General features: G+C 42.4%; 7 protein-coding genes across 8 annotated transcripts; 3 read left to right on the top strand and 4 right to left on the bottom strand.

Moving 5' to 3' along the window:
* Positions 1–37806: 37806 nt before the first annotated feature.
* KL (klotho) lies at positions 37807–64171 on the bottom strand. Its single transcript, XM_056858562.1, has 5 exons — positions 63419–64171; positions 50545–51055; positions 45417–45682; positions 41236–42352; positions 37807–38144 (listed from the first exon to the last, which is right to left on the bottom strand). Exons 1-5 carry the CDS (start codon positions 64169–64171, stop codon positions 37807–37809), a joined length of 2985 nt encoding a protein of 994 aa, XP_056714540.1.
* A 53064-nt stretch (positions 64172–117235) lies between these two features.
* On the bottom strand, positions 117236–172947 carry PDS5B (PDS5 cohesin associated factor B). Its single transcript, XM_056858088.1, has 34 exons — positions 172822–172947; positions 170093–170296; positions 165029–165115; positions 164668–164765; positions 163920–164046; positions 159406–159486; positions 157780–157920; positions 157060–157175; positions 155208–155302; positions 154356–154501; positions 152398–152549; positions 151907–152020; positions 150449–150530; positions 145791–145839; positions 144195–144334; positions 143995–144110; positions 143213–143318; positions 141441–141601; positions 139613–139736; positions 139216–139374; positions 138072–138140; positions 136820–136956; positions 136066–136189; positions 135672–135876; positions 130347–130461; positions 129963–130095; positions 129100–129219; positions 128004–128066; positions 124598–124743; positions 122584–122683; positions 121098–121546; positions 120903–121004; positions 120257–120392; positions 117236–118122 (listed from the first exon to the last, which is right to left on the bottom strand). The coding sequence occupies exons 1-34, from the start codon at positions 172927–172929 to the stop codon at positions 118087–118089; spliced, it is 4341 nt and encodes a 1446-aa protein (XP_056714066.1). The 5' UTR covers positions 172930–172947; the 3' UTR covers positions 117236–118086.
* Positions 172948–215615: 42668 nt separating this feature from the next.
* On the top strand, positions 215616–218935 carry LOC130485340 (NEDD4-binding protein 2-like 2). The gene is made up of 4 exons (XM_056858512.1): positions 215616–215682; positions 216843–216931; positions 217450–217526; positions 218700–218935. Exons 1-4 carry the CDS (start codon positions 215628–215630, stop codon positions 218896–218898), a joined length of 420 nt encoding a protein of 139 aa, XP_056714490.1. The 5' UTR covers positions 215616–215627; the 3' UTR covers positions 218899–218935.
* A 24272-nt stretch (positions 218936–243207) lies between these two features.
* On the top strand, positions 243208–262835 carry N4BP2L1 (NEDD4 binding protein 2 like 1). Its single transcript, XM_056858509.1, has 5 exons — positions 243208–243353; positions 252432–252559; positions 259843–259931; positions 262080–262156; positions 262589–262835. Exons 1-5 carry the CDS (start codon positions 243208–243210, stop codon positions 262833–262835), a joined length of 687 nt encoding a protein of 228 aa, XP_056714487.1.
* Positions 262836–265482: 2647 nt separating this feature from the next.
* BRCA2 (BRCA2 DNA repair associated) lies at positions 265483–300072 on the bottom strand. The gene is made up of 26 exons (XM_056858506.1): positions 299973–300072; positions 297939–298190; positions 295550–295643; positions 295221–295270; positions 295084–295124; positions 294883–294994; positions 294696–294751; positions 292261–292375; positions 290193–291299; positions 284739–288734; positions 283589–283684; positions 283053–283122; positions 281294–281724; positions 280637–280830; positions 279943–280130; positions 278333–278503; positions 272780–273134; positions 271137–271292; positions 270888–271032; positions 270171–270289; positions 269106–269307; positions 268779–268945; positions 268546–268684; positions 267620–267873; positions 266267–266407; positions 265483–266103 (listed from the first exon to the last, which is right to left on the bottom strand). The coding sequence occupies exons 1-26, from the start codon at positions 300049–300051 to the stop codon at positions 265483–265485; spliced, it is 9351 nt and encodes a 3116-aa protein (XP_056714484.1). The 5' UTR covers positions 300052–300072.
* Positions 300073–306198: 6126 nt separating this feature from the next.
* On the top strand, positions 306199–311665 carry ZAR1L (zygote arrest 1 like). The gene is made up of 4 exons (XM_056858508.1): positions 306199–306930; positions 309133–309225; positions 309982–310056; positions 311400–311665. Exons 1-4 carry the CDS (start codon positions 306199–306201, stop codon positions 311541–311543), a joined length of 1044 nt encoding a protein of 347 aa, XP_056714486.1. The 3' UTR covers positions 311544–311665.
* Positions 311666–313737: 2072 nt separating this feature from the next.
* FRY (FRY microtubule binding protein) lies at positions 313738–519156 on the bottom strand. Of its 2 annotated transcripts, XM_056858510.1 has the most exons (62): positions 518952–519156; positions 463183–463382; positions 444465–444518; positions 435591–435730; positions 434811–434901; positions 432941–433020; positions 431907–431987; positions 429163–429331; positions 425506–425598; positions 425316–425414; positions 422602–422703; positions 419315–419418; positions 417334–417442; positions 416495–416581; positions 415226–415397; positions 414761–414893; positions 414386–414493; positions 408004–408259; positions 406306–406488; positions 404302–404388; positions 402081–402340; positions 400976–401165; positions 399942–400066; positions 398724–398781; positions 396919–397010; positions 396216–396388; positions 393648–393808; positions 392264–392374; positions 391397–391551; positions 388522–388621; positions 387435–387606; positions 385931–386187; positions 385187–385333; positions 384380–384548; positions 383392–383482; positions 382655–382737; positions 382072–382222; positions 380442–380545; positions 377533–377718; positions 373921–374119; positions 370463–370584; positions 367949–368136; positions 365441–365535; positions 363107–363708; positions 361157–361254; positions 360895–361065; positions 357665–357805; positions 356036–356215; positions 351958–352119; positions 351792–351866; positions 347809–347979; positions 340165–340365; positions 339305–339466; positions 337564–337730; positions 337162–337351; positions 335838–335987; positions 334354–334452; positions 333656–333739; positions 320743–320760; positions 319343–319453; positions 316559–316761; positions 313738–314686 (listed from the first exon to the last, which is right to left on the bottom strand). In XM_056858510.1, the coding sequence occupies exons 1-62, from the start codon at positions 519154–519156 to the stop codon at positions 314428–314430; spliced, it is 9186 nt and encodes a 3061-aa protein (XP_056714488.1). In that variant the 3' UTR covers positions 313738–314427. The 2 variants fall into 2 exon arrangements, with proteins under 2 accessions (XP_056714488.1, XP_056714489.1); XM_056858511.1 differs by lacking the exons at positions 320743–320760; positions 518952–519156 and adding an exon at positions 500689–500828.
* Positions 519157–554054: the final 34898 nt, after the last annotated feature.

The following is a 554054-nucleotide window of genomic DNA, read 5'->3' as shown; positions in this document are numbered from 1 at the left end:
TTCCAGCCTCTGCTTGAAACCCATTTTCACCTTGTTAGGCTCAGAATCTCCCAGCTGTTGTAAAATAGCCTCTTCTATTCTAAAAACAATAGCTTGAACACTAACCCTTCCTTCTGTGTCTGCTGCTTCTGCACTGTCCTGGTGCAGAGATGCTGCTCCATTGCAGAGTGTATTTCAGAAGTTTATGTAAGACTAGTTTCTTGCCAGTGACTCTACCCCTGCAAGAACATGCTCCGCACCAGAGCACTGCAACGGAGGATAGCACAGTGGAAACGGAAGAATATGACGAGGAAAAACTAGACCATTTGAGCTGTCCCCATGTTCAGACAGATGACAAGAAAGAGGCCTAGAGGCAGGCATACAGATTTGAGAAGGGGCTGTAAAGAAGAAGGAGAACCACATCATCAAAAGCAACGAGAAACAGAATACAGATCTAGCCAGACGTTATTAAATGTTAGTATTTGGCTAGCTGGCATTGTTCAGCAGAAAGGTGGCAGCTACAGCCCAGAAATCAATCCTGTTGCTTTGAATAACGGAATCGGCAGGTCAAGGGGATCAACTGAAAGCTTGCTCTTTGCAATATTCAGAATATTTCCTAAACTAGTGGGCTAATCTTTAGGCTTGCTGTGTGCGCGTTTTTTTAAAGGTGCTTTGAATGGGGTAAGTCAACAGTTGAGTCTGTGTGTCATCACAGATGTTACCAAACTGTGGCTCAGAACTGGAAGGTAAAGATGGCTCTTTGATCCAATAACTCCCCAAACAGTCCCCTAGACATCCAAAGGACTGATTTAGAGCAAATAATAAATAGTTTATGGTCTATGGCTGAAATCATATGACTTGCAGTACCAGCACATAACATTCTAGGTACCGACCCAAAGAAGCTTAAATCTCAGTGAAATTAATGGGTCTTCAGTTAGACTCACAACTGATTTTTCTCAGTGATTTTAATGGAACTTAGTGTAATTTGTTTTCTTTGGGATGAGACCTTAGTATGGAGCTTACCAACATCTATCCAGTGCTACTAAACATGATGCTATATTAGCGTTAAAGTATTACACATAACAAGCCATAGTAAATATGATACAGCAGTTATAAAAGAAACAATATCAAGCACCTTAGAATAATAGTAAGCCTATAGTCTTTTGTTGTCAAATATTGACCAACAAAATCCCTAAGTATTTGCTTGAGAATTGTGCCGACATAAACCAAGCTAATAGCCCTGTTAGAAATCATGGTGAGCCATGTTTTTGCACACAGAATACCCTCAATAGTGATTGAACGTCTTCATAAGCTTTTTATGCTAAACTTTTGAAAATAAGCTTTTTTTTAATGAAGTTCATAAATGGAAGAGATCTCATGAAAGGTAAATCACTGGGAAGCAAGTGTATTCTTAGGAGTTTTCATATTCTGATCTATGTTGGCCTTTGATCTTGACTTGACTTGGGAATCCCTCCTTTTCAGTGGGACTGAGGGTCAAACAATACATTATGTGGGAGATCTGGAACACTTATAAAAAGAAGCTGTGGTAAAAAACCCAGAATGGGGCACGCACTAACACACACACACGCACCATTTTCACCCCATCCCCAGATGCCATTCTCCACAGTCAGGAGGTTTAAAAGTACACTATCTGCCCCCTACTGGGCTAATAGTGGCTTGATAAGTGGGTGATGCCTACCAGGTCATTTATGCATGGGTACTTGGACTCACGTTTGTGCCCTGTCTGACTTCATTATTCCTTGGAGTTCTGCATGAGTTTTCCGTCCATTAGAAATTACCTCACTGCCAGCCCTCACAATGTCCGGGTCTTCCCATTCCTCTGTTAACCCAACTCTTCCCTGTTAAAACCGAGGGTTCGGTTTCTCCCCCCTCCTTTCCTTTCAAATTGCTCCCTTTTTTTTTTTTTGTTGTTCTTAAAATGCTTTTTATATGTCGCAATTGGGTTTTTTTTGAGAGGGGGAATCTCTCACAGTAAGCACTACAAGTAAGACAATTACAAAGCAGCATTTAAAGGGGCGGGCCTTGATTTGAGCTTGGAGGCTGCTGGTGCAGGGATTCCCAGCTGGAAAGTGTGGGTCCAGCCAACAAAGACCCTCAGGTAAAACTCCCATGCATAAATGACCCCAGAGGAAACAGCGTGGGGTCGAGTATGAATGCCCTACCACTTCAACCCTGAAGTAAATTGTATGCACTTTCCCAGCTGCTTTTAATATTAAACCAAACAGCAGGATCATGAATCTCCTGTGTAATATATGTCATCTGTTCCTGGGCTTCCAAGTTAAGTGTGTTGGATAGCATCCTTCTTCAGGATGACACTTTGTTTCTCATTAATGAGATCAGGATCAGTTGCTGGTGCTGAACAGCAATACCATCTGGGTCCAATGGACGTATTCAGGGACAACTTATCTTCCTAAAGGGAAGAATGCTTTAAAGCAAAATGATTTTTTAAGTAATTTATGGAGATAGGTTTATAAAACAGCATGCAACAGAAAAAAATACAATTTCTGTTCTAAATATTCTTTAAAATGTACATTTGTTTTCATACCAATAAGATTAAAGATTCATATTGGCTTTGTGAATTTGAATAAACCAGTTTGTTTATTCGGTGTCTAGTTCATTCCTTTAACTCAACTAGCTTGTTCTCTGTTGCTTCAGAGACTAGGACACGGAGTAATGGATTTAAACTAAGGCTGTTACCGCACTAGGTATTCCCAGCGATGTATTAAGAGATTGAAAATGTTATAAAAAACATTGCTTTAAAAGGGTTTTTGGATGCCACGGCTAAAAAATGGTTGGAAGACGTCTTCACAGCTAAAGGGGCCAAACAAAGTGCGAACAGTATTTTTTATAACAGTTTCAAACTTAATACATCAGTGGGAATACATAGAAAGTGCGGACAGTATTTTTTATAACATTTTCAAACTCTTGATACATCGCTGGGAATCCCTAGTGCAGTAACAGCCTAAGAGAAAAGCGATTCCACCTAAACATTAGGAAGAACTTCCTGACGGTGAGGGCTGTTCGATGGTGGAATGCACTGCCTCGGATGGTGGTGGAGTCCCCGTCTTTGGAGGTCTTTAAGCAGAGGCTGGATGGCCATCTGTCAGGAGTGCTTTGATTGTGGGATCCTGCATAGTGGGGGGAGGGTTGGGGTCACTGGGGATTTGAGGTGGGGAGGTAGTTGTTAGTCTCCTGCACTGGGCAGGGGGTTGGACTAGATGACCCTGGTGGTCTCTTCCAACTCTATGATTCTATGATTCAACCAAGATGTACCAGTGATTTTGATTCTGTAGTCTGCCATCTGCTACAACAGGACAGTTCAAGGTTTTTTCCAGCGTGCTTTTTGTGATTTGCTTTTAACAGCTGCGGGACAAACAGAAAGTCAGCAGATTACGCTTCTACTAGGAAAAGACTCACCTACTGAATTACTGCTTGTCACACAGGTGTAGTAGTCCCACCAATAAAATATTAACAATACTATCCAAGAAACTACAGAGTTTTACTGTACTCACAGTGTGGAAATCGCTAAGCACAAGAAGCTACCAGTTTCTAGAGTCTGCAGGGCTTTGCTTTTGCTCTTACAGCTCTTCAGTGGTACCATATGAGATCATGCCATAAGCAGGACTTTCTGGGAAGCTCCAGAAGTGGTGTGGTACCCAGGTCATATCCCTTAGAGGCCACAGCACTTTGGTGACTTTCAATTTATGTTAAAAAGAGAAGCTGGAAATCAATTATAGTAATTTTAATATCACCACCTGATCCTGTAGCCCTTTTCTCTAAACCTCAAGATTCAGAGATTCTCTGTAATTATAAAGTTGGGAAGGAAATTAACTTTGACCAGGATTCCTTTAATCTCTTACTTCATGTGTTCAATGGTTGACTCCTGGCATTGATAAAACCAAGCCTCAGTGAGTGCTGGCACAAATTAAGCCTTCCCTTTCCATGCGCTTGATCTTGCATGATGCTTTCTATCTGTCTATGATTAATGAATACAACAAGCATGAACTGGTCATTTAATTGGCTCACCATAATCCCATACCATTTCTAATCATGGGAACAACCGATGGTAAACCATACTTACACTCAGCCCAGGCTGAGAAGAGATCCAGGTTTTGGGGTGAAGCGTCCTTGATCTGCATTTAACAACTACAAGAAGTTTGGATGCTAGAAAGAGCAGACATAAATGTATCATAGAATCATAGAGTTGGAAGGTACCACCAGGGTCATCTAGTCCAACCCCCTGCACAATGCAGGAAATTCACAACTACCTCCCCCCCCACACCCCCAGTGATCCCTACTTCATGCCCAGAAGATGGCCAAGATGCCCTCCCTCTCATCATCTGCTTAAGGTCACAGAATCAGCATTGCTGACAGATGGCCATCTAACCTCTTCTTAAAAACCTCCAGGGAAGGAGCGCTCACCACCTCCCGAGGAAGCCTGTTCCACTGAGGAACTGCTCTGTTAGAAAATTCTTCCTAATGTCTAGACGGATGTATGTGGTATAGATTTTTTTTCCCCTCTGTTCTTTACCCAACAGCCGCTTCAATGGCGTGTTTACACCAATTCTGGAGCAAAATGGGACAGGTCAAATCTGAAAGGCTGGCCCTGAATGGCTGGGACCATGTGAGGTAGCATACAGAAAATGTTCCCTCACTTTGATACCCACGCATCATGGTTCAAATGAATAGTCACCAAGTAATTCTGAAAAACCATGGCTCAATTTATGTCTCGTCAACTCATCATTCAAGACCAAAGGGTACTGAAATTCCACTATGAATGCTTCCACTGTGCTTCTCTCTCAGCAATATTCTATCCAGGATCAGAGGAGCATGCCCAATATATTAGGTGCTGTGGAACACAGGCAGGATGCTGCTGCAGTCATCTTGTTTGTGGGCTTCCTAGAGGCACCTGGTTGGTCACTGTGAACAGACTGCTGGACTTGATGGGCCTTGGTCTGATCCAGCATGGCTTTTCTTATGTTCTTATAATACATATCAACCTCTTGTGATGACTATAGTATCAGTGATTAAATATATCTGTATTACAACCAAGTGTTTCTTTTTGGTTGTGATAGAGAACTGCACTGCAACTGCCAGTCTGACGACACTATAAAGGAAATAACTTATGTTTGAACTGATGTAAGCTCTACCAAGTTTATTATAATAAAAATATATATGACTTAGGCATACTTTGTAACCCAGAAACATGGTTTTATGGACTGCTACCAACTTTAAACCCTTTGACAATAAGTCATGGCTATCTTGTTACAGAACAACTATACACCACGGTCACAAAAAAGCCATCAGATGTGCCATAGATACAATACCAAACTTCTCACAGCTATCCTTCTTTATCTATAAAATAACTTTCTATTTAATGAACAATGACACAGGAATTCAAATTCAATAAGCCTTCTGAATCACACAGGCATCATTATTTTCATCTAGGTATTATATATAAAATGCTTATTTTAAGCTATAAAAGAACATTTATGGCAGATTGCTTTTCTATATAGAATTGGCTGGATCCAGATAAAAATCGGAGAGAACAGTAATAACTCAACCTATGCCATCTACAGCACTGGAGGCCTTTCCCCATATATGTATGCTGTTTTTCCCACTACAATTATTAGGCAAAACATATTTCTATAATAAACTATTTAAAAGAAAATGTTAATGCCTAGATTCTGAACTTGAGAACATCCTAGCTGAAAGGAAATTGCCACAGACGGGAATGAGTGGGATCCTGACCTCTGTGGATACAGAATATTCTGTCACCATTTTTGAGCTGCAGGGGAAACATGATGGACTAGGGCCTCTGATTGCTTTTCTGTTTTGGTGTTCAGCAGATAAATGTTTGGCCAGGGTTTGCCTCAGATTGTCACTACAGTTCCATTGGGCTCCCTACATTTAGCAATAACAGAAATTTTATAACCGTGTCTTCTGGTACCCATGTATTAGTAAAATATGATTTTGTTTAAAATATGTATCAAACACATCTACCAGAACACTACCATATTTGACACTGGAAAGTCAATATGGTCACTGCGTTTTTAATGTTTTATTCATATTAATACCTCATTTTTTTACCTCATGTCTTGCTATCTGTCAAAAAAACCCTGTAAAATGTGTAACTAACTGGGAGCTAAATAAAGTTGCATATGCTGAAAAGTTTGGTTTACTTGCAGCAATAAATTTTTTGAGTCTACTAATTCCTTTCTGGTTCCTTGTCCTATAATTCACGGCATCTCTACATTATATCTAATTCTGAGCTAGGCAATAGAGTGGATCAAAAAATTCACACAGTGGAGCCAGGGACGGACCGGACATTTTTTCTACAACTATGCGGGAAGCCTTGCAGAAAATATGATATGTTTAAAAAATACATTGGGAGTTAGAAAACCCTCCCCCCCCACACACACACAAAATTATAAGTAATGTTTGCTTCTTTAAGAAAAGTGAGATCTTGCCACACTACATTGTGAGATCTCAATGGCCATTTGCGTGGTTGCTAGGTAACCTGCAACCAACATTGCCGAGGATTCCAAGCCTCATTTAGTGTCAGATGGGTAGAGGTGGGGAGAGATATAAAAAGGCAGAAGACAAGACAAAGGGAAAGATAAGAGAGAATAAATCTGGAATGGGGAGGAAAAAAGAAGGGTCAACTGGAATGGGGAAAGGGAAGAGAAAAAAGTTGGGGAGAAACAGAAGTAGGTAGGTATGTGGGAGAGAAGGGAAGAGAAGAGGCTGCAGTTTCTGCCTGGAAGATACAAAGCAAAGGGGTGATATGGGGCAGGTTCCCCACTTGTTATTTTTTTTTTAATTAAAGGTACATCTTATCTGCTTATCAAATGCTCCAGGTCTTTTTTTCCCTTCAAGCCACAGCTGACTTACGGTGACCCCATGGGGTTTTCAAGTCAAGAGATGTTCGGAGGTCGTTTGCCATTGCCTGCCTCCATGTCATGACCCTGGTATTCCTTGGTGGTCTCCCAAATACTGAACAGGGCTGACCCTGCTTAGCTTCCATGATCTGACAAGACTGGGCTAGCCTGGCCTATCCAAGTCAGGGTGCTCCAGGCCTACAGCTTCACAATATAAAATATGCAAATCCATTCAATTTCTCAACAGAAATCTCTACGTCAGACCCTTAATTAACCATATACTTATACACTCCAAATATTCTTATTTAACAGGGACAGTTCAGATTTTGTGTGTGGGGGGGGTATCTGTCCCAGTAGGGAAGGAAGGTGGCATGGTATAGTCCAATCTCATCAGATCTTGGAAGCTAATCAGGGTCGGTACTTGGAAGGGAGACCACCAAGGAAGACTCTGCAGTGGAAGCCAATGGCAAACCACTTCTCACTTGCTTCTAAAACCCCTTCCTGGGGTTGCCATAAGTCGGCTGTGACTTGATGGCACTTTACACACACACACCTGTCCCGGTAAATAATTGAGTTTGATCCTACCCGTGTATATTCTTTGGGGGAATGGCACATTATTTTGGCACAAAGAGACTTCCACCAATGTAAAAAGCCCTTCCAGCTGGTGGAGTTTATTGTACTGGTGAAATGCTTTCTGCTGGGAAAGTGTGCTGGTGTATCAGTAGAATGGTCCTTATTTTATTCCTCTTTTCCCTTTTGATGATACCTTACAAAACATCTGTTAGCGTGATTTGCTGGAATTGTCATTCCTCAAGGATTCCTTCCTCATGTCTCCAGAAGTTACATTTCTAAGCAATGTTGCATCTTCTCTCTAGGCATGCTTATTCACATACTGTATATGTAGCTCATGAACACTTATGTATCACAGCCTGCCACTGCACACACACTGGTGTATTCTTAGCAGTTGATAGATATTGCAGGTCAATTGTATTTTTCTAATGTATCTTTAAGTAAAAGGAAAATACCCTTATTGCTTTTAAATTAATGTAGGCATGCTTTGACAGAGTAAATAAAAACAGAAAGAAAAATATATTCTTCAGCAAAGAAAAATATATTCTTCAGAGAGCCATCGTGGTGTAGTGGTTAAGAACGGTGGACTCTAATCTGGAGAACCGGGTTTGATTCCCCACTCCTCCACATGAGCGACGGAGGCTAATGTGGTGAACTGGATTTGTTTCCCCACTCCTACACACGAAGCCAGCTGGGTGACCTTGGGCTAGTCACATTCTCTCAGCCTCACCTACCTCACAGGGTGTCTGTTGTGGGGAGGGGAAGGTGATTGTAAGCCAGTTTGATTCTCCCTTAAGTGGCAGAGAAAGTCGGCATATAAAAACCAACTCTTCTTCTTCAAAGTATAACGCATATGGATACAAATATTATACAAGTGTCTCTATTTTTATCTGTAAAACATTGGGAGGCTGAATACCCATTTCTATGACTACACGTTTAAATCACTGCAACTCCACAAATAGGATAGGAACAACTGCTTCAAAAATAAGGTCTACAAATTTAACAGTGCTACTAAAGCTCTTGGGAATGAAGAAGAAGAGTTGGTTTTTATATGCCGACTTTCTCTGCCACTTAAGGGAGACTCAAACCGGCTTACAATCACCTTCCCCTCCCCACAACAGACACCCTGTGAGGTAGGTGAGGCTGAGAGAGAATGACTTGCCCAAGGTCACCCAGTTGGCTTCGTGTATAGGAGTGGGGAAACCAATCCAGTCCACCACTAGCTTCCACCGCTCATGTGGAGGAGTGGGGAATCAAACCCGGTTCTCCATGAGATATAATAACCATTTTATTTTAAAATTGAGAATGTGCAAACCCCAGGGGCCCATTCATTAGCACCTTAACACTCACATCCACCCTAATAATTCCTGACCAGTTTCACACTCTCATTGGCTAAAATGTCTTGTCTAGAAGTGTCTGCTGCTAACTGTTATGGTTACTCATGTTCTTGATCCACTGAGTATGTGAAGATTTATGTAGGCAGTCCAGACACTCTTGGACCCCAAAGATATTCTTAACTAGATTTGGCCACCACCTAGGTATTTTAAGTATGCTAATCTGCTGCTCCAGAGCAACCAAGCATTCCTCTCTGGAACGTAGTTTGCATACACATGCATGATAGACAAAAGTAATCCCACCTATTTTCATCCTTAATACAGAATGCTTCATCAACAGGCTCGTGAGAGAAAATAATCCAGAGAGTCTCTCAGAACAAAGAACAATTTGGAAAGAATGGTTTTATACTATGCATACATAAAGAAGCAAATGAAGGTAAAACAACAAAATATGAAACATAAAACTAAAACACAGTGATAGCATACGGGCCTGCCTAAATCTCCAGGACTGGACCTGGCAACCCGGTATGCAAGCGCACAGACTGCTTTCTAGCCGCACGCCTACCTCAAACGCTACTGGGCAGGCGCGGCGCGACTCATTTGAAACTGACACAGCTGCTCTTGCCAGCCCGGGCAACCAGCTACTAGGAACCAGATGCAAAGGGCTGTCTCTTGTGAACCTGAGAGGAGCCATGTTCCTGTACATCTCTGTTTTAGAAGCAGCCATTTCGCAAAGAGCTGACAGCCACGTACCCAATGCGAGCTGCTCCCCCTCCCAACTTCCTCCGTTGCTCAATGAGTCGTTAGCAGTAATCCTGATATCCAGATGAGTCATCCCTCCTGTCCAGCTGCAGAGACCCCAGGACATTTGCACAGATCGCACCTATTGTTCCGGAATGTAAATCCCATCAGCAGAAAGATTCTTGACCATCTCGGGTTGCGAAAGCCATTGGAATTATAATAGATTTCCAAATTCTCACTACCCTGCCCCGGTAGACACAGCTTAATCCTTTTGTCCACCTTTTTGCCACCTGGGAACCTGGGAGGGGTCAAACCCCCTCTTCCCGCCCCCAGAAAACAGTATAAGTAGGATACCCCTGGCCCATTCAGGTCACCCTTAGGTCTTTCCTGGCACCTTTGCCGTTACTCTGTTGGTTTGGTTTCGCGAGCCTTACCACGCTCCCTCCCGCCTTGCTGGTCAAGTCCACGGGAACCCCTACCCCCATCTCGGTCTTCCTTTTCAATCTGTTCATAGTCTGCGTGAGTTGGACAACACCTCATCTAGATAAGGTAAATATATTGAATCTACGATATCCTGCCAAATTGGCAAACTTCTCTGTACTACTGCCTTTATTTACTAGCTTCTTGTATGCTTGTAATGCACCATTTGAATGCCTGAATACATAAACACTGTTTAATTTGGAACTCCTAGTCTCTGTCTTTATTCAAACGTCTCATTAAACGGATTCTGGTATAGTTGAGTGCGAGATCGCTATAAAAATACATAGTTACCGATTGCTCAGCTAATTTCCCCATATAAAGGAGCAATTCGGCTAACAGATTACTGGTGGAGGAATGCGGGCACTCCTGCACGTCTGAATACATGCGAGTCGGCACGTGTGTATTTAGCGTGTTGACGTAGGAAAAAGTTTTTGAGACGCTTTGAATTTTGACCAGTTTTTCACAAAAAATCAATTGTCACGTGAAACGACAGTGTGTGTGTGCCTGAGTGTGTGGCTCTAGTGAGCGCTATCTTGTGGGTTGGCTTCTCCCCCCTTCATTCTTTCAGCCCTAAGTCTAGCCGCCAGCTGAGCTATCTTCTCAGCAAAGCAAGGAGACTGAACGGCTTTGCCCTGGGAACCACCTCTCTTCGGAGACTCCCCATTTGAACGGCTGTCTGGGTTGGGTGTTGCAGAGTAGGGTTGCACGTAGACATCTGCACCTACACGTAGGCCAATATAATATTCCCCCCCCTCCTTGAGAAATCCCCCGAGAGGAAACGATCTCTCCTCTCCTCTCCCACATCACCATTACCAGGCTTTGCCTGCTGAATATTATTTCACTCACCCCGGACGCGGAGTGAGGTTATTGGGCGAGTAGAAGCGCCCCAGCACAGGGTTGAAATCACCCAGAAAGACCTAGGACGGAGGAGTGGCCACTCCCGCTAGGCTGGGATACGCAGTTTTCTCTTAGGAGTTCTGCCAGGAGTATCCCCAAGTGGAACGCGCACCAGTCCCTTAGGAGCGTGCCAGGAGCGTTGCCACTAATACAGGGTCCCCAAGTGGAACGTACATCCGTCCCTTAGGAGTTTGCCAAGAGCGTTCCCACGACAGAAGGGTTCCCGAGTGGAGCGTGCACCCGTCCCTTAGGAGAGTGCCAGGAGCGCTACCGCGACTGAAGGACATTCCTCTGATAAAGGTTGTCCCCATGTGCTGAGACGAGCCCGTCTCCCTTAGGAGCGAGCCTGAACCGTCTCCCGCAAGCACCAATCAAATGTGCTGAGAGGAGCCCGTTTCCCTTGGGAAGCGAGCCGGAACCTTCTCCCGTAAGCACAGAAACGCGCTCTCCTTCCTTAGAGGGACAGCCAGGAGCGTTTCCCAGTTTTGAAACCAGCAGTTTCCCTTAGGATATCTGCCAGAAAGTTAGTGCAAGGTCTACCATGACCACATTGAAAAAAAGAAAAAAAAGCCGGTTCTCCTTAGAGGATCTGCAAGGTAACATCTCCCCTATTAAGGCAGGCTCACCCTCCTTAAAAGGGAATATTAGAGCCAAGTCCCAGCAACGCCTGCTCTCTCTCTAAGTTAAAGTGTAGCTCAGTTTGAATCCTTGAACCCTCCTTCCGTGCTGAGCTGCTAACCCACAGCCAGCGATTTAGAAAATCCAAGGAGCCCTGATTGACTCAAACCCACTTCCTTTGCGGTGAAAATAAAAAGGGCAACTTGTTGCCAAATCCCCCGCCATCCTGCAAAACCCACAGGGGGCATTTTAATCCAAAGAGATCAATTCAGGCTCAAACCCCCCCCTCCTTTTCTCCACTGAGAAGCATTGTTTTTTGCCTTACACGGATCAGCCAGAGTGATCCTGCCCTTCCCTGAGCTATAGTTTACCATGGCAGAGAAATTGAACAGTGACCCCAGCCACAACAAATTAAAGAAATGGCTGCCAAAATTGGGTGGGTCCCGTGGTGGTCTTTCGGGGTGCAGTATCGGCAACAGCAACCCAGTTAGATCCCGGGCAACTGGTGCTTTTAGTAAGCACTGTGAAACCTCTCAACCTAAGTACCAGGAAATGTGTGAGAGATCCCCCTCTCTGAGTTTGCTTCTCCAAATCAGTTGCTCAGACGTTGATACAGAAACAATAGATTTATTGAAGCCTTCAGGAGATGAGACAGGCACAGGTAGAAAGTTGCAAGTGAGGGGCTATACGGGTTTACAGAATATATTGACTCCAGGGCACTGGGGCACTGGGGTTCACACTTATTGTTATGGGAAGTTACAAGCTTGGCATAATACAAAACATCAGACGGATCCCAGGAAGTCTGGTGCGGCTATCACACTTCCAAGGCCGCACCGGCCCGAGGGAGTACTGGCAGGAAGAACAGCGGGGGGGAAGATACATGGGCCATCAGGCCTGGCGCCTGAGACCAGAAGGTGTGAACTGCTTTTACGAGTTCACTGATAACACCGCAGGTGATGGAAAGCAGAGACACAAAGACAGAGACCCTCACATTCTGCCCCCCTTAAGGCCCCCCTCCGAGAGGACGAGGCTTATCGGGATAAGCGAGGTGGAATTCTCGGACCAAGCGAGGAGCTGCCATGTGGGGTGCGGCCACCCATTCGTCATGAGCGGAGCCAAGGTTTTTCCAGCGAACAAAGTAAAACAGTTTCCCTTTCTTCCATTTGGAATCTAAAACCTTGGATATTTCCAAATGGGTATCCCCTCCTACTACGGTAGGAATCTCATGAGCGGGAGGGGGGTGGAACTGGGGAGCTGCTACATAAGGTTTGAGGAGGCTTATATGGAAGACTGGATGAACTCCCTTGAGAGTCTTAGGGAGACTCAGTTCCACGGTAACCTCGTTGATTACTCTGGTAATGGGGAAAGGTCCTACATAACGGTCGCTCAGTTTTTTGCAGGGGCGAAGAGAGCGGAGGTTTTTGGTGGACAGATAGACTTGCTCCCCCACCTTGAGTTCCCATCCCGGAGACCGGTGTTTGTCTGCTTGTTCCTTGTACTTGCTTTTTGCCCTTTCCAGATTTTTGAGCAACCATGGCCAGGTGGATTTAACCACCTGAATCCACTCCTGAAGATCAGGGGTAGACTGGAGCTCTGGCGAGACGGGGGCAGAACCGAAAGGGCCAAAATCCGTCCCGTATATAACTTGGAAGGGACTAAAGCCGGTAGAGGAATGAGGCGCATTGTTGTACGCATATTCGGCAAATGGCAGCAGGTCGACCCAGTCGTCCTGGTGGAAATTTACATAGCAACGCAAATAACATTCTACTACCGCATTTACTCGTTCCGTTTGACCATCCATTTGGGGGTGATAGGCGGAAGAAAGGCCCTGTTCCTCCACTCCCATTAACTTTAGGAAAGCCCGCCAGAATTTGGCAACAAACTGGACCCCCCGGTCGGAGAGGACCTTCCTCGGGATCGAGTGTAGCCTGAGGACGTGCGTGATGAACAGTTTAGCTAAGCCCTGGGCTGAAGGAAGACCTGCACATGGAACGAAATGAACCTGTTTGGAAAAGAGGTCTGTGATAACCCAGAGAACCGTTTTCCCCCGACTTGGAGGTAGGTCGGTGATAAAATCCATGGCGATGACTTCCCAGGGACGGGAGGGGTTCTCAAGCGGTTTGAGAAGCCCCGGGGGTTTTCCCATCCGTTTCTTGGCTGTGGCGCAGGTGGGGCAGCTGCGCACATACAACTCTACATCAGATCTCATACCGGGCCACCAGAATTGCCTTCGAACCAGGTGAAGCGTTTTTATGAAACCAAAATGACCCGCTAGCCTGGCCCCATGTACAAGTCCCAATACTTCTTTGCGAAGGGAAGATGGGACATATAGTTTCCCCCCTTGCACCCACCAAGTGTTGGTTCGTTCCAAGCCAGTGGGGAGGAGATGGTGCTCCTCCTCCTGTAAGGAGGCGTCCCGGAGTCGCTGTTGGAATGCTTCCGGGATACCTTTGAGCGTAGGGGGGGTCTCCGGTTGGCGGGCTTGGGATCGGGTGGTGACGGCCAAGCCAGGGACTTCCCCTCGCTGTTCGGGAGTGAACAGGGAGTCGACGGGGCGATCGAAATCGTTGCGATACTGGGGAAGTCGTGACAAAGCATCAGCTAGGGCATTTTCTTTGCCAGGGACATGTTTGAGGGTGAACCGGAATTTTGCAAAAAATTGGGCCCACCGAATTTGTTTGGCATTGAGTTTTCTAGCTCCCTTGAGAGCCTCAAGATTCTTGTGATCTGTGCACACTTCGAACGGCAGCTCGGCCCCCTCCAAGAAGTGTCTCCATATGGTAAGGGCATGTTTGACCGCTGCTGCCTCCTTCTCCCAAATGGCCCAGTTGATTTCGGACTGGGAAAACTTCTTGGAGAAGTAGGCGCATGGCCTCAGCCGTCCCCCCTCATCCCTCTGCAATAGGGCCCCGCCCATGGCTACATCCGAGGCATCCACCTGCACCACGAAGGGCTTGGTGCAATCCGGGTGAGCCAAAACGGGTTCGGATGAAAAAAGTAGCTTTAAACGTTCAAAAGCTTGCTGGCACTGGGGAGACCATTGCAGACGGGCTGAGGGGAGTGCGGCGCTAGCCCCCCTGTCCTTGGTACGCAACAGGGCAGTGAGGGGAAGCGCAACTTGGGCAAAGTTGGGAATGAAATTCCGGTAAAAATTGGCAAACCCCAAAAACTGTTGAAGTTGGCGGCGGGTAGTGGGGGTTTCCCAGTCCCGCACCGCCTGGACCTTGGCGGGGTCCATTTCCAACCCTTGGTGGGAAATCACATACCCCAGAAATGTAATAGAAGGTTGGTGGAATTCACACTTGGAAACCTTAGCATACAGTTTGTGCTCCCGCAGCCGCTGGAGCACTTCTCGCACTAGGCGCACATGTTCTTCCATGGTCTCAGAGTAAATAAGAATGTCATCGAGAAATACCACCACCCCCCGAAACAGTAAATCATGCAAAACTTCATTAATTAATTGCATAAAGACACTCGGAGCCCCCGAAAGTCCGAACGGCATGACCAGGTACTCAAACATCCCAAAACAACTGGAAAAGGCCGTTTTGGGTTCGTCTCCTTCTTTGATGCGAATGCGGTGGTAGGCTTCTACCAAGTCCAGTTTGGTGAAGATTCGGCCCTCCTTTAATTGTGCTAGAAGGTCAGGAATAAGAGGGAGGGGGTAAGCATTAGACTGGGTGACTGCGTTCAGTCTGCGAAAGTCAATACACAGTCTTAAATCTCCCGTCTTTTTCTTTACAAAGAAAGCTGGGGCTGAGTAAGGAGCCTTGGAGGGGCGTATGAAACCCCTCGCCAGATTGACATCCAGATAGTCTCGCAATACAGTCTTTTCACTAGGGCTCATGGGGTAAACCTTTCCCTTAGACAGTTTGCCTTCCCCTACAATCTCGATGGCACAGTCCGTTTCTCTGTGGGGAGGCAGTTCGTCGCACTCTCTAACATCGAAAACATCAGTAAACTGCGAGTACTCAGAGGGTAATTGAGGAGAGACTGGGGCGGGGGACCCTACCAGTGCGGCGGCTGGAGTTCTGAGTACCCGTTCCTTGTCATGCAACCCACAGGGGTTTTCGGGGAAGGAAAGCACCCGTTTAACCCAATCAATGGAGGGATTGTGTCCCCTTAACCAGTTCATCCCTAACACCACAGGGGTTACAATAGGGGCGATGGTGAAATACAACCGTTCCCAATGTTCCCCCACGGACATAATCACGGCTGCAGTTCTGTGGGTCACCGGGCCCCGTTTAAAGTCACTCCCGTCCATTTGGGAAAAACGGAGGGGTCCCGGAAGCCGCTTGCGCCGGACACCCAACTTCTTGGCAGTTTCCTCATTTATCATGGTGCGGGCACACCCCGAGTCGACCAACGCGGGGACCTCTAACGGGGGACCCCCTTTGGGTAGGGACAGATGAACACGTACAAATACATTGTCCTCTTGGGCGCTTACCATCGGTGGAGCTCCTTGCACAACGATAGGGACGGTCTGCTGCGGAGCCCCCTCTACAGCAGACCGACGGCGTTTTTTGCCGGCTGTTCCCACTCTTCCTCCTCGCTGGAAGAGGGGGACGGGGTGGTGGCTTCCGGGGAGCCGTCCGAATCAAAGACGGTATTTGTAATCCGGGACCCCGATGGGACCGTAGAGTCGGATGCCCCATCCTGGGGGCGCGCGTGGAGAGCGGAGGGTGCGCCGGAGCGCCGGCTCAGTGGTCCACTTCTGCGGCGAGGCTGGCTGTCGGCGGCCGGTTTCGTCGGCTCGGCCTGGGTTTGGCGGGGGGGGGTCGGACGGCCTGAGCGAGAGGGGCATTGCGATGCAAAGTGACCCTTTCCCCCGCAGATCAGGCAGACGCCGGCCTCGAACCGCTTGCGGCGTTCCGCGGCCGAGAGACCCCCGCCACCCCCTTGCCGGAGTTCCCGGCCACGGTCACCTCGGGGCCTGGGGTCTCGCCCAAGCCGTTGCTTGGACAAGTTCAGGAGTTGTTTGCGATTCTCGATGTCAGCAGCATGACGAACCCAACCTTCCACATCCGGGGGGTTCCCTTGCATGAAGGCCCAATGTTGGAGGTCTGGGTTGAGACCCTCCCTGAAACATTGTACCAAGGTAGCTTCACTCCAGTCCAGAATTCGGCTAGCCAGTGACTGGAACTCACTTGCATACTGCGCCACCGACTTAGTCCCTTGGCGCAGTTGCATCAGGGAGGCTTTAGCCCGCTCACCCAGAGTCGGGTCCTCAAAACGGTTTCGGAGTGCTACCATGAACTCGTCCAGGGTTCGCAGCACCGGCGAGCGGAGTTCATACTGCAACACCATCCAGGCAGCCGCCTCCCCTTGCAGTAAGGAAGCCACGTACTGCACCCGGGACTCCTCAGAAACGAAGGTTCGGCCTTGTTCCCGCATAAAAATGTCTACTTGGACCATAAAAAAGGTCAACTGGTCTCCCGACCCGTCATACGTGATTTTCAGGTCCCGACGGGCCGGGGGGGCAGGGGTTGCGGGCGGAACTACCGGCGCCCCGTCTGGGGGAGCACCGGCTGGAGGTTGCAACTTCAGCGCATCTAGGGTCGTGGCCATCTCACCCATTACGCGTTGCATGGTCTCCATCTGCTCCTGCATAGCCCGGCGGTCTTCCTGCCACTGCTTTCGTTCTTCCTCCATGAGGGCCTCTTTGCGGGCCGGGTCCCCTTCGAGTCCCGTGCTGGGGAAGGCCAACCGGCGATCCTTCGCCGCAGTCCGCGAGAGCGACCAGCCCTTGGGAGAGTCCAGCCAATAAGTAAGCCCCCGGGGACGTTCGTCCCGATCTTGGTCGGGGGCGCGACCCTTCGGTTTCTTTGGCTTGGCTCCCTCCTCCTTCGGGTCCGGCTTCTCCGGCTCGTCCGGTTCCTTGGGGGCATCGGGGTTAGGGGTGGTGTCCTCGTCGGCTGACATTCTGTCCAAAGCGGTACAGCTGCAGTCCGAGAGGCAAGGACTTGCAACTTAATGTGAGAGATCCCCCTCTCTGAGTTTGCTTCTCCAAATCAGTTGCTCAGACGTTGATACAGAAACAATAGATTTATTGAAGCCTTCAGGAGATGAGACAGGCACAGGTAGAAAGTTGCAAGTGAGGGGCTATACGGGTTTACAGAATATATTGACTCCAGGGCACTGGGGCACTGGGGTTCACACTTATTGTTATGGGAAGTTACAAGCTTGGCATAATACAAAACATCAGACGGATCCCAGGAAGTCTGGTGCGGCTATCACACTTCCAAGGCCGCACCGGCCCGAGGGAGTACTGGCAGGAAGAACAGCGGGGGGGAAGATACATGGGCCATCAGGCCTGGCGCCTGAGACCAGAAGGTGTGAACTGCTTTTACGAGTTCACTGATAACACCGCAGGTGATGGAAAGCAGAGACACAAAGACAGAGACCCTCACAAAATGTGTGAAAAATCAGGAACCAGCACACAAGAAAATGAAAAACTAAAATCAGTAGAAAATGAACTAGAAAAAGAGAGGAATGAGTTATCTCATGCTCTCCTCGAAACACAAAAATAATTAAATCAGGTAAAAGGAGTGCTGATTGCTGCTCTAAGCAGGATCACCTCTCTGCAACAGGAACTAGACCATTCAGGAGCCAAAATTCAGTCTCTCCAGCAGAAGCTTCTGACCCAAGACAAAATTATTAAAAACCTTACTGTCTGCCCCCCCCCCCCAAAAAAGACCGGACAGCAGAGGATCACCATTCCCTCAATTGACAAAGGGAACCAGCAGCCTCTTCCCCAACTGAGAAGAGCTCGCTGCAAAGTTACTAACTGACCTACAGCCCCAGGAACACCAGAATGCGAGGCTGAGCTCAAGTAGCTTTGAAAGTACGATCAGACACCATTGAATTTCATGCTAAAGGAAAATGCTGTTCCAAGCAGCCCGCTGGAACTAACCTGGGATATTCCAAGCTTCTTGAGTATCCCTCCTTTTCTCCCCCTTGTGTGAGTGAATGCATGTGTGAATGTTTCCCCCCCTATATTTTGAGTAAGAATTAAGAAGTCCAGACCATGTTCAAAGAAAATGCTGCCTCCCCATCCTAAGGGAATGGTAAAGTAAATCATTTTTGCTCCCTCTGTAGGGAATAGAAGGGCACCAGCACCAGCCCAAGTTTAACCCTTTCTCCGCAGGTTAATAAAGGAAAGCAAGCCTCCTCAGGGAGGACTCTTTATCTCCTGGTCTTTCTAATGTAATGCTGAATATGTGTAAAAAGTAGCCATGATGTGCAGTTGTAATAAAGCCTCCCTGGGTCAGAAAAGTCTATCTGGCACAGGAAAAGGATAATGATATAACATGTTTTTCTCCTACAGGAAATAGAGTTGTGTGTGTGATAAATATGATAAATCGATATTCAGGGTACATGCTTTTGTGAAGATCCGGCCAATCTCACAGAAACATCTGCCTAGGTTCCCCAAAAGTACAATGCGGTTTGCGCAAAATTGGCATGGGGCACCAAATGGAAATATGCAAGGGAGTGCGCTCCCCCAAGTGCCTGTATGTTTGCAAGTGAAACTAGCATGTGTGTCTGTATGAATGCTTTCCCAAGGTACCTGGGAAAGTAAGAGGAAATTATTTCCATGTGCTCGTAGAATAAATATAAAGTTAATTTTACTGCGCAGTAAAAGTCTTACATAATAGTATATTTGTCAACCTCGATGCTGTCTGTGTAAACATGTGAAAAGTGAATAATGAAGGGGAGAGCCCCGTGTGCTCTGCCCCTCCCCCCCCACAACCTCCCCCCACAGCTCCCAGCCCCTCTTCATTCGGTTTTATAGCTATTATTACTGTGTTGGAGAAACATGAAGGTGAAAGTATGTTGACATGGTGTGAGGAAAGAAGGTGTTTAGCATATAATAAATAAAAGGATGGCTAATGCTTTGGGACTGCAGCCCATAAGCAGCGGCCAAAAAGGATTGTATTGTTATAAGAAGGTCAGTGAAGAGTTTTGAAGTATACATGAATAAGATGGTCTCGAGAGTGGTAACTAAAAATAAGGTGGGGCTGCAATCCTAAATGATGCAGCAGCTGAATGAGTTCATCCAACATGGTAATAATCTGTAATCCAAGCAATAGGATTCCCCCCCCCCCATTTTTATCTTTTTGTTCCTCCAAAATGTTAGGGTTGTTTCAGGAAAACAGCAACCTGGGCTCTCTAGCCCCCTGAAGCAACCCCCAAGCTCTCATTCTAGTTGCACATTTTGGTTCTTGCCTGTCATGGCAGATCCCATTAATGCAGCTCAATGTACATCGTGCACTCTGCACATGCACAGAGATACAGTCCCTTTTGGTAACCTTTAGTTCTCACCCTTGATCCTTCCTCAGGAGGAAGCTCTCATGCTTGCTTGCAACTTAAGCTCTGTAAGAACCTTGTGATTTGCTCAGTTTTAGCAAACTCACACCAGGACCTCACTAAACGTAAAACCCAGGTGCTCTATTTTTAAAAGATGGATTTTTGCTTTAATTTGGTAAACAGTTTGGAATTTGATTTTTGTGTGGATAACCCCTGAGTATCAAGACTCACCAAAATCTCATTAGGAACAGGGAAAGCCCCATTGCTCTCCCTCCCCTCGCTCTTTAGACAAACTGGAACCCACCCCGGCTTCCAAAGTGCACTCTGCATATGCCCAGTGGTGCCACACAGCCTTCTGGCGCGGGTACACCTCACGGAAACAATCCTTTCCTCCTCATGTATTCAGAGGAAAGGAGGGGGGGAGAAGATATCCAATCTACTTTTATCTTTGAACCACTGCTATTTTTGAATTTGGAACTCTTTAAAGGAAAGAAATATAATCAATTTTTTTAATGTTGAAGTCGAGTTGAAGTTTTTACTCGATTTGAAGTTGATTTGAAGTTTTGAATTTGGACCTTTTTTTGAAGAGAGAAATATCAGATTTTGAGCTGGGTTCATTTTCTTTTGAATTTATTTTTGAAAATCTTGAAAAAGTCCTGATTTTTGTTTGTTTCAACCTAGCTTCTTCATTCCCTGGCATGCTAACAAGGCTATCAGGGATATGAAGGGGGGGGGGGTTGGAGAAGCAAACCGCCACTGGAAGGGTCTCTTCCTTCCCCTCTTGTGATCTTGTAATACAATTACCTGGCATTCATTAACAGTCTTGTTTCCTGATCCATGCCAACCAACCAGGAGAACCGGGAAGAAGAGTAACCCCCCACCAATTCTGTTCTGTTTACAGTGTTCAACTTTCTCTCCTTTAAGAAACTTCAATGCTTTATGCATATTACAATGTGTACTGTCTTTGATTATTAATGGCAGCCTGCATAAGGCTGCTCCCTGATCTAACTTGCTCAAACGCCACTTGTCTCTATCATATGAATACCTGCCTGCTTTGTAAGAACTTAATAAACAACCAGGTACTTCCTCCCCTTGGGAAACAAGAGGAAGAGGAACAAAAAGTCTTAATGCTCTATTTTAGCCTTGCAACTCTGCTCTCAGCAACCAATGCTAGTTATATACATGCCTGCTAGCCTTTTTTTTTGCTAGATTTCTCCCTGCAAGGACCCTTCTACCAGAAGAGCTGACTGCATTCAGCTCTCTCCGCCTCAGTGTTTTTGTTTGATTGTTTGCCTTGCCTTAAGGTGCAATGCAAATGCAAAGCACCCCCCAAGCCATCAATGTGTCTAAGTAATATTGTTAAGTATGCAAGCCTCTACTCCCGGGCACCCGCAACTACTGCTGGAACTCCCTGCTGTATGCTCCTTTGTTCCTCTATGCCACCTCCAGGCAGGAGACTCCTGGTCAGCAACAATCCTGCTGCAAGCCAGCCTGCTGGCAAGGTGCCCCAAAGGTCGCCAAAGGAGGGAGGGTAGTCAACAATGGGCTTGCGAGAATGCACAGGGAAGGGAACAACTAAGAAATCTTTCCTTGCTGACAGGGCATAATTAGAAACTGGATTTCTGCTTTAAAAATAAGTGCATCACCCTCCAGTATAGCCAGGGTTGCATTCAAGTCTGTGCAACCCTAGTATCTATGCACTAAGGTAACTGGTTCAAGTGGGACCCCGCACTGATATTTATATCCAGGGCTCCCCTTTTGCCAACCTCCTGGTCAGACCCGAACATCCCCAAAGAAGATATCTGACAACTGATCCAGCCGCTGCTGCTTCAGGGGCTCTCGCCAAAGAGGGAGAGGGGTGATTTTCATATGTGTATTCTTCAATATGTACAATACAGGCTGCAAGGGCCAGCCCCTTGGAGCCATGATGTCCTGTATGTTTAAGTCTATGAACTCCCCCATATGTTTTATACTATTGTGATCTAACCATCAGAACAAAGTAGTTCCTCCAGCCTAAACCACTGAAAGGTGCAGCCAATTAAGCATCAGATCCTGGTAGCACAAGCCTGTTTAACTGTGCTGATTATTTTTCTGGGGTGCTGGGTGAAACGGCAGCTCAGCAAGCTGGAGGTCGTAAATCGCACCACCCCACTATCATATAAGCCGCTCTAAAAGGAAGGAAGGAGGGGAGGAGATGGAACTCTCCACTTCTCCACTCCCCCCCTCCTGTGTGTCTGTGTCTGTGTCTGTGTCTGTCTGTCTCTCTCTCTCTCTCTCTCTCTCTCTGTCGTCTAGCAATTTTATCATTATTATTGTGGCAAGTAAAAGTGTGTAACACAGATATGCCACTCAAATGGAAAAGGTGATGAATTAAGTTTTAAAGGTTTTAATTGTGCAAAGGCATAAATATGAATGATTGTAATGCCTAGTGCTAAGTGCAGAGGCCTCCCCACCTCCGGAGGTCTGCCAAGATCAAAGCATGCTGTGCGCGCACACCTAGATGAATGTCATATTGTTGTTTGCATCATGTGAATGTTATGAATTTTAGTCCTCACCAGGGAAGGTGAGACAGCCCCCCCCCAAAGAAAGAACCCCCCAGCATTCCAAAGCCCCCTCTAGTTGGGAATGAGGGAACACTCCCCCTTCCATCAATTCAAGATCTATTCTTTAACATTTAGAGTGGGGTTGTTATTGGCCAAACCCCGGGCACAAAAATTGAAAAGGTTTTTCTCTAAAGTTGGCTCCGCTAGTGGCGTGTCATCACACCCACCGTAAAGGCGGGAACCTCCATGCAACTACCGATTTCAGGCTGTTGAAGGAGAGACACACCAATTGCTGGAGCAGAAGAAAAACCCTGGGGAAAATCAATGAAACCTTACAACGGTGGGGTGTGCAAACACTCGGGCCATCCTGGTTTTGGACGGCCCACCCACCAATGCAGGAAGGCCTCCACTGCCACCGCATGGTCTCCTAAAGACACCCGCCTTGAAATCACAGGGGCCCCCTCCCACCGAAAAACAAACATTCCCCTGGAAAGCCAGCACCCTTCTCTGTGTCAAAAATCTGCCGCTGTCTCTTTAACGGACAGCACCTAGGCTGAATACCTGTCTGAACACCAGGAGCAGTCAGTTACCCATCAAGCCCCTGGACTCAAAAATTTGCATAAGCCGGACCCTTTGGTGCAGACCGAGTCTGCGCAGTTTTAGCATGAAGTCCCCTCGCCCCCTCCCCTTGGAGCGTACCAAGTCAAGTATAGGAAATGTTGTTGTATATGCTGCTTTGTTTAGTTAGAATTCTATCTTTTACCAGTATAGGAGAGGTCTCCCCCCGAGAAGGCGATTCCGGCTCCTGTAGAATCGCCCTGTTAGGAAGAGACCTCAAGGTCCTGGTTACATAGTTAGCCCGCTCAGTGGGCTGACTATCCAAAACCAGAATGATCCGCGTGCAATCCAGAAGGCCCACCTGGGCCTAGTGGTGAAGGACCGCATTTACTGGTGGGTGTGAGGACATGCCACCAGGGAAAATTAGCTTAGAGCTAATGGATTGCGCCTCGGTCTAACTTGGTCCCCTAGCCCCGGTTACCTTCTGCAAACTGTGTCCAGCTAAACCTCTCATCTAGTATTTTTCCCATATGTATAAGAATAGGAAACCAGGAAAGGCCTTACAGACACCTGGATATAGAAATGTTATTGCAAAGGTTTTATTAGGAAATGTGTAAATGTATTGTGTACCATAATACCCTGCGCCTTATGCAAAATGCCTCTCCTCCCCCAAAATCGCCTCCAACGTGATATCAGTAAAGCGAAGGTCCGCAGCTCGAAAGGCCGCGAGACTAGGAATGATTGACACCTTTCCCTTACGGAGAAATCCGAGAAAGGCCGGCCTTTGCCGATAGGACCGCATCCGGGCTCTTTCCCCCATCTGTTAAGTCTGTTCTTTGACCTTCATAGGCGGGGCTACCCCTTTTTGGCTTGCCCCTTTGGAAAAATTGGCTGGGAACAGTCAGGAATTTGATGGCAGTTTCACTATGGTACTCGCGGGAATGGAACTGTCTGATCTGGCCTATGCCTTGGAAGCCAATGCCAGTTATTGTCGGGCCGGTTTTGGACCACCAGCCCACGGCCAGCACTAGGCCGGCTCGGTAAAGAGCAGGGGCTAGAAAGTCCTCCGGGTCCACGACAGCTGTAGACGCACCTAGCATGGCGACCGACTCAAAATTGCAAAAAGCCCATGCTAGGAAGGTCAAAGACAGACCTAATCCCCCGCACATGCCCCTACAGGTCTCCAAACGGAGCACCCGGTGTGTAGCCGCGCTAGGGGCCCCCACAGGTGCCCCTACCCAACATGCCAGCATGCCCGCCATTTGCATACGACCGCCCCTCCAACCCTAAGGCTCTAGTTATGCATATATGTTTTACTGCGTGTGTTGTGTATATATTTTGTTTGATCTATCTTTTACCAAGAGTATTGAGGCCCTTCCCGAGGAAGCGATTCCAGCCTGACCAAATGGAATCGCTTCATTAGTCAGAGCCTCGACGGTTCGCCCGGCGGGATCATCCGGCCGAAACCAGAATGGCGCGAGTGTAAGCCAACGAGGTCACCTTTGGTGACCCGCAAGATAGGCGCCACCCCCGAGAGGTACCATAGTGAAGACCGCGCAAGCGCGAGTCTTCATGATTGATGGATGGCTATGGAAGGCGAGGGCATCCACTACAATAGATCAACCCTAAAAGGATATAGTGGGCACAAAACCAGTGCGCAGGAAGGGTCCCAGACCACTTGACCCCTTGATGACAGGCAGAGGTGCCAGAGTGAAATGGTATAGTAATCTTATTGTGCCCCTAGCATGGCCCTAGATCTAACCAGAATGCCTTGCAAGGCTGTATGTAAATCACCCCACGCCCCCTTAGTCAGGCCATCCCATACCAACCCCCGAGACAGGCGAGGCCCCGAAGAGTGCTACCGAAGAAGCACGAAGATAGCCGAGCCCAGCCGATTGCCAACGGAAGAGGCAAAGAAGATCTTTTTTTTTTAATTAGCTCCCCCCCTCTCTTTACCATGGGGAGGAGCGAACTGGAAACCATTGTGTTTATGTGTACCTTCACCCTTCTACTAGGAGGGGAACGAGATTTTCCAGATCCTAAAACGAATGCTTGTAAACCAGCGGTATGTCTTTTTATCTTTGTCTATCTGTAACTTTAAAAAGGGTACAAAGTTTTTCCTTTTTACATCCGGCAGTTTTGCCTAAGGTTTTTTCTTTGTATCCTATGTATACTATTATGACTCAATGTATATGTTTTCAGTTTGTTAGTTTAGCAATGTAAGCTTGAGTTTAGAAAACAATGTTTTATTTTGTACTGTAAGAGGAACCGGATGCTTTGATACATGCAATGCATCCGCCCTGAAATATGCTTGCAAATTTAACAATGCACACTTCTTGAGAGGTTGTCCAACTTCACTAGGCGGCCCCGTTTTTAATCTAAGGTTTTAGTATAGGACAAATGGTTCCCAAACCTCCATTGGCCAATGCAACCCGACCCCGGTGTCTCCAATCAAGACTTCAATCAACACGTGTTAGGTGTGCCGCCATTTCAGACGTTGTCTTCAGGCGGCAAGGAGGGGAATTGATAGCATACGGGCCTGCCTAAATCTCCAGGACTGGACCTGGCAACCCGGTATGCAAGCGCACAGACTGCTTTCTAGCCGCACGCCTACCTCAAACGCTACTGGGCAGGCGCGGCGCGACTCATTTGAAACTGACACAGCTGCTCTTGCCAGCCCGGGCAACCAGCTACTAGGAACCAGATGCAAAGGGCTGTCTCTTGTGAACCTGAGAGGAGCCATGTTCCTGTACATCTCTGTTTTAGAAGCAGCCATTTCGCAAAGAGCTGACAGCCACGTACCCAATGCGAGCTGCTCCCCCTCCCAACTTCCTCCGTTGCTCAATGAGTCGTTAGCAGTAATCCTGATATCCAGATGAGTCATCCCTCCTGTCCAGCTGCAGAGACCCCAGGACATTTGCACAGATCGCACCTATTGTTCCGGAATGTAAATCCCATCAGCAGAAAGATTCTTGACCATCTCGGGTTGCGAAAGCCATTGGAATTATAATAGATTTCCAAATTCTCACTACCCTGCCCCGGTAGACACAGCTTAATCCTTTTGTCCACCTTTTTGCCACCTGGGAACCTGGGAGGGGTCAAACCCCCTCTTCCCGCCCCCAGAAAACAGTATAAGTAGGATACCCCTGGCCCATTCAGGTCACCCTTAGGTCTTTCCTGGCACCTTTGCCGTTACTCTGTTGGTTTGGTTTCGCGAGCCTTACCACGCTCCCTCCCGCCTTGCTGGTCAAGTCCACGGGAACCCCTACCCCCATCTCGGTCTTCCTTTTCAATCTGTTCATAGTCTGCGTGAGTTGGACAACACCTCATCTAGATAAGGTAAATATATTGAATCTACGATATCCTGCCAAATTGGCAAACTTCTCTGTACTACTGCCTTTATTTACTAGCTTCTTGTATGCTTGTAATGCACCATTTGAATGCCTGAATACATAAACACTGTTTAATTTGGAACTCCTAGTCTCTGTCTTTATTCAAACGTCTCATTAAACGGATTCTGGTATAGTTGAGTGCGAGATCGCTATAAAAATACATAGTTACCGATTGCTCAGCTAATTTCCCCATATAAAGGAGCAATTCGGCTAACAACAGTGTCTCAGACTGGAAAAAAGCACAGCAAGAGAAACAAAGCTTTGCTCCTTGCTGGCCTATTTTTCAAGGGTTCCCTCTTAGCCCAAGGCACTCATCCAGACTTTCTGCCAAAGGAGTATCTGGCCAATGAACTATTTCCACAAGATAATGTGATTTTTTGCAAAGATAGCTCAAAGTGTGAAGTAATCAGACCGACTGCAGAGAGGAATTAATAGGTGTCATACAAAAGGCAATTGTTCTCCCATGGCTTGACATCTATCAGGTCACTGTGAACAGTCAGTGTGCTGTTTTACCCCCTCCCCTCAAAATCCAGGATACTTACGTGCTTTGCTCATCTCAGGGTAATGGAGTTTGGGGTTCAACTGAAAACTCACACAGGACTTTGCCCATTTTCTTCCCAAAACATAGGTATGTATCATAACACCAACCACACTCCTAAAACTGCCAACTTATTGCGGGCTGGATTCTACCAGGCAAGCAGAAACCAAGCAGGCAATTTCCCCCATCACTCCATCTATATACAATGAAAGGCTTCTCCTAATGAATTACTGTCCAACAATTATGTTCAAGACACAAGAGCCCTGCCAGAAATTAAGAACCCAAGTGGATATCTTCCCTCCTGCTCATCCAAAAACCTCTTCACTCCTTCCGTTGTCATGCACCTGCTAACCTCTCTGAACAATGCATCCAGCCCAAGTGTTGTATGTGTGTGCCTTCAAGTCGCAGCCGACTTATGGCAACCCCTTTTTTGGGGGGGTTTCATGGCAAGAGACTAACAGAGGTGGTTTGCCAGTGCCTTCCTCTGCACAGCAACCCTGGTATTCCTTGGCCCAAGTGTTATTGGACCCAAATAAAGATAAATGCCTGCTTTAAGACAGAAATAGCATGAGGACACAACTATTCCAGGGAAATGCTGGCTGTGGAAACCCCTTTCTTCAGCCTGGATTTAGTGTATGGGTCACTGATAAGCCAAGAGCCGCAGTACAGTGACAAAGCTCATTAGTAAATAATGGCCCATATTAAGGAAAATACTCTTCAGAGCCTTCAGAAAAAAGACTGCAGCAGTACAGAATTACAGAGGTATTTTAATTCCTCTAGGTACCATTTCTGTCACACCATGGAGTGCCAAACACATTATTTATGCATGATTCTCGAGTACAGTTATGGAGTCTGCAAAGCTACCTATCCAGAGATGATGCAGAAATTCCTTCTTACTTTAGTAACCAAAGGCTAGAAAGCCGTAATGGATGCACCATTCTCAATGGGCGAGGCTGCAGGGGAAACCGCACACAAGAACAAGCAGCTGCAACAGCCAAGAAAGATGACTCCTCAGCTCTACAAATATAGCCACACACAAAAGCCAATAAAATTTTATACTGATGCTTGACATTTATACTGAATTTTTCCTTACTGACACCACAGTCAGTATGGTTGCTGTCTCCTAAACCAACCCTGCAACAACAGAACAAAAGTTGGCAGACTTGGTATCAAGATTCCTTGTTTGCACATTGTTTTGCTTTTGGCATAGCAATATGTATGTAAAAGGAAAATCAGAATTCCAATCAGCTTTTCGGCTTTTTTTAAAAATACAGAATAAGAACAGACAAGAGATCCATCTGCTCCAGCCTGCTGTTTAACATAGCAGCCAACTAGTTGCCCTAGAGTGGCAACAAACCATTTTTTCAGATCCCGCTTCTACCAAATGCAGACCATGGAACCTCCCTGTAATAATTTCACATTGTTTCACCCAATGTGACTGGTTTCTGATATTCTGATTGATTTCAGCAAGCTTAGTGGCATTTTATTTATCCCTCTACCTTTAATTATCTCTAGCAGCTTGCTGTGCAGAGGAAGGCGCTGGCAAACCACCTCTGTTAGTCTCTTGCCATGAAAACCCCAAAAGGGGTCGCCATAAGTCGGCTGCGACTTGGCGGCACTTCACACACACACAGAAGCTTCCAGACTGTAAGCCAATATTCCTTTATACTGTAGGGATTTAACTTCTGCGAAAGTACACAAAGGAACCAGGCTCAACAGTTTCAATACCTTGTCAACTGATCTTTCATAGGAAAAAACAGTTACCTTTCCAGTTATCTCTGCTCCTCCAAGGTAAACACACTGGCAGAAACTCCTCAATTTGACTTCCTTTCTTCCTTTGGCAATCCAAAGGAAGTGGATTGGGGAACAGTGTAGAGTGACAGCCAAAGAAGAGAAAACAAGAAGTGGGAGTGAAAAGGATCAGCAAAGCCAAAGCACACTAATAGGGAAATATGTTCCAGGGAAATAAGAACAGATGAGGAACATTCATTTTGCTAGTCAATATAAGAAGATGTATATCAGGGCACAACGTACTCACACTTAAAGCTGGGAGTCACCTACCGGGACTTGCTTCTGAGTAAATATGATTTCATTGAGAGTTGAACCTGTTTTTGCTAGGACTATAAAGAAATGGTTGGCAGAGATGGAATTTCACACGTCTTATGAATTTGAATGGCTTCTTTAACCAACTTTTCAAAATGTGCCATTTATTTTCAGGTGAGCTCTTAACATCAAATATAGGAATGAGAACGTATGTACCTACTTAAATGGACTGGAATTAAATCAGTGGAGGTGTGTCACACCTTTTTAACATGAACATGGAAATTCTAGAATCAAAATAAGCTTCAGTTTAAGAGCAGTTACACTACTTACAAATGTAGCCATACCGCAGGAAGAATGAAAATTATAAATTAAACCATGGCTCAATTTCCATACTCCATGCATTTACATTACCTTGGGTTTTTAGCTTAACATCAGGCCTGGAGGATGTGTCCCGGCAGGAATTCAACAAGTGCCATTCATACACATGTAATGAATTTCGGCCTAGTGCATCCAAAAGAGGATCAGTGTCTTCCCATTATAGCAGCACCATGAATGACCAATCACTCCAGAATTCTCAGTTGCTTGCTATATAAATACTGCCTGATTATATGAACTAACTCAAGAGTAATTAGAAGCACATCATTTATGTAAAAAAAACACCTCTGTTGTTGGGAACCTGCACCTTTAAAAAGTAATATGTGAAATAGTCCTTAATAAATGAGACAGAGGAAGGATCCATATACAACATGATTAGGAAGTGTTTATTTCCATGGCATTGCTATGAAGGAACAGAGCTCAACAGAATAAATTTGTCAATTCCACCCTGCTCTTCATCCTTCAGCTTGTGACCAACCATATTCAAAATTTGGCCTATCTGCAGATTAATCAGAGGTGAGCTGGCAGAGGAGTAGGCAGGAATGGGACACTCAGGAAACACAACAGCCACCTTGCAAGGTGTGCCACAAGCTCAGAGAGAAGATCCCTGGAACAATGGACATCCCTAGAGGAAACTGACTCAATCATGTATGGAAGGTTCTTAGGCCATTGTTCAAGGAACTCCCCTGGAAAGTTATCATCAGGGAACTCCAAACTTCCCAGCTGCTGCAAGTCTGAAGGTGATCAGGTGTCCAGATGTTTGGCATTCTCCCCAGACAAACCTCCCCATTCAGGATAGGTAATATATTCCCCTGATTCTCTCACTCGCTCACTCACTTGCTCTCTCAACCTGTGTGTAGATGTTGGAACAACATGCGTGTTTTATTATGTTGTATTTTTTGACTGGGTGCTACTTGTGAGCTTCACTATATATTCTATATTATTCTATACTAACAGCATAATTGGTATCAAATAAACTATGCCTGTTTCCTATCTTTCCTGGCGGGTGGGGGGGGAGGGGAAATGAGACAAAGGCAACAGGCAACCTGAATTGCTATGCACTCCAATGTCAGACTGCCACTGCCCTTACTGCCACTGGCTAAAAAAAACCCTTTGGAAAGCAGTACAATGTACACAGGACCCAGATTCAAACACACATGAAAGCTCTTTGGCAGATACCATATCATGGTTTTCAAAGTTGTGCCATTAACTTATTGGGTTTCCACTGCAGCAACAGATTGTGAGATAAAGACGTGAACATGCCAGCAACTGAACAAATCTTTACATGTGACATCAATGATCTTAAAAGGAGTATTAGTCCTGTAGGAAGGTCAGGAGAGAAAGCCTTATCAACTAATTAGCGTAATGATTTAACCAGGAATGACGCTTTTCTTACCAAAAGGCCATTTTAAAGATTAGCTGTACTATCGTTGGCCATCTACAGGCTTATCAATTAGTGACCATATCAGAGTTGTATTTATTACTATAGATCAGGATTTGTAAGATGTTGAGTAAAACTGCAATTAACTTAACGGTATAGGACAAATTGGAATCCTAATCTAAAATATAATATGGCCAAATCAAAGGAAAGAAATAAACCAATTGTAGCAGCATAAAGAGAAAGCAGATCTGATGTTGTAAAATATTTGATTAGTAAATCACAGTCATTGTGATTTAATTTAAAAATCAGGTTACTGACCTAACATACATCTGATACACTTTACAAATATGTTATTTTTATACTTTCCACAAAATCTCCCCATTCTACAAAATATTCTGGATAAAAAAATACTTTTAAAAGTTCTACAGAAGTGTTAATTAATTTGGGTTTCTGAAAAGTGACAATAATGTACATTTTATCAGAACAAGAGAAAAGAAAGTCTCTTACAGTGGACAGGCAGCAGCTACATCAGCTAAATCTGCACACAGATTTGTACTTTAAAAATTACTTAACACGTACATTATCTAACCCAATGTGTTTAAAAAGAAATCTTCTTGCGCTGCCCATCCAACCAGTGAATCTATATAAGGGCACTGCTTTTTTAAAGTGCAAAATCACCATTTACTTGGAATAGGATAGAATGTGCTATGCACAAATGGTGGGGGTTTCGCTTATAGGAACATTGAGATAAGGCTCAAGGAAAGATGTTCGAGATTTTTCAGTGAAGAGGCATTCTGGCCATTTGAGAGAGATGAATATTTTTGCTGACTAAAGTATGATTTAAAATTGTGGTTTCCAAATATTTTACTGTAAGGCCAAATCAGTGTAACATTATTTTTTAAATGGAGAAGTCAGCTTAAGTTCACTTGGGTCAGGGATCTGGGTATGGCAACCAAGGGTCTGATCCAGAATCAAAACCTTAGCTCGAAATATGACTTTCCACACAAATAAGTCCATCAGCAGAAAAGTTCTTCAGTCAGTGAATGGACTCTCTCTGTCAGCAGGACACCTTAGGTGAGTAGAAGGACTCCTTCTGGGGTTATCTCCATGGCTTGGATCCAGCCTCAAGTGTTCTGTACATGTGTCAAGGTGGCTTACTCACCACTTCTCAGTCTAAAGCACTGAGGAAATTCCACTGCAGTATTCATAAACTCAATACGATTTTCCCCCAAAATCCTGGAAAATCTACTTGTACAAAATCTGCTGATGTGTGTACAAATGTCTTACAGAAAAATGTTTACATATATGAACTCGTCATGCTGCCCCCTACAAGTTATAACATGCTCAGCATATGTAAGTAAAGCCTTTTGGTTGTCTGTATTTTAAAAAAATCTGTGAGCAGAAAATTCAAATTCTGCACACAGAAAAGCCAAATTCTGCGACATATTTTTAAAAAATTGTTCTGTAATATTGCTATTTTGTGTAATTTAATCTGTTTTGCTAATCATAGGGAGGGGCAGGGACCCTACATTGAAATAGTCCCCATGTCAAACAATTCACAATTCAATATAAATGTTGCCCTTTCCCCACCAACTGAGACGTCTGCCTGATCCAAAAGGTAAGCTGAAAAGCAAAACAGACACTGGGTTGTTACAATCACTCTGAGATATCCAATTTCCTTTCTGCACATGCCTGAAATTTTGCCTAAATTCCATTCCACACCATATGGAAACCAGGTAAACAAAGAAACAACACAAAAAAATTAAAACTGTATACTCCAAAGAGAGATAGATGGCTAACAGATGCTTCATCTTCTATACGGATTTTAATTACTGTAACCATCATCATCATTATACAGTATACATATGGAATTGCAGAGAGTCTGTTACTAAAATATATTCCCTAATCTGTAAATATATTAATTATATTCTAGAACTTTACATCTTACACACGGAAAGGAAACATTATCTTATTTACAAATAAAATCAGCCTAGTTCGTACAATGAAAGGTACCTATACATTCATGTTCATTAAAATAACAATAATGCCTACTATATTAGAATGCAATTTTGCAATTATTTGCTTAATGTTTTAAACTGAATGTTGATGAAAACAATAACATTGTCTACAGAATTAAACCCAACCATATTCACTTTCAAAGCATTTCATACGAGTAGCAAAAATCTTTGGGCACTTTTGTGCAAACTCCACTGACGCATACGAAAGCTGCATAAGAGTCAGCCCCATGGTAACTTCCTAAAAGGCACCATGGATGGCATTACTAGATAAAGAGACTATCTCATCACACAAATTCATCAGACAAAAGACCAAATGGTCTCTTTGCTCATTTTTAGTTAATAACCAGATTGCTCAAAGTCTTTGCTATGCTGTTTTGTCATAGCAAATAGACTGCCTCATTCATTCGCCATGAGCAAAAACTAAAATTTGACACACTGCCACTTCACCTTACATTCAGAATGTTTGTGATAGCCTGCAAAATGAAACTTTCTTCCTATGGTAATCAAAACGTTCAGAGTGGTTACATACCCTGGCAGTTTCCACATAGGGACGATCCCCCGTTGTGTAGGCATGATGGGATAGAAAGGCAAAATTTTGCCTGACATGGGCATCCACACATGGCCTAACCCTCTTTGATTCCAATGTTTCCAGAAACATCAGTTCAAATCAGGGTCCAGAAAGATCACAGCAAATGAAGGGAAACTTCAGAAGGCAATAGAAGCAGAACAGGAAGAGAATGATGTTGCTTAAATGCTTCCCAAAAAAACCCACCACAAGCTTTTTCGTATCTCCTTCCTTTTGGGATCTAAAGGGCCCAAACTTGGGCCACATCTTAAGATCAAGTCTATTAGCAAACTCCATGGTCACTGAAACTATTCAGGTTATCAACATGTTCATAAATGAAGACATACCATGCAAAACAGAATTCTATGGAGAAGTCTGTACTTCTACAAAGTATCTATGCAGCACCTCAGTGCTTAAACTTTTTTTAAAAAAAACCAACCCAACAAGTTCCTAATCCTAAAGTTGGCTTTTTAGTGAAGCATACATGAAACGCCTAGTGCTTGCTGGTTGTTAGGTATTCAGGTTTTGGTTTAGCTATTCTCATTCTTAGGAGTGATACAGAACAATTGGTTTTTGCATACTGTAAAGTTGCAAGTTCGTTACTTTATTTTCCTTCATTTAATAGAGCACTCCTCTAACACTGTGGTTATGTTCCTGAAAACAAATTCTGCAAGAGGTATTGACAACACTGGTTCTAAGGGGTATGTGCTCGCAGTATTGCCATTCCTGAGGTATGAGTGACATAAGAGGCGACAACTGGAGGAGCCAACAACCACCAGCTGACTTCCTCTTTTGTCCCAAAGAATCTCCAGGTTGCCTTCCATGTCCAGGCTTCCTCTAGAAACAGCTGTCGATGCCTTCACTGTCAGCCACAGGGCTCCTATTGAGGCTCCACTAGAATTATAGAATCATTGAGTTGGAAGGGGCCATATAGGCCATCTAGTCCAACCCCCTGCTTAATGCAGGATCAGCCTAGAGCAGTGATGGCGAACCTTTCAGAGACCGAGTGCCCAAACTGCAACCCCAAACCCACTTATTTATCGCCGAGTGCCAATGCGGCAATTTAACCTGAATACCACCCCCAGAGGGGGCCCAGAGGGAGAGGCTAGGGTTGCCAAGTTCCTCTTTGTCATGAGTGGGAGGTTTTTGGGGTGGCGCCTGAGAAGGGCGGGGTTTGGGGAAGGACTTCAGTGCCATAGAGTCCAATTGCCAAAGTGGCAATTTTTTCCAGGGGAACTGATCTCTATTGGTTGGAGATCACTTGTAATAGCAGGAGATCTCCAGCTAGTACCTGGAGATTGAGAACTAGTTCCTTAGTGTTTTCTCTCTACATATCAAGACAAATGGAAAGGTGTTTGGAGGATGGCTTGTGGGCACTTCAAAGGTGGAAAAGGACTGCACGCCCCTCCGCCCGCACCGACCCAGAGGGCGCCGGAGAAGCCTCTGGAGGGAAAGAAGGAAGGAAGGAAAGAAGGAAGAAAGGGAAGGGAGGGGGAAAGGAAAGAAAGGGAGGGAGAGAAAGAAAGAAAAAGAGAAAGGGAGAAAGAAATGGAGTGAGGGAGAGAAAGAAAAATAGGGAAAGAAAAGGATGGAGGGAGACGGAGAAAGGAAGAGGCCACTCAAGTATGGGAAGTTTTGCCTTGGATTTGCCACTCTCCAGATGCACATTTTCCCCCATCCGGGGCAGGGCAGAGCCGGAATGGCCAGCAGCTTGGAGGAACCACACGTGCCGGCAGAGAGGGCTACGCGTGCCGGAAGTGGCACCCGTGCCATAGGTTCGCCAACACGGGCCTAGAGCATCCCTGACAAGTGTTTGTCCAGCCTTGGCTTAAAGAAAGCCAGTGGGGGATGCTCACCACCTCCCTATGTAGCCAATTCCACTGTCGAACAACTCTTACTGTCGAACAACTCTTAATATCCAGCGGGTACCGTTCCGCCCACAATTTAAACCCATTATTGGGAGTCCTATCCTCTGCTGCCAGCAGGAAAGGTTCCCTGACCCCCTAAGTGAAAGCCCTTCAAATACTTAAAGAGAGCAACCATGTCCCCCCTCAACCTCCTCTTCTCCAGACTAAACATTCCCAAGTTCCTCAGCCTTTCCGCAAAGGGCCTGGTCTCCAGGCCCCCCTGATCATCCTCGTCACTCTCCTTTGCACCCGCCCCATTCTGTCTACATCCGTTTTGAAGTGAGGCCTCCAGAACTGCCACAATACTCCAGGTGAGGCCCGACCAATGCAGTGTACACTCCTTAGTCATACATCTCTGGCATAGTTGGGAGGTGACTGTCCTATATGGTGTTGGCACATCACTTTCAGCCGAGCCAGTCATATTGTGGAGCTTCCACCTTCACTCCCCATGCATACACCATATTGTATTTTAAAAATTACACCCAGGACGAACAGTGCTATAATGAAACAACTTTACAGGAGATATTGTTGTATTCACTGTAGGAGTCCTATCTGTTTCCTGTAAATGCAGTTCTTGTCCTTTGCTCATTGCCTAAATTAGAAGACCCTCATAGTCCTCCCAGCTGTCGCTGCCTTTATTGTCTGAGACTAGCCCCATTGACAGAAGCCATCAATAGTGGTTTATTACAAGAACATAATCTCTTCAGGTTCAACACAGTAAAATCAAGGTCCATCAATATGGCAGCAACACCAGCTGACAAGAGGAGGACAAACACTATGAACATGTCAGCAGCCTTCTTTTATGCATATAAACCAACAGCCTCACCTGAAAACCAGAACAGAATCACAAAATCATTGGCCAAAAAGCTCTCCTCTGTCTACTGTAAAACACTGTTGCTTGTTTTCATTCTAACTATTCTCTCAGCTCCTAAAATTAACTCAGGGATGATCTCACCATGAAGCGCCACAAGCAGCAGATTCCAGAGGGAAATGCGATTTTGCTGCCTCTGCCGGTGTGTGTGTGTGTGTGTGTGTAGATACCTATCATCGCATATATATTGCTTTTTAAAAAAAATTAGATGTAGGTCAGAAGAGGGGTGATCTGACTTTTCACTTTCAGGTATGAAAATGTCTGAAGTCAGCACTGAATTAGTTTTCATTACAAGTAGAACAAGAAAGGTCCCACAAAACTTTCATTTTATCCTGAGATATTGACAGTCAAATATTTATAATGGCTATCCAAAATCAACAAGTAACTAAACAACTCTGTTCAAGCTACATCAGGCTATTTTGTATTTTAAAGAGAACAACAGATTTTCAAAATACTGGCTGTCATCCAGCTGCACTCACATGAAGCAATTGATGGGCCCCAAATGGGGATGCCACCCTCCATGTTCACCAAAAGGTACGTGCAGTCTATTAATCAAGGCCTGGATAATTAGCACATTAGATGCTCGTTTAGGTCCAAACAACATGTTGCAATTTGTAACATATTGGGGTATTCTTCACGGAGATTTGCTGCTGTTTCGATGCTGATTTGCGTCGGAGGCAAATTTTTGGTTATTCACTGCAGATCCGTGTTTTCCCCCACTGAGCAAAATAAGCAGGGTTAAAAGAGAGGCAATCCAAACCACTTCTGAGCCGTACTTTCCAGTAGAAGAGCGTTTTGTTGCTCGGATGCCCATGAAAAAATGTTTGCTTCGCTTCCCGGGACGTCTCCTTTCTCCTCCCCCAAGAACGGTGATTGGCTGGGGGAGTTGCCACTCTAACAGCATCGCACCGGCAGAAGGGAGACCCAAAGCAGACTGGCTGCCCCTCTTCAGAAGGGTGACGGGAGTTTTGGCTTGGATTTGCTGCTCTCAGGATGCCCCCCCCCCCAAACACACACACACAGGATCATGGGAAGAGTGGGCGGGATTAGGCGGATTTGTAGCGGTGAGTCATGAGCGGCAGCAGACGTAAGCAGCGCAGAGAAGTGCGCTGTTTCTCCCGTGAAAAATTGAAAATGCCTCGGGATGGGGGGGAGAATCTGCGCTGCCATGAAAAAGCTATTTAAATCAGTTTATTGTTTGCTCTGATTCGAAACCGAAGCAAAATCCACCGTGAAAAATACCCCATACAGTTTGGGTTCACTTGACCTGACTTTCTCTGACAGTCAGATGTCAGAAATGGGGGGAACTTGTTTTCCAAGTGCAAAGGGACCCATTTCAGATCTGGTGCTTTCCCAACCCAAAAGAGCCCCATAGTTACATGTGCAGCCACCACAACATTCCCCCCATGCAGCAAATAGCCCTCTCCAGGGACATTTTGTACAAATTGTAACATGTCATTGGGCTCACAGGCTGTATGAAAAGAAACATTCGGTCCATCAGCTGTACAAACCTATTACTGTTACTCCAGTCTAACCCCATTCAAATTAATAGGCTTATACTGCGGTAGCTCCGCACAGATTGCTCTGGATGGCACTTAACATGCGGTGAGGGGTACAGCAATATCAGCAAGCCAAGAGCTCCTACAAGTCACAAGTGCTAACACACAGAGGAGTTGTGCAAGATCTATGGACACAATCCATACTCATTTTTAGTGCTCTACAGCATTAGGCAGCATAAATAGCTTTATAGTGCAACAGTAATCAAAACATGGTATTACAAAAGACCAGTGCTATTTGTATCTTTTGTCAACCTTCTTGGAATAGTTAATTATCATAAATACAGTAACAATGAAAGCAAAACATATAAAAGAGATAAACGCAAGAAAAGATCTTCTGGGCTGGAAAGCACCATAGTCTGGTTCAAGGGCAATTTCCTCTGGGCAAAGCAGTTCTGGGGTTCCTGGGCCTGGAAAGCCACCCTTGTCAATTATCTCCCTGTAATGCTTCACAGAAGGTCTTGGCTCATACCGGTTGACAATGTAATGGAAGAGGCCATATTTAGGATCAGTCCTATCGATGAAACAATAGGCAAAATAGCCTCGGATGTTGACATTATCCAAGGTGTAGGCTGCAAAACAGAACAAAATAAGAGGGAAGGGAGGGAAAGAAATTAGTGTTGTGCCTGTTTAAACAACAGTCCTGTAAACCATCATACACTGCTGAAATCCTAGGCGTGTTGCCTTCACATTAACAATGAAGATGTCTCTTAAAACTGATATGGTGTCGCCACAAAAAATGTGTTCACTGACCAAATTCTTATGGGATTAAGTGTATAACGAAGTGCATCCTTCAACGGCTACCTGTTAAGACCAAAAGGTGGCAAATTACAAGAGAAAGCGGTAATAAACAAAAAGAGTCATGTGGCACCTTGAAGACTAACCAATTTATTATAGTATTTTGTGGGCTAGAGCCCAATTCATCGGACGCATAAAGCAAATCCGTAGTTAGCAAATATAGATTATATATAGAGTTTTACATAAACACACAAAAGGAAATATTCTGAGAAGTGTTAAAAAGCCATAAAATGCAAGAGGCCCAGTCTACAACATTTTGCACACAACCCAAAAATGCAGAAGATAAGCATGGGGCCCAACTAAAACTGTCATCAGAATTTGAATAGTTACTTTTGAATGTACAGGTGACTTGACGTCAATTCCATGGCATTGGTAGACTGGGACATCAAAGCCTCATAATTTGTTTTGGGAGTCTGATTCTTTTTTACATGCTAGAACTGGGGTCCCCGTTGTTTTTGAGCCTGCGGGCATCTTTGGAATTCAAACACATGGTTGTGGGCACAACCAACCAATGGCTGCTGCAGGAGGCACAGCATACCACAAAATGTCAGAGAGTGAGGTTATGCATAACTCTAATAGTAACTCTTCAACATTTCAGGCAGAAGCACGGCTTAACAGGAAGCCTTCTCAAAAGGACAAATTATTTTAAAATATTGTTTTGCATACACCTGTTGGAATAGATAATGTCTGGTGTACAAAGAAGAAAATAAGACCCTGCAGGGAGCAGCAAGAGGGCCGTTAGATAGGATAGTGAGGTCAGTGTGGGGGGAAATCTCCAAGCCCCTGCTTGGTTCAGACTGAGTGGACTCAAATATGAAACTCAGAGAATATCTGAATCATGACATATTGTTCATTATAAAAACAATATTGTCAACAACAATCTCATCTGCGCAGAGGGGAGAGAGGCGGCGCTGACCTCTGGGGGTCATCACCAGAATCTATCTCACTCGTTAGTAGGCATCTTAGCAATTATACAGACATATGTAAACAACATTCCTAATTCTCAGAAATTGTTATGACATTTCATAAGCTAATAACACAAACATCTGCTCTTTCCAAATTGCTTTGCAAAGCCAGGTCAGCACCTTCTCTCCTGTTAAGTGTCATTCCTTGTCTGCCTCCAGATTGCTTCTCTTAGGGCAATATCCTGCTTCTTTTCGGAAATTCCACTCCCCTCTCTCTCTCTCAGCTAGTGATGTAGCTAGAATCCTATCTCTGCCTCTCCTCTTTACTATCAAGTCTGTTCATTCCTGAATAAAGCTTTATCTACACTTTATCAGATGTACACCTTTTCTGTGTTAATTAGTCTGCCAACAACACTAGGGTTGTGCATTCAGTAAAGCCTAACCGGAAAAAAATGGCAGTAATTTAAGAGAGCAAAAAGTGGATCCAGGCCATTTCGGCCCCGCCACCATTATTAAAAAGACGGGAGAAATTGCCTCTCCCCACTCACTCACTCTATCTCTCCCTCGCTTACCTGCTGCCTGGCTAGGTCTTGGAGGCAGCAGGTGGTATGGAGCTGAATGCTGGGCTGGGCTCAGCCAGGCCAGGCCAAGCATTCATCTCTGTGCCCCCGTCTCCAAAGTCCACATGGAGTTCGGAGGGAGCATGGAATTTCCCGGGTTCAAGTTTAATAGATCCAAAAAAATTTGAATTTTCTAAAAAAAAAAAAAAAAAAAAAGCCAGAAGGAAAACCCATACTGATGTGGGATTTCGGCTTTTTTTCTGGATTTTTCAAAAAATTTCAGGACTATTAAATCCAAGCCCAAAAAATTCCGGGGAGAAATGGTGCACACCCCTAAACAACACACAGTGTACCCTCAGTCACACAGGGAAGATCCTTGTGCTGTGGTGGCAGCAGCTGCCAAAGCAATAATTTTATATTTTTAAATCTGCACAGCCAATCAGATCCCTGACAGGCAAAAGTCTCACCTTGGCCCACCCATTTTCTAAAGCACTTGGCAGATGTCAGCACCATGGCACCCATGGGACACCACGTTGGGGGCCCTTGTTCCAGAACTATCTGTCTTGGGGCCCGTGTATTTTTCTATTATCCATGTACATATTTGTAAATTAACAGAATTGCTAAAAGACACTGTGAGTCTTCGGTGTTCACTCCCATCAGAAGGAAACAGACCCTGTAAAGAGGCCAGCCTCAGAAGTTACCTTTTGAAGTGATCTCCCTTTTTGCAATAAAGCCTTAATATTCCTTTCCTTTTATTTCAGGCTCATCTGACCAGAGGTCTTGAGCACAAAAAGCCTTAATATATTTTTTTCTCCGAGAGGGGGGAGGTCTTCATTGTTTATCTAGAGCAAAACATTGCAATAAGTTCTGGTTCCATGGCAACATGGCATCAGGTTCTTAGCACAGCTTTGGCTACATGTCCTGTTGCCTATTTGAACAGCAAGAGATGAAAGAAGAACAGAAAGGAAGATGGCAACACCCAGTGCAGAAGGAATCATAATAAGAAGCATTCTTCTAGGACTCAAAGCTGAGAAGCAAAGAAGAGATCAAGTGGGGACACTCCAAGGGAAACTGCTGTGGGGGAGGGGACATAGACGTGAAAGAGGGACTTGTGGTGGACAAACAAGTCATTAGGTTGGGTGAGAAGAGTACACTAGGCCCAAAAAGGATACACTGTTTTGTATGTTTGTTCTATTTTGAAATGTTGCTTCAAGTGCCTCAGTCTATCTACAGTCTACACCTGGAAGGACACAGCAGCTTCTAAGCTACTGCTGCTGTCTTTGTGAAACCTGGATTTTCCATCTGCAAGCCAGTAACCATTACCTATCAAGCATACCAATTCAGAAAACACATTATAAAACTGGAATCTCAAGGTACATCAGATTTTTTAGGACCCTTACCTTTTAAAGCTTCATTGATATAATTCTGTATGTAATATATCCTCAGCTTGTCTTCAGCCGCATCTGGCTTGTCATCAATCCCATTGGCTACGATGTAAATTGGTATATCACCATATTTACTTTTTACCCACTGGAGGATTTTGCGCAACCCCCAAGGCACTACTCTACTTCCATTGGGCGATTCCAGCCAAGTGATGTCATTTAGCATTTGGACCTTGAGCCTTTGATCGTATTTCTCTGGGTCTTCGTTTTCTGAGTCCACAAGTACTGTGGTGTAGTGACTTAAAGCAAAAAAATCAAATGAACCATGAATTAGCTTTTTTTCCTCCTCTGAGAAGTAAGGTAAGTAGAAATCCCACATGTCTCTGTTGCTTCTTTGGTAAGGCCACTGTCTCATCACATCTGGATAGTCACCCTTTCCAAAGATGGGCTCGGCAAACCAGCCAAAGTCAAATTCCAAAACTCGGCCAGCAGCCATTTTGTCATCTTCCGAAAAGGGGCAGGCTGGTTCAGCCCAGTCAGCTTGCAAGGCAATCGATATTTTACCCTTCTGAGTCTTCCTGAATTCTTTATCGTAAAGGTGCCAGGCTTTACCATGACCCTTTAGTAGATTATGAGCTGCAGTGAACGTCAGGTTCTTTGTGTAAGGTTCATTTATTGTGATCCAGAATTTGACATGCTGGCCAAGCTTTTTAAAGCAAAGTCTTGCATACTCCTCAAAGGCACGCACCGTCAGAGGGTTCTCCCACCCACCATGCTTGGCTAGAGAAACAGGAAGTCCTTGATTCTCACCCATAGGCTTCCACAAAGCGACCACAGGAGTTATATTAACTCTAAGTAGTTCACTGACAAAACACTGATAATAAAACAGGAGTGTGTGGTTAACATAAGACAGGTTACCTGAAGGGAGAATCAAAGACCATTTCAATGAAAAATAGAAGTGTGTGATGTGCGTTTCTCCAAGTAAAGAAATCTGAAGTCTGATGGCAGCAAGATCAGCACAATGACGCTTGCGTTTTGGGGCTTCAACTCCCTCAACTTTAATGAGGGTCTTGGTTCGATGGACATCCCAAACATAAACCTTGGGGTCAAGAAACTGGGATGGAGTTGTATCAATCTGGAGAATAAATGGAAAGATTCAATTTGTCACAAAGGGGAAAACATAAACAGGTAAACTCAAGTAACTGTCTGGATTTTGCAGGAACCTGATTATTGTCTGCTGATATTATCTCAGTACATTCACAGATTTCATATTTCTATACTTCTTTACATATTTTAGGGTAATCTCAATCATAGATTATAGCAATATCTGCTGCCTGCATAGCGTCTCTCATGCTTGGGTTGAATATCCAATATTTATGGGAGTATAGATCTTTTTCCTTCCAGCTACATAGAATAATAAGGGAAACTATAAACTGTTGGGAGAGAAGAAATAGATACTGTATTTGTCAAAGTTTTACATTTGTTTTCGTGGGGGGAAATTTGGATTTTATTGTCTTCTTATTCTAAGCTTTTATATTTTGGAGTCTATGTGGTTGTATGCTTCTCATATTCTACTTTTAATTATGTATTGCAGGGGTTCCCAATGTGGTGCCATGCACAGACACCTTTTTGGGTGTCCACCAATGTTTTTAGGAAGTGGGTGGGGCCAGGTAGGGCTTTTGCCCAGCAAGCTTCTGATCGGCTGTGCAGATTTTTTAAATGTTGCTTCAGCAGTAGTTGCCACCACAGCACAAGGATCTGTACTGTGTTACTGAAGTTAAGCTGTGGCAATCATTTTGTGGCTGCCTCCGACTTCTGCAGCAGCAATTTTGTGGCAGCTATTTTGTTGCTGTGCCCCCAATGCCATGCCAGAATTCCAAATGTGCCCACAGGCTGAAAAAGGTTGGGGACTCCTGCTGTATTGTATATGTCAAGACTGCAACACCCTTTGGCCATTAACAATCAATAACATGATGATGATAAGCCATTAAAAAACAATCTGCTTCCCCATTAATTGGGCACAACTTTTAGCCTATTAAAACATTTTAATTTAATTGGTTAGAGGAGTAACAGTGCAACCCGGGCAGCCCATTCCTGAGCCTTTCAGCAGCCGGAGACAGCGTGGTTGAGGCACTGCTGTGGCGCCTCCAAAGAAGTTCCCCAACCACTGAAAGGCTTTAAAAAGCCTTTTTAAATTTAAAAACTAAAAAAACTGGGCATTTTCCCCATAGAGAACAGTGAGGCTGCACCAGGAAAAACCTGGTGCAGCAACTCTGTTACTGGAGGGGGCGTTCCCAGTCTGGAGGGGCTTTGGAAGCTGGCTAACGTCAGCTCCACCCCCAGAAACACCCCGGGAATGCCCCCACACACCAGCACCTCATGTTTCTTTTGGGATTTATGTCCCAGATAGACTGCACAGTCACTATGTGCAGCTCTGCAGCACCCAGGCGTCGACGAAACTGCCCCCCGCCGCCAGTGTAAGTGCCTGTTATCACGAAATAAGAGGTGCTTACACTGGCAGTGGGGTCACGCTGCCTCCTAAGCAGTTTCGGCCCTCCACTCAGGAATGTGCTCTATGCAACGTTATACCATTGTAACTCCACTAAAGTCAATAGCTTAGAAGGGTGTAACTCTGCTTAGGGCTGCACTGAAAATATTGCTGCCCTGGTTATAATTTATTATTATTACCAGTTATTTTCTCAAGTTGTCATTCTGCTTTATTAACGTCATATGGACCAAACATTAAATGCCAATGCACTCCAAAATACGGCCACGGGAGGGTCATGTGAACCAGCCCCTCTAGGCTCTGTGGAATTCCAACAGAGCTGCTAATCAGCAGTTGCTGTTTCTTCTTGACAGTTCAGTGTTGGGCTCACAGGGACAGCAATAAAAAGCATCATGTCAGAGGGAAATAGCTTTTCTGGAGAATTATCCCTTATAGAGTAGTAAAGCATGCATTTCCACGAGCACTGTGGGAATGCTGTCAGAAATGTTTTTCCACAATGATGCACCTGCAAATCATGCAGCCTCAGCCCTGCAGCACAAAATGTTTAAGAGCCCTTATGAAGTGAAGAATTTGCAAACTGGAAAGTTGTTTTAAAACTCTCTCGTACGAACTGGGTGAGTAACTTTGCTGAAGTTACTAATCTCGGCCTTGGGAGGCAGCAGCTCTGTTTCCTATTTCAATCTGTTGGGAGCCAGGAGAGTAACGGCTGCAGAATTTGTATGGATATTAGTGCACCAAGCATAGTGCCAGGTAAAGATGACTTTGTCTCTTTAAAAAAAAAAAAAAACTATGTTGAAAACCCAAGGACCTTTCTTTCAGGAAATCAATACAAAAAGTCCTATCCTGGGTGCAATCTAAAAACTGAATTTTAGAACATTACATCTTCTTTACAATGTAGTTGGGGGCGGGGCTTAATTACATAAGAGATCTATGCCTTGATATTTTTAATAGTAAACAGCAATCAATGGTAGGGTTGCCAGGTCCCTCTTCGCCACCAGTGGGAGGTTTTTGGGGCAGAGCATGAGGAAGGAGGGGTTTGGGGAGGGAAGGGGAGGGGAGGGACTTCAATGCCATAGAGACCAATTGCCAAAGCAGCCATTTTCTCCAGGTGAACTGATCTCTATTGGCTGGAGATCAGTTGTAATAGATCTCCAGCTAGTACCTGGAGGTTGGCAACCCTAATCATTGTTTGTATTTATCATTTACATGCATGGTATTTTACGGAACAACATAAGCCTAAAGGAAAGATCCCTGCTTCAAGAAGCAGACATTTGAACAATCAGGTAGAAAACAAAGGGAAGAAAGGAAAAGAAGAGGTAAGGGTAATCAATAGCGAGAGTGGAGAAATTGGAAAGGCAAGGATCACAGAAACTATATCCTGTGTCTATCTCCATGACCACCTGATCAGCCCAAGGATAGAATGTGGGCTGTTTCTAATCTATCAGCCAGAATGATAACATGTTAAAGTAATACAATATTGCATTTAGTAGTTCAACAGCTACTTTTTGCCCAGAAAATTGTGCACACTCTGAAGACTGACACTATGTTATATGACCATCATGAAATGCCTGAAAGAGTCCAAAGGATAATGTGTTGCCAGAGGAAGCACCCAACTGAGCTGTAATAAAATATGTTTGATAATCTCATTTCACAGGAAATGAAAAGGAAGATTTGGTTCTGTAATTTGACTTACGTGAAGATTATGTTCAATAATTCCCCAAGCAAAATTACAGGGGAAAATCCCTTCTGTCGGCTGGTTTTCTGGTAAAGGAGGGAAACCATTTTTTCGTATCACTTCTTGGTAGAAAAGTGCTGAAGACTTTGACATCAACTCTTTATCATGACTTTGAAAGTCAACATAAAACAGACCCCTTCGAACGTTGCCTCTGACCCATTCAAAGCCATCCATGAGTGACCAAACCGTGTATCCAATGACATGAACTCCATCATATCGAATAGCTGAGAAGGAAACAATAAATAAATAAATAAAATTATATATTATCTTGTAAAATGCACTGCAAACATGTGAACAGTTGTACTTTTTGTGGAAAACATACACAATTGTTTGAGCATTTTACAATGGTTTTTAAACTCCGATGCCATTGGCATTACCCCTCTCATACTAGAAGCTGTTCCATTTCCACCAAGTTGTGATTTGACAACAACAAAGAGACAGTGTGCCCCCCTGTTTTAGAAGGGAGTATGATTTTAGATGGCCCAGGCTAGTCTGATCCTGTCAAATCTCAGAAGCTAAGCGGAGTCAGCCCTGGTTAGTACTTGGATGGGAAACCACCAAGGAAGTCTAGGGTTGCTACACAGAAGCAGGCAATGGCAAACCCCCTCTGAACATCTCTTGCCTTGAAAACCCTACAGGGTAGCCATAAGTTAGTTGTGACTTGACGGCACTTTTCATATGATTTTGCTTCCACTTAGTCCCTAAGGTCCCTTTCCTTATGGTCTGTTTGTCAGCAGGATGGAAGTGTTGCCACGACTTCCTGCTTCTGTCTGCCATGGAGCCTATTCTTAAATTACCAAAGCATCACATGATTCCCCTGTGCTCCAGCAAGGTTTCTACTCAAGAAATTCCAAAGAACAGACTAGTGACATGGCTACATACCATTATCCCCTTTCCCTGTCACTTCTCTCTTGACTACTCATAAGAGTCATGTTGACATCCACCTTCCAACCCCCACATCAATTTTTGGCTTTATCGGCCTCCTATTCATCATCTAAAAAAAACTGCAAAACCAAATTAATTCTATTACTTGCACAAAATACCAGTTTTAAATTTTAAGGCTGCCTTCAAATCATAACAACAATGTACACATTTTCTTTCACATTCTGTTTTTGTGAGAACACACGATACACTGTCACGCGGTCACATGTGACACTTTCCCTAGTGCCTCTTAACGCTACTCGTTTCCGCCAACACAAAGAACGAGGGCATTCAGCCTGCATTAGGACACAAACCTAAGATCTAATTTCTAGCCCTATGTCCCAAAAGTGCAGAAATCTAAGAAACAATATAATCACATGGATTTCCCATCAAGAAGTAGGGAAGAAAGTACAACTGATCCCATGAGGAAAGTTCAAAGTCAGCACAGATAGTATCACACTACAGAGCTGCTAGTTGCTGGGTTGACAATGAAGAAGAGACACAAAGCAGAGCCTGGTCCTGGGATCGGGGCCCACTAGCCACAGACCTCCCCATCTCCTGGGTATGCAGTTGTTCTGCAACAAGCTGTTCCTTCAGCGGAGAAGTCTGAAGGGGAAAAAATGTGTCATGTAATAGTGATTGCACGTGCAAACTGTGATACTCCTTGAAGAGAGGATTATTTATTTGTACCCCAGTTTTCTCCCCAATGGGGACTCAAGAGCAGCTTACAACATCATTCTTCCCTCTTCCATTTTCTCCTCTGCGACACAGGTTAGGCTGAGAGTGACCTGGCCCAGCAAACTTCCATGGCAGGATGGGGATTCAGACATGGGTTTCCCGGATTCTAGTCTGACACTCTAACCACTACAGCACATGTGCTGACTCCCCCAAGGCCATTTCTGCTTATCTTTCCAATAATGCTGTTCATCAGACAGCCCTGATTCTCTAGGTTCTTTCTGTGGGAAACCATCACCCTTCAAATCTTGCAGTCTCTTACATACTACATCTTTAATTACCTTTATTCTTTTTTTTTGCACGCCTATGTGAGAGCACTCACTTGCACATATGTGTCAAATGGGTGAAGACCAAATTCCAGTTATGTCTAGAGTTAGAAACTCCGGGTTAAAATATTCCTGGAGATTTGAGGGTGCAGCCTGGTGATAGCGGGGTTTGAGGAGGGACCTCAGCAGGATATAATGCTATAGAGCCCCACCCTCCAAAGCACCCGCTTTTCCCAGGGGAACTGATCTCTGCAGTTTGAAGATCAATTGTAATTCCAGGAGATCTCAGGTCTCCACCTAGGTTGGCAACTCTCGCTATGCCCTATGGTGGGTGGCTCCACAGGGTCACTCCTTTTTCAGCTAGAGTTTTAGCACTGGCATGTTGACCTAGTTTAGCATGCAGGCCAGGAAAATGGAATAACAGCAGGGACCCAAACTCAACCCACCCACCACAACCATGCTCCTTGTAATGGAGATCTCTGTAGAGGAAATCTGGGCTCAGGGGTTCCCTTGCAGCAGCTCTCCTCATCTGGGTTGAAAGACAAGGCAGATGAGATCTTGGAAGGTTGCTTGAATGTGACCTGGGCCTAAATTTCCTTCCCTGTTTTCACCTGGCTCACCTCTCCCCATCCGCAAGCAGAAGTGGCAGCAACAAGATGGGCAGTGTGGTCTTACTTGGAGGTGAACCAGATGGTGGTAGCAGAAGCAACAGAGCTCAGAATGATTATCCACTTTCACAGATAAGGAAGACTTTTTGCCTAAAGCCACCAATAAGGGTCAGCCACCAATAGGGGTCACTGGGGGTGAGTGGGGAAGGTAGTTGTGAAATTCCTGCATTGCGCAAGGGGTTGGACTAGATGACCCTGGTGGTCCCTTCCAACTCTATGATTCTATGATTCAATATATCTTTGCTGGAAAATTACTGAACACACATCATAATCCCTTCACGTAGTTTCCCCCCCCCCCCCGCAATTTTGGGCTTAACTCAAGGATACAGAACTGGCATGCGCTCATGACAGCACAAAAGAGAGGCTTACAAAAAGCAAGATATGCATAGGTGCACAAAGAGAAATGGCTCTAAAGAGAGAGAAAAAGATAAGGGAGATGCTCAGAAATGGCATGCTCAAACTCTCACACATGATGTTGGAAGAGACAGAGCAAGGGGGCCACACAGTTACGTATTCAAAGAGGCTCAAGTGATAGATAAAAGAGCAGACTCCCCAAGACAAGCCCGTTTCCTATCATCTCACAAAGGGGAATTCACTTCTAAATTCCTAGCAGTATGTGACAACCTGTCACTTGGCTACTCTTGTTAAGTTACTTGCTCTGCCCTTTTTATTAGTTACTGCTTTCTGCTTATGGCACATACATCTATAGTTCAGCTAGTATTGGCTCTGAATTTCACTGCCCAAGCTCCATCTGAAATTGCCTACCAGCCCTGCCACTGCTCCTGTTTCTTGGGCAGCTGGAATTCTGTTCCTGGCCCCACAGATATACTGATATACAGAAATGTGCCTAATTTTTGATGAATTGTGTAAAAACTTATCCAAGATAGTAAACCTATTACCTTTATCATAATGGGGGGAAGGCAACTTGCTATTGGTGAAATAGCATGCAAACTTCCAAACAGTACAAAATTCAATTTTTTTAATTGGTAAGCTGATTTTCAAACCCAACCTGGTGTTGTGGTTAAGTGTGGTGGAATCTAATCTTGTTGAGATATCTGAATAGGCCCTAAGCTACCCTGGGAAACCCCACAAGGTGTTCAGCACTGGAGCTAGTGTGCAAAGGATGGAACAGTGCTGTGTAGCCAGGTGTGCAAAGAATTTTATTACTTTTAATAAAATCCTCAAAATTCATAAAAGCCTCGTTATTGGGAATCCTTCATTGGTTTGCTCATCTGATGCATAAATTTGTTCAAAGATCCCCAAGCCAGCCTCTTGCAAAGCTCTATCTAGGCTCCAGCTAATTTCCCCCAATAAAAGGAGACCCCTGTGCTTGGCGTAACAATCTGGAGAACCGGGTTTGTTTCCCCACTCCTCCACATGAAGTCTGCTGGGTGACCTTGGGCTAGTCACAATTCACTCCGAACTCTCTCACCCCCACCTACCTCACAAGGTGCCTGTTGCAAGCTGCTTTGAGACCCCTTGTGGTAGAAAAAAGCAGGGTATAAAAACCAACTCTTCTTCATACATAACTCAGTTGTCTACTGAAATGCATTACCTTTGCAATCAACTAAATATATACTCTTCTATTTTTAAAACAAGATACATGATTCAGTAAAAGTATGTTATTTCACTACCTCATGATGCCAGTTATTTTATAGTATCAGTGCAATTGCTATTACTGTAATTCAGATTAACAATGTCTACTCTAATGTGCAAGTAGTAACAACAATCTGCAGCCAATCCAAGTTGAGCTCATAAAAGCCTTATTCGTGTTTCCCATCAGAATGGTTTTAGAAAAAAGAATTACCACTGGCATAAGGGGAAATATATATTTTTAGGTTGCTTTGTTATTTTAAAGGAGAAAGTTGCATTCTACTTCTTCTCACAGCATATTAGGGATATATGTGATTTTAACATTACTTTGCAAAATTGCTGTGAAAGCAAAGTAAGGCTGCAGTAACAGTTATTTCCATTTCTTTATTACTGGAAATGAATTCTTGCATCCTCACAGGGCATCCAGCAAAGCCCAGTAACCCTACGTACACTCACACAGAGAACAAGAGAGACAGACAGAGAAAGACTTGGTGTGTATATATTCTTATCTGACAAATATTTACTCAGCTATCTGAAGCATTAAAGCTAATCACTGGCTATCTTCTTCCAGAAGCGATTCACTGCAAATCGCATAAGCCATATACATACACATCTCCAGGTTATATCCAAGTAAATGGCTAACTTTTTTTCATCGCCATCGACAGCAGATTAGATCAACAAAACATTATCCACGCTTGCCTGAAAGCAGTTGGCAGCCCCAGAGGAAGGTAAATCAGTTCTTTTGGAACCTCATTCTGCAATGAACACCTGGATAAATGTTTAAATACCCACTGGGGTTAGCTTCTGGAGAATATATTTAATGGACACAATGAGAATACTCCCCTTAACAGTTGTGTCAGAAAAAAAAATTGAAATAATAATAATATTACCAACAATCCTTACCTTTTAAAGTTTCCATAATGAATCTTTTGAGATAATACATATACTTGCTGTCATCTGTCTTGGTGCGTCCCGAAATAAACCAGCTATTCTCCACTATGAAGATCTCGGGTTTGTTATATTCCTTGCTTATCCAGTAAAGAAGAGGCCTCAAGTTGAGTGATTCCTGCTGATGGAACTTCATGGCAAAATCCACAAGATGGAAACTCAGTGTAGCTCCAAAGGACAGAGCAAAGAAATCAGCTGTTCCCTTAATAAACTTCTTCTCTGCTTCGGTAAATTCTGGCAGCACTGAGGGCAGATTATCCTTCATGCTCTGAGGGTAGTCTCCATCAATAAACAGAGGCTTAGCAAACCAGCCCAATACAAAGTCCAGAGATTTCTGACAGTCCATTATATCTTCTCTAGTCATCGTTTGAGGAGCTATCCAGTGAGAACCTAAGGCAATGGACACTCGACCTCCTTGGGTTGCTCGGAAATTATTGTTGTAAAGGTGCCAGACTTTGGCATGAGCCTATAGGAAAAGAAGAACTATTTTATTTCATTAGGTTTCATTTTATGATTATTTAGTCTAAAACTTACACATCACGAATTCTTCAACAATGGTTCTTGTGGCTTTAAGAAAAAGTATTTTAACTTCTATCCACTCTATCTGTAGATCTCAAGGCTGGTAATGACACTTATAGAAACAAAACATAGTAATTTTCTCTTTTTAAAAATTTACTCCTGGTGGCATTTGCTTTCATGCTGCCCTGAAAACTTTCTTGGCCCCATTCAAAAACTGAAATCTTCCATACTTGTCCCTGAATAGTTAATTTAATTGGAACTTAGATTAATTAGGGAAGGGCCCGGGGAAAATCCAACACCCTTCCTCAAATGTAAACTCATCTATTTAAATTATTGATATTTTGACTGCTTGCACACTCCTTCCTTATCCCTTTTCAAGTTCCCTTCTTGTCTTTGTCCTCTTTTGCCCTTTTCCTTCTACTATTTTCTTTCACATTCCTTCCTCCCCCTTTCTCTGATCCTCTTTCTCTCTTTCAGACTTTTGTCCTTACCCCATACCACATGCTACATTTCCAACAAGCACTGAGAGGAGCATAAAGGAAATGAGAAGATGGAGAGGCTGCATTGATGGCAATGGGAAGGGGAACTAAGTTTCATGGGCTTCCTGCGAAATCCAAGCAGTAGCCACACTCTGTTTTATTGGGGGGGGGCTATTTTCCTGAAGCTACTTCACCACGACTACAGCTCCATCACCAGCAGAAATGGAGAGACTTGCCCTCTCCCGCATAAAATAACAGTAAAAGGAGCCAAAACGGATGGGGGAGAGGAGAATGGAGAATTTATACCACCACCACCCCAGTCTCAGCTAAGGAAATCCACTCCCATCCTGCAATGGTCCCTGGGGTATTATTTGCCCTGCAGGACTGATGACACATCCGCTAAATTCAGAGGCAGCAACATGGACTGTGGAAGGGAGATACAAAAAGATACCATATGCAGGACGATTATGCCCCTGCTCTGATGGGAGTACTGAGACCCTTGAGAACGTTGTGTTTGAATGCAAAATCTATAACAAGATACGAGAAGCCATTGTTTCTGTATTATCGGGCCTCCCAGGGCGATCCAGAGCTTTTAGTCTTTCTAACATGCTCCCAGACAAGGATATGGAGATAACTTTTAAAGTGGCCAAATTTGGGTGGCAAGTTATGAGGATCAGGAGTGCATGGGTCGAACTTAATGGTTGAGCGATTTTAGATTTATATTTATGCTAATTCCAAACATGTAATATTTTTAAAATTATGCGCATAACGGCTTTTATGAGTGAGAGATTGTAAGATGTTATAGGGGCTCGCACTTGATACTCTTTCATATGTGTTATGTTATGTATGTATATCTGGTATGTTTTTTAAGCTGGTCTTGGACCGTATTAAACTTTCTTTACCACAAAATGGACTGTGATCCTGATCCCATTTGTACCCTGAGCCAGTTAGGAAAGAAGTTCTCCACAACTGTCACCTGACTACAAGAAAAACAAGTCACAACAGACAAATGTTCAGTTCAGTCCTCTAGGTGGGTGGAAAGAAAGGGTAATGTAATTACTGGATGTAATTATCTGCTTGAAGCAAGTAGCTTTTGTTTTTGGTAGCGCTATGCAACCAGTTGTTTTTTAAGTAAGCTCATTGCTCTGTAGAATTCAAATGTGTACATTCTTCAAATGTGAAGAAAAATGTGTATGAGAAAAACGCCTACACAGAAGTTAAATTATTACAGTGGTTGGAAACTGTGTAGGACGATAAATCTCTTCGTAAAGGAGGTTTATAGTGAAGTCAATAATACCAAATTATACAACCTTACTTCCCCGATAATCACAGTTAAACTTTATGTGGGATGATTAAGACAGTACTCAATTTTGAGAAAACAGGTACACTGAAATTATACCAGCATTTGAAAGGCAATCTGAAAGAAAACACTCTAAACACGGAAGGTACTACTGAAGGCTTACAGACTTACATACGCTGTAGTGTAGATAAAAGTTGGTGACTACCTGCAGTAATTTCCCAGATGACAATTTAAAAGAGGAAGAAGCAAAAAGGAGCAAAGTTTGGTCATAGATTCAGACAGGAACTACCTCACTTTATCTGTCAACTATTACATTTATACCACTAGTGGATTTTTTTTGTCAAATGGTCCCCCCACTCCTAATTTCTGCTGCTTCCATCCTGCTTATGTTGTCAATTTCCTTCCAGGAAAAATACACACAAAAATGAAGCCTTGTAGAGCACTCACATACTGGCCTGAGGCCAGCCAAGTAACTATTGCTTTCAGAGGAAAACTGAACTAGTCATATTTGTCATCCAATTCTTTAAAAATTTGTCAGAGATTTACTGAGGACCGTTGTGAAGAGGAAGGCTTCTGGGACTCCATGTCTGCCAAATATGACCTTCAAATGACATGGTTATTATGAAATCTGTGTTTAAAACAGAAGTATAATATATATGGAGAAATAACCAATTGCCTCAATGACTCTTCCAGGGAAAAAATCCATTGCTACCTGTTGCCAAGGTCTAGCAGCTAGCTTTGTAAAAAACAAACATTCTGATGGCTATTTCTTTATTACAGTGAGTCCCCTGCAATGTTCTACTAAGGTTTGTATTTGTATGCTTAGTGCTCTTACCCTACACTTACTTAACAGAATCCCTTCCTGCAAGGTGTAGTGAGGACGAAAGACCAGCAGACATTTTTAAAGTAATCCTTCAATGGAAGGCTCTCCTTTACTAAAATCATTCTCTCCACTAAAATGTTAAAATAAGTCACTCAATCGTATTCCTGGGTACATCAGAAAATCTAGCCATGCTGGCCAGACTTTTTCTATCTGTACCAACTTCATTTAATCAAGGCTTTAATATTAAAAAGCTTACTATTTTTTTAAAAATCAGATTTTGCAGACATTTTTACATTATATTCCTCTGATTATTAAAGGTTTGATAACTAAGTCTTAGCCAACAAATGTTGCTGTAATTTGTTAATATACAAAACTTGTCACCATTCATTACACAATACAGGACATTACACTGCTTAATCTGCATTCATTTTATTGGTTTCATTATGCATATTTATCATCTGTAATGCTTGAAAAGCCACAAGAATCAGAATATGGATAATTAACCTAATCAGTCATGCAATAAATCATTTGGAAGACTATAGTGCCCAAATTACAAGAGCTGACAAAAAAATGTATAACAAGGGAACACACAGACTTAAAGATGTTACAAATGAAACAGAAAACAGAGAGGAAAAGAAGACAATGCTACAAAATGATGCACCATTTTTTGCCAGCTACAGCTTTCCTCAAAAAACATGATCTGGCCACAGTGATCCATGCTGTGATTATATCCAGGCTAGATTACTGTAATGTGTTCTTATGCTGGGGCTGCCCTTGGAAGCGATGGAAACTTCAGTTAGTCCACAGTGCAGCAGCCAGGCTACTATCAGGGGTGGGATACTGGGACTGTATGACCCCCATTACTGAGAGACCTGTACTCTGTGTGTGTGTGTGTGTGTGTGTGTGTGTGTGTATTAAATGGCGTCAAGTCGCTTCCGACTCATGGCGACCCTATGAATGAAAGTCCTCCAAAATGTCCTATCTTTGACAGCCTTGCTCAGATCTTGCAAATTGAGGGCTGTGGCTTCCTTTATTGAGTCAGTTGGGTCTTCCTCTTTTCCTGCTGCCCTCAACTTTTCCTAGCATGACTGTCTTTTCCAGTGACTTTTCCTAGCATGACTGTCTTTTCCTAGCATGACTGTCTTTTCGTCTCATGATGTGACCAAAATTTGATAGCCTCAGTTTAGTCATTTTAGCTTCATATGCGTTGAACCACTTTGGACTTTCCTTTTGCATCTATTCATGTCAACCACTGAATGTCCTTTCGGCCTTAGTCCAATTGCATCATTAAGAACAATGCTACTCGTACTTGTCCTCTGCTCTATCCTAGTAGCAGATCTGTACTGGCTGCCCATTTGTTACTGGGTACAATTCAAAGTGCTGGTTTTTAGATTTAATGCCCTAAATGGCTTGGGACCAGAGTACTTGAAGGGCTGCCTCCTCAACTACAGTCCAGCCCATCAGCTAACGTATTCCTCATAAACCCTTCTCTCGTGCCCCTGCCTGCAGAGGTAAGGTGGGTGGCGACTGGAGACAGAGTTTTTTTCAGCGGTGGCACCTCACCTGTGGAATGCCCTTCCCCTTGAGGTTCTCCTAGTGTATAGGCTACTGTACTTTAGGGGCCAGACCAAAACATTTCTGATTACCCAGGCTTTTAATTATCCAGGCTTTTAAAACACTGTTTTATAGTCTACTTTTAGCCTGCTTAAGACTCATTTGAAGAAGCTATGTGTTTTATGATGTGCTGGGTTCTTGAATGCTGGGTTTTAGTAACTTTTCGTGATAGATTATGTTTTATTTTGTAAACCACCTTGGACAGGTTCCCTGGAGGGCTGGCACAGAAATTTTCTAAATAAATAAATATTATGTTTTAAAATGTTCGCATTTTAAATGGTACGCATTTTTCTCTATTTCTTATCCAAAAACCAACCCAAATTCATTCCAGCAAGTTACAGTTACTAAGATTGTATGATGTGCCATTAGACCAGCCAGATCAGTGGTCCATCTAATCCTACATCCTGTTTTACCAGCTGGGCAACCAGTTGTCCTGAAGGTTTGAAAAACAAAATATAGAGACCAAGGCATCATCCTGATGTCACTTCATAGAACAAGTATGCAGAGGCTTAACTCTATCTGGACACGGAAGTTCCCTTTAGTCATTATGAGAGCAATCCTAAACAGGTCCACTCAGAATCCCTCTCAGGTCTATTCAAAGGGGCTTACTCCCAGGAAAGTGTCCTTAGGACTGCACTGTATCATCAATACCCATTGATGGACCCATCCTCCATGAATCTGTCTAATCCCCCTTTAAAGGCATCAATGCTCATCCCCATCACTACATGAGCTGGCAGCAAATTCTACAGTTTAATTGCTCATTAAGCAAAGGAGCATTTCCATATATATATTTTTATCTGCTGGTCTTGGACCGTATTAAAGTTCCTGATTGATTGAAGAAGCATTTCCATTTGTTATCTGGTACCCCTGATATATTATGGAAGAAGGAGAAAAATGTTCTCTATCCATTCTATAAGTCTCTGTCATGACGGCAAAAAAATGTCAATCCTTAGTCACTTTTTTCGAAACTTAAAAGACACAACTCTTTAGTCTAAGGTGTGCCAACCTCTTAATCATCTCGGTTATTTTCCTTTCTTTCTTAATAATCCCTAGCATGGAGTTTGCCTTTCAGAAGCCTGGGGGAAAATAAATTGGATATAGTTATTGCTCAGTATATCAAACAGGGCACTGAGTCAAATAAGCCAGAAAACGTAAGAATAAACTTGCCAAGAGAATCACTATGGTAGAGAAACCAGGCCCTAAAAATAATTTAAAAACAGGAGTATACTATCACCTATGTGTGTAAAGTGCTGTCAAATCGCAGCCGACTTATGGTGATCCCTTTTAGGGGTTTTCATGGCAAGAGACTAACAGAGGTGGTTTGCCAGTGCCTTCCTCTGCACAGCAACCCTGGTATTCCTTGGTGGTCTCCCATCCAAATACTAACCAGGGCTGACCCTGCTTAGCTTCTGAGATCTGACGAGATCAGGCTAGCCTGGGCCATCCATGTCAGGGCATACTATCACCTACCTACCCCAAATTGTGTGCTATGTTCTGACACCAGTATGTTATGAATGCCAGGTTCAAAGTAATTTTATACCTAACTAGGTCAACAACCCAAAAACAAACTTTACCACAAAATACAACCAGGGCACTAAAATAAACAAGTCTGTTGAAATTCAGACCTTGGTAATGAATACAGCCGTATTAACTTGTTTTCATGAAACCTGATCTTGTCTGATGACTTATCCTGATAATAAATAACTTATCTGGAGAAACGATGAGTTCAAAATCCAAATAAACCTACATGTGGCTTCACAAAATATGTAAAGAGCACAGTCATGTTTGCATATCAGACATTTGTAAAAACAGTTTGATTAAGGTTTAATTTTTAATATAAAGGGAAATCATTTTCACTTGCTACAATGCATGGGTAGGTTTATTTTATTTGTGAAATGGCCAAGCATGATAGCTAGTTAAAATAATGACTTTGTGATTCATGAATATGAGATTCCAAGGGCTAGTTTAAATGAGTCAAACTGTATTACTATTGAAATGAAATCACTGATACACTTCTTTCCCAAAATTTAGGTAAATTTAAAAATTTACATTTAGGATAACCTTTTCAAGGTATGCTTGCTCTGGATGGGACAGCATTGGAGAATTAAGGAACTTTGGAATATTCCGTTTATCAAATTTACAGGTTGAGATGTGGGTGGAGAAGGGGTTATGTTGGAGGGGCTGTGGCTCAGCGGAAGAGCCTCTGGTTTGCACGCAGACAGTCCCAGATTTAATCCCCAGCATCTCCAGTTCAAATGACCAGGCAGAAGGTGATGTGAAAGACCTCTGTCTGAGACAGCGAAGAGCCACTGCTTGTCTGAGTAGGCAGTACTGACCTTGATGGACCAAGGGTCTGGTTCAGTATCAGGCAGCTTCATGTGTGTGTCAGAAGCAAAACACGCAGGCCAGCAGTGCTAACCTAAATTCTGCCCTCCAAAACCAATTCTGTTAAATCCAAACTGCTCCTGTTCAGTCCTCGGTGCAAACACTCTCCGCAGTTAGACTGAGCAAACTAATTTCTGCTCCCTATCACCCTGCAGGTGAAATACAGCAGAAGACATAAGTTGCATCAGACAAACATGACCAGTGTCACCCATCAATGACCTGGTCACGGCAAGCCTTGTCAGATTTAAAACATTTATTAACTGCCTTTCTACACTGTAGGATCTCAGAGTGGCTTATAATGTAAGGCCCTGTACTTTGAGGGGGGTTTTCTGGAGACTCACAAGAGGGGCTTTTTGGCTGCCTGACATAAATAATGGGACTCCCTCCCCCAGGAGGAATAAACCCTGTTCATAAATTTCAGTGAACACACATACAAGCCATGTATAGTGTATAAATTCTTCTTGATATGTGGGTTAAGCAATACTCATGTTACATTCAACTCATATGATTTAAAATCCATATCTATCCAGGTGTATGTGTGTGTGTGTTAAGTGTCATCAAGTCGTTTCCAATTCATGGCGACCCTATGAATCAATGTCCTCCAAAATATCCTATCGTTAACAGCCTTGCTCAGGTCTTGCAAACTGAGGGCCGTGGCTTCCTTTATAGAGTCAATCCATCTCATGTTGGGTCTTCCTCTTTTCCTGCTGCCTTCCACTTTTCCTAGCATGATGGCCTTTTCCAGTGATTCTTGTCTTCTCATAATGGAGTTGGGTTTAAACAGTAAAGTAGCCAAGTTTGCAGATGACACCAAATTATTTAGGGTGGTTACAACAAAATCGGACTGTGAAGAGCTCCAGAAGGCTCTCTGCATACTGGAAGAATGGGCATTAAAATGGCAAATGAGATTCAATGTGAGTAAGTGTAAAGTGATGCATATTGGGACAAAAAATCCCAACTTCACATATACACTGATGGGATCTGTGCTGGCAGTAACAGACCAACAAAGGGATCTTGGGGTGGTAGTGGATAGCTCAATGAAAATGTCAACCCAGTGTGCGGCTGCTGTAAAAAAGGCAAATTCCATGCTGGCCATAATTAGACAAGGAATAGAGAATAAAACTGCTGATATCATACTGCCCTTGTACAAATCTATGGTGAGACCACACTTGGAATACTGTGTACAGTTCTGGTCACCACACCTAAAAAAGGATATTACAGAGCTTGAGAAGGTGCGAAAAGAGCAACCAAAATGATTAGGGGACTAGAGCAACTGTCCTATGGGGAGCGGTTAAGATGCTTAGGGCTGTTTAGCTTGGAAAGAAGGCGGCTGAGGGGAGACATGATAGAGGTCTATAAAATTATGCATGGTTTGGAGAGAGTGGACAGGGAGAAGTTTTTCTCCCTCTCCCATAATACTAGAACACTGGGTCATCTGCTAAAGCTGGAGGGTGAGAGATTCCAAACAGATAAAAGGAAGTATTTTTTCACACAACGCATAGTTAAATTGTGGAACTTCCTGCCCCAGGATGTGGTGATGGCTGCCAGCTTGGAGGGCTTTAAGAGGGTAGTGGATATATTCATGGAGGAGAGGGGTATTCATGGTTATTAGTTAGAATGGATACTAGTCATGCTGCATATCTATTCTCTCTAGAGGAGCATGCCTATTATTTTGGGTGCGGTGGAACGCAGGCAGGATAGTGCTGCTGCACTCGTCTTGTTAGTGGCTTCCTAGAGGCACCTGGTTGGCCACTGTGTGAACAGACTGCTGGACTTGATGGGCCTTGGTCTGATCCAGCAGGGCCTTTCTTATGTTCTTAATGTGACTAAAGTACAATATCCTCAGTTTAGTCATTTTAGCTTCTAGGGATAGTTCAGGCTTGAATTGATCTAGAACCCACTGATTTGTTGTTGTTCTGTGGTCCATGGTATCCGTAACACTCTCTTCCAACACCACATTTCAAAGGAATCTACTTTCTTCCTGTGGCAGCTACTGTCACTTGAACAGCTCCACCCTGGCTCCAAACTCGAGCAGTGATTTTTGGAGGTCTTGTTTATCCTTGGCTGTGTCTGGAGATGCCAAACCCCCAACTAAGGGATGGTTGATGCCACTCAACACCAAGGACCTTCCCTCACAACCTACCCTGCTGCTCAAGAAATGATGGGCTGTTGCAGGAATGGCCCTTCATCATATGACAGCTCAGAGAGCTTGCCTGTTTGCTGTACCTGTCATGAGCAAGCTGCCCTAGTCTTGCCATCCCAAAGAACAGCCCTATTTATCCCATCCTTCCTTTGACAACATGAGGCAGGCAAAAATCGTCTCCTAAAATGCCAGTTGTAGGAGACTAAAAGATTGCTGCTTAGCTCTGAAGTGATCAGCTAGTACTGCTGACCCTGGGTGTGTTAGCAGCATGTGGCAAATGCCTGTATGGGAAAACAGCAAATCCTTTATATGGCTCCCTCACAGTCATCCCCTGTAGGCTGAGTGGTTAATACAGGGATCCACAATGTGGTACTCACCAAACAGGGCTGCCAATTCTGGGGTGGGAAATTCCTAGAGATTTGGGGGGTGGAGCCTGGGGAGGGCAGAGTTTATGGAAAAGCAGAGTATAATGCCACACAGTCCACCCTCCAAAGCAGCCATTTTCTCCAGGGGAACTGATCTCTATAGTCTGGAGACCAGCTGTAATTCCAAGAGATTTCCAGGCCTCACTTAGAAGTTGGCAACCCTGCCACCAAGTGTTTTTAGAAAGTGGGAGGGGCCAGATGGTTCTTCTGATTGGCCTGTGGAAATCTAACTAGCTGTGCAGGTTTTTAGAAATGATGCTTGGCAGCAGCTGCCACCTCAGCAAAAGAATCTTCACTGCGTGACTGAAAGTATGTATGAATACAAGAAAATATTTTAAAGCAATATGTTTGTTTTAAAAGGCACCCTGTGATTCTGAAATGTTAAAGAGTTACTATTAGAGCTATTTATAACCTCGTTCCCTGACATGTTGCAATTGGCTCCACCTCTTTGGGGAGTCATTTTGTGGTTTTATCCACCACTCTGTGTCAGAATTCCAAAGGTACAGGTGTAGGCTCAAAAAGGTTGGGGACCCTTGAGTTAATACATTCCTAAGGACAAACTGCAATTACTAATGTATAAGTCAAATACAGCAGGAAGTGGAAATGAATAATCTACTAATAAGGTTGGCAAACATTTCATTAAATAATAAACTATGATATGTGTGTGAAACATAGTTGAAGAATCACCCTGAAGATTCACTTTCTAATGACATATTCGCTCATGAAATTCACCCTCGCTAGCAAGTATTTTCGTTCTAAAGGAAGAGATAAAAGACAGTGCAATCCTAAACACAGTTAGACCCTTCTGAGTCCACTGAAATCAATGAGCATAAAAGGGTGTAACTCTGTTTAGGACTGCAGTGTAAAAATAAATAAATTTTAGTTACCTAAAATCAATCTAGTTCAACCTGCAGTGCCAGTCATGCACCTGTAAAGAATTAGGCCATGCCCGTAAGCAATCTACATTCGGGTCATCCCAATTATAATTTGCCAGAAGCAAAACTCAGGAGCGATTAAGGTGCATGTTGCCAGAGGTACCCGCAGGGCAATGATAAGCTTAGTTAAACAAATCCAGACAGGACAAGCAATGACACAGTGCTATACAGACCTATGAAGCCAACTATTTTTAAAATGGGTTTAATACTGAGGTGTTAGTTCCATGGAGTATTTTACAGCACATGTTTAAAAATAATTCATCAATTTTCTTACACAGGCAATTTATAACAGGCTTAAAGCTCCTTGCATTGAGGCAATAGCTGTGGTTCATTTATAAATATCAGAGTTCAGGCCTCCTTCCTCATTCTGACGCCTAGGGGCACCTTCACACAAATGGAATAATGCACTTTCAATCCACTTTAACTATCATTTGCAAGCTGTTTCACACAGTAAAATCCAGCTGCAAAGTGCATCAAAAGTGCATTAGTTGCCAGTGCCATGTGTGACAGCACCCTTAACTCAGATGCCTGGAATGGACTGAAAGGGGACTACATGCTGGAAGACACAAGCGAAGGTTGAGATTAGGGAAAACTTTCCTAAATTGCGGCAAGGCATTCCTCAGACTGATTACCAAACACTATAACAGGTACAGGGTGGTTTTATCTTGTCTCACTAAAGGGTAAGGTTGCCAACCTCCAGGTGGTGGCTGGAGATCTCCTGCTATTACAACTGATCTCCAGCTGATAGAGACCAGTGCACCTGGAGAAACTGGCCGCTTTGGCCATTGGACTCTATGGGCATTGAAGTCCCTCCCCAAACCCTGCCCTCCTCAGGCTCCACCCCCAAAATCTCCAGGTATTTCCCAACCCGGAGCTGGCAACCCTACTAAAGGGCGATGAGAGGGCAACAGCTCTGGGCAGGCGCCTTCTAGGAAGGGCTTTGGAGATGTTCTTTCTGAGCGTCTGGCTTGGATTCCTTCACCTGTCCGCTTCCTTCCCTGATTCAAACTAAAGTCAATGCATTTACCTGGGCTGAATAAAGACCTTGCATTCATGGCTCATGACCAATGCTGATTTCTCCACACCCATCTCTCCCCTGGACATCACAGACTCTTCTGCATACCACACCTAATCCCATCACGCCTGCTATTCACATTTCCGTACTGTTAACATTTACATACTAATGCTTGTCTGAATTCACTCTCCTCTACATTCTAGCTGTGTCTGAAGAAGTGAGCGGTGGCTCACGAAAGCTCATATCCTGCCAGAAAATAATGTTGTTAGTATTGTCGAAGGCTTTCACGGTCAGAGTTCGTTGGTCCTTGTGGGTCATCCGGGCTGTGTGACCGCGGTCTTGGTATTTTCTTTCCTGACGTTTCGCCAGCAGCTGTGGCAGGCATCTTCAGAGGAGTAACACTGAAGGAAGGAGAGACACCTTCCCTCAGTGTTACTCCTCTGAAGATGCCTGCCACAGCTGCTGGCGAAACGTCAGGAAAGAAAATACCAAGACCGCGGTCACACAGCCTGGATGACCCACAAGGACCAATGTTGTTAGTCTTTAAGGTGCTACTGGACTCCTGCCCTTTTCTGCTACTTCCCTGCTAGCTTTCCTTCCTGTTCCCCATCCTGGGGCAACTTTGCAGGCTTGCACAGAACGCCGCGGCTTCCAAGGCTCAAAGCCTCGGGGAAACTCTCCGGGGGACGCGACCTGGGGCGAAAGCGCACGGCCGCTTCATCCTCCTCGGATCCCTGTTTCAGCCAGGATCCAGCCTGGATCGAAGGCACGCGTTTCGCCGGACGCGCGTTCGATCCTGGCTAAAACAGGGATCCAAGGAGGCTATATATTTTATTCACGGAAGGTTTTGCCTTGGATTTGCCTCTCTCTAGATGCACATTTCCCCCTCTGAATTCTCAAAACTCTGCATGGCAACTTATTGTTGAGTTTTGAGAATATGAATGGGGGGAAAGTGCCTCTAAAGAGTGGCAAACCCCATGCAAAACCTTTAGGCCATTTATTCATGGAAGGTTTTGCATGGGGTTTGCCACTCTTTAGAGGCACTTTCCCCCCATTCATATTCTCAAAACTCAACAATAAGTTGCCATGCAGAGTTTTGAGAATTAAAGCGACCGTGCGCTTTCGCCCCTGGCCGCCGTGGGGGGCGAAGGGGCCCCGGGGAGAAGGGCGCGCGGGGGAGCCCCTCCTTACCTTGAGGAGGTTGTGCGCCGCCCTGTAGGCCGCCCGGCCGCCGCCCTTGACGCCGGGGGGCAGCCGGCCGGTGGCGTAGCCGTGCCAGGCGACGAGGTAGGGGTTGTCGAGGGTGAGCCAGTAGCGCACGTGGGCGCCCAGGTGCCTGAAGCAGAGCTCGGCGTAGTCGCGGAAGCGGGCGACGAGGGCCGGGCTCTGCCAGCCGCCGTGGGCCTCCTGCAGGCGCTGGGGCAGGTCCCAGTGGTAGAGGGCCACCACCGGCTCCACGCCGCGGGCCCGCAGGCCGGCCAGCAGCGCCGCGTAGTAGCGCACGGCCGCCCCGTTGAGCGGCGCCGTGCCGTTGGGCAGCAGGCGCGCCCAGGCCAGCGAGAAGCGGTAGTGCGAGACGCCCAGCAGCGCCAGCCCGTCCAGGTCGCGCTGCAGCCGGTGGTAGCTGTCGGCGGACACGTCGCCCGCCCCGCCGGGGCCGCCCCCCGGGGGTCCGGCGGCAGCGGCGGCGCCGCGGTGCGCCCAGGCGTCCCACACCGAGGGGCCCTTGCCGTCCTGCCGCCAGGCGCCCTCCACCTGGTACGCCGCCGTGCCGGCGCCCCACAGGAAGCCCTCGGGGAAGGCGTCGTACAGGAAGAGCTGGTCCTGCGGGGAGGGCAGCTGGGCGAAGCGGGCCCAAGTCCCCGCGCCCTCGCCCGGAGCCCCCCGCAGCGGCCCGCACAGCAGCAGCAGGAGGAGGAGGCCAAGCGGCGGCCCGGGGCTCATGGTGGCGGCGGCGAGGGACGAGAGTGGGGCTCCTGCCCCGCAGCCGAGGCGCCTTTATCTCGCGCCCTCCCCTCCCCTCCCCGCGGGGCTATTAATCATTATCTGGGGGGGCGTCCTCCTCCTCTCCCCCCCCCCGCATGTGGAGGAGAGGGGAGGTCCGACGGGTTCCTCGGCGGCGGAGGGAGTTGGAGGGGAGGGGGCGGCAAAGGCTCGCGCCCGTCCTTGGCGGGAGGAAAGACGTCGCGCCGGACTCTCTCAACCCCTCCGGCCGTTTACGCGCGGGAGGTCTTGCTGTGGGTTTGCCGCTCTCGAGATGCGCGTTTCCCCCCCCCCCCATCCGAATTCTCCAAACTCTGCCTCTATTTATACCTGGGAGGTTTTGCCTTGGATTTGCTGCTCTCTGGATTGCACGTCTGCCCCGTCCGCGTTCTCCAAACTCTGCACGGGGGCTTCTTGTTGAGTTCTGAGAACTCAGATGGGGGAAACGTGTGCAGCTGCAGAGTGGCGACTCCAAGGCAAAACATCCCCTGCATAGATGGCCGTTGTGTTTTGAGAATTCAGATGGGGGAAATGTGCACCTAGAGAGCTGCAAATCCAAAGCAAAACCTCCCCTGCATAAATGGCCCTGTATCCAAAGGCAGGTGCTGAATGGGAACCACAGGCGCTTTGGGGCTTCTGCGCCTTAACTTTGGGGGCTTCTGTCCTTCAGCCCCAGTTCCCTGCAACTGCCTTTCTTTGGCATAGATTGTACTCATTTATTTTCAGGTCCTGCTTTTGCATGCCTCAGTCACCAAGCCTCAGCATGCAAGGAGAAGCATCCCCTTCCAACTTTGTTGAACTTTTTCTGGCTTCATATTCAACATCAGTAATGTTGTTGGTCAACAGTCTTTTATCACCTGTGTAAGTAGGGATCAAGGTGGGTTCTTATCTACTCACAACATGTTTTGATGTAGTAAAAAAAACGGGGGGAGGAGTTATTTTCTTGCATGATTAAGGGTGGATGGTCTGATCTGAATGAATGTTTGTGAGTACAGAGCCAGAGAATCGTCCTTAGTTAGGAAAGATGAATGAGCATGGAAAACAAAGATGTGATGTTGTATATGTTGGGGTTGTTTTTGTACCTGGGCTTTGGACTGAACTTCTGACTTACCTCCCTGGTGGAAGGCTGGAGGCAGACTTATTTCTATTGCAACAAGCTTGCTGGTCTGAGAATTGAGATGAGAAGCATTCAAAAGAGCTTTGCATTTTACAGGTAGCATTTCCCCCACAATTCTGGTGTAAAGCAGGAGCTCTCGTTTCTCCTCCCTAGCGAATTGTATAAGATAAAACTGGAGTTTGTGCATTTCACAGTAAGAGGGAGACATAAACTTAGATCTTCCAAATAGGCTGCCTCATTCTTCTGAATGGAATCCAGATAAATCAGGTTGCGTTGCGATGTGGTGTATAAAAGATTCCTCCATTTAACCAGTGCAGATTCAGGCAAAAACACAAGCATAATCCAAGACCTACTGCACAGAAAATGTAACAGATCATAGGTTGAATCCTGTACTACATGAGCACAGTGGTGCTTGTAGAAGCAAACATCCCAAGCCTTCATCTCCCATTACAGTTTGCCATTGCTTCCCAGAATCCAATCCCATACCTTGCTGGACCCCTGGTAAGAATGTGGGCATCTGCAGTGACAGGTAGAATTAGCAAAAATCACTTCCCCCTCTTCCACTGGGAAAAATGCCTTTTATAAGTAGAAAATATTGGTGTCTCTTTGTCCAGATGGGTGCCAGTAATAACCTGTTACATGCTTGCGCAGAGTGCTTTCCAGTCTTCATTGTGGTTGCTCATACAATAGCAACTATGCAAGGTATAGTTTTTTATTTATTTATTGTCTTGCCATTCTTTCCGGGAGCTCGATTCATAGTTCTGCCTGTTTACAGATGAGGAGCTGAGGCCAACATACAGTAGCTTGCTCCAAATCCCACAAGTGAGTCCATGGCCAAGGTGGAACCAGAACTGAGATCTACCAGATCCCAATCCAACTCCCTTGTCATTGGTCCATCCTTTCCAAAGCCTCCCTGTTGCAACACATCCTCATCCATGTTATAAATCTCAGACTAAGAGTCTGCGTATTGTGACCAGTGTAGTATACTGGTTAGAGTGTCAGACTAGGGTTGGGGAAAATTATTTTAATCCCTTCGCTGCATGGAAGCTTGCTGGGTGACCTTGAGCAAATCACACCTTCTCTACCTAGCCTACCTCACAGGGTTGTGGTGAGGATAAAATGAAGGAAAGGAGAATAATGTAAGACAGTTTGAGTCCACACTGGAATGAAAGGCAGGGTGTAAAATGAAGTAAATAAGTAATGATATATACATAGATTGGGACCATCACACTGTGATGTTCCATATCTTCTCAGCCCATTTCTGGCAGCTGAACTAAAGGGTGTGTTGACCTTCAACACAATAAATATCAGTCCATGTGGTGAGAACCTCTAGGGATCATAGTGGGTGAGAGAGCTAGGAGAAGGAAGCAAGTGAACATACCATTAATGTGCCCAAGTCCAGATCTTCTGGGCATTGTCCTCTAGTGTTATCTTCCCCCATGTTGAACAAAAAAAACCCCAGTCTTTCTCTAAGGAACAGAGAGATCCTTTTTGCTATGGATACTTCATAATAATAACAATAACAATAACAATAATAACAACTCCAGAACAACAGCCGTTGCAGCAAAAATAAACTGGGGTCTTGTGGCACCTTAGGAACTAAGAAGTTTTAATTCTAGGACAAGCTTTCATGCCCCAGGGCCCACTTCATCAGATGCATCTGACATAGATAGCATGTGGTAAATCCCAAAAGTTAATGCTAGGAAAAAATGTTTATTCTTTAAGATGCCACAAGACTCCTGTTTATTTCAAATTCTGTGGAGTGGTTGTTTTTTGTTTTTGACAATAAAATCATGGCCTAGTAGAGTACACCAAAATGTATGTGCTCGTAGCTGTTTACAAGAAATTCAGTGTTAAAGCAAAAACAATAGGTGTGGCAAAATTATGCATGTAAAAACAAATCATGACCATGACCTGCCAGGAACAAGTTGAAAAATAAACAGATCCCTGCAAAAAACTACTCTATTAGCAACTGCTAGCAGTTTTTCCTCTGCAAATGTTTGTCTAAAAATAACTCTAAATTATCATAATGCCTTCAACGCTTAGTTAAATAATAACTTTATCTCCTGGGAATATCTGTGTATGGCTACTGACACCACTATTGCATGCACATTATTTTACACCTAAGTATATTATTATATTTAAATTCTAGAACTATGTTTATAACCTTTAAAAAGTTTTTATTACTCCTGAAAGATTTTTATTTAAATGAGATAAGGCAGCAGAATGTCACCTGGCGTTTCGAAGTAGCCCAGATACTATATCCACACAAGCAATTAATGGGAGTCGCTTAATCGCTGGAAGTTAAATATACAGCATGATATTCAACGCTCATGAAGATCTGTGAGGCATTTCTAATTTAACCTCATTTTCCTTCTCCCTCTCTGGGTGGAAGTACTGTCATTTTCTGAAGACTAAATGGAAAATTGCTTGTAGGTGCCCGCCCGTGAATATATACAGAGGCAGGCACAAGTGTACACAGTGAATTGTTTGCTATGTAAATTAAAATGATAACAGTTGCAAGAATCTTCAGAGTGTACTTTTAGAATATAGAATAACTTTGTTTCATTTTTGAACCTATAGCATAAAAGGAAAACATGGTGGGACCTATGTGTTCAAATACTGTTACCGGAAACATAAAGTAGACCAGGGGCAGATTGGACATTTGGTTTACCAGGAAAAATCCTACTGGGCAACTGCCCTACCAGGCAGTCTGTCACAGCCCCCCTTCATGCCCTAAGGTCAACAAGGAGGAGCATGTTGGCACATCCTTTTCCTCCAGACAATTTTTTTGGTCCCTCTACCACGAGATAGGGTACAAGGAGGTGGGAGGGGGCAGGGCCCTTTTGGGATTCCAGTCTGCCCCAGAAGAAAGGTACTTTAAAATCCAATTTACATTATAGCCCCAGTGCAGAAACTTATTTGAACAGAGATTAATGAGCTAGATATAAGGCATCCCCAGGTATTCATATCTGTGTATTCATAGTTTAAAAGTTACATTTTACTCCATGGAGCAAAAGCCTGTTAAATATGTAATGACAAAATGCAATAAACAGAATGCATAGGTAATGCATTTAAAAGTTCTGTGGACAAGCACAGGTAGGAATCTAGCCTCTGCAAAATTGAATAGCCTTCTGACATGACATTGTCATGTCAATAGCCTTCTGACATTGAAATTAAATCAAGAGAGTTTCCATCTAGACATTAGGAAGAATTTTTTAACAGAGCGGTTCCTCAGCAGGCTTCCTCGGGAGGTGGCAAGCTCTCCTTCCCTGGAGGTTTTTAAAAAGAGGTTAAATGGCCATCTGTCAGCAATGCTGATTCTATAAGCAGATGATGAGATGGGGGGGCATCTTGGTCATCTTCTGGGCATGTAGTGGGGGTCACTGGTGTTTCGGGGGGGAGGTAGTTCAGAATTTCCTGCATTGTGCAGGGGGTTGGACTAGATGACTCTGGTGGTCCCTTCCAACTCTGTGATTCTATGACAGTTCATCTCTCATTTGATGGTTTTTGTACGATGTGGTTTAATATAAAAGTATCGCATCTGAGTGCCTATACAGCTCGGTGTTTGACCTGGGAGGGCAATTTCACACCTACAAGATATCACTCAGCCTTGCGCTCCTTGACCAATTTTCACAAGTGAACTCACACGAAGTGTACCTTTAAATAAACATGTTCTTGTATATCTTGTATTTTTCAGTGATACGTCTGTGAAGCATCTCACACTGTCAGTTCAGCACTAGTTTGAAACAATGGGAAACAGTACCTGCAGTCAGGAAGTACCATGTTCTGCATGGTTTTCTTCCTGCGATCAGCTAGCCTGGAATCCCTCAAAACTCCTAGGCCGTTTATGCTTGATAATTAGCAGCGCATTCCAGGCTGAAGTGCCCCGCATATTTTTTTGAGTTCTTCATGCTGAACCATCATTCCAGAAGTCACTGCAAAGCTGGCGCATACCTGCTTCACATTTCTTAAGAGCCCCTTCAACACAACCTTTTTTTATTTGCTCCATCCCCACCTTGAAGCATCCACTGAAGGAAGCATGGAGAATCACAGCCGCGGGTTAGCTATGCAAATGATGATTGCTAATGGCTATGCAAACAGGAACGAAGGAGCAGGCGAGTGTGGGGAGGGAGGAATTTGTTTGTCTTTCTCCTCTTGCATCGGGACCGTGAATAGGCATTTTAAAGGTCGGATTTTTTAAAAGGAGCTTTGAGCGAGCATCAACATCGACACTGCATAAATGGCCCTAGCGCCTTATGGTGCCCAAGAACCCAGGGAAGGCCATGCAAAACAAACCCCTTCTTTTCCATTCACAACCCAACCCAGATGACAATAAGGCAAGAAGAAGACTCCATCTTAGGTCAGACTCAGGGTCTGACAAGAAACTAAAATTTCAAATTAAAGCTTGGCTTTGGCCAGGCAACTGGAAGCCTCCCCTCCAAATTAGATGGCCCAGCTGACTCTCACACTCTCGATTGGGAGACACTGGTGTAGCTGCTGCGTGGAACTCAGAGAGAGTTCTGAATCAGCACCTATGAGCCGCATGATGGCCATGGCCGAGGCCTGATTCAAACAGTATCCACTTATTTAGGGAAGATGTGTAATTAAATCCCCCCTCCTCTCTTAACTGCTGTGAGGAGATACTGCTTCAGCAAACAATCAACTACACCACGTGGTGTGATTTCCATTAACAGAGCTCCCAGCATATATTTCCTTTTGAAAAAAAACAAGTCACAGGGTTTAATTTGGATCAGTACGGATTTAAACCCTCTCCCATTTTCCTGACTTGAAATTGGCCCTAGCAAGCCATTATTTGTCCCATTACAGCAGCACCTAGCTGTAATGAAAAATAGCATGATGGAAGAAGAAGAAAAGTTGTTTTTTTATGCCGACTTTCTCTACCTTTTAAGAATAATCAAACCGGCTTATTATCTCCTTACTCTCCCCACAACAGACACCTTGTGAAGTAGTTGAGGCTGAGAGAGCTCTAAGAGAACTTGGACTAGCCCAAGGTGACCCAGCTGGCTTCCTGTGTAGGAGTGGGGAAACCAACCTGGTTCACCAGATTAACATCCTCTGCTCATGTGGAGGAGTGGGGAATCAGACCCGGTTCTCCAGGTGAGGGACATAATAAAATTAAAATTTAGGTACCGTAGCTAGTTGTGCATAGTGCTATATTGAACCATCTGCTGAACTGCCAATGCTTGTTAGAACTGTAAGAAAAATACTGTTTTCATAGACATGGCAATAATCCAAGGACGAACAATCTTTACCAGGAAATCAAAGAAGACCAAATAAGTACCTGAATGTTTTTTTCCTAGCTAATGCTTCTGTGAGGTGTCACAAAAATATTGCCACCTGAGTTACATAGTTATGGAACATGTTTGTTACGTCAAGGTAAATTGATCGATTTATGTAATGTGATATAAATGTTATATCCTAGTAACAGATACTAAGTGAAGATTAATTTTACGTTTGACACCAGCTGTGCAGGTTAGATCCTCCAACCTGTCTCTCACAGTATAATTTATACTATGCTTCTACCAAGATACGGTACCTAAAAAGCTACATCTAGGAATAATGTATATACACATTTACTTTTGAGGAAAAAACATAAGCACTGCTGAGACACTGTTAAAAAGGGCCTGTCTGTCTTTTGTTGGATTCCCTTCCTGTATTCAAAATACAAAGTGGAGGAGTCCCATCATGTTTCAATTGGGTATAGGCTAAATTCAATGGAAATAGAATAGTGACATTCCAACAGCAATTTGAGTAATGGGATACTGGCAAGATCCCAAAATGACCACAAGCGTGCAATGCCCCTGCGACTCGCTCTCTGCACAGAATGACCAGTTTAAAGAAAATTGTCCAAGACACGTTTAAATTAAAGCACATTTTAGAGCTAGTATACTCTGAACAAATATTGTCAAAGAACAATTTCAAATAGTCCCTTGGTTGACAGGATATTCAAAACACAGTAGTTATAATGAAAGAATATTACACTTTTAAAGGTAAAAAGTCCAAAGAACTATAATAGAATTCCAGTACTGTGTAGGACTGCCTTAATGGCATTCCAATAGTAATAAAACTATTGTCCAACTCACTAATTGACATTTTGTGTTTAAATTGCTGTCAAGTCGCAGCTGACTTACAGCAACCCAGCAGGGTTTTCAAGGCAAGAGACATGGTTTGCCCTTGCCTTCCTCTGCAATGATGACCCTGGTGTTCCTTGGTGGTCTCCCATCCAAATACTAATCAGGTCTGACCCTGCTTAGCTTCTGAGATCTGATGATATCAGGCTAGCCTTGGCCATCCAGGTTAGGGCAGTTGACTTTTTAAGTAGGCCGTTTCACAATCCATTAAACAGTTTTAGCAAATGGTTCATATGTAAAATGGGTAAGCAGAGGCGTCCTGTGGATTGCTCCCCATCAGCATACATAAAGGCAGCTGGAATTTGTAGACTGAGGGAAATTTCATCCTGTGTAGGGAATTTTTATTAGCAGAGGAACATACTTGGATTTTCTGAGTGGGCTTTAAGTATGGGTATCAATAAAATGCCCAGAATGCTTATGGGTGCAACACAGTTGAGTATTCAGCCGCAGGAACATGAAGCGTAGACAGATGTTATTTTTTTCATGTTCCAAAGAAGGCACATAGGAATATTAAACATTAACATTTATGAGATTTATATCACTGGAAAATCCACTAAAGCACTTCTCCTGCTGAGCTGTTCCTATCATGTCAGTGTTTGAATAAGGAATTCAATCACCTCTGTGAGAAACAGAGTATGGATAGGACTGTCAGATAAACATACAGAACAAATAAATAGATGTTCTGCTTTGGACCAGATGTTAATCTTAATAGGCTCTGGTACACAGACACACACCATTACCTATTGTCAAAAATCTCCCTAATAATTGGGCTTGATGGCTTCTCATATCATTTTGCTCCATTACCACTTCATTGGGAGATACTCATTGACTTCAAATTCAAAATTAGTAACAACTATATTCTATAAAGTGTTTAGTTCTATTATCATATAACAGCTATCACCTTCTGCTTTTTCTCATGTGCAAACATAATTATTACCACAAGAATCTGAGGTTTTATTTATCATATAAACGTCGCCAGCAAATCTTGAAATCACCTCAACTGCAGCTGACCAAAAACATTTATCTCTGTGTTGGGTAAATCTGCCCAGCTCTGCCTGAGAAAAGAGCTCCATTTGCCAATGGCCATATGTTCAGCTTCCAGGTGGAACACCAGTTCATGTGTGCTGCACCTTTGCAGTGCATTGCTTGGCTGCAAGATGGGCAGCAGCTCCACTGAATCCTAGTTAACAATGTAATCCTAAAGTCACACCAGTCTAAACCCACTGGGTTCAATGGGTTTAGAAAGACGTAACTGTTTAGGATTGCACTATTGGAATGCTTGTTTGTGTGCAAAAGAACAAACCACAATTTGTCATGTTGCCCAATTTGGGTGTCACAACAACTTCTTCCAAACCAGGAAGACTTCCACTTCCTATCTTCATGCAAGACAAAGAGAGAGGGGGAAGGGAATATGTGTCACTGGGGACTTTTTGCCTTGTTTTCATCACAGATGCACCAATGTTCTTTTGTGGGGTATGAATGCAGCCATTATTATTATTGTCGAAGGCTTTCACGGTCAGAGTTCATTGGTTCTTGTAGGTTATCCGGGCTGTGTAACCGTGCGGATAACCTACAAGAACCAATTATTATTATTATTCCTGTATTTGAATAACTTTCCATTTCTTGGTCATAAGGACAGCCATTGAATTCAATTGTATTGGTAGTTCTTCTGGGTTGAATCCAACCAACCTTTGGGCCAATTAAAAAAGGGAGGAGGGAGTCTACTTTGATTACCCAAAAAGACTATGATCATGGGACCAGTATGGACAAAAGCCATCTGTGATGGGACTGTAGTCAGAAAGGCAATTGTACAAGATTGATCTAAAAAGTCAACTGGATTGGTCTAAAAAGTCAACTGGATCCAACCCAGCATGTCGTCGTTTTTCCTAGATGTCACTAGAGGACATCTACTGGAGTAACTACACTAAAAAAAGGAAGAAGAAAAAAACCTCCATAGAAAGTAAGAGATCAAAATATTATTCTGTGAAATGATTCCAAAGAATACAGGAATATCAAGAGGGAAATTCGGGTTGCATTAAATTCTAAAATATTTCATTACAAAATTTGAGCATAGATGTAAACAACAGAGCTGATGGCTGAGGCAAGATTGTACACATTCAAGGGACTAACTGCAATATCTGTTACATACCAACGGTTTCTAAAATAATTTTAATCCTTCATGAAAGAGACTCCAGGATCATCGTCATTGGCTAAAAAATGCCAGCTCTGTGTGCCCTGAGAAGGAAAGACACTAGACTGTAATGTATCAAAGGAGGGGATAAGGGGGAAAGATTATACCAGCTCTACATAAATTAGTGTACATTGTCAAAGCAAGGGCTTGGAAGCATTCAAGAGGATTAATGCTCATGAATGTGAACAACATCTGCGGTTACATGAGCTGAGGTAAAAAGTTCTAAATACTATCAGCCCTCAAACTTGAGGGCATAAGTGGGAACTCTGGTATGTTCCCAAGAGAAATTTACGTTCATGTAATACCAACTTACTGGTGATCCCTGGCCCAAGGTTTATCCGGCTGGCCTCGGCCAGAACCAGAGCTTTTCAGCCCTGGCCCCTGCCTGGTGGAATAGCCTCCCAAGTGAGATCAGGGCCCTGTGGGATCTTCAGGAATTCCGCAGGGGCTGCAAGATGGAGCTATTTCACTGGACTTATGGTTGAGGCCAGCGACTGTTCTCATTATAAATACTGACCTCCCTAATCCTTCCCCCTCCCCTGCTGCTGAGCACCACCCCTACTTATACCATCTTGGGGGTGGACAGATCCATCTGCAGATGGCTATTTTTTTATTTTAGAACCATCGGGGGCATTATTGTCTTATTTATTAGATTGATCTGGACTATTTTAAATTGTATTTTAAATGTCTTATTGTTTGTTTTTATTATATTTTGGATCATGTAAGCTGCTCTGAGCCCAACCTTCAGGTTGGGGAGGGCGGGGTAAAAATGCAATAAACAAATAAATAAATAACCAAGTGGAGCCAGAAAGAAATGGCCAGTCAAAGAATTGGATCCAGCCATTTTTTTCACTGAATCTTGCCTAATTTCCTTCCCTGCTACAGCCTCTATCTCACATGGCTTTTGTGCATGCAAGTCCCATGATTCCCAGCAAACTATTTTTGGGTGGTCAAGGGAGGCAACTGCCTTCCTTCTTCACCAGTAGGAAAACTGGTTGGATCCAGCCCATACAGTGCAACCCTATGCAGAGTTACTCTAGTGTGACCCTGTAGAAATTAGTATCTTTAGACTGCAGTAACTCAATATTAGATTGCACTGATAAAGACTCTGGTTTCATCTAAGCACTGCCAGGTCTGGTTAATTGTGGGATTCGCTGTTCAGAACAAAACTGAAGCCTCTTTCTATGAAGTTAAGTGTGCTAATTTTAAGCACAAACTAGAATAAAGGGTCATTTTTAAAAAAAATTAAATCAAAATTGGAAGGGGGGGAGCTGGTAGATCAGCATGGCTTGCGTAGGAATGACCTTCAATCTCAGCTGCACTGAATAATAGGTTATTTTTTAATGTATGATTAAAGTTTGAATAGATTTATCTGCCAGCTTATAAATTTAGGATCTTTTCTATCCGTTTTTTTCATGGTAAAGATGATCAGATGACTTTTCAGATCTCTTCCTTCACACTTCTTACTATAATCCAATTAATAGCAAGTGTTGTATCTGACTAGGATCTGAGAGACCAAGGTTTGAATCCCCATTATGATTCTATGATTTTGGGTTGTTTATTTATTTATTTGGTTAGCTGATCAAGTGAAACAAACAAAGACTCAGTTCTGGCTTTTTTTATGCACTGATGAAACACAAAAATCCTATGAAAATGTGTGTTACGTAAGCTGCATTGTTGTTATATGTCAAGGATGTTCATTCTGCCTGTGGCCCTGAGATTTTTACAAAGCCTTTCTGAATGTTAAGTGAGTTTTCACCTATTCATAAAAGACTCCCAAATAAATTCATCTCAGTTCCTATTTATTCTAAATGAGATCTGTGTGAGACCAAAAAAAATGTTGCACAGAACACAGCTGCCCTGTTTCTCAAAATATTTTCTTATCCCAAGGAGGATGTGATAAGATACATGCCTTTGTATAATCACCTGAACTGCATAACAGTAATATTTATTATAGGACCATGGTACAGTGCTAAGAAAGACGATATTCTGATTCTCCAGAACAAACCTGCTCAGCTGCTGAGATCATGGTTGCATGGTCAAACATCTGCTTTGCACACACAAGGTCCCACGTTCAATCCCTAGCATCTCCACATAACAGAACCAAGTGGTAGGTGATATGTAAGACACCTACTTGAGATTCTGTGTAGAGTCATTTCCAGTAAGTGTAGGCAATGCTGACCTTGACAGACTAACAATTTGAGTCATATAAGTCAACATCATATGATTCATATGCCATACTCTGTATTCCCTGTTGTTGCATTTTGGGGATGCCTGAATTGGAAAATTAATAAATGTAGACAAGCTTTCCTGAAAGACTGGGGTGCCATTTTAGAAGGTACAAACCTGGCAAGGGGTGAGGCCCAGAGCAGGATCCACCCTTGGAGATGTGACAGAGGGACAGGAGTGAGGGATGAAAAGTCAGTGCCCAGATAAAATATTCTGTTCACCTGAGGAGCACAGGTATTCCACATTCTTACAAGTTCCACCAAACAATACCCCTGCCAACACATATAGATATACAAGAGTTTCCTATTCTGCTACAAGCACAAAGCAAGAATTAAAACAGCATATAAACTAAATGCCCTTTTAATTTACATGCTTATCCGCATACATAACACACCAGAATTGTGTAGTGGTCAGAGTGTTGAATGAGGATCTGGGAGATCTGAATTCCCACTCAGCCAAATCTTAGGAGTAGAGTGTCATCATAATGTGATGATATATTGGTGTGTATCCAACTATCTGTGGACTTTGCAGAGCAAGATTTTCCCAACTCCCTCTCCTGTTGCAGCCCACTGAGGCCCTAAAACTTTGTTCCTGGGAGGCAGCGGATCCTCAGGGAGAGCATAGAGATCTGCAATGGAAGGGGGGAATCCGCCGAAATTGCCACTCCCTCTTCTGCAAATGGAAATGGTCCATCAGAGGAACTGCGAGGCTGGATATATGTGTGTGTTATACTAGTTATATCTTCTGGACATTCACACTGGCTGTGATGTGCTGGGTGAGAGCCAAAAAATCAGGCCTCTGTAGGGGTACCTTGAAAATGTTGATGGTTGGTAACCAGTATTCATTCTGTTCTTGATGGGGTCACTCTCCCTCTAACAGAGCAGTTTTGTAGTTTGACTTTCCTTCTATGTTCCTTTCTCCATCTAAGCTTGGCATACAGATGGCATGTTTTTTCTGAACAAGGATGCGACCACCATGATACAAGCCGTGGTAATGTCAAGGACAGACTACTATAAAATGCTCTGTGTTGAGCTGCTTTAGAAAAATTGTCAGAAATTGAACTGTGTGGGCACTTGTGCACACATGGTTTCTCTTACAGCATGTGTGCATAGTACTGGTGTCTGGGTCAATCACAATATAGATAGAATTTTCTAATGGCTGTTTTATATTTTTGTATGTTTTTAATGTTGCACATTGCTGCAGGAACTCTGTTGGCTAAGAATTGCTGGGCAAAAAAAGTAGAATAATTAAACTAAAGGTGGTAGAGGTATACAGTGTCAATGTTATGAGTTCAAGCCATACTGAGAAAAAAAGTCTTGAGGGCACTGTTTTGTTTCTTTACCTCGTGGGAACCTTGATGTAACCAAGGTGCTTCCTTGGCAGTTGGAGAAGCTTTTCATATTTGTGCTGGCATTTCTCAGCTGAGAACCCGCTCTCCAAATGCTCTGGTTTTAGGCTGAAAGCGGAGTGGGGCTTTGGCTCCGTGGTAGAGCATCTGTTTTGAACACTGACATCTCCAGTTAACAGGATTGGTTAGCAGGTGATATGAAGACCTCTGCCTGAGATTCTGACCTTAACTGACCAGTGCTCTTGGCTCAGTCTGAGACAGCTTCATGGACTCATGTGTGAGTTCAAAATATGGTGGTAGAATTACTGGACAACTGTGTCCAACAACAGCCAAGCAGGCAGAGCTCGCTGTTACCTCTCTTGTTTCTCCATCCCTGTTTCATGCCATTGAATATGGTATCAGTCACATGTTGGCATTTGTCCCCTTTCGTTTTATTCACTTTTCTGATTATTTGCTTTCTACAATGTTCTTTTCCCCCGTGTAAATCAAAATATGAAAATCTTCTTCTCCCAGTGATGTTTCCCCCTTCCTATTCCACAATGTTCTCTACTATATATTCTGCATGAGCTATGGAAATGACCAAGTGAGCAGAACAATATTTGTCAGATCCTAGTCATGAGAAGCATTTAACAATTGTTAGAACTCCTGCAATCTCTTTCCCAGTTCTGTGCTTTAATTTCTAGATCATGTTCAAACTGTGTAACTCGGTAATCATTTAGTATCATCCTGCTACTGTAGAAAATAACAAACTAGAAAAAAAATTGCATCAACTCACCAGACTAATCTATATATTTAAGGGATCCATTATTTAGCAGCAAGTGCAATCATTATCTTCCAAGAATGCTGTCATATGAAAAATCTATAGCAAATTAGCAGAACCAAAAGCTTAATAGGGTTGCCAGGCAACCGCTTTGCATCATTCACGGGTAGTCTTACACAGATGCATTCTGGTATGACTTTGATTATTGCAACCTCTTTCTCTTTGATTGCCCATTAATATTAAAGGCTGTAATTTGGGGGTTGCCACCTGTCTGTTCCCATCTAAAAACAATTCAGTACATTAATTCTTGACTGCACCATTGTTACTGGAGGCTGGATGGAAAGGGGAAATGGTTTAGACACTGGGATAAGTTGTCAGTGTTTTAGGATTCCAGTTTAGATGCAAGTGAAAGGTGACAAATGCATGTATATTTTACAGCAAAGAAGAGCAACATTTTTTTAAGTCCATATGCCTATGTGTCAAAATTGGGTTCTTCTAAAAGATGTGTGAAATGGCACCTTCTTTATCACAGCAGCCAATATATTCAGGTGACCCTGGAAAGGCTACTTGTTGTCCATACCTGCTGGTTTAGTCCAGTTAAGGACAATCTCTCCTTTCCTTGGATAAACAGGAGCTTTATGACATCTTAAAAGCTACTGTTGTAAGACCTTGTCTCTAAGTGTCTTGCTGGTAGCCTGTTGAAGACTGAGCTGGCCCAGAGGCAACAGCTTGTGGTGGAATTCAAAGGTAAGGGTCTCATCCTGGAGCTGAGAAGAAGATCTGCTGGAAGGGACAAAGAGAGAAAGATCTGCCCTGCTCTTGGAAGCCTCCTTTCCCTGTCTCCTATTTGTATTTTATTGTAAGCTGCTTTGGGAGAAATACTCAAATAAATACAAATATTTAAAAATAAATTCTATGACAAACTTCTGAAGACCAGAGCCCACTTCTTTAGATGCAAGAAGTGGATCTTCAGTATACACTCATTTTATGCAGACATTTTTTTTAAAAAAAGAAGGGTCAAAAAGCCATGAAGTGGAGGACATGCAGGGTGAAATGCAGTCATGTAAAATTAAAATCTAATAAAGAAAAATACAGAGACCATTCACTAGTTATGGTAAGCTGCAATGGGTAGGTAGAGAGTCCCACTGGTTTTGCTAAGGTACTTAACACCTGTTATGAGAGAGAAGAAACCTGAAGTCGTGAGGGGAGAAGAAGTGTGAAATTTCTTAACAAATCTGAATTCTTCAGTTTCATGTTTGAGTCTCCCTTTGAAGTTCCTCTCCCTGGTTGGGATGGCTCCCAAAGAGTGATACCAACTCAACTTTCAAAAACTATGGGGCTAAACTCCAGGTACAAGTTCTGATGTGACATTTGACGACAGCATTGATCTTTGCACTGTGAGCTCTCCATAACCTCCATAATCTCCAGAGCTCACTTGGAGCTCGAATATTTGTTTTTTATACCCCTCTTTTTCTCTACCTTTAAGAAGTCTCAAAGCGGCTTGCAATCGCCTTTCCCTCTCCACAATAGGCACCTTGTGAGGTAGGTGGGGCTGAGAGAGTTCTGAGAGAAGTAAGACTAGCCCAAGGTCACCCATCAGGCTGCATGTAGAGTCAGTGGGGAAACCAACCCGGTTCACCAGATTAGAGTCCACTGCTCTTAATTACAGTAACCCCTACACCACTACAGGCAAGATCTGTGATTCCTCAGTTTATAATGCTGGTACAAGAGTTTAGAGGGGGGGCGTTGTTCTTCTGTTCAGTACTCTAGGCAGAGGTGGCCTTCCGTCCCACTTTCCTCTCATCATCTAATTGGTCCTATTCGTGCTGTATTTTATTTCCCTCTTTTGTATTCTTCTTTGTTAACCAAGCATCATCAGTACTTCAGTTGCGCCCAAACATGTGACTCAGTCACTCCCCTCCCCACCTCACCCCAATCTGTTCCCAACATGAGCATTGTGTCCCAGAATATAAAAAGTAATTCCAAGCATGGACATTTGTGCTTTTTCTTCAGTACTGAGTCATTGTAGTCTATCCCTGCATGCTCAGTAGGAAAGAATATGTTTCCCAGGCTTAGACAGCTGGCTTAAGACCGAGCAGCTCTCTTATAAAATGTTTCAGCAAAACTAAGAATACAGGATACTTCAGAGCAATAGTTAGGGTTGGTGCTCTCTTGTTCAAGTTGGGTTACTGAACTGAGTAAGTCTTCTAAATTTTGCCACTCTGGGACACCCAGTGCCAGAGCTGGCCATTAGAACCAATAAACACCAAGATCAAAGTGCTGTTCATTGTGCAACATAGTGAGGAGACTGGATGCATGAGGAGGGGAAGCACCGTCATGCTGACAAGCTTCACACCCCTCTTCAACTTATGCACGATTGTAAATGCTTTAATTGCATATAAGTCTAAGGCTTAGTTCACACATGCAGGAGAATGGTATTTTTGTTATGTGGCAGAGCCCCGAGGTGTTAAAATGGACTACTGCATTTCAGAGGACAGGAAGAACATTTCAGATGCGTACACTATTTTGCATTAAAAACTCCATAAAATAAGCACAACCATTAAAAAGTGATGGATCCTCTGTTGGTTTAGTGAGCTGGCTTTCTAACTGCATTTTTCAGTAAGTGGAACATTCCAAAATATGATCGTCCACCTGCAGTCTGAAGTGGTACAAACCCTTCTACTACCTCAGCACTCTGTCACATCTCATTATAGCCTTTTATGCATGGCTGTTTCCCTCGCGGTCACCCCTCCGATAACTTCAGGTCTTTGTTTGGATTATGCATGCCGTTTCCCACAGTCAGAGGTCGCCTCGCTCTCCCCCTGCATTTCCGCGTTTTGCCTGGGTTTTCAGGGACCTGTTTTATCTCAAATTTGAAAACGTGGGCAAAACACGGGGAAACGCAGGGGGAGGACGAGGAGACCTCTGACGGTTGGAAACGGCATGCATAATCAAAACAAAGACCCAAAGTCGATGGAGGGGTGACGGTGAGGGAAACAGCCATGCATAAAAGACCTTTGTTGCATGTGTGAACCACAGCTGAGTGTTTAGTTAACCTCTCCTTGCATTTGGAAACCCTGAAGAAATGAGCTTTCCAATCACATAGAGCCCAACTTGTCTTCAAGAGAACCCGAGTCACTTGGGGGTGGAGCTTGCCTCTAGAATGTCACTTTCTTCTTCCTGGCCTTCCCAGTATGTTGTGGGGAAAGGGTTCTGATTAGCTACGATTTCGCAAACTATGAAGAACAGCAGATTCAGCCACCTCTCCATAATCCTGGATATGACACAAGGCTGGTTTTATTATAGTTCTGAAATGCTCTGCCTGAAGAAGGAGCCTTGGCCACATTTTAAAAAACCAACGGGGAGAATTAAAATATGTCACCTATCCACACATTTCTCCATTAACATTAGACATGCATCGTATTCCATAGTTAATGTTCCTTAGAAGTCGCTGGCTGTTTCCTGATTCATACAATAGCAGAGCAATGTACTAAGATTTGCTGGAGCAGAGTTATCTGTCACAGAAATGTATAGAAATACTTCTTGAATTTCAAATCTCTTTGAATTTTTAATTCCAAATGAAGAAACCTATCTTCCTCTGAAATTCACAGCAGAATCCATTATTAATGGTTCTTGTAGGTTATCCGGGCTGTGTAACCGTGATCTTGGTATTTTGGTATCTTCTTTCCTTTATTATTTTATTTCCATTATTAATGTTCTGTGTGCTTTTAATACTAACTTCAACAGGTCAGATATGAAACTCTACTGTGTTTTTTTTAATTTGAAAACCGCTGTGAATAACTGTAGAAGGTGAAGTTAAAGGTTAATGCAAGGGAAGGGTTGCAACATTCCAGTAACTGCTGAAACTAAATGAGCTCAGTCCATAAAACTTGTGACTTGTTTTCCTGAGTCTCATTCCGGTTCACTGCCTACTGTGTACAAGGAACTTTTCAAATATATAGTCTTCAGGTCAATGTGCAGAGAGTGCCTTCCATCTTATTTTCCTTGAAAATCATTCAGGCTCCTTTTTAACTCTTCGTTTTCATTTAATCCGAATTTGATTCTAACTATAGCTGAAACTAGACTTTCCAGCAGTAAACAACCACATGCTTCTCTCTGCCCTTCTCCTAGCAAACTCTTAATAAAAGCAATAATTAAACGTAGTATTTATGCAGTGCTTTCAGATAATTAAAGTGCTTCACATACGTTTCAAATGTTTAAAGCGTCTCTTGCGTGAGAGATGGGAGGGGCAGAGAAAAAGTGGCTTGTTTAAGGCCACCTCGGTTTGTGGCAGAGGCAAGATTTCAACCAGAACTTCCTGAATCGTAGCTCAGTCTATTAGCCACAAATTTTCCTACCCCCACAAACAGTGGGGCCTCGTGGCGCAGAGTGTTAAGCTGCAGTACTGCAGTCAAAAGCTCTGCTCACGACCTGAGTTCAATCCCGACGGAAGTTGGTTTCAGGTAACCAGCTCAAGGTTGACTCAGCCTTCCATCCTTCCGAGGTCGGTCAAATGAGGACCCAGCTTGCTGGGGGTAAAGGGAAGATGACTGGGGAAGGCACTGGCAAACCACCTTGTAAACAAAGTCTGCCTTGGAAACATCGGGATGTGACGTCACCCCATGGGTCAGGAATGACCCGGTGCTTGCACAGGGGACCTTTACTTTTTACCTTTACAAACAGTAGCCAGCTAAGTGAATCAGAGCTGTGGAAATTCACAGTGGAATGATTTCATGCCATATGATGCACATTGTGGCCCAAGGGAGGGAGGAAGAGAAGTGGAGATTCGGTTGTCAGCAGTAGTTTCAACCTCGGATTATGCCTGAAGCAATCAATTTACCTCAGAAACGCAAGGTATGAGTCCAGAAGAGTAGTTGTGGTGTTTATTACTCAGGCTAGAAGATATCCAAAATTATCTCCCCAATGTGTTTATTTTTATCCTGTATTTTATTTTTTTTCTTGGTTTTAGTTTTGTATTTTATAATGTATATATTAAGTTGTATACAATATAATGTATATATGTTGGTATACAATATTGATTTAAATTACAAAACCCCACGATGAAATAAAAACATTAAAGCAAATCAAGAGCCCAGATCAGAATGCCCAACCAAATGTCAGAGCACTGCCAAATTTAAAAAGTGTTGCAAGTCTTGTAAAATAATGTCATCTCAGGGACCTTATGAACCTCCTCAGACAAATTATTCCAAACTGCTGCCAAAATAGCGCATGATCTTACTGTTGCCATGCAGAGTTATTTTAAACGTATAAAGACACAGAATGTGCAGTGCCGGAGAAAAGAACATTTGTGCAGTGAAGCAAAAGGTACCTTACGTCATTTCACATAAAAAGTGACTGATAACAATATGACAAATAAATTATATCGTCCAGGCTCTTCCAGAACCCCAGGCCTTGATCAAGCATGCCCCTTTCTATTCCCCCTACTAAAGATGCTCCCCACAGACTCCATTGCTACTCTCCACAGAGTGTTCACCAATGTTTCAAAGATGCAGGAAATAATTATAGAACATTCTGGAACTTCCTTGACAAGTCATAGAAAATTGTCAACATTATAAGATTCAGGAGGGCTGGCCACCCAGGAACTTGCAACCCTGTTACCATGAGAGGGGGAAAAACTGACACTAAATTATAGCTCATGCTTGAGTAGTCACCAATTGTGGGGGGGGGGGAATTGTATAAATTGTATGATTAGGGTTGCCAGGTCCCTCTTCCCCACCGGCGGGAGGTTTTTAGGGTGGAGCCTGAGGAGGGCGGGGTTTGGAGAGGGGAGGGACTTCAATTCCATGATGAAGCATAAGCCTTTGTGGGCTAGAGCCCATTTCATTGGATGCATGAAGCGAAATCTCAGTCAGCAGACATATATCACAACAGGAAGAAGAGGGGAACTATGAAATGCAGGAGGTCTAGCTTGAGTTACTTCTACGCAAAAGTATACAAGATTAACATAGAGATTCACAACAGCTGTAACTGATGATTAAACATTCAACATGTGAAGCAATCTGAGAAGCCGTTTTTGAATTCCCTTCTACTCTAAAGTAAATTATTTGAGGACTGTCTGTTAATATTAGTTTCACAGAGAGAAAGGTTAGTAATGTTAGCTAACCTAACCTATTCAAGGAAGATTATACGATACAGGAGTTATGCATTAATAAGTTTCCTTAATTTAATAACAAAGCAAAACAGTATGATATGCTCTAGGAAAGATTTGGGCGGCATACAGGAAGAGGTGGTGGAATAATGAGGATTTAGATTTAAAAGCATATAATGTAGTAAAATTAATAAGCCGAGCATTAATCCTTTTTTGCTCCCATTTTTCAACCATTTCTCCTGAGGTGTTAATTTTGTTAACTTAATGAAAAGCTTTGAGGAACTGTGCCAACAGTTTGCCAAGGAGAAATTTTAATTATACTTGATTTTAATATTTCAGATGTTCCAGCAATAAATTTTCTGAAAAACACAGGGAGAAGTTGTGTGTTTTTTTTTTAAAAAAAACCTTAGTTATTCGGAGTTTGTTTATATGTGCAGTTTCCAAAAAAAGTCAGTAGAAAATAGATTTATAGTAACTCAACATCTGCATGCAAATATCCTTAAAGCCATTCCAAATGTTTCTCTTTATTTTCCTGCAAAGGGTGAATTTTACACAACAGCATGGAAGTGAAAAGAGCAAGAGTCCAGTAGCACCTTAAAGACTAACAAAATTTCTGGCAGGGTATGAGATTCAGATCTGAAGGGTATGAGATTCAGGGTATGAGGTTCAGATCTGAAGAAGAGAGCCGTGGCTCACAAAAGCTCATACCCTGCCAGAAATTTTGTTAGTCTTTAAGGGGCTACTGGTCTCTTGCTCTTTTCTACTGCTATTGACAGACAAACATGGCTACCCATCATAATTTGTCAGCATGGAAGTGAGAGACTAAAACCTAAGCTTGCTGCACTACGTTGGTGTCAGCCTTTTTTTATCCTGCCTGAGTGGGTGACACAGTATTAGAGTTGAGCTGAAAGAAAAATGCAGCCTTGCTGTTCTGTTCCTTCTCTTTGGTTGGATGGTTCATCTAAATTAGGCAGTGATAGAAAGAACTTCAGTCTTTGGAACCTAGATTTCTTACTCCTCCTTTTCAGCTACTATTTTACCAGCTTTACTAAGCCTTCCTGGTCCTTTCCGGCAACCATGAACTTGACAAAATCACTAAAATTCCTTTTCCTAAGAGGTCGTCCAGGCTATCTTCCATCTCTCTCATGTACCTTCAGACTCATGGGGGCTGCCCCAGAGACTGTGAATGGTGTATCTGTTCACTGAAGTCCCTTTCATTTCTACCACATATGGGGAGTCATTGTGGTCGCAGCTGCAGGACACAGCAAACCATATTTTTTAAAAAAAATTAAACCTACCTAGATCATAGAAGAGTTGGTTTTTATATGCTGACTTTCTCTACCACTTAAGGGAGAATCAAACTAGCTTACAATCACCTTCCCTTCCCCTTCCCACAGCAGACACCCTGTGAGGTAGGTGGGTTACAAATGCACCATTAACAAGGCGCTCCAGAGCCATGCATACCCGGTGCCCGTGGTGAGCCACCTCCTGGCCTCCCTTGCGGGGGCCAGGTGTTCGCCAAACTTAACCTCACTCAGGCATATCAGCAGCTGCCTGTCAACTCCGCGTCCACAGACGCCCAGACGATTGTCACCCACCGGGGCGCCTTCTGGGTGAAACGCCTGCAGTTCGGGGTCCTCACGGCCCCGGGGATCTTCCAGAACCTGATGGAGGATCTCCTCAAAGGCTTGCCTGCCGTCGTCCCCTACTTCGACGACGTCCTGGTCGCTGCCGGCTCGGAGGGCGATCTCCTGGATCGTGTCCACCGGGTCCTTGGCCGTTTCCGGAACGCCGGCCTCACCATGCTGTGCGAGAAGTGCCAGCTGGGATTGCCGCAAGTGGAATTCCTCGGCTACTTGATTGACAGCAGGCAGGAAGTTTTGAGAGGGCCTTTTCAGATGCGGACCCTAACAAGCCATTCCTGAGCTGGCGGCGGCCAGGGACAGCGGGGAGAAGGCGCAGCCGTGCTGCCTCCTAAGCCATTCCATGGCTGTCAAAAGACCAAAAAAAGCCTTTTAGAGGCTTTTTCTGTCAAATGGGGCCTTTTCGCCCCATTGAGAAAAGTGAGGCTGCACCAGCAAAAAGATGACACAGCCTCGCTCCTCTTGCCACTGGAATACCCGGGGCGAATGGGGAGAGGGAGCTCCTCCTCCAAGAACGCCCCAGGAACACCTCCCGGGACACTGGGACACCCCCCAGGACGCCGGCTCGGGCCTTTTCGCCTGTGGGACGCTGGCGGAAGGCCCTGCCAGTGTCTCGGGGCGGTGCTGCCACAGCAGTGAACAGCGACCGGCGTCAAGCCCTCCCTGCCAACGTTGGGGCCACTTACAGCGGCGTAAGTAGCCTGGACACTGGCGTGGTGGACCCCTATGCCGGCACAGTACCTTCCTGGCCTCCTAAGGGCTTTTGCCCTTAAAGGTCAGGAATGCGCTGTAAATTTCCCAGGAGATATGAGTGGTGCTTTCATTGCAGGCCTTCTGGTACCATTTGAAAAATATACTTGTTCCAGAACACTACTGGAAAAAAAATCTGACTGTTATGCTTCAGAGGTTTAAACTACCTGTTGTTATTGTCCTTGAGTATAATATTAAAGTGTCTTTTAAAAATCTTTAAGTTGCCTTGACCATTCTATAAATAAAAAGGCGACCTAGAAATTTACTAAATAAATAAAGGGCTCTGTGTCAGTGGTATATTTTCCTACTCTCTGTCGGTAGGGCATTACCCTAATCCATAAAGCTAGCCAACTTGGTACTGCATTGAAAGGATATTTTAAAAAGATGGTCCCAGCTTGCAGGTTTACAGTCTAACAAGCTGTCAGAATGTACATGGCAATCTACTTGCCCACCCAAATAAAATGTGTGTTGGTACCCTGGTACTGAAGCAATGGAATTTGGTTGCCAATGTTTCATTCTGTGAAGGTAGGGGAATCTTAGCTAGAACTCCTTTGCTGTTAATTGACAGGCTCTACAAAATGGTTTCCGGTATTTATTACAGAATGATTCTGCCCACACCAGCTACTTTATTTCAGAGAATATGGCCTGAGAAATGCATGTGTGGACTCAATACCCAAGTTTAGGGTTTAATTTCCAACTTTGTTATTAAGAAGGGAGTTCTTCACTGAAATAGTACTAGTTTTGTCTGCAATAATCCTCACTGTGTTAAGACAATCCAAGTGAAGGACATTTTTCTCTGCAAGGTTGCTGCTTGAAATGGCTGGCAAAGGTGTTTACTCATGAGCCAGTCCTTCCACGGTAAGTAAACCTGCCTTTCCAACTACCTGAAAATGAGAACTTCCACTTCAGGTTATAAGGCTAGTATGCTTTGGAAGGAGCAGCTTCATATGATCTGCATGCAAATTTGTGCTCCTAGCTGGTGTAACCTGAGGGCACTTACAAATCATTCTCCACCACCCCCTCTCTCTCTGCATTTCAGTCAATAACACAGAAACCTACTGTAAAGAGTGGGGGGGTTCATTCTTCCTGTCTTGGCAAGTATTTCAAGAGGGAAAGCTATTGTAAAGTGAGAAGTCAATTCCAAAGATGAGGAATATAGTCAAGGTAATGATGGACAACACGTGGCCTTAAAGATTGGGTTCTAATCAACGGAAGCCAGACTGGTAAAGAAGGGCACTAAAGAAATATTTGCTAGCATCTTTTTCTACCTGTAGTTAGTAGCTATATGTTTTGTTTAAATAGTGGACTGGATAAGAGTGCTAAAAGGAACAGATTGCGTAGAGAATTGTGGCAGTTTCACTGATAACTTCTCATAAAAATGGAGCAGAGGGAACCAATCATGTTGATAGAGGAAGGATGAAAAAATCAGGTATTCTCCAGTTGTGATGGTGCAAAACTTCCATTATGATGAAACGTCCAAACTGCCTCTTAATCACCCCTAGCGTTTGACATTCCATCTGTGTGGTCTGTGGCCTGGGGATAATTCTTTGGCAAAATTTATGGGTAAAACTGGCCCAAATCCAGATGTTAACGTGAGTCCAAACACGTAACACCTACAATGTAAACAGTGTATAAATTGGAACCCATGAGACATATGCTCTGCCTAATTTACTGAAACTGGAGTGCAACATTACACCCTTAATTTATACACAGCATATTTAATGGAGTTTAAATTAAAGTAATGTGCAAGTACAAATGCTCCAAGGAAGGCATAAATTAGATGTAGCTCCAAACTGTGATGTAAGAGGATTAGAGGTGGGGTGGGATATCCAGGTCAGTTTCAAAAGTCTAGCTATAAAATTTGATCTTTAAAAAAAAATTCAGTTTATGGCACTAAAGAAATCTCCATTTGGAATACTAAACTGAGTGATTTACAGTGCCATTCCAGGCAGAGTTGCTTCCTTCTAAGTCCGCTGAAATCAATGAGCTTAGAAGGGTGTACCTCTGCTTAGGATGGCATTGTTAGAAACATCTGGAGTTATTTGAGTCTGGAAACATTTAGCTCTGAAAATAAACGTGTAGTTGGGGAATGACAGTCAATGTTGGATCCACGTCCTAATCCCCTCTTTTCAGCTACTGCAACGCAACTGAGATTCCAATAAAATAACTGAAGCACCATCCTAGGCAATCCAATGAAGCCAGAAGGACTGTCCAGCTTTGGCCTTCATGGCCCCTCACTGCCCTTTTTTGCCTGACCCACTAAATGGATTGCTTTTAAGATAGGTTGCAATGCAACCCTCATACGCGTCTAGGGTTGCCAGGTGCCCGGTGGTGGCGGGCAAACCCCCGGCAATTTGCCCTTTTGCCCACAGACCAGATGACAGTCGTCGGGCAAACGTGCACACGCGTACATGCCGCTGCAGGTCACTTCCGGTTTACAACCAGAAGTCCCGCCTCGCAAGGGGCCTTATGCCACTCAAACTAAGAGTGCGGGACTTCCAGGGCCTTATGCCACTCAAACTAAGAGTTTGAGGCACATAAGGCCTCTCGCGAGGTGGGACGCGCATGCGCGTTGGCGCATCCACGTGTTGCCGCGTGATCCCGAGATGTGCCTTAAAAGTCTCCCGCAGGAGGAGAGGTAGGACCTGGCAACCCTGTACGTGTCTGATGGCTTCTCTTCCAATAATGACGTACAGTCAGGATGATCTGTTCTGGACGGAGTCACAGCCCCAGAATCTATCAGGCCAAGTGTTTAAGTGGGATACGTCCAAAAGACCTTTTCTGGGGAAGAGGAGAAAGGGTTTACTAGATACTGCCTGTAGGAAGTTTGAACTTGTGACATGTCTTCACATGAAGAAGAAGAAGAAAAAGAGTTGGTTTTTATACCCCACTTTTCTCTACCTTTAAGGAGTCTTACAAGCCCTAGAAGCCCTGGTTAGTATTTGGATGGGAGACCACCAAGGAATACCAGGGTGGCTATCCAGAGACAGGCAATGGCAAACTGCCTCTGAACGTCTCTGGCCTTGAAACCCCTACAGCAGGGGTGGGGAATGACAGGCCCAGGGGCCATTTAAGGCTCATGAAATCATTTGGTCTGGCCCTTCGTCAATCCTGGCAGATCTCTAGCTCAGAAGGATCTAAGACTCGCGATCTGCCCCCTCCCACGGACAGGAATAGCCTCTATTCAAGGCAGATGTAAGTTTGTTTTGCTGAGAAAAGGAACCTTTCCCCCCGCTAGCAGAAGAGTTGTTAGCTATGGAGCTGCTAGGACCACCCAAGAAACTGTGTTAACCCTTTCCCACCTGGGCCATGGAGAAATGTATTCCCTCTGTACTACAAGAGGGCTGGGGGCGGAAGTGGCGATAATGGAGGGGTTAAAGGGGGCAGGGCCAGAATGCGCAGGGGGGAGTTCTTAGCCAGAGTGTCCTCATTTCATCCCTGCAGGCGGAGGTAGCAGGAGCCAGCTATAGAATCCGGCCCCGACCATGCAGAGCAGGAGCAACTCCGGCATGTGGCTGGACAGCTATGCCCAGCTGGTGCAACAGACAATCCTGTGCCACCAGTTGGGTGAGTGCGCCACTGGTTGGATGCCTGCCTGCTTGCCCACATACCACGGTGTCATCTGGGGCAGCTGCCTGCTTGGGGCTTGGTCGGCTAATTTTTAAGTTGATAATTTTGTATGGCCGACGAATGATGTTATAAATATCCAAATGGCCCTTGGAGGAAAAAAGGTTCCCCACCCCTGCCCTACAGGATAGAGATAAGTCAGCTGTGACTTGACAGCCAACCCCCTCCCCAACAAACCTGTATAAACAGAATTCCTGTCCTGTGGAAAACTTTGCAAAACCCACAACCGAAGGCAGAGGAATAACCTGGTTATAAAAAGGGGATTTTCTACTTGACATCTCTCAACACCATCCATATGCTAGTTTATACAACTACCATGCCTTATCTAAGAGGTCTTGCTTCTGTGCTCAAAGGAAATCTCAAAAATGACCCCCAATTAAATAGTTAATTTACTACTGTGAAACTAATAATTTCTCTGTCACCACTTTCCACTGAAATCCAGGTGCTGTTGAACAGCAAAGTCCTCTGCCCCTTCTTCCCCCTCCCACAACAGAAAGTGACAAAAGAAATGTCAGTTTCAGACTGCATTAACTCATTCACACCTTTGGAAACTGACAATCTTGCCATCTGTAATCTAGCAGAAGGGCACAACGATTAAGACAATAAGTAGACTGAGCAACAAAGCACTACCAATAAAGAGCTAACCAGAAACAAGCTAGCAACAGAATAACAATTTTAAAAAATAGGGCTAGCTCGAGACATTTTGGCCAGATGGTACCAGTTTGCAACCTGACTCTACCATGCTGTGGCAGAACTTCATTATTGAACTAACCTGTATTAGCCATGCAGCGGAGTAAACATTACTAACCTATGCCTGTATGGAACAATATAGCTTCAATAATACAGTGGTAAGATGTGATTTGGAACACAGGTGGGACAATGCTGCTGCAGTTGACTTGTTTGTGGGCTTCCTAGAGGCACCTTGTTGGTCATTGTGTGAACAGACTGCTGGACTCGATGGGCCTTGGTCTGATCCAGCCTGGCTTTTCTTATGTTCTTATGTTGTTCTTATGTGATGCCCTGATCTGGGTGGCCCAGGCTAGCCTGATCTTGTCAGATCTCAGAAACAAAGCAGGGTTGGCCCTGGTTAGTACTTGGATAGGAGACCACCAAGGAATACCAGGGTTGCTATGAGGAGGAAGGCAATGGCAAACCACTTCTGTACATCTCTTGCCTTGAAAACTCTGCTGGGTTGCCATAAACACTTTACACACACAACATGGGTGGTGTGGGTTGGTGAAAAAAAAATCCTGTTTTAAAAATCATGATATCCCACTAGATTCCCCCCCCCACACACACACACACTTCTTTCCCCATGTCTGCTGATGTAACAGTAGAACCAAGATAGCTTTTCTTACAAGCTTTAACACTGTGAACCAGTTGTGGGTAGCATCAGCTGAAGCAGAGGACAGATGGGAGAGGGAAGGGGGTGCTTAGCCCTTGACCTGAAAATAATTTCCCCTCGCCTTTGGCTGCTGCTTCTTAATATGTGACTCAGGACCCCTTTCCCTTGACAACAACTTTCCTTTTTCACACTGAAGTCATTTCTCTCTCTCTCTCTCTCAAAAAAAAAAGCAACGATCAGCCCTTGCATCTATTTATCCAGATGTGTCCTCTGAACAGTGCCCTCTACAACTTCCACTTTTAAAGGGACCATACAGGGCACTTTGCTAATTTCAGAGACTCTTCTTTGGCTCTCAAAATGGCCACTAGCAGAACTGTTGAGAGCGCCACCAACTGCTACCTTTCAGTCTCCGTCATTCAGTTGAGGCTTTCAAAATGGGGTGGGTGGGCAGAAGCTCATTGCCAGAAAGACAGAAGCATGTGGGTGTGTGATTTGATTTCATTATTCAGACATCTGTCGTAGGCCTAGGTTTTAAAGCCTTCAACTGTGGCAGGGACTGTATCCCATGTACGTTTTATTCCCAAGTTTTCAGAAGCCAAGGGATATTATTTTCCAGTGTTCTAAAGTGGTGCTCAGTTCATCCTCAGTGCTCAGTTCATCCTCAGTGCAAAGTACGGGAAGAGGGAGCAGGTGCAAAGCAGGAAAAGCATCCAATACCCATAATAGTTGTTTAAGGATGTGAATTTTGGCATTCTGCCTCATCATGCCGGGTTGAGAACAGCTGAATCTGCTCAAATTTCCACTTCCACACGCCTACTAAGGATTTAGGATCCTATGGTGTCATTCTGCTTGAGCTTTTACCATTTTGGAAGTGGATTTTCACTGTCAGTGTCCCACAAGAGCTTAGCGGATTTTGTTTCCTGTGGCTTTCCCCCCACACGCATAGGAGATTGTGCAAGCAGAAGTGGCATCTTTCATGGAGAGAGAATGCTTGTGCAAAAAAAAATTGCTCTAGTGCTTCTGCTTGCACAAATGTGGTTCGTTCTTAAGTTCAGTTCCACACTTGAGCTGTTATCTGTTGGAGCTACTGGGATATTTGCCACATTTGAAATGACAACGAAGAATCCACATCTCTTACAATATTACACCATTCTCAGTGCTGTTATGTCAGGTGTCCCCAACCACATGGGAGGGGTAGTTATGACTCTGTCCCTTGCCTCTGCTTGCAGCAGGTGTATACTTCGATGATTTTGTAACACTGCAATACCCTGAGGCTACTGCTGCTGCAATCATAGGCTTCTGTTTGACACAAACAAAACAATGCCTCAATAGGTGCCAGTTCTTTGTAATTATAGTGCCAACTCATTATGGCACCAATTTTTTTTAAATAGCAATAATGGCAGTAGTTGCGGTGTAGTTTGGAGGCAAGCACGGAAAGGAGAAAGTCCCAGGTCAGCCAGCGTGGTGTAGGGGTTAAGAGCGGTGGTTTGGAGCAGTGGACTCTGATCTGGAGAGCCGGGTTTTATTCCCCCTCTCCTCCACATGAGCGGCGGAGGCTAATCTGGTGAACTGGATTTGTTTCCCCGCTCCTACACATGAAGCCAGCTGGGTAACCTTGGGCTAGTCACCCTCTCTCAGCCCCACCTACCTCACAGGGTGCAGTGCCAGATTTATATATAAGCTAAACAAGCTATAGCTTAGGGCCCCACTCTCTTGGCCCCCCAAAAAAAATTCAAAGGAAAATAACACTGGATGTACATTTCCAAAATATAAGATTAAAAAACAAATAAATTAAAAGCTACATACAGCAACAGTGTTTTGTGTTGTGTAGGCTCCTATGATGTAAGTAATGGGCCCCGCCTGCTAGCCTGCTCCCTAAAATATCACTTGTTTGCTCATTTCTATATATAGGGTGCCTACATTCTGCATGGACTGATTGCATAGATACCTGTTAGGTCCATAAATTACCATATAGCATATATTCAACACAAAAAACAGCGACAATTTGTTGTTGACAAAGGACAGCTGGACATATAAAGGGCCCCATTACTTTCAATAACTTAGGGCCTCATCAAACCTAAATCCTGGCCCTGACAGGGTGTCTGTTGTGGGGAGGGGAAGGGAAGGTGATTGTAAGCCGGTTTGATTCTTCCTTAGGTGGTAAAGAAAGCCGGCATATAAAAACTAACTCTTCTTCTTCAGGTCACAGTCTTTGTCTCATAGGAGTGGCAGAGCACCTGCTTTGCATGCAGGAGTTCCTCAGCTTTAGTCCCTAGCATCTCCAGTTAAAAGGATCAGGAAGTGAGTCATGTGAAAGGCCTTTACCTGAAACCCTGAAGAGATGGTGCCAGTCACAATGGGCAATGCTGACCTTGATGGACCAATGGTCTGATTCAGTATGAGGCAGCTTCACGTGGTCACGTTAAAGGATCATCCTTTGGAACACTGGCACAGCTCTGAGGACTGCATCTGAACAGCTGTCTCAAGAGTATTGCAGAATAATACAAAAACCAAGGGCTACTAGTAAGATTGCATTTCTGTTCTGCACAGCCAGAACTGTTTTTCCCAAAAAAAAAAAAAAAATGAGCAAAAGGAGAAAGAAAGGAATGCAACTTTGAAAGAACAGGAAATCACCTGATGGCACGCAAGGTTGCAAACAAGCTCCATAATGTGTGCATGAATCATTGATGGCAATTGTGCTACAATTGCCTGGTGTGAGATGGCTTCTTGGCAGGAAATATGTGTGTGTCCATATACAATAGTAGGAAATGTGTGCACAAAAAAAGTCTCCCCAGCGCCCACCCCCCCCCAAAAAAAAAGGCCAGCGATGAACAGGACTGTAGATTGTCTTGTCATCAGAGGAAGGAAGATTTCATCCAGCATTCAAATCTCCTCTCATCACTGAGACAGATGATTGGCACAATTGAAGATAGCTTGCCGGGACTGCATGTATGGAGCGCTGGCTCCTGAATCAGGTCTCTTCAGGCCAGGAAAAGATGGTTGCCAGCTGACCTGGAATAAACCTTGGCTTAGCCCAAGGTTCTGTGTTGCTTGGAAGTTTTTTGCTGTCAGAGCACTTGCCAAGAACACAAAGGGCTTGGCCATGTTTCCTCTCTAAAGAATGTTTTTTTATTTTAAAAACAAATAAGCAGATAGGCAGAATCTGTGCCAAGCTCCACCTCTGACCTAGTCAGAAGCTACCAGGTCCCTCCTCTCCCATATCAGCCAAAATCTGCCTTGCCCTGCCAAAGGACATCATCCCTGCCCCTAAACTCTGTCAAAGTGCTGGATTTTTTTTTAACTTCAAGAGTTGGCAATCCTAAGGAAAAAAAAACCTACAGCACACATTTCCAGGACATTTAATAAAAATTGGATCGAGTGGTCAACATTATCTATGATTCTATGAGTTTTGGTGGGGCAGATCACTTGCTTTGAGGGGATTGTGTCCAGCTTCTCCTCTGTCCTTGCTGTCAGGAAGAGGATTGAAGTCTGGATTCCTGCTCACTACACTTCCAACCAGTCTAAGCGGACATTAGTGACTATTTAGGGGTGTGACATAAAAGGTTACTGTGCTGGACAAGGACTTGGAGACCCAGGTTCAACTCCCCACTTTGCTTCAAAGCTCACTGGGTGGCTGTGACAGACAGGTGGCTGTCCTGCCCTTCTGTCCAGGGCTGGCGCCTGTACCAAACAGAAGACTCCTCCCCTTCCATCCACCACTCACCGTGCAACATTCCCCACTAGAAAACCCCAATTTGGCACCAGACCCCTGCACTCCTTACCTAGGCCTGGCAGAAGCCCCACAGCCACGAAGCAATAGGGAGGCTGGGCCAGCCAACAACAGAGGTGAAAATTTGCACTGCCAGCAGCTTCACTGCCAATGTCATTAACAGTGGCTGGCAGGATTAGTGAAGGGAAGCTACTGGTGATGCAGGATGGGTTGCAGTTTCCCATGGGGCTCCTGAGGAAAGGGGATCTGCCCAGGGAGAACCCCACAGTTGTGCCCTCAGCCCCCTGAAGCTCCCAGCACAGTCAAGGAGCCAGGAGTAGGATCAGGCCAGGGGCCAGCTGCCAACCACTAGTCAAGAGGACAGGGAAAGGAGCCAGTGGGGGGACAGAAAAGGAACTAGGTGGGCTAAAGGAGGCCCGATCCACGACTCGCCTGAGGTTGGTCCGATAGGCCAGCCAGTGGGGTGGGGAAGGAGGCAGGACTGGTTCCTGGGTAGCAGGGGAGGTGGAGTCAGCCTTTATTAGGGGAGGCTTCCAGCCAGGCCGAGGAAGTAAGGACCATCCCTCGGAATGGAGATACAGGGCCAATTGCCTCTTCTCCTTCTGTTTCTGATGCTGGCAGGACCTGATCCCACCCAAGGGCGAGACAGCAGAGGGTGGGGGCCATGGGGGAAGAACCTCACACTTCCTTTGCATCATGTATCAACCACCTGTCACCAAGTTTTGGATGTGCAGAGCCATAGCAACATCCAATCAGGAGGTACCGAATGCTAGAATGCCATGTGGAGGGGGGAAACCAATAGTCAATGGAAGACCCCAAAAGTTGTTCTGGAGAGAAAAAGGGTCTGATTGCTGAAGGGATCAGTGGGCTAGAAGTCTGATTCAGGTAGAGTAGACTGGTTAGTTGGTTAAGGTTACTGAGGAAAACTGGTCTTTAAAAAATAATAATTAAATTTTATTAACATTGCAGACCAAATCAATTTCCATCAATCCAGGAACAATTGAAAAAAAGCATAATAAAAGTCATACATTTTTAAAGGGGAGACATCATAAGGTGGATCCACATAAGTCTTACTTGTCTCCTACTACTGAGCTAGGCATTCACATTGCTGTAAAATCATAGGGGGACAGAACCCCATCTAACCCAGCACCTTGGCACAAAGCAACATGAGTTGTCACAAGGACTCATCCGCCACTGCAACAAGCTGTCACCTACATAGACAAAGGGGACAGGAACTCTACACAAAAGTAAAGCCTATGATTTCTTTATAGCTTGAAATGTCAAGTTCTCTTCCTGTCGGTGGTGGTGGTTCTTGGCTGCATAGATTATTAGTCTCAAACAAATGGCCATTATTGCAAATATGGTGCTAGTAAAAGGAAAACTAGTCTTAAGAATGACTCTTATCTTCTGTAGGAAGCGGACTGGATTTACCTGTGCAGCTGGGACAGTGGGGTCTGGCTAATTTGAAAACTTCTGGAGGTTGGAGCTGGTATATGTTGGTTGACTGAAACAGTTGTCAGCCAGGGTAGAAAGTGCATTTAAACTCTGAAGGGATCAGGAATAACTTTTACTTAAAGCCTCCTGTAATAGTAATTCTCTGAAAAAGAGTTGCCTCAGCAGAAAGCTGCGAAGCTACATTGCTGTTGTAATATCCAAGCAGCAGATATTGTTCAAACTGAATGCTAAACTCTAGTAAGGAAGTAAATAAATGATTTTGGTTTTTGTTTGTTTTTTGTAATCCTGCCTTCTGCACCATAATCACGTTCATAAACCCTTCATAAATTCCCACAATAATGAACATTAATATAGCCATCAAAATTAAGTCTGGTATATCTGTCACAAATCGTGGTGGTGGGAAGTGTTGTCAAGTCCCAGCTGACATGGCAACCCCGTAGGGTTTTCAAGGCAAGAGACCTTTGGAGGTGGTTTGCCATTGCCTGCCTCTGCATTGGCTGAGAGAGTTCTGAGAGAACCGTGACAGGCCCAAGGTCACCCAGCTGGGCTTCATGTGGAGGAGTTACCCAAAAAGATGATGTGACAAACAGCTGTTGCTGAGTGGCTAAAGGCTGGCAAATATATACACGCAGGCAGTGAGTGTTGTAAGCCTGTCTCTCTGGATCAGGGCCATTGTGCATATTATCAACCAACTGGGTTTTCTTTTTGGAAAGAGAAGCTGGGTACGACGGCTATATATAAACTTAATACAGAAATTATACAGAGTATTAGATATTCATGCAGAGATGTCTCTAGTTAAAATATAATAAACTGTCTTTTAGAAGAAAATTGTGGAGGATAAAGCCTGGCTGAGCTCATTTTATCAGAAGCCATTTAAAGCCGAAGCATTGAATATAAAATTAATGCTGCAATGATCTTAGAAAGACATTTGCAATTTGTTCCACCATCTGGGAAACAGAAACATGAGAAAGAACACTACTGAGTTTTTTTTTTCTTGGACCTGTAATTTTCACTTAGTCCAAGTGTTTAATTATAGCCCTTTTATAGAGTTGCATCCTTTAGTTTAAATTTTACATTCCATCTTTAGCAGCTCACACCGCACTGAGCCCAGTGTAATAGAAATGCATTGCCATAAATGAGAGAAGAAATATGGCCCATTATGTCTTCTGTATACAAGTTATAAACATGCACGGGCTGTTAGACTTCCATTAGCCAGTCCTCTAAACTCTGCCGCATGCGGATAATCTATTTAAGAACAAACTGACAAAGAGAAATAATGTCACTGGCAAACATAGTCGCTGAATACCTGCTACATGATAAATCCCAACAGGATTTTTAAGGCTTAGCATTCAATGGTCTACCATGAAGCCTGTGCTTTTTTAGAAGCTAGTGTTAGGAAGAAAAGATAACTGGGTTGTTTTTTTCCATACTTGTATGTTACACACACATCCCATTGTCTGAATAGCTTAGGTATCATAGAAGATGAACAAAATCAGTAAATACTTAACTGATTTCCAACTCACAAAATATAGTCAGATGCATTTATGATTTTTCCATTGACTGTCCAGGCACTGGATACATTACAGTAGACTGCAGAATCCATGATGGAGTACAACTGTAATTCAAGACTACATGTGTGAGAGTAAGGCCTCTATTATATTAAATCTAGGAAGACACAGCAGCAGAAAAAGGAGGAGGCATAAACTGCTTGAACAATGCAGATTTGAGAGTGGACTCCCTGGGACCAGGCGTAGGGTTCCCAGCTCCATGTTGGGAAATTTTGTGGTGGAGTCTGGGGAGTGCAGAGTTTGGGGAACGGTGAGACCTCCGCCTAATATAATGCCATAGAGTCTACTCTTCAAAGCAGCCATTTTCTCCCGGGGGACAGATCTCTGTGATCTGGAGTTCAGTTGTAATTCCGGGGGTCTACGGATCCCACCTGGAGGTTGGCAACTGTAGGCCTGGAAGGAACCTCTGAGTGACTGACCATCCAACTTGCACGACTCAACTAAGCCTGGCTACTTGCTACTGTTCAATAACAGCCACCCTATGAAAGCCAGTGTGGAGTACCGGTTAGAGCTACAGAGTAGGGTCTGGGAGACCTAGGTTTGAATCTCCCATCTTGCTATGGAAGCTCACTGAGGTCGATAACGCATGGCTGTTTTGTCTTGCGATTCTCCCACAAATGTAGCGAATCTCAGTTGTTGAAATGCATGATTGCCTCCTGCCCGTGGGTCCAACCTACTTCCGTCGCGAAACATCCCCTGGTTTTCCCATCCCACTTTTGTGTCCACTTGATTGTAACAGCCTTTGGCTATATGCAATAAATCTGTACCTACCTAAAATAAGTAAAGTTTTGCAGCAATTGTGGGTGCTTGCTGGTGCGTTTCTCAGCGGACAGGTCAACTCCCCTGCGACCTGACATTCCCCCTCCCTCTTCTTCTTCCATTTCCCTCCCTGGTGACCTCGGGAACATGTCCACCATTTGCCAGAATGCCTGGACATCCCCCAAGAGCTCCTCTGTTCAGTGTTTTTTTTTTTAGTTTTGACATTGCTTTGGAATGCCAGAATGCCAACAAAACGAAGTGGCAGGCCGGTAGCGCTTCAATCATTGCTTGTCTATACACACACACCCCTTTGCTGCGGGAACGAACAATGCAGGAAGGAACAAGAGTAGGTCTGCCCCCCTCCCCGCCAAGAACGAAGAAGCAGCCCTCCTCCATGGCCTGCTGGAAGCCCCCTCCCTTGGACCTGTAGGTGAGAAGAGAAATATCAGTTGGAAAGGCTGTGCTTCAGTCTACGTTCTAGTGATGTGATCCTGAGTGTTCTTCCCACTGCCTTGATGAGTAGCTTGCTGGAATCCCAATGTGAGACTGCACTGAAGACAGAAGATGAAGGCAGGGTTGCACTTAACCTGTAACGAACGTCCGTCGATTGTCTTCCATGCAGGCCCCCATTCCCTCCCACCTGCCCTGCTGTGAGCTCTCAGGTTCAATGTAATTCATGCTTGTTGTGGCTCAGGCGGAACTGAGGAAAGGGTTACTCCTCGTTCGGACCATATGGCAGTTTGGGCAGGAAATAGTTGCAATGGCTCCAAGAGAAGGTTCAATGCCTCCGAGTGGAATTTTTAAGCTGAGAAAAGAATCTCTCTGCAGCAGGACTGCTCACGTGCAGTACCAATGTGTGCCTGCGCAGAAGATGCTTGATAACCATCAGTTACAGGTAGGGATGCCAACCTCCAGGTGGTGCTGGATATCTCCTGCTATTACAACTGATTTCCAGCCGATAGAGATCAGTTCACTTGGAGAAAATGGCCGCTTTGGCATTTGGACTCCATGGCATTGAAGTCCCTCCCCTCCCCAAACCCTGCCCTCCTCAGGCTCCACCCCAAAAACCACCCACCAGATTGCGGCGACCTGGCAACTCTAGTTACAGGTTACTGCAACCCTGTTTTATATGTATTTGTTCTTTTGTTTGTAACCAAAAGCAACTTCGGAGGCATGCAATCTTGAGTAAGGGACCAGTGGAGGAAGGGGTGTTTTATCTATTCCCTTGCAGTCATTTTTCACTCAGAATCACTTTCCAAACCTTTTTCTTCCCTCCAAGTAGGGGAAATTATATGGAGACATACCAGAATCTGTATCATTGGGGTGGGGATAATAGCAATTTGGGCAGGCCAATTTTGGGCAGAAAAAAGACCAGAGTGGAAAAGATCGTTTTGCTTCGTGTCTGCTGGTCCCCTCACACGATTGCAGCTTCCTAAAGCTACCTTTGATTTTTTTAAAAAGTCAGACTAAAGATACACACAACTGCATGGTATGTGTAGTATCAGCTTAAGTATTATTAGCTGACATACAATGGATTGTTTAAGGGTCCGCCCCCCTCACTGGAAACAGATAAAACTTTACTGAGTGATGCATCATTGCTGAAGAAATCAACATCTTTACTCATCTGGCGACCTTCGCTGTGATATCTCAAAGCATAGCAGAGTTGAATATAAGCATAATTAAATCTTCAGTACTTGGTAACAATTAAAACCGATTGTCTCCGGCATTTTGTCTGGCATGGCTTACTCACACAGTCGTTGCCTTGTACGGTGTAGGTGGTTGCGTGGCTAGAACAAATTGCTGTAAGTTGCTGTGAAGAGATCACAGCAACCACAGCAACAGGAGGAGATCAAGCCTATGTAGCAGTTGTAGTGGGAGGGAAGGGAAGGGGAGAAGAACAAAATGGCTGGCATACGATGATGTCAGTGAAGCACAATAAAAAAGAATTCATGCAGAATTGCTGCACATACATGGACCCGTGTGCCTTTTAAATTTAAGAATGTTATATAAGATACATACAGTAAAATTTGTACAATAAATGTGTCAGTAAGGTTGCCAACCTCCAGGTACTAGCTGGAGATCTCCTGCTGTTACAACTGATCTCCAGCCAATAGAGATCAGTTCACCTGGAGAAAATGGCCGCTTTGGAAATTGGACTCTATGGCATTGAAGTCCCTCTCCTCCCCTCCCCTCCCCGAACCCTGCCCTCCTCAGGCTCTGCCCCAAAAACCACCCGCTGGTGGCGAAGAGGGACCTGGCAACCCTATGTATCAGCAAGAATAAATTGTAGGGTTTGATGTTATCTATTTAATATCTAGTATAGAAAAAGTATTCAGTTTTGAATGAAACAGCTTCCTTTCTAAGAGAATATTATACAGTCCTACTCCATATCTTAGCCCTGACCTGGATGGCCCAGGCTAGCCTTATCTCCTCAGATCTCAGAAGCTAAGCAGGGTCAGCCCTGATTAGTATTTGGATGGGAGACCGCCAAGGAATACCAGGGTTGCTGTGCAGAGGAAGGCACTGGCAAACCACCTCTGTTAGTCTCTTGCCATGAAAACCCCCCAAAGAGGGGTCGCCATAGGTTCACTGCGACTTGAAGGCACTTTACACACACACACACACACTCCATATCTTACTCAAGACTATTCAAGGGGATTACTGCCAGGAAAGTGTCCTTAGGACTGCATGTTAACCCTCTCTCAACCTTTGTTAACCCCCTTTTTAATAATGCAATCATCAAACACGGCGGTTTGGGTTTTCCTTCAGTTTACTGCTACATTCACCCTGGCTACACACTAACAATAAATTCAAGGCCTGGTTGTCTTGCTCAACAGAGCAGCAAGGTTAGAAGCAAACAGAGGGGGAAAGTAAGACCAAAGACTGACATCCGTCTTACCTGCCAAAATTAATTACATTCTTCATCTGGGATATCACTTTTGGGTAATGTTAACAACTGGGGAAATTCCAGGAGATTTGGGGGTGGAGCCTGGGAACAGTCAAGTTTGGGGAGGAGAGGGACCTCAGCAGAGTATATTGCCATAGAGTCCGCCCTCCAAAGCAGCCATTTTCTCCGGGGGAACGGATCTCTGTAGTGTGGAGATCAGTTGTCATTCTGGCAGATCTCCAGGACCCCTATGGTTGGGTCAACAGTCACTTGTGCAATTGCTGTATGAGGATGAGCATGAAAACTGGCTCTGGGCAGAGGAAGAGAAGAGTAGCTGGAAGGATGCCTTGTGTCCAGAGTGTCATCAAGGAGATGGAGCATTCATTTTTAAAAATTCTCTTCCAAACATATGACCGAAGAGAACTGAGAGATACTAAGATTTCAAAACATCCATTGTACTTCTAGAGGTGCTGGGTTGCCTAGGGATTATTTCATTTTTCAAAAGCTGCATCTATTTTCTATGAGACCATGAAGCTGGCAGAAAGCCAGTGGAAAACTTCTAATAAGGATCTTTCCACTGATGTCAGTGAATTTTACATCAAGGTCACAACACAAGAGAAAAGCTGACGTGAAGGGAAATTAATTTATAACCCAGTAGGCAATTAATTTAATAAAGATTTTATGTTTTTTTAAATGTTTTATGTTTTTTGATAAGGCAACAGAAAATTATATAATGGGGGAAATATCCATTGTTCCCATCTTTTTTTTAACAAGTGTAACTATTCAGTGTTTTAGCATCAACTCATTTTGAAATGCTTTGTGATCAACATCCTAGAGTCTAGACAGAAGCATTTAGCACTACCACATGTGCAGTTCATGCAGGAAGAAAATAAGAACACGAATTGTTCATCGTTACATGCAATCAGTCCAATACACACTGGTGGGTTTTTTTTGCTTTGCGCAGCTCTTATACTATTGTTTGAAAGTGGGATTTTACAAGCAGAGATGGCAACCATTTTTTGACATATATGTAACAACGTTTATGCAATGAGTGAAAGGTTGGGTCAATAGTCTAGATTTTGGGGTAATTAATAATGGGAATAGTTCTTCAAATAATGGGAATATAGCAATGAATGAATGTTAATGCACAAAATCGATGTATTTGGGAGTTTTGAATTATAAGTTAAATTCTTTATTTGTATTAGAGATTTCATCCCAGGGTAAGAATATGCAGACAGGCAGTCATGGGCATGGATGTAAATTGAAATGTTAAACTCTCCACATTTGTTCTGTCCCCCTTTCTTTTCTGTAACCCATAAATAAAAATGAATTAAAAAAAAAGAAAGTGGAATTTTAATTGTCAATCCATACATCATTTAATCGACATCATCCTGACCTGGATGGCCAAGGCTAGCCCAATCTCGTCAGGTCTTGAAAGCTAATCAGGTTTCGCCCTGATTAGAACTTAGATGGGAGACCACCAAGGAATACCAGGGTTGTGACAAAAGCATCTTCTGCTAGCTCTAGAAATATTAACCAGTCATCAGCATTCATTGGCAAGCAAGTAAGTCAAACAAAAGGATGGTCCACAGGCCACAAATCATTTCATTACTTAAGGCTAGACTAATTTTATCGTTTAATTAATTATTTAAGTATTTCTATCATGCTTTTCTCCCTGGAGGTACCCAAAGCATGCACACGATATAAATAAACAAGTAGACAAGCAGGACCTGCCCAAGATGTAGTTGTTGGCTAGCTTGTTTGTGTAAGCCAATGGAAAAGAACCAAAGGGCTCGTGGGCCCACGTGGCTCTAAAAGGCTCATGCCACTGGCCATACCCATGCTTTGTAGGGTACCTGAAACAGGAAGGAGAAAACCAAACATCAGTAAAAATGTTAAAACAGCTGGTAAGATGTTCCTCCTACTCTTTCCCTTCCTGCCAGTATGCTCAGTTAGATTCTAGTCCAGCACCGTCTTAGAGACCGAAATGATTTTCAAAGTATACGCTTTCAAGAGTCAAAGCTCCCCTAATCAGACACAAGTAGAAATGGAGATCTCTGAGTCCTTTTATCCTAGTCAGAAGGTGGGAGTGGTGTGGTAAAGAATGCTTGCAAAGGATGCAAAAGGCACAAGGCATATTGTAATCAGCTTGATTAGCTTGGGGGCTAGGGTTGCCTGGTCCCTCTTTGCCATTGGCGGGAGATTTTGGGGGCGGAGCCTGAGGAGGGTGGGGTTTGGGGTGGGGAGGGCTTCAATGCCATATAGTCTAATGGCCAACGTGGCCATTTTCTCCAGGTGAACTGATCTCTATTGGCTGGAGATCCATTGTAATAGCAGGAGATCTTCTGCTATCAGCTGGAGGTTGGCAGCCCTATTGGGGGCAGAAAATTAGCATCTGTAATGAGATAAGAATCCTATGCCCCTATGCCCTGACCTGGAATACCAGGGTCGTGAAACGGAGGCAGGCAAAGGCCAACCACCTCTGAACATCTCTTGCCTTGAAAACCCTACAGGGTTGCCATACGTCAGCTGTGACTTGACAGCAAAAAAAAAAAAAAAGTGAGATAAGAATCCTATGCTCCTATTCAGCCCTGGGGGCTCCATTGTTCTGAACGTGAATGAACCCAAGCAATCTCACATTGTAATTACAAGCTGATTACAATATGCATTCTACCTTTGCATCCTTTGCAAGCATTCTTTACAACACCCCTCCCACCTTCTGACTGGGATACATAAAATCAGGGATCTCCATTCCTACTAATGTCTGATGGAGTTTTGACTCTCAAAAGCTTACACCCTGAAAATCTTTTTGGTCTCTAAGGTGCTACTGGACTCGAAACTAACTGTTCTACAGCAGACCAACACACTACCATCTGAAATTATTTTCATGTTAGTATGCGAGTACCTTTCCCTTTTTTTCCTGGACCACCAGACATCTCAGCCTGTTCTCTCTATTTGCACTTTATATTACAAACAAGTGCCTATTCTGCCATTTTCCATTGGCTTCTCTAAAACTGCTCTAAGAATACATGTAGTCCAGTTATACCTTATCACCCCACACTGCTGAATCCACCCAATTTGATAGTTGGCACGAACACTTGGCTCAGTGCAAAGGAGATGTCAAAGACAGGCTGTTTCCAACCCACCACATTTGATTCCCCTGTCTCCAAACCTGGGACCTTGGAATAAATCTCCTTTTGATAGTTTGACCGAAACTGGGTTTTGACTCTCACACACGCAGTAGAACACACCAGTAAAATCAACAGGCTTCATTGAAATGATTAAAGAAAAGGTTCAGGCTTACGCATAAGGTAAAAGACAAGCAGCCGCAATAAAATAGCAAAATTTAGCTTCCTAACATACACTTACACATGTGAAGGCAAGCAGGTTACAACATGTTCAAATCAACAGAAGTAGCAAAGGGGCAGGTAGGAGCTGCAGCAAGATAGTCTCTGGCCCATCACTGGTCCTGATGGTGTTATTGGGCCATGCTTGGGGGAAAACTTGTGCCAGGTGCTTATAGGCTAACTTTACAGGAAACTGGACCCCTGACCCCAACCAGTATAAGCCAATCAAAAACGTGATCCAAAAGATGATTGTCAAAGAGGAGCAAGATTCCCCCCTCCCATCTGACATCATTTAGAGCAGTTAAGTCAAATGACTTTGAAATGCAAAGGTGCAATCTCAAGATTTTCATCTTATCTTGGAACAGCGGAAGAGTTTGTAAGCATTTGATATGGAACTCTCCCCATGTTATTCTTTAATACTTGGATGACACATCAGGAAACAAGCTATCGCTTTAAATTTATGACATGGCCAAACGCTGATGTTTATAAACTGTCAGGTTGATTAATGCAGAGGTGACCATTTCTCTTAATAGGAGAACATTTGATTGGTTGATTGCTCTAATATCCTTGGTTTATAGAAGAAATCTTTTCATTCCTACTTGTTGACTTCATTGAATAAAAGTAATTCAGGCTCTGATGGCAACTCAAAACTAATTGCTTTAAGTGTCTTTAAAGTTCACATTATAATGAATGAATCAGGCTTCAGGGAAATTACCAGCAACAGATGCCATCAATCCTTACAAGGTTGCAGATACACAAGAAATTCATCTTGTGTACAGCACGTATCTAGGATTGGGGATGAGTCACATATGATCTTTGTGCGCCAGAGTGAAGTTACTGCTTTCTCCAGGACTGTGTTTAGATTATTACTATTATTAATAAGGAAATAATAATAAAAGCATTATAATTTTTTTTTAAAAAACTCAATGTACTGAAACATTGTTTTTTCAAAAATAAAACATTAAAACAAGCACCAAGCAGTAGTGTAAGTTTGTTAAATGCCCTGCCCCAAGAGCACATGAGAGCTAAATCCCAGAACCGATTTCTTTCTCCAAAATCTCAAACCTGGAATTTATGAAGTAATACACAGAGCATATGCAAAAAGCTTTGCCCTTACAAATTAATAACCACATCTGGCCTTTGCCTACATGCTTAACTTCAATGGAAATAGCTCATATCTGGATACAAAGGAGGGGATAAGGCTGGCTAGACTCAAAGGTCATTTATGCATGGGTACTTGGGCTCACATTCGCCCCGTCTGACTTGGTTGTTCCTTGGAGTTCTGCACGTGTTTTCTGTCCATTAGAAATGACCTCGCTGCCAGCCCTCACAATGTCCAGGTCTTCCCATTCCTCTGTTAACCCGACTCTTCTTTTCCCTGAGCTCAGCCCAGCTGAAATCTCCATGCAGAAGGCAAAGCTTGGGCCACAGGAAGATTGGCATCTCTCACAGCCAATCACAAAGCAGCGTGTAAAGAGGTGGGGATTCAAACGCTTCCTGCTTGGGGCTCTTTCTGAGCAAAAGAAAGGTTTTTTAAAACCGAGGCTTGGATTTCTTTAAAAAAACAACCTTCTTTCAGATTGCTCCGGTTTTTGGTTTTTGCCCATAATGCTTTTTTTATGCAGCAGTAGGGTTTTGGGGTGGGGAATCTTCTCTCAGAGTGTGCACTGCGCAGTAAGCCAATTACAAAGAGCATTTAAAGGGTCGGGACCTGATTTGAGCTTGGAGAGAACTTGGTGCAGATATTCTCAACTGGGAAATGTGGGTCTGGCTAGCAATGAACCTCAGATAAAACTCCCATGCATAAATGACCTTAGTTTTTAAACTTTAAGCAGTGTTCAGGACAATGAATCAGACCAGTTAAAAACAAAAGCTATTCAATGAACCTCTTAAAAAAATAGCCTTCACTCTCAAGCACAAATCTGCTTTATCCAAAAGGTCGTCTTCTACTATGGCTGTGTCTTTACTAGCTTAAACAGAACTTTTAAAAGAGATCAATAAACCACTGAACTTGCAACGAAACAATATATTCTGATGTCAAAACTGTTCATTCTGCAGTACTCTCAATAACCTTGAAGTCAAATCCCTCCAGAGAAATTGACTGGAGTATTCATCCAGTGGGACAGTAAACCCGAAGGTCATGAATCTTAACATTTAACTATAAATTCCAAATTTTGGATGCAAACAACTGAAATCTTTAGGAGCTGGCCTGCTCAGGGGCCCCTTTTCTCTTGTAAGGCTGAGAAAGGAAATGAATACGAAGCTTTTATAGCTCATCTTCAAGGTAGCCAAAGCTTACACTACTGTTTCTCCTGAATAAGTTACACTTCATCTACTTTTCTAAAACAAAATTAGCGTCCCACTCAAATTAAAACACGAAGTGCAGGTAGTGGTACAGCAACTAAAGGTTGATTCTTCTTGTGACTCCCTTCTGCTGTGTTGGATCCTATGACATTCTTACACCAAGTCTTCACTCAACAGAGAAGATTTCCTCCAATGGAGAATAGCGTTTTCTGATGGAGAAAGGCTTCCCGTGATGAAAAGGCTTTTTCAGCTGTAGGAAAACTTGCCAGAAGTCATATGATCTAACCCAGTGGTTCCCAAAGTGGGCAGTACCACCCCCTGGGGGGCAGTGGGATTACCTAGGGGGCACTAAGCAGCAAGGGAGCAGCAGGGGGCGCTAGAGGTGGGCCCTTTCAACTGTGTTGTTCACTAATTTACAATAAATCAAGCTATGGCACCATGCTGGCAAATTTGGTGGAAATTATCAGATTTCTTTTCCAGACTTTGAAGAGCTGGTACCACTGGATCAAATTCATCAATTTTGTTGAATAAATTTCAACTAAAAAGTTTTAATTGATTTTAACAGATGTGCAATTGTTACTGTTTTGAAATTTTATTATTATCTCCTTTAATGTGTCATGCAAACCCCTATTTTGAATAATGCTTCTTATAGGGCAGGGGGCACTGGGGTTGAGTTTGTGGAACCAAGGGGGGGGTGGTCCGAAAAGTTTGGGAACCACTGATCTAACTCCATGTCTATCCTTCACACATTTCAGTCTGCTTTCTGACCAGCTTTAGTAGCAGATGACCATTTATTGAGACCTCTAACTTCTATCCCTTTGGCCCTGTGCTTGGAACAAGTAGCAATTCTGAGAACTGGTGTTTCAGCACTTGAAAAGGCACATGTAGGGGGACAAGGTTGCTTGGCCCCTCTGCATTGTGGGACCAATCATGATCAGGCCCTCGCAGCATTTTTAAATGGCTGAATTCATCTCTAAAATGTTGATGTCCACGGGTTGGACCTGCGTACACTGTAACATCTAGTTTAGGCCAGAGAAATTCAGTGTGACTTATTTCTGAATAAATAAGCCGAGGAACATTCTTTGTATCTATTCCATAGCCTCACTTTAAAATTGGACTGAAATAAATAGAAACTTTGTTGACAGGACAAGAAAATGCCCTTTGTCGGAATAATAAACAGGCAGAAAATTTCCAGCACAGTGATTTGAGCCCACTGATTTTTTAATTTTAATCTAAGTATGGGAGGATGGAGGGGAAATTCTTTTCTTTAACACATTTCTGCAATGGATAAATACAATCAGTCAGAATGAACTGGAAGAGTTCAGATGAGACTCCCATCCCTGGCGCTTTCTGCTACCAAAATAATATTCTCTTGATTAGAAGCACTTCAGTGATACACACTTGCTGTGCTCATTCTGTTTTTGATCAAATGTCTGATAAGGTATTGTTTTTCAGCTTCCTCAGCTCAGAAAATCATGTGTCTAGGTCAATGACAAATTTGAAGAACACGGAACATGAAACCAGAGCTGATTCAAGGCATATTTTCTTCCTGCTGCAGCTGAACTTGTCTCTAGGCTCTACCGGGAAGGGTGGAAGATCAGGCTAATAGTGAGTAACAGCATGACACTGTAGAGTGTATCAGTATGACGTTCCCCCCTGATTTTTAAAACACATCCTGCATTGCAAGCAAATAAATCATTGCTGTGAACCCAGCATTAATACAAAACCTGCTCAAGCTATGTATTCACACGATTCAGCCATTTTATGTGAAGACAGACCTTTGTCGATAAATTTACTTTTATCAATAACTTGTAAAATTAACTTCTGAAACCAGCAAGAAAATGAAGAATCCATTGTCATCTGTATTGCCATTCAACACTTAAATAGAATTATTTTAGGCTGTGCAATGCCATGTAACCACAAAATTAGGATCTCATCTGGTCGATCGCTGCCAGATAAATATTTAAGGCCTAATTTTTCTTTTTCAAATTCAACATATAATTGTTTCTGTTTTCAGTAGTGCCCACTGCTAACTTCCATTGCAAATAGTTTCCCCTAAAGCTTTGAAGAGGAAGGTACCAGATTGATAAATTGTTTTCTGATAAACAGCAATGCCTCTGCTGGGCTGCCGATGATAAATAAGAACAGGATTGTATTTGATTTCCAATAAGGCTTTTAAATTGACTTGTCTTGAACTAACTGCAGGAGTAAACCAAACAAAGATTACCAGCTTCCACCTGTACCTTAGGACAGGGGGGATATACTTAAGAACATAAGAAAGGCCCTGCTGGATCAGACCAAGGCCCATCAAGTCCAGCAGTCTGTTCACACAGTGGCCAACCAGGTGCCTCTAGGAAGCCACAAACGAGTGCAGCAGCACCATCCTGCCTGTGTTCCACCACACCCAAAATAATAGGCATGCTCCTTTGATACTAGAGAGAATAAGTATGCAGCATGACCAGTATCCATTCTAATAACCATGAATACCCCTCTCCTCCATGAATACTTCTTTGTAGCCTAGACAAGCCCAAGTTTCAGAAAAATCTGAACCAAAACTACAAACAGTAAGGATTCCATGCCGTACTTCACTCTCCCTCCCCTTGCCTTTTTAGACAGTTAGGGAAAGACCAATTTCCGTGTCTTTTTGAAGAAAGCTGATTAACTGAAATAAGGTTACAGACTAGTTTGGGCACCAAGATATCTTTGTTCACCCTCAGGGGCTTAGTGATTCTGGGACCCTGGGCCCTAGCTCCAGGATGGGGCCTCAAGGATTACTACTACTGCCCCTAACCCTCCCATCAAGGCCAAGTGAGGTGCAAAGTGGGCAGATCCCACTGCAGCTGCTGGAAGTGGTAGTACAATGCTGGTGTAGACGTTAGGAGCGATGGACTCTAATCTGGAGGACCAGGTTTGATTCCTCCTCCACATGAGCGGCAGACTCTGATCTGGTGAAGCAGGTTGATTTCCCCACTCCTCCACATGAAGCCTGCTGGGTGACCTTAGGCCAGTCACAGTTCTCTCTAAACTCTCTCAGCCCTACCTCCCTCACAAGGCGTCTGTTGTGGAAAGAGGAAGGGAGGTTGTAAGCCAGTTTGATTCTCCTTAAAAAGGTAGAGAAAATTGGCATATAAAAACCAACTCTTCTTCTTTTCCATCCTCCTTCAGGGGGACAGGACCATAGTCAGTTGCCCCTCCTCAAGTGCAGAGCCTGTGGCAACTGACTCTGTTGTTTTTGGCTAAGACTACCCCTAAGATGTTTGTAGGAGCTGTAGCTCAGTGGTAGAGCATCTGCTTGGCATGTAGAAGGTCCCAGGTTCAATCCCCGGCATCTCCGGTTAAAGGGACTAGGCAAGTAGGTGCTGTGAACAGACTCCTGCCTGAGACCCTGAGCTGCTGCTGGTCTGAGTAGACAGTACTGGCTTTGATGGTCCAAGGATCTGATTCAGTATCAGGCAGCTTAATGTATTCAGTGTATACTTTGGAATTCAGCAAGGTTCTATTTTATCTCCCATATTGCTTGATATAGTCACAAAAGAGCTAGCTAGAAGTTGGCTGCAGATTTGTAGTATTCTTTTTCCTATGCCCCTAACAAAGGTGAGATGGTTGACACAAACTGTTACATACAAACTGTAATGGAATGGGTTTATTTATTTACTTCATTTATACTCTTTCTACCCTATGGTGAACCAAAGCGGCTTACATTGTTCTCCTCTCTTTCCCTGCAGTCATTTGTTGGGTTTCTGCTTTGCCCTGCACCATTTTACTGAGCCAAAACATCCCCTGGGGGGTGCTTTTTGCCTCATTGCAGGGTTCAACGCACAGTATATCAAAAGATCTGAGGAACGACAACAAATTAAGAAAACAAGTACGGAACCAGCCAAAAGAACAAAATTTCCCCCCGAGCTCCTAAAATACCAATAATGAAAGCACCAGTGGATATCCTGGGGGAGGGCATTCAAAAGCCACTTGCTTCTCATTGTCAACAGTTGATAAGGCAGAGCAAGAGGACTTCTAAACTAGATTTCAGTGAATGGGCAGGGCTCAATATAGGAGCAAGTAATCCTTCAGAGAGGACTGTTTGGGGCAGACTTGTCCAAACTGTGGCCCCTGGGCCGCATGGGGCCCAGGACGGCTATGAATGTGGCCCAACACAAAATCGTAAACTTACTTAAAACATTATGAATCAGCTATCGTTAGTGTTAGTGTATTTTATGTGTGGCCCATGACAATTCTTCTTCCAATGTGGCCCAGGGAAACCAAAAGATTGGACACCCCTGGTAGGGTTTTTTGTGTTAAATTAATCACCTACGATTTATTTTCTTAAGCCACAGCTATAATTGTACAGAAATGAAACACTTATGTGCAGCTTTTTCAATAGCTATTGCAGAATCTAATCAATCGTGGCATAGTTACTTAAGGAACAAAAGATCAATGAACGCCAAAGAAAAATGTGAAGAGAGCTTTCATTTGTTTTCTGCCAGTGGATTAAACCACCTAGAGCACTTTGCATTTATCATTCTTCACATCCATCCTTTCCTGGAGATACATACAAAGGAGATAATTCAAATTAGGTTTAACTAGCTAATCAGATGCAGAGTCACAAATTGTTTATCTACCTATTAAGTCCAGCAAATTCAGTATCTTAAGGCTGCAGTTCAGAATGAAATTAACCATAAATTATATTTGTTTCAGTGAAACTTTACTATAAAATGTTTTTATGCTTATCAGCCTTAGTCTTATTAGTCATCATATTTAACATTTAAATTTAACAATGTACTGACTCCCTTGGTGGTGTTGATGCTAGAGCATTGGTTTTGGGTGTAGGAGGGCCAGATTCAAACCCATACAGAAGCATTGGGGGCTTTGGGCAAGTCACATTCTAGGGCAGCCCATTCCTAAAGGGAGGGTAGATCCATGGCAGCCAGGAGCGGCAGAGCCGCACCACCTCCTCTGAGGCTTCCCGGCTGCCATAAAGGAAGAAAAGGGTGTTTAAAAATGTAAAAAGGAAAAATAGGGGGAAATGCCCCATGGAAAACAGTGAAGCTGCACCACCAAAAAAGGTGGCGCAGCCCCACTGCTGCTCAAGGGGGTGTTTCCAGGGAGAACAGGGTTAGGAAGCTGCCCAAAGGCAGCTCCGCCCCTGGGAACGCTCCAGGAATGCTTCCCCCCTCGCAGCCGTTCTCTTCCAGGATTTAGATCCCAGGCTGGCTGCACTGGTGGCAGGTGCCAGCGGAGCTGTCGCTACCAAACGCTGGCATGTTTGCCCCCGTTTGCCACTTTATCCTGTGATAAAGTGGCCCTACACCAGTGCAGGGTCACGCCGGCTCCTAAGGAGATTCACTCCCCCTCAGGATTACAGCCTTAATCTAGCTGGCTGTGCAGGGCTGCTTGTGAGGATATCAAGTGACAGCTCCATATGTCACCATGGTGAAAGAGTGGAGTACTATTATGATAAATGACAAATTGTATTTCTTTTACTTACTTTTATACCCCACTTTTTCCCCTCAGTAGGGGACCCAAAGTAGCTTACAACATTCCCCTCTTCTCCATTTATATCCTCACAACAACCAGGCCTTCATATGTACCCCATCTTGTCATATTAATTTAGAGACCTCCTTATGATACCAAATGTCCAAGAACCTCCTAACATTGTTCATTTTATCAGGCTTTCAAGCACTGTCCAATTTGATTCAACCTCAGTTTGAAAAGCCTGGCCATTCCAAACCGTGAGTTCTGAGTTCTGGTACTGTGTTCAGGCTCTAATCCTGAAACAATTCTTGGCTAAGTTTTGCACGAACTCTGAGTGTGTTCCAACCTTGTCCTAGCTTTACATAGAGTAAAAACATTGCCTGCAATTCACCCTCCCTTCAGCTTTACAAACCCTTTGTTTGATATCTCTGATAACTGATTTGGTGCCACATCCCTGTTTTCCTGCCATATGGCATGTAAATCATTGCCAAGATATTGTGCCATTTCTGTTAATATCTAATATCAATAGTTGTATTTGTGTGGCTGCTGTTCAAATCATGTCATATATTCACACAGAAATTAAGTCCAACACTAAAAAGCATTTCAATATGTTGATGCTATTTTAAGCCCTCTATACCATAATACACACAATATGGAAGCCAACACATGAAGTAAATACTGAATTTACACATGTGTTTTATTATGTAAAGTAGCAGAAACCAACTGCAGGACAAAATATTGGGTAATTCCCAAATGATATATTTCTTAATATATCTGGCAAAGTAAGTTCTCATTGCATTATACTTTCTTGCTTCTGCAAATATCAGCTTTGTAAGTTCCACTTTATTAATAATTTCCCCACATATGTGAGATAGGTGAAGGGAGACACATATGTGAGATAGGTGAAGGGAGACACTGGAACAGTTTACAATAATGATAAAGGATTCAAGTAGAATAAATAAGACTAGATACTGAGAACAGGGTTGCTAAATAGCAACCATTAACATTCAGACAACCCACAGACCTACTGGGATGGATCCAATGAACTGCAAATGGAACAAAATTGATCTGTCCCCCTACGCTCCTTGAAAGATTGCTCTTTGGATACACTATCGGATGCAGTCTTTGGATACACAATCGGAGGATCTTGAAGGGAAATCAGCAAAAATCACCCCCCTACTCCCCACCCAAGCCCCTCGCAAGGCCTTTCACAAATGGTGGAAGAACATGTGTAAGGGGAGTGATATTCACATTTTATTTTCAGAGAGTTGAAGAGATCCATTCTGTAAATTAATTCCATTCACAGTTTATTGGATTCAAACTACTGATAGGAAAAAACTGGGGTAACACAGCATATAGATAGCAGCCTTGAAGTTAAGGCAACTCTGGGGATTTCATTATTATTTCATTAAAGGAGAATGAAACAGGATTCTGTGACAGATTCTACATTGACTTCAAGCGCCAGTTTTGTTTTCTGTTTGGGAGGTGGCAGCTGCACTCTGCCTTCCTGGCCAAGCTTGTACTATTACTGTCATGCCTTTGAATTTCCAAAGGCTTGAAGTCACGCTTACATGCTAGAGGACTGAACTGATCACAGCATTCTTACACAACATTGTGCTTTTCAGTTACAAAATAAGTTAGATAAAGCCAACAAAAGCTCCAGCAAGGGAGGCAATCCTTTGATTGGACAAAAAAAAAGTTACAGTTGCTTCAAAATTATCTCTGGCTCCAAGGAGAGGAGCATGTTCAGAGGTTAGCTCAGCGTGGCCACCCCAAGATCTCCATTATCACCAAAACTTTAAGGAGAGGATGCAGTTGTCCAAACAACTCCACATGTGACTATTCTGTCTTGTGTGATCTAATGGGACCTTACCACTGCATTGTCCAGGTGTAACATGGCCAAGTTGCCCCAATCTCTTGCAGAACATGGGCAATTAAATTCATGACTGAAATGGTGTCTGACATGTGGTAGATCTAAAATGGAAGTCACAACTGGACTTTTGCCAGGAGTCCAAAGCTCACCTTGTCAATTCTTGTCAATTCTCACAGTGTCAATTCTTTCTGTGCTCCCAACATACTACCAAAACTCCTCTGTGCAAATGATCTTTTCTGCTGCTTTGACAGTTCCAACATTATTTGCTGCATCTGCTTTTAGTCCTGTTGTTCCCAGGTCAATGCCATATCATGATATCAAATAAAGTTAACAAACAGCCTTCTGCTTCACCAACTACAAGGCACAAGAGAACCCCAAATAAAGTGTGGGAACATTCGTCATAATTTTAACAATGAGCCTAACACCAATAATACATTTTCCCTTTCCTCCTATAAATTACCATTTGGAATCTAAAATTTTCTATCAATTTACCATACACTTGCATTTTTGGAAATGAATGCAAAGAGAAATATGAGAAAAACATATAGCCAATTTAAAAAATATATAGATCACTAAGTTTCTCTGTTACACTGCAGCAAGAAAATGAAACCAAGGGGATTAGTGGCTGCAGATTACAGCAGGAAAACCGACTATAATCTCATAAGAATTTCATACTGGAACGTGTAACACTTGAGTTCAACTTGACTGTTTTAATGTTATACAGTACATACTATAAACTGAACATAATTGAAGAGCACGCTAACTGAATTTTAGCGAATGGTCTCTCTATACATTATTTACTGTAGCTACTGTATGCCAATCTCAATGTGTTAGTACATAAGGTAGTCATTATTACTGTATGGGGAAATAAAGTGTAAACGTTTTGAACATTATCATATAATCTGCGCCAGTTTGCCCAATTACACATAATAATCAAAGAAATAAACACGGATACTGCAAAACTAGATTGAATTTACATTAACATTTTATGATTAATTAATGTGCAGCAATATTAAGGGAAGTAATGATCCAAGTGTGTTCATGCAAACAAGTCTTCAACAGTCTGCAAGCAGTTTCCACATGTTTCATACTTTGTATAAAATGGTCTTAAGATAAATACTCCATAAACATTGTCAGTGCAATTCTGTAAATGAAAAAAATGTGATACTGTGTGAAGTTTTTTTTACAGGATATAAAATTTCTAATTTGCACTGCTAAACTGCAAGCGATCCACTCGTTCTTATACCAGTTAAATTATCTAGGTGAAGTCATTTGAGTCAACTTACCCTTGTAGACAGCTGTTATCCAAAACTATGGCCATAAAAATATAGGACAGCCAAGGAAGAATAATTACTAGCTAAAAGAGTTACTACAAAAAAGCACTTAAGCAGTACAGCTTGATTAACACAAACAGTCTGGCCTTAACTATTGCTGCTGCTGAATAATTACCCAAAAAATCAATAAAAATTATATAATTAAAAAAGCTTAGAAAAAAGTTGAACTCCCTCTGAAAAATATACTTGCAAACATGTTCCGAAGCTACCATAATTTTCACACTTCTTCCCCCCAGTATACAATCCCTTGAAATTTTAACTTTAAAAGATGTCTTAGTTAATTCTATGTCAATATTTCATTATTCAATGAGATAAAATATTAATAAATTAACATTTGATTCTCTCACATTAACTACTAGCAAGGAGAAGAAAACAGAATGGAAAACTATAAAGTGTGCTTGGCTAAGCATAAATAAAAACCTATACATTTTGGTTCAAAGACAGTTTGCAAAACTGCATACAGGAATAATGTATTAAGTGGTTTGTTCCTTGTTTTTGCCAGTATGTTCAAGAAACAAAGCTCAACCACTTTAAGGTAGGACATATGCTCCATACAGATTTGGAATACCCTGACTGAAATACTCTGCAGCTGATCATATAACTGAAAACACCTTATAAGTCGTCCCCCCCCCAACCCTGCATCACACACAAAAATAAAAAAAAATTGGTGAACAAAAAAGAAAAAGTACAATAAACTCTTGGTAGAATATTCTTCTCACAAGGCAATGTAGCATATCCTACAGCCAGATAAAACTTTTTAAAAATTACATCGCAATTTCATTACATTTTCTCATAAACATGCAGCTCACTGTGAAATACAAAAACACTTGGCTCTGAAGAACAGCTTTAGAAAGACAGACTGCATCAATAAAATTTTCTTTCTGATTAAGTTTACATGGTAATAAAACCTGTATTTTTGCTAAAGCTCAGATATCAGGTTTCATATTAGAATGAAATAATTTGCTCTTTGTGAACATAATGTTCAGGAGAGAATATACACATTGAAATACTAGACTAATAAAAAATTCAATTACAGAATTTTATTGATACAGCAGATTAACAAAAACTAATAAGGAAAATAAGATGATAAGATTTCATTACATTATTTAATAGCATTTTAAAAATTAAAATATTAAATCCTTTTGAAATTCTCAATACCACTAGAGGTCCAGCGGAGTCTGGTATGAATACTGAGGTGTGAAAAATGACTCTTGTTTCACAAATCCGCATCTGGCTAATTTTTTTTTATCCCACATAATTCAAAAGCAATTTGGCATCTCCTGAGACAGTTGGGTGCCAAAAGTAAACACTGGATTACATACATAAAGGAAAACAGACCATGTATCTTATGTTTCTTTCCAACAAATAGTGTCAAAGAAAGTGTCACTATTTTGTCAAGCTGATTATTTTTTTCACAGTTAAATGCCAAGAAAAATAAAAAACACAAACACTGACAGATATTGCTCGATATCCACTCTAACAAATTTCTCTCTCTCTCTCTTTTTTTTAAAATCAACAAATCTAACAAACAGTCTGGCACTGTCAGGTTTAAAGCCGCTGTAAAAGCTATACAAGCACTTTAGAAGTCAGAAACATTTAAAAAAGGGATTATTTACAGGTGGTTTCTTCAGTTCATGTGTCTATATAGCCAGCACACATTACACATCACAAAAACCCACAGTTAATGATATTAACATGTGCATGGCTTATGCTTGTGACCAGGAACTCCAAAAGCAGGGGCAGGAAATAAAGATTTGTCTAAATCTCTTCAGCAACCCCACTGTGAGCACCAATAGCTTGCTTCGGCCTCATGCTTTATGTATATTAAGAGCATTCTTCAAAGCTTCTACTTGCAAAGGCTGATAATGTGGCTTCTTCATCGCCTTTCCCTTTTGGATGTCCTCCGGCTTACCTGTGAAAGACACCAAAATCATGGGTCATATGTCTCAATTGAGCTAAGGTCACCAATGTATGTCAGCTGGTTTCAACATACATTATTATTTCCTGGATCAGAAACCATATGTCTATTGTAGCAAAATGAGACTTAAGCCAGGAGGCACATTAGACTAACAATGTTTATTCCAGCATGAGGCTGCTTCCACATGGAGGTTTTGCCCTGTCTCAGCTTCCAAACTGAAGCTTTTTAATAAAACATCTACATGACATCATCCTTAGATGGCTGGGAGGGATAGGAATTCACTGCTCAACTAATGACACTGACCTGTTATTGCTGCTGTGAATGCCTCTTCATTTGCTGCAGCAATTTTTATTTTATTTTTATTCAATTTGTACCCCCACTCTATTTCCCGGCCAGGGCCGGGCTCAGAGCAGCTGACAACTTTAGATACATAAATTCCAATAATCAGTAAAAATTATAAGAACTTATATAACAACACTGTTATTTAAAAGAGCCATTAAAATCTGGTCATACTAATTGGCACCATTGATAAAACACTAAGCCACAGAGGCTGGGGAGCTAGTTCCCCCCCCCCCCCCGGTCATAATCAATAAGGTGAAAACAAGCTAAAAAGGGGTGGTGGTGGAAGGGAGAACAGCCATAACATAAACTGTTGCTGCCCTCAACCATAGGCCTGGCGGAACAACTTCATCTTACAGGCCCTTCGTCTTACAGGCCCGCAGGGTCCTGGTCTCACTAGAGATTGAGTTCCACCTAGTTGAGGGCAGCCGGATACTCTTCGGGCTGGGGACCACCAGCAGATTATTATTAGCAGAGCGCAGAGCTTTCTTGGGGGCGTACTAGGAGAGGAGGTCCTGTAGAAACGATGGTCCCAGACCATTTAGGGCTTTGAAGGTAATACCCAGCACCTTGCAGCTGATCCAGTACTCCACCTGGAGCCAGTGTAGCTGTCGAAATACTGCTTGGATACGCAACCACAGTGGGGTCCCAGTAAGGACCTGCACTCCAGTGTTTTGAACCATTTGGAGTTTTCGGGTCAATCTCAAGGACAGCCCTGCATAGAGCGAGTTACAGTAATCTAGCCTGGAGGTGACTGTCACATGGATCACCGTAGTCAGGTTGGGGCGGGAGAGATAAGGCACCAGCAGCCTAGCCTGGCTGTGGCTGTTACCTGGGCCTCCACTGATAAGGAGACATCAAGGATCACACCCAGGCTCTTGAAAGCAGGCACGGGTGTTAGTTGCACGGCGCCAATGAAAGCAAGACAGAGAATAATCCCTGTGGAGACAGCAGCTATCTGCACTGCTTTCAATTGGCTGTATATCCATATTTATTTATTCAATTTAAAGCCTTCCCTCCCCGGCCAAGGCCAGGCTCAGGGCGGGTAACATCATTTAAAATATCAAAGTATCAGAAGTAAAATTAATAATAATTCTAAAATTAGACAATAAAACTCCAATTAAAAAAACCTTAAAACTCCAGATGGCCCCTAATTCAGCCCATAGTGCCCGGAATAAGCAGCAGGTTGCCCTCCCCCCACTTACCAAGAATAGCATAAAATGAGTGGGGGGGGAAATAGGGAGGCCAGCAAAAAGATGATACCTGCGGCTGCTCTCAACTGTAGGCCTGGCAGAATAGCTCTGTCTTGCAGGCCCTGCTGAACAGTTTAAGGTCCCGCAGGGCCCTTACGTCACCAGACAGAGCATTCCACCAGGCCGGCGCCAGGGCCTTTTCTTGTCGAGGACAGCTGCACACTCTTAGGACCAGGGACCACCAGTAGGTTATTATCTGATGACCATAAAGATCTTCGGGGGGCATACCAAGAAAGGAGGTCCCGCAGATATTTTGACCAACTAGTAATGTAAAACATGACTAGATATAAATTGAGATTTTAAAAAATTAACTTTATATGAATTATTACTACCCAAAAAGGCAATAAATGCAATTGCATCATTAACACAGATGCCCATTGGGATAAAACTGAGACTTCTGCTACAATTTGGGAAATAGAAAACAGGAAATGTGAGTCCTCTTTCACAACGTCGTAATTTGAGAGGAGGCTCTGTCATATATTTAACTTCAGGCTACAAGTTTATGAACTCTAGAGAAGACACAAACATATACTTACTCTGATTGTGGCAACTTCCTCTTCTTCCATTTCTACTTGGGGGATACCTTCAACAGGAGAGCTACTTTGAAAAACATCCATCTCTTCACCAGATTCATTTTCTTTACTTGCCGTTTGTTTTGACCGTGCTGCTCTTCTAAAAGAGAAAACCACAAATCAGATCTTCACTACAAATTACATTTAAGCATGCAGGACTGGAGATGGTGGCCATCATAGAACCTGCATTGTTTCACTTCCTCTTTAAAATTTTTGCCAACTTTCCTGGTTCTTCCCAAGTAGCCCACTTGCTATTGACTACTGGTGTTGTGCCGTTATTTAGCCTTATGTGGAGTTTACTATGTAAACCGTGGGGCTCTGTTCCTAAGGGACCTGACTCTGACCCGACCTGGCCCCAGAGCCTCAGGGGCAGCCAACGGCCTGAGCAGACGCTACCTGTTTACCTCCTAACTATTTCACGGCCTCTAGCATCACAGCATCTTTGAAATCTTATATATAACATGTCTTCAAAAGGCACTGGATAGTCCCAGATGAAAACAGCTAATAGTACTGCCCTCCAGTTCACCCTTTTTATAAGAAAAGTGACCATCTATAAAGTTTTCTCAAAGTAAAAGTTAATGCTTATGTTCAGATTCACATTATGCCTCACCCTTTTTTTGGCTGTGAGGACGGTGCTTTTGGTGGCCTCCCCCGTCTTTTCTGTGGTGTAGACTGGTTAGACTCAGTTGTACTTATTTCAGATGATTCAGATCTGTTTTGGAAACAAACCCAAGTTACATGGCAAATTTAACATGAACTTTCAAGCTGAAAGCTACAACAGGGTTTACAAAACAAAAGGACACACCTCTGTTGTGCTTTTCTTGGTGTCTTGTACTGTCGACCTTTTGGCTTTTGCTCTATATTCTCCATTTGCCTTTCTTCCTCCTCCACTTCCTCCTCTTCCTCCTCTACAGGTTTAACAGGTGCAGCTTTTTTTCTACCTCGTTTAGGAGTCTTTACTGCCGGTTCTTCCTTTTGTGTTCCTCCGCTAGGTGCTTTTGGAGGTCGCCCTCTTCTTCCCTTCTTTGGTGGACTATTCTGTTCATCTTCACTTTCTAGCACATCTTCCTTTAGCCTTTTTTCCTCTGACCACTGAGGCTCCTCAGATTCTGAAACAGCTGCAGGTCTCTTCCTCCCTCGCTGACCACTCCTGAGTTTTGGTTCTTGTCCCAGTTTGTTCAGGTCATCTATCCCTAACTTCTCTTCAGGGTCTGTGATAATTTTCTTTCTGCCTCTGGGCTTTTCCAGCTCTGACTAAGGATGGGGAAAAAAGATTACTTCTTCCATCAAATATATCAAGATTCTACTTGTGAAAAGAAAAATATAATCAAGTGACACATTCCTAATCAAAATGGGCTGATAACACTTTTTGAAGGTAGGGAGATTTGATAAAGTTCTCTCAATTATTAAACTAAATATTGACTGACCAGAAGCCTAGTATGCTTCAGAAATCAATACTTAAGAACAAGTGCTGGACTTTTCTTGCAATGTTGTTCAGCTATGGAAATATACAAATATACAAATTTTATTTTAGTAAATTGTGATGGCCAATGGCTATATACAATAAAATTTTCACAACCTAAAAACGAATAATCCCAACATTACAGAAGCAAATTACTTAATTAAATGACAATTAAAAAAAACCAAGATAATCTCTCTAACTGGTTCCTTTAAGCAGACAAGACACCAACGCACAATCACTATAACTGTCTGAATTATGCTAGAGTTCCTATTGCTATTTTAATAATAAAAAAAGAAGAAGAAGAAAGAAGGAGGAGGAGATTTTATATCTTGATTTTCTCTACCTTTTTAAGGAGACTCAAACCAGCTTACAATTGCCTTCCAACCAGGGAAACCAACCTGGTTCACCAGATTAGAGTCCGCCGCTCATGTGGAGGAGTGGGGAATCAAACCCAGTTCTCCAGATTAGAGTCCACCGCTTTTAACCACTACACCACAGTGGCTCTCATAAGATGTAGGAGAACAAGTGGCAGTACGTTTTGAAATTTCATCTCAAACAGCAGAAATTAGTTCTGCTTATTTTTCAGATCAGAGTTTAATCTTCTTGAAGGTTAACCTGACTTTTGATACAGAGTCAGCCACATGGATGACAACTTTTTAGACGTTCTTTTCTACATTATTTAATTCATATTAAGATTATTTTAAATTATTTCACTGCCACCTTTCCCTGGCTCAAGGTAGCTTTCAAATACAATACCACAAAATATGAATTGAACAATCTAACACAGCAACAGAATGAACAAACTGCAGTGCAATTAACTTATCCTTACAATTTCAGAGTCATCTCTCTTGTCATTCTTCTTCCCTGGCAAAGGTGAAGCCATGGTATAGTCTTCATTTTCACTGTGGTCCATTTCAGTACTATCAAGTCTAGTGCAATACAGATGTTTACAATGATGAGAATCCCAATCTATCCTACCACTTCTTTTCTAAACCAAATGGCTAACAGACAACAGTTTCTAGAAAAGGTCTCAAGCAACACATTAAACATAAGCAAGAATTTATTTTAACAGGTTACAATGTCATTAATTTTATAAATTACTGCCCATAACAGACAGGCTAAATATCTCTTTTCATGACAGGTAGTATATATGTTTTGATCCTGGAAGGTGCAAAGTGTAGCATCCACAAATAGATTTATCTCCTTTCCCTGTTGGTAGAAACTGGGCCTCCTACTATTAGGGTACAGGAGGTACCAGTACCCAGGCACAGAAGGGAGGGCAGCATCTTCACTGCACTGAACCCAGAGAGAGGTAATGCTAGTTGGGAAGGCTGATATTCTAGAGGGACTGAACCCAGTTGTCCTATATGGAGTGATTTTGGCTTTTTCAGAGCAGGTCAAGAGCTTGGGGGTGTTCATGGACCCTGCCTCGCTGTTTGAATAGCGGGCTGACAAGGTGGCCAGGGGTACCTTCTATCAGCTGCATCTGATTCACCCACTCTCTCGTTCCCTAGATTCAGTCGATCTGGCCACGATGACCCATGCTTCTGTAACCTCATGGTTGGATTACTGCAATAAGCTCTACGTGGGGCTACCCTTGAAGACAACTGGGAAACTATAACTGGTCCAGATTGCAGAGCCCAACAATTGTCAGGGGCTAGCTGCAAGAACATATGTTACTCATTTTGAAACAGCCACGGTTGCCAGTCTGTATCAGAGTTCAGTTCAAGGTGCTAGTTATGAACTTTAAAGCCCTTCATGACCCACGTATCTGAAAGACTGTCTCCTTCTGTATGTCCCTGTGTGCCAACTACTGTAGCCAGGCAGCCATCTGTTGGCTTTCCCACCACATAGGCTGGCCCGTCTGGCATTGACTATAGTCTAGGCTTCTTCTGTCATGGCTCCAGCTCTGTGAAATGGGCTCCCTGAAGAGGTGAGGAGGTCCTCTCCTAGGAAATCTTCAGAAGGCAATGCAAGGCCTGCTTGTTCACCAGGGCTTTTGAAGGGAGTTGAATGGCAGGCATCTTTTAAGGAGGAAGGGGAGAGAGATTTGGGGTTTGCTATTTAATTTTTGATTTTAACAGAAAATGTTTTTAATTATTATTATTGTAAGCCATCTTGAACCATGAGGAAAGGCGGCACATAAATGTTTTAATAAACAAATAAAGAGATAGGCAAGGTAAAAGCATTTTAAAATAAACAAACACCTTCCATCTCTCATTCAAATTCTGCCTTTCCTTGTTGGAGCTAGCAATAGTTAGAATTATGCCTTCTCCAATGTTTTCATAAAAACAGAGTCTGCAAACGTAGTTCAAAGCAGACTCTGAAAACTGTGATTTGAACTCAACCATAGTTGGCAGAAATGATAAAGATGTATGGCTGGCTCCTTAAAGGACAGGGAGAGAGGGCCATGCAAGAGAGAAGAGATATCACTGTGCCAGTGAACCAAGCTGCATCAGTGACAGCTGTTTTGGTTTATTTGTTTCATTTAACACTGTAACTGCTAAAAACCATAATGGAAAACAAATAAATACCAAAATAAAAACAACAGCATGTTAAAACAAACATAGTTTAGCCAAACATCCCAAACAGATTACATCCAGAGACAGTCAATAATGATAGTATCTGAAACAGTTGTAACATAAATTGCTAAGTTACCATGTCCTTTGCCAGCTTAATTCTACTATTTAACCTTTTCTACATCAAATACAAAGGAAGCTGTTTCTCTAGAAGAAATATCAACATATCACTGATCTAAAATAATAACACAATGAGGTAGCAAACCTCATACCTACTGAAGCTTCAGCTATTGGACGTGACTAATTATTTTGCTGAATACCCACCTCCCTTTGATTCTTCCAGGTGAGCTTGGATTTGAATTGCTGCTGGCATTGCTGACAGTTTCCATTCGTGATGATTTAGACTGAGATTGCTTGCCTGCTGATGAAAGAGGCTTATTAACTGCTCCAAGCACGTTGGCTGCTTTGGGCTGAAATTTAAAATGAACAAACAAGCCTCTATTTTAACTTATAAGCTTAGTACAATGGACACACAACTCAATTAACAAACCAAATGTGGCATGCACACATTTATAATCCTACAATCCCAAGGCATTCATAATTCAATACATACACGTTTGAGTGTCAAAATCAAATATGTGACAAAGAGGAAGAGAAAGAGGAAGAGGAGTTGGTTTTTATATGCCAACTTTCTCTATCACTTAAGGAAGAATCAAATCAGCTTACAACCACCTTCCCTTCCCCACAACAGACACCCTGTGAGGTAGGTGGGGTTGAGAGAGCTCTAAGAGTTCTAAGAGAGCTGTGACTAGCCCAAGGTCACCCAGCTGGTTTCATGTGGAGGAGTGGGGAAACCAACCCAGTTCACCAGATTAACATCCGCCGGTCATGTGGCGAATCGGGGAATCAAACCTGGTTCTCCAGATGAGTCCACCGCTCCAAACCACTGCTCTTAACTACTACACCACGCTGGCTCTCAAAGCTGTATTAACACACATCCCTACTCAAGGTTTCAGATCTTTTTCAATTTCCTCAACTTCAAACAGTAGTCCAACCGGTAAACAAAATCATCAGTATTCTATCTAGAAACGTTATTTAGATTCTAAATTAATTACCAGCATACAAAGGCTATAAATGCAGCAGAGCATACTCTTGTTCTCCGACAGATTACAAGAACTTTATTAACATGAATACAGTTGAATAACAGATACATAGCACAGACTCACTGCCAACTGTGAAGAAACAACGCAGCATGCCAACTTTACCAAAGGCAGCTGTCAATGTTTTTTCTTGTTCTCCAGAAGGCATACGGTCAAGTTCAAATTGCAGTTTTCATCTTGAATAAGATGAAACGTAACTGTTTCAAAGAGCTGAGTATGGCTCATTCTAAGACTTCATTTAGACTTCATGTGAGCTGTGGGTAAACTACGTGTCTGTGTAAGGATTCCTATTAGCTCCCATAATAATGATACTCAGCATTTATATAGTGCTTTCAGTGTTCACATCCCTTCATATACACTCTCAATAATTCTTATAACCGCCTCATCAGGTAGGCCAGTATTAGTATTTTCTTCACACATCACAGTTCAATTGTGGTACTCTCTGCCCCAGGATGTAGTGATGGCTGCCAACCTGGAAGGCTTTAAGAGGGGAGTGGACATGTTCATGGAGGATAGGGCTATCCATGGCTACTAGTCAAAATGAATACTAGTCATGATGAATACATATTTTCTCTCCAGTATTAGAGAAGCATGCCTATTATATTAGGTGCTGTGGAACACAGGCAGGATAATGCTGCTGCAGTCGTCTTGCTTGTGGGCTTTGTAGACACACCTGGTTGGCCACTGTGTGAACAGACTGCTGGACTTGATGGGCCTTGGTCTGATCCAGCATGGCTTTTCTTCCGTTCTTATGTAGTATCCTTACATTATAGATCACTTGCCAGATGTTAACATTCAACGTCTACGAAGAGCCAGTATGGTGGAGTGGTTAGAATACTGGACTAGAAACTAGGACACCCCAGGTTTGAATCGCTGCTCTGCCAAGAAAGCTTGCTGGGTGAACTTGGGCCAATCACACTCCCAGCCTAGCCTACCTCACAGGGTTGTTGTGAGGATAAAATGGAGGAAAGGAGAACTAGATAAGCCGCTTTGGGTCCCCACTGGGGAGAAAGGTTATAAATGAAGTGAATAAATATATAAATGGGGGGAGACAAAGAGAAGGCCATGGCTAGAAGGTATGTATGAGATGAAAGCTTTAGGAGAGGCAGAGAATCTCCCATGATCTACTGTTGTTAAAAGGCTTGCTTGCTTGCTGGTTTGGCAGGTTTCTTTATTTTGGATCACAGCTAGGTAATCAGCACACAGCCGAAACCATGCTTCATGTCCTTTCATGCTCCATATTCAGGACCCGCTGCACATCATCCCCTTTTAAAGGGTTCTCCATAAACCAAGCTTAACCAATCAGGATGCTGACAAAGCAGCTGAATCCAGAAACCATTGCACCAATGTGTCATGAAAGTCAAGCAGCTCTTTACAAATGTTGCCAGACACACCCAACTACCTCACCCCCTCAGTGGAGATTCAAGAGATTTGTGCTTTTGGGAAGTAATGGTCAAATCACAACTGTAGTCCCTTCTCAATATCTGTAACATGGCAACTTCCATTTCCAGGTCAGCACAAAACAACCTTTGTAGCTTCTGCCACATGTGTCAGATCAATTACCATCCAGTATGAACCTGGAACTGTTATAAAAACGAAGACCCCCCAGCCACCACCTTTGATTCATTATTGCAAAATCCTGCAAAACAGTCATTGCGCTGTCAATGCCACCTTCGTGACCAAGTTCACATAGTCAGCCAATCAATTCACCGTGCATCACGGTAGTCGGTAAACTGTCAAAATCTGTGATCTGGCATGAGATTCCAACATCATTGTGTATTATATACGTGAAATATAGGGCAAGCTAGATCTTGCATATTTTCTCTAGGCCAAGGTAACTTTACAGTGAAGTTATAATAAAACTAGACTAAATACAGAACAGTATGATGCAAATCCATGACAGTATCAGGTTTCAGGAACACTCCCATCAAGATTAGAGGGAAGAAATGGGCCTCTAAAACTTGAACTCTTCTCCTGCATATTGTCAAAAACCTTATTTAGTTTGGCTGTTTCCATCTCCCACAGGGCAAGTAGAAAAATAACCCTTGCATTAATCTGCTGCAAGAGTGTACTAAGGGCCTGTTAAGTTCAAACTGTTGTTGTGTGAGAGCTGCCAGTGTGAGAAAAAATCAGGGTATTTAAATAAATCAACATCTCAGAATATAGGATCGCTCTGATTCTGTGATGTTGAAGGTGGCGTGATTAATTTCTCCATGCAGTAAGGGGATCAGGAAAAAGAGTGTAAAACCCGCGACCTACCCCTGGGGGCTTGCTGTGTTTACAGGTGAGAGCGGATGAAAAGCAGCTGAATAGGACCTGTTACAGAGCAGAGCAGATTTTCTAAGACACATCTTGTTCCCCACACTGGTCAGCTACTGAACTATTAACACTTGCAAATGTTTATCTGGTATGAACCTCACTTTTCACAGGCAGGATGCTTTCCTGTCCTACACTTTCCATCCTGATACCATTAAAAACAAAATGAAACCCTTTCTGTGGAAAAGGCAATACATTATTTTAATTATCATGTTGCCAACATTACCGCTAAGTAAACAAAAATAAAAACTCACTTTTCCAGGAGTGAAAAATGACTTCATTTCTGGAGGCAGGTAATTTTTGGTATTGCTGAAATTCTGCAAGAAAAAAAGGAAATCCATTAGAACAAATATTTGAATCATAGTTTAGGCCAGGGGTCCCCAACCTTTTTGATCCTGTGAGCACTTTTGGAATTCTGACACAGTGTGGTGGGCACAGCCACAAAATGGGTGCTGGAGGCGAAGCCAGCCACAAATGGCTGCTGGAGTTTACCTTCATTCACACAGTGAAGACTCTTGTGCTGTGGTAGCATCTTGTGCTGTGGTAGCATCTGTTTTTAAAAATCCGCACAGTCAATCAAATCTCCAATGGCTGATCAGAAGCCTTGCTGGGCAAAGCCCCACCCACTTTCTAAAAACACTTGGCGGGTGCCAGGAAAGGTGTCCGTGGGCCACATACCAGACCCATGGTTTAGGCTATAATTTGAACTCCAGACTACTCTTTTTTTTTTCATTTTAAAAAGCATCAAAAATGTATTTTTAACATATTATCAGAATCAGAGAAAAAGGGAAAAAAACATTAACACAAAAAGGCTCTTTACAATTTATAGTATAATTTATACACAAAAGGCACCACAAGAGTTCAGTTTTTCTTTGTGCTGCACCAAACTAAAGGGTTGCCCCTCTGTAATTTTACTGTGGTCTTAAATTTGTGTGGACTAGAATGTATTATGGTTTATAGAGCTTACTATAGTTTAATCCACAATGAAACTGTTAAGTCTTTAAAATGTTCTGGGTTGGATCTAGTAGACTACTAACAAAAGGAGAGGTGATCTTTGCTGATTTGCCCTTCATGCCATTCCTTAGAGCCCACTGTCTCCTGGAGCAGAATTGCTGCATTTGGAGCTGCAGCAGGAGTGTGAGATGAGAAAGTTGTGTATCGCTGATGTCAGCAGAAATTTCCACTAGATCCAACCTTTAGAAGAAGCCACAAATTAACATGGACGCCCCATGGAACCTGTTGCAAATTTCATGGTTACTCTTAAAATGGTCTTATTTAAAGTCCCCACCCCCGTTTCAAGTCAAACACAATTTAATGAAGGAAGACCTTAATCTACAAGATGAACTATACCTTATCAGGTTGAGTGAAATATCGAGCTGGAAGTACAGGGTCTTTGGGAGATTCCAAACTGTATGTTGTACTCTTTGAAATGATGATGTTCATTGCTATGTCACACACTGTGTAAAGTTTCTGCAAAATAGATAGACCCAAACATAAAACAAATTACAACTCCTGAAAAAGTCAATCTGGAAGGGTCATTTGGAGCTTTCACCTTTCATACAGAGCTAAGGTTCTATTGTGACACTAAATACAAAATCGGTCTTTCCTCACAGTTCACAAATTCTTTGATACTGTCAAGGGACACTAGATGTCCTGAAAAGAGAATGTTAGACCACTTCACATTTCTCTGACAAATTTGACTTGATACTGTAAAATTCATTGCCCTCCTCAAAGCCTCTTGGGTCTTGCTGCCTTTTTGAGAGTAACAGGCTCAGAGGGCTCATGTTCATTCAAGAGCAACATACAATGGATTTCATTGGATACAGTACATAAATATCCCTCACCCAAAAACCTAGAATGTATCCAGCTACGCAGTTATTCCATTGAAACGGCACTTCCAAACGCAGGAGTGGGGGCTGATGATTTATCCCCCTCCTCTTTTGACCCTTACCTTTGCCCAGATGCTATTCCTGAAGGTCGGCTAAACCCCAGGATCAACATTCAGGGCAGATAAGTGGGCTGCAACTGGAGGGGGAACCAAAAAAGTACTCCTTGGAAAAATATGGAGATAGTTACACACATGCCAATCATAGGATTAAGCTGGAAATTTATACAGGTTCACACAGCTGGTCATTTAAGATAACAGAAGTTCTCCTGTAAATAAAATATTTTGAAACTATTTGTGGTGTCCAAATATTTAGACTTTGACTTACTTCATTCATTTTGGGATCATCAGGTCCTTGAGCATCTTTTGTCTGCTTAATATTTTCCACCATTTTTCTGATAAAGGCATGGCTGTTATTTTCATTTTTAGCCATCAATATTTCCAATATAAACCAAAGACACCTAGAATAAATATTCTATATTAAAAACAAAGCTGTCAGAAAACCAAACAATATTCTCTGCAAAAGTACCTTACTTCATAATTATTTTCAATCATTCTATATTAACTGATTTTGTTGATTTTACAAACCAAATATGGTTTTGAAAAACAATTTCCTTAGTCAAACTAAACAATTTCATACAAACAGACTGTTAATATAGACTAAGAAATAAGCACTGTGGATTGTACAAAATCATTGGGGGAAAAGTCTTACTCTTTAATGTCTTTCAGTTGATCAATATCTTGGACTTTGACATAATCTGGATCATGTGCCAGAAGATGAATAGTATATGGAACAACATACTCTGGTAAAAGCGACAAAAGTTTCTCTGAAAGGATAAAGTTTAAAAAAATCAAAATAGCATTATATAGTACCTTTACCATATAACATACAATAGTGCTGAAGTTATATAGAAAATGGTACATTAGAATAATTTAGAAATTTCACATACACAAAAAAGAACCCCAACTCATTAAATCTGTGCAACAAAACTCTCAAAAGCAATACTGAGGACAGGGTAGAGGGACTTCCTAGAAATTTCAACTGTCTAATTTTATGTACCATGGTATTTTATGATATGATCATGTGACCATATCAGTTCTAGGATTACACAAATCTCCACTGTATGATCAGTTATTTTATGGATAACTGGGAGCAGCTCTATCATATATCTGTAAAGGAACTATTTTGGCTGTGGGAATCTTAATGCTAACTATTTGAACACTCGGGAGTTGAGCATCCACTCTGACTAAGCCAGCCTGTTGAGGTAATCCCATTTCCACAGTGGAGACTGATTGAAAAGGGACTAAATGCTCCTCCTGTTTGGCACTGACCTTGCTGGCCTCCTGCTGGGAGCATGCCATGCCTTCCTGGTGACTTACAGGGGCTTTTGCACACACGTTGTTCAAATGCATGAGAACTGTTGGCCCATTTATACAAACCCTGGAGAGTCCAGAACATTGTGCTGATGACATGTTGCCCTTAATGCAAGCTGGTTGATGTTTTCTTAGCTAAGGAAAGAGGGTGGGAACGGCCACCTCTTCAGTGTGCATGCACTGCCACTGTGAGGTCCTCAGGGAGAAAAGGCAAGAAGGAGCAACCACAGCGCTAACAGTAATGCTGAGATTAAAAAGAAAAAAAGAGGAAGGGGGGGGGAAGCCTCTTGGACCTTCTAGGCAATTGCTTAAAGGCTAGGTAAACTGCAATTCTGACTCACTGGAACATGGTTGTCATCAAAGAAAGAAATGTTCTTTCCCAAGATACATGGTGAATGGTGGTGGTGTACATTGTGCTTGTCTTCCCTATATATATATTTCCCCAAAAGCCCCTTGGTGGTCCATAAAGAGTAGATTTTAAAAAAAAATAATGGACAGAGAGGGGCGTGTGTGACATCAACTATAAGCTAAAAAAAAAAATCCATTCACTGCTGGCCATTAGTGGGTTATTGTTGGACTAGGCAGATCTGTTGGGTGGCCCTGGGCCATTGTCTCATTCTTTTTTTTAATTATATTTATTCAATAAAATTAAAACAGCAAAAACAAAAAAAACCATATAGAGAAACATTCTAATCTACCTCAAAAAATTGTTGTGAAGATAAAATGAGAAGGGTAGAGTCGTATACAATGGACTGAGCTCCTTAGAGGAAGGGCACAGTGAACGTGTAATAAATAAAGAGACAGCCATCTAGCTAAGTGAGCAAGGCTGGTCTCAAAAGCTGGGTGGGTCCTCCCCTTGGCAGCCTAGTAATAAGATCATGGCTGTAGCTGAGAACTTGCTAACCCAGATGTGTTCACTACCTCCAACAACTGGCACTTCAGGAGAACACATGGCTGCACTTACCTGTTATTGAGTGGTCACCTGTTGCAGATTGACATGAGTACTGTACATGTGTAAGCCAGCTGCAGAACATTCCAGTACTGAATGGAGCACAAGGAGATCCCCTCCCTGTGCAATGGACTCTTCTCACCACTTTGCCACAAGAGAAAGGAAGGGCACACCTACTTCCTCCTGACTCACCGAGAGATCTTTCAATAATAGTGAGTGAGACTGGAAAGGGGGGAAGGATGTGTGACTGCACAGATAACCACTTGATGAACATGATTTGCAAGGAGCTGTGACCTGGTATCATCAATGCAGTCTCTGTGCAGTTCCTCATAGGAGAAATAAGCATGGCCACTTACCAAGTAGATAGCAGCCAATGAGAACTGGAAGTAAGCGTCACTTATATTTAATTGGGGTGTATTCTGAATTGTTGGGGTGTATGCATTTAATAACCTTAGATCTACCCTGTTTATTGAAAGAAAGACTTGGTCAATTTTTTCCACATGTGCCATCCACAAGGGGGGGTCATCTTAAATTCACATATAGATTACAGTTACGTACAGTAATAAAAATGGAGTATAACCTGTTATTAGGTAGATCACCTTTCACATGCTAAATATAGTAATACAGGTCTCCCTCCATCTTTCTTGTCTGAGTAAAAATACCCTGAATAAAAGTCTTTTGGAACATCCTGTGCAGGTACTTGTTGCACAGCACCTTTTAACATTAACAGTTTTACTTTATTTGCTCACTATTGTGCGGGGTGGCTCTCTAAAGAAAAATGGGGGTGCTCCCCTGGGATTCTTTGACTATATAATGTAACCTTTTGAATCTATAGAAAGGACCATTTGATCTTCTGTAATTTCCTCCCAGTTTTTCTTTTGAATCTGCCAGCCTGTTTCGGAAGGGAATGGGATGTGGAAATAGCACCTCCCTCCTTTAAGAGGCTGAGATTTGGATTGCTCTTGTACGTTTTTGGAACACTTTCTGCCCATCGTTGTAATTGGGTTGAAAGTGGTGTTGGGTTGAAAGTGGTGTGGATGGTATTTATGTTGCCTTTAAACTGTAAGAGTTTTGCTTGGGGGAACTAGATTAAGATCTCCAACCATGTCATGAAACCTGTTTCCAAATTGGAGTGCTCTGCCTAGCCTTTATTAAAGTTGTGGGACCTCTGTTGCAGTCTTCACTTCCTCTGGTGCTAGGCAATTCCATTTGCACTAGACCATTTTTTTCCAGGGAACCTCAAAGTGCTTAATGCAAAAGGAATGTGTGATGCAATGGAGGACTGCCTCTGCAGTGCCTACAGCAAAGGTTTAGGAGCCAATCCTCAGACTCCAGGTTAGAATGCTTTGCATTAATATGATGAGTGATTTCTAGGATCTTGGGTCAGAATCACACTCTGATAAGGAGTAATCATGGAAGTGGAGATGGAACAATCTCAGTACTGTTCATACCAGGAAGGGTGGCCAAAATGCAAGCTGAGCAGTATCCAACAATAGTGAAGAGAACCCCCTGTTGCATTCATAATTTCTCAGAACACAAACTCCTCTCACATGGCATCCAACCAAGTCTAAGATTGGGAAATGAACACCAGAACCAGAGAGACACAATCATCTTGTTGATTTTGAGTTAAAATGAAAGGTCAGATTTCACCATCCAACATCAAGGGGAGAAAATAACATTTCTTTCTCATCTCAGAGAGGTGGAGATGGAGTGAAAAAAGTAGGTGTGCCCCTTTTCTTGCACAACCCAAAGGTGGAAAAATCCTTCTCAAGTCTGGGATCGTCTGCAGGTGGCCTGCACATGCATAGTCCCTCTGTGTGGCTGCTCAGAGACCATGATGATGGACTTGTGATGTTCTGCCATTCTGTGTTCTCTATTGTTTGACAATTCAGAGTTACATTTGTAGAAAGGCCAAAACTGGCATCCAATAAACATCCTAACCAATAATTCTCCCCTTTAGGCATCAGATGTCAAACCTATAAGATTATAATCTTTGCAAGGTATTTCCCAATTTCTACCATAAAACTGAAATAATCTGCAGACAAGAATAAGCAGGGATTAACACTATGCCCTGTCACATGATTTTTTATTTCCTCCTTTAAAAAAACTTCAACCAGGCCCAAAGAGGAATTCTACGTAAAGCAAAAGGTTACACAGTTATTTGTGATCCCTGACTGGCTCCAGATACTATTTTAATTAACCTATTAATTTTCTTCTGACAGACTGGCCATCCGTTTTTGTTCCATAGGAAACACATGGACATAACCAAAGGACTGAATGGTGGAGGGACACAGGAAATGTCCTTGTTTAAATTTGGAATGAAGGGGCTAATGAGGGCTTCTCCAAAAGCAGCCACCTATCCCCCAGTGCTCAATCAAAGCCTAAGATTTTCACCATACAGGTGTTTCTCCCCCTAGTTTCTCCTTTCAAACATAAGGCCCTCCATTAATAGTTTTTAACTCTTTTAATCTCTGTTTAGAACACTTTCCTGACAGTCACCTGTCACTCTTCAACTTTAGCCAATGGCTGAGGAGCTGTGTTGTCACAGAAGAAAGGAAGTGTGAAGGGGCAAGAAGGCAGTGGGTAGGAAATAGACCTGACTGATAGTTTATTTGCGGCCCTTGGCCAGATAAAACATGATACATGGACTAAAATGGTTTTACCGACAAAGCCCGAGTCTTAAGTCACTTAAAAAATAATAATAATAATAACATCCAAGTTACATCTGCCATTTGGACTAAGACTACTCTGTGGCAACGAATTTTCATTGCAGCCGTACAAAATTTTGCTACCTGAGAGGTAATTGAGGGATTATCTTCTTGTAGGAGCTTTTCTATCTTTTCTCTTTCCCTGTCGGGTCCCATTCTCAGTATGAGGGCTCAATAAACTTAGAACGGGGTATAGTGTAAAAGTTAACAGTTCAGGAGAACATGTTCAGTGGTTTCTAAATCCCCGGATTTGCAGAGGCATAGTCTCTCTGCCCTGGGTATCTTCTTGAATTTCCCCTCTAACATAGCAGAGGGTAAGGCTGCGCACCTAGCCAAGGTAAAAGCCCTTCTATATTTGTTTATCTCTAAGTAACGGAGATAGGCTGACGGTGCAAGGATAAATTTGGAGTGGGGGAGAGCCATAAATAGGGGCACTCTTGCTAGATCTACTTGTCGCTCGATATCTTTAACCCTTTGGTTTATAGTTGACTTAGCTTGATGAAAGAGACCTGAAATCAGGGCTCTACCAGAGAGATTACCAAACTCAGATCCCAAGCTTGTTTTCAGTACTAGGGACCAGGCCTGCCACAAACAAGGATAAGAAGGAGTCAGCCTCTGAACATGGGTAATTTTCCATTCAATGACCTCAGTCAGCTCCCACTTATCTGGGATTGAGAGGAACAGCATCCAAAACATAGGATGTAATTTCCAGCAGTTCTCAAACCATTTTTCTAAAATGAATGAATACAATGGATGTTTTTAACATTATCTCTTTTGGAGTTGCGTAGGGAAAGGTGCAGAGAGGAAGGTTCGAATTTCATGAACTGTTTGCTTCCCTTGGATGATTTCATGCCCTCCCACTACTGAGCAAAGATATAGTAGTGGGAATGCCAAAACACACACACTTATATGTTGTTGGAGAGCACAGGGTACAGAGATAGGAGAACAACTGAATTTAGAACAATCCAGCGACAAAAACTTCGGTTGTTCCTCGTTCATTTCTTACCGCTGACTGCTGCATGCTGTTTCAGATATTCCCTTCTTACGTTTATGTTTTTCACCAGGCACTGCCTTGCATGAGCTCTTCTCTCTTTTACTGGGTCCTTTGCACACAGTGCACAAATGGCCATATACTCCAGTGGTAGCCGTAGCCTTGACAAGCCCTTGTGAAGTTTCTGAGCAAATGCTTGTCTAACCTGGTAACATTCATCCTGGTAGAAAGAAACGAAATTTTAGAGATCCCAATTAATTCGCCAGCTACTTAAGAAAATATAGCAACAAATATATTTCAAACACACCTACATTACCACATATAAAGTTGGGAATTATGCATAATTAGCATACATAGCCACCAATTTCCCAACACTCTCCCATATACATTACTCTTTTAGTTTCCTTACATTAATCGCCAATGCACACAGCTGGTATTGTTCTAACGTGATGATTTCATGATAACAAGGCTCCTGTGCCAGCTTCACAATAGCAGTAGCAGCAGCCAACCTTAGACGAGACATATCTGGTTTGCTGGGGGAGAAAAAAGCAGAGATTAGTGGACTAAGTATGATGGACCATGCTGTGCAAAATCTCTTTTTTTCTTAGATCACAATGGCTTCTCTATCTAGAACAGGGGTGTCAAACATATGGCCAACAGGCTGGATCCAACCCCTTAAGAGATCTTATCCAGCCCGCAAGCCAGCCAAGGCAGCCACCACCACCCCACACACACCTGATCTGGGCTGGAGAGGCACGGCACGGACAAGTGACATTATGTCATATCCGGCCCTCATAACAAATGAGTTCGATATCCCTAATCTAAACATTATGATTAAAAAACCTACCATCTTCATTAAGAAAATGATGAAGTGGTATACCATCTGCCATAATAGCTAGGGTTGAATGTATATATCTGGCTCTCTGATTTGCATTTGTAGTTCAAAGCATTGGATTGGAACCAGACTTGCAGACTACCAAAATGGTCAGTGGTTAGCATTCATAATACCAGCCACTTGTTTGGCAAGGACAAAGAACTCTTGTCCCTTCACCTTTGTTCTCATTGGCTATTCTGTACGCATGTCTCTGGATAAGAATAAAAATGTGCCTTCAACTAAAAGAGGTAGCTCAAAGAGTTGCACCAAATGTCTATAATTCATATACCTAATTTTTCCCTGTTCTGTCAGGTCTCCGTCACTGTGTAATATTGTTGTTAACAACCTCAGGGTAGAGGTTCCTGATTTACTGTGGTTATTCTTCATTCCTAGCAACCATCGAACCATCATCTTGATGGCTTGAATCTGAAATATTAACAAATAATAAAAACATATTCTTTCATACATATTAGACTCATGCACTAACTATGGTAATCTAATTCTTAACCCCGTACATATTAGTGAGTGGTCAAAAATGATGCCTAGAACACTCAATTAACCTTGTTAACTGTATCACAGTTACTACCAATCACTGCTGCCATTTAATCCTATCCAGCCAGAGTAAAAGAAAATGGAGGACAAGTATAGACTAACAATACTGAAAGTATCGTGGAATTTTCGAAGTTATTCAAGCACACAGGGCAAGACAAAGCTCTGAAGGTCTCTATGCATCTTGATGTGTCATTTCCATTGAGGGCAGAGAGCCCTTTCTTCTACTACTTAGACTGGCCAAAAAGAAATGAATGAATACCTTAAGAAGTTCCCCAAGCAGAACATCCTTGATTTTTGTTATCAGCTACAAAACTGCTGAATTATCATCAAGATTTGAGTGTGTGTGTACACACACACACACACACACACACACACTCCTCCCCACTCAATCATCAGCTATTTCCTTCTAAAAATGTGTGCAACTGGTCTCTGTCAAACAGATCTGTTTACAAAGCAGTTGGGAAATGAATGGGATTGAATACGGCAAGTACTTCAAAATTCTGATAATAAAAATACATGAAATTAAATGATTGCTGAAAGTTGATATTAAAAAGAAGTCACAAAGGAATTACAAAAAAATCCTACTTTACCCATCCATTTTTAACCTGCCCTTCCTCTAAGCCACTCATATTGGTGTGCATTGCTCCCACCACCCCTATTCATCTATAATGGTTAGGCTGAGTGTGTGAGACTGGCCCAAGATCATCCACAGCTTTGTAGCAGAGTAGGGTTCTGAATCCAGGTCCTAGTCTAACACTCTAACCACTACAGCACACCACCTCAATGTTCAATACAGATATTCCTAAAATAAAATCATAATGTGCCTACCATCTCAAAAGTACCTCTACAAACTACATCAGGGAGGCTAGAGAATTATCAAAGCAAGAAATAAATGAGAATGAAAGTAAACAATAGCATTTCAAGACAGGTAAAAATATGATTATAGTTGGGTTAAGTATACAACTATATGTTTTCTTTAAGCAATTCACCTTTACAAGTGTCTCAGGAGTAACTTCATCATCTGGCACCCAAAGTTTAGTTGTCTTTTTTCCTGGCATCTGAACAAAGTTTAAAATTTTGTTATTTCCTCAGTATCCTATACAATCTTTAATTAAGTGATTATTACTTTTTTACACAGTCTTTTAACATTAAGTACATTGGGCTGCATCCAGACTAAATTATTAATAAGTATAATGAAACTGTCCTCCCTCCTCCTGCAGCCCAGCGACCTCCACAAAAGGCTGCTCCTAGGGGATTGTGGACCCCGAAGAAGGGTATGAAGGGGGTCTGCAGTGGGAAGGGGGAATCAATGGAAACTGCCAATTTAGTCTGGATCCAACCCATTACATCTTCCAATACAAGCAAAATGTGACCACACTTATGCAACTCAGAGCAGAGATTTAGGTCCAGATGCAGAAATGCAACAACTGTTGTTGCTTAACATGAGCCAGTCCAATACGATAAGCTACATTGATATCTTTCTTCTACTAACCTGTGAAGACATTAAAGATCTGCTAATCTGAAAAATGCATATCTAATCATTTAGCTGGAATATTATTTGTATGCTCTGTGAAAATAAAAGAAGCAGAAACTAACGGTATTTGCATCTGGATTTTTTTTAAATCATGGAATGAATAATAAGCTCATAGGAATACTTTCTAAGCTTTAAATTTTAAAAGGCTAATTACTTTTATTTCAACAAATAGCTACAGCAGCAGATTGGTTCTACACACAATTACTTGTCAAGAGGACACTGTGTGAATTGGTTTTCAAAAAATGGATCACAGTGTGAATGTAAAACATATGAGCACTCTAATGCTCAGAAGATTTGGTTGTGCTGTTTAATTTTCTTTTGCAAGGCTCCAGGGGAGAAGAAGATAGCCAGGTAAATCTTTTAACACAATTTAGCTTTTACGTCTCTATTTTGCCTTCTGTGATTTTAGCTGGTTTAAGTTGTTTTGTTACTGATTTAGGCAGACTTGTTTAGACACAATCTGACAGCTGCAACCTTTTCCATACATACATATATTTTTAAAAATTGACAGAGAAACAATATTTTTACTGCTACTTTATTTTTCCTGTCTCCAAATTTCTTACTAGAGAAAATAAAAAAACATAATGAAGCGCTCTTACCCTGTCACTCATTAGCAAATCTTTAACAATAAAGGTGGCCACCAAGGACTTCAATGGGGCAGCAAACTGATCAGGTGCCAACAAAGCTATGTGACCGATGGAAACCAGAGGTGTAATCAGATGTTCAAGGTTGGTTGGATCAAGACTCTTATGTAACGGCTGAAACATTACATAAACGAAGGAAAGCGTTAAGTTCTATTTATCTGTACCAGCAATTTACTGCAATTTAAAAAAAAAAAAGTTTTTCAAACCTACTAACGACATTTACTACAAGGGTTCAGATGTTCTTTAAAATTGCATTTTAATATGTCTCATGACTACAGTACTTTCTGGTACCCTTCACTGAGAAAGTCAGTACATTGTAGGTTTTAGCGTGCGGTGTATTTTTTAATTGTACCTCAAATATCTGTGCAAACTGAGTTTCTTTGCTGGAAAATATTGCATGGATGCAGTGAATGGCATATTTGGCTTGACGTTGAGGTCCTTTTTTAGCTTTGTGATGCAAAACTGGAAGCAGGGCTCTGAAAGTAAAAAAGTTATTTAAAAAAAAGAATCACACATTGTCAAACAAGGATGCTTAAAACATTTTAACTGTTACACTGATGACATCTACTTATAGCAACCACTTGAAATGAGGGGACAAACAAAGGCTATATATGCGATTTTTATCTATGCAGCAGGCTCTTTCCTCAATGACAGCACTCAGAACAGCCCAGCCAACCAAATAACAAATTCTCACACACACATTCAACCGGATTGCTTCATATTTCTTTTCTAGATATAGAAGCATTGCAAATGATTGTGTTTAAAGTTCCAAACACCAGGCCCTCCCGTGGCCATATTTCAGCCTCTTATGTCAATGCCACCAGCACAAAAACAATTCTTTGCCAGTTTTAAAATGAAATAACCTGCCTTTTAAAAACTTTTTAACACTTCAGGTTTTTTTACACTTAAGGAGTGTTTCTGTGACCACTGAAAAATATGAAAAACCTAGCTATGCAGGCCTCAGGACTATTGCCTTGGTTACCCTAGCAGTTGACCCTTGCTGTGAAAATAATGAAGAAGAGTTAGTTTTTATATGCTGACTTTCTCTACCACTTAAGGGAGACTCAAACGGGCTTACAATCACCTTCCCTTCCCCTCCCCACAACAGACACCCTGTGAGGTAGGTGGGGGCTGAGAGAGTGTGACTAGCCCAAGGTCACCCAGCTGGCTTCATGTGTAGGAGTGGGGAAAAAAATCCAGTTCACCAGATTAGCCTCTGCTGCTCATGTGGAGGAGTGGGGAATCAAACCTGGTTCTCCTGATCTGAGTAAACCACTCTAAACCACCGCTCTTAACCACTACACCATGCTGTACTCCTAGGGGGGTTGGATACCATCAACCATGGGTTCTGTCCTGATTGTTTGGTTGGTTCTGCTCCTACCTGGTTAATAATATATAGAAGGTAGAACTAGGGATGTTTTGTGGCAATGGCAATTATGTCAATGAGTTCTATATGATACAATATGTCCCCTCATGCGGTGTAATACCTATATGAACTGCTGGGAAAAGCCACCTGGAGTTTTGGAGAGAAGTAGAATTAAATTCCAGTGAAGTGGTGGATGCCCAAACTGGTGTCTTACCTCGGTAATGGGCTGGATGAGGGCCAATAAACTGAAGCTCAACTGAGATAATGACTGAGATAGTGTTTGCTAGTGTTGCTCATTGAAGTGACACATCCTCTACCCCTAGATGGGGTTCTGCTCTTCCTGAAGGATCAGACTGCAACTTGATCTACTGTTAGATCCAGATCTACAGTTGGATTCCCAGGTTTCATCGGCAGCACACAGTGGCTTCAACCAGAACTGTGACCTGGTTCAGTGATTCATGCTCTTCTCACACTGGATTTCATGGGCATACCTGAACATTGAACACAGATGTCTGGTGGCCTCATACAACATGTACACTGGGTGGATGGAAAGAAAGACATGCTTCTCATGCCCCCACCATGTGTGCAAAAATGGAGAAGAGCATTGTCAGAATAGCCAGGGGTTAGCGATGCTCCCTGACGTAACTTTCCCTCTTAACTCCCTAATTTAATAAAAACAACAGTTCAATACTGCCCCATCACAATTGAGCATTTTATTATTGACTTAAGAGAGAAGCAGGTTAAGCTGAGTTTTTCTGAATTCTAACTCACTGTGTAATTGCGTAGCAGAGTGCTATAAATGTATTCAACTCACGATCTGATGTGTGGGAAGTCCTCTTCAATTTTGCTTCCTGTGTTTTTGAAGATTTGCAACGCGGCTTCAGCCACCTTTTCATCATCCATTTTCAAACATGCCAGGAGGGATTCAAAAGTTTCAGCTGAATGGAACGAAATGGGGTGCGTAAATGAAAGCACCTGCAAAAAGTAAGTGATAAGGTCCTTTAAAATTTTAATTTTTCCAGATTCTCACATTACCCCATACAAACCAAACCAATACATTGCTATACATTACTCAGGTAAATCCTTAGTCATCCTTAGAAAGTGAGCACTAAAAAAAGGGGGGGGGGGAAGCAAGAAAAACCATCTACTGTAGAACAACTTGTAGGCAATGGCCGTACTCCAAATCATAATACAGGGCTCTCAGTTGTAAAGATAAAATACAAAATATATGTGAGACAGACTAGTGCAAAGATCAGTAGCTTATTCTCTCCATTTATCATCATGAATGGTCTGACTGTGCAGCAGCCATAGCTTAAAATATGGCCTCAGTTTAGGTAATATTTATTCATCCATTTCTTGCTATAGATCAAGTTGCTCAAAGCAATACAGCTTCATTTTTAAAAATCACTTTCTCTAGGATTACAGCAGATCAAAACCAGATAGTCTTGGTTTTACTTTTTCAGAATTATTTTCCTAATGTTTTCAAATCCAGGGAACATGACTGGAACAGATACAAATTTGCTGCCTGCTATTTACAAACAAAAGCAGGTTACCCCAACACAGAGCGATCTAAAGTCGCATTATATACCGCAGAGTTTGAATCAGAAAGAAAAGGTCATGACATCATTGATGAAATATTAATATATGGTACTTCTGTCATATTGCTGAAAACCATTTCCTTTCTGGTTGATGATGTTACTTCTACTTCATTCACTGCCATGCCCTTGGAAATGATTTCAAAATATTTTGCTTCTAAAAAATGTTTAAATTACTATGACTTCCTCCCTTTTTCACTCAGAGACCATCTCACCCTCTGCAACCTCCATTGCACAAGTTCAGAGTTAAACGAAGGTTAGTACACCACCCCTCTTGCCTCTTTTTAAATATACAAAGAGAGTCCTCAACCCTTTCACCAACCAAGTCCTCCCTCTCACTGACAGAGAATCCACCTGACAGAGAATCCCAGTCCCCTTTACTAAGCACCCTTCACTCAGACATTTCACAGAGCTATTGGGGCTGGTACTCAAAAGCGATTTCAGTTTCATGCTGCTACCATTTAGTTATCTATCTACATATATGTATATGGATCTTATTTTGTCCATGTGTGCGTGTAGGTGTGCGTGCTTCTTTCCGGGAAACCACACACATCCAGCACACAGTGTTAATTAAACAAGGAGTTGACTTCTATTTATGGCTTAAATACAACATTGGAGTGAATCAAGGAAACGATTACAAAGTTTCCCCACACGTGAACTTTTGAACCACAGATCTATTCAGGCATTTGGGATTCTTTGTTACAAGCTAACTTTCTCACAGTCAGCAGCAGGCTGCTGTTCTGCTACACACCGGCTCTAGTTTATTGCTTCTTCCCTCAGCAGGTTCTAGACTCTGAACTGAACTAAAGGTTCTTTAACTGTCAGCCTCTCACCAACGTGCTGTCAGCTCCCATTGGTCTTACATTTGTCTTAATGGATAATCACAAAAATGCGTAAGTCAAACAAAAACAAGGCAATACCATCATCATCACCTTCACACCAAAAAACTCATCACAATTGTACTTCACACTAAGTGGAAAAACTCGTTTACCTTAAGCAATTCAAGACCTGCCCTGATTGCCTGATCAGTAGGCACCCCTTCATCTTCATCGTCTGCTGTTCCATCTATAGATTTGTTCACTTGTTTAATAAGGGCACTAAAAGGAAAAGATCAAGTTACTTGCTGATAAAAAATTTTCACAAGAGATGTGCCATTAATCCTGTTCACACTGCTATCACACGTATTTTTGCTTCCTGGTTCAATTAGCATAGTATGTTTGACATACACATTTTTGTCCTTTTTAAAAAACAACAACAAATAAATGGTTTAGTCCTAAACAGCTATGATGAAATCTGAACTGATTGTACTTATCACCACACAAGGTTATTATAAAGCACATGTTCTGTTTCTTTCACATTTTTTATAGTCACAATTTCCAATATTAAAAATCAGAGCACCATTTGTAAAACGCCTTTAATAACCAAAAATATTTTAAAAATTATTTCAGGCAATGTGCATTATATATGAATCATTGGTTATTTTAAAATATATACTTTGTTCCCCTGATTGTTTTTTACTTTTAAATTATCAAACATTGTTAAAAATGAATTAAGCACATGAATGTTCTGAAGACTTCAGTTTTTTTTTAACCACATACCATTTTACTGAATCTATACCAATTTGCTGCATCAGAAAGAAATGAAATCTAAGTTCTAACATTGCTTAAACCCTTTTGCATAACATCTTCTATAATATATAATTTTGTATATCATCGTTTTAAGACAGTTGACCACCACCACCACCACCACCAGATTAGATGTTTAAAGGGATACCTGATGGATTCTGTATCGATGTGTACAGGGGCTATCCTCTCCAGAAGGAACTTTATCATTTCCAGAAATGGGTTGGTAGGTTGCTTGGGATTGCCTAACTTCTTTGTAATTTCTCGCTGCAACAGTCATTGCAAACATATTAACAGACAGGCAATTTGGTAACCAAAATAAGTTGTTTTGTTCAGTCTACCTGTTCTTACCACACATCCTTCAGCCTGTTTGCATGAACATATTGGGCTAACAAGCATTTCCAGCTGGTGCCTTATTTTATCATCATCCTCTAGAACTTGAGTGAATTTCTTCATGAAATCTTGTGCTTTGCCTGGATCTGGCAAGTTTCCTTTAAGGAAGCAAAATAAAGTATGTACTACGGAACTCTGTATTTAATTTTATCTATTAAAATGTTAGTCCATTTAAAAATAGCTTGTAATTTTCACTGACAGATAACAATGAGGTCTTGCCCCAACATCTGTCTGCTGTAGAAATGCGTCCTTGCACGCAGGTAGCACAACCTTTACAAATTCAAGTAATGTTCCCTGAGATGAAGATAATGTCAACTATCCCACTAAAAGCTACTGAATCTGCTATAGCAAGCAAAATGAGTTTCATATAATGTTTAAAGAGTTATTAGTAAAACTAGCCCCAAATCTCCAATTGCTAAATAAGAACTATAAGGAAGGATAAGCTGATTTCAGTAGTTCTGTTTCATTGTTGTTTGGTGGGTTAGCTCTGTTTGATGTTTTGCTCCATTCACCTTTCAATTTAAACAGGGAATATTTTAAAAATTAATTTCAGAATTTTTGCATGCATAATTTGCTGCAGCTTCATGTTTTTCAATTTCATGTTAAAATCTAGCCCTTGCGAGCATTGGGTTGGATCCAATCAAATAGTTCACAGAAGGAAATGGTGGGGTAGATCTTCCCTGCCTTTCTCTTCTTTAAGCAGACTTATTGCTCTGAAAATCCTCTCAGGGGGTTCAAAAAGCCTCATGCACATAACAGAAAGGGGTGCTGAAGTGACGAGGGAGAGCAGATAAAATTCGCCTTCTTCTCCCTCAACTACTGATGCATGCTACTGAAAGAAGAAAGCAATTTAGCTCATTCCCTTCTGTTTCTCCAGTGGCCATACTGTTGACCATTTTGTTTGCAAGGCCATTCATAAAGTATTTTCACAGCAAATAGGAGGCAGTTAGGGAGAAGGCAGGTAGAAGCACCACTTACAGAAGTATATGGAAGCATACAAAAATATATAACAATGCAATCTAAACATAATGCTCAGCAGCTGAAAAAGATCGTCAGTCTCCCAGCATTCAAGCCAACCACTAAACAGGTTGGATCCAAACATTTCGTCCTGCTAACAGAAGGCACATATATCAGCAGAGTGGGACTTCTCCACACATTGCAGCTTCCTGAGCTCCCTAAAATGCTGCTCCTCTGAGGACAATGGACCCTCAGAAACAGCATGAGGCATAAAATTCAGAGAGGGTGTAATAAGAGGGAATTGGCAAAAAAAAAAAAATTCCATTGCTGGAAAATGATGTTTTGATCCAACTCTTTATATCCACGTTCTTGCTTGTGTGTTTGTTAAGTGCCATCAAGTCGCTTCTGACATATGGTGACCCAATGAATTAATGTTCTTGCTTAGGTTCTATCATATTAATATATTTCCTTATATGATTCATAGTTGCTTTTTCAAAGGTACTTATGTTGCCGATCTTGCAAAGTTAGAAAGACTCATGCTCAATAATTCATTGCTACAAAATTATTTAAGGAACATGCTTAAACATTAAAACTTACTTGTTATTACCATCACTTTGGAAAATATAGCTTTACCACTAGCATCTGTCTGCAAATTAAGTGAGAGAAACCTTATCAAGGTCAATGCTTTACAAAATAAAAACAGACATAATGAAAATAATGCTGTAGCATTATAAATCACACTGTATGTTAATTCATTATTCATGTATTATAACACAATGTAAATTTGGATTTTAACTGTGCAAAAGAAAATTTTCAGAGTGGACTACTTCTCTTCAAACAAGAAGGAACATTCAAAGACTGCAATCCTAAGCATATTCATTCACAATGACTTGGATCCAAAGGCACGCTTGAGTGAGGGGAAGGCATTTCTGCTCTTGCAAGGGAAAATATTAAATTTTCACAGATTTCTCCTTTGAGACGCAGCCTCTCATGCCATGTCTTTAACTATTCCCAAGTATCCCCTGACCCCAGGAACAGCGGTGGTGGTGGTGATGGGGTGGGGTGGGGGGACAGGAGACAGCAGCAGGAGGGATGAGGCATGAAAGATGCTTGCAGCTCAACGGATTGATCCCAGAAGAACTAGCATCTAAATCAGTGGTTCCCAAAGTGGGCAGTACCGCCCCTTGGAGGGTGGTGGGATTACCTAGGGGGGCACTAAGAGGCAAGGGGGCAGCAGGGGTACGCTAGAGGTGGGCCCCTTCAACTGTATTGTTGGATAGGGTAGAGGGTGCTTGGGTTGAGTTTGTGGAACCAAGGGGGCGGTGGCCCGAAAAGTTTGGGAACCACTGATCTAAATGAACAAAATTTAAGATGGCGCTACTTGAAAATCAGAAACTGCAGAATGGACTGTTTTAAGTCTATTTATTCTCAAACTGCAACCATACTAAGAGTTAAGAAAGGCAGATTTGAAGTCACTTACATCCATTTGAAACTTGTTGCTACAGATCCCACAGTCAATAAAATAAGCCACTTTTCAGTATTAAAAGATACTTAATTAGTCAGCAGTAGAAGCTGTAGTTACCAAAAAAAAGGAAAGCCCAGCCTACACTGAAAGTTTTCTTACCCTATCAGTGCACTCCTAAGGAGAGTTACTCCAGTCTAAGACCATTCATTTCAATGGGCTTAGACTGGAGTAACTGTCCTTAGGAATGCATTGTAAATTAATTAAATTAACTTTAAGGTTACATGACCTGGATTTTTAAAAATGTGGTCATGGTTAAAAATCAAGTATTTAAAAATCACATACAATTTTTAAACAGATTTTACAAAAGCAAAAAAAAAATCATGCAAGTCCAAGGATTATCCACAAACATGGGTAGCTGGTGCCTTTGTAGGCTGGTGCTTCTACTATGACCTCTTACTAGAACAATGTAGGGAAAATATGTGTACTTAAGTATTGCATTTGATCCTTTAAAAAACAAAATCATCTTAAAATAATATTTATAATATCACAATATAACAAAGCATGCACATCAACTACCAAAAAATAGAAACATGCAAAAAAATATTAAAAAGGCATAATTCTGTATACCTTCCAATTTTTATTTTAAAAAGCAGCTAACTTAACCATGAATAATACTTGTGATCATATAATTTTATTTGATTTAGTTTTATTGCAGTTTATTAATTACATTGATCTCATAAGTCTAATAGTACACTGGCTATTCTTCATTCTTCCTTTACTTAATCTTTGTGAATTTATACAAGTCATTTCTTATATAAATGTAAACAAATGCTAATAATGCCAGTTTTTTCACACTAACTGTGTCAAGAATTGTCAATAAGCAAGAAAAATATTAATAGCATGACAGAAAGCGCAAGATCATTCCATGTAAAATAGTCAAGCTTGAGGAGGCCTTGATTACTTGTGGAATAAGGAAAATAATACTGCAAAAATATGACAAACTGTCAATGTAAACAAACTGTCAATGTAAACAAACATTTTAGCTGAACTGACTGATACCAGATAACTGCCAGAAATGACTTCATTTGTTATTTCCCCTCAGTTTGCATTCAATTTCTGAAAATGTACAACTTTAAATCAGCCAGTGAAATGTTCAGCTGCTCACAATTAACAGCCAAATGCAAAACATGGAGAGTTAATGTTTTTAACTGTAATTATTAAAAGTTGTACACCATGGTCTAGCCTACAAAACAGCTCAAACAAGTCAGGTCTGATTAAATGGGAACAAAATCCAATATTACTCTTGCAATCTGTCAGGTTCTTTCTGTAAAGTCTTCTAAGGATTAAACACAAATGAGGCAATTTCTTGGAATTAAGCTCTTCCATTTCTTATCGGAAAAGCCAGGCAGCATAAACACTGATTACCTGTCAGAAATCCACGTAATCTTCTTTAAAAGCCCTTTCACAGATCACTTATTTAGATATACCATTCCATGGATCATGGCTCCTTCAGAGTTGCCTTTACTACAATTCTGCTGCCATGACTGAAAGACATCTAGAATTCCTGACATTTCTAGAAAGCTCCAATGGTCCCTCTACTCAGTTACATCTTTAATCACACTGGACCATCTATGGAGAGATGTGAAATTTGAATTTATACTATCCCATTCCACTTATTCCCTTTTGTTGGTCTGGATCACAGATACCTTTAGTGTTGCCATTACTACCACAGATTTGTACTCTTATTATTTACAAATGGCAACAGCAACCCTCTTAACTCTGAGGCACAACTATAAGCTGTCTATACACTTGCATGTGTATGAACACACATACATACAAGCATATGGTTAATCAAGCTTATGCATAATCATGTACCTTGCCATGTACTAAACAACAGTGCTCTGCTAACTGTTGTCAACCCTCTATTATTTCTGACAAGCATTCACATCAGATCCCCCAGGGAGCAAAGGATAGCAGGTCCAGGGCCATGTAACAACAATGAGCGCACATCTCCTTCAACCACCAGATTACCAATCCACGAGGCACATATATGCAGCTTCTGAGGCTGAAATAAGCCAGAAATGGAAAGGCATTTCTGGGAAAGACATGTGTTCAGCTCCATGGTTCCTTTCTAAACTTCTTGGAGAGTTAAACATTTGTTTTTTTGGATTGTAAACTCTCTTGTTTGGGAAAGTAAGCATTATTTAGAAGTATGGGGAAAACCTTTGTGAGATGTCCAGATAAAAATCTGGATGATATATACATATGCTTTCTAAGAGTCAAATCAATACATAAAGACAACCCGTAGCAAATTCATCTGCCCAAATGAGGTGAAATCAAGATTCCCATCTTTAAATGTGTTTGACCAAAAAGTTTCAAAGATCTTCCCTCAAGCTATAACAAACCGAAGCAAAGACATTACTTAGGAGAGAGTCACAAATTCAACTCTTAGGTTTTGCTATATAGGAGCTGGAAAGGAGATGAACTGGGCACCTTTGAATGCAAGGAGGTTTCATATTTACTAGAATTTCAAAACTGCTTAGAAAATGGTGAAAGGGAGAGGAAGAAAGCATTCCATTTTGCACAAGACTGCTTAAACCTTCACTCTAATCACTCATTGGCCATCTGCCATACAATCGATCCATTAATTTCATTTAGATTTGTTTCCTGATTCTTTTATCTCAACATTCATATTAAACATGTATATGAAAATGAAAGTTTCTTCCTTCTGCTCACGCTTTTACACTTTATGACCTCACTGGTTTAAAAGGAAGATGCCTTTACAACATACCCAAGAAGATTAACAAGTACAATGTCATTAAGTGCAGATTGATATTCTAGCTCATTTCAAAGCAGAAGTATATCCTACAAAAAGATTTCAGCACTGATGCACCATTGTAACTGTGCTTTTGCTTACAATAATGCGGAGGTATTTTTAAACAACACACGTTTTTGGAAATTTATTTTTTTAAAACCCACTCAAACCAGAAGCTATTTCCTTCCCCTCAAAATGTGAAATGAATCCTCAGTCAGGTTTCATATTGTGTAATCCGTTATTTATAACATAACACTGTGCAAATTGTGATACATAGTACTAACTGGTTCTAGACATCAGATATTTTTTCTTTATCTGTTTTCATTTATTTCTGTTCTTTCAAAGGATTTCATCAGTTTTAGAACCACAGTGAAGATATTAAATATATTAGACATTAAATGGGTCACAATTCAGTTCAGACAAAGTTGTTTGTTTTAAAGCAGAAAAAGCTATCTTTTTATCTTCCTTTTTTCAAATTTCTCATAACCACACCTCTGTATCACTAGAAAAAATGCTGACTGAAGGTGTGAAGTTCAAGCCCAAACCAAATATTTTACAAAAAATACACACACACACGCAGGTTGAGTATCCGTAATCCGGACATCCGATATTTAGACTGCCCCGAAAACCAGACTTTTTGAGCTGGCATGCAGGCATTACTCATATGCTCTCAAGCAGCATGCCAATTTGCTTTCTGATGGTTCAACCTACACAAAAATATTAAAAATATTGTTTAAAATTATATTCAGGCTAAGTGCATAAAGTGTATATAAAACATATATGAATTTTGTGTTTAGACTTGGGTCACATCCTCAAGATACCTCATTATGTATATGCAAATACTCCAAATATGGAAAGAACTGAAAAACGGACCACTTCTGGTTCCAAGCAGTCCAGATAAGGGATACTCAACCTGGGGGGGCGGGGGAGAGATGGAGAGATGCATACGGAATGCAAAAGTGAAAATAAACTTACTTTGGGCTGCTTGATTAAGTCAACCAAATCTTTTACCTGGTGCCTCAGCAGATTCTGGCATTTCCACATTTCATTCAATGCCCTGATAGTTAAAAAATAAATAAATAGGTGACATAGTAATCACCCTTGCACCCTTCTTTAAAGTTACATATGGTGAGAGAGTGTCAGATCACAACTGAGCCAAGCTATGGGTATAAAGGCCTGATTAAACTGAGACCTTCTGGGGGAAAAATCTAAAACTAGAATGCGAGATCCATCACTACAGTGGATTAAAAACTGTGCAGTCAACAAAAGTAGAGATGTGTTACTGCAGATTATACAATAAAAATTTCCAGGTATTTAAAATGCAGCTACCACACCTTCCTCGGTGTTCAAAATGGATCTTACTATAATTAATTAATATATTATATCAATAAACTAAATGTAATTAAAACAATTGGATAAAACATTACAATTTTTAAAACAAATAAAAGTTTTAAGACTCAACAATTGCTTAAACCGAAAAGCAAGAGAAAACACTCAAGTCTTCACCTAACATCCAAATACAGAAAAATAGGCATGAAGTGAGCTGCGGTGAGCAGCACAGGGAGAATCCCACAGTTGTGACATCACCGCATGCCTCAGTTCAGGAAGCAAGGACATCTACAGAATGATCTCTGTACATGGATTTATATAGGTATATTTGCTGTCAAGTTGCGGCCGACTTGTGGCCAGCCTGTAGGTTTTTTCAAGGCAAAAGACATTCAGAAGTGGTTTGCCTTTGCCTGCCTCTGCATAGTGACCCTGGTATTCCTTGGTTGCCTCCCATTCAAATACTAACAACGGCTGATACTGCTTAGCTTCCAAGATCTGATGAGATTGGGCTAGCCTGAGCCATCCATGTCACAAAGCTTAAGTCACAATAAATTTTCTAGTCTTTAATGTGATGCAAGAATTTGTTGTTTTAACTGCAGCACACTTACAGAGCTAACCCCCCCCCCCCGGAATTAAGCTCAGGAAACCATTCTGACACCATGCTTAACGTATTATACATATACCACAGTAACTTCTAAAGCTGCAATCTTATGTATTTTTCTCAAAGCATCGTTTATAGACTTTGCTGTGCTAAGAAGTCCAGCTTTGCATGGTTTTTCTCTTATGGCATAGGGCTCTTGTCAATGTATATAACTGAGGTACTACATACAACAAACCATCGCAGGAGCCAGCAACCATTTTATGAGGAAATGTTATACTCCAGTGGGAACTACGCAGTGCATGACACATTAAGTAACTACATTATAAAAGGAAAACCAGAAATGAGGTGATTTCATGAAGTTCAGCCAACTATAGCATAGCTGAACTCCAATATGGATCTCGCCCCCAAGAATATTGAGATACACATTATTCAACAATGAAATTACCAACCACATTGGCGCTACAAAAAATAAAATAATCTCATATTCATCGTATGAAACTTACTTAACGGCATTCGAATCCAAGGTTGCATAAAGGTAGTACAAGCATTTCATTCTTTCATTTGTTTCCAAATTATGAGGAACCATGTACTGGGCAAAGATGCGTTCAACCAGCAGTCTAAAAAGAGATCATCAATAACAACCTTCAGCTTTTATAAAACAAGAATAGAGTGATTTGTCAGAAATCTGCTCGATTACTTGTTCATTACATAGATTAACTGTTTTGGGTCCCCACACAGACGACTACATCAGTTTAGCCAAGGATTTAAGTACATCTACCTTCTGGAGTTTCAAAAGAGTTAGGTGGGCACTTAAATTGGTGCCTCTCCAAAGATGCAGTCTCCTGAGCACATGAAGTTAAGTAACACTATCCTGGATTGTGGCCCAAGCTGTTCCTCCCTTCATTGCTAATGGTCACTAGGTCACACATAACACATACAGGAAAGCAAGTATTTTCTTAGCGCCCCCCCCCCCCACAAACTGTAGTTAACCTACCGATCATCAATACTATTTTGATAATATATATGTAGCAGCTTATCCTTTATCCAAGCAATCTGTTTTGAAGCTTCTTTTCCAGCTTCTGACTGCAAAGAATATTTCTTGTATATCTGTGCAAGTCCCATCATAGCTTCTTTTCTCACTCTCCACTAAAACCAAACAAACAAAACAGAAAGCCAAACATTAGGCTTAAGTCTAAATGATACGTTTATTTTTAAATCTACTGGTACATATTTTTCAAAGTATGACCTGGCCACTGGGATCAATGCCACAGTAACATCAAGAATAGATTACTGTAATGCACTGTACATTGGTCATCCTCAAAATCAACGTGGAAACTCCAACTGGTCCAGAATGCAGCGGATCGGCTATTAACGGGAGCTAGACAGAGCATGTATATTGCTACCATTCTGCAGACCCTCCATTGGCTCCACTGACTATTAGAGATTTGATTGGAGGCGCAGATATTTTTTTTAAGTTCCTTTGGCAGCAGCTGCCGCCACAGCACAAAGATCTTCACTGAGCTAACTGAAGGTAAGCTGTGTGTATGCAAGAAAATAACAACTTATACATTTTTAAAGGCATCCTATTAAATAGAGCTTCTGCCTAAAATGTTGAAAAGCTACTATGAGTTATGCATGACTTCATTGCTGACATTTTGTGGTTGGTTCTGCCTTTTGTGGCAGCCATCATATGCTTGGCTCTGCCTCCTGTGGCAGCCATTTTGTAGTTGCGCTCACCACCCTGTGTCAGAATTCCAAAGATGCCCATAGGCTCAAAAAGGTTGGGGACTCTTGCTTTAGGATTTACGGGACAAACACAGCACAACTGTACCAGGAAACAAGCGGGAAAACAGCAGAGCTCTCTGATCACAGCAAAGATAAACTCCCTGTAGCAAATTCTAAATGTGTGTTCTGGACAAGATGAAGTTTTTGAAAGTAGTCAAGTTCAGATTAGATCAAGAATACCTAATAACTATGGAAACACCATCTATTTGAGAGGGACCCGAGGTGGCAATATGGGTGGTAGCCACACCTGTCCAAACAGTCTGCATTAACAGAAGGGACCAAAGCAACAGCAACAATACTAAAGAGATGGCCTGTAGTTAGACTGCAATCGACATGGAGTCCAGATCAAAGCAGGCAGGAGCAATTTTATTGGCAAAAGTGTTTCACAAACATGCCAAAGTCTAAAACCTTCCTCCAATTTAAATGGCTCTTCCAATGGGGGAAAGAGACAATTAAATTGGAAGAAGGCTCCCTTGCAGAGTGGTAGGATGTAGGCCAGTGTGGCCTTAGTATAATTATTACTGTAATCCCAGAGGATTAAAAGCCTAGAGGTCCTTAGTACCAAACTATACTACCTCTACCAGCCCAGTCAGAGAGTAGGCAGTACTCAAACAGGACCACTAACCTATTCTGGTGGTCAACCACCATGCGATCCAAACACTCAAAATTAGATGTTCTAACCTGGAGATATTCTAAATGACCAGTGAGGCTCTGCCTCCTCAGCAACTGAACCTATACTCAAGCCCTACTGAAAATCCAGCTCAACATAAACATAGCATGGAGAAGGAGAAACAACAGAAACCCAAGATTGGTTTGTGTAAACCCTGGTTTGATGATGCATCTGAACTGAGTCACAGAAAGCACTTGTGTATAGAAGTTTAAGAAATGTACTTTCTGATCAAAAGATGTCACACACAGATTTTTCACAGCACTTGAAAGAAGGAACTGGCAGAAAGAAATTTGTTGTACTTCAAAATTATGCAATCCCATATTTTCAGAAATACAAAAGGTGTGTATGAGTAGCAGAAATAAACACAGTAAGTGAATATGGAGTTCAACAATTCTGTGAGAGACTTTAACAGCAGAAAGGTTCTTAATGTGCTTAATAAAGTGCCATTCTAAGGATCCCTTAGGCCTTTAGTCCATGTAATTTGCAAAATGACTTACCCGTTTATCAAGTGTTCTTTCTCTAACAAAGTTAAGTAGGTGATCATTGACAAGCAGAAGGTCTTTCTTAGCAGCAGTAACTATTGATACAATAACATCATGCCTAATGGCTTCTTCAGGGTCATGAGATCTCACTTTAAGATACTCTGTACAGAGAAGACATTTTTAAAATCAGCATATATAGTTAAACAGAATATCAGTAACAGACTCCTGTAAAACCATTGGTCCTAGAGAATGAGATACAGAGGCCTGTACAATAAAACATTTCCCTCTTAAATTAGTTATAAAATACACGATGAACAAAATATTTTCACTCATTAAAATAGTTGATGTGGGGAGATCCTTGTCCAACAGTAGTTGTGGAACTAGACACCTGCTAAAGAGCTTTTTTTCTTCTGCATGGTATTTCCTAACACAGAGAAAAAACAACAATACTAAGTGCAGCAAATAAAAAGAAGAGTTGGTTTTTATATGATGACTTTCTCTACCACTTAAGGAAGAATCAAACCGGCTTACAATCACCTTCCCTTCCCCTCCTCACAACCGACACCCCGTGAGGTAGGTGGGGCTGAGAGTGCTTGACTAGCCCAAGGTCACCCAGCTGGCTTCATGTGCAGGAGTGGGGAAACAAATCCAGGTCACCAGATTAGCCTCTGCCGCTCATGTGGAGGAGTGGGGAATCAAACTTGGTTCTCCAGATCAGACTCCACTGCTCCAAACCACTGCTCTTAACCACTACACCAAGCTGGCTCTCAATGCATCACCCTTTCCCTCCACCAATCCCTCCCCTCAGCATAAGAGAACATATGAAGTGTGATGGATTCTTCTTAGGCAGATGAGATTTACTGTTACCTGTTAAATCTTTTGCTAGATCTGGATGATTCATAAGGCAGTGACTAGCGAATTTCACACATTCAAGACGAATGGGGACGTGAATGTCATTAAACCTGTTTTCAAAACAAATCATAGCATATTTATAGAACTGACACGCTATGCTAATTTCAATTTTCACCTTGGAGATGGCAGAATTTATCATTTTGTTGTTGAATGCCAATATAATACATGCATTGAGAAAATGACTGGCACATGGGCCAGGATTCAAAAAGATACATCCAAGGATTTGGGCATACTTTGAACCTCAGACTCTACAGTATAGTGTACATATGCAGTGCATAATATCTTTAATTTCCTTGGCTTAGGGAGGAATATGGAATATTTATGCTGCTTACATGCAGCAATATTCTCATCAATTTAAATAATTAACAGTAAAATTAATTGGCTATTAAAGCATTAGTAATTTATAGACAGAAATTAATAAACTTTCAACCCCAGATTCAGGCAATGGGTTAGAACCAAAGTCACATCAGTACAGTATATGTTGCCCAAGTGAACATATAGCTGCCCTATACTGAAACAGACCATTGGTCCATTAAGGTCAATGTTGTCTACTCTGACTGACAGTGGCTGTCCAGAGTCTCAGGTCGAAGTCTTTCACATCACCTGGCCATTTTAACTGGAGATGCAAGAGCTTGAACCTGGGAGCATATCCTTGGGAGCATTCCTTCACCATGTAAGTGGTACTTTCCCAGCTCCCCTCTAAGCCCCTAAAATTCTTCTCGGGAGGGGGGCAAGGAACCCTCTTGAACAATTAGAGGGGACAGTGAATTGTCAAAAATCATCCTTCCCTTTTCTATCAATAGAAATGGTGAACACTAGTGGAATAAGGGTCCATGAGTCGGAAGCGACTTGATGGCACTTAACACACACACACAGTGGAATAACACCTTTGGATACAACCTAATATTCTTTTACATATGTGCTAAAAGTATTCTAACCCAATAAATATTTCTCTTTTTAAAGAACTTCTGAAACCATTTGATTATATCTAGTTATATCGAGAAGTATCTCTAAAAAGTTGCATATGGAGGTACAACAGGATCCAAGCAGTGATAAGAGCTTGCCTGCACACACTCTGTGATTTCTATCTTGGAAAAATCAGGCACATCTCTTTAATGCCACTCAATGTAAACACAAGGAACACCAGAAATTCAGAAAGCCCAATAATGTGCAAGAAAGCACCTTGGTTTAACTCAACAGAAAGATCATATGATGAACAGATAATAAATTTACTGAAGTGAACATCTACAGACTAATATTTTACTAATTTTCACCAAGATTCTTCTAATTAATGATTTCTACAACCCACTCATCTGCATCTTTAACAGGGTTTTCCTTTACAAGATTATGAACTTTGATCATCTATCCTGTTTAAACCAAAGAAAGGACCAAGCGGAAGAAATATACTTTGGTCTGCCATTCTTTCATACAAATAGTTTACATCAACACACATATATATAATCCAATTCAAAGACTGAGTTTTTCATTTCTCTATTTTTGAAACATTAATAAAATATAATGCAATAATTAAACACATCATTGCATTTCATGTGTCATTAGATTCAAATGATATTTCCAAAGGCAACAAGTACAGTAAATGCTGTCACCTAAAGCGGAGTATAATTTAACCGTTAAAGTGGCTAGTAATGATCATCTCTTTGGAACAAAATAGGCAACTCTAGCTTTATCTATGTCTCAGAAAACAGTATCAGTGCTTTGTTCATATTTGCCCTTAAAAGAAAATTTTCTAAAATTCTGATTGCTACACAATGTCAAACTGTAGGAAGGTTACAAAAACAGTATATACCTTCCCAAGTAGCACTGCCAAAGTGGTTTGTTTTGAGATGCCAATTCTGAATCCTTTGCTCCAAACATTTTTGCTAGTAGCTTTACAACTTGCAGGCGTTCTTCATTGTCATTGCTCTGGAAAACGAATATGTTTTAAAAATAAATAAAATGTTAATAAATTTTTCCCTGTAATAAGATAGACAAACAGACAGCCCATTCCTGATTGTGGGGCTGGGGAAGGCTTGGCCATGGTGGCGCCTCCAAAGAGGTTTCGCTGCTGCAGCAGAGGGGGGGGGAGGGCCATTTTAAAATAAAAATTAGGAAAAGGGGGGGAAGTCCCATTGAAAACAGTGATGCTGCGCCAACAAAAAGGTGGTGCAGCACCACTGTTGCTTAAGGAGGCGTTCCCAGACTGAAAGAGGTTAGGAGGCTCCCTAATGGCAGAATGGTCCCCCAGAACGCCCCGGGAACACCTCCCGGGACGTCGGCTTGAGGACTTGCGCTGGCATCTGTGCCAGTTTAGACAGCGCAAGTAGCAAAGACGCCAGCATAGGGGTCATGCCGCCTCCTAAGACCATTCGGCCCCCAACCTCAGGAATGGGCTGTAAATGTTTTTATCGTTTAATTTATTTCGAAAAGATGGCCTCTAAACTTCCTAAATTAACACATAATCAATTCTTTGAGATAAATCTGGCCTTCATACTAACCTGACTATAATACCCTGGATCTAAAAACTTACCTTAAGTTTGAATTCAAGCTGTGGCAAAACTGAGAGTAGCAGATGACTGTCAATATTATATAGTTCCAGAATTAAGTCAAAAACATGCTCCGAGAGATCACTGATAGACGTTTTTCCTAACATAAGCACTTGATTAAAGAACTGGAAGACAAAACAAAATATATCAACAGCAGAATACAAACCAGTTCTCACAGTCTTTCTAGCAATCCACTTAATTTTCATGGGTAAAAAACACAGGATGAGATTCTGTGCATTAAAATGCCCCAAAAGCAAAGCTAAAAGTTGCACTCCTCAAAACTATTCTATAATTCTGTTGCTCATAGTAGTAAAATTATTGAAACTGTTTGGGAAACCCATTTTAACAAATGGCTATTTTCACTTAGGGCAATTCAGCTTATGAATACAAGTTTAAACTCCAAACGGAATGTCCCTTTTTGCCATAGAAAGGTCCAATAACCCAGCATTCTTTCAAATATCCCTCTAAATTGAATGTTTAGTAACATAACTAAATTACAAATAAAAACCATTATATTAACTCTAAGCATATGTATTTGGAAGAATCCTCTCTGGTTTCAACGGGATTTACTGCCAGGTATGTACTTAAAGCCCACAGCTGAAATCACTTTGCGTCCTTGACTACACATTATTAAAGACTTGTTTAATGGAAATGCGTGACAACACAGTTATGCAAGATATAGAAGGATCTAGTATTTTATTTTGACTTATACAATGGCCCAATAAGATGTAGCATGTGAAGCAGGTGATTACAGATATGAAAAGCACTGATTTCTATAGTCACAAGGCTATACATCATGGTAATTACAGGACAAGTCTGTAAACTCCCAGCAACATGTAAACATTTATCCACACAAGAAAACTTTGCGGAGAAAATATACTGAGGGAACTGGTCTTAAGACAGTGGTAGTCTGCTCACAGAGAGCCACATTGGTAGTTACCCTCATCCCAAACAGCCACATTTACTTCCACTGCAGGCAAGAGGCCTGCATTTCAAGGAGGCTTGCAGTTAATCCATTCCTTTAGTGACAGCTGTTTCAAGGTGGGAATCAACTACCAACCACAAACAAGAGTCTTGTCTACTTTCCTGAAACATGGGGCAGGTGCAGCACTGGAGAACAGTGCTTAGAAGAGCCACAGGTGGTATGTCAAAGAACCACATGTGGCTTCTGAGCCCCAGAGTATCAGTGCCTTATGATAACACATAATGCAATCACTCATATCCATTCAACCCTATTCTATGCATATTTATAAAGTCCATTGAGTTTAATGGGATTTGCTCCCTTTTAGGCACGCATAATATTGCAAACTGTCCTCAAACTAAAGTAAACCATCTTGTGGAGATTTGTGTTGTTAGAAGTATACACATCAACTATGTCACCTATCCCATATCCAGCAATATATCCACCAGTTGATGCAATTAGCAGATATTTTCCTGCCTGGTGAACAGTGTTCTAGGCCCCCATGTACATGGACACCTTCTTCTTTTTTATGTGTATAAAATTATTTAAAGCATTTTCAATCTGAAATACAAAGTTGTGAGGTTTTATAAAACACAATTTATACAAATTGCTCATATTCCTCTCCACAACCACAGTAATCCTCACTTACATTAGTAATGTATGGTTCAATAGCTTGGGCTGTCCTCTTCAATAAAGCCTTTGCCAAGTCATACGCTTGTTTGTTCAGGTTCTGAAATATATATTTTAGATAGAAATGATGTAAGAATAAGTTTGTGATTTAACCTCCGCTACTAATAAATGAATCACAACTGTCTGACTTCAGATCCCTGGGGGATGGGGAGAAGTTGTTTTTATTTTTTTAATGGACATCTATTTAAAAAAATCTAATTAAAAAAAAAAGAAAAATCAACTGTCGTAAGCATCCTTTTTAGAAAATGCTGGTTTAAAATGAAAATACAGCCAAATAGAAATTGTTCTGCTATTCCTACATAGATGTTTTGCAGTGTATGTGGACTACATAATCAAAGGCTTTATATTGCTTCTGTGTTGTATAAAGGCTCTATTTAGCTGCAACTTAATGTTTTAATTGTTATGGCAACCAGATAGAATGCACACTTACACAGTAAGGAAATGAATTTTTAAAAAGGGAATGGATTTAAATCTTTTTGTTCTTGGTGATTAAAAACATTATTTAAATTAGTTTACCCTGGTATCCAGTTTTTCAAAAAATGAAACATGTAGAATTCAATCCCAAAATACTGTTGTAGAAGAATCAGATCGACTGCATTCATTGTATTACTATTGGGATTATCGTGCGCCAGTCCTAAAATTTAATATTTCCAAACAGGGTGGATTTGATTTAAATCAAATCGATTTAAATCACGTTTTAAATCACTAGTCAGTAAGATTAGATTTTCATAATTTAAATGATTAGTCACTGGCAAACCACCCCATAAACAAAGTCTGCCTAGTAAATGTCGGGATATGACGTCACCCCATGGGTCAGAAATGACCCCGGTGCTTGCAAAGGGGACCTTTACAACACTATATTTAAAACATGGTTTTCTACATATACAGCACTTCTCATGTTGTTTAATTTGGGCCACCAGACCTTGCATTTCTTTGTTGCAGTGTTTGCAGTTTGCATACATGCCAGCTTTACCCATAAGTTGAAGAACTTCATTAAAATATTCCCAAACTGGGTCTCTTTTATGGCTTGCTGCCAGTATAGGTTTTCTCCTCCAGGGAGAGAATAATATGATAAACCTCAGGCTATACATACAAAGATCCCAGGACTTGTGGAGAATTCTGCTCAAAAGGTTTCATTATCATTTTTACTGCTTGTCCCTTCCTCCTCACACCTAGCTCCTTGTGCAAATCTATTCCACTCCAAACAATCTATTCATTGAACTTCTTGAAACTTAGCACTTAAGAGATAAGGGGTTGATTCTGGGTACATAGGTTTGCAAAGGAACAATGAGATTAAGGTCTTTTTCCTCAACTGTGTATGTTTATTTTATAACATTGTTGCTGTGAAGAAGAGGCATGTTATCTCTGCAGAAACAAATTCACAGTTTTGAGAACTGCAAAACCAAGCAGCTGTGATAATATCGTCTCGAAAGGAAAATCTGCCCAAAATAATCTTACAGAAACCTCTGGAATAGCATGACATTGTGAATGGGATTAATGGAATTAATTTACCAAAAATTTTAAACATTGCATGAATATATAGCCTCCTGCTACATAATTAAAAACCAATCCTTTTATCATGATGAATAACCTTTGGACTGTGATGTTTCTTAAATAGAAAACTATCTTTTGATAATTTTTTTTAAAAGCATTTTATCAAAATCTGATTTTTTGTTTTAAAAAAATCATTGATTTTTATCCACCCTTTTTCCAAATAAAAACTAATATTTGTTCTTATTTATTTACATCATTTGTACCATACCTTTCTGCCCTCATTAGGGCCACCAAACCTCCTAACAGTTTAAAAACATAAATAATAAAATTTTATTGTAAAAATAATTAAACCCAAACAGAAGCACGTAATTAAAATCAGTAAACCAATTAAATACATATACAATACACTAAAATACACAAACATAAAAAGAACAATTAAAAACATGGCAGGAAGGTGGGATCACTGAGGGAACACCAGATGAAACAAAAAACTCGTCACTCGCTGGTGGAAGATAGCAACAGGTGGGGACAGGCTAGTGACTAGTCATTTTGGGAGAGAGCTCCAGAGTTTTGGTGCCATGGTTAAGAAGGCCCTGTCCTGGAGCAGGGCCTTGGAAGATGACCTCTGCACTCAGGTAGGTTCATAATGGAGTATTTTGGTTGCAAGCCTGTACCCTGGTCCCAGGCCAACACCTTGAATTGAGCCCAGAAACATATACTTTTTTCCTAGGAAAGTCTGCAACTAGCTAACCATAATTGTTCAAGACTTTTTATTCCTTGGCTCCATCATCAACCAAAAGGGAGACTGCAGCCAAGAAATCAGAAGGAGATTGAGACTGGGAAGGACAGCCAAGAAGGAGCTAGAAAAGATTCTTAAGTGTAAGGATGTGTCACTAACAACCAAGATCAAGTTAATTCATGCCATCGTATTCCCTATTACTATGTATGGGTGTGAAAGTTGGACAATGAAGAAAGCTGACAGGAAGAAAGTAGATTCCTTTGAAATGTGGTGTTGGAGGAGAGTGTTATAGATACCATGGACTGCCCCCCCAAAAAATCAGTGGGTTATAGATCAAATCAAGCCTGAAACGACCCTAGAAGCTAAAATGACTGAACTGAGGCTATTGTACTTTGGTCACATTATGAGAAGACAAGTGTCACTGGAAAAGACAATAATCCTAGGAATAATGGAAGGCAGCAGGAAAAGAGGAAGATCCAACAAAAGATGGATTGACTCTATAAAGGAAGCCCACAGCCCTCAATTTGTAAGACCTGAGCAAGGCTGTTAAAGAGAGAATGTTTTGGAGGACACTGATTCACCCCCCTGAAGGCGCGCGGGGGGTTGAACAGATCTGCGCCTCCCGGCCGGGAAGTGCAGATCTGTTTAAAGGGCCCCCCGGGCGCCTTCAGGGAAGCCCCCTGAAGGCGCGCGGGGGGGTGGAATGGATCTGCGCCTCCTGGCAGGGAGGCACAGATCTGTTTAAAGGGCCCCCCCACACGCCTTCAGGGAAGCCCCCTGAAGGCGCGGGGGGGGAACAGATCTTCCCGCAGGGAAGGCGCGCAGCGGCGGTGGTGGTAAGTTCCCCCCCTCTACCGTATTGACCCGCGTATAAGCCGAGTTGGGCTTTTTCAGCACTTTTTTTGGGCTGAAAAACTCGGCTTATACGCGAGTATATACGGTATGTACTCAAGTGAGAGCAGACACAGAAATAAAAGCACAAGACTTTGTGAAACTGTAACGCCTGCATAATCTTGACAGAAGGGTAACTAAGATTAACTGTAGTCTTCTCCCTACAAAGAGCCAGAAAAGTCATAATTTATTCTCCCCAACACAGTTTCTCCTTCCTGGCTTACCATGGAAAATGATGGCTACCTTGCCAACTAAAACTTGCCGATATTCAGAACACTGGAGATCCACTGGGATTGCCAGAGATGTCAGGTATTTCAGATATGAATATTACATAATTAAACAAAATGAAGAGCTATGCTCCTGATTTCACCTCAGAAAAGCATCAACTATTATCAGGCCCTAATTCACAGCTCAACGGTTTAAAAAACAAGACATATCGTGAAGATATATTTACATATATAAAAGAATATATTCTATTAATCTATATGATATATTTTATACTTTAAGTGTTTTCTGAGGAACATTCAATACATTGAAATGTAACTATACAAAAGGCTCACGTATACACTATTAATTTAAAATATTGAATGAGAAAGCAAAAGAAAGAAAAGCAATCATAACCAAGGTAGTAGATAATGTTGATTAGACACCCAATCTGAATCCCTACTATAGAGTTTTTGCATTGCATCTTTTGTTGTGCATGGGAACACTGAAGAGAACTTAAAACTAAAGTTCAGAACACATACCAATTAACAGGAAGGAAAAACCAGATATGACCTATGTGTATTCTGAACAAGCCCCTGAAACAACACCATTTCAGTCCTAGCTGATATACATGAAAGTTCATCTCCTTAATTAAAGTGGTTATTCTACACAGTATATTCAAGAATAAGGGGCAAATTACCTTTACAAGATGTCACTTATGAGGACAGCATCCATCCCCTATTTGCCTAGTTACACTGCTCTTCCAACTTCTCCCCTAACAACTGCCATGATTATGAACACAACTCCATCCTTCCATCTTCTGGAAGTTTGGGGCTGCTAGTACTAGCTTCTTGAAGTTGGAACAAGAAGAAAACAAGCATGTGTGAATGCATTTAAACCAGGGTAGCACTGGGCTGAGTATGTGCACAATCCTACTTCTTCTACCTTCAAGGAGCTGTTGAATGCCTGAGAAATGGGGAGGGGGAGCAGAGGAAGAGAATCCAGACCAATCCAACTGTGAATTATAGCACATTTATGAAGTCATTAATAAAAATGTGTTTGCAATATCACTTTACCATCTAAATTACTACTGATGCTAAATAAAATAATAGTGACACAGTAAGTTAAGAAATATTAATGCTTACCTTATGTGCAGGCACCAGGTTAACTAACACTGTATCCAAAAGCTCCTGAGATACTGTATCACCTTCACAAATGATGGAGCTCATCAAATCCACCATGTGCATATGAACCTTCTGATTATGACCATTGCTGAAATTAGAAAAGTTGCTTTAGAGCTCAGCAAAGCAAAATGATTTATAGGGGGTAATAAGCTGCTATTGTACGGATGTAAAAGGAAACAATAGTTCTTTTAAAAAGTTGCTTCTCTGAACAGTAGAACAAACTCCTTCTGTTTTCTGGAACCACAATACAAAACTCTCAGTGCAAAATCACTGGCATTGCAATGATTTTCACAACACTGGAAATTACAGCAATAGTTTAAATATGTGCAGGCAGTTTGACTGAAGGAGGTAGAGATATAACCAGCCTACCTCTAACCCATCAACTAGTTATTACAGCGGCTCAGCTCTGGGGAACTGTTGTGGCCAATACTGAGCCCAGTGTCCCTACAACAATTCATGTTCAACAGAAACTACTGATTTAAAAAGTTCCATATGTGCCATTCTGTATGTGTCGTCTCACTGGGACAAGAGGCATCTAAAACAGATTTAGTAAACAACCATAGCAAATTAAACAAATGCATTAGTCAGGAAAAACTGTAGATATCCAGTCACCAAATTATCTAAAATTATCTAAACTTCTGATGCCTACCAATTTTAAATATCCTTTTAGCCCTAAAACCATCTTGAACATATAGTTAAAGATACTCACTTAATTACTGAAAACAATGTTCTGTATAATTGTGTGAAAATTTCATTGCTGTCTTCTAGTTCAAAGCATATGTTGTAAGACTTAACCCATGCAATGTTCTGTATAGGAGAAGAAAAGATAACCATAAACTGTAACTTCCCCAAAATTAACAAGCATTGTGGCTGATGAACATAACTATGTTTGGCAGTCAAAACTTGCTTTGTGCACAGTACATTCCAGATTCAATCCCTGGCCACTTCTGGTAAAGATATCAGGTGCTGAGAAAGATCTTTTTTCATCTCAAACCCTAGAATAATTGTCTGATACATCACTCTGTAGAAGGAAGCTTCATATATACTAGTTGTAAATTGTTGAAACTTACCTCAAGTAAATAAAAATATCTATTGAACTGTGGGCTTTTTGTGTCCTCTAATCCTTTCAGCTGTCTTGTTATGAACATAAATATATCCTAAAACAGAAAATACAGTAATTTACTTCACATCACATGACAATGTATATGTACTTGTTCCGTAAGTATTTACTTCAACTGAAAGACACTTTTCTACAGACTAGTAAACTTGTAACATGTTTAACTAACCTCTTGTTCTCACAATCAAAGTCTGAAGCACATAAAAAGACAGAAAGTATTAGGAGCGTCAACCAGGAATCTGTAGCACCAATTTTCAGTTTCATTCATTTTATTTTGAGAGATCAGATTCTGAGTTTTCCCACTCTATAATAAATAGTGTTGAAAGAAATAACACCTCACTCTTGGATCCTTTCGTGTTGAAAGGAGTAATTCATGTTCTTCGCCTCCCCTTCTGAATCTGCATCCATTCAGCAACACCAATGTTCATATTTTAGTGTGAACCCATACTGAATATGCTAAAGCTTTCAGCATTTGGCATTCCCAAATCCCATGTTTGTAATGGGTACAATATACCTAGTGATACACGCCTATGCAGGAAAGCACAAATTTTCCCAATGGAAAAGTATGCAGTAGCCTGTTGCCATTCTTAAGTTGTGGCCTGATAGCATCTGTTTTCCAGGTTGCTACTACAGCACCCAGTTAGGAATAGGTCCCAGAAAAAAGTATAGTACTATTTCTTCCCAGGAGACTGTTAGACTCACTATAGATCCCATGAGGATACTATCCCCATCTGCTTCAGCTCTGTAGCATGGAGCATCTTCAGCAGAATTTTTTTCAGAAGGGATCAAGAGTTAGAACTCCAAAGCAGCACAAAGTCGTAAATCTTTAGCACAAGATCAAAAGCTACAGTTTCAATAAAGTTTTTCTCACTTAAAAAAAATCACAGTCTTTACTTCATAATTCTGCTCTAACATGCCTTTTCATGTTCAGTTGGATAACAAACATAAACTCCCCAGGAAGCTTTGCAACAGATATCAAAATAATGAAAAATTGACTTGGTTGTTGTTTCATATAATCTTTTCTTATACTGCCAAGGGTCAGTTAACACTTATTTTTGGCCATCAAAGCAATCTCTGCAATTCCTGGATATGTGCTTATGTGAACAAACACAAGATATACATTGAGCAATAACAAACACAACAGCAATCCCTATGTGTCTTGGAAATAGTGCCATCAAGATCACAGGTACTGCTGCTAAACATAATCAAGTCTGCTTGCTTCACTTGAGCACACATCCAAGGCCAACCAGGATAGCTTATCGGGACAAAAATGCAAAAAATAAATGATGACATTATCAAAGTTCTTGAGAGAATGAAACAATCCCTGCATCAGAATGGGCCGTTTAAATCAAAATTTTACAGAGATGGCCACCAGGGGGCTTTCTCTGACAACACTTTTCCATTCCAGGAGTACAGAAAAGACCTACACAGCACAACGCCAAGCAAGACTACAAAGCAAGATTAGGGGAGTGGTTTCCAAAAAAGGTTCCCTTGTATATATCCCTTTTGAAAGGCTGTGTTAGACATTGTTGAACTGAAGGCGGCATGCAGAAAAATCTAGTAAAAAAGGACTTTAAAGATAGATTTAATTTCTTCCTCCTTATACATAAACCCTTACAAATGCTTTTTTTCTTGCTGTCAAGTAACAGCTGGCTTATGGCGACCCCGTAGGGTTTTCAAGGTAAGAAACCATCAGAGGTTGTTTGCCATTGCAAGCCTCCATGTCATGACCCTGGTATTCCTTGGAGGTCTCCCATCTGATTACTTGCCAGGGTCGAGGCTGAGAGTGCGTGATTGGCCCAAGGTTACCCAGCAGGTATCCATGGCAGAGTGGGGATTCAAACCTGGGTTTCCCAGATCCTTGTCTGATACCTTAACCACCACTACACCACGCTGGCTCTCTGATTTTTGCCATCAAGTCACAGCTGACTTATGGCGACCCTGTAGGGTTTTCAAGGCAAGAGACCATCAGAGGTTGTTTGCCATTGCTGCCTCCATGTCACAACCCTGATATTCCTTGGAGGTCTCCCATCCAAATACTAGCCAGGGCTGACCCTGCTTAGCTTCTGAGGTCAGGCTAGCCTGTGGCTATCCAGTTCAGGGTTCAAATGTACTACATGCAATTTAGTCCATTTATTTATAGTGCACATTGTTGTTTAATGTACATGGCACTTTACAGAATAACACATTCCTATATCCAAGGAACTTGCAATCTAAATTTTAAATGAGGGGGAGACAAAGGGAGAGGAGGAAAGGGAAGGCATAGGAAGAGGCAAGAATAAAAATGGATGAACAGTAATATGTTATCAGAGTTGGTTTTAATATCTGGGATATTTATGCAGCCATATGCAGCCCACTTACTCCAATCTAGTCCTACACAGTCAAGGGGAATTCTCTGGACTAAGCGGTTCACAAACTTGCCTTAAGGGGGTTTCATATTGTCAATACAGTGAAGAGTGCTACAGCTGACTACCTAGACTCATATCCAAATTGTTCCGCTGGGTCAACAGAGGATGGGCCTGTTGTGATTTATCATCCTTTGTGGACCTCTTTCCACATATACTTCACCTTGATTTTCATCTGCAGTAGGATTAGGGGAACTGGGGAGAGCAGAGGCTAGGCTATCAAAGTTTGGATAAATTGTTATATTATAGCCCCAGGACAGTATTCTTTCTAACTGCATGGCTCAGAGAAAGAGATCCCTACAGACATACTTGATATATGCAAAATATCTTCAATAGCCAGAATCCTTTTAGAAATTTTAATGTAGTCTAGTATAGGGAGAAAATACAAATAGAACTAAGTAAAGCCAACTGACAATTCTAGCTACTCTACTAAATATTTTAAGCAAAAACCCCTCAATACACTTCTCTTAAAGGGAAGTCAGCGTGGTGTAGTGGTTAAGAGTGGCAGACTCTAATCTGGAGAACCAGTTTTGATTCCCCACTCCTCCACTTGAAGCCTGCTAGGTGACCTTGGGCCAGTCACAGTTCTCTCCGAACTCTCTCATACCACATGGAGGCAGGCAATGGCAAGCCACCTTCTAACACCTCTTGCCTTGAAAACCCTACGGGGTTTACCGTAAGTCAGCTGTGACTTGACAGCACTTTCCACCACCACCAAAGGGAAGTGAAGAATGTAATACAAGGCAGCCTCATTGTTTCCCCCCCCCCAAAGGTTTTGTCTATATGAAAGGGATTTTGAGTAATTCATTCAACATTTAATTCAGCAACAAATTCAAATCACACATGAACAGGAAACAACAGAGCAGAAATCATTTGTTGTACACCCTCCCCACGCACACATGCACTTTCTCCATAAGAGTAATCAATTTTTTAAGAACCAGTTTCCCAAAAACTCAATGTACCAAGAATTGTACAAACAGACAAATCTGAATTCTGGAACTTTAATACTGATTATGATCAATGTTAAATGGATTGGGAAACATTGGAATAACAGAGAGCACTTAGCAGATAGAAGGAAGCACTGAAACAATCAACAGAGGATCGTAGAAGTACAACATCCACAATACTCTGCAGGAGTCTGATATTTCAGAGGAGAGCTGAGGTGAGCAACCACAGTTCATGAAGCATAAAACACATTTTGCTCCCCTCAGTGATATTCCCAATATACAAGCCACAAACGGTCACCTTCTTAGAACTGGTGCTTTAAGGAGTATATGCAGAAAGAAAGCATCCCACTGCTGGAAGCTTCCTCAGAACATAATATTCAGTATACCCAGCTGTACCCACGTCCCAAGGACACAGCTGCTGGGGCATTAAATGCACCATGGAAGTTTGGCATAGAGAGCAGAACGTGGATGAAGGCTGCTCAATATAAAGCTGTGATCATGATCCAGAATGCCCCATACAGAAGCCAATAATAGAAGCAGCTTTCCCCCTACTACAGTCAAAACAGCAAACCCCAACCACATTGCACAGTGCAAGAACTAAGTCTATAAAGTAAACTGCCTAGCTCATCCATGCAAATGACACACTCATTTTCATTCACTATTGGAAACTGCCATTTTTTACATGTTGCACTAAGACAGCATTGTGATAAGAGCAGCAAACAGGAGCCAACAATTAAAATATTTTTAAATTTATTCCAAAAAACCAAGTAAATCAATACAGATATATGCACACAAAGTTTCCGAAAAGAAATGCAGATAAATGCACCATGATAGTGCTGGATGCTGTCAATTTAAATGCTGGTTCCTGTCATTTGGACATTTCATACTACAGAAATAAAATTCCTACACAGACCAAATTACTTCAGAATTTGTGCAGATTAGAAAACAAATATGGCAATAAAATCGACAAAATTACTTTGCCTTTTGACAGCAGACAACTACACACTAAACAAATTATTCAAAAAATTAATAAACAAATAATCTGCACACACCAATTTTAAGATCAAAAGACACACATAATGGGGGGAATCTGCTTGTTAGACCAGTTTCAATCCTACACAGCTAGTGAACCTCAGAATCATTGCATAAAGCACACTCAACTAGGCAGAAGTTTCATAGGCAACCTAGTTAATATTTCCTAGTTTTATTCTTAGGGTCATCACAATATACTTGCAACAATTCTGAAGTGGCCACATGGGCGAAACCTGTGGCCTCTGAGAAGTACTTGGGGGACTTACTAGATAACAGCACAGCTAAAATAATGTAAGAATCTATCATTTAAGATAAATATTAAGAATGTGAAACTCCAAGCCTAAAAGCATATTTTTTGTAAAAGTAATGTCACATTACTGGGAGTTCATTTTAAACAGTTTACAGATGAGTGGTCATTGTCTCACAGTAACTTCTCCCTGTTGTTACTGTAACAATAATTTAGTCCAGAGAACAGAATTTAAGCGCTTTTGAAAATTATCTCACCTATATTTTAATAGCTGTACATTGTAAAGCTTGCTGCTGAAGAGTGTGAATCTCTGTTATTTATATTTCCTTGTAAATATAGAACATTATTATTCATTCAGACTCAGAGAAGATAAGACACCATCTTACCTTAAGTTTATCTGGTGAAGTATATGGTGCTTCAGGAGCATATATTCTAAAAATATCAGCAAGACAGCATGCTACAAGCAAGCGTACATCTTTATCAGGATGCTTAAGAAAAAAATCAGAAGCAAGATGTAAAGCAAGATTTAGATACAGCTCCTTTTCTTCTTCAGAGTCCTGGTCCATATCCATGAAGGTTTTTACAACCATCTGCCAAAAAAAAGTTCAAAGATAAGCAACATTCTACAAACAAGTCTAAAATCCATTAATCCGTTAAAATCCATATAGAGACAAGTAATTAAAACTCTGGGTTGCCAACTATGGCAAGAATGGTGTGTGTGTGTGTGGGGGTAGAGCAAATAAAACTCTTTTTCCCTTCATAATAATCTAGGCTTGTCATCATTTTCCTGAAGAACTGCAGAAGTCTGGCATTTTCCTAAAGAACTGCAGTAAACTAACACTGCTGTTCTTCCACAATAAAAAATAAACATCTGGTGAATTTATGAGAACTTGTTTTAATTCACCACAGTTTGCTTTTCAGTAGATATTTATACCCTACTCTTCCTCCAAAGAGCTCAGCACAGTATACACTATGGCTGGTTATTCCCACTCTAGCTTTAAAAGCACTCTAGGTGGAATAACAAGCTGAGACACAGCAATTGTCCCAAGGCTAGCTCGTTTTGTGGCTGAGCAGTAATTTGAACCCAAGTCTTCCCAAACCAAATCCAACATTCTATTCACTATATCACAATGGTATACCACTCTCCTTCTGTGAATGTTGTTGTTATGTTTTATTTGTCTGGGATTTTTTAAAAACTGAAAATGTTTCTCTCCTGTTTCCTTATTAACCTACAAGGCAACACACCAGCAGTTTCATTATTAACAAAGTATGATTTCCTAGCAAAATGTCTGCAAGGATGATATTTTTATTAGTGTACCTGGCAAGGTTTAACAGCTAGCTGATTCAAACCCACAACTATCATTCTTAACAGCGTTCAAATATTAAAATTCTTAAAAGCTAATTGTAGGGATATTTAATTAAAAAGCAAAGATTACAATCACATTTAAGCCTGCAGTTCCTTGCTAGAAACAGATCTCTGCAAACACAGAAGGCATCCGTTAATGACCATATTGCATCAAAATGATCATTTTACACTGCAAAATTCTGTTATGATTTAACATGAGGCAAGCACTGAGACAACTACTCATGCTTCATGCAAACTGTATGCAGAAGAACAGTAGTTAATTTAGATGTAATAAGAGACAAAATATAGCTCATTGATTTGGACACACTGCATTCTGCTTTATCACTACACTATAATGGCAATAGATTAGAAAATACCTGTATTTAGGAATGATTGTTTTTAAATATCTTTCAAGTAGCAAATTATGTACTTCATAGCAAAAGTAATAGAGGTTACAGATGCTTTTATTCAATACTATAAGACCTGAATGAAATTATTTTGAATAGAGGGCTAAATTAATGCATGCAGAAGTCATTCCAGAGGAGTATTCATTTAGCTGTACATTTTTATCTTGCCTTTCCTCTAAAGAGTTCGGGGTGGTAGATTTGGCTTCCCTCCCCTATTCTACCACCACAACCACCCTATCAGGTAGATCAGGCTGAGAGTGACAGTGTGACTGACCAAAGATCAACTGCTGTGGAGATTTGAAACTGAGTGGAGATTTGAAACTGAGTCTCAAGGTACATTATAGTCACTACACCACACTAGCTCACAGACTAAAAATTACAAACACATCTTATCCATATGTGGTCTCTACTAGCTCTGATTTACACTGATAATTCAGTCAACTACTAACGGGTTAAGTTAGGGTTGCCAACTTCCAGGTGGAGCCTAGAATTCTCCCAGAATTACAACTTCAGACTGCAGAGATCAGTTCCCTTGGAGGAAAAGGCAGCTTCAGAGGGAAAACTTTATGGTAGATTCTAGGTGAAATCCCTCCTCAAATTCCACTCTCCACAGGCACAGCCCCCAAATCTCAATGAATGCCCCAACTGAAGGTAGTAATTCTAGTGGATTTTAGGTACCCTTGAATACAGAAAGCCACAGCAGATGTATGTTAGAGGCACGTGGGACTGATATTACTGTAATAACTCTTGATAAAGAGTATACGGTACATGCATAATGAAGCCCATGATGTATGGTGATTGTATATACTTGTATTCATGAATGCAGATACTCAAAATTCATCCACCATTCTAATAAGTTCTTCACTTAGCTAAATAACAAAACTCAGTTATTCTTCCCTATCTTGCCTTTAAAGAAAAAAATTAAGAAATCATACATTTAACTGTAATGACAGTGACAAAATCTTATCACTTTCCCAAATACACATCAGAGGAAAGGAAGAATACTTGTGTTTAAAAGGTGGCAGAGGCACACCGTAATAATAGCCATAATAATGATAGCAACGCAGATACTCCTCATCAGGCAACAACAAAAAATGCAAAATGCTTTGGGTGGGTTTACGTGCACTGATGTCAATATGACAGCTCTTTGTGACACAGATAAACACTTGAATAGCACTATTCTGCTATTCTCACGGTGCTTTAAAAATGTGAATAGCAAGGTATTTTTCTAATACTGGTAAAAGCACTCTAAACAAAAGCATACATGAACACACATAAACGAACAATGCAGAAAAGACTAGGCATTTACATGATTTCAAGCTGCCCAAAATAATTTTCAAAAAGTATCAAGCAGTTCACTCACTTTTAACCGCCGCACCATTTCTTCTTTAGAAATTTTATCAGATATTTCTTTAACTCCTGGAGGATAAGTAATTTTTCCATCATTGGCTCTTGTCTTAGAATGAGCCATGATGCCACTTCAAAACCTGACGGAAAAAGAAAATGAAAACAGACAAGATAACAAATCAGAGAGGTAGCTAACTTATTTTACATCTCAGATATAAGACCGATGAACACAACTGACATATAAAGGGCCCAAATGCAGAAGATGTCACAAATGCAACCTCTTCATACAAAACTGTTTTACTTGAACTTTGTTGCACCCTTATATATCTATTTTACAAAATCTGTATCCCGCCTTTCTGCCCTCACAAGGGCCACCAACGCAGATAACGAATTAAAACATACATAACATCACATTTGAAAACCATTAAAACCACTCCCCCACAAAAAAAAACTCACATAGCATTATAAAAATTAAAAACAGAGCCAAAATTCATACAAGGACATAAAACAATAATTACATTAGGAGAGATCACTGATGGAACACCAAACTATATAAAAAAGTCTTCACCCGCTGATGGAAGATGGAAACACAAGGGGACAAACAAATCTCTCTGGGGATGGAATTCCAGAGTTTTGGTGCTGCAACCAAGAAGGCCACCCGCCCAATCTCAGTAGATGGGGGCACTCAAAGAAGGGCCTCTAATAATGACTGTACTGGTCAGGCATATTTGTAAGGGAGTAGGCAATCCTTCAGGTATGCTGGTTCCAAACCATATAAGGCTTTAAAGGTCAATACCAGCAACTTTAATTGTGCCTGGAAACAAACTGAGAGCCAGTGTAGATGGGCCAAGACTGGAGTGATACAACCCACACTGGTCAACATCCTGCCTGCAGCATTCTGCATCAAAACTGAAGTTTCTGAATGCATATCCAAGGCACAGTGTACGTAAGTACTGTCAATCAGGCAGACTTTCACTGAACAGCTTGATCGGCTCAGTATGACAGTTACCTTTCTATATGAACTTTCCGGTCTTAGAAAACAGGATCTAGTTTTCATTGAGATGGTAAACCTGTTTCTGGGAAAGTAGTACTTCGGACTGCAGATGGTGGGGGCTCTCATGAGTAAATACTCCTCTACACAAAAATATTCCTTACACATCAAAAATAGCAAGTTAGTGTCAGAAAACTCCCCCCTTTTAACACACCTTTGCTCCTTTTATATGATAAAGTGCCCCTGGGAGGAAATGGGATGGTGTGCTTCACTGTTCACAATCTTCCCTGCACCTGTAGCAGGATGTTCAGATTCTTCTGTTCAAAGAGTATAACTTCACTTCGCAGACCAGATTTATTACTGACCAGGATGGTTTACCCTTTGTTAATCCATGCAGTTTATACAACTGCTTATATTATTCATTAGAGGCATGGAGAATGAAAACAAAATAAGAAGTGTATTTAACTAGCCAGCATAACAAACTAGGTCTGAAGAGTGTGGTGGTGGAAAGTGCTTCCAAGTCACAGTTGACTTATGGCAACCCTGTAGTGTTTTCAAGTCAAGACATGTTCAGAGGTGGTTTGCCACTGCCTGCCTCTGAGTGGTAATCCTGGACTTTCTTGGTGGACTCCCACCCAAATACTAACCAGGGCCAACCCTGCTTAGCTTCTGAGATCTGACAAAATCAGGCTAGGCTAGGCATAATTTAAAATCTTTGAAAGGCTGATAGTCATGAACACCACAGTAGATACACATTTTACTTTGAAGTGTTTTTGAGAGGAACTGCACCCAACCCCTGCCTATCGATTAATTCACGAATGTCCCTACTGGACTCCCTACCTAATTAGGATACCTCCTAAATTCAAATGTGATTGGCCATAGGCAAATGTGATTGGCCATAGACTGCTCATCACAGTCAAAAAGAAAGGTTCTAGTCTAGAATCCTACTGATATATGTTACTTTTCTGTGTGCAGGGAATATTACACGTGCACACAGCAGCATGAGAGCTACCCACCTAAAGTTTGAAATTGAACAGACCAGGTTTACCATCTCAGCAAGAACTAGGCCATACGTAGAGGTTTTCTTTTTCCTTATCAGAACTGTTAAAAAGCTAAGATTCTCACAAAATCTGAAAGTACCACAAAGTAACTATAAATATGGGTGTCTTATTCTTATCTTTCTTTGCACATTTATTTTAAACATGCAACTCTTCTGCTTAACACTGCACCTTCAAATCAATAAGCATACTTGCCCAAATACTAGCTTCTAGAAAAACTCAAAATAGAATTTGCTTTCTTATTAATTTTGATATGCCTCCTTCCAATAAATCAAACTAAGAGAAATCAGGAGAAACAGCTGTGATTACAGAAGTTTTATACTGGCATTAGATCATTCAAAATTTGATATGCAGAGACATCACATGCTTCAAGAGAGAACATACTCTCTTTTCAACTCTCAAGAAGCAGTTTGTCAGCCTTTCCTTCTGTATGAGATGTAGTTAAATATAGAGCCCTGCATATGTGCAAGTCAGAATTCTATAACAGAAATTCAACTGAACTTTTAAACCCATCAAACCAGGGCACAATCTATGCCTATGTGGGCACAACCAGGCCAACAGGAAGAGACAAACACTGGGCTCAACAGAATACTCTTGCCTTTCACCCAGGCCCTTCCAAGGCCCCATTATTTGCAATAGAGTCACCCGCTTGCTGGGGATTTAGAGAGGATAATTCAGCCAGATGGGCAATCAGAAGGCATGTACAATGTCCTATCAGTACAATGGCTGGCATTTTTCAGTGTATGACCACCTGAAAACAAATGGGGGGGGGAAATCTCCTGACACAGTTGTGCATCATGGGGTTGAATAATGTACTTAGTAAACAAACTTCTTCGTACAAGCTGAGAAAATATAGCATCATATTAGACAGCCAGCTCACCTGCTCCTCTATACAAAACCATTTGCAAGATGAGTCAAGCTATGATAAAGGGACAGTTTAAGGCTTTATGTTTCTATCTTTGTGTCCATATAAAATGAGGGGAAAAGGAAAAGTCAGTTTCTAAAAAGTAGATAAAACAAGTGTCCCTCCAAAAAAAACCACTAGAATCTGCAAACTGGGAAGTTATTTTCTGGAGGAGGGATACAGACATATCACCAATCAAACGTCACTTTAAAAAACTAGTGAGCAGAATTAGATGTATTTCTTGGTCATTCTATGCAGGATCCTATTTTTAAAAAATGTGAAGCAAGCACACCACAAACTGAAAAGAAACTGCATAATAAACAAAACACCCCTAAATTAAAACAAGAGTCTGAGTTCACTTCATGAGATGCATAGAGGGAACGCAGCTAAATTTATACTTAAGAGTTCAAATTTATACTTAAGAAGGGGAGGAGTTACAAAGAGAGGACAACATAGCACAAGAACCAATAACTTTATTTAATAACTTTAAAGTGATTTCCTTCGAAAGCACTTCAAAGGGAGAATCCAGTGCCAAAGCGCTGAATTATAATTCATCAATTAGTTTAATATTTTCCCCACCCCAGCTTTAAAGGGACCCATTCCAAGATGTCGTCCTCCTCAGAGTGAGAAAGACACTTTTAACTCTTAGTTGAGAATACAAGCAACATATTAAGGCAATAAAATGATAAAATTCATGCCTCAGTATATTAGACGCGACAATGAAATTTTACCTTCCCAGGCATTAATGACCTTATGTGTAGCTGTGGGGCGGGGGAGCAGAATAAAAGGGTCTCCTGAGAGGGACCACAGGATGGGCAATATGGGACATTGCTAGATTTGAGTACAGTAACACCTTAGAGGCGATCAAGATTTTCTGGGTATAAGCTTTCAGGAGTCAAAGCTCCCTTTGTCAGCTACAAATAGGAAAACTATCAAGATGGGGCATATGACCTATGTTCTCAAAGCAGTCAGAATCAGGAATAGCAGCTTTATTCCAAGTGGTTTTGCCTACCTAGGCATCATGTAATAATGTAATGCAGTTTTTACAAATGTCTTCATTATTTATCAGTTAAACGTATGAATCCTAAGCCTTCACTTTTGTGGAGTACATTGCCAGTCTAGGCTAATTCCAGATATTTGAATGGCAGAAAATTTTGGTAGAGAGAAAGACCTTAATGCACCACTTAAAAATCATACTAATTAAACCAGGCCTGTAAGTACAAATGGAGAACTTCTTGCCACAATTTATTTAATATCTATTTTACATAAATAAGGACTGCTTATACACCTACAGCACTCATATGAGGAAGGAACACGCTAGAACAAGACAACATTATTGCTGTTTCAGAAATAGGGTTGCCAACTACCTACAGAAAAAATGTCCTGTTCTTTTAATAGAGGCTTAACAGGATGTTATTAACCAGGTGATACGAAAGTTTCATCTGGTCACCTCTACATTTCAAGGCTCTATGAAAGTAGCAGGTCGTTTTATCCATGCTTGCTGGCAACCCTAATTGAGAAATCATTTTGTATCTTCAGAAGGTTAGTTGTGCTAGCCTGTTGCAGCAAAAATAAGCAGGAATTGTGTGCCACCATAAAAGAAATCATTTATTTCAGAATAAGCATGTGTAGACCTACAACTACTTCTTCTGTTGCTTATGAGTACATCTTCGCTTGCAGGCATGAGATGGAAAAAGAACCCAGCATATTCAGTACTGGGTAAAATTCCAGAAGTGTACAGGGGAAGGTGTGGTTAGATCTAATCACAGAACATCCACTAATTGTGGTAAGTACCATTCCATTTTATCCAGAGATCAGTATCTACCAAGAACAAATAAGTAGCCACATCTAATCAGCCTTTAGGATTAAAAAAGCAGGGGATCCACAAGAACTTGTGGGTGGGAATCTTATTTTCCCCTCTCTCACTACTTCCTCTTTCCCTTCCCTAAAAGCTCTTATAATCTCTCCTTTTCCTGCTTCCTTCTCACCCACTAGCCAACCAAGGTAGTGTCTACCATTACGCCCTATGACTTTTATCTTCAGTTTTTCTCCCTTCCCTCCTCCTGCCAGCCTCTCCCTGGGAAAACTCTAAGCAGTTCCACATGCCAGGCCCAGCTAGACATCTGCCCCCAACTTCAGCTATATTATTTACTTCATACATTTCCTGCCTTTATCCATAATGGGAACCAAAAGCATCCTACATCATTCTCTTCTCCACCATTTTATCTTCAGAACAATCCTGTGAGGCAGGTTAGGCATAGAGAGTGTCCCAAAGTTATTAGCCCTCCCCATTTTAGTGTTTCTGTTAAACTGAGTGTGTAAAGTGCCATCAAGTCGCAGCTGACTTACGGTAACCCTGTATGATTTTCAAGGCAAATGATTAAGCAGAGGTGGTTTACCATTGCCTTTCTCTGCAAAGCCTTTCTTGGTGGTCTCCCATTTAAGTACCGACCATGCTAAACTTCCAAGATCTGATGAGATCAGGCAATACTATGCCATTCCACATTCCCTTCTTTTAAATTAATTATCCACAAATAGCTTACCTTGCTTCCTCAAAGGGAAAAAAAGTCTATTAAAATACAAAGGAAAAGGGGAAGGGGAAAGGTGTTTTATTTATTTAAATATTTATTATATGCCCATCTTTCTCCTGAACATGACCTTTGACTCCTTGATCATTTGAGTCGGTGTCTTCTGCAGTTTCACACTCCCTGTGTTTTTTTTCCACAACAGCATGCAAAAATGTACATAATGACCTAACTATAGCTAAATAGTCTTCAGTACTAACATTTCATACATCTGTCAACTTGCAAATCTGTCTACCTTAGGGAGAAGTCTTAACAGGCTGAGTCTGAGAAATTAACAACATTCCAACAGGACAACTGATTTCCAAATGCCCTTTCCTCATAGGAATGGGTTTGGGGAAAGAATACAAAGGCTAAGTAGTCTTAACAGTTATTTGTGAAAGCAACAATTAGTAAAGGAATACTCTCTTGTTCCCGGCTACCTGTATAATTAGCAGCACCTAGCTCTCTCCAATGTGGTAAACCTGCACAGCACTTCAGACTGCAGGTGAGGACTGACCTGTCAAAAGACGCTAAGCAGAAAAGAGAATGAGGCGGTGAATGTAAGAACCTGAAGGAAGGGAGAAAGTGAGACAGCAGCAAGGAATTCATCTGATCCTGGACCTGAAATAGGTGTTTTACCTGGATAGGCAACATTCCACCTTAAAAGATCAGGTTCTGAGTGTGTGCGTGGATCTATTATTGCTCTTCGATGCCCATGTGGTAACTTTTATCAACTTTTATTGATAGAAGTGACCAACTTTTATCAAATAAAACTAGTTCACCAGGTATATACTTTCCTAGAAAGCAAGGACTTAGCCATGAAACAATATAACTAGGTTATATTATTTTAATGTGCTCTACATGGGGTTCCCTTTGAAAGTGTTCACAAATTGAGATGTTCAAAATAATGCTGTTGCCAGAGCAAACCACATTATGCCAGTCTCACAACAACTATGCTGGCTTCCAACTGCTTTCCAGTACTTGTGAAAAGTTTGAAAGCTCTTAATGTGTCCAAGACGCAGCTTCTACATGAACCTCGAGCTTTAAGATCCTACCCAAAGGCTCGGATATCTGTACTATCACCACCTGAAGTATGTTGCATGGCCACATTTGACAGGGCCTTTTCAGCAACAGAACTGAAATTATAGAACTCTCTCGTAAGAGATGCTTTCTTGTCCCCATCAGTAATGGTATTTAAACAGCAAAAGATAAACTATTTGAGAGACTTTATTTAATATCCCAGAGTTCTTCCCAGGGGGATCCCATATCATCCCCCCTCCCCTATTTCATCCTCACAACAACCCTGTGAGGTGGGTTAGACTGAGAATGAATGATTGACTCAAGGTCATCAAGCAAACTTCCACAGAAGAGTTGATTTGTGGATTTTAGCTACAGCTGGGTTTGGATTGTTCTCATGCTTTGCTGGCATACTCATAACATTTCTACATTTTTCTTTGTTGCACTTTCTGATGTTACTTTTTTAACTGCTGCATTTTTTTAATGTTGTAAAGCTGCCTTAGAGTTCTGGTAAAAAACAGCCTATATATTTTTTAAATAAAGAAAAAATTAATATATGTAATGGCTAAGTGTCTGGAGGTGCTAAGGGGTTAGAATGGTGAACAAACTGAAATGAAGCCTAGAAGTGCTGTGGGTCAGACTCAAACCTGATCCAGAAATAGGAAATCATCCTGCGCTGGACTCTCCCAGCAAGAGCCAGATTAGAAGCTGGGCATGTTCCTGGATGCCTCATGCACCCTGCATATCCTGGCGACACAAGTAGTCACAAGTGCATTTTTACAGGTTGGTCTGGTTAAATTCTGTCCAATTTAATTTTAATAGCTGTTCCACTATCTAATTGCTGCATATGGATTGTATAGTGAACTGTCTTGAATATTTTAAAGAGAAAAGCAGAATATAAACAGAGAGAATATGTATATAAAAAGAGCAAAACCATATGGAAACTGGGGGGGGGGGTTGTGGCTGGCAGCTTCAGGCCTCATAACAGTATTCCATCTACAGTTCCATTTCACATATATTCACAGCATTTGCTATGTACCAAATTAGCAGATTTATATAATAGTACTATGAATCTTGCTATTTTATTTTTAATCTATTTCCTATTTCATTTTTTCCCTACCTCAGCACACTGTTGATATATTCTACGTCCATTCCACAATGACTTTTAAGATGCCTTTCCTGCCCAATCACATCTTCTGTAGAGATACAAGGAACTCACAAGATCTTGAAAGGGGCATCTCATTTTCTCCTCCCCCACCATTTCCTCTGTCCCTTCCCGGAAAGCCCCCATAACCTCTCCCTTTTTTCTGCTTCCTTCTTTCCTTCCCACCTATCAGCCAACCTACCTTTATCTGTCCCTATGTCTTCAGTTTTCCTTCCTGCCTTCCCTCCTGCAGCCTCTTCCCAGGAAAACTATGGCACAGTTGTGTGGTGCCAGCTGCCAGGCCTAGCTGCATGGTGGGGTATCTGCAAGGACTTGTGGGGAGCACCTTATTTCCCCCTGTATCCCCTTACCATTTCCTCTTTCCTGCCTCCTGGTAACTCCCATATACTCACTTTTCCCTGGTTCCTTCTCTACTTCCCACCAACCAACCTTTTATCTATCTATCTTTAGTTATTTTATTTCACTTTACCTCACCTTTCTCCACAATGGGGAACCAAAGAGGCTGACATCATTCTCTGCTTGATTTAATCCTCACAACAACCCTGTGAGGTAGGTTAGGCTGAGAATGCTAACTGGCCCAAGTCAGCCAGTGCGTTTTCACAGCAGTGGCGATTTAAACCTGTGTATGTCTCCCAAATCCTTGACTGAAACTCTAATTACTATATCACACTGGCTTTTGTGGGGTGGCTGCTGTTGAACAGTAGCAAGCAGCCAATCCTGGGTGAGTTATGCAAGACGTGTACATCAAGTTGCCTAGTGGTGGCTGCCGGGCCTGACCCCAATAAGGGCTTCCTCAAAAGCCAAAGCAAGCCTGGAAAGCAGCCCTTGCTTTTTACGGGCAGAACCCGAGTCTGGAAGGCTGGTGATACTGTTGTGGCTGACTAGCAACAGCCACTGAGGGCATTTGTTTCTTAAAGTTATTGGTGCTATTTCCATTATGTTGGCGGATTTTAACCTGCCAAGGTAAAAAAAAATAGATTTCTGATTTTTCTGCAAATTTGGGGCTTTTTTCAGGTTTGTAGAAAGATGTCTTGCCTGTTCATGGCTCCAATCTCTGGAACTAAGTATCTACAGATGTAGCCATGTTGAGAATTAGATATATTGATGATATGGCTTTCTCTACCTGCATCACTTTCAACTTAATTACATAAACACTTAATCTAATCTGCCATTCTCTTTGTTATTCTTGGAAGATCCTTTGGAGATCTGTGAAAACTACTTCAGGATCCACCATTCTGAATAATGTGCTGTCATCACCCACTTTTGTGAAATACTTTTGTTAAAATTGCATTACGGAAAACATGTACTTGTGAACTTGCTTTTAAACTAGGGCTTAAATTAATGAGTAACATGAGCCTGCACCAGATTCTGTGCGGAGAATGATATTTTTTATGTGTACAAGTATGCTTAAGACAAAGGGGTGAGAGTAATCTGATTTTGCTGTGATTTCACCCACATTTATTTGATTTATAAATCAAATATTCATCATAAGATTACTCATGCAAGTGGATGCCATGCTTGGATACGTGGAGAACCTGAAAAATCTATTACACACATCCATTATTTTCATCCTCAGAACTGAAGGCAGCAGTACAATCTACATTACTTCTTATATTCATAGTAGATATGCTCATCTCTAAATATGAGCAAAACACAAACCTTCAAATTCTAATAGGTCCTAATAGTGATAGAGCTTTGTTTACCAAGAAATGATATAATTAGTAAAAATCACTACCTACTGACTTCTCTCATTAGACCCTAAAGACTGTAAGAATGGCCTAGCAAACCTGTTATCAGAAAAAACAGAGTATGAAGAAAAAGCCAGTGCTAAGGGGGAAAAGAATAGCTTAAGAATCCATTTTTCCACTTTTAAAAATTACTCAAAATTCCATTTAAGTGCTATCTCATGAACATCAGTAGTACGCCTGGATGACTTATGGCTCCACAAGCTTCCTCTGTTTCTCATTTTGACTGGGTCTGGGCATATTGTGAAGCGCTGGGAGTATGACAGACATGTGATTTTACACTGTCTTGGAGCCTTTTGGCAAACTGTATTATCCAAAAATATTACAGAATGAACATGCTAGAGTCCATGCAGAATCATGGGAGTGGGGAACAATATGAACACTCCCACCAGGATTCCCAAAGCTCTCAGGGGCTTGAGCAAGGTATTTTCTCATTCGCCAAAACTCTTCCTTTGTAACTGACACCCAGCTGCTCCTAACATTGTGTCATTTCTGGAATCCTTATCAGATATTTTTCTTACCTTTTTGGTTAATCTACAAAGTCATATTTTCCCCCACATTTTGGGGTAGTCCATAATTCCAAAACTGAATTATGCATCGTATAGTTTTCGTCTGCCTTGAATTAATTCACTCGCTGGTCGTGAACCAGTGCTCTAGTGCTGAAGGAGAAATTTATTCATATTCATTTTCTACATGCTGAATCTTGAAAACTTGCACCGTCTCTTCACAACTCCTTCCTGAACAAAGAAGCCTACCCCCTTTCCTGGAAGGAAAATTTCCCTCCATGAGCACCCCCTCCTGAAAGTGTGGCTCCTCCGCCCTCTGCTGAGCCTCCCCAGGCTTCAGAAACAGGGATGTAGGACAAGGGTTGCAGCACCCAGGTTTGTCCGGCTCCCTAGCAGCACTCTCCTCCCTCACTTGGTTGTGGGGCCCTCCCTTTATACTGTTCCCAAAAGCCCCGGCTCCACCCGCCTTGGTCCTATTGCTACTGGGACATAAAATTAACATAGGGTACTCTTTACATTTTGTATACTAAATATACCTACACACTTGACACTGAGAGACATTGTCCTTCAGTGTTACTACTCTGAAGATGCCTGCCACAGTTGCTGGCGAAACGTCAGGAAAGAAAATTCCAAGACCACGGTTACACAGCCCGGATAACCTACAAGAACCAATGAACTCTGACCGTGAAAGTCTTCGACACTAAATATAAAATTTGTTTACTTCATTTATACCCGGCTTTTCTCCCCCATGGGGATCCGAAGCAGCTTATATCATTCTCTTTTCCTCCATTTGATTTTCACAGCAACCATATGAGGAAGGTTAGGCTGAAAATGTATGACTAGTTCAAAGTAACCCAGCAAGCATCCATGACAGATCAGGATTCAAAAATGGAATTCCCAGATTCTAGCCCAGCACTCTAACCACCACGCCACACCACGCCACACTCTGGTCTGGCTCAAGACTTCATGGCTGCCATGTCAACCATGGGAATACTCCAGGTCATGTTGGGCCCAACACAGTATTTTAAACTGTTGGAAGCCACCGAGCAGGATAAAAGTTCAATAAAATAAAATAAACCCACCTCAGAAGAGAATCTGATAGTAGATCTAGTGCTGGGGATATCAGTGGCAATCTTTTGTCAGAGATTTATTGATATTTTCAGGTTGTTCTCCCTGATTGACATTGATAAGAGTAACAGGGGTTGTGAGGATCACTTCTTGCAAACCGGCCCATCCTGGCTATTCAAATAATGCCAGAATGTCAAAACTCCCCTGGGGAATGTTATTAGTACACCCCTCTTACAAGGTACACTTATTTCACACCTGAAAGATGGCTGTGAACAGATCTCCTTCTTAAGAAGTCATCTTTAACAAATAGGATGTAGGCAATTATTGACCTACACACAATCTTCCCTTCTTGAGCAAAATGACTATTCAGGTTGCAGCAGAGCAACAACAGGAATTTCTGGATGAAAATCTGCCCATGACCCATTTCAACCTGGCTTCAGGTCTTGATTCAGGACTGAAACAGTACTACAGACCACGTCATGACAATATCCAGCAAATTTTCGATACAGGCAATCTATCTCTGCTGATATTGTTAGGCCCATAAGCAGCATTCGATACGGAGATCTCAACATTTTGTGGATCAACTATAATCAACGGAAGGAGCAAAAGTGACAGCCCTCTGTAGGTTTTGTTCTTTTCTTGCTGGCAGGAAACAAAGTTTCTAAAAGAGCAGCAGAATCAGCTACTTGGAATCAAATGTGTAGGTTTCCTCAACGGTCCTTTTTTATCACCAATGCTCTTTTAGCCTTTATGTTAAACACTTGGTCAAGGTCATCCGGAGACTGAGTGGGTTATCACCAATGTTTCATAAGATTTCATATGAAGGTGCCTTACACTGAATCAGGCCACTAGTCCACCAAAGTCAGTACTGTCTGCTCAGACTGGCAGCGGGTCTCAGGTAGAGGTCCTCCACACCACATATTACCTGATCCTTTTAACTGGAGATTCCAGGAATTGAGCCTGGAACCCACTGAATGCAAAGCAGATGTTCTACCACTGAGCTATGGCCCCTCCCCTAATATGTACATTACATCCGATTTTTAGCTCATTAACTGAGCTTCCAGAAGCAGCTGTGTACATCCTGACCTAGTGTTTTGAAACTTGGGTCAAGTACTGAGGTTGAACAAACTGAAGCTTTATCCTGCCAAGCTGTAGATGATGCCTGTTGTGAAAACAACATTTAGCTGACACTGATCTACCAGTCCTAGATGTCGAGATCTTTAAGAGCTTTGAAGCATTCTTAGACCTGCCATTGTCAATGGATGGTGATCAAACTATCTCCCTACTTAAGACTCTGTGGACCTAGCCATGATGATCTGTACTGCTTAACCTCCAGAATGGACTAATGTAATGCAGTCTATGTAGGACCGTGTTGGCGAACCTATGGCACGGGTGCCACTTCCGGCACTCGTAGCCCTCTCTGCCGGCACGCGCGGTTCCTCCAAGCCGCTGGCCTTTCCGGCTCTGCCCTGCCCCGGATGGGGGAGGCTGTAGCCCAGGGGTGGGGAACCTCCGACATCATTGGCGGTGGCCCCCGGACTCTCCCACAGAAGCTGCCGCCATTGCTGCCACTGGAGCGTGCGTGGCCGGCCAGGTGGGTGGGAGAGCGGGGAACAGAAGCCGAGCGCCCACACTCGGCATGGCCGGCGGCTTCTCCGGCGCCCTCTGTGCGGGTGGAGGGGCGTGGCTGACGGGTGGGTGCGAAAGAGGCGTCCTCTGCCCTACCCTGCTCGCCTCTCACAAGCCTGCCGCCGCTGCCACGCCCCACTGAGTGGCAAATCCAAGGCAAAACCTCCCATGCATAAATGGCCTCTTTCTTTTTGTCTCCCTCTGTCCTTTTCTTTCCCTACTTTTCTTTCTCTCCCTTGCTCCATTTCCTTCTCCCTTTCTCTCTCTTTTTCTTTCTTTCTCTCCCTCCCTTCCTTCCCTTTCCTTCTCCCTTCCCTTCTTTCCTTCCTTCCTTCTTTCCCTCCAGCGGCTTCTCCAGCGCCCTCTGGGTCTGTGCGGGCGGAGGGGTGTGCAGTCCTATTCCACCTTTGAAATGCCCACAAGCCATCCTTCAAACACCTTTCCATTTGTCTTGATATGTAGAGAGAAAACACTAAGGAACTGGTTGCCAATCTCCAGGTACTAGCTGGAGATCTCCTGCTATTACAAGTGATCTCCAACCAATAGAGATCAGTTCCCCTGGAAAAAATTGCCACTTTGGCAATTGGACTCTATGGCACTGAAGTCCTTCCCCAAACCCCGCCCTCCTGAGGCGCCACCCCAAAAACCTCCCACTCATGGCGAAGAGGAACTTGGCAACCCTAGCCTCTCCCTCTGGGCCCCCTCTGGGGGTGGTATTCAGGTTAAATTGCCGCATTGGCACTCGGCGATAAATAAGTGGGTTTTTGGTTGCAGTTTGGGCACTCGGTCTCTAAAAGGTTTGCCATCACTGATGTAGGACCTTCAACAATATCTGAGAAGCTTCCATTGGTACAAAATGCAGCAGCGAGACTCCTGTCTGCAGTCAGTAGCTCTGAACATTTAACTCTAGTGCTGCATCAATTGCACTGATACCTATTTGCTTCAAAATCCAAGTAAAAGTGCTGGTTGTTACCCTTAATGCCCTTCAAAACTTACACCCCTCAATGAACCACATCTCCTGATACACTCCCATTCACCAGCTACAGTCTTTAGACTTCTTCTTGTGGTACCCCTCTTTAGGATTGATATAATAGTAAGGCTTTTTCCATGGTAGAACTTGGAGAGAGAGGTCTAGTCCTCTGGAATGGCTTACAACAGTGAAAGAGTTTTATTTCAGAGAGTCTGCTGGAGAATAAACTGTTTTGGCAGATCTGGCAGTGTTCTTCATATGTGTTCTTCATTTATAACCTGCCTGATTTCATTTTGTTAATTTTTTGTGTGTGTCCTTGCAACCTGTTGCATTGTAAGTGGCCTTCAGGCTAAGGGAATAAGACGAGATAATAAATATTTTGAATAAACAAACATACTAAATCTATTTAGGGCACTGAAGAATGTTCTGGTTTTATTTTTTTATACAATGCATGCCACTAGTTTCTGTAGCTTTGATTCACCTACTGTGGCTTCATTTTAGCATTAGAATATGAACACAATGGTTTGGATGCAACCAAGCACCAGTGGAAGCTGCTTGCTTATTTGAATCTTTTCCTCCTTCCCCTTCTCACAGCAACCTAATACTATCAAAAAGATGATGCTGGACATGGCCCACAAGGTGTGATAAGGGAGAGCCTGCCAAAACTATCCACACTTTGCTCTTGCACCTAACAGATGAACTACTGGTGGAAGAGGAAGAAATGGGAAAATTCCCTCTCCTCATTGCAGGCTGTGACAGACAGCTGCATTCTAGGGAGCTGTCCCAGTAATAGAACCCCGTGATTGACAGGGAGTTCAAAGTGAATTCTGAGAATGACAGTTAGAGAGTTCTGACAGTTGAGAACTGACAGTTGACTGAGAGAGAAGTTAACACGTAAAACTTGGATAGTGGTGTGAGTTGCAAGCTGTCTGGTGGAGGATTCTCCTCTAGAGTGAAAAGGAACACATTTGGCTCAGGAAGGATCCATAACCAGTTATTGAGGGGGAAAGCTCTAAGGTTCACAGAGTGATCCCTAAAACTTTGATGGGAGATAGCTCTGGTGAAAGGAGTGATCCCAAGCCAGTTTGAAGGAGAAACTGGGGAAGTGTGCTAATGTTCTTAACTCATCCAACTAAAGTACAACTGTATATAAGAAGCTTAAGTTTAAGAAACAAACCAGTGACCGTCAAGAGAATTCACCCTCAGCAGAAAATAAAAGTTTGAACACTTGTATGTAAATCACTTTGATACATGTGGAATTACAATATATCCCTTGCACAAAACCATCTCAAGTTCCTCAATTCTTTTATTCTGTTACAAACAACGTTTCTGCTATGAAGCTTTGCTAACCTGACTATTAAATCCCCCCGAAGAGACAAATAAAACCATTTCTAGTTGTACTTCAAAAAGACTCTTGAATTCCATGTATTGCTAACCTTTTATAGAAAATAAGGGATTGGTCCTAATTATTGGCAATGGTGTCATAAGTTATAAGTCTCAACAAAGATAGTGAGGGTTGACGTGAGAACAATTTTTTTAAAATATTAAAACTAGATAAGTTCTGTCACAGGGGCCCTGGGGCCAGAATGGATCATTATCTATGCAGGTCCCAATACCTCCAACATCAGCTTTTAGGAGGTCTCAGGGAGTTGCTTTAGCAGAGGGAGTAAAAAATAATTGTATCTCCATGCACACTTATTTTATTAATCTTGTATATTTTGTTGTTGTTTAAACATATTGTGTGCATATAATTTTACTTTTTCTAGGAGAAACTAGGAGCCATCTTTGTTCTCCCCTTTGAAATATAATTTAAATGTCAATTTAAAAGTTGCTTTACAACTATTTATTATTATTGCAAGCACCAGCAACTTGATCGCATTACAGCTCTTCAGTACAGGTGTTCCTTATCTCAAAACTGCATAGCAAATCTAAACCCTCCTTTCTCACACCACCATCTAATTCATTCATTTTTCTATCTTGCCATCCCTGCTTGTGGAACAGTAAGCGTTTTCAAAAATGCTACCTTGGCTCCTCGTCAGATCTCATTAACATTTTATCTAGTCATCTCATAATGTCTGCAATTTCAACACGTGAAGGAAATCCATCTTACTCTCACCTCACTACAAAGATCCCAGACCACAAGGTATATCTTCACTAAAACTTGTGGCTATAATTCATTAAAGTGAGGGTAGGATGATATGTCTTGCTAGGATCTCATTTCTCTGAGATCCCTAGGAAGCACAAACATGGTACTCTCATTTATCCTGCTATCTCCTCTAGTTGTGCCCTACAGACTATAAATAAAACAAATGGCTTTCTCAAAATTGATTCATTCTTACGTTTGACACTAGCCTTCAACACTTTATGACTAAACTATGCAATGTATGTACCGCTTTATAAATCCTTTTACAACGCTGAAACATTAGCTGTTACAGCACTAGGTATTCCCACCGACGTATTAAGAGTTTGAAACTGTTATAAAAAATACTGTTCGCACTTTGTTTGGCCCCTTTAGCTGTGAAGACGTCTTCCAACCATTTTTTAGCCGTGGCATCCAAAAACCCTTTTAAAGCGATGTTTTTTATAACATTTCCAAACTCTTGATACATCGCTGGGAATACCTAGTGCGGTAACAGCCATTGTATTGCAAGGTTGTACTCAGAGAACTTTAGTAGTGCCAGATAGCAGAAGACAAAACAAAATTCCACCAGCAGTAGGCAGCATTTACAGAAAGAGTAATGCAAGCATTCAAGAACACTAAAAAAATAGTTTAATGCTGGATAACAAAATAAAAATAGCCATTTCAGAAACCAGCACTTTTGATCCTCAAGAGAATCAGAACTGGAATGTCATTTTATTGCCACTTAAATCTATCTTAACTGACTAAAGTAATGCACTTCTCAAAAAAGAGACAGGTGAATTTCCTACAGGTAACATAGTCACTACTGATTTTAAAGATTGTTAAAGATTTATCTACCACATTACATTTGTAAGAATTTTCAAGCAAACAATGTTTCAACAAGCACTGACTTAACAATTCTATATATTAGTTATTCATCTCAAATCCTGAACATGCTGGACTGATTGCATTTTGTCTGGCACTCACAAGCAAAGGTATTTGCCAGCACTGTGATTATGTACTCACTTAGCAGTGAGTGCAGTTTAAGAACAATATGACTTAAATTTTCGCAACTGTATAGATTTCATTATATCAACTATCAAGCCAGTGTGTTGTAGTGGTTAAGAGCAGTGGTTTGGAGCGGTGGAGTCTGATCTGGAGAACCAGGTTTGATTACCCACTCCTCTACATGGGCGGTGGACACTAACCTAGCAAACTGGGTTGTTTCCCCCACTCCTCCAATTGAAGCCAGCTAGATGACCTTGGGCTAGTCACACTCTCTCAGCCCCACCTACCTCACAGGGGGTCTGTTGTGGGGAAAGGAAGGTGATTGTAAGCCTGTTTGATTCTTCCTTTAGTAGAGAAAGTCGGCATATAAAAACCAACTCTTCTTCTAAAAGCTACTCAAAGGCAGCTATCTCCTGCTCAGCATTCCTCCCTCCCATGGATTCATTTTATTTATTGAAAACATTTTTATCCCCCTTTTCCGTCCAGTTAAAGGCATCAAAGTTGCAAGTTCTTCTACCTATGGCTAAGGCAGGTATGTGTGCAAAACGCAAACATTGCAACAAAGAAATGCATGGCCTGGTGAGAAGTGCTGTTTATGTAGAAAACCATGATTTAAATCTAGTCTTACTAGTGATTTAAATCAAATCTACCCTGCTAAGAAGGTCTATTTAATACGGCTTACTCTCAGGAGAATGTTCATAGGATTGCATAGTTAGAGTTTCAAAAGGCTTTTTGACAAGGTACCTCACCACCAAAGACTCCTGACTAAGATATGGATTAAAACTAGTTAAACGATAGTAAGATGAAGTAGGAATAAATGGACAATTCTCACAATGGAGGAAGCAGTGGGGACCCACAAGGATTGGTACTGGGGCCGGTGTCATATAATTTGTTCATTAATGATCTGGAACTGGGGGTAAGCAGTCTCGTGGCCAAGTTTGCAGATGGCACTAAATTATTCAGGATGGTGAAAACCAAGGCTCCAGGAGGATCTCCACAAATTGGGTGAATGGGCAACAATGTGGCAAATGAAGCTTAATGTAGGTAAGTATAAGGTGATGAACAATGGAACAAAATAGCTCACCTTCAAGGATATGCTAATAGGGTCTGAACATGTTGAGACTGACAGGGTAAGAGACCCTGGAATTGTAGTGGATAGCTTAATGAAAGTGTCAACCCAGTGTATCGCAGCAGAGAAAAAAGACAAACTGTAGGGAGGGGATTATTAGGAAAGAGACTGCAATCAATACAGCCAACATTATAATGCCCCTGTTTAGAACTATGGTGCAGCCTAATTTGGAATACTGTGGCAATTCGGGTCACCCTATCTCAAAAAGGGCACTGTAGAGCTGAAAAAAGTAGACTAGAACAATTAAGGGGTTGAACGAGCACCTCTTTTATGAAGAAAGGCTAAGAGTCTGGGACTTTTCAATCTAGATAAGAGACTAAGGGGTACATGAATTTGGTTTATAAGAATATACACAGGATAGAGAGATTGGACAGAGAACTTTTTCCCCCCTATTCCTGAAATACCGGAACTTCAGAGCACCCAATGACGTTGATAGGCAATACATTTAGGACAGAAATACTTTTTTACACAACAAGTGATTAAAATGTGGAATTTGTTACCAGAGGATATAGTGATGGCCTCAAGCAGACAGCTTAAAAAGGGGATTAGACTATCAGTGGCTACTAGCCATGGTGACTAAAGGGAACCTCCACATTCAGAGGCAGTCAACCTTTGAATACCAGTGCCAGGAGGCAACATCAGGGGAAGGCCTCAACCTTTATTCACTGTTGTTGGACCTACAAAGTAACTAGCCTGCCACTGTGTGAGACAGGGTGCTGGAAGACAGACCATTGGTCTGATCTAGCAAGGTTCTTTTTATGTTCATGTAGGGACTTCCCCAATAACAATTTTGAGATGGCACACAAGGACAAAATGCAGACAATGAAACCCTCTCAGTTTACCCTGATAGGCAAAAGAAGAGTTCTGCTATATTCATATTTGTCCACACCAAGAAGCAGGGGGAGGTAACTACACTGTGGGGGTGCACTCAAAAAGGTGACTACCAACCAAAACAGGTAACAAAACAATTGGTTATTATAAGCCAGCCACATACAGCATCTGCACATTATGAAAAATTCAAAAGTATTTTGGAAACACGTCAAATTATTACACTTAACTATGGTCAGTATTATTAGTGCAATTTGAATTTTTGAAATTTCATCCACAAGTGCTAGCCATGACATTTATATTTTCCTAAAATCAAGATTTTACTGTCAATTGCCTATTAATTCTCAAGAGGATTTAAAGATGGCATCCTTCATATCACAACAAGCACCTCTAATTCACCAGTTTCACAAAACATAAGAACTTTTTAAAAATAGAGCAATAGACAGCCACCACACCTTCAACATAATACATTAAACTGAAGTTAACGAGTAACACAAGCATGCAATATTCTTCACACCGCAGTTACAAGCCCCTGTAGGGGGATCATTACAAAGTTAAAATCCCACACAACTAAGAATGCCATTACAGCTTCAAATGGTAGACCCATCCCTGCAGGAGGTGCGCTACTGCGGCTTAATTTTTGAGGCTTTGCAAACCCAACGATCTGCTTTTCTCCACCAACAATGGGGCGGGGGAAGATCTTTAAGAAGGGGAAAGGGGCTTATTTACATAAAGGGTGAAATTCCAGGCGTAGATCACAGAAACTCTCTTTCAACGTAGAGACCCTATGAAAACCCCATCACTATAATGCTTCAAGATGGGGGGAGGGGGAAATTAAGCATTAGAGGCCTCCTTTAGATGCTTAAATAGAAAAGGGCAAGAGTCCAGCAGCACCTTAAAGACTAACAAAAACATTTTCTGGTAGGGTATGAGCTTTCGTGAGCCACAGCTCGCTTCTTTAGATACTTAAGCACGTTTTTAATTGATGTACTTTAACTGCCCTAAACCAGAATTTATTGAGGGGGGGGGGGGAGAAGAAGAGAGATGATTACTTTCCAGGAGAAAATCCACGCTCAACTCTCTCCTCCAGCGAAGAGAAAGCAGAGCTCCTTTCCATTCCTGGCAAGTTAAAAGTGCATTAAAAAAAAGGGGGGGGACGGTGTGGGGGAGACCCTTAGCCGGAGTCCCCTTCCCTCCTACCACCCCCACCCCCCCAGCAGGGCCCAACCAATGGCAGCAGGAAGGGGGCTGAGCTGGGGTCAGGGTGCCCCTGCAAAGGGAGGTGGTGGTGGGGGGGGAGATAGGCCAAGTATGGGAAAAGAGGGATTCGCAAGCTGCGAGGCATTCTTCGGTCTGGGGAGAAAGCAGCTCCTCGGGCGGGCGGAGAGGAGGGAGGAAGGAAGGAAGGAAGGAAGCCCGAGCACGGGAGCGCCACATTTGAGGGCGACTCGCCGGCTCCTCCTCCTCCTCCTCCCAGCCTCCCTTTTCAGGCCACCTAGGAAAGGGAAGAATTACAGAAAGGGAGGGGGGGGGGAATCCAGGCAATGCCGTGGAAAGAAGGCTCTAGTGTGAGGGGGTGGTTTTTTTTTTTAAATGCTTCAGGCAAGGTCAACCGCCGCCCCTCACAGAAAACCGCCACGCTCGCTGCTGCTTCTTCCTCCCTCCCCCCTTTAAGGAAAGGGCGGCAAGTTCAATATGAAGAGGAACGGCTGAGGCGGTTGAAGGGGATGGCGGCTGTGCCGGGGGGGGGGAAGGGGAACGGGGCCGGTCTCCCCCTCCCCCGCCCCTTTCTTCCTCCCCCGCTTGCCTCAAATCACCGAGGGAGGTGGGGGGGGGAGAAAAAGGCGGCGGGAAAAGGGTTTCTTCTTCTTCTTCTTTTTCCTCCCTTCTTACCTTCCCGTCCCTTAGCCGCGGCGGTGCTGGCTGAAGCGGGTACGGCCAGGCAGGCTGCGCGAGAGCCCGTCCAGCTCCTCTCTCTCTCTCTCTCTCTCTCTCGCCCCGCCGTCGCTCGCCGCCGCAGCCAATCGCCGTTAAGCCCCCCTCCCCCCCTTCCGCAGACCGCCGAGTCTCTCTCTCCCTCTCTCCCCCCCTCCCCTCAGCTTCAAAATGGCGCCAACTTGTCTCCTGTTCCAGCGATGGACCCCGCCGCCAAGCGGGGCGGGGGGGAGAGAGGCGAGCGGCAAAGTGAGGCTGTAGCGGCCTCTGCTGGCCGGACGTGCTTTTTTTTTTTTAAAAAAGGGAGGGGGGAAACGAACCCCCACAAAACTGGACTCTTTTGGGGGCTCTTTCACACGTGCCAAATAATGCGCTTTCAACCCACTTTGACGATGGGCACTTTCACACAGCCCGAATAACGCACTTTCGATCCGCTTTTGCTGCACCTTTTTTTATAATTTTTTATTAATTTTTTTTTATAACATAAAAAGAAAAGGGAAAAAAAGAAAAATAACAATTGGTTCTTGTAGGTTATCTGGGCTGTGTAACCGTGGTCTTGGTATTTTCTTTCCTGACGTTTCGCCAGCAGCTGTGGCAGGCATCTTCAGAGGAGTAACACTGAAGGACAGTGTCCTTCAGTGTTACTCCTCTGAAGATGCCTGCCACAGTTGCTGGCGAAACGTCAGGAAAGAAAATTCCAAGACCACGGTTACACAGCCCGGATAACCTACAAGAACAGATGAACTCTGACCGTGAAAGCCTTCGACAAAAATAACAATTGTTACAACAACAACAACAAAATAATAACCAAAGTAACAATAAGAAAAACCAGGAGTATCCATATATATTCACTAATACAATTAAAAGTATCATTATTAAACCTATTAAAATACCCCTTTTCCCACCACCCATCACCTTTTGTGACCCTTCAAGGTGCAGCTTTTGCTGCACCTTGACGATCGTTGGCAAGTGGGTGTTGCCAGGGCAGTGTCCGCGCTCACCATTTGAGCTGCCTTCTCGCGCGTGTTTTCCCTGTGTGTCCGCACCTCATGTCACGCGAAGGATGTTGGAAGCGGCCTCAGTGCACAATTTCTCCGTGTTAACAGAATTCGCATCTACGGCGATGTAAATTAAAAAATGCTGGTTTTCCCGCCTGAAGCCTGGAGTGCGATCTGAAAGTCCACTTTATTTCTCCCCTCGCTGCCATCCCACAATCCCTCAAGCCGAAAACTGGCCAATCACATTTTTTTCCTAATATCCATGCGGACTGTGCCGCGCATGTGCATTTCTCGGGACGAGGGCTCCACTGTGATGGCGGGGGCACTGGCCCTCCCTTCTTTCAAACTTTACCGCACTCAAGATCGCTGGGTGTGAAGGGAGAAGACCCGATTTTTTGATAAAAAAACCAGGAAAGGGCGATAGGTGGGTGCAGAATTTTTAAATCGTTTTGGAATCTGCGGTGGTGAGCGCGTTTCTGTTGCGGTGTTATTTGCTAGTGCATCAACGGGCCAGTTCACACAGTAAAATCCACCTTCAAAGTGGATTGAAAGTGCATTATTTGGGCTGTGTGAAAGTGCCCATCGTAAAAGTTCTGAAGAAGTGAGCTGTGACTCACAAAAGCTCATAACCTGCCAGAAAATATTTTTGTTAGTCTTTAAGGTGCTATTGGACTCTTGCTCTTTTCTACTACTGCATTATTTGGGCTGTGTGAAAGTGCCCGATGGGGCAAGTGGGGGCATTTACGCATGGGAGGTTTTGCCTTGGGTTTGGTGCTCTCTAGATGCACATTTTCCCCCATCCAAATTCTCAGAACTCTGCATGGGGGCTTATTGTTGAGTTTTAAGAATATGGATGGGGGAAATGTGCATCTAGAGAGCGGCAAGCCCAAGGCAAAACCTCCCGTGCATAAATGGCCTAGGTTTTGCCAGTTCACACAGTAAAATCCAGCTTCAAAGTGGATTGAAAATGCATTATTCGGCATGTATGAAAGTGCCCCAAGACTACTCCAGTAGCACCTTAAAATTTCTGGCGAGGTGTGAGCTGTGGCTCACGAAAGTTCATGCCTTGTCAGAAATTTTGTTAAGTCTTTAATGTGCTACTGGGCTCTTGCTCCTTTCTACTGCTAGTGACAGACCAACACTGCTAACCCCACCGTGATCTGTCCCCATAAAACTAAACACCAGCCATCAAACCTTACGCAGCAGGAGGGAAGTTTCAGAGAATCGTAGAATTCCCTCAGAGATGAGCTCTTTGGACATGAGGACGGGTAGCCATGATGCTGCAAAGTGGGCTGTGGGTTACAGGAAGGGGGTGGAGGACGGCAACAAGAGAGATCAAAGTTGTACTTCTAGCTGCAACATGCGATCCTAAACGAGTTGGGGCAGAAGTCAGCCCCACTGTGCTACGCGCATGTTTAATCAGAAGTCATTCCTGCTGTGTGCTGTAAGCGCAGCACCTTTCATTGTTAACTTGGCGAAGGTTAGTGTGCATAATGCCAGTAGGGAGATGTGTAACCCTAATGTGCAATCTACCAGGGGGGATGGGGGGAGGATATGATCTGTGGAAGAAGAAACTTTTCTGGCAAATCATTGACAATAATATGTGCAAATTAAAAACATCCAGCTTGAGGTGTGTAACAACTTGTACTACCAGCACAGGTAAAGAATGAGGCTGTAATAAAATGAGGTGTTTTGTGCTCTGTTAAAATAAACACATGATATTCCAGGCTTGACTGAAACCATGGTTTTTAAGAACTTGACTAATATTGAAACAAAGTAATCATAATGCTAAAGATTGTTTCAGCCTCCCTTTTGGCCTGTTGGCCTGTACTGTAATGGAAAATTAATTAGAAAACAAATCGACCAGTCATTTCTTTTGTTCCCCCCTCCCATCTGGTAACTACCTATAAACTTTCACTTTTCAAGTTAGGTAACCCAGAGGTATAACACCACTGTCAAAAAATAAAGTTTAAATTATCAAATTACTATTCATGATCAGTCTTTAAAGTTAAGGCTCTCCTTCTGTAAATAATATTTTAAAATACGATGTATTTTGGCTGGTTCATTCTTTTGGTGGAACACAATCTATGGTTGCTTTGAAGTAAGCCCTTTGGAACGCAGAGTGCTGCCCAGAACAGTCTCATTTATTTCATGGGGCTTACTCCCATATAGTGCTCTTAGGATCCACATAAACCCGTATAACATTAAAAATAATACCTAGGTAAAATTATGTGGCCAGCTTTTTTCATTGCTTTAAAATAGATGATAGACAGTAAACAATTTTAAATATGCATATATGCAAATAACACATTCTCAGGGTTTTATCTGGCAGAAATTAGCAGCCTTATACATTATCTTTAAATATTAATAAACTTTTTCTATTAGTACACTCCGGGTGTTTTTTTTTTAATCTGACAGTGCTACATATACATTTTTAAATTGTTTCCCTGTTTAATTCATCCTTCAAATACATAGACTAGTAGTATACACAAATGTTGAATATAGTTGCATGCATCCTACCACTCCACTAAGCAAAGTCTGAAGACTTCCTCCAACAAAATAGATACCACCCACTCAATCATTGTAGCTGTGCTGTACATAAAGACTTGCTGTCTTTACATGTAAGCAACTGTCGGCAAGTTATTTCAGCCTTAAAAGGCTATAACTTTGCTTAGGAATGCACTGATGGCCTGCAATCCTATGCATGCTTTACCTGAAAGTAAACTTCATTGGACACAATAGGCCTTATTTCTGAGGAGACATTATAAGCTTGTGCTATGAATTGCCCTGACCTGTATGACCCAGCTAGCCTAATCTCGTCAGATATCAGAAGCTAAGCAGGGTCAGCCCTGGTTAGTATTTGGATGGGAGACCACCAAGGAATACCAGGGTTGCTGTGCAGAGGAAGGCACTGGCAAACCACCTCTGTCTTTTGCCATGAAAACCCAAAAAAAGGGGTCGCCATAAGTCGGCTGCGACTGACGGCACTTTACACACACACATGAATTGCTGTGATCTAGATAATTTCAACTTTTCAGGAAACTTGGCAAAAGAATGTTTGCTATCCATCTAATGCGATGGTCCTGTTATTGAAAGTGAGAGTAGAACCTAATCCTAGAAAAAGTATGAGCTGTGGTGGATGATGCAGACTGCAAAAGGGAATGAAAAGAGACTGGTGAGCTATCAGTTGGAAAGCAGCAGCTACATAAGGGAGCTTGGAGAACTGTCCGCCAGGAAGTCATGGGCACTGAGTTAGCTGGGTCTAACTAGGGAGGATGTATGCATGTGATATATGCCATCAAGTAATTTCTGACTTATGGTGACCCTATGAATGAATGACCTCCAAAACATCCTATAATTAACAGCCTTGCTCAGGTCTTACAAACTGTGGGTACCTATACTTTTATAAAAGCATATGAAACATTGAATTTCATTTTTACAAGGGAATTCCACAGGGTGTAGCTTTTCCCACCAACGCAACACTACAAATGGGGTGGGGAAAAACACATACTGTTGAATCCTCCCTTCTCTGCTGTTTTTAAAGTTACAGGTGATCTTTGAACCTAAAAACACTAAATGGACAGTAATGCCTAGAAAACATAGGAATGGTCCAGAATTTCACAGAATAGTTTGGACAAATGAGGGAGGTGAGACATGGAGCATTCTCACTGACTCCCACAGTGGGGTGCTAGAGACTTGCTTATTGGAATGTGGTAGCAGCCCTAGCATTCATCCACATCCGTCTGTACAGTATTGATAGTACTAGCCCTGCCTTTCAAGCAGCATAGCTGTCTCCCCTGCTAAAGCACAGGAACACATCAAGAGACCAAGGCCTAGATCTAACCTGCCATCTTGCTGTGGGCTGTAAGTTAACCTGCTACAGTAGCCTTAAGCCATATTCTAGGATGACAAATTCCAGAGGAGAAGCCATGTTATCCTTGTATAGTAAATATAAATTAAAAAGTGAGCTCTGAATAATGAAAGCTTGGTCTGTAATAAATTTTGTTGGTCTTTAAAGTGTCCCCAGACTTCTGTTTTGTTTTACTTATTTGGCATGAATTGATAGATGCTCACATAACTAGCCAAATGTGAGTGCAAGTAGCTGATATAGAAATGCAGGGTTTCTATGCAGGCATGCTAGGCCTGTTTGGAATAGTGTGAAGTAATGGTTAGTATTTCTGACGGCACACCACAATGTATGAACTGGCTCAGCTGCTTGTTTAATTTACTTGTCAGTGTCAGGAATTTATGAGAGGAAATTTTCTGTTGAGAAGAGGAAGGAAAGACTTATTGTACTAAGGCAATGTTTCTTAATCTTTAATCCACTACTGCCCACCAGCTTCACAACGTTATCATCAGATCCCAGAAGCCACAACTAAAAAAAAATTAGAACCATGAAAACAATACTCCAGACAAGGCAACTTTATATAGGTGTGGGGCAAGGGTCTGAGACCCTGGAGAGCCGCTGCTGGTCTGAATAGACGATACTGACTTTGATGGGCCAAGGGTCTGAATCAGTATAAGGCAGCTTCATGTGTTCAAGGGTCCCCAGTGTGGGAGCCCTGGGTGCTGTGGTGCTCATGGACACCTTTTCTGGTTCCCGCAAAGTATTTTTAGGAAGTGGGTGGGGCCAGGTAGGGCTTTTACCCACCCAGCAAGACTTCTGAATGACTATTAGAGATTTGATTGGCTGTGCAGATTTTTTTTTTAATGTTGCTTTGGCAGCAGCTGCCACCACAACACAGTGGTCTACACTATGTTAATGAAGTTAAGCTCTGGCATCATTTTGTGGCTGGTTCTGCCTCCTGTAGCAGCTATTTTGTGGCATCCAATTTGTTGCTGTGTCCACCATGCCATATCAGAACTCCAAATGCACAGGCTCAAAAAGGTTGCAGACCCTTGGTGTGGGTGAGCAGTATAAACAATTTTCATTTTCGAGCTGTCATAAGCCAATGCAAGTGGGGCAAAAGGCTGCCTAAAATCCTGAATACCACCCTTTTACCTCCCTCGAAGATTTACAGATCATCCCTAGGACCATATAATCCTGATTAAGAATCACTGTGCTCAAATAAACATATCTAGTTACCTTACCATCACATTGTTGTTGCATACCAATTTGTTGATGATAGATAAGCTAGATAAAAAATAGGTTGCTCAGACACAAAAGAAGATGCTGCTCCTTTACCTGTAAGAAATCAGTTGAAGAAGGCATTTCAGCTCTCTTATCTTTGCACGGCAAACTGTATTGCTGTGATTTTTCTCTAACAGCAAGTGTTAAAGCTATAACAGCTCTGCCCTGCATTTCAGAAGTCTCCCTAATAAGTCGATAAGAAAGCTAAGAAACAGTAAAGGGTTTTATTTAAAAATGTTATGCAGGGATATTTCTTTGGAAGGGTGGTATAAACTAAATGTGAGCACATGGTTTTAGAATGAGAGTACATTCTTTGTCTTTTAAATAAATAACTAATCAAAGCTATTTTTTAACATTCCTTTGTAATTTTTAATATAATTCAATAAATTTTACTTAGAAGTAAGAACATTTCTTTGTGGGAAACTTGCTTCCGGATTTACAATGCGTGATCAGATCTAAGACTATTTTACCTTCTCAAGGAAACAATAACACAGATACGTTTTATCCTCATTTCATAACATACAGCACCATCCTAAGCATGTCTACTCGGAAGTAAACAAGCTGTTTACAGCCATGTTGGAGCAAAAGCACAATTCATGTAAAACTTTTATTACACATAACAATAGGCAAGCTTTAGAATTCCCAGGAACTCTTCATCTCTCCAGACTCAGAAGTAATTCTTGCTGAGTTCAATGGAATGTATTGTTATAAGCTACGTGCTTCAGGACATTATCTCTTGAGTAATCACATTAAAACAAACCAGAATGATGCTAGCAATCTTGTTGCATCTTACTGTGAGCTGAATGTTTCTGCTGCAGCAGTTGGAGTATTATTGCCAATGCACAGGAAACTTCAACGCTTTCTGATAGCAAACAGGCACCCTGGCTGATCTATAAAACATTAACCTCTAGAGATAGAAGATAAATCTGCCTTGGCTAAGACATTCATATTGTTTGCTCCACCTTCTAGCTGCTCTCTAACTAAAGCTCTTTACAACTGATCGGAATGTACTTCTGCAGGAGAAAATCTGACTGTCTCGATAACAAACAGCCATTCATTCTCTGAGCTGTTTCATAGATAGCTGAAATATAGGGTTGCCAACTCCAGGTTGAAAAATTCCTGGAGATTTGGGGGTGGAGCCTGGGGAAGGCAGGGTGATAGACCTCTGTTGGGTTTAATGCCATACAGTCCACCCTCCAAAGCAGCCATTTTCTCCAGGGGAACTGATCTCTCTAGTCTGGAGAATAGTTGTAATTTTGGGAGTTCTCCAGACACCTGCAAGTGAAGTGATAGTTGTATCTAAAAGAACAGATGGTCTTACACATCTTGGACAGGCACTGTAAAAGCTGAAAAACCTGTGTGCCAAGTAAAATGAAGAAACATCTGACCAAGCCAGTTCTCTGGATAACCACCCTACTGGTTCAGTACTTGCTGGTGCACTCTTTGTTTTCATTTCTAAACTCTTTCACTGTGGGACCTACCTCAAGGAGACACAAAACCTTAATGTGTTTGTTGTAACTGCCCACGATAGTCATTTTCTGAGGCCCTTGCCTTCTCAGTTTAGGTGGGTGGTAACCTGAGAGAGGCTGTGGCACAAAACCTGTGGAACTCCCTCCTCTGGGACATTCGTCTGTCTCCTCTCCTTCCATCACTGTCTTCCACCTGCAGATGACTCTTTTTGTTTCATTTGGTGTTCCCTCATTGACTACTTCTTCTGCCCTATTTTTTATTTGCAGTTTTAACTGGTTTTATGATGTTCCACTTTTAATTGTTAGGTGCCTTGATTGACCCTGTTTGGGCCCAAAGGTAGGATATGAATAAATAAAATAACAATAATAAAACAAAAAAGTGAATGAAAATATAGCTTTTCAATCATTTGGCCTGATGCTTCTCTGATCCTGGCATTGTACCAAATGTTTGTTTTGTAAACAGAAATCATTTTTGAAATTCTAATAGAAAAAAAATAGAGAAAGACGTGAGCTCTGACTCATTAAAGCTGAAATAAACATTGTTAGTCTTTAAGGTGCCAGTGGACTACTGTTTTATTTTGCTAAAACAGACTAACACAGCTATCACTCTGTAGTTTAGAAACTGCCTGTATTAGAAACTGTAGAATCTTGCTCTAGGGAGATTCTAACGAAGCTTCTCTAATTTCAAAGCTATCTTTAATGCATGGTGTAGAGAATTCTTTAGTTGCATCTCACAATAAGTTACAGTATCTGTAGCAGCTGTAGCCTTATAACTGGACAGTGTTGTTCTGAAGAAAAACGGCATTAGTGCAGTATCGGTTATTAAATGTGTGTGTGCCATCAAGTCACAGCTGACTTTTGGCAACCCGGTAGGGTTTTCAAGGCAAGAGACATTCAGAGATGGTTTGCCATTGCCTGCCTCTGCACAGGCTGAGAGAGTTCTGAGAGAATAGTGATTGATCCAAGGTCACCCAGCAGCCTTCATGTGGAGGAATAGGGAATCGAACCCAGTTCTCCAGATTAGAGTCCGCCACTCTTAAACACATGCATTGCATTAAGCAAGCTCCCTATATGACATCCATCTGAGACAGGAAAGTATTGGAAATGCAAGACTCATGACTGGTATTAGCTGTGCTGTGCAATAGGTCCTGGTTCTCATTTATTGTTTGGGAGAACAAATTATTTCAGCATTCAAAATTTAAGAGTTCTAAATTAATGGTTCAGTTTTGGTTACATCGTTGTATGGGAGACTCTTTGAGCAAGTATGGAGTTTTATGTAATTCTGTTACTATTTTACTATTATCATGCCAGTAAAGGTGACTGAAACTGAACAAGACTCTTGAGAATTTCCATGTCTAATTACTGAAATAAAAAGGCCTACCTAAGGAAATAAATCTGGATTGTAATAATTATAGAGAAATGATAGAATATAAAGATGGGATATGGGTGTTGAAATCACGTGAAGAACTTCAGATTAAAGATTGGTTTATGTACTATAAATTAAGGGATGTTTTTAGTAAGGATAACAGGTTGGGTTTTAACCAAACCAAATCTAAATTTGAGATTATATTATCTAAGGGTAATAAAGGATTGATAGGAAGGATTTATAAAGCACTTATAGAAACAAATTTAGAACAGGAAAGGATTAAACCAGTGATGGTGAAATGGATGAGAGATTTAGGTTATAATATAGATTTGGAGATATGGGAAAACTTGTGGAAAAAGGAGTTTAAATTCACTATTACAAATGAAATAAGAGAAAATTTATATAAAATGTTTTATAGATGGTACATAACCCCATTACTACTAAGTAAAATGAAAAAAGATAAGGCTCTGTTGGAAATGCGGTATAGATACAGGTACATTCATGCACGCTTGGTGGTTTTGTAAAAAAATTAGGAGGTTTTGGCGATTAGTTTTGAATGAAACTAATAATTTGATTAAACTAAAAATTAAGAAAGATCCCGCCTTTTGCTTACTGGGTATTCCAAAAAAAGATTTAGATAAACGTGACAGAGTCATATGTCAATATAGTTTTGCAGCAGCAAGAATTACAATTGCTAAAAAATGGAAGCAAACAAATAAACCTTCAATTAAAGAGTGGAGAGAAAAACTATGGATGTATATGCGGATGGCCAAAATCACAGATTCTTTACATGGTAAAGATATGGATGAATTTAAATACACATGGTCAAAGGCCGCTGCATATTGGGATAAATTGGAAAAAACGGATTTTAAAAGTATAGTTAATGAATTATAGTTCAATGTGATTTTTAAATTAATGATTATAATAATAATAGAGTTTTATATATTGTCATAACACCTCGCCAGAAGTCCAGTGGTGAAGGGCACAGTGGTGGGGGGGTGGGCTTTTGGGTTTTAGGGCACTATAGGGTTTATAAAGAGAAAAGAATATTGTATTAGCAGTGAATCAGTGCTCTGTATATGTTTTTATGTATTTTGTTTTTTGTTCTTGTATTATGATTTTATTACTATTATAATTTTTTTCTTTTTTTGTTTGTATGTTTTATTATAAAAAGCAATTAAAAAAAGGAAATAAATGTTGCAATATAGCAAGTAAATTACATTGAACTAAGAAATATACCATATTGGGAGTAAGCGTGGATATAATCAAACCAACAGTGTTGAATGATGACATTTTCCTTTATAGAACATTAACAGTCAATAGTCATGTTTTATAGTTTAATGTGTTCAGGAGAAAAATCATAATGAATTGAAATAAGAATCGTTTGAAGATCTTTACAAGAAATAACCAAGAGACGTAAAACTCACTGCCAACACCAGTACTGCCCTGGAATGTAAACATTAAAACAACCATGTAATACCATGTAATAGAAAAATAATTTATTTCTTGTTTGTGCTTGATGCTAATGAGAAGCTGGAAAATATTCTTTCCCCAGACATTCAATTTCATGTCTTAAAAATTTAGTAGCTTTAATTGGCAAAAAACCATTTCTTGTATCTATCAGTCTTCTCTGACTGCCACCAGGAAATGTGGAATTTACATCACTAATACCTCAAGGGAGAAAAAAGCGTGATAATTTAATTATCTGCCTGCCATCATTCCTATTAATTTACATTTCATATTTACCCTGTTTCTTATATAAAAGTATGTGGCTTTAAATATTTCAAGATGTTCCAGAAAGGTTTTTATACTTCTGATATGAGAATAATTTTGAAAAGATAACAGGTGCAGCTCCTCTGTGAACTAAGTTTATTTGTTTGACTGATTCATGCGGTTCACAGCATACACAACATAGCATTAAAACTTAGAAAATAAAACTTATATACAAATGAATACAATAATACAGATTCTAATTAAAATTCAACTGGTCATCAGCTCTGGATCAAATCTCGACAGCCAGCCAGCTGATTCATTCTCTCGGTTAATTAAATGCTGCCCAACACAAGGCAGCCTAGCATGCCCTATGGAACCCTAATAGATCCCACAGGACACAAACCTCATTGGGGAGCTGGTTCCAGAGGGCAGGGGCAGCCACCAAGCAGGCTCTTTCCTTAGTGGATGACAAATGGACTATTCGTGGACCAGGTACCTGCAGTAGGCCTGGTAATGAACACTGAAGAGAGCGAAGGGGGTCATATCAGAAGAGGCGATCCCCCCAAAAAGTTGGCATATCTAGTTACACAGGAATCTCTCCATCAGTTGTAACCCAAAACGTTCTTTATAATCCTGTCTACAATACTTTCCCTTCATAACTTGGTATAAATATAGGTCTTCCTGGTGAGGACACACTTCTTGCATTTGACAAAGTGGGATTTGTCCACAAGAAAGTAAGAGTAAAAACTTGTTAGTCTCTGAGGTGCCACAAAATTAATTTTTTGCTGTAACAAACTAACAAAGCTACCTCATCCAGAACTGCCTACTAAAAGTGGTTTAAACACAATTTTTACTGCAGAAAAGGCTAAATTCAATATGCCAAATGCAGCTCGCAAGCCATATAAGATGCTTGATAATCCCAGTAGATGGGTTATTAAGACCCCAAAGGTCCACCAGCATAGCTAGTGAATTGCATTGGAATAATAACACACATGAACACATGAAGCTGCCTTATACTGAATCAGACCCTTGGTCCATCCAAGTCAGTATTGTCTGGCAGCGGCTCTCCAGGTCTTTCACATCACCTACTTGCCCATTCCCTTTTAACTGGAGATGCCAGGGATTGAACCTGGGACCTTTTGCATGCCAAGCGGAGGCTCTACCACTGAGCCACAGCCCCTGGAAGCCTGCTTTGGAAAGCGGCTTGCAAACCAAATTAGTTAAACAGAACAATTTATAACCTCTACCCAGTGTTAAAGAGAAGGGCAAAAGCTCAAGCTTATGGCTGTCCCGTCTTCTGGCAGGAGTCACATTAGGGTTGCCAGCCTCCAGGTAGTGGCTGGATTTCTCCTGGGATTACAGCTGATCTCCAGGCAACATAAATCAGTTCACCTGAAGAAAATAGCCGCTTTGGAAGGTGGACTCTATGGCATTATAACCCTTTGAAGTCCCTCCCCTCCCAAACCCCACCTTCCTCAGGCTCCACCCCCAAAATCTCCAGGTATTTCCCAACCCAGAGCTGGCAACTGACTCACACGCTATTAACCTCACAACAGACAATAAGTTAGCTTCCCCATTATTGCCTTTCCATGCCAGGAAAAGATTCTATGGCCGAACGCTTCCTTTTATTTAGCTATAAAGGCACAGGGTCTCTCCCAAAATCTATGTGTACACTTTTACAAACCTGCTTAGAAACCACCCTAAACATGTGGGAAAAGATTATAGTTACGTGCGGGAAGGCAGATGCACTCTTCTATATTATTGCTTCACATATCCCACGGACCACGTCCCTGAGCCACCTACTTTCACCCTCTCCCCAAGCCCTGATACTCCTTTTGCGGAATCACGCTTTTTTTCTTGGCGCCTCGTGAGGGCACGTTGGTCCACTGGAATTCTGGGAGTTGTAGTTTTGGTCGCCTCCGCCGCTCTCCATAGGACAATGGGCGTTGGCGCATGCGTAGCGTGGCAGGGGGCGCCATTTTGAAAAGGGGACGGCTGGGATTGTACTTCAGCCTGGGATCATGGATGTGTCGGCCTGATTGGAGGCCTCTTGGGCGGCGAGTGGCGTCTTTTCTCTGAGGTGGGTTTTGTTGCTTTGATTCGGGTAGGGGGGGCTGGAGAGGGCGGTGCTGCGTAAGGGTTTAGGGGAAGTTGACGGGTTTCACAGCTGAAAATTGTATTGTTGGGGGGGGGGGGTCTGAGAGATGCTGACAAGGCCCGATCAGCGCTTCGGGGTGTGTGTGTGTGTGTGTGTGTATTTCTTTATCCAAGTTAATCACCCCGTGGAGGGATGCGGTGGAGGGTTAACGTGGGTAACGGTCCGATCTCCCTGATGTTCCCTGGGATGATGGGGGGGGGGAGAGACGCAAAGTTGAGGGGAAAACACAACACCCCAGGCTGGGTGAATCAATCAATACAACGTGGGAAGAAGGTGGGGACTTTCATCACTGGTCTCCCCAAACCCCGCCTCCCAAGTTTGGCACGCAGCCGGCGGGAGCCCGATAGGAAAGGGCAAACTTAAAATAGTATGGTGACACACAGTGCAGTCCTAAACAGGATCCTACTCATTTATAAGACCGTTTATTTTAATGGATTTCGAAGGGAATAATTCTGCCTAGGATTTCAGGCTGTGACTTATTCTTACTCTCTGGAAAACTATTTTTGTTTGTTTGTTTGTTTACAGTGGGCAGCCGTGTTAGTCTGTCTGCTGTAGTAGAAAAGAGCAAGAGTCCAGCAGCACCTTAAAGACTAACAAAAATATTTCCTGGCAGGGTAGGAGCTTTCGTGAGTTACAGCTCACTTCTTCAGATACCAAGCAGAGGTATCTGAAGAAGTGAGCTGTGGTTCACGGAAGCTCATACCCTACCAGGAAATATTTTTGTTAGTCTTTAAGGTGCTGCTGGACTCTTGCTCTTTTCTACTACTGTTTTTGTTTGTTTTAAATAGAAGTGGTTGTTGTGGCAAGGCTGCGTGGCTGCTTCATGTCGTTAGAAACGGTTGTATAATCTGTTGTACTGTTCTGTTGGTTCCACAGTGCTTCAATCTGATTTTGACATCTGTGGGAAGTGGGTGGTCTGTTTAAAATGCAAGGGCAAAATTATGTGAAAACATTTCTCCCCTTGTAAAATGAAATATGTGTTTCGTAATAGCTGCTGGGATAATAGTAACTTACATTTCTTATCAGTAATATTAGTTTTAGGGAGAGGGGAATCTCAAAGCAGAAGATGGAGAGTGCCAGTTCAGCTACATTCTGACTAGCAGTGTACTGGCCCATAGTAGCAGCCCCCTGATATCTGACTAATGTTAATCATAAAATTATTAGCAGGTAGATTCTGGGAAAGAATTTTGTTCTGTAAGTATAACCATGTTTTGTTACTTTCAGATGCTTCATGCCGAGGGTAAGCCAAGATGTCTTAAAAGTCAGGATGCATCAGCAGTTGAGCCATGTTCTAAAAAAATGAAATCAACAGAAGAGACTTATGGCAAATCCTATGAGGGATTGCAAAGCTTCTATGAAGAGATACACGTTAAAAAAACCCACAGTGGGTTTATACCTCTGTCCCTCTCTGATGACAAGGATGGAGCAAATGAAACTGCAGGACACCTGGTCCCATCTAAAGAGGTGTTCCTTGGTATAAAGCCAGTGAAGTGTGGGCCTTCAGATTCAATACATAATGCTAAAGTTACAGGAAATAAATACACTTTCTCTAGTAAAAATGCTGCAGTGGTTAATAATAGAAAAAATAATAAATCATTGGAACAATATAAGAATGAAGGAGGTACTGAACTGTATAGCACAAGCAAAGCGTTCATTGGACCCATTTATAAAGGTGAAGCTGTTCAGCAACACAAGGAAAAGAAAAACTATACCAGCAGAAACCATCAAAAAGTGCCCAAAGCAATGCTTGGTGGTAGTTCTAAGAACGACATGGCATCAAAATGGAGTCTACCCTGTGATATACCAAAAATAGAAGACGAATTGTTCCAATTCTATAATGAAATTCATCAGCTTGAAAGTGATGAAAATGTCTTGGATGATGCTGAAAAAGACTCTCATAAACAGCCTATGGAAAGTAACAAATGGAATCGAACAGAGTGTGTCATTTCTCAAGACTTTTCCTACAGCAAAACGACATCCAATTGTGGTGGTGATCTGTCTTTCTATAGTGAGCTTAGGGATCACAGGCTATGCAGTGAACAGAATCCCTACAATGGGCAAATGGGTCATAGAACTGGCAATGGACAGTCTTTTGATAATGAAAGAAATGCATGGGAACCAAGGGATCACAGGCTATGCAGTGAACAGAATCCCTACAATGGGCAAATGGGTCAAAGAACTGGCAATGGGCAGTCTTTTGATAATGAAAGAAATGCATGGGAATCCAGGGATCACAGAATATGCAGTGAACATAATCCCTACAATGGGCAAATGGGTCATAGACCTGGCGATGGGCAGTCTTTCGGTAATGAAAGAAATGCATGGGAATCCAGGGATCACAGAATATGCAGTGAACAGAATCCCTACAATGGGCAAATGGGTCATAGAACTGGCAATGGACAGTCTTTTGATAATGAAAGAAATGCATGGGAAGCTGTAAAGCTATGTAATAAACAAGCAGGTTCTAGATTCTGGAATGATTCTGTACCTCAGTTTAAGCCTGGCTGGCAACAGACACATCCATTTATAATACCTTATGGCCCTCTGCCTCCCCAGTTCATCCCTAATTTTAATTTTCAGGAGCCTGTTTCATCATCACATCATTCAAATAATTTTTGTTCTTCAAATGTGGGTCCATTTAAAAACACCCACATTAACATGAGCTGTTCACCATCTGGTAAAAATAGTGACAGTACTAGTTATTCCGGTACTCCAAGCATACAGGCCATTCAGAATGTCCGTGAAGGATATATAGGTAATGGTTTCTGTGAAACCACAACGTGTTGGAAAGATACTCAACAAACTGAAGGATCAAATAATGTTTCTCAACAGTTCCTGGAAGGCAACTTACATGAGTCACAAAAGCTACTCCTGCTCTTGAGAGGCCTTCCAGGCTCAGGGAAAACTACATTGTCTCAGTAAGTAAATGCTGACCAGATAATCCATATGAATATTCCCTGTTGTATGCTGTGTTGTACGGAATTACACGTACAAATACTGTTTGTTTTTATTAAGAGCCATGTGAGGGTTTTTTTTTTAACTGTGAGGCAGTACTTGCTGTTAACATGTTGACAACTACTAGAAATTCTAGAACGACATGTTTCTTTTTCAGCCGTAAAGTTGTTGAATGTAGGTTTGTTTGCATATTTAAAATGTGGTTTGCAACAATCCTAACAATTCCATCAGTTGACCAAATGCATCTTAAAGGGTGCTGATCTAGTAACTTCTATTATAATTAGAGGGTTGTAGGAATGGGACTTTCAAGCCCTAGATTCAAAGTTCAGCTCAGCTAGAAGATCTCTGGTGTTACACCAAGATAACTAAAATTAATTCTGTAAAGATTGTTTGTTTGCTTGTTTATGTAATACTTCTCTTACACATGTTTTTGTTTAAAAAGGGGGGAAACTCAGAGAAATTGTGTATGACAAAACTTAGTGAAAAGCATGGGGCTTGCAGATGAGCATGCATTTTTTTGTGTTGTGTTTATATGAATCTGCATGCCAGCTCTGGTGAGCTCAACAGTTCCTGTTTGTAGTGTTCTTATTACAGGTAGGTTATCTTACCTGTTTGACAGCTTTCTCCATCATTGCCTCACCTTGTGGGATGAGCTTCCAGAAGTGGTGAGGAATGCTCGATTCCTCTTAGGCTTAAGGAAGACATGTACGTCAGTAGTGTTTGAGAGAGGAATGTTACTGAGGAGAATTATTGTATTTTTGCAGGCAGTTTTATCTGTCTTTTGGCTATTTTGACATGGGGATTTCCCCTGGAAGGACAGCAGGAAGTTTCCACTGTAAAGGAGACCCAATGACATTGTCCCTAATAAGACATGATTTGTTTGTATCCTTTTTCCCTCCTTTACTCTGGAGAAAATATAAATTTCATATTCTCCAAAGGAGAGGTGTAGTGGTTAAGAACAGTGGACTCTAATCTGGAGAACTGGGTTTGATTCCCCACTTCTCCACATGAAGCCAATTTGGGCTACTCACAGCTCTCTCAGAGCTCTATCAACCCCACCTACCTCACAGGTGTCTGTTGCGGGGAGAAGAAGGGAAGGCGATTGTGAGTCAATTTGATTCTTCTTTAAAAGGTAGAGAAAATCGGCAGATAAAAACCAACTTTTCTTCAAAGTAGAGGAGAATCTGGGAGGTGGCTTTGGGTGGAATGAGCATCAAGATACTCCCCAGTAGCCACCACGGAGAGTGGGCGCAGAGCTAAGTTCCACTGCCCTCCTCCTTTTCAGACCTTTTTATTTCTTTATCAAGCAGCATGGCTAGGAAAGGGGGACCCTTTCAAGAGGGGGTTGCAGGCTGAGCGGGGAGCCTGTGCAATATGCATATGTGACAGGAAGGTGGTGGGAGGGAACAGCAGCAGAAGAAATGGCATATGGATTGCATTCCCACCAGTTCCATGGCAAGGGCGCTCTTGCGTTCTTGTCTGGAAGCAGCCGTTGTATATTGATGGTGCAGTTTAATTGATTGCTGGTTTGCGGTGCAGATTTAGTTTTTGTGGTTTATTGTAAGTGGTCTTGAACTACTAGAAGGGCAGGACAGAAGAAGAAGAGTTGGTTTTTATATGCCGACTTTCTCTACCGCTTAAGGAAGAATCAAACTGGTTTACACCTTCCCTTCCTCACAACAGACACCCTGTGAGGTAGGTGGGGCTGAGAGAGCGTGATTAGCCCAAGGTCACCCAGCTGGCTTCATGAGGAGGAGTGGGGAATCAAACCCGGTTCTCCAGATCAGAGTACACTGCTCTTAACCACTACATCACTCTGGCTCTCAAAAATGTTTTGAATAAAACAGATGTTTCGTCTTTCCTCCAAATAGCACAGGGAATACATGGGTTCCATTTTTTCCCCTTACAACAGCCCTATAAAGTAAGTTAAGCTGACAAAGCAGTGAGTTTCATGGCTCATCTGAACAAACTCTGGTCCGAGTCCAGCTTCTATGTTAGATTGACATAGAAGCTGGACTCGGTCTTTGTTTGCTGCATGTAAACTCAGTTTATGAATTGGCCAGCAAGCATGATATAATGGTTAAGAGCTGCGGACTCTAATCTGGTGAACCCGGTTTGTTTCCCCACTGTGGCGGGAGTCTGTGACCCCCCCCCCTCTTCCTAGTCCGTTGTGTTTGGTCCTTCCTGCCTGCTTCACTTACCAAAAAGCAACCCAGAAAGATTTGGCTAGAAAAAGGACTTTTCATACAGAGAAGCATTCTTCCACAGTCGTTCTCAAACAGCATTCAAGCAATATAAGTAGTAAACAGTTTTATTGAACTTACAGAAAGAATATGAAGCAAAGGAGAAAGCAATATTTAGTTGAACATATACATACATTGACAGACATACAGAAACAAAGGCCTTTGGATCACTTCCAAAGAGAGAGACAGAGATGGCAACCATTCAAAGGGTCTGTAGTCTCTCAGTGGAAGGACAAAGAACTGGGGTTTGGGGTTGTTCCTTTATAGAGAGGAGAGGGGGTCCCATATGACCCCTCCCTGTCACATTCTTAGGAAATGAGTTTTCTGCAAATCATGACTTAATTGTTTAGAAATATCTTGTTCCATAATAATTCTTTCAATGTCAGTTTTGCTATCTGATTGTTCTTTGTCCATCAGTCAGTGTTCCCAAAACAATCTCCTCCTAGAGTGGGCAGACAATTTGCCACCTGCTGGAACGGCCTTGATTTGGAGCGCAATGTGCTTTGGGTGACTAGCTCCTGTGCCCTTTAGGGTCAAAAGCCTAATTGGAGCTGATGTCAGCTAAAGGTCTTGTGTGACTATAGGTGATAATATTAAGGTGTGCATGTGGTCATTTTTAACCCAAACTTATTTAATATAAATTAATAATATATTTAATATGAACTAATGTTCAATACTGAAAATTCTTGCGACACCTACTACTCCACATGAAGCCTGCTGGGTGACCTTGGGTCAATCACAGTTCTCAGAACTCTCCCAGCCCCACCTACCTCACAAGGTGCCTATTGTGAGGGGCGAAGGCAGTTGTAAGTTGCTTTGAGACTCCTTATGGTAGAGAAAAGCAGGGTATAAAAACCCCAACTCTTCTTCTAGGAGGGATACGATGTAGATTGTATACATTGTCACTGGACCGTAACCAAGTAAAGCCTAAACCTAGTTCACATATAGTATATGGTTACTTATATGTTTTGAAGTACTCAGCTTTACAGTTCATTTTCCTGCAGAGCATTTTCTCGATGTCTGGTGTGTCCATTTTTCTTTGTACTTGGGAACAAACTGAACGCTGAACTGTGGTATGTGATTATGGATTCCACAAGAACCGTACTGTTATATATCAGTAACTATGCCTAATTGTTTTTGCTGTTGGACAGCTATTTCTTTATTTACTGGTAATATTCAGTGTCATATTTGGAGGGGGGGAATAACAGAATTAATAATTATAGTGACCGTGTTTTTTCCTATGTACTATGATGATTGAGATGCAGTGTGGTGTAGTGGTCAGAGTGTCAGACTAGGATCTTAGAGAACGAGGTTCGAATCCCCACTCTGCTATGAAAGCTTGCTGGGTGACCTTGGGCCAGTCACACACTCTTAGCCTAACCTACTTCACAGGGTTGTTGTTGTGAGGATAATTTAGAGGAGAGGGGAGTTATGTAAGCCACCTTGGGTCCCCTTTGGTGAGAAAGGTGGGGTATAAATGAAGTAGATAATAAGTATGGAAGTAACTTACATCTTTGGCAGAGGATGTGCGTGTCCTCTTACTACTTAAAAAAAAAGAATTTGTGAAACATGCAAGAACATTCCAATATAGTGTATTGGCTTGGGTCCCACCTAGAATTTATGCAGACTTGGGGGGAAAGTTTTTTTGCCTATCCCCCCCCCCCACTAAGCTGCTGAAAACACTCCCTAAAATACTTTATTTTGGATGGGGACACTCATGAATATCTTGGGGGGAATTGCTGAAAATTGCCTTTCCTCCCTTTTATGCCTGCAGAAATTCTAGGTTAAATCCAAGCCATTGCTTCTGTTATAATGCCAGTTATAGGGCTAGAGAATTAAAAAAACAAAAAAGCAAGAAGGACTATTAGAATGTTAGGTTAGGAAACAAAAGGTTGGTTTGATTCCCTCCTCACTTACAGATGTAACAGAGTTCAGCTATCATAGAATTTGAGCTGTGAATATTCATACACAGTTTACCAGAACGGAAAAGTGATCTAGTGAATAGCAGGCTTCTATAACATTAATCAGTAGATACATTGGGTATAATGTGCCTAATTTTTAGGGTTGCATTAAAACTATTAATGCTGTAACTATGTATTGTTCTAGACAGTTGTTCTAAGGAGAGCAGATTTCTTCCAAAATGCTAACCAGTATAGATGACTCCTTGGCTTCTACAGCAAAAATAGGAATTTAGGGCAGGGGTCGGCAAACTGCGGCTCGCGAGCTGCATGTGGCTCGCGAACTGCATTCGGCTCTTTGGCTCATTGAGTGCGGTTCTCCGAACTTGGTTCGGAGCCCCTGCTCTCGCGCCGGCAGCCAGGCTACGGGGCCGGCGCACCTGAGAGAGAGAGAGCGTGCAGGCGAGCGGGCGCGCTGTCTTCCCCCCCCCCCCGCCTTGGAGAATGGCCGGGTCCCCCTTTCCCTTGCCCTCAATGGTTGGGAGGCTAAAGCGATTGCTGGATGGGCAGCTCAGCGGTTCCTGGCCCGCCCTGCCCGCCTATCAGCTGTTGGTCGGGGCGGGCTTCCTTTGGCAGTGCGTCCCCGGCAGTGGCACTGGGCCGCGGCGCCCCGTCTTCTGCGGTGCCGATTCCTTTCCCCCGACGTCTTCTGGGCCTGCGGGTCCCTGTAGGGAAGAGGCACACTTTGGAGCCAGCAGGGGCTTGTCTGGTAAGTGGAGGGTGGCGGGAAAGCCCCGGGGCGCAGGGTGGGCCCCCCGACCCGGGACACACGTAATGGTACAACTCGGGGTCGATTGCTGAAGCTGGAGCGTGGGAGATTCAAAACTGATAAAAGGAAGTATTTCTTCACACAACGCGTGGTTAAATGGTGGGACTCCCTGCCCCAGGAGGTGGTGATGGCTGCCAACTTGGAGGGCTTTAAGAGGGGAGTGGACCTGTTCATGGAGGAGAGGGCTATCCATGGCTACTAATCAAAATGGATACTAGTCATGATGCATGTGTATTCTCTCCATGGTCAGAGGAGCAGGCCTATTATATCAGGTGCTATGGAACGCAGGCTGGACAATGATGCTGCACTAGTCTTGCTGGTGGGCTTCATGAAGGCACCTGGTTGGCCACTGTGGGAACAGACTGCTGGACTTGAAGGGCCTTAGTCTGATCCAGCACGGCCTTTCTTATGTTCTCATGTGTTTACTGCGTCTGTGAATCTAGAGAAAAGTTTGCTCACATTGTTCACTTTAAGTGTTTGTCAGTCATTGTCATGATTTAATTTTATGGATACCTTACTTACTTTTTTCCCTCCTCAGAGGCCATGTCTACCCACTGGCTTTCTTGGCGGTAGACCTGGACTCCGAGGAGGGGAAAAAGTCCCCCTTCAGAGGCCAGGTCTACCAATTGGCTTCTATGGGCCTCCGGAGGCCAGGTCTACTGCCAAGAAAGCCAATGGGTAGACCTGGCCTCCCAATGGGACTCAGTCGGAGGCCCGGTCTACCAATAGGCTTTTATGGCGGTAGATCAGGCCTCCAGACGAGGACTCTGGACGGGGAGGGGGAAATGGTAGGGACTTACAATTTAATTTTTATCAATAAATAAGATCACTATTAAGTATGATATCAAGTTTTATTCACTGTACCTATAGTTTAATTAAGACTTAAAACTTTAATTAAAGTTTATTAAGTTACCTACCTATATAGTTTAAGTTTAAGAAATTTGGCTCTCAAAAGAAATCTCAATCGTTGTACTGTTGATGTTTGGCTCTTTTGACTAATGAGTTTGCCGACCCCTGATTTAGGGCAATAGTCTTCCTGGGTGCTTTCTATTGATTTCCACCTTTTCTGTGATGTCCTGGATAGTATTTTATATGGTAGAATTAGAAGGAAAAGTCCAGGAGATGAGCAGTAGTGTTTGAAAAATAGCACAAATGAAGTAGCTGATGTAGAGGTGAGAAGGTTAATCACTGCCCATCTATCCTAACACCATTCCTGCATGAAACAGCTATACTTCAGGGAAAGGACAGAATAAACATGTAGTGAGGAAGATGTTAGATTTAGGCAGGAGGGCAGTAAAAGTAAATATTTAAAAACAAATAAGTTAACATTTTAATTTAAGTATATTTTTCAGCATTCTAAAAATAAAACTTGGTGATTTTGTAATCTTGCTTTTTTTCTCCCACAGTATTCTGCTTGGTGAGAGTCATGATGGCATTGTGTTCAGCACTGATGATTACTTTTCTCAGCAAGATGGATGTTGGTCATATAATATTGGTCAGCTTGGTGCTGCTCATGACTGGAACCAGAAGAGAGGTGTGAATGTATTATTAGATTGGCATCCTGTATATTCATGTTAGGATGAAAAAAATACACTTAAAGCATGATTAAATTATGGAAGTTTATGGCAGAAGGTCCATCTGAATGCACAAAGGTTCAGTTGGTTAATTTATTTATTTTTAGAGAGAGCGGCAGTTTTTTGCCATACACGGCAGTCCTGAGCAGAATTGTATTTTCTTAAGTCTACTGACTTCAGTGGGTTTAAGCTTATACTTCAATTTTTCTAGGATTAGAAAACGATGCGTAGCCATGCTAGTCTGTAGCAGTAGAAAAGAGCAGAAGTCCAGTAGCACCTAAAAATTAACAAAATTTCTGTCAGGGTATAGAGCTTCTGTGTCACAACTCATTTCTTTCACCCAGAGCCTCCTCCCAGTTTCGCTTGTACTTTGGAGAATATGAGATTTATAATTTCTCCAGTGTAAAGGAGAAAAAACGGTACACCAAGTCTGTGGCCATCAAATACAATATGAGAAAGGGCTACTGTGCCTCCAGCAGTTATGTAAAAGGAAAGCATTTCATATTACAGTGTAGAGAAATATTGAAGACCACAGCTGATATATGTATCCTTCTAATTTTGTTTGGGGTATTTATACCCTGCCTTTATAATACAGTGAAGTACTTTTGGGCAGTTGCGTCACACACGCAAAAGAGTTCAAATAAAAACCAGACAAGATTAAAAAGTTGATTACAGTAGCAAGGGCAGTATCATAAAACACCATATCAACATAAAACACCAAAAGCCCTCCAGAATAAGGCACTGAAAGGCTATGAGTGAAGGTGCCAGGTAAATATATAGGATATGGAGTTCATAAACTTTGGCAGAGGTGAAATTAATGGGTACCTGGGACAAGAGTTTCTTAGTTATTGTGCCCGTGTGGCATATACTGCAGGGTGTCAGCAGCTGATCATGGGTGGATTCGTATTGGTAGAGGTGGTCCTTTGGGTTCCCAGCTAGAAACTAAGACAAGTTAGCTGTATGATAGCTGCTTCCTTATTTCCAAAGATTTTCATTTATCTAATGTCATTACATTTTAATTATTATATGTATTATTTGTACCATTGGGTTTTTACTATTTATTTCAGCAAAGCAAGCAATGGATCAAGGAAGATCTCCAATTATAATAGACAACACAAATACGCAAGCATGGGAAATGAAGCCTTATGTGGAAGCGGTAAATAAAACAGCATATTTCTTCTGGAGGTTCCCTTTCTTTTATAATGGACAAACCAATTTAGTCTGCAAATAAATAAACTTTTATGGTGTTAAGAAATTCAGTTCTATTCAGTTTCACTTATCATAACCTTGACACAGGTGTCAGGAAATACCAGGCCTTTATATGAAATAAAGAACTTGGGATTTGATCCCCTGAATTTTATCAGGAAGGCAGACTGTGTCTTAGTGGTAGAGCACACGCTTTGCTTGCTGAAGGTCCCAGATTCCATCACTCCCATCTCTGAAGGATGACAGGTAACCAATGTTAGGAAAGACCTTTCTTTGCCTGAGATCCTGGAGAATTGCTGTCAGAGCAGGTAATACTGAGCTAGGTGCTTTACTTGGCTGACTTGGTATAAGGCATCTTGATGTGTCTTGATTTAGTTTCTGATATTTTCCTCTGAAATCACATTACAACACTTGGGTTAGAAAGAGACAATGAGTGATGTACTTCTTTTTCTTTGTTTGATCGCTTAGGCTCTAGAAAAAGGCTATAGAGTGGAATTCCATGAACCAGACACATGGTGGAAGTTTGACCCTGAAGAATTAGAAAAGTGAGGCCTCTGTTTTATTTTCTCGTTTGACGAATGTGTGAAACTCTCTTTAGAATCCAGTATTGTACTAACAAGCACAGTGTTTGTAGTTTTTCCTGTACCCCCACTTTCCACCCTAATTTTCCAATATTAGGCCTGTCTCTCAAAATCTGGAATCTCAAGCTGTCCTTTTGATAACAGCAGTATCCCCTATGTTACTGCTAACCAGGCATGCTGGTTGGGATGGGGGAGCCCCTGCCCTGAGCTCCCTGTTGCTGCTCCAAGCAGCGATGGGGGGGGGGGGGAATTAAAACTGACTGGCATTGTGAGCATGATGACATCACTTCCGTGGAAAACCCCTGCAAATGATGGCGGTAACTCCTAGAGCTACCACTGTCACTTTGGGGTTTTTCCCAGAAGTGACATCATCATGCTCACGATGCATCCCCCACCATGTCCTTGCCCCTAACCCTCCCACCAGTTTGCCAGGTTTAGCCTGACACTCCTACTGCTAACAAAGGTCATATTTTACTTTTCTGTTCACTTTCATTTCCTTGTTTGTATCTTCTATTCGTCTTCTAGGTCCTTTGGGGGCCAGCCCAACCCCATGAGGCCTCTTCCCAAAGCTTAGTAGTAGAAATTGCTTTGACAAATCATTTTTAAAAAAAAAAAAACATTTTGAGGTTACTGGTCGCTGACTATATTTGCTTCATTAAGAATATAGCAAGTAGAAGTTTTTTCCTTGTTTCCCTTGAAGTGCCAGGTTACCTCTGGATGGTTCAAAGGTAGTCAGACTTGGAAAAGTATTAAATCTATTACCAGGCCTTCAGTATTCAGTATACATTGTTTTCGTATGCACATAACTAACATACGGTACACGGAGATGAGTAATTTCTTCTAAAAGTTTTTAATGAAAAATAACCAAGCAAAATTGCAAGTTTGAGTGGAGGAACGGCTTGTAGTTGAGGTGGGGTAGCACTGTTCCATCCTTTCTGTTCCAATTTGTGCTCCTTTCCCTAGTTGCCTTTCCACCCATGGGGGCGGGGCGGGGGAAGTCACTGGTTCTGAGCTTGAGTCTGACAAGAGTCTTGGAAGGGGGCAAACTGAAAATATCCTAGGGTGAGTTTTAACTTAATTTCTTCAACTTAAGGCTTTAACTTAATTTCTTGTGTGTGTTTTTTGTTGTTGTTGTAGGAGGAACAAGCATGGGGTCAGTCGTGAGAAGATTATTCAAATGCTGGAAAGATATGAATATCAAATCTCTATACCCATTGTCCTGAATTCGGTGCTGCCTTTCCATAAAACTTCACAAAGGCCACCTCCAGAAAGAAGACAGAGGTGGGGAGGGAGTTCAGACTCTCGGAATACTTTCAGTGTATCAAATAGCCAATAAGTCAGGGTTCATTGAACTTAGCCCGATTTGTTTGCTTTTCGGGGGGAAATGTAAACAGCTGCAATCCAACAGAGTTCAGTGCACTTGCACCTGTGGAAATTAATGGATTTAAGCCTGTTTCACTCTGTGTGGGATTATCAAACTATTCAGCCACTTTCTTTTGAGGCTGAGGTAATTTTACTGTAGACTATTACCTCTTGGAGACTGTTTATAAGATAATGTAAATAAATGTTTAATTTTAAAACTGAATGTTAAATATTTTAAAAATCTATATTTGTACTAACCTTGGTTTTTAAGAAACCCTGTGATTATGCGGATATACCATGTGGTTTATAATTGGATTTTAACAAGAGTGTTCTTGCTTACGGAGAACCTGCTGAGCAGTTTCCTTGAGGATTCTAACTAGAATATAAAGATTTTTCATAAGCAGAGGTATCCAGAAGAATAACTTTTTACATTGGTGTTACATTTGAACCATTGCCTTTCACTGATTTCAGTAGTGGTCCCAGTTGTTTTTTATGCCAGTTATTTCAACTTGTAGCTAAACTTGTCATTAAAAAAAATTAAGGCTAAGTTTGTATAAACAGTGGCTATGAAGTTGTCGTCAAGCCCGTACAGTTAAAATTTGTGGTTTGAACATGTCAGCAGACAGCATGCAGTCTTACCTGGAATCCTAATAAGTTCCTTTGTCTGAAACTTTTTTTTTCCAAACAAATTTATATTCTGAGTTTTTCATACTGTGCTGTATGGAAAACTGGTGGTCGTCTTTTTGTTGTTGTTGTGTAGTTTCATAAAAGAAGCAATAAATCTTACCTGCAGACGTCGATAAGTTACTTTAAAGCCACATTGCATTATTTCAGAATTGTGATGCAGACAAGAATCAGGTTGCTGAGGCTGAACTAGTAAAGGGTTTAATTAATGTGTCAATTCTGCTTTATTTTTGTACATTGTAAATGTTTATCAGTTGCTTGCCTCTTTTCGTATTAGCTGATGTAGTCTATTGTAGGGCTGCTGTTTCAGCAATTCAGGGTCGGTGTATGCAGTAGATGGCTTGGATTGTGCAGCTACTTTTCCACCAAAGGCTGTGTTTGCTTCTAGCACAAGGAGCCTTGTGCCACTGGAAAAGCATCTTGCCCTAGTAAAATGCGGTCAGTGCTGGAGGAAAACTGCCCCCATTTGCAAAAAGAGGATCATTGGATCCAGCCCAGTATCCTAATATTTGTACTTCACAGCTTTAGTTCAGGGGAAATAGTTTTAAAAGACAGAGTGATCCATTAGGGCCTTTCTGTTTTAGTCTCACAAATTACCGTTGGGGGCTTACCTGGTGGCAGTTTTGGGTTTCTAAAATTGGCTTAGGAAGAAGATTTTTTCCTAAACATGGAAACAAATCTAACCTATAAAACCAGTTTTCAAAGATGATAGTTGCATGCCATTACTGCCTGAGTAGAATTATTTATTTATGACATTTTGGACAACAGCTAGTTTGAGTATGTGTGGTGGGTTTTGATTAACCTTCAGCATCTAAAGATCACAGAAGAAAAATACACTGCTGTGTGATCGCTTCACTGTCCTGACACATTTGTGAAACCTGGAATTCTTCAGTGGTCTGTTCATATGAGACATCTGCGGGCTTTTTTTTCTTTCTGGAGAGCATATGTGGGCTTCTGTGAAGAACATGTTAATTGGTTCTGTACAGTTTAAGCAGTGAAAAGCTGAGGGCCACATTCGTAATGCTGTGTCTGAGCATTTCGTCTGGATCACCCAGTTTTGAAAAAACCTTGCGGAAAGTGATAATTTAATTGCCTGATATGTCCTCCTAGAATCACATACACAAAAGAAACGCCCCTTAAATAACTGGGATGTCTTACAAGGCATAGTGGCTAAGTTGTTGGCACTTAGGATGTACCAATATAAAAATATGCCATCTGTTCCTTCAAAGTAGCTTTCTCTTCTTTTTACTGCTTTTTAACATAGAAGATTAAATCGTTCTGCCCCTCTATTGTCAGTACAGTTATTAAATATCTGGGTTTTATACTCTGCTAAGAGTTATCTTTATAACCTGCCTAGTGTGTAGGACAAATGTAGCCTGGCACTTTCACTTGGGTAGCGCCTCAGTTTAGTGAAAACGTTAGAAAAGCCAAAACACTCCTCTTGTGCAAGCTTCACTGGAAGTGGATGGCCTCTATGGAATAGCACAGGGATGCTCTTGCCCCACACGTGGACATTTCTTCTGTAGTGTGCTCCCAAGCTGACCCCTTAGATATATCAGGCTTGGATTGGTTGAAGGATAATATTAGCTAGCATCAGCAGGTTATTTTTCATGGGGAGGAAAGTTTATCTCTACTTTTCCATATTAAGAAAGGGTTTATTTTCTCTGTCTAGCTTTGGGAAGCAGCTTATCAAAAATAATCTCTTGGGGGTAACTCCATTTAAAAAAAATGTATAGCACAAATGGATCAAAATTTAAGTCTCGTAGTGCCTTAAAGATCAACACAATTTTCCAGGATATGTATATAACTTTCATGAATTAAATCTCACTGTGACTCATGGAAGCTTATACAGTGGAAAATGTTGGTTTTTAAGCTGCTGCAGGCTAACATGGCGACCTGCTTGAAACTATCTTCATAGTACAAGTGCTTGCTGATGAGTTCTGATAGTTAATTGTTGCCCAGGTTAGCGGTAGTGCCTCTCATCCAGCAATGCTAATGCTCAGATTCCTTATAACCAAGGTTATATGCATAACCTGTGAAGCAACCATGTCAAAATATTCATGGGAACATTTGTTCTGTCCTATCCTGCAAAGCATTGTCACGTTGATGGTTTACAGCCTGCTTCTTCTATGTGTATGGATTTCTTGAGTTGTTTTGCCTTTGTGCCTCCAGCAATGACCTGAATTTGTGGAGGACAGATATCTGGTATAGTCTGTCCTTTGCCCAATTCATTGTAAGCTTGCAAATGAGGATCGGATATTTGTGCATGTGCAAGCCGCTCAACATATATGTAAGAGGTTCACATGATCAGGGTAAGTAAGAATAATGGCCAAAATGCTCTGCAGCTCTGAGTTTCCTCCCCAGTTTTGGTAGTAAAGAAGTACCTGAGATACACTCAGCATTTTTCTGTAGATTGGCTTTTGTTTAATTTAATTATCTGAGATTTATATCAGCATGGTAGGGTGTGAGAGAGAAAGTAGAGGGTTGAGAACCTGTTGTAATTAAAACCAAAAAGGTTAGAAATAAAATCCAGATATTTAATTTTGTTCAGTGACTTTTGCGTGTTCTGTTTTTAATGTGTGTGATGAAAATGTGCATGTAAAACTTTTAATATAATTTTTATTAAATTAAAAAATTGAATGAATTGATGCTTAATTTGTTTGCAACATGTAGTGTTAATGTTTCACCAGTATATTGGTTTTAATATTCTTGTGTACTAAACTTGATGGGTTTAGTAAGACTACGGTATTAAAATACCTTTAAAAATGCATAGATATATACGCACACCCTTTTATCAGTGTACCAGCATCCTTGATATGTACAACAGCTGTTGTGAAACATCTTGTTTTCTGTTACTAGCCTGCTGATGAATGGGATATCAAACAGAAGAAGGGGGTTGCTTTTTTTGCTTGTGGAGTTACTCAGTGCAGCATAAGTGGAGCTTCCTCCAGGGAAAAGAAGGCATGATGTAGCAAGAATCAATGGGCAATTCCTCCCCATAGCAGGCATTGACTGCATTTTTCCTAGACAGCAGTATAGAGAGCCTTTCTTATGTCAAGATTACTCCCATGCATAAAGAAAGAAACAAGAAAAAGTGTCTGTGAATAAATAAATGAAGAGCACACAGAAGGGGGAATCTAAATACGTACAGCAGCAATAAAGGTAAAGGTCCCCTGTGCAAGCACCGGGTCATTCCTGACCCATGGGGCGACGTCACATCCCGACGTTTTCTAGACAGACTTTGTTTTGCGGGGTGGTTTGCCAGTGCCTTCCCCAGTCATCTTCTCTTTACCCCCAGCAAGCCGGGTACTCATTTTACCGACCTCGGAAAGATGGAAGGCTGAGTCAACCTTGAGCCGGCTACCTGAAACCAACTTCCGTTGGGATCGAACTCAGGTCGTGAGCAGAGCTTGGACTGCAGTACTGCAGCTTACCATTCTGCGCCACAGGGCTCTTGCAATAGGAGGAGATAAAAGATGGGCTTTTATGTGAGTGAACAGGACTCACATGAGGCTTACCATACTCTGTGCAGGGCAACAGTTAATATTACAAAACGGTGCAGGGGCTGCACAACTGTTGCTCTGGTGCTGTGGAGTGGACTTCCTGTGGAAACTTACTTGCTTATTGGCGTTCCAAGATGAAATGCAAAACCTGTCTTTGGAAACTGCAAATGGGGAGTTAAAATTACTGGTATTCAGGTTTTTGAGATTTTATTACTCTGTCGAAGTCATATTTTAATTGTGGGGTGAATATTTTATAGTGACCATCCAGAATTTGAATGTCAGCATTCACATTTCAATGCCGACAATTCCTAGATTAATTTGTGAGTGCATGGAATTATCTGTTGCCCACTTTCCACACAAACTCAAGTGAGGACTGTCAGCATTGGCAGATCTATTTCTAAGGGGTTTTTTTTACAGTCACAAAGTGTTCCTATACACATTCAAATGTCAACATTCTCCACCTTATGACTGTGCAACGTATACATTTTAAATAAAATTAAAAGACTACTTACAACTGACATGTTGAAAAGGTCCTTTTTAGAATGATCATTACAAAAGCATTACAGTTTTAAAACAGTGCAAATTAGAAAAGTCGTTTCAGATTATAAACAAAAGTAGAAAAGTCGTTTCACATTATAAACAATAAATCAAACCAGATGGAACTAACATATCCTGCAGAACTCTGAATATTATTGCTATGAGCAAATATGCTCATGTAGGACATCACTGTGCTGTAAAAAGAGCATCTGTGTTCATGTAATCACACGAATGGTCTCTTCTGTATTTGCAGAACTATGCCTATCAAATGTTACATACAGTGAGATGGTGGTGAGGCAATGCTATAGCAGGAAGTAACCCTGTTGCGGTGCTTCCCATAGGATCACATTGTTCTAATGTTACCAGAGCAGTGTGGCATGGCTCCACAAGGAAGCAAAAGTTATGCCAGTAACATAAACAGCCCTAAGAAGCATGTATCCTCACCTGGGTGGCCCAGGCTAGCCAAATCTCTTCAGCTCTCAGAAGCTAAGCAGGGTCAACCCTGGTTAGTACTTGGATGTGAGACCACCACAGAAGACCAGGGTTGCTACGCAAAGGCAGGCAATGGCAAACCACCTCAGTTTTGTCTCTTGCCTTGAAATTCCTATGGGATTGCTATAAATTAGCTGTGACAGGGCAGCACTTTTGACCACCAAGAAGCATGTGCTTAGTTGGCAGGTATAAAAGGGTCTTGACATTATTTTGATGGACAATACTGTGATTGCATAAATTAGTCAGTGACGACATTTATACAAAGTGAATGTATGCCTGTGGGATTTTCCTGGCTCCCTGCCCTGTAGCCCACGTCTCCCCAGAATGCTACTCCTGGGAACAGGGACCTATGGGAGCAAAATGAAGGGTGAAATTGGGTCTGAAGTTGGAGGAGGCAGAGTCAGCAAAAAGAACCTTCCCTTCTATTAACACAATAACTTTGGATTCAACCCTATGTATTTAAATGTTGTACACTTGAGAATGGTGGTCTGTACTGTTACTGTGTCGACAACATTAACTAGCTAAACTGTTTGGCTTGCTCAAATTTGTTTCTTGAGCAACAGTTAATGCCATGACATATGGCAAAAAAAAACTGCTTTAGAAACTGAGAAAAGTATCAAACCAAAGGGGCAAAGTCTACCTGCAATCCCTACAATGTGTGTGAAATAGATCTTTGTATTCCACACTAGCTTTGATGACTTCAAATGGTGTAACCCTGCTCAAAGGTGGAAAATCACATTTGTTGTCCTGGGAGAATTACAGCCCATTCCTGTGTTGTCGGTGACCAGGGATGGTGGGGAGGAGGCGCCTCCTAGCCCATTTCCCAATTGCCGAAAACTTGAAAAAAGCCTTTAAAAGTTTTTTAAATTTTTAAATAGGGATTTTTGCCCCATAGAGAACAGTGAGGCTACACCTGCTCGGGACTTGACACCAGTGGATGGCCCCATTGGCGTCCCGGGGTGGCGCCACTACAGCAGGAGACCGGCATCCAGGTCTCCCACTTACGGTGGTTTGCCCAGACACTAGCGTGGGGAGCCCCAATGCTGGCGCAGCCCCTTCCTGGCCTCCTGAGGACTTTTGTCCTCAGAAGTCAGGAATGTGCTCTTAGTTGATTACATGATGTGTTTAATCAATGAAGTAAACTTCAAAATGCTTTAAAGTTTCATCTCTTTATCGTTTTATCTACTGCTCAGCAGAAACAAATACAACAATAGTGTAGTATTCTTTCCCCAATTGGATTTCTGTTTTAAACAGCCATATTAAGCTGCATGATTTTTTTCATGCCAGTGCTCAAAATGCACTTTGTGTGTTTAAATTCACCCATAGGCAGTACTGGATGCCACAATGTTGATAGTTTATTCACAGATGGATTTACTAAGTCCACCAAAAGCTGTTCTTACACAATCCCAATTACTTTTATTTTTACCAAAGAGAACAGCAACAATACACAGCCCAATACTAAAACGTAGTGTGTCATACAAATAAAACTACCATTGTGGAGTACATACTGCTGTGGTGGTGCTCCATCAAAGAACGCAAGCAGCCAAATCAGTGAAATTGTTAGAAATCACATGGTTCTAACAACTCTAGTGTTTTTATAATTCACATGTATTACATAAAGTTGTCTTTGACTGATTCATGGTAGTTATTTCATGGACCCATGGCACCTTACCAAAGTTGCAATTATCCCATGCAGAAAATACAGTTGTTGTAGATTGAGAAAAACTGTCCCAATGCCTCTGTAACTTAAGTGTGGTTTTCTGTTTGTTACTTTCTTAATAATTGCATATCAAAATGATTTCACTAGTTACAAATAAAATGTCAGTGTTAAAAGATCAAATAAAGACTCCAATTCAAATGGGATTCAAGAAAACAAACTGAAGACTGATATGAGCCTATCACTGGCTTAGATTCAGCAGAGGGTTTCTGTGGACAGATTCCCTCCCCCCTCCCCCCTGGACCTGTGACTCCCTCTTAATGCTGTGCTTGGGGATCTCCTTTATGTCAAGAGCATCAGCTGAAGGGGGAAAGACAGGGATATCCTGCTCCGCTGTGGGAAATCATCACTGGATCCAAGTCAGAATGTGCCACTGACTTCTCTGAGGCTTGTGTATAAGGTGACTACTTCAGCTGTTGGCACATCGCTATTGCACTATGACTCACAACCAAAAAAGGGATTTGTAGTTCCTTAACAGGAGGTGCTGGTCGCTACACCTGGCTTAACTATCACCAGTGAAAGATGGCTTTGAGATTGAGGTAGGGCTTGGTTGCAGATTGTGGGAATGATTATGAAGATAGAAATTAGTAACATACAACCCTTTGGTTTCAAGTTTGATTTGGGATGTCCAAGAAGCAAAAGAAAAGTGATTACAGAGGACAATTTGAGGCATAGTCTTGCTAAAGTTAAACACTTTGAATTTCCCTTGGTTCAAGTAGAAAGTTGAATATATGCTGAATTTTCTCCTGTTTGAGGTCAGTGGTAAATAAAAGTGCTTAGTGGATTGTGCCTTAGTGATTATTCAACTTTTAAAGACATGCATTTTTTCAAATTGTTAGGTTTAGATCTAAGTAAAATTTGTCTAGTAACATTTTCCCTCTTCAATAAAATGGGGAGAAAAACACAAGTTAATTACTGCAAGTATGAGTTGAAGAGTTGGTTTTTTTTATATACCAACTTTCTCTACCACTTAAGGGAGACTCAAACCGGTTTACAATCACCTTCCCCTCCCCACAACAGACACCCTGTGAGGTAGGTGAGGCTGAGAGAGTGTGACTAGCCAAGGTCACCCAGCTGGCTTCATGTGTAGGAGTGGGGAAACCAACCCAATTCATCAGATTAGCGTTGCCGCTCATGTGGAGGAGTAGGGAATCAAACCCGGTTCTCCAGATCAGAGGCCACCGCTCTTAACCACTACACCACGCTGGCTCCTCCAAATTAGACCTCCAAATTAGTGTGGAAGATAACAGTTCTGTATACATGGTACCAGTATTGCCAAGTAAATTATGCCTTTGCATAATTCATTCTCAAACTCGTGCATTGTAGCATCAGGAGCATTAAAACCTATTGCCTTTTTCCTGGAACTTGTACCTGAGATAAAATTGCTTGTGCTTATTGGTGCTGTGAGTAAAAAGGACAAATTATCTTCTATAGTAAAGTTTCAGATATACAGAAATGCCTTGACACATGCTGGTGTAGGACAGAAACCAGATGTCTGTCAATAATTAACTGATTAAAGCTGATTTCTTGAGAGATCTTAACTTAATTGTCAGGTCTTTGCTCTCTCATACTGAAGGCTCTTGACATGAGTAGGCCTGGTTCTGACTACATGACAAGGTTTTGGGTTCCCATTCCTGCAATCCCTGTGTACAGTCCCACTTATCTTGTTTGCCACAGATGTGTCCATGTTATGACTTCCCTTCCTGGGAATCGCCTATCTCGGAATGGTTTCACTTTGTTTTATTTTCTCAGCCTAGAATGCTTTTATACAGTAACCTGCATGCATAGTTATAACATTGGCACATCTGTGGTAAACAAGATAAGTGGGACTGTACACAGGGATTGCAGGCATGGGAACGAAAAACCTTGTCATGTAGCCAGAACCAGGCCTACTCATGTCAAGAGCCTTCACTCCAGTATGAGAGAGCAAAGGCCTGACATTAATGCTGCCATTTCCCACTTAGTATGGTGTATTTTTGTTCCAGGGCATTGTTGGGGGTTGAGATGGATAGAATCAGGCAGTATGACTAGGTAGCAGATTTAGGTAAAACAGATCGAGCATACTACCTTTGAATCACTATAATAAAAATTGCTCCATACCTAGTGCATCAGAGAGAAAAGTGATAGCTCAACCATTTCCCTAAGCACAGGAGATTTTGTTTGTATTCTTTGTGAGCAGTCAAACATTCTTGTTTTTACAGGAAATCTGAACAAGTAGTTAAAACTCTAATCCACTGTGATCCAATAAAATGAATTGTCTAGCATATGTCAATCTTTGTCTAGAGAATATTAAGGAATGGGAAAGATAACCCTTGACGGCACAAGAATGTTTTAAAAGTCCTTGATGTGGCGTTCCTGGAGGAGATTTACTCATGAAAGCACCCTGTAATCTTCTGTGTTAAACAGTTTGGGATAACATTTTATTTTGATTTAGTATCAGAATCAATAATGCAAAGTTAACCTCCATCATTTTAAATCCCAATTGTGAATCTGACAGTTCAAAGATAATCCAATAAAATGTTCTTGAATCTGCATCAGACACAGTCTAGAAAAAGATATTCTATATAATTATCTATACTAGAAGGGGGGAAAGCAGCCATAACAATTCCTTCTACCTTGACATAAATGTGAAGTTCATCATCGTGGCCTCTGTGCAGTCCCACATGGGAACTGCGCAGGCCAGCCACAAACTTTTTGTATGGAAAGCATCTAGAAGGGATTATTCCCCTCCCCCTTTGCCCGTTTCCCCCCTCAGCCAACAGCTCTTCCTGCCAAAACAGTCACATGACAGAGGGGGGAGGGGAAGTGACCATCAATCAGTCTGGCATTTTTCTATTTACATGTTATGAGGCTACCCTGGTAGCAAAACTAGTGTAGCTCAACCATGTGCACATAATGCCAGCATAACATGATGTTGAATTAGCTTAGTTGTTGGTACAGCCCAACCCTAAGTATTTACATACTGGGCCATAAGTGCAAAGCTCTCTGTAAAGAAATTCAATGCTATTTATTTTTAACCGGTAGAATGGTAAGACTTTAATCAGTATGGCTTTTGTCGAAGGCTTTCACGGTCAGAGTTCATTGGTTCTTGTAGGTTATCCGGGCTGTGTAACCGTGGTCTTGGAATTTTCTTTCCTGACGTTTCGCCAGCAACTGTGGCAGGCATCTTCAGAGTAGTAACACTGAAGGACAGTGTCTCTCAGTGTCAAGGGTGTAGAAAGAGTAATATATAGTCAGAAAGGGGTTGGGTTTGAGCTGAGTATTGTCCTGCAAAAGTATTGTCCTGTAAGTATCAAGATAATGTGCTAATGAGGGTATGGTATGTTAATATGGAACCATTGTATCCTGAAGTGATCTGTTAATGTGTGTAATCCAAAACTAATCTGTATGGCTATTGTTGAATGTTGTCTTTGTCTGGAGGTTTTTCAGGGCAGGAAGCCAAGCCTTATTCATTCTTAAACTCTCCTCTTTTCTGTTAAAGTTGTGCTGATGTTTGTGAATTTCAATGGCTTCTCTGTGCAATCTGACAAAATAGTTGGTAGAATTGTCCAGTCTTTCAGTGTCTTGGAATAAGACCCTGTGTCCTGTTTGTGTCAGTCCATGTTCAGCCACTGCTGATTTCTCAGGTTGGCCAAGTCTGCAGTATCTTTCATGTTCTTTTATCCTTGTTTGTATGCTGCGTTTTGTGGTCCCGATGTAAACTTCTCCACAGCTGCAAGGTATACGATATACTCCTGCAGAGGTGAGGGGGTCTCTTTTGTCTTTTGCTGATCGTAGCATTTGTTGTATTTTCTTGGTGGGTTTAAACACTGTTTGTAGGTTATGTTTTTTCAAAAGTTTCTCCATCCTATCAGTGACTCCTTTAATAAATGGCAAGAATACCTTTCCTATGGGAGACTGTTTTTCTTGAGTTTTCTGATTTTTGTTTGGTTCAATGGCCCTTCTGATTTCATTCTTGGAGTAGCCGTTTGCTAGCAGTGCGTGATTTAGATGGTTAGTTTCTTCCTTGAGAAACTGTGGTTCACAGATCCGTCTTGCACGGTCCATTAATGTTTTGATTATTCCTCTTTTCTGTCGGGGGTGGTGGTTGGAGTTTTTGTGTAAGTAGCGATCTGTGTGAGTTGGTTTCCGGTAGACCTTGTGACCTAACTGAAGGTTTGATTTACGGATGACAAGGGTATCAAGAAATGGGAGTTTACCCTCAATTTCCTTTTCCATGGTAAACTGAATGTTTGGATGGATATTATTAAGATGGTTTAGAAAGTCCATTAATTTTTCTTCACCATGGCTCCAAATGGTAAATGTATCATCTACGAACCTGAACCAGACTGTAGGTTTGTACGGTGCTGATTCTAATGCTGTCTTTTCAAAATATTCCATGTAAAAGTTTGCTATTACTGGACTGAGTGGACTTCCCATAGCTACTCCATCAATCTGTTAAGATTGATGGAGTAGCTATGGGAAGTCCACTCAGTCCAGTAATAGCAAACTTTTACATGGAATATTTTGAAAAGACAGCATTAGAATCAGCACCTTACAAACCTACAGTCTGGTTCAGGTTCGTAGATGATACATTTACCATTTGGAGCCATGGTGAAGAAAAATTAATGGACTTTCTAAACCATCTTAATAATATCCATCCAAACATTCAGTTTACCATGGAAAAGGAAATTGAGGGTAAACTCCCATTTCTTGATACCCTTGTCATCCGTAAATCAAACCTTCAGTTAGGTCACAAGGTCTACCGGAAACCAACTCACACAGATCGCTACTTACACAAAAACTCCAACCACCACCCCCGACAGAAAAGAGGAATAATCAAAACATTAATGGACCGTGCAAGACGGATCTGTGAACCACAGTTTCTCAAGGAAGAAACTAACCATCTAAATCACGCACTGCTAGCAAACGGCTACTCCAAGAATGAAATCAGAAGGGCCATTGAACCAAACAAAAATCAGAAAACTCAAGAAAAACAGTCTCCCATAGGAAAGGTATTCTTGCCATTTATTAAAGGAGTCACTGATAGGATGGAGAAACTTTTGAAAAAACATAACCTACAAACAGTGTTTAAACCCACCAAGAAAATACAACAAATGCTACGATCAGCAAAAGACAAAAGAGACCCCCTCACCTCTGCAGGAGTATATCGTATACCTTGCAGCTGTGGAGAAGTTTACATCGGGACCACAAAACGCAGCATACAAACAAGGATAAAAGAACATGAAAGATACTGCAGACTTGGCCAACCTGAGAAATCAGCAGTGGCTGAACATGGACTGACACAAACAGGACACAGGGTCTTATTCCAAGACACTGAAAGACTGGACAATTCTACCAACTATTTTGTCAGATTGCACAGAGAAGCCATTGAAATTCACAAACATCAGCACAACTTTAACAGAAAAGAGGAGAGTTTAAGAATGAATAAGGCTTGGCTTCCTGCCCTGAAAAACCTCCAGACAAAGACAACATTCAACAATAGCCATACAGATTAGTTTTGGATTACACACATTAACAGATCACTTCAGGATACAATGGTTCCATATTAACATACCATACCCTCATTAGCACATTATCTTGATACTTACAGGACAATACTTTTGCAGGACAATACTCAGCTCAAACCCAACCCCTTTCTGACTATATATTACTCTTTCTACACCCTTGACACTGAGAGACACTGTCCTTCAGTGTTACTACTCTGAAGATGCCTGCCACAGTTGCTGGCGAAACGTCAGGAAAGAAAATTCCAAGACCACGGTTACACAGCCCGGATAACCTACAAGAACCAGTATGGCTTTTGTTTGCTCCCACTATCTACTCCTAAGTATTATACAGATTAATTAGACTGTTAATACTTTAAATTATTTTAATCTTTTTCATATTTAGTTCTTTATTCTATTTAGGGGAACAGTTGTAAAGAAGAAGCACAAACTGCACAAGATGAAACAGAGAAGGAAACGGAAGAGGAACAGAAAAATGAAGGGTGCTGCTGTCAAAGTAGTAGAGAAGAAGCCTGGCCATCGAACTCCTAGCAATAAGGACTGGTCACAGAGCGGAGATGAGGATTCAAGCATTCTGAAATATTCTGAGTTGCAAAAAGGAAGCTTCTGTGTTTCGGGTGTGGTGGATCCAGTCACTTCAGACAAGACACTACCACTTGATGTTCTGTCAGGAGATGATTGTCTGTCTTCCAAGAATTTTCCATTTGTTCCAAACAAAAACATAACTGAACTGTTTTCCAGTGATTATTTGCCAGATGAAATCCAGAATGAAGACTTGGTGGAAACCAAGAACAATATTTTGGAGTATAAAAACCCAAGTTCTCCCCCCAAATCAGACTACACAAATGCAGAAAATAGTCCTGTTTTATCCAATATAGAAGACAAAGCTGTACCTACCAAAGCTATATCTGAATTGGGCCCAGGACGGAAGCTGTCAGGCAAAAAGAAGGAAGTATCCATTTTTCTTCAGCATCAGACATCTGAAAAGATAGAAGGAAATGCCGGGGCTTTCTTTTGTTGTGACTTGGTTGATGAACAGCCCCATGCCAGCTCAGACAAAAATGAGTTGTGTTTGACTTGGCCTGAGTGTTCATCTAATATCATATATGAGCAAAGGCCAAGGAAAGCAAGGAAGCTCAAGCAGGTCTTTTCAGAGAAGACAACAGAATTCAGTGATAATAAAACTAACAAAGATCTGGAGAAAGAAGGTGATGGGGCGATGTTAAGTGAAGGGGATAACAGGACAGATTGTTCTCTGCCATCACCATTGTCTGAGATGCCAAGCGTTGAAACTAGTAATTTCCCCACAGAATCTGTAACTAAAGATAATGTTCCCAGTGATGTGGCTTTGTTAGCATCACCCACAGGAAAAGGAAGATGCAGAAGGATCTTCAACTTGGCCCCAAATTTTGATATTCCCAGGCAGATTCCTGTTAGAAAGGAAGAGAAAGTGCTAAGGGATGCAGATGTATTGATAGAGCAAGAAAAAGTTTCAGATAACGATATTAGAGGCGAGGACAAGCAAAGTCTTTGGTGCCATGAATCTCCAGTAGCTTCTAGTAATGCTGTAGTAGTTGACTCTCTTCGTCCTGATGTACAATCTCTGGGGTGTAACTCAGTTCCAGCCAACTTGACGGAATCTGTGGACTCTTCAAAGAAAGGAGTTGCTTCTCCAATTCAGATATGTCCTCCTTCCTTACCCAGCGATGGGCAAGTTGTTACTCCTGATAAAACTATGCAAATGAATACAGATAGAAAGAGGGAGAAAACATCACCAAACGCTTCAACTACTCAACCAGATATTTTATATTCAGTTAAAGCAACTACTGAGTGTCTTATGAATCCAGTTGCTGAACAGTGTAAAAATACACATCAAATCAATAAACTTGAAGCAACAAAACATTCCCAAATTGAAGATAATCAGTGTCTTTTAAGTACTAAATCCAATTTTCTGAGGCTTCCTTTATCATTAGGGTTTGCACTTCAACTAGTAGAATTGTTTGGTTCTCCACCAGTTCCATTAGGTAATTAGTCCTTTTAAAAAAATGTTTTTTTTAAATAAAAAAATTGAAATTAGCAATTCTAATAAATTTTCGGTTACGATAGGAATGTACCAAGGAATGTAAATGTATTGGTTGGAAATGTTTCAAATCTGACTTCAGATCGATTCTTGTTCACATTTCTTGCTTTGGAGTACACAGTCTTCTGCTGGTAAAACCGTAACCTTGCTTTTTAGTTAAGTGTTGTATTCAAGGAATTTAAAGTTATCTATTCCTCTGGAGTGAGAATTGCAAAAAGAGTATTCAACTGACTTTTACAAATATGAACTCTAAAACATATTGAAAACTTGCTGAATACATTATATCTAGGGTTAATCCTTACCAAAATGTCATTTTAAAATAATTTTAATATATATCTTATTTAATATAATATAAAATATATCATCCTGCTATTTTACTCCTTCAAAATCACTCTGAGGGGCTCATATTAACCCTCTGTGTGATTAAAAGTGTGGGAAAAATAAGACAGATTTCCCTGGACACCCAGAAAATGTTAACATACGCAGCAAGTGAACCTACATAAGGAAGTTTCAGGTGGGCAACCATGTTGGTCTGCAGTAGAAGAACAAGATTCAAATCTAGTAGTACCTTAGACCAACAAGAGTCCCAGCATGTAAGCTTTCAAGAGTCAGAGCTCTCTTTGTCAGATACCAGATACCTGACCAAGGGAGCTCTTGACTCTAGAAGCTTATACACTGTTGATCTTGTTGGGTCTTTAAGATGCTACTGGACTTGAATCCAACATAGGGAAAGGGGTTCAGGTGACACTATACAGAGTTCCACTCTCCCATACCCATCTGCCTGAGTTTCTGAAGACAGACCTCAAGCAAAGGCCATAAATCTTAATTGGCAAGCAGACTCACGTTAGGGTAAGCAATACCTTTAGACAGCCGGGCCCCAGACAATTTAGGACCTTGTAGGTCAATGCAAGCCTCTTGAATTGTGTTCTAAAATGGTCTGGAGAAGAGCCAGCTGCAGCTACTAATCTGATTTATCTGTTCTGGACCAACTGACATTTCCAAACCATCTTGAAAGGCAGCCCCCAAAACTTTCTACTACAATAACTAAGCCTGGGAGTTAACCAGAACATAGGTAAATGGAAACATCCCTGGTGGGTTTCCATCCAAGGGGTTGATCAGGTTTACGCCTGCTTAGCTTCACTAGTGCTGTTTCAGATTCTCCCAATTGTTTGGCCTAGCAACCTTGCATCTTCAAGTTTCTGACTGTTTTAAACATTGGGTTTTTAGGCCATGTGAAGGAAATTAAGGTGTGCATGTGTGTGCATTGTCTATTCGTGTTCCTTTCTCTAAGTCTGGAGATCTATAACCAATTACCATTACTATTACAATAGGACATTACAATCCTGAAGTAAACATAGGAATTGCCACTAAAGGTCCATAATTCCATTTCCATTATTAATCTTTTGCTAGTGAGAATATTGCCTGAAGCCTTCATGTGACATCAAGGTGTTTCCTCTGAATGTAGCATTTACATTTAGCCCTATTAGCAGCAACTGATAGGGCTGCTGTCCTCCATGAATTTGTCTACTGCTTTACTAAGGCCATCTTCACTAGGGTCTATATTGTGAATTCCATACATGAATTGTGCGTAGAAGTAATGTGCTGTACCTAAATTGTAGGCACAGGTTTTGCTTATAGAAAGTCCCAGCTTCGAATGGTGGTATCTTCAGCAGCAAGTACTATGAAGGACCTTTGGATGAGCCTTTTGAAAACTGCTGCTGGTCAGAATTGACAACACTGAGTTAGAAAGACCAGTGGTGTGATTTGGCAAGAGGAAACTTTACATGTTCATCTGTCAAAGTGGATTTTTGACCACTTGCAATTGTGCCTAGGAGAATCCTGCAAGGGCATCCTTTCCCCCCTACATCATTCAACCAGATGTTCCTAGAAAAGGCCACAAGCAGGGCATGAAGTCCATCCCTGCTGTTCCCTTGCCTCAGGTGTTCAATAATCTTCAAACCCTTGCAGGCGTCTTATTCTACTACAGGAGGTGCAGAATTTAACTAACTAACGCAGGTCCCAAACTAGTAGACCCTAATGAAGAGTTCATCATTCCAGTTTTATTACACACAGCACCATGAATAAGATTCCTTTTACCACTGCCAGAATACCTGACTAGTCTTGAAACAAAACTATTTTTGCCTCTTAAAGGAAACTTGTGCCAATTAATAACTCAATTCCTGGGCACAAACTCCAAATTACCCTGCAGACAGGAGATTCTCCATCTTCTCTTTGTACCTTGGTAATTTGGGCATGGTCAGAGTTATGTTTTTATTTATTTATTTAAAACATTTATTAGCTGCTTTTCTACCTTATGAAACTCAAGGTGGCTTACAACGTAGATAAAATATGCAACAGATTAGCTTCTTTGATTGATGGGTCAGTAAGGAGGGCCTCTCCCTGTGATCTTAATTACCAAGCAGGAACATAGGAGAGAAGATGGTAGCCAATGTAATTGCTGTGCTGAGGACATACGCTCACAATAGCTGGCCCCAACCAGCAGTCTAGCTGCAGCATTCTGCACTAGCTGTACCTTCTGAACACTCTTCAAGGTTAGCCCCAAATTGAGTGCATTGCAGTAGTCCAGTCTAGATGTAACTAAGGCATGGATCACTGTGGCTAGATCTGACTGAACCAGGAACAGATGTAGTTGATGCACCAGCCAAAGCTGGGCAAAAGCACTCCAAACCAACACAGGCACCTGGTTTTCTAATGTGACTGCCATGCCAAGTATTCCCAACCTGCAAACATGACTTTTTAAAGGGGGGGTATAACCCCATCCAAGACCAGAGAGATCTCAAGTCCCTGGTCTGCCTTTCTACTAACCCAGAGAAACTCTTTGTCTTGTCAGGATTAGGTTTCAGCTTGTTCACCTTCATTCATTACAGACTCCAAGCACTGGTCAGAATATCAACAACATCCTCAAAATTAGATGGGAAAGAAAGGTACAGCTGGGTATCATTCACATATTTTTATGTGGATGCATCATAACGCCAATTTTATCAAAGGAATGAAAGAACTTGTATTGGCAGTCATTGGTTATAAAAATGAAGAGCACATAGTTGAGCCAAAAATGTCTTAACTGCTAGGAAATGGGAAAATAATATAAGCAACAAATGAATTGCATTCCTTTCCCCCTAGTTATTGTAACTGTCACATTGATTACATATAGGTGGTAACTTGCTGTACATTGCCTGTGTTTGACAATAAGTTGATTGAATGACCTGCTTATGTAAACTTCTTGTTTTATAGACTCTTTGCTACCAGATGATTATGTTGTTCCTCTTGATTGGACAATATCAAAAAAGATCTATTTACGGTGGAAGGCTTCTGTGGAGGTATGAATGTTAATTCTCCATTGTCTTTGCCATGAAGAATGCATCTATTTATTCCCTGCTTTTCTCCCCAATGGGTACACAAAGTGGCGTACATAATCATTCTTCCTTCCATTTTATCCTCACAACAACCCCCCTATGGTAGGCTGAGAGAATGACTGGTTCAAGGTCACCCAGTGAGCTTCCATGGCAGAGTGGAGATTTGAACCTTGGATCTGCCATACACTAGCCCAACAGTCTAACCACAACACCACACTGGCGCTATTCCATGCTAGCAGCTCCGCATTCATTGCACAAAATCAGCACAAGTAGTGAAAGAATATGCACTTTGAGCTTTCTGACAGGAATTGGGCTAACCTCTTGGTAGGCTATACCTTGACAAGGAATGTGAAGGTTTCTGTGGTTGGAAGAAGTGGAGGACAAATTGTTTTCCCTTTTATTTTAGAAAAAACAGAAAAAGAACAGAGCAAGAGGATACACCGCCTTGCCTGGTGAGTACAATGTTGTATTTCCTAAATGTAGCTAAATTATCACCAGCTGCAAACCTTCTTTGTGCAAATGGAGTGCTTTGCACACTAATATCTGGATTTTGCATCAGCTGACTGGAACGTAAGGATAGTATTTTATTTTGGTTACTGTATCATTGTGAAGTACCTCTTGGCTGGTTGATTAATTTTGAAACGTGCCACTCAGTTTTAGATGGCGGTAATTTATTTCTGCTGGTGGGAAAAGGGATGTTCCCTGCTGTTTCTTCATTGTTTCTTGCACATGTTGCATTACTTTGAGGCTGTCCTTAACCTTATGTTACAGGCTTTGACATATTAGAGCACATGATCTATGGAATTAGTGTTGTACATATGCAGAAATATTCAATGTAAAACCAAGCTGCACATATAAACTACAAACTATACAGCAGAGGCTTAAATTTCCTTTTAAAAGGAAAGAAAGCCTGGATATTCTTTGCCAGAAGCTTATGTTTCTGAATTACTCTGTCCAAGATTTCAGTGTCAGTGCAGATTTGCTCATCGCACTTTCTGCCTTTTTTCTATGACCTTTCCCAGCCTTTTCAATGGCTAGAGAGCAAAGCCTTCACAGCACTTCCTACATTCTTTAGGCTACAGAGCAGAGTGTTCACTGCACTTCCTGCCTTTCCAATGACTTCAAGTGCAGAAATGCTCTCCACCCTCTATACTCCAAGGGTATATTATGCTGACTAATGATGTAATGTAAATAATATATTGTATTTTATGATTTAAACATGAAAACATTATGCTAGAAATTAATGAATAGGTTCAATCTCAACGTATTTTTCTGGAGTTGAGAATGATGGTAAAATTGATTATATAGAGAGATAACAAGACTCAAAACTGTTTAAGGTTTAGCAAAATAACCTGGTGGAAGAGGAAGTCCTTATTTGGTAGTACAAAGGGAAGCCACAGAGCATGTGCAGTACCACTGTATCTTGCTTGTGCTCAAGGTTCAAGTCCATTGAAGGTGACTTAAACAGTATAAATACAGGCAGGGAGAGGGCTAGAACTTCAGACATCTAAGGGAGGCTCAGAAGATGGTATTGGTATGTATGGCTTTACAAATATATTATTCTAGAATGTGAATTAGATACTTTGAATTAAATCAGACTTCTTTAACTGTTATATTTTAAGTATTGGATTTCATAACTGAATAGTATGTAGAACTTGCTTGCTTTACTGTATACATTGTTACCAAATTTTAAGACTTTGTAATACTTGCATATAAGCATATATATATATATATATATATATATATATATATATATATATATATATACAATTACATTGGAGCACATCAATAAAAAGACTTACTTTTTTAAGTGCGTAAAGTAGTTGAGTCCTGCTTAGTAGGTGACTAACTGAATAAGATAACATACCACTTCTCAGGAAGGGGTTGATTCTAAGAGCATAGTCACTTGAAAGGCACTGACCTGCTTCACTTATGCACTCATTGATTGTGGACAGCTGCTATCAGCTTGGGTCCCACAGACTCTTCTGTCAAAACACAGCAATTCCCTACCATGCTGTTCCTCCCAGGCTACTTTTTATTTCCTCAACCCATTTCTGTTTTTCCTCACCAAATGTATGTTCTTGAAAACTGTTCTGGCTTTTTTCTTGAATATCCATAAATGCATTAGGCTAGAGAACCACAATACAGCCTTGCTTCAGAAGCCATTTATCTTTGGCTGAGTAGGCGTATGTGATGCAGATCAGCTTTGGGATGTTGGGTAAGGGCGTCTGCTAAATGCTAAGATGTGGCAGCAGTCTGCAGGCAGCTGGGATTGCATGTGGACGTAGGCTGATCATGACAGTTCGGTACTTGCAATGCTCTCCTGTTCCTTGTAGAGGAGAATCCTGACTAATGATCAAATCTAAGTCCCTGTTCAGACCTTATGTTAGGTTACTTATGTGGTCTCTTTGTTTGTAGCTGATGCAGGAGCCCTGGAAGATTCGAAGGAGGTTGATGGTCAAGAGAAACAAGAATCTTCTGATGCAAACCCACAAATGCACTTGTTCCAATAGACTTGGAAAAACATAATCGCTTTGATGAAGTGTTTTCTAGATACAATATTTGAGCAACAAAGGTGGTTCGTCTGAACTGTTGTCTAAAAACAAGTAACAGCATTTTGTGCAGAAAGGTAACAACTCTAAGCATTGGATCTTTTCTTATTTTTTACTTGGCAGGGTACCTTTATGAGTCTGTCCAGAGTTCAACAACAGACTTTTAATTCTCTAAACACTGGTGTTTGTGTATTTGTACACATAGAATCATAGAGTTGGAAGGGACCACCAGGGCCATCAAGTCCAACCCACTGCACAATGCAGGAAATTCACAACTACCTCCCCCCTCCACACCCCTAGTGACCAGAAGATGGCCAAGATGCCCTCCCTCTCATCATCTGCCTAAGGTCACAGAATCAGCATTGCTGACAGAAGGCCATCTAACCTCTTCTTAAAAACCTCCAGGGAAGGAGAGCTTACCACCTCCCGAGGAAACCTGTTCCACTGAGGAACCACTCTGTTAGAAAATTCTTCCTAATGTCTAGACGGAAACTCTTTTGATTTAATTTCAACCCGTTGGTTCTGGTCCGACCTTCTTGAGCAACATAGATGGAAGATAACAGCTTGCTCTCCCCCCCTCCCCGGTTAGAACCTTTAGACTGGGATGAGGAATTTATTGGGTCTGACAAACAGTGAACAGTTTGCTTTCTTCACTTATTTACTGCCATCTATCCTTGTCCATTTCATGTAGAAAAGCTATCCCGAAAGAATGAAAAGTGAGTCTTTCTACATATGAACAGATTAATTTCGTTTAATGTGGAGTTGACTGAAGCAGCCAAACACTCTGTATTTCTGAAAAGCCATACTATTTAAATTGTTCATTTTGTCTTGAGGAGGTAAAATGTTTCTGGCATGTGACACCCATTACCGTTTCTGTCTGTGCCAGCTATATGGCTGCCCAGTGATGAAAAGAGAAATGTGGTACAGAGAACCAACGTTTGTCGGGCTTGGGCTGATCTTAAACAAATAAAGACTGTAATTCTAAGAACACTTTCCTGGGAGTAAGCCACAATGAATAACATGGGACTTACTTTTGAGTAAAAGTTGCCTATCATAAACCTAACCTACTTAGGTTTGCTCCCAATGTATTTCTGCCACCTAAAAAAGAATTGTTCTGCAGTTTCACAGAAATTTGAGGGGGCTTACTATTCCTTTTAGATGCTTCACCAGATTTTTTAAATTTTGTATTCACAGAACTTGCACAATCTAGGCTTCACCACGGGCAGACCACCCTGTGTTACAGTGTTGGTGAGAAGTTCATAATATCCAGTTTGTTGAATGATCAACAACCATAGTTTTTGCCTTCCATCCATGTAAGCCCATTGAGTTTTTGTTTGAAATAAAATCAAATTCTAAAGAACGTGCTTTGGTCTTTGCCACTTTGTAAAGCAATGTGAAGTTACTTCAACTACTTGCAGTAGAACACAAAGAAAAGTAAAAGTCAATGGTCACTATTGTAGTATGCAACTAAATTAAATTGATGCAACTAAGCTAAAAGGCAAATATAACAATGTGAGAACTGCAGAAAATTAAAACTATAGCCCTACAAGCAGGGGACCCACAAGGACGTGGGGGTGTTCATCTTATTTCCCTCTCCCCCACTCTTTCCCTTCCCTGGCAGCCCCCCTTTCCTGCTCCCTTATCTCTTTCCCACCTAGCTTTATCTGCCCCCCTATCTCCAGCTTTCCATCCCTCCCTCCCCAGGCAGCTTCTCCTCAAGAAAAAGAGGACAAGTTGCACAATGCTTGCTGAGACTGTTCCAGTTGGTTGGTGGAGAACCTGCAAGAACTTGCAAGGGATACCTTGTTTTCCCCTGTAGCCCCTTCTCAAACTATTTCCTCTTTCCCTCTTCCTGGCAGCTTCCATATCCTGACCTTTCCCTGCTCCCTTCTCTCCCTCCTACCCACCAACTAACCTTTTACCTGCCCCCCATCTTCAGCTATACTTATTTACTTCATTTATATCCCGCTTTTCTTCACATTGGCGACGTAAAGTTTACAACATTCTTCTCTCCTCCATTTTATGCTCACAACAACCCTGTGTGGTAGGCTAGAGTGAGAGTGTCTGAGTGATCCAAAGTCACCCAGTGAGTGTCTAAAGCAGAATAGGGATTTGAACCTGAATCTCTCAGATCCCACTCTGAAGTTTTAACCACTATACTGGCTTTTATGGGATGGCTGCTGTTGAACAACATAAGAACATAAGAAAGGCCCTGCTGGATCAGACCAAGGCCCATCGAGTCCAGCAGTCTGTTCACACAGCGGCCAACCAGGTGCCTCTAGGAAGCCACAAACAAGATGACTGCAGCAGCACCATCCTGCCTGTGTTCCACCGCACCCAAAATAATAGGCATGCTCCTCTGATACTAGAGAGAATAGGTATGCAGCATGACTAGTATCCATTATAACTAATAGCCATGAATACCCCTTTCCTCCATGACAATGTCCACTCCCCTCTTAAAGCCCTCCAAGCTGGCAGCCATCACCACATCCTGGGGCAGGGAGTTCCACAATTTAACTATGCGTTAAGCAGCCAGACCTGGGTGAGTCATGAGAGTCAGGTGGTAGCAAGTTGCCCAGTGGTTCCTGCCAAGCCTCGCCCCAATGAGTCCTCCCTCAAAGGCTAAAACAGCCCTGGAAGGTCCCTGCCTTTTCCTGACAGAAACCAAAGCTTGAATATTGTTGTGGTTGCTGAGACACGGCCACTGAGGGCATCTGTTTGCTAAACCTACAGGCGCTCCTTTCATCATTTTAAGGGGGCTTTAACCACCCCATGTATTGTGTTGTGTGTGTGTGTTAAGTGCTGTCAAGTCACTTCCGACTCATGGCGACCCTATGAATGAAAGTCCTCCAAAATGTCCTATCTTTGACAGCCTTGCTCAGATCTTGCAAATTGAAGGCTGTGGCTTCCTTTATGGAGTCAATCCATCTCTTGTTGGGTCTTCCTCTTTTCCTGCTGCCCTCCACTTTTCCTAGCATGACTGTCTTTTCCAGTAACTCTTTGTCATCTCATAATATGTCCAAAGTACGACAGCCTCAGTTTAGTCATTTTAGCTTCTAGGGTCAGTTCAGGCTTGATTTGATCTATAACCCACTGATTTGTTTTTTTGGCAGTCCACGGAATCCATAACACTCTCCTCCAACACCACATTTCAAAGGAATCTATTTTCTTCCTGTCAGCTTTCTTCACTGTCCAGCTTTCACACCCATACATAGTAATGGGGAATACGATGGCACGAATTAATCCAGTCTTGGCGGCCGGTGACACATCCTTACACCTCAAAATATTTTCTAGCTCCTTCATGGCCGCCCTTCCCAGTCTCAACCTCCTTCTGATTTCTTGGCTGCCTTTTGGTTGACGGCGGAGCCAAGGAACAGACAGTCTTGAACAATTTCAATTTCCTCAGTGTCAACCTTAAAGTGGTGCGATTCTCCTGTAGGCATCACTTTTGTGGTCACCATTTGAAGGGGGCTTTAACCATCCCATGTATTATTATGATTTTTTTAATATTAGGCTTTTCTGCACACCTGGGGCGTTGACTACGTTTGTGGAAAGATGGGCCTTGCCTATTCGTGGGCCGAGCCCCGCCCCCCTCAGGCTCCCGCCGGTGGCCAAGAGGGACCTGGCAGCCCTAACGGCCGCGGCGCGACCCCTGAGGAGGCGCGCGCTGCCAGAGGAGCCGTTGGCCGCCTAGGCCGCCGGGGGTGAGGGGAGAGGCGGCGCTCCGCCCCTGGGAGGCCGCAACCGCCGCCGCCTTTCTGGGCGGGGGAGGCGCGTCTGGGTCACGAGGCCGGGCCGCTGTCAACCCCGCCGTTGGCCGCTGAGGTGGCTCCGGCGATGGACGAGAGCCTGGTGCTCGCCTTGGGAGGGCTGAGCCTCCAGGCCCGAGCGCCGGGCAGGGCCCCTCCTCGCAGGCGCCGCTTCAGCAAAAGCCTCTACTTGCTGCGAGGCCTGCCCGGCTCCGGGAAAAGTACCCTGGCCAGGTAACGCGCCTCTTTCCCCCTCCTCTCCCCGCTCGACGCCTTTTGGACGGGGAGCGGCCTCAGTAGCCGTCAATAGGAGTCAGGGTTCGAACCTGGGTGGAAGCCTCCCCGTGCAGCCTTTCCCTAAATGGGGTACTTTGGGGCGGACGGTGTTTGCTCAGGGCCTCTGGACGTGGTCATGGATCCACCTCGCTCAGGCGGTTGATGCACGGGAGGTTTTGCCTTGGGTTTGCCGCTCTCTAGATGCACGTTTCCCCCATCCGGATTCTCAAAACTCTGCGCGGGGGGCTTGTTGTTGAGTTTTGAGAATTTGGGTGGGGGAAATGTGCATCCCTGTGTGCGTGTGTTAAGTGCCGTCAAGTCGTTTCCGACTCATGGCGACCCTTTGAATCAAAGTCCTCCAAAATGTCCTGTCTTCGACAGCCTTGCTCAGGTCTTGCAAACTTAGGGCCGTGGCTTCCTTTATAGAGTCCATCCATCTCTTGTTGGGTCTTCCTCTTTTCCTGCAGCCTTCCACTTTTCCTAGCATGACTGTCTTTTGCAGTGACTCTTGTCTTCTCATGATGTGACCAAAGTACGACAGCCTCAGTTTAGTCATTTTAGCTTCTAGGGTCAGTTCAGGCTTGATGTAATCTGTGTGTGTGGTAATTGCCATCAAGTCGCTTCCGACTCATGGCGACCCTATGAATGAAAGTCCTCCAAAATGTCCTGTCTTTGACAGCCTTGCTCAGATCTTGCAAATTGAGGGCTGTGGCTTCCTTTATTGAGTCAGTCCATCTCTTGTTGGGTCTTCCTCTTTTCCTGCTGCCCTCAACTTTTGCTAGCTTGATTGTCTTTTCCAGTGACTCTTGTCGTCTCATGACGTGACCAAAATACGACAGCCGCAGTTTAGTCATTTTAGCTTCTAGGGTCAGTGCATCTAGAGAGCGGCAAATCCAAGGCAAAACCTCCCGTGCATAAATGGCCACAGTGTTTTGATGCTGGTACATGAAGCAGGTTTTGGGGTGTAGTTAAGTGAAGCGCTTCCTGTTTCAGATGTTGACTTGCCACTAGAGCTGGCAAACTTCCTGCCTTTGGGGAGGGGAGTTTACCATACTTACTTGACGACCCTGAATGTAAGACCTCTTAAAATGTTATACACAAACAATAACATTGTTGGACTTAACTTTATCTAAGTGTAAAATGACTTCCTCTTTTTTTTTTTAATGGCAGATTATACAGAGCGAGTCAATACAATCGACAGGGTGGGGTATTCAATAAACAATACAATAGGATTAGGGTTGTAGAACCAGTCAGAAAACTAAAAGCAGGACAGAACCTTTGGAGGGGAAAAACCAGCCTCGCATTTCAGTAAATACCGCAATCCGTTTCACTTTCAGCTGCCATATCTTTGTTAAAGCTATCTTGATCTGCCAGGAAAAGCTGGTGCCCTCAGCTGGGGGCCAAGAAAATGTTGTAGCCTATCTGGAGAGCAAGAGGAGGGTGGTCTGAGGGAATTAGGAGGGGCTACTGCTTGTTGTCTAGTTACCACTCTTCACAGACTACTCATCTCTCCAAAAAAACAGAATTCTCCTCTGTTATCTTAGTTGCTCAAGCCCTTATTCCTGCTTCCTCCACTGAAGGTGCAAAAACAAAACAGAACAGGGCCCAGCTTCAGTAATTACACCCGCAAACCTATATGTGTGATCTTTTCTTAGTTATTGCTATGAAATTACAGTTCACATCTGAACTTTTCTTAATCTTATCGCCCTTTGCAGAGTGTTCTTTTCTTCATAACAACAGAGGCTAATGAGCATATGCCAGAGAGCTGTGTTAGTCTGTTGTAGCAAAACAAAATAGAAGTCCAGTGGCTCTTTAAATAAAAATAAATAAATTTGGGGAGAAAAAGTCTGGTGGCTCCTTAACGACTGACAACACTTATTCCAGCATAAGCAGGGAATCTGCCACGATACACTGGGGAGAATCTGTGCTGCATCAGAAATGCAGTAAATTCTCTTGATTTAGATACTTCCAGGTTTCACACTTGGGTGTTGTTTTCAAATGTTGACAATAAAACACAAGGTGCATATTTGGCATTATATTTGGGGGGGGGGGAGCCTTTATCTTGCACTTGTAATTTTATAGTATGGATCCAAGGCTGTGTATGTTGTGATCTGTGAACCCAAACACAGCCCACCAGCCACTTGGGAAACCTCCTGTATTTGCTACTTGCCAGGAGTTGCATTCGAAATAACTGGCAGACTGCAAGATTAGGTTACAAGGTGAGCAAGCCTTTGTTGTGAAATGCATCTGTACTGGTCTTGAATAGCTTGATTTTTCAAAGTTGGTCCTGAACTGGAATCAAATCAGTTTTTTAAAAAGGTATATGAACCCAAACACACATTTTAATGGGTTTTCAGTGTCTATTTTATTACAGAAGGCTAGTTTGGTTTACATACTTCCTTCGTTCCCTCCCTTATCCATTATCAAGCTAAGGAGTTTCCAGGCTCAGCCTGGGAACTGTAGATTAGTTGTCTGCAGGGTATTAAAGTGAATACATCTTGGGGAATGCCTGATTAAGGGTAAAGGTATTCTGGATGCGTGGATAGCAGTGTCCTTTATGTTGCTGCAAATGCAATTTTCTCTGTAATGTGACTTAAGTTCGTTGCCCAGTTTCCCTTCCTTTTTGCACTGTGAGGGACTGTTAGAGACACACGAGGACAGTGCAGGCAGGTAAGTTGCTGAATGCATGTGGGTGGGGTTCTCTGCACGTTGCACTACCTGTTTGTACGGTTGCCTATGGGAAGGGACCACTGAGGAAAGACTCAACTCTTAAAACACTCACATTAATGTCATGGAAGAATCCTAGATGACTCCCTCATCAATTCCCTACACCAGCCACAATGGAGTATAAGATCATGACTAACTCTGCAACCAAATACTGCACAGGGCAAAGGAACACAAATCTTGTATACCAGAATGCATGTAATGAGCCTGTGTCCTTCCCCAGTGTTTTCAGAACTATGAGTAAACTAGGGAAATGGGTGATGGCGCAACTTTGCACAAACAACAATAATCATGAAGAACAAATAGAAATGAAGAGGAGAGTAATGCTTATCTTTACAGGACCCATAGAGATACTCTGCCACAGGGCTCCACACACAAATGTTTACTGGGAACCTCAATTCTGCTTCAACTCCATCTCATACAGGTAAACAATGGGGTTTAACCAGATAGGAGGAGCCCACGAACTTTAAGTAGTGTTCTCTGTCCTCCCATCTTTAGAACTCCAAGGTATGTAGCAAGGACACTCAAACCCATGTTTACAGAGTGTCTGCCAATTAATCCCTGCTATCAGGACTAATATTTACTGGTTAAACAGGCTGCAGCTGTTTCCCAACACACACAAGATACAGGGTAGATATGTGGTTTGTACAAAGGAGAGCTCTGTTGCTAGCAAACCTCTAAATACAAGTAAGCTGTCACTATGCACAGGTGAAGGTGGTGTGGGGCTCAAATGCTTTTGTGGGTTTATTATAGGTAACTTTTCTACCTGTTGATATTGTTGGCCATACACTTAGAATCACAGAGTTGGAAGGGACCACCAGGGTCATCTAGTCCAACCCCCTGCACAATGCAGGGAATTCACAACTACCTCCCCACCCCCACCCCTAGTGACCCCTACTCTATGCCCAGAAGATGGCCAAGATGCCTTCCCTCTCATCATCTGCTTAAGATCATAGAATCAGCATTGCTGGCAGATGGCCATCTAACCTCTTCTTAAAAACCTCCAGGGAAGGAGAGCTCACCACCTCCCGAGGAAGCCTGTTCCACTGAGGAACCGCTCTAACTGTTAGAAAATTCTGCCTGATGTCTAGACGGAAACTCTTTTGAATTAATTTCAACCCATTGGTTCTGATCCGACCTTCTGGGGCAACAGAAAACAACTTGGCACCCTCCTGTATATGACAGCCCTTCAAGTACTTGAAGATGGTTATCATATCACCTCTCAGTCTTCTCCTCTTCAGGCTCCTTTTCACTTGCAGCTTGCAGATTTATGAGCCAAAGCAGAAAAGCTGGAGATTGCCAGGAGAGTTCCACTGCCAGTCTCTGCAGTGGGTGGGTGAGACTGGTAGTGATGCCTGCCTTATTTGCCCCTACAGGTAACTCCCAACTTGCAGGTATCAGAGGGATTGCTAGGAGTGAGGCAAGTAGATCAGAAGAGCATGTAGGCAATAGCTCTCTGTGTCTCTTACGCACCAACCTCAAATGAGCACCTAATTGGAAGAATTGTCTGCTGCTGTAGCTGCTGTTCTTTCCCCACGGGCAACCATTCAACACTCAGGTTGTTTCTCTGTTGCCATCTAGATCACAAGCAAGGGCTGTAGTAGTGACCAGTGAGAAGCCAGCTGCTTCTCTGTGGCAAGGGTCGGCACGGTATGGCTGTAGAGAGCCACATACAGCTCTAGGAAAAAGGCCTATTGGATGTAGGGGGGGGGTACTACAATAAGATAATATGTGAAGGGAATAGCAAGCAACGGTTTTACGGGACTAAAGGGCTTCTTAGAAATGCTTCACAGAAGGGGAATGATAAAGGTGAATAGCAGCCAATAATGAAATAGGCACAGATTTTTACTGGGGTATGATGGGCCCTGGTTAGTACTTGGAAGTCTAGGGTTGCTATGCAAAGGTAGGCAATGGCAAACCGTTTCTGCTCATCATTTGACTTGTACACATATGTACACATGAATGTACACATGAAGGTGCCTTCTACTGACTCAGACCCTTGGTCCATCAAAGTCAGTATTGTCTACTCTACTCAGACAGGCAGCGGCTCTCCAGGGTCTCAGGCAGGGGTCTTTCACATCATCTGCTGCCTGGTCACTTTAACTGGAGATGTCAGGGATTGAACCTGGGACCTTCTGCATGCCAAGCAGATGCCACTTGAAAACCCCACAGAGTGTTTGGCAGCAACTTGACAGCCCTTTCCTCTACCACCCTAAAACTTACAGTGAAAGCTTGTGTGTGGCACTTCCTCATAAAGTACTTACAACAAGCAATGTTTGGGCTGCAGAAATGTTAGTAACATGTCAGTTATCAGTAATGTTGCCTAATTTAACTTATGCAAATCTTCTTTCTTATACTGGTGCTTCATTGATCTGAATTTTGACATCATTTGGCTGTTTAGTTGTAAAATATTTCAGACCTTGGGGAGTGGATCCAACTATACCCTCCAAGATGCCTTTCTCTAATGTAAGGGCCTCTTAAGATTTTGGGAAAGCTCCTTAGGCTGGAGGAAAACGTCAACCTGCTCAGTGGAATGGTAGGATAGGGTTAGAGGAAGAGTTAGTTTTTATACTCCACTATTTCTCTACCTTTAAGGAGTCTCAAAGCAGCTTACAATTGCCTTCCCCTCCCCACAATAGGCACCTTGTGAGGTAGGTGAGGCTGAGAGAGTTTGGAGAGAACTGTATCTGCCCAAGGTCGCCCAGTAGGCTTCACGTGGAGGAGTGGGGAATTGAGCCTGGTTCTTCATATTAGAGTCCACCATTCTTAACCACTATACCACGCTGGCTCCACCTTCCACCTTCTCTAAGGCAGTGCTAGCAGGGTTCCTGTGCTTTTGTACAGTGCAGTAATGAAATGGGCAGCGTTATTAAGGATTCATTGATGAAGATAGCTGTTGCTTCTCGGCTGTTTTGTTACTTGCAGAAAGCTTTCGTAAGGCTGTCAGAATTCATAATTGATGATGTTCAGTAACTGATGCTGTTCAGTGCTGAGTCTTTCTTCCCCTTGTACTGGTCAGTTTGGATATCTCTGGCAGCCTTGCCACTGAAGAATTAAGAAATACAAGTGTTTGTTGTCTCCATCCACACACTTCTGCATGATGATAAGCCTAACGTTTAGGCCACAGGCAGTGGAAGAGGTTGATGAGATATATTCGGAAAACAGCCACCAGATGCTGTCACGTATCCTAATGAACTATTTGTGCATGTCTCAGTCTTTTTGATTTGCCATCACATTATACTTTCAAGTGCATATAAGTGGTAGTTGCTTGACTCTTCTGTAGTTCTTTTCTTAGGGGCACTGGTCAGGGATCAAACCCAAGCCCTGCATTCTAACCCCCTGCCTTTCCACAGTGCACATACATCGTCTTTGTTCATTAACTTGGTCCCTATGAGGTTGAAGAGTAAGGAGAGGAAGCTCTCTTGTGCTTCGTTCTGGGGAGATGAAAAAGACCTCATTGTGGGACCCCTTTGGCTATAACATTAGGGTGCTGCTTGGGGAGTGAACGGCGTGAGTTCTAGCCTCCCAGCCTCCCAATGAGTTAATGGGTGAGTGGGATTTTGAACCCGGGTGTTGCCAGGCCTCATCCAACCCAGCGCATCACACTGGCTCTTGTTACCCATCCCTGTTCACAGTTCGCTTCTGAATTTGTAGGTGTAAATAATGGCTCAGAACCAAACTCATATTACTGGAGGCACAAATGACTTCCGCCGGCAGAGCACAATTTTCCTGACCCCCTCCCCCACAGCAGCCCAAATTACCACCTCTCCCAATTCTATTCCTGGAGGAGAGGAGACCCCCCCCCCAACAAGATGCTAGGGGCATTTTGGGCTGCCTCCGGAGAGAGGAAAGCAGAGGCAGGGATATCATGCTGTGCCCACGGAAGTCCATGTCCCTGCAGAAATGTTAGTCTGGATCCAAATCCAGTGTCAGCCAACTCTTGTGTGAGAGGTAGTTTTAATTCACAACAGAAGTTGGTTAAGAAACAGCAGTTGCCTGTTTTGTATCTTTCACAGTATGTGTGTTTAGTACGTTGCACTGAACCATATTAGCAAAGCATACGTTGACTAGGATGCAGTTCAGGGATAAATGGGTATAAAGGCAAGGCATGTCAGTCTGTTTCTATTATCAGCAGTAAAGAGAAGCGGGCAAAGCAATGTGAACCCTGTTCATGCTTTTGCTTAACAAGATGCAAAAATAGAATAGAGGAATAATTAATATTTTGCAGCTCAAACCTTTCCCCCAGATCATGATTACTGACTCTTTTTAGAAAAGTAGTTTTTCCTGAATTGGGAGGGAGTGCAGAAGCTGGCATATCATCTACCGTATTTTCCAGCTCTCTGTCCCATGAGAAGTCTGCATGACTGCTATTTGTATTATGCTACAGCTGGATGGCATTTATATCCTATCAAAAAATAAGAGCATAAAATGCATAAATAGATTGAAGAGCCTGGGCCAAATCTATATCTGTTCAGTCAGGTGCATTAATGATATGGGAAAATAGAAGAAGAAGAAGAGTTGGTTTTTATATGCCGACTTTCTCTACCTCTTAAGGCAGAATAAATCCGGCTTACAATCACCTTCCCTTTCCCTCCCAGGCTTACAATCACCTTCCCTTCCCCTACCCTACCCCCTGTGAGGTAGGTGGGGCTGAGAGAGCATGACTGGCCCAAGGTCACCCAGCTGGCTTCGTGTGTAGGAGTGGGAAAACAAATCCAGTTCACCAGATTAGCCTCCGCCACTCATGTGGAGTGGGGAATCAAACCTGGTTCTCCAGATCAGACTCCATAGGTTCCCATCAGGGTGTGACCCTCTGATGAATGGCAGGTTAGGGCAGATTATGATGTGCACCTATCATAACTGTGTGTTGTTGTTGTTTTAGTGTGAATTCATACCACGCAGTATCCTTTTGACTCACAGTCACCTGAAATGAACCTATAATATGTATAACTTTCTTCGACGTCTACCTACCCACAGTGGGGATAATGAGATGCTGAAAATATTTGCAAAAGGCAGGCTTCAGGAATGTTCAAAAAGGTGGTGAACTTGAACGTAGGAATTGGCGTTGATTTACATCTAACATGGCCTGGATGCTTGTTGCTAGGCTGCACTGTGTAATAATACCTTCTCAACCTGTACATAAATAAGCAAAAGCTTCTTAAGGGCACACTAAAAGTTTCTAATGTGCGCTCCACTACGGGGCGGTGGGGGGTGGGTGGTTGTAAATATTGTTTTGGACGTCCAGCTGGTGGTAAAAGATAGGAACATAGTGTCTTTCATAAAGGAAGAAATTAAAAGTTAACTTGGCATAATTTATTATGTTTTTCTGAACCAGGATAAGACAGTGAAAGATAGCTGAAGCTACACAGGTATTTTGATCATCATTGATTCTGTATACACAATGGAATATAGTTATCTGCATTGCTAGTTAGTCTGCAAGGAGTGTTGTCTGTATTGAATAATATAGGTATCAGCCAAAACTGAGTATTTGAAGTTCTCCCCTTAGCTCCTCTGGAAGATTGCTAGAACTTTTCCATTCATATCAGAAGAAGAAGGGTTGGTTTTTATACCCTGCTTTTCTCTACTGTAAGGAGTCTCAAAGCGGCTTACAATCACCTTCCCTTCTCCTCCCCACAACAGACACCTTGTGAGGTAGGTGGAGCTGAAAGAATTCAGGGAGAACTGTGACTTGCCCAGGGTCACCCAGCAGGCTTCATGTGGAAGGGGGAATCAAACCTTGCTCTCCAGATTAGAGTCCACCGTTCTTAACCACTACCCCACACTGGCTCTTATCAATGTAATTTGAGCGCAGTTCAAACTAGACTTTGTTCACAATGGAGATGTTTACCGTCAAGCTTGAACACCCCACCCCACCCTTCCCTTGCATTGCACACATTGATTGGAATTCTCCTAACTCCAATTTGTGGGTATGGGCACCATAGCTAATTATGTTTATTTTCCAGTCCGGGAAAGATACAAACTTCACTCTAAGGTAGACCAGGATGCTAAATTAAAGTTTAGTGAAAAGGTCCCATTTTTAGTCTTGGCTTGCTTTGCTGGAGGTGTGAGCAAGTGAGAGAGGAAGCCGGGTTTACTGCTGCCATGAAAAAAACACTGGTTTGTTCGTGACCTCTTAATGGGAAGTGGACCTCAGTACAGCCGAACACCACGAGAGTATATTCCATCTCCTTTTGAATTGAGACACTCCAAGACAGATCATTGTATTTGCAAAAATATTTTCACTGTGCATTTACATACTAAAGGGTTTTAGTAACCCATAACTTCTCCTTGTGGATTTTTTTGGTTCTTCAGGCAATTGAAACGTGAATTTCCCAGTGCAGTGGTTTTCAGCACTGATGACTACTTTTTCACAGAGGATGGCACATACATATTTGATCCTGATTGTCTGGAAGATGCACACAAGTGGAACCAAAAAAGAGGTAAGTAAATCCCTTCCTAGCAGTTGTGGTTTGGACTTTTGCCTTACTCCTTCATAGTTTTGTGAGTTGCATCAGTTGTTACATTTGATACATGACACATGATTTTCTGAACCCTGGACAAAGGCTCAGTACAAAAAGGGAATGCCAAAAGTATCCCTTAGTATGCAATTATCTATCCTGCTTTTGTACTGTTCATGAATATCTAATAGAACCGCAGTTGATTAAAACACTACACTACTAATGTTGGTTGCCACCCCCTTTTAACATCTGTGGCTGTTTCAAACTGCTGATATTGCAAGATGTTCTATGAGGACTTCTTAAATACTATATCTTGTGGCTTTTATTAACCTCTGTGCTGCTGTTTTTATTGTTTTGCTTTATGCTAGAAACTGCCTCCAGTGACTTATTTAGGAATTTTAAAAAATCGATTAATACAAAGACCTTAGTTATTTCAATCTTATAACATGGGGGAGAGAGTGAAAGCTAAACAAATGAAGGGTTTAAGTATAAACCTTTGGTGCATGCATACAACAGAGTCCCCATTGATGATAAAATGATGATTTGTATAGTCTATGCCCTCAATTTACATTGCTGTTGAATCCTAAAAGGCAGATGTATCCCCTTTGTCATTAAATAAACTGCAGCTTTTGTTTACATATTCTATTTGTTTCCCAATGAGTTTTCTTCTCTTTATCTTTTTTCTGGTAGAAATTACATTACCCGGCATAGCCACAGGAAACCTGTGCTAACCCTGTTGAAGCTCATCAAATAACTCCCAAATGCCTACTGAGAAAGGACCATGGGAAGTAGTGGGCATGAATGAGAAGGGGGGGAAATATCCCTCAAATTCCCCTTCTACTACAGTCCATGGTAATTTGGGATTAATTTACAAACTGCTTAAAGCAGAGGTGGCCAACTGATAACCCTGACAAACCTACCAAATTGTAACCCATATGTTATAAGAAACTTTGCTCACATCTTCCCACATATTCAGGAAAATAATTTTTTTCAAAAGTTGCGTGGAGCAGAGAGCAACTTCAGTTGCATCTGTCTGTTGCATTTTTCTATAGCCCAAGAACAACTACAAACTGCCAGTACGAGCAACTTTAATGTGGAGTCCTAACGACGGGAAGGGTGGGGGCAGTTGGTATGGAAAAATAACTCCTAGCCTTCAGACCATTGTTTGGAGATAAACGAGGTATGAAAGTTGCACAAGCTTTCCAGAGTTTGGGGGTGATAAAACTATTACTTGGATCAGTGTCTGCTATCCGTTTCATTTCCTGTTTGGAACGGATTGGCTCACGCCAGTTTTTACACCGGTGCGAAATGGAACAGGGTCCTTCATGACACCCCCCCCCCCAAAAAAAAGGTTACTTTGGAAATTGTGGGATCCAGGTAAACTTCGTCTTGTGCAAGTGGAAAAGCTCGTAGGACGCATCCCATTTGGTATTAACATGGGTGAAAACCATGAAACTGAAAACAAGACACAGCAAGCACGTAAGAGGAATCAACCAGACTCTTTCTCCTACTGAGGCTCCAGCGTCTTGATTTGTGGGTTATTTCCTTCCATCATCGGGTAGGCAGGACCAATTCTTTTGACTTCCTGTCTCCCCCTGGTGGGAAATAGCCTGCAAAACCTCAGTTCCGTCCTGCCTCAGAAGGGTACGCAGGTCGTAAGCACAGCTCTGTGCTTGCTCAGCTTAAGTTAGCCTTTCAGGTTTTCTACCGTAGCTCCTTATCGATTTGTGTTTTTTGTCTGTTTGTTTGTAATATCCTACTGTTTGGGTGTTCCCTCCCTCCCTCATTGCCGTCCCTCGTTTCCCTTGTGAGATTGAGTGAACAGGAGCCCCGGTGTTAATCCTGGAGATTCCTATGGCAAACGCCTCAGAGGAGAGGGAGGATGGCCTCCTCTCAGTCTCGGACTACCTGCTGGTCCAGCCTACTCCGAAGAAGTCCGAGACACCCACTCCCAATGCCCACAATGTTGGTGCCTTAAGGGGTAGGGATTTGGAAGGCTCAGCACAGAGTGCGGATGATGCGCCTAAAAGGAAAAAAAAAAAAAAGGCGCGAAAAGCCGCGGCGGCTCTTAAAAAGTCGCAACGAGCTTACATGGCGTAAAAAAAAAGAGAAAGCGCTGTCACAGAGCGGGGGGCATGTCGAGAGCCGGGAAAAAGGATCCCGCCTACTCGCTGCATGCCGACGGCACAGAAGGCGCAACCACCACGGTTTTCCTGACGGCGACTCTGGACTTCCATCTGGAATTGGTAATGTTCAGCCACTGGTCCCGGGGGCAGGTGGCCATTTTACCTCCTCCTTCCCGGCGGGCGGCCATTTCCCCTCCTCCTTCCTGATGACAGGAGTACAGGCTTCTACTGCCTTTCCAAAGGGGGGCGCCCATTTTCCCGCCACTTATTTGCCAGTGCCAGCACAACCCCCACCATCTCCTTCAATGATGGGGGGGGCAATTCTCTCCCTCTGCTCCTAGGGCAGCTGCCCCGGTGCTTACCAGGGATGAGGCAGATGAGTGGATTAATATAGCCTTGCAAAGACAGTGGCAGGCTTTTCATGCATACTTAATGAGAATTCCCCCTCAGGGACCGGTTGAGTCAGCAACTTCCTCGTCTACCAGATCCCATTCCTTTGAGAGTGGGCAGGTTACAGGCCCTGGGGGAGGTCCTTCTACCAGTTCACAATGGCCTACCAAGGCAGCACTAAAACAATCTACTGATCTTAATATTGCTGGCACTAGCTCCCACACTTCCTCCCTCAATGCTGATGTGTTTGACTCCCTGGATGAGTCAGCCCCTGTGGAGGAGTCACAGAGCCGCCTATTCAGTGGGGAGGATTATCAGGCCCTCCTGGCAAAGGCTATATTAGCTTTGGACCTGAATGAAGAGGCCTCCTCTACAGAGGACTCTAATTCTAAACTGAAACAAGAAGTGCCTGAATGCTTTCCTAGAAAGCAGCCATGTCATAATTCAGTACCATTCCCAGAGTTTTTTCTCAGAGCCATTCAAGAGGAGTGGACCAGTCCTGCGTCCAATAAGCAGACGCCTCAGTCCATCAAAACACTATACACCCTCGCTCCTTTTGAAAGTACCTCTTGTGGATGCACCAGTGGTGGATTTGCAGTCCCCTGGCCTTGCGCCTGAGGACGGCATGGGATCCCTGAGGGATCAATTGGATCGAAAGGCTGAGTCTTTAAGCAGAAGGGCCCACGAGAACGCACCATTAGCTATACAGGCCAATGCTACTACATCAATATTTGCTAGAGCCTCCTTCCTTTGGGTAAAGAAGCTCATCCAGTTGATTCCTTCAGAACATCATAGAATAGTGGGAGGATTAGAAAGGGTCCAGGACGCCATCACCCTAATAGCTGATGCCTCTCTGGACTCCATGTCCTTTACAGCACGATCCATGGCATCGGTAACCTCCATAAGAAGGGCACTGTAGCTCAGAGCCTGGCCAGCAGAATTTAAGGCAAAAACAAACTTAATAGCCTACCCCATTCAGGAAGGGCGCCTGTTTAGAGAGAAATTAGATAAAATATTAGTGGAGACGAAGGATAAAAAGCAGGCCTTGCCTAAACAATTTAAAAAGGAACCACGAGTCCCTGGTTTCCAATCCTTTCGTGCCCCACGAGCAACAAACAGGTATCGTTCTGACTTCAGAAGGGGATTGTGGAACGCTTCACGACCCTTCCGTAGGGGGGGCAAGTTCACCAGACCTCAGAACCAACCGCTCCGGTCGGACAGAGGTGACAAATTCCCAAAGAATAATCCCCAGTGACTCCCATCTGTCTCCAGTGGGGGCAGATTTTCTTTTCTTCAGTGCCAGGTGGACCACCTCACAACCAGACCACTGGGTCTATCAGATCATATCCAGGGGTTACCTCCTGGAATTCACATCTTTAAAAAGGGATCACTTCTTAAGATCTCCCATGCCACACAGGGCAGAGAAACATTCCAGAACATTAAAGGCCATTCAACATCTATTGTCTATTAGGGCCATAGAACAGGTCCCTGCCCTCGAAAGGGGCCTCCATATTTTTTACAGTCCCCAAAAAGAACGGGAACTGGCGAGCCATCCTTAACTTACAATATTTAAACAGGCGGATGGCTCGAAGGCACTTTGTATGGAAACGGTGAAGTCAGTAGTGGATTCACTGCTCCCAGGCACCTTTATGATGGCAGTGGACCTGACAGAGGCGTACCTACACATACCTATACACCCTTCACACAGACGCTTCCTCAGGTTCACCTATGGACAAGACCATTTTCAATTTCGGGCCCTCCCCTTTGGGTTGACATCCAAGATCCTAGTGACAATCATTGCCACTCTCAGACAGGAGGGCGTCCAGGTACACCCGTACCTGGGCGATATCCTGATCTGTGTTCAATCAGAACACCAGTCCATACATCACACAGCAAGGGTGGTTCACGTTCTTCAGGAACATGGATTCTTATTCAATTTTCAAAAGAGCTCTCTCATACCCTCTCAGTCAATGTTACACCTGGGGGTCAGAATAGATTCCTCTCTCAATGCCCTATCACTGCCTCAGGAACGCGTTCAGAAACTAATCAATGTCTTTTCATCCTTAGCCAGAACAAGGAAAGCCGGGGTCATGTCCCTAGCGAAGTTGCTGGGATTAATGATGGCCTGTATAGCGGTCGTTCCCTGGGCCAGATTCCACTCCAGGCCTCTGCAGTGGCTGATTTGACCGTACCAGAGGGACATCGCAAAGAAGAGGAACAGATCCATTTCCCTATCCTCAGAGACTCGGAGGAGTCTTCGATGATGGACTGATCGAAGGAACCTGGTCAGGCACACCTTCTATATACACGGGGAGCCCACACAAGTGATCACAGACACCAGTCTGGAGGGTTGGGGAGCCACCTTGGCCACCAACTCTACCCAGGGACGATGGTCCACAGAGGAGACATCGTTACATATCAATGTCCTGGAACTGAGGCCGGTACGGCTTGCCCTCCGAGCCTTCGCCCCACTCCTCAGGGGGTTGCATGTCCTGATAAGAACGGACAATATAGTAACCAAGGCTTACATAAAGGGGGGGGTCCCGATCCTCTGCTCTGCATCGGGAAGCGGTGCAGATTTTTACCTGGGCCCAGTCAAACCTTCAGTTGATTCGGCCAGAACATATCAAGGGAGCTCTGAATGTGCAGGCGGACCATCTAAGCCGCCAGTTGGCAGATGAAGGAGAATGGTACTTAGACCATGCGGCCTTCTCTCAGATTACAACCGTCTTCGGAGCTCCCTTAGTAGACTTGTTCGCCTCCGCAGAAAATTGCAGAGTAGAAAGGGTTTTCTCGAAGGGTTTTACCACCCGGCAGCAGAGGGCATAGACGCCCTTCTGAGTCCTTGGCCCTGGGGACTTCTGTACGCTTTCCCCCCCGCTGTCCATTCTTCCCAAGGTTCTAAGGAAGACTGGGCCGAAGTCATCTTGGTGGCCCCCTGCTGGCCACACTGGCCTTGGTTCGCGGCTCTTCGTCAGATGTCATGCCAGGAACCTTGGCCTATTCCAACCCATTGGGGAACATTGCGCCAGGGCCACTGGTGCATTCAGATCCTTACTGGTTCTCCTTGACCGCTTGGCGCTTGAACGGCAATCTCGCCTAGTTAGGGGCTACTCAAAGGAGGTAGTGATCACCATCTTAGTGGCTTGCAGACCCTGACTTGACTCATATACAATGCGTCATGGAAAGCATTTGTCCGATGGGCCGGATTGAAGAAGGTAGACCCACTCCATCCGGGCATTCAGAGAGTACTGATTTTTTCTTTACAGGAAGGTCTACAGCTTAATCTCTTAGCCTCAATCTTAAGGAGACAGATAGCAGCGATGGCCACAGTTATTCCAGAACTGGATAGGGTACCTATTTCCAGGCACCAGCACGTCATCTCCTTTTTTAAAGGGTGTCTCTCAGACTCAACCACCGGTTATACACAGTTTTCTCTCATGGAACCTCAATTTGGTCCTTAGAGCCCTCACAAAGGCTTCCTTCGAGCCAATATGTACCATAGACATGAAGTTCCTTCAGATGACTGTCCTTTTCCAGATTGCAACCATGTCTGCGCGACGGGTTTCCGAAATCAGAGCTCTGTCCATTCGTGAAGGTTTATGTACCTTCTATAAGGACAAAGTGGTTCTGATACCAGACCCTACCTTTACTCTAAAGATAAGTTCTCCCTTTCACAGGTCGCAGGAAATCAACCTACCTTCCTTTTGTCCTAAGCAATCAGGATCAAAGGAACAGGCCTGGCTTACCTTAGATTTACGTAGGGCTCTACATATATACATAGACAGAACCGCTGACATCTGTCAGACTGATTATATGTTTATTGGTATCAGCAATCCCAGTAAGGGCAAAAGGATGTCGGCAGCATCTATTAGTCATACCCTTAGACTCTGCATCATACAGGCATATAAGGCCTAGGGAGTTATAGCGCCACAGGGAATAACTGCTCACTCCCTGCGTAGCGCGGCCTCATCAGCGGCCTTCGATAGACAGGCCCCGGTTGAAGAAATTTGCAAAGCCGCTACCGGGACATCTATTTCTACCTTCGTTAAACATTATAGGGTTAACACGTGGGCATCGGCTCAAGCGGCCTTTGGCCGTAGAGTTCTTCAGCACGTGGTGGAATAGGGTGCTCTACCCACCCAGTTGGGAGCTCTTGGAGGTCCCACAAATCAAGACGCTGGAGCCTCAGTAGGAGAATGGAGCATTGTTTACTCACCGTGAATGCTCCTTCTCTCCTGAGGCGAAGGCGTCTTGCCCACCCGGCACAGGTTAGAATTCTAAGTTAAGGCGGAAACGTTAAGGTCAAGGTTCTGGAAAATTTTTCGAGTTAGGTTCCTGAGATGACCGTTTTCAACCAGTTCAGCCCTCCTTGGTCTTATTACTGTGGTTGTTGTCGTCAATTATGTTTACATGTTTTTTATCAAGGAGCTTCATTCCTGTTGATAGCTAGGCAAGACTGTAACTGAGGTTTTGCAGGCTATTTCCCACCAGGGGGAGACAGGAAGTCAAAAGAATTGGTCCTGCCTACCCGATGATGGAAGGAAATAACCCACAAATCAAGACGCCTTCGCCTCAGGAGAGAAGGAGCATTCACGGTGAGTAAACAATGCTCCATTCTCAAGACCATCTCACCACCTTTGCTACACAAAGTTGCCAAAGACTCATTTAGGACAGCTACATAGATACAGGATGACTGGTTCCACCGATTGTCTGGTCTTTTAAAACATTTACATTATTATGTTGCAGCACGTAAAGCAATGAAGAATGGGAAATCCCCCGTTATTATTGATAATACCAACATCCACGCTTGGGAAATGAAGCCATATGTGATAATGGTAGGGAAAATTGTACCCTCTTGTAATACTTAATGTTTAGCCATAAGCAATGAACAAACATCATCCGTAGTTTTTGAGGAAGGCAGAAGAGCTGCAGCAGCCTGTAACAGATTTAAATATATCTCAAACCTTAAACCTTCTGTCAAAAAAAAAAATATTTTTGTTCAAGGCCAGAAAGGCTCCAACTGAGTTGGGTTTCCTATCCAGTTAAAACCTCAGCTCCATCTTGTTTTATTATAGTAAACTTTGTTGGCAGCGTATTTTAGCACAAAAACTGGTTTTCAGAAACCACAAATAATTCAAAGCTATTTTCTGTATATTAATCTGTTGCTATATACATGTAACTTGGAATGCTTTAAGAGGAGAGTGGGCGTGTTCATGGAGGAGAGGGGTATTCATGGCTACTAGTAAAAATGGATACTAATCATGATGCATGCCTATTCTCCAGGATCAGAGGAGCATGCCTATTAGGTGATGTGGGACACAGGCAGGATGCCACTGCAGTTGTCTTGTTTGTGGGCTTCCTAGAAGCACCTGATTGGCCACTGTGTGAGCAGACTGCTAGACTTGATGAATCTTGGTCTGATCCAGCATGGCCTTTCTTAGGTTCTTATGCAAAAACGTGCTGGTAATGTTTGGGGGTTCCACATTGCTATCTATACCATAAGCTATACCAATGAATAGCACACACCAAAGCAACCCGCACAACCAGCATTTTTGTTTCTGAGATCCAGTGTAGTGTAATGGTTACAGTCCTGGACTAGGATGTGGAACACCCAGGTTTGACTCTGCCATGGACGTTTGGTGGGTATCCTTGAATCTGTCACACTCAGCCAAACCTACCTCACAGGGTTGGTGTGAGGATAAAATGGTGGCGCATAAAACAATGTAAGCTGATTTGGCTTCCCGTTGGGGAGAAAGACGTAGTATAAATGAAATAAATAATCTGAGGTTTCATTGTAAATTGCCTTACATTGAGTATGACCCATTGGTCCATCTAGCCTGACGGAGTTTATTCTGAGTAGCAACAGTAGTCCAACCTATGGCTCTTTCTCAGCCTTGTTACCCTGGTCCTGTTTTTAGCTGAAGGGATCGAATTGAGGACCTTATGCAAACAAAATGTGTGGTCTGCCACTGAGATATGAGCCATGCTTCAGCATATTAAAAAAAATCCTTCCATTCTGAAAGAATTCTTGGCTCCATACAGATAATTCTTTTTTTTGTGTGTGGAAATTAATATACTATTGTAATCAGTGCAAAAGGATACAGGTGTCTTTCCACAGGCACTATTAGTGCTGTGAGCCCAGTTGGAGGGACACTCTGAATACAGCGTATCCTTCAGCTAACATATGGAGGTGAATTGTGACTGGCACAGGCACCTGACTGAACAGTGTCAATGCCATTACTCATGGTGAGACATCTTTTGTACCTTCCCATGCATATACAATTTTTGATATTTCAGAAACTGGAAAAGTCACTAATAAATTCTAGAATCTCTAGGGCAGTCTGCTAATTTCCCTTCACCCCCTATGTTCGATGCAGCTTTGACTGCTTTAATATTTTAACAGGGCAGCATTTTCAGTGTCCATACCTCATAACCTTCTGTATTGAGAGCACAGCATTTATAGTATGCTGCATGTCTAACAGCTTTGCTACTTTTTGTGGAGAATACACATTTTTTGTCAGAAGTTGGCTACTTGTTTGGAATCACAACACCATCAGAATTTTTGCTGTTGCACTTTCTAATTTACCATATTGATTAGAAATCTTGTAAAACTAAAGATGGAGAAATATCAAGAGCCATAGTTTTAGAAACTGTAAAGTATCACACCAAATGTATAGTTTTAACAGTATAGCCTGTTCCCTGTATTATTCTGGAGTGTGATTTTGTTAGAGCTTTAGCATGGTTTTAAGTAAAATTAATTCAGATACCCACAAATTGTATGTAAAACTACAAGGTCTAGGACTTCTTCCTTTGCCAGCTGTTCAATTTTATAATTGTGAATGGCTGGTTTGTGACAGCATAGTTGGGGGGGTTGTCTCCCAATCCCCCCCCCCATGGTGGTGGTAAAAATTAACATGGAAAATGCTATACTATGAACAACTTTTTAAATAATACAGATTACAAACTGCATTTTTTCACATTAGGCACTTGAAAACAACTATGAAGTTATATTTCAGGAGCCAGATACACGCTGGAAATTCAACGTTCGTGAGCTAGCAAGGTATATTTTTGCCATAAATTATCAAAGCATATTTTATGTATTCAGATAAAAAAAGAAAGAAAAACTGAAACATTGAAAGTAGAAACATTCTGCCACATGGACATATTTTGATACATTTTATTTTCATTGGATTTTACTTATTTGTAAAATGAACATTTGGGACGTTATGGGGTGGCAGGAAACACTGCTTGTGAGTTTCAGGGATACCCAGGAACAGTGCTGGCCATGTATTGGGGATTTGCAGTGGGAGGGAATTGGCAAGAAATCTGCTAGTGGGAGGGTCCTTATGCCAGTGGATATAGACTGTAAGATCCAACCTCACGTCCAGTTCACTTTCTGTTTGTCCACATTCTTAGGGAAAGTTAAGACCCAGATTACATTAATTGACCAGGGATTTGAATATATGTTTTTCTCTTTTGACTTATTGTACAGACGCAATATCCATGGTGTTCCAAAAGAAAAGATACAGTGGATGAAAGAACAGTATGAGCATGATGTTACCTTCAATATTGTGCTTCATTGTGAAGAACCAGCTAGACATGTCAACAGATCCCATGGAGTTCGCAACACTGGAGACTTTTGCCATCCAAGTTCAGGATTCTCCAACAGAAGAGCTCACATCCGCTCCACAAATGAAAGATCATTTAGTAGTAGGAGTGATTTCCACGGGGTCTTTTAGTGTTCTTACGAAGTTGTATATTGTTTTACTTTTTTAGCAATTTTGTACTAGGTTTATATTTTTCTACTGAACTAGATTGACGTTTTAATCACCTGTTCTTGTCACTAATCCAAGCTACAGTTCCAGACCAAAGAGTAAATTATACGTACTTGTACTATTCTTCCCATAATCTCTTTCTCACACACACTTTCTCTGTGTTTTGGACAGGCCACCTCCCATCAGGACTGTGTACCTGACAAAGCACCCCAGTAACTGTCAGCAATTACTTCAATACTTGTGAAGTAAGCCAGTAAGCCAACGTGCTCATATACTGCTAGTAGTAAGGGAACAGCACCCATACGTTCAATAGGTTGTCACTGGTGTTTTAATGCATTTATTTTTGGTAAAAAGTATGTGCATAAGTGATATGTCAGATAATTGTAGAGAATCCTACTTCCTGAGATTTATTTTTTTGCTTATTAAGCTTTATGTCGTTTTTGACCATGAGATCTAAACAATTGCATTTTAATAAAAAAATTTAAGGTCTGCATACAAACTCTCCAGTCTATTAGACCTTACAGTTGGACAAGGTTCTACTTAGAGATGGGATGGCTCTGGAACTTTTGAAGCCATTTTTCCATTCCCCTTCCCCAAAACAGCTTTGGGGGAGGGAGTTGAAATTTATGCAATACTTAGTTTCCTGTTTTGCTGCTTTAACAAAAAACTTCAATGCCTATGTGTGAGGCTGTTTTTGTGCCAGCAAAGTAGGAAAAAAAAGATGAGGGTTGTACTTGGTCAGACTTACCAGTGCCATTGCCAGGGCCGTTTGGGGTTTGCTTTGGACTTGGCTGGCAGCAGCATATATCTGGAAACGCCTAGATTTAAAGAATGTAATTAAGTTGGAGACCCCCATTCCTCAGGACCAACTTTATTTTACATTCCATATTAAGTGTGCTGTATTTACATTTCCGTACTGATATTTGCCTATGGTAGCCTCATTGTCTCTCCACTTTTCACTCTGTAAACTAGTTATATCTTCACATAGATTTCCTTTGCTGCTGTACCAATCTGGAGCTTTATTCATCCTCTGAATTCTTTCATTATTTCTCATTCTTTTTTTTAACACAGCCTTCAAGATTTGTTAATACAAAACCCTGATAGTTTGTAATCAGGCTGTACTTCATACAAATTATTGTGAGGACTCTTCCAGTCTGGAACAAGCACGACAGCCCTGACAGTAGCATATTTAAAAAGTGGGTGATACGGGGAAGATAGAGCAAATATTAAAATTATATGTCTTAGATTAATGTATAACTTAATGGAGGTATAGTTGACACTGCTTTATCAACATTCAGAGCTGTGTTATTTTCTTTAACTCTTATCTAAATCTCTAAAATCTTTTCTGCTTTTCTTTGTTTCCCACATGCCTCCACTGCAGCTATGTATTTGCTACATCAGCCTCTAAGCTCTTCAAGGCAGTGGACCTCTTTTTACTGATAGAATGAACAAAGGTAAAACAGGGCAGTAAATATGTAGCCCAGGTGGCAGCATTATGTCAAATGTCTTAAAATTGCTAGTTTAAAAAAAAATAATGTGACAGAATGAGTGAATCTACTTTGTATATTTTTAGCATTATGTGTTTTATGAATTTAACACAAGCTGGGATCTGTTCATTTCCCCCCCATTATGACTGTGTTTACTGTTTTAAAATAAACAATGAAGGCACCCAATCATATTAACTCTTCTGAACAGTATACAAACTTCTGAAAATAACATAGAATCCAAAACATAAGAAAAATTCCAGAAATTATCCTGGGTAGTAGTTTGCTTTTGTAACTGATTAGTTGGCCCTGCTAAAGAACCAGAAACATTTTCAAAGTCTTGACAGTTTTTAAGGATTTAAATTCAGCCTTTCTTCATAGGGAAGGTGCTCCAACCCCAGAATCATCTTGGTTGCCCTCTTCTTTACTTTTTCCATCTCTGCAATGTCCTTTTTGAGATATAGTGATGAGAACTGTGCACAGTATTCCAAATAAGGCCACACCATTGATCTACATATATCAGCCATTTTATTTTTAGTCCCTTTCCTAATACTCTCTACCACATAGTTTGCCATTTTTTACTGCTACAGCATTCTGGGAAGGAAAGAGGAAATGGTGTGGCGAGGGGTGTACAGGGGAAAGTGCAAGTTGCTGTGGGTCACCCCTCCCACACACACACAACTGGGCTTGGCCTGGAGGCTGGCACCTCACAACTCAGTCATAGTTGTCCAGGTAGAGGCTACTGGGGGAATAAAGGAGAGAAAGCTGAAGATGCACAGATAAAAGTAGGTTGGCGGGAAGAAATGGGAAAGGCGATGGGAGTTTTCAAAGAAAAGAAAGATGAAATAGTGAAGGGGAAATGAGATCCCCCCCCCCCCGCAAGTCCTTGTGGGTCCCCTGCTGGTACTTCTATAAACATGGATCACCATTGCATTTCAGGAATTTGTAAAATTCACCACTACTCTTGTTGGGCTCTCAGTATTCCGTTTTGTAAAGGACACATCATTTCACTGATCTTTATTTTGAACTGAATTATGTACAATAGGCAAAACAGGGAAACCAATATTCCAAGTGTGAAAGTGTCCTTTAAATATTAAAACATACAATAAACGTACAGGCTTTTATTACTATTTCTGTCTTTGTCGTCTTTGCTGTTCCTTCGGCACAGCCCATGAACTCTTCGTTTTACTGATGCCCTTTCCAGGAGTCTCAGTTCCTTCCTTACTCTCTTGCAATGTATTTTTTCTGCCAGCTGACTGGGAAGTAGTCTCTCTCGGCAAACAGCTATCTGGTGAATCATTAACTACTGCATGAGTAGCTTTATCTGTAAAGGCAGCTTTTCTCTCTTTCAGAAAGTTATTTAAAAGGGCTTGTGTATTTATCATGGCAAGTTCTTCATCAGCAACAAAATTGTTTTCAAGAGTCTCATTTAATCTTTTCAGGGAAGGTGTTTTCACAGACTTACAGGCTGCTCGTTCTAATGATCTTGCATGGTGGGTATCACAACTCCGGGGTGGCTGAAATGCCTTTTTCAGAGATGGGGAAACAAATGTGCAGACTGGCTTGACTGGGGGAGGGGAAGGTACTCGACTGAGCAGGTCCAGTGCTTTCCTTTTCTTATAGTTCTTAGAAGTTTCTTGTAGATCTTGGGTCATTTCTTCTGAGTCTAGTGAAACTGTCGGTGTTGAATTCAGCTTTCCAACAGTCAATGGGCTCTGATGTTTTAGTTCACCGGTAGGAGTTGCGATCTAATTGACAGTGAAAAAAGACTTTAGGTTTAAATTCCCTCAGTTGTTTCTACCCAAAGACAAGACAGATAAATATTATGCTCTCAAGAGTATATTTATTTAAAGGTTTTTGTTATAGCTCCCCTGCAAGCATTTATCATGTCAAAACATTTAATAAACTTACTGAATGTGTATTTCTTGCACTAGATTTCCAGGGGAAAGGATTCAAGCCACATTCTTTGGGCAAGTTAGCTGACTCACAAGCAGTTGCCTGAAGCAAATTCATAAGCCTCTGTTGAACATCTTTGACAAAATAGCTGTTGTTCTACGGGACAAAATAAGAGGGTTTCCATTAAAAATAACCTTTGTATTTATTTCAAGCATTTATGCTGTATGCTCTTGGGCAGCTTGATTCTGGGGAAGTTTACAATACAGACAATCAACTGATAAAACTGACAACTACAAATGTTAATAAAACATTCAACAAATACAGTAAACTTACTAGTATCAAATATATAATAAAACAGTGACAAATAATAAAAATAGGTAGCATAAAATATATCTCATTAAAGGCAACACCATTAATAGGAGTGACACAGCAAAAGGAAAAAAGCAAAGCCACCAATCAGCAAAATGCCTGAGAGAAAATGTAAATATTAATTTGATGACCAAAGCTCAAAGTCCTCCATACCAGTCGAATGGGTATTTTAATGAGTGTTTTCAAGGCAAGAGATGAGCAGAGGCAGTTTGCCATTGCCTTCCTCTGCATAGCAACCCCAGTCTCTCAAGTACTAACCATGGCTGACTCTCCTTAACTTCCAAGGTCTGACAAGATATGGCTGGGGCAATTTAGGCTACTGGACTAATTTTAGCAGGGAGCAAAGTTTTTACCACAGTAACTTCTTCATGTCATCAGATGGTATGAACCCATTAATGACAGGCACCATCCTGACTCGTCTGCCACACCAGCAGACATCCTTCCTCCTCTTGCATGCGGAGCATGTTTGAAAGCTTCCTGGTTTGGGAAGACTTCACTCCAAGTTGCCATATTGTCCAGATGCATGGACCTGGGCAAACAAGTTTGGCTTCCTCCCCATAAACAGGGATTATAAACCATTCCTAGTTCAGACATCACAGCCAACTGGAGTTTTGACAGAAGGCTTCACAAACAAGGAAGCCTATCATTGTGCTCTGCATGCAAGGGAAGGAATGGAAAGTGTGCATGGACATGTCAAGCAGCCATCACATACAGCCATCACATACAGCCATCACATACATGGTGTCACGGCCATTTTTCATTTAAGTGCTTCATAAGCCTTCTTTTCTAGTTTGCTTTCAGGATCTGAGATGATGTCTGCATAAAGTAGTTTAAAGAAAACATATCCTGAGAACTCCAGATGCTTGACCTTAATACCCCTAATGATTTCACTTGGTATCTGAAGAAGTGAGCTGTGGCTCACGAAAACTCATACCCTGCCAGAAATTTTGTTAGTCTTTAAGGTGCTACTGGATTTCACTAGAAATTAGCAATGCTTACCTCTATAATGTTTTTCAGTTCATTAAATTTCCCTTGAAGATGTCTTTCCTTTGGATTTGAAGAAAATGCAGTAAGATCTCCAGCAAACAACACTGGAATGTCTGATCTAAGTTTAGGTTGCCACTTAAGATTGGTTGCAGAAATTAACTTAGTAGGAATAATAATGTCTTCAAGAGCAAGCTGCTTAAAATCTGCATAGATCTGGACTGCTATCAGATTACAATTTTCATCTGACAAATACAACACAGAGGAACCTAGAAATGAAATGAAAACATTACTTCATTTATTACATTAAATTTTTACATTTTGATGTTTCCATTTGAACCATTTTGCTGATTTAAAATAACAGACACAATTGAGCAACTTTGTGTTAGGTCTGTTTTTTCATGTTTTCCAAAACTAGATAATTTACCTATATCACATCAGATCTACAGAACCTTCAGTGATTTTTGTAGTGTGGTTCATAAAAGCAAGGAATGTGCACTGGATCCCATTTGAAGAGCGATTCTGCCTTTTGCCTTCCTGCACCTCCAAAAAACTGCGCCTGAGTAACAGGGCACCCTCAGAAATGGAGTGAGATACAGTAAAGCTTAAGGGGGAAATCTTTCATTATCTAAGCTTAAGGGACTGAGTGCTTTCATTATCTAAGCGTAAGGTACATTTAAATCAAGATTACTTACTTAACTGTATTAAATAATTATTTAAATCACCAGGAGATTATTACTGATTTAAGTAATTTCCCAAAGTATCATTCACGACATGAAGCCTGCTTTAACAAGAATAAGCAGCTTAACTCCAAACTTGCCCTGTCACACTTAGAATGGGAACTTCCAGCCCCCCACCCTCATGTGAATAATTGTTATTATCCATCCTGATAAAGATTCCATTCATAATTTAAACATGATACTTTAAAAACTACAGGATACCTGTTTCTTTCCTGAGATAAACTACATATCCCACCAAATCCACTTCAGAGCAGGTGGGTTGGAAACAGGGCTCCAATATCTCGCTGAACCTCAGACATTCCCTCGGCTTATAAATATGCGCCAGAATCTCTTGAGAGACCTAAAGATGTAGAATTTTGAACATTTACTGCTGATACTTAAAGCTTTAGCTTAATTAACATTTGCAAGTCAACGGTTAGGATCAAGAAATTTACCGGCAGCTGTAGATACTGAGTTTTCTTGGTAGCCGTTAGCTGTATATTAGCCGCCTCCAACTTGCCTTTGGATTGAGATGCGGCTAGCTGGAAGATTCTGTACCGACCTCCTTCCTTTAGGAGGATGTGAACATGTGATGATGGACGCCAGATGTTCAATAGAGCTTCTAAAACAACAATATGGTTCCTTTCTTCAGAAAGCATTTGTATTACAAGTTCATTTATATCCAAGTGATTCAAATATATTAAATTACTCCAAGGTTTTGGTTAACCAAGTGTTAGATAATCAGACATTTTTTGTTAACACAGCCTCTAAACTTTACTAACCTTTGCTTCTTTCTTCTTTTCCATAATCCACAATACGTAGTTTCATTGCAGGGGTTACATCCCTTCTGTAGGAACTGTGATCCTCCTGCTCTGCAGATTCCACTGCTTTTCTGAATTCTGCTTCTATCTGTGCTTGCTTTTTATCATTTACCATCTGCCTATGACTGTTCAATGCTTTTAATTGCTCCTCACTAAAATAGCCCTGCAATCAGAAAGATAACACTGGGTTACCTTCTTACATCTTCGTCAACAAATGGAAAAAAGCAGCATAATTCCTAATAGACACATTGTTGCTGTTTTTTAAAAGCAAGGGTGCTTTAAAAAAACCGCATTGGCTCTGAAATGTAAATGTTATATCGAGTCATACTTATAAAAACAGCGTTTCTGTAACAGCCACAGGACTTCTAGCAACAGCAAAAAATAAAGCACAAGTGATTCTCGCTTCCCTCCTTTTTTGATTCACGTATAACGTCCAAAACATTACTCTCATCTCGCCTCCTCAAAGGTCTACAAAGCCTTCTTGTAGGCTATTTGAATGAACTGACCCCGACTTTCTTACTTTGTTTATGTCAGTCAATTCTTATCTTCCTTTGCCTGATGAATTCTATGAACCTCCAACAGAATTGGCCAAGTGAAATATCTTCTATAGACAGGGTCTTAACGCTCTGTTAACAACAGCACTTTCCTGTAGAACAAGGAGCCTTACACCAATGCAGGAGCCTTCTTGCACTGGAGGAAAGTGTCTCTGTTATGGATTTAGGATCCAACCCTGTATCTTAAGTCTATTTCAGATTCTGTATAACTTCATATCCTCAGTCCTCATACTGAGTTTCCTTCTGATACATCCGAAACTATAGAGGGCAGATAACCAAGATATGTAATCTGGATCTCCTTTACAGATATCTTTCTCCCAGACCCTGTGACTTGCTGTGCAAAATTAGTTTAGTTAGGCCCGTAAATGCATCATCTCTAGAAGAAAGTCATGATTAAAAACTGAGTGATTCTCATACTGACTGAACACATACTGATTGAGAAATTATTCTAATACTTGAAATGCAATCTTACCTCCATGTAAGGTGGATCAGGAGCATTAAGAATTGCCTCATAAAGCTCTGCACCATCTTGCAGGGAGCGAATCTGTTGTCTGGTTAGTATGCGGGATCTCAGTGATCTTTTGCCTTCATCTGATTTGTTGGAATATATTAATGTTAATTAATAGCCCGGTACAGGGAACAATTATAAAGACATTAAACATCCCATTAAAATGAAATCAGATCAGTTGTTCTCATCAGGCCAGGGAAGGGGCTCACCTGTCCCTCATACAAGATGACTGGTCACTTACGGACACAATTTTCAATGCTCTCTAACCCAGAAGGCAACTCTTCCATCGGCTGTCCCTAACCTCTCTTGTGTTCATTCCCGCTCCTACCTTGTGTTCAAGCACCCATATTTTTGTACCTTTTGTGAAGCATCTATGACGAAATAGATTGTCACATTCTGCACCAACTGAAACTTTCAGTATTCTGGGGCAAGCAAGCACCACATAGTATACCAACAAACTGTAACATATGTCTGGCCAAAGGCAAGATGCATGAATATACTGCAATATACTGCATCCTGGTGCCTGCATATGCAAAATTAATGGCACATAAAGAGACAGTAAGTGCCACCACATTAGAATATGTCTAGGTATATTACGAGAACAGGAATAAAATTACATAAAAATAGTACAATTCAGCATTCTAAAAACCAACAGTAGAAGAGTTAATATTCAAGTTTTACCCTCATTCTTTTCAAATTTAGCTTGTATTTTTGCAAGCAATGCTTGCATGGTCTTTTGTTGACTGTCTTTATGCCTTGCGGCTTCTCTTTCTTCAGCTCGTTCATTACGAAACACATAGGAACCCGTTGATAACTTTTCCATCCACTGCAATAAATGTTCATTAAAAATTAAATCAGCTGCTTTATTTTACAGTCTGCTATAGATGGAAATCAGCTGAAAATGACTGAACATTATTGCACTGTACTAACCTGTGTGGGATAAACTCTTTGAATAATGACATCAACACAACCGGCAGTCCCTCCATCACTGAGGAGCGATGATAACGGCAAACAGAAAGGCCGGGGGTCCCTATGATATCCTAATTTGGCATACCATCGTGCACGCCGAGTACTGTTAGCTGAAATCTAAACAACGACATTAGTAAGCATCTGCAAATACAACTGCTATGGAGATGTCAATTTAGAGCCTTCAATCACAATGGGTAGCTGTGTTTGTCTGTCTGTAGCAGTAGAAAAGAGCAACAGTCCAGTAGCACCTTAAAGACTAACAAAATTTCTGGCAGGGTATGAGCTTTTGTGAGTCTCAGCTCACTTTTTCAGATACAGCTAGAATGTAAGTCCATCTATCCTTAAGTAGAGAAGAGTGAATTTAGACACCCAATGGCAACAGCATGTAAATAATAGCATGTAATGACAATAACAGGCATGACTGGATTAGGTGTGATATGCAGAGGGGCAGTAGGCGTGGAGAAATCAGTATTTAGAGTCTTATGCATGTTCCACAAATTCCTGGACCAAAAATTAGTATTTGAACTGAAATAAATTAAATGATTCAGGGCTTACAATGCTGGCTTTCATGTTTTGAGGATGCTTATCAGGGGACTGTTGATAAAGTGGTCATTAATGACATTAAAATATAGAAAAGAGCAAGAGTCCAGTAGCTCCTTAAAGACTAACAAAATTTATGGAAGGGTATGAGCTTTCGTGAGTCACCACTCACTTCTTCAGATACAGATAAAGTACATGGGGCTTGATCCAGTGATCTGCATGCACCAGGATCGTAGATCTTCCCCACTTTCCCCTCCCTCCAGTAGTCCCTTTCAACCCAAGGGTCACAGAATGGGTATCGGACAAAAATCACATAGGTCAGTGGGCTACAGTGAGGGATGGGGACACGTAAAAAAAGGTAAAAGTAGTCCCCTGTGCAAGCACTGGGTCATTACTGACCCATGGGGTGATGTCGCATCATGAAATTTACTAGGCAGACTATGTTTATGGGGTGGTTTGCCATTGCTTTCCCCAGTCGTCTACACTTAAACCCCACCAAGCTGGGTATCTGCATAGATCTGGACTGCTATCAGATTACAATTTTCATCTGACAAATACAACACAGAGGAACCTAGAACCGAAATGAAAAAAATTACTTCATTTATTACATTAAATTTTTACATTTTGATGTTTTCATCAAAGACAGAGTCAACCTTGAGCCGGCTACCTGAACCCGACTTCCATTGGGATTGAATTCAGGTTGTGAGCAGAGCTTTGACTGCAGTACTGCAGCTTACCACTCTGCGCCACGGGGCCCATATTATGGGAACAGGATGAGGGTGAAATCAGTCCCTTGTCCATTAGTGCAGCTCTGCTAATGGAAGAGACAGGAGGGGAATCACTGGATCCAACCTATGACATGCAACACTGAACAAAAAAGACAGAGCCCTATCCATAGGTTTATAATCTGAAATAGAAGTACATAAAGGGTTGGACAGCAAATGGGAGCAAACAGAGCACGCATTTATTTACCATAAGTAATCACCTGTTCCCAAACAACACACAAAGAATTAGTACCATCTTGAAACAGGATGACAGTGGTCAAGGCAGTTTTATACTTTTACCTTTAACATAAGAGATTCTGGGGCTTCCAATGGAGTGCATGCATCCTGTGAACCTACAAGTTCTGCTCCATGGACAATGATCTTCTGACCCACACACAGCCTTTCTCCACGCAACAGTGACTGCAGAGCGGAGTCCAAGATGGCCCTAATCCCATACCAGCCATCTGTAACTTCAATCACAGCCACTTCTCGTTTGGTTTCCACTGCAGTGCTTTTGTCATAGACGTGAGACACATTTGCACTCAATGATATAATTTTAGAAATGCACAGCACAAGTGTTTTGCCAGCAACATCATCTCTCTCTGTTATTCTTTTGATGGCTGATCGATGACTTTTGTCAATTTCCACATCATACCTATCAAAATGAAAAATATACAACAGCGTCAAATTTATTTTATATGAAAAAAACAGAGTTGCACTTACCTGTAACTGCTGTTCGTCAAGATGTCTTCTGTGCAGGCACACATTGGGACTGCGCTTGCGCAGGCCAACCTCGGAAAGGATTCTTCTAGCTTCTTAAAATCCGATAGGGGGCGCCGTACGCCATAGCGCATGCGTCAGCCTTCCCGCCTTAAGACGTGACGTCACGGCGCCCCCTACCCAGTTCTGTTCTTTGCCCACTCGAAGAGCCTGAAACACTGGAAACTAAGAACAAACAATATATGAGAGCTCTCCGAGGGGCAGGAGGGTGGGATGTGTGCCTGCACAGAAGACATCTTGACGAACAGCAGTTACAGGTAAGTGCAACTCTGTTTTCGTCTGCGGTCTTCTGTGCAGTCCCACATTGGGAGATTAAATAGCAACACACTCACCTGGAGGAGGGGGTGAGCTCTCAGAGGAATAATGACTGTAAAACTGCTTTTCCCACAGCCGTATCTTGTCTGGCATCGACGTCGACGGCATAGTGCTTAACGAAAGTCTCTGACGAAGACCAGGTAGCCGCTCTACAAATATCCTTGATAGGAACTCTCCTCCGAAAGGCAGCTGAAGCAGATTGGGCTTTTGTGGAGTGTGCTCGTAACGATTTAGGACACTTCTTTCCAGCCCTCCTATAACAGTGACGTATAGCCTGCACTAGCCATCTAGATAACGACTGGGACGATGCTGCCAGTCCCTTCTTCGGACCAGCAAAACATACGAACAGGGAATCTGACTTTCGGAACTGTTTTGTACGCTCCAAATAATATAATAAAGCTCGTTTAACATCTAGAGAGTGAAGAGTTTTTTCCGCCGTAGACTGCGGAGTGGGGAAAAATACAGGTAAAAACAAGTCCTGTCCCAAGTGGAATTCAGACACCACTTTGGGTCTAAATTCCAGACTGGTACGTAAAACTACTTTAGAAGGGTAAAACTGGATAAAAGGAGGGTGACACTTTAACGCTGCTAGCTCACCCACCCTTCGAGCCGATGTGATGGCTACTAAGAAACACACTTTATAGGACAACCATGCCAGGGAAACTTTTCCCAAGGGCTCAAAGGGAGAGAACATTAGTTGAGCCAAAACTAGAGACAGAGACCACTGTGAAACAGGCTCATGTCTAACTGGGAACATGTTTGATAGGCCCTTTAAAAATAACTTAGACATATGATGGGAAAAAAGGGAATACCCGTCCACTCCCACATGAAATGCGGACAGGGCTGCTAAATGAGTTTTAACTGACGAAAAACTTAAACCAGTTCTCTTGAGGGATAGTAAGTAATCTAACACGACTGGCAAAGGGCATGATGACGGAAAATGTCCTGTACTCATCACCCATTTAGAGAAACGTTCCCATTTAAAAGCATAAGAAACCCGAGTAGAAGGTTTCCTTGAATTTAAAACTACTTCCAGAACCTGATCAGACAGCTTTACTGAGGAGGATTTAAAAGCCAAGCTTTCAATTGAAGTATACCCGGGTCCTGGTGCCGCATTTGGCCCACTGATAGAAGGTCCGGCGCTATCTGAAGGTGCCTGAAATTGTTCTGAGCAAGATTGAGGAGCTCCGAAAACCAAGTTTGTCTGGCCCAATATGGAGCTATTAAGATGCAATGAGTTTTGTAATCGTGAATCCGAGCTAGTGTTTTGGTAATCAACGGAATTGGGGGAAAGGCATAAAACAAAGCCCCCACCCACGGTATCAAAAACGCATCCCCTAGAGACCCTGTATCGTGGCCCGCTCGGGAACAAAAAAGGGTTGCCTTTGTATTTCGAGATGTGGCAAATAAATCTATCTCGGGAAATCCCCATTCCTGAAAAATGGGTAGAATGTAGTCCCATTTTAGAGACCACTTGTGATGATGTCTTTTCCTTAAAAATAGCCTTACCAGACCCAATAGCTTGGTGGCCCTATTCGCAGGTAAAATGGCCCTACCCGAAGTAGAATCCAGGGAAGTGCCAATAAATCTGGCTGTCTGAGTCGGAACGAGGACAGATTTTTAAAAATTAACTATGAGGCCCAGAGAACCTAAACAATTTAAAATGAGCTCTTTTTGGGCCAGTAACTGCTCCATAGATGGAGCTGTTACCAACCAATCGTCCAAGTAAGGAAAAATTACACAACCTTTGGTACGAAGGTGTGCCACTACCACGGCCATACACTAAGTGAAAACACGGGGAGCTGTGGACAAACCAAAAGGTAACACAGCATATTGGAATACTTGGCCACCCACAACAAATCTCAAGTACTTCCGATGGTCCTTCCGGATAGAAATGTGGAAATACGCATCCTTTAAATCAATAACCATATACCACCAACCAACTTTTAATAACTGCAAAACATTATGAACAGTCAGCATATTGAATTTTTTGTACTGTAAACATCTGTTAAAAGACTTCAGATCAAGAATAGGGCGTAATCCACCATCTTTTTTATGAACCACAAATAAACGAGAGTAAAAACCTCTCAGAGAAGTTGAAACCGGTTGAACTGCACCCTTGTTAATCAATTCCGCCAAAGCGGTTTGTAAGGCTGGAGATAGTTCTAAGCCAGTGCCCAAGGGAGGGTGACCTAAAACAGGTAAAAACTGAAATTCTAACAAATAACCATACAACACAAGGTGTAAAACCCAAGAGTCAGAAGTTATATTTGACCAGGCTGAGAAGAAAGAGGCTAAACGGTCGCCAAATACACAGGGGACGCTTTCCCCATCCTGTAACAGTCAGAAAGAAGATTTGGGGCCTTGATTCCTTGGAGACTGAGATCTCGGGGCGGAGGGTCGGGACCTTGGAAATCTCCTTCTGTTCTGATGTTGGAAGGACTGGAAACCCCATTGTTGCCTGTAGGGAATAAGCGGAGGGGGAGGTGGTCTCTGGAATCTGGGTTGAAAAGAAGCACCCCTATAACCATAGCGTGGCCTATGGAAATTGCCAGGTACTTGGACAGATACCCCCATGTACCTGGCATCTTGTTTCTCTTTCTTCAACTGGCTGAGAGTGTCATTAGTAGTGGCTGCAAAAAGACCCTTGCCGTCAAAGGGTAAGTCTTCGATGGTACCTCTCACGTCATGGGACAGAGCAGTGGAGCGGAGCCAAGCAAACCTGCGCAGGGAGACCGAGGCAGCCATGTCCCGAGCAGCCGATTCAGATGCGTGTCTACCAGCGTTCATCTGGTGGCGTGCTAATTGAATTCCTTCTGATATCACTATTTTAGCCAGCGACTTTTGTTCGTCAGGTAAGTCACTCAGGTAAGCAGACATCTTTTCCCATAAAAATAGATGATAGGCTGACATTATTGCTTGATAGTTTCCAATTCGGAACCCAAGCGCCTCTGCAGAGTATGTTTTCCTGCTAAGAACATCTATACGTTTGCTGTCTTTATCAGACGGTGAAGAATGACTGCCCAAACGTTTATTTTGAGACTCGGCTACAATCACTGACGAAGGAGCTGGATGAGAAAACAAAAACTCACATCCTGAAGGAAGGACCTTGTACATGCTGTCTACTTTCCTAGATGTAGATGGAGTGGTGGAAGGACTCTCCCAAACTTTTTTGGCCATGTCCATAAAGTCCTCAAGTACTGGAAAGGCTCTAGATGTGGAGGCTTGGGAAAAAAGAGGAGATAAAAAATTTTCTTTTGGCTTAGGAACAAGTGATTTGGCATCGAGTCCCAAAGCTTTAGCTGCTCTGGACATTTGTTCTGAAAATTTAGAAATTTCTTCCCCAGAAGGGCCAGGCAGCTGGTCACCAGTAGATAGATCTGGTGTAGATTCAGACGGCTCATCCAAGCCTAATTCAGAGCGAAGTGATTGTGCATCCTGGTCAGCTTCCAGATTGAACTGCAACTGCTGATCCAAGAGAGGTACAGCCTCCTGTGTAACTAAAGGCTGCATTTGGTCGCCAGACCAGGATGGAAACTGTTGGGGTTGCTGAAAATGCGGACCCCATTGCGGGTAGGGGTATCCTTGCCAGGGAGCTGCTTGAATCGGCCCATACCACTGGGGGGGGCACCACTGAGACATTGGAGGCATAGCCTGTTGCTGTGATCCCATGGAACCAGTAGGTGGAACCGGTTGATCATGGTGAGATAAGTGAGAAGAGTCCTGGATCTCTTTTAAAAACAGATCAGGCAAGTCAACCTCTGAATCCGATGACTCTCAAAATGAGGGGAGGGGGTACTAAGAGGAGGCGGGGTACGATCGTCCTCCCTAGTAATCGGATCGGTAGCACTCTTGGAACCGGATGCCTTCGGTTCCTTTGACTTTTTTGTTAAGTGCTTGGTCTTAGCTCGCGCCTTCTTTGGGAGTGGTTCCGAAGCACTCCTAGCTCTCTCCGCGGTAGGAGAACGGGGGCGGGACTTGGGAGCGGGTACGGGGGTCGGATCCGAGCGCATGGAACAGACCGACTCGGAACGTACTGAATGGTCTCGCTCGGCCGATGACTTCGAGGCCGGCATTTGAGATCCAGATAGAACCTTTTCATAAAGCCACGCTTTCAAACGGGAAGCCCTGTCAGCACGGGCCTTCGGTGTGAACTGCAAACAAATCTTGCAGGAGGTCACATTGTGGGACTCACCCAGGCAGAACACGCAGAGCGAATGTTCATCTGTTTTAGTCATTTTAGTGTCGCACTGCAGACACTTTTTGAATAGAGCTGCCTGCGCCATTACCGTAACGTTTGCTTTCGTTTTATTTTAGATGAGAGAAAAAAGACGAGAAGCTGCAAGAAGAACGTCCTTTCTTCCCGGCGGCAAAGAACGAACTGGGTAGGGGGCGCCGTGACGCCACGTCATAAGGCAGGAAGGCTGACGCATGCGCTCTGGCGTACGGCGCCCCCTATCGGATTTTAAGAAGCTAGAAGAATCCTTTCCGAGGTTGGCCTGCGCAAGCGCAGTCCCAATGTGGGACTGCACAGAAGACCGCAGACGAACACACGTGATTTTGAAAAGATTTCCTTTCAGAATAGTAACAGCCAATTTCACACAGGAAAACCACATCCCTCTGCAAAGTAGGGATGCACAAAGTTACAGAAGCAATTACAGCTTAAAAATTTCAAAGATAAAATTTACCAAATGAACATTACCAGATTACAAGTAATACATGGCTGCAGTCAGTGATAAAGGAATTCACATTTCATACCTGTATTTTAGCTGAAGTAGCACTCTTTCTGGAGTCAAACATTTATTGGCAAATTCTTGTGGAAATGCAACTTCCATAGCAGCCAGTTTCCATATGATCCATCTGTAGTGGTTGTAAACCCAGGCTTTTGAAATGAGCTTTGGATCTACTCCAGGTGTGTCACATAAAGCCCTGTTACAATTATTAGAATATGAAGTTATTCTATAATAAAACTCTTTAACAATGAAAAAGCTTTGCGGCTACCATACATTAAATGCTGGCTGCGTTAGAAACAAAAAGGCTAGTTTACAAAGAATTAACAAACTGAACTAGTTCTATTAGTGGCCATCAGCTTTTTAGAAATGCCTTTTCAAGTGAGGTAGGGATACTTTTAAAAATGAATATAGTTGATTTTCAATACAGGAAAAAACCCTCTAAATTTGTACAGCTTAACATATCATATGAAATATGTCTGAAATATGCTGGTGTCCCATGATGAGATATACTGAGAATCAACTGATGGGTTAATGGTGTGATCAGTGGCTGTGTTCATTTATTTGATCATATTTAATAGAGAGTTAAATATTTGATTATATGTAGCTGTTAAATTAGTGATATATGTCTGTAATTTAATTTTTCTAAAATAAAAATATAAAAAATTGTACTAACGGGGAAAAAATCTAAATTTGCACAGCTTAACACATTTATCTCTAGTTTAATTTCTAAATATTTTAAATATCCTGCTCCTATCAGTACTAGGGCTCTCCAGAGAGGATTTATTTTATTAAAACATTCATATCCCAACCTTCCTCATGGATCAAGACGGCTTACAATAACAGTTTAAAACATTTTGTTAAAACCAAAAATAAAATAGCAAACTTAAAATCCCTCCCTTAACAGATGCCTGCAGTTCAAACGTCCCTAAAAGCCCTGGCAAACAGGTGGGCCCTGCAGCATCTCCTGAAGACTTCCGAGGAAGGGTCCTTCCTTCTTCAAAGAGCCCATTTCACAGAGCTAAAGACAAGATGGAAAAGGCCCAGGTTCTAGATGATGCCAGATGGGCCACTCTAAGTGGAGGGACAGTCAACAGATGGCTGCCTGACAACTGCAGTTGGCTCACAGGGACATAAGGAGGTAGACGGTCCTTCAAATATGTACGTCCCAGTCGTGAAGGGTTTTAAAGGTTATATCCACCACCTTGAGTTGAACTAAGAAACAGACTGGCAGCCAATGTGGCAGTTCTAAAATGGGCAACGTATGTTCCCTGCAGCTAACCCCTAACAATAGTTGGGTTGCCATGTTCTGGATTAGTTGCAATTTCCGGCTTGTCTTCAAGGGCACCCCATGTAGAGTGCGTTGCAGTAATCCAACCAAGCAGTTACAGAAGCATGGGTCAATGTGGCCAGATAGGCTGAGTCAAGGTAATGAGTTGGTGAATCAGATGTAGCTGACAGAAGGCGCCCCTGGCCACCATCCTAATCTAGAGTAAACATCCCTATTGCTTTCCAGAAAGGATCCCAGAACAAACAAAAAACTCACTGAATTTTCTTTGTATTTCATAAGTTCTTTACATCAATATAAAAACCTGCAAATATTGTATACAATTAAAAACCCAGCACATACTGCAATACCTGTAGAATTCCTCTTTTCCTGCCTTCCCTTCATCAGTGGGAACAAGGTATCCTCCATCAGCCAACTGTATTCCATGCCTTTCTAGAAAACATTCTTTACTGAAAAAATCCTGGATGAGAAATTGAAAATCTTCTGCATTTGAGCTGTTAATTTTTATGCACTGCTTGGGAACACCAAACATATACAACTGTAAGGTAAGATACAAGTAAAATGTTTTAGTGTGTTAAACATGATAATCAGCCTCTACATTTCAATATAAATGAGCAGAGCCCATGCTTTTCCATTTTACATTTTATACTGTAATTTGTAAGTAGCTTTGCGCCATAAGGAAAGGCGGGGTACAAATATTTAAAATAAATAAATAAAAATGTGTAAAATTGCTTAATATGTTTAACTATATAAGTGTGAATTTGCATGTAGGGTTTTCAAGACCCTGTCTTATGGTGACCCCGTAGGGTTTTCAAGGCAAGAGACATTCAGAGGTGGTTTTGCCATTGCCTGCCTTTGTGTAGGCTGAGAGAGTTCTGAGAGAACTGTGACTGGCCCAAGGTCACCCAGCAGGCTTCATGTGGAGGAGTAGGGAATCGAACCCGGTTCTCCAGATTAGACTCTGCTGCTCTTAACCACTGCACCACACTGGCTTGCTCTCTCTCACACACAGACACACAGAGTGCAGATTAAACAAATATCTACCTGTTTACTGAAATAAGAACCTGGCAATTTCTTGTCCACTGCATCTTTAAGAGGAATTCTATTTGCTGCAGCAGATGTTTTCACAAGATACAGGTTGCCTGGTTGTGGGCAAATTCTTTGCCTTTTTTTCTTTATAATTCTCATTTCTTGTAAATTTCTGGCATACTGAAGATCTTTTATTATTTTTGTTAAATCTGCCAAGAAAAATATGTCAAATCCAAATAGTTTAAAATGGAAATCCCAGGCGCGCAGATATGCAAGTACTGCATTTTTAGGAACTACTACATATAAATGTTTACCAAATATAGAATATTGATAGTCTTTCAGATACACGACTAGGTATTTTTACTTGCAACCATAAGTCAGGTATTAAAAAATTTCTCTGCATTACTTAGGGCCAAACTTCACATATCATTGGTGAACCATGACTGAATTTTTCATTTCGATTTTATATTCATGAGAAATAATAGGGAGTTAATCTGTGTTCTGAAGGTCATCAACCAGAGCGAGGTTAAGGAGGCCTTATGTTCCAAGCTCTAGAAATTTCTGAAATTTGGCCTGCATGAACTATCCAGAGGCAACGGAGAAGGGTGTGATTACTAAGCTACTAGTCAATAAATGCTGAGTTAACAAATTTTACATATACAACCAGCATACCTGAATTTATATCTGTGAATTCTGAATCCTCCAGTGATATTTGTGTGGAATCATCATCTTCAGAGGAATTATTTTCTGGTTCAATTGTGCTTTCTTGAATTGTTGTAGGATTTAGCTTTCCATTTCTATTAATATTTTTGCTTTCCAGTAAGCCATATTTTTTGCTGCAAGCTATTTCATCATCAGAAACACCTGACTTTGTTTTGAAAGGTGGTACAAAGACTTTGACAGGTTTCCGTCCAATATATTCATTTTCTATCTTCTTTTTTTCCTCAGCTAAGGTTTTACTAAAAGGGATCCAAGAACCTAATAGTCTGCTCGAAGGTGGCTTTGATATATGTTGCCGATAACCATTAGATTTAGATCCTTTCAGATCTTGGTCTGGGGCGGTAAGATTTGGATTCAGAACTTCTTGCCGTTCTTTTGAAGAACTGAACAAATAAAATACTTTGGTAAGTATCTGCGCAGTGATCAGAATGGATCTTTTTAATGTTGCTGTTCATTAACCTGGCAATCTACATATTACACATATTTGACTATTACTGTATACCTATTTCATTGTACTTTTTTTTTTGCCACCAAGTTGCAGCCAACTTAAGGCGACCCTGTAGGGTTTTTGAGGCAAGAGATGTTCAGAGGTGGTTTGCCATTGCCTGCCTCTGCATTGTACTAGATGCTTCAGATTACAATCATAAGCTTAATCGCTCCCAGACAAATACTGTAAGTTACTTAACGCTATTTTAGTATGGAAAAAGCAAAAAGAATATGCATACCAAACACACTGAATTCATTGAACAATATCCATTAAACAAGAAGCAATGAAATATAATTCATCTATCTTAGAAATGCTTTGCAATTATATCCAGCCTCATCCTAAGTTTGAAGAAGCTGACAAGCTACAATTTCTGATAGAATAGCTAAAATCAAGCCAGGAAGACATACAATTGTTTTTCTTAAACTTCTAAGTTCATGATTTAGAGCAGGGGAAGGCAGATTTCATATTTATGAGAACTATTTCATTTCCCCCCTAGGAGCCTTGGGAGCTAACAATCACCGAATAGCGGTTCGGTGGGTGCAGCCTGCCACTGTTACATTGTTTACTTACAATGTAAGTTTACTTACAAAAGTTACATTGTTTCCCCTGATGTTTTCCCAAAGCAAACCACCCCATCCCCAATTATAACTGGCTTTGCAGGGGAAAAGCATACAGTTACCACTTTGTTTTCCCTGGAAGAGGCAAATAGCGGCTTTAATGGAAGCGAAGTAGTCAATAACACACTCGTTCCCCATCCAGAGTAAAAATGCACGTGCGTGCATGTGGTAGAGGAGGAAGAAAGGTGGATGGAAAAGGGTGCTGGTACTGTCATCTTCCCATTCAGAGCAAAGGTGCAGGTATGTCCTCTTCCTTTGCAGGAAAGAGAAAGAATTTGCAGTGGTATCTTGAAAGGGAAGAATAACAAAGTGATCACAGCAGCACTGGAGGAGGGGTGGAGAGCTACTTTTACTGACTTGGGAGAGTATCCTTCTGGCCAACCCTTATCTGGAGCACTGCACAAAGAGCTCTGAGCGTGCACGAAGGTAGTATGACGGTTTCTTCCTACCGCCCAATGTGCTCTTTGGGTGATTTTGAGACTCAGGTGAGTTTCAGAAGCTTTTGCAACTGGTGATAGGAACGGAAAATAGGGAAAGTAAGAATGTGCACGCACACACAGATGCCTAAAGGGATCTCTAGACTGAAGCTATCACCAATTTTTCTTACCTGAAAGGGACACTAATTACAGGCTTTAAGTCAATATTGTATTTGAACTTCCTTCTGTCATTCATTGCATCTAAAGGGGAAAAAAATCAGTTCTTTTACTTCCCAAAAGCACAGCTGAGAGTCTTCAGAATGGAAGACACAGCACATTTAAACGTTTCAAAGAAGAAGCAATGTCAGGAAATGCCCTGTTCTATGTATGCACCCAAGTCTATGAGCCTCCTCTTCCCTTGAAAACCGTTAAAAAGCAATTTTACTGCTGCAATCTATATGACATTTAAGAATTTTCACTTAACGTGTTGCCTACCTGCAAGAAGCCACAGTAGTCCCAAATGCAGCAGTATGCACAAACACATAAAATGAGGAATGAAATCTCATTAGAACGTTATTTGCAAAGTAGGATTCTGAGATAGGAACAGGAATTTAAGCAAGTTTTAAAATCTGTTAAAAAAATTTGTGTTACAAAAGTAAAGGAGAAAGAACAAATATCGAACTTTATATTCACTGATGTGAGTGACCCTTAAGAAAAATATCATTACCCTCTGGAGTAGTTTTTGAGGCTTTCAAAGATGAATTGTTGGGCCCTTCTGATCTATCAAATTCAGGTAACAATTTTCTTTTAATAGGAGGTTCTCCTGGAAAGCAAATGCAGAAACCATTTTGAGATGCATTTTTAACAAGCCTGGGACACAAAGCTTAATGTATATTATTATAAAAACTGATGTTATTGGTGAAGGGAATTAATTAAGATGGCGTTTTCTTTCTTTTCATGTGGAGAACGGCTTTCTTAACAAAACACCAGGCTTCTCATACTAATGTTTTGGTTCTATTTAGAAATCAAAGTCTGGAAAATATTTTACATTCTAAAGGCAAACTCTGTTACTACTTTTGCTACATGGATGTCCTATGTGGTTGCTGTGGAGTAGACAACATAAAAAAGCACTATTCTTGAAAAATGTGCATGTGAGATACTTGCATATGATTTAATTCCTTATTGATTCTGAATATATGTCAACCATAATTCTTCACAAACATTTCTTAAATGAGGTGATATAATTCAGTTCCACAAACTAAGCCCTGGAACTCATTAATACAAACTTTCTTTGTATTAACATCTTTGACGATGTTAATAATGGCTGTGTTAGTTCACAAGAGTTTTGTACAGCTATTGAGTCATTTCCGAAACATCTTTCGTAACAGTTTGTTACAGATTTTATCAATGATAGTATGGCCATGCACTTTGATCTTGGTCCTAGTGAAGGCATTCTGGTAATGTGAAGTAAAAAATTGGAGTTGTTAGCATCCCCCCCCCCCAGGAATTCACATCTCTACCCCTGTTTCTTTTCCTCTGGCTGTTTTCCCCCCACAGCTGTCTCCAAAATAATAGTGAGCCCAGCTGAAGGGAAGACGGGGGGGGGGGGGCGGGCAGGGTTGCATATAATGATCAGTGGATTTTGGAAGAAGTAAATATCCCTTTCTTTCGCTGATCTTTTACTGCAAGATCTCCTGCTCACCCCCAGCCCAAATCCCAGTCCTGCATTCCCATTACATTGACATAGAGGGTTGTGACTACAATTTTTTGAGAACATTAATTCTTCCCTACTTCGTAGTAAATTAAACCCAAATCAGTGGCAGTGCCACCAAGTAAACACACTTAAGAGCTGAGCGCAAGAAAAATGAGTTACTTACCAAATTTGTTTTCTTCTTCTATGGGCCTTTTCCCAGTTCTCGCATTTGACAGCAAATAATTAGTTTTCCCAGGAACAAAGACCAGTGTTCTTTTATTTTTCTGTACTTCTGAATCATTGAGCTCATCATCTTCCATGAATGCTTTGGCACTTTCTGAAGCTTCTGTTTCCAAATCATTTTCTGGGGTTTGGGAGTACACAGGATAACAAGAATCCAGATTTCCTTCAGTAACAGCGTCATGGCTTGTTGTGTTTGCTGTTTCCATTCTTTTTGGGCAAGGCTGGTGTCTTTCCAAAGGTTCTATTTGTTTTGTACATGGAAAGGTTTTTTCCCATTGCACTGGTTGCTTGTACTTCTCAGTATAAGACTTCTCTTGCAGTTTTGACTTTGAAATGACTTCATCATAAGGTTTGGATTCTACACAAGGAGCTTCTATTGGTGTAATATGATCCTGCTGTAAATTTTGTCCATCTGCAAAGTAATCATTGCTGCTGGTATCATCAATTTCTTTGAAGAAACCTGTAACTTTCTGGAGAGCTTTCTCAGAGACATGCACATGTTTCCCACTTGCTGTACTAAAGCCACAAAAAAATTGTGAATTCACGTCAGTGTTTGGAGGTCTCTCTCCTTGGGACATTAATGGTTTGCATTTTTCAGGGGTCACTTTATTTCCAACCGGAAATACTTCAGCATAACTGTCATTTGACACATGACTTGGGTGAACTGATGAATTGTTTTCTTCAATATCAGAAAAAAGTAGCCTAGCTTTCTTTAATGACTCTTCAGTTAACTGTACAGGTTTACCCCTTGCTGTGCTGAAGAACTCGCACTTACCAGCATCTCTAGAAAAGTCTGCTTTGGTGTGATTCCATTTGTTGGACGCCCAGGTATCAGAAAGCTCATCAGTCATTTGAACACATGATGTCTGACAACCTGACTGAGTCCCAGTGTCCAAGGACATGGGTCCCGCATATTGTAATGCCTGTTTATCTTCCCAGCCATATTTCTCAGCTCCAGAAAATTGGGCTGCGACTGAATTTTCCGCTGCAGTTTTCTCTGTAGTTCCCAAGGCATCAGAGCAGCTTTCTAAAACGCCACGTTTACTAGTTTTAGATTGAAATTCTGTATTCTGTTTTGTGGATTCATAGCAGTCAGTATGAAGTGACTGTCTGACCTTTTTTAATGCTTCCTGAGAAATGTTAACAGCTTTACCACTTGCTGTACTGAACGCAACTGGCCTTGCAGTTGAAAGCTTGGAAGCAGAGAAGGATACTTCTCTAGAGGAATCTTTTAGTAAGCTGTTTGTGTCCAGTAATTTTAAATCACATTTCTGGACTATACAATCAACATTTTTAGATGTTTCTTTAAAGGTGATAAATTTTTCTGCATTCAAACTTTCTGGTGATGTTCTTTGGGACACATAAACAACATTTTCTGCACAGAAATTTGTGTCATTATTATCTGATAAATGGTGTAATGCAGAACTCTTTAAAGTAGAGGGAATTGGTTTTGAAGAATTTAAGTCCCAGTTCTTGTTGTTAGTAACAAGTACATTACTTGAATTACCTTCTTCAACAGGTAAACATTGGTCATTATCAGAATCCATAAATAAAGTTTTTGAAATGTCACTTGTGCTTGATATAGGTGCTGGATTGTTCTCTGTCACCAAACCTTCACTTAGATCATGCTTTACTCTTCTTTCAGAAGTATTAACCTCTTGAGAAAGGTTAACTGTTTTGAGATTCTCAGTCTGCTTAATGGTAACATTATCTGGCAGCAGGTCTAGAAGATCGTCAGAACTTTTAAGATTTAGAACTTCATTATACTTTTCAATTATATCTTCAAATTTCTTACTTACTTCCCTTATCTCATCCTTTTTTTCTTTTATTGAGTGTTGAATGCCAGTGCTGACAAAATTACTAATAAGACCATCTTTTTCTGAGAAAGCACATTCTTCTGAAAGAATACATCTTGCCTTAGCTAAAAATTTGTCAGTGATTGCAATTTGCTTACCACTAGCTGTGCGAAATCCCATTGTACTATTGTGCTTTAAGTTTTCATTTTGATTTAAGTCGATACTCTTTTTGACCAAAGTGACGGCCCCCTTCTCGTTTCCAACATCTGCCTTACTACAGAAAACTGATGACATATCATCTAGTTGTTCTCCACAGCAGCCAGGCAACACATGAAGTGTTTTGTTCTTTCCCGACTGGGGAACAAGAATGTTCTGACCAGCCATGGTGTGTACTAAATAACCACCCTCTGGACTGTGTATCTTTTCCCCTTGTTGATTAGAATTTAGGTTTTCTTTTTCATCTACATTATTCAGAATGGAATTCTGTTCAGTTTTACTAACTTCAACTAAACATGTTAGGTCAGACAATGTTTCTTGCAAATCATTACAATGAGTCTCTTCACAGTTTATACAGTGACGTGAGACTAATACGCTGTGATTGTTTTCAACAGTTGACAGGTCATTTCCTGTCATATGAATAGAATACTTTTGAACAATTTTTAGATTAACTTCTGTTGTTCTAGAAATATGAATACTGTCTTCATTATAACCTGTTCCATTTGACTTCTTTTCCATATTTCCTTTCACAAAGTTAATAGTGTCTCTCACATTATTTTTCATCATGTATTCGGCACTTACTGCTTTGACCATCTGATGCCAATCAACACTCATTTCTTTCATATATTTAGGATTATTCCAACAAGTTTCACATCTTTTTGAACAATTATTTTTTAACATAGTTTTATGAAGGTTACGCATTTCATCCATTCCATCTAGATTACTGACTAATTCTGCAGGTTTGTTAAAGATCTCACTAGAAATAGCACTCTCTTTTCTCCCAGCTGTTCTATACGCCACCAAATCAGACAAGCCACAATGTAGAGATGCTAATGCATTCGGAACAGAGCAATCCCTGTTTTGCTTTTTGCTTGCCATATTAACTAATGCAAGCTCTTCATTGCTACGTTCCTGTATCGCAGATTCTTCAGTGGTGTCTCTATACTTAAGGGGAGACCGATCACTGTCTTGCTGAGGTTTTGGTTGGCAGCTTTCCTTAAAATCATCTTTCCATGCTTCAGAATTTATGTCCAGTTTAGTTATTTCATGTTTATTGGTGCTTCCAGGTGCTTTACAAGCACTGTTTTGCAACATAGCCTTTTGCTTTCTAAGCTGTGTAAATTCAAACTGACTACCTGTTTCTTCCAGTATATTAGAAAGCTCAATGACCTCTGCTTCTTCACTTGCTGTTAAATTGTGTTTTCCTTCAGGTTGCTGATTTTTAAGCATGTTATGAAATGATGCATTCAGGAAAAACTCAGAAAACATGTTTTGGGTATCACTTAATTCAATAAGGCCAACTTGTGAATCAGAAGCATGTGAAAAGTTGGATATGCTTTTGTTTAATTTATTCATTTTAACTGCAGAAATTTCAGCATTTTCTTCTACATTTTTATTTGGAATACACTGCGTTTGTTCACAGGGTAAGTCTTTAAGAAATTGATCTTCTATTTCTTTAAACAGCAATCTGCCTTTTCTGATGTTGTCATCAGACAGAGCTATTGGTTTATTGGATGAAGTTTTGAAGCCAAGAAAACCTTGATTTTCATTATGACTTGCAAGTCCTAACTGTCTCTGCTTGTTATTATCTAGAACAGGTTGTCTCAGATCTAAACTTTTCTCCAATGCTACAAACTTAGAAGGCTCATCTACGTTAGGCTTTGACGTTTTCTTTGACAGATGCACAAGTTCAGCCATTTGAGTGCTGCTTCCCAAAAAATGCTGCGCAGCTAATTCCAAAGGTGCTTGCTTTTTTCTCCTTTTCAATGCTTGTATTGTCAACCCAGATTCCTCAGAACTTCCTTCTTGGAATGAACTACAGGTTGTGAGGCGAGCACATTTTGCCCTGTTTTCTATTTCTGAAGTATCTTTGCTACTACTTGTGTGGATCTTGTTTTCACTTAACTCTGTTTCTTGATTAGTAGCTATAAGAGAGGAAAACAGATTTGTGTCATTTTTCCTGTCTGTGCTTGGAAGAACTGGTAACTGATCCGTTCCTACGGTTGGTTTTTTATTGCATGGAGTTTCATGAAAAGGGTTACCGGTAGTCCAAGTCCAGCTTTTCTCAAGTTCTACTTTTTGTCTCTCTTCAACATGCTCATTACCACTTGAAGGTTCTTCAATTTGCCCTGTAAGGAATTATGACACATAAACTATGTTACCATCATTTAACAGTACACCCTAACCTTCTCTCATGTTCTACAAGAATGGAACATTGGAACGTACTAAGAAGGTTCCTCCTACCTGGAGCTTGGAGGACATCATTTTGTCACACTCTGTGTAAGGGGAAAAGTGGCACCTGGGAGTTGGATCAAGGCACCTACCCACACCTTTCTTTGCTATACGTGTTTCCTTACAGTATCAGTTTATTACATTACTTTTGACTGAGGCCTGCTGCCTCTCTGTTTTTCTTTGTTCTACATGTTTAACCTTTCTGAGTAGGCATAAATAGTTTTTTTGTGACAGACTGCTTTTACAGCTACAGAAGTCTCCAAATTGAAAAGATTTGGCAGGCACATCTTGCAAGTCAGAGACAAAAGTCTGCAATCAGCTTCCTGCCTCTAGGATTAGCAAAAGTAGCCATCAAAATCATGTCCTCCAGTTCCAGGGAGAATTATTTTCTGAACATTTTGTTGGTACGAGGCAAACTGCAGCTAACACTATTCTATGACTGAAATATTTATGCTCCTAAAAGAGTATGCTGTTTTTCTGTGTATTTGAAGTTCCTAAGAAATTAAACCATTGTGTGAGCTTCTTCGACAATTTTAAATAAATCTTCTGATGTAGCAATCCATTACTGAGAGAACTCCTTTGCTCAAGTGGCTAAGCTTATTTTTTCCTTCAACCTACGCATGTTCAATAAAATGCAGGGTTTTGCAAAAACCTCTCAAGAGATCAGAAGATCTGATGGTATTAAGTACAAAAAGATTAAAATTTCAGTGTTGCAATTAAAAACTGATACTATTTAATGACTTTACTTTTAATTAAGAGTCCTTAACAGTGGCATTTCCAGAGACATGACAAGCTGCTTTATGCTATAATGTACTCATTTAATTAAAACTGTTTCTATTTTTCCTGAAATATCTAAAATTCTACCTCTTCCTGTGATCTCTCCTTTTCCCTTCCTCTCCTACATATTTCCTTACTTCAGCCTATCTCATAGTGCCTCTTCCCTACTTTATATCCCACTTACTACCACCTATAAACATGTGATGAAAAAACCCTAACTTCACAACACACAATTCACTTCTAAAGACAGTAGGACCTCTTCAGTGCAGTAAACATGAATATCTGGTTCAAACCAAAGACTTGACAAGCATAGAAAACAGAGTTTTAGAATCTGACGTTTATAAATCAACATATGAAGAAATCTAAGAGCCTACCTTCATTCCCAATGGCTGTTCCAGAAACTCCAGACTTGGAAGATTTTAATTTTGCACCAGATGGCACAAGATAAGAAGATCCGCCTGTCTGTGTGGTCCTTTCTTCCTGACATACTGAAGTGTCTTTTAGTGAATAAACAAATTTTTTGGGTCGCCTTTTAAAATTGGAAAGTGAGCTCATCATTGTTAAGCCTGACCTTTTAAGTCCTCTACTATCACCAGCAGCTGGTGTTAGAGTACTATCTCCAAGAGAGCCAGAGGAAGTCTTAGAATTTCCTTTTGAGTATTTATGATGGCAACTGCTATGAGCTTCCAAGAATTCCGTAAAAGTTGTGTTTTCCATTAAGAAGGAAGCATTTTCTGAGTCATTTGTGATGGAAGCCTGCATAGCCTCACAACCTTTCACTAGCCTTGGGCTGTTTCTCATTTCAACAGGCACTGGAGAATTTTTGGAACCTGGTAGTTTTTCTGGAGAATTAATGTTCAATAATTTGTGGACATTTATTAGACTTGATGTGTTTAGTATGCGTGATTCTAAAGTACTAGCACACTCTTTCACAGTAGATGGTACGTGGTCTTCAGAATTTTTCTTGGCATAAACATTAGGTGAGCTAGTATAACATGAAGACACTTTCCCCAGCTGTGTTATTTCAAGACCAGACAAGTCCAACTGAGACCATGAAGACAGTACAGATGATGGCATTTCTTCTTCTACACATATGTTATTTTGAGTCACATGGTGGTTTTGTGTTCTATTACCTGGAATGATCTTTGCGTGCAGATTATAATTGGAGGAATTTAACTCAGTTTCATATTCTCCTATACTGCCATCTTTAGAATCCAATTTCACTGCATTATTTTCTTGAAGGCCATCATATTGCACTTTATCAGAGTATTTGTTCTTACTCCATTTGGCTGTTTTCGTTTCTCTTTGGAAAGTTTTGCCACTTGCAAGGCATACAGAAAAACTACTCTCAATTTCTCCTGCAGTATCAGTTTCTTCATGCATCTCTTCATCTTCTAAAACATTTGGTGGGTTTTGGTTCACACTTGACTTATTGGGAAGTTTGTCTATTCCAAAGCAGCCATCTAATAATTTTCCAAAATCTGTCAATAATAACAAAATCATCAACATTAAATTGTATTCATTAAACAATCAATTAGTTGATTTGCTGATAATACATTGCAAAAATAAATAAATAAAGTATTTGATTAATTAATTATACAGATAATTATACTAATTACAAAAACTACTGTGGTGGGGGAAATTCTTAAACTGATGATCTTTTTATATTTATAGAGATTAGCATTATATACATTTTTAGATTATTGGCTTTTTTTGAAACCAGCCACATTTATAGTCTACAGGGGCTTTTAAACCATGTAAATGAAGAATTACAGAAGCATTTTAGTTCAAGACAGACAAATAGGCTGAGCAACTGTGACACACTTGAAATTCTGTGAAGGGGACTAACTGAAATTTGACACGGGACTAACTGAATTGTCATACAGGGAATTGTCATACAAGTGTATGTAAGTTCAGATTATCTGTACAATCATCTTATACGAAAAAATGTGGTTTACTCTTCAAGTAATAAACTATCAGAGACATTTAGCTTTCGGTGGCCGGGGATGGCGGGGAGGAGGCGCAGCTGTGGCACCTCCTAAGCAGTTCCCCGCCCACCGAAAGCTTGAAAAAAGGCTTTTCGCGGCTTTTTTCTTTTAAAATGGGCCTTTTTGCCTCATTGAGAATAGTGAGGCTGTGCCTGCTAACAAGCAGGCGTAGCCTCTCTCTTCTCCCCGCCGGTGTACCTGGGACTAAAGGGAACAGGAGGCTGTCAGTGGAAGGCCCCTCAGGCATCCTGGGGTGGCGCTGCCATGGCAGTGCCAGGAGACCAGCGTCTGGGCCTCCCCTCCGGGGTTGGGGCCACTTACAGCAGTGGAAGTAGCCTGGATGCCGGTGTGGGGGCCCCCAACACTGGCGCAGCCCCTTCCTGGCCTACTGAGGATTTTCATCCTCAGAAGTCAGGAATGCACTGTAAATATGGCTACAAATGGCAGTACTCACTTTGGTTCTTGCTATCAGTCTCTGAACCCAATTCTTCTATTCCTGCTGTAGACAGTACATTCACACTGTTTTTACCAGCACCTCTCCCATACTTGGATAAAAAGCTTTGCATGATCTGAAAACCAAAAAGGGGCAGTCATACAAATTACATATGAGTTAAGAAATTCTCATTGACCTTTCCTCTTATTCATGAGTTTTGTTTAAAATGCTTTGTATATATCTATACATGTTTTTAAACTTGTTTTAATGTTTTTATTGTTCACTGTCTTGGGGACCCTAAGTCAGATCAAAAGGTGGCTTTAAAATGTTTTAAATAAATAAATAAAAGTTAAGAAAACGGGTCACTTTCCTAAACCCTTCCAACCTAGGGCTTAGGTTTGGGGTGTTAAAGTTACAAAAATATTTAAGTAACACATAAGTTGATTTTTGGACAAAAATTTTCCCCATGACATAACAGTTGATCATATGGTTCCAAGAGCAAAACTTATACAATGTGGAAGAGAGCAGCTGGAAAACTAGATTCTAGAACATACTGTTCCATAACCTTTTAAGGCTTATGTAACAATGTATATTCTGTGCTACAAGTTTCTTAGGCAGCTTACAAAGATAATAAGACATAGATCTAGCTACGGTTATCCATGCGACAGTCACCTCTAGGCTAGACTATTGTAACTCGCTCTACGTAGGGCTGCCCTTGAGTCTGATCCGAAGGCTCCAGCTGGTACAGAATGCAGCGGCGAGGCTCCTTACTGGGGCCTCGCCCCGAGACCATATACAGCCAGTCCTCTGACAACTGCACTGGCTCCAGCTGGAGTACTGGATCAGATTTAAGGTGCTGGTTTTAACCTTTAAAGCCTTACATGGTCTGGGACCCTCGTATCTTCAGGACTGCCTCTCCTGGTATACCCCCTGAAGAGCATTACGCTCTGTTGGTGGTCCCCAGCCTGAGGAGTGTGTGGCTGTCCTCGACCAGGGCCTTTTCGGCCCTGGTGGAATGCTCTGCCTACCGTGTTGCCCCGAAAATAAGACATACCCATAAAATAAGCCGTAGCAGCATTTCTAAGCATTTGCTTAATATAAGCCATACCCCAAAAATAAGGCACCCCGGGGGCTGGTGTGGAGAAGACCAGGAGGAGCCCAGCTGAGCAGATGCAGTCTCCCGCGGCTGCTTCAAAGGCCTGGCAACCAGCGGCCCAGGGCTGGGGTGGAAAAGACCAGGAGGAGCCCAGCTCAGCAGAGGCGGTCTCCCGCAGCCGCTTCAAAGGCTCTGCAACCAGCGCGCCCGGGCCTCTGGGGGCGGGGAAGACAGGAGGAGCCCAGCTGAGCAGATGCAGTCTCCCGCGGCCACTTCAAAGGCCCGGCAACCAGCGCGCCTGGGCCTCTGGGTGCGGGACCGGAAGGGGGTGGTAAGGGGAGAACGGGAGCCGAGAGGGAGGACAGTTCTGATTCCCTCGGAATAAGACATCCCCTGAAAATAAGCCATAGTGTGTCTTCTTGAGGAAAAATAAATATAAGACAGTGTCTTATTTTCGGGGAAACACGGTAATAACATCAGGGCCCTGTGGGACCTGAAGGAGTTCCGCAGGGCCTGTAAGACAGAGCTATTCTGCCAGGCCTATGGTTGAGGACGGCCGCAGGTGAGACTAAGTGAGATCTGTGCTGGCCTTTCTACTCCCCACCCTCAGTTTGTGATCTATTTGAGGGTAGATAGCCGAACCAATTATATATTATGGTTGGCCTCATCTGCTACAGTAAGCACGTATATACGGCGACCATCTTTTAAATTAATTGGGTTGTTTTATGGTTTCATATATTTTATTGTTATATCGGAAATTTTAATGTTGTAACCCGCCCTGAGCCTGGCCTGGCTAGAAATAAATAAATAAATAACACAATCAATATAAAGCAGAATAAACTAACTTCCAAGTTCTAAGAAAATTAACAGTTAAAAAGTCATAGCAGAAAATTCACATTAACACTGCAATCAGCAGAAGCAGAAAAAGCATTAGAAAAAAAGTGGTTAGTGCTGGACTAGAATTTTGGAGATCTACTGGAATCAATGGGCTTACACTGGAGTAACTTTGCATACGATTGCATTGTTAATCGGCAGTTTCTATTGATTCCCCCTTCCCACTGCATTCCTTGGAGTTTCCTTTCCCAAGGAGCAGCATTTCATGGAGATCAGTGAGCTATAGTGGGAGGGGGGGAAGCAGGAATGTCCCACCCCGCTGAGGGAAATTATAGTCTGGATCCAATCCATTATCTTGCCCAACCTGCCTCACTGGGTGGTGGTTGTGAGGACAAACTGGAGTAGGGAAGAAAAATGTTTTAAACTGCTTTGGGTCTCCACTGGGGAGAAAAGTGGGGTATGAATATCTAAATCAATAAACCAAAAATTGCCTGTTTTGCCCTTTTAATTCCTTAAAGCTACTCACCAAAGCAAGTCTTTCATTATGTTGCTTTTTTCCAGAAGTTGCCTTATCTCCTGTAGCTAAAATTCAAACAACATAACCTATTTGTAATCATGTTGCAACTTGTATTAAAATTATATCTTTTAGTACACCAGCATAGCATTTCATATAAAAGATATTTTTTATTCTGGCATAATAACATTATCATTACCTATTAGTACTGTTGGGGAAAGCGTAGGGGGTGTAGCCAATGAACTTGACCAAGACATTTCAGGATCTGCTTCTGCTCCCAAGCTTTCAGAAATGCATTTTGGTGTCTGAGCCTAAAATATATCAAAATAAAAGTTTTTAAATTAAAAAGTCTAAAATAATTTTACTCAAATTGCTGAAATATTTGAGGGGGAGAAATTACCTGAAAAACCTTTGGCGTAGAAAGCAAACTTCCATTTAACACTGAAAAATATCAATTCAGACAATAAATTTTCTGTCCTCTCTTAAGAACATGTAATACTTCCAATACAGCAAACAATGAAATACAACATTGCGTACCAGATTTATTTCCTAGAGGTGTTCCACATATATTTATTAAAACAGCTGGGCTGAAATATAAAAGCAAAAAAACAAAAACAAACGGTTACTAATGAAATATAGCAAAAAGAAACTGACTATCAGTGCCGCAATTGATTATTGGATCCTCTATCAGCAACTACAGACAGAATGAGTCAGGACTATTTTGTCTGCCATGGACTCTGCCTGTGTATGGGTACAGGACGCAACACTGGCTGTGATGGTGCAACTGATCGTTTATACAGCTGAGTCCAAAGCAGACTAGTGAGATCAAGGTGCCAGAACACTAAAAACAGGCAATTACCATGTACCTTGCTATGAGACAGGTGTTCGAAGGAGGACTGATTACTTCATTTGATAGATCCAATTTTGTCCTTGTTGCAGGGGCTTCACTAACTGATCTGCCTGCAGAAAACATATTAATTTCTATAATGCCGGAAACCATCAATGTTAAAGTTAAAACACAGTTCAGCACTAGTTTAGTTTATCTGATTTTTACCCCGCCCTTTCTTGACCAAAGTCAGGCTCAGGGGGGCTGACAACCAATAAAATATACAGTTAAAAATACACTATACAAACATTTAAAATCCTTATCATCATTAAAATTCAAGACAGCGCCATTACAGAACTAATGCTAATAATAATTATGGGGAGAACAATCAAGGAAGGAAGGGGAGGGAGAAAAAGGAAAGGCAAGAAAAAGAGAATGGGGGAAGGGAAGGAAGGGGATTAGGCTAAACACCAGGTTGAACTCAGCATTATTACTGGAGAAGCAGTTAATGCTGCAGCAGCAAAAAAAATGCTTTCTTTCACCTTCATTTAGCCCAGAAGATGGCTCCCTACCTTGATTTGGCCAGTCTGGCTACATGGGTCCATGCCAAGGTGACCTTGAGGCTAGACTACTGCAATGCCCTCTACATGGGTCTGCCCTTAAAGTCAACATGGAAACTCCACTTAGTACAGAATGCCGCAGCTAGGTTGCTATCGGGAGCTAGGTGGAGCATGCACATCACACCCATTCTGCAGTCACTCCATTGGTTACTAATCAGTGACTGGGTTCAATTCAAGGGACTGGTCATCACTTACAAAGCCCTTCATGGCCTTGAACCCACATGCGTACAAGATTGCCACTCCTACCATGCTTTTCCATCTGAGCAAAAACTCCTGAGGGTGCAAATGGGTAAGACTGGCAACAGCCCATACACGTACATTCTCTGTTGTGGCTCCCACTTGTGGAACAGCTTGCCCGAGATTGGGATTTGCAGAACGCATAAAAATGAAATGTTTCAGACACTATCTTTACAAATGGATTAGAACTCTACTATAATGGAACAGCTCAGGAGGATGTTTTATAAAGCAATAGGACAGTAGTCTATGACAGTACATAACACCTTGCTTTTGTTGCATTATCTTTTACCATTTTAATACACTTTTTGCATTATGGTACATCAAGCCTTAGTTTTTTGTTTGCATTGTTTTCTAATTCTGTAATCCTAGTACTACAGCACAATTTATTGTTTTCTATATTTTGTAATCTGCTTTGACTCTCAGTGAGAAAGCCAGGCTATAAACAAAGTAAATAAATAAACTCATGGTCTCCAACTCTATAGAGAGAAGGTATGTCCAAGCAAATACACAGGATTTGCTGCAATACTGAGTGCCAAACAAAGAACAATTCCAAACATAAGAACATAAATTAGGCCTGCTGGATCAGATTAAGGGTCTGATTAATAGTCCAACACACTGTTTCATACACCAGCCAACCAGTTTTCCTGGAGGACCAAACAAACATGGCATAGAGGCCAAAGCCTTCCCCTGATGCTGCCTTCTAGCACTGAGTCTGCTGTCTGTGTATATGGAGTTTTCCTTTTCTCACCATGGCTAGTAGCCATTTGATGGGTATCTCCCCCATGAAACTGTCTAACCCCCTTTTAAAGCCATCTATGCTTGTGGCCATCACTGGGCCCATCGACAGTGAATTCTAGAGTTTAATTAATCACCGAGTAAATAATTATTTCCTATTGTCTGTTCTGAACCTATTTCATTGAGTGCCCACAGTTCTAGGTACAGGAGAGCAAGGGAAAAAAACTTTTATCCATTTTCTCCACTATATGTAATTTTACAAGCCTCTATCATGCCCCCCTTAGCTGCTTTGTTCTAGACTGAACAGTCCCAGACTCTCCAGCCTTTCTCATAGGGAAGGTGCTCCAACTCATTAATCATCTTGGTTAACTTCTTCTGTATTGTTTCCACTCTGCAATGTCCTTTTTGAGATACAGTAGCCAGAACTATATGCAGTCTTCCAAATAAGGCCACAACACAGCTCTGTACATGACAATATGTACATTAAAATATGTGCTGTTTATAATCTGGTAGATATTATACTGTGGGTTGGAACTAAACCAACGCAAGTGGAATTGTGCTCACACAATAGGGCTTTCCCACTTCTGAATTCCATGGGTTTCCCCCCTCTGAAACCCCTTGCTCCTTTCAAAAAACTGCCCCTAGGGCTGGAAGCCCCTCATAAACTGTATGGGATTTGGTATGGGTGCGCAAGGGAATAAACTTTTGCAGATTCTCCCTCTGCTTGCAGAAGAGATCTGGATCAAAGCTGATTTATGTTTTGCTTAACAAATAGGTCTCACTGCAATACATTCTTAAGTCTCTATACATTGAAATTATATATGCAAAGCTTCTCACCTTCTTCTGCTGTACTCTGATCCACTTCTTTTACTGGAGATCCAAACAGCAGTAAGGTTTTACTCTGATCTTTAAAAATCTCTGGAGTTGAAGCTAATTGACTATTTGTAAAGAGCGTCTTCTTTGGCATCTTAAAAGTACCTTTATCCAGGAAGCTAACTTTATATTCATCATCTTCTGATACTTTGCAGTCATAAGGTGGGACTTCTGAACTCAGCTCTTCAAACCAGTTGAGACTTATTGGCCCTAAGTCTAAGAAAAGTGCTATATTCAGGAGTTCCCAAGATATAAGGCAACATACTTAAGACCCACATTTTCAAAATGAATGGATTGCTTTTTTCAAAAGGCAGGCCAAACCAAGCCTACACTATTACATCATCTTGAGGTTTTTGAAGCACAATACCCTAGATCAGGGGTCCCCAATGTTTTTCAGCCTGAGGGCATCTTTTGAATTCTAGCACAGTAGTGGAGCAACCACAAAATGGCTGCTGCAGGAGGCAGAGCCTACCACACAGAGGAAGCCCAAATGCAGGGGAGAAGAAGGCTAATTTTTAAACAGGTACCCTGGGAGAATGAGAGAGAATAAAACCAGCACTGCAATAACAGCTCCTGCTGAAACAATGTTATTTTAAGCTGCACAGCCAATCAGATCTCCAGTGCCAATCAGATGTTCTGCTGGGTAAAAGCCCTCAAACACTTGATAGGTGCCATAATGCCCACAGGCATCACACTGGTGACCTCTGACCTAAATTCTATCAATAGAAAATATATAGCATGGAGAAGACAAGCAGGTAATTTGGTGATGAGCTGGAAAAGTAGCTAAGCTCCTTTTAAAACAACCCAGTCAGCTTGCATCAAATAACTTTAAGAGATAGGATTATATACTGTAGTAGTGTATGGGCAGTGCTAGCATTTCTCTCAATGGGCCCAAGTAATTCATTTAAGGAGTAGGTAATAAATAGCTCATCTGTCAACTTTTAAAGATGGCTTTATGACACACACATGAATCTATCTTATACTGAATCAGACCATTTGTCCATCAAGGTCAGTATTGTTGACTCAGACTGGCAGCAGCTTTCCAGGGTTTTGGGGGAGGTATTTTACATCACCTCCTGCCTGCTCCTTTTAACTAGAGATGCCAGGGATTGAACCTGGGGCTCTTCCACTGAGCCACAGCCCCATCCCACTGCTGGCAATACTGACCTTGGAATGAAGTTTCATATTCAGTTCCTGGCATCTCCACTTCAAGAATAACAGGTTACAGGGCTAGAAAAGACCTCTGCATAAGATCTCGGGAGACCCTCTGCCAATTGGTGTAGACAATACTAGAATAGTTAGACCAATGGCCTCGCTCACATATAGCGGCATTACCTAGTCCTATCTACAAACCAATTAAACTCATGTTTCAATTTTAAATATTTTTTGCACTGAAATTATTATTTATTATTCATGTAGTATCATCAGAGTACCTGGCACTTTACAGAGTAGCTTACATGCCTGTGGACACCAGCACTAACTATAAATGATAATGGGACTGTTACTGCAATTGTTAAGTCAATGTCTCTGTAAATTACTCTGTTAAGTGCCACATTCTTGGATGGCACTGGTGGCACATTCACTGATGACCTAGGCTGCAATCCAATCCTTACACCACCTTCTCAGATGTCTGTGAGGCTATTAATAATTGCTGCATAGGCTGCCGCCTTTGTGCAACTCTAGTTTGATCTCGTTGTTACCTGTCCTCAGAGAAATCTCTTTCGAAGTTTACTGAAAACTTAAACGCCATCATCAGAAAATTCCCGTGACATACTTTGATAACTTTGGTTCATTAGTACTTCTGCATGAGTATCTGTCAGCTCATCATGTTTACCCAATTTTTTTAAAAATATACTACTAGGAACTGTGGTAAAAAAAATAAAATGTGCATAAAGGAAATAAATAACTCTTTAATCAAGTACACAATATATGTATGATGGTTATGGAAGTGAGTCACTCACAGTGCCCATAGCTAAGTTTTACCAATTCAAGTAGTACCTGATTCACTGCATCGCATTTTGAATATTTCGAAGAAAGATGATCTCCCCTTAGATGTGGGAACATTCTTCTTATCCATAGCATCACTGGTATTGTCAAGTAAACCTAAAAAATTATATTATACTGTGCTGAAACTTAGCTATTTTATAGCATTTTATTTGGTAAGAACTAGGAACTCTGTCTTCCTTTTCTAAATGGGAGGTTTTGCCTTGGATTTGCCGCTCTCTAGATGCACATTTTCCCCCATCCGAATTCTAAAAATCTCTGCAATGGGGACTTACTGTTGAGTTTTGAGAATTCCGATGGGGAAATTCTAGAGAGTGGCAAATCCAAGGCAAAACCTCCCATGCATAAATGGCCCATATGGACTTTTCCTACACATTTCAACCACGCCAGAGCTACTCCCTGAAACAGTACAAAACAAACACGAGGAACCAGGCTGAAAGGCCGTCTCTCTCTCTCTCCCCCCCACCCCCATCCGATCTCATATTTAGGCTGAAATTCTAAATACCCTTGTTCATGGACAACCCCCTTCAATAGTAGAAAAGAACAAGAGTCCAGTAGCACCTTAAAGACTAACAACAATATTTTCTGGCAGGGAATGAGCTTTCGTGAGCCACAGCTCACTTCTGAGCTTCGTATCTGAAGAAGTGAGCTGTGACTCACGAAAGCTCATACCCTGCCAGAAAGTATTTTTAGTAGAAAAGAGCAAGTGTCCAGTAGCACCTTAAAGACTAACAAAAATATTTTTAGTAGAAAAGAGCAAGAGTCCAGTAGCACCTTAAAGACTAACAAAAAAATTTTCTGGCAGGGTATGAGCTTTCGTGAGCCACAGCTCACTTCTTCAGATACAGCTAGAATGTGAATCCATCTGTCTTTAAGTAGAGGAGAGTGAATTCAGACAAGCATTAGTATGTTAATATCTGAATTGTCTGAATTCACTCTCCTCTACTTAAAAGACAGATGGATTCACATTCTAGCTGTATCTGAAGAAGTGAGCTGTGGCTCACGAAAGCTCATACCCTGCCAGAAAATATTTTTAGTAGAAAAGGCAAGTGTCCAGTAGCACCTTAAAGACTAACAAAAATATTTTTAGTAGAAAAGTGCAAGAATCCAGTAGCACCTTAAACAAACAAAAATATTTTTAGTAGAAAAGTGCAAGAGTCCAGTAGCACCTTAAAGACTAACAACAATATTTTCTGGCAGGGTATGAGCTTTCGTGAGCCACAGCTCACTTCTTCAGATACTGTGGCTCACGAAAGCTCCTACCCTGCCAGAAAATATTTTTGTTAGTCTTTAAGGTGCTGCTGGACTCTTGCCATTTTCTACTACTGCAGACAGACTCACACGGCTACCCACTGCGAACCCCCTTCAATGTAATGGACCAGGCTCTTGCCCAAAGTAGCTTGCCTAACTAAAGCGGGGAGTGGGTCAGTTTCCTCACCCCACTCCAAGGAACAAGACCCCCCCCTTTAGCAATCACACGCCCCCTCCCTTCCATCGTATACGCCTTCCATCTTAACTAATGACTCTCCCCTGAGGAGGAAGGAGCCGCCGGCACAGCTAGAGAACTCCAACCTCACAGAAAGACCCAGCTGGAAGGAGAGAAATCCCCAAGATAAGTAACTGACAAGCACTACAACGGCAAAATAACATTAAAAAAAAAAAAAAACTGACGGAAAGACCCAGACCGACCAGTCTCCGTGTTGCGTCAGGAACCCAATTTCTTTCTCGAATTGCAAATTCCGGCGCCAATTCTCGCGCGCGTGCGCAGTTAGGAGAAACAACAACAACAACAACGTTTTCTCTTCAGTTTCGTCCCGATGGAATAATTCACAGAACTGTAGATTCAGTAAAGCGGTCTCTGCTAGGGGACACAGACGGGAGAAACGTTTGTAAAGAAAGGGCGCGGGCAACCTCTTCCCGCCGGGAAATCTTCAGGCTGGCGGAGAAGTTTTACGATTCACCCAAAGGATCATGGGACATGTAGTTCTGAAAAGGGCAAGAGTGCAGTAGCACCTTAAAGACTAACAAAAATATTTTCTGGTAGGGTATGAGCTTTCGTGAGCCACAGCTCACTTCTTCAAATACCACTGTGAATTATGTAGTTCTGAATATGTTAGCGCTAACAAATGGGTTGTTTTTTTTTGTAACACACACAAAAAGAATCTGAGCAGAGGCAACAAAAACTATAGAGTTCCTCAAGAGTTGTTGCACGAAACTTGGATACTACTTGCACTGTACAGCAGATTACAAAGTTTCTAGTTTTTTGACCGTGTTCAACAATATCCAAGATGCAGCACCTTTTTTCATTCCCCGATTGTAATACACTGTTGTGTCTAATCTGAACAGAAGCAACATACACAAAACAATTCTTCCAGCTCGTTTTTTTGATAAACCAGTATCCTTCACAGATATGCAGATATGGCAGCATCTTCAATTCTCTCAGAGGTGTTAATACACATTTCCCCCCTGAATTGATACAGAACACATAGGGTTGCCAGGTCCCTCTTTGCCACCAGCGGGAGGTTTTTGGGGTGGAGCCTGAGGAGGGCGGGGTTTAGAGAGGGGAGGGACTTGAATGCATAGAGTCCAATTGCCAAAACAGCCATTTTCTCCAGGTGAAGTGATCTCTATCAGCTGGAGATCAGTTGTACTAGCAGATCTCCAGCTACTATCTGGAAATTGGCAACCTTAAGAACACACCAGCCAGATTAGTAGGGGGCCACTGCACTCATCATAAGACTTATACCAGTTGCATCAGCAGTGTGGTTCTGGACACAATACACCTTGAATTATTTTTAAAGCTCTAAATGACTTGGGTCCAAAATATCTAAGGGGCTGCCTCCTTTACATGCCTACCTGCTTTCTGAGGTCATGCAGAAAGGTCTTGATGCTGGGACACCATGGCAGAAGTGCACCTGGTGGTTGTGAGCCTTGTCAGTAGTTGCCTCAAATCTTTGGAACTTCCTAACCCATGAGTTGCATCTAGCACCCCCCCCCCCCCAATATTAAGGGCAGTTTAGATCTTTATTTTGAATAGTCTTTTATCACTCCTACCCAGGTTTTAAATTGTGCATTTATTTATATTAGTTTTCAAACTCTTATAATTTTACAATGGCAATTATACCAGGCTAAGTGTAAGCTGCCTTGGGATATTCTTGAAGTGTAAGGGCAGCATATACATGTGTGCCGTCAAGTCGCTTCCAACCTATGGTGACCTCATGAGTTAATGACCTCCAAAACATCCTATGGTTAACAGCCTTGCTGTTATACAATACATAGCCTAAATAAATAAATTCTTCAAAATCTCCCCACTTATGTACAGAAAATAAATTGTTTATATAAACAGGTAAAAGGATCCTGCTAAGATTCTTCTCCATCTGAAAAAGCCCTACAGCTAATTCCATTGATCTGTCCTATTGCATATAAATGCAGTGCACACACCCTAAGACACAGTATAGTGTTATGGATACTAATAGTTTGTTGGGCTGACTGCTGAGTAATAGTCTATGGGAACTAATGGTGGTGGTCTTGTGATAGCTGGGAAAGTCTGGATTATCATTAGAGTGTAAAGAGTGTAGAGAAGACAACTGCCCCCCTACCCATGCTGCCTAATGGAGGGTTAAAGAAAGAGCAAAAACCGAAGTGGCAGCTTTACAGGGAAATCCTAAGCAGATCAACTCAGAAGTAAGTCCCATTTTATTCAATGGGGCTTACTCTCACTAAAGTGTTCTTAAGATTGTAGCATGGGGAGGTTTCATACTATCTGTGGCCACTCCATTTTAAAATGTAGGAAGAGTGATATATTCAAACTGATGCTAGCTGAAACTGGGGTGGGGGGTGCACCCTTGGGGGAATTGTCAGGGGAATATACTGCCTTACTGGACGTCTGTGTCTCCTATGCTCTGCTTGTATATTTGTAAATAAAGTCATTGTAACAGGCACTGTAAGTCTTTGGTGCATTCTCAGCCAAAGGAAATACTCCACTCTTACACATATACTCAAAAGTAAGTTTATCTGAGGTCAAAAGTCCTATGGGAAGACATGACAGAGGTTTATAAAATTATGCATGGGATGAAGAAAAGGGATAGAGGGATCTTTTTCTCCCTCTTCTATAATACTATAACTCAGGGACATCCAATTAAATTGTTGGCAAATAGGTTCTAGACAGGGGTGTTGAACTCATTTGTTAGGAAGGCCGGATGTGACAGAAATGTCACTGGGATGGGCCGGGCCATGTGTGCCATAAAAGGCCAAGTATTAGAGATATAGCCCTGACCTGGATGGCCCAGGCTAGCCTGATCTCGTCAGATCTCAGAAACTAAGCAGGGTCAGCCCTGGTTAGTATTTGGATGGGAGACCACCAAGGAAGACCAGGGTTGCTGTGCAGAGGAAGACACTGGCAAACCACCTCTGTTAGTCTCTTGCCATGAAAACCCCAAAAAGGGGTCGCCATAAGTCGGCTGCGACTGACGGCACTTTACACACACACACATTAGAGATACAAACATTATAGAAGACAAAGCCAATAAATGATATTATTTTTTACTTAAAATACAAACATGCTTAAAACTATTAACACACAGTATTTTCTCTTATTTAAGTCTTTTGATTAATTAACATTCATTACAGAGAAGAGCTGTGGAGAGCCAGCTTGGTATAGTGGTTAAGAGTGGCAGAATCTAATCTGGAGAACCAGGTTTGATTCCCCACTTCTCCACAGGAAGCCTTCTGGGTGACCTTGGGCTAGTCACAGTTCTCTCAAATCTCTCTCAGGTTCACCTACCTCACAAGGTGTCTGTTGTGGGGAGGGGCTAGGGAAGGCAATTGTAACCCGCTTTGAGACTCCTTATGATAGAGAAAAGTGGGGAACAAATACCAACTCTTCTTCTTCCTTGTGCTACATGGAGGAAAGGCAGGATTAAAGTACTCAGAGAGGTCCGGGAAGCATGGGACCTCTTTGACCTGGCGGTTGATGATGCCCGCCCCTGCGTTCTCTAGCAGGGGGATTGATTGACACGCCTGTTCTAGACAGAAAAGAGGGACTACTTCTTTATTCAATGAGTAATTAAGCTGTAGATCACTTTAAAAGGAGGGTAGGCACATTCATGGAGGTGAATACTAAAAGCTACTAGCCATGGTGAGTGAAGAGAGACAGAACCAGAGAACGGCTTTAGCCTTTATGCCCGGTTTGTTTAGCTCTCCAGGGCAGCTGTTTGGCTGTTGTGTGAAATAGGATGCTGGACCAGATGGAGCACTGGTCTGATCCAACAGGCTCTTCTTATGTTCTTATTCCCAATTAACAGAGCAATCTTAAATAGGTCTCCTCAGAATCCAAGTCAGGTGCACACAGTGGGGCTTACTCCCAGGAAACTGGCACTGTTAGAATCATCCATGTCTGAACTCTCAATCTTGCAATCAATGAGTATCTGGGCAGATTTTAGTCTTGCTTTGAACATTTTCTCCATGTACATTTCCATCCAGCACTTCCTCCAAGGGGCTGAGGGTGATATACTCAACCCCCTTCCTCCATTTTACCCTCACAACTCCTCTGTGAAGTAGGACAGTGGCTGACCAAGGTAACCAAGCAAGCTTCAGGGCACAGTACACATGAAGCTGCCTTATACTGAATCAGCCCCTTGGTCTATCAAAATCAGTATTGTCTACTCAAACTGGCAGCGGCTCGCCAAGGTCTCAGGCAGGGGTCTATTCACAGAACCTACGTGCCTAGTCCCTTTAACTGGAGATGCTGGGGATTGAACCTGGGACCTTCTGCATGCCAAGCAGATGCTCTACCACTGAGCCACAGCCCCTCCCCATAGTAGAAATTTGAACCCAGGGTTTCTCAGATCTTGACTGCATACTCTAAAGGTAGGTAAAGGTCCCCTGTGCAAGCACCGGGTCATTCATGACCCATGGGGTAGGCAGACTTTGTTTACGGGTGGTTTGCCAGTGCCTTCCCCAGTCATCTTCCCTTTACCCCCAGCAAGCTGGGTACTCAATGGTTATACACAAAGGCTTTACCCACTAATGTTTTGGCCAGTGAAATAGGTAAAAGCCTTAGAAGCAGCACCAGGTCTTCATTAATTACCAGGGGTGGGGCGATCATTACCAATGGCCAGTGGTAATAGGCACTAATTAGAAGTGGCTTCTAGTGAAGGGATAAAAGGGCTTTTTTTTGCCGGCGGGGCGGTCAAGGCCACCCAAACTAGCCTCCCGGGCTATGGACCGCTTTGTCTACCAGCCCTACAGCGTGTACCAGAGCTATGGGAGCACCTTCACCTCCAGCCACAACGTGGCCCCCCGGCCGCCCCCCAAGCAGAAGCAGTCCAGCTGGAAGCAGAGCAAGAACAGCGGCACCCCCAACCCCTACCGGGGGGGCCCGCCGCCCGCCCTCTCCCCGCACCCGCAGGAGGCCTCGCCGGACGGCCTCGACGCCTACAAGCGGGCCCAGCTGAAGGCGCTGCTGTCGCAGGTCAGCCCGGGCCTGGCCCCGCGGCTCCGCAAGGCCGGCGGCGGCGCCACCAGGGAGGTGGGCGTCCAGGTGAACCCGCGGGTGGACGCCGCCGTGCAGTGCTCGCTCGGCTCCCGCCCGCTGCAGGCCGTGCGGCCGCAGAGCCCCTCGGCCCGCCTCGCCAGGGAGCCGCCGCTGCCGGGCATCTACTCGCCCGTCCTGGGCCGCCGCCTCCTCTTCACGCTGCCCGAAGCGGTGGTGGAGCCCCAAGAGCCGGGCGGAGCTGCCGAGGAAGAGGAGGAGGAGAGGAAGGCGGCGGCGGCGGCTGTGGAGACGGGGAAAGGGGCCGAGGAGAAGGAAGAGGCGGCCGAGGGAGGAGGAGGAGGAGAAGAAGAAGAGGAGCTGCCGGGAGAAGAACCTGCCTCGCGGCGGGAGTGGAAGGGGGAAGCGGCCAAGAAAGGCGACGGGGAGGGAGGAGAAGGCAAAACGGTCGCCTTCCAGGTGAGCCAGACTCCTCAGCGGTTAGGCCCGGCCCTTCTCCCGCGGAGACTTTCCTAGTCTCTGAGCGGCTCTTCTCTAGGGCGGCCTCCCTAGCCGCTAGGCGCGTCCTCGCCTGAGGCTGTGGGCCTAGAGCGGGAAAAGGCGGGAAGGCTCGTTTATTCCGTTTGGGCCGTTGACGCAGGGGGGACGTTAGGTTGGGTTCGCCGCGCGGTTTTCTGCTCCGAATTCTCAAAACGTCACGCGCGCGTCATGGCCATTGATGCGTGGGAAGTTTTGCCTCGGATCTGCCGCTTTCTAGAGGCACATCTGAATTCTCAAAAAAATTAAAAATGAATTATCAAAACTCTACGTGGTAGCTTATTTTTGAGTGTTAAGAATTCGGATGGGGGAAATGTGCATCTGGAGAGCAGCAAATGCAATGCAAAACCTCCCATGCATATACATAGGGGCTTATTTTTGAGTTTTAAGAATTCGCATGGGGGAAATGTGCATCTGGAGAGCAGCCAATCCAATGCAAAACCTCCCATGCATGAATGGCCCAAGAGAGCTCTTCCCCCCCCCCCGCCCGCGCAGCAATTCCAGGGGTACCTTGTGATTAATTAGGCATCCCCAGTGAATCACCGGAGCTTCTGAGTCCCTCCCCTTGAAAACGCAGCCTTGTTGCACTTTACTTGGAGGGGGCGGGTCAGTTCTTAGAGGGGCTGCCTGTCATTTTGCTGGGTATTCCTCCCCACGTTTCTTCAACAGCTCCGTGCCATCCGAAGCTGGGTTCAGGTGGGGTTGGGAAAGGCCGGAGGAAAAGGTCCTTTCCCCTTAATAAAATGGAAATGGGGCAGCAGGAGGTCTTCCTGGCATGGAGATAAATAACATCCTATTAAAGCGACACAATGCTTTTCTCCAGGCCCGTTGTTAATTCTACCTTGTGAGGACAATCTCATCTCTGTTGAAAACGAGACTAGGGCTGCAGGTGCCGCTCCCTGCTTGTGTGTGTGTGTGTGTGTGCGTGTGTGTAAAGTGCCTTCAAGTCGCAGCCGACTTATGGCAACCCTTTTTTTGGGGTTTTCTTGGCAAGAGACTAACAGAGGTGGTTTGCCAGTGCCTTCCTCTGGACAGCAACCCTGGTATTCCTTGGCGGTCTCCCATCCAAATACTAACCAGGGCTGACCCTGCTTAGCTTCTGAGATCTGACCAGGCTAGTCACTCCCTGCTTAGCCAGGGCTTTTACAGCTGTGTAACAGGTGGCAGTTCAACAGGTGAATTTTCCCTAACACACATAGCTCTGCCTTGTAACAACCGAGTGAGACGCTGGTCAGTTGCCAATCTATAGGTGGGGCCTGGGGACCTGGAATTACAACTGATCTGCAAACTACATAGGCCAGTTCTCCTGCTTCCTTGCGATTTGAACCTGGAAAGGACTCCCAGTTTTTAGCAAGTACATCACGATAGCCTGGGCCTATCACTTGGGATCCTTTGTAACTAGGAAGTTGTAATCTGGATTTTTCATCCATTGAACTGCTCTCACAAAAGATGTAAAAATGTTAACATCTGGTGGGGGGAGGTATGCAGTTGGCAAATTCAGCTTGCATATGAAGTAAAGGATAACTTCTTTTGCCAAAGTACAAAGAACTTATAAATGTTTGGTAGTCCTCAAGGAAGACTGGAAAAATAAGGGTTTGGGTGTATAGTTTTAGTGGATAAGTGTGGGGCTGGGGGAAGAATGGTGCTTCCCAGATTAGGAAAACCTCCAGTAGATACACTGCTAAACAAGGTTTAATTGAAGCTGCAGTCCTAAGCAAATATTATGGAGAATAGAGAAACTTCTGAACCTATTTAGTGTCTGCCAAATTACTATCTTATGTAAGATGTGCCTTTGCATACTTGGTCCTTAAGAGCTCTGATGGTGGGTTAACTCTGTATGGAAAAATGTATTCTGCACTTATGATACATGAGCTGCCTTATAGAAGTCAGACCATTGGCATTGTTTAAGCTGACATGCAGTGGTTCTTCAGGGTATCTGGTAGAGGTCTTTAACATCTCCTACCATCTTTTAACTTTAACAGCAGATGGTGGGGACTGAACCTTCTGCATGCAAAACACATGCTTTGTTGCTGAGCCACAGCCCCTCTCCAACACATTAATGATGGGATTTATCTGTGTGTATTGTCTAGATGTCTTTTTGCTAATAAACTCTTCCTGTTTCAGTTCCTGGAGCAGAAATATGGCTACTTCCATTGCAATGACTGTAAGACCAGATGGGAGAGTGCTTATGTATGGTGCATTTCTGGAACTAATAAGGTATCTTTGGCAGAGTATAATTAGCTTTCTTCTAGGCAATAAGCTTTAATAATAGGGTAAAGGTGGTTTTCCATCTCTAGCTTGAGTATACAGTTTCTTAAGAACAGATGATGCTTCATAAACCTGCAAAATGTATTTGATCAAAGAGGACAGCTGTAACAGAGGGTACACTAGGGGCAAGTTTTAAACTAATTATAGGTCTCCTGCTTGGGTATTTTAGCGGTGGCTAGACCTTCTCAGCCTAAAATTCATACTCTCAAATGGTGGGGTGTTGTAAACTTGTTCACTGTCTTGTTCTTAAATACTGCATTTGGCACTTTTCATTATAGCATCTTAAAAATATTCCTTGACTAACTTGCAAGTTATACTTATAAGATTAGGAAATGATAAAATTCTACCTAAATCATAAGAGGTCATGCCTCCTGAATAGTGTCAAAACTTCAGTGCCTCTGACAAAACATAGCTTGGTTGAACCAAGCCCTTCCCTCAAGGAGCTTAGTGTGGAATATGTAGCTTCCCCTTTCTCCTCAATCCTGTACCATAGGCTGGGCAGAAAGATGGTGACTGTCTTGGTAAGCTTCATGGCAAAGTGAGGGTGTCTCCATCTTAGTTTGGTAGTCTGTCCACTATGCCACATTAAGCGCACTATGCAGTTAGATATACCTATTTTTGCACAGGGTTTTTCTGTAGGGAATGTTTTTCTACTTAGTACACTGATACTTGATATTACTTTTCTGGTGACCCTCATTTTCTTAGGTTTATTTCAAACAGCTCTGTCGCAAATGTCAGAAGGGCTTCAATCCTTATAAGGTGGAAGCAATCCAGTGCCAGGTAAGTAATAATTCAACTGAGGGCTATTGAGTATCTCCATCCTAGTTAAGGCTTTGACAGGTATTAGGGGTTGGTTAGTTCAGGAACTTCAAGGGATGGCTGTTGAAATAGAAACAAAGCTGTGGATATCTTCCTTATGTATAGCAACATAACAGTAGGGTTCAAAACAATGCACAACAGTTAGGTAATAAAGCAAGATATCCTCTGCTGCTGAACAGAGAATGGGCAAAACTCCCCCTTAGCTTTCTTTGCTGTAACTATAGTACTAAGGCTGGTTGTGGAATTGACTGTAAGTTCTGAGATCTTCTGTGGATATGGGCAAGTGAAATATTGTATCACATCTATGACAATAAATGTTTTACTTGCAGGGCATATGAACACAGTGACCCACAGACCTTCTAAATAGCATTGCCAATAGAGTACTGTGTGGTTGGCATTAGCAACATTACTTGTCTCTGGGATTCCTGAAAAATCATTCAGTACTCTAGTTCCTTCTGAAATAGGGGCAAAACTAGCCACTTGTTCATGAAGAAACTGGAATGTAAATAGACCATGAGAGGTTAGGTGCTGGGCCTCTGATACGGCGGTACATGATCTTGTCCTCAAAACCATAGCATGGCATTCACCTGAGACATCATAGCTGAGTAAATTCAATGAGGAGCATGGAACTTGAAAAGTTGAATGAAGATCTCTCTGGCTGGACTTCCTGCCTTGTCCAGTGCCACTTGGTATCTAATCCTTACTTTAATGATATTGTTCACATGGCCAATTCGTCCCTGAACAATGTCACACTGAGATCAAAAGAAAAAAAAGGAACTATCTGAATAACCCATAAAAAAATTAGTATTTTTTAATCTTAATTGACTAGGAATGAAATTTGGCAACTGTCAACGTAATATTAAAATCCACCCCTGCTAAAAGAACCCTCAGATTATCCAGTTTAGAGACAGATTCCCGAATAAAAGGCTTTATCCATCTGTCTCTAGCCTTGTTGAGCAAGTCACAGCTACACAAGGAATGCTGAAGAGGCCAGAACCACAATGACATACTCTCACAGTACGGTACCCTATTTAAATGACCTATTAACTCCCCTAATGGGCTGGCATTCTGCCTAGCCAACATAAATAGTCATCTGTATCGAGGGGTTATCAGAAAATCAAAGTACATTGGGAGGGATTGAGGCAATTGGTGTCTAATCCATAGTAGCACTATTACAGAAACGGAGTTCTAGTAAAATACTTGCCAGTGTGAAAGGGCTGGACACATAAGGCATATCCACAGGCGATATCAGCGTTTTAGGAAGAGGGCTTAATCTGTGTGCTAATGAAGTGTTGTCTTTCAAGCTGTGTTGCAAGACTCGCTGCTCCTGCCCCCAGAAGAAAAGGCACATCGACCTCAAGAGGCCCCACCGTCAAGAGCTGTGTGGCCGTTGCAAGGGCAAAAGATTGTCTTGTGACAATACCTATAGCTTCAAATATATTGTCTGATCTGTTTGCCTTTTCCCTAATTTGGTTGGTCTGTGTTGGCACTGTGCACTTTTGATAACTTGGTTTTGACTTTAGGCTTCTGACTTGGCATTGGATAACGGATTAAAGATTTTTGTAAGGTTGGGGAAACTTCCTTTGTAATTTCATTGTACCTTGTAATAAAAGTTGAATTATAATTCATGTTTTTAGTCTCTCTGATATGAAGATAAAATGATGGGTGGGTATATGTATATAATTGATGTTGAAGTGAAATGGACCAAAGAAAATGAGTTGCTTTGAGGGTTTTTCTGTGTAGCAGTTTTACTAGGATATTAGCTTATGTCACTAAGGGAAAAAAAACTTATTTGGAACAGAGCAGGGGGGAGAGCAGACGTTATTCCTGGGACCTACTTAATTTTTTCCCAATAACCTTGGGGTGTTTGTTACAAAATGGCAGCTTGGTGCCTTGCACACACAAAAAAGGTCCAAATAGCAAGGAAGGAAGATGCTGATTTTGGGTGCTATTCTATATAACCTTCAAGATAGTTGTACAATGCTTTCCCATTGATTCAACATCATGCTGAGGTCACATTTCAGGACAGATCTGAACTTGAATGCAGGGCCAGCAGTGTTTAATACTGAGCGTGACTTTATTCTTGAGTGGCTCAAGAGCTCAAAGTGCTAACCAATCTGATTTCCTCACATGTGAACAAGTTCTACAATATCTTACAATCTCAAGGGCTTCTCAGTTACTAGGTACAGGTGCTGAGTCACACATATTTACATTTTTTTAATTAATACTATGTACTGCCCGTAAAATCAACTTTTTACCATGCCCCAATTAGACTAGTAGGTTATTATGTGAGCTGCCCTGAACCTGGCGTTGGCTGAGGGGTGGGGCTATAAGTCTAATAAAATAACAGTCAGGGCCAGACAAAATTCTCTTCATGGCTGGAGGGCTGCTTATTTATCAGCATTCAAAAATAGGTTCTTCCATGTTTTTTTTAATTTAGAAAATTATAGGCTGTTCCAGGTAAATTGGTAGAAAACATTACCAAGTCAAGAATTAAATATATAGATGAATTTGCACTCAGATTCTACAAAGGGAAGCCCTGCCACACACTCTTTGGAGAACATTTAGCATCTGAGCCACGATTACCTGGTAGACATCGTATAGCTGGGCTTTGGAAAAGCTTTGAACGAAGTCCTCCTCAAAGGCACCTCAGCCAACTTTCAACTTAATGAAAGCTCATAGATCAGGAAGGAAAACCCACAAAGAATTTCTCAATTCAGGAATATTCCCACAAACACAAACTGCCTTATACTGAATCAGACGAACGGCCATTTAGGTTAGTATTGTCTACTCAGACTGGCAGCTAGGGTTTCTCCTGGGTTTCAGGCTGAAATCTTTCACATCACCACTTGATTCTTTTAACTGGAAATCCAGGGATTAAACTTGATATCTTCTGCACGCCAGGCAGAGGCTAATTCCTAGCTGTATTAAGGCAAGTGAAGGTAGATTTATATGAAACATTTGGGGGCTTTTCTCAAACCAGGTATGCAACACCTGTTTGGGTATGTTGTGATGTCCTGGTGTGCAGTGAGTATGTAAACTCAGGTGTTGTGATTTCTTTCTCCAACTGATCTGAATGAGCGTTCTGGTTTCAAAAATGCCCCAGAAGAACTGACTCTGTACAGCTTATGGCACAGACTAATTCCAGACACAGTCGTTTTTGTATATATGTATGTATATATATTATAATCTTTATACTTAGATAATCCTGTTCTGATCAAATATCAACCAAAAGATACTTCACAAAAACCTTTTAAGTGTATTTACAGAAAGATTAAGTGACATAGACAATGCCGGAAAAAGTGTCTCTCATGTGTAGAAGAGATACATGCACCCATTTTAACACTTGGCAAAATAAGATAAGTGTAAAGGGGGGGGAGAATTCAAAGAAAAACATACGTTACAAAGAAAATACCTTAAGAAATGGAAAGCGAACTCCAGTTTTATGTAACATTTTTACTGTTGAAATCCAAATGTATATTAAATTAAAAAAATGCATGCGGGGCAGTTCAAAAGAATTTAAATCAGCAATGTGATGCTTTCCTACAAAATGGCAATTTAAGCCAGGCCAACCATCCTTAAGTAATATAAATATATTCATAAAAGCAACCCTCTAGTAAAAAGCAGCCAAAATCTTTAAAAAAAAAATCTTCCTAGTCCATTCATAAGGTACTGTGGTCTTAATAATAGACCTCTTTCAACAGGATCTAGTACCTTCCAAGCCAGTAGCCTAGCAACATCAGGAAATGTACTTCATAGCAGCTTGTTTTTTTTTCTTTTGCAAGATACAGTAATCATTTAAATTACAGTATACATATAGCTGTAGCTCTTTACAACCTCTTTCATACACACAGGCTCTCAGCTTTCGAATCGACAGTCTTGCAGGGTCCTGTCGCTAGCTTTATTCTGCCTATTTTTTTAACTTGGTCAAAAGAAAAAAATGTACAAGTTTAAAAAAAACCAAAAAATCCTCAGGTTAAGGAAAGATTGCACTTTTGCCAACCTAAAATTAATTTTCTAGAAAGGAAGTCTTGTTCAGTGTAGTAGTCTTTGGTATGTATGGAAGTCAAGTCTTCAGTAGTGAATTGCAGTTGCCCAGTGAAATGCGTTTTGTTTGTGCAGCGCGAAACAGAGGATTCTATGCTACTTTTGTCCTTACAGTACTGCAACATGGTGAACACTCTGCCCAACTCTTCTTGGAAAATGGTGTGAAGGGAACAAGACTGACTACAACTTGACCAAGTCTTTCTAAGGCTGAGAAGGTATCGAACCACCTTGCCCCAGCATGGAAGCAATCCCAACTTGAATAAGAAAGGGGGCACAGGGCTTTTGTCAGAGACTTGTGCCAGAAACACTGGAGTCTGGAAGAAAAGTATTGATCACTCGGTAGCTTTGAGCCCTGCGGATCATGTCTCGGATCTCTATGTTCAGTTCCATCAGTTTTGTACAGATTTCAGATAGGCTTTGGTTAGAGCCTACCAGCGCATAAGTGCCAGACTGCCCAAGTGTTTGATGCCGGAAGTAGATATTCAGTAGGGTTTGGACCTCATCATCAGTTCTGCTTCCAAAGATGTCATTGGGCCATAAACTCCTGCAGCAAAACAAAAGTTCAAGCAAGCCATTATTATTTTAATGAGCAGAATGTTATACAAAGAGTGAGTGTAGGTGCATGTAAGTCAAAGCTGACTTACAGCGACCCTGTAGGGTTTTCAAGCAAGAGACATTCAGAGGTAGTTTGCCGTTGCCTGCCTCTGTATGGGCTGAAAGAGTTCTGAGAGAACCTGTGACTGGCCAAAGGTCACCCAGCAGGCTTCATGTGAAGGAGGGGGGAATTGAACCCGGTTCTCCAGATTCGAGTCCACCGCTCTTAACCACTAGACCATGCGGCTCCTATACAAAAGAAGTGGTAGTGTTGGTTTTTATATGCCGACTTTCTCTACCACTTAAGGAAAACTCAAACCAGCTATCAATCACCTTCCCCTCCCCACAACAGATACTCTGTGAGGTGGGTGGGGCTGAGAGACCTCTAAGAGAACTGTGACTAGCCCAAGGTCACCCAGCTGGCTTCGAGTGTAGGACTGGGGAAACAAATCCAGTTCACCAGATTAGCCTCCGCCACTCATGTGGAGGGGTGGGCAATCAAACCCCGTTCTCCAGATCAGAGTCCACTGCTCTTAACCACTACACCACACTGACTCTCAAAGAGCAGGCTCCTTTAAAAAAAAAAATCTCCCTTACAAATACATATATAAGGAGATCGTTTCTGGCAACATGCATATGAATACCATGCAACTGAAGAAGTATCCTTATAGTTGCCTTTTGGCCATGTAACTGTGTGCATTTACTTGAAATTACAGTGCATTACTTCTTTTACATCAGTGCTAATATGTGGGCGGGAGTCACCATGGATACAAACCCTCCACTGCGGAGTTTGGCATGGCCAAGCTATAAGTGCACTCTTATTTTCAGGGAACTAGTACTCACAGTTGGGGCAATTCTAGAAAGAACATCTTGCAGCATCTTGTAATGGGAGCTTCACAACCACTTTCTAATTAGGCATTCCCTAAGTCACGATTAAAGCTATTCAACCTCTGTCACTCCAGCTAAGGCAAAAGTGTCCTCACTGTTGCCCACTGCTGGAAGAGTCAACTGACAAAAAGAAAGGACAGGGAGCAGCATAAATCACTGAATGCTTGAGTGGTGAGGAAGGGGGGCAGAAATTTGTTTCAATTATCCACTATAACTACGGGAGGGGTTGGTACATTATTCGTTGACTCAACCAAGCTATCCCCATTGGAAACAGACTCAAGGATAAACCTCTTCACAATTAGCCTGCACTTCCATCAAAACTTGACAGTCACTACCAGGCAAGATGGATTGGGTCCAAAAGGTATCTTTCCACATGTGCAAACTGTCTTTTATTCGCAGAAAGACTATTTTATAAACTATGAGCTCCAGCATAAAAAAGCCAGACTAAATCCAACCATGAATTTCTGCCTGCACAGCCTCTTGCACAAGTGGAAGCATGAGAACTGTGACAGAAAATGCATATAGCATTGCATGAGAGCTTGTAGAACAGCACCCATGGCTATTTTCCTTCCATTCATAGTTGGATCCAACCCAACACATTGGGAACTTCTGACATGCAAGCTCAAAAGACATTAATGCAAATAACAGTACTGCAATGTGGTATGTATAACAGAGGTTGTTAGCTTGTGTCCCATAACTCTTGTAAACACATTTTTATTGAACCTGGACACAATGTCGCTATAATAGATGGAAGTATTCCTGGATATGCAGGAAGCAAAAATGGCCTTATCTCTGAATTTAATTTGCTAGACCTTTCACTGTGAAGCCATCACTGGAGTTCAGCAACAGTACTCCAGAGTACAGGGTTTTGCAGCTACAACTCTTAATAAACAGAAATGCAAAATGTTGTATAAGCTGCCTCGTCCAACGTTACCTGCATTCCCTTATTTGGTACAGAGCTTTTTCAAGCTCGTTATTTTTCAGACACTCCAGCATGGACTGTATGGCTACTTCTGTAGAAGTGAACGTGGGTTCAGAGGTACCATACTCTATAATCAGTGGATCAGTAGCAATGGCAGCGCTTGCTTCCTTAAGGTTCTTCTTTAACTCGCTCAGCTCTCGTGACATATTCAGTAGCTGTTGAGGTGGGGGGGAAAGAATGATATTTAACAACGCACTCACTATTTTTTCCACCCACCCCTTTTCTTCTTGCCACTGAAAAGGGGAAATCAAAGAAAGAATGGCAACTTCATTTCTCCCAGCTGAGGGTGTGATTTTCAATTCTTTATTGGCTCCCTGGTTACCAGAAACCTGATTATGAAATCTTTTGAATACTGAGAGTGCAAACACTGGTTGTGTCCCTTCACGGATCCACCCTGGATGGCACTGTGCTGTGACTAGAAATATACCACCCCACGGTAAGAGAAAAAAAGGGTTTTTAGCATTCTGTGAAGATACGCAGTATGGTGAATGCCACACATAAGAATGAGAAGTTTTGTCATTTACTCTAGAAATCATTCCACCATATTAAAAATGTCCATATTCTATAAGGTATGGTAAAGCACACATAATTTTATTTTTTTTAAATGTGAACCTTTCTGTTTAGCATTCTCACCAATAAATTCATCCGTATCTCTTTGATTTTAACTTTCCCAATAGATAGGACAAGGGGGGGACCCAGGAAGATAAGGAAATCTCATTCTCTCCCTCGCTAGCCCCCACACTCTAGCCCCTGTTTCCATGAGCAAGCTGAGGTCCCCATCTCAAATTGCTCTTCATGGAACTTTAGGGTTTAGTGCCCTCTCGTTCCCACTGGGTACGCCAGTTGGTACCCAATGCATGGGAGAGGGCACTAAACCCTAACCCCACCATGAACACTACATGAGGAAGAGGCCTCAGTGTTGTAAGAGGTTGTCTAAGCAACCTAATATAGCAACCAAGATCTCGCAAAGTTTTCTTTCAAGAGCTCAGTCTGCAAGAAACTGCAGGATTTTGGGGGGCACTGTACAATGGGATGTTAAGCATTTATTTGTGCCACTTTGTGCCCTCCATGTGCATATAGCATATATGACTACACACATGTTACTATGATAACACACAAAGGAGCAACTGTCTTTTCTAAGATGGTGCCTGATACATATACAGGGCCCCCTTCAAGCAAGAAAGCAGCAGGCGGAACTTGGTATGTGTGTGGGGGGACACTGTATATCACGTATCTCCAGATTTTCCTGTCGTCACAAGTGATATGTGACAACAGGGGGCCTGGAGAGATATGGCATACAGTGAATTGCAAATCACCTTGGAAGTCAATTATAAAGTTCAAAGATGCTCCAGTTTTTGAAAGCAATTTGTTTTTAAGGATGAATTGTTGGTTCATTTCGAAGTAGGTCTGCACTAAAATGCAACAATAAATACTAGAACCCTGCAACTAGTATCAACCTTGGTAGGCCAATGAAGGATGATCAATACTAAAAAAGAAAATACACTCCTCTTTTACTTTTCACACCATGAGCATTTTTCCTTGCAGGCTGTATTTCAGAGACTCCTTTTACACAGCAGCCTTGTAACTGTGGCAAAAAGATCCCATGGGGATCTTAGCTTGTCCATATCTCATTTTGGGGGACCTCTGCTTGCTTAGATGTTGTATTACTTTACACCAACATTCCCCAGAGAGCAGTATTATCGATTATAGAAGAACCCTTAAACAGGAGAAATAATAGGAATCCCCTAATTAATTTTCTGTTTATATCTAGCTGAAATAGTGCTCACAAACTTCTTCTCATTTAATAATATATTATATTTGCAAATTAAAGGCTTAGCAATGGGAACCTCAATGGCCCCAGAAGTTGCCAATTTATCTATGGGCAATTTTGAATATATATTTTTAAATTCTGCTAATACCCCTTCCATAGTTGCATTGTTAAATGGTGGCACTAATCTAGATGATGTCTTTTTATTATGGAAAGGTGACCATAGACGTTTGTTAGACTGGCTGGATGTACAGGATGAAAATATTAAATTTGACCTCCATGTGGATGACAAGAGAATTAATTTTTAAGATGTCATGGTCATAAGGGAACAGGATAAACTCTATATAAATCTTTATTTTAAAAACCCAACAGAGAAAAATCTCCCTTTTGATATGACAGTCACCACCCCAAACATATACCATTCAGTCAATTTTTACAGCTTAGAAAAAAATGCTCAAATATTTATGACCAAAAGGGAAACTTCCATTCTTAAGCACAATTTAGCTAGTAGGGGCTATCATAATTGAACACTACAGTCTGCTTATTTAAAAACCTTGACATCAGATTGGAAGAAATTACTCACATACAAGGAGAAAACTGATTATGACAGGATAATATGTAGTCTTATAATAATAAATATATATTGCTATTTATGAGACCTCAGTAATGTATTTGCATATAATATATTACAGATTGCCCTGAAGAAGCCTGTTGGCGAAATGAATAGGGAATTTTAACTGAGCAATAAAATACATTTTATCTCTTAGTTATCTGGTGCAGCCCATTTATTTTTCTCCTTTCTTAAATTCCAACATTTTCTATAAACCCAAGGAATGTTCTGAACATTCTTAAACGGTAGCATTTGTCATCTTAAACAAGAAAAACAAACTTTGTCATAAGAAAAAGAAACGCAACACAAGAAGGCGCAAGCAAACATTGCAGCAAAAGGCTTGGTTTTTGCAACATACCTCTGGCATTGTGCTAACTTCGTGCACTTGTCCGATGAGCTTACAGTACGACTGAAAAAGCAACAACAACTGGAAGTGCAGCTTATATAATCTCTGGCACAGTTCCAGTTGCTAAAGAAATAAATCATAGAAGTGGAAGTAATTAATAAAAACAGTAGATCTGACTTTATTTCTCAGTAACCAATAATAAAGTGCTATGGAGAATAGGGGGGGGGGCTTTACAAAATAATGCCGAAATTAGACAAAACACCCTGTAAATTGAAGGGCACAATGGCTAAGCGTAGGCCACTTCTACAGCAACCTTTTATGTCACTTTGCTGGTTCTCTAATTTGAGCTCTACAGAAAGATTAGCTTTTGCCCTCTTGCAGGATTTCGTCTTTTTTTTTTTTACCTGAACTTGTCACCAAAAATTCAATTTCGCACGGTTCCTCTCCAAATGTGATGGAAGCCACTTTACAATCAAATGGTGACATGGGATTGGATCCAGTACAAAATGTTTGCTTGTGCTAGGCGCTCTTGTGCGAGGGGAAATGCAAGGGGGAAAGAGCTATACATAACCTCACTTCCTGACATTTTCTTGTTGGCTCCGCCTCCTGTGGCAGCCATGTTCTGGTTGCGCCTACCACCCTGTGTCAGAATTCCAAAGGTGCCTGCAGGTTCAAAAAGGCTGGAGAACCCTGGTTTATGCTGACGGAGGTAGACACAATTTTGAGGGGTGTTCTGTATGATCTCCTAGTCTTGGGAAAGAGTGCGCTGATTAGATTTCCATATGGGAAGTATGGATTGACCTCTTGCATCAGGATAATGGTTGGTTTGCTGCAACACGTGTCTGGCTGAGGGTTGCCAGTGAATAGGAAAAGATGAAAAATGGTTCCCCTGAATCACATGGGGATTCCCTCCTACATAGAAGGGATGAACTGTTCCCACTGTTGTTACGCTCCAACTTGGAGTCAATTTCTTTCTTCATACTGAACTGAAACCCCAATTTTAGCATAATTTCAATATATTAAATCTTTATTTAATACTTTCCCCCTGGAGGCATAACAGACATTGCTTGTTTTAATATAACGCTGACTTTAGCTCTCTACCTTCACCAAGTTAATCAAGTGTGTGGTTTGTTTATTTAACAAGGGCGCCCCACCCACAAATAAATTTAAATAACAATCCCAAATTGCATGTGACAAGGACAAATGTACCATCTGTTGAAGCTCCCCAAGGGAGCTATGAAATAAAATGCCATTCAAACAGTGATTACACATAATCATAGACTGAATCAATAAAGGGAGAAAAAAGAAAAGAAGTAAAGGGGAAACATGCTAAGCGTTAAAACAGTGAACCAGTGTTTTACTAGTCCATATTTTAATGGACAGAGAATATGAAAGAACTTTGTTTAACTTACTGCAAGAGATTCCATTTGCTACACAGCAAGCATGGCACAGGAAAAAGGAAAGGAAAGAAAGTATAGTGTCAATGTAATGCATGCAACTGGAAAAGCACAGCCACTTTTACTAGTCTGTCAGCTGTATTAGCATTAGGCTTGTCTCAACTTGCTAAGTGATTCAGAACGTATCAACTGCTCAACATGCAGGGCCCCAGAAGTTTAAACAAAAAAATATCTGAATAATCATAGCTTTAAAACAGTCTCTTTAGTCATCTATGTTTTGAGTGCAGCTGTTTTTTGAAAGCTTGCCTCGGTTACTCTAAAAATAGGAAGTTGTTGCATCTTATCAATGTTCTGTTGAAAATCTTTCAAATGAAATTTATTTTATAGGATAGTTCGTTTAAAGAAAAAAAATAGCACTGTGAGAAGGGGGCACATGCTACATTCCGCTTGAACTCCATGCCAGGGGGTGTTCTTGCACAGCGGCAAGTAGTGAATCAGAAGCTGCAGAAGAGAGCACCCCTCTCCCCTCCCTAGGATCGCCAACCTCCAGGTATAGGGTTGCCAAGTCCCTCTTTGTAATTGGCGGAAGGTTTTTGGGGTGGAGCCTGAGGAGGGCGGAGTTTAGGGAAGGGAGGGACTTCAATGCCATAGAGTCCAATTGCCAAAGCGGCCATTTTCTCCAGGTGAATTGATCTCTATCGGCTGGAGATCAGTTGTAATAGCAGGAGATCTCCAGCTAGTACCTGGTAGATGGCAACCCTATCCAGGTACTAGCTGGAGATCTCCTGCTATTACAACTGATCTACAGCCGATAGAGATCAGTTCAGCTGGAGAAAATGGCCGCTCTGTGTCTTATAGTATTCCTACTGCATTGCTAAATTTTGTAATCTGCCTTCAGTCCCAGTGAGAAATGTGGACAACAATAAAGCAAATAAAAAAATAAAAAAATAGCTGCTTCCTCCTTAAGCTGTAGCAGTATGATTGAATAAAGCAGGCTGCATGCACTGCATTAAGATAAACACATATTTAAAATTAAAGTGTGCTTTCCCCTACCAAATGAAATAGTTGGGCTGAAGCACTGATAATAGATGCCTGAAAGTGGTCCAGAAAGATGGAATTATCAGGCTACATTTCAATTTAACACTGAAAGTTCTTGCTAGTCTCAGAAGACGAAACAGTAGGGTTGCCAACCTCCAAGTAGTCCCTCCCCAAACCCTGCCCTCCTCAGGCTCTGCCCCCAAAATCTCCAGGTATTTCCCAACTCGGAGATGGCAACCCTACAAAACAGACATATTCTTCTTAGAAAGCATTAGCACAGAAGTATTCAGTCTATGGCTTGTGGAGAGGCGCTTTTGCAATTGCCATCTTCCAAAAGAGCCCAGCATAAGGTTTGCACCTCAGGGAGCCTTACAGCTTATGTGTTCCTCTGGGGTGGCGGTTTCAACATAGGAACCAACTGCCAACCACAAGCCCCCCCACCAGGCAAGGGCCTTGCCCATTTCCCTGAAACAAGGGGCCGGTGCCACACTGGGTAACAGTGTCCAGAAGAGCCATAGGTGGTGTGTCAAAGAACATTACTTTTGTCAGACAACTTGCTAATGGCCCCTGGCCCTAAGAGCGTGCGTCTGTCCTCGACAAGAGTCAGGGCCTTTTCAGCCCTAGTTCCGGCCTGGTGGGATGCTCTGCCTGGTAACATCAGGGCCCTGCTGGACCTAAAAGAGTTCCACAGGGCTTGTAAAATGGAGTTGTTCTACCAGGCCTACAACTGAGGACAGCCACAATGTCATCTGTGATGGCCTCCCTACCTCCCCGCCCCTGCATTTTATTTAGTTAAGTTTATGATTAGGGTTACCAACCTCCAGGTAGTAGCAGATCTCCTGCTATTACAACTGATCTCCAGCCAACAGAGTTCAGTTCACCTGGAGAAAATGGCTGCTTTGGCAATTGGGCTCTATGGCACTGAGGTCCCTCCCCTCCCCAAACCCCTTCCTCCTCAGACTCCGTCCCAAAAACCTCCTGCTGGTGGCTAAGAGGGCCCTGGCAACCGTATTTATGACGTATGGGAGACTGGCTGCAATTGTTTTAGCAGTAACCATCTTTTTTTGGCGTCATCTGTTGTTTTAAAATGATTATTTATGATTGTTTTAGTGATGGGTTTAGTGTTTTAATGAATATTTTTTGTGCCTGTAGGCTAGTTTTAATGTTATTACCTGCCCTGAGCCTGGCTTTGGCTCACATATTGTTCGTGGTTATTTTGGCTGGTTTTAATAAAAAATGACCTGTGGCCTGAAAAAGGCTATTGCCTAGCCTCCAGAGTGAGTCTGGGTGGTGCTGTTGGCAATGTTCCTGCTAGGGTCTTTAAAAGAAGCAGTGACAGTCACCAGGAGAACATCCCAACTGACTTTCATTTTCATTTTATTTATTTAATTCATTTATATCCTGCCTTTCTCACCAACGGAGATCCAAAGTGGCTTACATTGTTCTCCTTTCCTCCATTTTATCCTCATAACGCTGTGAGATTGGTGAGGCTGAGAGAGTGTGACTGTGGTCACCCAGCAAGCTTCCATGGCATGACTGTGGATTCAAACCTGGGAGTGGGGAAATCAACCTGGTTCATCAGATTAGAGTTCGCCGCTCATGTGGAGGAGCGGGGAATCAAACCTGGTTCTCTAGATTAAAGTCCACCACACTGGCTGTCCACCAAATGCCCTCTGTTTCTTCTGGGTTGAAACAGAACAAAGAATGCTTGACTAGTTGCTAAACAGCTACATACTCAGTCTCTCCCGCCCTTCTACTTTAGTGCTTCCTAGACATGTGCTGCCTTCCTGAGACCAAATGGAAAATCATACAGTAGGGCCAGCTGTAGCTTAAAATGGTACCAGTGTTAACAACATCACTAGCAGCAATAGCACCACCCTCATCACCTACCTCTTGCTGTAAGTAGCTTGAGGAGTGCGGCCTAGTGCAGACGGTGAGTGAGAAGAATGTTTGGAAGGATGGCGATCAGCCATTAGTATTCAATAGTAAAGTAGCCTAACGGTTGATCTAGTTGTTCATGGGTTTAGAGTTGCAAAGTGCCCCCAAAGAACTGTTATGTAGTCTCTAAAATGCATCATTATCATGGTTATCATTATCATCATCCCACTTTTCTCTCTTGTGGGGATCCTAAATGGCTTTTCACATCATTCTCCCCTCCCCACTTTATCCTCACAACCCCTTGACACGGGTTAAGCTGAGACACTGTTAGGGGGTCAAGGTCACTCGATAAGTAGGGTTGCCATGTCCCTCTGCACAACCGGCGGGAGGTTTTTGGGGCAGAGCCTGAGGAGGGCGGGGTTTGGGGAGGGGGAGGGACTTCGATGCCACAGAGTCTAGTTGCCAAAGCGGCCATTTTTTCCAGGTGAACTGATCTCTATCAGCTGGAGATCAGTTGTAACAGCAGGAGATCTCCAACTACTACCTGGAGGTTGGCAACCCTATCGATAAGGCTCCATGGCAAAGCTGGGATCCTAGTCTGCTACTCTAACCACTATGCCATGTTGGCTCTCAGTATTGCATTTAAAGAGATGAAACATCAAAACGATTACAGTCTTTTTTGAGGTATTTCATTTTAAGCCGGCAGTGTTATTTGCATAGGGGTTTTATTACTTCAGTGGTTGTATATAAAGTTTTATATGGTCATGCAACTAATTCAACCAGGCATTGTGCTAGTATATATTAAATCAAAAACAAAAGGAGGAGACACATTAGTGTCTAATGTAGAACTGTCCTAGCCCCTGTTATGTTAAAGCTGATTTGCATGTTGAGCTTACATCTCAACATATTTGCATACCCCAAGGTATTGTTTAAATGTAAAACTCAACTGACTGGACAAATATAAATAAATGAGCCTTTGCATTTAGTTATTTAATTGGCCAAAATGTCCTCTGGAAATAGGCAGAAATAAATATAACTTTAGAATATTTGCTTGATTACCTATGAAATAAAACCTTTTGCTATTTGGCATGGGGAAAGGTAGGAAAGTTCCATTCTAGGCCAGGAGTATGCGGTCATTTGAATGGCTTTAGGGCAACTCTGATTTGCTGCAACTGGTTGAGTAGGCTGGCAAGGGGAGTACAAGGCACTCCAGGGTGAAACAATAAGCCACTAATGAATTGGCAGTGATGGCTGCCAATATAAAATAAATACAGTATTTTCATGTTAAGGCCCTGTGCCAGCTCAGTCACCTTGGGAACCTTTTCCTGCTTACAAGCGACTTCCTGTCAGTGAGGACACCCAGTCGGACCCGGGATGAGTAAACTCTGTTCTCTTTCCCCCCCCCCCTTTCCGTTCCCATGGGAAAGAGGGACAGAGACTGGAAACTGTAACACCTCCACTTCAAAGCCTTCCCGTTGTAAATCTGAGATCGATCTTCCTAGTGTCATTTATAACACCTTGTGGAAGCTTCAAAGAAACTTGTTGTTCTTGCATTTCAAAGTCTACTTGTAATTAATTCTTTGTATGTTCTATATATGCTGTATTTGTCTTTCTCTGGTCATTCTGCCGTTGGACATCTCAAGGATGCTGATCTCGTAAGCTTCTCTGAAATAAACTTTAAACTTTCTGTAACGTCTGAAGTGGAGTTTATATTACTGGAATGCTACGTGGTACTGAAACCCTGACAGTACGGCAGAATCCCTAGCTTTTTTGTTTTGTGTTTTTATTTTGTATTCTAGTTAGTGTTAGTATGCCTTTCAGTCAGAGCAACGAACAGGGGGCAACTCCCCTTATTGATTTGGACGTGGAAGCTGCGACCCCGGAGCAGCGCCCGGCCGGGCCCGCCGGCTTCTCCACAGTGCCAGCATGGACCTCCTTGCCTGCGCAAGTCGAGCAACGGCAGAGAGTCGGCACAGACGGACGGGCAGCCTCTGAACCATGGGGCGGATTTTACCGGGGACCGTTGACCGCTTGGTATGGCGACAGGGGAGAGCGAGGCCGGGAGGACGTTCCCGGGGGAGGAGGGGAGGAACCCTTGCTCCCCCGAACCCCAGCCACCCCTGTCACCATCGCCGCGGAGGAAGTTGCCCTGCTACGTGGACAGAACCAGACCTTGGCTTTACAGAACCGGGACATGCAGGCGCAGCTGGATGCCTTGCGAACGGACTTAGCTGTGGTGTTGGAGGCAGTGAGGGGGCTCAGCCAGCCCCTTCAACCACCGAACCCTCCTGCCAGTACAGAGGTACCCTTACCCAGGCGCCCCAACCCCAGGGATCTAAAAGTGTCTTTTGACGGGTCCAGCACTCAGCTGCCCCACTTTCTACTCCAGGTGTGTGGGTTTATGAAGGATCAAGGAGACACCTTTCCTTCGGAAGAGGCCCGAGTTAGGTATGTGATTAGCCTCCTCGAGAAGGAGGCGATAGAGTGGGCTGTGACTGTTGCAGAGACTATGCCCAGGGTATTGAAATCCCTGCCGGAATTTATGTCTGCACTGCGGCGCCGGTTCGAGGACCCCCACAGTGGTGAGAAGGCAAAAATTGCCATGCGCCGTTTAAAACAGGGGGCCCGCGCCGTGAGTGACTATGCTCAGGAATTTCTCTCCCTTTCCTGCAAGATAAGGGAGTGGAGTGAAGCCACCAAGGTCCAGCATTTCCGCGAAGGGTTGCGTTGGGAAGTGCTGGATGGCTGTTTAACGCTGGGAGATCCAGAGTCGGTAGAGGACTGGATTAAACTGGCAGCTCTAGTGGAGAATCGGAAGCTGACCCTTCAGTTCTCTAAGGATCGTTCGTCAAAGGTCTCCCCCATAACTCCCGCAAAGGGGGACGATGCGATGGAACCGCGGCGAGACGGAAGGAGCCGCGGGAGCTTCAGTCTAGAAAAGGCACGCCGTTTCAAGGAGGGAGCATGTCTCCAGTGCGGGAAGATGGGCCACTTCGCGGCGAAGTGCCCCGGCTCTTCGGCGGTGTCGTCGAGCAACCGAACGCCTAGAGGGCGAGAGACCCCCCCCAACGGGAACCCTGGATCGGAAAGGAACAGAGGGGGCTGCAACCCGGCGCGGGACAGCGGCTCTGCATGCGGAGGCGACGCCTGATCTAAACATCCTTAGCCCTCGGGACCGCTCCAGAGATCCCTCGCCGGCAAAAAACGAGGACGGCCTTCTGTGAGGGAGCTGGCACGGAGGGCATCCTCGGAGGAAACCAAACCGGCTCCGAGTAGGGTGAGTGATCAGGGGGAAACACTACTACTACCCGTTGTGTTACGGAACCCCCACAGAGGGGAACCGGTGGCTGTAGTTGCCATCCTGGACTCTGGGTGTTCCCGGACATTGATCGATCAGGCGGTGGTAGATCGCCTGAAAGTTGGGACTCGAGAACTGGAACAGCCCTTACATTTTCATCAAATGGATGGAAGTGATTTGAGGGGGGGGGGCGGTCCACTTGCGCTCTCGCAAGGTATTGTTGGGGGTGGGGGGCCACTGGGAATAGATCCACTTTACGATAGTACCTAAGATTTCTTACCCAGTGGTTCTCGGTAGCAACTGGTTAGCGGGACACAACCCGAGCATTGACTGGGAACAGAAGCGTGTTGTTTTTGGGGCTCCCCAGTGTGAGAGACACGTCCGGGACTGCATGCCCGGAGGCGAGGGGGGCGATGCCGCCACGTTAGAGGAACATACGCTGCCCCCGGAGTACAGTGACTTTGCAGATGTATTTGGGGGGTCGGACTGTGATTTATTACCCCCCCACCGCACAACGGACTGTGCCATAGAACTGGTCAAAGACATCAAGCCGTCCAAGGCCCGGGTTTACCCCATGAGCCCCCAGGAAAAGGCGGTGCTGCGGGAATTTCTCGATAAGAACTTGGCGCGGGGGTTCATACAGACGTCCAAGGCGGCGTTCTCTTCCCCCTGCTTCTTCGTGAAGAAGAAGGGAACCTCGGATCTCAGGTTATGTGTGGACTATAGGGGGCTCAATGCAGTGACTGAGACTAACGCCTACCCCATTCCCTTAATCCCAGACCTTCTGAGTGCCCTCCAGGAGGGTTGTGTGTTTTCGAAACTTGACCTGGCTGAAGCCTACTACCGGGTGCGGATCAAGGAGGGGGATGAAGCCAAGACGGCCTTTTCTTGTTGTTATGGTTTGTTTGAATTCAAGGTCATGCCTTTCGGTCTTTCTGGGGCACCGTCGTGCTTCATGCAATTAATTAATGAGATCCTCCATGATCTATTGTTTAAAGGAATAATAGTTTATTTGGATGATATTCTAATTTATTCTAAGGATCCCGGAGAGCACCGGGAGTTGGTGCAGGAGGTGTTGCGCCGTTTGAGGGAAAATCATTTGTATGCTAAGTTGTCCAAATGCGCATTTAATCAGAACCAGTTGTCTTTTCTCGGATATGTTATATCTCCCCAAGGTTTGACTATGGACCCCGAAAAGGTTCAGGCGGTCTGGGAATGGGAACCTCCCAGGACCCGCAAGCAGGTACAACAGTTCCTGGGATTCGCGAATTTTTATAGAGGGTTTATACAGGACTTTGCCGAAATAGCTTTACCAATCACTGACCTACTTAAGACCAAGGGTAAGGGACAGGAGGCCACTTTTGCACAATACCAGGTTCCTTGGTCTGACCGGTGCCAGGCGGCGTTCGAGGCTCTGAAGAAGCGTTTTACCTCGGAACCCGTTCTGGCTCACCCCGATTGTTCTAAGCCGTTTGTCCTTCAAGTAGATGCCTCGGAGAAGGCAATGGGGGGTGCCCTCCTTCAGAGGGATGAACAGGGGAGGCTTAGACCCTGTGCGTATTTTCCCAAGAAGTTCTCTGGCCCTGAATTAAACTGGCCAATTGGGGAGAAGGAAGCCATGGCTATCAAACATGCCCTCACGGTTTGGCGACAGTTCCTGGAAGGGGCAGCGGACCCGTTTGAGGTTTGGACCGATCACCGGAATCTTGAGGCTATCTTGGGACAGCGGAAGCTCTCGGCTAAACAATTGCGTTGGGCAGATTTCTTTTCTAAGTTCCGCTTCTCCATTAAACATATGCCCGGGAGGGACAATTGTCTGGCCGACGGGTTGTCCCGGATGCCTCAATACGAATGCAGAGTCGAACGGCCGGTGGGATCCCTCTTTACACCGGAGCATCTGGGTTTGAATCTGGGGAGGGGGAGCGCTGGAGTCCTGAGCGCGGAAGTCCTGACCAGAGCCCAGTCCCGTGCAGCGGTGGGAGGCTCGACCTCTGTTCCCTCCCGGGCTGAAGTGACTTCGGCCACCTCACCCCCGGCGGCGTCGAGAGACCCTTCAGATGTACCCACGGACAAGGGAAGGGGATCCTCCTTACACGAGCGGGGGGACAGGGCGGAGGGACCGATCACAGCCTCCTCTCGAGAGTCGGTTCTCCGCACCCCCCAGGTCTGGGCGATCCCGGTAAACCTCCCCGAGACCGTCATAGGCAGGTGGGAGGGAACCCTTCAACGCGAGCGGGGGAATGGATCTCTTCCACTCCAGGCTGCAGACGAGTATGGTGCCTACAAGGGTAAACATTATGTGCCCCTGGATCTCCGGAGAGAGGTAGTGGAGTGGAGCCACAGTGCTAAGTTAGGGGGGCATTTTGGGTTCGTAAAAACCTTGCACCTAATAAGGAGACAATTCTGGTGGCCCGGAATGCGCCAGGACATCGAAGTGTTCGTCAGGTCTTGTCCGACGTGCGCGACGAGCAAACGCTTGATGGGTAAATCCCCAGGGCTGTTGAAACCCCTAGAGACTCCCGAAGCGCCCTGGCAGGTGATTGGGATGGACTTTGTGACCGACCTTCCGTCTAGCCTGGGAAAGACGGTCCTGTGGGTAATCACAGATCTCTTCTCCAAACAGGTTCATCTCGTCCCGTGCGAGGGGATGCCCTCAGCGCGTAAGCTGGCCCGACTATTTGTACATCAGGTCTTTAAATTACATGGATTTCCGCGCAAGGTCGTGAGCGACAGGGGGTCCGTGTTCGTGTCTAAGTTTTGGAAAGCATTTTTGGGACTCGTGGGTGTGCAGCAAGGTCTGTCTTCGGCTTATCACCCACAGACGGATGGGCAGACGGAAAGGGTCAATGCGGTGGTAGAATGTTATCTGCGTTGTTTTGTAAACTACCACCAAGACGATTGGGTAGACCTGCTGCCGTTGGCGGAATATGCCTACAATAACTCGGTGCACTCTGCCACTGGCATAAGCCCGTTCAAAGCAGTATACGGAATGGATTTCGGACCCTTGGGGGCTGTGCCCCTACCTCCGGGCGGCGACCCCCCCGAGGTATCTGTATGGGCCAACACGGTGAGGAACACCTGGCCTTGGCTAGTGAAAAACTTGGAGTGGGCTAAGGAAAGGTACAAGGCGCAAGCAGACAAACACCGAGCGCCTCATTGGGAGTTACAGGTTGGGGGGAAGGTGTACCTCTCCACCAAAAATCTCAGGTCGCTACGTCCGTGTAAAAAGCTGAGTCAAAAGTTCGTGGGACCGTTCCCAATCTCCCGAGTTATCAATGAGGTTACAGTTGAGTTGGAACTGCCAAAGACCTTGCAGGGCGTGCATCCGGTATTTCATGTAAGTCTCTTGAAACCCTTTGTACTGGCACCGGAATGGCACCCTGAACCCGCGGCGGCCGCCCCGATCATGGTGCAAGGGGAACAGCACTTCGAGATCTCCAGGGTGTTAGACTCTCGAGTGCGAAGGGGCCAGCTGGAGTATCTCGTGCATTGGAAACACCTGAACTCCAGTCACGATGAGTGGGTTTCCGCTGTGCACGTACAAGCCCCCACCCTGGTAGCGGAGTTTCATCGACAGTATCCCGCCAAACCGAGAAACTCCGGGGAGGGGTCTTTGGGGAGGCGGAGTGTCAGTGAGGACACCCAGTCGGACCCGGGATGAGTAAACTCTGTTCTCTTTCCCCCCCCCTTCCGTTCCCATGGGAAAGAGGGACAGAGACTGGAAACTGTAACACCTCCACTTCAAAGCCTTCCCGTTGTAAATCTGAGATCGATCTTCCTAGTGTCATTTATAACACCTTGTGGAAGCTTCAAAGAAACTTGTTGTTCTTGCATTTCAAAGTCTACTTGTAATTAATTCTTTGTATGTTCTATATATGCTGTATTTGTCTTTCTCTGGTCATTCTGCCGTTGGACATCTCAAGGATGCTGATCTCGTAAGCTTCTCTGAAATAAACTTTAAACTTTCTGTAACGTCTGAAGTGGAGTTTATATTACTGGAATGCTACGTGGTACTGAAACCCTGACACTTCCTTTACTTCATAGTCTACTAGGGTTAGATATACCCATGTGATTAGGGTTGCCAACCTCCAGGTATTAGCTGGAGATCTCCTGCTATTACAACTGATCTCCAGCCGACAGAGATCAGTTCACTTGGAGAAAATAGCCACTTTGGCAATTGGACTCTATGGCATTGAAGTCCCTCCCCAAACCCCACCCTCCTCAGGCTCCGCCCAGAAAACCTCCCGCCGGTGGCAAAGAGGGACCTGGCAACCCTACACGTTATGGACTGAAATGGTAGACCAGACTGTACTCTTTCAGATCACACAGTGCAAAATATATTATCTGCAGGTAGAAGTCCAGCACAGCAAACCTTTCTCTCTTAATGGGCTCTTCCCCCTCCCCCCTTTTTTAAATTACAAGGAAATATTTTTAGTTGGGGAATATTCACAAATGGCATCATGGCCTGGTTCTGTCCAATTTACCACCCCATATGCTGCATGGGTAAACCAGACCTTAGTTGCTAACTGATATGAAATCAAATGTTTGGGTGATGCTTTAAGGAAGCCATAAACACCCAGCTTTAGCTTTAGCACACATTCTCTTGATGAGGTGCCTATCTATAAAAAAGGATGTCACACTGGGTGACCTGTATCCTTCACTTGGGGCTTCAGGGGTGGTGATCAGTGTAGGTTTGAGTCTACGTGTGTACACATCAAACAGATGATTGCAGGAATACATTTAACAGCACCAATCACTTGTTTGGAAGTGTATGCAACCAGTCCCCAGACAGAGTATTGGCACTGTCAAGAGAAATACATCATCCATTTGTTTGGTAGGTATGTTTTGGATTGGGATATTTATAGAAGAACAAGACATTTCTAGAACAGCATAGCTAAATAACCATGTATATGATCAGCTAAACTATCACTTTTCCTCTTTCAAACACTGCAATAAGCACTAATTTTTAATGCATTATAAAAAAAATCATCTTATTTTCCTGCTTCCCAAAACAAACATCAGTACTCTGGACTTGCATGCAAACAGGAAAAATAGTAGCCAGCAATCTTGCTAAATGCAGGTTCGAAAGCACCTCACAGAGCCAATAAAGCCAAAAATGCGTAATAAAATTTCTGAGGTTTGGCTCAAAAAACCTAAAATCAGCCAGTGCAAAAGTTCTTTTGTTTCTCTTTTACACATATGGCCAAAACCAGAAATGAGAAGGAGATTCAGTGCAACAAAAGACAACAGATGAAGTGAGAAAGCAAATATGAACAAGCAAAATGAAGCATACAAAGAATTTTAAGAGTGCAAAACCCAGGTTAGGAGGGATAATAAATGAACAAGAGATATATATTGCCAAGGAAGAGAAAGAAGAATGAAACTAAATCAGAAAATGGCAAAAATATATATCAAAAACCAGAACAATCCCAACCCTTAAAACATGTTGCAGGGAGAAAACAAAAGGTCAGGCTGCATATACACTTTGCATCACACTGTGTGTGTGTGTTTATAGACCATGGGAAGAAGCTGTCATTTTTTTCTCAATTATTGATGGCTCTGTAGGCAGCTGCATCAGCCCCAGGCCATTTCAAATAAATCTGTTTTGCTTTTCCCACACACATTAATGGTCATGAAAAGGGGCATTTTCCTCCAATACCGTGATTTCAGGTGTCTCGGTTTTCCTCTGTTGTTAAAAAAAACATGCACTGATCAGGAAAACAGTACATGGCTACAAGATGGCAAATCACTGTATAAGTGTACAATAACTTATTGATTGACATAAGCTGGGTATTTTGAAAATTGATTTTTGGAAGCCCAATTACCAACTTAATTTTTCAAAGGTCAACTAAAAAAGGAAAATACCTTTAATTGTAAACACCCGCTGAAGGGAGGCGGGCTGTCATTTAAACTCATCTGCGCCTCCCGGCCGGGAGGCACAAATGAGTTTAAAGGGCAGCCCGCCCCCCTTCAGCGGAGCCCGCTGAAGGGGGGCGGGCTGCCCTTTAAACTGATCTGCGCCTCCCAGCTGGGAGGCTCAGATCAGTTTAAAGGGTCCCCGCGCACCTTCAGGGAATTCCTGAAGGCGCGCTTCGGCCGAATTTTCCCCCGAACTCCGGATCCCCCCGAATTACCGGGGATCCGAAGCGGGGGAGTTCGGACTTCGGCACGTACCGACCCCACAAGGGTCAAATTCGGCCGAATCCGAACTGTACCGAATTTTTTTTTTTTTGACAGCCCTAAGAACATGTACAAGGCACAGCTGTTGGAGCAGCCACTGGGCTTCCATATTAATACCTGATCATCTGGAAGGGGCAAAAAGGATTCTAGACTGCTGTTAAGCAATCCCTCATGGACTTTCTCTAGCACATGCCTGCCTCTCTATAAAACTTCAAGGCATTTTATAAAGCAGGTATTGAGGAAGGAGAAGGAAAAGGGAAGTAGTGGTGTTCCTTTCCCCTAAGAACTTTAGGGATACACCAGCAACTTGGAACCGAAGTGAATAAATGAAAGAAGCTTCTGAGCATGCTCAATTGGACACGCTACAATAAAAAGAAGAAAATGTAGCACCTCATTATTAAGACTTATGGCTGTTTTGGTGCTAGATTATGCCCTATGATGTGAAAAGACGGACTAAAGTCTTTGTGGCCAATTATAAATGCAGAATTTTAGCTAATCATGGAAGAAAGCAGAATATATCTAATCCCTTATTACCTTTTCCTCTGAGTCTCCTGGTTGACAGGTAATGACACCATCTCTTGAACCCCCAGCAAATGTTGCCTTGCAGTTTGCAAGCCACTGTTTTTTTTTGGGGGGGGGTGGGGGAAAGGAAAGAAAATTCCATTAGCAACACAGTTATATTCCTGATGATCACCGAAGTGCTTTGATAGCCAGCAAACACTTTACATTTTTGTGATAATACTTTCGAGACATTTAGAGAGAGAAATGGATTTTATGATTCATAAAATAATTATTTTCAGGAATGTTTGTAACCATGAGAAAAATACATATTGGTGTTCTAAATGCTGTCCACTGAAGGAAATAGATTCACAAGAGAATTGTAACTATTTAAAATTAGCCACAAATTTGTTTTGTTCGTGTGTGTGTGTGTGTGTGTGTGTGTGTGTGTGTATGAATGAGTTCTGGATCCATACACAGCGGAATGTAACTTTTCTGCCTCCCCCCTCCCACTGCAACCCCCCAATCTCCTAAAAATGTTGCTCCTGGGGTATAGGGGCTCCTGAGTGATAACTTGAGGAGGGTCTGCAGTGGGAAGGGGCAATCGGTGTAAACTGCAGACTGAGTCTGGATCCAACTCATTATTGGTATATTTGCACAGATTTGAGATTTAAAAGGTCCTTTGTTGAAACTTCTGATTACGTAACGAAATAAAGCAAAGCCATGGTGCTTACAGAAAGAGTCGCTTCTTTCCTGTTGTTGTAAGTGTCCAAATATTCTTGTAGTTCTAGGACACTGAACTTTAATTTCTCAAGAAGTCCGCAAGAGAGAAGCTGAAAACATTAAAGCAAAAAACGTATCAATGAATATCTGTGTTTTATAAGTTGTTCTAACTGCAATTTTGTCACTAAACACCAAAAATCACTGGGCACAATCCTCCAAGAGGTAGTCTATTGATTGTTGATGGATATTGGGCCACTGTGCGGGACCGGATGTTAACCGCTGGTTTGACCAAGCAGGGCTCTGCTTATGTCCTTATGAGATGACTGACTTGTGCCTGGACTATACCACTGCACACTGCAAGCAGATGTTCACATGACTGCATGCTTCTCCAGATGTAAAATTATTTCCATACTAGGTCAAGGATCAAGACCTGGCCCTGCCATCTAGTTTTCTATGTGTAAAGAACTGCATATAAAGAGAAGCGTTCCATCATGGGAATCCCCTTCCGCTAGCCTGAAGTGGTACAGTTAAAAAGTGGACAGTTGATGTTTGAGACCCACTGGTTTCCACGGGATTCCACATGACTAAGGTTGCAATCCTATTCATACTTACCTGCAGTAAGTCGCAATAAAAGTTATTGGGCACAGTCCTGAAAAAGTTACTGCATACTCCTTTGTACATATGTTCAGAAGTAAGTCCCAATGGGACTTACTTCTGAACATATGTACAAAGGAGTGGGCAGCAACTTTTTCTGGACTGTCCCCAATAGCTTTTATTGTTGTTAGAAAGGATCGTTCAGTACTGAGAACAAAGCAAGCCATCTGTTAAATCTGGGCTTATTCGGAAAGGGCTCAGGTTTCAAACCTTTCCAGACCAATGAAGCAAAAAATAATGAAAACGAAAATTTGGGTAAGGCATCAGGTAAGATATGACTCAAATGTCACAATTTATAAATAAGAGTGATTTTAAACCAGTTTAAACAAGACCAGATCAGCAGCTGAACAAGTCTCAGTGTAAAATGGCAGGTAAGCAGGTGGATGATATGGCTTGGGTAAAAGAACCCCAGAGCCTCATGACTCCTTTCCCCAGAAAACCCATCATAGAAAACCCATCATGTTGTCTTCTCCCTTGCCCTTAAACACAACAGCTTATGGTCACTATAGTTCAGCCAGTAGGAAAACACAAGGAAATAATGCAGGAGTTGCCTAAATACCGTCTGCTCTTTCCATCTTCACAACAATGAGGACCAGAAACCGTCTTTTAAAAATGAAAGCTGAAATTCTCAGAAGGCTGAATTCAGTGGCTTTTCTGAGAATATGTGAAACAGACAGAGTCCTATGTATTGATAGATTTCCTATCTAGAATGAGCAAAACCATTCCAGAAGTCTTGGAAGACTCAGGGCTCAGAAGAAAAAGTTCCATCAATCTCTCAATCTTTTACCACCATCCTTGCAACACACTTTTCAAAGCATGACGGTCATGAAAATATACTCACAGTTTCAGCATCTACAAAAAGAGTGGGGCATTCCGAACATGAAGTCAGCATCTGTGACGAACTCACAAACTTTGAGCCTATTCCTCGCAGATTGTCACCCAGGTAGCTGGCAGCATCGCAAGTTAGAAAGCAGAACCTTTTCTGAATATTCTGTAAAGCAAAATTATACTCATCACATTATCTGCTGAACAATTTGGGGTTTTTTTAAAGATCTACTTGTGTTCTCGCTGTACACAGAACGAACAAGGGGGGGGATTCACCCCAGGGAATGTGTTATGTTTGCTTAAAGATCATGGCTTATTAAGTTCCTCTAAGCTGTTGGGCTCTTTATCTTGCTAGTGGAAGGTTGGGTTTTTTGGTCTTTTTTTCTTACTAAACTGAATTTTGCGTGCAGCACTAGGTTGTTCTTTTTTTTGTGTCATCAGCAACAACCGACATGAAAACTGCTGCCCATTCTGGGCATTGTTTTGTTACTAACCAACGTCAAGTGGCCTAACAAACAATGTAATGAGTGTTCCATTGCCAAGTTTACAGCATGGGAAATGATGAGAGAGGCTTCTGTGCGTTTGGTTTCCCCCTCTGGCCAGAACTGCTTGGCAAAGGCATCTCTGCTGCTTGAGAAGTTTCCAACATACCGAAAAGCAGCTGGAAACTATTGCACACCAAGACCCTTCCTGCTTTCCTAGCTGGTATGGAAATCAAAAATAGATCCTTCTAAACAGCTTTCTGCTGTAAATCATTTATGTTACTTGAAAGAAAAGGCTTGCTTAAGCCCAATAGGAACTAGAAGAATTATGCTTCGAATCTAGGGCTCCTGATAATTAGAAATATTTTGTTACGTTCAGTCGATCATCTTACAATGACAGAATTTGTTCAGCTAGGAATCAAAGTACTGTTATCAGGGTATGTGAGTACCACCCTAAGTATAGTTAATATTATTCAACCCAACTGTTAAAATGAAGTCTTTTTTTTTTAAATGCCTCTTTTCTATTAAGACAACCCCCACCTTATTAGTAAGAATAAAGGCCCTGCAGACCAATGTAATGAGTTTTTTACTTTCTTGGCTCCTGGGTATACCATTCATAGCCCTAGGCTTCTATGCCACCAAATCTATCACTAAAACAACTGACCTCCATCAATGAGTTTGCTTTACATTAGACTATGATACAAAGTTTGGGACATTTTCCTCCCATGATAAAAGTTGAAGGGCCGAAGAAATATTACCAAGGTCTGGATTGATTGCGACCCTGAAAGTCTGAAGAAGATCTTGTTCATTTCACTAAAAAGGTTCAATTACCTGTAATTCTCACAACTATGTTCTTACCTTAAACAGGGAAGAGAACACATGAAAAGTGTACACTGCACAAGAGCCGTCTGAATCACACATGAGCTGGTTGATATGGCTACGCCAAGCTTCTTCTGCATCATCACAAGCTGCTGGTTGAAATGCAGCTAGGATAGCCGAAAAGAATGGCGAAGGAGGAGGTGAAACATTCCTGTCGCCTTCACCAAAACTGGATAAAAGTAAAAAAAAAAAAAAAAAAATCTAAGAACAGGTAACCCATGATACATGTTCATTTATGCTCATGTATGCACAGACCGAGGGTGGACAACAAAGATTTAAATGACCTGACTTGCCTTCACCCATAACTCAGGGGCATTGTGTGACTGTAACTTTTTTTCTGTTCTATAAAAGAGGTTCCCGTTCAATGTCATACAGGCATACCTGGCAAGTGCATATTGATCCAGCAATCTATCACCTTTGTCTTCAGTCTCTGCCATATCTAGGCTAAAACTATCACTGTATTCAAAAGCCGCTGGGAGTTCATTTGTAGAGCCAGAGAGATCATCCTCCTGTACCGAAGTATCTTCCTCTTCTTGGGCACCTTCAGCCTACGAGGATTGAATTAATTGCCATTTTAGATGCATGGTATTTTAATCAGTAAAAAAAGGTCTCTTGAACAATACTGACAAGGCAACAGTCAAGGAGTCTCCCTTAATTTCCTATGTTTTTGAAACAGATTTTAAAGAAGACAACCACGCTTAATTATCAATTGCCATTGTTACCAAACATTTCTTCCGTATAAATGACCTGAGTTGGCCAACACAATCTATACAAGCTTTCTATATACATTGTTGACATTTCTGGCAGGACTATTTAGATCTCTCTCATCATGACTTCCTCACAAAGATCTAAAATTACAGAACAGCAATATGAACAGCCACCATCAACTGGAATTGCTTGTAATACAAGCCACAGTTCCTTTGGTTTCCACACATGCACCAGGGGATCCCTGGGCTTTCTATCCCAATGGTGGTTTGTGTTGGAGACCACTTGTAAGTTTCCACCTGTCTCAGGCATGACTTTACAGGTGACAGAGACGGATGCTTTCAGATGGAAATCTAGGATGCTCCACTGTACATATGGAGTTCACAACACAATCCTTTGGGTACTGACTGTCATTGCAATTCTGAACAGAATTACACCGTTCTAAATACATTAAATTCAATGGGTTTAGAGAGGGTGTAACTGTTTTTGAGGATGTAACTCTGTGATTGAAGTGCAAATCTTGTTGGCCAATCCCAGTGCAGCATAGAGTGAAATTCTGTCATCCACTAGGGAGCAATAAGTCCCTTCCTTTTTGCATTCTCTTAAATGAAAATAAAACCAAATTTGGCTTCACGTCAGGCAGCCTGACTATATCAGAACTATCAACTTATTTTAGACCATTTCTGTTATTGCTGTTATTACTATTATGTACACTTGTTCAGTTAATATTGTCTTTGTAGCATCTATCTCCCTGAACCTAAATTGTGCCAACATGATGTGTTTACAACAGAAATATCACAGTATTTGACAAAGCACTGGAATAGCTACCAACAAGTCTGTATGCAGCAGCTTCAGGAAAATGGTTTTGTCCGCCTCTGGTTTGCATCATAAAGCTATGTTTAGATTTTGGAAGTGGAAACATTTCTATAAATAAACAACTTCAGAATAAATCTATGATAATACTATAAAACTTTTACCAACCTTTGATAACCATGTCCCAGCCCAGCTTCATTTTCATACAGAACAACTTTTCCATTTTTTGTTAAACAACTCAGTATAATCAACGTTTTATATTCCTAAAGTAGACCAAATAGGCAAGGGCTGAATCCAGTGTAAGCAGCTGCACAATGACGCTCCCACATTTCAGGAGGAAAATGGAATTCATGCTTACACCCACAGGGCAATCTCTATACAACCCCGTTAACATTGCTAGAAGTGTGATGCTAGCGTTTCACAAGCACTGTTAACTTGGAAATACAGAGACTTCGTTTGGAACTAATTATGGCTGGGCATGCAGTATTAAAGTGCAAAATTTTCATTCTGAAACCCTAAAATGATGTTTTTAACATAAAGAAAAAACGTATCCCAAATCCACTTCTCCCCACCCCCACTCATTCTTAACATAATGTGAATTCACCTTTGAACTTTCAGACACTTGGAGATTATTCATTTCAGGCAAAGAGGCATTGAAACTAGAAGTTCTTGAGCTGAAAGAAGGCGCTGTTGCTGAAGCTGCTTCACCAGGTGTGGAAAGCGGATCGATGTGGTTTGTGTCTTCGGAAGGGGAAAGCGTCATGATCTGTTAAAAGAGGAACACGACTTAAGAGCACAATCCGCTTGAAGGTCCCCCTGTACAAATCCAACTGATGAATGGGAACTGCACAATAGCTCCTATTAATTTTTCATGATGCTCATGGGAACTGCACAATAGCTCCTATTAATTTTTCATGATGCTCATATAGGAGGACTTTACTTTGACAATGCCCAATATGTGAAGTCATTCTATTATGAGTAGCCTCTAGACAATAACACTGAAAGTTACGTATTTTCCATTGGTGATCACTGACAAATTTAAGATTTTGATTTTATTATTAATTTCCTAAGCATTTTGTGCAGATCTTAAAAAAAAACTTCTATTCTATTACTTCAGTCTTTTGTGACATTTAACCAGAAAAAGAAGCTTTGTTTTGTAAATGCTACATTATAAAATGTGCAGAGAGAGTTCAGATGGGATCTTTAATCCATTATGACTTACAACAACACACTGAGTAAAGCACCGCTTATCAGATCTGACATTTCCTGTGCACAGAACATGCTTCTAATTCTCTTTTACCTATGCAGATGAAAATTTAAAAAGCAGGCAATAAGCTAATACTTACCTACGGAAGATCCACTACTTCCTATTGCATGCATTCAAACTCACTTCAAACACAGGATATAAGGAGCCACTTTTAAAATACAATAAAGCTACTAGCAGCCTATAATTTAACTACTTACTAGCTCTGATTGCTCTAGGATTTGGCTTGTCGTTAGGTCCTCCTCCTCCGATGACTCATCAGAGTCTTCGTGGTTTATTTTGTTTAGGCTGGGTGTACTTCCTGAAAGCTGGCTTTCTTCCAGAAGTTGCATATCACACTTGTCCAGACTATCAAGAGAACGCCTGCGTACTCCCCAGTTGAAATTGTCCATGCTTTCACCCTGAAATCACAGCACTGGTTGTTTTCTCTGCCACCATACAACTATTTATTTTTTCCTGCTGAAAGTTTTATTTAACAACATCTCAAAAGACTGGTAAGGGGTTTATATCTTTAAGCAGGGAAACTCTTTTCACATGAAAGTATTGCTATCTAAATTAGTATTTTTAAAAAATAAATCCAGGAATGTGCAATTTTTAAATGGGATTTACGACACCGTGGTCAATTAATAAAGCTCGCCTGGCTCCCCCAAAACCCTCCTGTGTCCCAAGGCAAAGTCTTCAAAATATAGCAGACAGGGGCAATATTCTATTCAGTTCCACGTGGCTTACACTGCAGAAGCCTTTTAATGACCACAAGCTTCCCATTGTAGAAGTAACCAGGCTGAATTTCTGGTGCATTTCCACTTGAAATTATGGGGAGTTGTTTAAACTGTTGTAAGAAGAATCGGTCTTTTTAGCCATTTTATGCTTACAACAACAGCAAACCACAAGTAGAACATTGTAGACTTTTCGTACCACATACATGAGCACATTACTTAAGAGCAGGGCTAAGGTGGACCTGGATGCATCTTTGATTTGACATGCGCAACACAAATGTCACACTCAGCAGTTTTTTTCTTTTCAATTTGGCTTTTACTTTGTAAATTTGAAATTATTTCTCTTAGGCAACCTTGTTGTTTTTTAAACATAGATCACCTTTTAAAAAACATATTAAAAATAATCATGCCCTATTTAAATATTATGTAGTTCAGGTCTTAGTCATTAACATGCAAGTAGACATGCTTGATTCTAGCAACAAAGCATGAATGGTTGCAGGGCTATCTTTACTGTTACAATTAAAAACAAAACAAAAAAACCTAAGATAACTGTAGCTAGAGCAGAAACAAATACACACAATGAAATTATAATGTGGTAACAGAGATTAGTGCTTTTTTAATGAAGTAAATAAATCAAACTATGAGGAAAAGTTGAAATGCATCGACTTCTCACATGAAACCTAATTCTTCCAGCAGTGCTTGAGAGGAAAAGCTGGGGTCCCAACATACACAACTGAAAACAGGTTCTAAGATCACACCTGTGCAAATAACTGCTTGCGTGAAAGGCCTAATATGAGCAGAACAACTTCAGAGTGACAAGCTCACACCACATTGTAGCGCCTTTTTGGAAACCTGGAAAAATCGCAATTTGAGACCTTTTCCATTTCACAGAAGCCGCTGTCTCGGGCCTGCAGATCATACCAATTCAGTTATTTGTACAATTCAGCTTCCAGTTTGTCATGGGACCAGGATCTGAAGACTGATTTCACAATTTGGAATTTCCTGTATTTTATGTAGTTGTAAATATTTGTTTCAGCACTAACTACAACTGGGGGAGGGAATGACAATTCATATATGCACTTTACTGTTGCAAGGCTCTGCCTCTCCCAACCTCTTCCAATGCTAGTCACCAAATAATGGCAGAGGATCCATTATAATGCTGGCTATTCCTTTTTGGGTTTTTTGTGTGTGTTTTTCTAAAAGGATTTGGAGCTGACATATATCCTGGCAGCATCTCCTAAGCAATTCTACATAGATTTAAAGATCCCAGAAGTGACAGGGTACATCATGAGGATGATTGTTCAACATGTGAACACTACCATCCTATGGCCTAACACTACGGTTGCTAGCCTCCAGGTGGTGGCTGGAGATTTCCAGCTATTACAACTGATCTCCAGTTGACAGAGATCAGTCCACCTACTTCTGGAATTCTTGGATGTTCTTCTGGAATTCACCATGGACCAAATCTACAAACTGCACTTAAGGTATTAGAGCAGAAGTAACATTCAAACCACTTCTCAGCTTTTTGGAATACTAAAACAGTATCAGGTAGAAACTCCTTCATACACATATACGCGCACACTGAAAGAGACAGAATATATGACAGAATACAAACAAAGCATTACATCCACTAGCACATGTGAGTTCAAATAGCATTATCTTACCTGAAGTTCCTGAATAGCAGATATAACAAATAGGAAACAAATAAAGAAAAGTATTTGTAAACATACTTAGTTTAAGCATACTCTTATAAACATTTGTCCTACAACGTAGTTTAAAGCTACCAAATGGACAAAATGATTCCTGCCTAAAATACTATGATACTGACTTTCATAGCTTCTGGGACATTGTATATAAAAGAGTTGCCAAACTCCAGGTGGAGCCTAGAGATCTCCTGGAATTACAACTGTTCTCCAGTCTACAGAGATCTGCCCCCCTTAAGAAAATGGCTGCTTTGGAGTTGGACTCTATGGCATTTCACTCTGCTGAGGTTCCTCCCCTTTCCAACCCCATCCTCCACTCCCAAATCTCCTGGAATTTTCCAACCCAGAGGTGGGAATCCTACTGTCCATGTGTGTATACAAAAAACACAGATCTTTCAAGTCAACACAGGGGCTAAATTAACAGTGCCATCTGAAGAGCTATATACCCTTCAAAATCCACTGAAGACAATGGGCTTAAAAGGGTGCAGTTCTGCTTAGGACTGTAATAATTGAAACTGAATGAAGTTGCTTCTTTTAAACTCAAAAAATTGCCCCTCCCCTTTCGTTTGCTGAAAAAGTTATTTGTAAAGGCATTTCAGGGCAAAGCTGTTAGACTCAATAACAGGAAACACATTACAGCATTACCTAATTATGCTGGCATTGTTAAAAATGAATGCAGGTTTCTTCCCATTGAACATCTCAGTTTTGAAGATTTTATATCTTGAAAACAACCATCCCAGTACAAAGCAAACCTCTTCTCTGGAATGTATGTTTTTAATGTGGTCTATGGTTTTCTTAGAATTTGAAACTAGTAACCATCTCCTATTCCAAGTGGAAGATAAGGAGGTAAGCCCCATGAGATGACTGTACCATTTTAGGGGTACTGCATATTTGGCTCAGCCCCAAATTTTAACCGTCAGAGAAACGGGAATAGCACTGTCATTTGGTATGTCCCTCTAGTAACTATTGTTCTAATTCCTGACCTATTAATTACAATTACTTGCCCATGAATGTTGGCCATTTTTGAGACAAAATTAGAATTTGATTATTTTGATCATACAAAGCCTTATGGCCAATGCATGGATAAAGCAAAAGGCTCTCTGTTTCTTAGGAGAGTACAGAAAGAGATGCCTCATATAATCTAGAGCTGCCAGGGTGAAACCTGAGGAATATATATTTAAATGTACCAATAGGGAAACAAAGAAGCTGCTTTTCTTCTCTGCCTTCCTCCTCCTTTTTTGCAATATTAAACAAGACACTATGCTTATCTACGACAGCCAGGGGAGAAGGATTGTGAGAGATTGAAAACTGTGGTTAAAAGGAAACCATGGCCTGCTACCAATCTTTTAAAGATAGCTAAGAGATCACATTGCTTACAATTTGAAAATAAGACCGGAAACACCTTAAATTCACAGAAATGCTTATTGATGAACGATGCAACATCACGGACAAACTCTTAACACGATGAATGATGTAGTCATTTTTATATTTTGTGGTGGAACATATTCTGTTAGTGTAATTCTTCTATTTTTTGGGAGCCAACGTGGTGTAGTGGTTAAGAGCAGTGGACTCTAATCTGGAGAACTGGGTCCAAATCCCCATTCCTTCACATGGAGCCTGCTGGGTGACCTTGGACCAGTCACGGTTATCCCAGAACTCTCTCAGTCCACATGGAGGCAGGCAATGGCACACCATCTCCAAATGTCTCTTGCCTCAAAAACCCTACAGGGTTCGCCATAAGTCAGTTGTGGCTTGATAGCACTTTCCACCACCACAATTCTTCTATTTGCAGTCACTGATGTTAAAAAGTAGCCAGCAGGCTGTTCACTTCTGGCATGCAATTAAACTGAGGGCAGTCTCTTTTTCCAAAAGTCAACAAAACTGAATTTTTAATCTCTTTTAAGAAACAGAGCAGGGACAGCATTCAAGTAGACAATTGCTTGCTGCATATGAGCAAATGGTTCTCTGGTCAGCTGATTCCCCACTCCTCCACTTGAGCAGCAGACACTAATCTGGTGAACTAGATTTGTTTCCCTACTCCTACACATGAAGCCAGCTAGGTGACCTTGGGCTAGTCACACACTCTCAGCCCCACCTACCTCACAGGGTGTCTGTTGGGGGGAGGGGAAAGGAAGGTGATTGTAAGCCGGTTTGATTCTTCCTTAAGTAGTAGAGAAAGTCGGCATATAAAAACCAACTTTTCTTCCTCTTCTGCCTAGTATGCAGAAAGTTCAATGTCCTGCATCTCCATTTAAAAGTATCGGGTGGCAGGTGATGTGAAAGACTGCTGTTTGAGACCCTGGAGAGCTACTGTCAGTCTGAGTAGACAATAGAGACCTTAACGGACTCATGGTCTGATTCACTATAAGGCAGCTTCCTGTGTTCAAACTGCGCTGCCCTAAAAGTACTATATGAACCATGACTAAGAATACTGTTACTTATGAACAGCAATCCTAAATACAACCCTAAGCATGATCCTAAGCTTTATTGAGGACAAGATATTCATTTTTTACAGTTCTGGCACCTCCAAACCTTAAACTTTTACAAGGCAGTAAGTTCTTTTTGATTGTGGTAGGATTTACTTCCAAGTCAGCATGCTTATTGAGCATTTTGAATGCCTGAAAACACTGGCAGATTATTCCTGTATATTTTACACTGGTTAGGATCTTATTCAGCACTGACCGACCACCCAAAACAGAATTTGTCCTACCCCCAATTCACAAAAACAGGAGTAAAAGGTCACTCAGATGGATCAGCGAATGACACCTAAGGTGACCTGCCAGGCCCTTGTCCACACCTTCAAGCCACAATATATACTCATGAAGTGTTCTCTCCTGTAACAGAGGAAGATGTTTTCCTCAGGTTTTTTTTAAATAATCAGCCTTTCTTAGGTAGTACGAGGATTACACATTCAGCTTTAAGAAATTTTATGTTGCTTAGATTCAGATTTCATTGGAGACCAGGTTATTTTTAACACAGACATTTCACATAATTCAAATTTAACTTCCCCCTCTCCCCCAGTTGGGCCTAATAGCATTTGGGAAACACACAAACAATTCCTTTCTGAGAAATGGCATGAGAGCAAAAGGTTATTCTTCTTGCCTCAGTGCCAGAGCCCTGATCCTGACTGCTTAATTGTTTTTAAAGACCTACTGTATTCTGCACAGGCAGCCCCCCAATGGGCAAATCACACTCCTCTGGGGACTGGGGAGTTCAAATGGCCCTGGAGAAAGCTGACACCGATCATCATGTCCACTGAAGGATCCAAGCCAAGTGGCCCTTGAGGCACTGGCAGAACCACTGGGGCTTGACCTTACTTGCTCCTGGCTGCCAGTGGCCCACTGGGAAATGTCCCTGTAAGTGCAATGGCCAATCCACCCCTGTTTGGGGCCACTTCCGGGTCAGGAAAACTGTTCAGGGTGGGAAGAGAAGGCCAGTCCCCATGACAGTCAGACATCATGTCTAGTTTGGTTGTAACAATATCTTATCCCAGAACTATTGTGTCTCACTTCTCTCACATTCCTCCTTCACGATAGTCTCCAGGTCAGCTTGGGCCATGCTAGAGAGTAATTTACATTTTGGAGGTGGGCACTGGAGAAGGGGGACCACGTACCACAACAGTATGTAGCATAAAAGTACTTGAACAGGTAAGAATGCCCTTCTGAATTTCTCTTTACTTTCTGGTCCCGTTTTAGAATCATAGGAAGGGAACACCAGGGTCATCTAGTCCAACCCCCTGCACAATGCAGGAAATTCACAACTACCTCCCTCCCCACACCCCCAGTGATCCCTACAGTTTCCCCTTCCTGCCTATTCACCAGTCCTTTTGCTGTGCAGAAGTGGCTGTGGGAGTGAGTCACAATGTAGTTGGGAGCACAATCCAGGATGCTCAACAACCTAAATATGATCTTTCCCCCATCCAAATGGAATTCTCAGATGGAACACATCCGTGGCACCAGTAAAATACACTCATTAAAAATATAACAAAACAAGATCTTCCATGCCCTTCAAGTCTATGATGTCAGCTGAATAATATGCCTTCCCAGCAGCTCTACTTAAAGATGAATTGACACAGGCTTTTACCTGCCACGGTCTGATTACATGCCCTCAGGCTCCTTGTTTTGCTCTCTGAAGAACTGATGAAATCACGAACAGCAGAGCAGTGCAGAAACCGCTTCAGGGCCTCTAAGTGCTGATGATTTCATCAGTTTTGTGCTATACAGAGATGGCCAAATCTTCCTGTTTATCAGAGATGATCCCTCTTTTGAGATGCCCACCACTGCTGCCTTGTTAAATATACCATGTTAAATATATGTTTAGCGTGAGCTGCTAGAGTTGTCATCTTTGAAGCCTCAACTCTTTTTCCAGGGTTTCTCTGTAGGTTGGGTCAACGTGTCTGGCTTCTAATGCACATGCATCTCCCAAACATGCATGGGAGATTTTGCCTTGGATTTGCCGCTCTTTAGATGCACATTTTCCCCATCCAAATTCTCAAAAATAAGACCCCATGCAGAGTTTTGAGAATTTGGATGGGGAAAATGTGCATCTAGAGAGCGGCAAATCCAAGGCAAAACCTCCCATGCATAAATGGCCTATACACATTAGCATTAAGTGCTCAGTCTTCCATGCTGGCGAGGCTCATTTTGAACCAATAATAACAGACTGTAGGGCAATTATGTTCTTCCTGTGTATCTTTAATCTCAAGTGGCATAAAGCCCACCCATTTGGATATTAAAACAGTACTACCGCAAAGTAAATGAATACAGCAGAAGTACATTGAGTACAGCCCTCGATAATGTGAAATTGGGGGATTGGTCACTAATGCTTAGTTTGGGAACTGGAGTGTTACAAGTGTGTTCCTATTTTCATCTATGAAATGGTGGAGGGTATGTTTTCTTATGCATACCTCCACCCCTAGAATTCACGATTTGGAAGGTCATTGATGAAACCGATTAATTCAAAACAATTCTGCTGCATATCCTGTGTAAATTCAAATCCTACATATTTTTAAAAATTTGGCATATCAGAAGTTTCGACATACTAAGTCATTAAAAAGTTTTTAATGCATGGAACTGCAGTATTTGTGTCATTCTAGCTTTAGCCTTCCAGGAATGCTTCTGCAGAGTGCATTAAAGTGTGTTTTGAGTAACAGCAGCAACAAAAACTACATTTGGAGCAAGGAAGGGTGCGATAAACTACATTTAGAGTAAGGAAGGGTGCGGTAACCTGCCAGTTTTAGGCTACTGCATTAATACTGTGTAAACATCCTGGGGGGAAAAGTCCATTCAAAATCAAGTTTTACAGTTGCTCAGTTACACTTTTGCTTGAAACAGAAAGAGAACATTATATTACGGTCAGGAAGAGTTAAAATGTGGCTTATTCTGAGGTAAGAACAAAGTTCTTTCATAGAGAGAATGTACCGTACCTCTCCATCCTCCAGTTCCACATCAAGGAAGTCAAAATCCCTAAAGACTCGGAACTGCTGCTCGCTGTTTGTATCGTCCATGTTCTCTTGCTCGCGTGCTCCGTCCTCGGAAGCTACCAGGCTTGTCTGGTGCTCAATCAGATCCAAATCACCGCATGAAGAAAAAATTACCTAAAAGGGGAGCGGGGGGAGGAAATCAAAGGGATGTTTCTTTTAAAAAACTGTTCCTCTGTGGCTCCGCTAGCAAAAGTCTAATGGACTGTGTTTTCAGTACACACCTAATTCCTCTTGTGGGTATTTTTAGAAGGTTCTTTTTTATTATTTATGTTGGACAGGTGCCTTCAGATTAAACTTGTACAAACTTTGTGCTGCAGGAACACGTCCAAGGTACCTCGTAATGGCTGCAGAGTCATGCTGCCTTGGTGGTTATAGGCATTTATGGAAACAAAAAGCAACTGCAGAAAGAATGAATGTATACTTTGCCCCCCAAAACCTTCAGATAAATTAGTAACCGCCCTATAAAAGAAATAGTTGTATCACTACACATCTAAACACTACTGAACAGCTCTCACTGAAGTCAATGAGGCTTGTACAGAACAGCTTTCTGGTGTGTCTTAAATCTCCACAGATTTAAGATTAAACAGGTTAATTAAAAAAAATCCAGTCTGAAGCAGCTGTTTTTCTAACTTACGATTATATTTATATCAGTTTTAGCACAGTGTCTACTGATGAAAAGAGAGTTTGGGAAAGTGAAAGATGCAGCTGTGACAGTCTCAGCCACTCTGGACCCAATTAAGGACTGATAACGCATCTGGCAGATATTCAGCTGTATAACCCAGTTTCCCTAAATTACTTCTAAGATGCACTAGAAGATCCTCCCCATCACATGACTACATGTTATAATATGTTTATTCTATAAATAACCATAACACATGGTGGCCCAGCAGGAATTGCAGGGGGTCCTCCTCCTGTTCCCCTTCCTTCGTCTTTCTTCTCCCATCCTCCTTTTCTTCTTCTCTTCCTCCTTGTTCATTCTCTTCCTGCAAGGAGTTCTCAAACCTGAGTACTATGCAAGGGTTTGGTCACCATTAAAAAGTGACAATAGCAACCTGAAGACACCAATATGTGCTGTAGGCATGTCCTCCATATCCTCAAACAAACACTGGCCATCACTCTTGACGTGGGAGGGCACCGTTCTCTCCAAACAGACCCATAGCACAATGGGAGTTGGAGCTCTCAGCTTCTGTCTGGGTTTATGTGGCCAACCAAAATGGCACCTTAAGTCTCATAGGACTTCGGGCTCTACTTCTGTTTCCTTTGTCACCAGTTGGGTCTGTGATGTGTCCCTGATGAAAGCACAAATTCCTTTGCCCCAGTTTGGGGGGCAAGGGGGGTGTATCATATTTTTCTGTACAGTTGCAGAACTGTACTTGCAGAAACCTGTCACCCATTTGTACCTGGCCCCGTTCTGCAGATTTCACTATCTGCAAAGTGGTCAGGACTAGAGAATATATAGTTATGTAAAAGATAAACTAATAATGTCCTAATTGGTACAAACAAGCATTTAGTGTTCACAGCAAAGTGTACTGAACAAGGGGAAAAATCCTCTAAGAGGCCTGCTGGATGCTTTCCAGGGCGTACTCTGTTTTTTGCAGCACTTAACAGTGCCTGCTAAATTTTAGCTCAGGTCTCAGTAACATGCATTTGATTCAAATGTTTGGCTTCGTTAAACAAACTTACTTTATTAATTAGCATGGTGTATTATTTTATTACAATTAATCTCTGATGATAAAAAAATCCTCCTTTGATACCCTTCTGCTACTACTGCTCTAGCAGTTACATTTCTTCATACATTTGGGCTGCCTATCTGGGCTGGGATTGGGAGGCACCATTCTGTGGTGGTGCTGGTCCTTCCTGGAAGGTAGGTTTCAGATGTTGATGTTGGGGTATTGGTGCCCGGTGGCCTTTGGCATATGGGGTCCCACAGGGTTCCATCTTGTGTCCTATGCTCTTTAACATCTACATAAACCCACTGGGTGAGGTCATCCAGAGATCTGGGCTGGGCTGTGACCAATATGTGTATGACACTCAGCTGTGTCTCACATTTCCAGCGGATCCCAGGGAGGCTGTAGAAACCCTGAACCAGTGCCCGGAGGCAGCTTTGGAGTGGATGTGGGCTAAGAAACTGAAGCTTAATCTCGTCAAGGTGGAAGTGCTACTGCTGGGCAGATCTGCCCCAGAATTTATGGTGTCACCCATTCTGGATGGGGTTGCACTCCCCTTGAAGGAACAGATCTGTAGTCTGGGGGTGCTCTTGGATCCAGGCCTCCTGCTGCACAAGCAGGTGGCAGCTGTGGCCAGGAGTGCCTTTTACCAGCTTCTACTGGAAAAGATCTGGCCACTGTGGTGTATGCCCTGGTTACACCCAGATTAGATTCCCGTAATACTCTCTTCATGGAGCTGCCCTTGAGAAGTGTCTTCAGTCGGTACAGAATACTGCCGTCAGGATGTTGACTGGAGTGGGTCATATATGTTTCTGGGCACAATTCAATGTGCTGGTCTTGATCTTCAAAGCCCTATATGGTTTGGGGCCAGAATACCTGAAGGGCCGCCTACTCCCTTATGAGCCCGACCACTACAATAATCTTCAGAGGCCTTGTTTCGGGTACCCCCACCTTCTGAGATTACGTGGGTGGCAACTGGGGAAGGAGCCTTCTCGGTTATGGCACTGAAGCTCTGGAACTCTCTCCCAAAGGAGAGTTGTCTGTCCCCTCTGTTGCCGTCTTCTGCCAGCAGATGAAGACTTTTTTGTTTCGTTTGGCATTCCTTCAGTAATCCCTCGTTCCTTACCAATGTTTTAATTGCTGTTTTATGTTGTATATGTATTTTAACTCTTTTTTCATTGTTTTAATGATGTGTGTTGGAGGGGTTGAATTTAATGGTTTTAAAATGTGGCTTTATTATGTTTCCCCACATTTTTCTGTTATTCTTCCCCATCTTCAGCTTTCCCTTTCCCCCTTTGTTGCTCTTCTTCCTCCAGCTTTATATGTTAGGTGGCAGCATATTAACATATAAAGCTTCCTCTCTTTTATCTTTCTTAAGTAGTATGTGGGTCTCCACCCCACCACTGCACTGACTCTAACAAAGACTTCTAAGCCTTGGCAATATTGCTAGGCAACCCCCCAAAATGGCTACTGAGATCTCACAGTGTGGCCTCATGAGATCTCAGCAGCATACATTTCTTAAAGAAGCAGATTTGCTTTTAAAATTTGGGGGATTTTAAAACTCCAATTTTTTTAAACATTTCATATTTTTTCTGAAAACCTGAGGCTCCCTGCCCCCCAGCCTGCAGAAAAATCTTCTTGCAGAAAAATGATTTTTTTAACAATCATCTAGGACCTGGTTTAGAATCTGATGATGCTGAAAGATCACAGCTGTCATTGAAATAGTACTGAAATAATCTGCTCTAGACATGACACAAAGGCTCCATTGAGGATAAAAACTTAGCTATCCATAACAGGGGAGCATAAGATAATCTGCTTTGGAGTCCTCTCTTCCCCAAATACTCTAATAATTGTTTCAAAACTCTTCTCTATTCCCCAGAGGTCAATGATTCCTTACCCTAACTGTGATATATATTTATATGTATAGACTGTCTTCTTCAAGTAACAAAAACTTCCAATGATGCAAAAAAACCCAAAAAAACTATGGTCTGACATAACCATAAATTGTTCGTAACACAGTTCAATAATTCTGGAAGGAATTAACCAAAAAGCCACTCTTCAGATAGATAGATGATCTCCTAATTTGAAGCAGACACACATTATTTCTGCAGGATGTTTCCATTATTTGCATTTTGGCTATGAAATATAAAGCACTGCTAATTATAGAACAGTCTGCCATCTCAGACAAATGGAAGATAACATTTAGAATTGGCGTTTAAATCAGTTATTCAAAACCATTATTAGATGTATGAGACTTACTGAAGGGTTTTTGCTGAGGCCAACCTCTTGACCACAAAGAGTGAGGACATGGACCAACTTTTCTTTTGTTCTTTTCTTTAAAAAAAAGAAAGAAATTAAAAAAAATAATGTCTCATATGTAACAAAAAAGCAAGGCACGATTCCAGCAACTAGGAAGGAATTTTACCTGAGAATACTGAGGTCTCTTCCAGCTAACAGGAACAAGGACATTAGAGTTAGACCCAGAAGAGGTTGAAGAGGTACTACGTGTGACAGGCATTATTCTAGATTTTCCATCCCGACCCGAAGATCCCTGCAGCTCATCATATCGTCGCCCTATAATTGGAGTCTTAAAAGAAAAACAACAACTGATATAGACTATTGAGCAATTCAAAGTGTTTCTCATAAATTATCTCAGTAATTCTTGCATCTAGGAGCCCTGTGGCGCAGAGTGGTAAGCTGCAGTACTGCAGTCCAAGCTCTGCTCACGACCTGAGTTCGATCCCGACGGAAGTTGGTTTCAGGTAGCCGGCTCAAGGTTGACTCAGCCTTCCATCCTTCCGAGATCGGTGAAATGAGTACCCAGCTTATTGGGGGTAAAGGGAAGACGACTGGGGAAGGCACTGGCAAACCATCCCCTAAACAAAGTCTGCCTAGAAAACGTCAGGATGTGACGTCACCCCATGGGTCAGGAATTGAACACATGAAGCTGCCTTATACTGAATCAGACCCTTGGTCCATCAAAGTCAGTATTGTCTACTCAGACCGGCAGCGGCTCTCCAGGGTCTCAGGCAGAGGTCTTTCATGTCATCTACCTGCCTAGTCCCTTTAACTGGAGATTGAACCTGGGACCTTCTGCATGCCAAGCAGAGGCTCTACCACTGAGCCACGGCCCCTCCCCATGACCCGGTGCTTGCACAGGGGACCTTTACCTTTTTTTAATTCTTGCAACAACATTTTAATTTCCCCCTTGGGTGAGGGAAGAAAGCCACCTAGAGCCGTGTTGGCGAACCTATGGCACGGGTGCCACTTCCGGCACGCGTAGCCCTTTCTGCCGGCACGCACTGTTCCTCCAAGCCGCTGGCCTTTCCGGCTCTGCCCCACCCCAGATGGGGGAGGCTGTAGCCCAGGGGTGGGGAACCTCCGACATCATTGGCTGTGGCCCCCGGACTCTCCCACAAAAGCTGCCGCCATTGCCGCCGCTGGAGCGTGCGCGGCCAGCCAGGCGGGTGGGAGAGCGGGGAACAGAAGCCGAGCGCTCACACTCGGCATGGCCGGCGGCTTCTCCGGCGCCCTCTGGGCCTGTGCGGGCGGAGGGGCATGGCTGGTCAGTGGGTGCGAAGGAGGCGCCCTCTGCCCCACCCTGCTCGCCTCTCACAAGCCTGCCGCCGAGCCCCACCGAGTGGCAAATCCAAGGCAAAACCTCCCATGCATAAATGGCCTCTTTCTTTTTCTGTCTCCCTCTGTCCTTTTCTTTCTCTCCCTTGCTCCATTTCTTTCTCCCTTTCTCTCTCTTTTTCTTTCTTTCTTTCTCTCCCTCCCTTCCTTCCCTTTCCCCCTCCCTTCCCTTCTTTCCTTCCTTCCTTCCTTCTTTCCCTCCAGCGGCTTCTCCGGCACCCTCTGGGTCTGTGCGGGCGGAGGGGCGTGTAGTCCTATTCCACCTTTGAAGTGCCCACAAGCTATCCTCCAAACACCTTTCCATTTGTCTTGATATGTAGAGAGAAAACACTAAGGAACTAGTTGCCAATCTCCAGGTACTAGCTGGAGATCTGCTATTACAGGTGATCTCCAACCAATAGAGATCAGTTCCCCTGGAAAAAATTGCCACTTTGGCAATTGGACTCTATGGCACTGAAGTCCTTCCCCAAACCCCGCCCTCCTCAGGCGCCACCCCAAAAACCTCCCACTCATGGCGAAGAGGAACTTGGCAACCCTAGCCTCTCCCTCTCGGCCCCCTCTGGGGGTGCTATTCAGGTTAAATTGCCGCATTGGCACTCGGCGATAAATAAGTGGGTTTTTGGTTGCAGTTTGGGCACTCGGTCTCTAAAAGGTTCGCCATCACTGACCTAGAGAGTCTGTGGTTGAGTTGAGATTTGGCAGCCTATGAGAGCAATTCTAAGCAGGTCCACCCAGAAACCCACTCAAGTCTATGCAATGGGGCTTACTCCTAGGAAAGCATTCTTAGAATTGCACTGTTATGTTCTCATCACTACCACCTATATCAGAGATAGAATTCAACATTGTTCTTTTATGAATAAGTCATATTATATTGACGAGTATGGCTAATATTTCAGGTTTTGGTAAAGTTTTAAAAATATAACTATTTCATTTTTATTTTCCAAAACACATCATTTATTGCTTCCCTTCTATCAAAGAAGCAACATCTTTGTTATCCAGGACATTTCACAATACTAGGACTGAGAAAGGAAACACTAAAATTGATACAGCTGAACTTACTGATATATGGCAGGCTGTTATTTTAGGAAAGGCTACCGAAGGGAGAAACAGCACTTAGGGGACAATATTCTGTGGGTCCCTGGTCACCCTGTGGGCCCATGGAGTTGAGTAAGTGATGCAATTTCCTTTCATATGATGTTTGAGTTGGGTCTGAGTGGTATGAGGAGGACCCAGAGGGCATCTTTGTCTGAGGCCTCGTTGTGGGGGTGTTCTCAGTAGCCCTGATCAGTAGCACTGTGGTCTTTGCTTGCTGGTTTGTAGACATCTTATATGTACTGTAACCGCAACAAGGGGAGCTAGAAAATATGTGGGATTATGTGAAATATTTATTTTTGAGGTGATCCTTTATTTCTACTTATCTTTCAGAGTCATCTACCTTGACTAATAGGCTCTGCCTGTAACTGGAATCTATAAAGTGCACCCTAAACAAGGGAATCACAATTCATTTCCAAATCAGGACAGCTCTGTTAATGTACTTCACAATGAGTCACCTGAAGCTGAAGAGAATAGCAAAGCTCTTGCTTAGTGGAAACTATGTGCACTGGAACACTTATGGTGCTTTGGGATACGCTAACGGCTACTCATGTGCAAGGAGATCAGACCTGTTAAATGCAAGAGGGCTAACTTCTTCTTGCTTATGGAAAGGCAAAGAGCCCTGTGCTCCCTCGCAAAGCAGACTTTGGAAAGCCTGTGAACGTTTGGTCAGTTGGTGTCATGTTAGCAACTGAAAATTTATTAGTAAATATGAAGTTATTCTTCAGGAATTAGATAGGCAAAATCAGTTGCTAGCCATAGATGGCATTAGCAAAGGGCATATCAGACGTCTGTGCTATAAACTGAAGCAAAGTGAATTTTAGTTATCCTATGGGTGGGGGTGGGGTGGGAGGAAACCCTCAAACTTCAATTAGTTGTATAATTGTTAAGTTTGTGGTGTAAATGAGCATGTAAGGGATTGGATCCAGACTAAATCTTCCATCAGTAGAATGGAATTTCCTTGCCTTCCCCCTCACAGTGCAGCCCACTGATCTGTAGGAAATGATACTCCTGGAGATTAGTGAATCTTAAGGAATGACATAACATAAGAAGAGCCTGCTGGATCATTCCAGTGGTCCATCTAGTCCAGCATCCTGTTTCACACAGCAGCCAACCAATTGTCCTACATGGCCAACAAACAGGGCATAGAAGCCAAGGCCTCCTAACACAGGTATTCAGAGGTTTACTGCCTCTGAATATGGAGGTTCCCTCTAGCTACTAATGACATGAAGGGGGGGTGTAGAAATTTTCGGACATTAAATCATTACATAAAATCAGGTAAAAAGAGTCTTCTAACAGTCAACTTCTGTCCTGGCTTGACTCCTGGCATACAAGTTAAAAGAGATAATTCAAGCTTGGGATGGAGTAACTGCACATCAAGTAGAGTTGGCAAGTTACAATGGACATGTGCTGCTGCCCTGTATGGAAGCAGACTCTCAGCCAATTTCCCAGTATTGTTTACTCTTGTCAGGCAGCAGCTGTCCAAACTCAAGCTGAGATCTTTCCTGACTACCTGGAATCCTTTCTAATTAGAGATCAGAAAACCTGGGACCTTCTGCTTGCAGAGCATGGGGACCAACCCCTGAGCTGTGATGCAATTTTATCCACCACGCTTGGTACAAAGGAAGCAACACCTTTTCTGTCCCGCTTATGTCTATGTTGCTGCAATATCTTCTAGCTGTTTTATGGGAGACAGTGCATCAAGTTCTACTGATATAAAATCTTGTGGAATCTTTCACAGAAACATATATATTCGTTGTGTAAAAATGTCGTACCTCAGAAATATCGAAATGGAATTCTAAAGTTTTCCCAGGCAATTCCTTGGATGCATTGTTCCACACACGATGTATTTCCATCTTTGAAAGCTCATTGTGCTGGCAGGAGGGTAAAACCAGGCTGGCAGAGCGGGAGACCACCAGCTTTAGTATATTTAGGGCTTCTCGCCAATGAACACTCTGGAAACAAAAGTTCAGAAAAAATGCACCAAATTATACATAAGTGGAAATAAATTCTGTAATATGATTAAAAACACTACCTACAAATAAAATGACACACTAATACATATAATTATTATATGTTTGGGGGCCTATAATAGTACTTGTTTGAAGTATAATATGTGTTTGACAAAACAGATATGCACACACACATATATATGAATGCATAGAGATCACACTGAGAATTAAATTGGAACAGTATTGCAGTACATTATTAACCATCTGGAGACTGCATTGTTCTCCAGCTGAGTAAAGAGAAGTGAAACTACATTGTATTTTCTTTCTCTAATACTGCTATTTGACACAGAATTTGGCATCTTGACACACACCATAACTTTCATGGTACCAGAGAAAAGCAAGGAAAATATGGGCAATATTTGGAGAAGAGGCTGAGGTTTTTTTGTTTTTGTTTTTGAGTAAAATATTATTGCTCACATCATGAACAGCCAATATACTTCAAATGAACTTGGATTGATTCTATACTACCAGTTCTCCTCTGCATCCTACTATGTGTCATTCTAGTGGCACAGTGGTTGAATAAGGCTCAGAAAACAGCAGGGTTCGGAACTCGGTGCTCAAGGGATGGCTTCAGAATCTACCATTCTTTGGTCTTCTTTCCCTTAGTGCCACTCACCTCTGCTAACTCTTCTTTGCAGAAAAATTCTTCGGGTATTTGAAAACTTGCATCTTGGAAGTAGCATAATTCATGAAAACTAAGTAAATGTATGAACATATGCTGTAATGCTACATCGATCCTAACTGTAGAATTTGGAATTAATAAGACTTAATAAGATAAGAAGAACGCTGCTGGATCAGACCACTGGTCTATCCAGTCCAGTGACCCACTTCAGAGCAGAGCTGGAAGGTCAACACATGACACAGATACCAAAGCTTTCCACTAATGTTACATCCTAGCTCTGGTATTCAGATGAATTTGGACTTCATTGCTGTAGTCGATATGCATCCCTGATTATATAGTGATCACCTGCACATATTCAGTATAAGCCAAACAGTATTACTAAGACATTAGGCATGAAAATGGCTATTCGAAGAAGAAGAAGGAGGAAGAGGAGGAGTGTGTTTTTATATGCTGACTTTCTCTACCACTTAAAGAAGAATCAAACTAGCTTACATATCTTCCCTTCCCCTCCCCACAACAGACACCTTGTGAGGTAGGTGGAGCTAAGAGAGCTATTACTAGCCCAAGGTCACCCAGCTGGCTTCATGTGTAGGAGTGGGAAAACAAATCCAGTTCACCAGATTAGCATCCGCCGCTCATGTGGAGGAGTGGGGACTCAAACCCAGTTCTCCAGATCAGAGTCCACCACTCCAAACCACCGCTCTTAACTACTACACCATGCTGGCTCTTTAACATTTCTGAGTAGCCACATCTTTGTTTACAAAATTTACCTGCACATATTTTTCAATAGTCTTTAGCACTTCCATATTAAACTGTTTAACTGGAATGTTTGACAGGTCCATATAACTAAGAAGACTGTAGATTATCTGCAGAAGTGACTGCTGCATACTGGGAAGCCCCTTTTCCAGTAGCTGTAAGGAAAAAGAAAAAGAACACAAGTGAATACACAATCCTTTTCAAATAAAAAGGCACCACAACTATGAATACTCTGACCTGGATGGCCCAGGCTAGCCTGATCTCATCAGATCTTGGAAACTAACAGCCAATTCCTGAAAAATGGGCCCAAAGCCCTTACGAGGCCAACTACGGCCTCCGCCGGTGCAGGGGCCCGCACCACCGGCGCCCGGAAGGCGCATGCCAGTGTGAGTGGCCCCAGCGCTGGCGTGCAGGGCTGGGCACTGCTCCCCAACTGCCGGCGGCGGCAAAGGCTGCAGAGGCGAGCCGTGAGGTGTTCCGGTGTCATGGGAGGCATTCCCGGGGCATTCTGGTGCCCAGGGAGGCGTTCCTGGGGCATAATGGCACCGGCCGCGGGGCTGGGCCAACATTAGTCGGCCTCACAAGCACTTTCGACTTGGGAATGCCCCTTTTTATTTTTGTTAAGATACGCCAGCTTATAGCAGGAGTAATTGCACGGGTTTTTGGCGCCGGGCAGAGGTTTCGGCACTGCCGAAACCTCTTTAGGAGGCAACGCCACTAGTTTGCCTCCTAAGACCAGCGCAGGCATTCCTTTCAGGAATGCGCTATAAGCAGAATTGGCTCTGGTTAATACTTGGAAGGGAGACCACCAAGGAAGTCCAGGGTCACTATGCAGAGGTAGGCAATGGCTAAGCACCTCTGAACATTTCTTGCCTAGACAACCTACAGGGTCACCATTAGTTGGCTGCAATCTGACATCACCTCATAACTGTGAATACTTTACATTTGAATCCTTCACTACATTATTGTACACAGTTAAATATGTATGCCTGATAGGGTTGCCAGGTCCCTCTTTGCCACCGGTGGGAGGTTTTTGGGGCGGAGCCTGAGGAGGGCGGGGTTTGGGGAGGGGAGGGACTTCAATGCCATAGAATCAAATTGCCAAAGCAGCCATTTTCTCCAGGGGAACTGATCTCTGTCAGCTGGAGATCAGTTGTAATAGCAGGAGATCTCTGGCTAGCACCTGGAGGTTGGCAACCCTAATGCCTGACTTATGAGGCAGTCAAATATACTCTCTATTCAGAAGTCACAACAAACAGAAGTTTTATCTATGATGGTCATAAACACAGCTTGTTATGCTCATACGCACCTCTTGCTCCTTCCCCCTCACCTAGCAAGGCTTTCCTGATTGGGAAATTTGAATCAAGCTCCAGTTGACCATGATGTCCAAGTGCAGGCACCTGGGCAAACTGGAGTTTGTGTCTTACTCACAAACCAGAATTCTAAATCTCGATTTAATCCAGGTTTAAAAGCCCAGGTTGTGAGGAGGAAACAAATTCCAATTCGCTGAGGTACCTGCATTTGGACATCACAGCAAATCGGAGTTGATTCAAGGATTCCCAAACCAAGCAGTATTCCTGTTGACCTTCCTTCAATTGCGACTTTGTTTGAGGAAAAAAGGGAATAGAGCATGAAACCCTGACAACAAGCTGTGTTTCAGCCTGTCACAAAGAAATCTGGTTTTTTTTTATGATGTCTGAAGGTACCCATTGTGTATTTGAGTCACAAACCAATTGACTCTTCAAATAAGATATCCAAAACATAGCCATAGAAAACTAGCCTATGAATTTTGCAGATACTACTTATATCTGTCTACTAAATCAGAAGATTTGTGCCTTCATAATCATTGATCAAGACAATCAATTAAAACTAAACAGTGAACTGTAAAATGAAAAGTATGGATTTATACAGAAAAATGGTCAATTAAAATAGAGTAACTTTCACTGATGGAAATGTGAGAATGAGAAAAGGCAAACAGGAAAATCCTGCATCATAAATTTTCAGGAAAAGAGATTATATTTGCCTAATATTTTTCATTAACAAATACTCTTTTCCTCTGAAAATGTCAAGTTATGAAAGGTTTCCTATGAGAAAAGATTAAATAAATTCTCTCTTATTACAGACAGATTAAAACGATTAGAATATGTCTGAAATAAAATAAATTTAAAACTCTTCAGGAGTATTTAAACATGGATTCAGAACCAAACATATCTGCTGTTACAAATGGAAATGTGCTTAAGTCTGGCATTGTGTGTGTAAAGTGCCTTCAAGTTGCAGCCGACTTATGGCGACCCCTTTTTGGGGTTTTCATGGCAAGAGACTAACAGAGGTGGTTTGCCAGTGCCTTCCTCTGCACAGCAACCATGGTATTCCTTGGTGGTCTCCCATCCAAATACTAACCAGGGCTGACCCTGCTTAGCTTCTGAGATCTGACGAGATCAGGCTAGCCTGGGCCATCCAGGTCAGGGCAAGTCTGGCATTACAGCTTATTAAAAACTCCAAGGAGATTTTCAGGAGTTTTGCTGGATCTCTTTTTTTCTATTTTGAAGTGAAAATGAAAACATTTGCATGGATTTGAAAGAATTAAATGTTTTTATAAAAGTAATATAGTGTGAGCACTTGTCCCCATGGTAATCCCACAAACAGCATCCACAGACAAGGAATCCAAAAGAGAGCTGATTTATTGGAAAACATACAGGTATGCAGAGCTTATAGGTACATTGGCACGAATGGCAATTGGGAGCACACTGCAGGCCTATAAAGGAAAGTATTAGTCACAACGGGTCAAGGTGGCCCCCCCCTCTACCGAGGAGCCGTTCCCACGGGAGATAGCGCTGGAACAGGAATTCAGCAATACTTTTAGTATTGTAACAGTGTAGTCCTGGGCAGAGTTACCCCCTTTTGTACATTAAACTCAACAGATTTCGAAGAGGGTAACTGCCTAGGATAGCACTAACCATGCAAACCTGAACTGGGGGGGCGGGGTGGTGGTGGAGCCACATAGGAGCCAGTGTGACCCCGTGCTGGTGTCCGTGCCACTTCCTGATCCTGTACTGACACGAATATTTTCACCAATATTTATTTTAATTTCCCTAAACAAAGTCACTGCTAATTTCCAGTTTGAGACTGGGAAAGTGAGAGAGGATATTTATTTAATGCCTACCTGAGACTATAATGTTGAACTTAGTACTTCAGAAAACCAATTCAAAGAAGATAAAAAAAGAGTTGACTAGTAAAAACATACCTCAGCCAAATAGGTAACCATATTCAGGGTAATGTCAGCAAATGCTTCATGAAGGTAACGGCAAACAACGTTGACCCACGTTGCACAATCTCTTGTGTAGCTATGTGTTTTATAAAGGGTCATGACATGAGCAAGGTTTGACAGCTTTGGGTTCTTTTCTTCTAGACAAACCTAATAATATATGAACATCAAACCATATTAAGAGCAAACCAAAAGTAAATTTGAGACTTAATAATTATTTTCTACTAAAGACAAATGATACCTGAGCAATCCTCTCTGCTATATCCTTGCAGAATGGATTAGGACTGTCAAAGTGCTGAATTAAATGAGGCAGGAGACATAAGACATTCAATGGAAATCCTGTTGTTTTTTTAAAAAAGTAAAAATTTGAGAAAATATTACAGATTTTATCTTATATGCTGTTAAAGGCATATCAAAATTAACACAACACACATGACCCACAAGCTAATGACATACTAGTATAACATATCATCCTCTTTACATAAGAACATAAGAAAACCTATGCTGGATCAGACCAAGGCCCATCAAGTCCAGCAGTCCATTCATACAGTGGTCAACCAGGTACCTCTAGGAAGCCCCCAAACAAGACTGCAGCAGCATCCTGCCTGTGTTTCACAGCACCTAATATAGTAGGAATACTGTAGAGAATAGGTATGCATCATGACTAGGACAGTAAGGAAATGCTGCCTATCATATTAGTAGTGCCAACGTTGAAAACCAGTTATTAGTCTATTATATGGACAAAATTAACTAAATAACGTAGTTTAATAGAGGCTTGAACACTGAATGCAGACAAATGAACGGATTTAAAATAAAAGCATTGTTATTTATCTGGCACTCATGGGGAATGGGGATTGCTGGTTAATCAAATGTTCTATATATTCAAGCTTATTGCTCTGCTCTGTCCCAAACCCAGAGGAAACCGCAGCAACCCAACCCTGTCTCGCTGGGAACACCATGCCAAAAGCCCCCATGCCTGGTGGAACCCTACCCTTTCCTCTGAAGAGAGGGAGAAGCTTTTCTCCCTCTCTCATAACACTAGAATGCGGGGTCATCTGCTGAAGCTGGAGGGTGATTCAAAAGAGATAAAAGGAAATATTTCTTCACACAATGCATAATTAAATTGTGGAACTTGCTGCCCCAGGTTGTGGTGATGGCTGCCAACTTGGAAGGCTTTAAATGGGGAGTGGACATGTTCATGGAGGAAAGGGGTATTCGTGGCTACTAGTAAAAATGGATACTAGTCATGATGCATACCTATTTTCTCCAGGATCAGAGGAGCAGGCCTATTCTATTAGGTGCTGTGGAACACAGGCAGGACAATGCTGCTGCAGTTGTCTTGTTTGTGGGCTTCCTAGAAGCATCTGGTTGGCCACTGTGTGAACAGACTGCAGGACTTGATGGGCCTTGGTCTGATCCAGCATGGTCTTTCTTAGTGCCATCCTGCCAGGAGGCCAGGCAGACAACAGGGCCAGCTGCCCAGGAGCCCTCCAGAACAGCTGGATCCCAACCAGCTTCAGGTAGGCTGAAGGGGAAGGAGTCACCTGACAATGACATCAGCTGACAGCATAAGCTGTCAGAAGCCCATCAGTGGCCAGAGGCATCAACTGGCCAGCTGGAGAAGTGGGAATGGGGCATGTGTGCCTGCCTGAAGACATAAGGATATGGCAACCGAGAAGGAGGGGACCTTGCCTTCTGTGTGATGCCTGTCAGCTGAGCATTCTGAACAATCAAGTGCTAATAACAAAGCTTTTATTGCATTGTACTTTTAGTTAAAGGGAAGAGATGAAATATATATACATCACATACAAAATTACCTATTGCGGAGGTAACAACTGCATTGAATCAATTGCACATGTCTTATTCCACTATAGATTTTATGCAGAAAATCGCAGCAAATTTTTAGGCCCTATTTTGACAAAGAAGTCAAATTCTCCTGATTTTCTTAATGCTCTTTTTTTTACTGAATAATCACTCTCCTGTTACATTGGATAAAGTGGCACAATTTCTGAGATTTGCTGTAAACGTTCGCCAGCAAGTTAATTAGAGGGCTTTTACTAATTTTAGCATCCTTTTATCTATCTATGTTCTAACCTTGTCAGAAATGCTCAACTGCAACAATTCTATGTTACTATGTAGACACCCCATGTTTCGATTTTATGCCAATAAAGGAGATTGTATTGTATTGTACCTATTGCTTGGGAAGAATCAACCATGGAGACTCGAGAGACCCGGGTCAACAAGCTGAAGAGCTGTAGTGTGAGGTCAGTGGTGGTCAGGGAAGTGAAGCCTTTAAGCAGCAGCTGCTGGAGGCCTGAGAAGTCTGTCCATTTCAGCTGGCCTTGTAGCTTTTCTAATTTGTCTCTGTTTTCCACTTTATCCAGCGGTAAATGAACAAGCAGCTTATTCAGCAACCTCAGGGCCATTAGATACTCAAACTCAAAATCAGATTCCATTAAAGCCACAGCGACCCAAAAGATGGTGGCCAACAGGTTGGTTGGGTTATTAATATTGTTGGGATCCGTCAGGCTGTCTTTTAAAGAGGAGGAGCTTCTAGTTTTGGAAGAGAGACCCTGCTGCGTACAGGCCTGTATCCTATCCAAAGTTGCACTGCGAGGGGGATCAGAAGATCGGTCCACATCACCAAATTTTTTTGGCACCGAGAAGCTCCTTTGGTGCCTACTACGCTCTGTAGTGTTGCCATTTGCAGCCCCAGGATTGACATTAAGCTGTCCTGTACTCTTCCGATTGGCGGTCAGTTTTGAGCTTGATGTTAAATCCGGAGAAGATGAACTGAGGAAAATAAATAAATAAATAAATAAATAAATAACGAAGAAAGAAGATTTAGTTGAATCTGTAGTAGCAAGGAAAAGTTCCAGTGAGTAGGCTAAGAAGCAGTCACAGAAAACCAAGCTTTACGCTTCCACAAATTGGAAGTGTAGGTCATGTGACTCATGACCCTGGACTTCTTTGGCGGTCTCCCATCCAAGTACTGACCAGAGCTGACCCTACTTAGCTTCCAATATCTGATGAGATAGGGCTAGGCTGGGCTATCCAGGACAGGGCTGCAGCCTGTAGTAGTCACTGAGAACTATCTGGATTCATACATTTCTCATGGAGAAATCTTCCCTCACAAAAGGACTTCTTCTGAGAGAGCTCAAGTTCTTTGTAAGTGAAAGGACATCTATGGAGGTTTCTTGTGCTGATTTCAGTTCAACTGGGATAATACGCAAAAGCAGTGAACTTTGTGCATCCTTGGAGGTTTGCCTTTGAGCTATGTAGGACAATCTATAAAAGCATGCCAGCAGCTTTTCAGCAATCTGTATCCTTAAAATTTATACTTTCCCATTTCAGCAAATTCCTCTACCCTATAGATTTGATCCTACAGATGACTTCTGATGACAGAATAGATTTCCATCTGCTGAGTATGACTTTCTTGCCTTCCACTCCCTCTGCAGTCCAAAATGCCCCCAAACGCTGCTCACGGGAGAAAGAGGACCCCCCAAGAACAGCATGAGGTGGCAGAGGTTTGCCTTGTAAAGAAAGAAATGGCCTGTCCATGGAAATCTTCTGTGGGATCCAACCCTATGTTGCTTAGGTGATGTTGCTACTAACTTGGCCCCTTGCACTTATACTCCATACTATTCTGCACCAGTTCCTAACATTATTGCATATATACCGTATATACTCGCGTATAGGCCGAGTTTTTCAGCCCAAAAAAAGGGCTGAAAAAGCCGGCCTCGGCTTATACGCGGGTCAATACGGTAGAGGGGGGAGGGAGGAGGGAGGAGGGAGGGGGGAACTTACCGCCGCCATCTTTTCTCGGCCGGGAGAGGCCTCCAGAGCCCCCCTGCGGCCGCAGGGAGGGCGCTCAGCCACCCCTGCCGCCTTCTCCCAGCCGGGAGAGGCCTCCAGAGCCCCCCTGTGGCCGCTGGGAGGGCGCTCAGCCACCCCCGCCGCCTTCTCCCGGCCGGGAGAGGCCTCCAGAGCCCCCCTGCGGCCGCAGGGAGGGCGCTCCGCCGCCCCCGCCATCTTTTCTCGGCCGTGAGCAGCCTCCAGAGGCCCCCTGCAGCCGCAGGGAGGCTGCTCCGCCGCCCCCGCCGAGCCGCACCACTTCCCGCCGCCAGGAGCGGCCTGGGGGGGGCCTCCTGCAGCTGCAGGAAGGCCGCCCCCGCCGGATCCGCTGCTTCCCGCCGCTAGGAGCCCAGAAGGTAAGTCTGCGGGGGGGGAAGGGTTATAAGCCAACCCTCGGCTTATACGCGGGTGCCTAATTTTTCCCCATTTTTGGGGAGAAATTAGGCACCTCGGCTTATACGCGGGTCGGCTTATACACGGGTATATACGGTAACAAGAGCTAATTGTGCTTAGTTTACTTATGTACCCTTAAAGTCTCTTCTGTAAATGTGGGCGGAGTGAAATCTGTCTCAGCCTTTTTGTGCAGCTTAAAAGGAGGCAGAATTCTGGATTAATTTGCTGAGGAAAGTTTCCTGAAAGGAGTTTTAATATTAGGAAGGAAAAATCTTACCGAGATAAAACTGTCAAAAGATCACTGTTCTTCAGGCAATCATACAAATTATCTACAGTAGCCTCCAAGGTAAGAAGTGCCTCCATCACATAGCCCTGCAAGTATATATAAATTCAGGATAAATGTTCAGTCAGTCATAGGGAACCATCCTAAGGTCTACTCAGAGGCAAGTCTGACCTAATCCTGATGCATATGATAACATTGGGGTGGCTGGTTCATGACAGTTGTCCACTTCTAAATGGACAATAGCATCATGACTTTCTGGAAAAGGAGACATTTCAGGATGTTGTTTTGTTTTTGGAGTCTGACTTTGATTCAGTTTGTTATAATTAAAGGTAAAGGTCCCCTGTGCAAGCACCGGGTCATTCCTGACCCATGGGGTGACGTCACATCCCGACGTTTCCTAGGCAGACTTTGTTTATGGGGTGGTTTGCCAGTGACTTCCCCAGTCGTCTTCCCTTAACCCCAGCCAGCTGGGTACTCATTTTACCGACCTCGGAAGGATGGAAGGCTGAGTCAACCTTGAGCCAGCTACCTGAAACCGAGTTCCGTTGGGAACGAACTCAGGTCGTGAGCAGAGCTTTTGACTGCAGTACTGCAGCTTACCACTCTGCGCCACGGGGCTCTTTTGTTATAATTACTTTCTAAGTTTTTGTTATAATTACTTTCTAAGTTTTCAGAACATAAGGGCTGCCTTGCTAGATCAGGGCTACCTATTCTAGCTTTCTGGAGACTAACAGGGAGGCTAGTTAATGCCATCCCATGCCAGGCAAGTCAATGCCATCCCATGTAAACATATGGTCACGTACAAAGTTATATAATGGCATCACACTCAGTTTTATTTTCAAACTCTGTCCTAATAATGTGGAATTTAGCATTTCCACAGCCGGAGCACAGTGAGAGGCATCTTCAATGAGATTTCCAGCAGAAACCCAAGATCTATTTCCTGGGCCACTCTGAGCCCGACCTTCTGGTTGGGGAGAGTGGGGTAGAAATGTAATAAAATAAAATAAAATATTCAGGGTTTTGTTTCTGCCTCAATATGCACTCATTTTGCCTGAATCTCACCTGTCACTTTTGAATGTCATTTGATTTTTTTTTTTTTTTTTGGTTAAAGCAGATAGCACAGAACATCTTGGATCTGAGCAAGACTAGATAAATGTCATCACTCAAACAAGAAAGACACATGGTCATGACTGCTCTGCTCTTCTCAGCCAGAATTTCCCCCCATCCCCCTCTTATTTCTCCACCGGATTCCCCTCACATTAGAATGCTACCACTTCTAATTATTTGTTTGCTGCTTCCTAATGCTTAACTCTGTGTAAGTGAGCTGAACAGAGCAGATAAGGCAATGTTGCCTGGGAGATTTCAGCACTGTACATCTGTACTGCTCTCAGAGTCACAAGTACTAGTAGCTGTTGTCAGATCGTATGGGACAACCCATCACTTCACTCTTGTAGGACTACAGTCGTGCAGGGAGGGCAATCCAAGGTTATGTCTTCCTGACAGCTTCTGCACCATGAAAACCTTGTCTAGCATGGCCCTGAGACTGAGAATTGCTCTTCGTGCATTGTAAACAAAAGTGTCTGTTGCAGAGAAAATGTGAAAGCATGAATACCGAAATAAATATTATTTTATTTTTGTAAAGCTCTCAGTGCAATGCCATAATAAAAAAACAAATGAAAATTCAGTCTTTTTTTCTTCTTGCTCTTGTGATATTTATCAAGATTCTTACAGAATTTCTGCAATAAATAAATGTATACATAATACAGGGGTGTCTTTCACCAGCCGGGGTGCCTTTCATCACCTTTGGCTGATGAGCTAGCTGCGGCCCTTTCTGGGTGGGACCTTCCCACTGTGGTGCATGCTCTGGTAACAACTAGAGTAGATTACTGCAATGCACTCCATGTGGGGCTGCCTTTTAAGACTGTCTGGAAGCTACACTTGGTACAGAATGCTGTGGCCAGAATGTTGACTGGAGTGGGTAGTAGGGACCATATCATATCCATCTTGTTCCATCTAGGTTGACTCCCTATTTGCTTCTGGGCTCCATTCATAGTGCTGCTATTGACCTTTAAAGCCTGAATATGGCTTGAGGCCTTCCATACGTACCTTCCCATCCACTCCAGCCATCTTCAGAGGCCCTGCCTCTGCTGTCCCCAGCAACCCAGGAAAGGACCTTCTCAATCATGGCACAAAATGGACCTCTCTCCCTAGGGAGGTCCATGTGTCTCCCTCTGTTTCTGTCTGCTTGTGCATATGGGGCATCATGGGGAACCTGCCATTGGCACAACCGGCCTGAACACGAGCCATTTTATTACCCTTTCTAGGCATTCAAAAATTTTGGATTTTGGATCGTTTGGGATATTAGATTTTCAGATAAGGGATAATGAACCTGTAACACCATAACTGCCTTTGTATCACAGGGACCCAGTAAATAGCAGTCAAAGTAAATGACAGAGGATTACAAATCATTGTGAGCTACACAGGACAGTCACCTCTGCATACCTGAATCTCCTCTCCATGCTCTCCTATAACTTCCACTAATCTTGAAAGGAGATCTGACAACGCATGTGCAGAAAGAGGCTGCTTTAGAGCCCGGAATATCTGGAAAGAACGGCCAGCGTAATGCCTTGAGGAACTGGAAAGAGCTGTTTGCAAAGCAATTTCACTAAGATGCTGCTCCAAATGGAAACCTAATCAGAGGGGGGGGGGGAAACTCCATTAGTGCTTTAATATATTCATAGTGAGATATTAATGTGGGATTTGGTAGAAATCAATTTGCAAATGAAATTAGAAAGACTAGGCTGCCACAGATGGTCATGAGCCTGGATGAAGAGCTAAGTGGTGACATCTATGAGAGAGGAGCTCCACGTCATCACTATGGACAGTCGGAAACAAAAAGCTAAGCGAAGGCCTAGAGTTATTTCTCCATCCCTACTAAGGATTTAACTGGATGAGATAAGGAAAATCTTCATTTTTCTCAAAAAGCTTTCAGGGTGGGCCTGTTTTAGATTAAAGCTACAACATTGTGATGGGTATGGGGTGTTAACACTCCCCCCCCTTGCCATTTCCCTAGGACAGTGGTCGGCAAACTCATTAGTCAACAGAGCCAAATATCATCAGTACAATGATTGAGATTTCTTTTGAGAGCCAAATTTCTTAAACTTAAACTATATAGGTAGGTACACTGTTTATTAACTTAATAAACTTTAATTAAACTTTTAAGTCTTGATTAAACTATAGGTACACTGAATAAAACTTGATACCATACTTAATAATTATCTTATTTATTGATAAAAATTAAATTGTAAGTAAGGTATCCATAAAATTAAATCATGACAATCAGTCCTCTCAGCCAACAGCCTCCCAACTCTCCCTCCCAGTCCTCCCGGAAACCCCTCCAGTCAAACCAAGGTATTTATGACAGTCCGCGACCAGGAAATACAGTAAAAAAAACACACACACACACAAATGGGAACCCCTCAAGTCCTGTCACGTTGCACGGAAGTTGGGAGGAAGAGGGAAGGAAGGGCCCGAAGGGCTGCCTGGCCCCTGCCCTTGACTAGACCCGGTAGAGAGCCCAGGAGGCAGCCCTATTCCCTTATGCATGGGAGGTTTTGCCACTCTCTAGATGCACGTTGCCCACATCTGAAGGTTCAAAACTCTGCACGGGGGGCTTATTGTGGAGTTTGGAGGATTCGGATGGGGGGGGAACATGACTCTAAAGAGCGGCCGAGCCAAGGCGGAACCTCCCGTGCACGCACGTCCCGGTTTTCCCGCGCAAAGCCAAAGGGGGAAAAATAAGGCTCCGCGGCTTCTGCTCTCTCTCTCCCCCCCCCCCCCGGCCCCAGCAGTACCTTCAGGTAGTCCCCTTGCAGGCGCGGGTCGTTCCAAGTGGCGGTGTGGCTGTTGTGATCCACGAAGAAAAGCCAGCTGGTCTGCGGGCCTTTCTTTGTGGATCACAACAGCTGCACCGCCACTTGGAACGACCCGCGCCTGAAAGGGGACAACCTGAAGGTACTGCCGGGGGGGAAAGAGAGAGAGACAGAAGCCGCGGAGCCTTGTTTTTCCCCCTTTGGCTTCACGCGGGAAAACCGGGCCGTGCGTGCACGGGAGGTTCCACCTTGGGTCGGCCGCTCTTTAGAGGCACGTTTCCCCCCCATCCGAATCCTCCAAACTCCACAATAAGCCCCTGTGCAGTTTTCTTCACCTCCCAGCCCGGCGGCAGGGGCTCGCGCTCACCCCCGCTGCTCTGCGCCACGGACTGAGCGGCCACGCTCATGCTGCTGCTGCACGTGAGGGCTGAGGCAGAGGCCGGCATGAGAGGGAGAGAGCGACGGAGTGCTGGGAAGCAGCGCGCCGCCGCCAGCCGGGCCATGCACCAGGGAGTTGAGAGAGCCAGCCCTGCTGGGCCGAGCACCTTTATCGCTTGGTGGAAGGGAGGGAACACAGAAGGGGGGTGGAAGTGTCTGGAAATAGCCAAAGAGGAGGGGAAGAGGGAGGGAAAAAAGAGGAGGAGGAGGAGCCACATTCAAGGGGCCAAACAGCTGCATGCGGCTCGGGAGCCGCGGTTTGCCGACCACTGCCCTAGGACAAACTGGAGCTATCAGGCTGCTTAAAGCCCTGGTATAAGACAGGCCTTAAAGCACTCCAGAAGTGCCGATTTCTTCCAGAAAACCAGCGTAGGGGTGGGAATAGTACAATTTTAACATTACAAAGACAAGTGTTAATAAAACACAATTTATCAACTATTAGTAATAGTGAGAGGGGCAATGACTATGTGCCTCATATCAAGAAAAATGAGACTACCCATAACATGACAGCACTGTACCATATATACTTTGTCATTGTCAAATTAATTATGCGATTGATATTGCAGACAAGAAAATATTGACTTTCACCTGCTAAAAAGCTTAATGTGCTTTTGTCAAGGAATTATCTAAAGTGACACAGTAAAATTAATTTTGATGGAAAAAAATTTCCTTTCTACTGGTGCTCATTAAAAAAAAAATTAAATACCTGACTTGGAATCTTTAAAGACGGATACAACATGACGCAGGAAATTGGTAAGTTGTTCTGCACTCTTGGTATTCTGGTTTTTGGGAGTGATATCTTCATGACACCAAAGCGGACCAAATGCCCTTAAAAGAACAAAATACACATGCATTTCTTTTAGTACTAAAATTAAAACAGCTACTTTAAAAGCAGTATTAGGCAGATGCAATTTCCCCAACTAAATTATGGATGAGGCTATGGATACAAATTGATTCAACCCCCTTAACTTCTTCAGGAGTAAATCAAGTAGAATCCATGTCAACAAGAAGTTACAACAATAACTTAACAAGTTTGGGTACTGTTGTCCACTTTCCATTTCTGATGTGAAATAAATATTTAAAGGAAATTATGCATTTCGAGTAATACAACTAAATTCATGCTTATATGAAAAACAAGTTCTTTTTAAGAACCTGTGTGGGTTATGTTTATTTATTCGGTTTATATCCCGCCCCTCTCTGATAATGCCGGGCTCGGGGGCAGCTCATAATATATTCAGAAACTTAAAACATAACCATTTACAGTTAAAATTCTCAGCCTCTGTTATAATTCTAATAGCACCCCTAATCATAGATGTTATCTGGCTACTGGGACAGCGGCTGCAGCAGAACAAGATGCGATCATGGGGAAGGAGGAACACATTCCCACTGCTAAGAAATGGTGTCCTGTTGCATCACAGTAGTTTCATCTTCTGCCCTAGCTATTTTCAGTCTTGCAGTCAGGGTAGCCAGAGGAAAGCATCTTCCAGCCTACTGTGCTGTCGCAGATCCACCTGTGGCATCCTTGTTGCTGCAGGCTGTGCACACACAATTCCTGATCCATCCACTCCAGACAAAGGGGTTGCTGCCCTCACACAATCATGCAAGCAACCTCTCTTCCTGGCTCAGCTTCAATATCACCCCTGAAAAAGTCACTGGGAGGGGGTACTTGCTGCTGGAGAAAGGTATTCGTGAAAATGTCTCTAATATTAGCTCAGATCTTGTACAAGCCAAATACAGGATAGAGTACTTTGTGAAAAGTATACGTAAACACAGTAAAAATCATGAACCCCAATCAAATATAGTTATGTAAGGGAACTTTCACACAGGCCAAGTAATGCACTTTCAAACCTCTTTCAATGCACTTCCAAGGTGGATTTTACTGTGTGAACTGGCAAAATCCACTTGCAAACGATCATTAAGGTGCACTGAAAGTGGATTGAAAATGCATTATTTGGGCTGTGTGAAAGTGAATCATGGGAGTGCTGTAAAAAAAAAGGCAGCCCTGTGGTCAAGTTCCTCCTTCTCTATCTCTAGTGTCTATTACAATCCATCCTGCTGACATTTTCCCTGCCTCTCACTCAACATTACCGGCAACTGCTGGCAGGGTGAGGATTTTATGGGAGATCTGAGGACGGGGATGCCATTTTCAGTGGCAACCCTCATTTCTTATAATGCTTAACTTTGCCTTAAGTTTCTGACTCTCTTCCCAGAAAGCTTCTCAAGGCAGCAGCAAACTGAGTAAGCATCTGTCACAAGCAAAGAACTCAAATTTAATATAGATAACACATACAGCATAAAAAATATTTTTCTTGCTGTTCATTTTCCAACTTCCACTTCTTCCTTTAAAAACAGACATTTCTGTCCATAATAAAAAGGCATTACCGAGCTTCAATTTGCCTCTTATTGAAAGCGCTAATTCCAAAAAACCACCAGCAGATGGATTACTACAGCCAAAGGACTTGGGGAGGTACATTTTTTTTGATGTAATGTTACAAGCAAATGCCACTGAAGACTTTCTAACAAGCTGTCACTTATGAGCAGGGATTCCCCTTAGGGGTTCTCCTTATTAAACAAAGTGGACAATCCGACAGACTTCCTTACTCTCGAAAACAGGGGGGGGGGGGGAAGACAAAGAAAAACAACCTTGTCTCTTCAGCAGCAAGAACTCCTGAAGCAAATACAACAAACATCCAGCTGTGAAGGCAATTTTTACTCAAGCTTTCTTGTTTTTCCCCCAGCCTGGAAACTGGAAACTGGCTACTAGTTTTTGGTTTGGGCATTACACTTGTGAGCTTTCCCTGTACCATGGTACTGATTCTGAGCCAATTAATTCTGAACTCAGATTTCAGATTTTCCAAGCTCGTTGCTTTGTTTCCCGTTCTGCCTGCTCTTATTCCGTCTGTGTTGTCCTTAACGCTTCTCTGCAGCAGTAATCTTCGGACCCACCTTTAAACTCAACTGGCAATGTGGTGCTTACTTTTTTATATACAGTTTGTCCTACTTTCCCCAAGTTTACCAGATGCAAAGGAGAACAGGGCTTCTGCAACTGATGCAAAGGAGAACAGGGCTTCTGCAACTGATGCGCAGAATGTACAGCCCAAGGTACATATTGCTGCCACCCGCAAAAAAATAGTGATGGCGCCAATGGTGTGACCGATTGTCGATTGGGCCCAACAGTTCAAGACCAGTGCTCTACTGTATTCTAGATCTGTTGAACTTTAGGATAAAGACTCAGAGATCTCATCTTTAATCCGTAATTACATCTTCTTAGTCATCACAAATACAGTACATTTTATTATTATTATTATAGAAGGCTGTTTTTTCAGGGGCTCTTTCTCGAACAGAATATTGTTAGATCTTTGCAATAGTTTTTTTTAAAGGATACTGTTTATTCTTATTTAGAAAATATTAGGGAGTTTGTTAAGTCCTATGAGGAAAGGTTGAAGGAGCTGGGTATGTTTAGCCTGAAAAGGAGAAGACTGAGAGGAGATATGATAACCATGTTCAAGTACTTGAAGGGCTGTCATATAGCGGAGGGTGCCGAGTTGTTTTCTGTTGCCCCAGAAGGGCGGACCAGAAACAACGGGTTGAAATTAAATCAAAAGAGTTTCCATCTAGACATCAGGAAGAATTTTCTAACAGTTAGAGCGGTTCCTCAGTGGAACAGGCTTCCTCGGGAGGTGGTGAGCTCTCCTTCCCTGGAGGTTTTTAAGCAGAGGCTGGATGGCCATCTGTCAGCAATGCTGATTCCATGACTTTAGGCAGTTCATGAGAGGGAGGGCATCTTGGCCAACTTCTGGGCATGGAGTAGGGGTCACTGGGGGTGTGTGGGGGAGGTAGTTGTGAAATTCCTGCATTGGGCAGGGGGTTGGATTAGATGACCCTGGTGGTCCCATCTCTATGATTCTATGATCATAAATACAGTACATTTTATTATTATGGAAGGGGCTCTTTCTCAAACAGAATATTGTTAGATCTTTTGCAATTTTTTTAAAGGATACAGGTTATTCTTATTTAGAAAATATTAGGGAGTTTGTTAAGACTTGATGTGTGTCTGACCCCTGTGCTGCAATGAAGGTTCCAAGTAATTATAAAAAGAGAGAATCCTGCACAAAATACACAGCGGTGCTTGAAGAAAGCAGCTGATGGGCTTTCTTTGATTACCTGGTGGTCAGAAACTCAATCAACTTGTTTGCCTTCTCATCTGTCTCCACAGCTGTGTCTATGTCTTCTATCTCCTGGGTGATCTGTGGGAGATTTCCACTGCTCCCTCCAAGGCTGATACTGGAGGAGGTAGAGCTAGAGCTGAGGCCGGAGTCTGGCACAGGAGAAGACTGATACTCCCTCAGAAAGTCAAAGCCACCTGGCAGCGAGAGAAAAGAGGAAGATAAGTATGGAATGTACCACACCTAGGGTTGCCGGCTAGCCAGGAGAAAAATATTGTAGAGGCTTAATGGGATGGTATTTCCCATGTGATGCCATGAAAAGCTTCAGCTGCCCATTTGCACACTTTAAATCTCTATTAAAGTGACAGGATTTTCCCCCCCTTCAGGCTAGTTGGCAACCCTAACCACATGAAATACACCAGTCTTTGTCCTGGCAGCATACCAAGGACACATTTCTGTTTAGGTATGGGGAGTAGATTAACCACAACACTAATTTTCCAGAAGAATTTAAAGAAAGTTTACAGACTAAAAATGATCATGCACCAACTTTTATCAAACAAAGCACTATTTCTTTCCAAAAGTAGCAATTAAGTTTTTATAACACGCATGCTCATAGTGCAGCATTACATCAGATGGTTATTCCTCACTGCGTGCTGGGATATATATCAGTTTGCTTTTCTTTCCATCTTTTCTTTTTTTAGGACAAAGAATCTCTGCAGTGATTAGTGCCAGAAGAAACTTCAGCAATTACACATCTGAACTATCTTTTGTTGCACAAAAAGATGGATGTCTGGCTGCTGATTCTTGTCATCAATAGGGACACAGCGAATCCCACCTGAGGCACTGGAACCCCCACCTAGATATGTGGCACTCCCAGCTACTGAGAAAAGCTGGCAACAGGCCTGTAACTAGGGTTGCCAGCCTCCAGGTGATGGCTGGAGATCTCCCGCTATTACAACTGATCTCCAGCCGATAGAGATCAGTTCACCTGGAGAAAATGGCTGCTTTGGAAGGTGTACTCTATGGAATTATACCCCACTGAAGTCCTTCCCCTCCCCAAACCCTGCCTTCTCCAGGCTCTACTCCCAAAATCTCCAGGTATTTCCCAACCCTGAGCTGGCAACCCTACCTGTAAGTTAATTGTACCCACCTCAGTCAGTTTCCATGAGAAGTTTCTCCCTTTCATACTTCATCCCAAAGTTTACTTTCCCCCAAATAGCTCATTCCATTATACTGTTGTGTACTATCTTACACAATGGTCTGCACCCTACTTCCATAATCTGCCTCCCTGCTTTGTGATTGACATTAATGTGATATGCCACAAATCAATCATCCAGTTGCTAACATTTATTTTTATCTGCAGTCTCCCAAAATAGTTCGAAATATGTTGATGTTTTTCCAGGAGCGTGAAGCTCAGAACCAAATATTCGAGATTTGGTGTGACAAGAGCTACATTCAGAGCAGCTCTGTGTCACAGAAGAAAACTGCACAAGTGATATTTTTGGTTCTACTTTGCATGTTTCCCCCCCTAGTTTATTATCTCATTTTATCACTTGTACATAACATTCTCTCCTAAAATATGCAATTAGGTCTAGCCTTAGGCATCTTGGTATTCTTGGCCAAATATTTCCGGAAGACAAAGAAATCTTGGATTTAACTGTTGGTGGCAAAGTTAGTGCTCAAGCAAAAGTAGCACAAGGTATTCAGCCATGCAGTGTGGGAGCCACTTTACCACAAAGCAAAGTGACACGGCTATATGAAAAAGTCTCAGCCACATGGGTGGGACAAATCACACAGCTCTTGGGATGAAATCAGCTGGGTTCACCTGGCTCCATCCATTCACATGCAGCCCCCTGCTATATGAGATCACTTAATGGAAAAGCAACCCCCACATGGCTGCATGAAAAGGTCTAAATTGTAAACATGCTAGCAGTTGAGAAATTGCAATACACATTACTTCATACTGCCAACACTGTAATACAAAAGTTGTTAAAATAAAAAACATGTTTATTTTTATGTACATCCAATATATCAAAATATAGTGCATCTGTGAAGTATCTTTGCCAAAAACTGCTCCACTATTATCCTCTGGTCCGACTGGATTTTTTAAATGAAGGATTTCTTTATAAACAAATCAAGGATGTCCCAGTACAAAAACTCTGCCAGACTTGACTTTCCCAAGAAGCGGCAGATTACACACAACAAACGCTTCTTCAATTGGCAAACTGAATTCCTTCACCTTGTGAAGGAAGAGAGAAGAATGTATCTCTAGTCAGTGATGTTCTAGGCATTGGCCATAAGGCGGCCACGGCACATACAATCACATTTTGCAACTGCAGTAGCAAGGGGTGCTGAGGAAACAACAGCAAAAAACAGAAGAAGAAGAGTTGGTATTTATATGCAGATTTTCTCTACTTTTTAAGAAGAATCAAACCAGCTTACAATCACCTTCCCTTCCTCTCCCCACAACAGACACCTTGTGAGGTAGGTGGGGCTGAGAGAGCTCTAAGAGAACTGTGACTAGCCCAAGGTCACCCAGCTGGCTTCATGTGTAGGAGTGGGGAAACCAGTCCGGTTCACCAGATTAGCATCCGCCATTCATACGGAGGAGTGGGGAATCAAACCCGGTTCTCCAGATTAGAGTCCACCGCTCTTAACCACCTCACCATGTTGGCCTTATGCAAATACTTTAATCATGGATTGCATGTTATTTTAACCTTAAACCTTTTAATCATAGGTTAAACCCTGTAGCCAGAATGTGGGTTCTCAACCCGTTTTGCTTCTGCCATGATTATATGTTACGAAGGGCCACAGTGATGGCCGTTTTCCTGCTTCTTTGCTTGAAAGGTGACTAGGGGGTCTTGCTGGTACCTTTCTATATGCATTACTCAGGCTTAGCTCAGTAAGCTAACTACTAGTTTCACTGTGTTAATAAGGGCACTACATTGTGTTGGGCAGCAGCGTAATGCTGACCAGAGTTAAGAAACAATTGTGGTTAAGGATAACGTGGTTAAGGATAATCATGGTTATGTGTTATGTCTGAATTGTGCCAGTGAACGTGCAAAAGATGCCAGTTGCAAAAGATGTTTTGATCCCCTGCAGTTTAAAAGAAGTTCATGCTACAATTTCCAAGGAACATTAATTGTGCTGCCATCTCATTGAAATCAGCTGGAGTTAAGTATATACTATTAAGCACTCAATTTCTACTGACTTTGATATGGTTTTAAGTTATGCCTGATTAACTCCTTTGTGACTAATACAGTACTGTATCAGATAAGGTATTTTTACTCTTTTTGATGTTGAAAATAATTTGTACCTAATTAATTAAAGGTTACTGATTTATTACATCAAGTAATCAAAGAATGCAATTGATGTTTGCAATCCACATGTGTAATTTGGTTTACCGAGATGAGGAAGTTTGGTTTGGAAGTGCAGTAAACTGGTCTCTGCTGAACCCACCTAACATGTGCTGTTTTAAGAAAGGAACTGCTTTGATTTGTCCTTCATTTCTCTTCTGCTGCTATTTGCACAGGTGTGCTGCAAATGTTTTTAAAAAAACTGCTCAGGAACAAGCCAAAGCAAACTGGAAATCAAGAGTTGTTTTGAGTACCTGTGTAGAAGTATTCAGGTAGATAAGATGAATGGACCGTGAGGGTCTTGGTTTCATTCATTTCCCTACTCTGAAGTAGCACCGTGGCAATGGCCTGGAAATTGCTGTTACATGACAGAGCGATCAAAATGTGGAGCAGCAACTTTTTACTGTGCTCAAAGACTTCAGGGCGGTAATGGTCAAGGCCTAGGGGAAAGATATAACAGCAGAGATTTAACATGAAGTAAAAACAAATTAACATTCCAAAAATAGCTAACAATGGAATGTAAGCATACCCCCCTCAAAAAAACCAAATAAACAAATACAAGGTAGGGATACTTCCTGTTTTACATCAAAATTTGAAAAACACTCAAGAAAAAGGCAGCACTAAGAACCACAAAGTTGTTCAATGAGAGTTTAACCAACACGAGTTGTTTAGCAGCATGATCCTATGCAGTTATTCTATTCTAAACCCCTAGATTTCATGGGGCTTAGATTGGAATAACTCTGTATAAGACTGCGTTGGCCCTGACCTGGATAGCCCAGCCTAGCCTGATCTCATCAGATCTCAGAAGCTAAGCAGGGTCGACCCTGGCAAGTATTTGGATGGGAGACCTCCAAGGAATATCAGGGTCATGATGTGGAGGCAGGCAATGACAAACCACCTCTGAACGTCTCTTGCCTTGAAAACCCCACCAGGGGTCACCATAATCAGATGTGACTTGACAGCAAAAAAATAAGAAGTTTGCACTGAAATTGCTTTCTCACCATCTTTTTAGGGGTTAAGGAAACAAATGGAAGTAGCAGGCTGAGGAGTACACATGAAGCAGCCTAGTTTCTTAACTTGTTTTGGAAGAAAAGTAGTGAGCGGAATAGAGAACACACTTTCCCTTCAGCCTAGGTACAGTACACAGTGGGTTCATGAGATGCTACTTTACTGTACATAGCATGGAAGATCAAAGGAGTTCAGCACAGAGGAATAATCTGCCCTTATGTGCTTGACACTTAGCACATGGTTCCTTTCTTTTTTATACAGGGTTGTTGTTGTTGTTTTGCTGTCAAGTTGCAGCCGATTTATGATGACCCCATAGGGTTTTCAAGGCAAGAGATGAATAGAGGTGGTTTGCTATTGCTTGCCCCTGCATAGCAACCCTGGTATTCCTTGCTGATCTCCTATCCAAAACCTGAACAGTGCCAACCCTGCTTCTGAGATCTGAATCGATCGGGCTAGCCTAGGCTATACAGTAACATCTAAATCTTTCCGTTTCCGTTGCTGTTCCATTGTCACAGTCCAGGCAGATCTTTTTCCAGTCTACATGGACACTGTCATTAATACTCAGCAGCGCAGTGTTCCATGCCTGAACTAAATCAGGAACTCTTTTGATTTCCCACCAAGCTTTTAGAACTCCTCTTTACCCTTACTCATTTTGATTCTGCCCCAGCCCTTCTCTATAGCTTATGTCAACAAGAGATGAGGATTCTCACAGAGAGCACCTGGCTGGAAGGCATTTCTTGTGGAGGAACCACAGCACCATGAGTCACCAGGTTACAAAAATAAAGCCAGAAGTTGACAGATGGCCTACAATGGACTTGGATGCTGGGTTAGATTCTCACCAGATGCCTCAAATCGGTTGGGCAGCTAGAAGCAGCTTTTTCATTCAGTATATCCCAGGAAAAGGCAGCTGGTGTGTGTGTGTGTGTGACTGAGAAAGGTACATCTCCAAATCCATCATAGAGCTTCTTACTTATGCATGTATATTTTGGGACATCAACTAGAAGATGAAAGTGGAGTCTGAGCAAATGACGAAAGCATACATGCTGTGTGGTCCAGTGGCCTACTTAAACCCACCAGTTTCCCCAAAAAATATCCTGTATCCCAGGTACAGGTTCTTAACAGAGACCTACCACAGAGTTTATAAAAATACTCAGTGGGGGCTAAATCACTAACCGCTTCAAAGAAACTCAGCCAAATGGAAAGCCTGACGTTGGTTTGAAAATGTGATCCTATCTGCCCCTAGCAATAAATTCAATTTCACTTTGAAGATGATTAGTTTGGGAGTTATATTTCTTGACCCTCTTGTGATGTGTGTCACCATTTATGAAAAGCTGTCAAATTAAGAACATTTATGGGGGGGGGACAAGAAAAAGACCGCCATGAAAGTATGTTCATAGTACTTGCAATTCCTGGATGCAAATATTTATTTGTATAGTTAGTTTCCTGAGGCCCATATCCTTCAACAGGGTCTGTCTGAAAATACATGTAATAAATACCATTCCATTTCTCATATGCTGTTAATTCAATATTGGTTAAGTCAGTGATAGTGGCTTGGGGGTCACATATGGCTCCCTGACATGACACCTTTGGCTCTTCTGAGCACCACTCCCTAATGAGGCAACAGAGAACATGGGCAAGGTTCTTGACCTGTGGGACTTCTTATTGACAGGTGGGAACCACCTTGAGTCATCTACCACCAGAGGGCTGGAGGAAGGTTAAGCTGCAGGCCCCATGCTAGGGATAGAAGTGAAGGGCCTGGAAACTCATAAATTTTAGTGATACCATCTGCAATTATTAACTTTTATCCCTTAGGAACTATATTTACTCAGTCCAGAATTTTACATATTTATAAACATAAACTCATTTACGGACTACATAATTTATTTATAATGTTTTTGATTGAGTATGTTAATTGTTCATGTTCATAACATTACAATGGGGAAAAACCTTAAAAACTAAAAATAATAATAACAAGAACATCAACAGTTACAGAAGACAAAAGCCAAAGCTTCTTGTCCCCCCACCCCTTTAGCTTTATCACCAGGTGGGAACAAAAATTCATAAACAAAATTTTAAAATGTGTGAAGATGGCGGAAGCCTGGGAACTGTGCTGGGAAAGCAATTTTCATTTGCATTCTTACTCAACCTTTCTTACCCAAGAAAAGAGCGTGCAGTAACAATGGGAGGTGAAGGGCCCAGTCTTCTCTGACACTATGATCTACCACCATCTCAGTCATAAAGATGACAGCAATATTGCACCTAATGGAGAAAAAAACCCCAAGATGAACCAGTTTTCATAATGCTAATGCATATGTTCTGGCATGAAATAATTCAGAGGTGGGAACTGGATGCATCACACAATTAAGTTGTTTGTTTACAGTATTTATATAGCGCTTATGGCAGCCACAGAAATGAAAGCTAAAAAACATTACAATTAAAACAAACAACAACAATCTTAAAAATAAAATCAGATAACAGCACATTTAATTAACAATCACATCAGAAATAGCTAAAACATCAGCCAATAAAAACTAATAGCAGCAGCATAGAATGTCCCTTCCAGAATCAAAAGATTTTAAACCAAAAGCATGATGGGAAGGGAGAATCATGAGGACCTCTTGCCGCAATGCGTGCCACAATCTGGGTGGAACAGATCAAAAGGCAGTGTTTTGATTGTTCTGATTGTTCCCTCAGTCAGCCCGGCCATGCAAAGCAGCCCCACCATCAAAGAACCTCTCACCCTCAGATTCTCTATTACAAAAGTCTCTCTGTAATTCTGGCCTATGTGATAACCAGTTGGTAAAACCTCTTTAGGAAGTGTCAGGCCTAGAGTGTCAGGCCTCTGCCCTAGAATGACCCCTACCCACCTCAGCTCTAGAATGGGGGAGGCAAAGAAGCCTATGGCATGAAGTCAGAATATTTCAGCTTTGCTAAATGCCATTAAACTGATAACAAGTCACGATGTCTACATTTAGCTTTATAATCAAAATATAATTACACCTGTCACTGTAGATTATATAAGCTGAAAACTCCAGTATGAGACAAGCACACAGAATATGACAGGGATAACAGTGCATTAGGCTGGGGGGAGTACACATCCAGCTTTTCTAGCCAAGTTCTTCATCACCTTGTAGAATTGTAGGGAAGTTTCACAAATTACTTTTTGCCCACATAAATATTAATGCTCATTAACACTCAAATGACAATAATAATAATGTATCTATTTCACTTGTGTTAAGAAAAGTAACATACTATTTATTTTATTCAGATATTTATGCCTCACTTTTCTCCCCAATGAAGACCCAAAGCAGCTTACTTTTCTCTCTCCTGCTCCAGGTTATCCTCAAAACAACAATCCCATGAGATAGGTCAGGATGAGAGACAGTGATTAGCCCAAGGTCACTCAGCAAACTTATGTGGCAGAGTGGGGAATTTGAACCTGGGTCTTCCAGATCCTAGTCTGACATTATAATCACTACAACACATTGGTTCTTATAGAATATCCAGGTGAACATAAATTTATCCATCCACAAGATGGGCTTTTCCAATCAAATTTTAATAGGGGTTCATGCAGTACCCAATCTTATGAAAAGGTTTGATTTGTGTTGAGTTCCCTGGTCCATGGAGAGACACTGGAGAATAAAACAAATGAATAATGGGGAAGCAACTCTGCCAAATTCATTGCCCTCTATGGAGTTTATCAGAAATATTTTCAGGACTGCAAAGAAACTATGCGGAAGATGGCAGATTATTTTAGCAGGTTGTCATTTTCACCTCCAGCTTACCTATGAAGTGGCCCTCGAGGTGTTATAGTCTCTGGGAGGTAGTCAACAAGTGGTGCCCAGCAGCCTCCATTAAACGGCATCGGCAAAGGTTGGGGCTGTTTGGTTTCCACAATATTCAATAGCCAGCTTGTATATGGAGAAACAGGATCATCTGTACAGGAGCATATTAAGGCAGTTTTTTTAAACGGGGTGGGTGGGGGGAATCTGGTGTTCCTACCCCAGATACTTAATGGAGAAATAAAGGAGATCAGATACCCATCACACATGCCTCAAAAATACTGAGTTACAGCAAACATTAAAGCAGATATAGCCCATGTAATAAGAGCGACGGTCATATTTGACACTTGTCTTTGGGCTATATTTAACAGCTAAGTATCTAGATCACAAAGCTTCAAGTAACTCTGGCACAATCCAGCCAAATTTAAGCACTTTTCTGATCTGTTCACTTTTGTGCTTAGCTCTTCCATTAAAAACAATGGGATTCAAAGGTGTTTTGACTGCATCATGCCTATTATGACTAGGTATCATGGTCATTCGTCACTAGTCAGACAACTTCATGAAGTCAGATTTTTTTAAATCATACTTTTGTCATCATCATAAGATCCTCCAGAACTGTTGCTGTATCTTGATTCCAAACGGTTATGAGCTCTGATCACATTGCTGAACCTTGAAAAATAAAAACAAACAAAATGTTCCTATAAAATATTCATAATCTGGATCTAACTGGCTTCACTATTTTAGGAAGAATATTCTCCAAGGGTACATTCAGATAACTGATCTTTTCCCCAGCACTGAATGACGTTTGAGGAATCACATGACAGAACTACAGAAAAACTAGGACCTGGCTCAACTACTAGTGATCCCATATGCTTGGGCTTGAATATGCACAGGATACATGTAGCTTCCCGGGCATAGCAGCAAGCAAACCCAGTTTCAAGTTGCAGACCTGTGTCCCAAGATATCAGTATCTCAACTGATACGGTTCTTTTAGGGAGCTTAATAGGTGATGAATTCCATGGCCATTATTCTTGGCTGCAAGAAAATATGTGAGGCAAAAGCCTCTCCCTAGTCAGGCTAATTCAGAGTCTTAACTATAGTACTAAGTCCAAAAGTATTTGAAAGAAGAAACTATAAAAGCTACTTGCTTTCCAAAATGTTTACTCAAGAATATTCCTTACTGAGGGTTTTTTTTAAAGGCAAGATTTGAGATTACACTGATCTGCAGCTGGTGTCACTTGCTTGAACGAAACAAAAAGTACTCCAGTGAGAAGATCTAGCTTTTAAAGTCCAGCACAGAGTTTGATTTAGCAGATTACGAACCTTTCATCAGTTTCTTTTATTATTCTGTTCTCTTCCATATCGGGAAAACTGTCTTGGCCAGCGACCACAGTGTTACTGCTTGATGTGGTACCTGTACACATAAAACAACCAAATGAAAAATGAATGCACACTAACAGAGCATTCCTGAAAGGAATGCCCGCGCCAGGCTTAGGAGGCAACCCAGTAGCGTTGCCTCCTAAGGAGGTTTCGGCACCGCCGAAACCTCTACCCGGTGCCAAAAAACCATGCAATACTCCAGCAAAAAGCTGGCGTATCTTGTGAAAAACAAAAAGCAGCGTTCCTGAGCCGAAACGGCTCGGGAGGCCGTCTAACGTCAGCCCAGCCCCTCGGGCGGAACGCCCCAGGAACGCCTCCCGGGGCACCGGAACGTCTCCCGGCTCGCCACCGCAGAGGGTGGCGGGAGGCTGCAGCAGCGGCCGGGCCCAGCACTGCTGTGGTGGCGTCTGGGGACAGGCGTCTGTGCCTGCACGCCGGTGCTGGGGCCACTCATGCCAGCGTGTGCCATCTGGGCGCCAGTGGTGTGAGCCCCTGCGCCGGCGAAGGCCTTTGTCGGCCTAAGGCCTTTCGCTGCGGCCGCCAGTGCATTTGAGGAATGCGCTGTAACTACTTTATATGCTGTGGTTACAGAAAACTTTCATGAAAACCATGAAGGGAAAATTCCAGTCATCTGATCGGAGTTATCGTACACCAGCTAGCTTCACTGAAGACTCCTCAGCAATTCAGAACCACTTTACATGTTACATTGATCTCCACATATGAAAAAAGCATGTATATGGCATTGTTACTCCTTTGTCTTGCCTTCTTTCATCTCTACAGCTAACTGACTGTTGTAAGGAGAGGTACTGGACTGAACCAATTTCCTGCCTCCTGCCAGTCTCCTGTATTACTGCACGGTATCTTTTCACATTTAAAAAGCTAGTGGCAGGAAAGCTTCGAAGAAAATGATGTAAAAGTGTGGTATTGTTACCAGAAGCAGCAGCGGAGGCCTTGTTGCTGGCAGTAAAGCGGTAGAATGGTGGGTTATCACAATGCTGGACAATGGGGTTTACTGGATCCGTCTGCTGTAGTTCAAAGAGAAGCTCTTCCATGGTTTGAATAGTGTTGTTCCGACACAAATAGATGGCAACTTTTTTTATCTGAATAAACATCACCATCATCATCATCATCATTATTTTCAATTTCTATCCCACCCTCCCCAGCCGAAGCCAGGCTCAGGGCAGGTAACAACATTAAATACTCAACTATAATACTCAGCAGCCTCAGCACAAAAGTAATTTAAACTCAAGCACAGTAAATATGATATATTTAATAGCTACTTTAGAATCCAAAATCACATAATATGCCCAATGCACCATCCTTATCCATTTATTTTATGGGACCCATTTACTATTAAGAAGAAGGAAGCCTAAAGGAATGAGAATCTTATACAGAAGAATGTATTTAATGGTAGGTACAGATGAAGGACGATAGCATTTGTTTTATACAAACTGTTGGGAATTCTCATTATATTAAGACTGAGTGAGGGTCTTGTTCAATTCCACAAAGAAATATGATTTGATTTTCCTATTTATTTTATTGATTTGTTTGTTAGATGTTTTTCCTGGCCCTCTCCAGGGAAGGGAAATTGAAATACAAATGCTTATATACCCTAACAACTAGATTAGTAATAAATGCATAAGATTATTTCTAGTGGTAATTCATCTCGTACATATAAAGTTAGGTCCATCCCCCCCACGCCAGAACAAAGCAATTACTTTTTTGGGGGGAAACTTACATAAGGTAAAAGGATAGTATCACTGCTAACCCCACACAAGCTAATTAGAAACTGTAGAGCTATTCTCAAGTTGTTGCTCCATTTTTCATTGTTGGCTAAAGCATTCCAGACATTCTCCATTTCAGGTCCAGGCACTTCATCTCCATACTGTATAGAAACACAAACACCAAGAGAGATAAAAGTATAATAAGCTTTCCCCTGAAATGTTCAAAGTACACACAGTAAAAGCTGAGAACTGAGATGTAATCAGTGGATTGTGGATTATGCCACTATGCAGAGGACACTATGCAGAGTTTGCTGCATGTATTACCCTGTTGGTTTTCATTGTTTCTGCTGATGTAATACCATTTTTCTTCATTATAACCACATTCTGTATCATGCAAAATATGCTACGCTCACTTAGATTTCTGTGATCCTAGTTCCAGCACATTGCTCATTCGATGTTTCCTCATACTGATTGTATTAATATACAGTGTGCTTATGAGATATCTCTTTGTACGGATTGCTATTGATTTACACTGTGTAATCTGCCTTGAGTCTCAGTGAGAAAGGCGGACTACTAAATTGAATAACTGAGCAAACTTGACTCAAAATCCTGCTATAACTACTTGGCACCACAGCCAGACTAACTAACAGGGCATGTTGACGACTGACTTATGCAAAAGCTGCTAATTAAAACATGCTAATAAAATTTATATTTGCACATATTGACTTGTTTACATTTGCCTGGGTTTGCTTGTTTACCTTGGCAGTCATATACATTAGATTGTTAAGCACTAGTGACGTGGCCTCTGGAGAACCCCAGCCATTTCCCTTCAGTCCACACGTGACGGCCATCTCCCCTTCTTTGTCCTTTATTTCATCCTCTGGTGTGCTAGGACTTGAACCTGGGAGAAGCAGCCTGCTGTCTACAAGTTCAATATTATGAAGCCATGGGAGCAGATAGGTAAGCATGATTTGCCGCCCGTTTGGATGAGTTGTTGGGAATCGCTGACTTACTTCTAAAAAACAATAAAAACAAGTATCTTATGAGCCTAGAAGCCATACTGTAGACAGTAGTTCAGCCATCTAGTCTGTTGTTTTTCTCAAAAATCTTTTAAGAAATGTGATGTAAAAAGCTTTTGATTCATGTCAAAGCAAAATGTGAGTTTATAAAGGTTGGAGGTCTACAGCCATTCCTGGGGGGGGGGGGATAGATCCACAGTGGCTGGGCGCAGTGCAGCCACGCCTCCTCCTCAGAGGCTTCCTGGCCACCGTGGAGGAAAAAAAGCCCTTTCTAAAAGTTAAAAAGCAAAAAAGGGGAAAATGCCCCATAGCAAACAGCGTGGCTGCACCACCAAAAATGGTGCTGGCTTTCCCTTCCAGGAAATCCCTGCTGGCATGGCTGTGCTGGCGGATGGGCAGCTCCCGGATGCCAGCATGTTTTTCCCCCCCACTGGCGTAGGTGCCACCTTATTCCATGATAAGGTGGCACACGCCAGCACAGGGTCACACTGGCTCCTATGGAGCTTCGCCCGCCCCTCAGGAATGCGCTCATAGAGTCCATGCTACATTTTGTTAATCAGTTGATTAAGACCTCTATCAGATGACCACAGCCCTGTAAAGAAACAGTATAAGCCAAAAGCAAGATGATTTAATTCAGGTTTAACATCATTACTTGAAACACAAGGAGGCAGAGCTGATAACCAGTATATATCTAAGGATCAAACTCTAAAAATAGAATTTAAAAATTCTACTCTGTGTTCAGAAAATATTTTACTGATACATAGCATACTGACCAAAAGAAAATGCCTTATACTGAGTCAGTATCATTACTTTCAGTGCAACAGCTTTCCAGGGTCTCAGGGGGAGACCCTGCTATTTAGAATCACGTGCTACAGGTTTCTTTTGAACTGCAGACGCCAGGGATTGTACCTGGGACCTATGCATGACAAGCAGATGCATGACAAGCAGATGCTAAAATTTACTACAAGTTTCAAATCTATAGAATATATACAATTACGCAAAATAAGAAAGTCAGACATTCTTCACAAAGAAAAATAATAAGAATAAAAGCAGCACCAAATGGAGACCCAAAACTGTGCGCTCATTTAGTGTGAGCTCCATTCTGCTGCTCCTGGCACTAGGCAAAAGGAGACCAGGTAAACTCTTCCAGGTCTGAGTTTGTACTCACATAAACTTTGCTTGATAGGAATAATAGGTCACCCATCCAGTGCTCGGAGCTAAAAATATCGACAGAAATTTTTACCTGAAAATAGTGGAAGTGTGAGCTCAGGATACATTCTTGCCAGTTCGTATGACAAATGAGCCAACGATACGCTATAAAGAGGTGGCAGGGGACCGTGAGTCCCATATAGGATACTTCCAGGCCTTTGCTCAGCTACTTTCTTCGAATAAACAAAAAGCTTGGCTTCCAAAATCTACAGGAAAAAATGCAAAGGAAATTCTATATTTTTAGCATTTTAATTGTTGTGTGTTTTTTTTTTAAAAAGCAGTACATCACATCACTATTTAAAAACTTTGAAAAAATATTTTCAACGGGCAGAAATTTAATCTTCTGCATTTGTAGCAGGGCCTGATCATACCCTATAGCCAACTAAGGAGAGAACAGGGTTACTTCTTGTCTGTTCCCCTTCACATGAACACATGAAGCTGCCTTATACTGAATCAGACCCTTGGTCCATCAAAGTCAGTATTGTCTACTCAGACAAGCAGCGGCTCTCCAGGGTCTCAGGCAGGGGTCTATTCACAGCACCTTCTTGCCTAGTCCCTTTAACTGGAGATGCCGGGGATTGAACCTGGGACCTTCTGCATGCCAAGCAGATGTTCTGCTGCTGAGCTACGGCCCTTCCTCCTCCCATTGCAATCCCTTTGGCATTGATGATATCAGGTTGGAAATTCGTCCTCATCCAACTGCCCTCTTTTGGCTTACTTTCCCTTTCTCCCTTCCATCTCTTGTACCCTCTTCTCTGGCCCATCTGTTTCATTTGTCCATGTGTGGCCAGTCCCACACATACAGTGCAAAGCAATATACTGAGGAAGTCAACTTTCTCATGAGACTTTCCAGTCTCCCCAATGGGAGTCCCAAATACATTATTGCAAATAAACATTAGCCCCTTCCTCATGGCTTCCTCCAAGTCTAGATGTTTTTCCTTGTAAGAGTCCCAGCGCCCAGTGTTATAGTCACAGAAGTGATCGCTCACTACAGTATTTGCATACAAGATTGACAAAGAACAAAAATAAACATGTAACATGTTGATAAATGTATGGGGAAGCCAATTATATAATTCTTTGTTTCCCCTATTTTCTTTTAATAGAGTTAAATTCATACATGCCTGCATTAGTTGCATGGAAATTTCATAAATCTCTCTATTGGTGTCAGATGCTTTGAAAAGGACTAGATTTAACAGCGTCACTATATCAAAAGGGTAGTTCCTGAAAGAATAAACATATTTTGTTCCACATAGATTCTTTGTATTTCTCTACTCCTTTTCTATGAAGCTGTGCTCAAGGTAACACAGAATAATAAATACAACCAAAAATAAAAATAAATCAAAATATATTAAACATCATCAGTACAAAATTCAATCCTATCTCTTGCAATACACATTAGTTATGATGACACTTTTGCAAAAGACAGGGCAAAACAAAGTAGTTAGATTTACAGTTAATTCTCAGAGGAAGTTATTTAATGATCTGAACTACTTATATTCTGAACTTAAATTGCCACACATGTTTATATATTTGTGTAGAGCCACAGAACATACATAGCCTGGCCTATTGTTCCCATTAATTAAACTATACATTTATTAATTTTTAAGAAACAAATGATGAATCAGAAGGCCAACTTCAGGCACTCAACTTTTCAGCTTTGCTCAATCTAAACAAGTTGAAGCAAAACAGGCAGAAATGCAAGGAATGCAAACACAAAGCAGGAAGAAACTCCCTGAGGACATTGTTCAAAATAAAGGCAGGAGTGTGTGTTCCTATTTCACTTATTGTAAACACTACAGGTTTTTTTTTAAGCATTTGGTTATTTCTTGTGATTGGTAAAATTCCTGAGTACATTTCTCTGTACTTATATCACAAGAAAAATGTTCCAAAAGAGCCCCAAGCCTGGGACAAAAGTCACTTTTTATAAGGTCTTTATGGAACGAAGGAAATCATGACTAAATGGTGCTATACTGCAGGCTTTAGGCTGTTCTGTATTTAGGTTTACTGCAATCCAAGGAGGAACTCAGACCTAGGAAATGATTTGGCCCTTTGGAGGGTGTACTTCACGTCTTACAGATTAGTAAGGGTGCCAGCTCTGGGCTGAGAAATACTTGAGATTTTGCAGGTGGAGACTGAGGAGGATGGGATTTGGGGAGGGGAGAGACTTCAGTGGGGTATAATGCCATAGAGACCACCTTCCAAAGTGGCCATTTCTCCAGGTGAACTGATTTCTGTCACCCGGAGATCAGCTGAAATAGTGGGAAATCTCCAGCCACCACCTGGAAGTTGGAAATTTTACAGATTAGGGTGCTGTTGCCTTAATGATGAAAGCAGTCACAGAAAGGTGAATGGCTTCTGGAGCAAACTGGAGTGAAGCTAATAGAGGGAGAGTTTTATTTTCCCTCAGACTCAGACTGCACATATAACTTTATAGACAGCTATTATGGAAGTAAAGAAACAGAAGAGGATAAATGTGGCATGGTGTTATCAACTGATATCTATCCAAACATGTGACACTTCTTGCTGATTAGATGGCTACTTATAAATAACATATAAGGGAATCTTTAATAATCTAAAGACTACTTTAAAAAGTTACCAAAAGATGGAGACAAAGTGGTTGTCTACCCCTCATGTTATTTTATTCTTATGATCAAAGATTCCTGGCAAATGCCCCAGTCTTGCGATTTGTACTTAAAAATTTGGAAGTTAATTCAAATCAAAGTGAAATACTATTCACACTGCCTCTTCGGCCATTGTCCATACCTTTCTCTCTCATTTCTGCCTCCCATCCCACCAAATTATAACTGCCCTCCAAGCCCTGTTTATTTTCCCTCAGCCTCACAATTTCCTTTTTGTCCCTTCCATTAACTACTTTTCTGTTTCACCACACTTGTCTTCAGTTCACTACCACCACCTCCTCCATATATCCAACCCAACAGGAATTGTTTATTTGCCTACAGCCTACTATCTCCCCTGACTCTACCAAACAGCCTTCAGCTCCCATACTTACTGTGCCCTATTCCCACTCGACTTATTGACTTCCATACCTGTCTAGAACCACCATCTTTATCTTACTTCCCTGCTAACAAAGGGCAAAAACGCATGGTCGCTTTAGCCTCCTTTATTCCCTGTTTCAGCCAGGATTCAGCCAGGATCGAACGCATGCATTTCGCCAAACGTGCGTTTAATCCTGGCTGAAACAGGGAATAAAGGAGGCTAAAGCGACCGTGCGTTTTTGCCCAAAGTCATTCATATCTCTAGGCCCTGTATGTGACTCTCCTCCCAGCAATCCTTCATAGAAACTACACTGTCTGCCGTCTCATTGGTTAAAATGCTTACGAGCATTCTTTGACAACCCAGCTGGCCAGTCAATTGGGAGGGGAGCTGAGACTGCAGGCAACAGGCTACATGCTTAAGTCAATCTATAGCCTATTAAATCAATGAAATAGGAGCCAATAAATAGGTGATAAATTATGCCTGGCAGTCTAAATAATCTCTCAGTTTTGCATTCAGTTGAAGCAGAGGCCTTGCTCATATGAATAGAAAGGCATTGCTGCCATTCGGTAAGCTGGTTTGTTTTGCTTCCTTTCACCTATATCCTAGTGATATTCTCATAAAAGCGGCAGTGCTGCAAATATGCTAAACCTGGTCGCCATTCTGTTCTTCAGTATTGCACAAAGATACAGAGGTGCCTCTTTTCCAGGCAAAGCAGAAAATGCATAATGCTTAGCCTGAGGCCTTCTGCCTAAGAAAATGTTTATTCATTTCCACTTTCTCACTGGAGCTTTTGTCCTGTTGTCTCCACCATGTTAATATCTGGAAGCCCACCTAACCAAAAGCAAATATATTTGCAGCTGCAACTATTTTTTTTTAACTTTTACACAAAATAAAACAGTCAGTTCCAAAAGCTCTTTGATTATTTGGTATGCCTCTCCAGTCTGGTCCTGTTTCATATTACAAGCTCCTATGATTTCCTACACTAAAAATGATTAATACCTGCTTCCACACACAGTTGCAATGGCTTTGAAGCACCCTGAAGCTAGCTGGTATGATCCAGTATAACATCGATCTATTGCCCAGTTGAAGAGGTTTATTTGGTCAGGATTTAATTCCAGCAACAAGACGACAACTTCACAGCCAAGCTGATGTACCTGAGTGCACAGTAAATGGGACAGTGTTTGTAGTAGCATAGTCATATCAATAATGAACAGTGCAAAAAACTGAAAAATTAGGATCAATTCATCAAGTCCAGAATACTGTTACCAAAAAAGGCCAAAGAGTTGCTTCTGGACAGTGACAAACAAGGTCCTGAATACAAAGGCCATTGACTACTGCTTAGACCAAGATCGTGTCTGGTCATCAGAAATATTCAACCTGTGAATATCTTTCTTTAATTGCTGTGGCTAACAGCCATGGGTTTCAGTCCAGTAGACCAACCCGATTTCAGTAGACCAACTAGATTTCAGTCCAGTAGACCAACCAGAATTTCAGGGTACAGGTTGAGTTATCCCTTATCCGGACATCCGATATTCGGACTGATCCGAAAACCAGACGTTTTGAGCTGGCATGCAGGCATTACTCACAGGCCCTCAAATGGCTGCTAGGGCTTTTCTGCAAATGCTTGCACATGAGCCTGCATAATAGTTCCTAAAATACTATAATATGTACCCTGTAAAATTGGAAGAATACTGTCAGAATTAGTTTTATTTTTCTCGTGCAAGATGTAGAACAGGCCTACCATGAACAGAAGACAACTTCCAGATAAGGAAAGGCACCTTTCTATCACGCTGCAGCTACACCATGAACGGTGTTTCAAACATTTCAAAATTATTTAAATGCCAGAATCCCTGCTGAGTTACGCACCCGTAAATCCTGACAAGCTAGGATATTATCAAGCCATTTGTATAGATAGCCGTCGGGGGAAAGACCCACGTTGTCAAATACAGGCCCACAGCAAAGCACAGCTGACATTGCCTAAGGACAGAAAAAAAAGAGGCTGGTTATGTAAATACGGTGTTAACACTTTTTATTATTTGTTTCAATGTGCTGCCCACAGGGAGTAGATTTAAAACACAACATCAGGTCACACTATCACGGAGTTTTCAACGGCACTTCAGTGATGCTGTGCTAGAAGTACTGATAGCAAAGTGTTGTTCTAATGCATTATGAAAAAATTATTATGCTAAAAATATCCCAGCTTAACTCTGGCCAGTGAATTTTAGTTAAATGAAATGGTTCACTTCTCTTCCCGCATCAGGAATCTCTGCATCTGTCACATCTGCCTCCGACTCGCACACAACACCTCCCCAGTACAGATTAACTGAACTGTGTTCTACTTCCACTTCACTCTTGTTTCATCTCCTTTTACAAAACATCAGCCTCTAGTATGCTACTGGTATGAAAGAAGTCATTGCAACAACAGCAGTTTCCTGTTTGCTAGACAACTCTGACTGACAGATGTTGATTTTCAGTGACAATATTTTAGGCTCGGATCTCAAAATGAACACCTAGAATTCAGAAACTGATGTTTGTGACACTAAAGCAAACATGGGGTTGGATCCAAAGTGGAAAATGTGTGAGTGGGAAGTGCCTTCTGTGTGTGCAAGGGGAGGCATGACTCAAGCTGTAGCCCCCACCATTTCATCCCTTACTGTCCTTGACCAGCTCATGTCCATTTGTTCAGAAGAAGAAGAGTTGGTTTTTATACCCCGCTTTTCTCTAACTTCTAAGGAGTCTCAAAGTGGTTTACAATCGCCGTCCCTTCTTCTCCCCACAACAGGCACCTTGTGAGGTAGGTGGGGCTGAGAGTGCTCTGAGAGAACTGTGACTAGCCCATGGTCACCCAGCGGGCTGCATGTGGAGGAGTGGAGAATCAGATTAGAGTCCACTGCTCTTAACTACTATGCCACACTGGTTCTCAGGTGGCACAGGGAACTCCAAAATGACAGGGGAAATTGGAAAGATCCATTTCACAATGAGAATTCCAAGTGGGGCTCTTAGGACCCAACTAATGGTGTTTAAAATGTTACTATTAATTCCAATCTCCCTCCTCCCCACACCAAACAACTAATAAATAAAGATCTCACATACACAAATTGCAAAGCTACAAGAATAATACTGTAGGAAATTCTTTTCAAAACAAAGAAGAAACGTTATGAATGATTTATGAAAAATAAAACCCATCACTTTTACTTCTTTTCATTTTCTCAATTTAAAGATGGAAATTTTTTACACAACCATGATGTACCTTTAAAGCGCAATACTGGTATCTTGTAATCTGGTGATTTCTATCACTGTAACGATCCAACGGTGTAAACATGATGCTGAAAGGTCCCGCCCATTGACTAAACAAGATGAAGAGATGGTGTCGTAAGCTTTGCTGAGGAAATAGAAATCTCCTGTGGTGAACTGAGTGAAAAAATAAAATTAGCTTTCTTAATTTGTTAAAGCAAAGAAAAATACAAACATACATTCTGGGGAAAAAATTCTGCACCCTGGAGTAAATTTCCTGATTATACATATGGAAAATATTTTGTAAGAATTTTGGCATCTATGGGATGCACTCCTAGTTGATCCCCCAAAATACTGAATTGCTCAGAAGGACAGCAGCATCAGTGAGAAAGTTGGAAAAGATTCAGCTTTTGGAATAGGCTATCTCATGAATATACAGCCACAAGAATTCAAGATGTTCTCTCAAGGCAGCAAACTGGTCCCATAGTAAGGCTGAAATTCTCTCTGTGCAATGAGCATTATGCACACATACAAATCTTATGTGCAGTCAGGGATTATACTTACAGACTATGGACTGCCACTCCAATTCCTGACGGCCATGAATTACACTTTACATTTGCAAAGGGGTGAACATATACAAGTCAATATGTGTTGTAAATAACTCTCTGAGTTGAGTCTACATACTACCTATTGCACTAGTGCATTCATCTCACATGTGAACGAGAAAATATGCAAGGTGAATGACTGCTATGAAGCAACAAATAATGTGTGGATGCCGCCTGATTCTGAGATGTACAGACAGGGTTGCCAACTGCCCACTAATGGTGGTAATCGCCCGCTGATTTGTTCTGCTACGGAAGCAGGCTGGCAGAATGGAGGGGGAGCGATCAGTATCCCCTGAACGATGATGCCACCTCCAGTTTATGCGGAAAGTGCCAGCATCACACGGTGGGTGGGATGGTCTTGCATGCTCCCCCTAAAGTTTTTGGGTGAGTGTTAGAGTGTCTCCCCTGTGCTATGCTGGCACTTCTGCATAAACTGGAAGTGATGTCATCATGCAGGGGACGCAGATCACTGTCCCTGAACCCACCTCCCTGGCAACCCTATGTACAGATAGGCCATATGTACATTGAACAAATGCAAAGTCCAATGCAGAATGTCAGTGAGAGGAAGGTAGTCAAATTCTGGGGAATTGACTAGGGAATTGACTGGGGCTGATCCTGATCCCCACCGAGTACATACACTAAATAAAGCTGTGGACTTCTTATAGATCTTATTTTGTTTTTAAAATGATCTTAGTTTGTTTATTTTCATTACACTTGGAACTAGAGAACAGAACTAGGAATGGAAAGGCAAAATTGCTTAATAATGTTGAGGGAATTCCATGTGAAGAGGTACCCCCTCACCATTTTAGATGCTACATATTCACTAAATGCTCATGGGTGGAGTGGAAGTTTTCATTAAACTGAAAGAAGCCCTCAGATTTTGAGCACTTAAAGGCTTAGAGGCCTTTTCCCATTGTCTCAGTGAAAGAAATATGTTCAATCAGCACAAAGGACACATAGCCGTAGCTAAATTAAGCATGTGCTACAAGAAGGGGAAAAAAATCAATAATCGCTTTACTCAACAGAAGCTGTTCCTTTGCAAAGGAACCAACTGTCCCTTCACAGTTTCTATAATTACTAACAGCCATTCACAAACTTGTGCCGAGATTCTAGGATATATTTAAAATGGTTTCAGTCCCAAATTATCTTAAATATTTCCATTTATGACAATGAATATTTAATTATTTAGGGGTTGCTATTTCCATTTGCTATGTTGATTCCAGCGGGGTAGCCATGTTAGTCTGAGGCAGCAAAATAAAACAGGAGTCTGGTGGAACCTTAAAAAACTCACAAAATATATTCCTGCATCAGTTTTCATGGATCAGAGCTCTGACTGAACCGGGTTTGATTCCCCCACTCCTCCTCCACATGAGCAGCGGATGTTAATCTGGTGAACCAGGCTGGTTTCCCCACTTCTACACATGCAGCCAGCTGGGTGACCTTGGGCTAGTCACAGCTCTCTTAGAGCTCTCTCAGCCCCACCTACCTCACAGGGTGTCTGTTGTGGGGAGGGGAAAGGAAGGTGATTGTAAGATGGTTTGATTTTTCATTAAGTGGTAGAGAAAGTCAGCAAATAAAAAACAACTCTTCTTCTTGATGGTGGAATACATTTTGAACACATGAACACACATGAAACTGCCTTATACTGAATCAGACTCTTGGTCCATCAAAGTCAGTGTTGTCTACTCAGACCGGCAGCGGCTCTCCAGGGTCTCAGGCAGGGGTCTTGCACATCACCTACTTGCCTAGTCCCTTTAACTGGAGATGCCGGGGATTGAACTTGGGACCTTCTTCACGCCAAACAGATGCTCTGCCACTGAGCCACTGCCCCTCCCCAAAGATTAAGGAACACACACACCCCAGCAATTTCTCCAAATACGAGCACTCATATTAGCATTCAAGGTGCCACTAGACTCCTGATTCATTTTATTGCATTTGCAATGTGTTTCTGTAATTTCACAATTATTGTATTTCTGTACCTGGCACACATTGAATCAAGTTGGCAATCATTGCACTGAAGTGGGCTCTCATGTCTTTCAGAATTTCAACTTCCTTATCATTTTCAGCTTCCAGTAACATGCGAGTCAGGTCAACATATTCTAAGAACAAGGCTCCGAGTGCTAAGGTATCCCGCTCCAAGGCTCCATTGGTGCTATGGCAAAGAGAAGTGGAAACACGCTGACGAACCATTCAGATAAAAACAAAAATATGCTGGTAAACTGCAGCTCGTAATAAAAATGTCAGTGACAAGAATGCAAAAAAAAAAAAAAAAGCTACCTAGAGAAAAGATGTGTGTGTGTGTGTGTGTGTGTGTGTGTGTGTGTGTGTGTGTGTGTGTGTGTGTGTGAAGTGCCGTCAAGTCGCAGCCGACTTATGGTGACCCCTTTTGGGGTTTTCATGGCAAGAGACTAACAGAGGTGGTTTGCCAGAGCCTTCCTCTGCACAGCAACCCTGGTATTCCTTAGTGGTCTCCTATCCAAATACTAACCAGGGCTGACCCTGCTTAGCTTCTGAGATCTGACGAGATAAGGCTAGCCTGGGTCATCCAGGTAAGGGCATATAAAACTTTATTTTATTTCTTTTTCTTTTTTTTATTTTAGAACTACTCCAAGACATTATCATAATCAACCAAATGTTGGCACTGTCTTAGAAGATTCTATCATGCTCAAAGCAACATCCTACCTATCACTTATCACACCAGCATCAGCAAGTAATTCAAAAATTCGCAGTAGTTGTAATCGCAGCAGATCTCGACGCTCACGGCGCTTCTTATTCTGTATTGCAAAAAAAAAAAAAACAGAGGGCAGTATTAATACACCTTATTACACATATGCAGAAGTGAAAAATAAGATCTAGTCAAGCCCTGGACTCAGTGGGATGGATGAAGCCATTCCACTCAGCAAAGTCTGAAGCCATCCACCACCCTAAGGAGTCTGTTGAAACATACACTGGTTAACTAATAAATAATCTGACCTGTTTGACTAGTCCATGCAGACTATATCAGAGCAGAAAGATATTTAATTGCATGGACTAGTTACAGCAAAGAAATAACATTGATTCTTTATATTATAGGGTACAGAAAGAGAAAGGCGGGAAGGGAAAAAGAAAAAACAAGATGTGTCCCAAATGTGTCTATATCCGAGCTTTTAAATAATTTACATTCTCATCACTTCGTCAATAAGTCTAAGCAATAAAAGCATCAGAATGAATCATTAACTTTCCTAGCTAGTTTCTATTTTGACAATCTTATTGGTTATTCTCTAAATGATGTTTCAAGCACGTGAGTAATAATCATATAAAGGTTGCCATTTTATCTTAAAATTTTCCATTGTGTTCCTTCTTATCAACTGTGTTAATCTAGCCATCAATGTGAAGTCAAACAATTTGTTAATCCACTCTGTGATATCTGGAAACACGCTAGATTTCTAGTATATTGCATAGAGAATTCTGGCGGCGGTAGTTGAAATAACATTGATTCTTGAAAGATAATGGCTAAGATTTCTTTACGCTGGTAGTCTACATTGGATGTTCCAAAATCTTTTGCACAAGAGATACCAGTCCCATATGTAATACTGCATTTTTACCAGATCTTAAAAGCTCATTCTTTACATCATAGCAGTTAAATTGGGGGTTGGGGGAGAACATAAAGATACATATACTGGAAATGTTTGGGGCAACAAATAAGCTTGACTTGGAGTCTCAGTTTAACATCTGAAAGATGCCATTATATAATCTCACTGGGATTTGTTCACTGTTCTGTTCTTTTGCTTCTAGAGCTCAATGTACTATTATCTTTGGAATTCAAATGATTCACTTCTTTGGCTAATCCTATTCAGCAAATGTAATCAGTAGTAGTACTCTCTTTGGAAAGGGGCAGCAAGAGTAAGAGATCTTGTCTACTTTATTCTATTTCCCATACCTTTATGGTAAGTGTGGTATTCTTCACTGCTCACAATAACATTTTTTACTCCTGTTAATAGCAGCACAACAAAATTCAAGTTCAGTAGCTCCTTAAAGACCAACAAAATTTTCCAGGGTATAAGCCTTCCCACCCCTCTCACCTTCTGACCTCGATATATGGGATGATGGATCTTCATTCTGATTTGTATCTGATGAACTAAACTTTGACTCATGAAAGCTTATACCCCGGAAAATTTTGTTGGTCCTAAAGACTGGACTTGAATTTTGTGCTGCTACTACAGACTAACACGGTTACCACCTGAAACTATCTTAATAGTAGCATGTACATGACGGTAAAGAGGAGGAATCGTACCCTACCCTGCAATATACCCTCTACAGTAATGCACGTCACCTAAAACAACAATGAATTCATCTTGAAACAAAATCCTTTCATGTGCATTTATATACAGTTACCACAATGCTTATTATATCTCAAATTAGAAACACTTTTGAAAAACAATTCTTCTTCCTTATTTTAATGTCTACATTGCCTGTTAAATGATAAAAATTTAATTCGAACAACCAACCTCTGGTCTTCTTTCTAATGCTTCTTTCATTAGCGGATGAAGTTCTTCCACTAATTCCCTAAATTAAAAAAATTATTTTGTGAACAAAGTTCTACATAAATTAAAACAGCTTTATCCTTTATAACTGCAGGTTTTTTTAATTTACAAGTGTTTAGTTCAGAAGCTCTCGCGTGTTCCAGTAAACATGCAGACCTGAATGAGTAGGTGCTCAGTTCTCTTCATTATCATTAACTGCTCAGTGCATACAGTAGGACCGTACAAGCAGAGCGCTGCTCAGTGCTGGAGTGAATGGAGCAACCCCTGCTCATGTTCAGTTCTATCTGCCCATCAGAACTCCATAGGAGTTTGGATTGTACTCAACATTTGCACAATTGTAATATAGTAACGAAATGCAAAGGCTTGGACTGGATCCTTACATCTGTGAAACAACATCCAATGCAGAAGAGAACCCCCTTCAGCTGCAACACCAGGCCCAATAGAATTGAGTCATACTGGCAATCGTGGGCGACTTGGTCCCAAAGAATAACTTACTTCTGCCTTGCCCTTGGTAGCCCTCTCTGAAATAGGTCTCCCCAGCACTGATGTTGGGGAGGAGAAGCTCAGCATTGTGCTAAGCCATATAAAATTATTACATTGCTTATTAAAGCTCAAATATATCAATCTCAAATATATTGGATGTATTAATGCTTGGTAGTGGAAAGAGCCGTCAAGTCACAGTTGACTTATGGTAGCCCCGCAGAGTTTTTCAAGGCAAGAGACATTCAGAGATGGTTTGCCTCCGAATGGGCTGAGAGAGTTTGGAGAGAACTGTGACTGGCCCACCCAGCAGGCTTCATGTGGAGGAATGGGGAATCGAACCCGGTTCTCCAGGTTAAAGTCCACCACTCTTAACCACTACACCACACTGGCTCTCATTAATGCTTACTATATCACAAATCAGCGACACTTTCAATCAACAGTGCTCTGTCCTTTTAATAATATAACAAATACCAACTAAACATTGCTGGTCAGGGACATAAACCCACACCTTGGGCAATTAGCGCTAACCACTGAACCACACCACCTACCTTTGACTCCCGAGGTATGTAGTTTTAGTGCTGTGATTTCTACTCTGTTGTACTTCTGACCTACCCACCCCAACATAATGCACCATAACCACTAATATTTTATCATGAAAACTCAATCAAATCTGACCCATGAGAAACTCATGCCATGTACCTGAAGACCAGAGAATTTGTTCTTCCAAATCCTAACACAAGTGATTCTGTAATTTCTATGCTTTCAAGTCTCATCAAAGGCACTAGCTGCTTCAACAGCACACCAACCGATGGGGTTCCTATTGCCTAAAAATTAAAAAAAGATGATGGACATAATAACTAAAGCAACATGAAAGATTACACATTACAAAGTGTGTACAACTCCTTTAAGTGTTGCTAATGAATTTTTTTTAATTGACATTTTTTCAAGTCAAGATTAAATGGCTTAATAGCCATTAATTTAACAGTAGTAATTTAAGATGCTCACCAAACCTGGAGGTTCACCAAATTACAACTGATGGTATTTGTTGGTATAGCAAAACCACCAAAACAATTTTTCTACATGTGTGAGATATATGAGAAGCTTAACAGATTTTGTAAAATGCTGTTGTCCCTCTACAATGGGAACTGGAAATAAAGATGCCACCTACAACCAGAGGCCTATACTGAGGCCGAAGCCTGAGGAGGGCAGGGTTTGGGGAGGGAGGGACTTCAATGCCATAGAGTCCAATTGCCAAAGCGGCCATTTTCTCCAGGTGAACCAATCTCTATCGGCTGGAGATCAGTTGTAATAGCAGGAGATCTCCAGCCAGTACCTGGAGGTTGGCAACCCTATCTCTAAATGTGACTGTGTCAATAAAAGACATAAACAAGGATTATGATTTGTTCTCACACAATAAGTCCTAAGAGCAACATTGATTTTGCACCCGATTTTCTCTTAATTCTTTGTGGTGAATATTCCTTTATGTGTTGTTCCACTGATTTCTCTAGTTTGCAGCTAACAGGACTATTAGCATATTATGAAAACCCATGCCCTGGAAATTTTTTAAAAATCTACTTAGTCCAAAAGGTGAAACTGGATTTTCTTAACAGTATATTCTAGTAACAATACATCCCATCTATTCACAGACTATATTTGACTATTATATTAAAAAACTAAAAGTTGCAAGACCATATTTAAAAAAACAAAGCAATTTTGCTGAAATATTAAATCACCTTGTTATCATAACTAACTGTACCATCGGGAGTGGTGGCCATGATCTCTGGAGTTGAAACTCGTAAATGTCCAGGACTCATAATACTGGGCTTTGCTACTCCAAAGCAGAGAATAAGGTAATTTCTCCACAAAGTTACATAATGATCTCCACTACTAGCTGTACTGGTTTTCTTTGCATTCATAGGACTGCTAGCAAAAAAACCAAAACAAAACAGTTTTTTTAATTATAGAATTTATTTGTTAGATAATTTTCAAAAGAGCAGAAATTGTCACTGTAACAGAAATTCACATAGCTAAAATTCTTCAGTGTAACTGAATCTGTAATATAATGTGCAGATTTATGATTTTATTTTTATAATTCTCACTAGGGAAAAAACTCTGCAAAAGTTTATTACAAGTACTTTTGTACAAACACAGACACCTTTCTAAGGGACAAACATTTGTCCACATCCATTTATGGAAGCCATAGGTGAGCAACGATTCTAATGCAGGTCGCCCTCTATCAGAGATGACAAAATGTGCCTAGCAATCCGGGGAAGATTTGAGAGGCAGGAACATGGGGGGTGCCAGCATGTGCCGTCATATCACTTCCAGGAAAAACCAGAAGTGACGTCAAATTGATCAAGGAGTTACCAGAACCTCTATAGTAAAACCATAGCATTTCTGGCAATTTCTAGATTGATGTGATGTTGCTTCTGGGTTTTCCCTGGAAGTGACATCACGTGATGTCAGCAGGTTTTTTTCCCTTCTTCTACCACCACTCAGATTGGCAGGAGGCAATGGAAGTTGCTGGAGGGAGGTCTCCAGCCAAGCCAGGAACTCTATAACAATCATAAACATATATATATATACACTAGCATAAAAACCTTAAAATTCATATTAACTAAACTAAAATGGTGCCCCAACAATTATTCCCTCATTATGCGTGTTATGCCAGATGGGGAACAGGAAGGAAAGGAAAGGGAAAAGGGAGGCCAGCTGCTGTAAAACTGTCACTGAATATAAATTTAGAAGTTATTTCCCAAGACTGACAAGTACATTTCAACAATCTAAAACAAAATCAAAATATACAACAAAAATCAATGAAATAATAGTAGGACTTACTTTGGATCAACCAAAGGCATGACCAGCTGTAGCCGCGTAAAGGCATAAGGCCAAGCGTAGCTAAGCGCTGTAGGGCAATGCTTTGGTAAGTTTTCTTGTCTAAGAAAACTGAAAAGGCAAAGAACCCATGGATCTTTGACTGACTGTGCAAAAATCCATACATGGGAAGGGCTTTTTACATCATAATGGCTATTGACAAGCACTGCATTCCATTCCACCAACCACTGCAAGTCCACATTATGCGTTAATGGTAATGTTGTCTGTGGAAAGAGGGAAGGAAAATCATCACCAACATTGAAGTATTTCAGAGATCTGCATTTCTTTACTATTTCAATAAGCTTTCCTTCCACATTTCCATTCCTGGTCTCTCTTATTGTTCCGAGTGATAAAAACACACACTAGATGAAAAATGCAACAGGATTTGCCACCCTAGCAATGCTCCAGTTCAGTCCTCATATGCATTCCAGTTCCCAAGGTCCTCTTTGGGTGCATTCATTTCCAGTAACATACCTAGCAAGGTGCGTCAGTCTGCAGGGATCTGAACTGCACCATTTTGGGGTTAAGGAGAGTTCCTGTATACTAACTGTGCAAGGTGGAATTTAAGTTTTTTACACCTTTGCATGATAAACCTTCTGCAGCTGGGAACCCCAAGTTCATCTATCTACTGGATGAACGTAGGACCAGAGCAGAGCATGTAGTCTGTGTTACCGCCTTCTTACAATGAGAGTTAGACATCTGTGGGATAAAGTGTATTTTCTTCCTCCTGGAATATTTGTACTCCCAGCTAAGCACGTCAGTATCCAACAAGAAGTGCAATCATCTCCATGTGAAATCATACAGTTGGATTTGGGAACGGCTTCTATGTTCAATCGCCTACTTCAGAATCCACAGCTAAAACACCCTTTAACGAAAACCTGTCCAAATTTTCTTTAGAATTTTGGTGTTTTATAACACCTCAAGGCAATTTTTAAATTTTATTCACATTATTTATAGTCCACCTTTCTCACAGGGACTCAAGGTGAATCACACATAGTGAGTCAGTACCATCACAAAAGAGGACATTCAAACAGCAATGCATTAGGAGGTTAGAAGTCTGGAACCACCGGAAAGAACTAAAGCATATGTTTTGATTAGAAAGTTTCTGCTAACATTCCAGCTAATTCACCTTGTCATTATGTACAGCATTGGTCTACAGTTCCACATAGAAATGCAAGCAGCTGTAATTTCCTCCATACTGTCCACCCCCCCCCTAAGATTCTGGCATGTTTCCTAGAGGGACAGACGGTTCTCACTTTCGGAAATCTGTCACTGATCTTATTAGCAACTGTGTCTTAGGATCCAAATTAACAAGGTATTTTTTTAAGTGCTCTGCTTAATAGGAACTGTTTGAAGTACATTCTTAAGAATATGACAGAACCAGGATCCTAGTGTTATAATCACTGCTTCCTGTTGTCAAGTACTGCTCTGTTTCTTGAAGCAGTGACTTCTTAGCTATTTAACTCTTTTCTTTTTAAAGAAACGGTGAGGGTAAGAACTGTAAAACTCCCAGATTAAACACCTAAACATAATTAAATAGTGGCCATGAATATTTTTTTGCACAGTAAGTAATTATGCTTTGAGACAATTTTTTTTTGGGGGGGGGGGAATTTGCAAACAAAATTACAAAGGAAAGTTTAAGCCAATTCAATACCAGAAAAACAAAGAGATAACAGTCTGTCCTCTGAACGAATCTGAAACCAACCAACCCCTCCAATCAGTCATTCTGAATATATAAGCAACATATTTCCTCATAACGATTGATGTAATAAATAATAGTACAATCAAACCCATAAAACATATATAGTACATAAAATAGAATATACTGCATATCAAAATACAAAAATAGGAAACATGTTACTGTTGTCCTCAAGTCCATAAAACATATACTGTTGGATCCTATGACTCTCTTCTACTAAGCAGAATAATATTACCTACTGTAAAATGATTTTCTGAAATACACTGTCTACTTATACTGAAAATACCAGTATAGCTACAATTGCAGGCAAAAATACTGAAATATTAACAGTGTTTTATTGAAGACTGCGTTTTATTGAGTAATAATTCTAACATAATGCACGCTTTTTGTCTCAAACTACTGGGACATTTTTTAACTTTGCATAGTTTTTCTATATTTAGCATATACCCAACCAGTAGAATCCATGGACAATGAGAAGGTACTTACTGAATCAGAAACAGCAACATGAATGAAACTTTCCAGAATAGAAGAACTTAGCTGGTCCATGACATCAATCATAGGCCTATCATCATCCTGTACATACGAAGGTAGCAACAATTTAGAGTGTTCCTTAGCAATTACAGAAGAAATTCCTATGGCACTCTAAAGCTTCACAACTTTACTGGGGTGTAAACTTTCATGGGGAAAATTCTACTTCACAATAAGGATGATGGATACACAGAGAGAGAGAGAGGGAAAATAGTGATATTGAATTAGTCCTAGGTGCCTGCTGGTGCTAAATGAAAGTAACTGGTATCCCCGCTACATCTTCTGCATGCACAAGACAGAGTGCAAAGTGCTTCTTCAAAACTAAATTTCAAATTCTCATTCCATTTTTCCATTATTATTTCACTAAAATTGTATTAATGTGCAGGCGTTGAATGACCGTTTTTGGAAGTGGAACTGCTCTGAAAACATTTTCTACTCTGTTCACTCACTGCTGCATCTAACCCAGCATATTCCATGGTGATTCTGCTCCACGGGCCAAGTGCACATGTGTGTGTTAAGTGCCATCAAGTTGTTTCCAACTCATGGCGACCCTATGAATCAATGTCCTCCAAAACGTCCTATTATTAACAGCCTTGCTCAGGTCTCGCAGACTGAGGGCTGTGGCTTCCTTTGTAGAGTCAATCCTTCTCAAATTGGGTCTTCTTCTTTTCCTGCTGCCTTCAATTTTTCCTAGCATTATTGTCTTTTCCAGTGACTCCTGTCTTCTCATAATGTGACCACAATAGCCTCAGTTTGGACATTTTCACTTCTAGGGAGAGTTCAGTCTTGATTCAGGCCAAGTGGTCTACCAGAATTTTTCACCTGCACATAAAAATTTGTCCCTGCTTAATGGTTACCAAAGCATTCCAGTGGAATGAATATTTGTGTTCTGTACTTAGCGACTGAGTGGGGCTGTTCAACCTGGAACATGGACTTGACAAAAAAAATCGGTTTTGTTTATTGTGCAAAAGAAAATGCAATGCATTAAATCTTGTTTTATGTATCACAGCTGGGCAAGTCATATCATCCAATTCAATCATCATAATAAAAAAAACCCTCACTCTCTAGTTCCAAAGTTACAAAAGAAAATGGCTTAGTCATCAAAGAACCAATCATATAACATTTCTTTGCTTGAAGTAATCCTAGCTTGGAAGTCCCAGACACTGAGACATCGGAAAGATGATTTCCAATAGAACCAGAGTGCCTTATTCTCTCCAATGTGAAGTTCTATGGAGGCTAAAAGCTAGGTCAATGTCACCAAAAGTTGCGAATTTAGATGGAGGAATCAGTTTACCTACTCTGAATGCAGTCTACCTGACAACCAATCCACATAATACTACTGAAATGAATGAGGAAATATGCAGTATGGTAGAGTGCACTATATGTATCTTTCATTTACAAATTGAACAAATGCTGGTAAAGAAACTGGAGTACCAATCAAAGGAGACCCACCACTCTCCGTAAGATTCAATTAATGTTTAGACTTACTTACTTCACAAATTTGTTAATCCTACAGTGGTCTTGTAAATAAACTTTAAGGAAACACATGAACACACATGAAACTGCCTTATACTGAATCAAACCCTTGGTCCATCAAAGTCAGTATTGTCTACTCAGACTGGCAGCGGCTCTCCAGGGTCTCAGGCAGAGGTCTTTCACATCACCTACCTGCCTGGTTCCTTTAACTGGAGATGCCAGGGATTGAACCTGGGACCTTCTGCATGCCATGCCACTGAGCCACAGCCCCTCCCCAACAAACAATCCAATCCTATGGTAGGCAGCATGCTTAGAAACAAGTCTCTCTGAGACTTCAATGGGAGCTTACTTGGGAACAAGTGGGCACACTTCTGTAGTTAAAATATCATTCTCCCCCCCAAACTAATATGGCAAAACAAGGTGTATTTTAAAAACTATAATTATTTGGGAAAACTGAATTTGATATACGAAGAAGGAAAGCCATACCTCTGCTTGCCCCATTGCATGAAATAAAGCACGTATCTCTCTGAGAATTAAAACTGCCAGTTTACGTGTGGCAACCTGGAAACTACAGAGTAATACTAGTGCAAAACCTTCAACGGCGTGTAGGACATTAGAATAAGAACTTCTCTCGGTCTGTGTCCTATGACCGGATCCATTTGGTATCAGCTGCAAAACAATGACCTTGTTTAGAGCTCTGACCTAATCTGCAGCTTCAAAGAATTCACTACATTCTAGTAAACTGTAAATATTTATTTTTAAAGCTGACCAATGAACATGAAATAATAACAAAATTGAAAATACACAAAGGAAGTCTACTCTTGGGCTTCTACATCCAACAGTATGCTTAACACTTCTGACAGCTAAATCACACTATTTTTAAGAACTTAAATTCAAGACTGATTTCATTCTTATACCCTAAAGGGGTTACATTTTAGAGGATGTAATCTTGGGAACGTTAGAAGAACCCTGTCAAATCAGATTACAGGGCCATCTAATCCTGTTATCTGCAATGACCCACCAAAAGCTTTCTGTAAGCCCACAAAAGAGGCAAGAAGGCAACAGCCCTTTCTTCTGTTGACTGCTTCCTCCAAAGCAATATTTAGAAGTATACACAATAACTGTCAGGTATCTCTGTGCTTCTGCATGAGTCACTGTTCTGGTCACTGGAGGATGTATACCCAGCCTCGAGACTCATGCAGAGACTGAACAGGCTTCTTCAGAAAGCCTGTAATTTTGCTTTATCTCTGCATCAGGAGTTACTGAAATATCTCATTCCTGCTGCAAAGCAGAATTCATCACCTACAGAAAACACCGAAGGGAAGGATTCAAGCCACGGCAGTGAATCATACAGAGACACAATGAAAGGTCTCCTCTGAGGGCAGGCAATTCTGCTGAATTTCTGTATCAAGAGTAACTGAATTATCTAGTCACATTGTGGAAGAGACATGGCAGAATAATCAGACTACAGCACAGATTGAATGGAAATAGGGAAGGCCAGAACAGTGAATCATGCAGAGATACAATGTTACCAACAAAAGGCTTCCCCTTTTATTCTAGCCCGCCCTAAACTCATCAATGTTCAAACAGTTACGGAAAGTCCAAACAAATGTCCTTCCCTTCAGTCTCACCCCCATCCCCCATTAAAGGGACCCTTCCCAACACCACTGAACCGGATACATTGCAAAGATAATTGTTGTGAGCAAATACAAGAGAAGAGATTCATTATTTATATTTTGTATGTTTAAAGGCTTTTACCATTGCATGTAATTTATGATACAGCCCATAATGTTTACACCATAATCTAGATCTTTGTACTGTAGGATACTGCTCCTGCAACCACAAAGTCTGTCTACTTATAGAACAGATGGAATTGCAAGCACAAGATGTGGGTAACAGTGCTAATGGGACTCTGAGAAAAGACATTTGCATTTTTATGCACTATTGAGACAAAGCATGTCCATTACGGACCTAGCTAAAACTTTACTTCTACAGGCCTCTTTATGCAATAAGGCATTCGCCCCACCCCAGTCTATGAATTCGGGGCAACAGAATAATATGAGGGCTAAACCATCTCTGACTTAAAACTATAATGGCAACTGCAGTGCAAGTCAAGGAAATAACACAACAATTTACAGAGGAAGTTAGCGGTTCAAACTGTCATATTTACTTTTGGAATCTCACCTCTGATGACCTGCCCTTTGCATATTCACTGGCTTTTCCTGGAGTGTGTATTATGAGTTTCCATTGTGTTAGCAACTGTAACAGTAATTTCAAGGAGGTGTCCAAGAGGCTATGATGTGTATCATTCACTTCACGCAGCAGGAAATTTGTAAATCCAAAAAGTACATCCTCTCTCCAATCGACAAAGTCAACTAGAAGGCCCTGCAGTGAATTTTGAGCAATGTGCCGAAGTTCATCATCCATATGGATTGACAGCCTGTACAAAAATAAAATGAGTGTAAAAAGTCATGAGCAATTACCCAAGTACCTTTTGGGTGGGTAGCCATATTGGTCTGCAGGTGAAGAGCTAGAGTCAAGTCCAGTAGCACCTTAAATGCCAACACGATTTCCATAGTATAAGGTTTCAAAAGTCAAAGCTCCCTTCGTCAGATACAAGACAAAGGGAACTTGTATTTGACAAAGGGAGCTTTGACTATCAAAACATTATACTCTGGAAATCTTGTTTGTCTTTAAGGTGCTACTGGACTTGACTCTCCCCAAATACCTGTTGTTAATCAACACAGAGCCAGCCTACCCAAAGTGATGATTTGAGCTAAACATTTCATGCCCTGACCTGGATAGCCCAGGCTAGCCTGATCTCATCAGATCTCAGAAGATAAACAAGGTCGACCCTGGCAAGTATTTGCCTGGGGTACAGGCTGAGTATCCCTTATCCGGACATCCGATATCTGGACTGATCCGAAAACTGGACCTTTTGAGATGGCATGCAGGCTTTACTTCCAGGACCTCAGCAGTGCCACTGATGGTTCAGTGTACACAAAATTATTAAACATATTGTTCAAAATTACATTCAGGCTATATGTACAAAGTATATATAAAACATAAATGAATTTTGTGTTTAGATTTGGGTCCCATCCCCAAGATATTTAAATATGTATATGCAAAAATTCTAAAATATTCCAAAAATATGGAAAGATCTGAAATACAGACCACTTCTGGTCCCAAGCAGTCCGGATAAGGGATACTGAACCTGTGTCTCCAAGGAATACCAGGGTTGTAACACAGAGGTGGGCAATGGCAAACCACCTCTGAATGTCTCTTGCCTTGAAAACCCTACGGGGTCGCCATAAGTCAGCTGTGACTTGACAGTAAAAAATATTTTTTCATAATTTTATTCATATTAACATGGTAACTCTTGCAATAGCAGACACTGAGTATACATTTATTTGGTACATTTCTAAGTTTCTTTTAAATTAATTTAATTTTAATTAAAAAGCTTTCAAAGTAATTCATCAAAAAGTAAAAGAAATTAAAAACAAACAAATCAATACAGTAATTAATGAACTGAAAACACAACACTATCTCAGTTCTGAAGGCAATTATTGTTAGAGGTTTATAGATTCCTGCCTAAACAAAGCTGACGATCTCAACAGTGTTCTTGCTTTAGTCATTTGATTACTACAGTGTGAAAGCTCACATTGAACATTGACAAGTAGCGGCTTAATATCATAATCTGCAGACCAACAATTTTTCACAGGATCTGCCGCTAATAATCATTAGTGAAAGTGGCAAGTTCCACTCCATATCATCCATGTCATAGTTTCAGGAGGGGGGGGTGTACTAAAGTTTGTATTTTGTTAAACAACATGATCTAACCTCTGCTTCTTATGTTTGGAAGCGAAAGGTCCTTTCATGTTGGAGCAGCAAGCTTCCTGTTGTTCCTTCCAGTATAGTAATAATGCTTAATGTGCACAGAATGCTCCACACAGATGTTTCTTCTCATCGGGGGTGGTCAACACAAACAGCAGTGCATTTTTGAAAGGACATACATTGTGAAACAGGGCACTTTATTCTTGTTCAGAGCAGACTGAGAGGTAATAAAACGGGTGTGTGTGTGGGGCCATCCTCTTAACCTAATTCTCCAGAATTATTAAGACCACCCCGGTTCACATGAAGGCCCAAAGTTCATGTGATTATTCCATGGGGTTTTTACATTTTATTTACATTATGTAAATAACATTATGCTTTTCTCAAGGCAGATTACACCATGTAAATTAATGCAACAAAGAGTATCTAATAAGCAATGAAACAAGAATAAAAGCTGCAGAAATTGCAAAAATGGAGATGTTGTCTGAACAAAGCACAGGGATTAAACATGACATATAAAACAACGCAGAAACATGGTATTACATCAACAGAAACAGTGCATTTTTCTGGACCAATCTGTCATGAATTTCTGTTATAATCTGTTATAAAATGCCCTATGTGTGTGTGTTAAGTGCCCTCAAGTCGCTTCCGACTCATGGCGACCCTATGAATCAAAGTCCTCCAAAATGTCCTATCTTTGACAGCCTTGCTCAGATCTTGCAAATTGAGGGCTGAGGCTTCCTTTATTGAGTCAATCCATCTCTTGTTGGGTCTTCCTCTTTTCCTGCTGCCCTCAACTTTTCCTAGCATGACGGTCTTTTCCAGTGACTCTTGTTTTCTCATGTGACCAAAATATGATAGCCTCAGTTTAGTCATTTGAGCTTCTAGAGTCAGTTCAGGCTTTATTTGATCTATAACCCACTGATTTGTTTTTTTGGCAGTCCATGGTATCCGTAACACTCTCCTCCAACACCACATTTCAAAGGAATCTACTTTCTTCCTATCCGCTTTCTTTAATGTCCAGCTTTCACACCCATACATAGTAATAGGGAATACGATGGCATGAACTAATCTTGGTGGCCAGTGACACATACTTACACTTCAGAATGCCCTATATCTGTTATAAAATGCCCTCCGGAACAATTCTGATTTACAAAGTTTGTGAAAAGCCAGAGGTGTGGGAGAACATAACATAAGAACATAAGAAAGGCCCTGCTGGATCAGACCAAGGCCCATCAAGTCCAGCAGTCTGTTCACACAGTGGCCAACCAGGTGCCTCTAGGAAGCCACTAACAAGACGAGTGCAGCAGCACCATCCTGCCTGTGTTCCACCGCACCCAAAATAATAGGCATGCTCCTCTGATACTAGAGAGAATAGGTATGCAGCATGACTAATATCCATTCTAACTAACAGCCATGAATACCCCTCTCCTCCATGAATATGTCCACTCCCCTCTTAAAGCCCTCCAAGCTAGCAGCCATCACCACATCCTGGGGCAGGGAGTTCCACAATTTAACTATGTGTTGTGTGAAAAAATACTTCCTTTTATCTGTTTTGAATCTCTCACCCTCCAGCTTTAGCAGATGACCCCGTGTTCTAGTATTATGGGAGAGGGAGAAAAACTTCTCCCTGTCCACTCTCTCCAAACCATGCATAATTTTATAGACCTCTATCATGTCTCCCCTCAGCCACCTTCTTTCCAAGCTAAACAGCCCTAAGCGTCTTAACCGCTCCCCATAGGACAGTTGCTCTAGTCCCCTAATCATTTTGGTTGCTCTTTTCTGCACCTTCTCAAGCTCTGTAATATCCTTTTTTAGGTGTGGTGACCAGAACTGTACACAGTATTCCAAGTGTGGTCTCACCATAGATTTGTACAAGGGCAGTATGATATCAGCAGTTTTATTCTCTATTCCTTGTCTAATTATAGCAAGCATGGAATTTGCCTCTTTTACAGCAGCCGCACACTGGGTTGACATCTTCATTGAGCTATCCACTACCACCCCAAGATCCCTTTCTTGGTCTGTCGCTGCCAGCACAGATCCCATCAGTGTATATGTGAAGTTGGGATTTTTTGTCCCAATATGCATCACTTTACACTTACTCACATTGAATCTCATTTGCCATTTTAATGAGCCTTCCTGACCTCCTCTGGCAGGCCATTCCACAGGGTGGGGTCATTACAGAGAAGGCACACGTATGAGCAGTTCTTGATCTTGCCCAGTTGGAAAGGGAAGTAACGCCATAAACTGGATATCTAAATGTAACACTTGATTCACTTTACATTATTGTTTTGATGGAGGGACTGAGGGGTTGGGGGTTGGGGGGTGAGCTCACTCATCCAGTATGAATCCACCACAGCAAAATCTGATCTTTGTCTTTAAAAACCTATTATACTAAATTTTGCAAAATTACATCCCTGCACCAATTCACTTTGTTAATCTTCTTCTGCTGACTACGGACAATGTCAACTCGCGTATTGGACTCTTTCCAGCACAACATATAAAATTTCGTTGAGATGTGTGCACAGTTGTAGAAAATCCAGCATTTGTTAATGAAATCACCTAAAACCCAATCCTGTAATTTTTAGGAAAAGATAACAAGTCTGTGAGGAGAAAGATGCAAAAATTGATATTTGCATAATTAAGGATAAAACTGAAATGAAATGCCGTATCAATTTTTTGCCTTTGTGTTTGTAATTTGGCTTACACCAAGCACCCAGATAACATCTGTACAAATTATGGCATAATGTTACCGGAAACAGGTATCTTCTTTTTAGGCTTATTCAGATAGGAAAAGCCCAAAGAGAAAGCTAATGTTTGTCTTTTTGCAGTTTAGCCTATGTAGACTGAAACCTCCTTTGGGAATGTGCAATAAATGGAATCTGTTGACATTTGACAGCTGCCTTAAATTTTTTCTCCAGCTGCTTAGGTAGAGATTCTTGCTGAAAACTGCCAAAAGACATAAATACCGTGAGCATGACGTTTCACACTTAACTGTGACTAGAGTAATCTATTTGCATGGACACTCTTGTCTTTGAAGTTAGGAGAATGCATATTAGCAGATCAGTGCCAGAAGGGGCACAAAGGAATGCAGCAGGCTATTCACACAAGCCTTGTAATTTGGAAAGGCCATCTTCGTTTAAATTTTGACCCACGCAATTTCATGAAATGCCTACTTCAAGTGCGACTCAACCAGGCAAAATGCACCAAATCAGACGAGGGACCCAAAAGTCAACTATTCACAGATAGTCATCTCTTCCTGCAGATCCAGGCAGGCCGCAAACACAGGAAGTTTAGCCAGGACTGAGTGGGCTGACACAAATGACTGGAAGGCTGCATTTGGCTTGGTGTGTCACAATTCAGTACCGCTGAACATAAAGCGGGGAAAGAACATCACAGAGCAGCAGCTGCTTAACAACAGGACTTTTCATTAGGTTGCGTTTCCTTAGATAATACCTGAGATGGAGATGAAAGACTATACCCAATGAAGCTGAAAAGTATCATTTTTTGCCCTTTTGCTCTTCCTTTTCTCCCTGAGTTGGATGATCCCTCCTGCATCTCAATCTGGGTTGGAGAAAGAACTTAGGTGTTTTGCTTAAGCATCTGCTCTGTTAAGCATTGTCTATGCTGACAGCATGACATACGACAATATGGCCAGGATTCAAACAACTGTGAAACTAGTTTCATAAATCTAAGATACAACCATAAATCTGTGATATATCTAACCTCAGATATATTTTTTCTCCAAAGCAACGAAAACATACCCATCACAAACTGCATTTAGAAACAAGATAACGAGATTGGAAAATCCCCTCCCACTCAAACCTGCTGAATGACATGTCATGTAGGAAAACCATGATCAGATTTCCTGACATATTTTAAATGTCAAAAAGTAACTGTGGGGTGACCCAATCTGAGTTAAGGCTGTGGGGCAGGTGGAAGGGAGTGGTTCATCCCTTTTACTATGTACCATTTTCCTGATGGAAATCATCCTCTACCCTCCTCAGCCTCAGCTGACAAGCCCCCATACTGAACGGCATACATTTTTCCTCTACCTTGGAGTGATGGCTTGTGTGTGTATGTGAGATGGGCAGCCCATTGCTGAAGGGAAGGGGCAAAATCCCTTAGGAGCTGGCGTGACCCCATGCCATGTAGGTGCCACCTTATCACGGAAGCAAACGCGTTGGCATCTGAGAGGCACTGGCCCCCGCCACCAGCGCAGCCATTCCAGCAGGGCTTTCCCAGAAGAGAAAACTTGTGCTAACATGGAGGGGTGTGTGCGCGGTGTTCCCAGGGCATTCCTGTGGGTGGAGCTGCCTTTGGGCAGCTTCATAACCCCGTTCGCCCCAGGAACACCCCCTTAAGCTGCGGCGGGGCTGCACCACCTTTTTTGGTGGTGCAGCCTCACTTTGTTCAATGGAGCATTTCCCTCTTTTTAAGTATTTTTATTTTTTAAACCTTTCTTTTTTGTCTCCGCGGCGGCCAGAAAGCCTCTGAGAAGGCGGCACAGCTCCGCCTCTCCCGGACACTGCAGATCTGCCTCCCCTTCAGGACTGCACTCTTAGAGAGGGAGGGAGGGCTAAACACATCTAGTAGCTTATCACAAGCACTTTAATATTAAAAATATGTTGGGGGATCTCCCACATGTGCAGTTTTAGCCCAATAGTTACAGCAACTGGAGAACATGTACAACTAGTGCGGCTGATTAGTCTTCCGAGGTTAAAAAACAATTTACCTTGACAGCAAGTCAATAAGCTCTAGCTTAGACATTCCATCAGGAAGGAGACGAGGGATAGCAGCAACGCAAGTTCTAAACAGGTCAATTTTTGGCTTTCTTTCACCACTGAAAAAGAGGAGAATTTATTAATCACTAGATAATCACTAGATAATGCTCAAATGTGACAAAGATATTAAGATTCCTTGGTTTTTTACTAAGAGGAATAATAAACCATGCAAATACAAACATTTAAGGCATTAAAGTAAATCTTAGGACTGCCATCTTCAATATGAGCCTGACTGATGATTAAGATCTACTTCAGAATTCCCATTCTGCATATCCCTAATTAAACTAATTAAATCCCTATTAAATATTTTGCCATTTAACACTTACGTGATCATATCTTCAGGTTCTTTGTTTAACATTTGTATGTTAGTCAGCATCATGCACCGTCCAACCTCTTTATCAAGATGTCTCAGTATGTTGTCTACAGCTTTTCTTACTTGAGAATAATACAGTGACATGCCTAGAAAAGCATAGTGTTTCATTAAAAACAAAACAGGAATATAAATTAACATCAAAGTAAAAAAATTAAATTCCCACAATATTTTTCTGCTTTTCTTTCTTCTTTTAAGAACGCCTTTCATCTTCTTATAAAAAATGCTATAAATCCCAAAAATCCAGCTTTTTAGAATATGTGTTTATAAAACTTGACATTATTCTTTAAAATATGTTTTGAAGTTCACATAAGTATTGACAGGCAGTCTACTACATTTTTTGTAAGCAAGTAACTTATGAATTTATCTGCATGGTTGGTATATAAATTCATTAACTGGTTACAACAGGTCCGATACGTGCCTATCATTTTAGCTTCCTCCTCTGTGAGCGTTTTGCTTAAGTATGTTTTCTTCACACGTAACGTGTTCCCAGAAGGCATCACAGCTCCTGTCACAGGCATCGGAGGCTCTCCATCTTTTTGCTGCAAACTATCCGCAATGACCAAGAAAGCTCTCAGCCCAATGTTCATTCTCTGTATGGTTAACAGAATGCAAAAAAAATAAAATACATTTTTCGAGATGCTGCTACATTTTGTGTCACCAAATCACTATCTCAAGGCTGCACAGGAGCAGGACATTTAGACTGACTAACTTTGATTTTTATTCAGAGCTGATATTGTATCGAAATAAAACTTGATTGATTGACTGACCCCTATCTCTAGAGCATGTATGAATTTAGTATGGGACAATGCTGAATTGGTTTAAACAAGCACCTGCCTTGTAGGGTTCAAAGCATACTTTTCTTTGCATTCAGCACATGTTATAGATTGGATGAGGCTTATACTGAGGAATTTAAGGGGTTAGGGTTGAAGGGCAGCAAGAGAATTTAAGGGGGAATGACAGGCAGTGGAAGAGACGAATCCTACTGTCCCAACCCATTTCAGCTCACAGCATGGCCTTATTTGTGTAAGTAATTGATCACCAAGTGCTGTCATTTCGTAGAATCATTATACATCCAACTATTGATTCATGCCATTAATAGTATAACTGAAGACACCCATACAATTGTCCTATATCCAAGATATGTCAAGCAGACATAGAGCACAGCGTTAACTTTTTCCACCTGTGCTTCTTAGTGCTGTGTAATTGTCATTTTGTGTACTATAGGACTTTTTCCGTGTGTATTTGAATTCGTGGAGAAGAACTGTAAGAATTCAAAGGCTGGACAGATGGCAGAGATGGGACAGTGAGTCTCCACACCCCAGCAAAGCACCTCTCACATCTTCCTTCCATTTGTTTGCACACACTCATAGAATCATAGTGTTGGAAGGGACCACCAGGGTCATCTAGTCCAACCCCCTGCACAATGCAGGAAATTCACAACTACCTCCCTCCCACACCCACAGTGACCCCTACTCCATGCCCAGAAGATGGCAAGATGCCCTCCCTCTCATGAACAGCCTAAGGTCATAGAATCAGCATTGCAACTCAATACAACCATACTGTAAATTATATATTGCTGAAATATAAGTGTAAACCTCCTAGGCAATTCTTTGGTGTATGGGCAGGAGAAGGCAAGGATATACATGTTTTAATTAAAAAAAACACTTAATAAATATTGATATCATACCTCTGGATTGAGACTAAATGCTTTTGCTGGTTTTCCCACACAAAGGAAATCAAAAATAATTTCTTTCATTGCAAAATCCAAACGTTCCTACAGGGAAAAAATAGTTAGAATAAAATCTGTTGCACATCAGCCATGAGTTCCAATGAAATCACAGGAATTGCACATCCATCTATGGCTACTAGCCACAGTGACTAAAAAGAACCTCCATAGTCAGAGGCAGCAAATCTCTGAATAGTGAACTAGGAGGTAACATCAAGAGCAGGCTTTGGCCTCTGAGCCCTGTTTCTGGCCCTCCAGGGCAACTAGTTGGTTGCCGTATGAAACCATATCCTGGAGCAGATGAACCACTGGGTCTGATCCAGCAGTCTCTAGTCATGTTCTTACCAGTTGTGCTTTTGTACATCTTCAGTGCAATTGATATCTACAGGATAAATTGCAGAGGTTTTTCTTCCACTTCAACCGCTTACTGGGGGTAAAGTGTAGATGACTGGGGAAGGTAATGGCAAACCACTCCGTAGAACATAGTCTGCCTAGGAAATGTCTGGACATCACCCCATGGGTCAGTAGTAATGACCTGGTGCTTGCACAGGGGACTACCTTTACCTATTAATGGTGTCCTCCAACAGGCAGTCAAAGGAACTTCAGGCAGGCTGGCCTGGTGAGTGAGCAAGTGTGGAGAGAGGATGGGATCCCCCCACTTGCTTGTTTGCCAGCGCTTGTATCGATATGTTATTGATATATGTAAAAGAAACCACAATATGCAATTACTTTTCTTAATTTATTTGGAGGTGGGGTAAGAAACTGCCTACTGTTTGGATTTGGTAACATATATTTCATACCTGGGCAATGAACTGTATAATTTTCACAAAGATGTTCAGAGGCATGTCTCGTGGTACCACGCCTCGGGAACCTTTCGGGAAAAGAGTTGTGATGATTGTTATAAGCCGACTGTAAAACAAAAAGGAAACATTGACACAAGTTCATTCCTAGAAAGGAATCCATACATCGTCTTCTTTAAACATATGAAAGTAGTCTGGAAAAAAATCCCAGTGATTAAAGACAGCCTATAAGAAAAGTCCTTTTTTCTCCCTTTCTTTCCAAATAAAAAGAGATTTTGGGCATACTGCCTATCATTCATTCCAAAGGGTGAGGAACAGCGTACTTCCCTAAAACAGATCCCTCACCCCCTGTTCACATACAGACAAAAAGACTCATAAATAGATACATAATTAATAAGACTCATAAATAAATACATCTCACCACTTCTAGTTTGGCTAGGGTTGTTGGGTCCCCCCGGCCCTTGGCGGGGGAGGGGGGGAGACGATCTTACCAGGCTTAAAATGATGCCTAGGCCTCAATGTCTCCTGCATGATGCCGTCACCTCCGGAAGTGACGTCATCATGACGAAGGAGACACTCTGGTATTTGTGCAAAAACTCTATGGTAGAAGTAGTTTTTACCATAGAGTTTTTCCCCCCAAAAAAACTCTCCCCTGTTGTAGCCTGTGTGATGACCTCACTTCTGGAAGTGAGGTCATCACATCGTCAAGGCCTAGGCATCATTTTAAGTCTGGTAAGACCCCAACTGGCCAGCTGGACAGTGTCAGGGGGAGGGGGCCCAAAGCGGGGATCCCCCGCCCCCAGCAGAGGGTCTGGCAATCTTAAATTTGGCCATAAATGAAATTAAGTTAGGGCATATCCATACCAGGGCTTGGAGTCTATCTTCCTTTTCTACTTATGGGAGGCACTTCCGCTGGCCGAAGAGTGGGAAGCAAGTTATCTTTCATTTCTCCTCTCTCACTTCAACTCTCTCCACCCCATACACACACTGTTTCTGGGTAATCACTGATCTCCATGGATAATAGTAAGGAACAGAGGTAGTTGCTAGTTTTAGATACAATCAAATGTGTGCAGGTACATGGCACCACAGCACAAATCCAGAATTAAATACAGCACAAATACAGAATTAAAAATCTGAACCCGCAGCCTTCAGTAGAAGAAGCTCATATCTATATAACATGAAACACACAAAGATTAATATTGGCCAATGGGGAGAAAACAGAAATGAAATGGCAAGAAATGTTATGGGGAGCACTGGTGCTCGCACATCATTACCAACATAAGCAATGAATTACAGAGATGTTCTTACTGTGTTAACTGGGAAGGTAGAAAGGTGGATTGGCCATTCTATCTTGATCAGGAAGAACACTCACACATGGGAGAATTGGAAAGATCCCAAAAAGAGTTCTTTGTCAACTGACAATTGTCTATCTTGCTCTCTGACAGTAACATATTAAATCATTTGTCAATGTTGAATAATTAGTTCCAAGTGTCTGAAAATTCAGTTAATAGCAGCACTTCTCTCAATACCATAAAATGGGTTTCAGAGAATATCTTAGTTCTTCTCAAAAATGTTGTATGGTAAAATTACAAAAAGATGAAACTGTTTACAGAAAGCGTCTTTCATCTTTTATTACTGGTATAGTGGTTAAGGGGGTTGGACTAGTATCTGGGACACCCAGGTTCAAATCCCCACTTGTGCCATGGATGCTCACTGGGAGACCTTGGGCCAGTCACATTCTTTTGGTCTAACCTACCTCACAGGGTTGTTGTGAGGATGAACTGGAGGAGAGGAGAACAATGAAAGCTGCTTTGGGTCCCCATTGGGGAGAAAGGACGGGTACAAATGAATAAAATAAAAAATAATAAAAATAAATAATTGGTCAAAGTTCCTTTCATAAAACTATTTGACCACTGTGGAGGAAACATTCCAATAGTAATGATACCTGATTGCAATGAAACTGAGAATACAGAAACTTTACCTTTGGGTAGCTGTATTGCTTTCACATTTAATTCTAATCATGTAAACCCACAGTAGTCTGTAAAGAGATTCCAGTGCAACTCGAGCCATTTTGGGATCCTTGTTCTAAAACAAACAAACAACAAAACCCACAAGTATACGGTAATTTTCAAGCACTTCCATTCTCAACTCTTCAAATCTTTAATTTGTTTACTAGATATAGAACAACGGCAAAAGCACTGGCTAGATACATTCTACCTTTGGATTCGTACATATCTGACTTTCTAGATGCTTCCTTCAAAAAAACTGTTCCAGTGGTTTTACCACAAGGACCTTGGACACCACAGGAATGGTGGGAAGGATTGTATTCCTTTCTCTTTTTTTGGTAACAGGGCTACAGGCTGAAGATTTTATGAAGTGATCATAAGCTTATCTGGAATTAGAGGGGTCATAAATATTTGGTTATAGTAGACTTGTAACGAAATGCCAAACAGAGGGCCAAAGCACTAGTGGGCACAGATCCATCCTGTGGCTGCTGGATCCAACTTGTGGCTGCCGACGCCGTTTTAAAACCATCTGTAATTCTTTCAAACTTGCTGTGGGGCCCTGATCCAGTGCACAGCACAGCAGCCTCAGGAGCTCATTCCCTACCTCAGATCAAACCAACATTGCTTTTGCTTTGTCGCACTATCCTAATTTAGCAGCTTGTCCCATAAATCTGGAATCTAATTCCTTAGTGTGACAAAAGCCAAACATTTATTATGTAAGAAGTATTACCCCTGGCAGGCTTCCCCCACCCCCACCCCGCTGAAGCAAGCAAACAACTGTGCTGAAAACAGGATTTCGTATTTTGCCACCCGAATAGCAACATCTTATGCCACAAACACATTGCAAGTATGCAGCTCTTCTATTAAAACATGACTTACTGCTTTAAATCAGACAGGTATGAGAATCTTTAGCATATATTACACCATTTTAAGTACTTTATATGTGTGAGGGTGTGTATAATATATCTCAAAAAGAATCTCAACAATTGGCTTTTCTTTGCCTCTGATTCATTATCTTACTGTGTGTCTGTGTAAAGTGCCGTCAAGTCACAGCCGACTTATGGCGACCCCTTATGGGGTTTTTAGCAAAGCAAGAGACTAACAGAGGTGGTTTGCCAGTGCCTTCCTCTGCATAGCAACCCTGGTATTCCTTGGTGGTCTCCCATCCAAATACTAACCAGGGCTGACCCTGCTTAGCTTCAAAGATCTGATAAGATCAGGCTATATATACCATGCTGCCTTTCCTCCCCATTATCTTACTACTTTGTCCCAAAGCAATGTCATTGGATATCCCCCAAGTCCCAGTAACATCAACTGAAAAGGATGGTTATTGGAGCAGCCAAGCCTCTTTACCAAATTAAGGGTGCCATCCTGAATACATTTATCTGGGAGTAAGCACCAATGAACATTGTAGGCCTTGCTTTTTCTGAACAAACTTGCATAGAATTGTGCTGAAAGTGAGGGACTGGCAGGTTGCACCCAATGAGCCAACAGGCAATGATGTGAACCAGAGCTATCTTAGAGAGGGAGAAGGCCAAAACCGTATTTTGAGCTCTCTTAATAGATTTGCATGACTCTGTTATGTATCTTTTAACTTGAGCACTATCCCACGGACACTTGTGATCCAGAGATATAAGAAGAAGTCTTATTGAGGCTGATTTATAGCCTCCCTTTTGTTTGCTGCTGTTGGTGCAACAAGGGACAACAGCCTGAGTTTTAATTAAGCAACTTCCCCAAGGAAAAAGCTGTAGTTTGCCAGGGGCTGCAAGTGTACTGAAATGAGCGGAGGGACCCCAGCCGCAGCGGTAAGCAGACTGAACTTAGTGCGCTCGAGCAGACAATCATGCTAACACAAAGGATCAGCGTGAAATAAATAACACAATTTAAAAACTGTTCAAGTGTCAAGGGCATAAATACATTCAGATTGTACAGGGAAGTTTAAAACAAGCCAAACAGATTAATTCGTTTAGCCCATATTTTAAAAATGGGCAGAAACTGAATGCAAATGGCAGGGTTCCTTTGTTTTGAAAACATACAATTGTGATAAACAGCCGAACACATAAAACTACCATCGTCCTGACCCTTCCATTGTTTTTCTTACCAATCATACACCAATTTGACATTAAAAGCCATATTTCAATTAGTTAAAAAGGAAAGCTTAGCCATCCAATGTTGCATTAATATTCATGAAACATAAGAGCAGAAATAAATAAATAAACACACTTCTCCCATTCACCTTATCTAACCTTTCAGCAAAGGCAGTTTTTTTTCTGCACCACATATTTTCTATTGTGTTTTCTATTGTACCTTTTACATAATCTAAGTCACAGGACATTTTTTCTTGCCCAATCAGATTCTAAACATAGTTACTAGGTAGCTCCAAGGTTTTCAGTGGAACTTCATGATAAATATCAAGGGTCAGGGCTACAACCTGCCATCCCAATCTAAGGGTGTGGCAGACACAAGGCCCTATGAAGTGCAATCCTATGTCTGGAAAGAGGAGCATAACTGCCTAGCTCTGCCCTTCTTCCTGGGAAACCCTTATCCGTTCGCTTTTTTCTTCATTTCATTTATTCCCACCTTTCTTCCATCATGGAAGTCAAGGAAGCTTACATGAGGTTCCCAGAAGCCACCCATCCAGGCATTAGTAAGACCAATATCTGCTTAGCTATTGCAATATTGCTGTATTGTGACTCTCCATGTGAGTACAAGAAGCTTCTTTATACCAAATGGATACTAGTCGTGATGCATACCTATTCTCTCCAGGATCAGAGGAGCATGCCTATTATATTAGGTGCTGTGGAACACAGGCAGGATGTTGCCACAGTTGTCTTGTTTGTGGGCTTCCTAGAGGCACCTGGTTGGCCACTGTGTGAACAGACTGCTGGACTTGATGGACCTTGGTCTGATCCAGCATGGCTTTTGTTATGTTCTTAAGTCAAACCACTGGTCAATCAAGGTCAGCCCCTGTCTGACCGGCAATGGCCAGGATCTCGGACAGAGGGCTTTCATATCACCTGCTACCAGATCCTTTTAACAGATGCTGGGGACTGAACCTGGTGCCTTGTCCACACAAAGCAGATGCTCAACCACTGACCTACAGCCACTCCAGCTATGTTCTTATTTGCAGTTATGTACCGTGCTAACAGAAACAAAACATGTTTCCCACACTTCAGTAGCGTCAAGGTAATAAGCAGCAGATTCACCCTATATACCCTGTGAGCTTACAAAATTTTAACAATAACAAAAAGGGGATACTAACTTTGAGATTGGACAGACAGTTGTTGAGGAAAATATGCCATCTGTTTAAAAAGAACTGCTTCTGACTGACACAAAGCAGGCATGTTACTAGTGGATACAAAGCCTAAATAGGAAAAAAAGAAGATGACACAGAATCATTTGAATGACAACAAAGGAAGAAACTAATTTATCACCAGATACACAGTAAATATTGGAGGTCCGTTTCTATTCCCTGCTTCATTAAATGCGTAAGCTAACATAAACACACTGCTCAATATCATATTTTAAAATGAAGCTGTTATGAATTTTTATGATCACTCTGTATAAATTTAGAATGATGTTTTCATTAGAACATCAAATACTTCTGTCTAGCATTATCCTGAATATCTGAAGCATGGGCAGCAGGAGAGATACAGTTTGTATAATATTAAAAAGAAAGTTGCAATAAATTATAGAGAGCCACAGCTGTTCAACTTCAAGAATCCACTATTACTTGTCAAATTTCCTCCCCCAAAACTGGACTCTTCAATATCCACTCGCATACTGAAGCTAAAGGATACTGAAAGTGATCTCAGAGGCTAAGGGAAGAGCTGTATTAAACAAAGTACGTATTTGGATTGCATTCCAGATGCTCCCACATTCTGTGTCTTGTCAAATGTCCCTATCAGGATTCCATTAACCTGCGCATTCTTTTAGTGGAGTTATACTAAGTAAACAGCACAGTGGGCTGGATCATATGAACCACCAATGGAATGCAATCATAACCTAAAGTAATACTAAGAAACAACAACTCTTCTGCTAGTGGAAGAGCCCTTCTGCACCACTGGATCCAACCCAATGGACTTTAGTGCTCTTCAGCTAACTCTAAGAGCACAATCCTGAAGGTGGGGGTAAATCTGTGGTGGCCAGGAGCGGCGGAGCCACGCCTCCTCCTCAGAGGCTTCCCGGACACAACCCTCCCCCTTTTAAAAATAAAAATAAGGAAAAAGAGGGTAAAGGCCCCATTGAAAACAGCCCCACCGCCACTCAAGGGGGCGTTCCCAGGGCAACAGGGTTGTGGAAGTTGCTTAAAGGCAGACCCACCCCCGGGAACAACCCCCCCCAACCCGGTGTGGCCTTTCCCTTCTGGGAAAGCCCTGCCGGAGTGGCTGCACTGGTGCTGGGAACTGGTGGTACCCGGATGCCAGTGTGTTTGTCCCTGTGCAGCGTAGGTGCCACCTTATTCCATGATAAGGTAGCACCTACTCAAAGGAGCGTCGCCCCCCCCCCTTCAGGAATGGGCTGCCCATATCTCAGTGAAGACACAGAACCTATTAGATAAAATGTTAATGGTTCTGCAGAAATAAATAGCTTCTTCAAGGCCAGGGCTTTACTGCACAAAGAGAACAAAAAGTAACTCTAATGTATCAAAAACATGCAAAATGCCTGTGTTTGCATCAAAATTATTCTGTGCTTTCTTGATCACCTCTTCCCAATATCACTTCCCTTGTCTCTGCTTTTCAATTCAATCTCCAACCAACAAAAATTCCAAATCCTTTCAAATCACAAACCTGGTATGCAAAATAAATTATCCCAAGCATGCAAATGTACTTATCGATTTTTTAATTTTAATATTTTATGTCCATCCTACACACTTCACCTTTAAATCCACCTACCTGCAATCTGCAATGAAAATTCTTTCCTTTTGCCTCCAGGACCATTCACACTATTTAAATATATTCAGGTGGCATGATCCAGCCATTAGTAGGCACTTTTAAATTCCACTGATTTCAACAGAATAATTAAATATCTACTTACATCTTTCTCATAGAAATCAGTGGAACTTAGAAGTGCATAACTTTAGTTGAACTGTGCCAGATATTATTGTTTGCTTATTACAGAATTAAAGTCTTAGGAAACTGGACTCTTAATTGCCAAGCACTTACAAGGTTTTTTTAGTATATTTTAGTCACTACTTGTGATGAAATATATATCTCAGTATTTAAAACCAAAGCAAGCCTGGAGGAAAAAAAATGAGTGCTGCTGCCTAGTATTCATTGAACAGTCTATGAATTCAGGATGATTTCTCCCTCTTTCTGTTTAAGGTAAAGAAGACAACTTTTCATAAAGGTCCAGGACTTCAGAATGTATTAGCAGAATGCTCAGCTTAGAATTACTGTGACCCACTTGAAGAGGCAAAATGCTTAAGGCATCCTGTGTCAAACTGACTCATTTCTTTATTTAATTCAGCTCTACTCTTGCTTCCAAAAAATACATTTCTGTGCCACAATAAATCTTACTACAAGTGATAGAATTCTATTAAATAGACAGAGGAGAGAGGGCACTGCTGTTTTTTAAAGAGTTTGTCATATATTGCTCCACTTATGAACAGAAACGTTTAATCGTTGAGAAATGCCCTATTAATCTGTATTGATGAGTAACACACTTCCCTTCATTCTCCCCAGACCTCATGCCAATCCCTACAACAAAGAGTGACAGATGACAGAAGTGAAATTATATCCGCTGTTCAAGTCAGAAACCAAAAATATCACCACATCTGACAGAAACATAAACTCCAGATCATACATGGGATGTTTTTTTTTTCTGAAAAAACAATCTCCTTCATTTAAAGCAGTAATTTTTTTCATGTGGAATATGGTACTGGGAAATAATTCTGATACCATTTCAGTGAGTCTTTGGAGAGAAACATGCCTAAAGATATTTCTGACAAAGGATTTTAGCTTCAGCATTACTAACCAGTGAGTGCTTCTTTCGGGAAGAAAGCTCAAGCGTTGTGTCATACAGACTTTCAACAAAGTTCCTCAAACAGGGGACGTTCACTTCATTTTTAACAGCCTGGAAAGATACCTCAAGTCAACATAAAGTCCTCTCTCATATTAGTATTTCTAATCCAATTTGAACAGTGAGGTAAACAAGAGAAACTTACAGCTGCCACTGGGACAAGAATTTCAACAAAAAGTCCTGCTAATGCATGCTTGATATCTTTGTCTTTAACTTCAAGGAAATAATGTGCACATTCCTGGAACACAATGAAAGAGAGAAGAAATCTGCATACGAGTAAAATAAATCTGCATTTTTGTTAAGGCATGCATTGTAAAAGCTGTTTTTTTAAAAAAAAAAGACTGCTTGTTTCTTTAATTTTGACTAATACACAAATAAAACATTGATAATGATGACAACAAATTTATTAAGTCCTTAATGGCTCTGTACAAAAGTTAACGAAAAGAAAAATAGCTTTCAGTTCAAAAGACGTCCCAAAATGGGGAGAAAGGTATAGAAGACTACGAGCAATAATTCAGAAACCATCACTTGCCATAACCATAACCAGTAAAAAAAGGATTATTAAAGCTATTTTTGGAATATGAAAGACAAATACGAATTGAATAGTTAGGCAAAAGGTGAAAGCGAGCCTTCAGAAGTTTTTTAAAAGAAAAAAAGTAAGAGTATGACTAAGACAGAATTCTAAACACAAGGGGAAGTAAAGGAAAAATCATGAAGGAAAGTAAGAAGAAATGCAAGGTGTGAAAGGAGAAAGGATGTAAGGAGGGTTGCCAACTGCCAGGTAGTAGCAGGAGATCTCCTGCTAATTCAACTGATCTCCAGCCAAGAGCTCAGATCACCTGGAGAAAAATTGCCGCTTTGGCAATTGAACTCTCTGTCATTGAAGTCCCTCCCCTCCCCAAGCCCCGCCCTCTTCAGGCTCCACCCCCAAAATCTCCCGCCGGTTGCGAAGAGGGACCTGGCAACCCTAGATGTAAGGGGGGGGGGAACTGAGAAGGAACTTAACCTAAGATAAGGGAAGGGAGAGAAAGAATGAATACATCAAAAGAATCACTGCACAAGCTTGAGATTATAGAAAAAACTTCAAGTTGTCCATCATTGTGAAAGTTCCAGATTGTGTTACCTAAAGGTCTATGAAATAACTGAATAGGCAATCACCATCACTTTTCATTCTAAAAGGAGATTCCTGGAACATACCACGCAAGTCATATGTAGAAATAGCAGACACACCAACACATATGAAAAACACAAACCTTACTCAACAAAGAAACTAGCAGACAAGCAGAACGACCACTTCAAAGTTCAGGGGCTATTATTTCCGCACACTTGAATTATACTAGAGTATTTGTAATCATCCTAGGAGTACTAGATATTATAACTGCCCAGGATAATAACTGAACATTCATATAAGAAGTACTGATAAGATCTATACAACTTGTGACCCACCATACCAAATACAGTCCATGCATTATGGCCTTCCCATTACTTGATGCTCCCCTCCCCCATTATTGCCAGGCAAACAGCAAAAAGTTCTCTGAGCCTCAGGTAGGCCTCCATATAGTTCAGGGGTGGGGAACCTTTTTTCTGCCAAGGGCCATTTAGATATTTATAACATCATTCGTGGGCCAAACAAAATTATCAATTTAAAAATTAGCCTGCTATATTTGGTCAAACATTTAGCCAAGAGGCACGACCGGAGACGGCTCCGAGTGCCTGCTACATAGAGCGACTCGCTTTTGAGCTTTGCCATCCCCAGCTGGGCTCAAGAGATTCAGGCAGGACAACATCTTTCTGAGCTAGAGATCTGCCAGGACCCATGAAGGGCCAGATCAAATGATTTTGCGGGCCTTACACGGCCCCCGGGCCTGACGTTCCCCACCCCTGATATAGTTATTAGGCTGCGTAGTAATTAGGCTGTATTGAGCTTGAAAGGTTACTAGTTATGCATGCTAATTAGGGCTGCCAACCTCCAGGTAGTAGCTGGAGAGCTCCTGCTATTACAACTGATCTCCAGCTGATAGAGATCAGTTCACCTGGAGAAAATGGCCTCTTTGGCAATTGGACTCTATGGCATTGAAGTCTCTCCCCTCCCCAAACCCTGCCCTCCTCGGGCTCCACCGCAAAAACCTCGCGCCGATGGCGAAGAGGGACCTGGCAGCCCTAATGCTAATATTAGCCTGGCTAACGATATTGCCACCTCAGCTAAAAGGCAGCCTATTGTATATTCAGCTGACCAAGAAGAAAATGCTTTAGTATCACAGGTTTATCCAACAAGTGCACAAGAATATAGTAGGTGCTCTATTAAAATTAATAATCTGTTTTCTATTTATGCAGTTCCTCTTTGTCACTTTAAGGTTTCTCTTTATGGGTTCATCAGCAGCTCCTCAAACAGAATTTTAGAAGGTACTGTACCAGCTGCAAAAACAATACCTACAAAGTGGTCCATCTTGTTCAGAATCCTGTTTCACACGGAGGCCAACCAAAGGGTCAACAACAGGACAGAGGCCAAGGCCTTCCCTGATGCTGCTTTTCAGCAGTGGTATTCAGAGGTAGGTTCTCTTTAGTCATCATGGCTAGTAGCCATTGATGGAGCTCTCCTCCATGAATCTAACTCCCTTTTAAAGCCATTTATGCCTTATTAAATCGCAGCAAATTATCATTTAAGGCAACTGGCAGCATCATGCCTTGTGCTCAAAGAGGACACTGTATGCAGGTACTTCGGACTAGATTTTGTAATTCAAATACAAATCATGGTATGAGTGGAAGCTAAACCCATGGCGACACCTCAGCTGCAACCTTGTCTCAGCGGGACATTTCTTACTATTGCATTCACGGTAGCAAGATGACACATAATACAAATATTTCAAATGGATTTGCAGTAAACACAGAAGGACAAAGCAGCAGCCCAGTCTGTTTGGCACAGCCGATTACCAGGGGGTGGAAGGACGTTGGAGAGCACAAAAGCTCAATCTATTTTTGAACGCCAGGGACAAGGCTGGTCAGGTACTATATGAAGGAAGTTACTATTATTAGTACTACTGACCTTTCTATTGCACTTTGCATGACTTTTCAATCCTGCACTCCTCAACTGTCTTATACCAAGTCAGACCAATGATAAATCCAGCGTGGTGTTGCCTACTCTGACTGGCAGCAACTCTCCGGTGCCTTGGGCACAGCAAGCCTATCTGAGATCCTTTTCACTGGGGATGCCAGGGACTGAGCTTGGAGCCTTCAGCATGCAAAGAGTGTACTCTTCGACTATTGCTAGCCATGGTTAGTTGTAAACCAAAGATTGCAACCCTGGATAGATGAGCGTTTGCAATCTCTGTTTTGTTAATGCATGACATTTCCTTCACCTTCTTCTACTCTAAACCACTTTTGCATATATAAACAATCAACCAAACCTGTGTGGTAGCAACAACAACAACAACTACGTCTTTTCTCAACTACCCTTAAATAGTAAAATATTCCTTGTGTGTGTTAAGTGCCGTCAAGTCGTTTCCGACTTATGGCAACCCTATGAATCAATGTCCTCCAAAATGTCCTATCTTTGACAGCCTTGCTCAGGTCTTGCAAACCGAGGGCCGTGGCTTCCTTTATAGAGTCAATCCACCTCATGTTGGGTCTTCCTCTTTTCCTGCTGCCTTCAACATTTCTTACTCTCCACTTTTCTTTGCAATTTTACAGACTAAGACCACATTCCATTTTCATTCCATTTCATTAATCACTAGAATCCCACTGATCGTAAAGCATCCAGACTGCACCCTGTCCAAACAGCCTGTGCCTAATGGGCCCACATTACCTGCATAAACTGAAGAGAGGCTTCAAAATCCTCCACCGGATACATCTTAATGCGAAAGAATTTCATCCCCATTATTAGACTGATAATGCTTTGAACCACATAAGGACTCTGCTCTTTATGCCTCAGCTCTTTTAACTCTGCCATAAATTTCTTCTTCACAGCTGGAAATCTGAAAACAAAGTTAAAGATAGTGTTCTTTTTTTTCCCCTTCCAAATAACAAGATCAGAGATATGAGGCATGGGGTTGGGAGGGAAATTACCAATAAAAAAAATTCCCACTAGAATTTCTATAATATCTGTGTATGCTAGGATTGAAAGGTGGGAAATTGTAATGGTAGAAAAAATCATGTGCTACACTTTATGGTATTTGAGAGGAAGCAACCAATGCCAACATCAAGTGCAAGGCTATCAGGTTTTCAACCAACTAGGAGTCAGTTTACTCTAAGGGGTTCCAGAAGTCACCCACTCACTAATGTGCTTTAATACATAGAAACATTGGCATGTATCCAACCATCTATGGTCTTTTCAGAACAGGAGTTGCCCCCTCATATTGCAGTCCACTGACAGCCCCCCAATTTTGTTCCTCGGCTTCAGCAGACTCTCAGGAACAAGCAAAGTGGACTTCTGCAGTGGGAGGGCAGAATCAGTGGAAATCACTGCCAAAGACCGAAGTATTATTACGTCTTTGGAATTATGTGGTTGGCTACAGGCCGTTCTTTTTCTGCTAGTGGGGAAAAAACAAAAAAGAAAATAGCGCAGTAGGCCAAGAATAAATAATAAAGGAACATGGCATGGAAATAAAGATCTGTACTTCTAGGATTCTAAATGAGTTTGTGCGGTATAAGTAACAACAAATACAACCGTAACAACGAATTACTTGAGAATAGCATTATAGGGTTGCAAATTATCTGTGAAAGGTTATTATCTCCCAGAACAATATTGACCGCTACTCAGGCAGCTAGGAAACACTACCTTTTACAAGAAAGGCCTATCTTTCATTTCCTCCGCCAGATGTAAGTATACAGGAGGGACCCGCAAGGATTCATTTTATCCTCCCCACTCTTTTACTCTCTTTCCCTTTCCCTCTTTCCCATAGCCTATCCCCTTCTGCTTCCCTCTCTCCTTCCCACCCACCATCTAACCTACCTTTATCTGCCCACCATCTTCACCTTTCCCTCCTTCCCTCCCCAACAGCCTCTTCCTGGGAAAATTCTGGCTAAGCTGTGCAGTGCCAACCACGGGGCTGGGCCCAGTTGTGTGGTGTTGGCCAGGTTGAGCTCAGTTGCATGGTGGGGGACCTGCCATGACTTGAAGGGGGACACCTCACTTTCCCCTGTATCCTCTTCCCACATTACTTCCTCTTTCCCAACTTCTGGCATCCCCCTATACTCAACTGTCTTTGCTTCCTTTTCTCCTTCTCACCTACCAACCAACCTAGCTTTTGTTGGATTTCCATTATAAAGCCATATTTATTTACTTCAGTTATATTCCACTTTCCTCTACAATAGGGACCAAAAGTAGCTTATACCATTCTCCTCTCCTCCATTTTATCCTCACAACACCCAGGTAGGTTAGGCTAAGCGTGACTGGGCCACGGTCACCCAGTGAACTTCCACAGTAAAGCGGGGACTTGAATCTTGTGTCCCTGATCCTAGCCTGAAACCACCACACAACACTGGCTTTTGTAACGTGGCTGCTGTTGAATAAGAGCAAACAGCCAGGCCTGAGTGAGTCATGTATGGCATCCAGCTATCCGATGTGGGCCTAATGAGTCCTCCCTAAAACAGCCATGGAAAGGGCCCTGACCCTTCTCTGGCATTTTACTGACAGAAACCAAGGCCTGAAGGCCGGCAATATTGTTGTAGTTGCCTTGTATCCCCCACAATGACCACTGACAGGGCATTCATTTCTTTAAGCTACAGGGGCTGCCGCCTTGTCTGTTCATAGCTACAGCCTCCAGATTGAAGTACCTACAGATCTGGTCACATCTGGAATTTGATCTATTGGTAATGGGGGAGTGGCAGCAGACAACTTCAGCTCTATAATATGCTGAGTAAAATCAAATGATCTTGCACGCTATAAAAAGTTACTTTTGGGTTTAAGTCAGTGACCTTTTTCCCCTTTGTCAAAAAAATTATTATTATTTTGCCGTCAAGTCACAGCTGACTTATGGCAACCTCTGGTGGGGTTTTCAAGGTAAGAGATGTTCAGAGCTGGTTTGTTATTGCCTGCCTCCACATCACAACCCTGGTATTCCTTGGAGGTCTCCCATCCAAATACTAGCCAGGGTCAGGGCTGAGAGTGTATGACTGGCCCAAGGTCACCCAGCAAGCTTCAATGGTGCGAGTGTGGATTTGAACTTGGGTTTCCCAGGTCCTGGTCTGACACCTTAACCACTACACCACGCTGGCTCTCTTTTGTCAAATTACTCATTGGATTCCTTAAGCCTTTACATAGACAACATCAATGGAATAAAAACAAACAAACAAATGAAGCTCCCAGAAGCCCATGTCACATTTACTTAGAATCGCTTGATTAGATACAGAAGCTCATTCTGTACCTTCTGCGATTCCATAGGTCTCCATGCCAAGACACAGTTTGATAAACAGGCTGCTCATGAGTGGAATGATTTATTCCTTTAATTTCGCTTTTGGGGGAAAACACACCTGCTCTGTAAAATATCCAGGCTTTCTGAGCAGAAACCATAAAATATCTCAACTACACCATTTATTAAATATACTTACTTTGCTTGTGCTAGTACCCCTATTACCTCAGCATAGAGATCCGCAACAATGTGCATATTTCCAGTGTTAGGACCAAGATACCTAGAAAGAGATGTCAGATGTTTGAGAACGTACAGAATCTTTAATTGCCACAAATAAATTGCACAGTAAGATTAGCCTAAGGTCATTTGGACACTCTTAGAAGGACTATTCAAGAATGTCAAACACTCTCCATGTCCAGAATACATTCCTCATTGTATTCCCAGAAGAAATTTCACAAGCATTCACAAATGTTGTAAAGATATCCCAGAATTCTCTTCTGCTGTATACTCCAGAGAGCAAATTGTCTTAACAGTATAGAGATAGGTTCTGGAAAGTAGGGGAATGACATACAGGCATAATCGCTATTCTGAATCTCCAGAGAAAATCTACGTAATGTAGTAATGTAAGCTCTCTAATAGAGAATACTCAAACTACAACTCCCAGGATTCTCTGAGGGAAAGCCATGATATTCAAACTGGATTAAAATTTGTAATATATATGTATTTAGAAATTTCTGCTAAGACATTTCAGGAACTTTGCTATGTATCCCTCTTTCAAGGAAATTCTATGCTCCTGCTCAATCTTCAGTTTAGTAAGAAGAGAATCCTCAAGTCTTAATTCGGTTACAAACAAACTGAAGATCGTTCATGACAGCCATGACTGGTTGTTTCTTAGGTTTGAATATATGCTCACTCCCTTCACCCGTCATACTGAGATTGAGAACAGAAGTATTCATCTTCAAATGGACACAGAAGGACTTAACTCTGCTTAAAATGACACTGTTAACCACAGTATAACCCTGGTTGAGAATCCCAGTTGCTGAGAAAGAAACAAACCCCATTTTACTGAATGAGGACATCATATTCTAGAACTGAACTGATGTTAGCCAGGTTCATGTCTACTATGAACAGACTTGGTTTGTTTTTCACGATTGAACTGAGCACTGAATGGAAGTAACCGTTCGTGTGAACATTGCCTAAATTGTTGAGATTCTGTGTGAAAAAGAGCCTTACCCTTCTTTGTATTTAAAGTGCTTGAAAGCCAAATTAATAACATCATGTACCAAACCATCTATTACAGGATGAAGCTGAATCTGAAAAAGAAACAAAACAGATAATTGATTTGTCTGTAATTAATCACTAAGGCCAGCAGGACACAATGACAGGCCAAAATCTGTGGAAGCAACTAATGCTAGCTAACTCCAAACATGCATTTCCCCCTTCTAACACAATCAATAATGGCTTCAACAGCAAGGAGGAGGAACCAGAATAGAGGAATTCTTCTCCAGCAATTCTAGTGTTCTGCTCTGTTCTGACATAACTTCTGCAGAAGCTTTAAAGCAGAATCAAAACATCAGGAGAGCTGCACATAGGAAGACTGCATAATAGTAGGAAAAAGAGCCCTCCTCACACACACAGTTTTACAGTGTAATCCTTTGAAGTTACTCCAGCTTAACAAAAGGGCTTAGACCAGAGTAACTGGATAGGATTGCAGTGCTAAGCCTCTCCTTCCTTTAAAAAAAAAGACTAGAGGAAAAGAGGCTAAGATCAGAGCAGATCAGGATGATGAAGTGCCCACTTCTTGCATTAGTCTTATAATAATAATATAATTATGTGTTGTCAAGTCATAACCGACTCATGGCAACCATATGAAGTTCTATCTCATCGTGTTTTCAAGATAAGAAACGAGCAGAGGTCGTTTGCCATTGCCTTGCCTACCTCTGCGTAGCAACCCTGAACTTCCTTGGTGGTCTCCCATCCAAGTACTAACTGTGGCTAACCCTGCCTAGCTTCCAAGCTCTGATGAGACTGGGCTAGGCTGGGCTATCAGGCTGCTTGTGCCTGCCTCACCTGTCTGCAGTTCTTTAACTCTGCTGTGGAATCTAGTCTCTAGACTCAAGTAGTGCGGGACAACAGTTGAATTTCTACATCAAGTACATGAAATGCTTTAAATACTGTAGAAGAGGACACCAAGGATCAGACTGGGTAGTAAGTTTTTCATGTAGAAATCAAATTAGACTAACGATTAAATTCTTAACCACCTTCAGAATATACTAGGGACATGAACTGACCAAAACGAGGCGACACAATAGGTCATCAGCTTCAAGTATCAAACATCAGACTTTTACTATTTAAACAATAAATCTCAGTATGCTCAATTAAAAGTAAACATGACAGAAGTAATCCTATTTTTTCCAAGTCAGTGGATTGGGTGCAAGCAGTGCAACCCTAAACAAAGGTATAACCTTCTAAATCTGTGGTCTTAGAAAGGTACATATAGGTTTAGTGTTGCATTGTAAATTTCTTTTGAGTTGTATATAGGGTTGCCAAGTGCCCGGTGGTGGCGGGTAAAATCCCGCCAATCCACCAGGCTGCCTGCCGACCAGCTAAGGGCCGGCGTGCACTGCATGCATGCGCATGCAGCACGCACATCACTTTCTGGTTTACCCGGAAGTGACATGGACACTCTGGCAACCTCGGCTAAAACTCTATGGAAACCATAGAGTTTCAGCTGAGATCACTAGAGCGTCCGCGTAAACCCGGAAGTGACATAGGCGCGTCACGCGGGGTGCGCAAGCGTGCCACAACAGGTGAGCGCGCGCATCGCGCATCTTGACTGCGGCCCCGCAAAGCTCCCGCCGGTGGAGCTACAGGGCCTGGCAAGCCTAGTTGTATACTTCTAACTCATGCAGCAACCCATGTTGTTGTTTCCAAGAGTCCACCAACTCCCCCAGGAGATGCCTTTCAGGAAGTAGAGTAGGCTACAGCAGGAATGGAGACATGGGTACATTCTATTCCGTAACAGCACCTCTCCTTAGGATGTTCACAGTGTGCTTAGGAACAAAGCTTGATACTCAATTTAACCTTTTAAAAAATAACATACCTGTTTCAAAACCTCTATTAATACTAAAGAAAAAATAAAATCAATAGCCAAGTCTCTTCTTTCCATTAAATAGTCTCGCTGCTGTTCATCACTGCAAAATGAAATGAGGATAATTAAGGATATAGTGTTTTAGGTATACAATTAGCTAAAATACAAAAATAGTTTCATTTTAGGATTTAGCAAACTAAAGTATAAAAGGTTGCAGCACAGTAATAGTCTTAAGGTGCAATCCTAAATAGAATTAGACGTGTTAAGCCTACTGAACTCCATGGACTTAGAATGGTGTATTCTGTTTGGGAATGCCCTGAGAGATAACTAGATTAACAACCAGTCTTATCTATTTCAGATGATAAAAGACAACTGTGCCTTCATTTTCTCCTTTTTTTTGTTTGTTCCTAATTTAAGAAGCCCACACAGTATGCTAGCCGGATTGTCCTCAAAGTTATTCAGGATGTCGAGATCACCACTGTGGCAGGGCCCCCCTTTTAAACCTTTATTTTTATCCTTAAATACAAAACCCGAAAGCATAAATACTGTAATAGAACATCAGATTACCAAAACAGAAGCATCAAGCTTAAGCCAAGAACGCCAGAACCTGTACACGAGTAATATGTATTTGCTGCACAAAACATCAGTGTAAAATCGGCATACACACGGAAATCATGTTTGCCGCACAAAGTGTGATGCTCTAACTTTCATCCCAATAGCAGATTCCTTTCTGCAGGCACCCATAACAATCAGCTGCCAGTATCAATAATTGCAATGTACCCAGGAACGTACTTTTTGGATTTCGTGCTTGTTCTTGGTCTATATTCATGAGATTCATCTTCTATGCCATTTTGCCTTTTATACCAGTCAAACAAAGTGCGCAGGATAGAAGGTAGACAGTACTCTGAAAGGGAGCTCATTGAGCTTATTACCTGTTAGGGGAAAAAACACAAATAAAAACATGTTTGGAAATTGTTTTCTGGGGGTGGGGGGAAACATTTCAACAATAATTGGAATTATTGGATTTGTTAGAATTAACACCTAGCTATCTCTAACCAGTGCGTCCCTTCAGGATGACAGATGATTTAGAGAAAGGGATTACATTATAATGGCAGCATATATACTCAGAAAATGGGGAGGGGCAGGCAACGATGTTTTAGGCTTTTTTGTTCATTGCATTATCCATCTCCCCAATAAACAATGTCAAGCAGTGCGTATACTTTGGATTTATCTCTCAGGCCTTTAATGGATTGGGATCCCAAGAGCGATCTTGGTGTGTTCAAGAGCTTTTCTGGAGTCCAGTCGGGTTTCTGAGGGTTTTAAAATTTGAACTGCAGGCCCCAATACTATATCACAAGCTTCTTTTCAAACTTCAAGAGTGGCCAGGGGAGAGAGAAGGTTGATTCTGCTTAAGAAATGCAAGTCGAAAAAGCTTTCTTGGACGTGCAGAATTTGTGCATCAGATACTGGGAACTTTAATTCTTAACCTGGGATAATGTGTTGCATGAAGTCTCTTATCTTTATGCCTTCCCTATAATCTGATGCTGTCTTTGCCAGCTTGCAAATGCACAATGTAAGATGCTTGTTGGTAGTGTATGTTTCTTCATAATGGACTTCTATTCGCCCTGAATATGATAAGTGATGGCAGTTGCCTGTATGTTTTGAAACAATGATGGCAACATGGCCCTATAGTGATTGGTTGTCTCCTAACATTGTCAGATATATTGGCATGGCATATCCTGCACTAAGTTATTTCTAAGGATTTATTGATTCTTAATTTCTCACACTGTTCTTCACCTGGACAGCACTCATGCTGGGTCTGCTATAAGCATGGAATGTGTAAGCCATTGGTAAAGAGACTAGCAGATGCAGCTCCACCCAGTGACACCAAGCGGTGTGCCAAAATCAATGCAAACTAAATACTCATATACTGTATGTCCTCTGGTATATTTACACAGGGCCCCTTTAGCTGTTTTAACTTTTCTATCGTTGGTCTTATAAGGCAGGAAGGAAGGGTGTAATTTGCAGAGCCTGGATCTCCGAATACAGGAAGGGAGGAAAGTCTAGTCAGCAAGGTGGTTACTCAACTCCTCCATTTATTCGAACCAAAACCAATGGCAAGATGAATTCTAGCTCTGTGTTGCTGCAGAAGGGGCGTGTGCAGATGTACAAATGTGTCCTTGTTAACACAAAAAATGATCATGTTCTTCCATCCTAAATGAACTACATAGTGTACAGCCTGAAGATGCCAGGTCTACACAAGCACTGAGCTGTTCAAACACTCTGTTCACAGGCCATGAAATGTAGTCTATATAAATGCTTTCTTTAATGTTTGTTTTGGCACAATTTATTAAAAAATAAATCAACTAAACCATGCCTGTGGACCTTCCCCTTAACATATCTATTACTGAAAAGCAGGTTATTAAACTGTCAAAATGCACATTTAATTATATAGCAATATAATCAATAAATCCATCTAAGGGCCAAACCAGGCATGATGAGGGCAGAGTTGTTTGTTTACTTCAATTCACATTCTAAAAAGGAGCGAGTGTTCAAAGGAGGAGGAAATGCACAGCATTAGGTAACTTTCTTCCAATCTGGTTGATATTTGTTATCATAGCGGGCAGAAAAGGGCCTCGGGCCTTGGCATACAGGGAGGTAAGGCTATTCTTCATCAAATATTCCTTTTCATGCTGAAGTAAGATTCCACGGCCTTCACCGTATATGTGGACTAACATAAAACAGCTACATAATTGCTCCTATTCAGGATGTCCTTGGTAAAAGAAGAAGAGTTGGTATTTATACTCCACTTTCCTCTACCTTTAAGGGGTCTCAAAGCGGCTTACAACTGCCTTGCCTTCCCCTCCCCACAATAAGCACCTGATGAGGTGGGGGGCCTGAGAAAGTTCTGAGAGAACTCTGACTGTCCCAAGGTCACCCAGCAGGCTTCATGTGGAGGAGTGGGGAATCCAACCCCCCACCCCCGGTTCTCCAGATTACAGTCCGCCGTTCATGTGGAGGAGCGGGGAACCAAACCCAGTTCTCCAGATAAGAGTCTGCCACTCTTAACCACTATACCACGCATGCTCTGGTGTCTACGCAGAACTCCTGTATGCTCAAGGGTTTCTTCATTCTCTGCACTGTCGGGGATAGTTCCTTGTAAACATCCGTGACATTTAAGAGGATATCGGGAGGCCTATGATAGCTGGGAGCCCTGACCTGGATGGCCCAGGCTAGCCTGATCTCGTCAGATCTCAGAAGCTAAGCAGGGTCAACCCTGGTTAGTATTTGGATGGGAGACCACCAAGGAATACCAGGGTTGATGTGCAGAGGAAGGCACTGGCAAACCACCTCTGTTAATCTCTTGCCATGAAAACCCCAAAAGGGGTCGCCATAAGTCAGCTGCGACTTGATGGCACTTCACACACACACACACAAACATGATAGCTGGGATCTCTATGTGTGCCATGGAGTGGCTATTTAATATGGCTATTTAAATCAATTATGTACGGACAGAGATTTTTCTTTTCCATGAAGATAGTTTCAGGAGGGTAGCCATCTTGGTCTGCAGTAGAAGAGCTACGTTCGAGTCCTGTAGCATCTTAGAGACCAACTTATCCTCTTTTGTTTTTAACCATAGCATCAGGTCTCCCTTGGAGTATGGCCACTAGAGGACAATTACTATTTTGTCTCACAAAGCCTGAAAATGCCAACACCAGAGCAATATTGTTGGCCTAACTTCTGGTACTCATGGACTTACCAGCTGTGTAGAAAACTTCAGACTTCAAATGTTAAGCCATCTATTCCATGCCTCAGTTTTAGATTATGGTATTTGCTGTTTTGTGGTATTTGTGTTATTTGTTATGATATTTACATTATTTTAGAATAGAGAAACAAGATCACTTTTATTGAGCAGGTATGTAAAGGAACCTTAAATGTGTTTACTTAGAAGTAAGTCTTACTAAGTTTAACAGGACTTGCTTCCTTGTTTGTAGGCTTAGGAGTGCAACCTTAGCTGCAAGAAAGTGGAGATACACAAAACAAAACATACCTCTTAAAGATACAGGAATTAACAAGATTCTTCCTTCATGTTTTGCTTACTGACAGTGAAACTGGGACAGTATAGATATAGCACTTCTTGCAATATTATTCTTTGTGCCATACTCCATGCAGTCATGTTTTTGTGTAAGTAGAAAGATGAGAAGGAAGACAGCATAGTGTAGTGGTTAAGAGCAGCATTTTCTAATCTGGAGAACTGGGTTTGATTCCCAATTCTCCACATATAGCCTGCTGGATCACCTTGGGCTAGTCACAGTTCTCCCAGAATTCTCTGCCCCACCAGGTGCCTGTTGTGAGGGAGGGGGAGGGAAGGGAAGGTGATTGTAAGCTGCTTTGAGACTCTTACGGTATAGAAAAGTGGGGTATAACAACCAACTCTTCTTCTTCCATCTCCCTTCCCGAAGCCATACCCAGGTCAGAACAATCTTCACTCCAACCTGACTGGAAGGAGGAAGAGCCATGTGGCTTCCACCCGATCAAAAAGTAAGAAATGGGGGGAGGGGATAACATAACCCCAACCCACCCAAAAAAGATGATGCCAGAGGTTTTTTCCATCCCTATGCTGAGTGGGAGGAGTAGGAACATAGCTTCTCCCCTAAGCAAATGGAGGTGAACTGCTCTCTGTACCAGAGACATCTTTATCTCAGCTGTGAGCAGAGTTCTGACATAACACTAACAATGTTCTTCTTTTTAAAAAATCAGACCTAAAAATTACAACTCCTATCACTGTTCAATATAAAATTAAGACTTTAGGTTTATTTCAAAGTTCTTGGCCTGCCCATGCAACTTCAACCCTGTTCAACACACTAACCTGTTTATTAAATAACGTTTTCCATGCTACAAAATTTATTTTAGTTCAGTTCTAGACTTGCTAACCGTTGGGACTTAACACTATATACTGAAAGCTGCATTCATACATTGCATTAATGACAGGTAGATGTCTAAATGCCATTGTGCCTTTGAGGTAAATGGAACCGAGCTAAAAATAAGTCATCTACACAATGGAAAATAGCAGTTTAGAAGAAAAAGGGTGAGTCGAGGGAATTTAAGAAATGTCAGTTTGACTTAGGCACCAAACTATCTTTGTATTCAAGACCATCTCCCCGCAAATGTAAAGCAGTTTTGTGATTTTCAGAGGGGCGCAGTGATTCTCAGTGCTTTCATCCTGTTACACTGGAATGACATTTCTGTTAAAAGAGATTACAACAGTTGAGGTGAAAGTAACATTTTACTCCGTTTTCAAAATGGGCTCAGAGTGAACATTAAACCTACACATTTAAAGTGAACCTTTCTAATTTACACAAACCACATAGGTGGATTTACAGACAAAGCCGTGAGGAGTCTGGGTGTGGTCCTGGATGCCTCCTTTTCTTTGGAGGCCCAGGTCACAGATACTGCCAGGATGGCGTTTTTTCACCTTCGCCAAGCCAGGCAGCTGATGCCCTACCTGTCCCACCCTGATCTAGCCACAGTGATTCATGCAATGCTCACCTCCGGGCTAGACTACTTGAGTCTATTCTGGAAACTACAACTGATCCAGAATGAGGTGGAGCGGGTCCTTATGGGGACCCCATGGAGAGCACATATCCAACCAGTGCGCTGTCAGCTGCACTGGCTCCAGATTGAGTACCGGATTAGGTTCAAGGTTTTGGTATTGACCTTTAAAGCCTTAAACGGTCTGGGACCATCATATCTGCAGGACTGCCGCTCCCAATATACCCCCCAAAGAGCACTGCACTCAACTGGAACCAACTTACCGGTGAACCCTGGCCCAAGACATATCCGACTGACCTTGAGCAGAGCCAGGACTTTTTCGGCCCTGGCTCCGGCCTGGTGGAACTCTCTGCCGAGTGAGACCCGGGCCCTGTGGGACTTGGTTCAGTTCCACAGGGCCTGTAGGAAGGAGATGTTCCGCTGGGCCTATGGTTGAGAGCAGCGATGGTGGTACACCATCTTGGCCTCCCCTGCTGGACCTTTCTAGGGTTTTTAGCCTCTGCTGTTTTGCTGTGTCTCTTGTTGTTGTGGTTACTGCTGCTTGCTCACTCTTATGATAAAAGGGATTAGTATTAAGATGCCGTCTTTTATGTATTTTAGATAAATTTGTTAATCTAGGTTTAATAGAATCGTATGGGTTTTATGTATGTTTCTTATTTATTCAGTCAATGATAGGGTATAGTTTAGTATTGTTAGCTGCCCTGAGCCCGACTTTGTTGTGAAATGGTGGGATATAAATGGAATAAATAAATAAATAAAATAAAAAGACATATGTACACCATGTTGCAGTGCAGAGATTGCACAGATGGGATTTAAACATGAAGGCCGTTATTAAAATGTGAGGTCCGCAGTGTGAAGATTAAGGCGGAAAGGGACCAAGCAGGCTACTAAGTCCAATGGACAGTGAGAAAAGGCCTTCACAGTGTAGGATTCTATGCTGGACAGTTCCAGCAGGATAAGAACAAGTTCTTCAATATTTTCCATCACGTATCATAACAAGGGAAGCTGTAACCTCCAGAACAACTCCTGATTTCCCAGCTTCTGGAACAACAAGATTCCTACCCAGATTGGAATGGAAATGAGCAACTATAGCATTTCACTTAGTGAATATCCCTATTTTTCTAGCTAACTGAAGAACAACATAAAGAAAGCTAGCTCTGTCTTGGAAAGTTATAGTTTTTCAATGCTTCTGTAACTCGGTTCCAGCAAGTTTATAAATCCGAAGTAAATAGATTCACAAGTGTTAAATAATATGATTTCAGACTGCTCTAGTTTTTTAATTGTTAGTTCTCCCTGCATTTTTTAATGAAACTGGATTGCGCACAGCATGAAAAAAATATTTTCCCAAGAGAAAGCAAAAACAAACAAATAAAGAGAAAGCAAAAACAAACAAACAAATAAATAGAATAAAACCAATAAATTTCTGAAAGCACAGACTAGGATCTGGGATACCCTGATTCCAACCCCCGCTCTGCCATGCAAGCTTGCTGGGTACCGGGCCAGGCACACACTCTTAGCCTAACCAACCGACAGAGTAGTTGAGAGGATAAAATGGAGGAAAGGAGAATGATGAAAACTGTTCTCGGGATCCCAAGGGGAGAAAGGTGGAGTACAAACGAAATAAGTAAAATAAATGAAGCCTTCATATTTAGCATTCAGTACTACTTCGAAGTAGTTCATCCAGTATTTTAACAAACCTTCACGGTTGTATTTTCCCAGAAATTTTTGAAGAGTATCATTTGCTGGGAAATCTTTCTATGTGTTCCTTCCTGCTTTGCAGTCTACCCTTCTGAATGCAATAGATATGCCCCTGGAAATTGAGTCACTGACATCACAATCTAATCTACATGAATGGAACAGCACACAACTAATTTGTTCCAATCTCCGCTACTTCTGATGATCAAATTTAAAATGTGACAGCTTAGTTTGCATGGAAAGTTTATCTTCATCCAGTGATTCCAAGATGGCAATCTTGTCCAATGAACACTGAACAAACTAACCAGGAATAATTCAAATTTCCTTCAAATTCCTCTTTTTCTCTGAAATGGGAATGGGGACAATAAATTATGTCATAGGGACTCCAATCATAAGTATACTTATATGAGACTTAAGCTCTACTGAATAAAATGGGACTTCTGAGTAAACATTCATAGGATTGCACTGACGGTCTGCTATATTCACCAGAATGTATTAAGGCCAACTCAGTATACTTTGGTGTTAAATGCCAACCCAAGGAATAGGAGATTAGCATTTCTCTGGCATTGAAACTAAATCGCTGCCTTGTAAAGAGTCTGAAATATTCCTTCACACGCCATAGTGTGTGCCAGAGGATATTCACCACCTTCAACTTCCAAGTTTCTAGTGTGTCTTTCAGATTGTACATAATATTCCATACAAAACCAGCATCTAGTTCATCTGTACTTGACACCATGGTTGTACTTCAGAAGAAAACATTTAGTTCATCAGAACATGTGGGAAGGGAGAATGGTCACCACTGAGCTTATTCAGCAGAAGACAAGTGGTGGTGACTTTGCCTGCCTCATTCCCTTTTTTAGTAGTTGATTGTAGGGCTGGTCTTATAAGGCCGCAGTAGAGGGGGAGGGGTCAATCTAGCCAAGCCAAGAACTTCTCCCTTAACTCAGTCTCTTCTTCTTAGAACATTTCTGGCAAAAAGTGACGCATGTGCTAGTGGATTGCTCATGAAGATTACTTGTTTGGTGTTCCAGTGCTTTTTCAATTGATGTTGATAACAGTTTCAGCTTCCACTTGGGTGATTTTCTTAACTCAATATGTCCTTTACACTTAAAACAAATGCAGCAAGAGCCAATAAAGGTTTGAGTTGAATTGAAATGAAGCAAGAATGGCACCAACTAAGGTGTTGCACAGGATCAACACAACTTGGTAGCTTTTCAAGGTTCTTTCCACAATAAATGTCAAATTCAGCAACTGTCCGACAATGAACATAAGATAGTTGCTGAATTCATCACTATGCTGGAACATTCAAAAAGCCTCAAACGGAACCATTCTTGCCACAACTTGAGATACACACAACTGTTTTTAAAAATCCACACATATTATTTGATTTAAACAAACTGATATTTCCTTGTAGTGCCTAGAACTCAATATAAGCTTTAATCAATTTTTACGATAAACAACAAAAATAACACCAAACCCATTATTGCATTGTTTAAATTATTGATGGGCTAATAGGAATAACACACTAAAGTTAGACCCAACTATTAATTACTACACTAATATTAGAAGAAGTCAGGATGGTCATCAAATGCTGAAGTGTAATCGTAAATATACAAACCAGTGAAAGGAAATAAAAAGTTGCTGTAACTGATGCACTTTGAGCAGACTCTTGATTAGCCATATAGTAGGACTCTGGACATATAGTATGCACACTGGACATTGGTGGCCCCTTCTAGAGTTCTAGTCAGGGTGATGGTTCTCCTTCCCCACCACTAAGTAAAGAAACTCAACCTCTCTGCAGAAGTAGAGATCAATTTAGGGTCCTCGGGTGGAGTCTAGATATGGTCACCTACCAAAGTCATGATGGAGTTTCATTTCCCAAAATAAGTCCTAGAGTCTAGGTGAATGATTCCTACAAGCTTACTTGGTAAACTTTTGGCAATGGCCACAGCATTCTACATTGTATTTGTTCGTCCAACAAACGAGACCACAACTGTTACTGTTCAATGGAATTTCTTTCCCCTCATAATTGCAACACTTTTTAAAGGCAACCTACTGTAAAATAAGCATGCATGTGGGAAATACAAAGAAACCTACAAGACAAATGGTAATCCTATAGAAATCAAAAGTCAATGGTGAGGCCCAGTGACCTAAAACTGATACAAAAGTTCCCAAGTACACTAAAATATGCAAAATTAGGCTCACAGATAAAAAAGTTTTCAGCAATGCTACTTTCACAGAAGTCAGAAGAGAACTGAGAAAGTTACCCCACTCGAAGACTACGCAGAGGAAAGAGAGAGAATCAGCTCCGTGACCAAAACTCTATCACATTCAATGAATGTTCTCACTGGCACTGAACCTAAATCATGGACTGCACACAGTCTACAAAGAAGACTATTTATTAGAGACATTACTTACTTGATCAAATTGGGGATCTTCTCCACGTTGCAGAGATTTGGTCAGTGGCTTTTCCTGCAATAAAATATACACAATTATATTATTTAGGGACAATATGGTGAGATGCTTTTGTGCTCTGGTTATGTGATCTTTTTCATTCAGACATGTATTTTAATGCATGTACAGGAATTACTTGAAACAATTATTAAAACTGTAATGGTTTCCTACCAAACTAAGTATAGTATCTTTAATTGGGGGGCGGGAGGTGGAAAGGACATTTCAAATAAAAGCTGTTATGTGTTACTTTTTTGACAAAACATTTCTTCTCCTTTTTGGACCAGAGAACTTAAATTGTGTTGTTCACAATGTGGGTTTCAATTCTATGTGCACGCCCATTGAGAGACAATAGAATGAAAACAGCTGGAATTATTGATAGTTGAGAATCAAAAATAATGAAATACATTAGAAAATTAAAACTAAATTTAGTATGTTTTTAGATGTGCGTCTTGTTGTCACTAAGGATAAATAGAACTGTTCAGTTTCATGAAGGTATGAGTAACTGAAACACAAAAATGAGCACTCTAGAAATGAAAGCTAGAAAGGAAAAGTCTGGAAATAGAACTCTGGATCTTCTAAATGCCTTCCCTTAGACAGAAACCAACATTCATTGGACAATATCCACTGGGAACATCTACTTGTACAGCAACTGAAGTGACTGAGGAGTTCAACAAAAGAACAGTTATTCTTCTGATTCATTTCAAACAGCCTGAACATGAGACATTCCCCAGCGGACTGCTTCTTTTGTCTCCTGAATGCTAACACCACACTTTCACTAGCAAATAAGCTAAATGTTTCCTCTAACGCCGTAGTTCCTGGAAAGCAAACCACTACAACCCAGATATAATGGAGATTTTAGGCAAATACTTTCGATAAACATATATAAATAACAAACACGACCTCCATAAAAGAAGCTAAAAGAAATTCCCACTATCCTTACACTTGTGTGTAATGTCAGTTGCCTATTAGACATATGTGGACAACACAGCTGTAACAGTATAGGTCTACTCTGTACAATGACCTGAACAATCTAACAGCAATCCTAAACAGTAGTATACCCTTCTAAGTCCACTGAAGTCAACAAACTTCAAAGTGTGTAACTCTGCTTAGGACTGCACTGAAAAATCACCTCTCTCCTCTAACTCTCTTGTTATATGTTATGTTAAAACCAACATCTTATCTAAAATATTTTTTAGACCAGGAGTGTTTACACAGAGAAGGAATCCAAAAATGTTTCGCCGCATCCCGGCACTGCCGGTCATTATTGGAATAATGTGCGTTTGGCTTGAATTATGAATTCTCCCCATTGAATTCACTGTGATACTGTTTTCAGCCTAAGTAGACATCTAGTTAGATAGGGGTGGGTCACTTTCCCTTGTCCTCTAACTTGTTGTGGCTGGAGGAAGGGTGGGAGTGATTTTCAGTTTCAAAGTAGGTGCGGTCCCCATACCATGGGACTGAACGTAATACTGTTAAACACTGGCATTGTGGCAGGAGCTTTAGGGGGTGGGGACATTCAAACAGAGTTGGGGTAGAATTGTAGACCATCACACTGATATCACTTCTGGGTTTGCACCAGCATTTCCTCATTATTTTTCTCCCACTACTACACTGGGAAGCAGCAGGAAGCCAGGGCGTAGAATACCTGGCCTTCCTACAGGAAAGGAATCAAAAAAGGGGAGGGGTGTTAGTGAGCTCTATATTGGCTAGGCCTGATTTATAGCCAGTTATTCCAAGGTGAAAACTGTGAAAGAAAATGGTAGTCCTAATAGTCCATACTAGCCAAATCTCACAAGAACTTAGAAGCTAAGCAGGGCTGCGACTTGGATGGGAGACCACTAAGGAAGACTGAGGCTACTATGCAGAGGAAGGCAACGGCAAACCCCTTCTGCTCAGCCCCATGATGTGGAACTTCACGGAGTCACCATGAATTGGTTGAGACTAGATGGTACACTTTACTTTTTATCCAAGGTGAAAACTGAGAGGGAAAACACTTATTACCTACATTCCCCTCTGTGCTGTTCTTCTGGAATGTTGGATTTGCCTCTACAAGTCAGTAAATATATATGGTTGTTTTCACAATACATGCTGAATAAACAAGATTTCAGAACTATCTTAAAATACCTATTTTTAATTTTTTTTAACGTTATTTATAGTTTGCCTTTCTCACTGAGACTCAAGGTGAGTCAATACTATCAACCAGATGGGGGCATTCAATAAACAATGATTTGGGTCACAGAACCTATCAGAAGACTAAAAACAGAACTAAAGCAAAGTGAAAGGATTAATACGACACATTAAATCACTCAAAATTACACAATGGGATCCAGCCCACAGCAACCCATACACAGTAGTAGAGACCACAGTCCCCCATAATTCATCCAAGTAACCTTGGGAATCCTATTGTACAGTGCTATCCTATTGCCTGCGTAGAAAAGCCCTCTTGAATAATTCAATGTTGCGTAGTTTGTGGAAAGCCAGGAGAGTGGGAGCCTCCTCAGGCAGGCCGCTCCATAAGGTGGGGGCCACAACGGAGAAGGCGTGTGTATGGGCAGTGGTTGATTTTGCCCATTTGCAGGTTGGCACTTGCACAAGGCCTTGCTCGGATGAGCAAAGCTGTCGTGGCAGAACATAGGGAGAGACATTCTCACAGACAGGAGGGTCAAAGGCCATGAACAGCTTTGTATCTGATAGCTAATAGTTTAAATTGAGCCCAGTAACTGAGCCAGTGGAGTGACTGCAGAATGGGACTAATATGCAGGTGCCATCCAGCTCCCGAAAACAGCCAGGCTGTGGCATTCTGCACCAACTGGAGTTTCCAAATTGATTTTGAGGGGAGACCAATGTACCGTGCATTACAGTAGCCTAGTCTTGATGTCACCGTGGCATAGATCCAGGTGGCCAGATCAGGCGTATCAAGATAAGGGGCCATTTTTCGAGCTAGGCTGAGTTGGAAGAAAGTCTTTTTTGTAACTGCATTAACTTGCTTCTCCAGCAATAATGTTGAGTCAGGTATAAGCCTAAGGCTCTTAACTGAATTGGGGCCAGATGAACCCCCACTGAAAGTGGGGAGCACAGTGTCCTTCAAGACCTCTGCCTTCCCAAGCAGCATTATCTCTGTCTTTCCAGTGTTTAGTTTCAATTTGTTCACTCTTAGCCATTTAACCACAGAAGCCAGGCAACGGTTCAGGATCTCTGCCGCATCTCCAGCTGTGCATCTTGATGAAAGCCAACCCCAAAACTACAAATGATTTGGCCTAGGGGCTTCACATAACGATTGAAGAGCATGGGGGACAGGAATGGGCCCTGTGGGAACCCACAGGATCTGTCACCCACTGATGATAACTGGTTTCCCGTGGCAATTCTTTGGGTCAGGTTCATGAGGAATGATTTGTACCAGTACAACGCACACTGCCTGATGCCTACTTCTGCCTCTAGGCACCTCAACAAGATGGCAGGGTCCACTGACTTAAACCCAACAACACTTTCAGGGAAAGAATTGGCCATAATTATACCATTTATTTGTACCATAACAATTAGAAATGTGTTGCTTCTACAAAGACTATCAATTGCTATCCAAACATAACACTCTTACACAACTCTTTTAAAACTCTTTTTAAAAAATGACATCAAATGGAATAATATAAGAAATATTTTTAACTTGTAGGGGGGAAATACTAAGGGTACTCCCTTTTTCCTTTAAGTCTCACAGACCTTTCCTTTTGGATTAATTTATCACACACTACTCTCTTCTGTCCTCTGATACTCCAAGCCTGGTACAAAACTTTTTCCTTTGAAGCTCCTTTATCTGGGGCAAGTTTCCTGTTTTAGCTCACCTCTGTGACTCCGTATCTTTCCAAATCTATTCTAAATATTCTTTGTTCTCCCTTACCCCACCCGTTTCATTCTTCTCACCTTATGCCACTGGTAATTATTCAACTCCTGTAATTCTTACATTAAACTGTACTTGTTGCTTAGCAAAATAAGTCTACTTATTTATTTCTACAACCTCCCAGCACAGACAGCAAAAGAAACACAATGTATAATTTATGCACAAAAGTCGTCACTTAGCATAAATTTTAAAACTACTACAACTGTCAAAGCTGAGTCCAGCGTAGCCATAATGGATAGAGCAAAAGAGGAAAAAAACTAGCCTAGAGTATTTTGGAGAATTATGTTAACACTGGCTCCTGACAACAGCCAAGGAAATAAACCAATACCAATACAAAAGAATTCCAGTATTAGAGACTTGGTAGGGATCCCTGACCGTGTAAAGCAGGTGAACACTTTTGACATTTTGAGAACAGGTAGCAGGCACCACATTAAAATAGATGCCATAGGGGATGTTAATTACAAAATGGTTGCCTGAGGCAGAGTCCAATCACAAAACTTTGGGAGATTTCAATACAAGCACACTCCTTCAATGGAGGCAGCTGTTTCTGAATGGGTGCTTCCTGAAGATACCAAGGTGATACCTCCTGGGTTCTTCTGAAGTAGCTCCTGCTCCAATGAAGTGGAAGAAAGTAAGGACTGGCTCTTTGCCTTGGGAAAGAGATGCTTTGTTCAAGAAGCTAATGGGTGCCAGAAAATCCATCAACAATAGCCATGGTGCCATAGGCACCATGTTGAGGACCACTGGCCTGGGAAAGAACAAAACCCAACAACAACAAGAGCTGGTTTTTATATGCTGACTTTCTCTACCACTTAACAAGAATCAAACCGGCTTACAATCACCTTCCCTTCTACTCCCCACAACAGACACCCTGTGAGGTAGGCAGGGCTGAGAGAGTGACTAGCCCAAGGTCACCCAGCTGGCTTCGTGTGTAGGAGTGGGGAAACAAACCCAGTTCACCAGATTAGCCCCCTCCGTTCATGTGGAAGAGTGGGGAATCAAACCTGGTTCTCCAGATCAGAGTCCACTGCTCCAAACCACCACTCTTAACCACTACACCACGCTTTCTCTCTTTCAGAGAAAGAATTGGCAATATTAAACTAAGGTAAAATGTTGAAAGCTAAGAAATTGGAATGGCCCATGTCACAGCCACAGGTTACATCCACAGAGGTTCAAGCAGTAAGGCAACAGCAGCATAGATGAGGTACTAGAGAACTTATTCTCAAGATTCAACCAGTACGTGGCAGTCACAGTTTTAAATTCAACCCATACTAATTTTCTAGAAGTGGCTGCCAACCACAGAAGCAGGATGATGCCATGTATATAGATGGGCTTTATGTACACCATCTTATTTAGTTCTTACAGGAATATACAAAAAGGTGTTCAATGCTAAGTTCTATGCATGGCTTTAATGTACACAAAAAATTTTCATCATCCAACTGATTAAAACTCAGTTTGAACATGACCAACCATGAGGTAGCAGCAAGGGGGTGTAAGCCAATGGGCAACAGAGGCAGCTGCCCCAGGTCAGGTGCTGTGGGGGGAACCTGACCACCCACAGAACCACCCTCTGATTGGGGGGGAAGAAAGAAGAAAAGAGCACGCTTCCACCACCGCCACTTGCATCCATCCTGTCTGGGGCATACGTCATCTGCTTACTGTGACAGACACTCGAACCCACCCCATCTCTTGCTCCCAGGCCAGCTAATGTTCAGGCAGCCAGCTTCCAGTGATGACTCCCAACCACCTCACACAGGTTGAGGGTGCCCCTTGCTTGGCCATGGCAGGGGAAACTGGCTGGGGGACCCCAGTGGGCAGTGGCAGTGATTTTGGGGCCCCAGAGTTACTAAGTCTATCCCTGGGCAGCTATACTGCCCCAGGCCAGGATAATAGGCCCACAGGGGGGGAAAAGGTAATAAACAAGGTTTGAAACTGGAAGTGCAGAGCTAAACCAAAGCTGGACTAAAAGGAGAGAGGAAAGCAGGTAAGCACAGACTAACATTAGAGCTTTTACCTCCCAATATCATTTTCATAACCTCTGAAGAGGTAAGTGAAACGAATTACATTAAAATTTTCAGAGAGCTCATAAATGTTGTTTGAGGAACATTTTACCAGTGCAAAAACTGCCATTCACTATCATTTTGGTTATTTTGAATGACATAAAGTTACATTGTTAGATGTGTATTTTTAGTTTCACTTTTGATAATACATGTGCACATGAAACAGCATGACTGTATTCAAAGAAGAGGCCAAGATCAAGGATTCCTTCTACCGCAATCTTAGTTTTCAAGACATGTTGCCATGTTGGTGTATGGTCTAGAAAGGTGGCCTAAAATACAGTGCTCTCATTCAGAAATAGCTAAAATTCAAAATGGTCGAGGCTTGAAAGATCACCCAATTAATGTGACCAAGTCTCAGGGCCCTATCCACAGCCCCCAGGTTTGACACACCATCATTAAAAGTCTGTAGGCAAACTGCAGCATCAGTTTTACACGGACGTTTATCTGCCCCAAGGCAAAAATATATTCTCTACAAGTCTTACATGTACCTGCTTATTTCAGGAATTGCAGTAAAACAAAATAATAATTTGATATGAGGTTTTTCTTACTTCATCTGAATGTCTTTCACTCCTTTACACTCTAAGAAAGGTCATCCAAATCTTGTACAAAATGGTAGGCTGAATACAGAGCCAAGAGCTACAGTCTCAGAGCTATGAATAATGAATGGATTTATTCATTTCCAGAAATTCATCACCTTTTGGGTTGCAGAAACTTTTACATAAGGACTTAAAGCGTCCTTAATACTCACATTTCAGTTTTAATAACAAGAAGGTTATTTGGAAGTCTCATCTGCATGTTCTGAACTTGTCCTACAGATGACACCCCTATCAGCATGAATGTACATTGATTTAAAAAAAAAGTAAAACAAAAGATAAACAATCAATTCCTCATTTGCCAATTTCTGGTTTTCTGTTTAAACATGGAATAAAACTGCAACCACCCAAAACTTAAAATGCCTTTAACAATTTTTAAAAAAACGTATTTGCTTTGTGGTGAGTGAGAACACACAAATTTCCATGGATGCCAGCTTAACTCCATCACTAAACGTATTTAGTGATGGAGTTAAGCTGGCATCCACAGGAAGGGTGTTGAATAAAATGAGTGCCAGTACAGGAACAAAGGTCCCGCCCTGTTCATCATCAGATTTTAACTTATGAATGAAAGATGCAGCAAGAAGAGTATAAATCCTGAGAGAACGGGAAGGTTTGTTCTAGATGTCATAACATTCATCATGATCTTCCCCACCCCCGGCATTAAACTACATGTACTGCCAGCTCTCCCTGTGAGCCTACGGGCCTATTCCCACTATGATCTCAACTCACAGATGCCAGTGCAGCACTGCCTTCAAAACGTGTTGGCCAAACAGCACTGTGCAGCTGGACTTGCTTTTGTCATGCCTCTGAAAATAGGCATTCACAGGGGGTTGCCTGGACACACGAAAACATATCTTCAAACAATTTAGTGCTTTCTTATACCCAGACAAGAATTTGGGATTTCTTTTACGGTTCTAAAAAGCACCCTATGAAGTATTAAAACCATCCCTCGGCAGATGAAAAAGATGGTAGGCGCTTTCACACATGCTGAATAATGCACTTTTAATCCACTTTCAATGCACTTTGCAGCTGGATTTTACTTGTGGTTTAAGTCTGAGGCGAATAAATCTACTGAAGGGGTGCCAAATCTGTTTGTAACTTGATGAAAAATATCCTGGTCTAAGGCCCACTCTCCCTCGTCTATGAACTGGCAGCTTAGCCAGTCGGCTTGAACATTGAGGGCTCCCTTGATATGTTCCACTCGAATTGAGGGGATGTTGGACTGAGCCCACCTGAAGATTGCTGAGGCCTCCCGGTGTAGGGAGGAGGATCTTGAACCGCCCTGTTTGTTTATGTGGGCTTTTGTAGTGGTATTGTCCGTCCTTACTAGGACGTGATGTGTCTTGAGTAGCTGTGCGAACTCCAGTAGAGCCAGCTTCACTGCTCTCATCTCCAGTAGGTTTATGTGGAGACTTGACTTCTGGGGTGACCAGCGTCCCTGGGCTAATTGGCCGTCCAGGGTTGCTCCCCAACCGCCTAGGCTGGCGTCTGTAAAGAATTGTAGCGACTCCTCAAGTATATACTGAGTCGCCTTTTGGAGGTTCAAAGGAAGAGACCACCAGCGAAGGCTCTGTCTGACCTCGAAGGAAATGGGAATGACCTTGATCTTTTTCTGAGCTATGTCCCTCTGATGTGGTCGCAACAACCACTGTAGTGGTCTTGAGTGGAACCAGGCCCATAGAACCACCGCTATGCAAGCTACCATTAGTCAAATAAGTCTCGCCGGGGACATGAGTCTAGTGGACTTTAATTTGGCTGTGGCTGATGCTAGGGCAACTATTTTGTCCACTCTTTTTTTGGGAAGGGTCAGATAATTGTTTTTTTAATTGATCCGAACCCCTAGGTGTACTTCATGTTTTGAGAAGGCTTTAAGGAGCTTTTTTTGATGTTTATTAGGTACCCGTGGTTCTGGAGGACCTGAAGAACTCGTGCTGTGTGTGTCTGGGATTGCTCTCTGGTTAGAGTGCAGATCAGGATATCGTCCAGGTACGGATGCACCTGGACCCTTCCTGTCTGAGTGAAGCTATGACAGTAATCAGAATCTTTGTGAACACCCTCGGGTTGGAGGCCAACCCAAAGGGGAGGGCCCTGAATTGGAAGTGACCATGGCCGTACGCGAAGCGCAGGTACTTTCTGTGTAGGGAGTGAATGGGTATATGGAGGTATGCTTCGGTAAGATCCACAGCTGTCATGAAGGTGCCAGGTTGGAGGGACTCCACTATGGACTTTAAGGTTTCCATCCGGAAATGCCTGTACGCCATCCTCTTGTTGACGTATTTTAAATTGAGGATGGCCCTCCAGTCCCCGTTCTTTTTGGGGACTGTAAAGAAAATGGAGTAAACACCCTGGCACCTCTCTTGGCTGGGGACCTGCTCGATGGCTCTGATGTGAGACAGGTGTTGGATAGCTGTGAGGGTCCTGGTGTGCTTGTCTCTCCTGAAGGAGACAGGGGAACGTAGGAAGCGATCGAGAGGTTGTGAGGTGAATTCCAGAAGATACCCCTGGTCGAGTATAGTGGAGACCCATTTGTCCAGGTTGGACAGGGCCCACTGTGCGGTGAACTCCTGGAGCCTTCTGCCTACCTGAAGGGGGTTGGCGTCACTGCAAGTTATTTTTGGGAAATTTGCCCCTTTGCCGGGCTGGATTGTTGGCCCTGAGGTCTTTGAAATCTTCCTCCTCTGTGAAAGGACCTGGTGTTAGATCAGGATCCTCTCCGGTAATCGGATCTGTACCTGGAAGGAACCTTTGAGGAACGAAAGGAGGGGTAAGAAGAACAACGTTGATCTTTCTTAATTTGCCTAGGGAGCGCTTGCTTCTTATCTTTGGTCACGACTAGGATACTGTTGAGCTTGTCACCAAACAACCTACCCTCCTTTATAGGGTAAGACATCAAATTAGTCTTAGCCTTGAAATCAGCTGGCCAAGCTCTCAACCAAAGGGCCCTTATCAAGGATGTAACCGATGCCATAGACCGAGCCACAAATGACATGGTGTCTAGGGAGGTATCGGCCATCAGGGTGATAGCATTCAGGACCCTCTCCAGACCTCCTACTACCCTGCAATTGTCATCCGGGACCAGTTGTATGATTTTCTTAACCCAGAGGTATGAGGCTCTGGCAAATATGGAAGTAGTGGCGCTGGATTAAATGGCTAAGGCCGAGGCCTCGTGCGCCTTTCTCGCTAGGGAGTTGGACTTTCTGTCCAATTGATCCCTGAGAGATCCGACTCCGTCTTCCGGAACAAGGCCTGGGTTCTGTAAATCCAGCACTGGGGCATCCACAAGGGGCACCTTCAGCATATTCATGGCGTGTGGTGCGAGACTGTAAAGTTTCCTGATATTAAGGGAAATTTGTCGATTAGAGGAGGGGTTTTCCCATTCCTCCGAAAGGCCCTTATAAAAAATTCTGGAAAGGAGACCAGGTTGGTGTACTTGCTGTCTAGGAAAACATTTCTTGACTCCTTGTTTCCACTTGGACTTAGGTTCCTCAGAGGAATCTGTGTCCTCATTTAAATCCAGGGCTAGAATGGTCTTTGCCAGGAGGCCTTGATAGTCCTCCCCAGAGAATAATCTGGTGTGCTGATCAACCGATTGAGAGGGCTCTTCTTCTGAATCGAATTCCCCTTCTTCACGCTCCTCTTCCCCAGACTCTAGGGAGGGGGCTGGGGACTTAGCCTGATCAGAATCTGTTGCCCCTGACTCTACAACCCTAGACTTTAAAGCCGCTTTTGTGGGCCACTGGGCAGGCGCAGGGACCCCCAAGGTGCCAGGACTGGAATCCTCCTCCCTAGCCATAAGGGACTGATTTGAGGAAGTGGAGGGCAGGCTGCGAGGTGCCGACCAAGTAGCAAGAGACAGGCGCATTTTAAACTTTTGAAATGCCTGCCACTGCCTTTGAAGGGCCATGTTAACTAAGTCATCAGCCTGTTCCCAAGTTAAAAAATGGCCGCCTGCTGCCGCCGAGAAGGAGGGAGGGGGGTTACCAACTCCCATCGGGAGAAAGGGCGCCACAGCCGCCTTACCAGATCCTGCCGAGAGGAATGCTGCTGCCGTTGTTGAAGCCGCCTGAGCGCTGGGGAACAAGATCGGGGCGTTTGGGGAAGAGTCGGGCGATCATCGCCCGGCTTTCGTGCAGGCTTTGTTGCTGCGGCAGTGGAGGATGATCTGTGAGGAGCCTTTCTTTTTCTTGCCTCCCTGGTGTGCCGGCGCGGTTTTTCGTGCCTTTTTAACTCTCGCCTGCACTGGAGAGGTCTCCTCGGGAGCTGGGGGCTCTGCGGACTGGGTGGTGCTCCCTAAGGGTCCACAAATGCCGGCTTCTGTGCGGGCGGATTGGACCAGCCCCTTGTGGTAGTCCTTCTCAGAGAGGAGATCATCCTCCCTAACTGTTATGGCGTCGGCCATTTTAGAAAGCCTCATTTTGTGTCTCAGGAAGAAGACTCAAGAGGGAGGTTAGGGAGGGCTTGGAGTTGGGGAGGGCTGGGAGAATAAGAGATCACAAAGGATAGGACTCCACAAAGGGATAGACTCATGAAACAGCGACGAACACTGACAGATAGTCTCCTAAATATCCTGAATCTAATCCTAAGGCACAGAGTTGTGCGAAGATGCCTGCTCTACCCGAAGAGGCAGGATGGAAACTGGCTTCCTGTAGGCTGTTTTCCCGCCAAGGGGAGACAGGAAATGTAAAAAAATAGGTCCTGCCTACCCGGATGAAGAGGGAAAACAACCCACAGATCAAAATGCCCTTGCCTCAGAGGAGAATGTCAAAGCTGGGAATTAATTTCAGTTATGTCAATAAACTACCAATAAAAGCAAATAATATAGTACAGTTAAAGATAATACTAATAAATAAATGTAACTTTACCTAACTTGGAATTTGAAGAAGAAGAAGTTGGTTTTTATATGCTGACTTTCTCTACCATTTAAGGGAGACTCAAACTGGCTTACAAACACCTTCCGTTCCCCTCCCCACAACAGACACCCTGTGAGGTAGGTGGGGCTGAGAGTGTGTGACTAGCCCAAGGTCACCCAGCTGGCTTCATGTGTAGGAGTGGGGACGCAAATCCAGTTCACCAGATTAGTGTCCGCCGCTCCAAATAGGGTTGCCAGGTCCCTCTTCGCCACCGGTGGGAGATTTTTGGGGTGGAACCTGAGGAGGGCGGGGTTTGGGGAAGGGAGGGACTTCAATGCCATAAAGTCCAATTACCGAAGCGGCCATTTTCTCCAGGTGAACTGATATATATCGGCTGGAAATCAGTTGTAATAGCAGGAAATATCTAGCTACTACCTGGAGGTTGGCAACCCTAGCTCCAAACCACCGCTCTTAACCACTACACTATGCTGGCTACACTAGATAATCAAGTACTACTAGTGAAGAAGATTCAAATAAGGCAGAAAAGTTCCAAATAAATCTGTAAACAGAGCTTAACAGCTCTACAGTTTGTTGATTTTTTTTAGGGGTAGCTCTTATTGATGGTATTTATAACGTTTCTACTAGCAGTTTCAACAGTTTTCACAATTTCATACATTAAACTTTTTGGATGTATATGCTTTTCATGTGTTTCCTGCCTGGCGTCCCAGATGCCTGGGAGAAAAGCAAAATTATACATGTTTCAATTAAAAAGAAAATGTAGAACCCACCCAGAAGTCATTATCAGTAAGTAAGCAGCACAGGCCCAGCGTATAACATCCAAACCATGGTCAGAAACAGGTTAGGAATCTCTTTCATCTAACCACAGCTAGTGTTAATACCAGTGCAGGAAAAAGCTGCACCATGGCTAGCTCTGAGAAGGGAAAGGAAGAGTCTAATTGGCACATGAGATGGGAAGATGAAGAGCATGACAGCCTGTGAGATATTCCCAGTCTCAGAACCATGGTTACATTACATTTGCGCCAGACCACAGCAACCGGAGTATTACGGTCCCTGAAAAATGCCAGACTGAACTTAAATCAGTAATGATCTGAGCTTAACAGAGAAGCAGTGTAAACTTACTCTTAGAAACTGTGAGCATTCGGAACAAGTTTATAAATTTTCTGGGCAAGGACCTTGTTACTTCTGTATTCTGCGCAGCATCGAAAATGCCACTGGTGCCCAATAAATGTTTATTAGTAGCTGTAGAGATTATATGCTATCGATGAAAGGAGAGACTGTGTGGAAAGGGGGAAAAATTAAGTCAAGCTATGGACAAGAACTGTTCCTTAAGGAGATATGAGGCAATAGCAATAACCCACTAGCAGATAAAAGGGTGTGTAACAATAAAGAGCTGTGCATAATCAGGTTTGCCATTACCTTTTGTTTCCCATATCTTCCCAGAAAAAAGGCTTTGTGAAAGTTAAAAATTTGCTTACTCCATACACTGCATTATCCAAAATTCCATCACTTAAATTATTTAGTTCCCCTTTCAGTCTGGCAGTGTGTCTAGGCATCCCTCTCCACTGGTTGCTATGGTTTAAACTATGCCCTCCTTTTACATGTGCAAAGCTGATCGAAGCCCCACTCACTACCAGATTACAGGAAGAGGGCAATATCAATCAGAATACAATGGAGCAGTATGATCTTGAATCTCAGACAATGACCCAAGACAAAATGTAATGCCTTTTGTTTCGGTTATTTTAGGGCGAAAATGCATGGTCGCTTTAGCCTTCTTTATTCCCTGTTTCAGCCAGGATCGAACGCACGTTCGGCGAAACACATGCGTTCGATTCTGGCTGAAACAGGGAATAAAGGAGGCTAAAGCGACCATGCGAAGAGCCCCGTGGCGCAGAGTGGTAAGCTGGAGTACTGCAGTCCAAGTTCTGCTCACGACCTGAGTTTGATCCCAACGGAAGTCGGTTTCAGGTAGCCGGCTCAAGGTTGACTCAGCCTTCCATCCTTCCAAGGTCGGTGAAATGAGTACCCAGCTTGCTGGGGGTAAAGGGAAGATGTTTGGGGAAGGCACTGGCAAACCACCTCATAAAAAAGTCTGCCTAGTAAACGTCGAGATGTGACGTCACCCTATGGGTCAGGAATGACCTGGTGCTTGCACAGGGGATTTTTACCTTTTTAAAGCGACCATACAATAGCGTCATGTATTTTACCCCTGTATGCTTATAAATTCAGTTTTAAATGTGTTGTCTCCTTTAAGCCCCTGAGGTAGAGTAGCCTATAGGTAATAAAGAAGCATAGTCATTTGAATTGATAAAATAGGATGGATGAAAAGTTCAAATTTCAAACAACAGGGGGAGGCTTAAAATAATGTCACGTAAAGTTCAAGTTGCATTGACAAGGACCCATAAAATAACACCCTTAGGCAGTGTTATCTCCAATTATTCCTTGGTCACCCATACAAGGAATATCTGAACCACAGGAATTAATGTGTTCACAAGGAACTACACACTGGTAGAAGTGTGCTGTGAATAAACAGAGGGACCTAATGAATCAAGCACCCTGCTTCAGGAATCCTTGGGCTAAAGCAATATTCAAAAGCATCTTTGGCAGACTCTCCCAGACCTCAGGAATCTGGCAGCACTGATTAAAAAAAATTAAGATATAGAAACAACCAGACACCCTTTCCCACTAGGAGTCAAAAAGGCCAGGCCCTCTCATATGGGTCAGGTCCAACATCAGAATTCTCTAGAGATTAGCAGAAGCAGAAACATCCCAACCCCCAGACAGTGTAACCAATATCAGCTGGAAATCAGTTGAATAACAACTCGTGCAAAATGTCATATACCAAGCAGAGCAAAGAAATTCCTACGCTTCTCAAACTGATCTACAATTGTGCTTCTTCCCTTTTAAATTCTGGTGGGCTGGACACACAGCGTTGCTGAGGCAACATCGAGAGATGAAATAGCGAAACGACACCGTCAATTGCCACAACACATCGACAATTGTACGTTCGAACACAATGGCTATTAAGGAACTAGACAATGGGAAGAACCAGGAGGACTCAAGTACTTTTGTGGAGAGACATCAGTCACCATCAACAAAACAACCTGTTAATGCATTATTCATAAACTAGAAACCGCTCTTCCATGTGAACATACTGGTCCACATTTGATTTGACAGCATGTAGGGTAGAGACTATTGGGTGCAATCATATACCGAGCTTTCCTAAAATTAAGCCCACTGAATAACATGAGACTTCAGAACGTAAGAACAGACCTGCTGGAGCTGACCAGTAGTCCATCCTGTCCAGCATCCTTTCTCACATAGTGGCCAACCAGCTATTTTAGAGGGCCAACAGCAGGGCACAAAGGGCAACACCTTTCCTCAATGCTGCTACCTAGCACTAGTGTTCAAGGTGTTCTGCCCCTAAATGTGGAGGTTCCTTTAGTCACCATGGCTGGTAGCCACTGATGGACATATCCTCCTTGAATTTGTCTAATCCCCATTTAAAGCCATCTATGCTTGTAGCCATGGCTACATCCTGCAGCACTGAATTCTACATTTTAATCATTCACTGAGTAAAATATTTTCATCCATCCTGAATCTATTGCCCATCCACTTCATTGGGTGCCCCCAAGTTCCATAATTTTGGGAAAGGTACCTCTTGTATATCATAAAAATCTCATTCCATAACAACACAATAAAACCATACAATGTTATCAGCACAGGTCAAGCCAACATTCCTTTTTCCCCTTAAAAGCAAATGATACGTGTCTTTCACATACATACTTTGTACAAACAAGCAGTTTAGCATTTAATATGTGAGAATCACCATCTGGCCACAGGGATATACTTCTAAGGAATAAGGGTTTTGCGCCTGATACTCCACTCTCCCTGAATGGCATATTTTTTCTACAATCATGGGTCACGTGTCTATGGCACCTACATTGTCTGAGCATACTCTATATAGGACTCTTGTTCAAACTGGTTTTAAACAGAAACCTTACAGTACAATTCTATGCAGAGTTGATCCAGTCTTACTCCAATCTAAGTCCACTGATTTCAGTGAGCTTAAGATGGAGTAACTCTGAAGTGACTTTGCATTTACAAATTGTCTCATTTCAGCTGGGCTCAGTTAGCATGCAAGAAACTGGTAGCCTGGGCTGGTGTGGCACAGACCAGACTAACTAAGCATGTGCCAATTCTTTGCATGGGTAGCAGCCTGGTTTAAACAAGATGTTGTACTACTAGACTATAAGTACATGATCACAAAACAATAAAAACACAAACAAGCATATCTGGCTTTACAAATGAATGAACAACTAAGCTATACCTCCAAAGATGTGTTATTGTCAACATTCTTCACAATGCACTAATTAACAATATTATCAAAATATATTATTGGTAGCATCAAATAGCAAGAAAATAGCTATCACCATTTTATTACAAGGAACACAGAGCATGAAATCCTTCCTACACCCACACGGGCTAACTAACATGGACCTTATTCTAAAATTTATGAATCTTCACTTGAAATGTGCTCTCCAGTTCATACTCCCACTCAAATCTACGTGGAAAAATACAGAAGAATACAACTAATTCAGAAGCACTGGGACAGCTGGGAAATCGAGCTGATGAAATTTTAAGGGCTGAACAATGTTTTGCTTGGTGATCGTATGTCAGCTAGCAAAAAAAAAAGGGGGGGTTCATTTCCCAATAAAGAACTGGATGTAAGGAAGAAGTTCCTATGGACCCAGAAGACAGACAGACTGTTGTGCCTACAAATACTGACAGAAACCATTTATAGTCTGTGTTCTCATGAGCTCATCAAGAAGCACTAGATGCTACACACAATTGCCTTGGCTGCATGCATAGGGAGTGGTCGAAGAGAAAACCTAAGGGCCAATAACCTTTGTGACTGGCCCATAAAAAGCTAGCCAGAGTTCATGGTCTCTGCCTTTTTCAGGACCATGACTATTTATCTTTAACTGATACCAGATCCCCAAAAAACTTGTGACTGTACTGGGACAACATGGGTTCAAAACCCATGAATTAATTCTTTCATTTCCCAGAACAATATTTTATTCCCAGAAAAAGATAGTTTCTGAAGTAACTGCACAGCCATAGCCACAGAAGTATATCATTCACAGAAGTATATCATATTATGCAAGTTTTTGATCCACTCCTGCCTTGAGGAATGGCCTGCCCAAGGAAGTCAGGAAAGCTCCCACTCTCTTGGCCTTCAGCAAATTATGCAAATTGAATTATTCAAGAGGGCTTTTCTGCACAAATAGGGTTGCACTGTACAAAAGGCTTCAGAAACTTGCTTGGATAAATGATTAGGACTGTGGTCTATATTGCAGAGGAGCCCTGTGGTGCAGAGTGGTAAGCTGCAGTACTGCAGTCCAAGCTTCTGCTCACGACCTAAGTTCGATCCCGACAGAAGTCAGTTTCAGGTAGGCAGCTCAAGGGTGACTCGGCCTTCCATCCTTCTGGGTAAAGTGAGTACCCAGCTTGCGGGGGGTAAAGGGAAGATGATTGGGGAAGGCACTGGAAAACCACCCCGTAAACAAAATCTGCCTAGGAAATGTCGGAATATGAAATCAGGAATGACCCGGTGCTTGAACAGGGGACCTTTACCGTCTCCTATATTGTTGCGTATAGCTCATTGTTAAGTAGGATCTTATTATGTAATTTCTGTACCACTTAAAGTGTCATGTGAATATTTCTGCAGTGCTTCAGTTCTTTCTGGCGTTTCCAGACTTCTAAAATCCTAATGTACTGGTTACTGAATGTCTCTTTTTGTTGATTGTACTGACTCACTATAGCCTTTTATGCAGGGACGTTTCCCTGCGGTCACCTTCGCCGACTCTTTTGGGGCTTCCTTTTGATTATGCATGCCTTTTCCGCCCTTCAGAGGTTGCCTTGCTCTCCCCGCGCCTTTTGCCCGCAATTTCCAGATTCTGGCTAAAACAGCATCTGGAAAACACAGGCAAAACGAACAGGGAGAGCGAGGCGACCTCTGAAAGGCAGAAAAGGCATGCATAATGAAAAGGAAGCCCCAAAGCAGACGGTGGGGGTGACCGCAGGGAAACATCCCTGCATAAAAGGCCAAAGTGTCATCTGCCTTGAATCCCTGTGAGAAAGGCAGACAATATATAACATAAATAAATAAATAAATATGATGCCACTGAAACTTCCTCTGAAGTGATAATGTAAATAAATGTATGTAATATCGACTTTACCAAAGCAACGTAAAACACAGATGTTAATATGTGGCTTTGTGATGGCTAGAATTGTTTTTACATTGTTTGTGCTGAAATTAAATGCCAGCAAGGAAACCCTAAGAAAGGACAGCTTGTTTTGCAAAGGATTAGCAACATATATAGCCTACACCTTCCTTGAGTGTCTTGGAAAAACACTTATTTCATATTTTCTTATATTGTTGCCTCTCTTAGGTTTTCCAGGTCCTCCCCAGCCACCAGCAGGGGACATGCGGGATGGGTGGGTAGGGTTGCCAGTTCCAGGCTGGGAAACTCCTGGAGATTTGGGGATGGAGCTTGGGGAGGACAGGGACCTCAGTGGGGCACAATGCCACCGAGTCCACACTCCAAAACACCCGTTTTCTCCAGGGGAACTAACCTTGGTAGTTTGGAGATAAGCTGTAATTCTAGGGGATCTTCAAGTCCCACCTGAAGGCTGGCATTCCTAGCCTCTCTTTCCTCTCCTCCACCTTCCCAGTTTTATTTTCTAGCTTGTCTCTTTCACCATACATTGCTGAAAGACCATGTTGATGTCAACATTTGATTTTGTGAAAGCAGGTCTCTAAAGTGCTGTCAATGGCTAACTGCTATCATCATCCTCTTTTAAAAATGATAAAGAGTTTACAACTGCACTGCAGTTTACCATCACTCGGTAGCTGGATGGTGCCGGTTAACAGGGTGAAATGTAACACTGGTGAAACATAATATAAATTATTGGTGAAATGTAATATAAATGAGCTCTCAGTGAACGCTGTTTATCATATATTAGATTATATCTCATCTTTTTCTCTGAAGAGGTCAAGGCAACATACAAATATTTGCTCCCCTGGCAGTCTTGCATGCAGACAACAAACAGACACAAACTAAGTTATAGCTTCAGCAAGACAGCCACATCACACACACCTTCAAACCATATGCTGGATCTCAGCACTGCTCTCTTGGGTCAAGTGAAGTTAGATCTTATGAAGTAACTGCACCCTGTGAAAGCTTTAATTTCTCTTTAACTCACCAGAGGTTCTGCCATAATGATGCGGATCTTGCGTTCAGCCTGGGTGGTAAAGTTAACAAATAAACTTTTCAGGACGTATTCCCCAGGTTTACTGTCCGGGTCGACACTAATGGGCAACATGGTTGGAGGTCCTTTCTCTCTCTGAGCGCCGGAAACTGACGGGACTGGTGGTTTGATGTATCCGTTACTCACTGGAGACGCTGAAAATTGAAGAAGCAATAAGCGCTTAATATTATGTAGCACAAATGATAAAATACATCCCAATAAACAGTATAATCTCACTGATGATGCGACCCTAGGGCACTGATGTTGCCTTGTGGAGAGCCCCATTCAAAATTACCCATTACCCCAAAGAGCCACATGACTACAGGATGCCCAGTGCACCACTACACCAAATGTTCACATGTAGTAATTTAAGATATAACTACTAATATTAAACAGAGCCAGAGTGGTGTAGTGGTAAAGAGAAGTAGACTCTAATCTGGAGAACTGGGTTCGATTCCCCACTCCTCCACCTAAAGCCTGCTGGGTGACCTTGGGCCAGTCACAGTTCTTTCAGAACTCTCTCAGCCCATGCAGAAGCAGACAATGGCAAACCACCTCTGAACATCTCTTGCCTTGAAAACCCTACAGGGTTTCCACAGGTCAGCTGAGACTTGAGGGCTGTCAGCCAGGGCATCCATTCGGATCCTTAGCAATCCCGGAGGTGCTCCCAGAAGCATTCAAGCGTAGGTAGGGGGAGGCTCTTCAGCAAGAGTGGAGGGAGAAGTCACTCCCATCCCAGGTACTATTAGGGGAAGGCGCCCACGAGGATAAACACTACGTCCCCACGGAATTGCAAAGGGAGGTGTTGGGATGGAGCCACAGTTCCAAAACGGGGGGACATTTTGGGTTTGTGAAAACCTTGCACCTGATGAGAAGGCAGTTCTGGTGGCAGGGGATGCACCAGGACATCGATGTGCTCTTAAAATCTTGCCCCATGTGTGCAACGAGCAAACGCTTAATGGGGAAATCCCCTGGATTACTCAAGCCCCTAGAGTCTCCGGAGGCTCCCTGGTGGGTGATCGGGATGGATTTCGTAACTGACCTCCCATCTAGCCAGGGCAAAACGGTTCTGTGGGTGGTTACAGATCTCTTCTCGAAGCAAGTTCATCTCGTCCCCTGCGAGGGGATGCCCTCTGCACACAAATTGGCTCGCTTATTTGTACACCAGATTTTCAGATTGAACGGCTTTCCGCGGAAGGTCGTGAGTGACAGGGGGTCCGTGTTTGTGTCAAAATTTTGGAAAGCGTTTTTAGGACTTGTGGGTGTGCAACAGGGTTTGTCTTCCGCCTATCATCCGCAGACGGATAGGCAAACCGAAAGGGTTAACGTGGTGGTAGAATGTTACATGCGTTGTTTTGTGAATTACCACCAGGACAATTGGGTTGACCTGCTGCCGTTGGCAGAATATGCCTATAATAACTCGGTACACTCTGCTACCGGTATAAGTCCATTCAAAGCGATCTACGGAATGGACTTCGGACCCTTAGGGGCCGTACCCATCCCACCGGGCAGTGATCCCCCTGAAGTATCAGCATCGGCCAACACAGTGCGGAACACTTGGCCCTGGCTGGTAAAAAATTTGGAACAGGCGAAGGAAAAGTACAAGGCGCAGGCAGACAAACACAGGGCACCCCAATGGGAATTAAAGGTCGGAGGGAAGGTGTACCTCTCCACCAAGAATCTCAGATCTTTACGTCCGTGCAAGAAACTGAGTCAGAAGTTTGTGGGGTCGTTCACAATCTCCCGGGTTATCAATGAAGTTACAGTGGAGTTGGAACCGCCAAAAACTTTACAGGGGGTACACCTGGTATTCCATGTAAGTCTGTTAAAACCTTTTGTACCGGCACCTGAATGGCACCCTGAACCCGCGACTGCGACCCCGATCATGGTGCAGGGGGAACAACACTTCGAGATTTCCAAGGTATTAGATTCTCGGGTGCGGAGGGGCCAGCTGGAGTATCTCGTGCATTGGAAACATCTGAACTCTAGCCACGATGAATGGGTGTCCGCTATGCATGTAAAAGCCCCCACCCTGGTAGCAGATTTCCATCGGCTCTACCCCGCCAAACCGGGATGTCCTGGGGAGGGGTCTTTGGGGAGGCGGAGTGTCAGCCAGGGCATCCATTCGGATCCCGGATAAGCATATGTTTAGTATCAAAGCCACTTCCTTTCCCGTGGGAAGTTGAGGTATCGGTGTGAAGACGGAGGCAGCGACCTCCAATTCAAAGTAAGCCTTCCAATGGTAAAACTGCTATCTGCTCTCGAGGTGACAAATACTCTTCCTTTGATGTAGCTTACCCTTACATATCCTACCAATGATGTAACCAAATGTATTGTATGTTCCCTATAAAGATGCCCTGTATTCCCCATACCTGCATTCTGACCTTAAGTTCGTTAGACCTACTGACCCGTTAGCTTTTCTTAATAAATCTTTAAACTCTCTGCTACGTCTGGAGTAAAGTTTATTGCTGAGACGCAATGGGGTACTGAAGCCTGACAGTGGCACACACCCACACAATATATAGTTATATTTAATTTCCAGACTACCGCTGCACACATGGAGTTGTCTCTCCCTGCCACTGCTGAATTTCACTCAGCCCTTGTGTTTCACTCAGCCCTTGTGTATCTGGAGTGACAGGAAGGGTCTTTTGCCTTCTCACTGTCTCCTCAGTGTGAGGCACAGCAGGCCAGGTGAGACAGTGAGATTGTCAAGGGGCTCAAAGGAGAGCAAACTAGCCAAAGAAAGTGGAGTTAAACCAAACACACCTTTACTGTGTGGCCAGCTTGCTGTTTTTCCAGGCAGCTACCATGAGGGCAGCTTTACTCTCTCTTCTCTATGGCTAGCCAGCTGACCTCCCAGCAGCTGGCCAATCGCGCAGAGGCTATGGGGGAGTGCTGGAAAAGATGGCCCCTTTGGTTCCTTCCTGGCACAAGGCCTACAGCTCAGGAAGGCTCACAGCTTACCCATTATCTAGTGACTCCGGTGGTAGTTGTTTCTAGGTGGAAATAACCTGTCACCTTATGGGCAATGAACCTGCATATTTTCCTGGAACATGAGGTGGATGCCACATTGGGGAACAGATCTCAGAAGAGCACTGAGACACTGAGTATCACAATCCTAGGGCTATCCAACACATTAGAATTTTCAGCATGGGGTGGGAGTGAGAGAGAGAGCAAAGCAGGTTAAAACTTTGCTGATGAACAGAGGAAGTGGGCAGGTATAAGATTAAGTTTGCAAACATAGGCATGTATTTTATTTATTTGATTTGATTTATATTCTGCCCTTTCCCAATGGCATTAGGCTCAGGGTCGCATGCATACTTAACAGCAAGCCCCACTGAACTCAGTGGGACTTGGCTACAAGTAAATGTGCATAAGATTTGGATGTAAAGTAACTGAGATAATAGCTCTTCAATTGTACTGGAAGAGGAGCAATGCAAAAATTATGAAGCAGTTCTTCCTTTGGCAAGCTACATATGTATATTCATACCTCTTAGATCTAACTTGCTTCATATGAAAAACGAATAAGGATATATGGCCCAGCCCATGAAGTAAGGTAAACCAAGCCTAACAGTGGTCAGGTGTGTACACAGGATGTTGACAAGTAGGAGAGGAGGGGAACTCTTACGAGAATCATGTTAGCTCCAAGAAGGCTGCAAAAAAACTTGGAGAAGTTAAAAGGAATTTGCCTGCAGAAGTGGAATAAGGAGAGCAACTGGCCACCCACAGAATAAAGGACGCCAGAAAATTCTTCAGTGAATGTGAACACCTAGATAAAGTCTTGCATAATAGGGCAGAAGTTACCTCTCTGCAGGATGCAATTTAAGCAGCAAATGCAGTGGCACGTCGGACAGAACAAAGAACCTTCATAAAAATGTCCCTTTTTTCCTTCACAGCCCTTATTCGAAATATGTTTCCAGCTATTACTAGATTTTGATAGCAATTAAAGTTATACAGGACCTGATGGAATTTAAGTACCAAATTTCTTTCATTGAAACACAGGGCAAAACTACACAGGAGAAAAGATTCTGTCTAAAGAATCAGTTCTTCAGAAATTGTTTTATTATTTACGTGGCAAACAAAAGAGAAACACATTGTTCTGTAACAGGTGGAAAGCCCATTACATTTTTGCTGACTTGACATTATTATTCCCTACTGTACAGCACAGTTCAGAAAGCTTGCATGTACCCATGCCAACTTGGTCCTAAGGTATATTGTATTTCCTGCCTGTTGGAACTCGCACAATCAATTTAATATCAACAAGTATCACAAACCCTAGATCCTGCAGGCAACAATAATTGCTCCCCAACCCAGAACTACACACACTCACACACACATACAGTCAACTGTACAGATCAGATAAAAATATCTTAAAATGTTTAGTCTCTGAAAAGTTGGCCAATTAAAAAACAAACCATAAATATACCCTAACCTCACATAGTACACAGCCACTCAGAGGTCCTCCTATCACTAGGAATTTTTATTACTATGCAGAGACATACCAAAAGGATAAACAGACTACTTGGATTGTGATTACCACAGACTTTGTTTCCAGGAAATAATGGCACACAGTCTCAAATTAGACCCCGTAAGCAACTGAGAAGTATACGGAAACATAAAGCCAAGATGTTCACCAGTTAACCAATGAAATACAAACCAAACAGATATCTATATCTGTGCCACATGAGCAAACCTGGGATATCATGTGGATGCAACAGGTAAGTCAGAATTACTACTACATTGTCAACAACCACTGCTATATCTTTATAGGCCTGCAATCTCAAATTTGCCTAGGTATACAAGATCAAGGGGAAAAAATCACATCTACTACAGCTGTTGTTGAAAATCCCACCAATATTCAAAAAAAGGAGACAAAAACATTGAAAGGGATCTGGCATTACTGAAATATTCTTTATTCTCCATTTTAAAATACTTTTCTCCTCAAGGCCCACACTCCTAACTTGTCATCAGAATTATTCTTTAAAGAAAGCTCCAAAGTATACTCTGACGCTCAACAAATTAAATGCTTTTCACTTTCTCCTCCAGACACTCTAGGTTACAGTATTATAGCACTTCTTTAAACATGCGATAAATTCTAAAATATGAAGGAATTATAATAGCATCAATCTTCATGCACCTTTGTGTCAGCTATTCCTATTAAAAGGCATATTTATAAAGTACATTTCCTAGCTCGTAACATTTTACTAAATTTAACTCTTTACCAGTATATGAAACAATTCTATCCTGCCCGCCCCCTAACAGAAGTATAAAGTAATAAATAAATAAATAAAATAATTAATAAGCATTTAATTCTTTGTACACAGTACTGTTTTGAAAATGCAGAAACAAAACACAGGAGGTTGAGTACTACACAAGTAGAAACTGTTGCTTCTTCAGCATTTGAGATACATGATATAATATGTATTACTTGAACTCAAAAGTCAAACAAGTCAAAAGAAAAGAATCCCATGACTGTATCAAATGTTTATTCTTCAGAAAATAAGCCCTCAGCAAAACACAGCCAGGCTTCTTTTTCTAATAAAAATGTTGCTCTTAAAGTTCAGAATTGCATTAAATATTTTTTTTGCATTAAAGATTAATATAACAGTTTAAAATTCAGATTCTCTGAGTTTCGTTGGTACCTACCAAGTCCCTTTATAAAGCTGATCACACTGGATCTTCTCCAACAGGCTAATGAAATCTCCATGAGACTGAAAATATCTGAAAAGCTCCAATCCTTAGAATATGTTTGTTTTTAAAATCAAGGAAAAAATGGGTTTCTTCATGACCCTGACTTGCTTTTTCGCCATGGAGGATTGTTTCTCTCCTAGATTCAAAGCAGGGCTTAGCGGTGTTTTTGTTATTTGTTTGAAGAGCTGAAGACCTGTAGTAAATTGAGCTAGTTCCTGATCAGAACACGCTTTCCATAACCAAAGGGGTAATTTTTAGCTTCAGTGTACAGCGATGACCTACAACTTTCAGTGAGACTGCCAATCTATATTTATCCACAAGCACATACTATACTGACAGATTAGCAAAACTACTTCAAGCACTCCAAGTACATGAGACTCGCTAGTATAGTTCAGCATAAACAACTCTTGCATACCAACAACACACATTATCACACTGACCAAACTGAAGGCAGCATTAAAGAGAGAAGTGCTATGACAGAGGTAACAAACAAATGGAATTTTCGTAACTAAGTGATCCTGGTTAACAAGTATTGAATTCCACAACACAAAATGAACCTAGTACCCTTTGTACAATGATGAGCCCTGTGGAAAGGAAGGCTAGCTGCATGGACCACAGACACTAGGACCATCAGGGGTCACCCCATGTCACTGGGCCTACCACTATAAGTATTCCTAGACCCACTCTGCAATGCACTGGACATTCTGGGCTGCTGTTGCTGGCTCTGGAGGTCCGACCTCCTGATCCCACGTTACTTCCCCCTGCCGGTAGCAGGTGGTTAAGACCAGACACAGCAAAGATCTGTGCATCATGCATGCTGCCTGGGACTTTGGCCACAAGGTCTGTAAAGATCCTCCGGTGGTTGCATTACAATCCACATCCAGGTTGCCATTTAAGATGCGTACTTCTTTAGCGAAGGTATTCTATTGTTTGTACAGATTCACAAATGAACATTCTCCCAGCAAGCCTACTGTTTGTAGGTAAAAGCGTTATGAGAACATTAGATCTAGAGTAGATATCCTAACCCAAGATTTCGAACAGCAAGATAACTGAAACTCTTCCTTGGCAGCAGATCTGGTTAAGAAAGAATTTCAGCCTGAAGGTTTCAAGTGCAAATCAGGTTTTTTTAATTTAACGTATTCTTTAAAATAATGAGCAGACTCTCATTTCAGCCACAGAAAATCAAGCATATATTAGACTGACTGACTCTCTCTCTATATATCCCAGTTTTTTCCACAAGATTAAAGATGATTGGTTTCAAAGGTAGTAAGAGAGAGATTCCACACTTTAATGTTACATTCCTTTGCAGTATTTAGGAAATGCCCCTGCTATGTCTGGATGCACGTCTTGCATAAACATTAAATCCTTACCTCTACATTGCTTCCCAAGAATGCAAAAGATGACCCTCCAGATATACATGAGCCATTGGGGTATACTTGAGAAAATCTGTGTGCAGAATGTACATGGGGATCAAACGAAAAGAAGGATGTGGTACAGAGTCCATCTACTACGTCAACTACCTGGAGCCTCACTTTTTCCCGATCTCTTCTACCATGTCTTTTTAAAAGTGCAACAGTATAAAAAGCAGCACACATCCAGCTCCTTGCAGACCACTGGCAAGTGTTCTAGAACCTCTCCCAGCATTGGTTAAAAACATTTTGGCCATAATTCAATGTACAGTGTAGTGTTTGCAAAACCCACATTAATGTGCCTTAAGAGTGGATTTAGGCTCTATTCTGGATTGTGGCCTTTGCCGTCAGTTAGTAGACCAACACACACACACTTAAGGAGTGTGTTGCCAAGTCTCTCTAACTGGCAGTGACATTTCCCTTATATAAGAGTGGCATTCAGTGTGGAAGCATGTGGAATTACTGACACTGGTGTAGAATCACAATCTTAAAGACAGTTACACCCTTCTAAATCCACTGACTTCAATAGACTAAGAAGGGTGTGGCTCTGTTTAGGATTACACTGCCAGTGTGCTTGTGCAATAACTGGTCAACAATCTTGGAGGGCGCATCAGGAATTGATACAGAAAAATTATCATTTTGGTTTTTAGGCTTATTAAATATTAATTGAATATGGCTATAAATATGCACCACATTGAAGCATATGAGACAGCTGGTGTGAAGAGAACCTTGCCAACACATATCGGCTAAGAACTAGGCTCTGTTTTTAGTGGATGATGATGTAACCGTATGTGCAGAACATTTAAAGTGATAATGCAAATGTCTTTTTCATTCCGAAAAGAGAGAGGCGGTTGTTGTGATTTGGAGATGCAAGGTGCTTTGAAGTGCACCGGGGAGTTCCTGGGATCCTGATAGCTGTTTGTTTTCTCAGAGAAGAGGACCATAACATGCACAAAGAGGTTAAAGAGCAGATTTCCTCAAAGAGAGAACCATTTGCCTACCTGCCAGGGAGGGCAAGATGGATAGCTGTTGTAAAATTAAATCTGGGTATTGAGATGTGTGAGACCTGAGCCCTAGGATGATTGGGGGATAGGGGTTCACCTTCCCACATGGGGCAAGTTCCCTAAAACTGGATTGGGAGAGGCTTCCCAACAATGGCAGGAAAGATCAGTAACATCCATCCCATGCACGCACTCATGGGAGAGGGACTGAAGCAACTGGGAAACTCTGCCCTTTGTACTTGCTCAAAGACAGCCTTTATCAATGTTCCCCAAGTCATTGGTAGCATGGGAGGCTGGGTTCTTAACTTAAGGTGCTGACACAACAAAGAAGAACACGCTTTACTCATACACAAATACGTAACTCACGTGAAATCAGGGAAGATTTATTACAGTGGTATTCTTCCCAATTATAGTATTTTTGTATATGTCTGTATTGTTTCTTAACAATTGTTTTATCTCTGTTCTGCTGATTTACTTTAAACAGAGATTTCAATTTCAGTAACAAACACTGCAATCCTAAACAGAGTTATGCCCTTCTAAACCCACTGACTTTAATAGCCTTACAAGGGTCAGGATCAATTCAGGATGGCACTGGGAGTTGTTTGTATTTTTACTTCACAGCTTTACAGTATAGTACTGCTCATCATAGAAACAGCAGCGTTAGTTATACCATAAAAAGATAAAGGTCCCCTGTGCAAGCACCGGGTCACTCCTGACCCATGGAACGAGTCACATCCCAACGTTTGCTAGGCAGACTTTGTTTACGGAGTGGTTTGCCACTGCCTTCCCCAAACATCTTCCCTTTACCCCCAGCAAGCTGGGTACTCATTTCACCGACCTTGGAAGGATGGAAGGCTGAGTCAACCTTGAGCCGGCTACCTGAAACCAACTTCCATCGGGATCGAACTCAGGTCGTGAATAGAGCTTGGACTGCAGTACTGCAGCTTACCACTCTGTGCCACAGGACGCAGTTATACCATACTGTTGGGTTAAATAAATAGTACTGGAAAAAAATTAATAAGGGTATATCTAAGAAAGAACAACAGACACTATCACCCAAGGAATGTAAACTTCTTATCAGGATGGTCTTAATCTCAGACAGCTGAAAACAAAATGGCAAGGAAAGGGCTATTTCAACAAATGGCCTGAATCTTCCTATTTATCTTCTTTTAGGCAACTTCCTGGCTACATTCCAATTATACAGATGAAATGCAGTGAGCTGTGCAATCATGATCAATCTACAATGAAAACTTGATGCACTCAGTTCCGAGAAAGTTAGGGCCAATAAAACCTGCTTACTGTTTGGTACAGTTTTCTACCACATAGTTGCATTCTCTCCTGCATTGCTACAAGGCAATATAGTGTTTATCTGATGTGAATTCTTAAGTGGTAAAGCCTAGGGTAGAAAGCCAGCATTGAGTAGTAGTGGAAAGCAATAGACTCTAATCTGGACAACAGGGTTCAGTTCCCCACTCTTCCACATGAAGCCTGCTGGGTAACCTTGGGCCAGTCACAGTTTTCTCAGAAGTCTTTCAGCCCACACAGAGGCAGGCAATGGCAAACCACCTCCCAACGTCTCTTGCCTTGAAAACCCTATGGGGTTGCCATAAGTCAGCTGTGACTTGATAGGACTTTCTACCACCACGAAGCCATACCAAGTCTCCCTACATTACTTGCTCGGTTGGATGGTCACCCGCATCTAGCTACTGAGGCTAGCTGGGGAAGTTATCTCCTTCAATTGTATGCTTTCATAGTTAGTCCTTCAATGAAGAGCTCACATTTCTTGTTTGTTCCTCCACATTGTTCAGAATTTATAGCCAGTGTTATTTGTGTACTTTGAAAGATTTAAATAGAAGTATTCAATACATTTTTAAAAGAATAATTTATACCTTCATGCTTTTGAGGGGTTTCCCACCCACCCTCTTCATCAATAAACTACTACATTCTAACATTTCAGAAGGTATGTTTTCTTGTATGTTTTGTGACAAAAGGGTTTGGTGGTGAGTACACTTAAGTATGATTTTACCATGTGAAGTAATCTCTTGGGGGTATTTTTTGCCTCAGATTTATTTTTCACTATGGTCAGCCACCATTAAAATAAAAAAAGATAATAAAATCATTTGAGAACAGTCATGGATACCTTAAATTATAAACTACAGAAATCAGTTTTAACCACCACCCAGCCAATTATTTTTGTAAACAAAGAATTAGTTGATGACTAGAGATGGAGCAATAGCAACATGGAATATGACAAAAACAACACTTTATTGCACTTCAGCACAAACAAGATTTCTCTCGCCACAAATACTCATTGGTTCCCATAATTAAAAGAGGCTTTTGAAAGTTGAAAAACAAACACCACACACAACATTTAAAAAGGCATTAAATGTTGGAGTAAAAAGTTTCTTTTTTAAATACGACAGGATTGCCTGACAACCCTCCTCAGGTAGAGAGATTTATAACTGCAGTTACCACTAGTGACACAGCCCTTTGCCAAGTGCCTGAAGAGCTCATTTCAGAAAAAAGGTATCATTCAAAGCAATCACATGAAATTGCCTTAAACTGAATCAGCCCAGTATCATGAGTGGAGAGAAGGAGATATTCCTGCTTGAAATTCATTTTTCCTGGCACTTCAGGCTGTCTTGACTTACCTTGTGAGGACAGAGACCCTTACATGCCAGAAAACAATGAGCACTCCATCAGTATTACTGGGTTCCCGGGTGCTAAAGTAAATTTGTTTAGTTTTATAAGGCAGAGTGGACTTTTGTTTGTCCTTTGCAGTTCTTTCCTATTTGAGGGTTTACCATCTTACTAGCAGGAATTCTTGAAAAGTGGGAGAAACATCTGGGAACAGAAACCAGGGCATGACCTAAGGTACAGGAAATAATTAGTTGCTTGCAGTGTAGGACTTCCTCAGTTTAAATATTTAAATATAAACAAACCAATTTGGTTTAAAGAAAACTGAAAGCATTCTTTCAAAGGGAAACTGTCTCACAACCTCCCTATTACCTCAGATATTCATAACCCACTTCTGTTCCTACTCTGAAAAGGCTATCTGAAGAAAGAAGAGTTGTTTTTTATACCCTGCTTTTCTCTACCTTTAAGGAGTCTCAAAGTGGCTTACAATCACCTTCCCTTCCTCTCCCCACAACAGGCACTTTGTGAGGGAGCTGAGAGAGTTCTGAGAGAACTGTGATTAGCCCAAGGTCACCCAGCAGGCTTCATGGGAAGGAGTGGGGAATCAAAGCTGGTTCTCCATATTAGAGTCCTAGGGATGGCAACCTCCAGGTACTAGCTGGAGATCTCCTGCTATTACAACTGATCTCCAGCCGATAGAGATCAGTTCACCTGGAGAAAATGACTGCTTTGGCAATTGGACTCTATGGCATTAAAGTCCCTCCCCTCCCTAAACCCCGCCCTCCTCAGGCTCCGCCCCAAAAACCTCCCGCCGGTGGCGAAGAGGGACCTGGCAACCCTATAGAGTCCGCCGCTCTTAACCACTACGCCACACAGGCTCTGACAGTTGTACTTCAGATAAGAAAGAACCATGTACACTGTCTGAGCCTTGAATTTATTATTTTATTTACTTCATTTGTACCCCGCCATTCTCCCCAGTGGGGACTCAAAGCAGCTTACATTGTTCTCCTCTCCTCCATTTATCCTCACAACAACTCTGTGAGGTAGGTTAGACTGAGAGTGTTTACTGCCAAGGGGCAATGGTTCTTTGCCTCTAGGGGATACGGAGGCAATGTACACACAAATGGTGAAGGAAGATAGATTTGATTAAGTAGCTTAAGTAGTTTACAAGAGAAAATTACATCTACAGGAAAATCAATGCAGGAAAATAATATCCTTGTGTCCCTGCAGCTGTTGGGAGCCCCTGGAGAACGATCATGGATAGACCCTCTGGAATTGGCCAACTACACAGCAGAGCCCCACAGTTTCAGTCTGCACTGAAGTTCAGTTTAGGGGATTTCCAACTGTTGTCATCCTCCAGGGGATGTTAAGTTTTAGGTCCTAAGCTAAAACATTTTGTACTCCTAGGCCTTTGATTTTCTTTTTAATTTTGTTGTTTGTGTGTCTTGGGTCCTCTCCTCCCCCAAATGTTTTAGCTTGTTGGTTGTAACTTTATCCTCTTGTTGGTTATTATCTGATTGCTGTTGCTGCTGTTCTTAATTATTGTTCGTTTTATTGGCCCTGTTTAATTGCATACCTTGCTCATTGTTATAAGCTATGGATTTGAGGGGGAAATTGCATACATACTTAAAATAAACAATATAAAAGGGAAGGGGGGAAGTATCGGAAAAAATTTTTATATCACCCTGACTTGGATACCCCAGGCTAGCCTGATCTTGTCAGATGTTGGAAGGTAATCAGGATTGGCCCTGGTCAGTATTTTAATGGGAGGCCACCAAGGAATACAAGGGGTGCTACGCAGAAGCAGATAATGGCAAACCACCTCTGAATGTCTCTTGCCTTGAAAACACTATGAATTTGCCGTAAATCATACAATAGAATCATAGAATCAGAGAGCTGGACCACCAAGGTCATCTAGTCCAACCCCCTGCACAATAAAGGAAATTCACAACTACCTCCCCCACCCCACCCTCAATAACCCATACTCCATGCCCAGAAGATGGCCAAGATGCCCTCCTTCTCATGATCTGCCTAAGGTCATAGAATCAGCATTGCTGACAAATGGCCATCTAGAATGTGCTTAAAAACCTCCAGGGAAGGAGAGCTCACCACCTCCCAGGGAAGCCTGTTCCACTGAGGAACCTCTCTGTTAGAAAATTCTTCCTAATGTCTAGATGGAAACTTTTTGATTTAATTTCAACCCGTTGGTTTTGGTCCGACCTTCTGGGGCAACTGTGACTTCACGGGTGGGGGTGGGGGATCCAACCAGAACAGAGAGCAGTTGATATCATTGCAGACAATTGTTCAAATATGCATTTTTATGAACAGCATTCCCACTTGCTGCTAATGATTACACTGTAGCTTAACAGCTTCCTTGATTATGTAAGTAGTGCAGTTCCATTTACTTGCTGTTCTGTTCTCTGTTCTTGGGCACCAATCTGGCTGTACGGGGGAAATGTTTCACACAGCACATGCTGAAGGGAGGTGCTGGAGACCAGAGGGGAGGGGAAAAGGCAGAGACGACACCCCTCCCTTGTGCTACATAGTATGCCTTTTGGGGATGAAGGCAACGTTTCTGCTAGTATCCTCTGGAAGGCATGCACAGAAGAAGAGGTATGCTGCATCCCTGCCCTCCAACAACAGTCACCATACCTACAGGACAGAAAGGCAAACATTTTGTTCATACACTACAGCCAGCGGGCAGCTAAAGATGGGAGGGCAATTTTCCCACACCTGTACCTCAAATCACTACCAATAAGGGTTGCCAACTTCCAGGTATTAGCTGGAGATCTCCTGCTATTACAACTGATGTCCAGCTGATAGAGATCAGTTTCCCCGGAGAAAATGGCTCCTTTAGCAATTGGACTCTATGGCACTGAAGTCCTTCCCCTTCCCAAACCCTGCCCTCCTCAGGCTCTCCCACCCCCAAACCTCCCGCTGGTGGCAAAGAGGGACCCGGCAACCCTACTACTAATCTATGTAATTTGACCACAGCTCCAGTTTCACTTGGTAAGGGAACTATGCAGCCCTTTTGCAGGACCATATTTTCCATAGAAACAGAGCCTTAATCTTCACACAGAGACCTTTCAGATATCTACACTAAAACAGTAGACTCAGTCTCGCTAGACTGTATAGGCAATTTAGCTTTATGGCTAATACAACTCTATCTGGTGACATTATGGAATGCAAAACTGCTAGTCTGATTCATTGTTCACCTGGTATTAACCAGAATAATCACCATATGTATAATTTTCTCAAATGAAAACCAGCTATTTATAATTATTACTGGTAGGTCATTATTATAAATAACTTTTTATCCTGTAATAGGTTTATTTTCACTGTAGTGTTTGTACATTAAATTCATGCACAAGTTACACTTATAAAGTAATCATCAGCACAACCCTGAACAGTTACACCCTTCTAAATCCCCGGGCTTAGAAGGGTGTGATTCTGTTTAGGATGGCATTGCATATGTGCTATTTATAGTTGATAGTAGAGGCTAACTACATTTAGGACATGACATCATTGCAGGAATATTTCATTTGACGTATGAAAATACTCTTATGACTTGAACTAAACATAGACAACAAAATTACTTTGAATTCTGATCCCGGGTAACCAAATATTTCTAATAGTTTTTTCTTCTTGTCCATATGCTCCCAAATTATTTCAAAATCATCACACCTTAAAATCATATTACGAGTAAATTAAAGTTTCATATTTGGGGGGGGGGGTTAAAATGCCAGTTAGTACTGGTCTCCTCTACCTAATTCAGGAAAAAATGTAATTGGATGAAGACTTCTATACCACACTGCAGTTAAGCCAACGTGGAATCGTGGTTAAAGTTAAATCCCCACTGTGTCACAGAAGCCCACTGGGTGACTTTGGGGCAGCCCCTCAGACTAACCTATACCACAGGGTTGTCGTTATAAGAATAAAATAAAAGAAGAACGTTATAAGCTGCTTTGTGTCCCAATTGGGGAGAAAAGCAGAATATATATATCTAAATAAGAATAAAAATAACATAAATACAGCCTTGCTGAATTAGAACATCACAAGTGGGAACAAGCAAAGACTTGCATGACTTAGGAGGCGCCTCATTTCTACCTCCCCCACTATTTTCTCTTTCCCTTTCCTGAAAGCCCCCATAGCCTTTCCACTTTTTTCTGCTTCGTTCTCTCCTTCAAGGGTTGTCAGCCTCCAGGTGGGGCCTGGAGATCTCCTGGAATCACAGGTCTCCCAGCTACAGAGATCAGTTCCCCCTTAGGGTTGCCAGCAAAAAGTTAGGAAATTCCTGGAGCTTTGGGGGTGGAGCTTTGGGAGGACGAGGTTTGGGGAAGTCACCTCAGCAGGGTATAATGCCATAGAGTCCATCCTCCAAAGCAGCCATTTTCTCCAGGAAAACCGATCTCTTTCATCTAGAGAGCGGTTGTAATTCCAGGTGATCTCCAGCCCCCACCTGTAGTTTGGCAACCCTAGTTCCTATGGAGGAAATAGCTGCTTTGGAAGGTGCAGTCTATGGTATTAAATCCCTTTGAGGTCTCTCCCCTCCTCAAACACCACCCTCCCCAGGTTCTAGCCCCCAAATCTCTAGGAATTTCCTAACCTACAGTTGGCAACCCCATCTCCTTCCCACCAACCAGCCAACCTATCTTTATCTGCTCCTCTGTCTTGAGCTTTTCCTCCCTGTCCCCCTGGCAGCCTCTGTCTAGGAAAACTGCGGCCCAGTTAGCTGGCATCACTAGACCAGGCCCACTTGCATGGTAGGGCTTGTGGGAGGGCTTGTGAGGAGGGCACCTCACTTTCCCCTCTATTCCCCACCCAACAGTATTTCCTCATTCCCTCCTCCTGGCAACCCCCATATCCTCTCCCTTTCCCTGCCTCATTTTGTCCTCAGCCATTCACCAACCTACTTTTTATCTACCTCCCATCTTCAGCTGTGTTTATTATTTATTTACTTCATTTATAACCCATCTTTCTCCACAGTGGGGGCCAAAGCAGCTTACATTATTCTCCTCTCCTTGTTATCCACACAACAACCCTGTGAAGTAGGTTTAGCTGAAAGCATGTGACTGGTCCAAAATCACCCAGTGAGCTTCTACAGCAAGATGGGTATTCAACCCTGGGTCTCCCAGACCCTATTCTGAAGATCTAACTGCTACACCACCATTTCTGACCGATGGGGTGACGTCACATCCCGACGTTAACTAGGCAGACTTTGTTTACGGGGTGGTTTGCAAGTGCCTTCCCCAGTCATCTTCCCTTTACCCCCAGCAAGCTGGGTCCTCATTTTACTGACCTTGGAAGGATGAAAGGCTGAGTCAACCTTGAGACGGCTACCTGAAACTGACTCCCATCGGGATCGAACTCAGGTCGTGAGCAGAGCTTGGACTGCAGTACTGCAGCTTACCACTCTGTGCCACGGGCTCCTCACTGAAGCAGTGTTACCAATTGTGTAAAACAGTATTTCCTTTTTCTGTTATGAACATACTACAACCAAACAAATTAACTGGAAGAATTACACCCTTCAAAGATTATTAAAATAAATCAGCTTAGAAGGGTAAAACTCTACATAGGACTACACTGTAAATTGTAGCATTCCGTGACTGGGGAGAAATATCCCTCCACTCCCTTAAGATTTGTATAAATCTCTATCATATTCTCATTTAGTCTTGCCATCTAATGTAAAAAATACCTTGATTAAAACTTTTTTTTTTCATAGGAAAAACATTCCAACCTCATGTAGAGATGTGAAGGCCTGGAAAAAACTGGATAATTCAGAGGGAAACTGTTTTTCCTCCATTTCCTCTCTCCCAAGGACCTTTTCAATGTTTACAAATAATAAAATTGGGCATTTGGGGAGCACTGGGGGGGGGGGAAACTCCTATGAAATATTTTCTTTTTTGGAATGCGTTAAATGCTGATTAAGACAAAACTTTACTCAGTCAACATGTATAACATGAAGATTTGTACATAAAACAATCTGCAACAGCAGAGAATGATAATGCCTGTGTATTCTATAGATATATACAAAACTACAACAGTAGACACTGATCAAAGAATTGTGACTATATTTTGAAGTTTAAACACGACTATATTTTGTCCACAATGTCATAATGTATGTGACAACACTATTAAAGAGTTCAGTGTTTTCAAGTTATATTATTCAATATCCTAATATACCGCTAGCCCTCTTCTGCCTATACTAGACTTCTTCTGTCCAAACAAAACATTTTCTTTTCTTTACTACAAAATTTGTGTTTCTTTTGTTTACTACAAAATTTTGGTCCAGCAATCCATTGGCACAAGGATTATGAAACCTTCCCATGTTCCCTTCCTGCAAGAAGTACCTTCCAACACTGGGAAAGTTGATGGGATTGGAAGCTTTGCTGAGGAAGGAAAAGGTGATGAAACCACTCCAACTCCCTCTTCTGCAAGCACTAGAGGCAGGCCAATGATTTCACCTCCTCAGTGCAGCCCCCACCACCCAACCTGTCTGGCTATTAGTCCATGTGGGTACTGTGGCCCTGGGAATCACTTAGAGGAAACATCTGCCAAAGAATGCCTTTTTCTGATGACTTGCTGGATCGAATTGTTTGTGTTTCTATTTTCAACTCCCCCCCCCATTTTTTCAGATGGCAAAACGAAGATACATATGCTAATGAAGCACAAGGTGCAGTAATTTGCATCTCACTCTCACTCTAGTATTTGGTGTGTTTACAATTATACTTGTAGAAAACTAAGACGCTTGTACTTTGAGTATCATAAATATGCAAAGCAGTAAAATTTTATATACGAACTAAATGATGCATTTATGTTAAAGCAGTCAAATGAGTTCAGGAGTTCAGGTTTAATAAGAATTATGCTACCACACATATGTTAATTTTTCTCAACATTTTCCTTTTTCTTTCAAAAATGGAAACTACCAGGTTTCTTCTATGGCTTCAAAATTTTCAGAAATGTACATTTCTAACCATTTCAGTTGGCCTTCTACCACAGATTGTTCTTAAACCAGCCTGTCAATTCCACAAATACAAACTTTCTAATCATTTGGCATTACAGAATACTTTTCAGATATTTATGTTATAGAATGCAAAAATATAAAATAAAACTGTCCCAACCCATCATAATCCGAGCCAAACTGATGATACTGCAGAAAGACCGAGCTGCAATTTCCCCAACCAACTTGGACCTCCCCCTGAATTCTGACATGTCACTTGAGAGCTGTAGTACTTTGTTCCACAGGTGCAGTTTCATTCCACAAGTGGGAAGGAGTTCGAACGATAAATGCTTGGGCTCAGTGGCCTGTTATTCAACAAGTTTGATAATCAGTAATATCAATGAAAAAGAATTTAGAAATTCCACATTGTAAGTCACGTTTATTGAGGGACACTTTTATAAAGGCAAATGTAAAATGGAAGAACAATGTGAAGCACTGTGTGGATAGTACAACAAAGTAGTATAATTCATTAGCAATAAACATCACATGCCACTTTAGAACACTTGTAGTGAGACGTCACTTTGCAGTAGTCACAATGGCAAGCTATGTTGGCATAATGGATTATTATTCCCGGCATCATGAGATCACTTTGCCGGGCATCCAAAAGTTAACAATCTACTTGGCATCAACTTCAGCAAAATAAATAAATAAATAAAACTACTGTGCGCAGGGACGTGCTGTACTCGAATGCTTCTTTTTTATGCGGAAAACACATTGATCTATTTTTATTAGCCTCTCATCCTTCTTCTAGGCAACTCAGTACCATAATGGATTCTCAGATCTGTTTTGAGTATGCATGCATTTTCCGACCGTCAGAGGTTGCCTTGCTCTCCCAGTGCGTTTCCGCGCATTTTGCCTGCGTTTTCTGGATGCTGGCTAAACAACATCCAGAAAACACAGGGAAAACGTGTGGGGAGAGCGGCCCCGAAGTAGTGGGAAGGGGTGACTGCAAGGGAAACAGCCATGCACACAAGTCCTTTGTTAGCTTTAACTGTGATTACCATTGGTGCTTAGTTATTGCTTTCATAAAACAGGAGTTGAATAAGTGCTCAAGAGAAAAGGGAAGAGGCTAGAGAGGGAGCATGTGGTCTTGCTGATTGCTTCCAATCCCTTAACCTGCTGGTGCTTGTTTATTCCTAAAGTAAATTATGATGCATCTGTTCAAAATGTATACCAGAACGGTAACCTCCAATTTGTACCTTGCAGTTCAATACTGTTGCCATTGTAGCTCAACGTAGTTTCATAATGCTGCTGCTTAGTTTAGTTTCGCCCGAATGCTGATCTGCCTGCCAGAACATTTGAGCCTTTTCTCTTTATCAGCTAACATTCAGCATGAGAAAAGAGCAAGAGTCCAGCAGCACCTTAAAGACTAACAAAATTTCTGCAAGGGTATGAGCTTCTGTGAGTCACAGCTGAAGTGGCTGCCAGAAATTTTGTTAAGTCTTTAAGGTGCTACTGGATTCTTGTTCTTTTCTGCTGCTACAGGCAGACTAACCCGGTTACCCATTGTGAACTATATTCAGCATGAGTCATTCACAGATTCTGAAAGGCTCATTCCCACTTTCTTTTCTTTTGCAGCTTTGTGACAGGTTTGAAATTGGTAGTAATTAACTCGATTTTATTTCTGGCACTTCATCAGCACTACAGAATGACATCTCCCGCTGGGCCACTCCGTAAGTGGTATCTCTTCTAAATGCTCTCTAAAATGCACTGATCTTTGAATTTACAGCCAAACTATTATCTTTGTTACTTGTTTTGGAAATAATTTTAGAAAAACAAATGTATATTTAGATGCTGTAAATGGGGTGGAAATCTAAAGTGTTTTATGAACTGAGAAGCTGCAGAGATGCGAAGACGTTGACAGCTCCCGTAAACCTAACAACGATGTTCTGACTCATGCAAGTAAGTTATGGCACAGTATTGCTCACAATTAAGACTATTTTCCAAACAACTTTATGGACCACCTTCTCCCTGAACACCAGGAAAGGCTGAATCAAATCACTGGAGTAATCCCGGTAGCTGTAAGGCATGAACTAGCAGTGACAGCAAGATGGGGGTGGAGGGACAATGAATAGTGGTTAGGGTTGCAAACTTCCAGATGGTGGCTGGAGATCTCCCGCTATTACAACTGATTTCCCGGCGACAGAGATCAGTTCACCCGGAGAAAATGGCCATTTTGGCAATTGGACTCTATGGCACTGAAGTCCCTCCCCTCTCCAAACCCCACCCTCCTCAGGCTCCACCCCCAAAACCTCCAGGTATTTCCCAACCCGGAGCTGGCAGTCCTAATAGTAGTTCAGATGGCTGCATGGACAGACAGCAAGGATCTCAGTTAAGCAGAGATAGAGACTTGGAGGGTAAGAGGGTAGAAGGGGCAGTAAAGCTGAAGCATTGAGAAGTCCAAGACAAAAAGAACCTGAGGAAAACAATCCCACAGGGTTTAAAGGATTTATCAGTTCCACTGAGGAACTGTGCTGGAACATGAGTAAAGAGGCAAAGAAACTATAGGCCCAGCTACCTTGAAGGACATGGTACCATGGACAGGGAAGTCAAGAAAACATGGGGACAAATTTCACACAAGGCTTTGGAACAATTCTTTGGCTGTTAAATCTTCACCACCAATAGAATTTCCTGTCCTTGGATATTTATTTTATTTTACTTCATTTATACCCTGCCCTTCTCCCCAATGGGGACACAACACAGCTTACATTGTTCTCCTCTCTTCCATTTTATCTTCACAGCAGCTCTGTGAAATAGGTTAGGCTTAGAGTGTATGACTGCCCACAGTAACCCAACAAGCTTCCATGGGGATTCAAATCTGGGTCTCTCAGATCCTAGCCTAACAGTGTTGAGGATTAGATAGCAAGCTTCGTTACATGTCAGACAGACAAGGGTTAAAATTGATTGTATTGATGCTGATCAGTTCAAGAAGGTGATGTAATCTCCAATGTGTCAATTAGGTTGTAGAGGATCAGTTGTAAACATGTTGTTGGTCACGTACCCAAAATCTGCATGTTACAGCTCTTTCTTTGTCTAAGAAGAAAGAGCAACCCAGTTACCTTTTGAATCTCAAACAGAGAGGATGGGGCAACTCTGTATTTTAGAGATGCCATGTGCTTAAGTTTAGAAACTGCCAGATCTTTTCTGGCACGTTTAGGGAACTAGAAATATAGTAAGGATTTATTGTTTTGAACTAAAGTTTACCCTTACCCTATTTTATAGTGAGTAAAGTTTTGTTTTTGCTAAGACAAAGGACTTTGTCTATTCATTGTGTGTGAGCGCTCTAATATGACTTTCACCAGCCACAATCATACGATCCATAACCTCTGATAAAAGAATTTTCCCAACAGTCTGTCCACTATACTACACTATCCTTCAACCAAGTAGTGAAGTTCTAAACCTAATTTTCATTTCAACCTATAACTTAAGCAAAAAACCCAAAACAAAACTATAGGATTTCTGCAGAAGTTCAGAGTAGAAAGTATGTCTTTTCTACTTTCAGCATCACAACCACTGCTGGCCAGCTGATGGAGCCAAAGCATGTGCTGTTCTTTCCTTTCCTAGCTTTCCCATCAGCTGGCCAGCAGCAGCAGGACAGTGGAGAGGTGGTGACAGGATTCCCCCCTTCCTCCATGAATCTTTGTAGGTCTCCTACTTGTATAACATATTTTGCATCAATTCTCAACTTCAGATACTCTTATTAAATAACCGTAATCATAAATCACAGTTTTGCAACATTATCTGTGGAAGATACTTAAGTTTTTTAAAAATTAATTAATTAAAATATTTCTCTCCAGCATGTCAATTAAATAAAACCCCAAAGTGGCTAGCAAAATTCATTTAAATTAATAGTACAAGTTAACAAATTGACCTCAGCATTTAGTGGGTAATTATTTTGTTCTTTTTAATGGCTGAGCCATGGGGAAGAAGAGGTAAGAGAAGAGGTAAGAATGTGCAGGGCTGTGTGAGCTGACCTTTGCAATATAGCTATGGTTCACAAGTACGGAAGGTATGGCAGTAGGAGAAATGATAATTGTGAGACAGAGAGATAAATGCAGAATGATGCAAACAGATAGCTGTGGCACACACAGATACAACATGCAACCAATCAAAGCTGGGTGTTCTCTGCCCAATTTCTGACCTATCCAGTAGTATGTAGGTGGAAAAACCCCTTATCTACCCCTTGGATCAATCATGATATTGTTTGATGCCAGATCTGTAACAAAAAAGATCACTCTCTTCCGTGATTTGTTTGTGGAGAAAGATGTATACCTGCTTTGTATAAATGCAACTTGGCTAGATGTCGAGAGTGGTTCTATTTTATCTGAGCCTGTCGTAGCTATGGTTCCATCAACCTTGCCTTGAGGGTCAGTGTGTGTGTGATAATTCATACGTCTTTCTTCTTTTGAAGATGCCCAGTGCAGATGGAAGTCAGCTTTGATTGTACAAGCCTTATTCTGGCTGAAATGGTGGAAATGGTCACAGACCTGGTATGGGGGGAGAGGCTGGTGGCTCCCAGTGGCAGAACATGCGTGCGGGAGCCGATCGGGCTTGGAGGGCCTTTTGTGGACTTGGGATGGGGGGGGGGAGGGTGTGGAGGCTGGGGCCCGGTTGCGTGGGGCCAGTGTGTGCGGGTGTGTGTGTGTGTGGGGGGGGGAAGGCTTTTCTCTCTTCCTCTTTTTCTGTCACTCTTTTTCTTTTCTCCCCCTCTCTCCTTCGTCTCTTTCTTTGTCTGTCTCTTTCCGTCCTTTTCTCCCCCTCCATTTCTCTGTTTTCCTTCCTTCCTCTCTCCCTTCCCTGAGGATCGGCTGCGGGCTGTGTCCCCCTGGCGCCTCGTTTGCACAGGGCCCACCGCTGGTTGCCCTCCCACCTGGAAGGGGGGAGGGAGGGGGAGCGGGAGTGCCCTCCAGGTCTTCTCTGCATGGCCTCCCCTGTGGTTGCCAACCTCCAGGTGGTGGCTGGAGACTTGGCAACCCTAGCCTCTCCCCCCCCCCACGCCGGGAGATCTACACCTGATTATAGCCCCCAAATGATGTTATAAATGAGCAAATGGCCCTTGGCAGGAAAAATGTTCCCCACCCTGACCTAGAGTTTGGAGTCTCAAAGAGTAGCCTTTCATTAGTTTTGGTCCTTTTTGTCTAGTAAGGCAGAGATAACCCATCAATGATAAAGCTTAATCATTGGCCTGAGACCTGATCAGTAGGGTGATGCAGGGTTCGGTGCTTACTATCTTTTTTATCTATGTTAGTTGATTAGCCAAGATCATATGATGCTTTGGAGCTGGGGTTTTTTATCAGCATGCTGATGACACCTAAACATCTCTCCCTTTATATATGCCTCCAGCCACACATCTTTGCTCTAAACTTGCTCTAAGTGTCTGAATGCAGTGGTCAAGCGCATGAGGCTGAACAAGCTGAAACAGAATCGAGAAAGGAGAAAGGTGAGGCTCTCAAGGAGATTGACATGCCTGTTCTGGACGGAGTTAAATTAGAAGAAAAGTTGGTTTTTATACCCCGATGTTCTCTACCTTTAAGGAGTCTCAAAGTGGCTTACAATCACCTTCCCTTCCTCTCCCCACAACAGATACCTTGTGAGGTAGGTGAGGCTGAGAGAACTGTGACTAGCCCAAGGTCACCCAGGAGGCTTCATGTAGAGGAGTGGGGAATCAAACCCGGTTCCCCAGATTCGAGTCAACCGCTCTTAGATCCTACACCATGCTGGCTTTATGATTAGGTGAGTGCTCCTAGACCCATCCCTTTTATTAGATCATCAGGATGGAGTAGTTGCCAGGAATGGTTTTTAATCATCTGCACTTAGTCTGAAAGTTATCCTCCCTTCCTGGCTCTGCCAAAATAGCTATACTCAGCCATGCTTCTGTATCCTTAAGATAAAATTACTATAATGAGCTTGAAGACAGCTTGGAATTAATGCAAAATGCAGCAGCAGTCCATTTAACTGGTGTAGACCAATAGTGAACAAAAAACACTGAAACAGCTTCAAAGGTTAGCTTTTTTATTCCCGGCCCAATTCAAAGTGTTGGTTTTTACCTCTAAACTCTTCATGACCTTGATTACTTATGTGGACTACCTCTTGCACAATCTTTGATCAGCCCAAGAGAAGATGCTCGTTGTAAGTTTGCACATTAGCTTTTTCCATTACTGCTCTTCTTCGTTCAAATACTCTTTCACTAGAGTTTTGGAGTTGTTTTTCCCTGGTCTCTTTTCAGAAACCAAATCTAACATTTTTGTTTCAGAGAACTTCATCATTTTTGTTTCAGAGAACGTCATTTAATTTTTTGTGCATTTTAGATTATTTTTGTAAGCGGTACTTGCATTACAGAAAGTACATGATATATTTTTTCCATTAATGAATTATGTAATAATTTGGTGATACAAGTAAAAAAAAAAATCACCCCTATATAGCAGCAATTGGGAGGGAAATTGGCATGGTATAATCTGATCTCATCAGATCTCGGAAGCCAAGCAGGGTCAGTACTGGGAAGGGAGACCACCAAGGAAGGGTCTACAGACGAAGGCAATGGCAAACCACCTCTGCTTCTCACTTGCCTTGAAAGCACCTTGCCGGGGTTGCCATAAGTTGGCTGCTACTTGACAGCGACTTGCACACACATATAGCGACAATCACAACTAACTAAGCAGCAGAACACAACAGAGCCATAAACGAGAAAAAGGCCCAAAACTTTAAATAACTGAGACTTGGCAGTAGCATCAATCACAGGAGAAATATCTGGTGACAAGGAGTAATGCTATTGTCATCAGGCACCCAGCAGTATCTCCCATCTGCTGCTGAAGAGAGCAGAGCGCTGTTGCCACCAAAAACCTGGCCCAGACACTGAGACCATCTGGCTGCTCAAAGCTACTGCTTTTGGAGCTGCAGTAATATCTTTACCTAAACATGCAGACTGAACAGCAGCACTAGTGTCCATAGGTGCAACCAAGGACTGGAGGGTCAAAGATACGATTTATGGGAACTCAGACTCTCTGCTGGGGTAGAGAACAGATTATCATCTGCCCACTCTCAGAGACTGCTGTATCTGGTTGAATGCTTGACAGCCTTAGGGAGTTTCCTGCTAGCCTTTCTGTTGAAGCGAGGGATGTGCACCTGAAAAAAACCAGTATTTTTTTTTTAATTCACATTTCAGGAAGGGCATAAATACCAGCATTTGATAGTATTTGGGTCCCCAGTACCAATTTGGGATTCAGATTTGGGTTTTTCTGGGGTTCCAGAATTACTCGCGCTCTATTATTTCCTATAGCGACTTTGGGTGGGGCTGGAGTGGCTGTTTTAATCATTGGAATTCAGAGATTACCTGGGAAGTCCACGTGATGAACTACTTACTATATGTTCTCTTTCAACTGACAGAGTTCCTTCTACTCCTTGGTTCTCTGGAGAATTAAGGGCAATGGAGAAGGCTGAAGACAGCTCAAGTATAAATGAAAAGGGCTCAAAAGCACAGGCTTCCACACATACTTGTGCCTATTCTGTGGTCACGGCGGTGGTAAATCAAACATTACCACGACCATTAATTCCATACAAAGTCATCCAGATGATGTCTTCCAAACTGTGAGGGAGCTTCTATATTTTGCATGAGTTAGGAAACTTTAGAAAACTCAGAAACATGTTGTGACCCATTTGCAATCCATTTTGCAGACAAAGTTGCTCACATCAGTTGTGACTTGGACCCCAATATTTCTGCACAGCAGTCTCAGAATGGTATAGGGTTGCCAGGTCCCTCTTCACCACCAGCGGGAGGTTTTTGGGGTGGAGCCTGAGGAGGCCAGGGCTTGAGGAAGAGAGGGACTTCAATGCCATAGAGTTCAATTGCCAAAGTGGCCATTTTCTCCAGATGAGCTGATCTCTATCGGCTGGAGATCAGTTGTAATAGCAGGAGATCTCCAGCCACCACCTGGAGATTGGCAACCCTAGAGTGGTATCAGAGTTCAGACTAGTTACAATTGATTAGGTAAATTTAGTTAAGGCAGTCTATGGAGCAACATTTTGTCCTTTGTTTACACGAAACCACAGCTGGGGGCTCATCCAGGTTGCTGATGACATCCAATTCTTTTCTTTTTTTCCAGAAGAGCCAGGTGCAAGAGTGGATGTCCTGGGGGGGGAACATCTGGAGGCAGGCTGAACGAGGGCCAATAAACTGAAGGACAGGTATTGGTAAAACTACAGCAACTTAGAGCTACAGAAGTCAGCCTGTCCTAGATAGGGTTCCTCTGTCCAACAGGTTTACGGTTTCAGGGTGCTATCAGATTTGTGTGGCCAGCACAAAGCACCTTTGGCCACTATTGCAGTCCTTCACTAAACAGAATATGGCCACAGTTACGCACTTCTGGTTACACTCAGGGTAAATTGCTGCAGCGCATGCTATGCATGACTACCTTAAAAAGCTGTTCAGCTGTTTCTTCAAAACTCTGCAGTGAGACTGCTGGCTGGCATAAGTTTTAACAAGCATATCTTGCCAGTTCTGAAAGGAGTACACTAGCTGCCAATCTCTTTCCAGGGCCAATTCAAAGTGTTTATTTTTTTGCATTAAAACTCTGCAAGATTTGGGATCAGGGTAGAACTGTGTGCTCCCAAAACAGACGTGCCCATCAGTTAAGAGGCCCTGCTCTGCATGCTCTCACTTTTAAAAGCAGCTACCTGAGACACAGCTTTTTTTCCACTGCAGCATCCAAACTCCGAAACTCCCTCCCCAAAGTTATATGCCTGGGACCAACCTCAATAAGCTTTAAGAACCAAATAAAAACTCTCCGTTTATTTTTCTTTCCCTTCTTCACCACTGCTCTGGTTTTATTGTAATTTTACTGCTGCCAAGATTTATGCTGCTGTTGTATTGTTTTAATGTTGCTTACTTCTGGTCTTTTTTGTTGTTTTTACAACGATCAGTTTCGTTGTTTCAATTGAGCAAGAGTAGAAGCCTTAAAATGCAGGAGATAAATATTTCAAACAAACAATACTCCTATAAAATTAAACAGTCTTGCCTTGGATTATTGTATTTCAGAAGGTGTTTAAGATAAAGGTATTACAAAAATTAATAGTTCCAATGGCAAATTCATTACATACACATCCAAACATATTGAAATTTTCAGGTGTAATTATCTCAAAAGGGTGAACAATGTTAGTGGAACTGTTACATTATGGAGTTGCAGTTGTGATCTTCAAAGGAACTCATTTGCTTGTGTCATTTTATCAATTTACAGGACTATCATCATTGGATATCCTCAAAATATCCCTTTGTGTTAAGACATTGTTATCATTTAATCTGAAAAAACCAATTTATCTGTTGAAGGCAAAACATTCACAGATAGGGATGCCAGCCTCCAGGTTCCATCCCCGAATCTCCAGGACTTTCCCAAACTGGATCTGGCAACCTTCCCTCCATCTCCTGTCAGTGGCCAGGGGGGATCTGGCAACCCTAATCGCAGAAAAGGTTTAATAAGATGCCACGTTAGAAAAAAGCAATTCCTCCACAAATATGTTACATTAAGTCACATTTGTAAAGTAAGTCAATCAAATCAGATTTTAAAAAAATGCTTGCAGACAGAATACCTTTCAATACTCAATTTTAGGATTAAAATATACACCAGATATAGGAGCACAACACTGGGGTTCAGGAATTTATTTGGAAATGTCTGCAGGCTACAAATCAAATAATGAAGCTTCCTCTAAAATGTATTATTTTATATTACTTCTATCTTTCTGGAGAAAGAGCAAAAAGATACTGAGAAATTCAGTGGACGTAACTATTTAGTTAGAACAACTAAAGCTCAATAGTTGTATGAAAACATCACAAGTAGAGAGCAAGCTTTCAGTTACCCAAGAATTCTTCTTCAGGTTAGATGAAAAAATTAAAAGATGGTGTGTGGGAGGAGGGGGATTTCATTATATGAAGTAAATATCCCACAGTCAACATCACTCTAAATTTCTAATAATATAAAGACTTCTACATTTTTCGTTATTTTCCTCTTTTTACAAGGGTCCTGCATGTTTTGGTTTGCAATGGATACAGATCCAAATTCTCAAGGGAAAAGCAACTATGGCTTATTTGTCCCAGAATTCCATGGGCATCTTGAAATCTGTTTTGCAGCCAGCACTATCTAATCTAAATCTGCTAAACCACATGTACTTCATTTTAAGATTGCTTGGGCTTTTCCATCATGCTAACAAACATCTCTTTCCCCCCCCCTTTCATTTTTTTGTACTGAACATCTAATCTGAGGGAGACATCTAGGAAATCAAAACCTTTTTGTGATGTTTTGTGTGGTGGAAAATGCCGTCAAGTCACAGCTGACTTATAGTGACCCCATAAGTCAAAGGTGGTTTGCCATGGCCTGCCTCCGCGTGGGCTGAGTTCGGAGAGAACCGTGACTGTCCCAAGGTCACCCAGCAGGCTTCATGTGGAGGAGTGGGGAATCAAACCCAGTTCACCAGATTAGAGTCCACATCGCTGGTTTGTGATGTTTTAGTTGTTCCCAATTATAGCTAAACGACTACTTGCACTTTTGGATCTGTTCTTGTGGGCCAACATGACTACCTGCATTTTTTTAACAGATAGATTCTCATGAATTCAGGGATGAGACAGCTATGTAATCTGGTTTTCACAAAGACTATGAGGAATTTAAGGAATTTTGCAAAATTTTGCTGAAAGATAGATATTTTACAATATAATATATTCAGCAGAAACCTTCCTCGACTATCCTAACATTTTCAGCAACCTTGTTATTAAATAACATCAATATAAGTAACCAGTCCCAAATAATTGCAAAAAATAATCAAACTCCTTTATGCTTTCCACTATTAGTCAGTTCAATGGCAATCAGGACTTCAGGGCTGCAATGAATGTCAATAAGTACATTAAAATTCATGAATCATCAGTGCTGTTTTGTAAGATTTATAAAAGCCTACATTTATTTATAACATGTATGAAGATGACCACCCTTGAGCACGAGACCTTCCTCAAAAGGTTCTTAATTGGCTCCATGGAAGAATGTGGTGTTTCTGTGAAATCACACAATGTGTCATTCCACACTACCAGTGCAAGCCTTACTGCACTTTTCTGGTTATAGGTCCCCCTGAACAGACCTGACTACAATTCTGTGTAAACCTGCTTAGGATTGCTCTCCAAAACCCTCATATGGATATTCCAATGTTTCTTAGTGCCAAGTTTTCAGACGGTTTTCCTAAAGAAATAAGAAGGAAGACACAGTCTATAACAATTCAGGGCATGTCAAAATGTTCTTGGGCTAGGAACAATGAATCCCTCCACAGGTGTTACAACAGTGAACACTTTAGTAACACTATATACTTGCACGCACATCAAAGGTATTGGCACATGAGAAAGTCATGACAAATGCAACTTGCAGCTGCCCTGGTGCCATGATATGGAAGGTACAAATTATACATCCGTATAATTGAAAAGTTGTGGTAGCTGTTGCTCCTCAGTTTTAAGGTACAACCTCCAAGAAGATTCACAAAAGCCTGTGCATTTTCAGGAAGTACTTTAAGAACCCCCCTCCCCTTTATTGTTATTTAGCGGTTGGGAGGGAGTTGGTATGTTTGAGATCCCTATAGTGCTCCGTGAGTGGAGCCTCTAAATTTAAATTTAAACTCACGGAGCACTATAGGGATCTCAAACATTCCGACTCAGAAATGCAGTTTTTTGTGATATGGCAGTACCATGGTAGACCTTTTCAGAACCAGGATATGGATAGAATATTGTCACAACAAGAGTCCCGCTTTATCTTTTTATTTGATACTATTATTCCAAATGGTTTAAACTCCTTTATGGACCTTTCTAGCTTTCTGTAAAATGTTATGGTGCTTATTTTTCTGTATATACGGTAACCTCCAGCTTGACTGCAAACTGATGACACCTGTGGAATTAAGAGAATGTTATATTAATGTAACTCAGCATAAGTCACTTTAGACGCTTTACCAAAGCTGTCCATATTTAATTGCAAGCTTATAAGCTTCTTTTCCCATAAGGGTATGTATATAATATGAATCAATTGACTTTAACAGTAATTTTAGTATATATTATTGGTGGTTTTGCATTTTGTCTTTTGGCTTTTAGGTTATTGGCACACGGATACATTTGAAGCTTGAAAAAAGAATATGAAATGGGGACTTTACCGGAAGCCCATTGCGGTTTATAACTACTCCGTTGCCTGTGCATACTTACCAGTTGGATGTTTGGACTTTTTGCCTATTATACCTCTATTTACCTTTTAGAGAAATTGCATACTTACATTTACCTTTGGGATACTGTAACTGTGAATATTGATTGGTTTTTGTCTTTTGCTCCTTGAGCACATATTTATTCTTATCATTGAGGTTGTTCTTTTGAATAGACCTATTTGCATTTCAGTTTGAGTCTGTGCTTTTATTGTTAGCTGTACAAGTGCATTATTTTGATTCCTTGCCTTCCTTGTGCACTTGGAGCCAGTTTTTGATTACTCAATCTCCAGGCACTAGCTGGAGTTCTCCTGCTATTACAAGTGATCTCCAACCAATAGAGATCAGTTCCCCTGGAAAAAATTGCCACTTTGGCAATTGGACTCTATGGCACTGAAGTCCTTCCCCAAACCCCGCCCTCCTCAGGCGCCACCCCAAAAACCTCCCACTCATGGCAAAGAGGAACTGGGCAACCCTAGCCTCTCACTCTGGGCCCCCTCTGGGGGTGGTATTCAGGTTAAATTGTTGCATTGGCACTTGGCGATAAATAAGTGGGTTTTGGGTTGCAGTTTGGGCACTCGGTCTCTAAAAGGTTCGCCATCACTGGTATAGAGGCATTTTAGTTGGGATAATGTATTATATGTTTTTGGGATATTATGGATGTTTGCCTTAGATATATATATGGGATAATGTATTATATATTGTTAGGATATTATAGAAGAGAAGAAAGATGGGGACAATTCTTAATGGGAAGAATGCACTTTGGTTTAGTTACACATACTTCATCTTGGGAATGGAGATTTTGGTCCATTGTGCTAAAGACTACATAGAACAGGGAGGTTTTGAGGACCTGATGAAAAAATCAGCAATTCATATTTTACTGGTGGCCTATAAAAACCATTAAGAGGTAAACAAGGAGTTGTTTAAGGAGGTAGGAGACTTTCAGATAGCTAAGGGTGGTAGACTATTTTAACAATCCTTTTTAGGAAGAATATATGAGTAAATGACTATTTTATTCATTCTTAATTCTTCAACTATTCTTTATGTCATCATTACAGTGAATGCTAAATCAAATGTTAGCACTCTATAGACCTGAGACCATTATGACATCTTTTCTGGTCAAAAATGGTGCAAGTTTTGTATTACTGTGGCAACGCTGTTCTAAGGGATCAGTTGAGATTTTTGCTAAATTACCACTATTTATGCAAAAGAAACATGTTTAAACCCCTTAGACAAAACCATTTCATTTTAAGGAAAGCCCACTAACAGAACTGAACCAGTAAGCATGGATACAGTCCACAAACTACAAGTCTCACGGGAAAACTTTGAAACATATCTGTCAAAGGAAAAGATATGACTAGATGCTGATGACACTACATTATTGGCAGAAAATAGTGAAGATCTGAAACGACTACTGCTAAAAGTTAAAAGAGAAAGTGCCAAAGCAGGACTACAGATGAACATCAAGAAAACAAAAGTAATGACTACAGGAGAATTACACAACTTTAAGGTTCACACTGAGGAAATTGAAATTGTTCAAGACTTTCTATTCCTTGGCTCCACCATCAACCAAAAGGGAGACTGCAGCCAAGAAATCAGAAGTAGATTGAGACTGGGAAGGGCAGCCATGAAGGAGCTAGAAAATATTTTAAAGTGTAAGGATGTGTCACTGGCCACCAAGACTAGATTAATTCATGCCATCGTATTCCCTATTACTATGTATGGGTGTGAAAGCTGGACAGTGAAGAAAGAGGATAGGAAGAAAATAGATTCCTTTGAAATGTGGTGTTGGAGGAGAGTGTTACAGATTCCGTGGACTGCCAAAAAAACAAATCAGTGGGTTATAGATCTAATCAAGCCTGAACTGACCCTAGAAGCTAAAATGACTAAACTGAGGCTGTCGTATTTTGGTCACGTCATGAGACGACAAGAGTCACTGGAAAAGACAGTCATGCTAGGAAAAGTGGAGGGCAGCAGGAAAAGAGGAAGACCCAACAAGAGATGGATTGACTCTATAAAGGAAGCCACAGCCTTCAATTTGCAAGATCTGAGCAAGGCTGTCAAAGATAGGACATTTTGGAGGACTTTCATTCATAGGGTCGCCATGAGTCGAAAGCGACTTGACGGCACTTAACACACACACAGATGCCTTGTAAGGTATTGTGGGTTCCACAGGGAAGAGTCTACAATTTGAAACTATAAACATATCCAGATACCAGGATATTTTGGACAACAGGAGAGTTGACTTGCATTACTATCCTGACAGATAAGGGGCTTCCAAGAAGCCTGCAAACAGAACACGACAGTAGTAACTTTCCTACACTGCTACTAGCCAGCAACTGTTATTTAGATTAATGGATTAGTTAAATAGATACTGGCCATGTGAGACGATGTGGAAGTCCAAGTGTGCAACCCATTAAAATTTCTCTGTGAAAGTCCTACCAAAGTGACTGGGAACTACAGGGTTGTGTGCATGGTCTTGAAGAAATTACTTATTATTAGCGCAACAACAAACTTGCCAAGTAACTGTTCAATGTCTTTACTTATCTCCTCTTTTGAGCAATGTCTACTAGCACCACATACATAACTTCTTAATGTGTTTAAATTTCTCTTCCTATATCCTATGAAGTGCTTTCCTTTCCCTACAGCCATTGGCTATTCATCTACCATTTCACACTTAACAAAAAAAACCGGAGGATGAAATTTAATTTTTCCTTGACACTATAAAGAGAAAGCCCTGACCTGGATGGCCCAGGCTAGCCTGATCTCATCAGATCTCAGAAGCTAAGCAGGGTCAGCCCTGGTTAGTATTTGGATGGGAGACCACCAAGGAATACCAGGGTTGCTGTGCAGAGGAAGGCACTGGCAAACCACCTCTGTTAGTCTCTTGCCATGAAAACCCCAAAAGGGGTCGCCATAAGTCGGCTGTGACTTGACAGCACTTTACACACACACACATATAAAGGGAAAGGTTGCCACATCTCTCACGCAATTGAGCAATCTACTTGACAGCAGATAACGCAGTATCCGCTTCTCAGAAAGTGTCTTTAGGCTGTTTTATCCAGGGAGTGATATATTTATTTCATGCAGTATTATTTTGTAGACATGCTAAAACAATGTGGGCTAGCGAGTCTACTTGATCCGAACAAAATGGGTATTTGCATTCTTCTGCGATAACTTTATTGTATTGCTCTTGTGTCTCGGCAATGTATTCCTGAGTTATTAATACCAATATAGTTCATCAGCTCTGCTGCTGCAAAGGTTTTCTTGCCAACATGAGAATGGCCCTGATGCAATACCAGTCTCAGAAATGATGAGTAACTAGGTGTAGAGTGGCATTCAAAGCTAAACATGAAGTGCCACATATATGCTGGCATTCTTGAATACCGGGCAAGGAAAGACCTGAGGTAATCATGGAGAATTGCACTTTGGTAGTACATGAAATGGGTTGGCTACATGCACAAAGCAGAGGAAGATCAAGATTAATCAGCAAAGCCATTACATCAGTACTGCGGTTATCTTTCATCCAAAGTGGTATGTAGGCTGTCTTATGCAACTGATGTTAGCTTGCATAAAACTTCTTTTTAAAGACAGTTCTCTGTTCTTATTGCTTGTGCTATGACTCTACATGCTTTCTGTATTTCTCCAGGGAATCAGTCACCTGATTTCACAAAAACCTGATCTAAACTCTGTACATCAGTTCATAATAGCTACCACATTTGTAGAACTAAAATATACTGATAAGGAATCTTATCAGTCACTTGCAAAAAACAATTTAGCATAATTGTCTGGATACATAGTGATGCTTTAAAATATATAAGGAATGGTTTTCAAAACTAACATTTTAAAAATGTATTCACATTTTGCTATAAGCATGAACACTGCAAACTTATGTGCACATGAGTGGCCTGTTTGTGCATTTCTGCTTTTATTTCAAGAGTAGGCCTCAGGAATCCATTTGTATACATGATCTAGGACCTTAATGACGGGACATACAAATGTGCTGAACAAGGGAATGGCAGCTTCAAAGTTAAATGAGATCTACCATTGTGTTACTTATCCAGTCAGCTGATCAGAGAGGAATGAACTACCCCTTATCTAGCAAGAACCCCTTCAGATTCAGTACAGCTGGGGTGGAGCACAGAAGTTGTATTTTAGTTCAGTGCATTCATCAGTGTTTGCCTTCAAAAAGATCTTCAATATTTTAATTTTTTTATGTAGATGCATAAACTACAAAGCACACACTCGTACACACGGTGGACCAGTCTCAGAATTATTGTGCTACTAAATACCCTGCTGGCTGTCCCCAAAAATATAACACATGAGAATGGTTGCACAGAAACCTACCACATGGAAAGGTAACAGGATGTGTTCCAGGTGAATGATTAGTTGGACGCCAGCCATGCTGAGACAGTAAGCGTGATAACTGAGTAGCAGTATCACATTTTAAGAGGTTCTTAGATCACAAGTTGGACACCAAAGCTTTGTTTGCACATTTTTCCAGGGAGCTAAGCTGTGGCTACTACACTACACCCCTCCCCACTTAAACCAACAGCTGTTGTTCTCTTGCACGTTGCCCTCCCCACACACTTATGTCCCCACCGTGCTCAATGAAAGGCCACCCCATCAGCAGCAACAAATTAAAGCAAGCATGTAAAGAAAGCAGACAGAAGATGAAAAGAAAGCTGCTCCAAGTAAAGGTTTCAACTTGCCCACCTTGACTTTGTTCCTCTCATTTTGCAAACAACAGTTATAGCCGTGTAACTAAACTCAGGTAGGCATTACTGTAAAAGTAGGTTCCCGCTCAAGAATCAGCACACTCATCAACAGCTTTTCAGACAACTGACATCTAAATTTCACCCCTGCCATAATCATTTCTGAAACCCTTAAAAATAAATCTAAGGTCCTTTGCATATATCACCTTTGATAAATGTTTGTTTTAATCACCAAGGTTTGGACTATCACCTTTTCCACTTGCAGACTGCATCTCTGCCCATGGAGGAAGAATGACAGCAATCCCCCCATCTAAAGTCACCCCCCCCCAGTCTCCCCTCCATGCTGTTTCCAAAGGTCCACTGATCCCAAGGACATGATTTCAGAGGTACAGCAGACTGGAGTCAGAGAGAAGAGGTTGGGAAATTCTTCTTCATTTAGCACAGCTGTGCTAGTTAGGATCCAGTCCAAAGTCTTTTAGGTTTCAAGCAGATAAACCTGGCAACTAGCTTAAATAAATAAAAGTAGACTGATTACATTGTCTCTTTCTGATAAGCCTACCTGGCCCTGAAGAAAATATATGTTTGTCTATGATGGTAGGACAGAGGGCAGACTCTGAAATCAATGTAATTTTTCTATGATCATTTGCCCTATGTTGAAAAATATGCATATACAACCTTACTTGGAGGCTTCTAACTGAAGTTTTAGCAGTTTAGAGCTGTGCCACTTCTAAGCACATTTTAATTGAAAAACTACAGAACCCGATAGAGAACAATCTGCTACGCAGCAATAAAAGATGCCACTAATGTCCAATTATGCTGTAAAACTTAAGGCAAATCCTGTACTATTAAGAGGACATGTTAATGAAACACAGCATCCTGACTTCAGAATATTCTAAGTGAATGAGAATTGGCATTTTTCTCATGACAAAATCTCCCAATTTTCAATTCCCCTTTCGGAAGTCACTATAAGAATAACAGAATCGATATAGCATCCTCCTGACCTAGATGGCTCAGGCTAGCCCTATCTCGTCAAATCTCAGAAGCTAGGTAGGGTCAGCCCTGGTTAGTACTTGCACGGGAGACCACCAAGAGAGTCCAGGGCCACTACGCAGGGGCAGGCAATGGCAAAACACCTCTGTTCCTTCCTTGCCTTGAAAACTCCACGGGGTTTCCATAAGTCGGCTGTGACTTGACAGCACTTTACACACACAAATACATTACACACAATATGCAAAGTGCTTCATGCAGTGTGTTGTCACATTCATCTTTACAGCAGTTCAGTAAGGGGTAGGCCAGTGTTATTACCCTTATGGGGCGGGGGGGCTGAAGCTGAGAGACGGTGGTTTGACTAAGGCCATCTAGTGACCAAGGTAAAATTTGAACTGGTAACCAGCTCACTCTCTTGCTACTCTAGAGGTTCTTATTATTGCACTAGATAACGTCTACTGTTATGCAGGACCACAATATTCATTCAAATCAATTAAAAGTAGCTCACAAAACCAAAAACGGACATTTACTCATTTATGCTCCACATACTATATATTCTAAAAGTCAAAGAGGGGGGAACTGGGCTAAATGAAAACTACTGCAGAGCTAAATTCCTTGGTCACTTTATGTTTATAGTCAGCAAAAAATATTCTGAGAAGTCTTTACGATCTATACGGTGATTCAAAATTACCTGAACGAAATGCCTATAAATGTCATTCACACAAAGACCATGATACATTAAGACTCCGATATTATTATATTGCTTTTTACAGTAACTGACACCTCATCAGAAAAAAATAACTTACATCCATTGTATGATCTAGCTATCGGATTACTGATACAGGAGTAATGAGTTATTAGGTGCCTGTGTTTTTCCAGAGAGAGTGTACAGTTTAGAAATTGGCAGAATCGGACACTCTTTCAGTTTGCTGACGTAAAGAGAGGCATGAGCTGGCCACAATTTTTAAATGAAACTTCACGTTACTTAAAATTGGATGTGACAGTCTAGATAGGCCTGATTAAGTTCACAAACACCCTTGATATCTGCTGATTATATAACAACCCTCCCAAAAAAATCCTAAACCAAAATGAGATGCTACAGAGGACAATGGTGCATCAGCAGTATTAAACCCCTGCAATACTGGATAGCTCTGACCTCATTTGTTTACATTCTGCAGATTTCCTATTTGGTTTAGAAAAAGCAGTCAGCTCCTTCAATGAAAACATAACTGAAGCAACAAAACCATAAAAATAATGCGAGGGGGGGTGACAGTGGTGATAGAAACATGAATACGCAGCTGGCAATCACTCCCTTACACCCTCCCATTCTATTATGCTGAATAAATGTGAGTAGAATGGAACAGGATTCGTACAATTTTTCCTATATCACCTATTTGCAACTAACTGCAAAATATTATAGGGCACTGCTAAATCACTGTCATAAAACGGTCATACTAAGAATTACAAAATGAAGTAAGATCAGGCAGAAGTATCTAAGGAGAGAAGAGTGAATTCCCTACCATATTCCAGAGATAAGAAGGAGGTAGCGATCAATCCCCAAAGCAACCTAATTTGCTAATTCAATCAAGGATAATCCCATTACTATGTATCATTTAAGGGACTCGTTTAAATCTCTAAGTGTTTGATTTATTTTTTTCTAAACAGAACAGAATGGGAACTCCTGCCCTCCCCCCCCCCAAAAAAAAACATCACTTGGTTCAACTGCAAAAAACCCAACAGCGAAATAACGCAAGGTTGCCTTTGCTGCAATCAATATCCAGAACCACAATTTTTTTTTAAAAAAAATGCTCACTCACTATTGCTCCAGGATTTCAGCAAATATTTTATACTGATCTCAAAGAAGCCTGAATCCTGCTGGCTGGCCATGTCTGCGGCATACAAAGAAGCTTCCCAGCCGCTGGAGTAGCAGGTACTTTGCCGGCTAGATGTGACTGTCACCAGTTAGTGATGTAAACGAAGGGGGTCAGGAGAGGAAATGAAGTCTCTGCAGGGCTGCCTCCTTCCGCTCCTGAGAGGTAGCTGCTGCTCTCCCGGCAAGCGGCAGCCCCCCCCCCTCCAAAAACACACACAAAAACACACCCTTAGGAGATGCTTGTCCCCTGGCTCGTGCTTCAGCCCCCGCCCTTAGATTGTTTTGCAACGGCAGAGGCAGCATCGCCCGGGGGGCTGGATTGCTTTCGGTCCAGGGCAGCAGCTCCCTGGGCGAGCACCGCACAGGCTCTCTCTCGTCAGCCTGCCCAGAGCTGGTGCATAAACACCGTCCCCTTGCAGGATGCCACCGCAGGCGATCGGAAGGACAAAAAATGCTTCTTCCTGCAAGCCCAGGGAACAGCTCCGCTTGAGCCGCAGCGGCAGCCAGCTTCAGCGCCCTTCCCAAGTTCTGCCAGCCTTTCTAGCACAAACGACTTTTTTTTTAAAAAAAAAAAGACAGACAAAGCTGGAGAGTGGGTTTTTTATTATTATTTATACCGGCTGGTCAGCTGCCTCCCTTCTCCCAAGAACAACAACAGCGCCTAATTCGGCACGACTGCATCATGCTGCGGTAAAGCAGAAGCTGCACCCATCCAGTTCGCCCGGTGTGCAATGACGGAGCAATCTCTCTCCCCCCGCCCCGGTCCTCTTCGCAGCTGCCTTAGTTGTTTGGGTTCTTCTCTGCCAGCACCAGACAAACCGCGGTGGCGGCTGATACCATTTTGGTCTTGAATCGGATTTAAAGAGACAGCGGCCGGGGCGATAGAGCTCATTACAGGCAGCGTCTTTGCACACTGCGCCAACCACCGGCGAGAACATCCCAGAGCAAAGCCTGACCCCACAACCCCTCTTGAACCAAAGTGCTGGAGCCTGTCCTGAAATCAAGGGGTCCAGAACCCTAATGGTCCCTACTTTCGATTCTGGTTTTTTTGTTTTAGCAAGTTGACCTTTACTACTGAGCGGTTCCTCAGTGGAACAGGCTTCCTCGAGAGGTGGTAAGCGCTCCTTCCCTGGAGGTTTTTAAGCAAAGGCTAGATGACCATCTGTCAGCAATGCTGATTCTGCGACCTTAGGCAGGTCATGAGTGGGAGGGCATCTTGGCCATCTTCTGGGCATGGAGTAGGGGTCACTGGGGGTGGGTGGGGGAGGTAGTTGTGAATTTCCTGCATTGTGCAGGTGGTTGGGCTAGATGACCCTGGCGGTCCCTTCCAACTCTATGATTCTATGACTCTACTGCTGCTGCTTATTTACAGTCAGGGTACTAGATCCTCGGATTTCCAAGATGGCTTCAGAACAAAAACTTTAATTAGGCTTGAAATGTTTGTTTTGTCAACCACCTCTTCCTTCAAGGGTGGCATATCCTGTTTTCCTCTCCTCCTGCTGCAAAATAAGTTAGGCTGACAGTGTCTAGCCCAAGGTCACCCAATGACCTTCAGAGCTAGGGATAGAATCATAGAGTAGGAAGGGACCACCAGGGTCATCAAGTCCAAGCCCCTGCACAATGCAGGAAATTCACAACTACCTCCCCCCCCCCACACCCCTAATGACGACAAGATGGCCAAGATGCCCTCCCTCTCATCATCTACCTGTCACAGAATCAGCATTGAACCCAGGTCTCCCTGACACTAGCTCTAACTACTACACTACACTGGCTCTATGTTGTGAGCATTGGCTGGATCCCTCTCTGTGAAGTACGTGGAATCCACAAGAGGTGCTATGTATAGGACTGCACATCTACATAGCTATTTCAGTAGTTTGTAGTAGTGTGCATGCACAAACTCACACTCTCACGCATGCAGCTGGCTCCCCTGTATGTCAATATGCCTATTGCTATCCGTTTTAATGCTAGTACCGTTTGACATCCTGGGCTCTTAAAGAGCTCCACATGTTCTTCATTGCTGCCTCTCACACTGGGATGCCCTCCCAGAACCACCCACATGACACCACCTCTCTCTCTCTCCCTTTTCAAATCCTTCCTTAATAATTTTCTTCCATTGTCTCTTATTCTTATCTCAAACTAAGCCTAAAACATATTTCTGTACTGGCTCATATTCATCCCTTGTCTCTCATGACCCCAACTCTTCTCTCTTAGTCAACGTTTAATTGGAAGCTCATTCGAACAGTGGCATATGTTTTTACTTGTGAAACCTAAAGAGCTGGGTACATTGTTGGATTAACAACATTTGCAAGTACTAAATAAATGAAGATACCATGCTTCATACCTACACTGTTTTGGAATATCAACTAAAGCCATAGGACTTCTAACAACCACAAGTACCAACCCAGAGCTTTGCATGTACACAATGCATGATCCGATGTACACAGGAAGCTGTAAATGCATAGTTTGCTCCATTCATTTCACTTGAAAGAATCTGCTGCCTTCACTGAAGTAGGCTGCAGCTCAGTGGTACAGCATCTGCTTGGCATGGCAAAGGTCCCAAAGGTTCAATCCCCAGCATCTCCAGTGGAAAGGATCAGGCAGCAGGTGATGCGAAAGACTTCTGCCTGAGACCTGGGAAAGCCACTGCCAAACTGAGTAGACAATCCAGACTTTGATGGACCAGTGGTATGATTCAGTATAAGGCAGCTTCATGTGTTCAAGTAGGCAGAAGTGTTTTCATAGGTGGAGGTGCTCCAGGCACACACACACCAAAGCTTCCCTATGACCACTTTCATCTAGACCAACCTTTTTGAGTCTGCGGGCACATTTGGAATTCCGGCATGGCATGGTGGGTGCAACAGCAAAATGGCTGCCACAGGAGTCAGAGGCAACCACAAAATTATTGCCACAGCTTAGCTTCAGTAACACAGTGTAGATCCTTGTGCTGTGGTGGCAGCAACTGCCAAAGCAACATTTTAAAAAATCTGCACAGCCAATCAAATCTCCAAAAGTCAGTCAGAAGCCTTGCTGGGCAAAAGCCCTACCTGGCCCCACCCACTTCTAAAAACACTTGGCGGGTGCCAGATAAGGTGTCAGTGGGCGCCATGGCACCCACAGGCACCACACTGAGGACCCCTGATCTATACAGCTGCTACGTATGGGCGATTGCATCTCAGTTTACTGACATGCTTGGCTCTCAGAACATTTACTTAGAAGTAATTTCCATTCACTTCAGTGCGACCTACAGTGCAATCTTATTCTTCATGTGGGAAGTGCACAGCACCAAGTCTCCCACAATGAACAGCGCAAGCAAAGCGCTATGCCACAAAATAGCAACTTGGCCCTTCATTCTCACTGGAGTAGTCCTTGCTCACAGTGTTGAAGACTCTGCCTCAAGCAGAAGTAGCAATGACATTCCCCAGCCCCCAGCAAAAAAACAACAACAAAACAGGTTGGAAAGCTAGGCATTTAGTGAGCTGGAAAGGGGAAAGGCTGGCCAGGCCTAGTTCTGCCTCCTTGTCCCCTTCCCATGCCTGCCCTCCAGCAGCATTGGTCTCTATTAGAGTTGCCAACCTCCAGGTGCTGGCTGGAGATCTCCTGCTATTACAACTGATTTCCAGGCAATAGAGATCAGTTCATATGGAAAAAGTGGCCACTTTGGCTATTGGACTCTATGGCAAGAGAGTCAGGGTGGTGTAGTGGTTAAGAACGGTGAAAAGTGTTCCGTACTTGTTGCTATCATTACCTTTGTGGATTGTTAATTTATTTGTACCTGGAATACCCTTGTATATACACTTATTAGTTTGGATTCTGTATTCTGCTGCACATTTACTTGTTCTTGCTCAGTTGTCAACATCTGTGGATGTGCTCTTGTGAAGTTTCAGAATACAATTGTTAGCATATGCTGCTTTTGTGCTTTATTAAGTCTCACACAAGTACTTAGTTTTGATTCCTTAACCTCCAGGTGCTGGCTGGAGATCTGCTATTACAACTGATTTCCAGGCAATAGAGATCAGTTCACATGGAGAAAGTGGCCATTTTGGCTATTGGACTCTATGGCAAGAGAGTCAGGGTGGTGTAGTGGTTAAGAACGGTGGTTTGGAGCAGTGGATTCTGATCTGGAGAACGGGTTTGATTCCCCACTCCTCCACAGCAGCAGTGGACGCTAATCTGGTGAACTGGATTTGTTTCCACACTCCCACACATGAAGCCAGCTGGTGACCCTGGGCTAGTCACACTCTCTCAGCCTCACCTACCTCACGGGGTGTCTGTTGTGGGGAGGGGGAGGGAAGGTGATTGTAAGCCAGTTTGACTCTTCCTTAAGTGGTAGAGAAGTCGGCATATAAAAACCAACTTTTCTTCTTCATTGAAGTCCCTCCCCTCTCCAAACCCCACCCTCCTCAGGATCTACCCCCCAACATCTCCTGGTATTTCCCAACTCGGAGCTGGCAACCCTAACCTCTATGCAGGTGACACTCACCACAGTGATACCATGGCTGAGTGGCAAGCAGGGAGTGGGGAAGCAGCAGTCCAGGCCAGCCTATGCTGTTTCTTACTCAGCCTAGAGAGGACACTTAAATGCCTTCCCTCCACTCATGAACAGCAGGACTGAACCTTAAGCAAATGCACTGAGGACTATAGTTTTCCCTTGGAATACAGTTCTTCTGGTTCCGGTCAAACACAGATCAGCACTTTTATCATTAATTATTTACCGAGTGGCCCAAAATACACCAAAAATAAATTTAAATGGAAACACACTGCCAAGTCAGTGCTTAAATGACATTGAGATCAGTGAAGCTGAGGGTTAGGACCAAACACAGTATGAAACACATCAATTTCAGTGCGAGTGGTTTTTCTACATAAAAACAGCTCCAAGAGAAAGTAGTTTTAAGTGAAGAAGTGACTGGGCATATATGCTTAATCCTTTCCCACCTGCCACATTAATGCTGCAGCCCCAAGCTTTCTCCCTCCCCGCAGTGAGGTTCCAGATTGGCATGTGCAAAATGAAACTTACGTCTGCAGTCCTATGGGGAGGAAACACAATTAGAGGGAAGGAAGGGCAGGAAGTGGTCACGCACCCAGCCAGCCCATTGCTGCTTCTCCCCTGAAAATCCTCTTTGTTTTTGACATTTGTGTAAGAACCATTTTACACTGGCCATTCCTTTCAAGTTAATGTTATTAGAACGAGGTAAAGTTACAATCCTAAGAATGCTTACTTGGAAATAAGCCCTACTGAAAGCTCTCTTCCTTTATGGGTAGCTGAGGCAATATTTCTCTCACGGCCTGCAACTTCCCTTGCCTATTCTTATTGCAACTGACAGCCTTAAAATGGAGGCATTTCTCCATAACTCTAGAAAACTTTAAGCTAGCCAAACCACTAGACCTGCTACAGAATCACAAGCTATGTCCTGGAAGCACTCTTTATGTACAGGCTGGTCGATCGTTAACTGCAATCAGCTGTTATTGCAAAGACTTTAAAAACATTTACAGTATCTCATAACAAAAAGATAAGGATCAAATATGCAAGCAGTATTTATATATTTAATATTATTTATGATAAGGGTTCCTGCGTGCAGTTACCATGCCCTGAGGAATTCTTTCCGGGAATATTTAGCACCGTACAAGTTTTACAGAGCTATGAGTACAACCTGGCCCTTCAACTGAATCTCAGAAAGTAATCTTGCAAATCAAGCATACCTCAAAGCACTGATTACCATGAACATCCAAAGCAAAAATGCTACAGAAAAAGCCCAGACATTCACTGAAGATTGCAAATCAACTGAGTTAAAGGGATCCCCCCTTTTAAGTAAGCACGTGAAAGAGCCCCAGTTGGACGTACTGTTAATTATAGTGAAATAAGTCAGCTCATTTAGGATCAAGATGCTTCAAATCACACCCAAACAACAGAATCTTACACATTTACTCTAGCTGTCAACAGGCAAAACAATGGCTGCTAACAACACGCACAGGGCCAAGCAAGCATCATCCAAGTACCACAACAGACACCCTGTGAGGTAGGTGGGGCTGAGAGAGCTCGAAGAGAGCTGCAACTAGCCCAAGGTCACTAGCTGGCTTTTACAGTAGAGGGGTTTTTTTTGGGGGGGGGGCTCCTCATAGCATCCAGTTTGGATATACTAAATGTGGGGTGGAGGGCTCCTCCCAGCATCCAGTTGGGATGTACTAAATGTAAACACCCCAGCACTGGCAAAGCAAGCAAAGGAGCCCTGAACACTTGGCGTTCTGGCATTGCCACTTGAAATGCAAATCAACAACGGCACCTGAATTGAATTGGGAGATGGAGAATGTAGTTCTGAAACAGGCAGTCGTGCCCATACACATTTTTATTTCCACATTATCCAAAAATCAGTCTTTGAACATTTACTGCAGCTACATGAAAAACCAAAACATACCATTTAAAAACCCTTTAAAAAAAAACTCAATACTTGTGAACTGTAGTTGCTAACATTTAAATTACATGTACCGTAGTTTCGCCTCACCATTTTGTCTCTTTTTTTGGTTTGTAAGAAATGTGTGACTGTGCTGCCACCAAGCGGCATTACATACTAATCAAAGGCGAAAGAAGAAAAATGGGGAAGAGGGATTAACTCCCGTGTCCTCTATGCCTGGGCTACAAATTTATGTCAACATCAATGCATAACAAGGGCAGGACTGCAACAGCTGCTGTTGTTCTCCTAGAAAGCAATAATTGGCAGCTATGAAGCCATTTCTATTTGTTGTCTCCTTAACTGTCAAAGGTAACTGACATATTTCCATTAAAAAAAAAAGAGTCCAGCCTTTAGTTTGCATGACTTCTGGGAGGCAAACAGATGCATCAACAGAGAACCTTGCAGTTATTTTTAGTCACAAAAATGGACATCTAAAGCCTAAATTGAAAGAGTCACACTCTCAATGTGAATTTTCAAGGTAAGAACAAAAGAAGAGCCCTGCTGGATCATACTAGTAGCCCATCTAATCCAGCATACTGTTTCATACACTGGCCAACCAGTTGCCCTGGAGGGTCAACAAACAGGGCAGAGGGGTCCCCTCACATTATCTCCTAGCACTGTATTTAGAGTTTTGCTGTCTCTACATATGGAGGTTTCTTTTACTCACCAGGGCTAGAAGTCATTGATGGTCCTCTCCTACACGAATCTGCCTATCCCCCTTTTAAAGCCTATACTTCAAAAATAATAATGTTTCGAAAGACAGAGTCTAGGGTAAGGCCTAATTCTCTGGATCTCTCTATACTGCTCAAGACAAACAAGCATGCAGGGATAGGGTTGCCAGCTCTGGATTGGGAAGTTCCTGAAGATTTGGGGGCAGAGTCTGAGGAAGGCAGAATTTAGGATGGAGCTCAGCAGAGATGTATTTCCATTAAGTCCACCCAGGGAAACTGTAGCATGGAGATCAGTTTTAATTTCGGGAGAACTCCAGGCCCCATCTTGAGGTTGGCAACCCTACCCTAACGCCTCTGCATCAGCTGTGAGTAGGGTTTCCAGCTCTAGGGTAGCAAATACCTGGGGGTATTGGGGGTGGAGCCTGAGGAGGGTGGGGTTTAGGGAAGGGAGGGACTTCAGTGGGGTAAAATGCCATAGAATCTACCTTCCAAATGGCCACTTTCTCCAGGTGAACTGCTTTCTATCGCCTGGAGATCAGTTTTAATCCCGGGAGATCTCCAGCCACCACCTGGAGTTGCATGGCCGTTCTTAGTTGGTGGAGCGATTTGTCTGGTTAATTCCGATAACGAACGAGACTCTGGCATGCTAACTAGTTATGCGACCCCCGAGCTGTGCCTGTGACTTAAATTGTGCTGTTCTACTTCGGGATCTGCAATATGAAATTGACATGTACTATATTTCCACTGAGAACACAGCAGTCTGACCGGCAATCCACGTCTGAAATTGGGACCACGTTGCTGGGGACTTTTGATTGAGCATTATAAGATCCACACACAGTGGACTTGTGGAATGAGATTTATGTAACATGATTGGATCCTTTCTCTCTACACTTTTTATTTATGTCATCATTGTTATTTTGTTGATGTTGAATTATTAAGGTAAAGGTAAAGGTCCCCTGTGCAAGCACCGGGTCATTCCTGACTCATGGGGTGACGTCACATCCCGACATTTACTAGGCAGATTTTGTTTACGGGGTGGTTTGCCATTGCCTTCCCCAGTCATCTTCCCTTTACCCCCAGCAAGCTGGATCCTCATTTTACCAATCTCGGAAGGATGGAAGGCTGAGTCAACCTTGAGCTGTTGGGATTGAACTCAGGTCATGAGCAGAGCTTGGACTGCTGTATTGCAGCTTACCACTCTGCGCCACGGGGCTCCTGTTGAATTATTACAATAGATATATTAAGTAACTAGTCGAATTTCTTTTGGAGTGTGGTATACCTTTTCCTATACTGCTTTGTATTGTTACCACCTGGAGGTTGGCAACCCTAACTGTAAACCTGTAACCACTGGATGGTTGCCAGCACCCAGTACTCCATGGAGGGTTTTGTAGTCAAGTCACTTCCTCCAGCCACTCAGAAATCAGTTTGAAGTACAGTAATGCACAGAATGCAGGGTCCCAATTCTTCTGGATCCCAGTGGGATTGGACCAGCTACTCAGTACATGTAATCACACAGGCAACATACATGCCTACACATACACACAGAAAAATACGGGGGAATACAGAACAGAGGGGGAAAAACAACTTTCCTCAGTCTCCCACATTTAAAATAGAAACCCTTATAAAGCATTCAGCCACACAGAAGAGAAGTGGATGGGACCAGGTTTTTTAAAAAGAGTAATTTGGCAACTCAGCCTTACAATGTCTTCAAGTAGTAAGTCATTAAACATATGACGCCATTATAAATGCCTTTCACCTGCACTCTACATTCCTTCTTTGTTCCTATTACAGGAAGCGATAAGAAAACAGCTAATCATCCTTTAAAATCTCCTTCTTTGTTCCTATTACAGGAAATGATAAGAAAACAGCTAATCATCCTTTAAGATCTACTGGCTTATTTTCATATAGCATTAATATAAAATAAACAGTGCAGACTATTATGCAATACTATTACTATTCAACCTTGCATTATTGGGCCCGGTGTTAACAACAAAGCCCTGCTGCATGACAAAGCACCACCTAGCCCCGCCTACAATTTTTATATGAAGGCACAAATTATTTCTAACTCCACACTCGTAAGCTTTACCATTATACTGAAGAAAAGGGGAGGTTCCAAACAACATACTCCCTCTCTTTTCCAATTAGATTTGCAGCTGTGCATGAATGAAGGACAATTGTATGCAAGCACGGCCTCCACCATTTTATGTAGGAATCTAGCAGCCCAATTAACAAAGCATCTCTACTTTACTTTAAACCACTGACATCAATGGAAATAATTCAGCTTGTATCCTAATACTTCAGTTTAGCTGGGATGTTGTTAAGACTATAATGGATGTTAATATCTCAACACAGGACAGTGTTTAGGGTTACACTGTTAGATGTGCAGGCAACTGGACAATTAACACCTAAGTCGTGGCATTTCCATATTCAGAGATCCTGTACTTCCAAACACCAGGTCCTGAGAATAGGAATGGGCCTTCACAAGCTGCTTGTGAACTTCACTGGGGCATCTGGCAGGCCACTGCTGGACACAGACCCTCTAGACCAGGGGTCCTCAAACTACGGCCCGAGGGCCGGATCCGGCCCCCGGAGGGCTTTTGTCCGGCCCGGGGACCGAGAAAGCCAGTCCCCCCTTGCCCCCCCCAGAGCTTTTCTGGGCTTCCTGGCCGCATGCGCCCAGCCGGAAGCCTCCCTCCCGCCCCAGTCGCCCCCTTCCCTGCTCCCTCTCCAGCCCAAAACCCCCTTTCCTGGTGGGAGGAAGAAGGCGAAGGGGGCGACTGGGCGGCGCGAGGCGGCAAGACGCCTTGTGCGCCGCCCAGTCGCCCCCTTCGCCCTCTTCCTCCCACCCTCCCCGGCCCAAAACCCCCTTTCCTGGGCGCATAAGGCATCTTGCTGCCTCGCGTCCCGCCGGGTCACCCCCTTCCCCCTCTCCCTCCCAGCCTCCCCGGCCCAAAACCTGCTTTCCTGGGCGCATGAGGCATCTTGCTGCCTCGTGCGCCGCCCAGTCGCCCCCTTCCGCCTCTCCCTCCCAGCCTCCCCAACCCAAAACCCCCTTTCCTGGGCGCATGAGGCATCTTGCTGCCTCGCGCGACGCTGGGTCACCCCCTTCCCCCTCTCCCTCCCAGCCTCCCCGGCCCAAAACCTGCTTTCCTGGGCACACGAGGCGTCTTGCTGCCTCACGCGCCGCCCGGTCGCCCCCTTCCCCCTCTCACCCTCCCCGGCCCAAAACCCCCTTTCCTGGGCCCAGTCACCCCCTTCTCTTCCGCAGCATGCCCCACCGGGAGACTTCTCTTATTGCCTAGCTTTGTGGCCTGGCCTCCTCTAGCTCCATGCAGAGGCGCCTGGTCCTTCGGGGCCCTCCACGATGCAGCCCAACGTGGCCCTGGCGTTCCTGTTTTGGCCGCAGTCGGGCAGCGTTCTCACGGCTCGGGGCTCTCTCTCCTCCCGGGGGTATCCTTGTGGCCTGGAGGTAATTGTAGGGGCCCCTTGGGGGGTGGGTGGGCATATCTCCAGGGAGAAGAAGAAAAAGACTTGTGGCCATTTATGCACAGAAGGTTTTGCCTTGGGTTTGCCGCTCTCCATCCGAATTTTCCCCATCCGAATTCTCAGAACTCAAAAGTAAGCTCCCCCCACCCCCGGGCAGAGTTTGGAGAATTCGGATGGGGAAAATGTTCATCTGGAGAGCAGCAAATCCAAGGCAAAACCTCCAGTGCGTAAATGGCCTTGGTTTTTACATGCCAACTTTCTGTACCACTAAAGGGAGACTCAAATTGCCTTACAATCCCCTTCCCATACTTTCCCACAACAGACACCCTGTGAGGCAGGTGGGGCTGAGAGAGCTCTAACAGAGCTGTAACTTGCCCAAGGTCAGCCAGCTGGCTTCATGTGTAGAGGTGGGGAAACCAACCAGGTTCACCAGATTAGCCTCCGCTTCTCACGTGGAGGAGTGGGGAATCAAACCCAGTTCTCCAGATCAGAGTCCCCGCTCCAAAACGCCACTCTTAACCACTACAGGGGGAAGGTCCTGTCTTGCGAGGAGGATGCTTTTCCGGAGAGCCCCCTCGGCCGCCACCTTCTCCCCCGCACACGTGGGGAATTTGTTCATATTTTTTTCAAACTATAGTCCGGCCCCCAACAGTGTTTGAGGGACAGTGAACCGGCCCCCTGTTTAAAAAGTTTGAGGACCCCTGCTCTAGACTGTCCCACCAATCAAAGAAGCTCATCTGGTAGGCACATGAGAAAGAGCCTTTTTGGTGGCAGCCCCACAGTTATGGAACAACCTCCCCAGGGAGGCGTGCCTGCCCCTTCACGTTTGATTTTTAGGAAGCAGTTGAAGACAACTTTTATTTAGGACTGCATTAGACTAATTTAGTTTTTTATTTAATGGCAGTCCTAATTGAGATTTTAAATGATAGTCATTTATGTGTATTTTATTTACACTGTAAGCCACCTTGTGTTCCACAAGGTTGAAGGGCGGCTAATAAATGTTTTAAATAAACAAATTAAATAAATAGTATACACAACTAGAAGCATCTTTGGTCTTATTGAGTAGGGTGCTTATGTTATATTTGCCTAGACATTGGCAGCAAATAAAAGTGTATTGGCAACTCCCTATTTTCCCTTCTGGCTTCAAATATTAGCTCTTCAAGGAGTTCTCTCTAAGAATTAGGATGTTCAGAAATATTTTATTTAAACATTTACATTCTCCTCTTCTATAAGCTCAGAGCAGCTAGCAACAACAGTTTAAAAACCAATTTGACAACTAAAATCCAACAATAAGTACTGCAAAATCCACCTAATCCACAATTCTTGTACTAGGATTCCAGTAATATGTCATATTATCTCATAATACCTGTGCCCTGCCACACTATCCAAAGTGCTTTTGAAAAAGCCATGTCTTACAGGCTTTCCTAAAAGTTAAAAGTGTTGGGAAGCTGATGGATCACCTCTGGGACACCATTCCAGAATTGTGGAGCTACAGCAGAAAATGCCTGCCCTCTCAGTGAAGTGAATTGAACTTCCTTACAAGACAGGATTAACCATCAGTGATTTCTGAGAAGATCTGGGTTCGTGGTTCACTGTGTTCACTATGCCATTTCAAGATGGAGGTGAAAGGAATGTTCCACCATGTCACACCCAAGTCTAACAGGTCAAGAGGATGGATCAAGTCTAGCATGCTTTCTGATGCACTAGTATTCTATGTGCCAAGAGGTGTCAAACCAGAAGGAACATTCAAACATGAAAACCCATATAGTTATACCTGAGAATTTCTTACCAATATTGATTGTATGGTAGAACAGTATTCAATAGTACCAAGGTTGCTATCACAAACCGGTAACCTGCTGCCTATCTAAATTAAGTTTTTTCTATTATGAGTGGGTGTGTGGAACTGCACATATCTGAGGCCACTCATAGGGCAGAAAAGCAGAAATTGATGGGATACCAGAATAAGATAGTTTGTAGTATTTGATGACTAGGGGTTGAGGAGTAGATATGTATGATGACTAGGGTTGCCAAGTGCCCAGTGGTAGCGGGTAAAATCTCGCCAAACCACCGGGCTGCCCGCCGACCAGCTGAGGGCCGGCGGCAACACATGCACACACATGCGCACGCTTCACACATGTCATTTCCAGGTTTACCCGGAAGCGATGCAGACGCTCTGGCAACCTCAGCTAAAACTCTATGGAAACCATATGGAAACTCTATGGAAAACTCTATGGAAACACCTGCCAAAGCAGCCATTTGCTCCAGGGGAACTGATCTCTTTAACCTGGCGACCAGTTGTGATTCCAGGAGATCTCTAGCCACCACCTGGAGACTGGCAAAACTACCCAGGACTAGAGTCCAATGTCCCTGCAAAGGCAGTCTGACTACCAAGCGCAGGACATTATGTGTGGGATAGACAACTACAAAACAATCACCTGGACAACTGTTTGTTTCCTGGGTCAGAGTGGTTTCAAATGTTAGTGGGTCATGCAAAAAGCCTGTATTCATTCCTGTTTAACAGCATGATTCTGAAAGCCCATATATTTTTAAGCCCTACCTGGGATTTAATGGCCAAGATAATTCAGAGGCTCAACAAGGGTATAATAAAGTTAAACTCTTGCTGAGAGACAAATTAGGATTTCCACTTTAGAAGACAGATTGCTTTAACACCCTAGTAAAAACTATCTATTGATTTTATCCAGGCCTTCCTCCAAAGAGTTCAGGCGAGCATACATGGCTTTCATCATCTCCATTTTAACCTCATAACAACCCTGTGATATAGGCTACGGTGAAAGACAATGACTGACCCAAGGTCAACCTGCGATCTTCATGGCTGAACAGAGATTTGGACCCAGATCTCTCCATCCTTAGTCCTGTACTTTAACCACTATACTATACTTTTATACAAAAGCAAAAGATGATGTGCCCATATTAAGCAGCACAAAGTGCTAGAATCTGACTCCTATTACAAATGGAAGTAACCAATAGCTCTTCATCTGTTGGTGCAATTTTTATTAGGGCCTGACATAAATAATTAGTCTCCTTGTGGCTTCTCCTTTGGATCATCTCACCATTTACTGGTTTTAAATGAAGGAAGAACATTTTATATTTTGGAAAGACACTTCAGAATATTGTTCAATGTCTATTATTAGAGTGCAATGAATTGTATTGCTGGTTTGGTAGTCTTAAAATCAAGCACAATATAGAACCAACTGGTTTCATTATCATTCTGAGTATAGTCCCACTTACAGCTTTATCTTGAACTCTGGAAGTGGAACTTACATTTCAAACCCCTTTGCCATCCTTCCCCTCCATCATCAGTGGCATAATGTTGAAGCTGGGGTCTTCTTCAACTGAGATGGGGTCCTCCTGTTCAGGGTCATGACTAAGCCGGAACTACATGCAGCCCCCGTCTGAGTTTCCGGGCAGAGAATGCAAGTTTCCCATTGCATTGACACTTAGTCATACTGTAGCATTTCATCTTCAAGAGGTCACTTATAGGTGACCTCTACCTGAACCTTTTTGTAACTACAGGTGAACATTACTCAGTCCAGGTCAAGGCAGTCACTCTTCTGTTCACCAATCTAATGAATAATTAATGAAGGATTCTTTATTGTATGTTCCTGATTTCTTTAAGGTGTCTGTATAAATGCATGGCCCTAACCTGGATGGCCCAGGCTAGCCTGATCTCGTCAGATCTCAGAAGCTAAGCATGGTCAGCCCTGGTTAGTACTTGGATGGGAGACCACCAAGAAATACCAGGGGTGCTGTGCAGAGGAAGGCACTGGCAAACCACCTCTGTGAGTCTCTTGCCATGAAAACCCCAAAAAGGGGTCGCCATAAGTCGGCTGCGACTTAACGGCACTTCATACACACACATAAATGCATGCTATAATGCGGTTATTATGACAATAAAGGTGTATGTATTGTATGTTCCAATGGGTTCTTTATTGTGTGTTCTAGCAGCCTGAATATTCTTGTCCCATATAATGTTTGGGAATCAGCATATATACCTATTTTCTTACAGAGGGCCAAAGTGTCTTCCTGTCATTTTCAAAAATAAACACTTGAGCATAACATCAGATTTTACATTACTGGGGAAAGAGATGAAAAAGAGGCTTAAAAATGATTTCCAAAGACATACACATACCCTTGGGTAATGTTGAAATAAGCTTCTCTGTTTGAACGCTCCAACCTATCTGAATAGCACTGTGCACGACTACTTTATCAATGAAGAAATATATTCCTTGCTTCACATCGGCAATCTCAAGACACAAAATGGTTCTAACTATCAGGTTATCATCTTCTAGTGATGGGGCAGTAACCACCGGAGAGAACAGGCATTACACCCATACCAGTGGATAAAGAAATATTCCTCTATATTTCCCATTCATCACACCATCTTTACCGATTTAAATAACCAATGAGGCTCATGGGACACATGTCATGCTTGCAGACCACAACTGCTTAAGGATACTTATTTTGTCCCACAATCATTTTCAAAATGTGCCTTATGGAAGTAACTGTAAAGTCAAAATAATCTGGTACAAGTATGAAACATGCTTGCTGTTAACCTCAAAACACCTTCACTTCAACTCATCCATCTTATTCAGCCATCTGACAATTCTGACATATGCCTGTACCCATTTGGGGGGATATTTCCACGCACAGGTTGTTAAAGCACTTTTCTCGATGCACAATCAAAGCAGGTTTAGTGTTATAATTCTCACAGTCTCTGTAATAAAGGCTACTTGTCTAGTCCCCCCAGGTTCAATAACATGATTGTCATGCAAGTTACTAAATACAGGAGTAGAGAGTGTCACCTGAAATCAAATTCCAGGCTATGGGTACAACAATCAGATTTTAGAATTACAAAAGACATGCTGCAAAGGATGCTGCAAGTTCTTTTATTGGATTGTGTCCTCTACCATCATGACTTTCAGATGTCCCGAAGTATATATTTTATTAATTAAGTCTCTAGATGCACTGACCCTAGAAGCTAAAATGACTAAACTGAGGCTGTCGTATTTTGGTCACGTCATGAGACGACAAGAGTCACTGGAAAAGACAGTCATGCTAGGAAAAGTTGAGGGCAGCAGGAAAAGAGGAAGACCCAACAAGAGATGAATTGACTCCATAAAGGAAGCCACAGCCTTCAATTTGCAGGATCTGAGCAGGGCTGTCAAAGATAGGACATTTTGGAGGACTTTCATTCATAGGGTTGCCATGAGTCGGAAGCGACTTGACGGCACTTAACACACACACACAAGTCCACTGAAGTCAATAGCCTTAGAAGCATGTAAATCTGCACAGCATGACACAGTTATGTCAAAACTTGGTAGCCAGGAAAGGTGGAAGAAGAGATGCATGCCCTATTGAGGTGTTAGAATTGGGTAAAAATAGAGGCAGAGGGAGGAGGAAGTCAGGGTCACTCACAGTGGCTTTACTCCCAACCTCATGCTTTCAGGGTCTCTTTCACACAAACCCTATACATTGTCCATTCCTCAATTTTTACCACAATTCACATACAGGTGTGTATATGCAGGGTCAGTGCACAAGCCCCAATGAACAAGTAAAGTTTGAAAGAAGAGCCAGCGGGTGCCTCCACAATCCTGTCCCCCCCCCAATAAATGCATGAACAAGGTTATAATGGTAAAAAATAAGAGCAAAAGAGCAAAGACAAAGGAGTAAAGGCTGTTATAGAAATAATGATACTTTCTTTAAAAAGGAAAAGGGAAAAAATACAAAAGAGACGGCTCCAGCAGAAATGAATTTAGAACGTCATAGTCAACACTGCCCTCAGGAAGAGCTGGTTCAGGCACTAAGACGTTTTAGAGAAACAGGCACACCCAATCACCTGACATTAAGTACTGAAAGAAAAGGGTAGGTAAAGAATGTGTGTCATGCACACATTTCCCATTGTATTTAGGACAGAGTTCCAAATGACACAGAAGATGAGTCTTTTTTAAAAGGTAAAGGTAAAGGTCCCCTGTGCAAGCACCGGGTCATTCCTGACCCATGGGGTGACGTCACATCCCGACGTTTCCTAGGCAGACTTTGTTTTACGGGGTGGTTTGCCAGTGCCTTCCCCAGTCATCTTCCCTTTACCCCCAGCAAGCTGGGTACTCGTTTTACCGACCTCAGAAGGATGGAAGGCTGAGTCAACCTTGAGCCGGCTACCTGAAACTGACTCCCGTCGGGATCGAACTCAGGTCGTGAGCAAAGCTTGGACTGCAGTACTGCAGCTTACCACTCTGCGCCCCCAACTATTTAAGCCCCCAGCTATTTAAGGCAGAAATGTCACATGTCTAGGAAATCTCAATTTTCCTGGCAGGCCTTTTGTCTTTCATATCTTTTTTTGACCTGCTTCAGTGTTCTCTCAAAGCACATCTGCTACCATTTGAAACGTTTTGAGGCAATGGCTTTATTTTGATAGATCTGAGCCCGGCCCTGCCCAGGAAATAGAGCAGGGCACAAACTGAATTAAATAAATAAATAAATAGATCTGACAAAAAGTTAGCATCATGGACTAGTCAACATGGACAAATAGGATTCTGGAGTATAACTTAGCATGATTTCACATTTTTTGGACCAGTAACACATTGCACTGATTCATAGAAAAGTACTTTCACCAAGAAAGAAAACAGATTCTTCATGTGGTATTTTTTTGAATATATCATCAAAAGATAGCATTATTCTCACTGCAAAATGCATCTGACAAGTAGAGTTGCCAGGTCCAATCTTTGCAACTGGAGGAAGGTTTCTGGGGCGGAGCCTGAGGAGGCCGGGGTTTGGGGAGGGGAGGGATTTCAATGCCATAGAGTCCAATTGCCCGTGGCCATTTTCTCCAGGGGAACTCATCTCTATCGGCTGGAGATCAGTTGTAATAGCAGGAGATCTCCAGCTAGTACCTGGTGGTTGGCAACCCTACTGACAAGTGATCAAACACTTCTGTTCAAGCCCATCTGGAAGCATCTTAAGCAGGTACAATTGGAAGCAAGTCTCATTTTATTCAGTGAGATTTGCTGCCAGGAAAGTGGTTAGAAATTACAGCCTTAATATTTTAAAGTAAATTATAATTTCACAATTGAAATCTACGGTTACTCTTGTTCTGAAATATCAATCAAGCTTGAAGGTCAAACTAAATAATTACTACCAACATTTTCTAGCTCCGGTGCAGAGCAGGAATCTAAAGCATGCGTTTCAGAAACATGTGTGTTAATTTGTGGTTAAGCAGAAACTAACAGCTCAGTACAGGAAGGATTTATATATCCTCCCCTATGGAAAAAAAACTTCAAAGGAGATATTACAATCATAAAAAAACAGAACATGGATACTGCTGTCAAACCACAGCAACACCTTTTTAAAAAGTTCATACTATGTGCAGCAAAAGTGTTTTTTGTGCAACTACATTTCAAAATAAGGAGAGGTTTCCGTTTCTGCGATTACCATAATGTTATGCTAACTGTATTCTGCTATGTTGCAAATTTTGAACTGTGTATAAACATCATTTAAAAAAAAAAAAACTAAAGACACTTGACTAAGTCAATAATTTCAAACACCAAAGAAATATGTTAAGGATGTATAGCAGCGGCATCTCCTACCTGGAAAGAGAGGAGGTCTTTTCTTGGGCCGCCTTGGATGGATAGGTTCTAAATTCCTAATATTTCTCTGATATTTTCCTTTGAGGTCATTTCCTAGGAAGAGTTCTGATGGCAGACTACTCCGTCTCGTTGATTTATAATCATTCTGGTATGAACTCAGTTTACACTTAGTCCTGGAGTTAAGATTGTTGTCATCAATTGCCATTGTAGCACACGCATCGGAGAAGCTGTCCCCAGCGTGGAAACAAAAGTGCAGAAAACAAGGAAGCTGAGCCAGAAGCTGACTGATGGAAACAGGCTCCGACAATTTTTTTTTGTTCTCATGCTTAGCAGAGCACTTGTTTGGTAAGTTTAGCAAATGGATAGGCGTGGGCAAAAACAGGTGTAGAATTACTACAAAGCCCCTCCTTTCAAAAGTCAAACAGCCCAGGGGAGGAGGTATAGTGAAATCATTACAGCTAACAAAGGTTTGTGAATGACTGGGAAGTTTTCAGCAGACTTTGGCTACAGAGCCAAAACGTTGCTTTCAAGAAGGTACAGAACTGCCTGTTTCACTGAAAACCTTGCTGCACTAAGAAATGAATTTTCTAATTACCTTAAGGAGGGACATATTGGAATAAATACATATATGCTTGCAATTCTTTTTGGGTGCAAATGTGTGCTTTGAAACATAACTGTTCTGACAGGAAACCACACATTTGGGCAGAAGGAAAAATAACATTCTACTGAACAGAAAACAAGGATGGGATCATAGAACTATTTTAACAACCACGGTAAAACATCAAGTCAGTGTGTTGCAAAGGCCAAGGCTGCTGTTCCTTTAATATCAGTTCGATCAGCAGTATTAACGAGGTGTTGTTAATTCATAGTTCTATCCCACAAAAAATGTCCATAACCGATTTTTACATATTTAACCACTAGTTAATGGACAAGGCATTTTTTTCTGGTTAACTGGAAATGTTACTCATAATGTGTGAGAATAATGTGTGACCCCCTTCCACAAGGTCACCCTGCCCACACTGGGGCTCCTTATTCCTCAGAATTTGGGAAAGTGGGAAAATGCTGGCTGAGGACTGAAGTTCCCTCCTTTCCTCCTCTGGAACAGCCTTCTGCCTCCTTCTTTGGCATTGTGCTGCTCCCTTCTTTCCCAGTCTGTCTGTGAAGGCTGCCTTTTATTTCCCTCTCTCGTCTTACTCCCGCCTCCTCTGTCCTTGAGGAGCCAACCATCCACCCCTCTCTATTCACCCAATAGCCCCTACACCTGAATCTGTCCCAGCCTCACCTGTTTCCCTGGTCTAGGTATGCCTCTTCAATCACCTGCTGGTTGGCTCCTGTAGATTATTTTGCCTAACTTAGGCAGGCAGCCTGTTCCCCAATGCCCTTCCTTCCCTCTGATGGCTGCAGACCAGGTAAGCATCCCAGCTACAGGACCATTGGTGGGGGGGAGGTTGAGTCTGGGCGTTGGCTTAGGTCCAAGTACAATGCTTGATGTGAATTTAAGATGCATTGTAGATACCTGTGTGAGATACAGCAGAGAGATCATTCATGTAGCCCCTGAATTGTACTGTTCAAAACTTCAGCAAAGTGATATGGACAGAGATTTCACATTAAATGTTTCGGCACTGTTTTATTCAATACTCTCTTCAGCCTTTTTGCATCATGACCAAATGTTGTGCCAGGGGCTGTTTTTGCTTGGGGCAAGGGTTATTTCAATAATTTCTGTAGTCAAAAGGCCTCTGTGGGGCACGACAGGTGGTGAAGCGCCAGATGCTGGGATGGCTTGCCATGTCGACATGGGGCCCAGTAGCTCAGCTATTGAACCGGGTTGCACCCCCGGTTCCTTGGGAGTCTGAGATAGTGGAAGGTGATGGTCCAATCCCAGAAGCAGTACGCCACTGTTTGATGGAGCTAGGGGTGGAAAATAGGGATCAAAGAGCCATACGGGGGGTTGGATGGGTCCTCCTGACAGCTCTTAGGGAGATTTTGGACCGCTGGCAGACTACCCAGAAAAAGGTTAGGAAATTGCAGTTAAATGGCAGCATTACAACTGCAACAAGCACTCTTGCTGGAGGCATTGGAGGGAGCCCAAGCCCAAGGAGAGGTGGCTGACCTTAGCTGTTTAGTATGCCCATCTACATCATAGGCTAGTAAAGGGAGCCATACCTGAGGACTGACGCCTGTATTTTCCATTAATTTATTGGAATAAGGGAAATATATGAAGAGGACGTGCCCTGTTGGATACTGGGGCTGAGGTGACGTTGATATATGGTAACCCTGATAAACATGGAGGAACACATCCCCAAGAGCAAAGGGGTAGGCCCAGATAATTGTAGGGCTGATGGGAATTGGAGGCAACATATTCCCCATTTATTGTTTTCAGGATTATGAACTGAGCTCGAGCTTTCACTGAGGGGAGGCTAAGTTCTGCCTTCATAAGGGCTGCTCGTGTTCCTTTTGGTAAAGCCAAGATGCGCCTCATGAACATATTCTGAGTGACTTCCAAGTTGGATAAAGCTTGTTCTTTCCACCCCCGTATTTCAATGCCATTGAAATAAGTGAGGAATGATCTTACTAATGTAAAGCTTAAGAGCTGGGTCTATAAGGAATCCACCCTTGGTGTAATAAAATCTCATAATAGCTCCTATGGTCTTTAGGGCTGAGGACTTAATGATTGAGAGGTGAGCGTTCCAATTCAGAGTTTCACTGAAAGTGATGCCCAAGTATTTAAAATGTTTACATTGCTCAATCTGGTGTCCTTGTATACTCCAGGGAAACTTATTAAGGAACTTTTTTAAACCAACTCTGGTTAAAGATAGCAGAGCCATGTCATCTGCGTACAACAAAATTGAAATATTTTGTTGGCCTACAGATGGGGGGACAGAAGCAGGGTCTGTTAGCTTTGGTATGATGTAATTGATATACAGGTTAAAGAGGAGGGGCGCAAGAACACACCCGTTTAACTCCCTTCCCTGTATAAATTTCGTTTGCTAGTGAACCTGAAGTACCCACCCTAATTTTTGTGTCTTTTATCGATGTTGGTCTTTGCCAGTTTCCTTAGAGCCGACTGGGGGTATTTCAATTTTTTAAATTTTTGTATTCTTTTAATGATTCTGGTTCTGCCTATTTTAACCTGCTACTATACTGTTTTAGATTGTAATGGCCTACGGCCTTATACAATAAACTTGACTTGACATATTCCCCATTTAGCCCAAATGCTCCATCCTATTTACACAGTGATCAGGAGAAAGACTCACTTTGAATGGGGGAAACTACAGCAAGGAGCCTTTGAAGAGGCGGTAGCAACTGCCCTTTCATCAGGCCCTGTACAGAAAAGCCAACCCTCTGAGCTCCATGTCGGTGCCACAGCTGACATTACTACTTGGAGTTTGTGGCAATAGTCCAACCAAGGTGTGACCCTACCCTCTCATACCCCAGCTATCTTGGCACAAAGGGAATGGTGTGCAGGACCAAAGGACTATGCAGAGAGCCTACAACGCAGCAACCCAAGGAATGGAAGTGAGCCAGACACCATCATGGACCGAGCTGTACAGTGCCAACAGGACAGCTGCAGATGGCCAGCAGTGCTATGGATCCAGGAAAGGAAGTAGCCTGAACATCTTGGATGTGGTTGCACAATAGTAGGGGAAAAGACTGTTTCCAGCCTCGCCTGAAACCCCCTTGAGTCATGGAAGAGCTGCTCTCTTCCAGACAATGGACAGGACATTGTGATATTTGCATAATCATCAATGTGGCCATCCTATCAAGATCTGCCTAAGGACCAGAACAAGAGACAATGGCGTTCCCCTGTCACACCTTGAATTCCTTCCCTGGGATAGCCTGGGACCAGGCTAATCCCATCTTCTAATTCCTCCTCTTCCCCTTCACACCCTCAAGTTCCTGACAGCTGCCTTATATCACAATCACCAGATACTTGTCGGCCTTCAATAATCCTATCACATTCTAATTAACCTAGCAGCCATCCTTTCTCCCTAAAACATCCCAATACTTGAGAAGCAATCTTACCTTTGTGCACCCAAGATCACCCGTCCAGTGAATCACCCTGCCTCAAGGAAGATCTCCCTATAAATACTGCCACCCTCACAGTGGCCATTTGCTACTCGTTCTCCCGTATCCAATCGACTGCCCCGTGCCATAGTACGGTCTCCTTATCACAAAGTGCTGGCTGCTGAGCAATCCTATTTTGCTGCAGCCTCTCTTCTTGACCTTCTCAGAAGACCTCGGAAGGTAGCTTTAGAATCCAATCACCCTATCCCTTTAGGACTCTGTGTGTGTGTTTATCTTGTTTTATTGCTTTCAGTGTGTGTTTGTACCCTCTTTCAATTCCCCTAAATAAAACCAACCTGTTATTAGTTTGAACTGCTTCCTGTTCAGTTTATTCCTCTGTTTTGCTCAACCCTTGTAGATAAAGGTTTAAGATCCGCTTTAAATCAAGCCTCTCAGTGCTCTCAAATTCAGTCTCTAATTAGCTAATTTCCCCATTAAATATTGGAGTCCCCCAGCATTCCCCGTAACAAAGGGAAGGCTATTTCCCTTGTGTTCTGGTCTCAAGAGGTTACCCGATGCTGCTCAGAGATATGTTCCTTTTGAACATATGTTCCTTTTGAACATATGTTGCACCCAGGTGGTCTGGGTGCAACAGCTACCACCAGAGGTTTGGAGCTTGGAGATATAGTCCATTTGACCCAGGTGCACTGAACACAACAGGCTACCATCAGAAGATCATCTTTCACAAAATGTATTATCCAATCCCTAACTGGCAGTGCCAGGGTTTGAACATCCTGGGACATTCTGCCTGCAAAGCAGATGCTCTATCACTGAGCCACAGCCCCATGTTTAATCAATCATCTTTAAGTTGCTGAAAGTTGCAGTATAAGGAAACCATGAAGTTCTTAAGTCTGCTATTAGGGAAGGCAAGCCTTAATGTTCTGTTGAAATTTCTGCATTGCCTATTGAGACAGTTCTAAATTTCGCTAACAATTAGTTATTTAAATACCAACATATCATAGACAAAATTATATTTATTTTTGAAGAGTTTAATGAAAACAAAGCTTTCATCTCACTTCAGTTTATCATTCTCTACAGGCCAACAATCAAACCTAGGTTAGATAAGTATCAACCCTACCATTAAGGATTTGGCTGATGGCCATCAGGCATAAGGATCTCATTGAATGTATGTCTGAGATATGTTGACCTTATTGAAATGCTGTTTTTATGTCCGGATTATTTACTTATAGCTTGATGGGTATTCAGTTATGATGTTGAATACTTAGTAGACAGAAGTGGGTTAAGAGATAAGAACCACTCGTTGAGACAATGCTCTCATTCCATTGCTGGTAATCATACTTTAAATGCTATATGACATTATTTAAGAAGTGATACAAACATTGCTATCCAGAAGTAGCCATTGTAGGCATGTCCTTGTAGCCTGAGAACAGTGTATATTAGCTTGAAGTTTCTAAAAAACTCTGCTGCCTAAAAAAATATTGCGCCAGTTATCTCTTAATCTTATGGGGGAAAGGCTGTTTTTAAATGTCAGCACATACCACAGTTGCTATAAATAAATACCTGAGTTTCAGACTTTCCAGTTAACACCCTATGAGCCTGGAGATTAAATTGTCTCATAAATGTGCCAATTTATCAAAATTCCTCAATTGTATTAATAGATGTTCTTTTTCCCAGAGAAGAACCACTCATTTTCTGCAGTGGCCCAGTTTTCCTTACATGAACCCTACTAATAGTAGTATACATGTTTAGCTTCTCTATATACACGTTTGTTCCCTACAATTCTCAAGGATTATAATTAATATACTTTTCTGTCTCCTCACAATAGACTTTTAAAGTGGGAAATATTCAAGGCTCAGTAGGAAAATCCTATCCAGAGCACTTTCTGCAATAATGGGCTGTCACATAGCCAGAGGTCATATGTCTCTGCTTCTCTTAGGGGTACCAGGTCTCCAGCTTTGGTGGGAGACCTACACTCACCAACCCCTGGGGGATAGGTGTTGCGCCAACCTCCCACCATCACTTCTGGACCAAACCACAACGTTTTGGGTAAATCCTAGAGTATTGCTCCAACATGGTGACATCACTTTTGGAGTGACACCAGAAGTGATGTCACAGAGCCAGTACGACACTGATTTCATTGTCCCCACTCCCCAGGGTCTCCTGCCAACTGCCAATACTCAGCTTGGCAAACCTGTCTTCTCTCGATATGGATTTCCTACTGAGTTTTTTTTAGTTCATTAAGCCATACTGGTATCTCTTACTATCTATACTGTCATTCAATCATGCTACCACCATCAGCATGCAGATGCAGCAGTGAATTATTTATTATGATCACAGATAGCAGGATGAATCACTGACCTAAAGAAGCTGCTCCATATTTTGACCAATATTGTTTGGAAATTATCCTACAAATATTTTATCTCTTCCCCAAACATAAAATTATGGAGAAAAGAAAAAGGTCCCGGACATAAACACATAGGTATAAACTTAGCCAGTAAAAATATTGTCGAAGGCTTTCACGGTCAGAGTTCATTGGTTCTTGTAGGTTATCCGGGCTGTGTAACTGTGGTCTTGGAATTTTCTTTCCTGACGTTTCGCCAGCAGCTGTGGCAGGCATCTTCAGAGTAGTAACACTGAAGGACAGTGTCTCTCAGTGTCAAGTGTGTAGGAAGAGTCAGAGAGGGGTTGGGTTTGAGCTGAGTACTGTCCTGCAGAAGTAATGTGCTAATCATTGTCCTAATCATTAGCCAGTAAAAACACACACAAATAATCTGTGCCCCCCCCCCCCGCAAACAAGGGTCTGGTACATAGAATCACAACTTCCTCCTTAACATGGAAGTTCTGATTTCTCTGTTATGGCTAATAGGCACTGAGTTAGGCTCATTTTGCAGACTGGAGGCTAAATCTAATCCATGCATGTGGCCCTTGTATGTATGGGATATAATGCAAGACTTTCTGCACAGCCTATTCCCTTTTCGACCACAGCCTAAACAAATTAGTTTTTGCCCCCAAGCTACCCAGACAAATTGCATGTTCCAAGACTGGAACAGAAGGTAGAAGGCTCAGGCCTTTCTCCATCAAGCTACTGTTGAGAGTTTGGAGTCCCATTATTGTGAGCGGGTGGATCCTAAATTGGCAAAGCTAGAGCACATGACAAAAGGGATGCTAATGTTTGTTAACAGATGTAGACATTACTTCAATGGGTCTTAATTGTCAGTTAATGCCTCTATACAAGCACCCATCAGGGCACAGAGACAGGTATATGTTGTACATGACCCATCTCTACCTAGGATGTATTTGGCATTCACTACTTGAAAGACAAGTATATTACTGAATATTGTGGAGATGTTTTCTTGAAGTATGATACAAATAGATAAATGCTAAAGTTCTGGTTTATTGTTTTATTTATTTTTATTTCATGTATATCCTCCCTTTCTCCCCAATGGGGACCAAAATATACCTTTTATGCTTGATTAATTACTTTTCTTCATTGACATGGAAGCCAGGTATACATTTCAGCCCTTCTTGTTCAAAGAAAAACAGTATATAGGTCATACAAAGTGGTAACTATTTTGGGCCATCTTAACAAAGTGTTTGTTTTAATATTACACACACTTTAATTTGATCAGCTGACTGACAATAACAGAAGCACAATGGAAACTCTGGAGTCAGGGTTCTTCTATACACAAGCAAGAGTGTAAACAGATTAAAAGACTAAACTTGCTGGAACTGCTCCTTGCAAAATTTGTTAGAACAGTCAGCACATGTACAGTGCAATCCTAAACACAGTTACACCCTTCTAAGCCCATTCAGTTCAATGGACTTACAAGGGTGTAGCTCTGTTAAGGATTGCATTGGTAGTGTAGTTATTTTATGAGCATTCCATGCTTGAATGACAGCTTCCAAAACTGACAACATTCCAACTGGAAGAGGAACGAAGTAGCACTTCCTGACACACTAACACACAACTAAAGACACACAGTTATTTTACAGATATCCTTTCATTCTTTCACAAGCTGGTATTAATCAGGTTAATTAAGGGAAACTATGCATCTAATTAAAGGGGGGTAACAGAGTTTTATAACTTGTGTAATCTTGTCTCTCAGGCTTCACTATTATCCAGAAAGTCCACCCACAACCATATTAGAGAGCTGCAAAAACTAACATAGTGTGAGATATTTGTATTAAATACTGTCCTTTAAACAATACAGACAACAAACAAGAACATACAACATAATGTACAAGCGTGTTGTTTCAATAACTCACAAAATCCTAAACGAATTCCCTAAAATTTATGCAATAGTAGTGTCCTCAATGATAACTCAGTGTTTGATTTACTATTGAGTGGATGCTGTTCAAAGACACCAGCTGAGCTGCACAATCCCATGAGCTGAAGTCTCTACAGGAGTCTGATCAACTAATATCCATTTCAAAAGGCTTCTCTAGTCATTAGCTATTTAAAAATCCTAATGACTGTATAGCAGTGTTGAGGCACCTAAACAATATATATAATGCAACCATTATTACTAAACAATATTCAAATGGTTCTAAAAGCCCACTCATTAAACATACAAAGAGCTACAAAATATTGAAGACATTCATCCAAGAATCATTTCTTATTACCATGAAATATGTTTCTGGCTAAACTTTGTTTTCAAAAATTTGTAAGATATGACTCTCCCTTTAGATCTAAAAATACCTTGAAACAATTAAATCCAAAAGGCTTGTATGTCAGTTTGATTCAGTGTAAAAGCAGGTTATTTATATTTCATACAAAGGACAGAAATCCTACAATGAGTCAAAACAACCACAAAGAGACATAGAATACTATTCTGTAAATACTTACTTCTATTTCTAATACCTTACAACAATACATACAACAAGGGTCCCCACGTTTTTTGAGCCCAAGGGCACCTTTGGAATACTGACACAGCGTTTTTTGCACAACCACAAAATGGCCATCACAGGAGGTGGGGCCGACCACAAAATGTAAGGGAGTGAGGTTATATAGCACTTTAACAGTAATGTTGATATCTTTGCCGATGAAAAAAACATTTGTCCCAGCATTTGTCTATCCAGGTATTTCCTGTCTTTTCTTGAAATATGAGTTTCTTGTAAGCAAATTAATGAGTATTTTTGTTTTTGTAAAAATTTAAAGATCCTTCCTCTTTTAACTTTTTCATTTAGTCCATTTACATTCCATGAAATTGCTTTGGCCATCGTGTTCTGAAGTGAGACCAGTTAACTCTTTTTTATATCTTCTCATGAATTTTCCCACATCAGTAAGTGAAGTAATAGTTGTTCTGTTCGCTTTGTATGTGAAAATGAGACCTTGTGGCAGTATCCAGCGGTATTTTATTCCATTCTTCCTGAGCATCACAGTAAAGTCATTGTAAATATTTCTCTTTGTCATCAAGTGTCTGGGAATATCCTTCAAAATTACTAGTGTTGTCCCTTCCACTTCCACAGGTGTTTCATAGTGAAGTTGCATGATGCTATCTTTCATCCTGATGTCATAAAAGGATATCATAATGTCTCTGGATTTTGATTTCCTTAATCTGGCTGGTAAGGGTATCCTGTATATTCTGTTTATGGTGTGGTCCAATTCTTGTTCAGTTATTTGAAATAACTCCGCCAAAGCCAGTATTAAGGTTTCTCTAGTATCTCCAGTGTCTTCAGGCAGATTTCGTATATGAAGATTGGTTTCTCTCACTTTCATGTCCATCATAGCCAGCTGGTCTTTAACTGCATCCTCTTGAGAATGGATCATATCAAGTTGTCTTTCCTGACCCTCCACTTTCTTCTTTACTTCTTTTTGCTCTTCTATCACCTTTTTAACTGAGGAGTCTATCGTCTTTATTTCAGCTTTCATTGTTGTAACCTGGGTTCTCATGTCTTTAATTTCTTCTGTAACAACATCTAGCTTCTGATTCATAGATTGGCTGGATTGTCCCAAAGTAGCCATCATAGTTGTCAAGTGTTCCATTTGCTTTGCAAAATTCTCTTGTTGTTTGGACAATTGCTCAAATAGTTTTGTAAACGTTTCATTTTGCTTGGCTAACATATCTTGCATTTTTTTAATCCATAGTTGGTTCTTGTGTAGATTGCTTGGATTTCTGTACTACAGAGGGGGTACTATGAATAGATCCAGCTCTCTGCCGAGGTGCAGACATTAGACAGTTAAAATTTTTATGCAGGTTGGCAGGATCCCAAACTACTAATTCTGTATCCTGGATGATTCACTACAGTTCATTTAGCATATTCACCAAGATTAATAGGTCAAAAGTCCACAATTTATCTTAAAAAACAGGATTTTAAATTTGAGTTACCAATGAGTATTTTAGGATGCTCTAGGTCAGCTCTGAGGCAGGAAGTAGGAAGTGAGAAGGAAGTTATGCTGTCACGTACCTTGTGTCGTCTTCTCTCGATAGTTCAGAGGTGTAGGACCTTTCAAGCCGCTACACAGGAGGACGTACTTCTAGTCCTATGATGTATTTTCTTCCTGTGTTCCCGGTGATGTTGTTTATCCCTGATTGGTTGCCTCACAAAGCAGCGAATGCAGTTGCCTAGAAGTCTTCCGGTTCCGAGATAAGTTGTATCCAGAGGTAACGTGGCTGGCAGACCCACTCAAACCGGAACGACGCCACAACTAAGGGGGGGTATTTAGTATCTTCCTCCCCTTTCTATGTCGCTGCGTTTAATTGGCCATAGCAATGTCCATCAAAAAGTCCCGTTTATTTTGTCTACTCATTGATCAGATTGATAGGGATCCTGCAAGCTTATCTGATGGAATTATTGTAAAATAATTTATTTGCACAATGGGCAGGGAGGTGCGGATCTCCCGAGCGTCTTTAGCGATCCTTCATATCTTAAATTTAAACAGAAATCAAAAGAGTTCATAAGACTTACTAAGACTTTGGGAGGTAAGGTCTTCTTTTAAGTAATATTGTTCTTTGTTGGTAATAGGTAGAGGAGATCAGAGCCTTGTACCAAAGAAGTGTTCTCGGCGATGGCATATCCCTCTGGCCGGCGGGACAACATCCAGACCTCCGGGGGACTTAAAAAAGCTCCCTCTGAGAGTTTGGGAGTCACACCGCTCTTCACGGCAGCAGTCATGCATTGAAGATCCTTTTGCTACAGTGGCAGCTGTTACCAAAGCAACATTTTTTAAAAATAGGAACAGCCGATCCAATGGCCAATCAAAACACTGGTCGGCAAAAGCCCTACCTGGCCCTAACCACTTTCTAAAAACACTTGGCGGGCACCATCATGCTCACAAGCACCAGGATGGAGATGCCTGACATAAAATGCATATATGTACTGTAATACTATAGTTTTACAATTTGAAGCCAAAGGTTACTTGCCAATTTGACACAAAAATGTAAGAGAGATCACCATCTTAAACAAACAGAAACTGTGAAAACTATATATTTGCATTCTTACTTCTAGTTAGAAGAGGGTTGCCAACCTCCAGGTAGTAGCTGGAGATCTCCTGCTATTACAACTGATCTCCAGCCAGTAGAGATCAGTTCACCTGGACAAAATAGCGCTTTGGCAATTGGACTCTATGGCATTGAAGTCCCTTCCTGCCCCAAATCCCGCCCTCCTCAGGCTCTGCCCCAAAAACCTCCCGCTTGGTGGCGAAGAGGGACCTGGCAACCCTAAGTTAGGGTTGCTATCCTTCAGGTGGGCCTGAAGTTCTTCCGGAATTAAAACCTCCAGACTATAGAGCTTAGTTCCCCTGAAGGAAATGGCAAGAATTGAGGGAGGACTCTATGGAATCACGTAACTGCTAAGCTCTCTCACCTTGCCAAACTCTACCCTCCCCAGGCTCCGCCGTCAAATTCTCTGTGGATTTCCCAAGCCAGAGCTGGCAACCCTACTTCAAGCATTAATATCATGATGTAGCCTAGTGATCTTCAATGAGGCGCCCGTGGGTGCCATGGTGTCTGTCAATATATATTTGCTGATGTTCACTTCCTTTTTCTTCAAAGCATCCATTAGGCATTGCTTTTGTGTCTGCAGGGAGCACTAGGGTTGCCAGCTCCAGGCTGGGAAATACCTGGAGATTTTGGGGGTGGAGCCTGAGGAGGGCAGGGTTTGGAAGGGGGAGGGGCTTCGTGCCATAGAGTCCAAATGCCAAAGTGGCCATTTTCTCCAGGTGAACTGATCTCTGTCGCCTGGAAATCAGTTGTAATAGCGGGAGATCTCCACCTACCACCTCTGGGTTGGCAACCTTAAGGAGCACCCATTTTGGAAACCGTTGTCTTGGTCACCTGAGGATGCTTAGTTTGAACTTCCCAACATTTACTCATTGGTCCCCAGCCCCAATGGCATCAATTTTATTTTGCCGCTTTCCCCCTGAAAACACCCAAATCAGTTTACAATACAATAAATATTAAATAAGCTAATTAACCAATTATATTTTCTGTTTTTTTATATTTATTTTTATAAAAGAAAGGGTACAAAAGGAGAAAGGGAAACCTAAGGGTTTCCACAATACAACTGAGAAAATGTGCAAACATATCAAACAGATTGCATTTCCATGCTTTTCAGAGCCATTATACAATCAAATAATTATCCAAATTCTGAGAAAAAAAGAAAATTAGTCAAGCATTACTAATCATATAGTCAAACAGGTACCCAAATTATATGAAAATATTCAGACATTGCTGATCACGTAATATAATCAAAAAATGATCACCGATTTATCTATGAGGGGTATTTAATATCTCTACAATTAACATAGTTATCTAGATATAAAATAGGATTAGATGTCACTACCTTAAGTTTATTTTTGGTTTTTGTTAACATTAAATCTCAACGTATTTATAAAATAGTTTATACCTGTGTATCTCAAGTGTATCTAGGGTTGCCAGCTCAGGGCTGGGAAATGTCTGGAGATTTTTGGGGCAGAGCCTGAGGAGGGCGGGGTTTGGGGAGGGGAGGGACTTCAATGCCATAGAGTCCAATTGCCAAAGTGGCCATTTTCTCCAGGGGAACTGATCTCTATCGGCTGGAGATCAGTTGTAATAGCAGGAAATCTCCAGCTAGTACCTGGCCAAATCTAGTATCTGGAGGTTGGCAACCCTTAGTATATCACTGTCCTAACCTTGCCCCTAGGAGCCCCGTGGGGCAGAGTGGTAAGCTGCAGTATTGCAGTCAAAAGCTCTGCTCACTACCTGAGTTCGATCCCGACAGAAGTCGGTTTCAGGTAGCCGGCTCAAGGTTGACTCAGCCTTCCATCCTTCCAAGGTTGGTAAAATGAGTACCCAGCTTTCTGGGGGTAAAGGGAAGAGGACTGTGGAAGGCACTGGCAAACCACCCCGTAAAACAAAGTCTGCCTAGTAAACATCGGGATGTGACGTCACTCCATGGGTCAGGAATGACCCGGTGCTTGCACAGGGGACCTTTACCTTTTACCTAACCTTGCCCCTGGGTAGGGCTTAACCTTTTTCTTCCACCCTCCCCACCAATGTTAAAAGTGGTACTAACTTTTTCCAATGCTTTTTATGATGTCTGGACATACACTGTAAAATAACATAATCCCCCATGTTTTTAACTGTACATGTGCAAACTTATGGCACCGAGTGAATTAAAACCGCAGTAGCCATGACAAAATATTATTCCAAGCACGTACCTGGGACATCAAGTGAGAATATCAGAGTGATTGTATGTGTGTAAAGTGCGGTCAAGTCGCAGCCAACTTATGGTGACCCCATAGGGTTTTCAAGGCAGGAGACTGAGATGGTTTGCTAATGCCTTCCTCTGCAAAGCAACCCTGGAATTCCTTGATAGCCTCCCATCCGAATATTAACCAGGGCCAACCCTACTTAGTTTCTGAGATCTGATGAGATTGGGCTAACTTGGGCCATCCAGGTCAGAGCAGTCTTTTAAAGTAAACATTTCTCTTGTTTAATAGTGTAGTGGTTAAGAACAGTGTGGTGTAGTGGTTAAGAACAGTGGTTTGGAGCAATGGAGTCTGATCTATAGAACCGGGTTTGATTCCCCCACTCCTCCATATGAGTGGCGGAGGCTAATCTGGTGAACTGGATTTGTTTCCCCACTCCTACACACAAAGCCAGCTGGGTGACCTTGGGCAAGTTACAGCTCTCTCAGCCTCACCTACCTCACAGGGTCAGTTGTGGAGAGGGGAAGGGAAGGTGATTGTAAGCTGGTTTGATTCTCCCTTAAGTGGTAGAGAAAGTCAGCATATAAAAACCAACTCTTCCTCTTCCTTTTCTTCTTCTAGTATTTTTAAAAAGTCAGATGGGCAGTATTTTCTACAACAAATTTAAGAATAGCCTGCAACATTGTTGATTAAAATATTTATGCATTTTTATCCAATACAACCTCTGAGCTTAGGGTAGTACAACAGTTGGCCTACTTTTACTTCACTACCTTATACCACTGGTTAGACAGTAGCTTTCCCAAGGCCATTCAGTAGAATTCATGGCTGAGTGGGGATTAGACCCTAGCGAGACTATTCATTACTCTTTCATTTGCCAGTTTTTCCATTAAGAATTGTACAAATATTTAAGAAACTGAAAAAAATGCTTTTTCAATCCTCATTATCTACATGTACTGGAAAGTACTGTCAGTGAACATTTCATAAGAATTTATCAGAAAAACTCTTATCTACCGTTGTCAAATTAAGAACAAGACCATCTGTCTGTTGGGTGAAAAACAGGGCTGATGCATGAAAATGCAGACAAATATTTTCAGTATCCAGTCAAGCAACATTCCATAATCTATCTTTTTAGAACAAAAACGGTTGCAGCCGAGTCTGGTCTCCCAGATGAACCAGAAAAGCAGTAAACACTTCTGGGTGGCCAAAGGTTGAGCCAGGTAGGCTGCTGAACACCTTATTGCTAGCAGCTGTCCTGAACAACTCAGAAGAAGCTTGTGTGTTCTTGCAGCCTGAGAAGATGTAAATGTTTACCATTAAACCCCGAAGAGTGCACTTGTTGAAGTTTTATGTAAAAGTGGAGCTTTGAAGAGGAAATTTTAAAAATATTGTCTCTTATTGAGTTGGCCTTAAATGATAGGATTTAAGCAATGCAGAAACACAGTTGATGGAAATTCAAGCCAGTATTCAAATTCAATTTAATTAATATCTGCCAAGTGAATTAAGGTACAGCTGCACCACCTGGTATCAACAAATATATAAATAGCAAAAACTCTGTATTCACATTACACAGATGAAAGCAACCAAATATGGTCAACAAAATACTTCAAAGCAAGACTATCAATGGAGATAATTAGTGCAGAATGCCACAGCTTGGTGATTATCAGAACTAGGTGGTGCATGCAGATATTACACCCATTCTGTAGTCACTGCATTGGCTGCCCATTACTGGGTTCAATTCAAGGTGCTGGCCATCACCTAGAGAGATCTTCATGGCCTTGGACCCTCATATCTGCAGGACTGCCTCTGTTCCTGTATGTTCCATGACATCTGAACAGGGTGTTCTACAGGTGCCATCTTGCAAATGGGCAAGATCAGCTGCTGTCCACACACATGCATTCTCTGTAGTGCCCTAGGGTTGCCAGGTCCCTTATCGCCACCGGCGGGAGGTTTTTGAGGTGGAGCCTGAGGAAGGCGGGGTTTGGAAGGGGAGGGACTTCAATGCCATAGAGTCCAATTGCCAAAGCGGCCATTTTCTCCATGTGAACTGATCTCTATCGGCTGGACATCAGTTGTAATAGCAGGAGATCTCCGGCTAATACCTGGAAGTTGGCAACCCTAAGTGCCCCCACCTTGTGGAACGGCCTGCCTGAGGAGGTCAGGAAGGCTCCCACACTTTTGGCTTTCCATAAACTATGTAAAACAAAACTTTACAGGACGGCATTTTTAGAAAGGAACAGGGATGGATTATAACAGAATAGTTCATCTCTTGATTAAAGCATTCCCCCCCCCTTTTAGAATGTAACTTGAATCTTACCAAACATTGCAAATAGGAAACATTCAGTTGCATTTTTTAATCCAAACAGTTATTATAATAGCTTTGTAAACACCACATCTGTTTTTTTTTCCAGTTGTACATCAAAGAACAGTAAACCAGTTCTGAGACTCATGAGAAACATCTGGCTACCACAATAAATGAGGAACTGAGATATTGGTATGGGTATTTTAGTAATATGAGGACATTTGTATGTACACATCTCAGTACGATTACATAAGAATGTTTTGTCCGAATAGCTGAGACCGTGATCAGTTACTTCAACCTGGTTAATGCTTGAAGTCCCAAAGCTCCCTTGACTCTCATTGTTGATATTGGGACACACAAGATACCTGTCAGCTTGGAGGGCTTTAAGAGGGGAGTGGACATATTCATGGAGGAAAGGGGTATTCATGGCTATTAGTTAGAATGGATACTAGTCATGCTGCATACCTATTCTCTCTAGTATCAGAGGAGCATGCCTATTATATTGGGTGAGGTGGAACACAGGCAGGATGGTGCTACTGCAGTCGTCTTGTTTGTGGTTTCCTAGAGGCACCTGGTTGGCCACTGTGTGAACAGACTGCTGGACGTGATGGGCCTTGGTCTGATCCAGCAGGGCCTTTCTTATGTTCTTATGACATTTTCAAACTGCATCCATGCAAAAGCTGCTTTGTACAGTGAGCTGCACGTATGCACTCAGCCACCAATTATTTTGAGCTCACAGACGACAAATTGATTCCAGTGGACAATATCAGTAACCACCAAATTATTCTGGAGTGATCTCAAAAAGACACATTTTCAGAACAAGTTATCATCTTTGCTCTTCCAGAAACAAACCCACAAATATTCTAAATATTAGTTGCCGCCATTTGCTAATTTAGTAGTTTTTTTTAGTCATTTAATGAGGGTGAGTGCATGTTTTCCATTATAATTTGCACAGCAGTACACACACTGATTTGCCATAGTGTTCCAAATGGCTTTTGGGCCTGGCTGGATCCATTACTAGACATGTCATCACAAGTATTCAGCCTGAAGGCTGAACAAAGGTCTTGATGTCACCACCAGAATTAGCAAGGAAACATTTGGTGCACACAGGACTTTTCTAGATTTTTACAGGCATAGAATATAAGCTATGTTAGTCTACATATGGTATGCAGCGTAGAACATACATAAGCAGTGCAGTCAGGCAGCGTGAAAGAAGCCCTTTATTATGGAAAACAAATGAAGCCAATTAGAAAGGTAAAGCTCATTTACTGAAGAGAGGTAAGCATCTACTCCTTTTATCTGCAAAGCCCTTAGGGAATACTTCTCATTAATACTGAATTTCCAGAAAGTACATAAGATTCAGACTTCTAGGAGAGAAAGTAAGGCTTCACAACTTAATGTAATAATCTGAAGCATTATCTATGTATTCCATTTGGTAATGGGAGTGGAACAGCATCCCTGCAGAAAGAATTTCCCAATGCCCAGCCATAATGTCAGACATAATTGGCTACATTAGTTGGAGCTATTATATACTCCCCCCTACTCAAGCAACTGACCACCAATGAGGCACAGAAAGAGTGGAACACTATGTCTTGGCATAAAATTATAGTGAGTGATGACGGACATGTAGTGGTATACGAGTCTAGCTGTAAGGGGATACCAATCTGTAGTGTATTTGACTCAGCCCAAGTTTTTAAAAGCAGCAAACTTTTAAAAGCGTAAAAATGATTACCTTATAAAAGGTGCTAGAGCGTCCCACTCACTTCTGGGTTACCCCAGAACAGACATTATTGCATACACGTGCTCTGCGCTTGCAAATCGCCCCCCCTCCGAAGCTCCTGTCGATGGCAAGGGGGGGACTGGCAACCCTAATAGTGGAGCTTGTACCAATTGCTTATCTTCATGTACCATATATACTCGAGTATAAGCCGACCCGCGTATAAGCCAAGGTGCCTAATTTCACCCCAAAAATGGGGAAAAATTAGGCACCCGCGTATAAGCCGAGGGTTGGCTTATACAACCCCCGTGTCACCCTCCCGCCCGGCCTCCCGGGCCCTCCAGACCCACCCCGACCCCAGCGCCACCCTAGGGGAGGAGGGGGAAGAGCCCCTGAACCCCCTACTTACCAGGAGAGGTGGCAATCAGCTGGCAGCGGCAGCAGGCCCCCCCCCCGGCACGCAGGAGGCTGCGCAGGCTGCTCCTGGCCAGGGGGAAGGTGCACTGGAGGCGGCAGCCGTGGCCGCGGGCCCCCGCAGGCGCGCAGGAGGCCCAGCAGGCCGCTCCTGGTCCAGGGGAATATGCGCTGGAGGCGGCGCCCCCCCCCATGCGCAGGAGGCTGCGCAGGCCGCTCCTGGCCCGGGGGAAGGTGCGCTGGAGGCGGCGCCCCCCCCCCCCCCGGCGCGCAGGAGGCTGCGCAGGCCGCTCCTGGCCCGGGGGAAGGCACGCTGGAGGCGGCAAGTTCCCCCCTCCCTCCACCTACCGTATTGACCCGTGTATAGGCCGAGTTGGGATTTTTCAGCCCTTTTTTGGGGCTGAAAAACTCGGCCTATACGCGAGTATATATGGTATTTAAGACATCACAGTCCTGAGAAAGGTCACATGCCTTTAATATAGATTACTGTACTTTTATTTAAGATTTGAATGCAGGGCAGATTGTGAGAGGGAAGGCAGATAGAGATGAGCCAGTGCTTGGCTCTTGTGGCCCTTTCTTATATGCCCAGGGTAATGCCAATCACTACTTTGGGCTCAGGAAAGATTTTTCCTCCAGATCCTGGAGGTTTTTTGCCTTCCTCTGGTAAACCAAGATCCCAGGCTGGGCAATGGCTTAGTCAGCAATGATTTGTTTTACCTCTGTTTATTTTTTTAAACTTGTGGTGCCGTCAACCATGAACTAATTTTTGTGTAGTCTCCTTCTCCACAAACACACACTTTGTCACTCTTTTCAAGAAATCATTCGATCATTATAATGTATCTTTATTATTTTTTTCCATTTTGAAAACCTTAAAACAATTAAAATAGAAAAGGGGGAAATGTCACAAAAATGTGCAGAAAATGTTATTCTAAATTCAGTCTTCCTCATCTCAACTTTATATGGAATAAATTATACAACATGTCAGCTTATCATGTATACAAATACAGCCAACAAAAACACCCCCAAATCCAGAACGAGAGATTTTAGTCTTACCTGGTATTGATCAACAAATCCAACTTGTCTCTCTAGTCAGGTTAACATTTTTTAGAAACATGGTTGACATAGTTTTGTAGATCAGCCAGAGACAAGTTAATTGCCAGTGATACGGATGCTACCTTGCTTGCTTCCTGGAGACGAGAGGTATTGTTTTGCATTTGTGAACCATCTGTATTACCTAGGGAAAATAACAGTATACTTGAACTGAGGTCACCCACACTACTGTATAATATATTACAATTGCTTCTCAAAGGCAGTAGTCACCTTCTAGGTTTCATCAAATATCTCTAGACAAACACATATGCCCGTATCTTTTAAAAGATTAACATTAAATAAAACAAATAAGCCCCTGTATTTGTCTGTAGAATGCCGAACAAATGACTTACAATAAAACTGTAGAAGACAAGCAGTGCAATCCTATGATTGGAATTAATAGACTGGAATAACTCTGCATAGGATTGCACTAAAGGTCACCTGTGTTGTTTTGGAGGCTGCATAAAGTAAATTTGGATTTTACAGTGTCATTGCTCGGTGACGTTTTTGTTGTATAAAGCATTTGATCAGCAACTGCAGCACAAGGCAACATTTTTTGAGGGGGGATGTAAAATGAAGCTGACTTGAACGTAACACTGCTGTTTTATTGGCCCATGCAGAGACATTTTATAAGCCCTACTGCTATTAGCAAAGGTGAGCGTCCCACATTTCCATTTGAGTAAATAATAGATAAGGCACTTTATCGCCTGTGTTCTGTTTGATCAAATATCAAAATTATGTCCCAGGGGTAAAAAAAGAAAAGGGTATCCGTTCTTCTCATGATTATAACAGATCAGCCACGTGAAAAAGAAGCTTATGATCCAACAAATTCTTGCTTTTTCCTGTGGATTGAAGAAGAGTTGGTATTTATACTGTTTTTCTTTACCATAAGAAGTCTCAAAGTGGCTTACAATAGCCTTCCCTTCCCCCACACAACAGGCACCTTGTGAGGTAGGTGGGGCTGACAGAACTGTGACTAGACCAAGGTCAGCCAGCAGGCTTCATGTGGAGGAGTGGGGAGTCAATCCCAGTTCTCCAGATTTGAGTCCACCGCTCTTAACTACTACACCATGCTTGCTCTTCTGAAAAAGGTTAGTTTCTTCTTCTGATCTCTGTTTGGAGCAGTATTACTCAGTAACACCTCAAGAAAAAAAATCAAAGAGCATCATGAACTGGTGTGAAGTCTCTGGCCCATGCCAGAAAGCTCAGATGAAGGAACGGTGTGGGGGGGGGGGGTTGCATGGATATGCAGTCTGTACTACACCCATAAACACAATTAAATTTAAAGTTGTATGTTACAGCTTCATTCTGCTATGAAAGTTTGACAAAGTCATTGATTCTCAAACTTGAACGAAGGTATTGCTTGCATTACTATGGCCTCTTTGAAGTGAAATCGTGCAAGCTAAAATCAGGCAGAGTTAGGCACGCTAGATCAACAATTGAAATGTATTCTGAGCAGAGGGTGAGACTATGCAAACCTAAGTTTTACACCACGATCTCTACATTAACAGCACAATCCAGGGAGGGGCGGGGAGCACACAAGAAGCCAACTAGGTGCAACACCAGCGTATCTCCAAGAAGCACTAGCGGAGAGCCCCAGCAGAACTGTGCCCCGTTTGGAGCCATCGCAGCAACGCTGCACAGTGATGCTAGTACAAGTTGCTGTTCCTGTGGATAAAGGGGCTCACCCAGGGCCACGGCAGGAGTTTGACAGCCCCTAAGCCTCCCCGGCCTGGGAAAGCCCCCACCACCACCAGCAATTTCACCATCAAAAAGCACAGCATAGCCAATAGCCACCCATGCGACAGAAAAGATCCCCCTAAGGCATAGCCCCACCAAAAAGCCCCAGCTGAGCACAGTATGCTGACCACAGTTGCAGCCATCACCTTCCTCCCAAGTGGCAGCCATACCCCCTCCCCCACACCCAGCTACAGCCCCCTCAACACTACATAAACCCCAATGTCCCATAGTTCAGTAGGTAGGGCACACGGCATGGGATTCTTGTCTCAGAGGTCTCTACTATGCACACTGAAAATGCACAGCATTGCACTTTGAAGACCAGAAAGGCAAGGAGAGGGCATTTAGCACCACCGAGGGAGCTCTTAGAACTAACACCCAAGGGGAAGAGCAAAGTCCATGCCATGTGGTTGTGTCTTATTTCAGAACCCTAACAGGTACCCCATCTCCAGAGGCTCAACCCAAAGGGCAATCATGCACTGACAGATGAGCAGGGGCAGGAATTCAGCTGCCTCGTCCTGGGATTCCACACTTGCCTCCCCCATTCCCTCACACAAGCCCAGGTGCCGTGTCAACAGTGCTGGTTCTCACATCTGAGGCTAGTGGTGTGTGCATACAGGGTAGGGTTGCCAGGCCCTTCTTCACCACCGACGGGAGGTTTTTGGGGCAGAGCCTGAGGAGGGCACGGTTTGGGGAGGGACTTCAATGCCATAGAGTTCAATCGCCAAAGTGGCCTTTTTCTCCAGGTGAACTGATCTCTATTGGCCGGAGATCAGTTGTAATAGCAGGAGATCTCCAGATAATACATGGAGGTTGGCAACCCTAAGTATCAAGATGCTGTGGACTGGTATCCCAGACAAAGAAATGGATCTCTAGGGTGGCCCATCAGCTGGGCAGTCTTTTCTCCCCTTTTTGCAGATTGAGAGGACAAATCATCAGCCTTCGACAATACATCAGCTCTAAGGTTTTTGCTGCCACCGGCCTCTCCCCTCGTGGGGATCGAATCAGGAGCTCTGGCCAGGCTATCCCTACTGAGGTATGTCCGTCTTTGCATTTGTCTCTGCCATGCCCTGTGTGACTGGTGGTGATGTCAAGGCCACAGTGGAGTGCCAACTGCCTGATGGCATACCTCCTTTGTCTTACCCACTTGCCCCCATGGTTAGGATACTTGTCTCGTGTGTGGGGGCTGTGAGTTCAAGACTGGCCTCTTGTCATTTTTGCCTTTCTTTTTCCATTGTCTAATGGAAGGGCATTTGTGGCTCACACGAGAGTCATTTTTGCTACCGGGGCAGGGCCATCTTGCCCACATGCCTCTGATGTGATTGAACTTTGGCCAAGTCTTGTCCACTGGCTCTCCACAAAGGGTGGGTGGGTGTGGCTTCTAGGTGCAGCTGCTGGGTTGGTGGCCAGTGATTGGCTGTGCCTGTTTGTGCCACTCACAGGAGCAACATCAGCTACCGTTGTCTGATTGGTGGATGTTGCTGGCATTTCTGTGGTCTCCAGCATATTTGCTATACTGTTTGTGCCTTGCAGAGGGTCATGTATTGCTATTTCCCCCTGCAAAATGTCCATAGGGAATAGATTTGCATCGGTAGCTGGTTACCACCACTGTAAGTGCTGTTAAGTGGGTTTAATGCATGAACATGTTATGACATGGCCTTTTACAAAGGGGTTAGGCTACATAGAGGCTACATTATGCTAACACGTACTCTGTCATGGTTCTCTATCCTCGAGCGAGTAATCAGTATAGATCATTGCTACTTCTAAACCAGTCTTGTGCCATGCAATGTTCACCAGTGTTTTGTATATATCTGGGATCTAGACGTTTTGGTGTTACTTGTGTTTAATCATTATGCCTTTCAGGGGGTGTGTGGGGGCTTTGTTTAGTTTTGGCATAGCTTGGCCAGTAACAATGAATGCTAATTAACGAGCCATGAATGCCAGTCAGATAGATCACATTTGCCTTCTTGGGTTCTTTCCAAATCAATTTCTATTTTGACTGGAGTTGGGAAGGTGGGGGAGGGAACCTAATTTCAGACTTCACTAAGCAGACTTAAAAAGCTCAAAAGTATGCTGTTGCTTTTGTGGGAGACAGAACGGACAGAGAGAGGCTATTTTAGAACCAGAATTGTTTTTCTATGTGCCCGCTTGCTTTTCGCCTGTTAAATATTTATATCTGTAAAGAAACAGACATTAGAAAACTGCCCAGTACTCTTTCCTCACCAGGAAAAGAACCTGATAGAACTGCCCCTATTGCTTGGAGAGGAGGTTAGTGTCAAACAACATCTGTCTCACCCACAGCTTTCACTGTTTCCCAGTGGTCGCTCTGATGATATGAGAACCTAACTACACATTACAGAAGACTTGTGACTGTTTCTGACCTGCACCATCCTGCCACGCGTCTCCTCAGTAATATTTCATGACAGAAATATTAGCCCTTTTCACTCACTACGATTAGCCACTCCTGCCTCGCCTACTGAGATAGCACGCTATGCACGATCCTCATAACAAACATTTTCCATTTGGTATGAATAGGCCAGCACATGTATTTTTTAGCTTCAGCCACAGTGGAATGATACTCCCGGACTTTCATGCAACTCCCACAATGTGTAGTTAGGTCCCATTTTTCTACATTTATCTCATAAGAACGCTACATTCTTCTACTGTATGGTACTTGTGGGTTTATCCTACGCATGGTGTCCAAGTATTTTTAACACTTCCTTTTAGTCTTTAGACTTTCATTTAGTCTTTCACTGTCACTGACATTCAGCCTCCAGGAATTTCACACATAAACCAATTCAGGATGAATTATAGCCATATGTACTCATGGTTTAATTGCTTTGTAAATGCCAGCAGAATGTGCACATGACCAGTGTCCTAAATGCACTAGGCTCTTTTCTAATTCTCTGCCCTGTATTTAATTTTGAAGTTCTAGCCGACTCTGTCATTAACCTTCTAGCAGAACCAGGACACAGGATGCCTCTCCACCCCCAACCCGTTAAAGGGCTAATGACAGCACAGGGGGCATTTTCAATTAGCAAAAACTGTGCTGGGGGTGGGAAAGCTGCAACCCAAATTCAAATTGGGTTGCAATTACTTATTAAAATGGGTGGAAAGATCCGATCACCTATCTCTCACTGATGCTTACCATCAGGGCCGGTGCCAGTCTTTTTTGCGCCCTAGGCAGGGCTAACTACTTGTGGGGCCCCCCCATAGCTCACCAATTTTCAAAAACAGATGCCTTGTAGAAAAAATAAAAGCCTGATGGATTCCTACAAAAAAAATTATAAGACATAATTCATTATATTCCATAGCACTGTTGTGGTACTTATCTTAAAATAAAAAACAAATTGTCAGTTGCATTTTTTTCAAGAAACTACTCGGTTTAAAACGGTACCCCTCAGGCCAGTTCTGCACCCCTCTGAGGTCTGCGCCCTAGGCGACCGCCTAGTGCGCCTAATGGTAGCACCGGCCCTGCTTACCATATATATTGATTTGAGTGCCTTAACAGTGCAATTCTAAGAACACGTTTCTGGAAGTAAAGCTCACAGAATAGACCTGAATAGGATTCCTCTCTAACGATTGAAGCTACTTGCAATTCTTTTCGGTCTAATCAGCCCTTTATTTAAATACTGCGTGTCTAGAGGTCCCCACAAAGAGCCCCGTGGCTCAGAGTGGTAAGCTGCAGTACTGCAGTCCAAGCCCTGCTCACGACCTGAGTTCGATCCTGACGGAAGTCGGTTTCAGGTAGCCGGCTCAAGGTTGACTCAGCCTTCCATCCTTACGAGGTCGGTAAAATGAGTACCCAGCTTGCTGGGGGTAAAGGGAAGATGACTGGGGAAGGCACTGGCAAACCACCCCGTAAACACAGTCTGCCTAGGAACGTCGGGATGTGACGTCACCCCATGGGTCAGGAATGACCTGGTGCTTGCACAGGGGGACCTTTACCTTACCTTAGAGGTCCCCACACATACCAATTTGGTTGGCGGCTTCCCAGCCAAGGGAAATGCCCAGCAACATGCCAAGGCTTCAGCCCACAGCATACCGGGGGCGTAGCAACTGCAAAGGAGGCAGGATGGGACCCAGCCCAATACAGGGAAGGCCCACACAGGGAGGCCAGATGGAGGGGAGAGCACCTGGTAAGCTGGAAAAGAGGACAGGCAGTGCCAGCTTCATTCAATTTGAGCAGGCGGGAAGCAAGCTCTTTTAGAGGAGGCCAAGTGGGCGGGGCAGGGTGAGCCCAGAACCCATTGGCCCTAGCTCCTGACAGTCTACAGTCCTGAACCGGAGGGAGAAAGAGAGGCCAGGGATGTCCCTCTCCCAGGGAATCCTTCAAAAGGGATGTGTGGCTTTTTGCCAGTAGATACTGTATGTGTGTTTTATTTCTGCGTTTTAATGTGGAGTTTTAAATGTATGTTGCTGTGATCTAAAATGTAGGCCTGTAGAGTAAGAAAGAGGGAGAAAAAAGGAAGCTGGAGGGTGCTCCATCCCCTGACTTTGTCCCTACAGGAATGGAATCGGACACTAGGTAACCATCTCCTTCACATTTATCAAGTCCTGTCTATATTGCTTCTTGGTTCTTTTGCATACTTGTGTTAGAACTACAAGAGAAAATGACGTGTGATCAGAGCAAATGGACATTTGTCATGCGCTCACTTAAAAAAAATATGTAGATGGACAGTCCAGTTTACTGTCCTGTGCCTCCATCTCCTTCCCTTCGAATGTAGCTTATGACTTCCCTCTGCATCTTTGCTTGTATCCTTTACCAACATCAAAACAATCCACCAGATGGCTATTTTTCAAAAATATCTTGCTACCTTTTTCACTGCCTTTTGCTAAATACAGCTCGTACCACCTTTCAAAAGCCAAGCTATATTCATTATAACCTACTTTAAACTACCATCTGCTGCGATCACACAGCGGCTGTTATGAGTATATTCACTGTTAATACATCCAGTCCAACATTCTGTGAGATCATGTGCATTAATAAATCAAGTACTCCTCAGACCAGTTGCTCCATTTTTATCCTTCTTCTTTTTGAACACATTTCCATGATAAAAAAAGCAGTGTTCATAGGTTGATACAACTTTCAATCTCAATCCTACCAGCATCCCTGCAAGTATTTATCACATTTGTACCTGCGTTTCATCCAGGACACTCAGAGTTTAAAGGGGAAAAAACAGTAAGGGAGATACAAAGGGACAAAGATAAATAAATTTAAAAGCAAAATTATCTGAAACAATTAGAAGAAGAAGAGGAGTTGATTTTTATATGCCGACTTTCTCTACTACTTAAGGGAGACTCAAACCGGCTTACAATCACCTTCCCTTCCCCTCCCCACAACAGACACCCTGTGAGGTAGGTGAGGCTGAGTGTGACTTGCCCAAGGTCATCCAGCTGGCTTTGTGTATAGGAGTGGGGAAACAAATCCAGTTCACCAGATTAGCCTCAGCCATTCATGTGGAGGAGTGGGCAATCAAACCGCATTCTTCAGATCAGGGGCTGATGCTGCAGAGAACTGTCATGTCCTTGGTTCTCTCTTCTGTAGCCAACAGTATGAACTTCTCAACCGGGGATATATACTGAGACTTGGGTCTTTTCCTGTCAGTGGACTGTTCCAGGTAAGAATTGCCTTGGAATTTATGACCAATAATCTTGAAACTTAGAAAAGAGTTAGCTAATTAATGCATGAATTATGAATGTTCTTTCATCATCCTAATGAACGTGCAAGAACACTTTCTCCTTGAGAAAACCAACCTCATGTAACTTCTACAGGCATACTTTTCAAAGTCCTTAAATCTATTACAGGCTATTTAGAAGAAGAGTTGGTTTTTATACTACTGGTTTCTCTCTGCCTTTAAGGAGACTGGCTTACAATTGCCTTCCTCTTCCCACAACAGACACCTGGTGAGGTGGGTAGGGCTGAGAGAGCTCAGAGAGAACTGTGACTAGTCAAAGGTCACCCAGCGGGCTTCATGTGTAGGAGTGGGAAAACCAACCTGGTTCGCCAGATTAGAGTCCGCTGCTCATGTGGAGGATTGGGGAATCAAACCCAGTTCTCCAGATTAGAGTCCACCGCTCTTAAGCTCTACACCACCAAAAAAAAAAAAAAAAAAAAAACCCTCAGTAAAGGCAATTCTAATATGTTAGTAGCAGGTATTTTTGCATCCCATAATTAAACAAGCAAGACAAAGCCTAGTAAAAATGGGATGTGTTCAAGTTTCCAGAGTTAAGTTCTTGGCCTCGAGATGACCTGTTTATGACTGACACAGGTGCAGTAAAACTGCCTTAAACCAGTTAGAATGGAGCCTTGATTACTTACCGTGAGGGCTCCTTCTCTTCTGAGGCGTAGGCGTCTTGAGCTGTGGGTTATTTTCCTCCATCTTCAGGGTAGGCAGGACCAATATCTTTAAACTTTTTCTAACTTCCTGTCTACCCTTGGCGGGAAAATAGCCTGCAGACCTCAGTTACAGTCTTGCCTAGCTATTACGACAGGAGTGAAGAATTATCTCATACAAAGACAGGTAAGGTAATAAACATTGACAACATCAACAACAGAACCATACCCTTTGAACCTAAAGGGTTCATCCGATTGACCTTAGAAGCAAAGGTGCCCCATGGCAAAAATGCTATAACAATCTGAAAGGTGAACAAGTAGTGAAAATGCGAAAAACTGTGGTTTTCCCAAAACAAGGGAAGAGAAGAAAGGGAAAGGTTCAGACCCGGGCGGGCAAGACGCCTACGCCTCAGAAGAGAAGGAGCCCTCACGGTAAGTAATCAAGGCTCCATTCTCCTCTGAGGCTGCGGCGTCTTGAGCTGTGGGACCTGCAAGAGCTCCCCTGATGGGTGGGTTATGAACTTTCCTCCGCCACTTGCTGCAACACCCTGCGACCAAAGGCCGCTTGGGCCGACGACCAAGTATTTATTCTGTAATGCTTTATGAAGGTCGAAGTGGAAGCCCAGGTTGCAGCCCGGCAAATTTCCTCCAACGGGGCCTGCTTATCGAAAGCTGCAGTGGCGGCTGCGCTACGCAGTGAATGAGCTGTAATACCCTGTGGGATCGGAACCGCTGAGGCCTTATAAGCCTCGGTGATACAGGCCCTGATGGTATAACTAATTGATGAAATCGACATTCTCTCCCCTTTGCCGGGGTTAGAAATTCCAATGAACATAAAATCTGTTCTTCTTATATCATTTGTCCTTTTAATGAAGATGCGCAGAGCCCTGCGCAAATCTAAAGAGTGCCAGGCTCGTTCCCTGGGACATGAAGGCTTTGGGCAGAAGGATGGTAGGTTGATTTCTTGCGCTCTGTGGAAAGGAGAATTTACTTTTGGGGTAAATGAGGGGTCAGGAGTGAGTACCACCTTGTCCTTATGGAACACGCAAAGGCCTGCACGTATGGACAGAGCTCTCAGCTCGGAAACCCTTCTGGCCGATGTTGGGATTTTGCACAGATCAGAATGTCGTCCAGGTACGGGTGTACCTGGATGCCTTCCTGCCTGAGTGACGCAATGACTGACACAAGGATTTTGGTGAACACCCTCGGAGCTGTCTTTAATCCGAAGGGGAGGGCCCTGAACTGGAAATGTGAATGGCCATATGCGAAGCGAAGAAAACGCCTGTGAGATGGATTGATCGGCACATGGAGATAAGCCTCCGTCAAATCCACCGCCGTCATGAATGTGCTGGGGCGGAGGGACTCCACAATGGACTTGACCGTTTCCATGCGGAAACGCTTGAGGACCATCCTTCTGTTTAGGAATTTCAAATTGAGGATGGCCCTCCAGTCCCCATTCTTTTTGGGGACCGTGAAGAATATAGAGTAGGTTCCCTGATGCCTTTCCGAATTGGGAACGGACTCTATGGCCCTGATTTGTAGGAGGTGTTGAATGGCAGTGCGTGTTCTGTTTTGTTTTTCCAGTTTGAAGGGAGTGGGGGATTGGATAAACCTGTCTCTTGGTTGAGACGAAAACTCCAGCTGGTAACCCTGCGAAATTATTGTCAGAACCCACTGGTCCTGGCAGGAGGAAACCCAACTTTCCTGAAAGTACTGAAGTCTTCCCCCCACTTCTAGTGTGTTGCTGTCATTGTGCGGTATTTTTGAGGAACTTGTCCCCTTTGTCGGGGCGGGATTGCTGGTTGGATCGTTGAAATCTACCTCCCCCTCCCCTCCGGAAGGGCCGAGAGGAAGAATTCCAGGAGCCCCTTCTGTACTCAGATCGGTATCTGAATGGGGTTCTTGACGTCCGAAAGGACTGGTACGAAGAGGGTCTGGTGTCTTTCTTTAACTGTTTGGGCAGGGCCTGCTTCTTATCTTTGGTTTCGATAAGAATTTTGTCCAATTTGTCGCCGAAGAGCCTGCCCTCCTGTATAGGATAGGACATCAACGTGGTTTTTGCCCTAAAGTCAACAGGCCACGCTCTAAGCCATAAGGCCCTCCTTACAGACGTAACGGATGCCATGGACCTAGCGACTAGAGACATTGTATCAAGAGAGGCGTCCGCCATTAAGGTGACAGCGCTGAGGACTCTTTCCAGGCCTCCTGCCACTCTACGGTTCTCTGGAGGCACTAACTGGATAAGCTTTTTTAGCCATAAGTAAGAAGCCCTAGCAAATATTGATGTGGTTGCACTAGCCTGAATGGCAAGTGCTGAAGCCTCATGCGCCTTTCTAGTTAATGCCTCGCATTTTCGATCTAATTGATCCCTCAGGGATCCTTTCCCATCCTCAGGGACCAGGCCCGGGGACTGTATATCCACCACAGGAGCGTCCACCAGTGGTATTTTGAGAAGAGACATAGCATGAGGGGCTAAATTGTACAATTTTTTGACACTAGGGGGCAACTGCCTATTGGAGGCCGGGTTGTCCCATTCCTCATGAACTGCTCTGAGGAAAAATTCTGGGAAAGGAACCAGGTGATTGTGAGCCTGCCTTCTGGGAAAACACTCTGCCACCCCTTGTTTGAGCTTAGGGGCAGGAGCATCAGAGGGATCACTCTCCTCCTCATTCAGATCAAGGGCCAGAATAGCTTTAGCTAGGAGTCCTTGATAATCTTCCCCACTAAACAGGCGGCTCTGGGGCTCTTCGGGGGGTGGTGCCTCATCGTCTGATTCAAACTCGCCTTCCTCTAACTCTTCATCAGAGCCCAAGGTGGACTGAAGGGATCCCTGTGATTCATTCTGCACTGATTCCCCCACCTTCCCCTTTAAGGCGGCTTTAGTAGGCCATTGTCCAGAAGTAGAAGGTCCCTGGATAACAGCAGGGGGTCTCTGGACTACCGGGGACCCCTCACCCACTTCAGTAGAATTAGAATGGATTGAGAAAGATGGGGGGGGGGGGTTCAATGGGGCCAGCCCAGGGGAAAGGAGGGATTCTCATTTGGAAGGCTTGAAAAGCCTGCCACTGACGCTGGAGGGCTAGGTTAACCCAGCTATCAGCCTCCTCCTGAGTTAATAACCTCCCGCCTAGCGCCTGAGAAGGGGGGGGGTAGTTACCAACTCCAGCCGGGAGAGACGAGGTAGACTCCACGGATGGTACCGTGGGGGCCGTCTGCAGGGTCCTGCGATCCTTTGGCGAGGAGGCGGAAGCTTTCTTTCCGGCTCTCATCCCTGCTCCAGTTCTTGGGCTGCGCTTTCGCCTCTTAGAGGAAAAAAGGGGCGGTGCGGCTTTTCGCGCCTTTTTTGTCTTCGGCGCGGCCGGCTCCTTTCTCTCGCCCTGAGGGGAACTTTGCTGCTACTCAGCCCCTAATGACTCGCAATCGCGGTCGTTGGGGTGAGTGAGTTCCCTCGGGGCGGATGCGACCAGCCCCCGCTGATAATCCTGTTCAGACAGGAGATCGTCCTCCCTCTCCACAATGGCGTCTGCCATTCTGGGCAAAATTCCTCCGGAGAGATCTCCAGGAGAAAGGAACAAATAAAAAACACCACAAAGGACAAAGCACGCAGGACTAGGAGGGGTAAAAGGAGCGGGGCGGAATGCACGCACAAAGACTTAATGACCACACGACAGACAGAAAGATCCTAATAGTAATGAAGAAGCACGGAGCTCTCTCCTTTGCGACCTGCTACCCCTAGAGGCAGGACGGAACTGGGGTCTGCAGGCTATTTTCCCGCCAAGGGTAGACAGGAAGTTAGAAAAAGTTTAAAGATATTGGTCCTGCCTACCCTGAAGATGGAGGAAAATAACCCACAGCTCAAGACGCCGCAGCCTCAGAGGAGAACTGAGAGCCAGCGAGGTTTAGTGGTTAAGGTGTCAGACTAGGACCAGGGAAACCTAAGTGCAAATCCTCACTCATGCCATGGAAGCTTGCTGGGTGACCTTGGGCCAGTAACACACTCTCAGCCCTGAACCTGGCTAGTATCTGATGGGAGACCTCCAAGGAATACCAGGGTTATGACAGGGAGGCAGACAATGGCAAACCACTTCTGAATGTCTCTTGCCTTGAATGCCACATCAGCCTCTGCATCTAAGGCATACTTTTGGTATAAATTCCTTGTTACATCCATAGCTCTCTACTCTGGCAGTTTGGCAAGTCCAGGGACCTTTGCTGCAACATTGAACAAAGTTTGTTTTCCACTGTACAACAGTTTCTGCGTGATCTTCCACCCAGAGAGGTAGCCATATTAGTCTGTTGTAGTTAAAACAAATCACAATAGATAAGCTGAGCTCCTCAAAGCATTCAGTAAAATTTAAATGAGGGAGAAATACATTTTTGCAGGTAAGAAGGTCGTTAAAGAAACATAAAAGACTAGTCGTTCTCTCTCTCTAGATATAGATAACAACTGAAATACCTCACTGTAGATCAAAGTAAAGTGATTCAAAATTAGATGTTTAAATAACACTTGCAATATAGATTACTTCAGCAGTGCTCTTTCTTACAAGATTCAAGGCCATCATCGTGTGAATTTTAAAAGTGGTCAGGATAGATTTTTCAGCCTTTCACTATTTCCTTGCATGTAAATGTTCTTCTTAATGTTAGCCATAATTTTCTCCACTATTTGGCTTGCCAAGCTATTGGTTATAGCTGTGGTGCCCTATTCCATAGCTGGCAACGAAAGCAACACAGCTGATCGACTTAGCAACATAAGGGGTGGAGAACAAAACAGGGATTCTCTGATGCAGTTTGCCATTGTGAAATTAAAATAAGTGAAACTGACACAAAAAATACTGCCTTTTAAAATAGAAATAAATGTTTCTCGTATCCCTCCATTGTTGCCCTTACATTAAATCGATCTGCTTTCATAAGGAAGGAACAGAAGACAATTTCACCAACCCCAAAGAATGGTTTTAAACCACTACTGTGTCATGCTATTTTTAAAAAGCTCTATTTAAGTGAACATAAGCTAATGCCACAGAATACTTTAAAGGCCCTAGTTAAATGTTGGTTGACAGGTCACATTGCAATTCAACCCACAGTGAACCGATTGCTTCATCATATGCCCAGATCAAAGGCAACTACGCTTCTAATACGTCACTCAGGTTGATTCTCAAAAGGCAATTAACAGCAGAAAAGCAGTTCTGTGACAAGCTGCAAGCTAAGTTACCACTTCGCCACAAATGGATGAGCAAGCTTGCGCTGTGCCACACTAAACAGGTTGTGTGGATATGTTTATACTCTTCTGACTAAACTCCCTAAACTTGCTTTAACTCTCTATGGATAGAAGTGTCTATATCTTGAGCTGGATCCAGACTAAACTGGCAATTTCCACCAATTCCCCTTCCCGCTGCCAACTCCCCCATGTCATTCCTCATTGTCCCTTTCCCCTAGGAGCAGCATTTTGTAGTGATTGGTGCGCTGCAGCGGGGGGGGGGGAGGTCCGTATCCAACCTCTCGAATGTTAAATATAGTCTGGATTGTTACTCACACATTTTTCAATAGACATACAAACTTAAGCAAGCTTAGGAGCTACTTCCTACATCCAGCACAATTTGGCTGCACAAAGTATTCATTGGCTGGTGCTGTGCCAGATGTAAAATGGCTGTGCCAGAACAGCCAGCCAATCAGCACTCTGAAATAATGAAACCAATGCTACATTAAGGCACAAGAGGGCTCCTGAGTCAGGACTCAGGAGTAATCCAATACGATTCTAGCAGCAGGTCAGCTTGGGGGTTCTTGCAAGTAGGGTCCCTCCAAGCTACGCTGAAGGTTTGGGACCTCTACCTCCAAAAATGCCCTCCCCCCGGAGCTGCGGAAAGCTGTGAATGTGGTTTAAAGGGCTTTATTCCATTTAAAGCAGTGGCCAGGCTCACGCACTCATCCGCGACTGATTGGCCAGAAGACGACCCAGCTTGGCCACCAATTGGCAGCGGAAGAATGCTGTTTTGGGGGCGCCGAACTTGTATGAATTTATCTGGCGTCCGGCCAAACTCACTGAGTTCGGCTCGTCATTTTCCCACCTTTTTTGACTTCCGTTCTATTTGAAGTAGAAACTGCAGAATCGGGGAAGATTCGGCTGTTTTTCATGTCGGATGGAACCGAATCGACAGCCCTAATGTACATCCATCCTTGTGACTGAGAACAAGATCTGTCCCTCTTGCACAGCAATAGGTCCTAAACAACTGCCCCATTTGCTCATGGGAATAAAACTTCCATGTATGAAACCACTCCCCCCCAAACAATGTTTGAAGTTATTTAAAATAATGAACAAACCAGAAATATACCGAGTTAACGTGTAGCTGGATAAACATGCCAGGTACCTTAAAACTCTTTTTTCAAAGCCAAAAGTCTATCGAAAGCATTGCCGGGGGTGGGAGGATCGATGTTGGGATCTGAGTCCAGTATTTGTGGCTGTAGAGGCTAGGTATGACAAAATGGAGTCCATTGTTCCTATGGTCCTGAATCTGAACACATGAAGCTGCCTTATAGTGAATCAGACCATTGGTCCATCAAAGTCAGCATTGTCTACTCAGACTGACAGCTGCTCTCCAGGGTCTCAGGCAGAGAGGGTCTTTCACATCACTTACTTGCCTAGTCCCTTTAACTCACTGGTTCCCAACCAGGGGTCCGTGGACCCCCAGGGGTCCGCGAGAACTAAATTAAGGTCCGCGAAACAAAGTTATAAACACATAATAAATTAACATTTTCAATTAAAAGTTCTCTATTATAAAAATATATATTCAAATATTATTCTGAGTTTAATGTTTAACTAACAGTTATGATTAAAGTTTATTTTCAAATTCTCAGAATTTTTATTTTGAACCTTGGGGTCCCTGCACCGAACAAAAAAGTCCTAGTGTTCCCTGGTCAAAAAAAGGTTGGGAACCACTGCTTTAACTGGAGATGCCAGGGATTGAACCTGGGACCTTCTGCATGCCAAGCAGATGCTCTACCACTGCTAGAACACCAGAAGTTAAATTTCTATTCCTCAATAAATCCCTTAAAGCAGGGGAGTCAAGCTCAATTGTTATGAGGGCTGGATATGACATAAAGGTCACTTGGTTGGGCCGGGCCATGCCTTGCCAGCCCAGCCCCTATTAAGTGTGGAGGGGGTGGCCGCCTCGGCCAGATCTGGCCCAGGGGGCTTATGTTTGATACCCCTGCCTTAAAGAGTAATTTAATTAAGAGATTTCTACCCCCACCTTTCAGCCATCGGTTTCATGAGAAGTAACAGCAAGATAGAGGTATACAATTAAAAAAAGATATCTGAAATCAACGAAACAAGGCAGTTAAGAACACCAGCAAAACTCAGCAGGATAACTTGACATCCTGTGTGTGTCAGTACGTGAAGACCACATTATAAGATTACTTTCAAAACTTTTCCAAATTAGATTAGAAGCTCTTGTGGCGGTGCATCTTTCAAACAGATAAACCAGATCGTAATAACAACACGGCTCAAACTTGGTGACTACAAGGCATTCCAGTCACAAGGGCTTTGACAAGTGAGTGACTGAGAGGAAAAAAAGATGCTGCAATGCTAACCACCAAAATACTACACTTTGCCATTAATAACATTTATAGACCAACTTTCTCCACAGTTATAAAGGCAGTTCTTGGACTGCAACTATCACCATACACTTTTGCGTTCACACAGACTATATATGGCTTTTATTTGATCTTATGAAGTATATTACAACTTCTGGGCACATTTTGTTTGCATCTTTCAAGCCTTTTTTTTTTAGAAAGGTATGTTCTAAAATAACAGAGTATGCGACAAAACAAACCAGGGTTTTTTTAAGCATTAATCTTTCCCA

This window comes from Euleptes europaea, chromosome 12 (assembly GCF_029931775.1).
Source record: "Euleptes europaea isolate rEulEur1 chromosome 12, rEulEur1.hap1, whole genome shotgun sequence".
In the NCBI taxonomy this organism is placed as follows: Eukaryota; Metazoa; Chordata; class Lepidosauria; order Squamata; family Sphaerodactylidae; genus Euleptes; species Euleptes europaea.
This window is presented reverse-complemented; position numbering and strand designations above follow the sequence as displayed.

What these genes read in the sequence shown, in the direction of transcription:
- N4BP2L1 (XM_056858509.1), top strand. Translation starts at nt 243,208, where the DNA reads ATGGACGAGAGCCTGGTGCTCGCCTTGGGAGGGCTGAGCCTCCAGGCC. An exon ending in CAAGTGGAACCAAAAAAGAG is followed by an intron (nt 252,560 to 259,842) that starts GTAAGTAAATCC and finishes ATTATGTTGCAG; the next exon opens with CACGTAAAGCAATGAAGAAT. An exon ending in TGAAGCCATATGTGATAATG is followed by an intron (nt 259,932 to 262,079) that starts GTAGGGAAAATT and finishes TTTTCACATTAG; the next exon opens with GCACTTGAAAACAACTATGA.
- KL (XM_056858562.1), bottom strand. Translation starts at nt 64,171, where the DNA reads ATGAGCCCCGGGCCGCCGCTTGGCCTCCTCCTCCTGCTGCTGCTGTGC. An exon ending in TTATTGAACATAATCTTCAC is followed by an intron (nt 42,353 to 45,416) that starts GTAAGTCAAATT and finishes TTTATTCTCCAG; the next exon opens with ATTGATACAACTCCATCCCA. An exon ending in TATCAATGAAGCTTTAAAAG is followed by an intron (nt 38,145 to 41,235) that starts GTAAGGGTCCTA and finishes TCTGTTTTGCAG; the next exon opens with CCTACACCTTGGATAATGTC.
- PDS5B (XM_056858088.1), bottom strand. Translation starts at nt 172,929, where the DNA reads ATGGCTCATTCTAAGACAAGAGCCAATGATGGAAAAATTACTTATCCT. An exon ending in ATTTCACTCAACCTGATAAG is followed by an intron (nt 128,067 to 129,099) that starts GTATAGTTCATC and finishes TTTTTCTTGCAG; the next exon opens with AATTTCAGCAATACCAAAAA. An exon ending in TCCTCACAGCCAAAAAAAGG is followed by an intron (nt 120,393 to 120,902) that starts GTGAGGCATAAT and finishes TTTCTCTTTTAG; the next exon opens with AAGAGCAGCACGGTCAAAAC.
- LOC130485340 (XM_056858512.1), top strand. Translation starts at nt 215,628, where the DNA reads ATGATGGCATTGTGTTCAGCACTGATGATTACTTTTCTCAGCAAGATG. An exon ending in TCTCAGCAAGATGGATGTTG is followed by an intron (nt 215,683 to 216,842) that starts GTCATATAATAT and finishes TATTTATTTCAG; the next exon opens with CAAAGCAAGCAATGGATCAA. An exon ending in GACCCTGAAGAATTAGAAAA is followed by an intron (nt 217,527 to 218,699) that starts GTGAGGCCTCTG and finishes TTGTTGTTGTAG; the next exon opens with GAGGAACAAGCATGGGGTCA.
- ZAR1L (XM_056858508.1), top strand. Translation starts at nt 306,199, where the DNA reads ATGGACCGCTTTGTCTACCAGCCCTACAGCGTGTACCAGAGCTATGGG. An exon ending in GCAAAACGGTCGCCTTCCAG is followed by an intron (nt 306,931 to 309,132) that starts GTGAGCCAGACT and finishes TTCCTGTTTCAG; the next exon opens with TTCCTGGAGCAGAAATATGG. An exon ending in TGGAAGCAATCCAGTGCCAG is followed by an intron (nt 310,057 to 311,399) that starts GTAAGTAATAAT and finishes TTGTCTTTCAAG; the next exon opens with CTGTGTTGCAAGACTCGCTG.
- BRCA2 (XM_056858506.1), bottom strand. Translation starts at nt 300,051, where the DNA reads ATGGATAAGAAGAATGTTCCCACATCTAAGGGGAGATCATCTTTCTTC. An exon ending in GACTGATAGCAAGAACCAAA is followed by an intron (nt 291,300 to 292,260) that starts GTGAGTACTGCC and finishes TATTATTGACAG; the next exon opens with ATTTTGGAAAATTATTAGAT. An exon ending in AGAAGAAGAAAACAAATTTG is followed by an intron (nt 283,685 to 284,738) that starts GTAAGTAACTCA and finishes TTTGCTTTCCAG; the next exon opens with GAGAACCTCCTATTAAAAGA.
- FRY (XM_056858510.1), bottom strand. Translation starts at nt 519,156, where the DNA reads ATGGCAATTGATGACAACAATCTTAACTCCAGGACTAAGTGTAAACTG. An exon ending in AGCAATACAGCTACCCAAAG is followed by an intron (nt 417,443 to 419,314) that starts GTAAAGTTTCTG and finishes TTTGTTTTACAG; the next exon opens with TCGGCTTATAACAATCATCA. An exon ending in GCAACTGTGTGTGGAAGCAG is followed by an intron (nt 388,622 to 391,396) that starts GTATTAATCATT and finishes TTATTCTTTCAG; the next exon opens with GAACTACCCTTTTGATATAG.